The sequence below is a fragment of the Lissotriton vulgaris genome, chromosome 5 (assembly GCF_964263255.1).
Source record: "Lissotriton vulgaris chromosome 5, aLisVul1.2, whole genome shotgun sequence".
NCBI classification, from domain to species: Eukaryota; Metazoa; Chordata; class Amphibia; order Caudata; family Salamandridae; genus Lissotriton; species Lissotriton vulgaris.
The window spans coordinates 1702746033-1703321405 of NC_141693.1; the positions used below are offsets into that span (position 1 = coordinate 1702746033).

The 575373-nt window shown below is 46.2% G+C and overlaps 3 protein-coding genes and 3 non-coding genes across 6 annotated transcripts in view; 1 reads left to right on the forward strand and 5 right to left on the reverse strand.

Moving 5' to 3' along the window:
• Positions 1-131872: 131872 nt before the first annotated feature.
• Positions 131873-470647, forward strand: PLCD3 (phospholipase C delta 3). Its single transcript, XM_086923873.1, has 16 exons — positions 131873-132170; positions 268680-268841; positions 352959-353187; positions 359108-359237; positions 363452-363677; positions 391801-392002; positions 392953-393097; positions 395077-395229; positions 397837-397953; positions 400010-400039; positions 402036-402195; positions 414720-414836; positions 435515-435693; positions 449387-449522; positions 467550-467699; positions 468308-470647. Exons 1-16 carry the CDS (start codon positions 132023-132025, stop codon positions 468394-468396), a joined length of 2373 nt encoding a protein of 790 aa, XP_086779999.1. The 5' UTR covers positions 131873-132022; the 3' UTR covers positions 468397-470647.
• Positions 197622-197748, reverse strand: LOC147716999 (small nucleolar RNA SNORA65). Its single transcript, XR_015296162.1, has one exon. It is a non-coding gene; the product is annotated as a small nucleolar RNA SNORA65 (small nucleolar RNA).
• Positions 198081-201221, reverse strand: LOC147717000 (large ribosomal subunit protein uL11-like). The gene is made up of 5 exons (XM_086919288.1): positions 201081-201221; positions 199725-199798; positions 198994-199092; positions 198656-198737; positions 198081-198223 (listed from the first exon to the last, which is right to left on the reverse strand). Exons 1-5 carry the CDS (start codon positions 201115-201117, stop codon positions 198081-198083), a joined length of 435 nt encoding a protein of 144 aa, XP_086775414.1. The 5' UTR covers positions 201118-201221.
• Positions 198470-198598, reverse strand: LOC147717001 (small nucleolar RNA SNORA65). The gene has a single exon (XR_015296161.1). It is a non-coding gene; the product is annotated as a small nucleolar RNA SNORA65 (small nucleolar RNA).
• On the reverse strand, positions 199871-199995 carry LOC147717002 (small nucleolar RNA SNORA65). Its single transcript, XR_015296163.1, has one exon. It is a non-coding gene; the product is annotated as a small nucleolar RNA SNORA65 (small nucleolar RNA).
• An 85226-nt stretch (positions 470648-555873) lies between the features above and the next one.
• The window catches only part of NMT1 (N-myristoyltransferase 1), a 187017-nt gene continuing 167517 nt past the window's right edge, over positions 555874-575373 (reverse strand). The window contains exons 10-12 of the mRNA XM_086923874.1: positions 567372-567539; positions 556795-556932; positions 555874-556362 (exon numbers count right to left, since the gene is read on the reverse strand). Coding sequence (XP_086780000.1) covers positions 556342-556362; positions 556795-556932; positions 567372-567539 — 327 coding nt within the window. The 3' untranslated portion in view covers positions 555874-556341. The remainder of the gene's footprint in view (positions 556363-556794; positions 556933-567371; positions 567540-575373) is intronic.

Consider the following 575373-nt stretch of genomic DNA (forward strand, 5'->3'; position numbering starts at 1 on the left):
ATTCAAGCATTGGAAGCCCCTGCCTCCTAAGAAATGTATGAGTTCTGAATCCTGTTTCGATATCTCCCATGCCGGGAAGCTAGCTGGGTTTATTCCCTACACCTCTAACAGTTCTCTATTCCAGAGGTCAGCCTTTTTTTGGGTTTAATTTATTATTAAAATCCCCCATTATTATAACAATATCCAATGCATATTTTTCTAGTATAATGTCGACATCCTCTTTAAAAAATCTGATCTCATTCTCATACTCTACACCATTATCTCACTGCATGTAAACATTCATCACTGTCAACATTTTATATTTCTTTTCCACCGTCAATAGTTCTAATCTATTGGTCTGTTCTTCTCTGACTTCTGCTTGTGTGGTTGGCTGAGAGTTTTCTCCTTCAGCTGGTTGTAATTTGTGTGAGGGCTCAATGGTGTTTGTACCATGGACTTCTAAATCTCCTTTATCTTTTCATTTTGGCTGCAGATCTGAAACGTTGTAAAACTGGTTACCTTGAGCAGCCAATAGATATGGATGTACTTGTGTATGAAGTTTTACAGCAGTTTTAATAGGTATGTTTTCTACAGAGCACGTCGTTCTTTACTAATTGTTCATTTCTTTCAGGTGTATGTGTAAAAGAGGCACACACAACACGTACACACGCACTGTAACCAAACTCACCGGGCCCATTTCTAATAACTCTCAGCACGTGTAAGTTTGCAGTACTTCTGCGGATTGCAGACCCCTGTTGCTCTTCTCAGAAGTATGGTTTGCAGTGTAAAAAGATTTAGTTACGCGAAGATATTCGTGTGAGTGAATTTGCTAGCATAGGCAGGGTGTCGGCGGGGAGTGCCCTGTACATTTGTGAATACCTACAAACGTACTTAGCAATTGGCATTCACAAACCTGTCTCAGACCCCTTACCGTCCTGAAAACCGTTGTATAATTTACTCCTGCCAAGATCAGAAAGTCCCTCTCCACGATGTGAGAGGGATAAGAACACGTCCCTCCCCCCCAAACATAATAGTGAGATTTTATGGGGAGCAGTTTCTCCGTAATGAGAAATATTTTTACCAGAGCAGAAAAAGGAGAAAAGTTAACACTCATTTACATTTTCTGTAGGTGTTTTTGATTTCACATTTGGATGTAAATTCTCACATGAAAGAATTACATCCACAAAAAATCTTACAGCAGTGCAAACCTGCTTCATGTTTGCATGAAAGCAGGTTTGCACCCGGGGGGATGGGGGGATGGGGGGGGGTAAAGTGTCCCTGTAAAAAAACATGACAGGCAGCCGTTTCTCTCTGCGGGCCTGATAACTGATACCCTGACCTACCGCTTGATGGCGCTTGTTCTTCTTTCAGGTGGAGAGCTCGCCCTTCGTCTGCCAGCCGTGCGTCTCCCGGCCGCAGCTCGTGCGCTCCCTGCCTGATTCATCTCGGAAAAGGTAAACATTGATCACGGCCTTGGTATGTGATAATACTGACGGCTCCTGTTGTTGTAGTCAGAAACTCAGCAAAAGTCTCAGCTAATTTCCTCAAGGGCTAACAAGGCACAAAGGGGAGCTGACCAAAAAAAGCACAGGAAGGAAGAATGGGCATAGGAGGTGAGTAAAGGCTAGGGCAGAGGGGTCAGGTGCAAGAGGTAGAATTGAAGCATGAGTCACTGGAGGAATAAAAGCCCTAGGAAGGAGATTGAGGCATTGAGGGAGTGCATAGGCAGGGACAGAAGTGTGAGCCATGGATGGAATGGACAGCCAACCCAGAGATCTGAATGAATGAAGAGGGTGAAATAGACATTGATGGTATAGAAGGCTCGAGACAGCAGAGTGAGTAACTGATGGAATGGAAAATTCAAGAGAGGAAAAGAGTGAGGCACTGAGGGAATGGACAGCCCAAGACAAAAGAGTGAGGCAATGACGGTATAGAAAGCCCGAGGCGGCAGAGTGAGTAACTGATGGAATGGAAAGGCTAAAACAGAAGGGTGGTGTTAGATGGCACTGAACGGACAAAACAGAAGAGTGAGGCACCTTGAACTGAAAGGCCAATAAAAAAGACCATAGGCAGAGAGTGAAAGAAGAAGGCCATGAAGGAAGAGATGGGAATGCACGGGGTGTTAGGGCCAAGAAGAAGATGACAGGCGACAAGGCAAGGCCAAGAAAAGTGGCCGATATGTAGAGTGGTAACGCAACCGAGGCAGGGCAGGGTCAGAATGATAAGAGCAAGGAAGAGGGTACGTTGGAAAAAGAAGAGCAGAGTGTGGGCTGTAATGTGAGAAACAAAAATGAAGAGGGGAGGTCATAGAGCGTTTGAATTGGCAGTTCGACAAAGAAGAGTCCTGGCTGGTGGACTGAGAAGGCCAAGAAAGAAGAGTGGTGATAGGTAGAAGACAGTGAAATAACCACATCGTGCCAGAATTTCCCGTGTTTTTCAAAAAAGGGGGGAAGATTTGCTGACCATACAGTAAATTTGATCTCCTTGTTTGGAGCGACAAATGGAGAAAATTTCAAGATTTGTCTGGTATTATTTATTTTATACCCAATTCATGTTTTTTAAGATTCAAAAAGATTCAATTGTACGAAAAGAACATACCATATACAATAATTTAGTCAAAAATTATATACACGACAACATTACACATGACAAAACATGAATAGAACATATCATATATACATTAACACAAGTTGTTTTGTGCATCACCGTCAATATTCATTGTTTGTACTGTCTTCGAAACAAGAGGTACAATAACACTCTGGTGAAGAAGAAATCAAATGGAGAGAGTTTGCAAATACTTAAAGCAATTCGATAGGGACTGGGGAAACAATCTCACACACAGTCACATAAACAAGAACTTGTTACTAATTTCATCAGTTGCTTGTCTCCATTTTGGCCGACGCGTTTCGAACTCGCTATTTTACTTGGCGGGTTCTCATCAGGGCTTTAACAATTTATCCTGCAGGGGGGTGTGCAAAATATGAATGAGGAGAAAATCAATTTTTATACCTATCAATAGCCTCAGCAAATGTTTTCTTATATGTATTAAAGAATGTGATTACCTTACAAGTATAAAAACCAGAAGGTACGGGTTCAAAAATGGTCTACGGGGGTCCTCTTCCTGATATCTACGGAGCAAGGAAACCATTATTCAAATATGTACTTAAAGCTAAAAGTGACCGCAGGTTCCTGGCGACAGAAAGTGCACATTCTCGAATCCTACCTTGCTCTTTCGTTTATAATTCAGTGGATTAGTTTGCCCGTTGTTAATGAAATCCCATGCATCCCAGTTGCCTATCCAAAAAAGAAAGAGAGAAATGCGGAAATAAATGTACTGCATTCACTCGGTTCATGATACGTGCAGAAGCCCATGTGATTAAAACGAATACCTTCACTTCCAGCTTCGAAGTTCTACTGGATCCGTTTGGTGTAAGGCTGTTGTTTGGAGCCGCAGATCTGGCGGCTTACAGCGGAACTCCGCTGGCGTATTAATCAAGCGCGTTCCGTTTCTGAAAGAAACACGCGTTTGGTTACACTCTGAATGTCAGCAGCAGGAGCGCTGGGTTAGAGATTAAAGCTTAAGGCAGGGTGCTGGCTTACCCGATTCCGTTCATCTATCACCCGTCAATGCTCTCAAAGGAAAAATCTTCAATGCGCCATGTTTCAGGCAAGGCTTGGGCTTTTAAAAGTGTCACGTGATTCTTAGGAATTGTGGGATATGTAGTTCATCAAATGAACTGACAGATGCAATGTGTCAGGGACTCGGCTAGATACATTGAGGAGTTATAATTTAGAGAGTTCGGACATAGAATTCAATCCAGTTTGTAAACTATTGAATCTTAGTATCAGGTACGCTTCTTTTCTGAGTAGAACATCATCCACATCATGAACTCCTTTCAAGTGCCCTATTGTATACAAGACTGTCCACTTGAAGTCCATCTCTGAGTGTCCCTGTTCAATAAAATGTTGGACCATCGGCGCAGACACAACCTTATTTTTAATGCTTGACTTATGTTGTGTGATGCGAGTATTGATTTGCTGGCTAGTTTTGCCTATGTACAATTTATTGCAGCTACAGGTGATTGCATAAACCACATTCTTGGTTTTGCAATTACCGAAACTTTCATTGCGCCATCTAATGTTCCTGTGGATAAATTCACTGCCCTCAATTGTTGTGTCGCAAGATACACAATTTCCACATCTGTGGTGGCCCTTTATTTGAGGCATGCCCCATAACGTGAGCAAGTCGTGTTTAGGTTTGGCAATCATTACATCAGCCCGCACCATTTGTTGGCCTATGCTTCTGTTTTTTTTAAAAGCAAAGATTGGTCTTGGGAATGGGCATTCAAGCTCTTCTAGTAAGTGCCAGTTTTTAAGTATTGTCTGTCGCACTTGGTGGCTGTGAGGGCCAAATGTTGTGACACAAACTAATTTATCCAGGTCATGTTTTACTCTTCGTTCAAAAAGACACTCACCTGGTGTGTATTGTGCCCTTTTGCGCGCATGTTTCAACAATTTGGTAGGATATCCCCTAGTAATCATCTCCTCACAAAACTTTTTGGAATGATGGTCGTAGTCTCCTATTTCCGAACAGTTTCTACGAATGCGGAGAAGCTGTCCGTAGGGTAGATTAGTTCGTAAATTTCTTGGGTGGGCACTCCGATGGTGGAGGATGGTATTTCTGTCTGTTGTCTTTTTGAACAGAGTAGATTTCAAAATACCATCCGCGCAGCTTATTTCAACGTCTAGGAATGTCATTTTAGAATTACTCTGCTCCATTGAGAACTTGATGTCTGGATGTTTGTTGTTTAACCAGTGGTGAAACTCTACTAGTTGTGTGTGGCTCCCCTGCCACAGAAGCCACACGTCGTCAATGTATCTTAGCCACTGCTTTATGTGTTTTTTGTAAGGGTTGTTATTTGCAACAAATTTATTCTCATACTCCGCTGACTTGTACAAAGAACTCATCATTGAAGCGGAAGTAATTTTTCTTCAATGTGAGTTCTGCCATTTCAAGGATAAATGATGTAGGGACCCTATGGGGTCGTATCCTCATATCTAGCTATAATTCAATTACCTCCAGTGCTTCACTTTGGGGAATCTGTGTGTGTATACAGTGAAGTCACATCCATGGTGACCATGATCTCAGTGGAGGGATTGAAGTCTATGCCCTCTATTTTAGTCAAAAAGTCGGTGGTATCTTGGAGATAAGATTCACATTGCCTATGAAAGGCTTGAGGAAGTGATCCACATACTTGGATAATGGTTCCAAGCACGAGTCACACCCTGAGACGATTGGGCGTCCAGGGGGCTCGGCCGGATTTTTATAGATCTTGGGAAGTAGATATAACAGGGGGATTCGGGGAGATTTTTTGAGTAGGAAATCCCGTTCCTTTTGTCCCACGTATCCACCATCAAATCCCATTTGAACCAACTCAACTATTTTAGATTGTATTTCTTTAGTTGGATCTATTAGCAACTTCCTATACCATGTTTGGTTGTTGACATGAGATGCACCTTCTGTCAAATATTTGTCTCTAGGCCATAAAACAATTGCTCCGCCTTTATCGGCCGGTTTTACTACAATTGATTTGTTCTCACTTAGGCTTTTTAGTGCTGCCTGTTGGCCTTTGCTTAAATTAGGCTTGACATATTTTTTCTCTTTCTCAAGTTTATTAATTGAGGACAATACCACTTGTTCGAAAGCATAAACCTGTTTAGGGATGTTTTGATTCGGGATAAAGGTGGTTTCGTTATCTGTACTGGGTGGCTGGTTGTTGAAAAAAGCCTTTAGTCGTATTTTACGACAGAAGGAAATCATTTCCATCTTTGTTTTAGTAAAGTCAGTCCTTTTGTTTGGAACAAATTTCAACCCCAGATTAAGTACAGATTCTTCATCTGGTGTTAAGATTTTGGACGATAAGTTGACTACGGTCGATGGAGCTTCTATGATTTGTAAGAATTTTTCCGTGTGCGCATCTCCCATGGTATTTTTTGTCTGACTATTCCTTGCTGGCTCTTCCCTAAAAAAGAAACTTGTTCGACTGGCTCATCCACACCAAGTGCTTAGATTCATCCAGGTTTGAGTGCTTGAAAAAAATGAATACATAAATGGGAAAAGCTAAAGAACAGTCGGGTAGGAAAGGGTTAATTAAGCATATAAAAGAAAAAGCATTGCTCCAAGACACAATGTCAACCATGGTTCTTCCAGTCTTTAGAGACATGTAGACGGATGCTTCTTACCACACCAACCCTCCATCATAAAAGCACTCCCGTGTTGAGCATCCATGGTTGACAGTCGCGTTTTGGGCCTGCGTCCGCCAGCATCATGTGGCTTGTGCTCTGCCTTGAATCTCTTTAGGACAATGTACACATTGTGAGGCTTCCTGTAACCTACATCCACGCAGTCTGTGTCATACTTTCCTAGGTTCAGCACCTCGAACTAAAAATGCGTGCAATACGCATGTCCAGAAACTCAGAGTAATGGTGTAATGAGCCCCCTGCCTGCCTCATATTCTTTTTGTAGAGAGTTGTCTGTGTGATTAGTTGATGCCTTCCCTCAATCTCCGACAACCATCACTGGTGGTGTGACTCTTCTATGCAATCTATATGAATGTGTGTGTTACATGTCATCATAAACCCCACAGTGCAAGATTTTACTGAGGCATTTCAGTACATGAGCTGGAGTCCTAAGAGTCTGAGGCTGTGCTGCATCATCAATACGGTTCGCATCTTAATTGGTGATTGAGACAACCACACAAGCAACTTGAAGGATGTAACACTATTGTGACACCAATGAGTTTGTGTCCTGTATTACCAGCATTAAGCTAGGTTACCAAGGTCTGTGGGCGATGGGCTACCCCCTCCAGGGGCATTTAAGGCAAGACCTGCATTTGGACACTTAGAACGGTGTACACAGAGCATCTCTTCCTGAGGAAAGGCTGATGCAATAACAGTGAAGCAATGGGCTCTTGTTTCCTGGGGCTTGTACTGTGATCTGATTGGCTGACCTCATATGCATGACTGTATTAGATTGGAACAATAAAGGAGTTCATAGCTCGAGCTGGTCTCTGAGGAAACTAGAATTAATGCTTGCAAGCACTGTGAATGGAGTAGACCTGTGGTGACCCTGCCATGCCATGGTCGGCATAGGAAGCAGGGGCCTGACATCTCCCATGAAAAGCTAAACACCCTTGCTAGGTCAGGACTCTCATCCGGACATGAACGGCCAGGCTGTCTGTGGGACCACGGAGTTGGACAAACAACAACCAGGTCTCATCGAGCCTCTGGCAGAGAGGTTCTCCTTGGTCATCCGTGTCATGGGTCCTGTCTTACCAAGTGTTGAGGCGCAGGAGATGAAGAGGAGTCGCTGGATCGGGACCCAAAGTTCCTTTGTGACAGAGGGATACTCACAAAGACTGACAACTAAGGACTGCACATTGTGTGGGTGAGTTACTCAGCACCAGGGAGTGTACACCCTTCAAGATGGGCGAGTTTCATCTCATAAAGGCCTTGGCTCTCACCCATGCACTCATGTATTTGCTGCCACGGTTGGAATCACTGGTACCAGCCCAACACTTAGGCAAATCCATTAGGGACATCTACTTCCATAAGGAATTGTGTCTTACTAGTTAGTGTTTTCTTCCCTACTATAGGTGTCCATACCAGAGATGGAGTGGAGGGAACGCCATTATCACTCTATTGCACATGAGCTACTAGGACATGTGAGAGTGTGGACACGTATGACTGAGTATTTGTACCCTACATGAGTGTATGTAGGGGCTTTTAGCAGAGCTGTGCATTCTTTATTATTCATCCCTGCTGCGACAAGGGATGCACTATGTAAACGATCCCCTGGGAGTGTTTCCTTTGGAGATGTGCAAAAGGGGTACTTTGGCCCCACAAAAAGGAATGGATTGACACTTATGTATGTCACATCCCCAAAAAATGCACAACACTTGAACAAGGAGCTGTACCTATTGCTGTGCAGGGGCGCCACAGCCAGACTAGACCCTCAAGGAGAGAGATCGTAGAGTGCAATGAATGGGGCACAAGCATTGGCAATGCCAATAGGACTGGCTTGTGAATAAACATGCCTTTTGTGTTGTCGGCACTTGTGGCTGAGCCCCCACTGTCGTGAGGGAGTCTCTGCACTCAGGACAGGATCTCTACAGTGAGAATTCTCATTACAGAGAGTCCGCCGAGTGCGAAGACTCCTCCACGACTGCGGGGTTTCCGCCACGAGTGCAGAGGCTCTTTATGAATCAGGCCCTCAGTAAGGCATCATATCAGCACTCTGCCATTTACCTTTGCATTCATGCATCAATTTATCCATCCATTGACTTATACTTGCATTCATCCTCTAACACAACCATAATAAACCACATACAAATACAACGAAATATACAAGTAAATTAAAAGAATATAAGTATAAAAAAAGAAAACATTGCTGATTAATCATAGTAGGTATATGCTTGAAATTATAAAACTAAACATAGCAGCAGGTGTCTGTCTTGCAGTGATATTGTGCATAGTGTAGCAGCAATTCAAAGTTTCAGCATGCCCGTCACATTTCGAACCAACATGTTGGATATTTTGGAGTGGTAAAACATTGAGACACCATGGAAAACAGCATTTCATAATTTTCCTCTAGTTTAGAGGAAGTGGCCACATGGGAGGCCACCCAATCCAGATAAAATAAGCAGCAAGCAAACTGCAGATTAGCACTGCCATTGAAGCTGCAGTACCTGCTCGTACAATTAAAAGAGGAGCTGAAAAGGATTGGAATGGGGAACATTTAAAACTAAAGGACTAGTCCACAAGCACTGATACTGATTTGCAGGTAGACCTGCACATGTGATGAGAAAATACAGTTATTCACAGGGCAAGAGAGCCAATGATTGATTTGGACTGAACCGTTACCTCACTCAGTATACTGTCATGGATGTAAGCAGAGTCTAAATGACATTCAGTCAGGTCAGTGACACAAGGGACATATCCAAAGGCATCCTATGTATCTATTTGGATATATATATATATATAAATTCACTAAACAACCAAAAGTTACAGGGATGTTATAGTTAAGTTCAAATTTTGCACCCACAAAACCATAGAAATTCCGCTGTTATAGTTAATTCAAATAACCAAGGGCCCGATTAGGATGATGGTGGGACCGCCACCGACAGCTCGTCAGTGGCGGTCCCACTGCCTCCTCATCAGTGGCTGTCTCACCACCATCGGACCCATCATATCCCCCTGTCATATTTCAATGGCGGGCGGATGGGTGGCGGTTGGAAATACCGACCGCCATGCATCAGACGGCTCCCTGAGCCCGATTGTGTGGCGGAGAGGGTCGTATTCCCTATAATGGTGGCAGGGCCTACCAGGCACCGCCATAGGGATTACGATGTCCCTGGCAGGAACAGGCAGGCAGAAAGGGACTTTGGGGCCCCGTAGTGGTCCGCCTTTTACCTCTAGCCCTCTGATTTGGGCACTGGGGGGCACCTATGGTGCCCCCTACATATCCCTGCACCATGTGCCAGGCACAGCATGATGCCCGCCACGTAGTGCAGGGATATGTACAGGGTGCATTTTTTGCATTGCTGTGGGTACTGCAGCCAGCAGCACCTGCCGCAATGCAAAGAATGCACGGTGCAACCACCTTGCAGGCTGTCGCATCGTAATTCCTATGGCAGGACTGCAGACGGCTAGAAGGTTGGTCCCGTTTCCGATAGGGTGGCGGACATAAGTCCGCCTGCCATCCTAACTGCCCCGTCAGGGCCTGATAACGAGTTTGGCACAGCGGTGCCGGCTTCACTGCACCAAACTCTTCCATGGACCCCCGGCGTATTACGAGTTGAAAAAGTACAACTCGCACTACATTTGGTGGTACTTTGGCATTTTCCATGGCGGTGACTTGAAAACAGTCACCGCAATGGAAAGGGCCAAAAATTTCCAGCACAGCATGGGCGGTGATCTTAGGGCCTGATTACGAGGCCGGCGGTCTTGGGACTGCCAGACTTGCGGTAGCGAAGGAGTGGCAGTCCACCATTTTGCACATTACGACTTTGTAAATCGTATAGGAGGTGGACCGCTGGCTGCACCAGGGAACAGTTGTTCCCTGGCGGTGGCGCAGAAGTGCCACAACACATTATGCTGAGCAGGGAATGGCGCAGTTTCGCTTAACATATTTTGAGTTCCTAGACTGCCACCCTCATCATGGCGGACCCCCCTCCCCCATGAAAAGGCTGGTGGTGCAGGAAAAAAGAGGTCCTACAGGGCCCCCACCGCCCCACCATGGGTGTTGAGCCGGCACCTCTGCAGTAACCTCGAAATCAGGACCTATAATTTGTGCCCTAAGATAACTAAAACTCGCGCCCTTTCCATGCACAGTTTTCTCATCAATAATTTTACTGAAAATGTTACAGTGATATCAATGATGTCATTGAAGATGTCATGAGTGATGTAATATCTGGGGTAATTAGCAGTGCAAGGAGAGGGTGCGAGTTATAGTTACCTTAGGGCACAAGTTATAGTTACTTGAAATGACTCTAACTATAACAGCTTAATTTCTATGGTTTTGTCTGTGTAAAATTTAAGCCTAATTATGTCCCTGTAACCTTTGGTTTTCTAGTGAATTTCTAAGGTTTTTAAAAATTCTATTTCCTAACTAAAATGTCCCTGTAACCTTTGTTTTTTCAGTGAATTTAGAGTTTTTTAAATGTTAAGTAAGATGTCCATCGCAATGTACAATGGAGGTGGGGGGGGGGTGAATTGGACGCAGGGCCACGTCCTGGCATTGTGCTTCCCCCACCCAAGCTTGCTGCTCCTGCTCCCCTCCTCCTTGCCATCCATTGTCCAAGTTCATGCCCCTACTCCCTCATTACAGTCCTGTGTGGCTGTTGTTCTGCCACTGACCTTCACATCTGCTATGAATAGTTAGCTTGCTGCCCCATCCACCTCCACCCTCTCATCTGTTGTCCAAGTCCATGCACCAGCCTCCTCCCTCCTGCCCTACGTGGTCCAATGTTCTGCCACTGCTCTCCATTTAGCTTGATGTCCCTGCCCACTCCTCCTGCCCTCTGTTGCCCAATTCTATGTCCCTTCACTGCCCTCCTGCTTAACCACTGTGCCTAGCTTGCTGCCACTACCCTCCTTCCCCCTGCCCTCTGATGTCTACATACATGCTCCTGCTCCCTCCTTTTTGTCCACCATGTTCCATGGACCTGACACTGCTCCTACTATCTACTCTTGAGTGTTCTGTTGAGCTGCCACTGCCCCTTCCACCTACCTAGCATGATCATATGGCTGCTGTCTGTCCTTGCCACCTCCACCCTGTCTGTCCAAGTTCCATGCCCCATCACCTCTCTCCTGTCCTCTGCGGTACATTTTGCTGCCACTCCTTTCTGCCCTCCATGCTCTGTTGCGATGCACCTGTCCTCCTGCCTGCCCTGCGGGGTCTGGTGTGAAGTGCCTTCCCCTGCCCTCTCTTGTCTGAGTGCAGCCGGTATTTGGACATAATATCGGATCATTAATATCGAACTACAGAAACATCAAGTTTTGAATATTGTGATGCACAAATGTTGTGGGTATAAATATCTAGTTTTAGGTAAGTAATATCATTTACAAGAATCTCTGTGTTTTTGATATCAATTTGGAATAATATAGTTGTAAGAAATATCATTTAAAAATTATTTTAAATAAGTTTTAGTTCATATTTTAATTGTATATGTTATATTGTTTGAATATTTGCTCTTCATGTTTTAAAAATAGTTTGTCATTTTAAGTTATTTATCATTTAATTTTTAACTGTAATGTATAGTGTCGTAGTAGGTTTTGAGGTTTGCAGGGGTTCTGGATGGGACATTAATTACATATAATTAATTAATAATGAATGTTTAATTAAGATTAATGATTTAATTGATAATTATGTAAATTGTGTAATTATAATTTTTTTAATGCTCTTCTTGGTGAAGAGTTGTGTTTGTAGCAGTGTAGGGTAATTTATAGTGTCGAAGTAGGTTGTGAGGTTTGCAGGGGTTCTGAATGGGACATTAATTAAATATAATTAATTAATAGTGAATGTTTAATATTAATTATTTATTTGGTAATTATGTAGATTGTGTCATTATCATTTTTTAATGCTCTTCTCGGTGAAGAGTTGTGTGTGTAGCAGTGTAGGGTGGGATGTTAATTAAGTAATATTTATTAATTATTGATTAGTTAATTGATAATTAATTATGCAAATTGTGTAATTATTATACATTTTTTGTGATATGTTGGGGGGGTGTTATTGGATTTGTAGGGGCATATGGCATGAAGTTAATTAATGGGTAATGGAACCAGTTTTTTCCCCACCCTGTATGTCAATAGGGATAATTCAGGTATCACTTGGTTCAGTAACAGTCGAAAATGTACCAGGACAAGTAGTGGTATTTATGAGAATTCGGTAGGGTCCATATTCAGTGCCTATTTTTATTTTAGAACTGTCAAGAATGTGGTTGGAAACGCTTAGCTTCTCCAAATTTATTTGGGTCATAAATGATCACCACAGAAAAGAATTTTGTGAGGCACAGCCAACACGTGTTTCGCCCCCTGCGGCCCGTGAGCCGGGGCTTTCTCAAGGCTGAGGTGAAGAATACAACAGAAGAAATATATTCCAATCCCCGTACCCAGAATGTCTGGTTTGAAACATTACATAACAAAATTGACCCATGAGATGTTATGTATGATGTTGAAAATCAGAGAAACCAAAATTATTATCATATGGCAGAAACAAGGCGATGCGAGTGATCAAGCTGTGCAAGTAACAACATAAAAGATTCAAGAAAAAAACAAAAAAAGGCTAAGAAGCGAAAAAGAAAAGAAAGGGAAAGGGGTAAAAGCCAGAATAAAAGAAAGATAAGGGGGATAGAGAAGGGAACGAGGTAGCGACCGGGAATTTGGTTCCTCTGATTTTCAACACCATACATAATATCTCATGGGTCAATTTTGTTAGGTAATGTTACAAACATGTCATTCTGGGTATGGGGATGAAGGCCCAGATGTATGACTGCCAGAATTTGCGACTCGCTATTTGCCCCAAAAGTTGCTAAAATCAATGTACGTACCCAACCGGTCCCCAATTTGCGAGTCGCAAATGACTTGCAACGCAATTTAACGAGGAGGAAAATTGCGAATTGCTAAGTGCACGCAGATAGCATTCATGGTGAAACAGCTAGTTTAGCATGCGCAAATAGCGACCGCGAAAATGGCTTTTTGCATGTGCAAATAGCAACCGCAATAAATAAAGAAAGGAAAAACACTTCCTGGGAGAGCAGAAGGACCCCAAAACAGGAAGTGATATTCTTGGAGAATCCTTGACAAAATTTACAGCACATATTAAGGTGCAGCAGCACAGTCCAACACTTCAAGGCAGCTTACCATAGAAAACTAAGATGTCCAGCAAGTCCTGTGAGAATGCAGGGAAGGAGCCGCTGTGCAAACTCAAATTCTCAGAGAAGGAACTGGACATACTAGTTGAAGAATGCTGCAACAACCACGAGCAGCTGTTCAGGAGGTCATCACATACTGTCCCAAAGTCTGAGAAATTGAAAATCTGGAGAGAGATTCAGGTGCGCATAAAAACCCTGGGTGTGGCTGAACTGTCCCTGGAAGACATAAAGAAAAGGTGGTACGAACTGCGCTCCAGGGCCAAGGAGATGGAGGCAGTATGGCTGCGTGAAGTACAAGGAAGAGGAGGAGGCCCATCCAATGTTTCACAACCTTCAGTTGCAGAGACAGTGGTGGAAAGTACCCTGCAGAGAGAGGCAGTAGTTGGATTTGGGACCCTCGACATATCTCAACCTCCACCACCCCCTGGTAAGTGTGAAATGTGTGCCATCTTAGTATGCCAACCAAAAACCTGCTTCCCACATGCATGCCACACACCCAGAACCAACTGCATCTACATGCTCCATCTACATGATCCAAAAGTCACAGTTGGTGCATTATGGGAAATTTAGCATGTGACATAAACAGTGCAGGTAGGGACTCACATGAGCTGAAGAACATAGTGCCACCACTGAGATAGGGACTCAGATTTTGTTTCTTTATTTCCCCTTGTGTAACATATATACACCTCTGGGAGAAGAAACAAGGGCAGAATATAGTGACGCAAAGCAGGCGCAGGTTCAAGTGGAGGAAGGGCAGGATGAGGGAACAGAAATTGAGCCAAGTACTTCAAATGTCCAGGCAAGTGCTGCATACAGGTCATCACAGTCTCCAGCGCATGACATACCAGCAACGCAGCAGCAAGCACTATCACAGCGCACTCTGGGGACCAGGATCCGGGTTCTGCGTCCGACACAGCAGTCAGTAAGGCGGCTTAAAGCTAGGATGCACACTCCCACCCATACTGGAGCAGCCACTCAGGCAGTGTTTGGTGGCCTGGAGCAAGCCATGTTGAAGGTTCAGCGCCTGCAACAAAAACAGATTAGGCTGATCAATTGGAAGCTGAGCCAGGGGTTCCTAAACATTACACACCAAATGGCTGGAAACCAGTCCCACATTGAGGGAAAATCTCATGCCCTTACAGGGGCTGTTGGGCAGCTGTGCACAGAGTTGGCTGAGGAGAGGGCAGCAAAGGAGAATGGAGCGCAGCTGGGCACACAGAATGGACTCAATGACCAGGGCAATCAGTAGGCTGGCAACAGCAACAACACAGCACACCAAGCGCACTCTGGCTCCGCAGATAAAAATGGGCCACTACAGTGGTGAGGTTGCACGAGGGCTGCAACAAATAACAGCTGCAGTGGAGGCAATCTAAACAAACATGATTGCTACTGGAGGATCCACAGAGACAGCAGACAGCGAGGTGTGCAGCCAAAGCAGTGTCTCGACCGCAGAAACACTATGCAGGGGCAGCAGCAGTCTGCAGCCACAAATCCCACATGCCAGATCCCCACATGCTGGACGCAGAGGTAAGAAATTATTTTTTACACAAATGTGCTTGTTTGCTTTTTTTGGTGGTGCAGTAACCACATGACTTTTATTCATTCATTTGGTTATGTGGATTGAGATGGACAGGTTGCCCAGAATTGTTTACTGATATGCCTTTCAAATAAAGGGAAATTCAAATTGATTAGTTCATATTTTGTAGTGTCATTTTTTGTGTGTAGAGTGTCAATGGTTATGACGTACCTTGAAAAACAATGTCTGGCAATGTGGTCCCTGCATCTTCTCCCCTCTACTGCTGAGCTTCCCTCGCTTTGCTGTTGAGCCAGGGTCTTCATCTCCCAAAGCTGAATCAGACACCAGCATTTGCAAGCCCCGCCTGCTGGCAATGTTGTGGAGCATGGCACAAGTTGCCACAATTTTGCAGATTGTCTCAGGCGCGTATTTCAAGGCTCCGCCACTCTTGTGAAGATACTGGAATCATGATTTTAGGATGCCAAATGTGCGCTCAATGGCTGACCTGGCACATCTGTGTGCACTGTTGTACTGCCTTTCAGGTGCGTGGTTGGGAGACGGGTATGGTGTGAAAATCCATGAACGCAGGGCATACACACTGTCACCTGGGGGAGATTTATGATGGTGAGACAACATGTAGACAGACACTAAAGCGCAAATACATTTAATTGTGGGCATGAAGATTCAGTACCTACTAGGTATCCTTTATCAAAATCACCTCTTTCTAATTTCTGGTATATGCCACTGTGTCTGAAGATGTACCAGTCATGGGTAATTCGAGGATATTTGGCAACAATGTCTGTGATGATGTTGTTTGCCTCACAGCCGACTTGGCTATTCAGGGAATGTGTGTTTTTCCTATTATGGAATATGTATTCTATGCATGAGGTGGGACATATGGGCACATGAGTCTCATCTAAGAACCCTATGACCTGTGGAAACCTTGCTATTCTATAAAATTGCAGTTTTGTATTTTCACGTTCCTCATCATTCCTGGGAAGGTAGATGTGTTGATGAATGTGGTTTAGCATGGCATCTAGAAAATTGTATAAGAAACGTGAAAGTGCACTCTGCAACACACCTCCGGCCACTGCAATGACATCTTGGAAACTACCAGTGGCCAATTGGTGGAGGGAGCACAACACCTGCACATATGTGGGGATTACATTGCTGTGCATGGTTCTGCTTTCCAAGTGTGGCTTCAAGGTGTCTATGAGGTCTAGGATAACAGTGCCACTCAGCCTGTACTGGTCATAAATCTCTTCCTCTGTCTTCTCAAACAATGTCAGCTTGACTCTGAAAATCCTCTACTGTCTTTGCCTCCTCTGCTGAGCAGCCAGTATACGCATCCTCCTCGCTATCACGTACAGCGCAGCAATTGTGGAAAGATTTCAGATGCATTCTGGGTCAGTTTTTATTGCTTGGGCCTGTTTACCTCCTGGTTCTGCTTAGTGGTAAATTGCATGCACAAATGGGCCAATTTGCGAATTTTCGCCATTTGCGAATGGTCTGTACATTGTAATTTGCGATGCACAAATTACAATTTACTATTTTGAGAACGCAAACACCGGTCGCATTTTTTGGAGTTGGTATTCGTTCGCATTGCAATTTTGAAATTTGCGAGTGCCTTTCGTACATTGCGTACGACTATTTTTGAATGAGCAAATCGTTTTGCGACCGATTTTGCACTCGCAATATGGTCACACATCTGGCCCGAAATGTTTTGTTTTGTTCTATTTTATCTGTTGTATTCTTCACCTCAGCCTTGAGAAATCCCTGGCTCAAGGGCCGCGGGGGCGAAACACGTGTTGGCGGTGCCTCACAAAGTCTTTTCTTGTGGTGATCATTTATGACCCCAAATAAATTTGGAGAATTTAGGAGTTTCCAACCTCATTCTTGCCAGTTGGAAAATAAAAATAGTTACTGACTACGAACCCTGCCGAATTCTTAAGTACCACTACTTGTCCTGATACACTTTCCACTTTGAAGTTAAGTAAGTATTAATTGATAATTAATGTAATATTAATGATTTAATTGATAAATAAGTAGTTGAATTGTCTAATAATTTTTTATGCTGTTTTGTGGGTGTGGGTTGTTGGGTTTGTCAGGGTATAGGGTGGGAAATAAATCAACTAATCAATTGTCAATATATTTTTCATTTTTAATTAAATAATTAATAATTATGTAAATTGTTTATTTATATTTTATGTTGTATTTTTAGAGGAATAGAGTGGGAAGTTAGTCAATTATAATTTCATTAACAACTAATTATTCATTTATAAATAAGTATTGTATATATTACTTAATATGTTAATTGTGTAATCTTTTTTATCTTAATTATATTTTAATTGTGTGTTGCTGTTTGTGGGAATATAATGTATGTGTTTAATGTAATGAGTAATTAATAAAAAAAAGTACCTTTGAAATGAGTTACGCATTTTAAAAAAAAGTTAAATATTTAAGTGGTTTTAAATTTATAAATATATTTTTTTTATATTAATGGGTTTATATTTTAGAATAGAGTTATTAAAATATGTTATGTGTTTGAAGTGAACAGCCTTTTGTAGTGCTGCACAAACTGGAGTGGAAATATCAATGTTACACCTATGGTGTCAAACTCTTTCCCAACTGTTGCACAGACTGGAGTGGGATTAGTAAATGTTACCCCTTTGGTGTCCAATGTTTTCCCTACTGTTGCAGAGACTGGAGCGGGAGTAGAACATTTTACCACTCTGACATACAGTGCTTTCCCTATTGTGTACAAACTACACTGGGAATTGAAAATGTTACACCCCCGGAGTCTAACACTTTACCCACTGTTGCACAGACTGGAGTATGAATAGTAACGTATACCCCTCGGGAGTCGAATGCTTTACCTACTGTTACACAGACTGGGGTAGGAATAGTACATTTTACCGCTTCGGAGTCCAACGCTTTCCCGACTATTGCACAGACTGCAGTTTTAAATTGTATATTATTTGTGTTGTACATTTTTTAAATTAATACTTTTAATTTGATTTGTTTTTATTGTTTAATGTTTTATGTTTTATTTATATATGTATATATATATATATGCTTTTTATTTTAGTAAATATAAAAACACTATAAAATAATAACATGTAAAATAGATATATTTAATATTAGTTTTTTGTGATAGATATGTATAAACATACACACACCTGTTTTTATGTATGTTTACATATGTATTTAACCCCTTCCATGCCAATGACGGAATAGTTCATATGTGTATATATATGCTTTTTATATTAGTAAATATAAAAACACTATAAAATAATAACATGTAAAATAGATATATTTAATATTAGTTTTTTGTGATAGATATGTATAAACATACACACACCTGTTTTTATGTATGTTTACATATATATTTTTAACCCCTTCCATGCCAATGACGGAATAGTTCAGTCATGAGCACTAGTTCCAGTGTGCTCATGACTCCACCCTTCCGTCATGAGCACACTCTCCAAAGATCCCACTGCAGTAGACAGCAGGGGGATTTCCCTTTTTTTTGTTCTTTGGGAAGTGGGGAAGAGCTTCCCCAACCTCCCAAAGTGTTGTTAGGGTGTTCAATGCAATGACAATCAGGCGCATGGCGCACTGTCGGCATTACAAGGAAAACGAAACTAACTTAGTTTCAGTTTCACAGTTTCGGTGCTTGTGAGGCTATCTCAGCCCGAGCACCAAAAAGCATGGGAAAGGTATCGTTGGAAAGGGGAGAATCTCCCCTTTCCAATGGTACCCTTCCCTAGTGGATCCCTGCTTGAGGATTGTCCCAGGAGGGAGATCCCCAAGCAGGGATCCACCCACTAGCCACCGGGAAGGGGGGAGCGGCCCCTTGGGCAAGGGTCTTTGCTCCCCCATACAATTTTGCCAGACAGCCTTTCTGTTCCATGGGGGCAGGCGCCCTTATCTGTCCTCCGGGGGGGAGGGCAGAAAGCATCCTAGACGCCAGGGATTTCTTTTTATAGGCCAAGGGTGGAGGCTGCCCAGAATGGGCATGCCAATGCCCCCATCCTACCACCACAAAGAAAGAATAAGACTTTCTGCCCCCCCAGGAGGCAGTTGTGGGCAGTGCCCGCTGCTCTGCCCCCCGGGGGGGGGGGGGGGGCAGAAAGCCCACTAGGCCCCAGGAAATTTTTTATAGATGCGTAGGGGTGGGGGCTGCCAAGAATGGCCATGCGAATGCCCCACCCCCCAAAAATGCTAGTCTTTCTGTCCCCCCCAGGGAGGCAGATGGGGCAGTAGCCCCTTATCTGCCTCCCCAGGGGGTGGGGAAGAAAGCCCCCTAGGTACCAGGGATTTAATTCCCTAATAGTTCAGGGTGGGGGCTGCCCAGAATGGGCATGCCAATGCCCCCAGCCCCCCAAAAATGCCACAGTCTTTCTGCCCCACCCCAGGAGGCATATATGGTCAGGAGCCCCTGATCTGCAGAAATCCAACTAGGCACCAGGGATTTATTTTATACATAGGGGTGGGGGCTGCCAAGAATTGGGATGCCCCCCCCCTGGAGGTAGATGGGGCAATTAACTCGGTGGCAGAATCCCACTGGGCACCAGACGTATATTTATTTTACAAAATTCAGGTGGTGGGGGCTGTCCAAAATGGGTATGCCAATGCCGCTGAAAAAATTGACACAGTCTTTGTGCCCCCCAGGAGGCAGATCTGGGTAATAGCCCTTGATCTGCCCCCTGAGGGGGGGGCAGAGAGTCCATTAGGCTCCAGCAATTATGCTGGTTTTTTTATACATAGGGGTGGGGTCTGCCCAGAATGGCATCTTAATATTCCCACCCATCCAAAAAATAGCCACAGTCTTTCTGTCCCTCTTGGGGGCATATCGGGGCAATAGACCCCGATTTCCCTCCACCTCAGGGCGGCATAAAGTCCACTAGGCACTGACTTTTTTCAGAATGTGCCTACCTGTGGATTTTGGGTCCTAGTGCAGCTGGCACCCAAGGAAACCTAGCAAACCTATATATTGTTTAAACCTAGACACCAGGATGTGGTGACTGGTGTGGCTCTCTCTTGGTTCTGTTCCCCTGAATTCCTTGCACACCTCAAACTTTGAAAAAAACAACACATTTTCCTCATATTTCTGTGGGGGAAAGTTCTGGAATCTGCGTGGATCCACAAAATTCCACCCACCCCGCATTCTCCAAAGTCTTCCCAGAAAAATGGTACCTCACTTGTGTGGGTAGGCCTAGTGCCCGCAACAGGACACGGCCCAAAACGCAACATGGAATCGCCACATTTTCACAGTGAAAATGGACCCTTTTTTTTACAAAGTTCCTAGCTGTAGATTTCGAACCCTAGCTCTGCAAGCACCTAGCAAAACCTAGGAAACCTATACATTTTTAAAAACTAGACACCCAGGGGAATCCACGATGGGGTGACTTGTCTGCCTCTCACCAGGTTCTGTTACCCAGAATCCCTTGCAAACCTCGAACTATGTAAAAAAACAAAACATTTTCCTAATATTTCTAAGATAGAGAGTTCTGGAATCTGCGTGAATCCACAAATTTCCTATCACCAAGCATTCCCCCAGGTCTCCCATTAAAAACGGTACCTCACTTGCAGGGATTCTTGGTAGGAAAACGTTGGGGGATCCACGCAAGCAATACCTCGCTGGACTCTCCCGGGTGTCTAGTTTTCAGAAATGTGTGGGTTTGGTAGATTCCCAAGATGGCCGCTGAGCCCGGGGCCAAAAACCTAGGTGACCCCCTTGCAAAACCCGGTTTTGTGATACGTAATTCTGATGTCTCCTCAATACGTTTTGGGCCCTTGCCTTTCGCAGGTACTTGACCCACCACGCAAGTGAGTTACTATTTTTATCAGGAGACCTGTTGGAAGCCTGGGTGGTAGGAAATTTGTGGATCCATGAAGATTTCAGCACTTTCCCATGCAGAAATTTGAGAAAATGTTTTCTTTTTTCAGCTAAATTTGAGGTTTTCAGGGGATTCTGGGCAGGAAAACATTGGAGGGGTCCATGCAAGCCATACCTCGCTCGACTCCCGGGGTGTCTAGTTTTCAGAAATTTATGGGTTTGGTAGGTTTCCCAAAATGGCCGCCGAGCCCGGGGTCAAAAACCCAGGTGACCCCCCCCCCCTTTGCAAAACCAGGTACAATTTTTCTTGGAATACTTTGGAGAATGCGTGGTGGGTGGAATTTTGTGGATCCACGCAGATTCCAGAACTTTCCACCACAGAAATGTGAGGAAAATGTGTTTTTTTACAAAGTTTGCAGTTTGCAAGGGATTCTGGGTAACAGAACCTGGTGAGAGCCAGACAAGTTCCCCCGTCCTGGATTCCCCACCAGGGAGTTAATTGGTAGTCTGCTGTTGGTGTTGAAAGTGCATGTTTCAGTTTGCATGTCAGAATGTTTTAACAAAATAGAAAAAGATTATTGAGAACTCACTTAAAACGTGCCCTAATTTTTTTTTCTATATCCCTAACCATAATTTCTATGGCAAAATTAACCCTTTAATTTTGTTCCTTTCTAAATTAAATGAGTATACGTTTGACCAGTTTGATTAACTCAAGATGGTTTCAGGTTTGCCTTACTTTTGTCATAAGTAAGACTGTTAGCACTCTAGTTGTTCTTTACGACACGCTGGAAGGCTGAAGTCAGTGTTGCCAGATTGAGCTATTTCCTGCACAAATGGTCGATATTTTTCCCATTTGTGTGTAAAATAACTTTCTTGGTGGGTTGCACAAATAAGGGCTTTACTTTCCCATTTGTGCACTAAATGTTTGCATGTGGCGGTGCAGCCAGAGAAAATGTTCCTCAGTGCACTGTAGGTGTAGCAGTTTTGCAGTGCTGTCAATCATTGACAGCATTGCCTCTCCTCTCTCCTCCCTCCCATTGTCTTTACTATCCCCTGTTCACCCCAGTCTACCACACCCCTCCCCATCATTGTTTGCCCGTACACCTGCACATCTTCTCTCTGTTGTTGCTTGCCTCATTAGAGTAAGTGGCTATCTCCTTTCTGGCTTCTTACATTTTAACTAAAAGGAGTGGGCTTCTTGTGGCACTATGATGGTCCTTAAAGCTTGCCAGACTTGTGGTGCTGGAATTGCTTTATCCCCTGGGCAGTTTCCTATATGTGTATCATTGTGTGGTGTTAATCCCACAAGATTCGTTAAATATACTGGTTAAATGTACTGTTTGAGGAGCCACATTACTTAAAAAGTTTCAACATTTTGCTCACTTGGGGTTAATTAAGATGGGTAACAGTCTGATCTTGTAAAGTTCATTCATCAGTGCCAGGTTCATGCTTAGATTTGTGGTGATAGACGTGGCGGTTAAAAGGTCATAGACGGGAGTAATCTTTAAAATTAGTAATTAATAATAGAATTTGGACATGATTGCAGAAGTGCATAGGTGTCCATTGATACTCCTCTCATTATACAGATATTGAACTGAAATTAGAATTATGGTCAAAATGTTTCCTAAAGGTTGTGTTTGCATAGTTTGTAGGTTGCAACTTTGGGATAATTTTTGGGTTGATACTATTCTTTGTTGGGCTGAATTTGGGCTTGAAATTGGACAGCTTTGTGCTTGGGATGGGTATCAAAATCGGGCAACACTGGCTGCAGTAGAGCACAAGGAATCAACGGACAAGCTGCTCCTGTTGGAAGTACATGTTTAACTGAGAATGTCAGACTTCATTCTCATATGGATAAGAAAGATAGTGTGAATATACAGAAAAAAAATTCTTGTTTTAGCTTCTGCAGCACCTTCCATAACCTCTATGGGGAAATCATATGAAAACAGTTTTCTCTCAAACATGATTCATGAAATTCCAGCAGAAGGCTTTTTCACTGGGTAAAATCACTTTCAAACATACCACAATTCCTACAATTAGTGAGGCACCATCAACTAATGATTTATATTGTAACTAAAATCTATTATCACAGTTATATGTTCTTTTTTTGTGACCGTCAAAACCTGTCATTCATTGCAATGCATTTCAATGGGGTGCTATCATGTATATTGGTCCCAAGAAGGCTGCCAGCACTCCGTGGTTGAAGTGCCGGCAACCAATCAGTTCTTACCATGAGATCTGTGCTTAGGTTGGTTTTACTTTGACTTCTCCAAACCTACACCAGAACTACACCAAATAACAAAAGAGGTCTCTTTCTGGACCAAGAGCTACCTTTCTGAAAAATGTAGTGTAATTCCGTCCAGCAGTTTGGGCTTTCATCATGTTGAAAATCCTTATGGGAAAATAAATGGGGAAAAGGCATTTTGCCCTCCTTCCACTTTTTGTCAGCCCCTGCTTGACAAATCACCCTGAAACTTTGAATACAGCAGCTGAAATGAGTCGTACTAATTTTGAAAAGTTGTGAAGATTCATCAAACGGTGTCAAAATTATTGACAAAATAAAAAATGCATTTCCTATGGTGTTGGGATTCTGCCCAAAAACAGAACTATGCGTAGGATCATAGGACCTTAGTGTATAGGGACTGAGTCATCTTACCACCTCTCCCAGATCTCTGAGGAATTGTGGTAGCAAGGCACCCCCTTTCGCTCCCACTCTTGTACTTGTCCACAAAAAGATCTGACAGAGACGTAAAAAAAATGTTTTTTTATATCAAACTTGTTTTTATTGAATTTTTCACCACAATTATCACAGTACATGGCAGTGCAAAGAATTATACATTCCGTATACAGCTGTAATAATGCTAGCTCCGTGTACAGAGTATTACAGTTATTACGGGTCCCAGGTTCTACTAGGAGACATATACACATTACCAGTACATCACGGATAACAAATTCGCCTTAAACTAACCCACCCCCCTCCCCAACCCCAAGTCCCATTGCCAAGTAATCACTCCTGCGGTTGTTTACGGTGACGGTACAAGGGGAGAATATTTATTTTAACTAACGTGCTCTAAGATGCAGTATACATGCCACAACAAGCAGAAGAATGCATTATACGAGTAAGGTCAGCATAGCAGTTAGTCTATAAATCATGAAAGGATATCTCATTGTGAAAAGACAGTATAGTCTAACCTCCCTCCCCTTGCATAGAAATAGTATTATTATATATTAGAAGATCTCTGGGCTTTGTCTGCAGACCCTAAACTTTAGCCTATAGATGGTAGATCTACATCATAAGTGCTATCTTGCTCTTCTCCCTGGAAAGGTCCCTCTCTAAGTGTGTGCTACCTAGTCGTGTATTCCAATAAGACCAAGTCCTTTGTTCACAACAGCTGCATCGGTATGTTTTGTCTAGGTGCTAAGGCCTGGCCAGAACAAAATAACAAGGGGCATTGTTATTCGACTTTGCCCACAATGTTCAGACAAAATCCCAGGAACCTGCAGAGCGTGAACATAGTGATGGGTTCTCGTGTGAAAAGGACAATAGAGACAGTTGCAAAAATAAAGTCTTAAAGTAACATGCTCAAAGCAGAGGGCAATCTGCAGCGTGCTCATGCTACCTTAGAGAAGACGACAATGTCCCCAGGGGCCAAGTGACCCCATCTCCTTGGTCAGGTCGTTAGCTCCGGGCTAAAACAAATGTCAGAGGTAAGGAGGGGCAAAGCATCTCCATGGTAGGCCAAAGAGCCTTCAAATCCTAAGTAGAAACTTTAAGGACTAAAATAAAAAAAGGATGCCAAATGGTACCCAAAACTATATCCATTCAAAGCCAATCTTCAGAGGCAAAAGTTTTACTTGAAAAGTGGAATGCCATAAGCTCCAGCAAGTTGTCTGAACCTTCAATAGTAAAAGCAGATGCCATCCAATTAGACAACTCAAACGAGCACACATGCTCCTCATAGCCAGTGACCATTAGGAGCATATTGGGGCAACCTGCGTTAACTTCGATGAAACTCCGATTTAAGAGGCGCAGTGCACGAGCACAGGTACTCTAGCATGCCATTGGTCCACAAATAGGATTGTACACCAGGCGCCTACCCACAGAACAGTCCTGGGCATGGGCCATCACCTTGGCATATTCTTCAAACCCCGCATCCATCTCCCATGACAAGGTAATAGCACCAATCTGGTCACCCACACACTACACAAAAACACTTCCCGCGTAGCCTCAAAATAAAACCAGATTCCCCAACTACACACCCAGCAAACGTGTACTGTATTGTAGCATTTATTATATAACGCTTAATATCTGTATGTGGGCGAATCGCAGGCTCCGCAGAGCCTGTTATCCGCCCGCATACAGATATTAAGCGTTATATAGTAAATGCTACAATACAGTACACATTTTTTTTCTTGCTGCTCGAGTTACTAACTTTGGCCCAGGAGATACAGCACTTTGCAAAACTCCTGACTAATAAATAAATAAACTATGGGCTTCTTATTTATTCGTATCAGTATCAACAGATGGCAGTGTTTCATAACCTAAGAACAAATCACAGTTTCATCGGTGCACATTTTGAGTTGACCAGCTCCTGATTAAACTGAAGCACTGTCGCTTTCTACCGACCCTCTTTCATTATGGCACCCCCAATCCCTGCATCTCTTTCAGATGCCCACTGTTCATCCCACCTGTGCTTTGCCTTCCTTCGTTCTTCATGTGCAGACAGACATTGCCAAAGGCTCTTGGCTCTGCAAGAGAAACACATGTGCCAACATCAGGCACAATGACTGCCAGAGCTGATGTTTCATGGACAGCACAAATTTATTAAGTTGTGTGTAACATAAACATTGGGCGAGAAATTACACATTCGACCACAGACACCTGTGTAGGGTGTAAAGCAGTGTTTCCAAAACTGTGCGACGTGGCTCATCGGGGAGCCATCAAACCTAGCCAGGGGAGCCACTCACTTTAATGCATTTAATGTTGAAGGGACTGTTGGCTTCAGTTAAACTAATTAGACTTAAACACATGATGTTGATGATTTGTAAGTGACATGCCTAAAGCTGTAAACTTAGTGCTTAATGATGGCTTGTGGAGCGAGATGACCTCGATATTTCACTGGATCCCCAGCTTCCAACACCTCCAAAGTAAGCAGAACATTTCTGATTTATTTTGTTAGACTCGTTAATAGTTTCTTTTTTTTCTAAATGCATTTTACACCAAAGAAAGTTATCAGGAAAGTACAGTTGTCCTGTCCATTAAACACACTGACTAAGCATTATTAAGTATTGACATTTCTACTTGAATCATAGGTACTTCCAGTACACATTTCTTTCAGTACACACACATTTCCAGACAGGCCTGCTCTGTCCTTGGGCACAGTAAAGTAAAACCCCATATACGGCATAATGCCAACATTTGTAAGCAAGAAAGAGGGATGTTTAAAAAAAATCTGAGGAATTTATTTTACTTGCATTGATTTATAGGCAATTTTAGGAAGGAGGCGGCAAAAAGAAATCGTGAGTGACCCTGCTGAGGCAGGTGTGTTGTCACGTATGACATGGGTAGAAATGAAAGTGCATGCAAATATTCTTCAAGTGCAGAAACACTTTGGTAATGGGGCCTACATGCATAGGGGTGCTATCTAGCACTGTAAGTGGGATGAAAAAAGTTTGAGAGGGTAATCTAAAAAAGGCATAGACAAAGAAATGTAATTGGGAATATTTTTATTAGAGGTGCCACTTTCGTAATACGAAACAACCTGCATATATGATTATAATACCTTCATCAACTTCATCCCAATTATTTCCAGGGAGAAAAATGCAAGTACTCCCGAGTCCAGGATTACATTCTCTCCCCCCACCCTCCGAAAAAAGTAACTGTGGGGAGCCACAGGCAATGGCCAATGAGTAAAGAGAGCTGCGGGTCGAAAAGCTTTGCCATATCGTCTTCAAGCCTTAGGTGCCTTGGGCACATAGATTTCCTTGTAAACGGCGAGAGTCAGGAACGCCCAGATAGCCAGAGTGTGTGTTATTTGCTAGTGCTGCTGTATCAGTAGGCGCCATCCCCATTTGGAGCTTATCAATAATTTGAGGGGAGGATAATCTCTCAGTCACCAAATCAGTCACATTTCTCTGTAGCGATGTCACAGGAGGGGGTTTTGTCAACTGTGTTGTGGTAATAAGAGTGTCCAAAGAATCCATAGTAGATGATAGCTGGGTTTGTCAAGGGCGTGAATCAATCATCCTTCCCAAACAGTAACAATAGTAGCAGTTCAATTACAAAGTAGTCAATGTATCCTCTATTTTAAACAGCTTATTTAAAATCGGTTTGAGGAGGGTTGTGAAAATCAATTCCAGATTCTGAGGTGAGACCCCAAAAGTAGAGAAAGCTAAAGGTATCAAAGGGGTAAGGGGGTGGGTAACAACAGGTGTACCCTGATTATAGTTTTTTGTACCCCTTTGGTTAGACTTGGGCTTTAATATGGCCATTTTTTTGTTCTCCCATATTTCTTTTTCCATGGGGGTTCCATGCCAGGCTACCCTCCATTGCATTTTCGGGGTTGTGAGTTTTACGAGCGTCAGCTGAAGCAACGGAGTTACGGCCTACATTGTGGCTAGGGCAGACTAAAGGTATACACGCTCCAGTCAATGCCAGAGCAGGTCTTACCTCCTCTAATGTAAGGCGACTTGCCGTTAGCTCAATTTCTTTATCTAGGACATCAGCCGCCCTCAGTAAGAAGGGAGTCCAGTGTGTTTACAACCTCTGCTGTTTTTATCTTCTGTTTTCCATCTGAGGAGAGGGGGGTGTCACCCAGGCAATGTTGTAATAATCCAAATGTTAGAAGGGGGCCCAGCCTCCTCCAGGCGATGACTGGCGTGGACTGGCCCGCCCTTGACCCAGGATTCGCCCAGGCGCGTCATCGTGTGCGTCACGCGCCGCGGGAACATAACGTGCTTTTGTGCGGGCAAACAGGAAACACAACGGCAGAGGAAGTCGGGAGATGTACTCCTCCCCAGCAGCGGTAAGTGTCACGGCTTCTCCTCTCCAACCAAGTATTCCAACAAGCGGCTACACTAGCCGCGGGAACACAACATGCTTTTGAGTGCGAAAACAGGAAACACAGCAGCAGAGAAAGTCGGGAGATGTAGTCCTCCACAGCAGCGGTAAGTGTCACAGCTTCACGGCTTCTCCACACCACCCTAGTATTCCAACAAGCGGCTACCACTGGCTCAAATTAAGCATTACACCCTATGACTACTTACTTCCCACTGTTCTTGTTCTCTGTATTTCTCAATCCAGTCTCTTCAAGTTATTGTTCATGCTAAATATTTCCAAATTAATCTTCTGATCTATTACTTTCATCCATCCATGTTTTATTTTTCCATGCCTCATCGCTATCAGTTTCACACAGAAGGGTTTGCAACATTGAGAGAGCTGTGGCTTTGGATTCTAGCTCTCCTACCGACATGTAGTCTTTACCTAGGCGGTATCATCTTCCTGCCATGTGGCGAATTTTCATAGTGTTTTATCCCCAGTAAACCTCCTCCACTGACATTACCTGTCGTTTTTGATGCCAACACAAATGGTCCTGGGAACATGCTATTCCACCAGAAGAAGTCTGTCAGTGAGGTAGGCTTATCTTTGGCAGCAGACTCTAGCCCGCATGCAGGACCTCTGCAGGTGACAGGTTGCAATCTGGCCCTCGACCAACATTCCAGTGGAGGCTGCAATAGGCCCCAGAGATCCTCGCCTACCCTAACCGCAGTGCCGTGAGAAGGGGCAGATGATCAGCATGGCAACCGGCAAGGGTCCACCAACAGAAGACGCAGCATTTCTTCTGTACACATAAAATATCTCTTCATTGTTAAAAGGCTAATTTAACTAACTCACAATTCTTGCATTGGCCCTGGGGGAGGAGTGGGCTGTGAGGAATTCCGCTACTGGCAGTTAGTCAGGAAGGCAGTGAGGAATATCTGCGGTACCACCCCAAAAGTAGTTAAATGGGACACACTGACATTATAATTCATAATAGTAGCTCCATTTTGGTTTATTCGGTTCAGGACATTTGAATTAATTTTAGAGTAAATAAACACACACTGGCTTGGGCCACATGCTCTATCCTTCACGCAATACATTAACTAGAGCAGAGGTCTTCAAACTTGGTAATGCCAAGCCCGCCCCTACTGGGAATTTTGTTTTTATATCGGCCCCCCTTAAACTTTGACATGCAGAGGGGGGGTAGCTCTGGAATAAAAATTCGGGAGCACGGATGGCGCTGATTAGGGAGAGTAAGTTAATTAAATTATTTGCACAGTGAAAAACGTTATGGGGCACCTCTGGTACAGGACTCTTACTTCCAACATACACTCTTCTCATTGGCCCTTCTTTGTTCTTTTAATGTCTCTCATAGGCCCCTCTTCTGTCACAGTCTCATCTGACATCATAGCATGCCTCTCCCGTTAGTGTCGCCCTGTCGCTACCAACCTTCCTCTCACCTTCCCCTCAACGCAGATCAACTGAGAGCATGACTGTTAGAGTAGCTGCTTCAGGCCAGATATTTTGTCAGTCATCTCTAACCCTAGCCACCTTTTTCCGATACAGAAATGAGGTATTGCCTAATTATGCCCTTCCTGTCATCTTCACTGGGGACTTGGGCACCTCCATGCCCCCAAAAGTTCTCCTAAGGACCTTTGCCGCTTCATCTAGGGGTATGAATGGTGAAGTGGCAAAGAAGAAAGTGTATTTTGTGAGTTGGTGTCAGGTGCTAAATATCTGCTATCTATGTAACCCCTTGAAAAGCTGAATGTACCTGTGTTTCCTAAATGCATGAAATGGCTTGGTGCCTCTTTGCACTCCAAGTCTAGGGTGAGCCCCATTCCCTATAGGAATGGGGTGGTGCTGCCTAATGTGGTGTACAGAGGTTGGCATTACAGTTTACAGACGCCATAACAAGAGAGATGAGGCATAGCTTAAGAATGGCGGGTGGTCAGGGCTTGGTACAGCAGCAAACCTCTCCAGAGTTGGGTATTTGAGAACACCGTATTGGTTGCTTGATATCGCGAGAGGATAGCGGCACTAGACAGACCCTCCAGCTTATCGCGATTTCGCGATTTGCAAAAAAATCGCGAAATCGGCCGATCTGTTGAAATGCCGCGATATTTGGGCAAAAGCCCGCGAAATTTGCCGTTTCCGCCGTGAAGTGCTAATAAATAAATAAATAAAACAGCTGAGGAAATCTTCTGGTGACAGGGCGCTTTCACAAATTGAAGTCATGTTTCTAGAGGCCCTGATGCTCGCACTAATTCTTACATTTATAAAGCAAGCATCGAGACGTGCTTTTGGCGCGTTCAAGGTTGCTATGTTCTTTTTAAATAGACTTCTGCTTAAATGTTCCCAAATTCGTCACTCAAACATGTATACTTGACCATCTCCGAGGGACATCAATCAGTGTTTCCTTTTTATCAGGACACTGGGGGCGCATATTGGGCTTGCGGGCGCCATTATTTCAGCCTTCCCCCTTGCACTTTCACCCCCTGCCCCACAATTGTGACTTTTAAACTGAGAAATGCATTGTGAGCGCCAGGTTTGGTCTCGGGTAAAAGCTTCTTCCCGTCCCAGAACTTGCCACCCTTTGTGCCGAGACCATGAATGGGCCGGCCCAGCTCACAAGCTCCCCCCGGAGGTCCACTTGGCATAAGCATCATTGTGCGACTGTCCCAGTTATTGAAATATGTCTCGGACCCCAGACCCTAGCAGCATATATCCGTGCTCGGCGGTGTGTGGCCTTGGAGCGGCCTCTGTTGTGGGGCCGGCGTGTGCCGGGTCACGGGGGCCGCAGATGTCTGGGAGGGGCCTGGAGCGTGCCCGGGGGCTGACAATCTAATCATGAAAGATTGACAAATTCAATTTCCAATCGGGCGAAGCTCGGCCGAGCGCTCCGCGTCCATTTCTGGGCCATATACAGACACTTAGCGCGGGCCCGGGGTCTCTGCTTTCGGGATTTGGGATTTTTTATAAGAGGAAGACCACAGCACATTTGGTAAGAGCACAACTTGTATACTGTAACATTTTACGTGGAAAAATAGTATTACATAAGTCCGTCTTGCATGTTTAATAAGTAATTTGCAAGCGCGCGAGCGTTAGTTTGACCGTGTTCTGACTTGTCGTCCTTGTGAAATGCCATGTGCACATTTTGCACATTAGCAGTAAAACTGTGCAAATTATCAATTTATTTTCTGTCGCATTTAAGAACAGATTGGTGTCTATATTGAGACTAGACCGTAAAATATGAAGAGTTTGAAAGGCCATATACCAGACAATTGGTATGACGTATCCTTAAGTTTTCATTTTCAATGTGCTCGAGCAGAAGCGAATTCCAATGCGAAGAGGAACCGAAATCCATGGCTAGGGGGCTGTCTGTTAATAGTAATCGTTTTTATTCAATGTCTTTTCAGTCATTCCGACATCTATGGGGTGTGTTATTTACAGCATGTAGCTCTGTGATGCTCACCTTCTGTGTTCAGCGGCCATCCACTTTAGGACAAGCATTTACAATGCAATGGTCTCGGCATCAATAAAGGTAGAGCTATTGGCTTTGCTCATGACATTTCTTTTTTTTTCTTTAAATCATAAATAAATGGCATTGTCATTTAGATTGCCAATACACAGCACTCTGCACTCAACAGCACACACCACTCTGCACCTGCACTCACTGCTCTGCACACTCACTCTGCACACTCACTCTGCACTCACTACTCTGCACTCACTACTCTGCACTCTGCACTCACTACTCTGCACTCTGCACTCACTACTCTGCACTCACTACTCTGCACTCATTACTCTGCACTCACTACTCTGACAACTTAGGGATAAAAGTACGTCAAAGATGACCTTTTCCAGACACAACACCAGTTTGGGTTCAAATAAATAGGGCACCTTTGTGAAATAAGGATCAATGATATTCGTTGCACAAGGCAATTCTCCGAAGTTTAAAAGATGCTGAGAGCATAATGACCCATCCACCTAAGAAAATCAGACCCTCCAGCTTATCGCGATTTCGCGATTTGCAAAGAAATCGGCCGAACTGAACGTACATGGCCAAGATTAACATGCCTTTTAACTAAAACAATTGGGCTGAATTGTAAATAAACAAAATGTACATAGCTCCATGTTGTCAAATAACTCAAACAGTAAGATATCTGTGTTTGGTGTTGCAAAAAAACCAAAATAAAATGCCGCTAAATTTCCATTTTTGTGCCGCTAAATTTTCATTTTTGTGCCACTAAATTTGCCAATCCATGCCGCTATATCCTGGGGGGGTCTGACTAGACTTTTTTCCCTCGGATCATAAGCTCATGGAGCCAACAGGTACTGGAAGAACAGTCATTTCTGGAAGCTGAAGCCTTGTTCACAGTGCAGACAGGTGAACCAAGTGGGCAGAAACCTCCAGAGCACCAGAAAAGAGAAAAGGGACTGGCAGCTCCAGAATGGTAATGCCTTGTATGCAGTTCAGACAAGCTAGCGGCAGAGCAGAGTGGACTTTGAAGTGTTTCTGTAAGGAAGGTCTACAATACCGGTGGTTCAACAAAACGACTAGCACCATGCAGGAAATAAAAGCAGTATTGGTAGGTCCCAGAAGGAGGGTGAAATCAGACCACTAGGTCCAGAAAAGGACAACAGGACCGTTTTGGCTTGGTCCATGGAGAAAGGCTAGACCTTCCCCCGGTGGCCTCCCCTTTTTTTATCGGTTTAGCTGGTACTCCATATAAAAACCGAATCAACAGGAAACTACTGAACAGCTAATGCATAAAACCTTATTCTGGTTTTCAAAATTGTGTAAGGGGGATAGGATAGGTGATTTATTGAGATTGCTCCCTAACCTTGAGCGTCAGATTTGTGCCCTCTCCTTAGACTTTTTCTACAAACCCCGATGCCATCTATAATTGTACACCAGAAGCAGAGATTATCTCTGTTATCCCCGCCCCTTAATGAACTATCCCCCCACCCAATTTACTAAATTCCCCTTTCCAACAGATTTGCTCCATTAGGGGTCCTGGAAGATTACGATTGAATGGGTCATTTGTTTTCCAACCCACACAAAGCAAAACTTAGGCTCCATGTATCCTCCGCTGGTGGTCAGGATCAATTGTCTGTTTGATTTCTTTTGGACCAAGCAGGCATAAAACATTCAATCAATTGCTGGTGTACCATCAAATGCAAAACCTTTTTGCACAATACTCCTCTCTTTTAATTGCTGAGGTAGGAGGTACATCCAAATTATGCCATAATTAAAGAACATATGCCCAAACCCTTGAAAACATAAACCAGTTGTGAGACAACAAATAACACACACCTATGTGCCTAAATAGGTAAATGGAGAGAATTAGAAAAAAGTCTTTGTGAGCGAGATGGCACCTCACGGGCAAACCACCAACGGGAACCTGGCAGGTACTCACCAGGATTGCCCTGATCTCATCATTGGCGCCTTCAAGCTCAAAAGAAAAGTGTCCACAAAACAAACAAAACAGTGTTTGTGAGGGAATGCAGTGTGTGGGAGTAACAAACAACACAATACGTGTCACACAACAAGTACGTAAAAGACCACGAGCAACACGGAACTTAGCTTTATTCTGTCACTTTCGTGTTGGTCGTGGGGTGTTAAAAAAGTGAGAGTGGCTAATACCTTTCTAGCCATACTCCACTTGCCGACATGTTTCATTTGCACTTCCATTTTGGGCAATTTCTTCAGGGCGTTACAGATTCGGGTGTGCTGAGTGAACGCCGGCTTCATCTTTTTTACCGCAAAATTGCAGAAAGAAAAGTGACTCACACTAGGAGTCACCCTGAAACCTATTTCTTGTTTTGACCTCTCGACTGGTATGCGCCAACGTGGTCGATTGAGGTTGTGAAGACAACGACTGTCCTCATGCAGTGGCTTAAAAATCTGTAACGCCCTGAAGAAATTGCCCAAAATGGAAGTGCCACAATGAATATGGAAACACTTTAAATAGGATTCTAATGGCTAATAGTCTTGATGTAATTACCCACATGATAGGTGTAATTGGCCACCCGCTTCCTACCTTTACCACAGGTTTTTATTATTCGACACTGGACTATATTATAGTGTCGGAGTCTATGAAACCTTGCTTTACTGATATTAAGACACACTTCAATGCCTTTAGCCTGCTTAAAATTCATAGCGCTCTATTGGCAGTGTAGCGCTCGACTGCTCATTTGTGCATTTTGGTCTGATTTGGCTTCATTCGCATTGCCTGTTGCTCGAAAGAACTGTTGCCTGCTGAAATTTCATAGCGCTCTATTGGCCGTGTAGCGCTCGATTGCTCGTTTGTGCATTTAATTATTGTTGCCTTGTTGTGCCGGTGCCACTGCCCACAGCGTGATCCCACTTTGTGCCCCCAGCCTGTTTCGGTTTTGCTTTTGCTGCCATCCATTTTGTTTGTTGTGCCTCGGAGCCCGTCCTCTCCACCCCGCTCCCGCCTCCCAGCTGCTCCTCCCTCCCACTGACTCCTAAGGCTCACCCCGTCCTCAGTAGCGCTGTGACCGTCCTGACTACATCGGGAGCGGTCGCTCCCCACGCTCCCTGGTTTTCTTGGGTATCGTTGGGTTTCATTCGCATTGCCTGTTGCTCGAAATAATTGCTGCCAGCTTAAAATTCATAGCGCTCTATTGGCCGTGTAGCGCTCGACTGCTCATTTGTGCATTTTGGTCTGATTTGGCTTCATTCGCATTGCCTGTTGCTCGAAAGAACTGTTGCCTGCTGAAATTTCATAGCGCTCTATTGGCCGTGTAGCGCTCGATTGCTCATTTGTGCATTTAATTATTGTTGCCTTGTTGTGCCGGTGCCACTGCCCACAGCGTGATCCCACTTTGTGCCCCCAGCCTGTTTCAGTTTTGCTTTTGCTGCCATCCATTTTGTTTGTTGTGCCTCAGAGCCCGTCCTCTCCACCCCGCTCCCGCCTCTCAGCTGCTCCTCCCTCCCACTGACTCCTAAGGCTCACCCCGTCCTCAGTAGCGCTGTGACCGTCCTGACTACATCGGAAGCGGTCGCTCCCCACGCTCCCTGGTTTTCTTGGGTATCGTTGGGTTTCATTCGCATTGCCTGTTGCTCGAAATAATTGCTGCCAGCTTAAAATTCATAGCGCTCTATTGGCCGTGTAGCGCTCGACTGCTCATTTGTGCATTTTGGTCTGATTTGGCTTCATTCGCATTGCCTGTTGCTCGAAAGAACTGTTGCCTGCTGAAATTTCATAGCGCTCTATTGGCCGTGTAGCGCTCGATTGCTAATTTGTGCATTTAATTATTGTTGCCTTGTTGTGCCGGTGCCACTGCCCACAGCGTGATCCCACTTTGTACCCCCAGCCTGTTTCGGTTTTGCTTTTGTTGCCATCCATTTTGTTTGTTGTGCCTCGGAGCCCGTCCTCTCCAGCCCGCTCCCGCCTCCCAGCTGCTCCTCCCTCGCTCCGCCCCCCCAACCCCCCCACTATCCACTTATGTCAGAACAGCTGACGCGCAGCATTCACGCGCAGCGGTCGCGCCCAATGTGCGCCGAAGGTGCGCCAAAGGTAAGCCCGTCTACGCCCGTCCACGCCTGGACCGCGCCCAGCGCCAGACCCCCTGGCCCCGCAAAATCCACACCACCCGCATAACGTACGACGCCGCATCCCTCTCAGCCCTTAACCCTGGCCGAACACCAAACTGCTACCAAGCCGCCCCAGGACACACCCATGGACCCTTCACCTGCCACTCCTGCAAGTTCGACTGCATCAGGACCCACACCAAATCCATAAACTTCAAACAGAGCTCCGACACTAACCACCTGAAGTGCATCCTACTCAACACCCGCTCGGTCCACACTCACGCCATTGAACTTTGGAACCTACTCGACACCACGTCACCGGACGTCGCCTTTCTTACAAAAACCTGGATGAACGCCTCATCAACGCCCGACATCGCCATAGCCATCCCGGCTGGCTACAAAATTATCCGAAAGTACCGCATCAAACAAACAGGAGGAGGCATTGCCATTGTCCATAAGAATACCATCCGCATCACGACCAGTTCCGACGATCACCTTGCAGCCGACGAACACCTTCACTTCCAGATCCACACCGACCCCAAGACCACACTCAGAGGCACCCTCATCTACAGGCCACCAGGACCTCGCACACAATTCAGCGAAGACATCACTGATTTCATCAGCCCACACGCCCTCCCCTCCGAGGACTACATTCTGCTGGGAGACCTCAACTTCCACTTGGAAAAGAACAACGACAGCAACACCACCACCCTTCTTGACAACCTCGCCAATCTCGGACTCAAACAACCAGTAAACACCCCCACCCACTACGCCGAACACACACTCGACCCAATCTTCACCTCCAGCAAGCACATCTCCTTCAATCACACCACAGCTCTCCATTGGACAGACCACAGCTGCGTTCACTTCAACTACAAAAAGACTACGACCCACAACCACTCCCAACCAATCCCCCGCAGAAACTGGAACAAAATTACCACCGACCAACTCTTCACATCGCTTCACCAAAACCCTCCTTTAAAATGATCGGACCCAAACCTTGCAGCCACCAACCTCACACAATGGATCACCCATAGCGCTGACGAATTAGCACCCTTGAAAAAACAACAAATAAAGCAAGGTAGCAAAAAAGCCCCCTGGTTCAACGATGACCTTAAGAAATCCAAGAAGTTCTGTCACACCCTCGAGAAAGCCTGGAGAAAAAACTCAACCACTGACAACCTGGCCACCTTCAAGAACGCCACCCGCAAACACCACCAACTGATCCGATCCACCAAGAAATCAGCATTCAAGGATCGACTCGACAACAACGCCCACAACAGCAAGGAACTATTCAACATCGTCAAAGAATTTACTAACTCCACCGCCGGCACCAATGACATCACTCCCTCCCAAGACCTCTGCGACTCCCTAGCCTCATTCTTCCACAACAAAATCGCTGACATACATAACAGCTTTGAAAACCAGTCCGGAGCCGAGTCCACCCCACCCACCTCTGAACTAAAACCCCCCTTCAACAACCTTTACGCCTGGAACCCAATCACCACTGAAGACACCATCCGCCTGATGAACTCCATCCACTCAGGATCGCCAACCGACCCTTGTCCCCACCACATTTTCAACAAAGCAGACTCCATCATCGCACCCCCATCTCCGAGACGTCATCAACTGCTCCCTTCCCGGAAAGCTGGAAACATGCCGAACTCAGCGCCCTTCTGAAGAAACCCACAGCAGACCCCACTGAACTTAAAAACTACCGCCCCATCTCGCTCCTCCCATTTCCTGCCAAAGTCATTGAGAAAGCCGTCAACAGTCAGCTCGCCGCCTTCCTCGAATCCAATAAATCCCTCGACCCTTCACAGTCCGGCTTCCGAGCCAAATACAGCACCGAGACCGCCCTCATCGCAGCAACAGACGACATTTGAACACTATTGGACAACGGAGAAACAGCTGCCCTCATCCTACTTGACCTCTCCGCAGCCTTCGACACAGTCTGTCATAGCACCCTTATACAACGCCTCAGCAACGTCAGAATACAAGGAAAAGCATTGGACTGGATCATCTCGTTTCTCGACGGAAGAACCCAGAGAGTCCACCTCCCTCCTTTTAGATCAGAGGCCACCGAAGTCATCTGCGGTGTACCACAAGGATCATCACTCAGTCCCACCCTTTCCAACGTATACATGAGTCCCCTCGCATCCATCGCGCGCCAACACAATCTCAACATCATCTCCTACGCAGACGACACCCAGCTGATCCACTCCCTCACCAAAGACCCAAACAGCGCAAAAACCAACCTACACGAAGGGATGAAAGAAGTAGCCGAATGGATGAATATCAGCCGTTTAAAACTGAACTCGGACAAAACGGAAGTCCTCATCTTAGGTTCATCCCCCTCCGCCTGGGACGACTCATGGTGGCCACCGGCCCTAGGAAACGCACCCATACCTACAGACCACGCACGTAACCTGGGCTTCATCCTGGACTCCTCCCTTTCGATGACCAGACAAGTCAACGTCCTCTCATCATCATGCTTCAACATCCTACGCATGCTCAAAAAAATCTTCCGCTGGATCCCCACCGAAACTAGAAAGACGGTCACCCACGCACTGGTCACAAGCCGACTAGACTACGGAAACACCTTTTACGCCGGAACCACAGCCAAACTACAGAAAAAACTCCAGCTCATCCAAAATGCCTCAGCCAGACTCATACTAGACATCCCCCGCCAAGCTCACATTTCCGGCCACCTGAAAGACCTCCACTGGCTCCCCGTCAACAAGAGAATAACATTCCGTCTCCTCACCCACGCACACAAAGCCCTCTACGACCTAGGACCCGAATGCCTCAACACACGCCTGTCCTTTTACACCCCCACCCGCCAACTTCGATCGTCCAATCAAGCCCTCGCCGCAATCCCACGCATCCATAGATCCACCATGGGGGGAAGATCCTTCTCCTACTTAGCGGCCAAAACCTGGAATTCTCTCCCCACCCACCTCCGCCTTACACAGAACCATCTCTCCTTCATAAAACACTAAAAACCTGGATATTCGAAAAGTAATGTGCTCATTTGTGCATTTTGGTCTGATTTGGCTTCATTCGCATTGCCTGTTGCTCGAAAGAACTGTTGCCTGCTGAAATTTCATAGCGCTCTATTGGCCGTGTAGCGCTCGATTGCTCGTTTGTGCATTTAATTATTGTTGCCTTGTTGTGCCGGTGCCACTGCCCACAGCGTGATCCCACTTTGTGCCCCCAGCCTGTTTCGGTTTTGCTTTTGCTGCCATCCATTTTGTTTGTTGTGCCTCGGAGCCCGTCCTCTCCACCCCGCTCCCGCCTCCCAGCTGCTCCTCCCTCCCACTGACTCCTAAGGCTCACCCCGTCCTCAGTAGCGCTGTGACCGTCCTGACTACATCGGGAGCGGTCGCTCCCCACGCTCCCTGGTTTTCTTGGGTATCGTTGGGTTTCATTCGCATTGCCTGTTGCTCGAAATAATTGCTGCCAGCTTAAAATTCATAGCGCTCTATTGGCCGTGTAGCGCTCGACTGCTCATTTGTGCATTTTGGTCTGATTTGGCTTCATTCGCATTGCCTGTTGCTCGAAAGAACTGTTGCCTGCTGAAATTTCATAGCGCTCTATTGGCCGTGTAGCGCTCGATTGCTCATTTGTGCATTTAATTATTGTTGCCTTGTTGTGCCGGTGCCACTGCCCACAGCGTGATCCCACTTTGTGCCCCCAGCCTGTTTCAGTTTTGCTTTTGCTGCCATCCATTTTGTTTGTTGTGCCTCAGAGCCCGTCCTCTCCACCCCGCTCCCGCCTCTCAGCTGCTCCTCCCTCCCACTGACTCCTAAGGCTCACCCCGTCCTCAGTAGCGCTGTGACCGTCCTGACTACATCGGAAGCGGTCGCTCCCCACGCTCCCTGGTTTTCTTGGGTATCGTTGGGTTTCATTCGCATTGCCTGTTGCTCGAAATAATTGCTGCCAGCTTAAAATTCATAGCGCTCTATTGGCCGTGTAGCGCTCGACTGCTCATTTGTGCATTTTGGTCTGATTTGGCTTCATTCGCATTGCCTGTTGCTCGAAAGAACTGTTGCCTGCTGAAATTTCATAGCGCTCTATTGGCCGTGTAGCGCTCGATTGCTAATTTGTGCATTTAATTATTGTTGCCTTGTTGTGCCGGTGCCACTGCCCACAGCGTGATCCCACTTTGTACCCCCAGCCTGTTTCGGTTTTGCTTTTGTTGCCATCCATTTTGTTTGTTGTGCCTCGGAGCCCGTCCTCTCCAGCCCGCTCCCGCCTCCCAGCTGCTCCTCCCTCGCTCCGCCCCCCAACCCCCCCACTATCCACTTATGTCAGAACAGCTGACGCGCAGCATTCACGCGCAGCGGTCGCGCCCAATGTGCGCCGAAGGTGCGCCAAAGGTAAGCCCGTCTACGCCCGTCCACGCCTGGACCGCGCCCAGCGCCAGACCCCCTGGCCCCGCAAAATCCACACCACCCGCATAACGTACGACGCCGCATCCCTCTCAGCCCTTAACCCTGGCCGAACACCAAACTGCTACCAAGCCGCCCCAGGACACACCCATGGACCCTTCACCTGCCACTCCTGCAAGTTCGACTGCATCAGGACCCACACCAAATCCATAAACTTCAAACAGAGCTCCGACACTAACCACCTGAAGTGCATCCTACTCAACACCCGCTCGGTCCACACTCACGCCATTGAACTTTGGAACCTACTCGACACCACGTCACCGGACGTCGCCTTTCTTACAAAAACCTGGATGAACGCCTCATCAACGCCCGACATCGCCATAGCCATCCCGGCTGGCTACAAAATTATCCGAAAGTACCGCATCAAACAAACAGGAGGAGGCATTGCCATTGTCCATAAGAATACCATCCGCATCACGACCAGTTCCGACGATCACCTTGCAGCCGACGAACACCTTCACTTCCAGATCCACACCGACCCCAAGACCACACTCAGAGGCACCCTCATCTACAGGCCACCAGGACCTCGCACACAATTCAGCGAAGACATCACTGATTTCATCAGCCCACACGCCCTCCCCTCCGAGGACTACATTCTGCTGGGAGACCTCAACTTCCACTTGGAAAAGAACAACGACAGCAACACCACCACCCTTCTTGACAACCTCGCCAATCTCGGACTCAAACAACCAGTAAACACCCCCACCCACTACGCCGAACACACACTCGACCCAATCTTCACCTCCAGCAAGCACATCTCCTTCAATCACACCACAGCTCTCCATTGGACAGACCACAGCTGCGTTCACTTCAACTACAAAAAGACTACGACCCACAACCACTCCCAACCAATCCCCCGCAGAAACTGGAACAAAATTACCACCGACCAATTCTTCACATCGCTTCACCAAAACCCTCCTTTAAAATGATCGGACCCAAACCTTGCAGCCACCAACCTCACACAATGGATCACCCATAGCGCTGACGAATTAGCACCCTTGAAAAAACAACAAATAAAGCAAGGTAGCAAAAAAGCCCCCTGGTTCAACGATGACCTTAAGAAATCCAAGAAGTTCTGTCACACCCTCGAGAAAGCCTGGAGAAAAAACTCAACCACTGACAACCTGGCCACCTTCAAGAACGCCACCCGCAAACACCACCAACTGATCCGATCCACCAAGAAATCAGCATTCAAGGATCGACTCGACAACAACGCCCACAACAGCAAGGAACTATTCAACATCGTCAAAGAATTTACTAACTCCACCGCCGGCACCAATGACATCACTCCCTCCCAAGACCTCTGCGACTCCCTAGCCTCATTCTTCCACAACAAAATCGCTGACATACATAACAGCTTTGAAAACCAGTCCGGAGCCGAGTCCACCCCACCCACCTCTGAACTAAAACCCCCCTTCAACAACCTTTACGCCTGGAACCCAATCACCACTGAAGACACCATCCGCCTGATGAACTCCATCCACTCAGGATCGCCAACCGACCCTTGTCCCCACCACATTTTCAACAAAGCAGACTCCATCATCGCACCCCCATCTCCGAGACGTCATCAACTGCTCCCTTCCCGGAAAGCTGGAAACATGCCGAACTCAGCGCCCTTCTGAAGAAACCCACAGCAGACCCCACTGAACTTAAAAACTACCGCCCCATCTCGCTCCTCCCATTTCCTGCCAAAGTCATTGAGAAAGCCGTCAACAGTCAGCTCGCCGCCTTCCTCGAATCCAATAAATCCCTCGACCCTTCACAGTCCGGCTTCCGAGCCAAATACAGCACCGAGACCGCCCTCATCGCAGCAACAGACGACATTTGAACACTATTGGACAACGGAGAAACAGCTGCCCTCATCCTACTTGACCTCTCCGCAGCCTTCGACACAGTCTGTCATAGCACCCTTATACAACGCCTCAGCAACGTCAGAATACAAGGAAAAGCATTGGACTGGATCATCTCGTTTCTCGACGGAAGAACCCAGAGAGTCCACCTCCCTCCTTTTAGATCAGAGGCCACCGAAGTCATCTGCGGTGTACCACAAGGATCATCACTCAGTCCCACCCTTTCCAACGTATACATGAGTCCCCTCGCATCCATCGCGCGCCAACACAATCTCAACATCATCTCCTACGCAGACGACACCCAGCTGATCCACTCCCTCACCAAAGACCCAAACAGCGCAAAAACCAACCTACACGAAGGGATGAAAGAAGTAGCCGAATGGATGAATATCAGCCGTTTAAAACTGAACTCGGACAAAACGGAAGTCCTCATCTTAGGTTCATCCCCCTCCGCCTGGGACGACTCATGGTGGCCACCGGCCCTAGGAAACGCACCCATACCTACAGACCACGCACGTAACCTGGGCTTCATCCTGGACTCCTCCCTTTCGATGACCAGACAAGTCAACGTCCTCTCATCATCATGCTTCAACATCCTACGCATGCTCAAAAAAATCTTCCGCTGGATCCCCACCGAAACTAGAAAGACGGTCACCCACGCACTGGTCACAAGCCGACTAGACTACGGAAACACCTTTTACGCCGGAACCACAGCCAAACTACAGAAAAAACTCCAGCTCATCCAAAATGCCTCAGCCAGACTCATACTAGACATCCCCCGCCAAGCTCACATTTCCGGCCACCTGAAAGACCTCCACTGGCTCCCCGTCAACAAGAGAATAACATTCCGTCTCCTCACCCACGCACACAAAGCCCTCTACGACCTAGGACCCGAATGCCTCAACACACGCCTGTCCTTTTACACCCCCACCCGCCAACTTCGATCGTCCAATCAAGCCCTCGCCGCAATCCCACGCATCCATAGATCCACCATGGGGGGAAGATCCTTCTCCTACTTAGCGGCCAAAACCTGGAATTCTCTCCCCACCCACCTCCGCCTTACACAGAACCATCTCTCCTTCATAAAACACTAAAAACCTGGATATTCGAAAAGTAATGTACCCCCCGCCCCCCCCCCCCCCCCAAGCGCCTTGAGACCCTCTGGGTGAGTAGTGCGCTATACAAATTTTAAACTTGAACTAGAAACCTTTACCTAACTTCTCCTCAGCTAGGAAAAATTGGATTGTTTTGAAATGGGAAAAGGTGGATACTGCAGAGTTTACTGGGTAAATAGCGGGTAAGATGGACCAGGCGATTTCGATTGGTCTAGGCCCAAATACATCTCGCACCCACTATTCGGCAGCCTTTGAGCGTCTCTCCTATTGGAGATCAAGGAAAATTTGGTTTACTCTGGCTCAAATGAGACACACAAAAGTGTTCGCTGGTTTGATGATGTGTGTGTAAAGGCCCTTAAGAATCTTCATGTTGCCCTGAAGGCAGTGCCCAAAGATCAGAATCTGGTGAAGTTATTACTTTTGATCTATAGAAAAGCAAGATCAGATAGACTACAACTGTTGAGAGAGGAGACATGGGAGAATTTGCAAAAAGCAGCAGGATTAAACAGTGGCAGGGACTTTTGGGCCCTAATTAATGCCTATACACAAATGACCTGGTTACATGGAACACTGCAACTTTTTAGTGTTACATCAAACAGTGGGTATTTCTATACTCCTAGATAAGGCTACACTAATTTATTAGTTGTGGCCACCTTCAAGTGTTCTTTTCTAAAAAGGTTTAAGTTTGTCAATCAACCACACAAAATCTCACATCTATCAAAGAAAAAAAGGGGAGAGGATTCAGAAAGTCACTCAAGAAAGCACCATCCATTGAGACCAGTCCCTCAATTTAAGCATGATAATTACGAAGTATACAGTGGCCAAAAATGCCCATGTGTACATGGCATTCATGGATCTATCAGCTGCCTTCGACTGTGTGGCTCACTCTAAGCTGTGGGTTATAATGGAGGATATGGGAATAAAGACACAGGTAGTTTTATTCAAGAGATGTACACTAATGCTTTGGCTTGCGTACGTTATAGAAAAAAGGGGGAACACAAAAGATATTTTAATATTACCTGTAGTGTGAAACAGGGTCGCCCCTTCTTTTTTATTTGCTGTATACACCAATGCAGTGAAATCGGCCTTGGGAGATTCTACCCCAGATGCTCCCCTCATGAAATCTTTTCCTGACCCTATACTCCTCTATGCAGACGATGCAGTGCTTTTGGCACGAACTGGCAGAGCACTGGAGAGACTCATAGATGAGTATGTAAAGTTTATAAATAAACCAAGGCATTTGTACTAGTGGCGGGCACAAAATTAACAAAATATCCCACCACAAAATTAACAAAATATCCCACCCTCTCTATTGAAGGTCGAAAACTTTAGATTGTGGACTCTTAATTATTTTGGGATTATTTTTAATAGGAAAAAGAAATGGCTAGATATGGTGTCCAATAGAGCCACTGTAATGGAAAAAAAGTATTGCAGGAGTCCTTAGATCTGCGAAGAAGCTTGGCTCAAAACCATTAAATGCAATAAAGAAGATCTATTATGAGGCAAAAACATTATCTATTGCCACTTAGGGGGCAGCTGTTTGGGGTCTTTCCGATGTTACAAAATTGCAGAGTATAGAGGACGGCTTTCTTAAAAGGCTGATATGTGTTCCACATTCCTGTTCCTCATATATAAACCACTCGGAGCTGAGTGTCTGTTACATAACAGACAAAATTTCTATCACCCCGATTCTCCTGTGGCACTCAGTCTGGAGGAAAGAAACGTTGACGAGACATATCCTGGCAGACTGCCTATACTTGGATGGCGTACATCAAATCAAATTGTTAAAATATATTGAGATACATTTACAGGCAATCGGCTTACTCAGCCAGTTACGAGGACCTGAAATCTTGTCTGAAAATTACCAGAAAAGCACTGAAGTGGCTCCTACTAGATTATTTGGCTACAAAGAGGTACAAATGTAAAGGTAACCGTACTACTGTAAAACATTATCTCTCAGTTCTGAGTATAATTAATATTTCAACATCATACCAGTCATTTGTAACAAATCTCCTTCACAGATATATATTACTGAGATTCTGATATAAAAATGTGCCTCCTATGTTAGGCTTTCCTCCCAAAACTTACTCCATTGATGCCCTTTCTTTATGTCCATGCGATAACAATTCATCCCAGGACGATCTGCACATTGTTTTTTACACGAATGACAGGAACAGATGTATCCTCCCCCTTATACGCAAGCTAGCGATTAGACAATGCTGCGCTGCACTTTATTTTCTGCAACAATTACCTGACCCTTTCATATGCTTCTTTCGGGCCTCGTTCTTTTCATCCTTAATAAAGATCAGACGTATTCTTTAGTTTCAATTTTATAAGACAAGGTCCAATGTGATTAATTACCGTTCTATTATCCTCCCTCTTTTAATTGATGAATTTCATTTTTAATGACTTTTTATACCTTTTAAATTGTTGAATTTCTTGTTTTAAATGACTTTTTATACCTTTTAAATTGTATAATAACTTTGAGTGTAATAAGTGTCTTTTTATCTGTAATGTTATTTTTATTATAGTATACTTTTTATGCCGTTATCTTACTGGCGAAATAAAGTTATTATGACTGACTGAACCAGTGGTTCCGGTGCACGGCGACGGCACTTAATTCTTAGCACCAGCGCTTGTAACAGTCTGCCACAAGGTGGCGCTGTCTGCCTAATTTCAATATGAGCACAACACCAGTTGTTTGTTAATTGACTATACAATAACAATGATTTATAACTACCACCCAAGCCATTCTTAAAGCTGACATGGGCCCAAATTATTATTTTTTAAATTAACCCCTGCCGGCAACACGGCTGTACTTAATTTGTGGTGGGAGTTGCAGGTGGTGGGTACCGGCACTCATTTTATGGGATTGTGAGACTTACTTTCCATCATCGAAATTTGACCCAGAGAAAGAGAAGTAAAAGGGAAAATGGAGAAGGATCACAAGGAAGAGAAAGATAGGAACACAATGACATGCGAAGAAAGCAAGGATGAAAAAGAACCTGCAAGAGTAGGATAAAAAAGGGTCATGTATTGTAGTACAGACATGGCGTAGAATTAACACTAAGCAGTCATGCAGAGGGCGCTGACGGTGGTTTCTTAAGAAATACGTAAGGCCCCTGAACTTATTGTTGTTAAAATTAAGCACTATGTCGTTGGATACTGGTGCCAAAGAGTAAACTGAAAAGAAAAAAAAGAGGGGAAAAGAATGGCATTAAGCAAAATCTTATTACCTAGTGCCAACACTGTAAAAAGGGTTCTGCACGCACTCCTCTGCAACTTTCGCTAGAAGATGCATAAGATTAGCTTTCCAGATGTACCTGGCCGGCCTCCCAGCTGTCAGCTGCAAGTACTGACTGTACGCTCCATGAAAGACCCCTATCTGGTCTCACAGCTCTCCCGCGAGTTTCCTAGAGGACTCCGTGGTTTGCTTACATGGAATGATCTATAAAGTCTCATTCTGTAGGGGTGTTCTTTCCTCAATCCGTACAACAGGAATGCAGATAGCACATTATTATGAGTTAGGTGTCTAGGGTTTAGCAGGCAGATGGCAGAAGTAAGTCTCTGTAGTGACATATTACAGTATATGTCCTCTGCGTCCATGTTGTATTCCAGACTGTTCCATTTTGTCTCGCAGCACTGTCCAGTTCGGAACCACCCCGTGCCCCTTCCGCTTTTCTCCTGCACCTGCTGTTATTAGAGTCACGCTCTGCTGTCAGCACGCGGCTCCCCAGGGCACGCGCTCGTGTCTGGAATGATGTGACAGGACGAAGGGGGAAGGCAGTGCAAGAAACTATCATGATAGACTATGTGGAGACGAGAGCAACCTTACGATTCCTTACTCGACCCCATTAGGCCCGGCCTTTTCTACTCCCCCATTTGTTGGCCGAGTTTCACACCCTATCGCCGCCCTTCATCAATAAACCTTCTTAGCATACCTCTATATTCCTGCCTTATCCCATGGGTCGATGACCAAAGTACTGTGGTCCCATATTCACAACACATTTTGCTAAGCTAACTTCATCTTTGGTAGTAGCAAGTTCGACTTTGGCGTGAGCAATTACAAATGCTGATCCAAACATTTAAGATCTGTTGATTTTTTTCCAGACTGCAACTCCTCTATTGTTTTTGGAAGTGTTGGCGTGCGGGATGCCAAACAAAATGCTCGGAAGAGCTGCATGACCCTTCACTCCCTTGAAACATCTGAAGTTTCTCCCACACAAGGTGGAAACAAGAGGGTTTTCATGGTAGGTAAGGGAAGGTCATGGCAAACCCACACATTTCATGGGGAGCAGGGAAATGGGAGAAAAAAGAAGAGATCGTGGGTCCAATTTTCAAAATGTTCACACAATCCACAGCAGCTACTCAATTGCATGATGCTTTGTGCAAGAGAAAAAACGTTCTCCGAACCATATTGACTAATATTTACTGCCTGCTGCTGACGTCCCCAACGCAAGCGCTTTACTTAATCTGCCTTGTACAACACTCAGCCTTCCACCATGGCGCATAGGAGGGTGTGTGCGGTCTTGCAAAGGATTTGTACAAGAAGCATACCCTTCCACTACAAATTCTTATGTCTAGACTACCACAGACGGATCCCATGAGTTGGATGTATGCTGTGCACTTCAGCATACATGCATTGTGTGGATTTTCTGGAGAAATTATAACATTTCCCTTGTCAATGCCTTCTTCGAAGCAGTGTGAGCTTTTGAAGCAAAGCCTGGTCAGGCTATTTCAGTAGACCAGGCTCTGCATAAAAAATGATGAATGTTTCCACTAAACCAACCACCTCCCCAGTAAAGTACTGTTCACGCAAGCTGATGCAAAACAATGCAAAGAGCTATTTGCAACAAGAATATGGCACCATTCCAGCACGAAGTGCCTATATTGTGTTGGAAGGTAAATAACAATGTCTCACTTTGCATCACTTTGCAATAAATCTGGGCGTATGTGTACCAATGCAAATCTCCAAAAACGTACTTCTGTGAAATGTCTTGCCCCTAGCCAATCTTCAGAAACAGAGGAGTTCAAAAGCTATGTAAATCACTGTAGCAAACCTACGCTGCATAGTCTGAATTTCAACATTTTCCTTATGAATCTGCCCCTGTATTTTAAGGTGCTTCATTATGGCAGAGACTGGTCTACAGTTCTTTTTTTTTTTTTTTGTTGAAAACCTTTATTTAACATTTGCACACATATACAAAACCGGGCCTACAACCCCCAGGGCTGGCCGCTAAGCAGTTCAGTATAGTATCACAGTCAGTTTCAAAGCAATTGTCCCTGGGGATCATAGTAGCTCAGGTTACCAAGTACAGTGGTTGCGAGTGCAGTTCGATGCGAAACAGGATAGGAGGTTTTCATTTTCAATATAAAATAGAAAGGATCAGGTATCATATAGTGTCTCGGACCATGGGAATGGGGGCGAACAGGAAAACGATGCGTCCATACCAAGTTCGCTACCCTAGCAATCAACGGCGTTTAGACATGCAACATCGGGATAAACAGCACATTATTAATATCCACACCGTCCTTGTTGTCCGCCCCCCAGCACCCAGGCCCCGGAGAGGTCTAGGCACAGGTGTAGAGATGAGGATGCAGAGAAAGCCGAACACACTACACTAACCAGGAAAAGAAAGGAAAGAAAGGCAAGAGAAGAGAAGAAGAAAAAGAGGCCATAGAACAAAGACAAAAACGAAATACCCACCAAACACCCCCACCCCCCAACCTGCACCCCTGCAAATGACTACGGCCACCCCCCCACGCAGCGTGCCTGTCGCCCAGCAACCAAAGCCCGAAATATAGAAGAAAGGGAAAGAGAAAAAAGTAAGAAAGCCCCAATCGAAAGGGGAAATCGGAGGAGGGCATAATACTACGGACTCCCGGTCTCCTTCCCCCAACCTAGCCAACCCTGCTCCGGAATCCGTTAGGACAGTGAAGCAATCCCGTCAACTATCATTTCACATCGATAAGCCCAGACAAGGATCTCAACCCTGACCCCTACGTTCAAATGTACTGAAGTCGGTAATTAAGGGAAGTCCCTTACACACAATGTCCCACAAGTCGGCAGAACAGGAGCGCATAGATGTAGATTGCTGGTACCACCATCGCCCCTCCCCATCTCCGAGGCCAAGCTTCGTCTCATCCGCCATCTTGAACGACCGGTGGAGGAGGGGGATCAACAAAGTCCAAACAGCATACAGTACAAAGTAGAGGATACCACAGTGGGGACGTATAAATGTTCCAAAGGGTGCAGGATCGAAGGTTTCAACAGTTCAATTGGGTGTCCAGGCACACTCCAGTCTGGCAAATCCGACACAATGGGGGCAAACACTGTTTCCACTGCCGGGTCTAAATACACGTCCGAAACGTACATTGCAAAGTGGGCTGGCTGCCGGGTCACAAGCGTCGAGTCAGGGTCTGGTCTCGAGCCTGTGACTTCATCCATCTCAGACAACAAGGCGCAAGTCCGAGCTTTGATAGTGCCCTGAAGCGCCATAAGTGCCTCCATCACCGTTAACAAAGACGGGCCAGATCGAACCCGCTCCTTTGAACTTATTCTGTCCTCAGGCATGGTGATCCCAACGGAGAGGCGCCTTTTTCGGGGCAAAGTGAAACGGAGCAGGAATAAGCTAGGAGGGAACGGCGGTCAGCGAGCAGTGGTACGCGGTGAGGCGCCGATCCGGGGGGCTCGGCGTTATGGATGCCGGATCCCCGGTCAGGGACCCTCACAAGACAGTACCTTGCGTCACTCGTCGCCTCACACGCTATAGGGCACCAGGCAGCTGATGGTAGCAAAACAATCGAGAAAAAGTTCGAATGAACCAGAGACCGGGCCCAACCGCATGCAGCAGCCCGTTGTTGTTCAGCTCGGATCCGGCAGGGCCAGCACTAGAGATCCCGGCTTCCCAGGAAGGTTAGGCCTCAGTACGTTCTTCGACGTATCTTCGCTCCACGACGGCGGAAAAACTCCAGGATTGCACCACTGGAGCGTGGGACGGATCACCCACACGGATCCGGTTCAGGTAAGCAGGATTGTCAACAGGATAGTGAAGCGTAGGACGGAGGTCAGCGGAGCCGGGAGACTATGCGGCCATCTTAGTTGGTGTCGTAGCTCCTCCCCCTGGTCTACAGTTCTTGATGCTAGTTACCCGTATCTCACTGACCACAGGGAGGCACAGGCACATTTTCAATTGGTGAAATGGTGTAGGAAAGTAGGATCCTCTTCTTATGGTTAGCCCCACTTTTTAGGTCGAGCAGACCTACTCTCAATGCGTGAGCATTGAGAGTGTCTGCTTCAGACCTTTTGTGGCCCGTATTTAGGAATGTGGACAGCTACCAGACGCGCGCTTTGACGAGGTCAGATTTCACCTCGGGAGCGAGCGTCTGGTAGCTGCGCATGCGCAAAGCCCTTGCTCACACACAGGCATCCCCCACCCCTCTGCATGCACGCACGCACGCACACACAGGCGCGCGCATGCACACGCAGGCATACGGCACACATACAGGCACACATACAGGCACACTATCCCCAACCTCGCATTCTCTCTCAATCACACATAGTCATGCATGCGCACACACATTCCCTCGCGCACACGCACACACGCGCGCACACACTCCCCCCCCACCACCCCCCCCTCCCCCATCCCCCACCCCCCCCCCTAGGCATACACACAGGCACGCACGCACGCACTTCACATCAGCCCTGGGCCCCACTCACCGACTGCGCTCTTCCGGCGGGGCTCCTCTCGCGCTCCGCTCCTCACGGCGTCTCGTCTCCTCTTCTTCTCAGGTCCGAGGAGCCCCGCAACAGGCGCCACACTCCTCCTTTTCCACGGCCCCCTCCTGGGGACCCCGGCTACCTCGGACCGGCAGGGCGCTCCATGCGCCGGCAGCTCGCGGACCTCGGGAGGCGGGACTTCCGGTCGGCCGCGACCGGATTGGCCGGCCGGCCAAGAGCTTCCGGGTCGCCGCGGGACTTGTTTGTAAAGGGTATTCTCAGTACCACTGCAATTTCGTTCACACTGTGCTGACTGTTCGAGGTGTGTTTTGTATACCCGAGCGCTGGTTTAATAATGTAAAACATGTTTCAAGATGATCTGTTTGAGCCGAAATAGAGACAGAAAGTGGACTTCCGCCTCAGACTACATAAGAATAAAGCAGCCATCTTGCAAAGGATATTCTTCAAACATGTAACAATTGAAAAAAAAAGACTTTGGACTAAAATCGAACAGAAAAAACTGTCCAATGGTATTGAAAATAAGTCTCATTCTTGCCTTTCATGCAAGATTATAAAACATTAATAAATACGTTATCTATAAGTTTGTATAATATTCTTGGGGGGGGGGCGGGGAATAACGATGCACCGGTATTTAGTCTAAGCCTTCATAGGTCTGATAAAATGAGCGTTTCATTTCGATTTAGCCTTCGCGTTCACAAGAGCACCGTTATACATAGAGCTGTGACGTTGCATTTTTCAGGAAGTAATCTCTAACGGAGCACTTGAAAATGTACCCTTATGTCCCATGGATGCAAAAGAAAACAATAATAGATGCTTTCCTGTCACATGACTATGATGAGCAGCTTCTGCGAGCCGTCTGACGCACGTGCAGATGCGCCTGCGCCGCATGTTGCTTCCTGTCCATCCAGCAACATGGCAGGGATGGAGAGCTGGGTTTGCAGCCTGGTGGAGGAGTTTGTGGTTGGGCAACAGGACAGCAAAGCTGCAGAGGTGGCAGCAGGTACGAGAGGCACAGGGGCATCGAGCCGATGAAATGGCATTCAGTTGATTAACGCATGCCTTACTTTCAGGCAAGAGCAGACTGCACGTTTCCCAACCACAGAGTGTTGATTCATTTCTCAGGGGTGCATTTCATGTATGGGCATAAAAGTATATGCTTTGTTTTCACGACCGATGCACGTCAACTGCTATATCCCCTTAACCTATTGGCACGATTTATCATTTTAGATAAGGTATGCTCTACAGCGGTTGCAGTTAAGTTGCATGTTGAGTACAACTTGTTCATAACCTATATACGGGTTGCGCGCTGAGTAAACTATGTTTTTAGCTGATTGCTTGTTGAGTTGAGTGCTTGTCAATAGGGCCCCTACATACCATTCGCCCTCTTAAGTGTCCAAGGAGCGTTCTCATGAAGCCTGGACGATCCATTTCAATTCTAATTCATATGAATAATGTTTTGGTGGCAGTGAGAGTTTGTTAGCAGGGAGACCTTATTTAGGCCCGTAGAGTGTTTTGGCTTATTTGATGCTTGAAGATGATCCCACGAAGGTTACTTGATATGATGTCTGAGAGTCTTCATGGCAGTATGTCTCAATGGCCGCTTATTGTGGCGGAACTTTGGTTGGTGTATGTCTATGAAAGCTTTAAGTGTTAACATTGACTGTAAAGTGCATTGTGCCATGCCAAATAACTGTGGATTCTGCTTGCTGTATTCTCCATGCCTACGTTAGATTGGGATGGATGTTGAGTTTACTTTTCTCGGGGCAAATTTGGTGGCCCCTAGAATGGGTGTTGCCCCATTCAACAACAACTGGTTCAAATATGTTCTCTCAATGTTTCAAGCTTTATTACAAATGTCACAAAAAGATGTTAATATTTCACTTCTGTTCTTGGATTTTCGTCACAATAAAATACACTGAACATAATCTTCACAAAAGTTATTTACAAAAGTTTAAGCTATTGCCATTATAAATTACAATCACTTTTATTTAAGTATTAATTATTTAAAAAAATGAAAAGCCATTGTAATTTGTAATATCAATACATCTAAGTCACGTGAATACAAAACATGTTGCATTACAAATGCTATAGGTGTCACATTTGCGAAAGTTCTAACTATTGGCATTGTAAATGACGAAGCTATTAATTTAGCTATTTTCAAAACAAACACATCAATAAAAAAATTGTCATTTACAAGACCAATAGCTCAAACTTTCCTAATGCGAGACCTATTGCATTGCAAATGCTTGTTGCTTGATGTTACACTGTTTTTGACTAGTCTGACTGGGATCCTGCTAATCAAGAATCCAGTCTATCTGCTTTCTCCCTAAAATGTTATGCCATGTACTTAGGTACACTCCAGATTGGATACTGGGGTAGCCTCGTCAGTCCCTAGTACATGGTACACGTTCCCAGGGCATAGGTACCTCAGAGGCTTCCCCTGGGCTGAAGCATGTATTATGTATTTTGTGGAGAAGTGTGGCTCAATGGTTAGAGCGGCAGACCCTGATGCAGAGGTCTGGCCCGGGACGAGGGTTCAATTCCTGCCTCGGCGTGTCTTGGGCTCAATTTCCTCGGACCTGATAATTATCGTCTCGGTGCCTATTCCAATCATGGGTCCCACTCTGCAACTCTAAGCTTGCTTAATCTCCACAACAGCCCCAACAGCGCTGGGATACCTGGCTTCACCTTGGGGGTTCCCAGGAGTGGACATTTCACAGGGAAAAGCCAGGAAGGGTTCCACAGCGGAATGCGTCACAGCGCCAGGACACCCCAGTTGGGGTATTAGTGCGCTTTACAAGTACAAATTACATTATGCCACCCATGAGAAGCCATGCAAAATTGAACTACAGGCCTGCCATTGCAGCCTGTGTAAGATGTTGCCTGCACCACTTACTTTAGATATAAGTTTACCATATCTATAGGTCACTACACTGAAAACATACCAGTCACCCCTTTAACAGGCCTTGACAATCCTGCAGGGAGGGTGCTGGGTTTTACATGAGAGGGTGCTCCTGCATGAGTAGAGCACCCCTGCAGCCTTCGGAGACCATTCTACCGGACTCTCGGTGACACAGCCAGACATATCGGTAGAGGTGCATTATATGCTCGTGTAAAATGCTATCTCGAAAACGGCTGCAACAAAACATGTGGTGTTTGGTATCAAACACCTTAGAATCATACCTCCACATCGGTAACTGGTGTGGTAGGTATGATTCCACCCTTCTCATGCGAGCTTCGCAGGGTCTCTGGTCTTTCCAGTACTGCCCTTCCCGACCGGGCAGCACAAAATGGGTGCTGCCGACCAGAGACTCATTCTCTTCTTGAGAATAAGTCTCAAGAAGAGACTTGAGACTCTTCTTGCTCAAGTCTTCTTGTCTTCCAGTTTCCAGCGCCTGCCTCATTATTTTGATAGTAAATCCAGTGAATTAAAGGTGACCCTGCGCCGGGCAGCATTGGGGGTCTTAGGAGATTCGCTGCTTTTCCAAGAAAGCGCTCACTGGCAAGGTCTAAAAAAAGAAAAAATGGGAAACAGAGGAGAGCTTTTGAATTTTAGGAGAAAGGCACTCTTTTAGGTCCTGATATAGATGGTTTTGGCTGTCTGCCAGAGCAAAAGCCAAATACACTGGGATGGGCTCGATTATACCCCCACGGTGACAAAAGTTGCAAGGACAGGTGTAATAACAGCAGAGACTGCAGCTGTGACCACAACTGCTGCCATGGCAGGAATCAGAGCAGAGACCATAACCCTAACCATATCAAGGACCACAGCAGTGTCCTCAGCTGCCACCAACACATGGCAACAGTAGTGACCACTGCTGCAGCAACGGTAGGGACCACACAGTGACAACATATGCAACCGCAGCAAGTACAGCAGCAGCAACAATAGCTTCTACTACAGCAGAAACCACAGCAACAGATATGGAGCCCATCAGTTGCCGCAAACAGTGTCAGCACAATTGCCAACTCTGTATAACAGCAGCTACAACAGCTGCCACTATAGCTGCTAGCAGAGCAAGACCCATAGAAGGGCCCACAGCAGTGACATGCCTCTATCACATCTGTACTCACCGCGTAGATCACAGTGTTGACCACAGCTGCTAGCACACAGTAAGGGCAACAGAAGCAACCAGAGCAATAAATACTAAAGCACCAAAGGCTGACCAAAAGCTGGAAGCATAGTGGGGGCCACTGCAGCAAACACAACTGTAAAGACAGCAGAGGCAACAACAAGAACCATAGCAGAGCAGGGACTGGAGTAGTAACCACTGCTGCTACCACAACAGGGAAATCAACAGCAAGGAGAGCTGCCACCACAACAAGGACCAGCGTAGGAGCCACACTTGCCACCAGAACAGGGACTACATTAGCAGCCATATCTACCACCATAGCAGGACCAACAGCAGCGGTCTCCCCAGCAGTAACCAATGCTGCTGCAACACCAAGGATCATTGCAGCATCCACAGATGTCTCCATGTTGGGGACAAGAATAGAAACAACAACAGGGACAGCATCAGTGATGATAGCTTCCACCATGGTGCACACAATAGATGCAACAACAGCTGCAAGCAAGGCAGGGACAATAACAGCCGTCACAGTCGTATTCTTAGCATGGACAACAGCAATAACAGCTTCCTGAACGACAGCCGCTAAAGCTGCTTCATTAACCACCACTACAGCAGCAACAGCTGCCACAACAGCAGGATCCAGAGGAGTAATCACAACTGCCACAGCAGTCACTACTGCAGCAGCAGCCACTGCAACCTCACCAGAGGCCACAGCAGTAACCCCATCTATAATGTAAGTATCACAGCTTTGAGAAAAGGCTCCATCATTGTGTCAACAACACCAGTGACATCAGGGACTGCAGTACCAACATCCCAACCACAACCACCACCACAGCAGCAACAACAGATACAGCAATAGATACAAGCACCACCTGGTTCACAGCAGTGAGGACATATATTACTTCAGCAGTAACCACAGTAGCGACCCCAGCTGCCACCACAACAGGTTCAGTAGCAGTGTACACAATTATAACCAAAGAAAAGACCTAAGATGGTACAACAGCAAGGACAAAATGGCAACAACAACTTTCACCACAGTATGGAATACAGCAGCAACAACAGGTGCCAGCACACCAAAGACCACAGCAGAGGGAACAGTTTTTACTACAGCACAAATCACAGTAACAACCATAACTATATACTCTGAAGGAATCACAGCATCAATAACATCTGCCACCAATCTATCAACAACAGCAGTAACACACTGGTTATAGCAGCGCTGACCACAGCAGGTAAAACAGCAGTGCGCATTGCAAGGACCAAAACAGTGACCACAGCTGCCACCGTGGCTTGGACCACAGCAGTTGCTGGTAAGGTAAAGACAACAGCATTCACCACAATTATAACTACAACAGGACAGCAGCAACAACATCTCCAAAACCACACAAGTTACAGCAGGGACAAGCTCAACAACAGCTGCTATCTGGAAGGGAGATCAGCAGCGACGACTTAAAAAAATAAAAAGCAACAAGTAGAATGCTTCCATTATTTTAAAAAATAAAAAGCAATGAGTAGAATGCTTACATTATTTAAAAAAATAAAAAAGGAATGAGTAGAATCCTTACATTATTTTGGGAAGCATTCTATTCGATCCTTTCGTTTTCTCACTGTGACACTATAGGCCAGTGGTCTTCAATCTGTGGGGCGCGACCCCCAGGGGGGTCGTGGAGTCCTGGGAAGGGGGTCACAGAGTGCAGTTCCTGGCATTGGGCTGATCGAGGTTGCTCACGGCGGAGGCCTAATTCACACAGAGGTGTGAAAAACATCAACGCCTCATTAACAAGTAAAAGGTATTTTAAAGACCTGTCAAGTACTTGGGTGTTACTGTGTGTGTGTCCCTGAAGCTGTTACAGCTGGGCTCACATACACGAGCTGGGGGGAGCTGAGGGTGCGCGGGGGGGGCTGTGGGAGTGGCTTTAGTGTAGCCCTTTGAGTTCAATGGATGTTGCACACCTGGTGCTGTGGGTCCCGTAACACGTCCCACGCCCCCAGCAGGGAGGCATTGGTGAAGGATAGATTGGTGAAGGATAGATGTATGGATGGAAGAATGAAAGGGTGGATGAATGAAGGATGGATGGATGAAAGGGTGGATGGAAGAATGATGGATGGATGGATGTGTAAAAAGATGGGTTGATGAATGAAGAGTGAATGGATGGATGAAAGGGTGGATGGTTGAATGATGGATGTATGGATGGAAGGATGAAAGGGTGGATGGATGAAGAATAGATTGGTGAAGGATAGATGTATGGATGGAAGAATGAAAGGGTGGATGGATGAAGGATGGATGGATGAAAGGGTGGATGGATGAATGATGGATGTATGGATGGAAGGATGAAAGGGTGGATGGATGAAGGATGGATGTATGAATGGGAGGATGAAAGGGTGGATGGATGAAGGATGTATGTATGTATAGATGGGAGGATGAAAGGGTGGATGGATGAAGGATGGATGTATGGATGGATGGATGGGAGGATGAAAGGGTGGATGGATGTATGAATGGATAAAAGGTTGCATGGATGAATGATGGATGGATGTGTGAAAAGGTGGGGGGACGAATGATGGGTGGATGGATGAAAAGGTGGGTGGATGAATGATGGGTGGATGGAAGGAAGGGTGGATGGGTAAAGGATGGGTGAATGGATGGATGATGGATGTATGGATGGATGGATGTGTGAAAATGTGGGTGGATCAATGATGAGTGGATGGATGAATGAAAGGGTGGATGGATGGATGTATGGATGGAAGGATGAAAGGGTGGATGAATGAAGGATAGCTTGGTGAAGGATAGATCTATGGATGGAAGAATGAAAGGGTGGACGGATGAAGGATGGATGGATGAAAGGGTGGATGGATGAATGATGGATGGATGGATGTGTAAAAAGATGGGTGGATGAATGATGGGTGAATGGATGGATGAAAGGGTGGATGGATAAAGGATGGATGTATGGATGGACGGATGAAAGGGTGGATGGATGGATGTGTGAAAGTGTGGGTGGATGAATGATGGAGGGATGTGATGAGGTCTAACAGGCGCATTTATGGTCGTCAAAAGTTGATGATGAGGAATAGCAGTTTCTAGAAACTTTTGTCGGAAGGGGGTCCTTACGCCTAAAAAGGTTTTACAAGGGGGTCTCGGCATCAAAAAGTTTGAAGACCTCTGCTATAGGCAAAGACCATCCTTAAGCACTTGAGCCCTCATCCCCCTGCGATAGGAACAGTCCAATCTAAACTGCGAAGCGGAGTGCCCTCTGAATGTGTACAAAAGCCACCCAGGCCAGTTATGGCCTTGTTGGGCTTCATCTTTGAGGTACAGCTCGAGTCCTATAGGCCAGCGAGCAAGGGGCCCACACCTGGGCATGCCCTTTCAACTTGGGGTGTCTCACTGCGAGCATCTGCGCAGCCAATAGGTCTGCATTTGATGTGCACGTTACCTATAAGCCCATATATGAGCAAATACACACAGTCTATTTGTGCCTTTTCTCTTCTCTTTCTTTTCCTTTTATGTCTGTGCCCCCCCCCCCCCCCCCACCCCCAAGCTTAGGGTGCCATGCAGCAGGTTACACAGTGACAGGACTCAATTTGCCTGCTTTACATCTTTAGGCCCAGACCCATTGGCTTTGCAGAAGGTTTTTCTATTTGTAGCTCTCTCTCATTGATGACGGGCTCTAAAAGTAACCACATGCTTTATGAGTCCAGATATTGTATTTAGCATAAAATGTTGTGTCGAGATTGCAAACAAATCCTCTTTCATCATATCATTCCATCAGCATTTTTCCTATGTGGGGATTTAATTCTCAACGTTTACTTCTCTTCAGCACAATCCCTGTCTAAATTGAAAGCTCCTAGTTTATCTTATTAGATGAGCAACGTCACCATTGCTATGGTTATGACTGGATGTCTAGCTTTGTTTGCTGAATGCTTTTTTAGGTCTCTGGTATTTACAGCACTGGATATGTTTGCACTGAAACTTGAGTTGAACTTAGAGGCAGATTTACAAGCCCCTTGTGACACTTTTACGCTGCTGTTGCGTCACTTTTGTGACACAAAGGCAGCGTAAAAAATGCTGCAAATTTACAATGTGCCAAATCTAGGGAGATGCGTCACGTTGTAAAGCCCTGCGTGACATTATACCTGCGTCAGGTGTAATTTATGCAGGGTAGGCGTTCCCACGCAGGAACGCCTCGTAAAAGTGACGCAGTGAAATCAACAAGATTTCACTGCGTGACATTTATGATGCCACTGCGTCAAAACCTTACGTCTGCTTGAAGCAGGCATAAGGAGTGACGCAGTGTTTTGGGAATAGGCTGCAACACGTATTGCTGGAGTTGCTTCGTGCTTGCGACACGACTCCTGCAATGCGTGACTTTTCCGCCAACAGATGGGTCAGAATTCCTGACAAATCTGTCAATCCTTGCGCCATAGTGCGCTGTATTGTAAATACGGCGCATCTATGGTGGCGCAAGGGTTTTTCACGCTGGCGCAGGGACATTGGCGCATCTATACAGATGTGTCAGTTTCTTGTAAATCTGCCTCTTCTTTATTAACTTTTTTATTTGCCAACTCTTCTGAATTTTCAATGCTGCTTAAAGCTTGCGTCTATGAATTTTATTTGCGGTAGCATGACAGATCAAGTTATTCGTGTTTTTTACTTAAGCCTTCTATGAAATCTTCTTCTGCTCCCTTGAGTTTTCAGAATTGGAGCCCTTTATTTCTTGTACTATGTGAATAAAGGCCCCAACTGCTCATATTCAGTTTGGACCTAAAACTCACAACACTAAATATTGGCGGATTCAATAATAGATGTAGACATTGAGAAAGAAAGGAGCATTACTTGTCTGAATGTTGCAATTAGCTTGGTGCTTAAAAGGAAAGTTGGCTTAATCTACTGACAGGGCTTTTAGCGAGGCAAGTGTTGCATGCATATGCCAAAAAAAATATATAAAAACATGCTGACACCAAAACATGGTGGCCATATGCATTTTAAATTTAAAACAAATGAACTATTGTATGTAATTTTAATAGAACGGAAGGAGTGCTTCATATCAGCCAAGTGTAATTAGAACAGGTAGGAAACGTTTTTCAGTTTAAATGCACATCACAGAAAACGGGTTTTTAATGGCACAAAGAAAAGGTACTATCAGCTTTTAATCGTTTTAGCCTGAAGACATAGTTTAATCACACAACAATGACTACACATATGGGAAGAGAAAGCATTGGCAAACTAATGTATTGGTGGATGTGCAGGTGTGATCAGAAAAACAGCCTCGTACATTGTGCAAGTGAGCAAATGCTTGAAGTGCACTGATCCATTGCCCCATTCTATATGCTGTGATAGGCAGAATCAAAATGTGAATGACAGTTGAACAGACCAATGGATGAAGAAGGCTGACCCAAACTCTATATATTTATATATGTATGTATTTTTATGTTTTTACAAGAATCTGTGAGAAAGCAAAGTTGTCTCTAGAGATGTTGAAACGGGTCCCTATGGATTTATGTAGTAAACGTTTCTTCTGATTATTATTTAACCCACTTGCCCCATCCCACCATGAGGTAGGCCTTCTGCCAAATAACTAACATCACCTTACTATATTAATGTTGAGAACAAACTAAAATGAAGCATTTGTGATGCTTCAAATTTTTGAAATATGCACAATTATAAATAACTGAAAGTGTCGTTTTTCAGGGCACATCTCACACACTGATCTCTTTCTCAACTATGAGTGTAAGACCCGTTACGGTTATTCCAAGCAGTTTCTGTCTACATTTCACGTGCTTTACTTTGCATGGCATATTGCACTATTCCTTAGGAGTATTACCTTTAAAAATATGTTGTGTTTCTTTTTATTTTTAATGCATCATATGAGCTTTATTATAGCGCATTTTGCGAAGTGAGTCACCTCCATATGTCAGGGTGAGTTCAGAGTACCAGTGGGTGTTCATATTCGGGCCCATTTGAGAGCTCTGGAGTTGAGGTTGAATGCAGTTTGAGTTTCAGACAGCGACTTTCACAGGGCCAAGAAGATGTTCAGACTTCATGCTTATCCAGTCCTTGGCCTCTCTGCAGAACACAGAGAACGGTAGTCACAAATATGCCAATAATAATTACTATCTTATGGGAAAGTGTGTGAAGGAGGTACACAGCTGTCGTGGGTTATCTGGCAAGGTGGCCGAGTAGGAGCTTTTCGGCTAAGCTCTCGGAGGCACACTCAAATCCTACCTAATCCTGCTGCTGGAGATGACATCCGCACCCACCACCAACTAACTAGGGAAGCGCAACATCAGGAGGAAAACAGAAATGAGTCTGTTTGGCTAGTGGCCTGCATAAAGAACTGTGACTACATGCCTAGTGCGCACTCTAAGACCGCAAGCTTAATTAGAAGATATGGGGTGGAATGACCAGGTGGTCTGGATGAGAAAGACTGAGCCTATTAACATCAATATTAGACTGGATGCCTGCCGCACTGCGCGGTGAAGCGGACTGGAATTGCTGACACCGGCCCATTGCTACAGAATCTCGAAACAAAAGACTGAGGCGAGTTGGCGAGCAGGAGTGAAGGATCCCGCTGCCTGGATTGCTCCTGGCACGTGGAGGCGAGATGGCGGAAGTGTGGGTCGACCAGTTGGGCCTGCATTGCTGCTTCTGAGCAGAGCACACAGGGGATCAGCCATAATATTTGGTCGAATGAAAATTCGTAGGGGAGACCAGGAGGAGTCCTGCAACATGTATACAACCGTCATGAACATGAGGGGCAACCCCCTCAAATGAACCAGAAGTAGAAGAAGAAATCAAACAGCCAAGAAGCAGATGTCTGAGATTTTACAAGAGGCTTACTAAACTGCACTAGAGTGTGTAGGGATGAACACTGGTGAACAACAGACACTATGGCTTGTCACAATACTGGAACAGATTAAGCCCTGTGTGATTTAAAGATGCAATTGTTGGTTGGGGCACAAGAGTGCGCAAATGGCATTTGAAGGTGCATTGTTTTCTGGTCACATGAGAGCCACATAGCCAAGGACATGCATTGACCCTAGGCAAAATGCAGACTGCTGTACAGTGCACAGTAATATTGATGCCAATGGGAAACGCATTGACAAACTTTGCAGAAGTAACATTAGTTACTATGGAGTCAGAAGAGGCTGCAACAATCCCCTTATCTGGATGGTAGACTTGTGGCAATCAGTGGTTCATGTGCAGCCCTTAAATTAAAAAGACACAATGTGGTGACAAGTATGACCCTGCTGAGAGCAGAACATAACACAGCGTAGCAGAAGCTAAAAACTCATTGGCCATCATACACCTGACAGTATGGAAGCTGCAGATGCAAATTGAAGAAGTGCTAGTGTGATATCTAGAGTACAGTGATGAGAATCCTGAATATAGGTCCAGTATTATGGGAGCTCCCTGAGAACGTCGAGGGCAGATCAATGGAGCTTCCTAGACAAATGGTTTTGTCATGAGCATTGTGATAGAGCCTGTTTAAATCGCTTCTATTTTTATCATGTGCTTGCTTGCAAGTTATCTCTTTCTACTAGAAAGTGAGACGTTTTAGGCACGAGCAAACATGTTAGCATCATGTCCGCCTCCAATCTAGGCTGACATATAGTCATTGTTTATGTTATGGTCGCTGTCATGTTATTATAGACCTGCACAGTGATAGCTGAATATTTACATGTGAATTGAGATGACGCAATTATTGCGATACTTATTTTGTCATGTTGAGACTTTAGTGTCATCAAACTTATAAACATGAGATACATTTGGCAATGAGATACTATAAAACACAGTCATCTGACCATTATTTGGAGAGGCATTGCAACAGAATTTGGAAGCCATAGGTCACACTGGTTTGCTGTGACACACTGCCCCAGTCGATAATTGCTCCAGGCCGCAGAGAGGTGGCCTTCAGCCTGGCATTACTTATCATTCCTGGGCATAGATAGAGAATAGCTCAACAGCTATTGCTTACTGCATACAGGTATTTGATGTAATTCATCTTAAGGAACTCGATTTATAGGCTCGCTATTTTCTGCACATTTTTAGCATATCGCTTAAAAGTAGTGATAAGGTGTGAGGATGCCAAGAACTTGTGAAGCATGATAGGAATGTCCAGTTTGGTTTCACTGGCCTTGTCATGCATTTATTTTCTCATTCGGTGTGGTTACCCTTCATATTTTAGGCACGAGCCCTGAGTTTGCACCCCTGTGGCTCACAGTGATGGCCCCCAGATCATGGCAATCTGCACCCAACCTGGGGTATGCCCAAATATCTGAACTCTTGGGAAGTTCTGATGACACAATAAAAAACAATCATTACAGACATACAGAGATGTCCATTGTAATATTGGTCCTCTCCTTCAGATTAAATTGGAAACCCCTGTTTTCTGTAGGTTTGTCAAGCTTGGAGCTTAAAAACCATCTGTAGGTTCTACATTTTGGATCTCATGTTAATTCAGTCTCTTCATTAAACATGGCAGCTCCTGTTCTGTAGGGCTACATTACAGGGCAGCAGTTACACAACATATCAAAGACAGAGGTGCGCCCGATACACGGGAGGGCAGTATAAGTAGTTGTCCTAATATTAAGATCCTGTATGTGGATCTGCGTGTCACCCATCTTTTAATAAGGTCCAGTGTGCACCACTACTCTTATTAGTCGATTTTTCCAAATTGTATTGTCCCCTGTAAGCGAGTATGCTCGCAGTTACATTTGGTCACCGTGGTGGGGAACATGCAAAGTGTGCATGACTGTTTGACAGGCCGAAAACGGCCGCCAATCAGTCATGCGCACTTGGAGTGTGGAAACCACTCTTGCACCTGTGCCACCAGCCCCGCCCGCCCTAACCAAGCCCCAAACCTGCAAAACATGAAATGATAATAGCTACATTATTATCATTGTATTTTTCCTGCTCAAAGAGCAGTGGGGCGATGCTCCTCCGCCTTAGCGGAGGAGCCACCACTGCGTGCCACCTGGCCAGGTACATCCATTTCCCTAGTCTTCAAGCCCTACAGGGGTAGTAATAACTGCCCTAATTCAAACAGTATTATTATACAGGAGTCCCAAGTAGTGTATACATTGCAAAATATAGCAGACTGAGCAGCTCCAGTATGACCTGCAGCACAGACTGCCATCAGTCCACAGTCTATAGATTGGCGGTACTACCAGAAGTACCAAGACAAGTACAAAATGAGCACAGAGCTGCACCAGCTCTAAATTTAGGATTAAATTACGGGGACATTTTGAACCAGTTTCCTCAATTATTCTGAGCAACATGCTTGTTGAAGCAGCAACTTTGGCCAGAAGCTAGAGATTCACAGAAGTTCCTGTTCAAGGACATGAATGGGAGTGGCTTAAAATATTTCTTAAATGTATACATCTGTGGGCTGTGACACCTTGGAATCACAAGCCATCAAACCACATCTCAAAAGCAAAAAATTAGACTGATTGTTCGGGTAAGGAAAAAACTACACCCGAGGTTAAAAATAAACAGAGAGTAACACCGAAGAAAAGGACTGGATCTCCATCAACTCTTTGAGGGACTGTGACAAAATAAAGAAGCTTGTTTGTATCAGCATTTGGATAGCCGCTCTTCCTGTATTATTCAGGATTCCGACAGTAAGAGGGACGAGAGTACTGGACAGACCATGTACCTCAGAAAAGTTACGTTTACCAAGCAGAAAAGTGAATCAGGACCTGAAGCTGAGCTTAGTGTAGCGAAGGAAGAGAAAGATTTGGACTCCAAGACTCACTTTAAAAGGAAAAATTAGCAGTATTTGATTAAAAAAGCATGCCATGTGAACTATGAATGTTTCCGAGGAACAGGACTTGGGGGACAGCTCTCCTGGAGCACAGCAGAAGTGACAATAGTATGCCAGAACTTCTGGTGGTGAACCAGACTAAAAAATACATACAAGTCAAAACTCCATAGGGATATACCAAACCCTCCAGACAGTATTTACAATATAAAAATACAAATTGAGGGGACACACCGCACAAAATTAAAGTAATATTTTGACTGCATGTATCAGATGCCTATTATAGCGCTTTTGCAGAATGACTTGCATCCAGCCTTTTTTAATGGATGCGCACTGATGTGAGGTCTTAATAATGTTAGCATTTTCCTCCTACATACCTTAGGGAAAATATTCATGTAAGTGGGCTTTAAAATTACGCTCAAGTGCTGTAAAGAAACCAAGCGGGTTGAGATAAAGAACCTATTCCACATGTCATTCCTTTACATAGTGAGCCCTAAGTACAGGATCAATATCCTCTGAAGTTGGATGTAAAACGCAACAACAAAAAGTTGTCTGAGATCAGCTGCAATATAAAGCCATTATAGAATCTTGCTGTTCTAGAATGAACAACTCTTTTTTCTGGGTTTTAAAACATGGCAGATCATATAGCATAGGCTACAGAACAGGACTCATGGCAAATCTGTTGTGGAAAAACATCCCTCAACATCTCAAATGGACTTTTCAGTCAAAACATAGCACACAGAAGTATGTATCTAACAGCTTTCTCATTTAACTGATTTCAATTCTGTTTTAAACGATTGCCAATGGGCTATAAATTAGTCCTAGGTTATGTGTACCATGCATTATGGAGACGTTACAGGAAAGATCCATAGGCGCTATCTTACACAGATGTCAATTACATCACGGTCGATGATTTAGAACAACACTTGACTAGGGGGGAACAGATAGAGATAATATTGATTACTTACGGTTACAAAATTATCTTAAAAAAATCTAAAATCGCGTACTCTTTTTTCTTCGTATATGAATTATCCAGCGAGGGTAGGGGTTTGGCACTGGACTTCTTACAGAAATGTACCGCATTGCAGCCTTCACGAAAGGTACAAACCCTGATTGGACTTCTTAACTTTGGATGGACTTACTTGCCACACTTTGCTGAGTGAGTGAGGTCTTTGTACACCCTAATTTCCCCCATGGTTTCTGAAAAACATTGGACTGAAAGACACACAGCTGTCTTGCATGGACTCCAAGCAGACATGTTAAGAGACTAAATACTTACAGACTAGGTATAATAAAGCAATTTAGGACCAGATGTACAAAGCATTTTTCTGGTCGCAAATGTCCCAATTCCTAGTACCGGGCAATTTACAACCAGAAAAATACTTTTCAAATGTGTAAAATGCAACTCGGTAACTTGTCACCTAATCACATTTTGCATTTATGGTTCGGTATTTGGAAGGCTCGTGTTTAGGGCTTACCTTCCAAATACCAAATATGGGACATCATCAACTACTCCTTCACATCTGCCACCTTCCCGGAGAGCTGGAAGCACGCAAAGATCATCGCCCTCCTGAAGAAACCCACCGCAGACCCCTCTGACCTCAAGAACTTCCGCCCCATCTCCCCTTCCCTGCAAAAGTCATCGAAAAAACCGTCAACAAACAGCTGACAGCCTTCCTGGAGACGAACGGCTCCCTCGACCCATCGCAGTCCGGATTCCGAGCAAACCACAGCACTGAGACCGCCCTCATCACGGCCACCAACGACATCCAGACCCTGCTGGACAACGGAGAAACCGCTGCCCTCATCCTGCTCGACCTTTCGGCTGCGTTCGACATGGTCTGCCACCGCACCCTGACAACCTACCTCTGCCACGCCGGGATCCAAGGTAAGGCCCTGGAATGGATCACCTCCTTCCTCTCCGACAGAACCCAAAGAGTCCGTCTCCCGCCCTTCCTCGCAGAAGACGCCAAGATCATCTGCGGCGTACCTCAAGGCTCCTCGCTTAGCCCCACCCTCTTCAACGTCTACATGAGCCCCCTCGCAGCCATCGCACGCAAGCACAACCTCAACATCATCGCCTACGCCGACGATACCCAACTGATCTTCTCCCTCACCAACGACCCCACCTCCGCCAGAGCCAGTTTCCAGGACGGAATGAAAGACATCACAGACTGGATGAAGCTCAGCCACCTGAAACTGAACTCAGACAAGACGGAATTCCTCATCCTTGGCCCATCCATCTCCACCTGGGACGACTCCTGGTGGCCCCCTACTCTGGGCCCCCCACCCAAGCCCACAGACCACGCACGCAACCTGGGCTTCATCCTTGACTCCTCCCTCACGATGGCCAAGCAAGTTAACGCCGTTACCTCCTCCTGCTTCAACCCACTCCGCATGCTCCGTAAGATCTTCCGCTGGATCCCCACTGGAACCAGGAAAACGGTCACACAGGCCCTCGTCACCAGCAGTCTGGACTACGGGAACGCCCTCTACGCTGGGACCACCGCCAAACTACAGAAAAGACTCCTGCGCATCCAGAACGCCTCAGCACGACTCGTCTTGGACATCCCCCAACACAGCCACATCTCCAAAAAAAAGGTTGCTAGCTCATCACAGCGCTTCTGTGCGTTAGATGGTCCTATAAGAGGACCCGCAGGAGAAACAAATGATTTAAAAAAATAAAAAATTAAAAATTTAATTTCCCTAGGGGAATTAGAGGCAGATGTAATCTTGTCTAGATAATAACTAGTTTGTGTAGTTTTTATTTTATTTTTGTAGGACCGAAGGGCTGCTCTATAATTACTTTTGCCAACTTCTGAGAAGTCCTTCCTCCACTTCCTTTCTAACTGTTTGCAGAATTGCTTGAGTGTTTTTAATTCCGGGGTGTACCATGCTTTTTTATTGGCGCTAATGAGGTGGCAGAATTCAGTTTTCGGGAGAGTAAGGTCCAAAGAGGATTCCAGCTAATTATCAAAAGATGCATTTGCCATTATAGGATTAGTGCAAATAGATGGAACGGCCCTACTAAGGTTCCTCCAATGGCAACTTAGACCAGACACGACTCCGTTTTTTTGTTCTTCTAGCCGGGGGTACCAGATCAAGGGGGGACCAAGAGAAAGACAAGAGAGCATGATCTGACCAAGGAACCACAGTCGACTCCCTCAGGCTGATGTTGTCAAGATTAGTGAAAACGTGGTCTAACAGATGACCTGCTCTGTGGGTAGGTCCCGTGACGATTTGTTTCAGTTGGAGCACGTCTAATCCTGCCATAAGACTTTGGGAGGCAGGTGCATCGGGTTCATCAAGATGGATGTTAAAATCCCCCACAATAGAAAAGTTGGGGGTGGTGCTTGCGTGATTAATAGCAATATTAGGAAGATCATTACAAAAGTTGGCGTATGCTACTGGGGGCCGATATAAAAGAATCCCTGATAAAGTACATGTGGAACAAAACTTGATAGAAAACATAAAACTCTCACAACCAGAGATGGTGCAGCAGGTTAATCCACAACCATAGGTATTTTTATAAATAATTGCAATTTCCCCGCCCTGGCCCTTGTCTCGGTCCTGTCTCATAATGACATATTTTGGGGGTAGAGCCCTGACCACATAGGGATCGGAGGAGGCATTCGTCCAGGTTTCTGTAAAGAAAAGAACATCGGGGCATCTCTCTTCTAACAACATGCATAGTTCATTTGCATGTTTGGGAAGGGAACGGCAGTTGAGTAATGCTAGGGAATATACCATAGTGGTACCACTAGATGACATGGGGGGTTCAAAGGAAGAAAAGTCATATTTACAACAGGGACAAGAGCTGTGTCTCTTTTCGTGTAATATGATGTTTGCACATTTAGAATTTCTCTTTCCCCTGAGAGCCAGAAGCTGTTCCTTATTGTACCTCAATATCCCTGTCCCTGTAGGGGTTTGTTCATGGGTGCTGGCCCCTGGGCCCGTCCTGGCGCGGATGGGCGCAGACAGGCTCTACTTTGGCGCTCCTTCGGCGCGGTAACGGCGCATCCGCTGTTCGCGTCCGCTGCGCAGAGGCATGTCCGTCTTTTTTTATAGCAATGCAGGTCGCGTCCCAACCACTAGCCCGCTACCCTGATTCCCTCCAAGATGGCCGCTCGATAGTCCGGCAGCCTCCGAGGCGTGCAAACACCCAGCACCTACTCGGCTGAGTGAGGGTGATGTGGGGTAAGGATTATTAAAACAGTAGCAAAATGCCAAAGTAAATGATAATTAAAATTACAAGAACGCACAGCAGCTCAAACTCCCGGCTTCCTCCTCAGGAGTAACTAGGTCTCGCGCTGTGCAAGGAAACCCCTTTTTTATAGCAATGCAGGTCGCGTCCCAACCACTAGCCCGCTACCCTGATTCCCTCCAAGATGGCCGCTTGATAGTCCGGCAGCCTCCGAGGCGTGTAAACACTCAGCACCTACTCGGCTGAGTGAGGGTGGATGTGGGGTAAGGATTAATAAAACAGTAGCAAAATGCCAAAGTAAATGATAATTAGAATTACAAAAACGCACAGCAACTCAAACTCCCGGCTTCCGCCTCAGGAGTAACTAGGTCTTGCGCTGTGCAAGGAACCCCCTTTTTTATAGCACTGCAGGTCGCGTCCCAACCACTAGCCCGCTACCCTGATTCCCTCCAAGATGGCCACTCGATAGTCCGGCAGCCTCCGAGGCGTGCAAACACAAAGCAGATTGGCAAATATTAGCATTGCCTGTGCATGCCTTGCATATAATTGCATGCCATATACAAAAACACCAATTATATACATTTTGGGGGGTGGTAGTAGCATGAATCCACCCTCTTGAAAGCCCAGGACCGTTAGGCCATTAGAGTAGGGCAGAAATATGTTGGTTATATAGCCTTCCAACCTCCAAACATAGTTTTCATCTTTCCCATCCACCTCACTAATAGAAGGTTACCATATTAGTGGATGAGCAACTTACGCCTCATATTTAACAGTCTACATATGAGCTCCCTGGGATAAAGTCAAGCCCACCCTGGCCTTCAGTAGCCAGGGTGAACCCGATGATGAAGCTTGCTACTACTAGAGTCTGTTAGGGTTATATAAAAAAATGATTTTTTTCTTTTCCCCCTCTTGTTGGAGTGGTGCTTAGGTTAGACATGTAAACCCTTATTTCATTACACATACAAGCATAGTCTAGAGGGGATACTTTCCAGGTCAAAAGTCCCATAGAGAGGTCGCATCCCACCATTCTTGCTCAAAGGTTCTCTCTTCCCTTTTGGCACTGTGGAATTCAAAATTTGCAAACATTCGTGACAAGAATTTTCAATTCTATTAAGGACTAGGAGGCGAGGATTATGCTTATCTCATTTCTTTATTGAAATGCTCAGCAGCCAAGTAAAAAACCACATTACCCAGAAACACTTGGGTGATAACCATAGAGTCTTGTAGTATAAATAAACGTGCAGACAATCCCACTTCCTCTTTCTTTGGTGACGAGAATCCAGGAAACAGTAAACAATCCAAAACAGTCAATGCAACAGCAGAGTTCAGTCCATGGAAGGTAACGAAGGGAGACATCCCAAACAGCTGAAGGCAGAAAAACAGGAAACATCTTCAGAGAAGAGAACAGGCACTCCTACGTGGAACCGGAGATGCATCACTTGGGATCAGAGCCTGAAAAGAGACACAAAGCCGTAATACACGTCCAATAAAAAACAGGAACATGTCGAAATAAGGGCGGGAAAAGAAGACAAAGCAATAGAGACTGTTGTAACAGAATAATGCATAAACAATTGTCAGTATCACAATGTACAATCTATGGGTGGGATAATCCTCGCCTCCTAGTCCTTAATAGAATTGAAAATTCTTGTCACGAATGTTTGCAAATTTTGAATTCTATCGCAGGACAGGAGGCTCCGATTATGCTTGTTTAAAGCTCATCCAACACCACAGAAGCAACCGTAGGTACAGGTTTAAAGTAAAAAGTCTTAAACACAGAATCTGTCGACCAATCAGCAGCTTTCATAAGGTCCCCCAAGGTGACTCCCAAGGAAAAAGCCTTAGAGGCCATGGCTCCACGAGCCGAATGAGCACCAAAAACAGAAACATCAATTCCTGCCTCTCCCATAAGCCACCGTACCCAGCGAGCTAATGTAGCAGGAGTAACGGGGCGGAAAGGCTTCAGCAATGCAATCAACAACTGACCTTGCATATCAGAACGAAGAAGCGAAGTACTCACCTCATAAGCCTTAAGGCACTGGACCACACAAAGGTTGGGACGAGCCGGAAAAGAAGGGTAAGAGATAATCTCAGTATCAGTTTTGGTGCGCCTGGAAAGGCGAAATGTAACCCCTTCAGGAGTAAAACTCCGACCAGCAAGATCCAATGCGTGAACGTCTGAAATCCGTTTGCAAGAAAGCAAACACAGCAACATGGTAAGCTTGGCCGAAAGTTGTTTGCGGGATAGCAAGGAATTGACCGGCCAGGCCTCCAAAAAACGCAAAACAACCGAAACGTCCCATAAAGCCACATATTTGGGACGCGGAGGAACAGCCATACGAACACCTTTAAGGACTTTGGACACCAAAGGATGCTCCCCCACAGGTTTACCATCAATAGGAAGATGGCCCGCTGAAATAGCAGAGCGGAAATTGTTGATAGTACGGTACGCCAAACCAGAAGCTGAATACAGGGAAGCCAAAAAATTGACAATTAAAGAGACATCTGCTGACGTCGGATCAACTTGCCGTTGAGCACACCAATCACTCCAATGTTTCCAGGAACCTCTGTAACGTTTGTGGGTAGCTGGGGCCCAGGCGTTGCTGAGGAGTCTGGTAGCATCCGTCGAAAGGCCTGACACAGCCCAACGTTCCCCGAAATCCGCCACGCCAGGAGAAGGAGAGAGCCTGACTGAACCAGGGGATGCGGATTCTGAAGCGGATCTAACAGGAGATTCCGCTTCTGAGGCAGAAGAAATGGCAATGCGCAAGTCATTTCCAGGAGAACAGGGAACCACGGCTGAGCCCGCCACAGAGGAGTGATCAGAATCAGCTCCGCCTGAAAACGTGTCACATAGGCCAGAACCCTGGGGATCATCATAAACGGGGGAAACGCATAACACAGGGAGGTCGGCCACGGTTGAAGGAAAGCATCCGTCGCCAGAGCCTCCGGGTCCGGTCTCCAGCTGAAGAACCGGGGAAGCTGGGCGTTGAGCCGGGACGCAAAGAGATCGATCTGACAAGGGCCCCAAATCCGTAGAAGTTGTCGAAACACACGCGGATGGAGTCTCCAGTCGCTGAAATCCCTCAGGTACCTGGAGTTCCAATCCGCCACCACATTGCGACAACCCGGAAGGTACTCCGCAATAACTGTGATCCTGTTGTGTAGACAGTAATGCCAAAACTCCTTGGCGATCTCCGCCAACAACCTCGAACGAGTCCCCCCGAGCTTGTTGATATAACAGACTGCTCATACATTGTCCATCCGGAGAAGTATACAGCAGCGGGACTGAAGTGGAGACAGACATTTGATCGCGAACGATCCCGCCAGCAACTCCAAACAATTGATGTGGAGAGAAAGTTCTTGGGGGGACCATCGTCCCCCGGTCGTGACCGAGCCGCAGCGGGCTCCCCAGCCCCACTGACTGGCATCCGACTCGATCACAATCTCCGGAGAAGATCCGAAGAGGGCCCTGCCGTTCCAGGCCTCCATGTGATTCAACCACCATGTCATCTCCGACTTCGCCTCCTCCGACAGAGGAATGTGGTCGGAATAACGAAGGCCCCTCTGAAGATGCTGAATCTTCAAGCGCTGCAACGCTCGGTAATGCAGCGGAGCCGGAAATATCGCCTGCAGAGAAGACGCTAAAAGACCGACAACTCGAGCTAATGATCTCAACGACACCGTCGGACTCGAGACAACAGATTTCAATTCCCGCTTGATGTATCGAACTTTCTGACGAGGTAGCAGAAGTTGACAAGAGAGGGAATTGATTTGGAACCCCAAGAAATCTATCACCTGAGTAGGTTGAAGTACAGATTTGGGAACGTTCACTAAAAATCCTAGAGACTGGAGAAGGTCTACGGTCCACGTCAGATGAGTCATAAGCTTGACTGGACAATTCGCTAGCAGGAGGATGTCGTCCAAATAGATGATCAAGCGAACTCCGCGACTGCGGAGAGACTCCACGACCGGACGCAACAGTTTCGTGAAGCACCACGGTGCTGACGAAAGGCCGAAAGGAAGAACCTGATATTGATACCATATCCCCAGCCACTGGAACTGAAGAAAGCGGCAATGGGGCGGAAAAATCGGAACAGAGAGGTATGCGTCCTTGAGGTCCAGACGGACCATCCAATCCCGTTCTCTCAGGAGATCCCTCAAGAGATGGATTCCCTCCATCTTGAAGTGGCGGTAAACCACTCCCGCATTGAATTCCTTCAGATTGAGGACCAACCTCGATCCCCCTCCCTTCTTCTCCACAAGGAAGATTGAGCTGGCAAAGCCCTGAGGATGGTGCACCGTCGGCACAATCGCCCCCTTCTCCTCCAGAGACCTGAGTTCCTCTGTGATGAACTCTTGACTTTGGCTTGAGAAACGGAGAGGAAAGGGAGGACGGGACTGACGAACAGGCTGATAAAACTCTAGCTTGAAGCCCTGAACCGTCTCCAGCACCCATGCATCGCTGGAGATTGATCGCCAGTTCTCTAGGAAAAGGCGAATTCTGCCCCCCAGAACAACACTGCATGCAGAAAGAATTCTCACCTGAAGTGGCGGAATCGTGGTAGCCGCCGGAGGATCCACCAGCACGTCCTTTTTTAAAACTGGCCACGGCCTTTTCTGGAGGGATAGAAGTTCGAACGTGGGGTATATCCCGAATCCTGCTGACCTCCCCGCTGGGACTGGTACCCCTTCTGGGAGGGCTGTTGCTGACCACGGCCGGAGGAACGCCCCCTACTTCTTCCGGCCCTGTTGAAAACCGGACGAAAGGTCCGGCGCAGAGACGCCTGTGCCTTATCCAGGCGGCTGAAGGTATTCACAAAGTTGGTCAGCTCTTTTAAAAATGGATGTCCAAAAAGCAGACCCTGAGCCGTAGGGCCCGACTCTGAAGTCGCCAATTCTGCCAGCTTAGGGTCCAATTTCAATAAAATGGAACGGCGCCGCTCGGCAGAGAGCGCACAGTTGGCATTACCCAACTGGCAAATGGCGCGTTGAGCCCAATTAATTAGCTCATCCGGATCAACCATCCGATTGGTACTCTTTGCCAGAAAACCAAGGTCCAACATTTTGGTGAGGGGCCCCAAGAGATCCAAAACCTTGTCTTGGCAAGCCCGCCAAGACCTATCAAGACCCTTTTTGGGATCTTTCGCAAATTTGCGCAGGTACGTCGTCATGGTGGGATCCACCTCAGGGGTCTCCGCCAGATGATCAGCCAAGTCCGGTCGCGGGCATTCAGACCGGAGGCGGGCACGTACCTCCTTTTCAAAGGGCTGACGTATGTGCTGCTGGACGTACTCCGTCACAGCCGGGGAAGGAAGCCAAGCCGTGGACTGGGGATGGACAATGTCCGCCGGCTCAAAAGTAAGGACAGGTGGATGCGACGACGCATCGACAAAATGTTCTTTACACTTCTTTTTCTTGGGAGGGGCAGGAGCGGGGTCCGAGGACGAGGAGGACTGCAGGTCATCACTCTCGCCATCCTCCACAATAGCGGCAGGTTTGGCAGAGGACAAGGACTGTGCCAATTTCTTAAAGACTGAAGCATGAGGATTAGCAGGTGAAGAGGAAGAGGTCTTCTTAGCTGCAGGGACCCAATCCTGCTGTTCGGCATATTTTGTCAAGTGCCGCTTGAGAGGTGTGATAGCACGCACAAGAGCTTTATTCATTGAGTGCTGGACTCCCCGGTCTAAAGCCTCCACAAGATGTTGCTCCATTGTGTCTGGAGCCTCCTCATCAAATTCCTCATCTTCCTCATAGTAATATTCACTCATGGTTCACAAGGGTTGTGAAAAATATGCCCACAAATGAGGAAGGAAAATATGCAGAAGCCAAAGGCCAAATTAAAGGGGGGTGAAAAAACCCTCACAGTAAGCCAAACTGCAGAAAACTACAGGCCAAAAGATTTAAAGAGTGGAGGGAGGGCTTACTGACACCAAAAAACGTCACCCTAGGCAAAGCATATGTTAATTATTACAGCCAGAGTCTTTTCCTAGAGACTGGCGTCTACAGGGTCAATCCCGGAGGCTGTGGGCGTTAACGCCGCAGGGGACGTCCTTTAGAGAGCTCCGGTGAGGGAAGGAACACGGAGCGCCGGAAAGATTAAAACGCGCATGCGCGTTGAACCGGCCGCCTACCAGGAAGGAGAGCAGCTCGCGCGAACAGCGCGAGGCTGCTCCGACCCAAAACTCCACTCCACAACAGGAAGAGAACACAGGCACAAAGCGCCCAATCTCAGGGTGGAGATGCCTCGCACCCAGCCGCGCCGCCACTAAAACGGGACAACCGAACTGAACGCGGCAATGAAAGCGCAAGCAGCGCGAGAAGCGCAGAAACAATGCGGCAAGCAAATATCAAATACAAGCTGTGCAAGTAATACAAAGCGCAATGTAAACAACAATAGTAAGGTAAGAAGCACTTAACTGGCTGCGGAGCAGCAAAGAAAGAGGAAGTGGGATTGTCTGCACGTTTATTTATACTACAAGACTCTATGGTTATCACCCAAGTGTTTCTGGGTAATGTGGTTTTTTACTTGGCTGCTGAGCATTTCAATAAAGAAATGAGATAAGCATAATCGGAGCCTCCTGTCCTGCAATAGAATTCTTCTGAATTTCCAGACCTTCATCTTTTGAATTATGAAAGAACACCTTTTGGCACAAGGGAAACTAATAAATGTAGTGTGAGGAAAGAGGTGTGTTATATGGTGTGATCGTGCGACCCCACCACATAGTACACTCGCGATATCTATGTGGATTAGACACGTTTGTTAAATCTTATCTCTACCCTGAATAGCTGTGGCTTAGAGTAGTCAAGCTTAAATAAAGGAAGAAGTATAAAGCATTTAGAAGCACCAAAACAACGAAATAAAGTCGAGCAAAATGAAAGAAAACAGACACCAATTTATAAACATACATCTTGTTTTTATGAATTTTTACACATCAAAATAAACAAAATCAACTGAAGGGTTCCAGAGATATAGATTTTGAAGTAATTTGTAAATCACTGCTTTATGCTATTATGTGCAAAATTCAAACAAACATTGGTAAGCGGAAAGTTTGGAAACTTCGGAAAACTTTTACAAAGTTATATTCAGCTGTTCTAGCCCGCTTTGTACCACCAAATTCAGCAAGGAGGCGGCCAAGTCCAGTTCCAGAGGCTCTGTAGGTGAACCATCACAGACTCTAACAGAGCAGTCCTGATGCAAGCATACAGGATGCTGAAGATGTTGTAAGATTTGAGGATGCTGTGTTGTAGACGGGGGCTTTTGGGGCTACTCCTCGGTCCACTGTCTAGGTGGTGCGACTTTGGCCACATTGGTCAGTGTCCCTCAAAGTCCTCTTTGGTCCAGCAAAAGTCCAGTTACCACTGGACTACTGATCTCCAGTCACAGCAAAGCCAGCAGTTCCCTTTGTTGAAGGCTAGTGTCTTTCTTGTGCAACCAACCTTCACTCCAATGACGCTCCCAGGTCCAGCAACTTGTGAGTGTTTGGACTTGATCTCCGTGGGTGCACGTTGGCTGTCAGTGTCGATCAGTCGATTGTGGCTACTGACTAGCCAGGATGGGCTTCTTCTGCTGTTGTGGCCCTGGTGCTATAACAAGAAGTTAGAAAACTGACTTTTGGAGTTTACATATTCTGTCTGGGGCTCAGGAGTGACTCTTCCATAAGCCAGGACCACCGTCACAGTCCGCGACAGGCTAGCCCAGGGATCAGCAGGGGCAGTCCAGCTGTTGGTGCAGCCTCTCTTGCATAGTCCAGTGACCAGGTGGGAAGGTCGTCAGTCCTCTTTCCAGTCCAGATGAGATCTGAGGTTTGGGTGCCAGAAGTGTCCAGTTTATGTCCAGAAAATGCCCTCAAGTGATGCAGTGGTTACTAGCCAGTGGGCTACCAGAATCTTTCCGCCTGATGATGACTTCCTGCAAGTGTGTGGCATCTAGCTATCCCAAAGTGCACTATTCTACCCACTCAAGATGGTGGAACCCACTCTTGTTGTATGGAGCTTAGTTCCCCACCCTAGAGGTGTAACTTGAGGGCAGCACCCCAACGGAAAGCCGGTATGGCAATGGGTTTTCGATCTCTGTCCCTGATGCCAACCCATCTATTTGCCCTTCAAATGCGGCTTCCCTTAGAAGCTTACCTTTTGGGCTCACACCCTGTGTGGCTTCCTGCCAGGAAGAGGTAAAACCTCTACCAATGCCGGCCTCTATTGGTCCCGATCCTCTGAGTCATTTGTACTTCTACCTAGGAGGGCAGAAGGTTGTCTGGTGGCCAGCATCTGTGAATGGCCACTCAAAAACTTGGCCAACAGAGAGGCAACTTTCTAAAAGTTGCAGTTCTTTAAAAGTTACATTAAATTCGACTTGAGCACCAAGTCTGGTTCGATGTAACAATTAATTATTTTGATGCCTTGAGGTACTAACTTTAGTAGGCCCATTTAGAAATTAGCACATCTGAGTTGTTAGGATGTAAATCTGCACTCATCAATGAGGCTATCAGCTGATCTACCCCCACCCAACTGACCTCTTTGATGGGAACCTGGGGAGGGCAGTCACGGCGCTTAAATCACAGGTACGCCTCTGGAACACACTTCCACTGACGAAACTGGTCATGCTTCTCCGTCTCCTGTACTACTTTGTTAATTTGCCACTATTTATTCCGGCACCCTTTTTTAACATGCTCAATAGGATGTTGCGGAACTTTATCTGGGGCGCTGCTAGGCATAGGCTGGCGCTAGCAAAGTTATACCTTCCGACGGACCGGGAAGGCCTGGTCGCTCCTTGTTTCGAACACTACTACCTTGCTGCTCAGTTGCAATGGGTTGCGCGCTGGCTGGCGGATCGGGGCAGGGAAGAAACAGCCACAACACTGCTGTCATACACGAGGCCAACGCCGCTCCTCTTGGCAGTGGCATACAAGTGCTATCGGAGGGCTCTATATCTCACCCGCAATATTGTCCCTTTTGCGCCGGCCATGCCTTTGAAGGGCTCACCAAGTGTTGGATGGGTGCTTACGGCTCCTATGCCTACGGAATGGTGGGAGGCTGATATTCGTACTCTAGAAGATTTATATCGGGAGGGTGAGCTCATACCATACGAGACCCTGGTGGCAGAAGAGGGGCTCCCACCCGAGGGGTTTTTAGCGCACTGTTCACTGATAGCGAGATTGACTGCCAAATGGGGGACATGACCACGGAGCCAAGCCAGCATTTAACCATGCAATACCTGCATGTCATGGGGAGAGGCAGGCATCTGGTTCGCTGGTTTACGGCATCGTTGAGGGAGCATGCGGCGGTTAACTTAGACCCACTTTGACGAAAATGGGAACTAGATCTGGGGCGGCCACTGGCGGATAAGGAGTGGGAAAGGGTACTTAAAAGTCCTGTGCGCATCCCCAGAAACATGCGGTTCCGCCAAATCCCGTTATTCATTGTTCACAGGGCTTACCTCACGCCTGAGCGGATTAATAGGTATTTTCACTGTAATGATGCACTGTGCCCTAGGTGCAGCGAGCTGGGGGCGAGGTTCCTGCATATGCTGTAGAGCTGCCCTGGGTTGGGCACTTACTGGCGCACAATTAGTGGGCAGCTGCTGGGTTGCACAGGTCACATCATACCCTTTGACTGGCCTGTATACATCTTACATCACTTCAAGAGGTCCCCCAAGGACAAGTTGACGTCCCGGTTCTTGGATCTGGGGCTAGTGGTAGCAAAACGCCTCCTTACAAGGAGATGGAAGGCACATGACCCGCCGCACAGGCGTGGGCTAGGTCAGAGGAGACTGCCATTCGAAGGGAGGAAACACTGGGGCTACGGAAGTAACCTATAGGGGCCCATTGGGAGCATATGCTCTGTGCGCTCCAACAGTCAGACAGGGAGGGGCATTCGAGCCGCACGGAAGGACCGGACGATGACCACACGGGTGGAAGCACGTCGCAGGCCGCTACACTGATGGGATAGTCTGGTAACACTTTACTCCTGCTTTACCCTGACACGTATGCAATCATAACAGCACGGCCATAGATGAGGAGCGTACAAGTAGCCCCAGGGGGGTGGAAGGTGGAGATAGAGGGAGAAGGAGTTTAAAATGTTATTGTTCCTTTGTTCCGTATATACAACATCTGTTTACATGATCAAGTTGAACGGACAGCACCGGATCGCATAGGCTACTGGGAGGTTAACACACTGCTTTTCAATTGTAACCTCAGAGACTGCCTCAGGACTGGCGGAACGTAGTAAAGCTAGCTCCTGGGTGAGCACTTGGTGTTTCATTCACAGTAAAGCTTGAATGCATGTAAAGAACTGTGGCCACGCGCTGATGCACTGATAAACAACCCTATGCATGATTGTGAGCTTCTACACGAATTGCCTGTTATGTCAAAGTGTAATCTCAAAACAATAAAAACAGATTTGACAAAAAAATCAATGAGGCTATCAGCTTTTCAACAGTAAAAATGGCAATTTGGGGTTTTAACTATTGGGGCCTATTTTAAAATACAATTCCTACTTTTTAATATATAGCACCCTGACTTAGGAATTGACCTTGCTGTAAGGGTTACTTATATGTATTTAAAAGGAAAGTATGGTACTCTGCCATTAGTTCAAATAGCAAATTCGAGTTAACAGTTTAAAACTGCTCTGCCAGTCTGCAGTGGCAAACCGAGAGACATGTCTTCATGTTGTCACATTCAGTGTAGCCTTATAAGTGCTGCATCCCTGTTGGGACACTTTAACTTACAGGCCCTGCCTCCCCCCTGTTACCATATACTAGCGAATTATAAGTAAGTACATATATAATAATGGGATAGAAGCCAGTCACATATACACTTTTAGGGGTAAGAACACTGGCAGTGAGGTCTGGTTAGCAGAGTTGAGAAATCAGCAGTATTAGTTCAAAACTTTGGGGATGATCTTGCAAAAAGCGACATTTCCTTATATATAGCAAGCACTCCTAATGCTCATGCCCTACACCTCTTCCGCTCCATTGGGTACACGTCTTTTAAGTACAGTTGATGTAGGGGGCGCTAGGTGGCGCCAGACCAAGATGGCCGCACTGATGTGAGGCTCCCGACCGACTGAGCGCTTCATCACATCCTACAGTGATCCTGTTGTCTCTCCTTCGATGCTACTAAGCCCCATTGCCTGCCTCTCGATGTGCTGATTCCGGAGATACCTGACTTGCCATGACCAACTACTCCTGGTCGTGATTGGCGGCCTGTTTCGGACTGGGTGGCTCCTGGTGCTTTTGTTGCTGCCCTCTGTGTCGGCCTCCCTCTGTCAGGACAGCCCGGTGCTTTGTGGCCTGGTCTACGATCCAACGTGGCCTAAGATCCTTCCTGTGGAGGAGCGCTAGCCCGCGGACAGCGTTGGATTGCCTCCGAGGTCTGGGGGGGGGGGGCTCCGACCCTTGCAGGTGAGAGCTGCCCGCTTCCTTTGGGCTCCGCTTGTCGTGGCCTGCCTACCCCTCCCCCCCCCCTCTGCGGCCTGTACCAGTCTCTGCAGCGCTTCGCTGCTTCTTCGGCGCCTGGACCCCCGCCATTTTGCAATATCTACTTCGGGGCTGGGGTGGCCCGGAACAACTGCGCTGGGACGGCGGCCTCTTCGCTCCCCCCCCCCTCCCGGGCTCACAGACTGCCTGCACCTGATACTCCTGTGATTGTCCCGCTTACCTCCATAGGGGCGGGACCGGCTGCCTGCTCCTTTCCGACCGGCCCGCTGAGCTGCTGCTGCGATCCTCCGGAGCGGCTCCCCCTCTGCGGAGACAGCCTGGGACCCTGTGGTGCGGCCGGCGCGGCTCTTGTTCCCTTCCTGCAGCGGAGCATCAGGCGGCGGTTCAATTGCGACTGCCTCGGACGCCTGGGGAGGCACCATTCCAGTGGGTGAGTGACGCCGCTGCCTGCCCGGCCCGCCCCTCCGCTCTCCTGCAGGCCCGGCTGGACCCTACATCGCTCGGCTGCGCTCGTGGCACTCGTACCCCCCCCCGCCATCTCAGACCACCCCCTGCAGGGTCGGGGAGGTCCGGGGGGTTGCGCTGCGGGGACGGCCTCTTCGCTCTTCTCCTGGGGCGCTGTCTGTCTGCTCCTGCTGCCTGGTGCGCCCTTCTCTGGGCCGGATCACCCACGTTGCCTGTACCTGTGCCTGCGCCTTGCTGGGACCTAGCTCACTTGTACCCAGCTGCTACGATCCTACTGGGCAACTCGGGTCTCTCCTGCTCTGCACACACTCGGCCCTAGAGCAGCTCCTCCCTCCACATCCCCCACCCCCCCTACTTACCTGCCTTGCCACACCTGCTGCTCTCCAGAGGGGCCAACAGAACCTACAGCCCGATTTACAACCTGGTGCTCTGCTCTCTCTACCTACCCTCCCTCCCCCTCCCTCCCCCCGCTGCAGCTGCACTATCTATTGCCTTACTGCCTGAATCCTCACCTTTTGAACCAGCGCACTGGATGAATTTGCTGAACTGTCTGCCTGAACTGGGTCACTGCGTGGGATGTCGGTCCGCAGTGCCGCCAGCCCATTGGTGCTGAATTCCTCGTCGCCTTCCTGTGGCGGTATCATCTGGCTGTCTTCCTGTGGCCTCCTCGCAAGTTGCCTCTCCTCTGCCAGCGAGCTCTCGGCCGGTGGGGCACTGTCTGCGCTTTCGCCCCCGGTCCTCCTTGCGACCTGGCATCTGTCTCCCCTTCATCAACGCGGGCGCCCAGAGGTGTCATGGGTCGCAACGACGCCAGGCAGTCCAAGATACCTTTTGAATCCAAAAAGACTCCCAAATCGATTCCGGAGCCTGACGGGGGTCCGTCCTCCCAGGAGCCTCCGGATGTAGACTGGAGGACGCTGTTGCTGGGTCTGAAGCAGAGCCTCTCCACGATCGACGCCAAGATTGACAACATCAACACTCGCATGGACAGCGTCGTCTCTAAGCTTGAGCAGCACGACACCCGCATTAAGGAAACGGAGGATAGAATTTCCGTCCTGGAGGATGGGGCCACCTCAACAAGTAAACAGGTCACTCAAATGGATAGGCTGCTCAAACTCATCACTGACAAGAACGAGGACTTGGAAGCGCGGTCTCGGCGCAATAATGTCCGTATCCTGGGCCTTGCTGAAACCACCAACACAGGTAAAATGGAGACCTTCGTGGAGAACATGCTCGTCGAACTCTTCGGTGGGGAATCCTTCTCGTCACATTTCATTGTTGAGCGGGCCCACAGATCCCTGGCAGCTCGCTCGCCTCCTGGAGCAACTCCGCGCCCCATCATTGTGCGCTTCCTGAATTATAGGGACAGAGACTCTGTGTTGCGACGAGCGAGGGAGGTGGGAACTGTAAACTACTGCAACACCACCCTGTCCTTCTTCCCGGATTTCACCTCCACTGTTCAGGAAGCAAGACGTAAATACGCAACGGTTAAAAAGAAGCTCCAGGCGCAGGAGATTCCCTATGCTATGCTCTACCCCGCCAGATTGAAAGTGACTTTCCAAGGTAAAACTCATCTCTTTCAAAATCCCCATCAGGTAGAGGACTTCCTCAAGAGCTGCAGGGCGGAGCGAAGTGATGAGGGTGCTGCACTGCGCAGATCTAGGTCGCGATCACCACTGTCACAACAGGACTGAGAGATTCTGAGATGGTATGGTCCTCCTTTTCTGTCATGACATGGGCGCACTATATCGATCTGGACACACTAGGTTTAGTGTGCTTTGTCCTGTTGTTAGCTCCACTCGGGGCAGAACTGATTGAGACTCCCATATGCGCTCGGTCACCCACCTCCGCCCCACGTTAGACGACAGGTTCCCTGTGGTTAGTGGGTGTAAGTAAGGAGGTGGTTCGGTACGTCTGGGGCCCCTAGTTCCGGCCCCCCATATGGGCGAACCCCTGAGACCCTCCTCCCTCCTGGGAGGTGGTATTTGTGTTCTACTCTGTTTAGGGAGTACTTGGTATGAGTTTTGGGGAACCGGGTGGGGGTTGAATTCCCGGCCAGTTGGGGTTGCCGGTGTGGGTGGGAATGGGTTTTGTTCCACTACTAATGACCTAATCATTTTGGATTTGTTGTCCCTGGGTGGCCCGAGGGGGGGTTGTCTGCGTGAAGTGTGTGCTATGTTCGACGTTGAAAATGCTTTGGTCCTAAACTGTGTGATTTTATGCTACAAGATGCTGCATCTGTATGAATGGGTGACGTAGAGTCTGAGCCGCCTGCGCTTCAATTCCAGCTGGTGTCATGGAATGTTAGGGGACTGAATAACCCCAGAAAGAAGAGACAAATCTTGGGATATCAGGACGGGCAGGGGGTCTCAATTGCTATGCTCCAAGAAGCACATCTGTTGTCTGATAACACCTCTCACTTTGCATCCCGTTGGGCTTCCTGCAGGGTTTTTTCCTCCTACTCTAACTACGCCAGGGGTGTTACGATCTTGGTCAGGCGGGGTTTGAGGTTTGTTCCTGCGGGGACGGAGGCGGACCCCGGGGGGAGATACTGCATGGTCTGGGCGACTCTACACTCCCATTCGGTCCTTTTTGCCTGATACTATGGCCCCAACGTCGATGACACCTCATCGCTGCTCACATTATGGGGTAAAATTCAGACCCTAGGTATATGTCATGTGATACTAGGCGGTGACCTTAATGCCGTCGTCAGGCCGTGCATGGACCGCTCTCACCCACAAACGGCGCACTAATCTCATACTCAACGCGTCCTCTCTTCCTTACTTACCGATCACTCCCTCATTGATTCTTGGCGACACCTACACCCTTCCCTTAAGCAGGGCACTCACGACTCGGCAATACACTCCACATGGGCGCAGTTAGACTATGTGTTCTTGTCATCGGGTCTTTCCCCCTGGCTGATCAAAGCCATACACCTCTCAAGGACATTCTCCGACCATTCCCCGGTCCTCATTTCACTGCGCATCCCCCTTGAGACCTCCCCATATCTCAGCTGGCGCCTCAACCCCTCACATCTTACTGATTCCGCTTTCAGGGCTGACCTTGAACAAGACATTCAAGATTTCTTCGACCGGAATGTAGGGTCGGTATCTGACCTTACTGTGGTGTGGGAGGCCTTCAAGGTCACTGTCCGTGGCTGGTGTATCTCTAAAGGGGGTGGTGTACTCAAATCCATACGGGGGTAACTTCGCAAACTTGAATCCGAATTGCAGGAGCTTGAGCGCACTAGCGCGAGCGAGTCCCGGGGCCATTCTTCTAATGCTCTCCTTCGTGAAAAACTGAACAAATATACCGAGGCGGCGGATAGGGAGTGCAAATTCCTCGGCAAGCAACATACAGCGCGGGTCTTTGGGGAGGGAGATAGGCCCAGTAGGGCACTTGCCTCTGCTGTACGCCCCCTAGGTACAATGGCTATGTCACCACTCTGTTGGATGAGCACCAAACTCCGCAACGAGACCTGCCTGAGCAACTCCGCATTCTTACCAAACATTATTCCTCTCTTTACACCTCTCATAGGTCGGTTCCTATTGACCTGAGTCCCTACCTAGATGATACTGCTATCGCCTGGCTTGGCCCTTCCCAACAAAAATTCCTACACCACATACTCGAAGTGGATGAAATTAAGGACGCCATCATGTCCATGAAGTCGGGCAAATCGCCGGGTTCCGATGGCCTACCGGTCGATTTCTACAAAGCATATATTCATATCCTTGCCCCTATACTCCAGCAGGTTTATTATGCCTCCCTTGAGGGTGGCCTTTTGCCCTCGTCCATGCGTGAAGCACTCATCACTTCCCTATTGAAGCCAGGTAAGCCTCCTGAACACTGCGACTCCTATAGGCCCCTCTCGCTACTTAATACGGATGTCAAAATCCTAGCAAAGGTACTATCATCCCGCCTCAACCTGCTAATGGAGCGCCTGGTCCTTCCTGACCAGGCGGGTTTTGTTCCCAATAGGGCGACCTCCCACAATTTACGCACCCTTCAGGCCGTCCTACAAGGCATTAACCCCAGATGCGAGGCTGCAGCGGTATTTCTCGGCGCCACCAAGGCGTTCGACTCCCTTGAGTGGGATTACCTATTTGCCCTCCTTGAACGCATGGGGATCCCTTACAGCTTCCTCAACTGTATTACGTTGCTTTACGGTGAGCCGCGCTCTTCCGTCCTCCTCAATGGAGCACTATCTGCCCCCTTTCCCATCCGTAGAGGCACCAGACAAGGTTGCCCCCTCTCCCCCGGCCTATTCGCGATAGCCATTGAGCCGCTTGCTGCCAAACTCCGACAGCATCATAACCACCGCTCTCTGATATACCCGGAACGGCAGCTCCTAGTCGCATTATATGCAGATGACATCACCCTTTATATCGACAAGCCACGAGACAACCTTAACCCCCTGCTATGGGAAATAACTACGTTCGGTGCTATCTCGGGAGTTCAGATTAACTGGTCGAAGTCTGCCCTCTTCCCCTTAACTGATAAGACCACACGATTTCCTCTGGACTATCCTCTGATATGGGAATCCGAGGAACTGAAGTACCTCGGTGTAGTGGTCTCCCGTAATCGCGAGGCCCTCATTAGGGCTAACTATGGCACTGCCCTGGACAAAATCACTGACAACATTACTAAATGGATCCATCTCCCACTCTCGATGGCAGGACGCATTTCCCTAATAAAAATGGTTGTCCTTCCTAAGTTGCTCTACCTATTCATCAATATACCCTATAGCCCAGGCTCCCACTTCTTTTGTGCCCTTGATTCCCAACTGTCGAGACTGATATGGGGTGGCAAACAGGCTAGGATCACTTTGAAGACGCTGAAGTTACCCTATCACCAAGGCGGGTTTGATGTTCCTGACTTTCGGAGGTACTATGACTGTGCCCAGGCTCATTTCGTGGCATACTGGCTACATCCCCTTCCCTTCATGGCCCATCTAGCGGTGGAGGATGGTTATATGCGTCCCGTTCAACCATCAGGTTACCTTTATACCGACTCGAGTGCGACCGACCGGGACCCTACTACTGTGGACTGCACTGTCCAGGCCTGGGGTCGTATTGCGGCTCATATGGAGGTTACCTTTCTATACTCACCATGCATGCCCCTAGCTCACGACCCTAGACTGAGCATAGCCGGGGAGGAGATAGGGCGCAAGTTCCTCCAGAGGCTAGCGATTCATACCTGGGGGGATCTTTTCCTCCAAGGGCAGTTCCGCTCCTCGGCGCAGTTTTTTGGGGAAACCCCCCCCACTGTCATGGACACATTCCTTTATGTCCGTTTAAGGCAGAATGTCAAAGCAGTCCTCCCGAACTTTCCTGACGAGCCGGAAACCCTCCCCCCCTTACATTCGCTTTTACAAACCGAAACCCCTAAGCACGTGGTATCCATGCTTTATAAACATGCTCAGCCTGCTCCATCGCCTCCCCCGCTCAAGGCCCGCAGCGAGTGGGACGGGGACCTTGACGCACCACTCTCTGACGACCAATGGGAGGAAAGCTGCACGCACACCACCGCAGTAACCTTGCGCTTAATCCACTTTAAATTCTTGCACCGCACTTATTTCACTCCTTCCAAACTGTTCCGTCTTGGCCTCCGAAATAACGACCGTTGCCTCCGTTGCGGAGCGGAAGGGGCTGACTTCTTCCACCTGGCGTGGACCTGCCCTGCAGTGGCGGAATATTGGCGTGCCATTTTCAGAGCTTTATCTGATATGGTTGGGATCGGTCCAAAAACTGCCTTGCTGGGGCACGCGGTCCCGGCACTGAAGGCACACAAAAATGTTTTTGCACTAGGCCTTCTGTTGGCTAAACGCCAGATTGCCTGTAGATGGGGCAGAGGACGAGCTCCCAAATTCAAGGTCTGGCTCCATACGATGTCTACCTGGCAAGATCACCTACACAACTATTCTGAATTCTTACCGCACAAATCACGCCCCAAGGATATATGGGGGCCCCTCACTGCCTATCTGCTCCGACACCAGAGCGAAGACCAACCTGATACTTAAAGTGCTCTTCCCCTTTCCCCAGTCCCTGGCCTGCTCCTTGCCCCTACCGTACTTCTACTGCACCGCCCTCTCCCCTGCTTTCCTCCCTACTGGGAGTGCGCTCCGGAGTCTGAGCCTGCCTGTACTCTGCGCCCTGTCCCGTTTCCCCCCCCCTCCTCCCTGTCCCACGGTACTCCTATTCCTCCTCTTCATAGATAGTCCTCCTATACTCAATGCCCAGCTCCGCAGCCTGACCCCTACAAATGCGGCGCCCTGTTACTCGCGACACCACCATGTTACACGTAGCGTTACACACATGACCTTGGAAATCTACTGAACTCGCAGACTTAGAGATGTGATGTCCCCCCCCTCGCCTCCCCCCACCCTCCCCCCCCCTCCTCCTCTCTTCCCCTCCTATCCCGTGTTAGCCAATAGCATTCCCAGGGTGAGGACCACACTTATTCTGGCGGAGACCACCTCTGTATTCTTTTTTCTGTATTCTGTGGTGCCACACTCCTACATCCTCTGATCCACATACAAGGTATGCTGGTACATAACGGGTGGGATTGTTCCCAGTTCTATGTTTTTGGGGGAAAAATGACAAAAGAAGCCTCATTTGCACTCTCCTTGTATACGGTCTGCCTTCTCCTACTGCTATGTTTTATGGTCTACCGGACTGTGCTTCATTTCTCACGCGGCCGGCCCTAAAGGGTTGTAGGCGACATGGTGTGTCTAACCATTCTGCCATGTTGTGTTCAGTATGTGCCTCCCTTTACCCTCCCTCCCCTTATCTTTACGAGGCTGCCGGCCTGAAATCTCAGGTTGTAGGCGAAGGCTGTGTGTAGTGTATACTGCTTTAACATCTAATAAAGGCTTCAAAAAAAAAATTCAAAGTACAGTTGATATAAAATTTGAGTATGATCGGACTATCCACACTCAAGAATTTCTCCAATATACACAAAATATACCATTAACTCCTAATATCCTACCGATTAAGGACTATAAGACCATCTTCTACACAGATGGTTCTGCACAGCCTGCAGTTGGTACTAAAAAGAAATACTCTGCATCTTGAACTACAGTGCAGGGAAATTTGGAATTCAAACTGCTATTTACTCACTCTAAAACTTTAGGTAATTGCACCGCACAGCTTGCAGAAATTCATGCCTTATTACTCGCATCAGTTCCCACACAAATAGTGTTGGATTCATCCATCTTTGTACAATGTTTACTCAGCACACTAGAAATTGAATGTTTTTAGAGATTCAAAAGGGAAATAAATTAAAAATAAACAGCTCTAGGGAAAGGTGGTTGTCTTAAAAAACAAGCTTATTTTGGTTCTTGTTGAACATACTGTGGTTCATAAAAGAGAGGGGAATTCACGCTGAAAAGGAGCTGTGCAGCTGATTTGGCCGCAAAGGCAGCGGTTCATACTTTTAAAGTAGCAGCGGCAACCAGATCTCAAAGAAAGATCGACATAGATATTTTGGCAGTGATAGTAAATTAAATCTCACTAGTGGACTGCAGCACTTGTTATGCCATCCACTACAGTTACAGTGCAAACATGACTGCAGGTCTCCATTTGTAACCTGGCTGAAAAATAATTAAACAACAATATATTTTTTATTTGATTTTTTTGAAATTTTGCAATAATCAGATAACATGTTACAACTTGTTACTGGACAAGGGGGGTACAGAACAAAAAGGGGGATACATGTAAGGGAAAGAAAAGAAAAAATTAAACAAGTGAAAAAACGCCTTTTTGCTTTTTAGTTCCAGAACAGTATGCGTCACAATAGCAAGCAGCACAATCATTGTTTTTGAACAGTGTATTACAACTGTTTGAGTGGTGGCCGTTGTTAATTACCATACACCGCCAGTACTTCCGGTATCTTCACTAAACATGATAGTCTCTAGTATCCATTAAATACATTTTGTACGAGTCTTTAGACACAGTATGGTCCGTACGTCGCTTCAGCCCTCCCCATCACCTCCCACCACCAGCCAATTGTTGAAGGGTTCCCAGATATCCTTGGGGTGGGATCTGCAAGGCATGAGTTCCCAATAGTGCGACAACAGTTTTTTACAATAAGCAATATCGTTCACCCATGCTTTGATCGTTGGAGGAGTGGGCTTCTTCCAATGCACTGCGACTTGTCTCTTCGCCATTAGCAGCAATAGTGCCGTGAGTTTCCTGACTGCTTTCAGCGAGGCATGGACATGTCCGAATAGTGCCACCAGCGGGGATCTCGGTATTGACTGACCTGTCATGTTCTCTATGTGAGTGTTAGCTGTGTGCCAGAATGTCGCAATTGATCGACACTCCCAAGCAATATTTATGAAGGTGGCCTGCTGGGATCTGCATCTCCAGCATCTTGCGTCAGGGTGAAGACCCATGCAATGGAGCTGCATAGGCGTGCGATATAGTTGATACAGATAGTTGAAATGTGTGAGCCATAAGCGGTAGTTTGGCAATAACTGCTCCAACTGAGCACAGCAAAAAGACCACTATTTATCCATGATGCTGGTGCTTATGTCTAATTCCCATGCTGCACAGGACTGTGGCACAGCAATTGGGGACTCCCTTTGTGTAGTGGTATAAAGGCGTGTGATCAGTTTACGAGCGGATGGGACCGTGATAATGTGCTCCAATGCCGGAAGCGCCGGAGGGGGCGTAGGAAACGTGTTGTAACATGCCCTACATGCCGCCCTTATCTGATAATACAAAATCATGTTCAGCGCAGTGGGCTGCGGTGTGCTGCCCATTTGTTGCAAAGTGAGGAATGTGTCATCTGGAAATAAATCACCCCCGGTCAAGATATTGTCGGATGTCGCTCTAAGTTTTGCAGCCGAGTCAAGTAACGGCGGTATCAATGGGTTCCCTCCCACCGGCATGGACGGTGCAAATAACACCTCTTGTTGTGCCCTCCTGGCAAGCCCCTGCCAGGCCCATCTCAGCGTCCAGGGAAGACATGGCTTGGCAGTTCGGGCTGGACTGTTCCCATGAGGCACAGGGTCAGACTGATTTGCATATAGCCATGTCTGAACTGGGGTGGCAGAGTGGGCTAAAGAACGGTGATGGATTAAACCCAGATCTTTTGACTGGGTGTGAGTGTTTGATTGATGCAGATGCTCCGTCCATCACCACCCCCTTTTGTACCGCTTAGTTTGGGGAGGTACTATTGCTCTCTTGACAGGATGACCAGTGGGATTGGCCTAAGGCCTGGATTAACTTTAAAGAGGCCTCCCCTGTCATAGGCAAATGTTAGGTGACACCTGGGCAGGGCCATTCATTTGCCCTCCCAGCCGGGCAGGCTCCAATCACAGCAGGCCAATTTTTGCCAATACAGTGTCAAATCATTCTTGAGTGTAAAATCTTGCTTGACAGGTCTGCTGGGGTTTACATATAACACTGGGGTGCACTTCAAAGGGTGAAAACATGATGTTGAAATAGTTCTTGCATATCCATTGTATGATTGCTGGAAACCCCTGATTTGCTTCACTAGACTCTGGGTTTATTGTGGGTACAGTAACTGCCACAAACAGTATTTGAATGCTAGATGTTAAAGGTCACTAGGATTACCTTAGTGCACTCCCTACACATACTCCCAGCTCACAGACCCCAAGTTTAGTGTGGCGGAAGACTTCAGCCATTGTAAAAATGCCCAGTGTGTGCAGTGTGGGCTCCAGTGCACTTTTATCCCATTGGGTAGAGCTTTGGTTCTTAACCTTTTAACTTAAGCATTACTGGAAACCAGGGACCCCCATTGAATCTTTATTGGAATCCGAGGACCCCCCAAAGTCATTACTAGAAGCCAGGGATCTCAGCCTGAGCACTGTGAATGATGTGAACTGCAAAACAATATACAAAGATACAGAAGTAAGCATTCATCAAACAAATACACAAATGATTAAATATTTAATTCAAATGCAAACATAAAAATACTCAGCATTTTAATTTTCATGGCAAGGGTAGAGCATTTCTAAATTCAAATGAGGACACTTATCAGCCATACTGTATTCTGTTTGCTGCACGTGTACTGCTCCCACAAATCAATGTGAAAATACTCACTTAATTTTTAGCCTCTAATTTTAGAGTACATTTAAACATTTTACACTTTAAATTTGGCTTCTTCGTGTATTTACACTTTATTAATCTGCAAATATCATTTAATGTTCAAAGCAGTCGCTGACCCCCTGAGTAGGCTTCTAGGATTGCTTGGGATTCCTGGCCCACAGGTTAAAAACACTGGGTGAGAACATTCTCAGGGAAAATTCCCACCCAATAGCTTGTTCCAGGTATAAATGTGACATCTTCAGGTCACACTTAGGAACGCCCCTAGACCTGTGTAAGATCATAAGAGGACTGAACCTGAGAAGAGCTCTGTGGGACAGACACACAACAAGCTACAACTGTACCAGTACTAGACCGTACTGTTTGGCCTCTGCTTGTTACTCTGTGAGTCTCTGAGTGTCACTCTGAGGTCCTGGGGTCTTTAGAAGTGTAATCCTGTGGTGGACTTGAAAGACTAAAGTCATAAGGTGAAATTGTTGACTGGGATGAACCTGGTTAGTGTATGTGACTCGTGCTCAATTGCAGGCAGCATCAAATTGTGCCTAGGTTTGGGTCTACCACAACCATTGACTATCATTGGCACGTTATGCTTCTTGGTGCTATTCTTACATAAAATTTACAAAATTCATATATCCATTTCTCCGTATTGGATTTTTGTAATTTTGGTGTATTTTATTTATGAAATGTTGTTCTATTTTTCTAGTTTGGTTTGTAATTTTTTATTGTCTTGCATAATGACTTTATTACTGTTTTGGTCCTGCAAGTTAAGCCTGTCTGCTCTGTACCTAAGCTACCAGGGATTTAAGATCAGGTTAATTTGGTGACTTTAAGAGTACACCCTGACAAGGGTTGGGATTATTACATGAGGTGAGTAGTCAGTCACCACAATTTATAATCCAATTTCTCAAACATATCAATATAATTATATTGGACTAATATCTTTACTTTTACAGAGGGAGTTGTCGAATTGCTAATTGTCAAAGAGCTTGAAACGTGCTTGCTAGATGTAATGATCAGGTAAAAAAAAAAGCCATGCAGATTTGTAGACATAGCCCTGTTATTAACAAACCATCATCTTTCAACTTGAGTGACATGGTTGTACGACATTGCAATACATGATTTTACCAAGCATGCCTCTACCATCCATTTTTACATCTCATGCATTTACCATGCCTCTGCCTTCACTATGCATGACTTTATCAGTCAGGTAAGTATAAATGAGGTGAGCAAAATATATTATCTATACGTGTGTGTGTGTGTTTATATATCTACTAGAGAACTTATATATTTATATATCTAAATATTTTATATATATATATATATATATATATATAATTGTTTTATTGTAGAGAAGTCCCTTCCAACCCCGAATTAAAAAAATATATATTTTATGCTTTTGTTGGAGGGAAATCCTTCTATCCTCCCATTTACTAATTACCCTTACCACCTTGTGCCCCTACCCACCCAAAAACCCTAAAATACCCTTAACGCCTAATACCTTTACCCACCTCTAACCCTAAAAATGGCCTAGCAGCCCAAAACCCTTACCCACCCCTAGACCCTAAAAATACCCTGTCCACTCCTAAACCCAAATAATACCCTTACCACCCAACACTCTTATCTTGCCCTAAGCCTCAAATATTCCCGTACCAGTCTATGCCCCCTATCCATCCCATAAGCCTAAAATACGTTTACCACCCAATTCCCTTACCCATCTGTAACAGCTAACAATACAGTTTCCACTCAATACCCTTACCCACCCCTAAACACTTTAAACACCTTTACAATCCAATACCCTTAACCACCCCTTAACTCTAAAAATATCTTTTCCAGCCAGACTCTTATTCAGCCCGAACGATAACAACCCCCTTACAAACTTCTACTTATACCCACCACTTAACCCTTAAATATATATGTATATATTATATATCTATGTGTGTATATATATATATATATTTGTATAAATATATAAGTGGATTATTAGTAGCGGCAAATGTATATCTGCCACTAGCAATAAGGCCACTAATACAGTATAGGGCACAGAATAGGTCTTAAAAAATGATTCCTATGCTCAACCCTTGGTAGCATGGCTGCGAGCAGGCAGGCTTAACTTTAAAGACAGGTATGTAAAGCATTCAAAAACACCAGTTCCGTAAATAATTGAGACACAACGCCCAATAAAAATCCAACACTAATTTATGAAAATAGGAAATATTTGTATCTTTAAAATGACACCAAAACCAAAAAAATACAACAGGAATATGCAAGCAAACGGGAAATAAATCAAAGATTGCACGCGACAACTTTAATACACTATCACAGGAACCAACGAATCCCAAGAGGTTTAAGAATAGCCCTTAAACCAATGTTATGCAGGAATAACAAGGCTTTCCTAATGAAATGGTATCAAATCTTAAACAAATGTAGCTTGGATCTTATTTTGCTGATCGTGGAAGAGTTGTCAAAAGAACTAAAAACAATCGAAGAAGAACTGGCCAACGTAAAAAATGAGTTGAACCAATTTGAAGACTTATCAGCTACACTTGAAGAGGTTACAAAAAACTGGAAAAATATGCTAAAGAGATTGAGGACAGAAAGATCAAAAAATACCGGAGAGACACAATAGATTATAAACTTGAAGAAGTATACAGTTGGGCAGAAGTTTATAATCAAAGGAAGTGGCAACAACCGCAAACTAATGTCAGTTCATCACAAGAAAGCATGGTGTCTGACTCTGACACAGCACAAAATAGGAGACCTATATCAAAGGACAAACGCAAAGATCAACAAAATAAAGCGCCTTTTTTAGACATCAGCCCGGCAGCAAACAACGCTCCATCAACGAGCATAACAATAACAGAGCCCCCAAAACAAGGAGGGGAAAAGGAAAAAGAAAAAACACAAGGGAAAGAAACGGTAGCGGAGAGAGAATTGAGATCAAAGAAACCGAAACCGACTTAGTCATTAATATATCAGACAGACAATTGACGGAGGCTCAAACTAAAGTGTTAAACAAAGGCTTAACGTTTGTTCCAAGGTATAAATCTAATGCCCAAGAAACGGAAATATCAATTTACAAATTTCTAAGGAATTTGAGATTAAAGAACTTTTTCAACAACTTACCACCTAGTGAAAGACCAGAGACGGATTTGAAAGAATTTAGACCCAAAAGCACTTTCTGTGCTCCTACCTCACATAAAACCATTGATGCATATGAACGAATTATAACATCTGAAATTCAGAAAATCAACTACTCCAGTGGTACTACCAGTAATTTCTCTAGAAAAGAATGGCAAACCCTACAAACCTTAAGAGACGCAAATGACATCACTATAATAAAGTTAGACAAAGGGGGAGCAATAGTGGTGATGAACACGACCTACTATAAAGAGAGCGTACAGGCCCATCTACAAGATGAAAACATATATCATAAGTTGGATCAAGACCCGACTGAAACCTTTGGAATGACACTTAAAACAATTCTGGATAAAGCTCTAGAGATGAAATGGATCACTTTGAAGACATACCAATTCTTGAATACCAAATATCCAAGGAGACCTCAATTTTACATGCTCCCAAAGATACATAAGGACCCCAAGAGACCTCCTTTTAGACCTATAGACTCTGCATGTGGATCATTATCAGAACCACTGGGTCAATACCTGGATTGGTTCCTACAACCTTTAGTACAGAAATGGAGCACACATATAAAAGATACCACCGCATTTCTCAATATGTTATCCACAGTAAACATCCCAACAAATGAAGAAATATGGTTGTGTTCGATCGATGTGACATCACTGTACACTTCGATCCCACACAGTGAAGAAATTGAAGCCATGGAATGGTGTTTACTGAATAATGAAGTGACTGGTGGAGAAAAAACATTAATGCTGGAACTGTTACAGTTTGCTCTATTACACAGTTACTTCAACTGGGAAGACAACTTCTATGAACAGTGCAGTGGGACCTCTATGGGGTTTGCGGGGGCGCCGTCCTACGCAAACACCTTTATGGCAAAGTTTGAGCATGATCATATAATTCACAACACGAACTGGACAACGGGGTTAATGGTATTCAAACGATACATCGACGATATCTTCCTCATATGGAAGGGCAAACAGGAAGAACTAACTAACAATATTCAAAGATTGAATGCGGTTCATGGTCGAATCAAATTCACTCATCAAATGGATCAGAAAGAATTGGCATTTTTAGATGTAAAAATTCATCTTGAACAAAACAGGATAAGAACTAGTGTGTACACAAAAGAAACTGACAGAAATAGTGGTCTACACTACCAAAGCTTTCACCATTATTCCCTGAAGAAACATCTTCCAATGTCTCAATTTATTCGTCAAAAAAGGATTACCTCCGATCCGCAAGACCTACTCTCCACCATCGACGAACAGATCCAAAAGTACCTACAACGAGGTTATCCTAAACCATTACTGGAAGAATCCAAGATTAAAGTCTTGAACATGAAAAGAGAGTCGTTACTTGTAACGAAAGAGAGAAGTGAAACTAAAATGACAGTATGCGTTCTGAAACATTCTACACAATCAGTGAAGATAGCCAACATCATGAGAAAGCATTGGGCACTCATTGCACGAGAACCAGATCTAGAACCATTAGTTGCCAATCGGATAACGTTTGCATATAATAGGTCCAAAAACATGAAAGAACTACTGAAAAAGAAAATCAAATTGAATGAAACTAACCATAAAGGCATGCAGAGATGCGAAAATTGCATACATTGTAACAATGTGATGGTAGGACAAATGTTTACGCATCCAATGACTGGAAAGAAGGTGACTTTGTTACATTCAGGAACCTGTGACACTAAAAACGTTATTTACGGAATTAAGTGCCCATGTGGAAAATTTTATATAGGCCAAACTGAACGGAAAATAAAAGTAAGAATAACAGAACACAAGAGCAACATTCGGTTGAAAAATCTGAAATCTACATTGACTGCACATTGGTTGGAAGCAGGACATAATGTTGCACAATTACGTTTCACCATACTGGAAGTCATTAAACATCACCCTGAGAGAGACTCACATAAACAAAGACTGAGATCCGAATATTTTTGGATAAAAAAGATGGGCAGCCTACAACCTAATGGATTGAATGAAAGGATAGAATTATCCTGCTTTCTATAAACAGACTTTGGGAGAGCCAACAATATTTTCTTGCATAACTTTTAGTGTGAGAATTCCCCTACCCAAAATGGCCGACACTATTTGCTTTCAGTAATTGTGAATGTTTCTGTTTTATTTCATTTCATTTTATTTACTTTTGATCAGCATGATTTAGGGTCTCAGACCTGTATATATCGTGGCAACAGAGTTATGAGTAATATGAAGAATCATTTTCGATGTTCGTATATTTTTTTCAGACATGTAATGAAATTTATTTATGATTATTGTTACTGATGTTTAATATTACTAAGGAATTTTTCACAACATTTAGCGACATCTACCGATTTTGTATCATTTATCATCAGTTAGATGAGAGTCGAGCATCAGTCCATCGTCACGATCACGTGATCGCAAGCTTAGCCAATTGTAGCGCGCATAGCTTAAAACAGCCACACACCAAGTGTTTGGGAGTAGTGGATTGGATGACAACTTGAAACGCAGGACGTTCGCATTTCCTAGTAAGTAAAGCGCAAACGAGGAGCAGGGCTTTTTGATATGCTCGGGGAGCTTTGTTTAAGTTAACGGTTATTTTCGCTAGAACATGTTTCCACGGAGCGCGCAGTTAGAACTCTGCCAGTTTGCTCTAAAAGCTCTTTTCAGTATAACGGTTAATTTTCGGTTTTATATACTTACACGGAGCATGCAGTGAGAACACTGAAAGTTTGGCTATGTAGGGATCACCAGGTTATTTGATAAAGTCCATGTGATTACATGACATGATTTTTGTTTGCTTAATAGTCACAGAGTTAACATAAGAAATGCATTTTGATGTGGTTATACATGCACAGAGATGGTTATGAGGCTGATGGTATTCTCCTTGATTTTTCTTATAGAGACCCCTGAGGAAGGGTCACCATAGACCCGAAATGCATTGGGTAAATGGGATATGGTAACATGAAATGTCCTGGAATTAAAAGGATTCGTATTGATTAAAAAGATGAAATAAAGACTAAAGATTGAAACAAGAATAATCACATTGAATGGACTATTATTGTTTATAAATATACCAGAAGAGAACCAAGTTGGTTCCAGTAAAAGTGTGCACAATATTACCACCTAGACAACGGGATTGCCCGCTGACTCCAAATTTTTTACAAGCATTCAAAAACACCAGTTCCGTAAATAATTGAGACACAACGCCCAATAAAAATCCAACACTAATTTATGAAAATAGGAAATATTTGTATCTTTAAAATGACACCAAAACCAAGAAAATACAATGTAGGGAACCGGAGATATGAATTTTCAAAGATTTAGCATTATCTAGCACATAGAAACCTATAGCACCTTATCGGGACATCTGGTAGCCATAGACCGGGTCAAAGTCAAAGTTTCAGGCTGACTGCGATGGAGCCCTGGGTGGCTACCCCTTATAGTAGGTCTCGGTCAAAGTTTTTACCGTTTGACTTAGATCCTTTTCTATAGCTTTTCTTCCTGGGGTCTCTCGAAGTTCTCAGCGAGTCCGAATTCGGTGTTCCTGCGGGACGAACCAAGGATCTAGGCCGACACCCGGTTCAAGGCAGGCGACTTGGCTTTCACGGTTAGTCCAGGTCACCTTTTCTTCTTATGGACTTGCAAACTTTTACGGAGCTTTTTCGCGCGGGTCCATTGATGCTCTTCACCAGGCCAGATTTTGTGAGGGTTCGCCGGCCTCGGATTTCGACTACTCCCGGTCAAACTACGGAGCTTTTCAGCAGGATAAACCTGGACAGCAGGCTGACTCGCGGTTGAAAGCAGATGGCTTGGCTGCACAGGTTGAGTTGGTCCCCTTATGGATCTTTTTTTTCCAAGTTGTTCCAAAAGTTCTGGAACTTCTTCATGAAGGTACCCAAAGGGTCCTAAAGTGTCTCAAACTCACTCCAAGGGTATGGAATCTCCAAGATGGTCCTTGAAAGGTTCCCACAATCCACTTGGACAAAATCCTTACAAATCCAATGGTAGTTCTCCAGATTGAGGATTCTTAGTGATGATGTTCCAGGTGAGCTCTGTTAACCGGTAGCTTGCAGGGAGTCCACTCTTTAGTCCTTTTACAGCAAGGTAGTCGACAGGGCTGTAGATTCAGATTGTGCAGAATTTGCAATCGTCAGAGAGGAGACCTTAGGAAATGCACATCAAACTTCACAGCACGGTTCATCTTGTTTCTTAAGTTTCAAGCAGCAGATCTGAGAGGCTCTGCCGCTCTCAGATACTTATTCTAAGTTATCTGGGTCACGCAGGCGTTCACTCCTGTCCAATGGGGTGCAGGGTACCACCCAAAAGGTATGACCACATCCGGCGGAGTGTGGTACTATTTGGTCCCACATTGCACCAATTATTCCAAATTCATAATGACTGATTTTCCAGCAGAGTGAGAAGAGCTGGCTAAACACACCCCTAGGTTGGCTAATCTCCATAGTCTCCCCCCCCCCGCATCTGCTCATTCCTTCCTTAAGCCGAGCATCTGGCTGGGTTCAAAAGAGTAGAGATGTAAATGACACTGGTGTCTTCCCCTTCCCTTGAAGTCCATTGTTTATGACTCCTCCCCCTGCTCCGGCATGCCTGTGTAACAGAACACTGCCCTACTAGCAGAGCTAGTTAACCCCAAGGGCTCTTTATCACCTCTTCAAAGGAGCCTGGCTAATCCACTTAGCTCTGACCAATCAGGATAGACCGCTGGAAGGCTGAATCTGGGCTTACAAACAAAGTCTTATAACTTTGTCTGTACATTTTAAGAGAAATTAAACAAAATCATATTGTGAAGTGTATTAATACCATTCTGGGAAGTCTTTGAATGGTATTTCTAGCCGTCACCTATGAAGAGTTAGTAGTTAATAATTTCTTGCCTGTTAACCTTTGTGGCATGGGGTTTGCATGGAAAAAATGACTTGGGTAATTTTTCCAAAACCAGGGCTTATAAAAACATATTTTATACGTGCTCTGCCTCTATATACAGGACCCCACCAGGTAACTACAGTAAGCGCTACAGGGCTGCGTTGCAGAGAGGTGGTCCTGGCCATGCCCCTTTTTACACCGCTCTACAACTCTGCAGTGCTTACGGGAGATACCTGGTGGGCTAGTTGGACCCCAGGCACCCTCAGGATTCAAGGGGACTTAATCCCCCAACTTACAAAGCGCCAGGGGGCGTGTTTGCAGAGTGGTGGAGAAAGGGGCATAGTCTTTGTCTACCTCTCACCAATCTCAACGCGTGGGGCTTATTGGAGGTAAAAGGTAGGCTAGTTGACCCCAAAAGGACCCCCAGCATTGAATGGGACTTCAATCCCCATACAAGAGCGTGCCAGGGAGAGCATTTGGCCTGGTACGAGTACTTACCAGTGCTGCTGTATGGGACTGACTGGAGGTAATAGTTTGTGAAGTTGGCCCCCAAGGATGTCCTTAAGGGTCAACTACCCCTCTTGTTACCTACAGAAAGTCCCACACTGTGGGATTGCTAAAACATCTTCAGAGTCCATGGTTCCTTTTCCATACCACTCTGCTAACGTGCCTCGTGGCAGACTACGGGATCGAGGATGAAGTCCAATTTAGTCCTGAGGGAGTTTGGGGGCCAAGAATCCCTCCTCCTACCTCCTGTAAGTCCTACGCAGCGGAATTTCTGAGCGTTGGTTGGACACCCAGCACCCTTTCTCCACCACTCTGCAAACGCGACTACTAGTTAATGTAGCATATTTCTGCACCTCTGACTTGGAGGTAGTTTTAATCCCTTGCTCTATTATGTACTTGGGCCTTACAGAGGAGGTTATGCTAATCACAAAGGTACCCCAACGCATAGTGTTGCCTAGTGTATGTAGGTGTTTTCGCTGTATTCTAAGCGTCTTTTAGCATTGCACTGGCTCTAGGCCTGGTTAGTCAGAGTCAGTTACTACCAGTACCCTTCGGAAAAAGTTGTGGGCACGGGATGATTTTGCAACAAGGCCTCTTTCTGCTCCTCTGTTGGATCTTCCTGCACTTTTCTTCGTGTTTCTGGACTTCTGTTGCCTCTTTCTGCATGTGTCTTGTTTCTTTCTGCGCTTATCTTCCTCTTTCTTAACGTCCTACCTTTGTAGGCATAGTTAGAAATTAGTATTTAAAAAACCTTTGAAATTCACTGAAAAAAACACAGGTTTCAGGCACATTATAGTTAGAAATTCGCATTTAAAAAACCTTAGAAATTCACTGAAAAAACCATAGGTTTCAGGGATGTTATAGTTAGTTGGAGATTTCACTCGTATAAAAACATAGAAATTTGGCCGTTATAGTTAGTTCTGCTAACTATAACTTGCACGCCCACAATGCACTGCTGACACATATTACATCATCATGACATGGTCAGTGACATCACTGATTACATCACTGATGACATTACTGATGACATCATTCATGTGACAATCTGATGCACTAATTAAGAACGTGTGGCTAGAGGGTCTCTAGTTACAACCATGGGATGTAACTAGAGACCCTCTAGCCACACGTTCTTAATTATTTCAAGCGGCGTCGTCGGACCCTCGACGTCTCCAGGCTGAGCACCACCAAAAATAACTAACTTTTGAAACCCTTAAGACTATCCTACCACCAAACTAAGCTGTGCATCTTCCACTACAAAACACAATCTGATGCACCTCATCACACACTAGTATTACATTTGATCACTCACTGTAAAATACAGAGTACTATTTTTAAAACCATTGACACACCAATACCTGTTACTACATACCCACTCACTGATTCCTGGGTCTACACACACAACTACCCATTCACCCACAGTATCACTCTTATATGCAGTCACTGATCAATAGAACACTATCAAAGGCACTCGTACACCTGCATAGACATTGACACACCAGCACTCATCCTAGTTGGTTATGCAGTTATCCTGCTCACTCGTGCAAATAATCAATCACACATTTACTCACCTACACAGTTATACACATACCACTTCATTTATTCATACAGATAGTAACTCATAATTACTGTGTTATAAAATCACTATTACAAGTATACACTCATCCATACAGTCACTCTCACAATCACTGACTCTTACGTATAGTTATTTATATACACCAACTCTCACATAGACTGCCTTTCATTTTTGTACTTCGTTGGAGATGTACCACTGAGACATATATTCGCTCACCAACACACCCCTAAACACACTCACTCAACCAAACATCTGTTCCGACATACACTCTTAAACACATACACCTCGTCAATCAACTACTCACACATCTATGCATAGAGTTACACCCCCCCACCCAACCACACACACACTCAGTCTCCCATACAAATACTCAGCCAATTAATCAATAACTAATATAGACACTCATGTAGTTAGTGACTAACTGATGCAGCAGATTACAGAGAGAGTGATGCACACATTCACATAGTGTAGTCACTAACCCATGTATTTAGTTTTACTGACTTAAACAGACAGTCACACAGCTACTAAATCCTCTATCCAGACGCTTATATATCCACTCATTCCTCAATACAGATTGGTATATATATAATACATATTTAAATTTCAAACAAAACCAAATTCACTGGATGATGTAATCATGTGATGTCATCAATGATGTCATTTTAGATGTCATCAGTGATGTCACTGACCATGTCATGAATGATGTAATATGTGACATCATCAGCAGTGCATTGCGGGCACGCAAGTTATAGTTAACAGAACTATAACAGAGGAATTTCTATTGTTTTGTACGAGTGAAGTGTCCAACTAACTATAACTTTCCCTAAAACCTACGTTTTTTTCAGTGTATGTATATATATATATATATATATATATATATATATATATATATATATATATATATATATATATATATATATATATATATATATATATATATATATATATATATATATAATAATTACCTACTGGCGGTCGCCAGTAGGTAGTTATAGTTAGGATTATTTTGAATAGGGAAATCGCAACATTCTATTGTGAATAACTTTGGCGCCGGTTGAGGAATCTGCCTGAAAATTACCTCAAATCTGCCTGGCAGCGCACCGGTCCTTCCCTGAAAGTTTGGGGGGGATTAGTCAAGCGGGGATCGAGAAAAAAGGGGAGGTCCCAAAACGTGTTTTCACCATGTTTAATTTCTTAGAGCGGTCGACCTCACTTTTAGCCCGAACGGCTAAATGGATTTCCACCAAACTTGGCAAAATTGTAGGGACTGGTAGCCCGATGTGCCTTTGCTATGTCTCAAGATATGTGCTCCAGTGGATTTTGAGTAATTTAGGTTAAAAAAAATATATATATCTATAAGCTCGCTCCGGTACGCGCACCGGGGCGTGAACCAGCGCGCTACGCCAGTTCGCGCGCGGAAACCTGATTGGCTCTCGGGTGTCTGTCAACATTCCAAAATGTCCGGAGTGGCCACCATCTTGTGTCTCGGTAGGATCGAGACGCAAGAGGTGGCAAAAACAAAGGGGGAAATGACCAAAAGGGGGCAGAGTAGACCTCCCTGACCCCTTAGGTTTGATGTGGGGGGGCGCCCGGTACGCGCACCGGGGAGCGTACCGGGGAGCGTACCATGGGGAAAAAGAATGACAGAGTTTTTAAAAAATGTAGCCTTTTTTTATAAATTGGAAGTAGTTCTGAAAAGAACAGGTTTTTTTCTTCTTTTTGTTGTTTTATATATTTTTTTATGTTTTTTTGAATATTTTGTACTTTTTTTGGCTTTTATGAACTATTTTATATTTTTTTTGTTATTTTTATGGGGAGAAACAAAAAACAAGTAATTGAAAACGGCTCAACTGGAGCAAAAAAAAAGACCAGGAAAAAATTATGGATTTTTGGGGCATTTGTGGTTGTCACCAGCACGGTAGGTGATGGTTTTCCCACAAAATATACAAGTGATCTTGTATTTACCAAACTGGGGTTGAATGTTTGAGACCATCTCCCTTGTCTCTGGTCCCGATGGAGTGGGTTGCTTTCTTTTTGAGGTGCTGGGTGAAGATTGGGGAGAGTTACTGGCCAGTTCTCTCACCTCTGCCACAGCATAGTTGTTGGGATGCCTGCGCTGCATGTGGCGAATCATGGTGTTATTGCCAAATGAGTATTTTTTGTTAGGGTTCCCCCTTGAAAGTTCCATGTTACAGATTAGGCAAGTCACCTTTGGCGCATTCACCTTTTTTTGGCCACTTGGGATGGAAAAAAACTCTTATACAATGTGTGGCTTTGGCCTATATGGGGTATTGTCTTCTGGCAGGAATGTCCTCCTCCCCTCCTCTTCCTCCTCCTCCTCTTCCTCTTCTTCATCTCCACCAGTGCGGTGTTGTGGTGGTCCTCTTGGTGGTGGTGGTGGCTGAGATGTTCCTGCTGCTGCTGCTACTGAAGCCATTTTTCAGTCCAAAAAAGAACAGAGAGTTCTTTAAACAGGTCTTCTTCACTTAAAGTACAAAGTGAGAATGAGGAAAAAAGGTGGGGGCTTTCATCATTAGGAAAAAAAACTGTCCTGAACCAATGAAAAGTGTTAATTTCAGGTCACATGACCAGGGCTTTCATCATTTGGAAACCAAAGCTGTCCTGCACCAATAAAAAGTGTTATTTTTAGGTCACATGACCCGACGCGCTTACGCTACGTGCCCCGGGGCGCGCCCAGGGGCGCGTCGTGTAAGCACGTCGGATGCTTACGTTGCGCGATCGTATGCGCTCGAGTGCTTCCGGGTGTGTTTACTCCGTGCGTATCACGCGGACGCAACTACGCGATACGTCACGATGATGTTTTCGTTCGTGGCAAAAGCGCTAACGGGACACCCACCGGTACACGCCCTGGGGCGCGCTGTAAGACTGCGCTTTCCGGTGCGCTCACCGGGACGCGCACCGGGAGCGCTCCAGGGCAAAAAAATAAAAAAAATAAAAATCATGAACAATATACAGAAAAAAAATTGTATTACATAAATGTACATTATAGGATTCATTATAAAAAAATATCACATTTCATAGCTATAGAAATTTGCTATTAAAAAACCTTTGAAATTCACTGAAAAAACCAAAGGTTTCACACCAGTTATAGTTAGGAATTAGCCTTTAAAAAACCTATGAAATTCACTGAAAAAACCATAGGTTTCACACCAGTTATAGTTAGGAATTAGCATTTAAAAAACATTTGAAATTCACTGAAAAAACCATAGGTTTCACACCAGTTATAGTTAGCTGGAAATGTTACTGACATAAAACCATTGAAATTCCCACGTTGTAGTTAGTTGGACTCACTATAACTTGTGCGCCTGCAATGCACTGCTGATGACGTCACATATTACATCACTCATGACATGGTCAGTGACATCACACACATATTCAAAAATAGAAACTAACATTTTCAAAAAAATGGAGATACCCATACCAGTTACAACAACCGATTCAGTAATACCACCATCTATATACACATCCACTCATTCAGAAACAGTTCTATATAGTCACTCATACATATACTCACTCATCATAAGTAGTGATACACATATACATCCTGTTACACACCGACAGTCTTCCAAAAGTTACTCACACACATACTCACTCATGCAAATAAACTATTGAACATCCATTTATTAGCATATACAACTATACAGACACTACCACCTTACTTCTAAGGAAACTTACATATACTTACTCTCTTAAACAATCCCTTATAGAAACACATACTTATTTAAACAGGAACTCTTACAATCTCTCACTCTCACATATACTCACTTATATACATCAATACTCACATATACTAGATTAAAACATATGTTGTTACTGATAAAGACACTAGTGAGACAGTCATTCACTCACTAACACACACATATACACACTCATCCACCCATACAGTCCTGCTCATATGCTGTCTTCAAAACACATACAAACAGTGAGTCAGTCATGAATGCATCTATGTGCTAAGTAATACCCCACCAAACCATACAGACACTCATACTGATACTAAAAAAAATCTAATAACCCATATACACACACATGTAGCTACTCACCAACCCATGCAGCCACTTATACACAAAGTGAAACACTGATACATATATTTAAATATTTAAACATTACTCGCTAATATATGTATTCACTAAGATACACTTAATAAGCCAGTTAACCAATCAATTTTTTTTAAAAAACATCCATTTAGACACTTATTTAAACATTTATTCTTCCATCGACCTTTACATATACATATATAAAACATATTTATTTTTCAGAAAGACACACATTCACTGGATGGTGTCATCAGTGATGTCATGAGTGATGTCACTGACCATGTCATGAGTGATGTAATATGTGACGTCATCAGCAGTGCATTGCAGGCGCGCAAGTTATAGTGAGTCCAACTAACTATAACGTGGGAATTTCAATGGTTTTATGTCAGTAAAATTTCCAGCTAACTATAACTGGTGTGAAACCTATGTTTTTTTCAGTGAATATATATATATATATATATATATATATATATATATATATATATATATATATATATATATATATATATATATATATATATATATATACACACACACACAGACATGACCCACACATATATACTTACCTCAACTAGAAATACTATTCATGGTAAAAGTATATGTCGTAAAAGCACCAAAAAAAAGCATGTGTGGTGAATGCTTGCGTGGTAGAAGCTACATAAGTTCAAGTTCAGCAATTTGTATAGCGCACTACTCACCCATAGGGTCTCAAGGCGCTTGTGTGAGGGGGTGTTTTATTTATCGAATAGCCAGGTTTTAAGTTCCTTTCTGAAGGAAATGTGGTTCTGTGTGAGGCGGAGGTGAGTGGGGAGAGAGTTCCAGGTCTTGGCCGCCAGGTAGGAGAAGGATCTTCCTCCAATGGTGGATCTGTGGATGCGCGGAACTGCGGCAAGCGCTTGGTTGGAGGATCTTAGTTGTCGAGTGGGTGTGTAGAAGGACAGTCGTGTGTTGAGGCATTCTGGTCTTAGTTTGTAGAGGGCCTTGTGAGCGTGGGTGAGGAGGCGGAACGTTATTCTCTTGTTGGCGGGAAGCCAGTGGAGGTCTTTCAGGTGGCCGGTAATGTGAGCTTGGCGAGGGATGTCTAATATGAGTCTGGCAGATGCGTTTTGGATGCGTTGAAGTTTTTTCTGTAATTTGGTTGTGGTTCCGGCGTATGGTTATAACTGCGTTGTAAAGGATGTTTCCCCGGTGGCATGGTTCCACTGCTAGTGTGCTTCCAGGATTTCCGTAGGGAGGCATTTAGAAGGTCCATAATGACACACAGATGAGGTGTCTCCAGCTGTTTGAGCACTGAGATAGGCATAGGGTCATTATCTGAGTCGGATTTCACATTTTCTAAGAGTGCTTTGAAAGAGTCTACATTGAGAAGGGGCCAGGAGTCCAGAAAGTTAGGTGGAGTGTCATGCGCTATGATATGGTCAGGTTGGTGTATTGTTGGCCAAGTGTGGAGAGGGTGTGAGCTGGGGGGAGGGTTTAGGCTGTGAATGCGAGGGGGTGCCACAGTAATTGATCGCAATGTCTAAGTGAATTTTTTCAACTTTCTGAACAAAAAAAAAAATCGAGATCCTCACATTGACTTTTATTGAGAGGGGGGGGGAGGGGGTGTCTCGCTAAGGTCTCAGAGCCGGCCAGCTGCTAGACTGTGCCAAAAAGTGTTTTCGGATAGTGCAGAGCATCCAATATGACTGTAGAGACGAACGTGGTGTGGGCTGTTACAAAGACTATGGTACCGTTTTTTGGCCTTTTTATACATATTTTTAGATTCAGGAGCGTAGTCTCTTCTCCATTTCCGTTCTAGTACTTTGCATTTTGCTTTCTCTTTTTTAGGTGTGTCAGTATACCATGGCGCAGGCGGACGATGATTGCCGATCTTTTTGTTTGAAAGGGGAAGACAGGTGTCTATAGCATTCAAAAGCCACTTGTGTCTCAGAAAGTGCCTTCACCCTTAGGTCAGTGATGGGTAGATTGGAGCCTACGAAGAGGTTGAGGTCTTTCCAGTCTCTTTTAGTTACCCGAATGGAGGGAAAGGAGATCTCAGGATTGATCAGTGGGTTTAAGCTGAACTTAGTTAAAAAATGGTCGGACCAGCCTAATGGGAGTACAGGAGAGCAGCAGATGCAGGATAGATTGGAAAAAATGGGGTCTAGTAAGTGACCTGTTTTGTGTGTAGGGCCGGAGTTGAGAAAATTGATGTTCATGGCAGCTAAATCAGATAAAAGATTCAAGCAGGTAGGGTTAGTAATATCTTTCAGGTGTATGTTTAGTTCACCTAGGATTGAGATCTGGCTGAGTTCACGAGCAGAGAGGTTATAAGGTTAAGAAAAGAAACTGCCCAGGAAGCTGTGGGTCCAGGCGGACGGTAAACTAATATACCTCAAAAGGGGAAATTCGGGGTTAGGGGCAATTTAAAAAGTGCTGCTTTGCAATTCGTAAGGCCTAAGGGTTCAAATTTGCACTGAAAATCTTTTCTGAAAATGATGGCTAACACCCCACCAGTTTTGGGGCTTCGGTCTTTCCTAACTATGACATAGTTCGATGGCAGAGCTGCGGCAAAATCCGGACCCGCGCTCTCATGAAGCCAAGTCTCTGTTAAAAACAGTGCATCAGGTTAATCGTCGGTCAGGAGATCAAAAATGTCTGCTTTGTGTTTTGGGAGTGGGCGGCAATTGGTGTTTACAAAGGTGACATTTTTGGCAGTTAGCCACTGGACAGGTTTTGTTAGTTTTGCTCCAGGGATAGTTACTAGTCCCTGTGTGGTGTCAACAGAAAAGCCACAACAGAGACATTTCCTTACCCATCGGCCTGTATGGATTAGGGTACAACCTCGGCAAGCTGGGGGGCGTTGAGCCAGTAATTGGCAGGATGTGTACATCAGTCTCTCTGTAGGATTTGGACCATGAGTCGTGGACCCTGGTCCCGGTCAGGCTTGGACGGGCGCAGACGGGCTTGACTTTGGCGCACCCGCTGCGTGAAGGGGGTGGCATTCTAATTATGAAGGCGGGAGAGTCAGCTGCTGGTCAACTGACTTGCAGGGTCTGTCGGAAGTATCTCTCACATACTGTGTGCATGTATGATTCCCTCCACACAAATAGAAGAATCGGCTGTGGACCGCGGAAACGTGTAGTTTGAAAGCGGTGAGTGCAGGGTGAAATAATTATGACAGTAATTACAATTTGTGGCGATTTAAAAATACGGGTGATTAAAATGGTGAAGTTGCGGAGTAGGAGCCCTTTCCCAGGCACTCCTAGTTTCAAAGTAGAGACGAGGTCTATCTCACCTCAATGATATGTACAAGATATTTAAAGGACTTACAGTCGGATCTCATCATCTCATTGGTCTCTTGTTGTTTCATTCACATTTTTCCTACACCAAATAAAGCATGGAGCAGTAGGTCAGCCCACTTCAACTATTGACTAACTTCACTATGAAGGGCAGAATTCTGCCCTTTCGAAAGGAGCACATCTTCACTCAAGTAATTCCCTTCAGTACCAGGGACTACCATGGCAATGTGTGCTTTTTGAGACCAAAAAATATGTGTCTTTTAGCCAATGTGTTTTAGATTGATGAGGCTCCCGCAGCATCCCCAACAAAGTTTTGTTAAAACCACGAACAACAAGCATTGACAAAACCCCAAAAAACCGTAGGCCAACCCCAGACATATTGGCTTTGCCAATGCTGTTTTTATATACTGCTTTGGAAAAGCTGTGAACATGAATCTGGTGAATTCGATTTTTCATACATTTATTCAGCAGTTTAAGAAGATGTGGGCTTTTGTAAATTTTTCAGGAGTTTAATGGAGGGGACATATAATGAATACTTCATCAGAGTTGTAGGCGGTGCTTTGTCCACAGTGGTCCTTGTCGCATCTTTAATGAACGTAGCGGGTTGATGGATTAACATAAGCACAGCGTGGTTTGGAAATGTATCGAGCAATCCAGGTTAAAGGATGAGTGCACTCACAGAGAGGAGTGCACAGTGTGTAGACTTGATGAGGAGAATATTATCGCTGTGTTGTGTTTGGCTGCGAGGCCCCGTGATCCACGACTTACCAATGGGTGACAGGAGCGCTCTGTGAGACTTACGAGGCATGAGTCATCGCCATTGCACGCGGCCAGTGATGCTGCACTATTACGTGACTGGGATGACTTCTTGGAAATGCATGCATTAACCCCAGTGTCCAGTAGCACGACGAGGCCTCTTTAATGAGTGTCGCTTCTCTCTCCGGCATGGTTCCTATTAAAAACATCTATCAAAAGAGGCAACCGGAAATACCACTGCAAGCTCACGTGCCCCGGGCAGGACTAATTACCAGCCTGGAACGTCCTGCTCAGTAGAACATAACAATAATTTTCAATGCTATAGGTCTCGCATTTTGCGAGAGTTTGAGCTGTAGGCATTATAAATGTCAATTCCTTTTATTTATCAGTTTTAAAACAACACACAAATAAAAGGCATGGTCATTTACAGTGCCATTAGTTCCAACTCTCGTAATAAGCGAGACCGATTGCATTGCTAATGCTTGTTTTGTTCCCTCGGTTGGGAGATCTGCTGAGATGAGAAGGTATAGAGATTTCAAAGGAATTGAACAACACTGATAGCTTGGCAATATCAGCTTCTGCTTTTCTAGACCCCGCAATGAAACGAAGGAAACTGTGGGGTGAGCTTTAATTCAGAGCATTGGTGGCTCTTGTGGCTGCAACAACAACAATGCTTTTTATTGGGTTTTGACAGAAAATCATGAACACACAGCCCGAAATGTACATACAGGATAATTCACTGAGTATACCCATGAACAGAAACCAAAACTTGCACAGTCGACCCCACCGTATGGAATAATATTTTAATTAAATTCTGCAGCAGAATCTTAGAATATAAAAATTGAACGTTCAAATGTGGTGATTTTGATTGGAACTCATGTTCTGAAGAGACCCTCTTAGGAAACCTCAAAGGTGTGACTAGCACATGGCTCCTAGAGTGCCACCTGGATACATGAAAACCTGAGCCCACTAAAATATTCCACAACCTACCCAGAAAGTTTCTTGAGTATTCCCTGCAGCCTAGTTTGACTCATGTATTATTTTTTTATGCATTCAGATTATACCTGCGAGTTTCAAAGTAAATTATGTATACTTTGTAATTTCACTCCGTGTTTCCTTAAAAAACCACACTGCACCTTTCAAGGAATAGAGGAAAAATGGGTTGTGCCATGCAACAAAGGCAAGCTCTAGTAACAATATTTAATTCCTGGCTTTATAAAACTCTACTTCTTACACATGAGTCCCCAAGCCTACTGCACACTCACTTCATAGGTGAGGAATATTTGTGCTTTCAAGGAACAAACCAGCCTCGCTGGCTTCAAACCCAGCATGTAGGCTCTATGTCTGCTCTCACTCGCCAAAGCCAATGCCTTTGATGTAGGAGACACACTACAAAATGGAGGGTGGGAGTTCTTACCAAACATTTGAGCTTTCCACCATTGGTGAATTTAGAAGAAGTTGGACATGAGATCTGAGGGACCTGAAGGCAACTCACTGGGTTTTAATGAGATTACTTTGCTTTAAAAGTGGAGGAAAGTTTACATTTATATTTGCATTTGGTACAGCTTATGGTTAAGTATTAAAGGCTTGGCAATACATTAATAAAAACAAGCATTCATCATAGCAGTTCTAGAACCTAAAGACCCACTTGACTCCTGTATCTCGAGGTTTACTTAAACTGAACCTCAACTTAATGAGTGTGAAGAGTCAACTCCTCAACTTACCCCGGGGACCAATATTGGAGCCATGCCTGTGGTTTGAGCTTGTTTACTACAGATGGGAACTTCAGGTACCGGAAGGTCCTTAAGCAGACCAGAAGACGCTGCACAGCTGACAGGCCTGTCTGTGCCTTTCTCCCTGTGAACAAGGAAGTGATTTCCTTTAGAATTTGTACCTGTGTGGAGAGATACGAATATCAACAGACTCCTGTGCAATGGACATAGTATCTGACGGTATTATGGTACATAATATTAAAAAGCAGCTTCTAAGCTTTCAACTTCAATCAAAAGACCGTGCTATGGATTCTGCATTCCTTTGACAGAGAGTCTACCTGGTCACCGTGTTCCAGCCCATTGTATGCATTTTGTCAGTCTCTATGCATAGGAAATCTCTCAACTCACACTAAGCCGGTCAGCAAGAGCTTCCAAAAGGTCACTGTCACGTCATGTCATCTATCTCCAGCCTTCCACCCTACCCCGTGGGGAGAACGAAGCACTGTAAATATTCCAACAGGACAACCAACCAAGGTGAGCCAACCAGTGCACCCGGGCTCTAGCGTCAAGCATCAGCCGCTGTGGGAAACCTTCCAACACCTTGACCTTTCCAACTTTGGCTATTCTCTGTTTTTATTCGCCGCGATGGCTCAAATAGTGTGTTCAACTTCAGGGAGCTCGTATTGGATTAAACCTTTTGACCAATCTGCTGGTGAAGGTTTTACTCCTGGAGTGACTGAATCAGGAATTAACTTTCTTCGCTGTTCTTTACCTATGTCTTTAAATGACTATGTGAAAAAGCAGGTTCTATTTCACTGAGGCCCCGCTGAGGAAGACCTATAAAATATTTTTTTCTTTCCTCTCCATTTTCGATCATTCTCATTGGCTTACATTCATTTGTGCAGGTAATGATTAATAAATTCACATTTATTTTCACTTAAGTGGTGTGAACATGACATCCTTAATTATGTGGCTGCAGCTGCAATGATGCCTGTGCTCCTGCATCCAAACACCTTCCAAACAATTCTTAAGTGTAATCCTTGAGTCTTGGCTCGCGCTACTTCAAGGTGAGACAAGGACTCGTTTAAACAGCTTTGGTTGGCCTCTGCAAGAACACATCCGCCTGCAAGTTCGATTTTCTTACACAATGATAAAAGGCATTGAAGCCACTAGAATTCCTGCTATTGAACTTTGTTAGATAGAACTGAAGCTTATTAGGAGTCTTCCAGTGAGACCATGACATTCCGCAATAATGATTACCAAAAATCTGGTAGGCATACATATATATTTTTTTTAAACACAAAATACCGTTAAATCAGATTTACAGTGATTGCCCTGGTGCAAATACTGTTTGTTCCATTTCCTGTGCCTTAAACAAGAAGAGAGGTGCATGGTTGTTATTTTTGTTTGCACCAGTGCACACTTTTTTTTCAATGGGTCCAGAAAACTCTGTTTTTTTATCGGAAGTCATCACCTGAGACTATTGGGTGTGGTATTGAAGGAGTCTCATCTAAGACTAATATATATTTGTTGGAACTTTCATGTTCTCGTTTGCTGTGTCGAGGCCTCAGCCAGGCAGAACCTACCACTCCTGTTAGGGATGGGCGAAAATACACTCACTGTATAACCTGCGCTCACCCTTGGCTAACTTGGCACTGAGCAGTCAGGCTTATCCCAGAGGCAATGTGTAAAGCATTGCACAGCACTCTCACGCAATAAATACACTGAGTGTCACTAAAGAGACTTTGCACGTGCTGTATGTAAATAAAGTTTGGATTCAACACGCACATTGATTAACACAACATGAACATCATGTATTTCTGGGCATAAAACACATTAGGAAATATCACAAGCAGTACTAGGCCAAAACGTGTTAAAATGACATCAGTAAAATACCCTTAGGAAAGATCATACTTTACCCCCCTTGCAGCCTTATACAGTGCAAAACATTGTCAGAACGAGGCCCACCCTGACAATTATTATAATTCAATACTACACAGTTATAGGATTCACCCCAGATCACAACAATATCAGAAATGTGTACACACAGATAATTGCAAAACTTTTAAATAGCACTGTGGGCAAAGGCTGCACGGGTAGAAACCAATGTCCAACGTAATATTCTTTTGGCAAGGAATCAACACTTAAAGCAACACCGCCATGCGATGTAATAAACAACAGGCAGTTACTCCAACACACTCACTCAGCATCAATACCCGGAGCCGCGAATATCAGGTAGGTCCCTATGGAGCACACTCGTACACACACACGCACACAACACCGTGCACTGATATCCAGCATGTCAGTTGATAATGCAGACTGAGACCCGTGGCCAAGCCCTCCTCCACCATTCATCTAACCTTGACTACCCTACACCATTGGGCTGGAGATAAAGAAAACCTTCCCCCTAATACTAGGCCTACCGCGACCAGAGACATATTTAATCAGGGTCCCAGGGATGAAGATGAGGGTAGGTAGAAGGGCTAATTAGGCTGCAGTCGACAAATGGGGGGTTTAGTCACCACTATGGAATTTCACCCATGATATGCGGAGCAGAAGTGGGCTGAGGGCGATAGTTGTTCAATCAAGGGATTCCACTGTGCCTTCCGGCACAGCCCAGTTATGTGAAGCACGGGGGGTTTGCGCAGTCTCTTGACCCGTTTCCTACCGCTCTCTGAAGCGATGTTTAGCTCGGTCAATCACTCTCACCACCCAGGCCCAATCCGGGCATTACTACCTGGCAACACAAAGTTGTACGGCCGCATGAGGAGAGGGCACTTGGTCCGCCACACTGAAGGTACAAAAAGGAGTAATAGATGAATGGGGGATGATAGTGGGAGCCTCTCGGAAGAAAGTGGCATCCTGTCGGACACACGTCGATCAGAGTAGCAGGCAGGCAATCCGGGCACCACAGAACCGAATCCGCTCCTTTACACCTCCCTGGAAATGAGGCACAATGACTGGTGCGCATTGATACGAGTCGCACTAGACAGTTTTGATCACACACAGTGAAGATTTGCAACTCAGTACTTCCCTTGAAATGAGGCACAACGTCTAGTATGCATTGATACTTGTCGCAGCAGACAATTCCGGTCACACACAATGAAGAGTTGCAAATTCCGTACCTCCCTGGAAACGAGGCACAATTTCTGGTGCGCGTTAATAGAGGTCACACCAGACAATTCTGGTCACACATATAGAGAGTTGCAAATTCCACACCTCCTATGAAATGAGCCACAACGTCTAGAGCACATTGATACTGGTTGCACCAGACAATTCCGGTCACACACACAGGTGCAAGTTCAGCAGTGATGCATAAGGGAGAATGAGGCACTACTACGGGTACTCCCCCTCCTCCAGGGGTCAGAACCTGTGAATCGGACACCACATGCAATGAGCATGCAGCCAGTGTGTTCCACAAGAGATGGTCTCGCAACCGGTGAATCTGCTCACCTCCAACAAGACGCTTATGTGCATTGAGGTTCCATGATGTAGGGCCACACTATTTAGATACAGGCCGTAATTTGGAGGCTCTGCACAAGGCAATTCGGTCTCCAGGCACACTTCTTAGTTCCACACTCACGACGTGCTGCCATTTGGGATCCAGCGGAAGATGTGGGCACTTAAGAGGGCACTAAGTAGACGGTGTGAGTCGCTCCTGGGAGGTCTTTGATGTCCCTGAGCCATCCACAAGAAAACAGGGGGCAAGCCAACCATCCCTTGGAGAGCACACTTTAGGGTGCCATAGAGCAGCATGTAGTGAGCCCAGACCAGCCAGTATTCAGGAAGGGTGCACGTTCCCTTCCACTGGCAGTAATCCTGCTTGTTCACAACAGATTTCTCTGGCACTATACACCACGCAGTTCCAGGATTTCCAGTCCCATATCCCCACAACTGTACCTCTACCCTGCTGAATTATACAGAATATTGCCTTTGAATTTGGGGGTGGTTCAGAGGGTATCAATTTGAACCACAGATGTCGCCCCTCAATTTCAGTGTTGTCTGCCATGGGGCTATGGAGTACAGATCTTAATTTGTAGTGGGGTCATGCGCTGGCTCCTAGAGGCCAAATGTCAAAACCCCTCCCTCCAATCTGTCTATCCAGGCCCTCAAATGGCAGAGATCTGCTGTTCTAGTTGCATGCCCAAAGTTTATAGCTGTCTCTCGGGAATGCAAAAATGTGCTCCCCTAGCCTCTATTGTGGACTGGAGGCAAACTAAAAGGCACACAAAGAGTTTTAGAGCAAAGAAATGCCCACTTTTTAGAAGTGTCATTTCTAAGCTATTAATGACAAATCCATCTTTACCACACAAGAGGGTTTGTCACTGTGAATCCAATAATAGGAAACATTATGAGGCTGCTCCCCTGTGTGCCACTATTGCATTTTGAAGTAATTTCAGCAATTTTCTCATTTAAACCTATTTGAAGAGCAAAACTCATAGACAGTGAAAACACATGTGTATTCTTCACTACCTGGGCAGGGAGCACGCATGTGTACCTGCCCTGCCTTTCACCTACATCTTGCTTCACCACTTAAGACTTAGCACATGGGTGCCATAGTTGTAGTGAAAGGTCCCCTCGGGATTGGCTAGTGGTTTAGAAAGGCCAACCCGAGCTTAAGTGCAATTGTGCACACACAGGCCTGCAATGGCAGGCTTGACACATGTTTAAAAACATCAGGCAAGCACCACTTACTAACGTATGTAGAATGGTTGCACACACTTTCCCACTGCATTTACAGTCTGAAAGTTCCCAGAGCCCTAAGGCCACTAAAAGAGAATCAACAAAGCCCTGGTGTGGGAAGAGCCGACCTCCTAGGTATGGATACCCACATGGGGGGTTCTTCACTACCTGGGCAGGAAACACACATGAGTACCTGTCCTGCCTTTCACCTACCTCCCTGACACTCAAAGTATGGCCCGGGGCCGCATGTGGCCCTCCTGACCTTTACATGAGGCCCCCTGAGCAGCAGCAGCACAGGGCTGCTGTGAACTCGACTTGGCCATAACATAAAAAAAAATTATTATCAGCAAGAACTTATTTTAAGGTTAATTGCAGTTAACCATAAGGAAGAAACTAGGCCCTTAAATTTAGTTACACCTTCATTTTTTTAACATAGCAAACATGTAAAAATATCATAATATTTTCAAAATCCAGAAAGTGTATTTCATTGAACTTCATGCTCATACCCCACCTTGACAACAATGCCATTAGTGATTACATCCAAGCACTGGAGATGGTTTTGTGCAACATGCATCCTGAAGTCATGTATTTCGAGGTCATCAAATGTAAATGTAAATGTAGTATACTTGTAATGCGCACAGCTGCCCCAGCAACTGGGCGTCCCGGCGCTGTATAACGCCTTGGAACCCTTCCTGGCTCTTCCTGTGAGATGACCCTCTGGGGCACCCCCAAGGTGAAGCCAGGCATCCCAGTGTTGTTGGGGCCGTTGTGGAGATTAAGCAAGCTATTGCCCAGAGTTGCAGCCTGGGGACACATGATTAGAGTAGGCGCTGAGGCGAGTATTATCGAGTCCGCGGACATTGAGCCCAAGACCCTGCCGCGTCGGGACTTAAACCCTGGTCCCGGGCCTGATCTCTGCTTCAGAGTCTGCCGCTCTGACCAGTGAGCCACACTTCTCCACTATGTGATGAAGAAGAAAAAGGTGAGTAATTTAAATAACACAATTGCCCAGGGTCACACAATTTGGTCAAGTGGAGAACCGGGATTCATCCCAGGTTTTCTGGTTTCACATTGCGCAATTGAGGTAAACCACTAGATATACATACTTTGCTTCCCCTACACTCACTTTACTACCCCCTCCCCCGCTGGAATTAGTGCGACCCTTGGTCACACCAAATATGAAACATTGTGGCCTCCGGTAAAATGTTTGTGAGTACCCATGACCTACCACTTGCTTTACCCCTTTGGGCATACCCTAGGGGTGCTCTTGTGGTAGTGGAAGGCCCACTCACGGTTGGCTACTGAGTTAGAAATGCCAACCTGAGCCTAGACACAATTGTGCACCCAACAGCCTGCAATGGTAGGATGGATTCATGTTTGAAAGGTTATCTTGATGGGTGGTACATAGATGGCATACAAAGTGCACTTCGCCTCCCACCCCCTGTCACCTTCTCATAGAAACACCTGAGTCCGTTTTAGTCTTCACAGTGTAAACGTTTATTAACTTACAGATACGGCCAATTACTCCATTGGCCTCTCTTTTACTTAATTTGTGACCATCCTTTAATATTGTTTGATTCAAAACACCACAGCACGGAAAATAACTGTAAAGATTATACATTTCCATTGTATTTATATTTGTCTCTCCACGGGTCCTCTTGCTTGACCTTCGGGCTGTCTCAGCAGGCCACAACCAAGATACCCTGCTCTCCTTAGGCTGACCGCCCCCGGTCAACAGAGCCGCAGGTAAATAATTTGCCACCACTTGTGACAACCACTGGCTTCCTGGGTAGAGCCAGAGAGTCCAGAGCCACCAGCAGGTCAGCCCCCTCTCTCGTCAGCCCAGAGCCCCAATAGACTTCAAGACCTGTTCTGGGGCCAAGCCGCCACCGACAAACGGAGTCCCTGTCATTTCTCTTGCACAGGACCCCGCCACAGGGCGAGGCGCTCACTGGCGGACTCAACCTCCCCCCCCCCTACGTAGTCTGTCACCTCTGAGATGGCTCCCGCCACTGTCTGTATAAACAACTCACAACCTGTCTTGGACAAGTGTACCCCGTCCGCCGCATACAGCTCTGCCCTTGATGTTTGTATTAACTTGTGCCTGATGGTATGAATGCTGGATCTCTTTAAAATTTCCGCCACTGACTGATTCAGCCTCCTCATTGACTTATTAACTGCCTTCGGAGGCGCTCCCTCCGTCCTTACTTCGGACCATAGTCATATCGTGGTAAGCAACATGTTCCTGACCACTGCCAGAACTGAGATCAGGGCCTCCTTTACGCCCCTCCTTCCTGCTGGGATCATATCATTGCCCCCTGAATGGATCACTAATAGATCGAGATTAGGCATTCCCCTGGCCATGGCGCCCCGCAAATGGTTGAAGACCCCAGCTAAATGTTGTCCGCCTATCCCCACCCAATGGTGGTCAATTCACTTTGCATTCTGTACTCTCTCCTCACGCGAATCCTTGAAGGCAAGCCCTGCCCTGCGAATAAAAGAGTGGCCATACCAGCATATTTGGGCCCTCTGGGACGTTGCACCTAGAGCAAATTGAAGATGGAAAGAATCAATGTGAGGCGGCACAAGCGGGGCAGAAAGACTGAGTACTGTTAACTGGGGGCGTACATACCGCTCAAAGCACGTCGATTTCCAACGACTCACCCTCTTAATGGTTTCCTCAGGGAGGCCCAAGGCAGCTGCTGTCGTGGCTGCGGCGATGCGGAACAAATGGGATGTGAAATGAGTTGTGTCTACCCCCAGGCCTTCCAGAGCAAGCTTACATACCCTAGTGACCTGAAATCTGGTGAGGGGAATGCCGTCAACATGCAATAGTACTCTGATGTCGCCCTCCTTTGACCTGATCTGTAGAAAATTCTTGGCCAGGCTTACCGGGCAACATATCGCCCCTTCCATTGATCCTAACTGGACCCAGGTTCCTTTACCCAAGGGATCTGTTTTTCATATCCACACCCTGACCTGAAGGAATTCCCCGGTCAGAATTAAATCTTCACATCGTATACTCACCTCTTCATCTGTCTTTGACGCTGGTAGCAATTCTGAGATCCTAAATGCACCGAAAAAAGCTAGTGAGTATGCTACTCTAAATAACTGTGTCTCCTAAAGTGTGAAGCAAATTCTGGGCAGTATTTCCAGGATACTTGTTAGCCTGCTCGCATCTATGGGTCTCTTACTGTCCTTCAGCCCTGGTGACAGTCGCCCCCAACCCTTCATAGCTCTTCTCACCCTTGGATCTTTTATGGGGTCTGCCACCCCCCTAAACCGGCATAGAATGCTATTGCCGACAGTTGTCTCCTCACCATCGCTGATGACCTTCCACTCGCCCTCTGATGAACTATAAATTCTAGGACACTTAAAGATGAGAACCTCTCTACTATCCCTGCCCCCCTTAAACTAGCCTGGTATGCTTGCCATGACCTCGCATACATACTCTTGGTCTTGGGAGCCAAGAACGCTGTTATCAACTGTGGGGCACCAAGCTTCCATAGTCCTGCCGGGAAGTCCGTCATCTCTCTGTCTGCTTGCGGTCATCGGATGCAAAACTCTGCCAACTTAAAACGGGACAAAGCATCAGCGACTGTGTTGTCTACCCCCGGCACGTGTCTGGCAGTAAAACGTACATTGCGCTGTAGACATTGCAAAACGAATTCCTTCAACAGACGCAGAACCCGGGTGCATTTCGCTCTCTGATTGTTAATTGCCATCACTACTGTGGTGGGGGGGAGCTGTGGACGGGGTAGCCGAGGATAGGATACGAAAGCCGAACAGAAAACCATTATGTAAAAACTGTGCATCTTGAAATTTGTCATAGTTGCTAAGGAGGTGTGTCAGCACGTGAAGTCGAAAGGGCGTTGGCAAGCACCTAGGGTGCTTGTGGGGGTCGTCCCTAGGCTTAGGTGTGGGCGGGCTGCTCTTTTGGCCTCCCCAATTTCTTGAAACATCTACTTTCTGGGTGTGCCGTTCCGCCACAGAAGGAGCAACAATGCTTGAACTTACATGCTGTGCCCCGGGTGCATCATTCTTGTTGAACTGCCAGCAGGCCAGTTTTTTATCTCCCGTCCCCCTGTCCCCCCCAAAGGGCTGACTGGTTCTATTCGTGGGTACTGTTGAGTAAAATACTGCATGCATACATTAATTTTGCGCTGGTCCCATGCTACCTCCAGATGAACTACCTTCATTTGTCTAAACTTGGTGTCGTATTGGAGCCATCCTGTCCCTGGGAATTCTGACGCTGCCCCGTGAATCAGGGATACGTAGCTGATAAATTGCGGTGCCACTGCGGGGTACCTCTCTGCAATGATAGCCGCGTAGATTGCAAACCCAGTAATCCAGTCCTTGATTGACCAGTCTACCCATACCTTCCTCTGCTTATACTCCCCTTCTTTTCCTACTCTGGTTTTCCCCTGGACCACCCCTGCATTTATGAGATCAAAAACATCTATAAACTCGCCCCTGAGAATCTTCTCCTTGGTCTCCACAGGCACGTGCCTTGTAATCCCGGCCGAGGGTGATAACGCCATAGACGCGGACCCATAAATTAAAGGGCTGTATGCTAATGTTGGCTGCCCCGTGACCGCTGGCCCCACCGCCCCAGGATAGGACATCACGGGAACCACTGAACCTGCTGCGCAATTACTCAGTGCTTGCCCCTGCGACGTCGCTTCTACTACCACTGGGGATTGCCCCATAGCCCCTGGCCCCACCGCCCCAGGATATGCCATTGTGGGAACCACTGAACCTGCTGCGCAATTACTGTGCGCTTGCCCCTGCGACGTTGCTGCTACTACCCCTGGGGATTGTGCCACACCCCCTGACTGAACCCACACTTGCGCTATACCACTACCTTGATGTGCGACCACTGGTGGAGTGGTTTGCGGGGCAATTTGCGTTGTGGGAGCCACCACGGATGAGACAGGTACCCCCACCCCCCCCAACTGTGAGACATTGGCCTAGATGTATCAAGCCTTTTGCGATTCGTTAAGGCCGAAATTCGCAGAATTTCGGCCTTAAGGAATCGCAAACGGACATTTAGCATCTTTTGAGATGTATCAGAAATTAGCAAAATAAGGAATCGCAAAAAATTGCGATTCCTTATTTTGCTTATGCATTTAAGGAATCGCAATTTTGCGATTCCTTAAATGGCATGTATGAAACTTTTTAAAATTGCGAATTTGGGTTAAGGATTCGCAAATTAACACCAATTTGAGGTTCGTGTTAATTTGCGAAATCCTTTTAAAAAACAAAATTTGACTATTTTGAAGGTGGCATGTGACACACATACATGCCCGTAGGGCATGTATGTGTGCCATATGCACACACATGTAAGTTTCAGGGTGCAGCAGGGTGTCCATGAGACACCCCTGCACCCTTGAAATAATTCTCAAATTGCGATTAGCAAATTGCGAATTCGCAATTTGAGAATTACTGCACAATCATTCCTATGGGCCTCCTGGCCCATAGGAATGCATGGGGAATTATTCCTTATTTGCGAATTTGCAAAATGCGAATTCGCAAATAAAGATAAGTAAGGAATCGCAAAAAAAATGCAATTTTTTACATACATTCCATTTTGCGAATTCTAAATAGCGATTCGCAAAAAATCGCTATTTAAGATTCGCAAAAAGGAATCTTGATACATCTAGGCCATTGTTTGTTGTGTTGATTCCCCCAGTCGGGCCCGAAGATGGACCATTCATTGCTTGCGCTGTGTCCGACCCCAATCCTGTTGTGTCTATCACCCCTACCTCACCTGAGGAGTTGGCCCGAGAGTCACCCGCTCTGTAGCGCTTTTCAGTTGGAGCATCTTTAAACCTCTCCGGTGAACACCGGACCCGCTTGCCCCGTGCTGTATCTTCTTGTGTGCTTGTTCCGGCCCCTTGCTTCAATGTCTTTAGCGCCCAGTCAACGCCTTTCTCTTTAGTGACCTCCAACAGCTCTGTTAATGCGCAATAGTATTCCTTTGTGGCCTGGGCATCCTTGCCCTTTCGTGCATGTCTAGGTGGCATTCCCCACTTCACTCCCTAGTCCCTTGTGACTTGGAACGTGAGGCGCCCCCTAAAGCCTGCATCCCTCTCTCTGCGCCCGAAATAGTCACCTATCCTTATGCCCCTTATTGCTCTGTCTTGCCACCCATGAGCACTATGTTGATACTCCGCTCCATCCCCATGAGTTTGTTTCCCCAGTCACCCGTTACTTTGTTCCGCCCTTTCAGGCCTTTCCACCTCGAACCCCCATTGGTGTTCCCTTCTTACTCCCGCAGTGCCCGCCACTGTGCCTGTCCCCCTCGCCGCGTTCTCCTTCGCGCCCTCCCTATTCTGCCAAGGTCAGCATTACCACTGCATCGGCATTCTGCCTGTCAGTGCCATTATACCCCCATGCCTATCCTTCCCAGCGGGACACCTCCATCGCAGTGCACGTACCATCTTTGGCCATAGATGCGTCCCCCGACACCGCATCGACTTTTTGGCCATAGCACTATCTGTCCGCCTTGTACTCCAACCACTACGGGTCGCACCTGGTAGCCATACGAAGCGTACTAGCGCCGTCCCCCGACACCGCATCGACTTTTTGGCCATAGCGCTATCTGTCCGCCTCGCACTCCAACCCCTACGGTTTGTACCCGGCAGCCATACGAAGAGTACTAGCGCCTATCTGTCCGCCTTGCACACCCACCACTACGGGTCGCACCCGGCAGCCATACGAAGTGTACTAGCGCCTATCTGTCCGCCTCGCACTCCAACCAATACGGGTCGCACCCGCCAGTCATACGAAGCGTACTATCCTAGCGAACCAATGCCACTACGTCTCGTACACTGCGGCACGTACACCGCGGCTTCTCCATTACCGCACATGCGTACCCCCAACCACTACGGCTTGCACCCGGCAGCCATAACGAAGCTTACCATCCTCGCATTCAAAGCTTCCACACCACTACGTCTCGCAGCCTGCGGTGCGTACTCTGTTCAGGGCCCTTTGTTGCCACTAAAGGCACCACGCACCTTAGGTGGGGTGGCGCCCATCATTCTGTGGTGAGTCCCACCATTAGCCAGTTCAGTACATGCCCTGAGCGTGAGTGCACCTTTTTACAGGGCACTCACCGGTACAACATCAAACCAATCAAGTAAGCACCACTTCCTAGCATGGGTAGGAAGGGTGCGCGCGCTTTCCATTCCATTACAGTGGGAAAGCGCCGGAGTCCTAAGGCCACAAAAAAACAGAATCAGCAAAAACCAGGGGAGAAACTCGCTCCCTCGCCATGCACTGCTAATTCCCCACATATTCCATCACTTATGACATCTTGTATGACATTACTGATAATTTCAATGCAACATTTCATGTAACATTATTAGTGAGAAAACTGTGCATGGTGGGAGTGCATGTTATGGTCACCTTAACGCACGAGTTATAGTTACTTAATATAACTCTAACTATTTCCATGGTTTTGTGTGTGTAAAATATGAACCTAACTGTAACGCCCCTTTACCCTTTGGCTTTTTTGTGAATTTCTAGGTTTTTAGGTCTCGCACCTGCGATTGCAGGGGCGGAAGCCCCTGCTGTCGCAAAGCAAATCTATTGCAATCGTTTCAGTCCTTTCAGCTTTCAAGGACTACCTAGAGGAGACAAGAGACTGGCACGCGCACGCAGCCTGCCGGAATCGGATCAGGTCGTGCGCGTGAACACGCGCGCCGATTCCGGCAGGCTGTTCACAACACATGCACACGCAGGCTGGCACACACGCAGGCCCACACAACAAACACACAGACAGACGCACGCACACACACAACATACACAGACAGAAGCACGCGCACACACACACACACACAGATGCACACACTCGCGCCCCCCCCCTCACTCACCGGGATCTTTCAGGGTGTTCCGTGTCCCTGTCTCTCTCCTCAGCCAGTGGGTCAGTCTCGAGCTCCCTCCGCAGCGCTGGTCTTCACCCGGGCCCCCTCCTGGGACTCGGGACTTCAGATGCGCACTCCCCTTTGGCGCAGGGGCTTGGAGCCCGCATACACGGGCAGCCCCACCCTCTCACTCTCAGCCTGGGCTGCTTTCGGTTTCTGTTCTGTGTTGCTGGTTGTAAACCCACAAGAGCGAGGTGCGCGCAACAAGTGAATTGGTATTCACATTTATTTAATGTTTTCAAGAGTGTACCTATGTTTTAAAATAAATCTCATGTTTTCCGGTTGCCCCCACTTCCCGCTGCTTTCTGTGTGACAGAAAGATTAGGCATCCACGGGAAGGGTAGCTCGGTGGGATTAACTACCTGCTGCAGAGAATCCTCTAGACTAGAGTGTGAATACAGTGGTGCAATGGACTGTATGTACATGTTTGTTGCTATCTATATTTATACCGATCCAGGGAGCCTCTTGAGTTTTATCTTCAGAACATGCAAGACGGAACTGCTTTCACTGCTTGCCAACACATTACAGATTGTGTTGAGCATTACTGAGCACTCAAATTATTTCGGGATTTGCCTTTGAGATAATTGCTTCATCCTTTGTTCACCCACAGTGTTTGAATTTAATTCTGCTAGTACAGTCTAGGCTAGATGGAAAAATTAAATTGTTTTGTGTCAGGGACTTAAGGGCTGGAATTTACGAGAACATTCAGAATAATACCTAAACCTTTATAGTGAGGTGGCAGGGGCCATATTTACAAAGGAAAGAAATAGCTGTGCTAAGTTTGCAAAATGTTTGCCAATAGCTGATATGGAATTGTCATGAACAAACCAAAGGTTAAAGGTGTATGACCCGCAGTGAAAACATGAGGGAATTTCTATTAGCAAATCAATTTGCAAACAGGGAACAACCTGTCATCCCTTTATGATGAACAGCTGGCCCTTCCTGGTAGTCAGAAGCAGGGTTATGCCGAAGGCCAGGGGTTAGCTCGAACTCAATCATATAACTGACAGGGCAAGTCATAAATAAGAGTTACTTGAAAAATGTAACATACACACATCAGCATGAAGTGAATTTATTTTTCACTCTCCATCTTGAAGGAGAAATGAACATTTAGACCGTTCTTGAAAAAAAAATCCCTTTTCGGTGCATCATCAGAGCTGTGTGAATAATAACTGCGTCAGCCCCGTGAGTGAGGTTCATCATCAGAGCTGTGTGAATAATAACTGCGTCAGCCCCGTGCTTGAGGTGCATCATCAGAGCTATGTGAATAATAACAGCTGTGAGCCCGTGCGTGAGGTGCATCATCAGAGCTGTGTGAATAATAACAGCTGTGAACCCGTGCCTGAGGTGCATCATCAGAGCTGTGTGAATAATAACAGCTGTGAGCCCGTGCCTGAGGTGCATCATCAGAGCTGTGTGAATAATAAGAGCTGTGAACCCGTGCCTGAGGTGCTTCATCAGAGCTATGTGAATAATAACAGCTGTGAGCCAGTGCGTGAGGTGCATCATCAGAGCTATGTGAATAATAACAGCTGTGAGCCCTTGCGTGAGGTGCATCATCAGAGCTGTGTGAATAATAACAGTTGTGAGCCCGTGCCTGAGGTGCATCATCAGAGCTATGTAAATAAAAACTGCGTCAGCCCCGTGCGTGAGGTGCATCATCAGAGCTGTGTGAATAACAACTGTGAGTCCGTAAGTGAGGTGCATCATCAGAGCTGTGTGAATAATAACAGCTGAGAGCCCGTGCCTGAGGTGCATCATCAGAGCTGTGTGAATAACTGCGTCAGCCCCGTGCGTGAGGTGCATCATCAGAGCTGTGTGAATATTAACAGCTATGAGCCCATGCCTGAGGTGCATCATCAGAGCTGTGTGAATAATAACTGCGTCAGCCCCGTGCGTGAGGTGCATCATCCACATTGCTCAGGTCATCCAAATTCCTGCACTCTCTACAACACTGCTTTCAAGAACAGCATACTCTGGCACACACTCACTGCTCACCAATTCAAAGTTTTCTAAAAAATGTATGCAACGCATTGTCATACACAATGCCAATAACTCAAACTTTAATGCTGCGAGACCTATTGCATTGTAAATGCTTGTTTACTTTTATTTCCTAACTATACGTCCCTGTAACCCTTGGTTTTTTAACCACATCCGTGCAGGTAAGATTTACCGCCGGTGCTGAGCCCTAATGGAAACGGGCGTGGTCATGACGGAACGGTTCCGTCATGAGCACAGCTCAACCGATGCTCATGACAGAACCGTTCCGTCATGAGCATCGAAGGGGTTAAGTGAATTTTTAAGGTTTTTTAGCTGTTATTTCCTAACTATAAGATCCAGTAACATCTGAATTTTATGTGAATTTGCCAGGTTTTTAAAATGCTATTTCGTAACGATTCTTCAACGTTTCATAGCACTGATGAAGAGTCTCTACTTTAGACTATCAAATAAAGCCCTTTAGGCTACCATGATTCTCGAAGGATACATAGGTTAGGACATGTGAATCCCCCACACTGAAGCCAATATTAATAGCAGTAGTATCTAGCAGGATTCCTCCAATGTTCTATATCACAGATGAAGTCCCTTCTATAGAACTGAAGGCTGGCATGATACTTCTAAGGTTATAAGCACTGATGTTCATTCTCCACTTGTAACCGCTGTACATAATAGGGAGGAAGAGCAGGGTGATTCCAACGATATATAGCACTATTGTAGTCTCCACCTAAGGCTATTCGGTATAGCACTGAGGTCTGTCCAGGGCCGGACTGGGAACAGAAACCGGCCCTGGGACACTGCTCAGCCAGCCCCCCCTGGGGTGAGGGGGAGTTCAGCCAAGCAGTGTTCAAGGGCCGGTTTCGGACGATTTTTTTACTGGGGGCCGATATTGCCGACCCCCGGTAACAAAAAAAGGGCCCCCAGGGGTCCAAAATCGGCCCCCACCCTAGCGATCCACCGGGGAAACACCCGGTGCCCGCTATGGCCAGTCCGGCCCTGGGTCTGTCAGTTGTCCAATGATATATGGCACTTATGAAATCTGTTCCAAGACCATTGCTTTGAGCTCTGTGGACTAGCATGGTGCTTTCAAGGATATATAGCACAGATGGGGTCTCTTTAAGAGAACATCGTATATAGCACTGAGGGCGAGCGGGATTCTTGCAAGGATATACAGATGATGATGATGATAAGAGCCTTATATAGCTCAACTTAGCCCGTGGGCGTCAAGGCGCTGAGGATGGAAAAAATCTGTGTGGGGGGGAGCCTTATATAGCTCAACTTAGCCCGTGGGCGTCAAGGCGCTGAGGATGGAAAAAATCTGTGTGGGGGGGGGGAGGAGGCGTGCCGACTAGAGATAGAATTCACTGAAGAGCCAAGTCTTCAGGGCTTTCCGGAAAAGGAGATAGGATGATTGGGCCTTAAGCTCCACTGGAAGGGAGTTCCAAATCCTTGGAACGAGGGAGGAAAAGGCCCCCCCGCCCCACCTTGCTTTAGTACTTCTGGGAACGGCAAGGAGATGTTTATTCGCAGAGCGAAGGGCCCTGCCGGGGGTATGACGGGACACATGAGAACTAATGTCTTTTGCCCCAAGTCCATGCAGGGCATGGTGCGTAAGGCGCAAGGCCTTAAATTCAATCCTTGCTTGCATGGGGAGCCAGTGCAAATTTTTCCTGATGGAGGAGCCTGATGACCTCCTAGGAGCATCAACAACGAATCTAGCTGCTGCATTTTGTATAATCTGGAGATGCTGTACTAGTTGCTTGTTAATTCCTAGATAGAGTACATTACAGTAATCTAATCTTGAGGTTATGAGGCCCAATGTGACTTGTTTACGGGCTTCGATCGACAGATAGTGAGCGATTTTCTTTAGGATTCGCAGAACCCCACAGCAGGTTGAGGCAGTCCGGCTAACCTGTTTATCAAAGGAAAGTGAAGAGTCAAAGATTACACCCAGATGCCAGGCAGATTGAGAGGGCGTGGGACAGGCACCTAGCGCAGGAGGCCACCAGTCAGTGGACCAGGTCTCCTGCTTATCTCTGAAAATGAGCACCTCTGTTTTCTCCCCGTTTAGCTTAAGGTAATTTCTCACCATCCAGTTCACAACTGCCTCCATGCAGGCTCTAAAATTAAGGGCAGTGATGTCAGTGGTTTGCGAAATGGAGACCATGATCTGGGTGTCGTCGGCGTAAGATACGACCTCCAGACCAAAGGATCTGACCAACCTGGCCAATGGTGTTATATAGATATTAAAAAGCGTGGGGCTCAGGGACGAGCCCTGAGGGACCCCACACTGCACAGGCTTAATGGGGGAAAGATAGTTGCCCAACTTGACCCTCTGTTCGCGTTGAGCCAGAAAAGATGTTAAAAGGCTGAGCGCGGGTCCCTCCACTCCTATCTCCCTAAGACGCGTGGCTAAGATGGAAGGGGACAGGGTGTCAAAGGCGGCTGAATGGTCGAGCAGGACCAGCAGCGTAGTCTGGCTACTGTCGACCTTAGCACGTATGTTGTTAGTGACAACAGTGAGGGCGGACTCAGTGCTGTGCGCCTTCCGAAAACCGTGTTGGGATGGGTCAAGAAGGCTAGTGTGTTCTAAGAAAGCACTCAGATGGGTGTTTAAGTGGGCTTCTAACATTTTCGCCGGAGCAGGGAGCAAGGAAATAGGACAAAAATTCTTGAGGGTCCCTGGGTCTAGCGTGGGTTTCTTAAGAAGGGGTTTGACAATGGCTAATTTTCATGGCTCCGGGTAGACACCCTTGTTAATTGCCCGATTTGATGACCTCAAGGAAGGGAGGGAGTAGGACGTCTCTGCACTCATTTAAAATTTTAAGAGGGCAGGGGTCGAGGGGCGATCCCGACTTAAGGGCATCCAGGTGTAAATTAAGTTGTTCTAAGGGTAATAAGTGAGGGTGCCACCCTGTTGGAAGGGGGCCCTAGATTATGATTGAGGGCTTCTAGACACGAATAGATATCCATCATTTTCACATGGAAAAAGGTGAAAATTTGATCGCAGAGGTCCTGAGAGGCAACAATGGGGTCGGGAGATTGAAGGCCACACAGGGAATCCATGATTATGAATAGTTCCCAAGGGGAGCTGAGTGAGGTGGTGATTTTGGTGAAGTGGGATTTCTTTGCCGCCAAAACTGCGGTTTTATACTCCTTGAGAAGTCTTTTGTGAATATCTTTTTCAAAGGGGTCGAGGTGGAGCCTCCAAAGTCTCTGCCGCCTACATCCCTGCCTGAGTAATCTAAGAGAGTCTGAATACCAGGGTGCTGTGGGGCGTTTCCTTGCGGAATAGTGCTGCTTAAGCGGAGCCAGATCATCGACGGCCTTGGAGATGGCATTGTAAAGGTCCTGAGCCGCCGTGTCGGTGACTATAGCTGAGGAGGTTATGGAGCAGGACAGAAAAGGGGCTAGGGTTTAATTATTTATCCCCCGAAGGTTTCTCTTTAGTTCCCATCGGTAAGAAAGACAAAGGGGACGGCCAAGTGGTCTGACCAGGACAGAGGGAGGGGGATGCCTATCCTTAATCAGGGGTCATTGGTGAAGACACCGTCCAACGTGTGCCCAGCCGAATGAGTAGGACCCATAACTCTTTATGTTAACCCACAAGAGGCCATGGAGTCTAACAGGTGGGTAGAATCTTTGGAAGTGTCATTCTCCAAATGAAAATTAAAGTCCCCCAAGATAGTTAGATTAGGCCTATCCATATAGGGTTCCAGCATTTTTAGAAGGTCAAGGCTAAAACTGGCCCTGTGGCCCGGAGGCCTGTAAATCAGAATTCCTGCAAAGGAGACCGTGGGGGCGGGGTTGAGGGCAAAATACATAGCCTGAAAGGAGGCAGAAGGCAAATGTTCGATGCGGCATTTTACCGAGGTTCTATGTAAGATTCCCAATCCACCTCCCATCCGGCCCACCCTATCCATTCTGGCCAGGGCGTAACCTTCTGGGATAGCATTCAGGAGTTCCGGCCCCGAGGACTCAGAGGCCCAGGTCTCAGTGACAAATGTCCAGGCAGGACTTCTATCGGAGATAAAGTCTCTGAAAGCAAAATTATTTTTGACCAGAGACCGGGCATTGATAAGGAACCCAGCTTCCTTAGTCTGCAGGGGAAGCTCGTGCTTACCTAACCCCAATCGTTTGTGACGAGGGATGAGAGGGGGGGGGGGCAGATACCTCTCCCGAGGCCCTGACACCAGGGAGAGTCAAGGAGCATTTCAAGGGTAAGCGTATGGTGGCAGGTTTTTCCAGGAGGTTTAAGTGATAGTAATATCCGTGAGGTGTAAAGGGGGCTAGCCTGCCCATAGGTGTCTATGGGTCCAGCCGTTCCGGCCCCCGGCGCATCCTTGGCCCTGACGGGCGCAGACGGGCGCAGACGGGCGCAGACGGGCTGGACTCTGGCACGACTCCGGCACAGGTCCGGCACGTCCGCTGGTCGCGTCCGCTGCGCAGAGACATGACCGTCCCCTTTTATGCGTCAGCTAGACCGCGTCAGAGCGCTTCCACCTACCCAATATGGCCGCTATGTAGCTACGCCTGCCCGGGACAGCACTAGGCCAGGGCGATAAATTCCGTTGCGCTCGCGGAATTTGCGGAATATGGGTAATTTTGCGTTCTGCGGAGAATGCAAAATTGCCCAAAATTCTGCGTGCCGCGACTTTGCGAAATGTTTTTCTTGTTTGCGTTCTCAAATGCGTGTTCGCAAGATATTTCCCCCCCCCCCCCCCCCCCGAGCACGCAAACAGCGATTGCAAATAGTAAAAAAGCATTGCGAACAAGCAATTCCACGTGTTTGCGGAATTTCTGCTTGTTTTCGGAGATTTTTTACCGTTTCGCTGAGATTTGCATAACGCGATTGCGCAAATTACGCCCACCTCTATACAGCATTCACGCTCAGTCTCCACCTTCAACGACCATGCGCATACATGCCAACATTTCGAAACAGGGAAGTGGGAGATTTTGCAACAGAAATCGGGAAAATGAAATTTCCCTATTGACTTCTATTGAAAAAGAAGCAATTTCAGGTGGGAGGCAGCAAAAATAAAGTCATTTTTGGATTGAAAAATCGGGTCAATTGGCATGTATCCATGTGTAACATTGAGGAGTAGCTGGATTCTTCCAAGGTCACATAGCGCTGATTTTTAGATCCTCCGCCTAGTCGCCATATATAGATAGCACTGATGTTCAGATACTCCGCCTAGTCGCCATAAATAGATAGCACTGGTGTCCAGCTCCTCCGCCTAGTCGCCATATATAGATAGCACTGATGTTAAAATCCCTCCGCCTAGTCGCCATGTATAGATAGCACTGATGTTCAGATCCTCCGCCTAGTCGCCATACATGGCTAGCACTGATGTTCAGATCCCTCCACCTAGTCGCCATAAATAGATAGAACTGATGTTCAGATCCTTTGCCTAGTTTCCATATATAGATACTACTGTTCAGATCCTCCGCCTAATCCCCATATGTAGATAGTACTGTTCAGATCCTCTGCCTAGTCTCTATATATAGATAGCACTGATGTTCAGATCCTTCCTCCTAGTTGCAATATACAGATAGCACTGATGTTCTGCTCCTCTGCCTAGTCGCCATATATAGATAGCACTGATGTTCCGCTCCTCTGCCTAGTCGCCATATATAGATAGTTCTGTGTTCAACTCCTCCGCCTAACCGCCATATAGAGATTGCACTGATGTTCAGATCCTTCGCCGAGTTGCCATATACAGGTAGCACTGATGTTCAGATCCCTCCACCTAGTTGCCATATAATGATAGCACTGATGTTCAGATCCTCCGCCTAGTCACCATATATAGATAGCACTGCTGTTCAGATCCTCCGCCTAGTTGCCATATACAGATAGCACTGATGTTCAGATGCCTCCACCTAGTTGCCATATATAGATAGCACTGATGTTAAGATCCCTCCACCTAGTCGCCATATATAGATAGCACTGCTGTTCAGATCCTCCGCCTAGTCGCCTTATACAGATAGCACTGATGTTCAGATCCTCCGCCTAGGCGCCATATATAGATAGCACTGATGTTCAGATCCTCCGCCTAGTCGCCATATATAGATAGCACTGAGGTTTAGCAGGAGTTGGCTAATGATATGCAGCACTCATTAAGTCTCCTCCAGAGACCATTATTTACTCTAGTCTTGCAGGATGCTTCCAGGAATGTATAGCACTGGTGGCTGGACTCTGCACACAAGACTGTTAAACATAGTGCTATATAGAGTTTGCACCTTAGGTCTTTATATAATGCAGTGATGTAGATTGCCCACCTGAAGCCATTGTATGTATCTATTGGTTAGAGTCACCCCAGAGACCATTGAATATAGCGCTGAAGATCAGCTCCCAATGAGACCAGGCGCTGCAGCACTGAGACATCCTAGGACTCGCCCTTACTCCTTCTATTTTCTCCAGGATCAGGGCTCGTGGCGTGATTGCCCTGAGGCCCTGGCCATGTCTGGAGGGCGAGCCCTGTACCCGTCGCTTTGAACGTAGCCTCACTTTATCCATTTACGCTGCCCCGGAGCGAAGCGGGACCGGAGGAAATGGCTCCCAGCTGGCGGGTCGGATTTACTGGAGCCCTGAGCAGCCCGGCTCCTACAGTCCCAGAGGAGGAGGAGGAGGGGGGAGCGAGGGGGCGACAGCGGCGCTCACTGAAGGAGCAGGCGCAGGAGGGCAGAGCGCGGCCTGGCGGCCGTGCGCAGGAGGGGAGGTGTGTGGCAAGGAGCCTGCAATCAGAGCAGGAGGAGACGGCCGGGAGGAGGGCGGGGCAGGAGAAATGTGACTCCCGGCAGCAGGCCAGCTCTCTCAAAATGCCAGGCAGAAATCTGTGCATGGATCAGTCGGTCTTTGTGGGCAGGCGGGAGGCGGCGGCGAGGAGAGGCACTCACGGAGCCTGACAGGACAGACTCAAGTTCTTCGGGAGAAGCAGGCTGCGCCTCCTGTGACCGGAGCGGGGTGAGGGTTAGGGGGGCTCATGGCGTGCCCCTGGAAGATCTGCTGTGGCAGAAGAAAGCAGAAATACGCGAAGGAGACGGAGAAGGAACAGGAGCAAGTGCAAGTCCAGGTCCAGCAATGCGCAGTGCCTGCCGGGAGTCTGGGCGTCCAGCCCTTCAGGAAGATGGGTGAGTGAACCTTTAATGGGAATAGCAAAGGGACCTCGCAAAAAGTGTAATATATGCTTTATTTTCGTTCTCTGACTCCTTTCCCACAGGCGCATTGTTCTACCCCTGTGCTGCTGCTGTTAGCATAAAGTGCCCTGCTGCCTTCCCACTGAGAGTGCCACCCCGGTGCCAATGCACAGACTCCAGAGAGCCCCCCTCTGCCAGATCAGCACAGGACAGAGGAGGGGCATCGTGTCTACATGTGTTGTTTACATTAAGTACAGGCTGAGACAGGGACAGCAGCAGCACGTCCTGGGTCCTGCCAGGCAGCCAGGGTTGTATCCCACGTTCGTCTCCGCTGCCTCTTCTCAAACTTCAGTCCTTCTTGTTTGGGAAGAGTTTCCATGCCGCCGCCTGTCTTCTTCTCAGCCTGGTACACATGAGCTCACCGGGTACCTGCGAAGTACTTTATCTTAAGAAGAAAACACGGGGGTGCTTATTGGTATATCTCAGTTTGAGACACAGGGCTGTCATTGCTGGTGTCTCAGAGCTGGAGACACAGAGCTGTCTGTCATTGATGGTGTTTCAGAGCTGGAGACACAGGGCTGTCATTGGTGGTGTTTCTGAACTGCAGACAGGGCTGTCATTACTGGTGTTTCTGAGTTTAGGGCACATGGCTGTCATTGATGGTGTTTCAGAGCTGGTGACACAGGGCTGTCATTGATGGTGTTTCAGAGCTGGAGACACGGGGCTGTCATTGGTGGTGTTTGTGAACCCGAGACAGGGCTGTCATTACTGGTATTTCTGAGTTTAGGGCACATGGCTGTCATTGATGGTGTTTCAGAGCTGGAGACACAGGGCTGTCATTGATGGTGTTTCAGAGCTGGAGACACAGGGCTGTCATTGATGGTGTTTCAGAGCTGGAGAGACACAGGGCTGTCATTGGTGGTGTTTCAGAGCTGGAGACACAGGGCTGTCATTGATGGTGTTTCAGAGCTGGAGACACAGGGCTGTCATTGGTGGTGTTTCTGAACTGCAGACAGGGCTGCCATTACTGGTGTTTCTGAGTTTAGGGCACATGGCTGTCATTGATTGTGTTTCTGAGCTGGAGACACAGGGCTGTCATTGATGGTGTTTCAGAGCTGGTGACACAGGGCTGTCATTGATGGTTTTTCAGAGCTTGAGACACAGGGCTGTCATTGGTGGTGTTTCAGAGCTGGAGACACAGGGCTGTCATTGGTGGTGTTTCTGAACTGCAGACAAGGCTGTCATTGCTGGTGTTTCTGAGTTTAGGGCACATGTCTGTCATTGATGGTGTTTCAGAGCTGGAGACACAGGGCTGTCATTGGTGGTGTTTGTGAACTGGAGACAGGGCTGTCATTACTGGTGTTTCTGAGTTTAGGGCACATGGCGGTCATTGATTGTGTTTCAGAGCTGGAGACACTGGGCTTTCATTGCTGGTGTTTCTGAGCTGGTGGCACAGGGCTGTCATTGATGGTGTTTCAGAGCTTGAGACACAGGGCTGTCATTGGTGGTGTTTCAGAGCTGGAGGCACAGGGCTGTCATTGGTGGTGTTTGTGAACTGGAGACAGGGCTGTCATTACTGGTGTTTCTGAGTTTAGGGCACATGTCTGTCATTGATGGTGTTTCAGAGCTGGAGACACAGGACTGTCATTGGTGGTGTTTCTGAACTGCAGAAAAGGCTGTCATTGCTGGTGTTTCTGAGTTTAGGGCACATGTCTGTCATTGATGGTGTTTCAGAGCTGGAGACACAGGACTGTCATTGGTGGTGTTTGTGAACTGGAGACAGGGCTGTCATTACTGGTGTTTCTGAGTTTAGGGCATATGGCTGTCATTGATGGTGTTTCAGAGCTGGAGACACAGGGCTGTCATTGATGGTGTTTCAGAGCTGGTGACACAGGGCTGTCATTGATGGTGTTTCAGAGCTTGAGACACAGGGCTGTCATTGGTGGTGTTTCAGAGCTGGAGACACAGGGCTGTCATTGGTGGTGTTTCTGAACTGCAGACAAGGCTGTCATTGCTGGTGTTTCTGAGTTTAGGGCACATGTCTGTCATTGATGGTGTTTCAGAGCTGGAGACACAGGACTGTCATTGGTGGTGTTTGTGAACTGGAGACAGGGCTGTCATTACTGGTGTTTCTAAGTTTAGGGCACATGGCTGTCATTTATGGTGTTTCAGAGCTGGAGACACAGGGCTGTCATTGATGGAGTTTCGGAGGACTGGAGACACAGGGCTGTCATTGATGGTGTTTCAGAGCTGGGGCCACTGGCTGTCGTTACTGGTGTTTCACAGTTAAGGACACATCACTGCCATTGATGGTGTTTTTGATTTCGGGACACAAGGTGTCATTGCTGGTGTTTCAGAGCTGGAGACACAGAGCTGTCATTGCTGGTGTTTCTGAGTTTAGGGCACATGTCTGTCATTGGTGGTGTTTCAGAGCTGGAGACACAGGGCTGTCATTGGTGGTGTTTCTGAACTGCAGACAAGGCTGTCATTGCTGGTGTTTCTGAGGTTAGGGCACATGTCTGTCATTGGTGGTGTTTCAGAGCTGGAGACACAGGGCTTTCATTGGTGGTGTTTCTGAACTGCAGACAAGGCTGTCATTACTGGTGTTTCTGAGTTTAGGGCACATGGCTGTCATTGATGGTGTTTCAGAGCTGGAGACACAGGGCTGTCATTGATGGTGTTTCAGAGCTGGGGCCACTGGCTGTCGTTACTGCCATTGATGGTGTTTTTGATTTCGGGACACAAGGTGTCAATGCTGGTGTTTCAGAGCTGGAGGCACAGGGCTGTCATTGATGGTGTTTTTGATTTCGAGACACATGCTGCCATTGCTGGTATTTTTGATTTCGGGACACATGCTGTCATTGCTGGTGTTTTTTATTTCGGGACACATGCTGTCATTGATGGTGTTTAAGAGCTGGGGATTCAGGGCTGTCATTGATGGTGTTTCAGAGCTGGACACACAGGACTGTCATTGATCGTGTTTCAGAGCTGGAGACACAGGGCTGTCATTGATGGTGTTTCAGACCTGTAGAGACACGACTGTCATTGATGGTGTTTCAGAGCTGGAGACACAATACTGCCAGTGATGGTGTTTCAGAGCTGGAGACACAGGGCTGTCATTGATGGTGTTTCAGAGCTGGAGACACAGGAATGTCATTGATGGTGTTTCAGAGCTGGAGACACACGGCTGTCATTGATGGTGTTTCAGAGCTGAGACACAGGACTGTCATTGAGGTTGTTTCAGAGCTGGGGCCACATAGCTGTCTTTACTGGTGTTTCTGAGTTTGGGCACCGCTGTTATTGCGGGTGTTTCTGAGTTGCGGACACATGGCAGTCATTACTGAGGTTTCTGAGTTTCGGGCACATGTCTGTCATTGCTGGTGTTTGTTTCTCAGTTTGTCAGTCTGGGACACACTGTCATTACTGGTTTCCTCAGTTCTAAACACGTCCTGTCGTGGTTGATGTTTTACAACTCGTGACAGGGTTGTCATTGCTGGTGTTTCTGAGTTTGGGACACAGGGCTGTCATTGCTGGTGTTTCTCAGTCTAGGGCACAGGGCTGTCATTGCTGGTGTTTCTCAGTCTGGGGCACAGGGCTGTCATTGCTGGTGTTTCTGAGTTTGGGGCACAGGGCTGTCATTGCTGGTGTTTCTCAGTCTGGGGCACAGGGCTGTCATTGCTGGTGTTTCTGAGTTTTGGACACAGGGCTATCATTGCTGGTGTTTCTCAGTTTGGACCACAGAGCTGTCATTGCTGGTGTTTCTCAGTTTGGGACACAGGGCTGTCATTGCTGGTGTTTCTCAGTCTGGGTCACAGGGCTGTCATTGCTGGTGTTTCTGAGTTTGGGACACAGGGCTGTCCTTACTGGTATTTCTGAGTTTGGGGCAGAGAGCTGTCATTGCTGACGTTTCTCAGTCTGGGGCACAGGGCTGTCATTGCTGGTGTTTCTGAGTTTGGAACACAGGGCTGTCATTGCTGGTGTTTCTCAGTCTGGGTCACAGGGCTGTCATTGCTGGTGTTTCTGAGTTTGGGACACAGGGCTGTCATTGCTGGTGTTTCTGAGTTTGGGACACAGGGCTTTCCTTACTGGTATTTCTGAGTTTGAGGCAGAGAGCTGTCATTGCTGGTGTTTCTCAGTCTGGGGCACAGGGCTGTCATTGCTGGTGTTTCTGAGTTTGGGACACAGGGCTGTCATTGCTGGTGTTTCTCAGTCTGGGGCACAGGGCTTCCCTTACTGGTATTTCTGAGTTTGGGGCACATAGCTGTCGTTGCTGGTGTTTCTGAGTTTGGGACACAGGGCTGTTATTGCTGGTGTTTCTGAATTTGAGGTACAGGGCTGTCATTGTTGGTGTTTCTCAGTCTGGGGCACAGGGCTGCCCTTACTGGTATTTCTGAGTTTGGGGCACATAGCTGTCGTTGCTGGTGTTTCTGAGTTTGGGACACAGGGCTGTTATTGCTGGTGTTTCTGAGTTTGGGGTACAGGACTGTCATTGCTTGTGTTTCTCAGTCTGGGGCACAGGACTGTCATTGCTTGTGTTTCTCAGTCTGGGACACAAGGCTGTCATTACTGATGTTTCTGAATTTAGGACACAGCTGTTAATGCTGGTGTTTCCGAGTTTGGGACACAGCTGTTATCACTGGTGTTTCTGTGCATGTCGTATTGGGTTTTCCTTACCAGTTTTCCCAGAGGTTCATAGAGATGTCCTTATAGGTGTTCAAACCTCAGCTCTGTTCTTACCATGTGTGTACTACTAGCACAGGATTAACAACATTCCTAGTGTTGTTAATTTGATGCCCCGGGAATGTCTCTACTCTTGCTTCAGAGTTGGGACATTGCTGGGCTGCTCTAAGAGTTGTTGCGCTTTGGAGACCCAGCGGTTTTTGCTGTGTATTTCTGGTCTGGAGACCAGGGCAGGGCCTTTGACTGTTTCTGGGCCTGGGAGAGCAATGTTTCCTGCAGGTTTGCTATTTGCAAAGCTTTTCTACACACAGTGGCACTGCAAATGAAAGGCAAAGTACAGCCCTCATTGCTAGTTACTGTATCCCACTGCAGCATTAACTCGAGGTGGGATACCGCTCCAGATCATTACAGGAAGCCCAGTGTCCCTGGTCCTGATGTTCACATGTCTGGAGACACGGGGCCAGAGTTCACCAGCTGCAGATCTGCACCCAGTGAAACCCCTCTGGGGGTGCTTCCCCGGTGTATATCGACCCTGTCCTAACTCCCTGTCCCCCAAATCGCCTACGCTGACCGCCAGTGGACCTGAGGCAAGTGGGAAATGTCAGCTGATTTTTCCCCTGAATTGTGGAAAAACCACCCAAATTTCAGATTTTGGGGACAAACCCCGTAATTGCCTGCTTTTGGTGCTCAGATACCATGATGGCCATTCTGAGGGGTCCGGCAATGCATTACTCTTGCGGGCTGATATTTTCCTTGTGTAATTTTCGAGAACAGAACCTAACCATGCCCTGCCTCCACGTCATAGCTGTATGCCCCTGTAGTGTGGGTCTGCTTGGATTATTTTTGCCAGGACTGATTTTAGTTTCCAGTTCCACAAGTGGACAAGTATAGTAGAAACTATCATAAAAGTCACGAGCGTTACATCTATATGCCAATGTGCAGAGTTTTGCATTGAGCTTCTTGCAGGTTGCAGAGAAAATCTGTGCAACTTCACCCATCTCTCAAGGCCCCTACATTTCATCCGGGGGTTGAAAATTATATTAATTATAGCTGGGATTAGCAGATGACTCTATGCCACCAGTAACCCCACCCTGGACAGCTATCTCTGAATCTGATGCATTGTGGGAGTGGTGGTCTTGAGTCTCAACAATTGGCCTAATCACTAGAGTGCAAGAGCGCAATGACTTGTAGTGAAGAGTACAACGTGTGAGTATTGTGTGTCCATTGACATGGAGTCATCTGTAAACAGCAGACACATTATTTTAAGGCTCCAAAGTGTCGACAATTTTTCTAAAGGAAATGATAAGATTTGGTCTATAGCTGTTCAGTTTGGTTTCTATTACCTGTGTTGTGCTTTAATTTGATGGAAATGCAAATATACATTTGTAACATGTTTTAATCGAGAATTGTAATTCATATGTTTTATTTTTACGTACTATGAGGACTTTTCTCATTGTTACTCAGTGGTTATTGGGCAGTATCTGTTGTGGATACTGTCATTTACCGCCAGTTTCCATGCTCCTAGGTACATTAAATGTAAAAGTCTGTCCCTTTGTACAGTTGGTTGTCCATGGGTAGATAGGTTGCCTAGTCAAGGTTTCTTGTAGGAGGTGGTTGAGGATGTGACATGCAGATGCTGAATAAAACAATATCTAGTCACAGCAGACCATTATAGAAATATGTAGTAGAAATATGGGCATTTAGAAGAAAAGCAACACTGATAAGCAGACAGTGCTAGCATATCTTGAGGCAAGGTATAACCCCGCCACAGTTTTGTAGCGCTACGTTGGAAGTGACCGTGGGACCTGTGTACAATGTCATTGTATCAGAGGCTGCCTGTGAGTCCTGGTTATCTTCCCAACCTCTTTGAATCTCAGTTGTTCTTTCTTCCTTCGCTGTTTTTCTCAATGAATTCCTGGCAGAATGTTATAGATGTATCCAGTAAGCTCTGACGTGCCTGCAAAAATCTTCCAAAACAAAAAGATAGTTTGAAACATCCAATACGGCTCTGCCATTGTCAACATCCAATATGGCTGGCTGTTGTCAACATTCAAAATGGCTGGCGTTGTCCATATTCAGTATGGCCGGCCGTTGTCAATATTTTCCGACTGATTATGGGTCAGAACTCTTCCAAATATTTAGACTACAATATACCTAGAATTGCACTTCAGAGATGGACAGTTCACACAGTTCCTGAAACAGGACCAGTGGTCATAGCCAGTGGGACTAAGGCCTACCATTAAAGAGTGGGAAATAGAATGGTGCTAGTTTCTGCAAAGTAGGTCAGTAGCAAGGGGAGGTGCATATTTGCAGCTGATGCAGTCCTTCCTGATGCCTGGCACCTCCACGACCATCAGATGCAGCAAATGAATTGGTTTCCGTAAAGACCAGCTGAGCAAACATTAGCGACTCCAAGCCAGGTTCTGTCCGTGGGTCATACCTCATGCAGGTCCAGAGAGCTGAGCCTTGCTTTCCATTGGAGTACAGCTCCAATGTCCCCAGAAGGCTCAAAGGAAAGACTTCTCCAGTGGACTAGGATTGTTTATAGTAGCATTAGAGAGAAAACAACTTTCAATGTCCAAGTGAGATGTTCCTTACAGGTAATGCTGCAAATCTCTTTTCCATAGGTCCATACGAACATGAAGTACTGATTCTGGAGATACTGTCTAGTTCAGTCTGGCACTGGCTGGCAGCCAGGGTAAATCTATAGGTGTGCCATATTCCAAAGTCATGGCTCTGGCAAACCAGAATAGGTACAACTCCCTGAGCTATCATCTAGAAAATTGAGTGGGGCAGGTAGGAGGTGATGTGAAGGGTCTCTTAGATTTCCAAACTGTTCCCAGAATAGAATAAAAAGCGTAGGTCAACGATGGCCACGGTGCATTTATCAGAGGGGTGATGGACAAGACTGTGCAAGCAGAGCTACGCTTGTGTCTGGGGAGATCCGCAGGCAGAGTGGCAAAGATACAAAATTGTGTTTTTGCCCCTTAGGGCTGGTCAAGGCTTTATGTGGATAACCTGGACGCTCTCAGGTAGGACTTAGGATACCAGAAGGAGCAACTATAAAGGGAACGCCAAATGTGAAATGTAATATGAAAGGAAAACTCCATGTTGTGGTTCTTTCGGGGTATCCTTGTGCCCATGCTACTTAAAAACTCATCTGTCACCAACCATCACTACCATACTATCAAGAAGAGGTAGTATCCGCCGTCTACTTTGGGTGGCCATACTCTTTGGGTTTGTCTCCTGACCAGAAGAGCCAAACAATCATTGGCTAAGCCAATAGGTTTAACCTTTAATATCCCTTGTCTTTACCAGTGGGTTATAGCTGTGCTGTACAGATTCCCTAATGCTATGCAGCATGGCTAAAGAATGGAAAAATAATACTTTTGACACAGACAACCGCGTCATTTTGTAAGCGCTCGTCCCACGCATCCTCGTGTCTACAAAATGATGTGGGAGCTTTTTCTTATATTCTAGATTACCTCTCTGAGTTGGATCAGTAACAAAAACAAAAAAATGGCGGGATGTGTGTAGAAGAAATACAGGAGATGTGGGTGGGTAGGGAAGCAACATGAGAGAGACAGAGAAGTGCACAGCAAGACAAAGCAACACGGCGAAAGCACAGAAGCACATATCGAGACAGAGCAAGACGGGGACGGGGAGCACAGAAGCACTCTGTGAGACAAAGCAGCACAGATATGGGAAAGTAACATGGGGGACAGAAACAACACTGGAGGGGCAAAGACGCACATGCAAAGACAGAGCAACACCGAGACTAGGGGGTGGGGTGAAATACAAAAGCACACGGTGAGGCAAAGCAACATGGAGCCTGAAGTGGCAGAGAAGCACATGGTGAGACAGAACAGCACGGAGACTGAGGGCCATAGTAGCACATGGCGAGACAGAGCAAAGCAGATAAAGGGAGGGAGAGAAGCACACAAAGGAGACAGCTGGAAAACACACACACTGATGGGGTGCTTAACTAAAAAGAAAAAAGTAGCACCAAAAAAAACAACCAGCGTAAGGACAAAGTAATGTGTCCAGTCTCCAAGGAAGGGGGACAAACTAATGATGGGGCAGTAAAGTCCTCAAAAGCCATCAAATATGAAGTAGGCAAATGAGAGTGACAAAAAGGAAAACCAATGGAAACACTACACAGTTGGTGGGCTGTAAGCCCATGGTAAGCTAGCAAAATGTCTTACAACCATTGATCAAAATGTATCTTAAAAAGGCACGGGAACTGTGATCCTGAGTGCGATAGGGTCAGGGTCAGTAAACATGTGGGCGGACGGGGGGTCAAAAGTGTGCCTAAAAACAACATACTATTTAACTATTTTTTTGGTCTTTCATCTTCAGGTAACTGTACATAAAATAACACACACCTTACATGAAAAATACATGCAAGTTACTCACAGTATATGATGGACGGTCACAAAAAAAATAGGTTTAAGATAAAGCGCTTTCAAAATATAGATGTTAGCAATATGCAATCAGATTATACCTAGTACAAACATTTGTATTAATGTCTTTTAAAAGCACGCGCTCCACAGCTCAGCTGCTATCTTGTACAATACCGCTCAAAAAGAACACATCCTTGTCATCAGGAAGCTTCTTGTGACGCCCTCAAATAAAGTCAGTAAAGGCATTCCATTTGCAGATTAACCAGTTGCACACATTTGCATTTCTTTCAAGCAGCAGGCATCCTGGCACCAAGGCTTTTATCTTGTTTAGTCGTCTGCCCTCCCTCGGCTTCACAACACAGGACACTCCCGCCCTTTCATTTGAACTACAGCATCTCATCTGTGGGATTAACCTTCAAAGGACTGTTATATTTTTACAAGAAGTAAGGGAACTATTGCTGTTAAATTAAAACACCTTAGATACGCTCATGCGCTGTTTTAGGCGAGACCTAAAAATGCATGGAGCAGTGGACGTGTTGATTATCAAACGCATGGCGGGAAAAACAGGGGACAGGCCGGGAAAAGGCCAGAATGAGAAACTCCTTGGCTGGATAGCTTCGGCTAAATGGGCGTCTGGCGGATATTTAGAGTTGTACCATACTCGGATTTTTGTGGTGGACAACTCGGAAGCAGGCTGGTCTATACAGGGAAGGCTAGCTGGCTGACTGCAGTGAGGACACGTGCAGTTTGAAAGGAAGGAGGGTTAAAGGGGGTGTGCATTACTGAATGGGGGCATGGGAACAAAGGATTTTGGAACTCTCTGCATCCTGTGGGATGGCGGTGTGAAGTGCTGCTGTCTCCAGGTGACTCACAGCCTTTCCGCTGCACTTCATGCACCCGTTGTTTACACTGCGTTTGCAGGCGCTGCTTTACCAAGGTGAGAACGCGGACATCATTTGCACCTCTGCCCATTACAGAGTCGGGGATTGCCATTGGTCACCACCTTTAGAGACATCGCCCTGATTTTCAAGCCCTTTTCTGGCCTCGTAATCAGAGTCGTTTTCTGCATGCAGACTTTTCCTTGTAGAGTTTACGATCTGGTGCTGTGTGCGCGTGTCACATTTCTACCCAGATTCTATGTTCATGTCTGTCCACTCGCACGGTGAGCTCTTAGCGCTCATCAATAAAAGATCGCTTATGTTTGCAGAGGATAAGTCGTTTGTGTTTCGCCCAGGTTTTCTTGAAGTGTTCTGGCATGTTATGCTCAGTTTTCTGCAGATTGCCTTTACTGATTGCGTTGTACCTTTCTCGGCCTTCATCTTTCTTTTCCCTCTCTTCTCTTTTCTCCCCCTTATTCTTTCCCCTCAAAATCCATAAAATGCTTTTGTGAATATCCACTTTGACACTAGGATTTTTAAGCTTTGTCCTTTTCCACCTATTTTGTACCATTCCTCTTGTCAATTGTTATTTTTTAAATTGTATTATTCTAATAAAGCCTTTCAAACATAAAAAAGAGGAGTCATGCCCGGGGGATGGGGGAAAGGGGGGGATGCCAATGCGTGGATATCATCTTGCAATATATCTCAGCAAGCAAAAAACGCTTTGTGTTTTTGGCATTTTTGTTGCCAGGAGGGTTTCTAGACTGCCAACATGATGGGTTCCCAGGAAAGTGGATTCACACAAAATGACAAACTTAGAATGAGCAACAGGAATGTATATTGGTAGTGTATAGACTTAAAAAAATAAACTTGCTTTCCAATTAATAGCTCATCAACACAGCTGGAGCAACAGGGGGAGTAAAAGTCAGGCTACCCCCACTCAACAAACCAATAACAACAAGAAGCCTGACTTGGCTAGAACACCTACTTTTAAATTCACGACAATGTAGGGGTTTTCAATGTATTTCAAATACTCCCTCACAACAGCGACCCACTATCGCTACTCAAAGTGCCAATGTGTTCTATTTATAACAAAAATGTCAATACAACATAGGACAACTCCCACCCAGACATGAAAAAGTGTGAGAAAGGAGAGACAGTACCTCACGGTCGTAACACCAAGGGGGGCTTGCTGGTTGATACGCACACCCATTATGATTAATAGCTTCCAATGTGCTCATATCCTGGGTGGCACCTGACCTAGAACTACAGTTCCCAGAATGCAAAGTGTCCATGGCACATAAGCTATGTCTGTAGATGCCTTACATGATATAGGTCCATAGTCAAGGGCATTTAATTACTTTGTGTCAAAGAAAAAGTTATTCGAAGCACTGGGGCTTACTCTGTCTGCTGCCAGATTTCTGCCCCCCCCCCCCCCCACTTCCACCACAGGGATCTAGTCCACTATTTGTCAGCTTGTCAATCTCGTTCCCCACCTTGTCACATTTGCCATCCAAAGTGCATCTAATGGCCTCTGCTGACTAAGAGCAGCAGTATTAAAAATGTAGAGTTTGGTACCGTAGGGGCTCCTCAGGAACGTCCCAGAGGACAAGAACCGCTCAAAATAGGATCTCCACTGGATCATACCTCGCTTTGCGCTCCAGGGAGTACGATGTAAAGTGCCATGGTCAGACCAGAGAATGCTTGGGGCATGCCCTTTTCCCTTGAAATGGATACAGAGGGTAGCTATTGAACAATCTAAACCCCTCAAGTTCTCTGTCCATGCGCCGAGTCCATCCTTAGTTTCTTGTACTCTGGAATTTTGCTCTTTAGCTCTGGGGGGACAGTGACAGCAGCATCAGGACCATGAAGTGCTTGGCTGAGGAGGATCAGAGAAGCTTGACTGTTTAGCTGTGCTCAAGTCACTCTTCTCAGCACGGTGGTAGAGGTTTGTTCATCCTCCTGTTAAACACCCACAGCTTCTCCCCTCTTATCCTGTCCAACCACTGACAACAATTCAGTCTACCTAAGTAGCTATTTACCCTCAGTTTTTAATTTCTAAAAAAAAGTAAGTGTAAGACCCCAAAGTAGTTTTTAAGACCCTGTGGCCGGAGTTGCTGAATGCTGGGGTTAGGCAAGGCCTAAAAAGACATCATTGGTGGCCCATTACAGAGTAGCTCACTGCCACTTTTCTTTGACTAAAAGCACACCACTGTTTTAGGCATGATGTCTGTAGATGCATAATAAATGCTCAGCTTGGTCGGAGCCTGGAAGCCCCTCTGAGATCAAGTCAGGGCTCCGCAGTTGGAAGACCTCTTGATTAAGCACTTTCCCTTTCTTCTGGTGGGTTTATAAAGGTTAGAGCCCATTTGGCACACTAACGTGGCTACTGTGCCAGAGAACCACTGTTGCCTCTTTTGCTTCTGCCAGTGCCTCAGCTCAACAGATTATCTAATCTTCCAAAAATGGGAGACGGAAAGTCAAAAACTTCTACAGACAAGTATCCCTAACCAGTTGACGTCCAGTTTTATTTTCCACCACTCATTCTATTTGCTAGGAGCTGACCTCTTACAAATTGCACTGACTGCTCTGCCTACTGTTTGGAAAACTTAAAACAGGATGCTGGTTAATACACTTATAATTGTGAGCTCCATTTTGTGTCATGAACGTTATTTACACCAAACATTTATTCATGGAAGTATTTAGAGTTTGAAAAAAGTTAAATGAATCCTAAAATCCTCGACATCATATTTAAAGGCTTTCTGCCCAGCAAAGATAACTGAAGGTCTGGATTCTGTGCCTTCCATCATGTTTATTTATTTTATTGCCTCAGTGCACTATGTAGCACCAATGTGCTTCTTTGCAGTTGCTTCAGAGCGCTTTGTGACAGTGAAGAAAGAATAGCACGGGTCAGAAAACTGAGGCTTCAGTAAAACATATGTCATCTAAATGTGGCCTCTCTGGTCGACCAAATTGAGTTGTGTACTATCCTATTTTCTCTCAGTATATTATGTCCATTATTTGCAAACGACGGATCCGACCTGTATTATACTGACACAGCTGGTCAGCTTATGCCACCAAAAGGCGGCATTTCCCTCTTTAAAATATAGAATTAAAACAGAAAACAGAAAATAGAAAATCAACAGTTCAAAAATATTCGAGTACTAAATAGAAATAGGAAGCTACTCCAAAACATTATTAATGGAAACAGAATTGCATCGGTACAAAAGAATATAGAATTTTTAACATATATTTATATCTTGCAGTTGTTCAGAATCTCAAAACTGAAAACATGGCCGCCAAGATATTTCTGAGTGAAAGGTGACATAGAGCCAGCTAGGAAGCAGGCTACTTGCCAGCACTACTTGTGAAATATGTTAATTTCCCTAGTTGTGCCAGCTGGCTCCTGATTTCCCCCGTGGTTTGTTTCCGGCATGCCAGCCCCTGGTGACAGCCTAGGTCACGGTAGAGAGAGACAGCCCACTCACCCACCCACTTCATCTTCACAACACCGTAAGAGGATGTTGTACAACACCTACTCCCCAGACACCACGAGACGACCAACCCTGCAATTACCGTCCCAATTAGGGAACCGGATGCCTTCACTCCAGCCTGTTCCTTGACAGATGCACAAACCAACCATCACTAACCTCTCCCCACAGAAACTCGCAATAGTGTCTTTGATGGGGATTACTCTCCGCTCTGAGAGTCGGGAGCAAACAAAGGACCGCTTTTAGTGGGAATCTGATTAAAATGCTGCTGAGCCGCTTATGTGCAGGCCCCCTGCTGGGTGATTCATCTCCATTCAGGATTCGGTCCCCCTGGCATCTATGCGCACCCTGGTAAGCAGTCTTGTGACCTCTCACGGAGCCAAAAGACCCCCCCCCCCCTTCCCCCTCTCCCCCCTCTCCCCCTCTTCTCTCAAGTGCTGTTTTCAGCTGGGACTCTTTCCTTGTGTCACTCCTCCCCCTCTTAAACCCACCCCCCAGTGGCGTCACTAGGGTTGGTGTCACCCAGTGCGGGTAACTCATGGTGTCACCCCCTCATGACTTACATCATGAATCCATGATGCCCCCCAGATACCCCTACACGGCTTTACACAGGGGCTAAAATGCACATGGCACCCGCGTGTCATGTGCAGCTACACACATGTCCTGGACAGTACAGGACAAACACACTACGCATGGCACCAGTCTACCCTTGCCCAGTTAGACACAGGTTTACTGGCAGCACAAGAACCCTACATGCCCGTTCAGGGCTACACTGTTTCCGGGCATAGCATGTTACGTCTGCACGGACTCAGAAAGATGCGCACAGTAACATATGGAAACATGACACCCACGTGCAACTCATAGTCAGTGGGCAGTACGTTACACTTGCACACAATAGCGCAACTACAGATCAAAGCAGTTTACTGGGTATATCGCACGCTCAGACACAAGGAACACAGGTTGTAATCGTCAAAGGGCATACTTTCAAACACAGCGAAGGGAAGAATGGGGGTGCCACTTACCAGCTGCAGAGGAAGACAAGCGTGCACCTGGCGCTGCAAAACCCTGGTTCACTTCCACTGGTCGGTTAGCCAGAGTTCAGCCTGCAGGGACTTCTTTTTCCTTTGAATTTCCTGAAATGATTCCTCTTGCCCGCATCGCAAGAATCTCAGGGGCGGAATCCATCCTCCCCTTTCTTGGTGTTGGGTCAGGTAAGTTGTTTGAGGCCTTGGAGTGTTTAGCACACCACTTTTCTCTTGTAACACACTGTTTGCTACCTCTCACATTTTGTTTGCTTTAGATACTTGCACAAGTGCCACCATTGCCTACGTAACGTTTGTTCTTGTGCTGGAGTGTCTGCCATATTATGCAGTATTATACCTCCAATTGTACTGTTTTCTCTTGTAACCTGCACCAGTCACTTTTTCCTCCTGTATTGCACCGTTTGCTACCAACCTGTATTTTGTTTGCTCACAATTGTCATTTTTGCCACAAGTAACTTAATGTTTGCTTTTGTAATTTGTTCACTTGTTATTTTCTAATCAATCATCATGTATCATTAGAGTTCCTATTGTGAAGCGCTCTGACGCCTCTTCGGGTAAAGCCCGCGCTATACAAAAATGCAATAAATAAACTTTTTGGTGCTCGAGGTTCGCTACTGCAGGAAGGGTTTGGCGGAGGGGCCCTCTGAAGGTCTCCCCCTAGAGCTTTAGGAGAGGAAGGAGAAAGCCATCAATCACTGTGGAGACGGGCATGGGCAGCGCTGCCTCTGCTTCAGCATTCCGCCTCCCAGAATAATATGCTGCTCTGTGCTCCCCTCCGATTGCCAAGGGCAGGAAAGTGAGAGCACTGGCGTTATGTCCCGCGGGGCGGCTGCAGTGTAGAGGGTACGGGAGGATGTGTAGTGAGCTGAGCGCCGTATAGTGCAGACAGCACTGTGTGGTGCAGAAACCACGGGGTGATAACCACTGCATTGTGCGGATGGGAGGCGCGCAATGGGCACTGGACATAGAGTCAGTACATAGTAAGCGCTCCGATGCCCTGTCAGGGGTAGTAAGCGCTATATAAATGCAATTACAATTCCAGAGCCAGAGACCTACGTGCAGTGGGGCCAGCGCTTGATATTGCAGGAGGGTGGCATGACGTGAGCGCGGAGTACAGAACCTGGCACCGCCGTGCAAGGGGGCGCTGAAGGAGGGTGTGCAGCAGATGCACCGGTGGGCACGGGGGCACGAGAGGTGTCCTACTGCAGGGGATGCTGGATAACGCGTGAGTGACTGTGGGGAGGGACGCAAAGTAATGCATTGTGTTTTAATGTTGCCACCCATGTGACCTCTCAGCCACCTCGAAGCCCACCGATGCGCTAGAATTGCCCGAGCATAGAAAAAATGCAATAGTTGAGGGCCAGGGCCAAGGGTGTTCTCGGTGGCACGCATCCTGAAGTGCAGAAGAGGTAAGTTTGAGGCAGGAAAATGAGGGAGTTTCGAGAAGTGAATGGGGTGAGGCAACGAGGAGGCAGGGTGTTGTGCATGACTCAGGATCCAAGGTGAGATGGCGGAGGCACGTGGAGGGCAGGATCAGGAAACAGGAGCCCTCGTTGTCTGGCACGATGAGCCAGGACTCGGCCCTGCTTCTGGAGAGCATTAGCAGCCAGCCCGCGCTGTTACTTGTAAAGAAGCTTTTTAAAACGTCAGGGCCGGGAGCCACGTCACGACGTGAGTGACGTTTCGAACGTCATTGACGTCCGGATGCTGAAAAGTCATAGCCTAATAATTGGGACAATAATTTTGGCCGGCGGCCGGGTAAGGTTGACAGACAGAAATATTATTTTGCATTTTGGTGTCACGGACACAGACTCCGTGAAACCAAAATGCAAAATAATATTACTGTCTGTCAAACCTTACCCAACCCGGCCGCCGGCCAAAATTATTGTTGACATGCACCATGGTGTCACCCCTTTTGATGGTGACACCCGGTGCGGTCCGCACCCCCCGCACCCCCCTAGTGACGCCACTGCCACCCCCTTTCAATCAAAAGAAAGCAGCTTGTTATAGTGATTACTTTTGAGGCGTTCAAAGAAGCGCTCGCTGCCCCCAAGGTGAGAGACGTCCCTTCTGGTCTGCTGACTTTCTCTTGTCATTAATAGAGTAATTGGTTGTAAGAAATTGGATTATTAACCGGGGTGGGTGACCACTTCCTCAAGGAATAATCACAACCCTTTTAGCTACAGCACAGAGCACACAGGGTAATTTAGGGCAGTGTGGAAAGTTCATGCAAAACAAGTGCAAAACTAATTAAGAAAAATAGAGTACATGTAATAAAGAAAATGGCACCAGAAGGTCAAACATCTAATAAGGGGAACAGGAGACACACGTTTTTTAAAGATTTAAGTAGGACTAGTGGCAAAAAGTAAAATAGTCAATAGTCATGGTAGACTGGGACCTAGCTGCAATTTCAGGCTGACTGCGATTGAACATGAATCGGATACACCTACCAGGTTTGTGGTGGTCAAGATTTTACCTTCTGACTTACCCCTTTAAGTCCCAATCCACCACAGAAGTTAATTTCTAAAGACCCTTAGGACGTATGAGGAGGCACTTAGAGACTCACAGGATGTAAGGCAGACCCAGCAGGGTCCAGTCCAGATCCAGTTGGCACTTGTCAGCTAGGCAGTTGCAGGAACGGCCTCTTGTAGCTTGTTGTTGGTCTGTAGCTACACAAAAAGTCAGCCAACTGACCCTTGCAGTCCACATCATTATCCTAGGTACAAGAAGGAGCAGGTTCAGTCCTTCAGAGCTCCTCTCAGTCACAGACAGTCGGTCTAGTCCTTTTCTGTTCTTTCTCAGGTGCAGCATTGTTCTGATATGGGTGCCTTGAGATGTCACATTTATGCCTGGCATGAGCAAGTGGGTAGAAATGACTCCTGGGGACACCCTAATTAATGGGGCAAACGTTCCAGAGGCCAACCCTACCCTCTTTGGGAATTTTCATGATGGCAAGGGTCTTTGGCCACACTAAACTTGAACCCTCAGAGCTGATGGAGGGTGTGGAGAGTGTACTATGGTAATCCTAGTGTCCTCATACATGTAACTCAAAAAGTTTGTTTTAAGCAACCCCCAATAAACCCAGAGTCAGAAGTATGGTAGAACAACAGTACGTTTTTTCAGCAACCCGATAGTGGATGCACAAGAATTGTTTTGGCATAATTTTTCCTTCCTTTCAGGCATGCCCCACGTATTTTATGTAAAAACCAAAGACCGAAGTCAGGTAGGACAAAAGTAGGGGTTTCCAGCAACCAGACAGTGTATACACAAGATTTGTCTTAGCATCCAGTGGCTGTATTATGGAAGTGCCCCAGGGCGCAACGGGAGATTGCGCCCGCTTTGCACACCGGGGCACTTTGGTATTAGAGAAGAGTCCACAGACACTTGTTCGTCCACTTCTGTAATACCAATATCGCTGGCACACATAAAGCACCAGCTCTATCTTCAGAGGGTGTTTCCTCATTTGCATGGGGGCATGGCCCCATGCAAATGAGGGAGTCCCTTTGGCACTGCACCCGCGCTGTAATGTAGATACGGGCGCAGAGACAAAGGTGCACCACCGCACCCCCTGATGGCAGCCCTTTGGAGAGGGTGAAGGAGGTTCCATGGACCCCCCAGACATCCCCTTGCAGGTGGGTGCAGTCACTCACTGCACCCACCTGCAAGGGAATCTCTAATCCTCCTTAAATGTGCAGGCAGGTTGTCGCCTGCACTGTGAAACAGGGAGCAGTTTCAAGGTACCCACTCAGTTTTTCACATGAATGCGCTGCCCCAGAGCAGTGCAAGTTCGCGGCTGCCATGAGGCAGCACATTCCATTTAATAGGGCACACTTTCCCTGTTTGTGCCCTGCTCACCTGTTTTACGGTGCGCTTGGCGCAAACAGGGAAAGTGCACCCTTTACATAGTAGGGCCCTGTTCTCTATCTTTCAAATGTGCTCCCTATGTGATATGTAAACCCACCATACCTGTGAAGTAGAATTTGACACTCCAGCAGGTTTGACAATATAGTATCAAAGAGGATACCCACAGCCCCCACCATGCATATTCTGTGAAGTTCAGAAGAGTAATCTCTGGCCATTAATGTCAGCTTATTGTTTGCTCCCCGTAGACATTTCACAGTTTATTTGGCAGGTGGAATTGCAGTTGTTACACCTGATAGAGTCAAGCTCCACTGGTAGGCTCGGTACTATGTTTTACAGTGTCACTGTAGTGGATGGCATAATAGGTGTGACAGTCCACTGGTGACATTTTGTACCAAATACTAGTCATTTATAGGTGAATTAAGCTAATAAAAATTAGGAATATGCCTATTCAACCATGTTTAAAGGGGAACACAGGCTCTCTGATACTGGTTAGCATGGGTAAAGTGCACAGAGTTCTAAAGCCAGCAAAAGTATAGGGTGCAGCAAAAGTCCGTGGTGACCAATCAGAAAAGAAGGGTTTCCTGCAAACCCTTCCCTCTTCTATCCCTTTTCACTACAAATAACAAACTCGCATGCCCACCGCTCATTCATTTCATATTTCCCTATACTAATTCACCACTGTTTAGGTTCTGGAGTAGCGTCCTACTTGCTGAAAAAGTGCTTCAACACCTTATCAGGGCTAGTAAGCGCTACATAAATGCAATTACAATACAATCACTGAGTGGTTTATCTGCAGAATTTCTATATGACGGTGAAGTTAAAGATCATTGACACTCGATAGTGGTGATTATGTGGTTAGCATTCACATTTCTAAATTATACCACCTCCTAAACATGTCTGGGGGGGCAAGGCCGTCCTCTCAAATGGGAAGCTGATGCAACTCGATGCAAATCCCTTTACTTCAGAATGGTACAACTGAGACCATCTTAAAGAAATTCAGCTTTGGGAGTATGCTACCTAAGGCCCTCACTTGTAAATGGCCGAACGGGCCATCCAGTGAATGTTGTCACATAAGATATCAAAGCCCGAGCTATTGGCATCATCAAACAAAGCAGCTTTGTACAATGCCTATTGCTGCTGATTGTTAGTGAGGCCGCCATTTTTAGGTCTCTCTACACTGGATGGTCCCTCTTAAAGACAATAATGTTGCTCCTCACTTAATGAACATATTTGCCATATACATGATGCACATGATATGACTATGACAAACGGAAATCTCTCGGTTCACTTAGAACAAAGTCAGTAGGAGAGAAGGAAATGATCATGCTTAAAATCTATTGCTGGTGACAGATGCTAGGACAAAAGTGAAACAGAAATGTTCAAGAAATATTCACATTTCAAGTTAGAGTCTTTTACAGTATTTTGATTGACATTTGATAGTGATTTACATGCCGAATGTTTTGTTATCTTGACTTCAAATGTTCTGTAGCTCATGTAGCCAGCCAGAGGATTTGCCCGTCTTTCACATAACTTTGCTGGCTTGTCCCTCAAAACTAGGCCCATCTCTTCCTGGAGAGCACACAGCCAGGCCAGGCGACTGGCAGAGTTGGACTGAGGGAGTCCTCTGTGCACTCCACCCCGCTGCTGCTCCGGAGCATGAAGGACTGCGCACTGCTGCTCTCAACAAGTTCTCACCTAGATAGATTTCCAGCAGCACGCGGCCCGAGACATGCAGACCATCAAATAACGCATGACACGCCAGGCGTCACGTGATGCTGCTTTCTTGAAGGGCACCAGAGGGGCTTATCTAATTGCAACTAAATGCAACTTTAAAATTACGAGCAAAAGCCGACTGTAATACACTCAGTTACGGACAACGGAGAGCTTCCCAAAATAAACAGACTGCCAGTATAAATGACAGACAAATGGTCACCCTAGGCATAACTTTTAACGCGAGCACCCTGGACACTCTTGGCCATGAACCCCATTTCACCAGCCAAGACAATCGCCGAGACAAGTTGTGGAGATGAGTGGCTGCAGATGTATTACAACAAACAATTCAGGTGACCACTCGTAAGTGATAAGTAAGGGATCTGCAAAAACTGCAGTGTCTTCAGTACGCCAGTGGCCGATGGGTCTGCTGGTTTTGCCCTTTTGCTAATTCGTTTTGCATCTGTATTGGCATTAATACACTTGAATTTTCATGTATATGTCCAAATTTTGTAATTGAACTGAATTGTATATAGTGTATTGTGTTGAGTAATATGGATTGCTTTTGATTTTGTGGTAGACCAAGTACTCCACATATTGGTGTATTCATCCTCCAGTTTGTGTGGGGTACCAAGTTTGAATGAGTGAATGCGAGTGTTTTGATTGTGATATGTCTGAAGAGTAATGTGTGATTGTATGTATGAGGTTGTATTCCACTTTTGTGTCCTTATTTTCATTTTTGTACTATAATATCGTTTGAATTGCAGCCCTAACTTAAAAACTGTGTACAAGCGAAACATTTTTGATTAAATGGCTATTAAATAGCACATACATGTATTGAACTGTGGTCTATACATTGGTTACCATTCGCTGTTAGAAATCTAGTATCAGTACTGGCATTCTTTTTTGTTAGTTATTCAGTACGCGGCAGCATAACTGCTAAAGAAAATTCCAAAGTTCCAGTCGGTGTCTGGAACGTTACACGAACTTCACTGTTTACCGGTGAAGAAGAGGGTTAGATTTAAGACTCTCTGTCCGGCCCACAAGGCCCTTTACGGAGTTGCCCCTGATTACCTGAAGAAAAATCCTACATGGTATAAGCCTCGTAGATCATTAAATTGGCCAACTCTAGAAAAATAATTGTCCAGCGAATCGGGAGATCCAGTTGGAGGGACAGAAGTTTCCTTCATACCATAGCCCATCTCTGGGACAGCCTACCAGAACAGGAGTCAGTCTCATTTTTGGACATTTAAGGAAAGATCTAAAAACCTGGTTGTTTTCCACCTCTTAAACTGAGATACAATTCTTGTTCGTAAAGACTACACCAGCCAGTAGGCCACATCAGCCTCAATACGCCATTGGCATTTATGCGCTTTAGTAAATATATCAATATCAATAATAAATGTTAATCAAATGGAATAAAATATTGTTATGAAACATGTATTAATACCAATCATCTTCCATTCTAAATACTTGCTGTGGGTGTATTTGATTAATCTTTTGGGTAAACCTCCTACAAATTATAGGCTCCACTATCTAACCACCATCCTGTCCCTGTGTGTCGGCCTCCAGGCAGGTGTGGGCTGAGAGTGCTGTCTCCACTTCAGGCGGTGAATCGTCCTTTTGATTTCCAGGTAGACCTGTGTTAGTCATTCCACAGCCTTCTTTGTTCTTTTATCCCCTCCCTCAAGCCAGATGACAACTTGGACAGTATTTATTCTGAAGCGGCTGATTGCTCTTCACCCCAAAGTGTAAGTTTGTGCTCCTATCAAATAATGGGGTTCACCAGCCCCCACTGTGTTTCCAACGTCTGTAATCTCACAGTTCTCTTTAATTACCATTTATGTGCAAGCCCAGGTAGCTGCCATTGCCAAGCCAGCCGTTTATCCTCTGAGAGTGCGCTGCCATTTTAGACCGCCATGCATGACCAGGATCTTGAGTCAACAACCTACAAGCTCGTGGAAACACCCTTAAACTTTTGGAAGTATTCAATATGCTGCATTTTGTGTGGATTGGATGGTTGTGGCTGGCTAATGAGCAGAAGGGAACTCTGGCTTCCGTCACACCACCCAAAGTATCCGTACCCCACATATACCCCTTTTGGTGTTGGTAGTAATACAAGGCTGTTATTGGCTACTTGGTTCTGGACCTTGCTAGTGGCATGCTCACTAATGCTCAGCGTCAGCCCCCAGAAGTATAGAGAAAACCCAGGTCCAACATCAGCCCAGTTACATCGCACAGAATGCCAGTTGATGGCCCTATTGGATCAGGACTAGAATGCTGCTTCCAAAACCAAACCCTAGTATGACCCAACCTAAAGCCTGCAGCCTCCAGTCTCTTAAGCCACCAACAATACACGTTCAAGAGGCCCTTAAGACGACAGTTGCTGATTACACATATTAATTGGTTCACATTTAAATTTAATGTTAATGTTAATTTTAGTGTTACTGTTAGGGTTATTCTTTGGGGCAGGCTAATTGTCGGGATTAATGCTAGTGTTATGGTTACCATTAGGATTATGGTTTGGGCTAAAGCTAACTCGACGGTTACAGTTTGGTCAAAGTTTATGGTAAGTATTCTCACTAGCATTAGGTTTACCATTAAGGTTAGAGTTAGCGTTAGGGTTATGATTAAAGATACAATTACGGGTACAGTTAGGTTTAGAGTAATTGTTAGAGACACCATGAGTAGATGGTGTTACGGTTAGAGTTGTGGTTTGTGTTATTGTTGATATTAATGTTACTTTTAGGGTTATGGGTAAGGGGAGTGTTAACATTAGTGTTCTAGTTTGTGGTGAAGATTATTGTTAGTATCAAGGTTACTCTCATGGTTAGGTTTATATGGAGGCTAGTTTCCGGTAATCATTAGGATCCAAGGGGAATCTGGATAGAGTTATTGACAGGATTATGATCGGAGCCGTGGTTAGTGTTAAAGTTACGGTGTGTAGTAAGTAGGCTTATGTTTAGGGTTACGGGAGCTGTAATGAGTTGCTTTTACCATTGGGGTTTCTATTCGGCTTAGTATGATATTAAACTGTGTAATACCGCAGCATTTTGTCTATACAACTATTTGATCCAAAACATTGAAATCATATGCCTTATGATACTGGCACAAATTCACACACTCGAATGTGAACACTTATTTTAAAAACACGTGCACAAGTTGTTCGTTATATTCGTTCTTTCGACCTTTTGCCCATGCACGAAGCATTTTCCCTTGCCTTTGAAAGGAGATTACCTAATCTGGTTGATACGCACCTCCGCAGGCAGACAGGTCTAAAGTGAGGCTTGGCAGTGGGCAGAGGTCAACAGTCACCTGTGACTGCCTGCCTCCAGTTTCTGACGTTGCATTGACGAGGGCCTCTGATGCTCTCAGGCATTACAAACCAATAGCAAATGTCGATGGGTCTCACAAGTTCATTGCCTTTCATTTTGTTTTCTTTATAGCTAATAAACTGGATTAAAAATCGCATGACATTTTTGCATTGCAGTCTGCGCTAATTTACGGGTGTGCTAAAAAAAGACAAAACACAGAAAAGACATTAATCCAGGGAGTTTTTTTTTAATTGAACGTTAAGAATAATTGGTGCTAATAAGTAGCAGCAGACATGTGAATAAACCACAAGACTGTGAATGGCGAAGAAGTACCCAGTCTGCCAAACTCAAATCGAGCCCTTAATGTTAATTAACGAACATTTCCATGCGTAAATCTGGACGTGCGTTACAAGCATTAGCACAATCATTTTTCTTATTGACATAGAAAGATGATTTCACTGATCCTAAAATGCATACATTATGATATCCATTTTATAGTAATTTTTATATGTTCACCCTTCTGAATTGTCCATAAATTATGCATTTGTTTACAATGAGGAAATCGGCCTCACTCCTGCAAAAACCTGTGTAAATTTACTCCGCTCTTTAGCTCTGGCTGCATGCCAGCTCTGGTCTCATTATGCAGGCTCAGGGTAGAAAGGCATTCTCTGTTGAGGGTGAAATGAGGGCATACAAAGTTAACCTATCAAGACTGTAAAAAGACTTTGACCAAACAGCAACCTGAAGCTGTGATCAAGACGAGTGGAAGTTGCAAAATGGTTTTGATTTGAGGACAGACAATTCAGGCAAAACATCAGGCGTGAAAATAAACAGTGGCGTGAAGAAATCATTTATTCCGAGTTGTTTCTTTGCACTTGAAGCTAAATTGAAATTTTGGCAAGACTTCTCGGAGTATGGTAAATATAAATGTCCCCATTTAAACATATAGGGCTGGAAAATAAACTCCAGCTCTCAACTTTGTTGCGCAGTAAGTTGCCTGAACTATTTTTTTTTAACCTTTGGAAAAAGCTCCTGGCGAGGTGTTTGATGCTGCCATGTATATGATGAATGGCTTTGTGTTTATGACGCACAACTTCCTATACATTGTATCATAGGAAGTTGGTCGGGGATAAGCCCACTTTCACGTTACATGCAACATATGTGAATTGTAAGGATGGGCTAATTCCTGGACACTGACACAACATGTCATGATACTTTACTCGGGAATGCATAAGATATTTGCAATATTGCTTACAGATAGGTTACCACAAAAAATGAAAGAGCAGTCAGCAGTGCTCTGCATTCTAACTGGTACGGCTATCCTAAGAAGCAGAGGCCTGGCTACTGGCACATTGTCTTCTTACTAATTTGGAAAGGCTATGAATTTCAGTTGGCGATAGGATCAGGCTCGTGATTATAGCGCCAAACCATCTAATCCATCTGTACAGCATTGGAACTTTTGGGATTTTCAGTCCAAAAGAGTAAGTACTCCTTGGTTATTGACTCACTCGTTTCAGACCCTTGCAAACTATACTGTATGTTGGGAACAGAATATGAGGTTTGGTTGTAGGCACTCTTCGTTTTTATTTATCCCGGACAATCCAGAATTTGGGCCGAAGATAGGACCCGCATCGTGGGTCTAGAGGTTCTCGATTGTTACTATTCTGGATCATTTGAGATTCAAATACGGTGTTCAGTGTTTCATAAGTGTGTTTAATTTGGATGGGATGAGATCCACAATTCTTTTTTTTTAAATCCATCTATTGTGATTTATTGTTAGTATTTTTCCGAATCATCACATTTACAAATAGACCTAAAAAGGAAGACACACCAACCAATCAACAAAAAGTATGCAGCGTAGTTACCCACTGCTCCCATTCACAGGTCATGCAGTCAAATTCACACCTTCATTACAATTCCCCTCCTCATAGTCTCACAGGAATCCTCCTAGTGTTTAGACAGGTCCAATTGGATTTTGTCGGATTTCCTTTCCCTTTTTAATCTTTATTTAACGTTTATTATAGTATAAAATAGAGGCAAAAGTACATTTAAATAGAAAGAAATATCCGTCTTCAGATACAGCCAGTAAAATCTGCATTAGAGCCAGAAATCTATATGGTTACATTTCATGACATTTAAACTTGCACCTTGGCATATTTTGGCTTTAGAGTTCACACATTCAATCCCCACCTTTTCAGTGAGCCAAAGGTGTACCTTCCAAATGCATAAAATATTCCTCAAATTGAGGAGAACCAGCATCTGCAATGCAATAGGTCTTGCATTTCTGCGAGTTTGAGCTATTGGCATTGTAAATGACAATGCCTTTTATTTATGTTTTTATTGTACTTATTCCTGTTGCTCAGCCTTGAATGTTGGTGTGTGAGCTTGTTGGAATGTTGAGTGTGTAAGACTGTCAGTTGGATGAAGGGCTGAGCGGCAGGAGGCTGCTCCTGGTGGCGCCTTATCCTCTTCTTCTTACATTACCATCTTACCTGAATAAACTACGTATAAGGAACTACAAGGACTACGCTACCTTTATTTACAACATTCTTGGTGATAATCTTAAGAACCTACAGCGTGCAGGAAAAGTCTATGTATACGCTAACTAAGGAACCTACAAAGAGAAAAGAACTACTTAAAAGAACTTACAGTTTTGAGGAGAGACTGTGTTTAAAGAGCCTACTGCAACTAAGGACCGTACTTGAAAATATTGGAACTAAAAGAACCGCCTTGCTTAACCCCACCATTTTCCTTGGCCATCTGGACAGCCTGTTCCCCATTTGGTTTTTAAAGCATAAATAAAAGTCATTGTCATTTACAATGCCTACAGCTGAAACTCTCGCAAATGTGAGACATATTGAGAGAGAGAACTCTGCTTATTTAGACCATTGTCTTTAAACTCCAAGATCTTATCAATACATAAAACTATACAATACCAGTCAATAACGAGAAGACATATTGTATTCCAAATGCTTGACCCTCCTGTCCTCCTCCAGTAAAAGAAACTCATTAAAGAAAATAGTGCTTACAGAGTAAAGAAGAGGTACCGTGTAACAGCCGAAGTAAAAGGGCTAGTCCTCATGGGAGGTTGCAAATGAAGACAAGGCGGTAAAAGGAGGGACTAACAACCCTATTAACGAATCAGAAGCCAGCATTTAAGAAGGGCTATGACACAAACCAATGACAAATATGGGCAGAGAGTGGGCAGAGCTTCAATTCCATATTCCAGTACAGCGTGGCTCACAGAGCAGCGCATGCGTTGCACAGGCTCGACCTAAAAGTGTCACAACCCTATATTCCTGAGACCCTGGGTAATCAATACTACAGGAAGACAATGGTTCCCTCCAGGGAATCCCTAAGCCTGAGCTGCCTTGGTATAAGCAATAAACATGTACACATAATGAAAAAATACCAGAAGTTTCTATTGTCAATCTTTACATATGAGGGGTGCTCCAGTGAATGGCACCTTGAATAACGTGTCATATGTGAATATATTGTGCACTGAATGGTTATTTGTGAACAGATCCAAAACAAAAGAACAATGTAGACTTATTTGCAAATTAATTTCCAGTTTTGACTCATAATTAGAATACAGTTTGGGCAGCCAACAATGAATGTCAGTCTATATGTCATACTTGTCGACTTTTCAACCCCAGGCATTAATTTCAGGACTGAGTTGTAGCACCTACAAAGAACCATTTAATGATCTCAGCTATATAGAGGGCTGTACTAAATTACATATGTAAATGTGCATGTCGCACTTACCACACAATTGGTTTGAAAAAAAGTGTACTTAATGGCCAATGGGCCATAAAAAAATACATTGTGTACCTTAAAAATAAATAAAAAACATAATGATAAAATGACACACAATATTTCTTCAAATGCCAAGGAACGTTGTGTCCTGTGTGGTAATAAAGCGTTGGTGAATCATTCTAGAATCAAATATTGCTACCAGTTCTAATTAAAGGAGGCAAAAATGCCTTTAGCTCACAAAACTTCACCCAAAAGTCAATCAAACGTATTAATCGAACCATTGCTTAATGTGTGCTCTGATCTCTCATGACAGTAAAACCTGATGTGTCAAAAAGTGACTGTAGCATGTTCCTTGGTCATATTGAAATATCATTAGAAACGTGATGCTGCAATTATTTTCTGGACAAGTGTGCTTTTTTGTGAAAAACAAACAGAAAACACCTGACAGTCTTGAAGGATACAATGAGCAAGTTATAAACGCTGTCCTTGTTAACAGCAACTCAAGTGTGAGTAAATTACCCAGGCAAATAGAGAAACCAACTAACACATAAAAAAGTAATCCACTACAGTTTGTACATATTTTAGAATACAAATTTAATACTTATTCCAGTTGCATACTGATTGATAAAATAGACATAATTACACACATAAGATATAAAAATTAGTTTGCATTATAACATATGCTCGATTACAAAATATAAAACAATTCATAAGTATAAAAAAACTCTTGGATGGTTTTACTGTATCCTGTCGACGCGTTTCGACACTTTAACGTGCCTTCTTCAGGACTGTACCATCAAGCTATGTAACGGTTCGAATCAGGATAAGCTTCTACGGTCTGAGCAAGGGAGTGCTCTTGCTTAATGCTGCATAGAGTTGAATATTAGAGATGATAAAATTCGTGTTAAGGTAAAGAAATCTTCAGTATTGATTATCCATAGGTGCCATATTTAGTTTATTCAGACCGCGTTAGTAGTACATCATCTGCTTTTAACTGCTTTTCACCACGAGTATGTTTGAGATACTGACGAGTGGTCTTTGTTATTCATGGCCATTCGTTTCGCGCTTCATTTAGATGTTGATGGGCAGACGATGAGAACTAAGTTGTGCTCATTTAAAGTGCCGAAAAGAGCGTGCAACGAGCAAGCTGACAAATAAATATCATATGCGCAGAGTTCTCATCGTCTGCCCATCAACATTTTAAACAGCTGCGCTGACATCCTATCTAAATGAAGCGCGAAACGAATGAACGAACTAACGCGGTCTGAATAAACTAAATATGGCACCTATGGATAATCAATACTGAAGATTTCTTTACTTTAACACGAATTTTATCATCTCTAATATTCAACTCTATGCAGCATTAAGCAAGAGCACTCCCTTGCTCAGACCGTAGAAGCTTATCCTGATTCGAACCGTTATATAGCTTGATGGTACAGTCCTGAAGAAGGCACGTTAAAGTGTCGAAACGCGTCGACAGGATACAGTAAAACCATCCAAGAGTTTTTTTATACTTATGAATTGTTTTATATTTTGTAATCGAGCATATGTTATAATGCAAACTAATTTTTATATCTTATGTGTGTAATTATGTCTATTTTATCAATCAGTATGCAACTGGAATAAGTATTAAATTTGTATTCTAAAATATGTACAAACTGTAGTGGATTACTTTTTTATGTGTTAGTTGGTTTCTCTATTTGCCTTGGTAATTTACTCACACTTGAAATGTTGCCCTGACCCAGGAAATGTAAAGGTATCAGGGGGTCCTTGTTGTCTCTCACCTTGTTAACAGCAACAACAGGACACAAAGGACACTACAGTCTCCCCTATTGAGTGTTTGGTCTTGGGAAAATGGCAATAGTTATAATAACGTACACACTTTCTCCTTCGTGGATGAAGACAACATAGAAGTGAATCGATGTGTTACAATACCAAGCTACCGCCGTCCGATTAATGCTGGAAAATCAAGAGGAAACCACGAACTTTGCAGAGAATGAAAAAAGAAAGGAATTGAAGCCATACTGATATCAAGTCAGTGCAGGGAGAAATCCCCTCACCTTTGTGTTTATTGGATCAAATGAGATTCAGAGTATGCTTGCCGCCTGCACGCGAACTCTTTAAATATTGGCCCTGTCAGGCGTGCTGCATGCACGTTGCACTTTGGAATGGATGGTAATGCAGCGTATTAAAAGCATTAGCCGCGCGGCTGTGAAAGTGACACGGCCGCAAAAGTGAAAGTGATCGCGATCAAGCGCTGTGAGCGATACAAGCATTGGCCGCACGCGCGAACGGGCGCGAGAAGCAGATGGCGGTTGCGCATGTGCATGCTCGCATACACGCAAGCTTGAGGCCACCAAAAGCCTGTGGTTGCTATTTCAAAAGCCGCTTACTAAATGTCTCCCTGAGCAGCGCATGCGCTGGCTCAGACGAGACCTAACCATGACGGCTCTGCTCAGGGTTCCTCTCCACCATCCTGGAGATTTATTTGATGCCTGACAGCCACATTTATAAGTGCTGTAAATATTAATAGGTGTTATTATTACACAATTCAATGGGTATCTACCAGCCTCCTTTTGATGGCAAGCTAAGCATGCCCTTCCAGGATTTACAGGTGTCAGTGGCAAGTGCCAGCCCACTGTGCCATCTTGCCAGCTTTGACCCGGAGCTGTTTGTGTTTACTGGGAAGCCTGTGAAACATCTTCCATTGTGCTGTATATAGGGGTCTGTGTCCGACTGCTTTTTCCTACAAGACGCACCTTTTGATTATCTTCCAGTCTAGCTGTACAGAGGACAAACCTACTCCTGCTGCTCTGGCAGCACAACACATCCTCCCCCACTCCCTTCTTGTTTAACTTGTTGGGAACCATTAGCTTCTCCCAGTCTCATCTTTTCACCGTGGAAGTGGCATCTAAATCAGATAGTTATCCAGCTCGATATGAACCCTTCAGATAACCTGGACCAGCAGCAGTATGAGGAGTTAGTGATACTTCACCCTGAACCCCTCTTGCTTTATCTCAGCCCCTCTACAACCTCTCTATGTCACTCCTGCCGCTTTCTCTACTCTAAAAGAGCGCACTCGGCCGGTAGTCTAGCCGCCTGTGCTACTGACGGTGAAGTCTGCAGAGATGTGGCCACCGAGAGCTGCGCCTGCCGCGGAAGGAATCACACTATCTTCATCTCGCCACTTCCCGTCAGGGAGTGCTCGGCCGGGATTTGGTGCTGGCCCAAGAGGCCGTCAGGCCTTGATCATTGCTAATGCACCGGAGAGAAGGCTTTACTGCCCAGCTCCGCTGACTGATGCACCGGGGAGAAGGTGTCACTGCTCAGCTCCACTGTCCTAACTGTTAGGTTCCACACACAAAGGATGTATAAACACGATTTGAACAGACACCTCTTTTGATGTATCCAAAACCTGAAGGAGATAAGGAGACCCGGGCGTGACTAATATCACATGTTTGGTGCCTCACTTCCCATACCTGTGTATCACTGTCTCTACAGGCCAGGGGCCCGCGCACTCACAGTGTCCCAGGCCAGGGGCCCCACGCACTAAGTGTCCCATGCTAGAAGCCCCACGCACTCACAATGCCCCATGCCAGGGGCCCCACACACTCAGTATCCATGGCCAGGAGCCCCACACACTCACAATGTCCCAGGCCAGGGGAACCACGCACTCAGTGTCCCATGCCAGGGACCCCATGCACTCACACTGCCCCATGCCGGGGTCCCCACGCACTCACAGTGTCCCAGGCCAGGGGCCCCACGCACTCAGTGTCCCATGCTAGAGACCCCACGCACTCAGTGTCCGAGGCCAGGGGCAACACGCACTCACAGTGCCCCATGCCAGGGGCCCCACGCACTCAGTGTCAATGGTCAGAAGCCCCACTTACTCAGTGTCCCATGCCAGGGGCCCCACACACTCACAGTGTCCCAGGCCAAGGCCACCACGCACTCAATGTCCTGGGGCCCCATGCACTCAGTGTCCCATGCCAGAGGCCCCATGCACTCACAGTATCCCAGGCTATGGGCCCCAGGCACTCCCAGTGTCCCTGGCCATGGGCCCCCAGCGCTCAGTGTCCCAGACCAGGGGCCCCATGCACTTACACTGCCCCATGCCAGGGGCCCCATGCACTAAGTGTCCCATGCCAGGGGCCCCTCGCAAACATGGTGCCCCTACATCTGTGCGGTCACCCCACAGGACAAGGAACCACACACCTGCTGTGGCTGAGCATCGCTGTCACTACAGGCTAGGGGCCCAGGCGCTCACGGTTTCACAGGCCTGGGGCCCCACGCAAACATGGTGCCCCTACATCTGTGCGGTCTTTGCACAGGACAAGGAACCACACACCGTCTGTGGCTGAGCATCACTGTCACCACATGCCAGGCCAGGGACCTGTTGATTAATGTTTTTCCTGGACAGAGAGACAGATTTGAGTGTTGTAGATTGGGAATACTTCAGAAACCTACGCCTCCCCAGGGGAGGCATAAGGAGGCGCAATGAGGAGAAATACTTTTATTTATCCTCGTTTTTCCTCTTTCTATGCAAAGAAGAAAATGCCTTTAATGATTGCTTTTGCGCAGGAACGTTTCCCTTCCTGTAGAAAAACAATCATCCCTTCAGCATAGGTACCCTTGGGTGTCTGTGCTGGCACATAGCTACTGTTTGTGCGCCAGCGTAAGGGAGAAGGACAGGAATGTGCTGTATCTTGTAGATACGGCACATTTCTGCCCTTTTATATTGATGCACGGCAGCGCAGCGGAAAGGCTTACTGCACTGCCTTGCGTTAAAATATTGTAAATGAGGCCTTATGCTGCCTAGCAGTATGGATGGCATGTGACTCCTACACCTTGTAGTCCTATGTCTTATGTAACATTTCCTATACACGGAGTTACACACGTATGATTGGTTGTCTCAGTGTAATATGTGTGTGATGTAAAATGCTTTGTCACCCTACTCTGGTATGAGTGGCGCTATAAAACGAATTCAATGCATCTGAGGGAGAGTGGGTATGGAGACTTGAGGAGCACTGTTAAAGGGTGGTAGTGAGAGAGGTGGTGGAGGTGGTCATTGGGGGGTGCCACCAAACACTGTTGGACTGGGCTCCATCAGCGCTAAAGACGGCCCTGACTAGCGTGAGTAGCTGAGAGATGTTTGTGTTCAGAGGTCAGTCATAATTCTGATACAGAAAGTCAGGGACTGAACTCTAGACACAAACAAAGCTCATCTTGTTCATGAGCAGCAGTGAGGGCGCCAAATTTCTTTCTGCTGAGGACGCTATACTGGCAAAGGCCGACTCTGCCTAGGCTGGAGCTGCAAACAGACAGGGAGGGACATACTGTCAGTACACTCTGGGGACATTCATCTCCACATGGGAGACCAACCAGTCACTTAGCAAACCTCTGATTACCGCCCCCAGATGCTTCTCACAGTTTTTTAGGTCGAGTCTAGAGCAGCGCATGCACTGCTTGCTTGACTTATAGTAAGGGGGTTTTGAAAGTGCTTACCCACAAGCTTTTCCTGGCCTCAAGCTTGTGTGCATGCTCGCGTGCACACACGTAGCCGCCATCTGCCTTTCTTATCTCTTCCTCCGCAGCGATGACCATTACTTTCACTTTCGCGGCCGCGCAGCCGTGTCACTTTCACGGCCGCGCGGCCATTGCTTGTTAAGTTAAACATTCCATCAGGGACTGTTTTTTTTCTGCTTGCAGGCACAGAGTTGTTATCTATTGTAAAACCAGAGGATTTTACCTTTCCGAGAGTTTGACGTGTGAGTATTTATTTGCTCGTCTAGGCACTTTCTTGCTAGTTGAAATTACTGCTGCCAGTTGGTGCTCTCCATAGCAGTTGGGAAAAGGATTGTTGTTTTTCTTAGTCTAAATAGTGGCGTTTGATTTAATGGTTAAAGCACAAACTGGGACGTTAGCTGTTTCACTTATATTTCACACGCTTCAAATCACATATTTCGTAGCACCCGTGATTAATCACTCACGTTTTACAGACCGATCTGCAATCATTCTTCTGGCTTTCGGCTCGCTTTCTGGAACACTGTCATTACGTTTGGGTTCATTACGTATAAATAGACTTCCTATTCCATTTCCCTTGTCAACAAAGTTGTTGAGCAAAAATTGCTGGTTCATGTAGTTTTTAGGTTATGACTAGCGATGCATGCGTACGAAGTACGCATGCGCTAGGAAAAAATCTTATGAGCTGTGTTTGGAGTCGGGTAACAGCCCCCTCCTCCGATTGGCTAGCTCCATAAATGGAGGCTAACCATTGGGAGTTGGCTCTGTCCGTCAATCCCGGACCAGATTCGGGGGCGTTCCCGAGAATTTTTGGCTTTTGGCGACGTCACGCTACGTCAGCCAAAAGCCCTCGGGAACGCTCCCGAATCTGGTCCGGCATTGACTGCACCCGGAAGAAGTCCAGGTGAGTGCTTGCTTTTATTTGGCTGTTCCCACCCCCTCTCCTGCTCGCAGCGTCTCCGGCCCCCGTTCCCGCCCCCCTCCTGCTCTCCTTGTCTCCGGCCCCCGTTCCTGCTCTACAATGCCCGTTCCCGCCCCCCCCCGTCTCCAATCCCCCCACCCCGTCTCCACTCCCCCCGCTTAACTTTATAGTCCTTCCTTCCTGTTACTGACTCCCAGCCCTGAGGGCGGAGGGACTGTGTGACAGCAGCAGAGGGCGGGGCGGGGCGGGGTGAAAGGCCCTCGGCCGCCGCTCCTCAGTCCTCACCCAGCTGAAGTCACTTACCCAAGTCACTGGAGGATCCTGCGGAGCCCGGTGTCCGCCGCCATGGACTCCCAGAAGGTAAGGCATCAGCACAGCCCCACACCGGAGCTACCACAGTGTGCGCCTGAAGGGTGTGTCTAGTGTTACTGTCTTAAGTGGTCCCCAGGATTTGAGATGCTGATGTTCTATTGGCCCACTCCTGCTTCACCCCCGAGGGGCGAATGCGCCGTCCTGGGTTTCAAGAGTTAATTGTCACCCCTACCCAGCCCGTTACTGCTCAGCCACCGTCGACCAGTGTAAAAGAATGCCCAACCTAACGGTTTCTGTGACATGCTTACAACCCATTTGTATCTTGTGTAAGACTTAAAAATAAAATGCACGTGATTCACACGCGAAAGAAAGAGTGAACGGCATGGAATGCACATTTTGTTTTCAGTATAATGAATTGCTTTTGAACACGTGCATGTAGCACCGCTTTTACACACCGGCGCCTCGGACTGAACTCAGCCCCACAGAACATTCAAATTCTAGTATCCTTGACTTGAGGGACATGCTGAAAAGCTTACACTTGGGCTCTCTTTGGACCCGCCTTGCCCCCTCACACGCCCTGTCCCTTGTTCCCATGTCCTCTGTTGCTTCTGGGCAGCGGGTAAGGAGTGAACTGAGACAACGGATGCCTTTTGTGATGCCTCTGGCGCAGAGCGCTGAAGCTATTCCATTTGTACCTTAGGATGCTGCACCCAATGCTTTCTTGCTGAAAACTCTCGCATGCGAGCAGGTGCATAGTTATCCCGGGCGCTCATGATGCCCAGAGTGCGCTGATGTGGAAATAATGTCGGTGAATTAATTGCTATTGTGTTTCTCTGCAAGCCACACCTAACCTGCACAGGGACTCTTACACTAGCTGATCCAAGACGAGGGGAGGGAATCAACTTTATTATATGTTTTTTGTACGGTTTGAAGTCCCGGGATGAGCGGGAGACGTGGCACTGACCAGCTTTACAGCATAGCCACCGAATTGAATAGGGTTAAAAAGTTAATCTGTACTTTTGTGCTGTAAAAGTGGCTCTTGCTTTTTTGTGATGGCTCGTGTCCTGTGCGTGGAGCTCCAGTCCAGATAAATCTTTTGAATTTTGGTGTTCCCAGTACATTTATTGATTTTATAGTGAGTTTCCTGTAGCCTTGTGCGTTTCCTTTCGGGTACTTCAGAGTACCCAATAACTAATAATATATAGTGAATTAAAGAGACGGGCAACAAGAGAGGGTGGGCTCCAATCAAGCAGTGGAGCTTCTATCTAGTATTTTTTTGAACAAGACCCTTAATCTGAGAAAGCAAGCTTGAATTATTCAGCCTGTGGGAGTGTCCTCTCTTTCATTCACTTTATTGGGCTAATTCTTTTGTGTTTTTCATAAGAGACAACATGCAATACCATATAGAGCAATATCCGATCCAATTATTACACTCCCTTAACAGAAAGTTTGTATGATCACGCCTCCACTGTGGATTTAAAAACTGTAATACAATAGTAATAAAAGAATAACTTAAAGTATCTTAAAGCCAAACAAAAATACCAACCCCCAGTGAAGTACGTACACCTTATGTGGATGAACTTTGTGTTTTTAGGTAGATTTGAGACAACCAAGTTTTATACTTTTGAAAGGTTGCATAGTGATACTTACTGATTTCAAAAGTGCAGGCGGGTGTTTACAAAAAGTTGTAAAGTATGAAAAAAGTACAGCTACGAAATCCATGCACATTCACACATTTAAACAAACAGGTTCTCTGTAGTTTGTATATAACATGATGGTAGAACAGAAATATCCCCTACCACAGTGTATACTGTACATATCTCGTTTGGCACATATTTTAACTTTAAAGATGTCAAATACCTTTGTTAGCCAACTTTGGCAACGTTAAAGTACTCTTAAGCAGAAAAGGTTGAGGAAAACATTAGTGCCTTACAAATGATAAACACCTGGGATTTTTCCTTTAAGAGTGTGAGGCAAATGCTTGATGCAGACTGCAGTCATTGCTTGCGAGTTGTAAAAAACAGACACCTCTAAAATAGGACGTCAAGAAGAATTTATTCTACTTTTGGCACCAGCACCTAAGTAATAGTTTGAGAATGCGGCTTCTCTTTGGGGCATCTACGTGGCTGCGTTGCCTGGCTCCGCTTTGGGTTAGCAGTTGAGGCCCCGAGCGACTCTTAGTTGCGACATTAGTGTAGAGCCTCTGCCCCTGTTTCAGGTGCCGAGCGCATGGGTCTTATCAGCAAGCCATTTTTTTTCTGTTGGAAAATCACTGGCGATGCCGTAGAACTGGTCAGGTTGCTTTCTTGGCTTTCCTCTGTCTATGGCTGCCTGGATCTAGGTAGAGGTCTGTACCCCATACATGACCTGGTTTGTGGCTGTTATGCTGTGGCCAGCAGCGGTCTTCTGTTTGTCTGCACTCTGGCTAGCAGTGGCTTCGAGCGATTTCTGGTTTCTTGCGGTGTGGGTACCGGGGGCCCGTGCCTGGCCCTTGCCGTCCACACTAGTATGTGCTGTGCTCAGCCGGTATCCCTCGACTGTACTGTCATCCATACTAGACTCTGCATGGTAAGGGTAGCAAGACTCCCTTTGTGTTGACTCTACTGGTTGCTATGGTCGAGCAGTTGAGACTTGTTCAGAGGAGGTGTTTTTTCCAGATACAGAATAACACTTAAGATACTGTTGTTATTCTTTGTATCTTGCTGCGGTTTTGGTAGGTTCTTGGTTGTATGTACAGACTGTCCCCTCCCTGCCCTCTCCCAGCCTGCCCTCTCCCAGCCTGTCCCCTCCCTGCCCTCTCCCGGCCTGTCCCCTCCCTGCTCTCTCCTAGCCTGTCCTCTCCCTGCCTGTTGTCGTGTCCCAGCGGCAGCAGGCAGCAGCGTGCACTGCGTCCCCGAAGTAACAGCCCTAAAGCAAGCAAGAAGTACGCCCCCCTCCCACCAATCCCTGTTAGGTAGTGGAAACTGTCTAAACTGGGGTGCAGACAGCCCCTCTCACCTTTCGGCCTGGTACCACTGCACCAGCCGCACTACTTACCGAACTGACCGTTCTCCACTTCAGCCCCGTCTAAATTACAATTCATGCTTGTGACCCTTTTGCCTGCTTGTGCTTTTTTTCATGACCCTGTTGCCTGCTTGTGCCTCCGTGTGACCCTGTTGCCTGCTTGTGCCTCCGTGTGCCCCTGTTGCCTGCTTGTGCCTCCGTGTGCCCCTGTTGCCTGCTTGTGCCTCTGTGTGCCCCTGTTGCCTGCTTGTGCCTCCGTGTGCCCCTGTTGCCTGCTTGTGCTGTGTGGGTGTGTGTGGAGGGCTCTGTGTGGCTGTGTGTGTAGGAAGCTTTGTGTGGCTGTGTGTGTGGGGGGCTCTGTGTGGCTGTGTGTGGGGGGCTCTGTGTGGGTGTGTGTGTGTGTGGTGGGGGGCTCTGTGTGTGTTTTTGTGTGTCATTTGCGAGAGATAAAGCTAGTGGCATTGTAAATGACAATGCCATTTATTTATGTTAAAAAAAAACATAAATAAAAATAATGTCAAGAGCAATGCCAATAGCTCTAACTTTAACAAAGGCAAAACCATTGCATTGTAAATGCTTGTTAAGTGTGTGTGCACTTTTTTACTGTCATTGCCTGAAACAATGTAGAAGGCATTCTGGAAAACTGGCAGTTAGTCTCAGTTTATTTCGTTTTTGTGAACTTCTTAATCCATATTGTCGTTGCCTTTATCAAGTTCATTATTTCATCGTGTTTAAAAGGCATTCTTGGAAAGCTGTCAGTTTGTCTCAGTTTATTACCTTTTAGTGGACTTCCTAATTCATGCCCCTTGTCAGTGAAGCTGTTACGCAAAGGATGCTGGTTCATGTAGTTTGTCCATAAAGCGTGCTGGTGCTTTATTGATGCAGCGAACACGTTCTTTATTTCATTGTGTTCAAAAGGCAGTGACTGTGATGCATACTTAACAGTGGTCCTTTCTTCATACTATCGCGCACATTATAAACATCTTAACATGATTAGTTAGCGCTAACTTTCTTCTCATAGGTTGAAAACAACCTGTGTAAAATGGAGTTTAAATACATATACACAGTAAGTAATCCTCAGATTGGTAGCACTTGAGGGCCAACAAAGGACAGTGAGTCAGAAGAAGAAAGAAGGAAAACTCGGGACAATCATGTATAAGAAATGAAACACAACACAAAGGATAGACAAGTCAAAACAGTGATAAATGCAAAATAACAGGCAACTAATAACAAATATCAAAGACAATTGTAATTTCAACTGTTAGGGCTCACAGTTGAAAAATGGCCAGTTGGAACAGTGGACAAAAACATGCAAATCTCGATTTTGCATATGAACATTTTCACCTAATACAAGTCAATGTGAGAAGTTTATATGATAACAATTACTTAGTCTCAACATAAACTTTATCTTTATGCAGATGTCTTGATCTTTTGCTCCGAGGAAGTACTTGAACAGCCTTGAAAGCAAGAGAGCATTCACTTCCACAAAAACTGACTGTTTTCTTTTCTTCCCTTCCCTCCTTTGAAAAAGATGGTTAGGCCTGCTGAAATGCAGGGGCGGTTGGCGGCATATTACATCGGTGAGGTACAAAAAAAACAATTTACTAATAAATCAAAATAAGCATCTGCAATGCAATAGGTCTTGCATTTGCAAGATTTTGAGCTAATGTTTATTGTAAATTATTGCCTTTTATTTATCTGTCTTGAAAACCTGCAAGTGGTGGGTAGACACGCACTTTGTACTGATAGTTGTTGCTTACAGAAATGAGGCTGGCAGTAATTGCGCCTCTTTTACTGCGAGCCTTGCTTCTCGTAAGCAAGGACTATAAGTACAAAGTGCGTGTTTATTCACCACTTGTAGTTTTTCAAAACACATAAATAAAAGGCATTGTTACTTACAATGCCAATAGCTTAAACTCTCGGAAATTGGAGACCTGTTGCATTGCAAATTCTTGTTGGGTTTGTCAGTGTGATGCACTTGACCTGATTTTAGAGGAAGGGGGCTCTTGATTGCTAAAACCCTATAGCCACAGGGCACAGTGATATGTTGAATGATGGAGTGGGAACAGAGGGCCATCTCGAGTGCGGTTTAATATCAGAAATAGTAACATTCTAAGTGAAAATAGAGGCAGATAATTTCATTTTGTTTGCAAGTTCTTGTGACTCATGTCAAATTCCAGGGCTGCAGTTTCCAGTAATCTACGATGCAAAATAAGCTGAATTATTGTTCACCCTTCAAATTCCTGTTCTAGCATCTTAAAGGAACAGTCACAGCACCGGCTCTGGAGCACATGCAAAAAGGAAAGATGAATGCTCAAGTCACGCCCTTCATTAAGACAATCATCAGTCAGGCAGAGTAACCAGCCCTGCTGAAGCCCCTTGGATGGCTGACGCACTGCTGTAAAAGAGCTGGAGTTGCAGATTCAACGGTGGTGTTTGCTTTTGATGAAGAAACAAGCTGTGACTCCGCTGTCAGTGGGTTTGTTTGCTGTCTTTTTGTTTCCAAATATTGTTGTAACGGCCGGTGTGCACAGGTCCCTCCCTGGCCAGGCATTTCCTGGCCGGAAGTGCAGACATGTACTATACAAGGCACATGCTCCAAAGGGTGCGGCTGTGGCCCGCCATGTCAAAATCTGCATCCAGCACGCCGCCGTCGCGCGCCATCTGCACTTGGCCTTTGAGTGCTGGTGAGATAGCTCAGACGACGGTGTCCCAACTGCAGCGCCCTGCAGGTAACCTGCATCTAAATCCGGGAAGGGCAACAGAGCTCTCCCTTTTAAAATTCGAAAAGTATGAGGCCATTGAATTCTGGAAAATTGCGCACTCTATCTTAGTGGCTAGAAACATGCTGTACACAGCCTTGTCTTATCAAAGTATAATGGGGAGTAGCCAGAAAACTAAAATGCCCCCACTTTGAACCAAAGCTCGGATGGAACCAAGAAAGCGAAGCCAGTGAGCACTTCCCTTCCTATAAGACCTCCCTTGTCTCTTCAATGTAAACATCTATCCATGCTTCTATTCACCCTTCCATCCATTCACTGATGTCCACAATCTCACCCTTACATTCTGTCATCCATTCATTCTTTCATCCACCATTCCAACCACCCACTCGTTTATGCACCACTCTTTCGCCCATCCTTTCACCCATCCAAGCATCCTTTCCTTCACCCACCCATGCATCCTTTCGCCCATTCACCCACCCACACGTCTTTTCATCCATCTACACATAATTTTATACGCCCATGCATCTTTTCACTCATTCTTACACCCATTCATCCTTTCACCCATCGTTTCACTCACCCACTCATCCCTTAACCCATCCACCCTTTCACTCATCCTTTCATCCACCCATGCATCCTTTCATCTATTTACTCTTCATCCTTTTAGCCATCTACCCTTTCACCCATCCACCCTTTCACCCATCTTTTCACTCACTGCACATCCTTTCACTCTTCCCCCAAGCTTTCGCTCACACATTCATCCTTTGACCCATTTTTTCTTCCACCCATCCTTTCTCCCACCCACATATCTTTTCATCCACCCACCTTTTCACACATCAATTCACCCAATCATGCATCCTTTCACTCATCCATCCTTTTAAGCTTCCATCCTTCTTTCTCTTTCCTTTCAACCCATGTTTCTTCGGTTAATTAGGAGCTTTTGTCTGAAAAGTTGCAGAGAGAATTCAGGCCTACAAAAAAAATCTACCCTCACTGTAGCTGGTAAAGCGGGGGGTTCACGACGCACCAAGCAGCATTATCAAAGTAATAAGCGCCTGCCCCCCTTGGGCCTTATATTCCTGCGTTATCTGCCTCTTCACCCTGGTCACTTTAGTATCATTTGAAAGTTGAAGGTGGGGCAGTGTGAGGACAGGCATTGGACAGTGAGAAGAAACGGCTAACCAGTGTGTTGCTCTGCCCCAGTGGGAGGTTCTTTCCCCTTCTTTATTTTGAATGCAATTAAATAGAACCATTGTAGACCCTCACTGGTGTCTGTAAAGTCGCGAAGGGACTGGGGCACTAGGACACTGAGGAGAGGCACTGATTCATAGAGCACTGGATGTCACTTCCTGTGTGGTGTATATGAGAAACAGGAAGTTGGGGGGACAAATGTGACTGTAAAGGCCAAGGACAGCATAGATGAGCATGGGTAGGCATAACCTTTCCCAGCAGAAGAAAAAACTGTATCAGAACAGGCAGATTGTATCAGACTCTAACAAAATAGTTTGCATCCAATACCTGCGTTTTGTGGGCCTTCCTCGAAGTGGTGATCTCACTGTCACCTGCCTAGTTCCCACCCCTAACACTCTTATTGGGTCTCATAAGCTGGTTTATTTACCGCCACATTTCTTTCTTCTCGTATATTCCTGAAATACTTGCATCCCTGCACACGCTCCCTATTCACGTGGCATTACCTTCAAAGCCCTTTACTCTGCAGCTCCAAGCTGTCCACATATCCTACCCAATCCTGCCCACTTACTGCCTTCATCTCCTCATCTAATCTTCTCACCTCTTCCTCGCCACATTTCGTGTATCTGCCCAATACCCCCAAATTCATGTCCTACGCTTAAGACATTTGTACATCCGATCTACTTTGCAAGTGTGGACTGGCCATTACCCTAGTAGAAAGAATCAACCAATGAGCCAGGCAGTTACATCAACACAGGGGCTGGTGACTCAGTGGACTAATGCACCCAGGGCTGGCTTTAGCGCTGGTGGAGCCCGGTGCGACAATCACTTTTAGCACCCCCACGTCCTCTGACCACCACCTCGGGTTCTCTCACTACCACCTGCAAAAGTACTCCTCATCCCTCATATTATAAGATATTGCTAAACACAGCGTGCCCCTGAGGTCACAGCGCCCCCTCACAGGTCAGCGCCCTGTGCGGCCGCAGCAGTCGCACTGCCCTGAATGCACCCACTTCAGGGATAATTGTTAGGCCCCATGGCCACAGGTTCGAATCCCAGGCGTCCACTCAGCCTTTCTTCCTCCTGTGATTGACAAAGTGAGCTCCATTGAGTTGGATAACAATAGTCACCTGTTAATCAGAGCCAGGATACTCATGGCTGTACATGTGCTTAACAAATACACGTTGGTTACCAGGACTTTATGTGCGCTTAACAAATACACATGTTGGGGACCAGGAATGCTCCCTTGCTGGTTTAGGGTTGCATCACTGCTGTCCCCATCGAGTGATGATCTATCTCAGCAGATATTACTTCATTCACATGACAGAAGATGCAAGTATTTCTAGAATGCAGCTGTGCTTGATACCTACCTGGGTTGCACCTCCCTCCTGCAGACACCGATGTAAACAAGGGACAGGCTCGTGGTTGCACGTGCGGCGGAGGATATGGTATAGTATGAATATGAATTCAGACAGCGGCCACATCCTGCCTGGGCGGGTGATAGTATCTCATTCATCATCTGCGACTGAATCATCACAGTGTAAATTCCTTAATCAGAGCCTGTCCCATGCTCAGAGCAGCCTGGCCTTCCAGGGAGTTAGATGTGTCAGTGGGCGGACGCCTCTCTAGGGCCAGGATCGCTCAGGCAAGATAGGGCTGCAGAATAACAAGGCTGCCTCGTCTTAATTCTACCTCATTTCTTTTTCTTCCACCACCCTGCACTTAATAACTCTCTGTATCACTCTTAATGACTCTCTTTAACCCAATCCGTCTCTCTTTGATACTGTTTACCCATCTTCTTCAACCTCATTTCTTCTTTGTCTACCTTCCCCTTTCTTGCTCTTGGTCAAAGTGTAATGATGAAAAATAAGTCTCAGTCCCCAAAAAGCCCAGCACCTGCAAACACCGGCACAAATTAAACACTGCACGTGTCAAGCATTTCAAACATTGGTTGAGCTGGATAAGAGCCAGTCGCACCTGGCGACTTGCACTGATTCCAGCAGTCCTTCCAGCACTGATAGCATTATTGCTCATTTAACCCTTGCTAGTCTGAATTAGTGCGCCAACTGTAGGCATAGTGCCTACTGCTTTTAAATGCGGAAGAAGTCTGCCACGAGCCTTTTGATGAGACCAACTACTCGCTTGACAGAGGCTTCTTAACACCCACCAGTGCCTATGACTTTAATTGCCCACCCCTAGGTGTCATCTGAAGCGCTGACACCTGCTGGCCAATCACCAGATCCAGCGTCTTCCTTGTGAAGCACAAAAAGGCAGAAGCACACTTGGGGATGCGCTTGTGCTGTCATGAATTCCTACACAGATTCCTGGAGCAGGTGCAATAGTCCACTGAGCCGCCAAACTCACATGTTAGCACTGTATGGGTAATGGGTTCACTTTATTAATATCAGTTTAACTTGGAAATACTACAATCACTCACTGAGAGGTGACTAGCCTCTGCATGAGGAAAAGCCTGCCTCTGTGTGGGAACACTGGTGTTAGTGGTTTTAACTTTTGATCCATTTCAACTAGAAGTATTCTTTCCTAAAAAGTCTGTAAAGAATGAAGATGATGATGAAGTATGTGGGGCAGGCTGCACACCCATAATTTTGCAGAGAACACAGCTGCTGTAGAATCAAATAATTTCAGTGGCTCTGCCTGAGTCATGCTTTGAAAAAAGCAAACTTGCTATTTATTTATTTATATTTTATCGCAGTGCTAATAAAAGTATGATGGCATGCTCACAACCAAATAAATATATTTGTAGGGTTACGTTCTTTGTGCGAGCTGGCATGCACGCTGAGGACTTCACCCCCTTAGTATAATAATAATGCTCAAATGGAAGAATTTCCAATAACGCCCCCAATTTACGCAGGTCAGAAAAGAGTGAAATATTTACTACGTGTGATGATTACCACCCACTAGGAAATGAGGCAAAGCTTGCAGGCTCCATATTTAACTCACCAACAGGCCCAGCGGCCTTAGAGAGGAATGTAAAATGATTTCGCCCCAGGGCTTGTCATAGGTAGTAGCAGTGGCAGTGGCAGACTCTATCCGCTCGCGCTCTGTGCTTTAAACGTGACACTCTGCTTATGATAAGTTTACTGCGGTGATTTTAAACTTTTAGCGCTCAGGCCAATTTTAAAACATTATTGTGCTGATGTAATTTTGCTGTGTTACTCACTTGCCTGCCGTCTCCCGCCCCGGTCCGCCGCGTCCACCTCTGGGCGTTTGCTGCGGAGGGCGAGGAGGAGCCTACCACTTCCGGGCTCGGGCGGCCAAGTCAGCGGTCTAGTTGCGCTGTAGGAGGCGTGGGTATTTATTCTGCAGCCTCTCACAGGCGCGCTGTGGAGAGAGTCTTGCCGGTGGCAGTGGCAGGCTCTATCCGCTCGCGCTCTGTGCTTTAAACGTGACACTCTGCTTATGATAAGTTTACTGCGGTGATTTTAAACTTTTAGCGCTCAGGCCAATTTTAAAACATTATTGTGCTGATGTAATTTTGCTGTGTTACTCACTTGCCTGCCGTCTCCCGCCCCGGTCCGCCGCGTCCACCTCTGGGCGTTTGCTGCGGAGGGCGAGGAGGAGTCTACCACTTCCGGGCTCGGGCGGCCAAGTCAGCGGTCTAGTTGCCCCTACGCCCTATAAATGTGTGTTGGTCTGCGGACGCGGACGCGTGCAGCGGGCGCGCCGGAAGCGCGCCGAAGTCGAGCCAAAGTCCAGCCCGTCTGCGCCCGTCCGCGACAGGACGGGGCACGGGGCTAGAGACGCTGGACTCTTATCACCACCCACTGTGTGCTATGACAGAGAGGAGCTGCTTGCTCTGCGTCCTGAGTCCTCCCGCAGTTGCATGCACACCATGGAGGTGCTATCATTACATGCTTGCCCTCTATGCACCTTTAAACCCCTCAATCCAGTGCGGGCAGTACCTGCTAACAGACTAGCCAAGGCAGGATTGATTAACTGCCGCTCTCTCGGTGGTCACAGTCTTCAAATTTACCATCTACTCGAAGACGAGAAATTTGACATACTGTTCTGTACCGAGACGTGGCTGGGTGAACTCTCTGATCCTGACATCTTAGAGGCTTTGCCCCCTGGCTACTCCCTTGCTAGACTTGACAGGAAGGATGGCAGGGGGGGGGGGTATTGCTATTGCTACTAGAGATGCAATACAATGTACCCTACTGCCTCTGAATATTGACCATTGTGAGGCTGGTGTTTTTACGATAAATATGGGATCTCAAACCTCCCTTTCTGGCATCCTTGTATACAGACCTCCGGGCAGGATGCATGATTTTATTGCCAACCTGCTGGAGGCCACTGCTCACCATGCGATCAGGAAAAAGAGTTTCCTTGTGCTTGGCGATCTAAATGCCCACTTTGATGACCCTTTAGACAGGGAGGCGAGCGACATTAGCTCTGCACTTCATTCTTTACAGCTTGATCTTATAAACCATGACCCCACTCACAGACTAGGGCATCTCCTGGATCCCATCTTTGGCAACCCTTCTAGAGTACAATCCTCCACACCGATCCCGGTCCCTTGGTCCGATCATTTTGTCATTCCTTTTGCCATTCAGTCTTCCGAAGATGTCTCTAAGAAAGACTCTATACAGCGTTACCCGCGGCGTAAATGGAAATCCTTCTCTCAGGCTACCTTCAATGAACATCTCACAATGGGTGGTCCGTTAGGAGGGACGGACTGCGAGACTGCTTACAGTCACCTTCAATCCCGCATTTTAGACGCCCTTGATAAGACTGCCCCCTTTCGTAATGGCAGCAATCCTAAAAACATGAGGAAAACCTCTTCATGGTATACTCCTGAACTCCAAACGCTCAAATCCTCCTGTAAAAAACTGGAGCGTGCATGGCGTGTTAACTTCTGCCCTATGATTAAAACAAAATATAAAACAATGCAGAAGCAATACTATAGAGAAGTTCGCATCTCTAAAGCCGCCCACTATAAACATCGGATTGATGCGGCAGAGAACTCCTCGAAGGAGCTTTTTAAAATCTTCAAGGAGATTTCTGTACTCTCGACTGATAACAGGTCCTCCAACGACTCAGTCGACACATGCAATCGGATTGCGAGATACTTCTCGGGAAAGATCTCGGACATCTATGCTAGTTTCTCGGGAAACCTCATCGCCACCTATGACCCCTTGGAAAACACTGAGGCCGTACCCACGGAGTTATGTCTCCACAGCTTCCTGGTTCCTCTACCTGAAATATTGGTAAAGGTTTGCCAAAGTGTCAAATCGGGCTCTCCCCGAGATCCTGCCCCTCCTAAAGTCCTGACTGCTAGTTTGGAAGTACTCGAGCCCCACTTCAGGCACATCATTCAACTCTCGTTCTCGTCTGCCTCTCTCCCGAGTGACTGGAAGAAGGCGATAGTGCTGCCTATAAAAAAGAAACCAAATGTTAGTCAGGACACTCTAGAGAACCTAAGACCCATTTCCCTCCTGCCCTTCCTCGCTAAAGTGACTGAAAAACTAGCTAATATACAGCTTATGGAGCACCTAGAGGCAACTAAAGCTCTTTACAGCTCCCAATCGGGTTTTCGGAAGAACTACTCGACCGAGACGGCCCTCCTACGAGCGACCGAAACTCTGCGGATGGGTGCAGATGAAGGGCACACTATGGCTCTCATTATGCTGGACCTCAGCGCTGCGTTTGACACTGTGGCTCATCCCATCTTACTACAGTGTCTGAGCAGTGCTGGGGTCACCAAGGCGGCCTGGGGCTGGCTCAGGGCCTTCCTCTCTGACCGCAGTTTTCAGGTCCAGAGTGGCCTGTTTCTTTCTGACAGCATAGCCTTACAACAGGGGGTGCCTCAGGGCTCTGCCCTGAGCCCCACCCTGTTCAACCTCTATATGGCTCCATTAGCAGAGGTGGTCCAATCATACGGCATAGAATTGGTATCCTATGCCGATGATACTCAACTGCTCATTTCCCTCTCTCAGGCACCCACGCTAGCAGCGGCCAACTTCAAAACCTGCATGCAGGCGCTTGCTGGCTGGATGGACCAACACTGCCTGAAGCTTAACGGCTCCAAAACTGAGGTCCTAGTGATCGGGGGAAAGGATACCAGCTGGACTCAGGATTGGTGGCCCTCTTGCCTCGGCCCAACACCTATCCCTGGCAGGGAGGCAAAGAATCTGGGAGTATGGGTGGACCCGAAACTTTCTTTTGACAGCCATGTCAACAAGGTTACAGGGAAGTGCTTTGGAATAATGAAGACCCTAAATCGCACCTTGGACCTTCTGCCCTTGGAGGCTAGAAAGACCATGACCCAAGCTTTAGTCACCTCCCGCATAGATTATGCAAATGTCCTGCTACTGGGGACCAATGAGAAAAACCTGAGGCGGCTCCAGGTGCTGCAAAATACTGCAGCCCGGTTAGTTCTCAAACTACCCAAAAGAACGCCATCTAAACCCACTCTCTCTGCCCTTCACTGGCTTCCTATAAAAAAGAGGATCCTATTTAAGGCACTCCTAATCTGCTACAGGATTACCGCTTCTATAGCTCCTGAATATTTGAAGGACTTAGCTATCCCCTATCAACCCAACAGAGCTCTTCGCTCCACGGGCATGGGCCTTCTAAAAGTTCCCCGCATTAAAAAGGCCAGAATGGGTGGCCGATCCTTCAGAGTGCTGGCAGCCAACCAATGGAACACTCTGCCCTATGAAATCAGGCAGGCCAAGTCCGAAACTGTATTTAGGAAGCTGCTAAAAACTCACTTGTTCATTCAGTAAGCCTTGCTTTCTGCCGCTCCGTCACTCTCTTCACAGCGCGGGGACACGCCGGGATGGCGTCACCAGTGCGCTTTATAAGCCCCTTTATTATTATTATTATTATTATAACAGGGTTCTCAGGCCGCTTAACCTCACAGAGTAGGAAAGGGTCAAATGCCATCTGCTGTTTATTGCCCAGCTCCAGGCAACCAGAAGAAAGGAATAACACACCTGGATAATGCTCGCAGGTACCAAGACACCAAGGTGTTGAGTATGGATGCTCGGTTCCTCATGGTCTACTTGCTGTCAAAAGCAAATAGTTTGATTTTATTTTCAAACTAGTGACTCCCTCTTAGACGTTCTTGGAGGGGACATCGGTTTTGATTTGACATTCTCCTTAGACCCCTCCCCCGTGATATCACATTATCAAATGGAACAGGTATCGTATGGCTCACACTTCATGCCTGTCTATGTGAACTATGCAAAGGTTGTAATGACTAAAGCAAGAGTCGATGCTTCAAAGAACCAAAACAAAAGAAGTAGTAAAACACGCCTGAAAATATAAATACAATGAAGAGGCGGAAGACAGAATGGCAATGAAATATAAATCGGGTTAGATTGGTCTTCAAGCCAACTGAGATCTCTGAGCCATCATCCAGAGGACAGGAAATGCCTTTGGCATTGCTTTTGGATATTACCCACGGATATCATTCTTGTGCTGGTTAAACCTCTCTCTGCCATAATTACAGCCCATGTGGCTCTGTAGCGCTGAGTAATGGGATCAGAGCAGTCAGACTCCAGGCTAGTATATGTGCTGAGCACATGGGTGGCACGTTCCTGTACTGTGCTAGTTTATTTATTGTTATGCTGACAATGACTGACAATAGAAATATTACTCATGGTGGTAAGAAGACACTGCACTCTCCCCAGCAGCATCTGTTGTTGGTTAGTCGCCTTTGCCAATTTTCCAAGCAGTGCACATTCCCCCGTCGGCACTCTAGAAGCTTTGGCCATGGTAGACCTGTGCTCCAGTGTCTGGGGGGCTTTCAATTAGAATCAAGGGACAGCCAAATATGATGTTTGGATTTGTGACCCAAAATATCAGCCCAGATCCATGAAATATTTCTACGTTCCATCCATTGCCTGAAGCACATTACCATAGGTGGCCCGTTCATGACCTTTTTTTCTTAAATTTGGCTAGTGGATTTTTGAGGATCTTCGAAAGGATTCAAGGACAACTAGTGATAATTAGAATTTACATTGCGGGACAAACACAAGCTCAGTAGAGCCTGAGATTTCAGCCTGGCTTGTCTGTCTGCCCTACCAAAGGTAATTTCCTTTGATTAGCAATATTACTACTTATGTCATTCAGATTTTCGAACTCCCTGTGAAGTTAGAGGCTGCAGAAACATTTTGCAAAAACCTGGGCTTAAAATACAAAATATAGACACCTAAGGTCTTAAGACAAATATTTAGACCTGTATTTAATTCCTTAATAGGCTGGATGTATGTGTCATTCTCATTTATCATTCTGTCTCCATTCCTACCGTATTTGTTGGCAAGATTTTTGAAGTGGAATCAGGCCTAACCTACATTTTGGTTGGTAAAAACAAATAAAACATTGGATGTCTCTCACAGTGGACACAACACAAGAAAATGTCATCCATGTCCATGGATGCAAAAGTGAAGTTGGAACTGTTGCGACAAAACAGACACCATCCACAAAATATGTTCAAACTACCAAAGTTCATTGTGGACCTACGCTAACTGCAGGCATGAGCCCAAATGTAAAATATTTTTGTTTTCCTGGTTCATTGAAGACTTTTTTACAGATCGTACTCACCACACCATATGGACCACGTCATCATGGACACCTGCCATCTCTTGCAGTCATTGGAAAAGAAGGGCAAAGGTTCGAAGTAGCTCGTGGTAGAGGTGGACCCTGCTTTTGTGTATTCAGGACTTGCCCTTTGTGTCACCTTTGAGCGCCACAAGCTTCTGAAAGTTAGAAAATCATTTCCACTGTGAGACACACGTGACAAAGGTAGGAACATAATAAAAAAATAGAGGCCTTTGAAATATCAATGTGCAGGTGAGAATTGCTCTGTAGTGCTAGGGCAAGAGTGCTAAGGTGATAACCATAAAGTGTAAAAATCGATAACATAGAAGCCAATTAAAACCTGAAGTAAACCTCGGGTAGAAGGCGGCCAGGCTGCTGAGTACACACTTCGAACGTGCAGATGAACTCCCAAAGGTGCTGCAAAGACACTCGTCGAGCAAACGAAAGGTAACTGTAAAACGCCACCACAAACACTTTTTAGAGCTTGCCTATGTGCCATCACACAACAAATAAAACAACCCTCCGCACACAACACACATAGACACATGTACATGAATAAAAAAAATTAGACAGCCTTTTTGAGCCTTTGGCTACTATGGCTCTGCTGGCACTGTCTCATCAGTGTTGATTTCAGCCTAGGATATTTGGCAGATGTGAACACAGAAAAAAAGAGTTAATTCATAATACATTGGAATTCATACATTTCTTTGTTTCCCTTTTTTTTTTAATTGGGAGGGACCCTATTTGTTATATGACTCCATCTTCTTGTCCATTTCTTCTGGGGCTCCCTATCCAATCCCATCATGTTTCTTTCTCCGTTTTTCTTCACCAATTTTATTTCTGAAGAGTCCAGCCACTCCAAAGCGCTTTCTTTTTGATCTCCTTTTAGCATTCCTTCACATTTTATTTATTTTTATTTTACCTTTCATACATTGCTGTTGGCCACGTTGGAATAGTGAAGCCAATCAGGCACTGACAAAGCATTAAAAAGCAGAGATATTAGCTTTGCAAACGTTTGCGGGCACTGTCATACCAACGGATACCTCAAAACACGTGTTCACTCATGGCCAGCGATGTTGGAATGGGTTTTTTAATAAAAGAAACCCATTCCAAGATGACCACAAGTGCACTGCATTTTGGCGCATGTGCGCGCATGCGTCATTAAACAGGTGCACGCATGTCACGATAGTGTGTGTGCGTGCGCCATAATCCATGACAACTATTTTTAATTTATCGCTGACATGGATGATGATGGCCAAGTTAGACCGTTAAATTAAAATGCTAAAACACAAAAAAAGTTCATGAGAAGTACGGCATAGGCAGCAAGCGGCAAATTAGGAAGATGTGTGGAAATAGGATACAAGAAGACTCAGACTCTTCATGTTATTCCTCATGTAGAGGGAACCTTGGAATTATGCTGTAGTTTTTCCCTGTGCGGGGAGGGGGGGGGGGGGGGGAACAGTAGCTTGGTAAATGTTTTTTTTCTGAGGTAGTACACAATATTCCCAGATTAAACGATAGCCTTCGCTTCGATGTAAGATATGTGAGGAGATTTCAACTGAAATCCTCAGCGAAATTCATGCCCTTTGAGCTCATCGCTAAGAAGATAACTTAGCAAATCCTGGGGACCGAGGCCAGGCCTTGAGAGCTTGCGTTCCACTCGCAGAGCTCAGACTCAGGCAGTGAACAGGCATGGAGGTTGCAGGCACAATGTGAGACACAGGTGAGACCCTGAAGGTCCATTTCTTCCGATGTAGCCCAAGAAGCCCTGAGACGAGGGTAAGATCCAGAGAGTTCATTGGCATGGTGCATCAACAGCTACTTCCCAGGCTTCATCAAGACCTTCATTAAGTGTGCAGTGACAGCCACATACTACTAGCATTAATAGATTTGGGGAGCTGGAAATTAAGTCCACGATGAAAGACCTGTATTAATGAATCCACCGGTCGTCAAGACACAGTGGAATGGGGGGGGGGGAGGGTTCTTTTAAATCTGTTTATAGTTTACACTATAACATTTCAGAAACTCAATTGTCGAACTCACTCAGGCAGCAAAGAAGCAGGCGTTGGCGAGTAGTGGACATGGTGCATAGAGGGTTTTAGATTGGCTAAAAGACCAGGTCAGCAAGGGCCAGTAATGTCTCACACTCTTTGCACCTGTACTTCTTGCTATAGTCCTGGACTCATTCATTGTCAGGGAGTGAAGCTGTTTCTTTAAGCAAACTGAAAGAAGCGATATACATTGAGCAGCTGCTGTTTCATAATCTGCGTGACGTATGGAAAGGTGAATTACCAGGCAGGTATGAATACATGTGCTTCTGAGTGTATTAGTCAGTGTTCACAAGCAGTGTTGCGTCATCCCTAAGGAATGATTGGCCAACCCATGCCAGATTGCCACCTGCCTCTGTGCGTGTTGTTTATTACTCAGTCTCTCGTCCGTCAAGGAATATTAGTGTTTTAACTTGTATTCATTAGTCTTGATTTCTCTCCATCATTCGTGAAACCTTCACCCCTCCTGTCTTTCAGTCCTCTTTTATACTGTGGACCTGACCACTTCCATGCATAATGTGTTCTAAATTTCCTCTACTTTCCCTTTGAATTCGACAGACTCACAAGGAAAACCTGAGTAAATGCCCAGTTTCTTATAGAGCTGTAAATAGCACGAGTTAGCCAAATTTCAAACATAAGGTCAAGCGCGAAGGCCGGTATAACAACTACTTTTTCCTCATTTCACAGTAAACCACTTAATGATTAGACCAGCAGGAAGGTCCTAATCTTCATGTTTAGCCTGGGTAGGTGCCAAAATATTGAGGACAGAAATATAATCATACTATATATATAATCTACAAAATATCAACTACTACTATGTGGTCAAGTCAAGCGTATATGAGGCAGTGTAGACTTACTGTTAAGTCCGAGTATGCAATTAGATTGCCTGTTAAGATCTAGCCATACTCAAAGCAGTTATTTAGTTCTCCCCAAAGACAACTCATATACTGTCTCTTGTGAGTCCATTTGTAATGTTTTAGTGGGCTTGAAGGCCGCCTGCCCATTGCTTACCTTTTGGTTGGCTTGATTGTCACTCTGATTTCCCTGCTTCTTATTTGGTAGCTTAGGTAGGCTTCCCTTCATTTTCTTGTGTTTGTCCCTCCCTTGGAGCACAGACTCATTACTGAGTCCTACTGCTTACTTTTACACAAGCTACTTTTTTTGTTTAGCTCTCTTTCCTCTTGTACTTCTCTCTCCATGTTCCTCACCAGCCCTTCCCAAACACCCTCCATGTGCTACCCACAGCCCATCCAGCCCACTCTCCATTTCCATGTGTTCGTCCCTTTGCTACCCCAGTCTCTCTTGCAACCCCTCCTCTGTCTGTGTGCTTCCCCTGCTCCCCCTGGCTACCCCCTGTTGTGTCCTTCAGGCACCAGTTTTCCATGTGCGTCCTTCCATCAGTCCCTACCGCCCACCCTCTGTTGTCTGTGTGCTTTCTCCAGTCTCTCCTGTCCAGGCTCCATTGTCAGTATGTTTGCTCCAGCCCCTCCACCTACTCTCCATTGTCCATGTACATACTCTAGCCCCTCCCGCCACCCTCCATTATCCATGTGCTTGTCCTTTTGCTTCCCCAGCCCCTCTTGCCCACCCCCAAGTTCTGTGTGCTTCCCCCACCCTACCCAAGGAAGGAGAGCAACACAGCATGATGATTGCGAGTGTATGGTAGTGTAACAAACGTGCCCTTGGCACTACTGCAATCAAGCAAAATAGACCTCTTACCCCTAGTTGGATAGTAAAAGACTCCCTGGGATCTGTTGTTGGTATAACACATACTGCACCTGCCACCCATTATTGATAGGTCTGTGTGTGTCCAAAGTGTGCGTCATCATGTTCATTAGCACTCTGTGCACAGCACGTTTAGCCCTAAATATGGTCTTTGGAATGTTTGTGTTTCTCAGGGGAGTGAATGTGTCAGCAGCTACACCTGCCTCTAAAAAGAATTATGCATTGCAATATACTGTGCCCAGGCATCAACGGGGTTAAGGAAAATGATGGGGCCCCCATGCAGAATGAGAAGAGGGTCATCTGAGTCTCCCCTATCTCACATATGTTCATTAGACTTTGGCTGAATGTGGACCCCGTGAGGGGTTTACACCCTCCTTCCACCTGCCCCCTCCTTTACCGGACATCCCCCCCCCCCCCCCCCCCCCCCCCCCGGGCGCTTCGCTATGTCTGCAGAGAACAGAAAGCTTTCTCGCTGGGTCGAGATGACCTCTCTTGGATCGCCATGCTGTAAAAAAAAAATATTCTAGATTAAATCTCTCAGTTTAAAACTGCATTTTGTCGACGAATCTGGATAGAATATTCTGCTAATTTGACATGTGCTGGCCAATGTATGCAAACAGATATATTTGCACTTAGAGCATCGCCTATGAGGGCCTTCTGCAGAACCTAAACAGCTCACTCACAACAGCAGCCACAGCTGGTTCCCATGACTCACCCACTTTTCCCATATTACTCATACGCTTCCCACACCATGGATGTCCAGTGCGTTGCAAACATGATACAGGCCATGTTCTCCGCCAGCCTTGCATTTGCCACACAGATTATATGAAGAGGGCGCATCAGCCAAGTCAGGTGGTCACCCTCCAGTAACGACTAGAAGTGTTAACGAAGGGCGGCCATCCTGGAACTGGACACTGAAAAGGCAGCTGTTTGCACCTGGAGGCTTCAGAACAAAAATAGAATGTTATTAATGCTGTCACTATAATCATTACTCACCACTTTTTGCCAGCAGTGTTTTGAACTGTTGACGAAAAAAGATAGCTGTGCAGTACTGGGCTCAGAATTGGTCACAGGCGCAAACACATAATCAGAGAGTGGCCAAAAGTGATGTCAGACCACCTAGCTAGACTGAGTGAGGATACTGTCAGAAGTTAGCCTGGCATACGATGTCCACTATTCTAGTGGGCACCTTGCACCAGTCTAAACAACCCTTATTGATGGTGGTTGTAAACTCAACCTCATAGACAAGCTATCCTAGTAGTAGCATGGACCAGCAGTCTTAGGCTAAAACTTCAGAGAGCATGTAAAGCAAGCTATTTTACCAATTATAATCCCTTTTTAAGCGGACGCACCTTTCAGGTATTTTCGACAGAAGCTGAATCTGCTGTCTACTCATCAGCATACGGCGTCCCCCAGGGGTCAAATCTCAGCCCTTTGCTGTTTAATATCTATATCAGACCCCTTGCCACCATCGCGGAGGACGCAGGCCTAACAATCTATTCGTATGCTGACGACACGCAGATAGTGTTCTCTATCTCTAGCAGTGAGGGCCATGAGGTCTCTGCTTTAAAGTCTGGCCTATCACGCGTTGCTGCCTGGATGCACGACCATCTGCTCAAGCTCAACGGTGATAAGACCGAGGTTGTTATTTTGGGCAAAAATAAAGATCTGTGGGGCCCTCGACATTGGCTCTGCGACATGGGTCCTCTGCCGAATCCAACCCCCGTAGCCCGCAACCTCGGCTTTCTTATTGACGATAAGCTCTCAATGAGACAGCAGGTAACAAAGGTCGCTGCAATCTGTTTCTCCATCTTAAGATGGTTGCAGAAGATCTTATGGATGTTACCTTGCTCTACTCGGAGAACTGTCGTCCAGGCTCTTGTGATCTCCCGCATCGACTATGGGAATGTGCTTTATCTTGGGGCCGATAAAGCCACAATAAACAAACTCCAGGTGGTGCAAAACTCATCAGCTCGTTTATTGTGTAATGTACCCCGGAGATCTTCTGCAGCCAAAGCTCTGTGTGACCTTCATTGGCTTAAGGTCCCGAACCGCGTACAATTTAAAACCTTATGTCTTCTTTTCAAAATTCGGCAGGGCTCTGCTCCTAAATACCTGCAGAACCTGGTTCAAGTCTATGAGCCTGGTCGTACTTTAAGATCCTCCACCAGTGGCAATCTCTTGGTCCCTAGAATTAAATTGGCCAAAATGGGCGGCCGCTCGTTTTCCTATCTTGGTCCAAGGATGTGGAATGCTCTTCCACCAGCTCTGAAAGCCGAGACTGATCTCCTCTCATTTCGGAAAAAATTCTGTTTGGGCTTTTTGCTTGCTTTCTTCTCTTGTCTGTCCCTGGCGCCGGGAAACCCATTGAGGGTAGCTGTGCGCAATACAAGTTTAGATAAATAAATAAATAAATAAAATAAATAAATACCAAATGAAAGGACACCACACAAGGTATATATCAAATATATATGTATTTATTACTAACACAACCCTTCTGCACTCTTTATGAGGTCAGAGATCGAAGTACATTACAAGTTACTCATTAAGCATACTATAAGTTGTACAAAATACAGTTCTGCCCTAGGGGCCTCGCAAACCATATACTAATTAAGTGGTATAAGACCAATTCAGGAATAGTGAATAGGCCTAGGGCCTAGGAAATCGCTAGGGCTACACTAGACAACCAAAGGTTAGGAAGTAGGAGAGCCACGGGAGACGCGTGCAGTGTCTAAACACAGTCGCAAGTTACCATTGACTTATAATGGAGAACGAAGAAGTTACAAAGTTACTAATTAAGGACACTTCCAGGTGGACTACGGTGAAGCCCCTTTTTAATAGGACACTTGAAGAGTCAATACCCACGGGAGCACCGGAATACTTGAGTTACCTCACCCAGGGAAGCCAGATGAGAGGTGTCTTTTCGTGTTGGGTTTCGTTGATGCTTTCAGTGGAGATCTGCAAAAGAAGTGCTGCAGGCGGCCAGTGGAAGAGTATCCGGGTGGATCCAAGGATGTATCGAGGATGGAGCAACCAGGCAAGCGGTGTAAATTCAAAAAGGAGTCTTCAGAGGGCTAACTAGCCAACGGGCTAGCAACCAGGAAGACGCGTCGAGCTGAAATACAGGAGCAGGCCCCACGTGGCACTCGTGGAGTGTGGAGGGCTGAGCTTTGGTGCAAATGGCACTCGGGTCTGGGGCTTCTCATACCCCAATCCACAACTGCGAGGGTACCTCGGGAGTCGAGCAGGTAGCAAAATGCAAGTAGTCCAAGGTGTCCAGTCCCACGTCTCTCGTGTCCGCCACGGGTCTCAGCTTTGATGTGGATGTGGATCGGAGTCGGAGAAGTCTGGAAGTCCAGTTCCTGAGTCGCTGAGTCTTCGGGTTCCAGCAGGAGCGTCGACAAATCAAACCGGCAAGTTACTGGTGGTGCCTGTTTGCACAGGGTGGTCACTCCTTGACCACAAGGGAGATGTCTTCAGTCTTCTAGTCGATATAGAACATCGAAGGTCCAAGAGTTTCATTTCAGAGTTTCAGCCCAGGATAATCTAATGTCTCTAGACACAGCTCCTATCTTTATACTAAACTAAGGGTCTGGATTACCTGCTAGGTCCCTCTTATGGGTGGACCTGGGAAGGGGTGGTTACACCCCTTTCCCTTTGTCCAGTTTTGCGCCAGAGCGGGGCTGGAGTGCCCCAGCAACTGGTTTGAACCTCGCTATGCATGGAGCACCTTGTGTGCCCCAAGCAGTGTCTGTAAAAGCATCTTTCCATTCAACCCACCCTACCCCAATACACTACAGACTGTCTGGGGAGGTGCTAGCACCTCCCTCGACAGGAAACCTATTGTCCAGGCCTCCCTTGCCGGAGTTTCGTCCAACTGCAGGAGGTGAGACTCGTGTCTGTGGCAGCAGCATCGCATCCATTTTGTGATGCTGGGGCTCTGTTTAACTTTAACTGGGTAAAGCAGTAACATACATGTCTTTACCCTCTCGAAGGGTGGAATGCTACCCCCGCCGCCAGAATTGGCGGGGGGGTAGTATTCCAAAGTGTTTGACAACTTACACGACACATTTTGATAAAGCTAAACCAAAGTTAGCATTTAACTGCGAGGATTATAATGCACTTAAGAGTATAAGGTATGGCTATATCATAGAACAGCTATAAGGAGATGGTTCCGAAAGCTGCAGAGGGGCTCAGCTCCTGCTAGGGCACCCTCTCACATAAAACCAAGCACTCTGCCTCCAGGATTATTAAGGCCTGCCATAGGAGTGACTTATAGGTTACTATGTGTCTATATATAAGGCAGATATAGATATACTATATCTAAGTAAGGGTGATTACACCACCTTTCCCAAGCTGAGTGATCAGCCTGTGGTGTCAGTTTAGATGGCCAGCCAGGGGTCGCATAATACATGCTGCAGCCTCTGGTAGGCCTTGGATGCACCTATGTCCTGGGTACCTATGGTACACTATACTGGGGCTCACAAAGGTGACCCAATATCCAATCTGGTATGTCCCTAAAGTACATGGTATCAATTTAGAGAGAGAATAGCTGGGCTGTGGGTCTGATTAGCAGGCCCACAACCACACTAAAGTCGAAAAACCAGAGAAACACAGTAAAAAGTGGGGGTGACCATAGGAAGCAGACCCTACTCTCCTACAGATACAACATTTGCTTCTCCCTCCAAAGCTCTTTGGAGAACCTAACTGCGTCACAGGAACGACCCCTGCTGTAGCCAGCCTACTGTACCCGTGATAGCAGAGCTTTAAGTACTGAGCCTTTTTTAGGTCCAGCCTACAAGACAGCGCAGTCTATGTGGTTGTAAAAGACCTATTGTCTGCTTACCAATAACTTACAATGGGGTTAAAGCCCACCCATTGTTTACCATTGGTTGGCGTAATTAGCGCCCTCATTTGCTTGCTTCGTATATGATGGTTAGTCTTGTCCATAGAGAACTACTTGTTTCTTTTTGCTAAAGCACTTCATGAGAGTGCATGTGCTTTCCAGTTGTCTCCCTTTTATTCTTCTCCCCGCTGCAGTATGTTTTGCTCGCTCTTGTTGGTATGCTTCTTTCCCTATGCACTCCATGTTGCTCTTGCCCATGTGTTTCTAATTTCGCCTTAGTGTTGGTTTCTCCCTTGTGCTTCTCCCCCCTTTTTTTCTCCCCTACTCGTGGGCTTCTTTTTCCCTTCTCCCCCCCACACGGATGATTCCGATCCCTTCCTCTGTTCCTCCCTCTCACTGGGGTCATGAATATGTATGTATGTATGTATATGTATATATAGGATCACTGAAATAATATCGAGGGACAAAATATCGACTTGCCAAAATATCGTGGACAAAATATCGACAGTCAAAATATCGAGTTTGTATCTACAAACAGGTAAGTACAAAAATATCGAGTACAAAATATCGTTAACAATAATATAGATGTAAAAAATATCGACTTTATTAAAAACAGTGTTAAATTAAATTAATATTAAATTTTAATTACTAAAATATACTTAAAAATACTTAAATTAAATTATAATAATTAAATAATAAATGAAAATAATAAAAATAATTTTTTACAATCTTATTTGTTGACCCTGAACCCTAAAAATACCCCTTTACCCAAAAACCCAAAACTGACCCTGAACCCTAAAAATACCCCTTTACCCAAAAACTGAAAACTGACCCTAAACCCTAAAAATGCCCCTTTACCCAAAAACTGAAAGCTGACCCTGAACCCTAAAAATACCCCTTTACCCAAGAACTGAAAACTGACCCTGAACCCTAAAAATAGCCCTTTACCCATGAACTGAAAACTGACCCTGAACACTAAAAATACCCCTTTACCCATGAACTGAAAACTGACCCTGAACCCTAAAAATACCCCTTTACCCTAAAACTGAAAACTGACCCTGAACCCTAAAAATGCCCCTTTACCCAAAAACTGAAAACTGACCCTGAACCCCAAAAATACCCCTTTACCCTAAAACTGAAAACTGACCCTGAACCCTAAAAATGCTCCTTTACCCAAAATTTATCAATATTATTTAATTACCAATTAATTATTCATTAACAATAACAATAAAGTAAATATATTAGCACATTAGCTGTAATTATTTTAATAATTAATATTATTTTTGCCCAATTAATTACTTAAAAATAACACAAAATTATATATATTAAAAATTTACTCTAATTAATGTAATTAACTAATTACATTTAATTAATTACCAATTAATTACTAATACAAAATATGTTCAAAATTATATTCATTAATTAACTAATTAATATGAATTAATTATCAATTAATTATTAATTAAAAATATTAACAAACATATATTAATTAATTAATTATTATTAAATTACTTCCCACCCTATTCCCCTATAAACTCACAACCTGCTACAGAATTACATTACGCAATTATTATAAAAACAAAATTCATTTAATAAAATATTTTATAACATTAAGACACACTTTTCACACATATTATTACATAAAAATACACTATAAAATATTATATATTATTAAAAATTCGATATTTTTGCTATCTATATTTTATACAGTCGATATTACTTCACTTACCTGAAAAACGATATTTTTGTAGTCGATATTATGTCCAGTCGATATTTTGTCCAGTCTATATTTAAAACTCGATATTATGTCCAGTCGATATTTTGGAGTCGATATTTTGTCTGTACACCGTGTATATATATATATATATATATATATATATATATATATATATATATATATATATATCACAGCTCCAAACAATCCACGAATCCTTAATTCGTAAAGAAAGCAGCACACTCAGGGGGTAGTTCCACATGGATTTAATGAGGGAACTTACAGCATACGACGCGTTTCGCCAGAGGGCTTCGTCAAGATATATATATTTATGTTGGCCTTTTTTGGGGAGGGTCAGGGAGCAATTGCTGCCGGTCCCTCCCATCATAAAGGAAAGCACTTTGGCACTACATCATTTTCATATTTTTTTGTATTCATCTCCTTTGAGAACAGCCCACTGTAGGTCTATCTCTTCATTCACTGGGCTGTCTCAAAAGAAAGCCTTTGACTAGTGATAGCCTCTCCCTTTTGTAGTGCCCACTCTAAGGCGATTGCTTGGTGTTCCCATAACCCTCCTTCCCTCCCCTCCCCTTAACCTTGTCTTCCTTATGCAGGCTTTTCCCTGCCGCTTCTGCTCTTGTAATGATTCCCATGTGGTAGAGCCTTGACAAGCCGTAACTGTATGGCATCGCGATTCTTTGGGAATGCCTTTGCGGAATTCCTTTGCAGGGTTTAGATTTGGAGTGCCCATAATTTGCTAGAGTCCGGGTCTTAAGCTTACCACTTGCAGTCAGACAGACCCTCCTGTTTTTCTTGATCTCTTCACTGACAGACATAGGTGGTGTTTGCCCCCCTTGTGCTTTGGGTATTAGTAAATAAGCCTCTTGACTTTGTTAAACTCTGCCTCTCCTCCTCCAGACTTCCAGGTGATCCATCAGCCCTTAAGTAACTACAAACTACCCAAAACCATGAAATATTTCAGCTGTAAAGCTCCCCAGCTGTGGAACTCGCTTCCGCTTTTGCTCCGCAGCACTGCCAATTTGCTCCAGTTCAGGAAGAGCCTGAAGACCTGGCTTTTTAATCTTTAGGCTTTTTACTGTTTTCTTTTTGTTTTTGATTCTGTTCTTGCTCTGTTGTGTTATTTTTATTCTGAGTTGCAGGTGGAAAGCGCCGGGACACTCTTTTCGGGTAGCCGTGCGCTATATAAAAGCACTATAACATAACATAACATAACATAACATGAAGGACACTAGAATACTTACAGACCTCCATCAGGGTGATCCTGTGAGGGCTGGGCTGGGGATAAACACCCCAGGACCTATCCCTACTCCCTGGGGTCGGACAGATAAACCTGGGTTTCATTGGCTAGTCACTCCTGAGTATAACTCTTATCCACTTCTACAGGCCCGGATGGTCATTGCCATGTCTAAGGGAATAAGTATGCAATCTTTATGACACCCATGTGAATGGGACGTGATCAGCCAGTTCTCGCTAATTGTCCACCTGCAGGTCCCAACTAGCCACAAATTATGGCGATTAGTTGACATCTTATACCAGACACATAGAGGATGGCTGTAAACCCAGTCCATCCCGGCCGATCTCTGTTTCTTGCATCCCTCGCTGTGCCGCAGCATCCCTCTGATCCATAAGGTCTCCGAGAGTTCGGTCCAAGGCCAAGCCAATCTGGATTTAAGGCCGCCATGGGATGTTGGGACTGTTTCAGGCACCTCTAAAGTGCAGATACAGGAAACTGATACATTTCCCTTATGATTTCAGAAGGGGATTTTGTTTTAAACTCGCTGACTAAAAAAATCTTTGGCTGCAATGTGCTCTTTCAATAATGTGCAAAGAAAAATGGCAGGATTTCGTTTTCTTTACGTGATTAAACTTGCAGACCGTCAGTGTGTCAGAGGTACATTTCTGAGCTGGGGGTCTCAAGAAAGCCATTGGTATTCAGTTGTCAGAGATGCCACATATTCGTGTTCTGACATATTTAGTGAGATATGTTATTTTATGCATTACGAAGTAGGTCCCAAGGAAGTCAGAGCACTGTAAGTGAATGGGCTAATGCCTAAGAATCATCGGTGAATTTGTGAACACAACAGAAAATGCAGCATAGAAATAACAGAATAATATTAGACACCTGTCATACTACAGAGCAGCCAAGGGCCTTTGTGAGAAGTTGGCCTGGTATATAATGTTCACTAATTCTAGTGATCACTCTGTACCATGCCAAGCAACCCTTATGGTGATTGGTTGTAATTCAACTTTGTAGACCAGTTATCCTAGTGGTAACGTGGACAAAGCAGTCTTAGGCTAAACTCTGAAAGGCATGTGAAGCCAGCTGTATTACCATACACAACCCCCTTGAATGCCAAATGAAATGGACACCACACAGATATATATTGAAAATATATATTGATTTATTAACTATAAAATCCCCTGGACTCTTTATGAGCACAGAAGCACAAGCGTTAAATCACAAGACAGTTTAAAATACACAAAAGTTGCACAATATGGATGAGCCCTAGGGGCCACCTAAACCATATACTAAGAAAGTGGTATAAGAGATACCAATCGGGAAGGGAACAGGCCTAGGGCCTTGGGAATCGCTGGAGCTATTCGAGACTAGCAGTGACTAAGTCGGCAAAGGCCCGCGGGACTCGGGTGCAGTGTTCAAAGTGCACGCACTTTCCAATGTAAAGTCTATGGTGCGTAAAAAGTACAAAGTTAGATAGTTAGGAACCTTCCGAGTGACCTAGAACGTTGAAACTTAAGACACAGGCCCTTGAAATGTGTACCAGTGTAGGAACACCGGCGGAGCTGAGTTACCTCACCCACAGGAAGCGGGTGCACAGGGTCGAAGTAGTGTCGGGTTTCGTCACGCTGGTCGATGGTGCTTGGAGCTGAAGATGCTGCAGGCGGCTCGATGTGAATAGTTCCGGTGGATCCAAGGGTGGATCTGAAGTTGTGAAGACCTGAAAGCAGAGGGGGCAATGTTCAAAGTCACTAGCCAGTGACTACCGTGGAACCAGATTGGAACCAGGCGATGTCGGGTGCAAACAGGCGTTGTCGTGTAGCTTCTCTCTGCAGCCACGTGGACACCGGGGGTTGAGGACGTCCAGGAGTCGGTCACGAGCTGTCCCACGCAGGCTTCTCGCTGTTGGCGGTGTCGGCGACCTGATCGGAGCAAACAGGCCTTGTCTAATGCAAGCCACGCAGGGATCGAAAGATGCTTAACACTCGGGCCAGCAAGGTCAGAGCGAGTGCTCCTTTTCACAGGAGCTTGGGCAAGTCTGGAGCAACCAGACCCGCTGTGTAGTTCGTCGGTTTCGTCGCCAAGATGGCCGCTGACCACGTGGCTAGTGGCCGGGATGGCGCGTCGAGTGGCACAATGCAAAAGGGCCCCACGCAGATCGTGGAGATGCTGAGGGGCTGATCTTCGGTGCAAGGGCTGCTCGGTGTTGGGGGTTCTCAGTCCCCAAAGCACAACGTCGAGGATGCCTCCGATGCTGTGCAGTCAGCTTTTCAAGTGTCTTCCAAGAGGTCCGGTCCCACGTCACTCGGTGCCTCCACGGGTCCCTTCTTTGCAGGGACTGTGGATCGGGCTGTGAGAGGTCTGGGAGTCTGGTTCTTGTCGGGCTCTGGGCTCGGGCTCTGGCGGGAGGCGGCGGCAAAGCAGACGTCGAGTTGCTGGTTGGTGCCTGTGTTCACAGGGTGGCCACTCCTAGGCCACAAGGGAGATTCTCTTCAGTCTTCTGAGCAGCAGAATGTCGAAGTCCAGTCTTCTTCTTTGTTTAAAGTTGATTTCAGGATGATCTGCTGTGCAATGGCACTGCTCCCACTCTTATTCCCAATCTGAGGGGTGGATCACCTATTAGGTCCCTCCTCTGGGAGGAACCAGGAAGGGGGCGGTTACACCCCCTTTCCTTTGTCCAGCTCCTCGCCAGGCCTGGGTCTGGAAAGTCCCAGGACCGGTTTGGACTGGCTTATGCACGGGGACACCTTGTGTGCCCCGGGCATGTCTCAATCTTTTCAGCACTGTCCTACCCAATACACAAAACCCTGTCTGGGGTGGTGCTCGCACCTCCCAAGGCAGGAAACCCTTTGTCCAGGCCACCATCTGCCGAGTTTCGGTCAGCAGCAGGAGGCCAGACTCGTGTCTGTGGTGGCAGCATCCATTTTGTGATGCTGAGGCTCTGGTTAACTTTAACCGGAGTTAAGGCTACACACATGTCGTGTCCCTCTAGAAGGGTGGAATGCTATCCCCGTCGACAGAACTGTCGAGGGGATAGTATTCCAATTCGTATGACACCTTACTCGACATGTTTTGATAAAGCCAAACCAAAGATAGCATCTAACCGCGAGGATTATAATGCACTTAAGAGTATATGGTATGGCAATATCCCGGAACAGCTTAGGGAGTGGTTCCCGACAGCTGCAGACAGGCTCAGCTCATGCTAGAGCACCATCTCACATATTTCCAAGCACTCTGCCTCCAGGATTGAAGAGGCCTTCCATAGGAGTGGCTGATAGGAACATATGTGTCCAGTTTAAGGGTAGATATAGGGATACCATATCTAAGTAAGAGGTGATTACACCAACTTACCCCAGCTGCGTGATCAGCCAGTTGTGTCAAATATGGAGGCCAGGCCAGGGGTGGCACAATACATGCTGCAGCCCCTGGTAGGCCTTGGATGCACCTATGCCCGGGGTACCTATGGTACACTGTTACAGGGGCCTATAAGGTGAACCAGTTCCAATTGTGTTATGCACCTAAGGTACATGGAGTCCATTTTAAGGAGAGAGCAATCAGCCTGGGGCCCTGAATAGCAGGATCCCAGGCCAACTAAGTCAAAAACCAGGTAAACACCAGGCAAAAAGTTTGGGGGTAACCATAGTCAGATATCCACCTTCCTACAGCCTTCTCCAGCATACTTGCAGGGCGCTTCAGCTCCAGCGTGGACATCGCTCTGCTGGGTATGCCTTCTGCCCCCACTGCTAACGGAAAGTGTAGTTTTGATACACAGGTATTAATATAGTTACTCCAACCACACCAGAGACTCAATAACAACTTTCCAAGGTCTCAGAAATACATTATGGGGAGAAAGGAGACCATGGAGCCTTACCCGGTACTCGGATCACCTCTGAGACTCAATGCAGAGACCTAGACTATAGAGATGTATTGTACATAGAGCAGTGACCATAGAGAGTTAACACTTATGAAGACCACACCCGAGACTCAATATATAACAAGCATTTACAATGCAACGGTTTCGCCTTTGGAAAAGTTTGCGCTATTGGCATTGTAAATGACAAAATTTGTTTTTATGTGTTGGTTTTGAAAAGAGATAAATAAATGGCATTGTCATTTACATTGCCAGTAGCTCTAACTTTTCCAAAGGCGAAACCGTTGCATTGTAAATGCTTGTTTATTATACTTTTTAGCAGTGCTGCTACACAGCAGGGCTATAAAACATTGGCAATGCGTGTGCTGTACAGCATGAACAAAATGCAATGACAGAGCCAATAGTCTAAAATACGAGACCTATTGGCTTTCCCAACGCTTGTTAGGTCTCAGCACAATACCCCTATGAATTGGAGTACATCAGTTAGTCTCCCCAGGGAGGGGCTTTCACCAGAACTGCAACCAGTCTCCCAACTACTCAAAACTGGCAGTGCTAAGGTGGGTGGACAAACGCCCCTTAAGACTCTGAGTTAACTTTTAAACAACGTTACCTGTACCCACTTTTTCGGCACAGAGCCATCCATAATAGAACAGCCCTGTTTCATAAAATGGGATTTATTTTTAGCACACCACTGGATTATACAAGTCACTTAGTTGAGACCAGTATAGTGGCGGGTGGCTGGAGCACTAACTAGGAAGAAAAAACTGCCATAGGCTGCAGACCCATAGTATGTCTGGAAGCGAGGTTCTCCGGATCGAACTGCCACGGATTAATTCGACCCTCGGTAGTGTGAATGAAAGGTCTGGGGAAAGGGTCCATGTGTTTAAAACACTTGGGAAACTATCAACCAATGTTCCAGCGCGGCTAACGTGACAGATCAATGGTAAAAACAAGTCCTGGTCACTGGGTGACCTTAACTGTACTCTAATAAACTCGATGACAGTAAGCAGAAAACATCCGTGTAACAAGTGCAGACCTTATTTGCAGAAGGAAAGATAATCAATAAGCTAGCACAAGCTTGCCGCCACTACTCTAACACAAATATACAAGGGGAAATTCTTACCAGAGAGCTCTCTGGCGAGGGACCGGTGCCTCATCTGACGGGCAATGGAAATAATCTCATCCATGCTGACGCTGCCACTATGTTTGACTAAAAGGGAAACAAAAAAAATCTTTAGCAAGCTGGTTAGACTAAACTTTCATGACAAGCGCTGTACTTTAAGGCTGAAAGCACACTTAGCAGCAGGTCACCACAGAATTAGATCCCAGTAGGAGAACCTGTTCAGGCCTTTACTAGCGGGAGTGGAGTCCACTCGACTTAGAGAATTGAGTGTCCCCATTGAAGGCGCCAGCCCGCACATCCCAACCCGATATTGGAAAAAGGTTTCGGTGAAGCACATGTCCCCATCCTTTCGGCACAGAGCTGCCCACGAAGAGGGCAACCCTGTTTCCTTAGGCGGGATTTAGTTTTAGCACACCACTGGATTATACCCAGTCACTCCATTTAGACTGTTATAGTGGCGGGTGGCTGAACAGACTACCCCGCCCACAACCCAATTAAACGTTCACAAAGTAAACCTACTGTTCTTCTGCTTCTTTCTGTCGCGTGGTGGCTCCTTCAGGGCTTTGATGATCAGAGCAGAGGCAGATGGGACATCTTCAATCTGAAAAAGAATAAAGCACTTTAAGTCACACAGAATGATTACTTTGAGTGGTTGCACCCCACAACAGCTCACACTGCATTACATCTGATGATACCACCCCACCCTATACCATTCAAGTTATCTAGCTGAAGATTGTTTTACAGTTACATGGAGTAGAGATCACAGGAGAAAGTTACTCTGAAAAGTAGCAACTATTGGGCAAGCATACTGACCACCCAAAACAAGTGATTGAGGTATTATACGGTATGTCCTTTACCTGAGCTTGCCTATTCTGGATGGTGAGCTTGATTGTGATCCTCAGGCCCTTCCAGTCACTGGTTGCCTTGGCAATGTCATCACCAACCTTCTTGGGAGACTAAGATGAAAAAAATATACATGTAGGGTAGCACAATTGCAGCGTCCAGAAGAAATATGACAGGTTTTACCTGGGCATAGCTTTGATAAACATTTTAATTATGGCATGCTTTGTGACAAGCCAGAATGCTATACATACAAATCGTGCCTACTAGACAGCGGTTGCTGTACATCTAAAGTCCTATTAACTTGCAGTGGACCTACATCCCCAGCCATTGCGTGCCATGGATTGGCCTGTCTGGTCACTAATCTACTTGTTATCAACAACTCTTTCGTTTGTCTCTAATCCTTTTGATCAGCACGACTGCCTAACAGCTCACTTTCATTCAGCACACCTTTAGAGAACATGTTGCAGCAGTCTCTCGCCTGCTCCTCCCTCCATCCCCGCATAAAGTGCGTATAAAGGGACAGCGATAGGGACATTTTTCATGGGGTTTGACTAAGAGCAGACTTTAAAAGCATTCGACTTATTGCATGAAAGCAGAAGCTTGGCACCAATTGCCCCGTTTCCGGAGTGAAATGTATTTTAGATACAATATGATCAACTTGCCCTTTCATGTAGCATTTCGATTGTTTCCGATAGGTCCATAATGAACACAGAAGTAACGAGTAGTTTATGGGAGAAAAACTTACCAGACCCAGAGGACCGATCTTGGGAGCCAAAGCAGAAGTGGCACCCACTTCACCTCCAGTGCATCTTAAATAAACTGCAAGACAAGCACAACGAACACAGTAAGATGTGTGAACCATTCAAACCAATTTGGATACAGAACGTGGACAGGTGTACCCAATCTTACGGCACAGAGCTGCCCATGAGTGCAGACAAACCCTGTTTCCTAAGTTGGGGTTTACTCTTAGCGCACCACTGGATTATGACTGCCACCGAGTCAGGCATAGTGGCGGGTGGCTGAACATTTTTATAAGCATGCTCTACCAATTGAGAAAATACCCCACAAGATACCCAACATACAAGCGCGCAAGTAATGCGTAGCATAGGCTTTTCACCCTGTAATAAATTTTATTCACACCAAATTGAGCGTTATGCTGCAGGGGTTAAGTAAATCCCATATGCATTTTTATGAACTTTTGCCTAAAAGAACATCTTTCAATAGTGTATTAGATTCTTAATGTAAACAGTATGGGCCCAACCAATATACATATGGAAGGGTAAACGTGCATTTTTTAAAACATACCCAATACGTAATTCGGTAAATGAGACTGGCCCGGTAACACCATGGGTAAGTATGTACGTGAACAGGCAAAACGCAGTACAAGAATTGCTGAAACGATTGCTCCAGAGCCCCCTTTGCACGTTATAGGAGTTAAGACAAACGACTGCCAGGATGTCCGTCATACAGTGTATGAAAGACGTTATTGCCTACATCACAGTTTTTGGGCGGGTAGTCGGCTTACTTTACATCCGCATGCGCTTCGAACAAGCAAGGTCAGTTCCCGAACATGTAGATTGGAAAGTATACACCATTTACCCATTTAGAAGGTCACATTGACTAGGGTACGACAACGTGGAAGGTAAGTTAATAACGGCTATCATACGCTCCTAACTGGTATGAGCCACTTAATCTAGTACAAGGATATAATTTCAACATACAACTACCCTCCCCCCGACCCAAAAATAAAGCCTCAATATCGGCCTGACCACCACAAAACCGCAGAAGCCTACCCCGAACATCACAGGCCTCATTTCGTGACGGCCGCCTGACCCCCCTACCCACTAAACCTCCATACCGTGGTGCACGGGTCTTACCCTCCCCCCCACCCAAAAATAAAGCCTCAATATCGGCCCGACCACCACAAAACCGCAGAAGCCTACCCCGAACATCACAGACCTCATTTCGTGACGGCCGCCTGACCCCCCTACCCACCAAATCCATACCGTGGTGCACGGGTCCCGCTGCCCTGGGACATGAGCGATAATCCCGGGTCAGCCATTCACTGTACCCTGGGGTTCTCGCTGAGCCGCTCACGTACCGACTTTGATCTCAGTGGGGTCAAACTTAGGAGGCATTGCGGAAATGTACTACCGCGGGCTGCGCCACGGATTGCGGTTTCGGTGTCGGATGAACCCGGATTCGGGACGACCGATGTAAAGCTGCACCTCAACCGTCTAGAGAAAGCGAAAAAAAAAGTCCAAAGTCTTGCGAGAAATCTTGGCAGAGGCTATTCTTCAGCCATCTTGGGCTTGGCAGCACTTGTCACACGGGAACTGCGCGTTCGCCAGCAACTGTTTTCCCCAGCACAGGCAGATTGCGGCGACTAACGTGCGGACAGAAGCAGCTTCCAGGGCGGCAACGCTGCTAGTATTACTTTTATTTACAGAAAAAAATGTTCCGCACAGATATGTCGAATGAAGACCCAGGACTCGATTTGTATTTTGGGGAACAAACGTTAAGGGACATGCACGTCATGCATCTAAAACGAGAATAAAAACAAGTCAAGTCCCGGGCCGTGCTGTGATTGGCTGACGTCACGGGGGTGTCCCGGGCCGGCAGCCAATCACAGCGCGGCCCGGGAAATGACATCACGGGGGTGTCCCGGGCCGGCAGCCAATCACAGCGTGGCCCAGGACAAAGGGGCGGAGCTTAAAAAAAGAACGAGAAACGACCCCGAATCGCGTTTTCGCAAGAAAGCGTGATTGACAGCCTCTGTCTCCCAATGGCTAGCGTCCATTTATGGAGCTAGCCAATTGGAAACAGAGGCGGTCCGAACATCCCTACTGAAGACAAAAGTTTTCGAACTGGGAGGGGCACTGCGTGCCCCTCGCCAGGTCGAAACCTAAAAACCAAGACCATATAGTGATATTGTCAAGGACACAGGGATTATGTGATTCTGTGATTGTGGCATTTTCTGGATAATTATGGATTTGCCGCATTTGCTATGTAATCCATTTTCTGCTGCCTAAAATGCAGATTTTAGCTAACATTTTTCTTTCTAGCTCAAATGGCTCAAAAGTTACTAAACTTGCAGCGACACGTGTTGCCTTGCATTGGATGGCCTTATGCAAATGTTTTTTTTTTAATTAATCAAAGGGGAATGAATCACTTATGGCGTCCAACCAGAGTCTCAATTAAAGTCGTATCTGAGACCCTCAACTACACAGTCACAGTGCGCGGTATTTGTTTTCACCGCTCATGTGGAACAAACACAAAAACCTCTCCCTGACCATTAATCACTTATTAGGTCATAGATCCTAGATGAAAAAACAGTATAATTGTCCCACAGTTTAGTTATTTATAAAGTTATTTGTATTATTCTTATTGTATCAAACTCTATCATTTTGTTAAAATATACGTGAATATATTATGTAAAACGACTGTCATTCTAATATAAGCGCAAAGAGACCCCAACATTGAATAATACACACATTAAAAAAATATAGCATGAATGGAATACAGAATTACCCCACACATCACACATCCAATCATACCATACACGACCTAACAGAACAAAACACAATAGGAATAACACAATAACTAGCAACAGAGAAAACTATTGCATAAACATTATACAAGGACAATAATCATATACAGTACACAAAAATAATTTTTTTTGAGACTGAGTACAGCGCCGACTCGCGTTTCGGAGTGGAACCTGTCCACCAGTTCCTTCGTCGGGGTGCAACTGATACAGTAGAGTATATGATCAAAATTCCGTCATGGATCAGAAACAGTGTATAATAGGACAGTGGTGAGGGGTCTTTGTAACATATCAGTCAATAGAAACCAATTCTTCAATTAGGCGATCCATGCAAGCTCAAAATCAAAAAGACATAACTCAGAAGACGAGATGCTGGAGATCAATGGCTTCACAATCCCTAACGTTATAGTGCCAGTAGACAAAAAGAACACCACATGAGGGCTTCTTCCTGTAGATAACAAGCATTTGCAATGCAATGGTCTCGGCATCATTAAAGGTAGAGCTATTGGCATTGCTCATGACATTTCTTTTTTTTTCTTTAAATCATAAATAAATGGCATTGTCATTTACATTGCCAATACACAGCACTCTGCACTCAACAGCACACGCCACTCTGCACTCACTACTCTGCACTCACTGCTCTGCACTCACTACTCTGCACTCACTGCTCTGCACTCACCACTCTGCACTCACTACTCTGCACTCACTACTCTGCACTCACTACTCTGCACTCACTACTCTGCACTCACTACTCTGCACTCACTACTCACTACTCTGCACTCACTACTCTGCACTCACTACTCTGCACTCACTACTCTGCACTCACTACTCTGCACTCACTACTCACTACTCTGCACTCACTACTCACTACTCTGCACTCACTACTCTGCACTCACTACTCACTACTCTGCACTCACTACTCACTACTCTGCACTCACTACTGTGCACTCACTACTCACTACTGTGCACTCACTACTCACTACTGTGCACTCACTACTCACTACTCTGCACTCACTACTCACTACTCTGCACTCACTACTCTGCACTCACTACTCTGCACTCACTACTCTGCACTCACTACTCTACACTCACTACTCTGCACTCACTACTCTGCACTCACTACTCACTACTGTGCACTCACTACTCACTACTGTGCACTCACTACTCACTACTGTGCACTCACTACTCACTACTCTGCACTCACTACTCTGCACTCACTACTCACTACTCTGCACTCACTACTCTGCACTCACTACTCACTACTCTGCACTCACTCTGCACTCACTACTCACTACTGTGCACTCACTACTCACTACTGTGCACTAACTACTCACTACTGTGCACTCACTACTCACTACTCTGCACTCACTACTCTGCACTCACTACTCACTACTCTGCACTCACTACTCTGCACTCACTACTCTGCGCTCACTACTCTGCACTCACTACTCTGCACTCACTACTCTGCACTCACTACTCACTACTCTGCACTCACTACTCTGCACTCACTACTCTGCACTCACTACTCTGCACTCACTACTCTACACTCACTACTCTACACTCACTACTCACTACTCTGCACTCACTACTCACTACTCTGCACTCACTACTCTGCACTCACTACTCTGCACTCACTACTCTGCACTCACTACTCTACACTCACTACTCTACACTCACTACTCACTACTCTGCACTCACTACTCACTACTCTGCACTCACTACTCTACACTCACTACTCACTACTCTGCACTCACTACTCACTACTCTGCACTCACTACTCACTACTCTGCACTCACTACTCTGCACTCACTACTCTGCACTCACTACTCTGCACTCACTACTCACTACTCTGCACTCACTACTCTGCACTCACTACTCTGCACTCACTACTCTGCACTCACTACTCACTACTCTGCACTCACTACTCTGCACTCACTACTCACTACTCTGCACTCACTACTCTGCACTCACTACTCACTACTGTGCACTCACTACTCACTACTGTGCACTCACTACTCACTACTCTGCACTCACTACTCTCTACTCTGCACTCACTACTCTGCACTCACTACTCACTACTCTGCACTCACTACTCACTACTGTGCACTCACTACTCACTACTCTGTACTCACTACTCTGCACTCACTACTCACTACTCTGCACTCACTACTCTGCACTCACTACTCACTACTCTGCACTCACTACTCACTATTCTGCACTCACTACTCACTATTCTGCACTCACTACTCACTACTCTGCACTCACTACTCACTACTCTGCACTCACTACTCTGCACTCACTACTCTGCACTCACTACTCTGCACTCACTACTCTGCACTCACTACTCACTACTCTGCACTCACTACTCACTACTGTGCACTCACTACTCACTACTGTGCACTCACTACTGTGCACTCACTACTCACTACTGTGCACTCACTACTGTGCACTCACTACTCTGCACTCACTACTCTGCACTCACTACTCTGCACTCACTACTCACTACTCTGCACTCACTACTCTGCACTCACTACTCTGCACTCACTACTCACTACTCTGCACTCACTACTCACTACTGTGCACTCACTACTGTGCACTCACTACTGTGCACTCACTACTCTGCACTCACTACTCTGCACTCACTACTCTACACTCACTACTCACTACTCTGCACTCACTACTCTGCACTCACTACTCTGCACTCACTACTCACTACTCTGCACTCACTACTCTACACTCACTACTCACTACTCTGCACTCACTACTCACTACTCTGCACTCACTACTCTGCACTCACTACTCTGCACTCACTACTCTGCACTCACTACTCACTACTCTGCACTCACTACTCTGCACTCACTACTGTGCACTCACTACTGTGCACTCACTACTCTGCACTCACTACTCTGCACTCACTACTCTGCACTCACTACTCACTACTGTGCACTCACTACTCTGCACTCACTACTCACTACTCTGCACTCACTACTCACTACTCTGCACTCACTACTCACTACTCTGCACTCACTACTCTGCACTCACTACTCACTACTCTGCACTCACTACTCACTACTCTGCACTCACTATTCACTACTCTGCACTCACTACTCTGCACTCACTACTCTGCACTCACTACTCTGCACTCACTACTCTGCACTCAGTGTACAGTGTACAGTGTCATCTTTAAAACACCATTGCTGAGAGCACGAGTTCTTTCAACAGATATGGGTTTGGTCCAGGCATTACTGTGTCACCTTCAGATGATGACCGAGAGATGAGGCTTGTCAGGCCAGAATCCCATGCTATCTTATGGGAGGTTCCCTCCAGACGACAGAAGCGTGTGCTTTCAATCCTTATAAAACATAGATATGACATTCTTTTGAGGACATTACAGTGTAACATGGATCAGCTGGTCCAGATGTTTTGCAAGAGGGACAAATGCTCCTTTAGATGATGGAAGACTTTCTTTGTACCTTTCTGAAAAATGAGCCAGAGATAAATAGCGCGGTGCACTGTCACCCTGTGATTATGCAAACAGCTGCATGTGTGCACCATCTTTCTATCTCGGTTGAAAAGAACTCAACAGTCATTTAACAGCTGCTTGTGAATACATGTAGACTACCTCGATGATTGCCATTCACGTGGCATGTTTTATCATGTCGTGCTCATTTTAACAAATGCCATTCATCTTCCCATTGGTTTTCCAGTACATTTGCGTGATCGAAAGTGAAGAATGCCATTTGGGTCACTGTGCCCTTCTTCACGTCAGAGCTAAAACCAAACACAAAGATAACATGCACTTTTGACCAAAAATATCCAATCAATAAGAAAGGTAAAACTAATCAATAATGCACCATACTGCATCCAGTGACTGAGTTAATAATGCACAGGCTCCAACTCTCACCCAGACATATGGTAAAAAAATGCCCCCCGGAAGCCCGCCGCGGCCGCCCCGGAAGTCAGGCACGGTCGCCTGTGACGGGGGCGGGGCCACGTCCAGACCGGAAGAGGAGGCAGGCGGAGTCGATGCGTCTCGCGGCCCGGGGCTCCTGTGAGCGGTGTAGAGTCCCGGGGCCGCGCCAGCAGGAGGTTGGGCAGAGTCCCCGACATTGGCTAGGTAAGTTCCAAAAGGCTGGGAGGGGGGCTTGGTGCACGTGTGTGTGTGTGTATGCTCGTGTGTGTGTGTGTATGTATGTGTGCGACGATGACGGCGGGGGAGGGGGGCCTCGGTGCACTTGTGTGTGTGTGTGTGTGCGCGCACGCGTGTGTGTGTATGTGTGAGGGGGGGGGTGTCTCTGTATGTATGTATGTGCGTGCGTGCATGGGTGCTTGTGTGTGTGTATGCGCATGCGTGTGTGGTGTTGCTGCTTCCCAGGAGACAGCAGCTGAGCGCGTTCGCGAGCGTGTGGCCAGCGGAAATCACCTCCTTGAAGAGGGAATGCGCGTGGCCGAGGCTGTCTCCTGAGAAGCTCAGTCCCTGACAAAAGATCTCGGCGGAGACGCGCTTCCGCGCGTCTTTAGCCGAGACCTAAAAAGGTGCCAAGCCTTGCCGGGGTCCCGATGATAAAAAGACGCTTAAAGACACGAGAATAGGTGAGAGAGAATTGTAGAGTATAATACAGGCGTAGCTACTGTGTATATCCTGGACTGGTCAGCAATAGTAATAACTTGCCATGAGGGACCCAGATACCAACACTATGAGCTTCTTTGTTACGACATGGTGAAGCTTACTCAGTCTCACGGATCGCTCAAACAGGGAAATACGTCCTTCTGTGTACTGTTTTTTTAATTAATCAAAGGGGAATGAATCACTTATGCCGTCCAACCAGAGTCTCAATGAAAGTCGTATCTGAGACCCTCAACTACAAAGTCACAGTGCGCAGTATAAAAAAATGTAAATGTAGTGTTTATATAGCGCACGAATCACCCCTGAAGGGGTCTCAAGGCGCTGTACTCATACCGCTGTGGAACCCTTCCTGGCCTTTCCCTGTGAAGTGCCAACTCCTGGGCAACCCCAAGGTGAAGCCAAGCATCCTAGCGCTGTTGGGGAGATTAAGCAAACTATTGCCCAGAGTTGCAGAGTGGGTCCCATGATTGGAATAGGCACCGAGGCGAGAATGATCAGGTCCGGGAAATTGAGCCCAAGACCCGCCGAGGCGGGAATTGAACCCTGGTTCCGGCCAGACCTCTGCATCAGGGTCTGCCGCTCTAACCATTGAGCCACACTTCTCCACATGTATATGTTTTCTCCGCTCATGTGGTCGGATGGATAGGTGCATCATCGGGTCCTTCCCACTTGAGTGGTCGCTTCTCCAAGTGGTAAACCATCCTCCACCAGGTGGGAGCCTGTCAGGATTGTGGCAGTCATGACAAGTGATTAAAAATGCCTCTTCTCCTGTATAGTGAACTTTAATAAACAGGACAAGGTTATAGTTAATAAATTGGTGGTGCCTAAGTAGATTTATCACTGGTCCACCGCACGTTGTCAAAGGTCAATATGTTTCAGCCAGGGGTTGCTCAGTTGAGTCTAATGGCCTTCGTCAGGACCATTATGTGAGTAAAAAGTATCATTTATCTTGAATATGTCATCAATTGTGATGGTAAGTGGGCTCACTTACCCTTCTTTGTCAGTGAACAAGATAGCTCCAGGACTGACTGGTCATAGGTGTAGTCTTTTACCTATGACTACGAAAAGAAAAAAGAACAGAAAAATGCAAATCTTCAAGAAAAATATGACATTGTGATATATAAATTGTGTGGAATCTTTTCTTTTTTCTCGAAGAAATCCCGAATGTGATGCCCCTGTTTATTTTTAAGAAACTGGGAAAGGGGCTTTTCCTCTAGATAGTTGAGACAAAATACACGGCAATCTGGTATTGAGAGAGTGTAATCTCTGTAATCGCTTGAGGTGAATAATAGTACTACCTATGTGTACAGGTCTCGTGCAAATGTCAACTGTTTCCCGCCAATATAAATAGACGCCGCTCTCCCCCGACCGGTAACATTCGGAAGCGGAGGAGAGCAGCAGTGTCTAATAAGACGGTTCTAAAAAAGGCAAGATGAACCTTTTCATTTCCCTTCCATCCACGAGAAAACAACACGAAAAAAACTCGCAATTTCTCTACGGCACGCTTGCATCCTTCGAGCTTTGCTGATAGCTCTATTAAATCCCCTTCGGTCACCTTGTGTGTTCTTTCACAGGACATCTACCATGCCTGCTTCTTACGGAGGATTGAGTATCTCCCATAAAAGTATTTCTGTGATATTACCATGAACATTGATTCCCTTTCAATAAAGGCTTAATATTTGTGCAACTGCAGGGCATTTTATCGGGGCCCCTAAATCATAACATTCCTTGGCATATCGACCGTTACCACAAACAAGGAGTTTGTCAAAAACAAACTGGGACTAACTCAATTATAAGGGCCAGATGTATCAAAGGGTTTTGCCCATCCTGTGTCTATAGGAAAATGTCTTGATACATATGGCCCTTACTTACATAACGCTGCGCACATTTTGTCCTTTGATTTTTTAAATCATTTGCATGAAACCTGCCATCGTAGTCCATTCTTACTCTACTGGCCATTTTGTGTAGTTCTAGGAAGGCCACCAGGTGGGCTTGCTGAGCCATCGTTTGGTAGGCTATGTCGGTTTGATGGTTTATGGTTGTGTGTGGTTAGTAGAAAGTTTGTTCTTTGATTCGAAATGGGCTGTATGACTTGGCGTAAAAGTAAAGCCGGTTTGATCTGTACAGATATAGGCGTGGAGACATGTACAGACCACACCGTAGACTCAAAACATAGAGACCAAAACCACTGAGTTGTATTACACAGTGAGGCCGCCATGGAGACCTAATACATACAGTACATAGAGACCAAGATCATAGAGATCTATTGTATGGAGAACTGATCATGGAGACTTAAAGTATACACAGACCACACCAGAGGTTTGATTTATAGAGATCAAAACCACAGAGCTGTATTTTACACACAGCCGGCCATTCTAGACGCTCAATACCTAGAGACCGAGAACATAGAGGTTTATTGTACTGAGAGTCGATCATAGAGACTTAACACATATACAGAGACTGCTCAAGAAACTCAATACGTTGGACTTAATGTCATAGAGTGGGAAATCAGGGCTGATCGTGGCTTATACCACTGCAGACATGTTGTCATTCAGCAGTGGTGCTGGAACAATTTTCAAAGTGGAGGGGCTGCCATCAATGTCACATCACTGAACTCGCAGGGAATGTGAAAAATCCAAGTGCCGCACAAAGACAAGTGTAGCAAACGGTCCATGCCCATTCAGAAAGAGAGTGGTAAGGGGGCGGTATGTAGCTGGTAGTGAATTTTGGAGCACACTGTCACAAATATATTTATACATCATGGTGTGGTAGTGCATTGTCATTTACAGACAGCACATTTTCCAATAAAACGGGCACTAACTTTGTTAGACATAGTTGTATGATAAAATTATATAGTACATCTACAATAACATGTGGAAGTCGAATTTCAGCAAAATTTGTGATTTGCGCATCACCAAGTGAAGTGTTTCAATTTGTTTTGATCCCATTAAAACCTTTGTTCCCATCATGCAGCTGCCAGATTAACTACTGGCAAAATGTCATGGGTAGTCATAGCCTTCACTCTGAAAAAAACTCTAAAAATTCTAGTCCTGTGTGGATCAAGCCTTTAAGGTATTATATAGACTGTTAAAGTCTGTGGTAAAATGCACCAGCTGTAGAGATATTTTCAAAACACTATATATAGCACGTATTTATGCTGGTGGATAGACTATTATATTTATGATGGCACTTGAAACGAGGAGTCGGGTAGTAGTGATATCAGTTATTTCTTGCGCCGTAGGACTTTCTCATCAAACCCTTTTTTTAAAATAATGCTGCAATGTTTATATTGCAATAGCATTGTTGATAAAAAATCAACCATTTTGCTGGCACAGAGAGGTCCCAACAGAGGGATGTTTTTTTTGCTCTCATCCACAGTATGGAATCTCTCTCCTGATTGGCTCCTAATCTTCCAATAACAGTTATTGAGGGTATATTCCGCCATTATGCCAAGCCACCAACCTGGGTGCTTTTTCATCGATGCAGTATTTTGTGGGTGTTTCTTGGGCCACATCATGTAGTCTACAATCAATAACTTAACAGGTAACTTCACGAGTGTATAATCTAACCGCCTTTTTGACGACCCTTCCGTACGCACACCCAAAATGGGACCTTTGATAAAGTGATTTTTTTTACATGTTTTCTAAAATCTCTTTTTTTTGTTTTGCCTTGTTCCATACTTCTGTAAACAACAGACAATCTAGATAAAATGGTTAAGACCCTTGAGCAGTTGCCCTGTCTGCTATGTCTTTTTCACAGGCCATTGCTCAGTTGCCAAGTTTCATAATGTATAGGTAAACAGAGATCTGGACTGCAATCGTTGGGCAAACAGAAACAAATAAATCAGTTTGAATAATGCAAGCCCGTGACCTGTGCCACCATTGCAGGTGTGGCACCATGTTTTATTCTCAATGTGTACCTTCCAATTGGGTAATAGTAACAACTGTTATTTGCAGAGCTTAGAAATGTCATCAGGTACTAAGCACCACATCCAACAAGTTAATATTCATTTAACACACGTTTTCTTCATCTCTTCCAGTCTTTGGTAAAGCTGGATGCGAATATTTCTACTCACAAGTCACTGACTCCAGTAATATTTATGTGGTGACAGTTTTGCCCAAGTCCGCGTTGCAGAGAATTTTTTGCAGGCGATCAAAATAAATTGTGGAACCATTTGTAAGCACACTTTACATAACTTCTTGCTTATAAATCATATTAGCTGTTAATATAGATTTGAACAAATGCAATCCAGTCCATGAATTAGCTTTTCTTATACAGAGCAATCTGGTATGTTTTTTTTTCCTCGAGCACAGTCCCATCATTCATATTTCCAAAATGGAGGATATTTATGTTTTCCCTTTTGTTATTGCATAATCATAGCAAATTAATGTGAGGCATGTTTGTTTACTATTTAGAGCTGTAACCAATGCAATTTGCTCCATTTTTTTATTCTACAAACTGAAAAAAATGCAAATAGATTTGTTCTGTATTTCTTTTTATTTTTTGGTGCTTTAGTATAAAGTTTCACTAGTATGGCGCCCGGCCACGCATGTCCCTCCCTGCATTCCATCGACAACGTGCACGCAGAGGCCGCGTCGTACAATTGGAAGAGCCGAAGCATGGGTATAGCTTAAATTGGTGCAGCAGGTGCAGTGGCGCCAGGGCACAGAGGTCTGTAGGACCTACTGAACTCCTATTATTGCTGTAGCTCGCCTATAAAACAGCTCGTGTCCCATTTCCTTCCTTGCACTAGCGCCCAGACACACTGGCAACCCACTGAACCGAAGCTGCCTTTGAATTGTGTATCCTGACCCTTTTTCAGGAGGCAGGGCTGGAACATCTGCGTTTCCCTCGCCTTTGAGGCTTCTGGCCTACAGAGTGATATTGTTTGCACCACATCACTTGAAATAGGCCTAGGTTGTGTTGTTTCTGTGTTTGATACCGCGGGTCATCACGAGGCCGCGTTAGGGCGTGTGACAAGCCCAGGCTTGCCAAGAGTAGTATGTGTCGCAGTACTCAAACACAGATCACGGGGAGGGGGAGCTGTAGCAAGTGATTACAGGTACATCCTGTTGTACGGGTGTCAGTGTTGAGAGCTGGCTTGTGGGGAGACTTGTTAGCAAAAGCGCCATAGAAGAGTATTCTCTTAAGCATCTTTTTCTTAGCTCAGGGTTTCCCATGTTTCTAAGCACTATAGTGGAGGAGTCTACAACAAAATCAGCATTCACCATGTTGTTTGTGGACCAGTTAACAAAATACAGTTATGACAGCACTACAAGTCTTCCCACACGGGCCACTATAAACTCGCACTACCAACCAACCGGACTAAATGGACCATCCACTTCCTCGCCCAAATGACAGAGGACAATGCAATACCATTGTCAAGCAGGAACTGTTGACTTACATGTTTCAAACCTGTGCACACACTGTGCAGAGATCCTGGGGATTTGTTTAAATAACACCAAATGAGAGTTAAGGTTAGTAGATTTATATAGCACAGTTTATCACCTGAAAGGGTATCCAGGCGCTGTCCATGGGCACAGGGAGATGAAGTGATTTGCCCAGAATCACAGGATGTTGCGCCAACACAGCGACGAACCTGGATCCCCAGCTCCGGAGTCGGCAGCTCTGGCCACTGTGCAACATCCTCTAATTTTTGACAGATATCTCAAGTTCATTGTATACAGTGGCCTGAAAGAAGCTGAACAGCATGGCAAGGCTGGACATATGGAGGTGCATATGGGTTAGGAATGACCAGTGTAAAAGGACATTGTGTTCCCACTGCCAGCAGTGTTGAAAAGGCCTCGCCAGTCGTACTATGTTCAATTCTTAATATCAAGTCTCCAGAAGGATAAGGACAGGTTAGAGGCAGTCCAGGGAATGGCATTCAAAATGGTACAAGGCCAAACCAACACCAGTCCATCAGACCCGGATCCGTGACAGATTTCCCTACATCCACATGTGATACGTGTTCATGACATCATCAGTGGTCTTCCTGAAAAGGGTACCCTGAGAATGTGGAAGGACCCCAGCCTCTGGGGACCAACTCTGGACACCCTTGTAATAGTCTCACAACTCTGACACTGTACACACTGGAGTCTAAGAAGGATGATCAACAGAAGAGTATGGGGGCATATTACCAAGCAATAACGATAATTATCGCTATTGCTTGGTTAGAGACAAAAATTTACCACTGAGCTGCGGCGATTTTTACAGCAAATAAACCTTGGTATTACCAAGGTTTATCGCAAATGCGATAAAAATCACCGCAATGCATGAATATCGCTGAAAAGTCCGCGATATTCATGCATTACCGAGCTAATGCTCTTAGCCATGTTATCCACCTCCCATTGGATAACATGGCTAAGAACTGCTCAGGGCAGGTGTTAGCTTTTGGAGATATTCGCGCTTAGCGCGAATATCTCCAAAAGTTGGTAATAGGAGATAGCGATGTTAGCAACAGTTTTCAGTCGTTAACATCTTGGCACGCCCACTTTGCATGTCATTAGTGATAAATATCACTGACATGCAAAGTGGGGCCCAAGATGGTCGCTATCTCCTACTAGCTGTCGCTAACTGGTGTTAGCGACAGCTAGGTAATAGGGAGATAATTTTATCTCCGCTTTCTTGGCTTTTAAAGCCAAAAAAGCGGAGATAAACCCCCTTGATAATATGCCCCATGATTTCTTACTCTGGAAACAGGGGTAAAAATATCAAGCAGGAAGAGTTGTGCTAAACAGCCCGCAGGGGAAGCCTCCTTGCTGCTGTAACTCTTTCTAGAGAAGTAGAAGGGAATGAATTAGGATTAATCTTACAAGTGGAAGCCTTTACCATCCAACTTTCAGTTATCTGGTGTTGCGGGTCTCCATGCGACATTTGGCAATGCGGCAGCCAACACCCGGGCTGAGAATGGCTTAGACCGAGCTGCTAAGATAGGATCCTCTAGAGCCTCATTAAAGGGCAATAGAGGCTCAGAAGTAGAGGGACCAGGTTGAATATTTCCGTAAGCAAATTGACTTTTATCTGCTCAGAAGGGAGGAGAAGAGCCGATCGCTCTGCTGTTCTGCGAATGACTACAGAAAATGAGGCGCTCTCCTCATCTTCCTCCTCCTTGAATAGAGCTGGCTCAGCCAAGGTATAAAGACCACTCATGTTCTGGTAATCCAGATAAGGGCTAGCATCAATGTATTGTGGGGGAAGTAATTGACCTGCTTCCATATCATTATACTCATAAGGTGGGACATCGGACGCATATAAATCGCATCAGAGTGAGAACTGAAAGGGACTCCTATCTTAGCGAAATGGTGACATCATGAAAGTGGAGCTATCAGGGAACCCTCTTCCATACAAAGGTGTGCTTCAGTAATTGTATAGTGTGACATATGAGGGACCCTTAATCCTGATGGATCTTCCACTGCAGCGGATTCGGGATCGACGATGCTGGAGGTGATGGTGAAGCTAGTGTTAGCAGCAAGCCCTTTGGCCTAGGAGCAGAGACACAGCCGAGCACTTAGGATGGATCAGGCAGGCTACAAAGGGGTTCAGTCAGTGCAGTGCTCGGCTGTCGGAAGTGTGACTCGGTATCCCAAAAGTTCTGTGGGTCAGAGGGCAAGAGAGAGGCAGGCCAAATCATATGAAAGACTTGCAGCATTGCCTCCTTGAAGATTGCAACCTGCTCTGGATCCGAAGATGGCCTTCGAAATTATGGCACATCTTCTCCAGGATCAGAACTGTTTCATATGAGGAGGATGAAGCTCTGGTTGGGTCTTGAGAGACCACCTTTGTGACCTCTTCTGGAAATGGAAGTATCAATCAATCAATCAAGGAATTTGTAAAGCGCGCTACTCACCCATTAGGGTCTCAAGGCGCTGTGGGGAGGGGGGGGGGGGGTCGCTACTGCTCGACCAGCCAGGTCTTGAGTTGTTTCCTGAAGGCGAGATGGTCCTGGGTCAGCCGGAGGTGGGTGGGGAGGGAGTTCCATGTCTTGGCTGCCAGATAGGAGAAGGATCTTCCTCCGGCGGCGGCTTTGCGAATTCGTGGGACAGTGGCGAGGGCGAGGCTGGCGGAGCGGAGCTGGCGGGTTGGTGTGTAGAATGCGAGGCGGTTGTTGAGGTATATGGGGCCCACGTCGTGGAGAGCCTTGTGTGCGTGGGTGAGGAGTCGGAATGAGATTCTCTTGCTGATGGGGAGCCAGTGCAGATCTTATAGATGGACAGAGATGTGGCTGTGGCGGGGGATGTCCAGGATGAGTCTTGCCGAGGCGTTCTGTATGCGCTGTTGTCTTTTCTGGAGCTTGGCTATGTTTTTTTTTAAATTAAATTTATACTTTATTGCACTCACAAGTTACATACACAGCCGACATCGCCTACAACCCGGAGGCCGGCGGCATCAAAAAAGAAACACCCTCCAATCCCTGGGTACAGGAAAGTTACACAGCCATAAAGACCAACAGTCCTAGGGCCTGGCGGCGAAACTGCAGGTGTGGAACAAGTGTGCAGAAGCAACAGTTCGTAGTATCTACCATTGGATGATCATAGCATATAAGCAGGATGCACACCCCACAACGCCGACAATGTCAGACCCAGGGGCAGCATGGCGTGCCAGATTGGCAGGATCGAAAAAGCCACCTGGGAAGAACTGCGTAGAAACCCAGAGTCGAGGGCAAGACCAACGGGGACCCAGGGAAGGGTGTATAAAGGGGAGGAAACCCCCCAGACAATAGCAAACCCACCCACCCCAAAAGAAGAACAAGCCAGACTACCTAAACCCGTGCTCACCACCCACCTCCCACTCTGCACCCCAACCATGAGCCCCTCAGCTAGGCTAAGGGAGATAAGCAAATGCCCACCAGGGCAGGATGACGCTCTGGGAAGGGGACTGCGGTCGCCATGAACCAGAACAGCCGTCACAAGCAACTCACAACTCAAAACATCTCAAAAGTCAGGCGTGACTCACCACACTGTCACAACTTTAAGGCCTTCAACCGACACACTCCTCATCCACTGCTGACGCAGCCCCCTCCTCCTGCAGCACATCCAGCTCCACACTCTCTGGGTCCGACTCACCATCCTCTTTCGCACTTTGAAACGCTCGGAACAAACCCCAAAAGTTTTTGGGTCTACTCTTTGGAGGCAGGAGTTCACTATACACCTCCGATTGCGTGCAACAGTAAAGCAAGTCTGTTTCCCACCTTTTTCTAGTAGGGACTGGTCCCCGCATCCAGCACAGTGCTATCAGCCGCTTTGCCGTCAGTAATGCCATGTCAGCAAGTCGCCGCATAGCCACAGGAAGAGGTTTTGAAAAACCAAGTAAGGCGAGCGCCGGGTTAGGTATGATCACTTCACCAAGGATAGCGCTGAGGTCCGCAAAGACCTCTACCCAGTTCTTATGTATGGCAGGACAAGTCCAGGCCATATGGAGAAAGTCTGCTGTGTGAAAGTGACAACGCTCACACTCCGCTGATTCTCTAAGGCCATACCTATGCAACCTCTCGGGCGTGTAGTAGACACGCTGTAGGAATTTAAAATGTACCAGGCGGTGCCTACCGTTGAGCAAGATTTTCCTGGTATTAGTCGCACAATAACGCCACATGTCGTCTGAGATGGGAGATTGGAGGTCATCCTGCCAGGCCAAACGGGCCTTGGAGGGGGGATACTGCCGTTGTCTATCACCCAGGGACCGAAGAGCCGTGACCAGTCTGCGAGCTGAGGGGGTCTTGATGACATAGGCGAGTTCCGGCACTTCCGGCGGTTCAGCCAAGTCCGGGCCTAAAACGGAAAGGGCCGCTCTACGAACCCTGTGATATTGAAAACTATGAAGTAGCGTTGCCCCGGGACAGGATTGATGGACCTGCTGCAGCGTTTTCAGAGTGCCTTTTGAGAAGAGATCACCCATGGTAAGAATGCCTAGGTCACGTAGCGCCTTCAGGACGCCCTTCTCCGTCAGCGGAGCCAACTAGGCCGCCCATTCTACACGGAGCAAAGGTGAATACAGCAGCGTGCACTCACGGGAGCCAATCAGTGCATGCCAAGCATGATTCGTGGCAGCTATAGAGTCCAGATTGCCGACCCTCCTATCAGGCGGATAACACACTGTCGCCGGAAGCGGGACGGGGTCTGCAAAGAGTCTCTCCAGTTTCACATGAGGGATACCCGGATCCCCATGAATCCACGTATGTAGGTGTGCGCCCTGAGCAAGCCTGTAGTATCGCTCCAGGTCCGGAGCCCCAAGGCCTCCTTGGTCGTATGGAAGGGTGAGCGTTTGCCACTGCACCCGCGGCTGTTTGCCCCCCCACGCCAGGCGGACAAGTGTCTGGGTAAGTTGCCGGAAAAAGGCTTTGGAAAGGACTACTGGTATATTCACGAATAGGAAAAGGAACCTGGGGAGCACCACCATCTTCATGAGCTCAATCCTGCCCATGAGCGAAAGCGGGAGCCTGGACCACACTTCGACATCATCCACCAGTTTGGAGTAGGCCACACCATAATTCTCGCGTATCAGGACCTCCGGGTCCGTATGTATGCGTATCCCCAAATAGCGGATAGAGTCCGTGGTCCATTGCAAGGGGTACTCCGAGTCGAAAGGGAGCGTCACCGGAGTCAGGGGCAACGCTACTGACTTATTCCAGTTGACGCGGAGGCCCGAAAGAGCCCCGAACCTCACCACTTCCCGCAGCACCGCAGAGAGGTTAGCCTCCGGGTCCCGAACATATAGCAGAGTGTCATCCGCATATGTGGAGATACCGATCTGGTACGTCGGGAAGTTGATCCCTTCAAACCGGTGGTACTCTCGTATAGCGCAGGCGAGAGGTTCCGCTACCATGGCATACAGCAATGGAGAGAGGGGACAACCCTGACGCGTGCCCCTCCCAATTTCGATGGGAGTAGTGACCAGGTTACCTATCTTCAGCCTCGCAGTAGGTTTGTAGTATAGGGCTCCCAGCATTTGCAGAAACGGCTCCCCCAGGCCAAACTTACGAAGGACCCTCAGCATAAACGACCACTCAACAGAATCAAAGGCCTTCTCCATATCCAAGAAGATGGCCACAGCTTTGTTTTCGTGTTTGACATGCTGGATCGTGCCTAGGACCGTGCGAATATTATAAGTGAGATTGCGTGAGGGAACAAACCCAGCCTGCTCCGGGGCAACCAGTTCCGGAACCAGCAACGCCAAATGAGTCGCAAGAACCTTAGCGTACAGTTTCGCATCCACATTTATCAGCGATAGTGGCCGGTAGGAGCCACACTGATTAAGGGGCTTGCCAGGTTTCGGGATGGTAATAAGCAACGCCTCTCTCATGGATTTCGACATGCTGCCCTGCTGGCAGATGTCATCGAACAAGAGCATCAAGTGCGGGACCAGCTGCTCTTGGAAGGCCTTGTAGAAGGACACCGTGAGACCATCCGCACCAGGAGCGCTACCAGATTTCATGCCTTCCAGCGCTTCCGTTATCTCCTCTTTCTGGATGGGGGCCATAAGGAACTCCCTTTGCCAGTCAGCCAGGAAGGGCATTCGGATGTAGCTCAAATAGTCGTCGATTTCGTCCTCGAGATGTGCGTCCCTCGAGGAGTTGAGGGCAGTGTAGTAGGCATGAAATTCCGCCAAGATGTCCTGCTCCTCCGTAACCACCGCCCCAGCAGCTGTCACCAACTCCTCGATAACCAATGGGGGCCTACTGTTGCGCATAAGTTTAGCTAGGAGTGCACCAGGCCGATCCCGCTCCCCATACACCCGCGCCGTCGCGTATTTGCCCATATGCTTAATTTCCCTGTCCGCCTCCTCCTGAAATTCATCTAGCAAGGACTTAAGCGTGACCGTATCAGCTGCGTCCCCCGAGTCCACTGCCCGACTATCCAGGGCAGCGAGTTGAGTCTCGAGCAATTGCAGGCGCCGCCTGATAGCTTTGAGCACCCCAGAATGCTTCGCCATAGTCATCCCTCTGATGTAAACCTTAAATGCGTCCCAGAGAACTTGAACGCTGTCCACTGAGCCCACATTGGTTGCGAAATAGGTCTCTATGTCTTCGGCGAGTTCCCCTCTGAAAACCTCATCTAAGAGGGAGTACGGGGGGAACCTCCACGTGAAGGGGGGGATCCTCCTGGGAGGAGCCACCAGCAGCAAGAGCAAGGGTGAGTGGTCAGACAGCGTGCGCGGGAGAACCGTGCAACCCTTAACCATATCCAGCAAAGAGCGGGAAACAAACCAATAATCTATGCGTGTATGAATGTTGTGATAGGCCGAGTAGTGAGTGAACCCACCCCGCCCCGAGTGCCTATGCCGCCACACATCAAGTAAATCAAGTTTCACACATTCCGACAAAAGGAGGGACGCGGAAGCTGCAGGGGACCTAGGGGGGCCCGCAGATCTGTCAAGGTCCGGGTTCAGCACCAAGTTAAAATCCCCCCCCCCACAGCATTCTAGAGCCCACAAACTGCCTGCAGCTGTCAGCAAGCGAAGCATAGAACTCCGGGGAGTCGTAATTGGGGCCATACACATTCACCAGCAAAAGATCCTGATCCTTTCCAACACAGCGCGCAACCACAAACCTCCCTTCCGGGTCTACCGCCACTCGGGTCAGCGACAATCGGGATTTGGGATTAGCCCATATGAGCACCCCCCTAGCATGCGTTGTGAACCCCGCGGCGACACAAGCGGAGCCAAGGCCCCGCACCTGCAACATAGGACTGGAAAGCGGCAAATGTGTTTCCTGCAGTAAAGCAAGGTCAATGTGGTGGCGTTGCAAATAGGCTAAGACCTTCCTGAGCTTGCGAAAATCGTTGAGCCCCCTTACGTTCCAGGACAGCAATCGCAGAGAGCCCAGGGAGCACTCCGCACTCAGTGATTCAGCAGTCGACATGGCAGATTAGAAAGGAAGATGTCGCAGAGCAGATGGAGTGACAGACACAGTGTAGTAGTCGGCAAAAACAAACCCCCCACCCGGCAAACCCTGAACCCCAAACAGCATAGCAGCAACAATACACGAGCACAACCAACAACCACCCACCCACAGCCGACCAACCCCAACCCGGTCAGACAGAGCATAGCACTACCCACCCTGAACCCACCCGAAACACCCCACTACAAACCCAGGACCCCCTAGAGGGTCGAAAAGCCGAAAGCGCAGGGGCAGAGGTTCTGGCCAGACTACAATACTCTCCATCAAGGGCCAGATACAGTCGTTGCTCCCAGCCCCACCCCCATTGCGTTCGGCACCCCACCTAAGCCCCAGCAGCAGAACAAGCAGAGTGGTGAACAATCAGTCCCAACGTACCACCGGAAGCACCCCCCTCGACAACAAAAGAAGAGCAGCAAAAGTTCGAGCTCCATTTCGTGGCACCACCCCCAACCAGGCACTTTAAGGGTCACAAACCAAAATGTTATAAAGGCAAAGGAGAGTCACATCGAAAACTGGAATACAATACATACAGTCACAGTGAAGGAGCCAGGCCAAGCTACGCAGCGTGAGACAGTTCAGCCTTGGCCCTCCAAAGACACAGCTTCCTCATCCTCCGCACGCTGATCCCTCGGGCTGTTGCGCTGTTCTTTGGCCCATTCCTTAAGCGATTTTTTCAGATCAGCCGGGTCGGTGAAAAAATGCGAATGACCTTGTTTATTTATCCGGAGTCTCGCCGGGTATAGCATGGCATAGTCGAGCCCCATGTCCCTCATCTGTTTCTTGTAGGGGGCGAATCGCTTCCGCTCCTCTTGCACCCTTGCTGTGAAGTCAGGATAGAGGGAGATGTTCATTCCTTCAAACTGCAAGTCCCCCTTCTCCCTTGCCAGACGGAGGGCCAGGTCGCGGTCCCTGTAGTTCAAAAGTTTTGCAATGATTGGTCTCGGTGGGAGGCCAGGCTGCGGCTTGGGACCGAGAGTGCGATGGGCCCTCTCAACAATAAACATGGGGGAGAAGACGTCCTCCCCCAGGAGCTTGTGAAGCAGCTTCTCGACAAACAGTTCCATCTTTCCGGTGTTGGTGGATTCCGCAACCCCCGTGATGCGGATGTTGGAACGCCGTGAACGCGCTTCCAAATCCTCCGTTTTGTCCTGTATGACCTGGAGAAGACGGCTGAATTGCTTACGATCTTTGTCCCACTCCGTTTGGGCCTCCTCCGCCTCCGTCAGCCTACGCTCCGCCATGTCCAAACGTTCCGCATGTTTGTCCACCCTTTCGGACATCCGGTCCATACGGAATGATAAGGCGTCGATTTTTTTCGAGCCGATCGCGGACATACTGTCCTGCAGGCCTTTCTCCATGGCGCCGAGTATCTCACGAATGTCCGCACAGAGCGAGCCTTCCGCCGCCTGCGTTGATGTTTCCGGAGGAGCGCTCTCCGCGCCCTTCGGCTTCCGTTGCTCGAACGTGAGCTTCGGCTGATTTCTGTCTCCTTTCCCCATGGCAGAGGTCACAGAAAATGTGCCAAGCAAGGAGCAAGAGGCGGCTCGACGTAGGAGGAGAGCCTGGGGAGCGAACTACGCGAAGCAGTCCGGAGCACAGCAAGGAATGGCAGCCAAAGATGGCGGCCGCGAGCCTCGTGGCACAGACTAGTCCAGGGGGAGAAATCCAAACTCCGGCTTCACGCTACGGTGCAGGTCGCAGCACTGGGTGCCGAGAAGTGCCAGTACACACCAAAGCACACGGTCCAATACCAGAGTCCTTCTAGTCCTCAGGCCGAACAGAGTATCGGCGGAGCCCGCCAACCGGCAGTCGTAGGGCGCTACTTTCCGCGGTCCGGTCCGTAGGTCACTCCGGGTAGCCCCAGGTCTCCACCAAGGGGGTTGCAGCAAACACACACGGGGCAGAGGGGCCACAATGAACCCGTACTGGTGAGGACCGGTCCAGAATCAGCACCGGGGAGAAGGCAGTTCGGCAGATCGGGGCCACACAGGAACCTCACGCCGCACGTAGTGTTACGTAGGGCGGATAGCCCCCAAGGATAGTCCGCGGATTGCGGCCTGGTCCGCAACTCCAAACTCCGCCGGTCCGGTGATCGATGCCACCACCGATTTCGATCAGGAAAGGTGCCCCCAGCAGCTCTAGGGGTCGTAGAAGCGAATTCCGCCCTCGCTGGGGATAGTGAGGCGCCAAAAAGGATCAATTTGACGAATATTAAAGGGGCTCAGGCGAGGAGCTCAGCTCTCACACGTCTTGCATGGACGCCAGCAAGCTCCGCCCCCCCAGAGCTTGGCTATGGTTACGGCGTAGAGGGTGTTTCCGTAGTCCAGGCGGCTGGTGACAAGGGCCTGGGTGACTGTCTTCCTGGTTGCGGTGGGGATCAATCGGAAGATTTTCCGGAGCATGCGCAGGGTGTTGAAGCAGGATGACGAGACGGCGTAGACTTGCTTGGTCATCGCGAGGGAGGAGTCCAGGATGAAGCCCGGGTTGCGTGCATGGTCTGTGGGTTTGGAGGCGGTGCCAAGGGCAGGTGGCCACCAGGAGTCGTCCCAGGCAGAGGGGGATGGTCCCAGGATGAGGACTTCCGTCTTGTCTGAGTTCAGTTTCAGACGGCTGAGCTTCATCCATTCCGCAACGTCCTTCATTCCTTCCTGGAGGCTGGCTTTGGCGGTGTCCGGGTCGTTGGTAAGGGAGAGGATCAGCTGGGTGTCGTCGGCGTAGGAGATGATGTTGAGGCTTTGTTTGCGTGCGATGGCTGCAAGGGGGCTCATGTAGACGTTGAAGAGGGTGGGGCTGAGCGAGGATCCTTGTGGGACGCCGCAGATGACTTCGGTAGCTGCCGACCGGAACGGGGGGAGACGGACTCTCTGTGTTCTTCCGGCGAGGAACGAGATGATCCACTCCAAGGCCGCGCCTTGGATTCCGGTGTCGCTGAGGCGTTGTATCAGGGTGTGGTGGCATGCCGTGTCGAAGGCTGCTGAGAGATCCAGGAGGATGAGGGCGGTGGTTTCCCCGTTGTCGAGAAAAGACCTGATGTCGTCGGTGGCTGCGATGAGGGCGGTCTCGGTGCTGTGGTTTGCTCGGAAACCGGACTGAGACTGGTCGAGGGATCCGTTTGTCTCGAGGAAGGCGGAGAGTTGTTTGTTGAGTCTTCTCGATGACTTTGGCAGGAAAAGGGCGTAGCGAGATGGGTCGAAAGTTCTCGAGGTCCGTGGGGTCTGCGGTGTTTTTTTTTTAGGAGGGCGCTGAGCTCGGAATGCTTCCAGCTCTCCGGGAAGGTGGCGGATGCGAAGGAGCTGTTGATGACGTCCCGGAGTTGGGGTGCGATGATGGAGTCGGCTTTGTTAAAGATGTGGTGTGGGCAAGGGTCGGTAGGGGAGCCGGAGTGGATGGTGCTCATTGTTGCGGTGGTGTCTTCGGTGCTGACCCGGGTCCAGGTGCAGAGGGTGGCGGTTGGGTGCGCTGGTTCGGTGGTTGCGTGCGTGGTCTGTGTGCCGAAGCTATCGTGTATGTCGGCGATCTTGCGGTGAAACTATGAGTCGAGTGAGTCGCAGAGGTCTTGCGAGGGTGTAATGTTGTTGTTGCAGGCGCTGGGGTTGGAGAGCTCTTTAACGATGCTGAAGAGTTCCTTGCTGTTGTGGGTGTTGTTGTCCAGACGTTGTTTGTATGTAGTTCTCTTGGTGGTCTAGGGAGGTGAGGGCGTGCAGGCTTATGAAGTCTGCGATGGCTTTGCTGAATTGAGTGCGTGGTCCCGGGGTTCTGTAGATTAGGTTGCCTCTGAGGGTAGTCCTGGGGTCGGTGTGTATCTGGAAGTGCAGGTGTTCGGTGGCTGTGAGGGTGTCTTCCGAGTTGGTCGTGATGCGGATGGTGTTTCTGTGGACGATGGCGATGCCTCCTCTGGTTTGGTTGGTGCGCTCCCTCCGGGTGATCTTGTAGCCGTCCAGGATGGCTATGGCGATATCGGGGGCAGAAGAGGCATTCATCCAGGTTTCTGTGAGGAAGGCGATTTCGGGTGCTGTTGTGTCTAGGAGGTTCCAGAGTTCGACTGCGTGTCTGTGGACGGAGCGGGTGTTGAGCAGGATGCACTTGAGGTGATTCTTGCTGGTGGTAGGCTTGGCGGGTGCCGGCCCGGGGCGGCTGCAGGTGAATTTGCACTCTTGGCAGGTGAAGGGTCCATGGGTGAGTTTCGGGGTAGCCAGGTAGCATGCGGGGTTCCAGCCGGTGTTGAGTGCGCGGAGGGTGGCGGCATCGTAGGTTCGTCGGGTGCGTTGGCATCGTCGAGATCCAGGGTTCCTGGCGCTGGGCGCGGTCCAGGCGTGGACGGGCGTAGACGGGCTTGCCTTTGGTGTGCCTTCAGCGCGCAATCGGTGTGCCCGCTGCGCGTGACCGCTCGCGTACGCGCGGACTCCGCCATAAATGGCCAGAGGGAGGAGGGAGGGAGGAGCAGCTGGGAGGCGGGAGCGGGGTGGCGAGAGGGAAGAGGAGAGGGTATAGAAGGAAGAAGGGGCAGGCCGCAGGGGAGCAGCGGCAAGGAGCAGGGAGCGGGGTAAACCGCGGGAAAAGGCGACAGGAAACAAAAAACGCTAATTCAGGGGCACAACACAGGGAAAGGCAATCCGAAAAAAGCTGGCACAGAGAAAACAGAAGACAGGGAAAAAAGCAAAAACCTCGGCCACAGGGGCAGCGGCAAATGGGGGCGGAAGCGAGGGACACCGGGTGCACTCAGGAGGAGCCACGCGGCGGATGGAGTGAATGGCTCTGACAAGGTCAGGTCAGGTCACAAATGTAGAAGAGTACCACTTAGGTTCTTTGTGCTTCTTTTAGAAGCCTTGTCTTTAGACTTTGACTAAGCTGACTACCGTGAGCTGGAGACGGGCTAGTCTTGTCTCCTGAGTTCAGTCAGGTATAGTTTGGCTTTCCGCATGCAGATCGCTTGCGGATTCATCTGGAAGCATTTGTCACATGATCTGCAATCATGTTTGGCACCAAAGACGCCAACACGACCTCAACATCATCTCCTATGCCGACGACACCCAGCTGATCCTCTCCCTCACCAACGACCCCACCACCGCCAGAGCCAACCTACACGAAGGGATGAAAGACGTTGCCGACTGGATGAGGAACAGCCGCCTTAAACTGAACTCAGACAAGACGGAAGTCCTCATGCTGGGATCATCACCCTCCGCCTGGGACGACTCCTGGTGGCCCCCGGCCCTGGGCACCGCTCCCAAGCCAACGGACCACGCACGCAACCTGGGCTTCATCCTGGACTCCTCCCTGTCGATGACCAGACAAGTCAACGCCGTCTCATCTTCGTGCTTCAACACCCTGCGCATGCTCCGCAAGATCTTCAGATGGATCCCCACTGAAACCATGAAGACCGTCACCCAGGCACTCGTCACCAGCCGACTGGACTACGGGAACACCCTCTACGCCCGAACCACAGCCAAACTTCAAAAAAGACTCCAGCGCATCCAGAACGCCTCCGCACGACTTATCCTGGACATCCCCCGACACAGCCACATCACCGGACACCTGAGAGACCTGCACTGGCTCCCCGTCAGCATGAGAATCACGTTCAGACTCCTCACCCACGCACACAAGGCTCTCCACGACCTGGGCCCCAAGTACCTCAACGACCGCATGAACTTCTACACGCCCACCCGCCAGCTACGATCAACCAGCCACGCCCTCGCCACCGTACCACGCATCCGCCGAGCCAGCGCCGGAGGAAGATCCTTCTCCTACCTGGCAGCCAAGACCTGGAACTCCCTCCCCACCCACCTTCGGGGAACCCAGGACCATCTCTCCTTCAGAAAGCAGCTCAAGACCTGGCTGTTCGAGCAGTAACATACCCCTTCCCCCAGCGCCTTGAGACCCTCCCGGGTGAGTAGCGCGCTTTATAAATGCCGTGATTGATTGATTGATTGAAAGACAGACGGAGTGTGAGTTCATGACTGACAACTGCTTGCAGCACATACAACACGGTTTACAACCTATAGTCTTTGATCACTCTACTGTCGCTGCTCTGTCCGCACAGATGGAGGAGTGGAGCTCAGATAGAGGAGTGGAGCTCCGTATCCGTGTCACAGAAAAAAAACTGACCTCAATGTGCCAGGGTAGGGCCTATATGCGACTCTGATTTGTCCTTTCCAGTATAGGATGCAGTTGTGATGGCTCCACCTACTGGAGTGTACGAGCTATTGAAGCTTTTTGAGATCAATCTGGCACCTCTGAGGATTTAAAAGATGAAGAACCTGTGGGAAGAAGGAGCCATCAGGAAAATAAACATTCTTTACCCAACTGACAGCACATTTCCACAAACCTTTTCTGTCTGACTTCTGGAGTGAAAATAATTGTTTCTGAGCAAGGTAGGCAGTTTTCTATTTGCACCAGAGTTCTGAAGTGACTTAACATTATTCTCTGGGCCTGGTTCATATAGATCTCCCCCTGTTGTTTCAACCGGTTTTGAGCTCACAGAAACACAGCAGTCTGTGGGAGATGAGTAGAACCATGCTCCTGCAGTTTACTTCTAAACTGCCTACTTTAGACTCACAGGCCCGCAGATTCTCAAGTTCTGACGACTTTGTCATAGTATATTTACTTCCTCGATAGAGGGCCTTCTTGATCTCGTTAACATTTTGGTGTAATTATTGCCTACCAAGGGTGTTAAAAAATGTCTAAGGTCTTTTTTGTATTTGGCTGACATGTTGTTTGTTTAAAGTTTTTTTCCCCATGGAATTCCTATGGCGTTAAATTTCACTCATTTACAGTTAGGTCAAATGTGTGCGCCATGTGTATGTTGCTACAACTCAGAAAATCTAAGCTACAATCTCATCCAAGTAATGCTGAAAAGAGACTCATAGAATAGAACCTTCCTCTAGACAGGTATTTCCAATGACCATCTCTCTACAAGAAGAAGCACCCTGGTAGATCTGCTTGCAATAACATTATGGAAATCTATCCCAACCAAATAATAGTTTCATATAGATAGAATCACCCAAGATTATCAGAATTTTGAAAAGCTGTGAAAACCTGGTACGTTTGCAACAAAAGATTCAGGGTCACACCAACAAGTATAGAGAACCATTTACAAATTCAAGGAGGGCATGGGTGACGCAGAACTGAGGTCCACTGTGGATCTGGAACCACATTTCCTACAAGGCTGAGCACACATATCTTTCATTTCATTCACTACATGTATAGCTGTAACTACTCATTTGCAGTGCCACAATGCAAGCAGCCTCTGTCAAACAATTACAATACCAAAACACTCCCCAGAAAGCCAAACTTTGGCACACTGTATTTCCACACTGTTCCACCCGAAGACATTGCCTTAGAGGATTACTCTATTTGCCACACATGTCATACTCACCGCTCTCATTAGGACCTCCATAACCATTATCACCTTCCCGTCTTGCTGGAAAAAATGCAGAATTCAACGCTCTATTCAAGAAACAAACAGCGTACCCCAACACTGTCAGCAGCTCGCTACTGTCTTTTCCAGCAAAAGTAATTGAGAAAGTCATCAATACCCAACTCGCAGACCACTTAGAACTCCATCAACTCCTAGACAGCCCTCAATCAGACTTTCACACCAACCACAGGTCAGAGACCGCCCTCATTGAGGCCACTGATGACATGAGAAGCATCCTCGACCGAGGAGAAACTGCTGCACTCATCCTCCTCGACCTCTCCGCAGCTTTCGATACGGTCTCCCACAGGTCACTCATCAGAAAGCATCAGCACTTGGGTTTCTGTGGACTGGCCCTCAAGTGGATATCCTCTGCCCTCAAGTGGGCATCATCCTTCATCACTGACAGAACTCAAAGAGTTAGACTTTCCTCCACACCTCAGCACTCAAGAAACTGATCTTGAGAGTCCCACAAGTAATGTTGCTCAGCCCAGCAGTCTTCAAGGTCTACATGACGCCCCTCGCAGACATCGTCAGAGCCCAAGGCATCAACAAAGTATCCTAAGCAGATGAAACACATCTCATCCTCATACCAACTCAACCAGCACTGCCACAGCAAACCTAACCAACTGCATGCGAAACATTGCTGCTTGGATGAAAAACAACTGTCTCCAGCTCAACACAGATAAAACCGAAGTCTTAGCCTTCCGCAACAACCCCTCCCCTTGGGAGCCTATTTGAATTACTGGAAGATCTTCTAGCATTTTTTACACTGATGGTTCAGCATGGGCAGGATTAAACCAAGCAAATCCTATGCTCCAGCCAGGATTGCACATACTTAGTGGCCAGTGCAATGAGATTAGTTTTTATCTTCAGAAGACATGCCTCAATGCAATCTATAGGATTTTTGGGGGATGTCAAAGTTTCCTTGGTGGCCATATCTTCTTATGGCACACAGCAATTTAGCGAGAGAGACAATTCTGCATTGAAGAAGTTTAATACAAGCTCATTCTTCAGGTTTGGTCCTCCAGATTGCCAAGTCCACAAGCAATGTAGAAAGTTTCACAGTTACTCCAGGGCTCTCACTTTACACCATCATCAATTCCTAAATCATCAGTCTCCTCTTCAGAATTTTTAGGCCCTTAAGGGCAGAGTAGGTGTGAAAAGGAAAAGACACCTGAAGCAGAAATTGTCATCCTCCAACATACCTCACACCACGGCAAAACCTTTTTAGTTCTCCATAGCTCTCCATAGGTGAACAGAAGCAACCAGTTACATCTTATTCATACCTCACTCGCATTAAGCAACCAGTTACATCTTATTCATACCTCACTCGCATTAACCCCTTCAGCGCTGCGCGAATTCCGCTGCGGTGCTGAAGGTTCTAAAGAACCAATAGAACCATGACGGAACGGTTCCGTCATAAGCACAGGCCAACCGACGCTCATGACGGAACCGTTCCGTCATGAGCATGGAAGGGGTTAAGCAACCAGTTACATCTTATTCATACCTCACTCGTGTTCACTTTGGATTAATGGGTGCTACAAATTCATCCAGTCTTTATGCCAGTTTCCACAGATCATGTACAAATCCTCTTCATGGTGGTGTTGATTTTGCTTGCCAAGCATGAGATCCAGATAGTGCCTAAAGCAAGGTGGGACTCAACTATTACTTCTGGTACTTCCTTGTACCCATGAAGGACATAGGCCTGTGGCCAATACTGGACCTTAGAGTCCTGAACTCATTTCTCTGGAAGGAGAAATTCAAAATGATAACCCTAACTCAAGTCTTGGTCTTGGACTCCTAAAAATGGTTGGTGTCTTTGGACCTGCAGGATGTGTGCTTTCATGTACCCTTCCTGCAGTCCCACAGGAAATGCCTACATTTAGTAATGGGGCCCACTCACTTTCAAATTCCAGTTCTCCCTTTTAGCATTACATCAGATTTTAGCATTACATAGTGGGCCATCTTCTCATGTCAGCTACTACATGCATATATATATTCCCGTACTTTGACGACTGGCTGTTGATGGTGGGCATTTTGCAGCCTGTCACAGACCACATGCAGACTACAGTGTGTGTTTTTCCGCATGGGATTCTCCATCAGCAAGTCCAAATCCCTGCTCTCACTCATTCTGAGCCATTCCTTCATTGGAGCCATCTTTGCCTTGGTCACTCTGAAAGCTTTGCCACCAGTATAGGTAGTCTGGGAAATTTAGGTTATGATCCAGATGTTCCAGCTTTGACAGTTGTGAGGCCGCTGGTCCTTGGAGCATCCTGCATTTTCATTGTGCCATTTGCTCAAGGAAAAATTCACTTGCAATGTGCCAAATATTGGAGATTTCTTTCAGAAGAGACCAACATTTCTGAGGAGGCATCTTCGGATTGGCAATGGTGACGGCAGCCCTTCTGCTCTCCACTGCCAGTAACTAGTGATAACAGAAGTGTCATCCCTGAGCAGAGGAGGTCACCAGGCTGATGCTGACACCTGGTACCTTATGTCCCCATCAGAACAATGCTTCCATATAAATTTCATAGAGCAGAGTGACATATGCTTGGTCTTTCTGCTGGCGATTGGGTACAAGTAGAATCGTTCTGAACGACAACATGACTGCTATATGATACTGCTACAAGCAGGGCAGCCTGGCAGTGCTCTACAAGAGGAGCCACCTAGTGGGTTCACTGAGCATCAACATTAGATTCACCAGTCTGAAGAAAGGAGGCCTGGTTCAGAAGCAGGCTTTGTCCCGCTGGATTGTCCTCTTTATTAAGCTGTTTAATGCAGGGTCATGAGAGGATCTTCTTGAGGGCTTTAAGACTCATTTGACCAAGACGAAGGCTGCATTAGCTTCGGGTATTCCTTGACTTGGATATCTGCTATTCCGCTACATGGGCTTCCGTCCACACTTTTCAAGAGGTACTACTGTATCAACTTTCAGACCATTTTAGCTGTTCAATCCCGCAGGGCTTCATGATGTAGGACTACTTCTCAGACCCACCTCCATTTGGGTTGAGTGCTTTGGTACTGATTCAAAAGATGAGAAAAAGTATCTGTCACAAGAATAATTAAATTGCCTTCAGTGATGCTTTTTCTGGTGCCTCCTCTATCTGCAGATTCCTCACTCTCCTTACCTTTCTGTGGAATGGACTTTCACGAATGATTAAGGTTCCAAGTTAGAGTCAGTGTCTTCCAGTCATCATATCAATCTTATCAGTCATATTTTTGTATTTGAGGGCGTGGGAAAAATAAACACGCAGGAGTAGCACCTATGTGCGGTTCTGTGCCGTCACGCTTGGGGCATCAGGTAGTCACGATGGAGGCAAGAGCACCAGCTACTACTGCATATTTGTTATTAATGCCTTTCTAGATCCAGTCTTGTATCCGAGAAGTTCAAATGGTAAAGAATCTATGGCCAATAGAGCATTCCCAAGGAGTAGGTAAATAACATATTCATTAGGTGTGTGTGTGTGCAGACGTAGTGGGTTGCGGGTTTTAAATGGAGTGATTGTACTAAATCACATTTCACTCTATCATATAGGTAAGCACATATTTACTTTTCTTAACTCCAATAGTGAATGCAGTATTTCTGTCATGCAATAAACTACATGTGGTATAGAGACCACTCACCAAAGTGGATGCCAGAGGACTGACTGTACCAAGGTCACTTGCATACCTTCATGTTTTTCTTTTACTCAACACAGACACCCTTGCACTGTTGTGCAAGGGTGTCTGGGTTGGTGCTAGGCTGCTAAGTTTAGCAGCAGCTGCACCATATTATTTTAAATGATGGGCACGCTTTCTTTCTGAAGTGGGGAGTGCGGCGTTAATCGAGGAACGCTGCACTCTGTCATTTCATTATAAATATGCTCTCTTGTGTGGATTTTAAAACCATGGACCCTGGTGCCTCTAAACAGGTCTATGTGTAGGTTAAAGACCAAGGGTTTCACAACAGATGCTTCACAGTGGAATAGAACATACATGGTGTACGTCCTATTGCTGACCTCCAACGTGTAATGACACTCCTCTGTCTGAAGAAATTGACGATAGCCACCTTGGTCCAGATACTAGCCTGTTGAGGGAGAATTCGCTTGTGCAGCAGTAAGCCAGGATGATTGTTATGGGCAAAATTTATCAACTAAGACTTCCACTGCAGCCAACATGCGGCACCTAACTGTACTCTAATATAACAGATACTGAGAATTCAGAGTAATTGAAGTATTGCCAACCTTGGTTCATGTGACATTATCAGGTTGATCATGGACTGCGTAATACATTTTTTCCATTTATATGTACTGTATGTAAAATGTTCTCACCTTATGCTGAATACTGACATTGCACTGGCCTTCTTGGATCAACGTTGGACACCCCTACATTAGGGTCATGTTCCTAATACAGTATCTGATCATCTTACATATGGCATTTTTTGAAATACTTTTCATACCGAGCAAGATAAAAACATGAATGCAGTGACCCAAAGTTTTTCGCTGCGGAATGCTCAGGTTGCAGAATACAAAGGCTACCTAGTGTTGATGCCATCTTATACCTTTATCTTGCACCACCCGAGACTCCCAATGTCTTTATCTCACTTTGCAAGTTCCCTTTCATCCTTTGTTTACTTTTGTGTCACTGTTTACCCATCTGTGTCTTTTTTCATCTTACTTCCTTTCGGCATTTTTCTCTCCTGTCAAAATCTGCCCATGAAAAATAAATCCTGATCAAAATCAGTGCCGGTCAGGCTGGCATGCATCGGGGGTGGGCGGCCGGGGAGGGCGGAGCTGGAAGAAAGAAAAAATATATACACTTATCTTTTTGCTCCTCCGTCATCTCTCTTCGTCTCTTCCGGAGAAGGAACGGAAGCAGGAAGCACACAGGCTCCTCTAAGCCAATCACAAAGCTGCTGTCAGCAGTGTCATGATTGGTCTGAGCGCCATGGTTCAGCGCTCAGACAGGGAGTGGGAGCCTGTGCAGGATCTCCACCCAGGCTGTGCATTACAGATGGTGGAGAGCATGCAAAGTGTGCATGACTGTTTGTCTGGCCCAAGAAGGCCGGCCAGAAGGCCGGCCAGAAGGCCGGCCAAACTGTCATGTGCACTGACAGAGTGCCCACAACCCCCCCCCCCCCTCCTCTGTGAGCAGAGCAGCCCAGCACCGCAAAACAGCTTCAGCAGGGCAAAATAAAATGATAATACAGTTGTGTTATCAATTTTAATTTTCCTTTTTTACACTGCTGCCTTAGCGGAGGAGCTGCCACTGTTGCCGGTGCCCATGACCTGCAACCACCGGCACAAAAAAGCAATGGCGTTTACACATAGGAGCCCATCTTCGCTTTCTATGTGTCAATTATCCATCTACAGTGACTAATTAGTAAGAGTCAGATAAAGGGCATCACCGAGTGGTACTCCAAACTACAGCCCTCGAACAATAGATATAATTGGGGATGGCTGAATGTAACGCTAAGGTCAATAGTCCCTTGCCTGACCCCAAGATGGCTCCCCTCCACGTTGTTTTACTTCCCTGGGACAATAATTGGACATTGACCAGACCTTGAACCTATTCCCTAACCTGCTTAACCATCAGGACTTGGAACCTGCGGACCTTACCCCAGACTGTTGAGACCAAGCGATTTGGCTGATGCCCAGTGGAGCTATTTGACAGCTAAAGAGGAGTTTGTTTGTGGCCTCCCCCCCCCCCCTTCCCGCCATCACCTACCCAGCTGGACCTTGGGCAGATTTAACCCATGTCTCTACGCCTTACCTTCCTCCTACCCCTTTACCCTATCCCCTTACCTTTCCTTGGTCCATTCACCTTGTCCCCTATGTTCTTTAAATGCTTTTCTTGATACTTATGTAACTTTTAACTGATGTAAATTGCAACATTATTGTTCCTCATATAAAGCGCTCCGATTCCTTCGGGTCTAGCCAGCACTATCTAAAACTCAGTAATTAAATATGTTCCCATTTAGTACTCTTTCTCTCTTTGTCTACTTCCCTAGCTCCTATCCCCTCACCCCTGAATCTCTCCCCTTCCCTGCTACTTTGCCTAGCCCCCTATCCTTTGTGCCCCTTGACTAAGCACTCCTTCTCCCCTTGTTAGGGAAAGATCCAATGTTTATACTCTGGAGTCTCAGCAAACCTGCTGAGAGAGTCCACTGCGCCAAGGTAGCCACTCACAACTGAGATATTTTATTTATTTATTTATTTATTTATTTGATTTATATAGCGCATTATAACCCAGGGGTCTCTTAGCGCTTTGTCAGGGTCCGCTAAGCGATTCAGAAGGATACAGCTGGTCACAGATTAAAGGCAGCCCCACGCTTGCTGGAAGAGCGCAGTTTTTAATTTCTTTCGGAAAGGCAGCAGCTTAGTTTCTTTCCGCAGTTCCAGTGGCAATTTATTCCAGAGAGCTGGGAGTGTGTGTGAGAAAGCACGACCTCCCACATTAGCTAGTCTACAACGTGGCTGAACAAGGAGGGTAGCATCTGCAGATCTGAGCGACCTCCCCGGCCTGTAGAGAATCAGGCGTGATTTCATGTAGCTTGGTGCCCTACTATAAAGGGCTTTATGGACAATACATAGCCCCTTAAACATTAGCCTCTGCTTGACTGGCAGCCAATGTAGTTCACGCAAGAGGGGGGATACATGAGTGTTCCTCGGCTTTTTAAAGATGAGTCTGGCAGCGTTGTTCATGACATCCTGCATTTTATTTAGAAGTCTTTGCGGTAGTCCTATATACAACGAGTTGCCATAATCCAGCCTGGCTAAAATCTTAGCAGAGACCGCACTCCTCAGGGTGGAAAAGGACAACACCGAGGAGACTTTCCTGAGTTGTCGGAGGAGGCCAACGCAGGTGCCCACTACAGCCGTAACTTGTTTTTTCATGGACAGTTTATCATCCACATGGATGCCCAGGCTTTTGACCACTGCCGCCGGTTCCGGGGGCATACCCAGCTCCCTAGGCCAAAATTGATCATTCCATGGGTTGCCAGCGATGGTAATTGGCAACACCTCGGTCTTATCCGGATTGATCTTTAGGGAGTTTCTGGACATCCAGTTAACTGTGCTTCTCAAAATATTTTGCAATCTAGCGAAGGCATCCAGGCTATCATCCAGTTGGATGATGATTTGGGTGTCGTCCGCATAGTTATACACCTGGTAGTCCATTTGGTTGAGCATTAGAATCAGAGGCTGTAGATATACATTGAACAAAAGGGGTGACAGAGCAGACCCTTGCGGTACTCCGCAGGTGATCGATGTTGCGGTGGAAAGCAGGTCACCAAGTCTCCCCGTTTTGGGGAAGGATCCAGTATGTAGGCCTTGGACTCTCTGAGACCCCTCTGAGAGAGTCCACTGCGTAAAGGGAGCCTCTCGCAACAGAGATAGGGAAGTGATACCACTTCCCCTAGGATCACAATTTACTGGACTTTGGACGTTGCTTTGACTTGTCTACCTGTTTGTGTCCCTGTCGCCCTTCCCTTCCTCTTTCCATGCTGTGTCTCTCACCCTCCCCTCCTCTTTCCCTCCTTCATTATCTGTCTACTTCCCCTGCTCCTACTCCCTCCTCTGCATCTCTCCCCTTGCCTGCTTTTCCCCTTATGTATTTGTGCTTATTGTTTATCTCGACCTTACAAGTAACTATGTTGCCATGCTCCAATAACTGTGTAACCTTTGTAACGATGTAACCTGTAACTATGATCTGATACTCATGTAAAGCGCTCTGATACCTCCGGGTCTAGCCAGCGCTATATAAAACCTTTAAAATAAATAAAATACATATATACATAAATATGTTAAGACTTCATGGCACGCTACCCAGCTCTGAAGTCATTTTCCCTCTCTACTGGTGGTCAATTGTTCTTCCCAAATATGCTTTAAAACATTGCAATATTTACCCAACAGTAAGACACCAAATCTAATTTTACTGTAAAGATGGGCGTATAGCCTTATTCCAGAACATCTCCACCGTTGCTGTCCATCTGATATCGGTTACAAAATACAGGGGTGACCCAAAAGAATTTTTAACCCATAGGACTTGGGTAACATGTAGTACGTAAAACAGTATGGTTCTACTGGTACATAATTGTGACAAAATGCAACAATTAATTTGCAATGTTAGCAAGCGTAGAACAAAGAAACAGAATAAATAAATCACACTTAATGCTGAATTCTACAATCAAAGTATATTATTTATGTATTAAAGATTCATTTATAATCCATTTGGCAGAAGAAAACATCAAATTCATTACACAATGGTTGCTCCACAGAGAGTGAGAGGAATGGTGTTCTTAAAAGTGCTCATATGCTCAGTGACAAGAGAGAGAAAAGTAAAAAAAAAAAGGGGGGAGGGTTTATTCACTATTTCGTACACAAAATAATCATAGTTAAGTGGTTGTGGCAATGAGGGGATCCAATTTAGCCAAAGCCAAGAAGCTTGTTTGTTGGATGTATATGGTCAGTTCATTATTCCTTAATCAGAAGAGGTTGGTGTCTGGGTAGATGGACCATCCCCGCAGGGTATAAATAGTCAATCCAGGCAAAGTGGTTCTTGTTGGCTTTTCAACCTGACTTGTGCAAAAGGTAGATTAGGTCCTAGCGGGCGGGTCTTCATCAGGACAGTATTCAATAAAGTTAGAGGGCAACCTCACAGTGGTGCAGCCGCACCCAGTGTTGAGGGATGTGTTGATTCATTGTACATCATCCATTCTTAGTACTCAATGAATGTGGCGCAGTCTCTTTCGTCCATTAACTGGCGACCACGTGTGAGTCGATGCAAAGGAAACTGATTCCTAATGCTGTCGTGTCTCGACAAGCAAATCGTAATGAGATCTTCCTCCAGCGTAGAAAAGTATCCAGTCCAGCAGGCTGAGGGCGATTCATTTATTCTGTTTTCTTTGTTCTTCGCTCGCTAACATTGCAAATGAATTCTTGCATTTAGTCTCAATTACGTACCAGTAGGACCATACTGTTTTACGTAGTCCATCTAACATCAGCAGCCAGGACTGTGGAGGTGGCCAAGCTCCCTCTAACAAGCTCAGCAGACATCATCACACCTGGCAACCCTGACAGCAGCGCCCAGTGGCTTCAGAGTGAACACATCTTTACAGGCCTCCATGCAGGAGGGTTCCAGGGCGCTTCCTACTCATGGGGTGTGCAAATGATGAATATCAGATACTCTCCAGTAGTCTGCCGTGAGGCGCCTACAGCCTGCTCAGATGATTTGTGTTTACATATAAACAGGGCCACTGGAATCATGCGATTTTGCAGCCACAGCGTTTTCTGCATATTTATGGATTTGCCACATAATCCATCATCTAATGCATAGTTGGCAGATTTTACCGAGAAAACTTTCTTTCTAGCTCAAACGGATCAAATGTTATTAAAACTACACGTGCTACTGCACATTGAAGGCCCTTGGCAAATGCTGACTGGTCATCTTTCTGTCGCTTATTGGTGTTTTTGTGTGTAAAAACTGGTGCTATTAGGGTGAAATATATTCCCAGATAGTATTAACATGTAAAAATTACACAATAAAGAAGTAGTACCATCACAAAATGTGTTGCATAATTTGCCCTTTTAGCACATATTTTAGTGAAACCTGTTGCATAATTTGGTCCTCCTCGCCACGTAATTCCAGTGTCTCTGCATATAAATAACTTGTTCACTTTGCTCTCAATCTTTCCGAGTCCATGTCATAGTAGCTCGCCAGTTGTTTGCTTTCCATTCTGGGGCTAATAGGCCTGTGTCTCCTATTATAAAATATCCGGACTGTAAACAGTGATTAATGTACAAATTAATGAGTGTTGGTGCCCAAAGCTTTTCTCAGAAGCCTGTGGACCGTGCAATTAAAGGGTTGTGCAAGGAATATCAAGGCTACATGTCTATTTAGCACCTGATGCCTCTTTAATGCACTACCAGACACTCACGCCCTTTTATCTCACCCTTGCAGGTTCCTGCTGTCTCCCTTTGTGATAGTTTTTCCATCTTTGTCTTCCTTTATCTTTCCGCTTTATGTTTTTTTTCCTTCTTTTGCTCTTGGTAAATGTCTGATGCAGAAAAATAAGTGGCAGGTCCCAAAAATGAATGCTGGTTGCCCCCACAAGCAACTACTGGCCCAAATGAAGCACTCACTGAAAGTCCGAGAATGCAAAGTAAAAAGTTAGACTACATAAGTTATGCAAAGATCTGACCAACTTGTGAGCTCGAGTTTTGATTGGCCAATGGAGCACATATACCAAACAATGGAAAGGGGCTGAAGACCTCCATTAGAAAGCTGTGAGCCTGACCTGTGGCGGGGTAAGGGTGGAGTGGCCTATAGGGTAATCTGGCAGTGTCAGAAGGGCTGGTCCGACAGGTTAGTATGTGGGCCGGTTTTATGCCTTTTTGTAGGCCTCTTTGTGGCCTGTGGCTCATACCTCGAAAATGCGGATACAGCGAGTTTTTATAATTTCAGAACTGTTCCAGTTTGCAAACGTTAATCACATTCCAAGCTATCTGATTCGCTAATGGAGTTTTCTTGTATTTTGATGCTTGGACCTATATTCTGTCCCAGGCCGACTTCGGGTGGGGCTGGAAGAGCCATGGAGTTCAAGAGTCGCGTGTTCGTGAGGGCGCGCGGGCGAGGCACTGACTTCAAACATGCTGAAACAAAGACATTCACTGTTCCTGTTAGCTGCATCTAATATTTTATTTAAGCGCACTCTTTTATTCGCCTGCAGCAGACAGCTGGTAATATGTTTACTTTTCCAGCTAATAAAAAAACACAGCAAAGGCTGACACTGGTCGTGCCTCGTGGAAAGGGAAAGCCTCGGGAGGATGTAATCCTTTTTGTGGTTTCATAGTACCCTTCCTGTGATTCCTTCCCCACCCGCATTCCCTGGGACCTTGAGCAGGCCCGGTACCTTCCCTCCCGGGCCCCTTGAACCACTTAGCTTGCGTTTCTAGCCTGACCTTGACGTGAAGTACTCTGCAAGTACCTCCGCTGCCTGAATGAAACAGCAGACCTCGGGGCGCGGAGGGATCTCCTGCTGCCAGAAAAAACAAGCATTGAAAATAGAATAGGTCTCGCCTTTGATTAAGTTAAAGCCATTTGCTTTGCTAATGGTATTGTATAGCAAAGCAAATGGCTTTAACAATGAAAGGCAAGACCTATAGCATTTTTAATGCTTGTTTAAACCAGTGGCCATCTTTCACAAGTTAAAATGAAACCATTATGCGCGTACAACACGACAATGTACTCCTCCACAGTTTAACCACAGTTAATGAACCCAGTGTGTGCCCAGTGTTGTCTGGTACATTATCTACCGTATCACAAGCACAACTACAAAAGCAGAAGAGTGGCATAGAAGGGTGCCAAGTGCTGTGGTGCAAACTTGGGAAATTGCCCCTCCCCCTATCTCTTGGCTTGATATTGGCAGTAAAAAAACAGCTACAGGCGGGGTGCGTTGGACCACTTAGACTAAGGGGGCTCTGGTGCCACTGCACATTCTGTGCTGTTTGATAGCTACACCCCTGGGACACAAGCTGTTTGTGTTTGCCAAGTCTGAACAATAAGCTGCACTGCACAGGTCTGTGATCGTGTGAATTATGTCTTCAGAAGAGTGGAAAGTAGAAGAAAGCACCCTCGTAGTTTATTTATCTATGAATAACTCACTGTGCCCCATAATTTAACTCCGGCTGACAGTGAAACAACTAATACGTATTCTCGTGTTGCACCAAGACAACTCCCTCGTGAGTGTCCTGCTGCTCAAATGATGTATACACAAATACAGTATTGTAGCAGGAGAGGTGCTGAGCTGAAGTGAATCACGCTGCAGCTGCACTCTTTCAAGTATGTGCATGCCCCGTGCATCTGTCTACCTGGAGCGTGCGGAGAGGGTCTTAGAGCATCGTGCAGCCTGTGGGGTGAAAGGACAGTCAATGCTACCCAGGGCCATGCTGCTTCAGGACGGGTCGTCAATCTGTACACAGCCCTGCCTTAAAACACTCAGGGCTCATCAGCCGAGGTAGGGGCAGAGGGAATCCAGGCACAGGGAGGGTCAAGGACACGACGACCCTCCCCACTCTGTGCAGATCAGGCCTCCAGACAGCAGCCGGTGGCTGCCGTACACCAGGAATGCCCCTCCGCAAACATTCACAGCCAAACCTGAAACCACTACCTACCAGGCAGCAATGCGCCCGAACCACCCCTCCAAACCACTCTCGTTCACAGTCCTACTGGCCCTGTGCGCAGCAGCACAACCCCACCGGGGACCATCTGCATTTACAAACAGCCCAGCCGCAGCTATAGTGTGCTGCCATCTGGGGCAGGGCAGATTAACCCAACCACTGGTACAGGAAAGGGATCCTTCCCCCACTGTCAAATAAACCCATTGTTGTCTGGGGCGAGTCCTCCCGACACTCCCGTCGAGGGTGGGCCCACTTAAAACTTTACATCACAAGATCACTTCTGATTAACCGGTGTTCAGGCACCGCCGGCAAAGAACTGAATAGCAGAGACTTTGACTGCAGGGAAACACAAAACGCAATGCACCCGACACCGCCCTGCAAAGTCATGCTAAGAGAAATGCAGCAATCTACCCCAAAGGAGCCAACGAAGGGCCACACAGCACTGGAGGGAGAGGGATGAACAGCAGAGAGAGTGGGGTGGGGGTGGAGGAGGGAGGGGAGGGAAGGGGAGGGGAGGGAAAGAGAAGACGCGTGTGACGGTACGTGCAAAATCTTGCTGATCTCTCTTGTCTTTATGGGGCCATGGCCCCATAAAGATAAGAAAGCTTTTGCAGCAGAAGGCAGTCAGACAAGCCAGTGTAAGTGGGCCGTCTGACAAAGAGAAAAGTCTACGTCATATAAACCTCTTTACCAATGGCTGGCCACCGTTTAGCATAAACTGTGACCCCGGCCAATGGGAAAGAGGGGCTGGCCTTAAAGTCCGTTAGTGAAAGCTCCTAAAAAAAAAGCAAAAAATCTTGCCAGCGAGACTGCGCATGTGCGCAGCCCACACAGGCGCGACCTAAAAATGAAGTAGGAGTTTCAGGTTCGCGGCGTCACACAAATTGAGAGAATGTCCCACGCAGCAAAACCCACTACATCTCCTCACGCGCGAGGAGCCCAATATCTTTTAGAATGTTCTTGTGTCGTCGTTTCCTGGTCCGACTTCAGCCTGCACCCATTTCCAGATCCCTCGCACCACAGAGTCCAACCTGCAGCCCTGTGAAGCCTAAACACTTTAGGGCTTATTTACAAGCCCCTTGCGCATCTTTTGCGTAATTTTTAACATGGGAAAAGTGACATTTGGGTGGCGCAAGGGGCTTGTAAATAAGCCCCTTTGATGGTGGTAAGTTAGTTACGTGTCATGAAGTGGCAGGACTTCGCCCTACTGAGGGTTCCACGAAGATGGAGAGATAATGGCGCTGAGAGGCAGCATAGCAAGGGTGTCATGAGCCCTACAGCAAGCCAGGAAAACAGTGACCCTCCACAGACCTTCCCACACACACGGTGTAACAACTGCCACAGTGTTTCACACGATATCAGCCCCCGCTTACACAGTCATTTTTGGAAGCACACTAAATGCAAACTTGTATGAAGATCTCTCAAACCGCCCTCACCAACATGAGGATGCGCGTCCACATTAGACTGGGCCACATTGTAATAGACTTCAGCCATCAGTTTGAAAAGCACTTTCTCCAGTTGTGCAGTCTGTGTGTCGACATTGTATCCAGCTGCTGCTGCTTGAACCGTTAGCGTTTGTATTCGCTGCTAAGCAATCTTTCAGCAGCACATCAATTATCTTCAACGTGAAATTTCCTAAAGGAGTCACATTTCTTGATGACAGAAGCTTGTTTGTGAATTTTAATATATTTGACATGCGTAAGTTTGTGAAGGATTTTCATTCGAGTTGATCCATCTTGCCCGCTTACATTGATTTGCTTTCTTCTTTTAATCAGAGTTAAGATGAATTTCGGAGTTTTGAACTGACAACACGATTATTGGAAATAGGTATTTTTTACAGTGTTTTCGTAAGGCTCATTTAACACTGGTTTTCGCTAGGGGTTGCCTTTAAGTTGCTTTAGATTTTATGGTTGGCTTCTGCTTGCAAACTTTAAAAGCTTATTTTTTGAGTTTTTTTAAAACCAATACAAAAATGAATTATGAATATTTCTGTAAAGGACTTTGTACCTCTGTTTATTTATTTTTTCGTGGATAAAATCTGCACAAAACAAACAAAGCAACCTCAGTACAGGAAGGTGCACTTAAGGGCAGGAAGGGATAAAAATACAGCCCATTGGGGGGTCTTTGTCACCCCAGTCACATTGGTAAACATAGAACAAAATGCGTTCTTATAAGCAATGGCTTTTAGAACCTCAAAACACGAAGAGACAAGTGGCACCCCTAAGAATGCCCTCAAAGAGTAGACCTAGGTAGGAAGAAAGATTGTTAATGTGCATTTTCACCCTGGTGTTACGGGCACAGTCGGTGCACGTAAAAAGCTTGTGTGTGGTGGCGTCACCAAATGTTGAAAATTAACAACTGGGATAGTCCAGGTAATTAAAAGTAACGTTTACACACAGTATCATCTATGTTAGTTAATTTGTCTTCTGAGAAGAGATGCAAACACTGAAACACATCAAAACGTGCCTCACTCTGTGTTCAATCGACCCTCTCTGAACCCGGACATGTGCCAAATGTACTGAAATCTGCGGGCAGATGGCAAAAACTATGATTGTCCCTGCAAATCTGGGATGCATGGTCTCCTTAGTGTGTGGAGATCACAACAGCTCACCGACAAAGGTAATTCAGCCTTCGGGCCTCTGCAAGATGACTTACTCGGTCTGTCGAGTGGGGTCCACTGAGGAAGCTCAAACCTGAAAATACCGCAGATGGCTTGGGGGCTACAGTCATTGCCCATCTGTGATTTAAAACTGTCTTGTCAGTTCCACAGGCGGGGTCTTTGAAATGACAGAACGAATTTTCATCCCAGGGCCCATCATTGCGGAAACAGAGCAGCCGAGCTGGTTATTATAGGAGTTTCAGACTTTTTGGAGAAACGGTGCAGTGTTTTTGATTGATTCCCTTTTAGATCCTCGACACAACAAAGATGTTCTCATTTTCAGGCAGTTTTGGAAACAAAATGGCACGCTCAAAGTCACAATTGGGCTCTTTTGCAGTTGTGTTTCTACAACACTTGCAATTAGAGAATAAGCATTTTCAGAAGCTGTGGCTGGGCACGACTTGAAGTCATTAACACCTTATTTTTATTTTAAGATTTGTAAGCAGATTGTGTCATTTTGCAGCACTTTCAATAGGAGTTGGTACTATCCACCAAACTCAAACGTAGCCAGTTTCTCAATCTTGAAAGGCTGGAAGAGTGAATACTGGTTTTCCTATCACTTTAAAATATATTTTTTTATAAAAGAACAAAGGTTGTTTCTTCTAAGAAGTGAGAAACTGCTATGTGTTAAAACACAATAAACTGTGCATGGTGTGTCCATTCTGTGCTCCAGCATATGTTTTCTGTATTTGTAATGCTCAATACCTATAGGTTCCTCTTGTGCCTTTTCAACCTGAAAAGTGCACATCGCTGACTTAAGATACACACTTATAGAGTGGACCCCATATGCAAATCTGTATGATCCACCCTGAAATCGTGTAGATACGCCCTTCAGGACTGCATATAACACCTAGAATATACTAATTGTACTCCGAGCATCCTAGGACTGGTTTCGGGGTTTCACCCCTCATCAGCCAGGATAGCTTGAATCCGGTAGCATGGAGAGCACGGGACCCACATCTGGGCATACCCGTCCCGCTCGGGGTGACAAATACAAAAACAACAATTGATGGACAGAATGCAGAACAATGTCATACATTCACCCCAGTACATAGATCTGGGCCTAAATCCATCGTTTTTTTGCTCACCATGCCATTCCAGTCTGAACCCAGCCATATGCAAACCAGTCTTGACCCTGTGCCCAATGGGAACAGTCCAGCCCAAACTGCCAGGCCAGTTCCTCCCTGGGCCTGGAACAAGCATCCTAGTACCTACCGGTTTCGGGGTTTCACCCCTCATCAGCCAGGATAGCTTGCATCCAGTGACATGGAGAGCACAGGGCCCACGTCTGGGCATACCCGTCCCAATCAGGGTGACAAATGCAAAAACAACAATTGATGGACAGAAGGCAGAACAATGTCATACATTCAACCCAGTACCGAGATCTGGGACTAAATACATTGTTTTTTGCTCACCATGCCATTCTAATTTGAACCCAGCCATATGCAAATCAGTCTTGACCCTGTGCCCATTGGGAACAGTCCAACCCGAGCTGCCATGCCAGGTCCTCCCAGTGGGTGGCAAAGTGAGTCAAAGAACGATGATGGATTCAACCCAGATCTGTGAATGGGGATGAGTATCTGAAAAGTTTCAGCGCTCTGTCTATCTTCTCCTTGTGTTTGCTTTGTTCGCCCTAAGTTGGAAGGGTATGTCTAGATGTGGATCCCTTGCTCACTTTGCCACTGTATTCAAGCTAACCTAGCTGATACGGTCTGTTAGCCTGAAACCGGTCCCAGGATGCTTTTTTTCGGTCCAGGAAAGGCATGGCTTGGCAGTTCAGGCAGGACAGTACCCATGCAGCACTGGATCAAGACTGATTTCCATATAGCTGAGTCTGAACTGGGGAGCCAAAGTGAGCTTAAGAACAATTATGGATTCAACCCAGATCTGTGACTGGGGGTGAGTGTCTGAAAAGTTTCAGAGCTCCGTCCATCATCTCCTTGTGTTTATAAAAAGAGACAGGCACTTTTTTCTTTTTATTCACTGATCTGAATTGGATCGCTAAATACAATGAAAAACACACTTACAAAAATGGGTTGGGGGAAGCAACGCTCGGGGGGGGGGAGGCTGAAGCAACATGGGGTGATGCAGAAGCAACACTTGAGGGCCAGGAGGTGGAGGCAACACTGGGGGTACAGGTGGGGAGAGGGGAGAAACAACATGGACGAGAGAGAGAGGAACATGGTGCTGGGGGTAAGCACAAGAGCTAGAAAGCAGTGCGCTTGAGTGGGAAGCACACATGGGCAAACACATCATGGAGGAGGCGGGGAAAAGCACATAGGCAAGAGCGAGCCACATGAACTACAGTGGGGGGAAGAGAAACACTCAAGGGAAGACAGCTAGAAAACACATGCCCTCCACTGGAGTGCTTAAGACAAAAGAAAAAAAGTAGTTCCCTAAACGTGAGCAGTGTAGGATACAAGTAAATTGGTAATGCTCCAGGGGTGAGTAGGTACAAGATGGACAAACTAATCCATCAAATAATAAGAAGGGAAATGAGTGTGACAATAAAGCGAACCAGTGATAAGCATTGGGTGGACTGCAAGCCTCTCTGTGTTCTTGATAATTCACAATATTTCTTTCGCTGTTGGACAGCTGCGCTGTCTGGTAGGCTCGATCTAAAAATGGGACATTGACAACATGGAGTCAGAGGAGGGCACAGAGGAGTAAAACTGCTGAAGTTACACCTGCTCCAGGTGGAGTCAGGTACCTATCTTACTTGCAATAACCCTTCTCCTAACACAGCTACATGTTTATGTTTTCTACAGTTCTTCATACATCTCAAAACCGTGTTCTTGTGGCTCTGTCCCATAATACAGAACTTTGCTCTTCTTTTGGGCTCTGTCCCTTGCTAGAGTGTAGGGGCCCAGCATCTGTGCCATTGTGCCTTGCTGCAGTGCAGGTATCCTGTGCTGTGCCACCATTATCTCCTTACTACAAAAGCCCTGTCATTGTGGTACCTTCTCCCTAGACAGGACTGTTACTGTAGTTAGGTCCCCTGATAGAGTGCAGGGACCCTGGTCTGTGCAACTGTCACTTGTTGGGGCGCGTGGACCCCTATCTGTGCCACTGTCCCTTGATGGTGTACATGGACCATGTGTTTGTGCCACTGTCCGTTGATGAAGTACTGGGGTCTTGTGTCTGTGCCACTTTCCCAGATTACAGGGGCCCTGGTGCTCCAAGCAGCTCAGCAGCCTGAGTTGACCAACTGACACTGTGAGCCAGAGAGTCACCCAGGTATTCTATGATATCATGGACATTCTATACAGTGGAGAACAGTAGAGCAGTAATTTACTACATGCCTCCATCCCTTAAAGGTCTGCAAGGAACCTGTGTGTGCCACTGGGATTAGATAAGAGCACAAGGACGCTGGTCTGTCCCACCATCCCTTGTCGAAATGCATCAACCCTGTGTCTGTGCCAGCGACCCTGGATGGAGTACTGAGGTATTGTGTCTGTGTGACCCTCCCTTGATGGTGTACATGGAACATGTGTCTGTGCCACCGTGCCTTTAGGGTGTACAGGCACTCTGTATCTGTGCCACCATCCCTTGACGGTGTACAGGGACCCTGCATCTGTACCACTATCTCTGGATGGCATTCAGGTATCCTGTCTTTGCCACCGTACTTGATAGTATACAGGGACCCTGTATCGGTGCCACCGTGCCTTCATGGTATACAGGTACCCTGTGTCTGTGCCACCATCCTTGACAGTTTACAGGGACCCTGCATCTGTACCACTATCCCTGGATGGAGTTCAGGTACCCTGTGTCTTTGCCACCGTCCTTGACAGTGTACAGGGACCCTGTGTCGGAGCCACCATGCCTTCATGGTATACAGGTACCCTGTGTCTGTGCCCCAATCCTTGACAGTTTACAGGGACCCTGCATCTGTACCACTATCCCTGGATGGCGTTCAGGTACCCTGTGTCTTTGCCACCGTCCTTGACAGTTTACAGGGACCCTGCATCTGTACCACTATCCCTGGATGGCGTTCAGGTACCCTGTGTCTTTGCTACCGTCCTTGACAGTGTACAGGGACCCTGTATCAGTGCCACCGTGCCTTCATGGTATACAGGTACCCTGTGTCTGTGCCCCATTCCTTGACAGTTTACAGGGACCCTGCATCTGTACCACTATCCCTGGATGGAGTTCAGGTACCCTGTGTCTTTGCCACCATCCTTGACAGTGTACAGGGAACCTGTGTGTCGGTGCCACCGTGCCTTGTTAACATGCAAAGTTTCTTATATACAAGGGAACCCCATACAGTTGAACCTGGGGTAGAAAGATAATTTTGTAGAACAATGGTTCGGAGTAGGCCTTATGTGGTCCTTAAAGGAAAACAGGGTATTAGCGAGTATTTAATAAGTCGCTAGGGAGCATTGGTAGTAGGAAAAAATGGAGTTTTTTATTTTTACTCTTTTCTTATATCAAGACACAAAATATTAAAAATATATATACACTGTATTTCAGGTGCTCAGGTGAATAGTACGTTGCAGGACGTGACATAGGTGATCAAAGTGAACGAACTGTCACACACAACAACAAGGATAAACACACTCAACAATTATATACAATGATACACGTGAAATTCCTTGGGTAGGTCGACGGCGTTTCGATCTATATTATTTTTAGATCTTCATCAGGACAGTTGAGCCTCCTGAAACTTGCCAGTGGAGAGGGCAAGGGTGGTCATTCGTGCAGTACAGCTGGGCGCATGTCGCAGCTTTACAAGGAATATTAAATTAAGTTAGATTCCAGGCTCTAATTGGGGATTCTGGTGGTGGCTGTTTTTTCCAGTGCGTGGGAAATACTTGAGAAGAAAATTAGGTTTAAAACGTAATCAATACCGCTGCCAAGGCGCGTTCGTCGCTATGGTAGGGAACGTTTGTCTGAAAGCAATTAATCGGGGTTCTGACACAGCGCATTCGTCGCTTTGGTTGAAGATGCCTGTAAATTAATTTTTTCAAGACGGTGCAGCAGGCTGGGGGTCCGTGTACCTCTTCCTAGCAGCTCACACTGTATTTCAGGTGCTCAGGTGAATAGTACTGTGAGCTGCTAGGAAGAGGTACACGGACCCCCAGCCTGCTGCACCGTCTTGAAAAAATTAATTTTCAGGCATCTTCAACCAAAGCGACGAATGCGCTGTGTCAGAACCCCGATTAATTGCTTTCAGACAAACGTTCCCTACCATAGCGACGAACGCGCCTTGGCAGCGGTATTGATTACGTTTTAAACCTAATTTTCTTCTCAAGTATTTCCCACGCACTGGAAAAAACAGCCACCACCAGAATCCCCAATTAGAGCCTGGAATCTAACTTAATTTAATATTCCTTGTAAAGCTGCGACATGCGCCCAGCTGTACTGCACGAATGACCACCCTTGCCCTCTCCACTGGCAAGTTTCAGGAGGCTCAACTGTCCTGATGAAGATCTAAAAATAATATAGATCGAAACGCCGTCGACCTACCCAAGGAATTTCACGTGTATCATTGTATATAATTGTTGAGTGTGTTTATCCTTGTTGTTGTGTGTGACAGTTCGTTCACTTTGATCACCTATGTCACGTCCTGCACCGTACTATTCACCTGAGCACCTGAAATACAGTGTATATATATTTTTAATATTTTGTGTCTTGATATAAGAAAAGAGTAAAAATAAAAAACTCCATTTTTTCCTACTACCAATGCTCCCTAGCGACTTATTAAATACTCGCTAATACCCTGTTTTCCTTTAAGGACCACATAAGGCCTACTCCGAACCATTGTTCTACAAAATTATTGTTAACATGCAAAGGCCCTGTCTCTGTAGCACCGTCTCCTTATAGCGCACAGATGCCCTGCGTCTCTCACTGGGGGCCGGTCCCGTCCCTTGTGGAGTACAAGGGCCCTGGATCTGATCCGCTAACCCCTTGATAGCTTGGCTGCCCTCGCTGCACCTGCACTGCACACTTCCGGGTGCTTTCCATCTGGTACTTCTTTGTGAACTGGGCCCTGCAGTGTTGTTTTTGGGTGTTTGTGTTATTTTCCTGCCTTTGTGTCGCGAGGGCGGGTAGAAGTTCTGCTTCCTCGGGTTGGTTGAAGGCCGCAGCACCTGTTTCTGAGAATAATCCAGAGCTGCATTTATGCATAAATAGGAAAACATAATATTAATGGAATTTTCGTTGTAAACTGTTTTGAACCGTGTAGGGGGGAAGAGAGAGAACCAGGGAGACAGATAGAGTACGAGAAGAGAAGCAAACGGGCAAGGAGAAAGGAAGCACAGAACACGGGAGAAAATGAGCAGAAAAGGAGGGAATGGGTTAAGTTAGGGGCCGAGCAACAGTGGGTAAGGCAAAAAGAACAGGAAACAACAAAGGAAACCTTAAATTGGCGAATGAAGGGAAAACAGGACTGTCTCATCATCAAGGCAACTGTATGCAGGTGCCTTACAGCGTCAGCACAGAAAGTCACAAGATGGCGCCACACTGCAAACATTGGCTTCAGACATGGCCAATTGCTGGATGAGGAGGATGACTCCAACAGCAAAATGTAGATTTGCCAGGTACAAAAACTTGCACTTCAGCCGGGAAGTAGGGGGTGGACAACTTGAGAGAGGAACAAAGTGCAAGTAAGGAAAGATGATTGAGACCAAGGATCATGTCAAAAAGAAGGGGTACAATGAAGGAACAGAGGTAGAAAGAAGTAGGTGGTAATTTAAAAGAGAGAACAGGGGCTGTAACAAGATAGAGAGATGTGAAACAAGAATGCTCAACTAAGACAAACAGGTGAGGGTCAGAAAGGAGACATAAAAGAGAGACCAGGTGTAAGGGTTCAAGGGCAGATAGTGTAAAGATAAAAGGATGACCCAAGAATGATATGGAGAACAGGCGGGCAGAGAGTGGGTAGATGACAGAACCCGATATACTAGAAGCAATGCAGGTGAGTGGGACTGCTGGAGAGGTAAAAACCTGGAGGTGAGGAGGGGCGTCATAGCAGGGCGTGGAGAAGCAGTGAAACTGACAGTGCGCCTGGATACTCTCCTGGGTGAAAAGAAGCGCTCTACAAATCTACTGATTGATTTATTGATAGTGGAAGAAGGTGTGTAGAACTAATGCCATGGTGTGAGAGCTAGGTAGGGGATACTCAGGTGTGACAGAGAGTTTGATATGAGGTACTCAAGTGGGGTAGCGAGGTAGGAAGTCAGTACTGAGATGGGGCGAGAGGTGGGTAGGCGGTACTGAGTTGGGGTGCGAGCTAATTTGAGTGTTCATGTACAGAAGAAGAGGGGTTGATGGAGCAGGTGTACGAGAGGTAAAAGCAGGCAGTTCAGGGAGTGGAAGCGGAAGTAATAATAATAATCCACATTTGTAAAGCACACATGCACCCGTAAGGGTCTCTAGGCGCTGGGGGCCGTCGGGAAGATTAAGCAAGCTATTGCCCAGAGTCACATGATGCTGGGCTAATCTGCCGCCAGTGATCGAACCGTGATCCCCAGATTCCGGAGTCTGTCGCCCTAGCCGCGGCGCCACACCTCTTCCCTTGGGATTAAGCTGTGGCGTCTGGTGATCTATAGATGTGGAGGAGCACGGCAGTGGAGTTAATGTTTCAATCCACTGACATTAACTTTCGGTCGCCAAAACTTGTGCCGCCCCGGGGTGGACCACCCGCCTTGCTACACCACAGCACTGAAGGGCACTGTGATGAACGGCTTCATGAAGCTCTCAATCATGGCTCGTTAAGAGTGCTTTATTTATAATGAGGCATGATTGAAAGCTCTGAACTTGAGGCTGAAGGCAGTGCGAGTTTCTCACAATGTCTGTCAGTGGGCCAAAAAAGTAAATAATAATAAAATATTTGAGGTGTTCTCCTCGTCTGAAGTCCCAGTACAAGTCTTGGAGCCTCAGCCAACTCCCCTCTACCACTCCAGACGCTGCTCTCATGCTGCTGATAATGTTGGAGGAGCTTGGTATTTTTGTTCACTGCAGTACTTCTTGACGGAGCTGGCAGGTCTAATGTGGAGGGGGAGATTGTTGCAAGATTTGGGGGCAAGATAAAAAAAAAGCATGGCCCCCGGGTCTCTGGCTCGACGGATCCTGGGGATGTGAGCGAGGAGGAATGTGGCTGATCGGAGGTGTCTGCCTGGTGTGTGAGACTGGGTGCGGCTGTTGAAGTATGCTGGGCTTTGGGTGTGTTGAGTTGTGTTGTGTAGATGGGTGTGAGGAGTTTAAAGAGGGCACGTTTGTGGACTGGGACCCAGTGGCAATCCTTGAGGTGTTTAGATATATGAGTGTAGTATGGAAGGGTTAGAGTGAGTCTTGTGGCTACATTCTGTATAACTTGAAGAGTGCCCCAATTGTTACATGTGGCTCAATGACACTGTGCTGGCAAAAGGAGGCCCATCACCCCCACCTTGTATATTCTGCTGCACTCAAATGAGCCATCTCTGCCCATTTAGGTCAGCATATCCTGTGCTCCTGGAAAGCATTTCACACCTTTGTCACACCTATTCAAGGCTAATCACTGGCTGGGAGAAGGTGAAGAACTAAAGCAAATTAGCCACCAGGGCCTACAGCCAGGGAAAAGGTAACTGTATAAACGTTAGCAAGGTAAAGTGCACAGAGTTCTATGGTCAGCAAAAATAGTATTTAGCAAAAAGGCAAAATAATATAGTTATGTATGTATATATATCACGTAATCCTGTCAGGATAGCTGCCACTTCTTAAATCACGCGCTGCCGCCAACAAACAGGACACAGACCCGGTATCAGTGCTTCAGTTGTTTATTTCCCCAAAAGTCAAAGACACGTTTCGCAGCTTGAACGCCGCTTGTTCACTCGACAAATATTCTGGACTTGGGAAGCATTTTTAAAGTGGCAGTTCATAATTTCAATGAGTCACGTGGTTTACAATCTCTATGGTAATAGAAAACATACTCTTTCGCGCTTATTTACAATGTTGAATGCTCATTATTTTAATTGGTTTGTGTGCAAAAGACGCATTGCAAATATAAATATATACATTAATGAGTAGATACACATATACCAGTAAAATACTGAAGCATCATTAAAACTCTAATGGGCTGCCTCGCACCAAAACAACACTTTAAAATACTCGTACTTTAACTTTTCCAATGCTGTTTGTAAAACATAAATAGTTTATACATTTGTCAAATATTGATTTGGCACGCCCCTTGCAAGTTAACTTTTATATATTGCTTTGTTGTTAATTGCGTCTGTAGATATTTTTGTAAAATACATACACCTGTACCTTGTGGAGAATTTATGTCACATTCTTTCAAGATAACTTATAAAAAGTGCCTAATGTGCTAGTGAAAATAGAATTAAAACCAATGTATAACATTTGTTAATTTTCATGAACCTAATGTGCAATTGCAGCTGTTGTTAACATTAATGCCATATTGGGTTTTTACTATTCATTTCTTACATCACTTTATCCTCATCTTTTTACATTTGTATTTTTGTGCTAGATACTTAAAGTTTACATCCTGGCTGAGCAATCAAAGATAATTTAAGGGTTTCTAATCTGAGAGGGTTTATGGTGCTGCCTTGTCTTGACACTAGAAACATGTTTGCCATAAACATCCTCGACATCGATACATCCTATCTCATTTGATGACATCAATGTCCAACATGTGTAAAGTACAAAACTTAAAATGTTTTAAAATATTCAAAAATATTTAAAAATATTTTTTAAAACATCTGAAAATATTTAAAAATATTTATGTATAAAATAAATCCTTAATATCCTGACATTTAAAATTCATTTATTTACAAGATATCTATTTTTAGGAAATATTGATGTTATAGACAAATATTTATTTGTCCTCTCAGTGCAACTTGTTGGGCCATGCAAATGAAGTATCTATTAGCGCATTCTAGTTGGATAGTACTCTAAACAGGTGTACAGGTCCTCCGTTAACTTCAATGCCTGTGGGTGTTTGGAATCAAGTAATAAGATATATCTGGTCTCCAACTTGCGTGGTTTGCTTTCTCTATCTCCTCCGCGTCTGTTTGGGGAGACTGCATCAATTAAATAATAGGACAACCCTTTGTTGTTTGATCCGTGGCGTTCCTCGAAATGTCTCGCCACCGGATAGGTGTTGTCCATATTGGTTATTGCGCGGAGGTGTTGGAGTATTCTAACGTGAGCTTGTAACTTGGTACTGCCCACGTAAATACGTCCACATGGGCATGTTAAGACGTACACTGTGTATTCCATCTTACAGGTTAACATTTTAGTTATTTTGTAAGGTTTAGAGTTGAATGGGCTGAAATAGATTTTAGTGTTAATCCCATGAGTGCATGCCTTACAGGTTTTGCATTTTCTGAACCCTTTTAAATTCTGGTACCAGATAGGATTAGTTATTATTTCAGGGTCAGATACCACAAGGCAATCCCTCATTGAGGGAGCTCTGCTGTAAGTAATGGACACCCTCTGCGGTAGCAGGGGTCCTAATACAGGGTCGTTGAGGAGTATGGGCCAACTTCCTTGGATGATCTTTTGGAGTGCCTTATGCTGTTTGCTATACCCTATTATAAGGCGAAAACTCTTGTCTTCCTCAATCTCACTCCCTTCATTGTAGATGACTTCCTGATCCTTTCTGTTGCTTTTTGCCAACAAGTCATTTCTAACTAGTGTCTCCGTTTTGGCAATGGCCTGATCTACTGTTGGTCTAGAGTAGCCTCTTTCTAAAAATCTTTCCTTGCTGAGTTGTTGGGCCTTTTTTAGTTCTTCTGGTGTACTACATACCCTCTTGATTCTAAGCATTTCGCCGTAAGGTATGCTATTCACCAGGTGGCGTGGGTGAGCACTTGAGGCGTGTAGCACAGAATTTTCTGCTGTTTTCTTACGGTACAAAGTAGTTTCCAATTTGTTGTTACATATGTACACTTTAGTGTCTAGGAAATTCACACTGGTATCACTTATTTCTGCAGTGAACCTCAAATTTAAATCATTTTTGTTGATTTGTGCCACAAATATATCTGCTTCCTCCCTTGTCCCCTGCCATATAACAAAGACATGGGATTAGTCAGTGCGTCTCTTTATGCTCAGTGGGAAATGAGGGGATTGAGGCCTACAAGGGGCAGCACACCTCCCCCTCACCAAAGAGCCTTCGACGGACCAGCAGTCCCCCACGTGCCTTGAGACCCTTACATGGGTGAGTAGTTGTGCTTTACAAGCCCCCTGATTGATTGATTGACCATTGGCTCTCACAATGTACTGGTATTGTGGTCCCTACCCAATGGTGTGGCACTGGGGCTCTCTGCACAGCAGGGAATAAAGGGGCAGAGGATCCTTCAAAGGGGCAGCACACTTCTCACCATTGGTTTCCACAGTGTGCTCGCAATGCTGCTCTCGAGGGAGGGGCATTGAAATTATATTTGCCCAATGTCTGCTTACGCTCTGGCACTCACTGGCATGTGTCTGGCATGGATAGCTTCCAATTGTGAATGGTTGCGGGTCACTTTCTGCAGTTGGCATCCATTCAGTGCTTTTGCCACAAAAAGGTTGGTTGCAGAATGTTTGCGGATTCCCTTCTGCACACCGATAATGGGAGCACACCCCATCGATGCCTAATCAGTCTTGCAGCTCATAAGGGCTTGCCTTGTGTGCAGTGCTGCTTTCGATAACAACTGTGGATTGCAATGCACATGTGTATATTGGAAATTGCCTTTTCCACTTTAGAAGTGCAGCTGCACTGTAAAGCAATGCCTGTTTACAGCCAGTTTAAACACAGTGCACCGCAAGTGAACCCACTATCTCTACTGAACAGATATGGCACAGTTCCCAGGACAGGGCGATCTTCCAGAGTTAGGACAAATCAGGTTGTGTGAAATTACCCATGCCTGCTCCATACGAGGCAGGGCAGGTGCAGGATAGATAAACTGGAATTCATCACATCCCGTGAAGGGGATTCCTTGAATTATTTTGAAGGAGCATTCCATCCACTCAGAATGTGGAGGATTGAGTCGTACAGAGAGGCAGAAGATATTCAAGGAAAGTTAGTGAGCGAAATGATATAAAAGGCAAAAGAAGAATCAAGTGGCTTAAATTGTGTTCCAGCATGTTTTATGTTCACTAAGAAACCATGGTCATGCATAGTATATACATGGTCAACCTTAGAAAAACATGGCTTCAGTTTATTTCTTGACCTCACATTCAATTTGATGACCTTCACATCATTGTTTATATCAAGCTTTCCTAAGACCAGGGCACTTTGCTGGTCTACATGGACAGAAAACTCCTCTGACCCTGTTTGAACCTGCCGAAGTCACACCTCTACTGATCTCTATGGACAGAAAACTCCTCTGACCCTGTTTGAACCTGCCGAAGTCACACCTCTACTGATCTCTATGGACAGAAGATCCCTCTGACCCTGAATGGACCAACCAAAGTCACACCTCTACTGATTCCTATGGACAGAAGATACTCTTGACCCTGAATGGACCAACCAAAGTCACACCTCTACTGATTCCTATGGACAGAAGATACTCTTGACCCTGAATGGACCAACCAAAGTCACACCTCTACTGATTCCTATGGACAGAAGATACTCTTGACCCTGAATGGACCAACCAAAGTCACACCTCTACTGATTCCTATGGACAGAAGATACTCTTGACCCTGAATGGACTAACCAAAGACACACCTCTACTGATTCCTATGGACAGAAGATACTCTTGACCCTGAATGGAGCAACCAAAGTCACGCCTCTACTGATCCCTATGGACCGAAAATCCCTCTGACCCTGAATGGGCCAGGAAAAGACACACCTCTACTGATTCCTATGGACAGAAGAACCCTCTGCCTTTGATTGGAGCAGCCAAAGTCACACCTCTTCTGATTCCTATGGACAGAATATACTCCTGACCCTGAATGGACCAGCCAAAGTCACACCGCTACTGATCCCTATGGACAGAAGAACCCTCTGCATTTGATTGAAGCAGCCAAAGTCACACCTCTACTGATTCCGATGGACAGAATATACTCCTGACCCTGAATGGACCAGCCAAAGTCACACCTCTACTGATTCCGATGGACAGAATATACTCCTGACCCTGAATGGACCAGCCAAAGTCACACCTCAACTCATTCCTATGGACAGAATATACTCCTGACCCTGAATGGACCAGCCAAAGTCACACCTCAACTCATTCCTATGGACAGAATATACTCCTGACCCTGAATGGACCAGCCAAAGACACACCTCTACTGATTCGTATGGACAGAAGAACCCTCTGCCTTTGATTGGAGCAGCCAAAGCCACACCCCTGCTGGTGTGCTGAATCTGGCTGGAGACCCCTTAATTGACAGCTACTGAAGTTGGTGATGGGATGTAAGGGACGCATAAGGAAAGGTTCACCTATTGCACGTCGCAGGAATCAATATGCCTGCCCACGAGGTGCCCAACAGTAACCTGTAAGCAGCATTGGCAAACTTTATCGCTCAATGAGCCGTCAGAAGGAGTGGACATGGAGGGTCCTGGGATTCCAAGGATCTAGACTCTGGAACTCACTGACCACGTCTCAGTGTGGACTCAAACTACAACCTCTTCAGGAAAAGGCTCATAACGGAACTGTTCGATGCCACCATGGCAGCTAAACCGGTTATCAGACCCCAACCCATCACCAATTGTCATGTAACTCCCCTCTTTCCCCATTTCACCAAGTGCTCTGAAGTAACTGGAAGGATACACCTGTCGATAAACATTCTAAATAAAAATATGAAACACATGTTGTTTTTATATAAGTCAAACAGAGGGTAGTCATAGAAACGGAAAGTAGGTTGTCAAAGTACTTCCATACAAGCCCGGGCTGAAGAAGCTGATGATGAGGAGGTCAGATGAGAGAGCAAAGAATCCCGGGCAGCAAGCCTCGGGCTCTCCTGGCGGATAGAGGCGACTTTCAAGCTTGCGAAGGAAGCCACCAGACAGTCGCGGGGCAGGGTGCCTGTGGTGTTATGCATTAGTCTCGCGGGTGCAGTGCGTGCACATTTTTTGTAAATCCGCAATCTGCCATGCTTGGTGTATGTGCTTCTATATTTCCGTCTGGTGCAGTGCAGAGTATATTTCTACGAATCATTCTCTTGCAGGATCTCTGTGCTTCCATGCACCCATCACAGTGCACAAAGCTTGTGGTTTTATGCATTAGTTTGGTACAGTGCAGTGAGTATACATTTAACCAGCTCATTGTAGTTCAGTTTGTATGCGTCTCTACAGACCAGCCTGGTGTCTATCTTCCTATGCACCAGTCTCCTGCAGTGTTTCTATGCACCATGTTCTACCAACGCAGAGTAGAGTGTCTGTGTTTCTGTGTGCCAACTCCCTGCAGCACACGGTGTCAGTGTGTCTGTGCCCCGGTTCCTTGTGGTGCATAAATACGGAAACCATTCACAGTATGAAACATTAACTCTATGGAACAGGCACTTCTGAAATCGAGCATACAGGACAGCGCAAGCTGGAAATGATGTGGCCGCTGCGGCTCGTCATCACACTTTATTTGCTTTTTTAACCATTTTTGGCCATGTTGCGCAGTGTATTGTGGATGCTGTACAGCACCAGCAAAAGGCATTGGCAATGCCAATAGTTCCCAAAGACAAGACCCATTTACTTTTTCTGTGCTGATTCTGCCTGGTCGCTCACTATGTCCTAGAGTGACATTACAGACAGTAATCTTTGTCGGTACGAACAAGAGGTCACACAAGCCATTAGGCCCATGTTACAGCCATTCTGTCAAAGTACTACCAGCCGGTGGCAGCGGAGCACTGGCCCGGGGAGGGGAGCTGCCATAGACCCTCTCCTACGGTGGCGGCGGGCCTAGGCCCTTGACCGCAGCCCCTCGTCAAGGAGCCATTCCCGAGTGCTTCAGCTCTTCTACCAACAGTGAGGCCAACAATAGGCAGGCCTTACGATGTAAGAGCGACAGATTGTCGGCCAGTCATTATCCTAGATGCAAGACCATGTCACTCTGCCCGTGGAGCGCAGCAGATGCAGTCATGGTTATGGCGTCTGAAGGAGAAATCATTCAAGCATGGCCTTTCTGCACAAAATTCAGCCATCCAGAAATTGGGTATGAATGCTCCTGAAAGATGGAGTCCGCCTCCTGCGGTGATTGATTGAATAAGGTTGTGACAAATCCTTCTTCATGACAAACATCAGTAAGTTGGCAGCAACATGTCGAGAGCACACATAACATACGTTTTGCTTCCACCCACCAAAACTTTTTTTTTAAATTTTTTTTATTATAAAAGACCTTTATTAATTACAAAGCCATTGACAACACCAATTATTACACTCGAGCACAGCGCACCTCCTCGCACATTATGATTATCACATAAGCAGCAAAATATTAATTCGTACACAGCCTTTTTGCCGGCATCCCGGAGGCCCGGCGGCGTGGAAATGCATCCATTGTAAAGCTGTGCCATTAAAGGTGTTATGTCGCAAGCTGTTCGTTGGTGCGGTTCGTCAACTGGCAATCTACATCTGCAATCGCGGTCAACAGATCTAGTACCAGGACAAAGTCAAGAAAAAACAACCCCCACTAAACTCCCACCCCACCCTCCAGAGTGTGTCTGTGTGTCTGCCAGCCCAGTCCCAACTATCATGTCCCATGTGTACCTACTGTGTGTCCAGCGCCTATCCCCCCGTAGTGTACGATCCTCCCTCAACATCCCCCGCTCCCGCCTCAACCCGGAATCCCCGCAGCAGCCCCCACTTAACTCGGAGCCCTCCCAACCCTCTCCACTTTAGTATAGTGATAAACTCAGTTGAAGCCCTACTCCTCCACCCTGTCCTGTAGCTCAACTGCCTCGGATGTGTCAGAGCTGTCCTCCTCCCCTTTCTGTAGGTGCTCTTTATAAAGATCCCAGAAATTCTTGGGTCTACTCCTAGGCGGGAGCAGGTCGCTGTACAACTCTGTCTGGGTGCAGCAGTACTGTAGGTCTCTCATCCATCTTGTTTTGGTTGGCAGGGGCCCTCGCATCCAGCAAGCCGCCACTACCCTCCTCGCCAGTAGCAGCACCATGTCCACCAGACGTCGCAGAGATGGGGCCAGTGGCTTAGAATAGCCAATAAGCGCCAACGCCGGAGTGCGGGGGAGAGTCTCCCCCAGAATCTGGTCTAGTTCAGCGAATACCTCCCCCCAGAATGCCTGCACCCCAGGACATAGCCACGCCAAGTGAAAAAAGTCCGCCACCATCGTCCGGCAGCGCTCGCATTCAGCCGTGGGACGGAGGCCATAGCGATGCAAACGCTCCGGCGTGTAGTACACCCTCTGTAGATATTTGAAATGCACCAACCGGTGCCTGCCATTCAAAGAAATCTTACGTGTTCTGGAGCAGCAGTATCTCCACATTGCATCATCTATGTGGGATTGTAAGTCAACTTGCCAGGCCTCCCTGGCTTTAGAAGGCTGTAGGGGCTGATGCGTTACACCCAATTTGTTGACCTGCGAGATGAGCTTCGCCGACGAGGTGGATTTAAGAACATAGGTCAGTTCCGGCACCTCCACTGGTTCCTCCAAGTCTGAACCCAATACTTCACGGAACGCAGAGCGAAGTCTGTGATATTGGAATTTCTGTAGCAGAGTGTGGCCAGACCCCGTAATGGTCAACTGGTCCCAGGTTTTAAGTATGCCATCCGCGAACAGGTCTTCCATTCTAACTATGCCAAGGGTCCGCAGGGCTTTAATTACACCCTTCTCCCCCAACGGGTCGAGCCAAAGGGCCCATTCAACCGGCAACAGTGGGGAATATAGGAACGTGCAGCCCCGAGATCTCACCAAGTGTTTCCAGGCATGGTTGGTCGCCTTAAGCGAGTCCATCTGGCCAACCGTGCGATCCGTGGGTAGGCAGACAGTGGCCGGCAGTGGGAGCGGGTCCGCAAACAGCCGTTCCAGTATGAGATGCGGGGTCCGAGCATCACCGTGTATCCACGAATGTAAATGCGATGCCTGTGCCACCCGATAATAGCATTCTAGGTCCGGAGCACCCAGCCCCCCCATCTCGCAAGGGAGAGTCAGGGTCGCCCATCGGACCCTTGGCTGCTTGCCCCCCCATGCCAATCGCACCATTACTGTGGTGAGTTGCCTAAAGAAGACCTTCGACAATACCACCGGTAAATTCAGGAAGAGAAACAGGAAACGAGGAAGCACCACCATTTTCATTAAAGCAATTCGACCCGAGAGGGATAGCGGAAGCTTAATCCAGTTATCAACGTCGTCGACCAATTTGCTATAAGCCACCCCGTAATTGTCCCGAATTAGGATCTCCGGGTCTGTATGTAGGCGAATGCCCAGGTAACGAACCGAGTCGGAAGACCACTGCAGCGGGTACTCCATAGCAAACGGTCGTGTCACCGGGGTAAGCGGGAAAGCAATCGACTTATCCCAGTTCACCTTCAGTCCAGACAGTGATCCGAAGCGGACCACCTCACGGAGCACTGCGGCCAAGTTAGCCTCCGGGTCTCTGACATACAATAACGTATCATCTGCATAAGTCGATATCCCTATTTTATAGGTGGGGAAGCTAATACCCTCTAGGCTGTGGTACTCCCGCATGGCACATGCGAGGGGTTCCGCCACCAGTGCATAGAGCAACGGCGACAGGGGGCACCCCTGCCGCGTACCCCTTCCAATGTGTATCGGCTCCGACACCCTATCGCCCAGACGTAGCCTGGCAGAGGGCCGGTGGTACAGCGCCCCTATCTGCTGCAGGAACGGCTCGCCCAGCCCCAACTTTCGAAGCACCCGCACCATGAAGGGCCACTCAACGGAGTCAAACGCCTTCTCCATGTCAAGGAAGATTGCCAGCGCGCTGTTCTCCTGCTTGACATGTTGCACAGCGCCCAGAACCGTGCGAATGTTGTAGGTTAGATTTTTACACGGGACAAATCCGGATTGCTCCGGAGCGACCAGGCCAGGGACCAGCAAGGCCAGCCGAGTGGCTATGACCTTTGCGTAAAGCTTAGCATCGACATTTAGCAGGCTGAGCGGTCTGTACAAGCCGCATAGTTCAGGCGGTTTCCCCGGTTTGGGTATAGGGATAAGCAGCGCTTCTCGCATGGTCAGCGGCATTTCACCATTCTCACAAATTGCGTCAAAGAGGGCAACCAAGTGTGGCAGCAGTATGTCCTTAAAGGCTTTATAAAAACTGACCGTGAGGCCATCCGAGCCCGGGGCACTGCCCGATCTCATACTCGCTAGAGCCTCCAGTATTTCGTCCTGGTGGAAGGGGGCCATCAAGAATTCCCTATCCGAGTTCTTGAGGAACGGCATAGCAATATGATCTAAGTAGTCCTCCATTTCGTCCTCTACTCCCTGCGTCTTGGACTGATATAACCCTGCATAGTATCTCCTGAAGGTCTCTAGTATCTGCTCCTCATCTGTGACCGTGTCTCCCTCTAGAGTCCTCAGCTCCTCAACGACCAGTGGGCGTCTAGAGCTGCGGACCATGCGCGCTAGGAACGCGCCAGGCCTTTCCCCTTCCCCATACACTCTGGCTGTAGCATACTTGCCCATATAAAGGATCTCCCTGTCCGCCAGAGCCTGAAACTCTGACAGGAGTTGGGTGATCTCCAGTCCCTCAGTATCGCCGCCTGCCGTCAGTCGCCTCGCCTCCAGCCCTGCTATCCTATTCTCCAGAGTGGTGAGGTCCCGTCTGATGGTGCGTAACACACTCGAGTGCTTCGACATGGCCACCCCCCTGATGTATACCTTAAAAGCTTCCCAGACCGTAAAGAAGTCGTCTACTGTGCCTATGTTTGTCGCAAAGTATTGTTCAATGTCTTCTGCGAGCTCCCCCCTGAATGCGTCATCCAACAGCGCAAAAGGGGGGAACCTCCAAGTGAAGGCTGGGATCCCCTTCCTGGCTGTCCTGAGATGTAGGAGAATAGGGGAGTGGTCCGAGAGAGTTCGTGGAAGGACCTCGAATGCGCTAACATTCCCTAGTACCTGGGGGGTCGCCAACCAATAATCTATCCTAGTGTGGACATCATGAAATGCCGAGTAATGTGTAAAACCTCCCTTCGTGGGGTGCTTCTCCCTCCATACATCCACCAAGTCAGATTTAGTCATTTCAGCTGTCATATATGAGGCCGAAGCCACAGGGCGCCGAGCAGTGCCCGCAGAACGGTCCATAGTCGGGTCAAATGCAAAGTTAAAGTCCCCGCCCCATAACATCCAGGGCTGTGCATATGTTCTGGCAAGAGCAGACAGAGTAGCGTAGAATTCGGGGTGGTCGTAATTGGGGCCATACACGTTCACCACCAATAAGTCCAGGCCCTTACCCACACATCTTGCCAGGACATACCTGCCTTCCGGGTCTGAGTGCACAGGAATGAGCTTCAGCTGTGATGTGGGATTGGCCCAGATTAGCACCCCACGTGCATGTGTAGTGAAGCCCGCGGCAACTATGTTCCCAGCCAGACCCCTAGATGTTAGCATTCTACTGGAGTGTGGTAAGTGCGTTTCCTGCAACAGGGCGAGGTCTACGTGATGTCTACTAAGATAGCTAAGTACTTTCCTTAATTTACGAAAGTCGTTCAGGCCCCGCACATTCCAAGTCATCAGTTTCAGCTTATCCGGGCCATTAGTAAGCAAATTCGGTGCATCATTAGACATTACAAGGATTCATTTGTGCATAATTATCAAGAGTAGGCGAATCAGGACACAGCAGTTTACATAATCTCAAGATCTCCAGCCAACAGTTTCGAGCAGGCACAGCAACACACAGCCTTTCACACTCTGCACAATCAAACCCCACAACCAACCCCAGGCAACAACTTCCCCCAACAAACCCCTTCCTAGTTCCCACCCCGCAAGCACCAGCCCACCCACAGCCGACCTCCCCCAACCTGGTCAGACAGGCCCCAAGAACCCCCCCCATCAACCTCCAATAAATGTAGTGTTCGACAGTTCAACACTAACCCCTCAGAGAGTAACTCAGCCAAAGGCACTAGGGCAGAGCGCGCCAAAATATAGAACCACCAACTGGTCCGAAGGAATGTCCGATCAGCGCCTCAGTCCGGCCCCACTTATATGATAGTGCCCTTAGAATAGCAAACGTGGCAGCCCTCTCCCACCCCTATTGGCCCCCCCAATTCTGCCTTAGTTGTCCAGGTTACTCTCCCCCGTTGCCACCACTTCCTTACCAGCAGTGCACGAGGTCTGTGTCCAATCAATGTCTCCATCCCCTACATAACATCCCTAGTGAAGCGAATGTAGGCCTCATGCGCCTCTGCAAGCCCGGTGTCCTCGTGATGCCATGCCCAGATGTCCGACTACAGTGCAGAGTTCCACACCACGCCGTATTATCCTCTAGTCCTGGTCTTCCAAGTTTGATGTCGAGCCGGCTTCGTCTTCTTCGCCCCGCCGGGCTTCCTTCCTCTCCCGCGTCCAAGTCTTCAGGGACTTATGTAGTTCCTTAGGGTCCGTGAAATAATACGACCTCCCACCGGTGTTTATACGGAGCTTGGCGGGATACAACATCGCATAGTCCAGGCCCAGAGTTCGGAGTTGTTTCTTATATGGCGCAAACTGTCGCCTTTCTTCTTGCACCCTGGCAGTGAAGTCCGGGTAGATGGAGATATCCATTCCCTCATGTTGAAGTTTGCCCTTCTCCCTCGCCACTCGTAAAGCCGTGTCTCTGTCGCGATAGTTAAGTAGCTTCGCGATAATGGGTTGAGGAGGTGCGCCAGGTTTAGGTTGTGGGCCCAGCGTTCGGTGCACCCGTTCCACAATGAACATGGGGGAAAACACCTCCTCACCCAGAAGTAGCTTCAGCAGGTTCTCTACGTATAACTCCATCTTTCCCGTTTGTGTAGTTTCCGCCACTCCCGTGATACGGAGGTTGGATCTGCGGGAGCGCGCCTCCAAATCCTCCGTCTTGTCTCTGATCACATGTAGAAGTCTATCGAACTGCTTTCTTTCTTTGTCCCACTCCGTTTGGGCCTCCTCCGCTTCTGTGAGACGGCGCTCCGCCATGTCTAGGCGCTCCGCATGTTTGTCCACACGCTCCGCCATCCGATCCATGCGGTAGGACAGAGCGTCTATCTTGGTGCCCACAGACGCAATGCTATCCTGAATGCCCTTCTCCATTGCAGCTAACATTTCTCGGAGCTCAGTGGATGCCGGGGTTGCCGCCGTGGCTCCTTTCGGCGATGTTTCCGGCGCCGCCACCTCCGACCCTTTCGGCCGGCACCGTTTAAAGGAGAGCTTCCCCTGGGCCGTGTCGTTCTTCCCCATTCCGGTCTCGCTGTAAGTCAGAGCTTGGGAGCCCCTCTACAGCTGCAGGCCGCTCGGGCAACCTCAGGGTCTCCGTGAGTATTCCAATTACTGCCACCAGGCTCCGGGTGTTCGACGTGCCCAAGATGGCGTCTGCAATGGCGGACGAAGCCCTTCCCTTCGTTTCAGCAGCTCTCACTTCCGCATAGCACAGCTCCCTGGCCCCTCATCCTTGAGGCGGTCGCCGACTGGTAAGAGGAAGACGCCTCGGTCAATGACAAGCCCAAACTGCGGTACGTTCCTAGCTCGGCCCGGCCACTGTCAGCGCTGAGGCCGCACGTCCGATGACGTCGCCCGGCCGCCTCTCCAGGATAGTGCGCGGCTGCCGGCCTAGTTCGCCACTGCCGCGCCGCCGAGGACAGCACCTTTGTAAGGGTGGGAAGGCTCGCCCTACTCGGTCCAAAAGTTCTCCAAAGGCAGCTGGGGGTGCCAGCGGGTGTTCGAGAGCCCGCTATGGCAAGTTCGGCACGATTAAGGATAGTTTAACAGGATTATTCCGGGGCTAAGCGAGGAGCCGAAGGCTCACGCGTCCGCCATCGACGCCGGCTAGCTCCGCCCCCCCTCCACCCACCAAAACTTAGAGGGTGGGGCAGTGCAGTGGGTCAGCCTGATTCAGCCATTGGCTCTCTTGCAACAGGAAGGACAACACTTTGTGATAACATGTGAACATCAGCCTAAAAAGAAGTAAGATACAATGGTTTGTCAATGTATGTATTTGTCTTTTTTTGTACTTTTTAAAGATTTTTAGACATACTTGAGTATTTAAACTGTTGTAGCAGGTTACAGTAATTTAGAGCCAATGGTACCATTTGTTTGCACCACTAAGAATCAGAAAAGGGTTTCTATAACTGTTCTGCTAGGAAGCAGCTTTACATTTCTGTTAAAAATATGTGCAATAAATATGTATTTTTTAACTTAACATTTCTTTTGGGGGCATGACTTATTTTTTCTTCGTACTATCTTGTCAAGACAGGACTTATTGGTTTTTTCAATACTTGTTAAGCAAGTTCTTTTTTCTAACTTTCATTTTACACTTTGGTAGCACAGAGTGACCAAGTAGGCGCAGGCTGGATTGCAGTAAAACTGCTGAAGTGTCCATTGTTGTCACAAAACGAGGCGGCTCATGGATACTTTATTGCCAGTTATGAGTTATTCCCCTTGAAAGGACACCTTTGCGTAATTTTTAGCATGGAAAAAGTGACGCAAAAGTGGCGCAAGGGGCTTCTAAATCTGCCCCTATGTGCGGTAAAGAGGGGAGTGGTACAAGTAGTTGTATTTTGGATGAGGATGGAGGGGGGCACAGCCACCCACTTTAGAAACTCATAACAGCCACCCCCACACATTCCTTTTGTGTTCACGTGTGAGCATGAGAGAGAAGTGACGTAGCAGAGGGCGCGTTGACGCAAGCATACCAATACTTCTATAGTTAGATATGCTACTAAGTCATTATACTGTGATGGGATATGGGCCTCGCTCCACCCGGCCGTTTAACAGATCCTAAAGAGACTCGTACTTACTCAAAACACAACAAACAACCCACCCATTTATATTTTAGGGTTGGATACATGTGATGTGAAAAAGCCGTAGCTGTTTTTAATATTTATATTATATAGAAAAGGTGAACAGTTTTATGCAGTGACACCAAAGCGGAGTCAATATTCAAATGCTGAGTTCAATAAGAGGTGGAAAAGACCCGAGGAAGGTTGGTTCCCTGAACCAACCATAAAATGTGATGGTTTCACAGATGACGTATGAAGTATCAAAACACAGAAGGGAAAGGAGGACACTCATTGGATATGGGAGTCATGTGACAGGGTGACCGCATCTAAAGTGTCAAGAAGCTGGGTATGTTTCAACATCGGGGCAGGAGCTAAGCTGAGGTACTGAGTTGGCAATTAGTAGAATGAAGCTCATATTTTCTGTGTCTATAAATTGAGGTGCAGAATTACAATTTGGCTCCACACAGCAAGACAACTTACTGCGCTGCGTCAAATGGAGAGAGCAGAAATGTGCCACAATTATTAACATATGGTGCATCCCTGCCCTCTGCTACGCTGGTGCGCTTGTGGCTGCCACGTGCCAACGCAGGCACCCGTCCACCACAGATTGTTTTTATGCAGGAAAGGACACCTTCATACACAAACCAATTCCCAAAGCATATTCCTCTTTCTGTGTGTGCTACAGAATGCAGCACATGTAGAAAGAGGAAATAACAATGAGAAAGAAACATATTTCTCCTCATTATGCCTCACCTGGGAAGACATCGCATTATGAGGCTTTCCCAGGTTTACTAGTCGTAGTAAATCTAGGACTGCGCCAAAAACCGTGGGTGGCACTCCACCTCTGGAATGCATTCCCCACGCATAGTAACTCAAGGCAGCAACTTGCACTACCATCCATTGCTCCAGATTTACTATGCCACACACTCAAGGTGGCTCTGCGTGGGATAGTAAATCTGACTTGAGGGCTTGCATCGCCTTGTGTGACACAAGGGCAACGCAAACCCTTGTTGAATCTGGCCTGAGATTGGAAAGGGAAGGTGTGACAAAAGGATGTACTCGCTGGAGCCACGGTTAAAACTGTGTCCAAGACACAGAAAGTTTCTTGAGGGTTGTAATTGAAAATGGCACTTCCTCTCCATCATGAACATCTGTGTGATAGGTCCTGATGAAGAGGAGTTCTGGGATTTTTCAATACTGGCCCAGACAGGGAATATGGTTGCAACAATTACAGCTGAATAGTAAGTAAGTAAGTAAAACCTTTTTAAAGCTTGCAAATGCTGAGCCGTCTTAGTGCGAGTGGTCTCTTAATGATGAGCTGCTGACCAGTGAATAATGAATAGAAAAGATCCATGTTTTTAGCATAATTTTTCTGAAACATGCTCAATTTGATTAAGCACTGAGTACAATGGGCATCGTGTTCCAGAGTGTAAACACTAGGAAGGAGGAACTTCTGCCTTCCCTAGCTCTCTTTATTTTGGAAACTATCACTAATTTGGCAGTGCTGGATCTTAATTTATGAGAAGGCATATGCCAAGAAATGATTTTCAGGAAGTAAGCCGGGCCTGCGCCATACAACGCCTTAAGGGCCATGCAAAGGTCCTTAAATTTAACTTGTTCGCTGATTGACAGCCAATGTAAGTCACGAATACCTTTGGAGATGGAATTATATTTCGGCCTTTTAAGCAGCAGATGAGCAGCTGCATTCTGAAGTGATTGCAGCTTCAGCTGTAGTTGTTTCAGGCTCTCTAGAAAGTGTATTGCAATAGACTATCCTAGATAGTACTAATGCTACAATGATCATCTTTTGTATTTCAAGAGGGATGTATGGAAACACTTTCCTTGGCACTCTAAGGAGAGGGAAGCAGGAGGATGTAACCTGGCTACTTTGATCGGAGAAGCAAAGCTGTCCGTCAAAAAAAGCCCCTTTATTTTTTACTTTCTGAACCAGACAAGGAAGAAGGCCAGGGTTGGAGGGCCTTTAAGACGTGTTGCAGAAAGAAGTATCTTACTGAATAAAATGACCCCTGAGTTTAGCTGTAGGCCATTTTCTTGCATCCATATAACAATGTTAGCCAGACAGTTTCTAAATTAATTGGCTACTTCATCAACATCCGATGAGATAGACACACAGTAACAAAGCCGCAAGACCTGATAAATTTAGGCTGGGGCGTAACGTAAATATTGAAGAGCGTGGGGGACAATGACAAATGACTCCCACGAGGAGTTAATGGGAGGTGTAAAGAGACTGGAGACCCAGCTTGTAGTAGGTATTGTTTTGCCCATTGATGGCCAGTTTGTTCACCCTTTTACAATTTGCCAAGCTCACAGAGACCATCTTGACCACACGCATGAGCCTAACATACTCTTGTTTACGGCATCACAGTCTTTCAAGCATGATTCAGATGACTGAAGTTCTACAGTTCTACAGTTTTATAATTATTTTTGAAAGTTTTATTTCCCCTTGGAAATAGTTTTCATTTACCTGTCTCTCATTTCATTGAACACCATGAGGTGGTGTGGTGCCTTTTTCTCACACCGGCTCCTGGACTATTCAGGTGTAAGTTACATCTTTAGAATGTGTGGGAAAAGCATGACCAACTCCTTGAGTAACTTTAAGGGTCTGATTTAGAGTCTGGCAGGTGTTTACTCTATGACAGCAGTTCTTAACCTGTGGTCCGGAAAACCCTGGGGTCCACGACACCTACCTTCGAGGTCCACTACTGCTTAGAAAATTAGATATCATTAACAGATTAATAAAGTATATATTAATATAGAAGCATAATGTAAAATTGAAGATTTTTAATCATTCAGTAAATGGGAAGGAATTTGAAGTTGGAGGCTAAAAATCAAGTTGGTGTCCTCAGATTTATTCATCATAGCAGTGCAAATTCATCATGCATAATACAATATGGGTGGCCTCAGTTTAATTTAGAATAGCCCAAACCTTCCCATTAAAATGAAAAATGTTATTGGTATATTTTTCTGTGAATTAAATAAAATATGTAATAATTTGTGTATTTGTATATTTGTTTAAAGAATGCTTGCTTCTGTAGTTTTTTCATATTGGTTTGAGGATCAAATCATCAAAATTGTTTACGCTGGTGTTCCCAGCTCCCAGTAATGACTCAGTGGGGGTTCCGGGATTTCAATAATGATCAAGTGGAAGTCCACAGAAGTCCAAAGTGCTCCATGACAAAAGTCACTGATACCCTGTGTGCCTTGCTACACATGTATCTATGGAACTTCTAAAAAGGTAGTTGGGATATCCATCACATTGTGACAAAATAACCGTCCACCAACCTCTAATTCAGGCCATAAGTTGAAATGAGTGGATTTCACTACATTTGCAGAAGACATCATTAAAAACTCCTCTGTCGCACCAGAGTGAACAGCAATTGCTTTAAATGAAGATGTAGAAGTGAGTGTGCATAGTTTACACAGCTGTATATTGTACAAATTTATATCTGTTTCACACTTTGAAAGTAGTCACAATTGTCTTGTGTTCATAGACATGTTAACCGAAGATTGAGACTGTGAACGCACAGCAATGTAACCATATATTTACGCCAGGGAATGTGAACTATGCTGTTGATTGTAGCTTTTCCTTTTTTTCCTCACAGGATTAACGGATGATAAGGACATCAAGGCAATGCTGAAAGGCTCCAAGCTGTGGAAGATCAAGTCACACAGTTGGCGCAAGCAGCGGTTGTACCGACTGGAGAAGGATGGGATGACCATCTGGTATGAGAGTCCATCAAAGGGGGCACGCTCAAAGCAGATCTGTAAGTAATAGCTCTACAATGGGAATATGTTGCAAGGATTACGCTATTGCCTTTTGTGACAATCTGTTATGTTAATGCCAATTCAGAAGATAACTAATATCATGCTTACCTCTAATACCCTGGTGGCGGGAAGCAAAATAATCCCGAAGGCATAATATGTTGATGCGCTTCTCAGATCTTCGGTGACCAATTCATGACTGCTAAGCAATAAAGGTGTCACCCCCATATCTGTCTCTGTTTTAATAATAGCAGGATTCAAGCCTCCCGATTGTAGTTACAATGAGGGTCAGTCCTATTGCCAGGATATTTTAAGAATGGTGGTGTATCAATGCTGTAGTCTCAATCAGTACGCTGAAAGAATATTACTATTAAATATGGATAAGGATTTGAAAAATAAGAGAGTACTGCTTAAATAATATCAATTTCAATCAATTTTCAATTAAAGTCCTGAAGATGCAGTTAATTCGATGAATTGGGATTGCTGTAAACTCCAAATACTTCCATACAAAGAATCAAAAACAAATTTTCAACCTGGTTTTTATGAGGTTATAGAATACAGGGTTAAACCCACTGAAGTCAATAAGGACCTGGGTAGTTATCAGAATGAAAGGAAGGGGTCCTCAGACACAAAACAAAGGATTCAAACTTATTTCATTTGTATTAAATTAATTCAAAAAGCAAAGCTATTGAATGCAAAAGAGTTTAATTCAAAATTGCATATACATCCTATTCAATGGATTAGAACTCATAATACATTTAATTATTATAAACAAGTTTTTATAAATGTGCGTGCCCACATTCACAACGGGGAGGGGTGAAGTGAGGGAAGTGTCAGGGATAGGATGGGAATGGTCTGAATCATTCAGTGACAAGTCTTATTCTTAATTTGAAGACTGTGTACATGTGGTCCCTTAAACCAAAGGCCACAACATGAGGCTCGTAAAGAGTCCGAAGTATGACTAACAAACAAAGGCCTAACTCCGTTAGAGCCGTTAGTGTCTCGCTTGGGGTCGGAGTTGGTCGATGATTGTGTAGTCTACGTTTCGACCCATATAAACGGTAGGAGTCTGTTCCTTACAGAAAGGGTCTTCGTCAGGACAAAGAAGTTGTGGGTGGGCAACCTCCTATAGCGAAGGGCGAGAGGGGCTGGATCAACAGAAGGTGAATTCTCCCGGACCGAAGTAGTAATTTCTAACTCTGATCTCTAAAGGTTCTCATGGAGTCTCGACAGTTCCTTGAAAAGTCCTAATGGGTTGTTAAAATATGCAACCACTAGTATTCAATTTAGTTGGCAGACAAGATGGATCCTGCTTGAGCGGCACATTGGTTAAGTGCTCCAATATGTCATACTACTTCATGTAGGTTTACTAGAAATTGGTTAGAGAAACGCCACTAGTATACAATTCAATTAGCAGTCAGGATGGATTCTGTGTAAGCGCCACATGGTTTAAGTGCTCCAATATATCATACTACTTCATGTAGGTTTACTTGAAATTGGTAAGAGAAACGCCTCTTTATGGACGGAAGGTTCTGGGAGCATCTGTCAGGATGAAAGGTATTGGCTTTAATTTATGCCTCCACAAGGATCAGCTATCTTGGAGGAAGACTGGATCCTACGTAGTATTCACAGCCTCCTTGGACGTCTGCAAGTTCGCCCGAAATGTAATCCTAAATGGCTCAGCGCTCTGCCACCGACCACGGCATACCGTTCCTGTCTCGATACTCGAAAGGCTCTATCTCCTATCTTTCGGAGTTAGGCCTTTGTTCGTTAGTCATACTTCGGACTCTTTACGAGCCTCATGTTGTGGCCTTTGGTTTAAGGGACCACATGTACACAGTCTTCAAATTAAGAATAAGACTTGTCACTGAATGATTCAGACCATTCCCATCCTTTCCCTGACACTTCCCTCACTTCACCCCTCCCCGTTGTGAATGTGGGCACGCACATTTATATAAACTTGTTTATAATAATTAAATGTATTATGAGTTCTAATCCATTGAATAGGATGTATATGCAATTTTGAATTAAACTCTTTTGCATTCAATAGCTTTGCTTTTTGAATTAATTTGATACAAATGAAATAAGTTTGAATCCTTTGTTTTGTGTCTGAGGACCCCTTCCTTTCATTCTGGTTTTTATGAGAGCTGATTATGTTGGATAGATGAGCAACGGATTCAAAATGCTAACTGTTACCACAGTGTAATTTAATGCTTAACTGTTTTTGAGATCTGATATTTTGAATTTAATAACTTAAACAAGAACTAATGTGCCCATGTATTTTTGCATGAGTAAGAGCCTTTTTTATTTCAATAGTTCTTTATTAAAAGTTTTTGTCATAAACAAAAAGTTCTAAGAGATCAAATACAGAAGTATGCACAGTACAAATCAGATATAAATGTGGTATGTAAGAAATTAGGGTAATGTCAGAGCATATTGATCAGAACAGTAAGAATTACAGACTAGACTAAATATCCCACTTCTATATGAACATAGGTAGGACCATCATTAAATCATATAACATCATAGGGAACATAGACGAAAAAACCTATTTGAAATACCAGTTAATCTAGATTGTTAGGCATAAAATAAAGCATATCTATCATGGTTATGTCATTTAATGGGGGACCTTATTCACAACTGGAAGATAACTTGGAGAACTGAGGAATCCAGGGGGATGTATTAAGCAAGTAGTAAAGAATTAGATGCTATGTATGTTGTCTACTCTATCACTATAAGGGGATAATGAAAAAAGATTAACCAGTAGGGTTGAGATGTGTAAATACTTCTAGAGTATGTCATTGTTTTTGTGATACATTAGTATTTCCTGGTAGAGCTCCTTGTGGGCGCTTCTTAGATAAGTGACCCATGGCCACCAGGTGTAGTAGGAAAAAATGCACAGAAGATTCAATTCTGTGAGAAGTGCTAGATCAGGTGTAGTTAGGGTCTGTCAAGGGGGCAGACCATGATTCTAGGATGACTAATGGGAAGTGTCCCATGATCAATAGTTTGAATATTTTTGATAGTTGGTCAGCAGTTTTGTCCCAGAATGGTTTAAGTAGATCACAGCTAAAGAACATATGGTCCACTATCTCAGGAGCAGATTTGCTGTTCCAAAAAGTATCCCTCTTGATTCAAATCCACAGTAATAAATGTATAGTGAAAATTGTGACTCCGTAAGTGAGAGGATAAGTTTATTACACAGAGCTTTGTCGCATATAGTATTACACACTTCCGTTAAGGGGGGGATCTTAGTGCAGAGCAGCAAATTGTTTGGACAATTTTTATTGGATTGAGGTTGGGTTTTAAATTTGTAGGTGTTGATTAATTTATATATTTTCGAGAGGACATAGCCAGTTGAAAAACAGATTTTGAGGCAATAAGTAAGTGTGGATGTTCAAATGAACCTACTATAGATAGTTTCAATATACTTTTCAGGAAGTCATAGAAATCGATATAATGTAAGCAGAATTGTACTTGGAATTCCACAAATGATAGTGTAGTGAAATCGGGAATAATTAAATAAGTCTTTGACAAGGCCTATTCCCTTACCTGCCCATATTGGTCTTAATTTAGGGACCATTTCTGCTTTACTTTTGAGGCATTATTCCAGAGGGTAGTATATTGTGATCTAGATATGGGGTTAGATATACATTTATCAAGTAGTCTAAATACTTTTATTGTGTCTGAAAATATTTGTCAATATTGAGGGACTGCACTGTGCAACATGGTGAGGAAGGACGAAAGTTGATAAGGAGCGCATAATGAGTGTTCAATTTTTAACTACCAAGGATGGGTAAATGAGTCATCAAGTAACAAGTGTGCACCTTGCCTCGCCAGGAAGGCAGTTGGGTAGTGGAGCCAGTTTGGCATTTTACAGTTGCCTTGAGCCAAGTCTAGAGGAAGGGTGTTATAGGCAATACCAGCTCTTTTGCCATTACATAAAAAAGCTGAATTTAATATGTCGATACTGGCAAAAAAAGTATGATGAGAGTCGGCCAGGGAGCATAGATGTAATTAAAATTTATAAGGGCAGTAACCATCATTTTTATAGTTTCTATCCTTCCCCATCATGATATATGTTCAGGAGTCCAAGAGGATAAGAGATCCTTGAACTTCTATCTTGTTTTCCATTATTTGTGTTTAACTGATTCAGGCAGAGCGCTGTTAAAACAGATTGCTAGGTATTTAAAGAATGTAGGTTGCCATTTAAGTCTGGAGTCTCCAAGATGAGTTGGCAAACAGTGGGGATTAAGAAGAAGGACCTCTGCCTTGACTTTGTTTCAAGTGCATTCAGAGACTGTAGAGAAGTGGTGGATAATTTTGATCATCGCTGGCATGGCAGTAGGTATTTTGCCAGAGAAGTTAAAAATATCGCCGACGCATGCTGCTGTTTAGAATGGTGCATACCGAAGTAGAAACCTTTCTATCTCTAAAGAGTTATTTAGGAGTTGTAACAGAGGGTTAATGGACAGCAAGAATACAAACAGTGAAAGGGGGGCAACAATGTCTTATACCCTGATATAGACTGAACATTGTAGATATGGCTCCATTAATTCCAGTTCTCGTTATGTGATTAGAGTAAAGAGCCATGGTCATTTTTATAAATATAGCTACCAAGTTATGTTTTGAGAGGACAGATTCTAAGAAAGGCCATGAGACTACATCAAATGCCTTATCCACCCTGAGGGAGACTGCAGCAGCCGGATGTGAAGATAAGCATGCTTTCTCTATAACGTGGCACAGCGTACGTATATTATCACTAGCTAGTCTGCCCTCCACAAACCCCATTTGCAAGTTATGTATCAGTTTGGGAATGTGGAGTTCCAATCGCTTGGCCGGGAGTTTTGCGTAAATGTTTGCTTGCATATTTAGTACAGAGGTCGGTCTAAAATGTGTGGGTTCAAGGTGATCCTTGACCTCTTTAGGGATTACCGCTATTGTGGCTTCTGCTGCAGTTCTGGAAACTGTATCCTGAACCGCTATTGTGGCTTCTGCTGCAGTTCTGGAAACTTTATCCTGACTCACAAAGTGATTAAGAGTTTCTTTCAGGGGTGTAATGATTTCATTTGAGATTGTTTTATAAAATATTAAAGGGAAGTCATCCTGGCCTGGTGCTTTGCCGGATCGGATAGATTTAATGACCTCAAGAATTTCCTTTGTTTCTAAGCGTTTGTTCAGTTTTTCCTTTTCGGGCTCTCCTATGGTATTCAGTGATAATGAATTCAGAATGATATAAAAGGTTTTTTGGATGTGTTTACCTTAGGCCGGTAGAGCAATCTATGAAAATATCCCAGGTATCTCCTATTTTGGATTTGTGGGAGCTATGATGTGGAATATTAAGTTAATTTTTTCTTAAATTTGAGGATTGCAACTAAAGTTTCGCCATCTTTGTTGAGGTAAAGGAGCATTTGTTAGCTCTTTGTACATGTACCTACAAATAAGCTCCTTTGTGATTAATAATATTGTATTCCAGCTTTTTAAGATCATATAGTAATTGAGTATTTTTAGAATGTCAGAATGATATTTCCTTCTATTTGATAGACGTAGAGAGCTGTTTAAGGGACTCTTCAATGTCTTTGGTTTTCCTGGTCATGCGTTTAATAATTTGTACCTTTTAGTGCCTGTAAATGCGTCCCACAGAGTTACTGAGGTGGAAAATTATTTTGAGTTTTTTGTGAAAAATTAATGGATATGATTCATTGACAAGAACTTCAGAGTTTATCCAGCAGAACAAGTTCTTTGGTTTGGTAGGTGATTTGAGAATGGTGACAGAAATGATGGCGTGGTCTGAGATGGTTATCGGTTGGATTCAGCAGTAGGCTGTAAGAGGTCAAAGTCTCTTAATATGTAGTAAATGCGGGATATTAATAATTGCAGTGGGGCGAAAATAGTAAAGTCATTGCCTTTAGCGTTATGTATTCTTCAAATGTCAGAGAGATCATGTGCTTTACATTTGTTTATGTGCTTCGGTGGTCTATATATAAATGAGGAGTGATGGTCTAGGATAGGATTCATTGGGAGATTAAAATCGCCACCAAACACTATGTGAGAATCAGTAGGTATTGATGCCAGTGCCATGTCTGGAGTGCCAAAAATGTGAGTCATCACTGTTGGGGCTGTATGCATCTATTGTATTTAGATCCCTGTCACAATTTTTGAGCCTGCCACCTGACCTCTTCATCATGTTCCGCTGAGATAATGGATGGACTTGATCCTCTCCTTAAAAGTGTGATTACCCCCTGTTTTTTATTACAAAGATCGAAGCATGCAATATCCTGCACCCATCATTTCCTAAGGGACAGTTGTTATAACTGACTTGTGTCTCTCTTTTCCCTGACTGGGATTTCCCTGTTGCTCAGATGGTGTGAGTGGTAGAATGCTTGGTGACATCATGGAATGTTTGGTGCCTGGCCTGTGTGTGGAGTGGCAGCTGATGGCAGACAGGTTGAGCGGCAGGGAGGTCGCTCCTGGTGGGGTTTTCTACATTTCCATCTAACTTATCCTGATCAACTTAACCTGGAACTAAGCTCAAATAAACCTATCCTATTTTATACACCTGGCTCAAGGATCATCTATTTACAACAATAGTGCTTCCATATAACCAGTCTTGGTCTGCTGTAGAAAGACAATATCGCCTTTCAGTTTATTACAATAGTCTGACATTTTCTTCATTTTGACCGGGTGATTCAACCCCTTGGTATTAACGATAGTATCTTAAGAGACAACATTACAGCCTTTTATAAAATATAGATGATAGCTTTGTGCAGTAGGCCACACATATGCCAAGTAATACACAATTAGTGTTCATGCATGATCAGTTATCCCACTGGAAATGAGAACATTAGGATAAACAAGAAAACATTAGAAACATTGGAGCACAGTAAAAGGACGTGGGGTGTCAGTGTGCCTGGATTTTGAAGATAGGTCATGGTGAGTTTAGAGGGATCAGAAGTAGTCCCGAAGGACATTGCAGCCCCACCCGGTTCCCACCAGTGTAAGTCTCTTAGAGAGGAGGTAAGAAAAGGGAGACTGAGTCGGGTCGCAGCCCCAGTGAGTCTTCTGCCAGGAGTGTAATCAAAGGACTTGGTGTATGGTGGGGGAGTAAGAAATATGAGGCAGCCAAAGGTAACATTGAGAGATTTGAGTGGGCACCGTACAGTAGCAATGTTGGAAATATAAAGACCAGTTGTCCATTGCAAAAACAAGTCCAACAGTTAGAGGCACATGAATTTGATGGTTTACTTATGGAATACGAAATGCATATAGACATAGTTATCTCACCACTATGTCGTGAGATGTATAAAGGACCATCTTAGCACAACATCAATATCTGAAAACTAAGTGCATCAGTTAGTTGTCACATTACTGGACTTGGTTCCAAAAGTTTAAACCATATTACAGGCGTGAGCTGGGATTGACAGAACAACTTAAAAAGCATATGTTTGGGTTTAGGTAGAGTCCAAAACATTTATCTTTTTTAGGATGCACAGGAAACCCTCGCTCCAGTCTCTTACCTTTACATCTAGTGCCAAGAACGGATTGGGGCTGGTTCATCACAGCATGAACAAGGAGGAAAGTGAACATCCAGGGGATCTGGCTATCGACTACACTTTCGCCGGGAGGTTTTATATTTTGGCTGAAAAAGGACCAGAAAGCAGATACAGCATATCTTCCTGTTGCTAGAAGGTTATATAGAGTTAAGGATGCACATGAAGGCACTACCTTCAGAAGGGGGCATCATGGGTCGAGTGCCCCCCATGTCTGAATGTGTGATTTATGAAAATCCACTTCATTGCCTTGTTTTCCTGCTGGTTGGTGACTAGTGTTTGGAAGTTGCCTGTGACGAGCTGTTCGAAACTCGCCCAGATATTTGCATGCGCTTGACGTAGGGTGACCAGGCATCCCGGATTTGCCAGGACGGTCCCCGTTTTTCACCAGCTGTCCAGGCAGATTTCGAGAAATTTAGCTCATGTCCCGGTTTTTGGAGAGGGTCGACTAAAATCGCGGGGAAGTGTTTTTTTATGTTTTACAAAGCAGGGATAGCTAGCAGTTCTTCCAAGAAAGCAATTTAATTCACAGGCAAGCTACTTGGCTTAAACATTGCATCTTATGTATGTTCTTACTGCCTGTTTTGTAATTCTCTGCTGAGGAGCGCTGTCATTCTGTGCGCTCGCTTGATGTAAAATTATAGTCCTTCTTCTATTTTTGTGAAATGTCTCGGTTTTTTTGCTTTAAAATTCTGGTCACCCTAGCTTGACGTGAGTAATACCATCATATGTAACAAGTCTTGTAACCTAAACCACCATGTCCACTACCAAGGAGGTGTAACTACGTCAGATATCTGTAATATCTCTCAATGCCTAGAAGCAATTCCGATTTAAAGTGTGCGCAATACAAGTACAATACAGATACATATCTCAGGGCAAGCAATAGCAGGAGACGAAGAGGAAACTCAATCTATGTAACATGCCAGATTGCCGTTCGTTGACAGATCGCAGAGATTACTAACCAGAATAGAAACACAATACCCAGGACATACTTACAGAAGTCAACTCCTACAGTGAGCAGGGAAACATGATCATATGAATGGATAACCACAACCTCGTGTAGGATAATGAAAGTCATTTATGTAACAATGTAGAACAGAGCAGAAAGTATCTGTCACTTTTCCAACTAAACTGAATATTATTATTGAAATATAAATGACTGTAAAAAAAAAACAACTGAAGATGCAGAAAATGTTTTTCAAACTGAATTTGATGCACCTCCACCCTAAAAGGAATGACCCGAAAATGAATCACCTAGAAAGGAGGTACTAATATCTGTAAGTTCATCCTCTGACGAAGAGATGTTGCAAAAGACTCTGAAGAAATGTAAGTAAGACAGGAAGGCAGTAAGGATCGAATCCCGAGTGGGCCATCAAGTGTAAAATAGGGCACAAAGGACAATTTTTGCCCAAAATGCAGGGTTAGACTTGGGAACCAAAAACAGTCCTGGCAAAAATGATCGTATCAGCCCTGCTCCCTTCATCTATTCACGCTCTCTCTCTTTACATCCGTCTATTCTCTCTTTCCTCCAGTCTCTCTTCTCTGATCTCTTTCTCTCTACCTCCTCCTCTTCCTTCTCTTTCTCTCTCTTTTTTAGCCTCCTGGTGCCAGCTGCAATTAACCTCGGGGAGATGAAAAAAGCGACAGCAGCACCAGGAGAGTACTGGGCTTTCAAAACAGGGCCCAGCGTGCTCCAGCCCACTAAGGTATTGCCCAGTGCCTAGTGTGGGATTAGCGCTCAATACTGAACTTAAACGACCTCCTCTGAGGTCTACTGTCTGGAATAAGGCACTGATATTGATGTTGATATTGTGATATCTCTCCACAACAAAGTTTCCACGAACAGAAGGGTCCACTCAGGCAGGTGAGGCTTTTCATTTTATTCTGGTAACTGCTGCCTGGGTCCATAACAGAAAGGGCACAACAAAAATGAAAGTTTGACTGACGCGTTTCGTGCTTGTTGCACTTAATCATGGGCTTTGTAACTCCGGGCATGCATAACTGTTTTTTGAAGCACCTGTTTTCCATCATCGGTCCTGTCCCAGTGGGCGTGGCCACTCGCAAGTCGCAAGGCCTCCTGGGACCTGAATTCACTCTTGCTCATGTGAGCCGTCATGCTACTCATAGTTCAAGTTGTGCAAATAATGACCCCAGTGGGTGAATGTAGCATGACTGCTATACATGTATAAACATATACATATACATATACATATATATATATAAAAAAAATATATATATATTTCCTCTCTTCCTATACTCCCCACTCGAAAAATCTACAGCTAAAATAAAGTGGTTAGGATTAGGTATACCATCTGAACATAGGTTGGAAAAACATTCAAATTCACTTAAAACAAAGATAAAGAGTACCAATATGGTTAAAAGTTTTAGTTAAAAAAGTCACTAAAATGTGTCAGTTAAGGTTAGCTCTACAAGCCATAACTTACAAAACACCCATGTAACCCATAACTTGGACATCAAATGCAATGCTTCTGATCTCACTGTTTATGAAACAGATGCAATTTCAAATGCCATAAATAAATAAAATAATAAATGATATTATGGTCAGACTACATACATCACAGCATTAGCTAGGGGTGGGCGTAGTGTGCGTAGTGGGGCTCCGCGAAGTGGGCAGGAAGCTACGCCCACCCACACACTTCGCGTAGCCCCACTACGCGCCGCCAGCCTCCCTCCCGCCCTCTTCAACATGCCCAATTTAATGTTAAACAGAGTAAAAGTAATTAAAAAGGACTTACATGAGATGCGGCGTCCCGGGGCTCCCTCTTCCTGCTGTCGCGCCGACTTCTTCCAGACAAATGCGCATGCGCGGGCGCCCGCGCTAATGCGCATTTGTCTGGAAGAAGTCGGCGCGACAGCAGGAAGAGGGATCCCTGGGACGCCACATCTCAGGTAAGTCCTTTTTAATTACTTTTACTCTGTTTAACTTTAAATTGGGCATTTAGAAGAGGGCGGGAGGGAGGCGGGTGGCGGGCAACTTCGCTCCGCCATGGCGTGTGTGTAGTGTTGCCTACTACGCCTACCTTGCGAATCACGAAGTAGGCAACACTACACACACTCCATGGACAGAGCTGAGCACTGAGCCTACCCTTAGTATTAGCCCTAAATGTACTTGCCACTCTTAACGTCGGTCAACCTGTTATACCAGGGAACGAGGTAAGAAATTAAGGTCTCTTTCGTTATTGGAAAGGATGTTAGGATGTTTTGTTTAGTAGATTTTTTAAGGAGGTGAAATAAAGAGAAAACACAAAGGGCACTAGATGGTTTATTTAATCGCCCATAATTTTTAGGGCAGAATTTATCCAAAAATAGAAACCTTCTTTTTAATGCTTAGGAAAGTGGCAGGCAGACAGAGCCGGAAGGGGGAAGAGAGGAGATTTAAGTCCAACCAATCCATCCACCATGCATCCTTGGCAGCATAGAACAGGAACAGGAATTTCACTGAAACAAAACTTTACCTTGTCAGGTGTCAAGCTATGTGTTATACAAGGAAACTGCGGGTGGACTGAACATGATTTCTAGGTGTAATGTTAGCCAAGACCTTTTGATGTTACTAAAAGTATACACATAATATGCTTACGTATAGGGTCTTCCAGCCAGTGTTTTTCATTCATTGGTCTGTTATTGTGTCATTCACATTGTAACTCTGCCCACTACATCTTACAGCATGGGGCATTGGGTTAACCCACTTCAGCCACTGGCTTATTTTACTGAGTGTAAAAGGGTATTTTGCCGTTTCATAAGGATCACACCTGCACGCAAGAGTAGTTCCCTTCAGTGACAGAGATTACTATGGCAATGTGTGCTTTTTTTAGACCACAAAATACTTTTGCTTTTAGCCAATATTTTTTATTTAGATTGCTGAGGCCCTGGCAGCATCCCCAACAATAAGGTTTTGCAAAAACCATGTCACAATAAAACAAGCATTACCAAAGCTGAAATGCCGATGGTTAGCGCTACACATATTTATCTTTGCCAATGCTTGTTTATGTGACAGAGCTCTTCACTCATTTTATTCGGGAAACCTCTGTTGTCTTGAGTAAGGATTTACCTAGCAGGGGAATGAATCCTATGTTAGACACATACAGAAGAAAAAATAAAGTTAAAAAGGATAATACAGCCCAGCAGTGAGTCCAAATACGTGAACCCTGGTTGTACCAAAGACATAATGGGTGGAAGGAAGCAATCCGGTAACAACTCGACACCCTTGTCAGTTAGCAGTCCAGCTGAGACTGGGGGTCAGTGTCAAGGTCAGTGGAGGTGGAGCCAGAGACCTAAGCAAAGGGTCTTAAAATATCCCATTTGGCAGCGGAAAGTGCAGAATAAGAGCTTCATTTAGAGGTGGTGGTAACAGGACATTGAACTGAGATTGCCATCTGCAGATGTCCACTCCCCAGCTCCATTCAAAGGTTGGAGGAACACAGTAATTCTTATGGCAGAGCTTCCGTGGCTCCTCTATAGTGAAAATCATTGTATGCAGGGCTGTTTTAGCATTATAGCCCCCCAGGTAAAGCAGTGCATTGGGCCCTGCCTACACAACCACTCATAGGAATAAAAAAGTTTGACATAGTATTAGTATTAGATTCTGGTTTGCATGGGACCCCTATGCTCGTGGGGCCCCTGGGCAACTGTCCAGCATGCCCATGCGTTAAGACGGCACTGGTTGTATTGACATGACGCAGGAAGAGTAGGCATTTGATGGGCTTACTTAGGACATGGCTACTGGCACTGTATTCTGCACCCCCCCACCCACTACACCACAGCGGTCTCAAACTGAAAAAGCCCTTGTAGTTACCTATGCATTGCTAAGCAACTTCCAGCGCATGGGCACTGATTATCCGAAGATGAACCGGTGTTCAGGGGTGGGGTGGGTCTGTTTTTAAATGGGTGACATTGACTATGCCATTTCTGCCAGTGGGCCCCTCTTTGAGGGTATGTATGGTTTCCCCAGATGAGCTTGCAATATGGTGACGAGAGTGCTTTGGGGACAGATCCGGTCAGTGAGCAGCCATTTGGAAATATGGCCTAACAGCCAGAGCTTCTAAATTTGAAACTGGGGAACCAGGTTCGAATTCCGGCGTCTGCTCAATATCTAGTGATTTTGGGCAAATCACTGTATCTCCCTGTGCATTCAAAAAATGAATCTGACCTTGTGTAATGTAAACTCGTCATGGGCCCACAACCCGACGCCTGGAACAACACCTGGTGGCCTCCACTCTCAGAAGCCCACCCATCCCCACGGACCACGCAAGCAACCTTGGAATCATCCTGGACTCCGAGCTCAAAATGAACCGCCAGATCAACCAGCATCCTTCTGCTTCCACACTCTCCACCTCCTACATAAGACCTTGAAATGGATCCCCCTCAATCACAGAAAGACCATCACTCACGTCCTCGTCACCAGCAGACTCGACTACGGCAATGCACTCTACGCCGGAATAAACAAAAACATCACCCGTAAGCTACAAAACATCCAGAACGCAGCCGCAAGGCTGGTCCGCAACCTGCCAAGACACTGCCATATATCCCAGCACCTGCGCACACTCCACTGTCTCCCCATCAAGACTAGAATCACTTTCAAGATCCTCACCCATGCACACAAAGCTCTCCACAACACTGGACCAGCATACCTGAACAGCCGACCTAAATTCCACGCACCACAAAGGACCCTACGATCAGCCCAGCTCTCCTACGCTGTGGTCCACCGCACCAGAAAGACCACATCGGGAGGCCGCTCCTTCTCCTTCCACGCGGCCCGAGCTTGGAACGCCCTACTGATCCACCTCAGACAGAAACATCACTCCCAATCTTCTCGAGAAACCTCAAAACTTTGCTCTTCAACAGACCCCCTCCTTGATGGACTGGAACCTGCACCTCCCCTCCTCCCAGCTCCTTGAGACCCTTACGGGTGAGTAGTCGCGCTTAACAAACATGTGATTGATTGATGATCTGGTGCTCATGTAAAGCGCTGTAATGCCCTAGGGCAGGGCCGGACTGGGAATCAAAACCGGCCCTGGCAGAGTGCTCGGCCGCCCCCTCCCCCCCCCGTGGGGGGTGGAGTTGGGGGTGCGACCGCGCTCTTTGTCAGGGCTGGTTTTCGGCCGATTTTCGGCCCTGTAACAAAAACGGCCCCCAGGGGCCCATAACCGGCCTCCACCGATGCGGCCCACCAGGGAATTGCCCGGTGCTCGCACCGGCCAGTCCGGGCCTGCCCTAGGGCCAAGTTTGCGCTGTATCAAACAAAGAAATAATGATGGTTCGGCCACGGCTGGAGTAGTAAGGATAGTGCCTGCAGCCCTGTGTATATGGCAGCCGAACTGCAAATGAGCTCCTTGGACCATATTCTTACATAACAAAGGAAAGATCTCTATAAAAATCAATTTATACCAAGCAATAAAATCGCAAGGTCAGCATCATCTTTCAATAAAAGCTTGAGCAAGTTTTTAGGTAGCAGTTTAAACAACTTGAAAGGTCTGAACACGTAGCGCTGCCAAAAAGAAATTATATGCGCTAGAGTTCAACAAAAAAACATTGCTTATTAACAACCCGGGATATGAAATGTGAAGATTTATCATGACCTCACCACAGATAGAAATGAATGCCGGTGTTTGAAGCGGAGGTGTCATTATTATTCAAATGAAGCAAACACATTTACGCAACAACAGAAGAATAAAAGGCTCCGCAGACATTCGAACTTGTGACCTGCAGGTTACACAACCCCTTCTGCAGTAACACCCCACCCACTGATATATTTCAGCCGCTACTAAAAACAAAAGCCGTGTTTCGTGAGGAAAGAAGACAAACCCGCCAGACTGGCTTCCAAACTGATAGTTCAAGTGACTCGTACTTTTATGACGTCAGTCAGGCATGTGTTCCACCCTGTTTCAGACACTCCTTTTTGAATACACAACATTCAGAGTTTTAGCCTCATAGATGCGGCGCAAATATCCCTCCCCAGTGCTGCGCTGTCCATTGGAACTAGTGCTGAATGGACGTCCAATGGTCGTGCACAGCACTGGGGAGGTAGTGCTGCCGTCGGCCAACGCCCCGACGCAGCACTTAAGGGGTTAGCTTGGGTGTTGATTAATAAGCATGTGGATACCCAAAGCTTTACCTGTCCCTTGTTTCTGGGGTAAGATTCCTCGACAGTGGGATGGGCGTGGTCTGCGAAGGCACGTATGTTACGTTAATTGTTATTTACAGCAACAACATCTCTGTTGATGCTTCTCGTCGGAGGATTGTGCCGGTTCCTGCTCCATGGTAGATGCAAAGCATGCAGGGCACACTCTGCTGATTAAACTTACAGTGCTAATATTTTTATAAAAAACGGTGCCCTTTTTATAGACGCTTCGCATTTGCAAACACTCAAGGACTGGGCCCTTATTTATGGGGATTTGGCGTAGGACAGCGCAGAAAGTCAACTAGCTGCGCCGGCTTATGCAAAAGTGGAAAGGGCCGGAATGCACTGTATTTATGCAATACGCTGTTTTCCTGGCTTTTCCCCTGCGCTGCACCATTTCGGCAGCACCAACCCAATGGTGCACAGGTGCCTGTGTTGTTGGCCGGATTGTTGCTGTGCAGAAAGCGGCATCCTCCTGCACAAAAAACATCCTAAAAGGCTGAATGCAGCACACATCGAAAGAGGAAACAAGCATTTTCAATGCAATAGTTCTCGAGTTGTCAGACTTTGAGCTATTGGCATTATTAAATGACAATGCATTTTATTTATGTATTGGTTTTTATGTTTAAAGTATTTTATTAAGGCACAAAAACACGGGGAGGGGAGCAGGAGGTCAAGCAAACATACAGTACAAGAAGCGGAACGTTGCAGCGAGTCAGAAGAAAAGCAGGGAGGCAGGAAGCCCCAGAGGGTAACAAGGCAAATACATAAGGCAATAAGGCATTGTGAACGACCCCCCTATAGACCCCCACTCCCTAAGCAAGGCCCAGCCCGAATAGCACCCCGCAACACAGTAAGGGAGAAGCATACCGTACCACCAACCCCCCGACCCCAGAAAGGAAGAAGAAAGGAGAGCAAAGGAGGAAAAGAAAGAAAACAATACCCCAACATCCCCGTCCGAAAGTCAGCATTAGAAGCATATAACCCCTCTTCCCGCCCCCAACCCCCGGCCCCCAATCCGCACAGTAACTCCGCCGCAGCTGCCGGCGGCGTCAGCCTAAGGAGGCGCAAATACCGTGGACACGTGAGCTCGTGAAATTCCGTGGACAGCAATGCCAAAAAGGGGTGCCAGAGCTCCTCAAACTGGTCAACATTCCCAGCCACCGTTAGCGACATCTTCTCCATGCCCAGTACCTGCCAGAGTCTATGCAGCCAACCAGTGATAGAGGGGGCAGTAGGGGTGCGCCAGAGTATCAGTATGTTCTGAACGGCTGAACCTAGCGCAATCGCAATCTGCCTGCCCCTGCGGGATTTCAGCGGGTACATCAAGTCATTGGGGAGGCCTAGCAAGACATACGCGGGGAAGCGCGGAAGCTCGATCTCAAAATGCCTATCCACCTCATCTAAGACTTCCTTCCAATAGGCAGACAGCACCGGGCACTCCCAGAGAATGTGCGTGAGGGTGCCCTCCTGTCCGCAGCCGCGCCAGCAACCTTTATCGCCTATTTTGCGCATCTCATAGAGCCGCTCCGGGGTGTAGTACCAATAGGTGGACACTTTAGTGAAGGTTTCCGTCAGCCCAGTGTGGTACGCAGAGTGCCTCGCCCGATACGCAATCCTGTCCCACTCCTTGTGACTCAGGGTCCTGCCCAGTTCCCTGTGCCAGCGCTCCCTCCCTGGGTTATGGTAATGAAACGGCGGGGGTTGGAGAAATTTATACAAATCAGTGATGAGCTTGGCGTCCGAGGTCCGGGTTACCAACCATCGCTCGTAGGGCGTAATTGAACGGGCAGCGACGTCACGCACTGGGGGTTGGAGAGCCCAGTGGCGGACTTGCATGTAACGCAGCCTGTCCCCCTCCGTCAGGCCAAACTCCTGTCGGAGCTGCTGGAAGGGGAGCACGCCCTCCGGCCCGTAGATCTGGAAAAGCGCCCTGCAACCCGCGCTCACCCAGTGGGAAAAAGCTCCCGGCTCCAAACCCGGGGTAAAGTCCGGATTGCCAGCAATGGGAGTGAACGGCGACGGAAAGGTGGTGAGCTCACGCAGCTCACACACCGCGTCCCACACTCTTAGCGGGACCCGGGTGATAAAAGAGGCGTAGAGATTAGGCGGGCGGTGAGCGCGCCGCAGGAACGGGACCTCCTGGAGGGTACGGCCTGCAACTGCCTGGTCCTGAAAGAGCCAGTGTTTATCCGATTCCCACCGGCTCCACTCCACCAAATACCGAAGCTGCGCCGCCTGAAAGTATCTCCGGAGGTCCGGGACTCCGAGACCCCCCGCCTCCGGGGCTAGCATGGAGAGGACCCGCTTCATCCGAGGCTTACGGCCCTGCCACACAAAGCGGGAGATGTCTGCCTGCGCCTGCCGTATCCAACCCACGGGGGGCTGGAGGGGCAGAGCGCGGAAGAGATACAGGATCTGAGGCAGTATCGTCATCTTCACCGCTGCGATACGGCCCAACCACGAGAGTAGGCCCTTGTTCCATCGGCCGAGTTCCTCTTTAATCTTTTTGCCCAGAGAGGAGTAGTTAGCTGCGACCATGGCAGGCAGGGAGGGAGCAAGCAAAATTCCTAGGTAAGGCACCGTGGAGGAGGACCACTGCAGAGGAAAGAGACTCTGAAGGTCCCGCCTGGTGTCAGCAGAGAGCGACACATCCAGTGCAGCCGACTTAGTCATATTCATTTTAAAACCCGCCACACGGGCAAAAGCGTCCAGTTCCTGGACGCAGGCAGGGAGCGACCGCTTGGGGTCATCCAGGGTCAGCAAGACATCGTCCGCGTATAAGCTGACAGTGTGCGTGTATTGCCCCATCTTCACCCCAATAGCGTCCGGGTTATCACGAATCCTCTGTGCAAACGGCTCCATATAGAGGGAAAAGAGGAGCGGCGAGAGGGGGCAACCCTGTCTCGTGCCGCGCTCAATGGCAAAGCAGTTGGAGCTGTGTCCATTGACACGCACTGACGCTGATGGTCTCCTGTAGCAGTTAAAGACCATAGTGCGGAACTTCTCGCCGATCCCCAGTTTCCCAAGGACCAGCTCGAGATATGGCCAATGAACCCTATCAAAGGCCTTCTCCGCGTCGACTGATAGCAGCATCCGCTCCCCCGGGATGCGTGAGGCCTTTTCCAGCACGTGCGTCACCCTCTTTGTGTTGTCGACCGTCTGCCTACCGGGTACAAAACCGGCCTGGTCTGCCTCCACCAAACCTGGTAAGTGTAAACCCAATCTGGCCGCCAAGATTCCGGTGTAAAGCTTGAGGTCCACATTTAGGAGCGAGATGGGCCGGTACGAGCCGCACAGGGTCCGGTCCTTCCCCGGCTTGGGGATAACCGACACCGTCGCTGAGAGAAGGTCCGGCGGGATGGCTCCCGGCTCGGAGAAGGAGTTGAACAAGCGAGCCAGTAGAGGCGCGACAGTGGGACAGAAGGTCTTGTAAAACAAGGCCGTATAGCCATCCGGGCCCGGGGCTTTGCCATGCTTTAGCCGCGCAATCGCGGAGATGACCTCCTCCACGTGAATGTCCCTCTCTAGGTGGTCCGCCTGGGAGGGGTCCAGGGCCGGGAGGGTCACGGACTCCAAATAGGCCTCAGCCTCTCCCGGTGGGGAAGGCTCCGCAGCGTACAGTGCCTCGTAAAAGGAACGAAAGGTATCTGCCACCTCCGCGTCACCGGAAACCGGGATCCCATCCACTCCCACCAGCTCCTTCACCACATTGCGTTGCTGCGCAGCCCTGAGCCTATGGGCCAGGAGCTTACCGCACCTGTCTCCGCCGGTGTAAAAGGCATGCTTCAGGCGCAGCGCAGCATACTCCGCCCGATCCAGATCCAACGCAGAGAGGAGTTTCCGTGCCGCCTTCAGCTGCTTCCAGACACGAGGAGCCCCCGTCCGGCGGTGAACCTGCTCAAGCTCCCGAACCTGCGCTGTCAGTTCCTCCCTCTTGCGTTGGCGTTCCCTGTTTTCCGCCGAGGAAATGGAGATAAACTCCCCTCTGACGACCGCTTTCAAAGCCGCCCACTGCGTCGCCAGGGACGTGGCAGAGTTGTTATTGTGGGTCAGGTAGTCCTGGATGACCTCCTCCACTCGCTTTACGACCGATTTCTTATGGAGAAGCGTGTCCCGGAGCCGCCACATCCCCCTAGAGGGGGGGGGCCGCCGGCCAAGCAAAGATTCCGGAAACCGGTGCGTGGTCGGACAGGGACAAAACCCCGATGTCCGCCGCTGTGGCGGCCGAACGAAGCGGTCCGCTCACCAAGAGGTAATCCAACCGTGAATACGTGCGGTGCGCGTGGGAGAAATAGGAGTAGTCCCTACCGGTGGGGTGCAGGACGCGCCAGAGGTCATGCAGGTCCATTTCCGCAAGCTGGTCCTGCACCGCCCTAGAAAGCTCCCCTGTCTGCGGAAAGCGTTGGGCAGACCTATCCAGGGTGGAGTCGAAGACCGTATTCAGGTCTCCCCCCAAGATGATATGGCGATCGGGCGAGGCAGTAACGTCCACCAACACTGATTCCAGGAAGCGATCCTGGTGGTCATTCGGGCTGTATGCCGAACCAACCGTAAAGGTAACACCTCCCAAACGCATGCGATACACTAGAAGCCTCCCTTTCTGCTCAGCATGTTTATGTAACACCTCCCCCCTGAAGGAGCTGGCTAAAAGAATGGCCACCCCAGCAGTCTTAGTCGCAGCAGAGGAAAAGAGTTGCGTGGGGAACTTGGCAGAGCGCAACCTATGGCAATCTTTGGAAAGCAAATGGGTTTCCTGCAGGAGGCAAATATCCGCCTGCGACCCCTCCAACAGGGAAAGGATCGCCCTACGCTTCACGGGGTTATTCAGACCCTTAACATTAAGGGTCACTACCTTCAGGGGCGGCATCGCCTCCAGGGAAACAACGCGCTATGCAGCGAGCGAGGGATCAGCGGAGGGGGCGCGCGGGGCAGGGGCGCAGGGAAGGCCAGAGGCAACATCGCACATGTTCGGACCACTTCGGACGGGACCCCCCCACACCAAACCAACAGTTAAACCCCCCCAGAACCAACCCATGGCAACCAACCAAAGTAAAAAAAAACAGGAAACAACACCCCATAGTCTCAGTCTAGCCCTAATGGGCGAGTCTGCAGAAAAAAAGTCAAGTGGACGTCCAGCCACACACCCCCCCCCCCCCCCGCCCCCCCAGCCCCAGCTCAGCATCGTCAAAGCTAAGAGTCTCTCCCCCCGGAAAAAAGTTAGGCCGTTAGGGCCATACCAGTAGCTTCAGGCAAGTTCCTGGCCGCATTCCTCAGGGCCTCCACCATTTCTGCTCTGATGGTGGGCGAGTCTGGACGACTCGCCGTCGCTGACGATTGGCGCCTCCTCGACCTCCGTCGGCCCCGCCGCTCGGGGCGCCGCCATGCGGGTGTAGCCCCTTCCTCCTCCGCAGCAGTAAGGCCCAATACTCCACAGACATCCTGTAAAGAGCGCAGCTGATGCAGCACCCCATTCCATCGAAAGATAAGACGGAAGGGGTGACCCCAGGAATAGGGTGTCTCATGCTCTCGCAGAAAGTCCGTCGCGATGCGGAAAGACCTGCGCTTCTGCAGTGTGATGGCGGACAGGTCCTGATAGAGCGCTACAGGTCTTTCTCGGAAGGTCAGCGGCTGCTTCCTGCGGGCCTCCGTCATGATGCGCTCTTTTAGGGGGAAATCCGGCAGGAAAGCCAGGATATCAGGCGGGGGAGCCGATGACTGGCGCTGGCGGCCCACCCTATGCGCTCTGTCAATGCGGATCGGGAAGTCCGCTTCTTCCTCCAAGATGTCGCGGAACAAGTCCTGCAGATAGGCCACCAGGTCCGCACCCTCATCCGCGGACGGAACACCTCGCACCCGAATGTTATTCCGCCTGGACCTGTTCTCGAGGTCTTCCGAATGGGCCTGGAGCTCAACACATTGCTCCCGGAGGCGGAGGACGTCCTGCTGGAGATGAGTTATCTCTTCATCGCGACGCTGGGCCGTCGTCTCCACAGCATCGACCCGCTCGCCCAGGCCCTCGACCTCCCTGCGCACCTCCCGGACCTCTCCAGCCACCTCGGTCTTAAGAGTTTGAAATTCCTCCTTGAGGGAGCTGAATAAGTCCTCCATGAAGGACCTCGTGACTGGTGGCTCGCCCACGGCTGCGTCCGTTGATGTCCGGGAGGCCCCTGGGGACGGCTGTGTCCTGTCGCGTAGTTGCTGGGACCTGCCGAGCATTTCCGGCAAAGTGCGATCCCCTCGTGCCGCGCCACGTCTCCCAGTCATCTTGGCCCCCGGTGAAGCCCAGGGTCAGTCGCTGTAGGCGAGCGCCACCGCTCGCGGGCACCAGATGTGAGGCCCTCGTCGGGGACAAGGGTAGTGCGTCACAGGCGACAAAATGGCGGCCCGGTCCTGGGCAAGACGACCCCCTGGTCAGCGGGGCAGGCAGCAACGTCCAAAGTGGAGGCCTCCAGCCTCGTATTCCCAGAGAGGGCAGTAGATGAGTCGGTGCCAGGACAAATCGAGGCTATCGTAGAAGAAGGGTGCGGGCGAGGGCCACTGGGCACAGCTACACAAAGACAAGATGGCGGGAGGGTGGGACCCAAGGAGGCAGCCCGGGCCAGCAAGTCCATGGGCGACCCTCAAACAGCAACGGGTCCGGAAAGGGCGAAACCGACGTCTCCCCTCGCCACTAGTTAATTCGCCCGGCACGGGCACAGCTCGAACTCCGCCATCCAGCGCCTCCGGGCGCGGAGTTCGCAAGGCGTCACCCCTCGAAGCCCAAGGCAGGGGGAAGGTCGCCGGCGCAGGGGTGAGGTCCGTCGCCCACCAATGGTGTTCGCCACCAGGGCACCGGTCAGGAAGCCCCGGCACTCCGCGGAGTCCGTCTATTCCGCTCCCTCGGGATCTTCGGCTTTCAGCTGTTCAGCACTCGGCCTAGCCGAGGCGCGCGGACAGCGCCGTCGTATGCTCCGCCTCCAGGCTCTTCTCCTCGGGACGACCCGGGCTCCGCTCCTCGGAGTGATCTTCGAATAAACTTTTCGGGGACTTCCCCCGGGGCCACAAAAGTCAAAGTGGCATCAAAATGTGCCCCAGGAATTCCGGCACAGTTCTCTCGCCCGCAGTGCAGCTGCGGGGGGAGAGAAGCGCGGCGATCAGGGCTCGGGCTGAGCCGGGCCGGAGGAGCTACGGGAGGAAGCGTCCGCTCACCCCGCCATCTTGGCCACGCCCCCTATGTATTGGTTTTTAAAACATCAATAAAAGACATTGTCATTTACAATGCAAATAGTTTAAACTCACGCAAATGCAAGATCTATTGCGTTACAAATGCTTGCTTTTGTGTTTTTTTTAAAGCCGCCGACGTGACAAGTTGCCCTCACCCTTCACCATGCGCAGTTAATGATAAAAGCGGGACAAAAATATAAATAAATAATCCTGCACTCAGCGATACAGAGCAGAGGTTTAGAGTCTTGTCAATCGTGCTCTTTACAGGCCTGTTTTCAATGTGCTTGAAATCGAAAGCTGGGGAGCAGAGTGGTGCAAGCAAAGCGGGCGCCATTGCAGGAAAGCTTGTCGTGCCTGCAAAAGGAGAAACTCATCAAGGACAAAAGTGCTCACATGCTGTAAATAACACCTACCGTGTAACAACCGAAGTAAAGCGGACAGTCCTTGTGGGAGGTTACAAATGAAGACAAGGCGGTATTAAGGAGGGACTGACAAGCATATTAATGAATCAGAAGCCGGTATTGACGAAGGGCAACGACACAAGCCAATGACAAATATAGGCGGAGACTGGGCGGAGCTTCAAGGCCATACCTGAGTACCCCATGCCTTGCAGCAGTGCATGCGCTGCCCAGACTCGATCTAAAAACAAGGAGAAATAAAGTTATTTCTCCTCGTCACACCTCACCTCAGAAGGCGTAAGGTTTTGGTGCTTTCCCAGGTTTACATGCTCTCCTAAATCTGAGGAAATGTCAACATCCATGGGTGTTGCATGGGAAAACTCACAGCAATGCCCATGGAACGCATCCTAAGTGCAGAGTGAGGCAACGCAGTGATTTGCTCTGCCTTGCTCCATGTCTATGAGGCCATTCAAAGCCACGCATAATTATGGCTGTGCGTGGCTAGTGGCCTCATAGACAAGATTTTTGATTTGTGCTGCTGGAGTGTCAGAAAAAATGACTCTCCGGTGCCGCAAGGGGCTCATAAATATGCCCCCTGATTTTCAAACTTTTGTACGTGCAACAGAGAGTTAGGAGCGCAAAATACCACCCCTTTTTACAGAATCCAAATTTGTGGAATGTTAGGATTGCAAGTTGCACATCGATAGTGGTAAATCGGTGAGTAATGCAGATTTTCCACTGTAGCACATTTAAGGATGGAGTAAGAAAGCCAGCATTGTGGTGGATGGGTGAGGATTGAGAATAGAAGAATGTATGGGTAAAAGAAATATAATCGCAGTTCAGATTCACAGTTCAATCCAATAACATTCTTTACTTGTGGCATTGGCTTGAGAGAGTAACAGAGTAGCTGCTTATTAAGGTTCCAACTGCCAGTTCAATAACTTTAGGGGGCATTTAGGGTTTAGCGGGCTGTACGCTGTTCCTCAAGAGCAGCAGAGATATGTACTCCGCTGCCCTGGTGATCTCCAAACCACCCTATTTAGAGATCTATGCCTTCCCAAGGGAGATCTCTATCCTTTCAGAGCTGCATCAGACTCGGTAGCTCCTCTGATGGCACTGTAAGACTGCTGACCAGGCGCCATGTTACGTGCAGCCACTCAGTAATTTTTTTTGTTTTTCAAATACAAATACCCAAATATGGAGTTTGTTTTTGAAAAACAATAAATGAATAGCCCTGACAAGCTGAGAGTTTTCCTATAGGGTGTGTTTGAACTGGCTATTTCTGGTAGGCTAAGGCTGATGCCAAAGCCAGGCAGAAACCACCATTCTAGTCAGGGCAAGGCAGTCACACGCCAAGATAACCCCTGCTCACCCCCTTGGTAGCTTGGCACGAGCAGTAAGGCTAAACTCGGAGGCAATGTGTAAAGCATTTGCGCCAGCACACAACAGCAACAACATCCTAGGCACACCACAAAAAGGAACTCCACACAAGCTTATATAAAAATAACTTCTGTATTGTCAAAACATATCAGATAGAATCACACATGTACATAGTGCCAACTGGCACGGGCAATATTCACAAGGGATTATTCACAAGACAGGGCCACATGGGGCACTGTCATAATCAGCACTTAGTAGAAATGAAATACTGTCAGAAATTAGAATAAAATAATATAAAATCACTGTAGCACACAGTAACAGTTATAAATCACATCCAGTAACTACTGGGAACAGGTAAGTACACTCTACGCAACCCTAAACACCTTAGGAGCATGTTACGCAGGGGACCAGGATCTCACTAGGACCACCTGTACTAAAAAGAACAACCACCTAAGTATCACACAGCATTTAGGGGTATAAGCACAACACATTACACATGATGCATGAAAACACATTCAGCGGTGTAGTAAAGGGAAACACATGATGCATAAACCTACACATTCAGCGGTGTTCAGAACAGAGCACATGATGCAATAAAATACATTCAGAGGTGCAGCGCAAGAAGACACATGATGCCTAAAACATTCAGAGGTGCGGCGCAGGGAAAAGGAAGACACATGATGCCTAAAAACATTCAGAGGTGCCAGAACAATACAATAGCGCAAAAATCACATGATGCCTAAAAACATTCAGAGGTGCAGGAATAACACATGATGCAAGAAAACACATTCAGAGGTGCAATAACCATACAATTGCGCAAAAACTCACATAAGCCACTACCTGTGGCAGTCCCTAGGCCAACTGGCCTTGTTGGGGCTCAGACGCCCTGTGTCCAAATGTCAGGGCGTGCTGCCATGCAGCGCCAGTCCAAGCGCAAGCCTAAACGTAGCAGGTGCCCACTACTTGCTGGGCACCTGTGAAACCTCAAGACCTAAACAGTGCAGCTGCCCCCTAATTCCTGGGCAGCTGGAGATCAACAATACTGCGGCAGGGCTCTCACTGGCCCTAGTAGGACATTGCGCCACACTGAGCCACACAGGCTCTAAAACAAAACATGCCCTCTGGAGCCCTCTGGCTCCTCAACCAAAATGCTCCTCTGAGCCTGGTGAGCTCTCAAAATAATGGCGGCGTCGTTGGAGCCCCCCTCTGGGGCTCAGCATTAAAAGAAGATGCCCCCAGAGCCTCGTGGCTCTAGACACAACTGGGCACTCTGGGGACGGGCAACGACAATCTGCCCCGATAAGCCCCCTGAGACCTCTTGCTCTTCAACAACAATGCGGCCGACTCGGGAGCCTCTCAATCAATAATGGCCCCCGGGCCTCGCAGGCTCTAACTGCAGGAATGCCCAAGCCCCGTGGGCTCTCTGGACGGATGTGCCCCCAACATTGGAGTGGTAGCGCCACGCAGTCATGTCCCCCTGCCCAGCCATCACGCACCGGGCATCTCTCGGGGGACTCCAGCACTCTACTCCTCGGCTTCTCTGGTCATCTTCTCCCCTCGCGGCCCCGAGGACCCCTCTTCACTACGGGAGCCCCGGAAGAGGCCAGGAACAGTGCTGCTTCCGCCGGTCACCACAATGCAGCCTGCAGCTCTCCGCTCAGCGCGGGGCTCCCCTTCTCGCACTGGTAGCCCCTCAGGACAATGGCCACCCTTCTTCTCTCTGGCCGCAGGCATCTCCTCCCTCCGCCAGAAGTCCGGGGCTCCCCCTTCACTCGGGAACCCCAGGAAGGACACGGCAGACAGCTTCTTTTCCTCGGGCCGGAGCTTTCCCCGCAGGCCGCACTGGGATTGGCCAGCGAGCTGCTTCCTGGTGTCCCAAGGTCCCGCCCATGTCCTCTCCAATGTGCCTGACTTCCTGGTCGCGCTGTAGCGGCCAGGATCAGGCTTCTCCGGGCACAGAGAGGGGTAGGCACCCTCGGATTTCAAAATCAAAGTAGAAGCGAGGTAGGCACTCGCTAGGGCGCCATACACGGGGTAGCACCCGCATTTAAGTATAATCAAAATACGGGCAATGTCGCAGGGTGGGCACCTGCTAAACCTCACGCAAAATGCGTGAGGAGCAAAAACGCTCGCACAAAGCGCTCTCAAGCGCTACAGGCCCATATAAAGCGCTCTCCCAGCGCTATAAGCAATCAAGCAGCCCCCATGAGGGAAGGGGGCAGGAGAGCAAGGCAAAGCGGTCCCCAAAAGTCCTGGGCAGCCAAAATATGGAGCAAGCAGCTCCCAAGGAAAAAGGAAAGTCCTTCAGGTGTCCAAGTCCATCAGGTCCAGGGGTTGGGCAGGGCCCAGGGAGGCAAGCCTTCCCCTGGGCCCAAGCAGCAGCACGCCCCTGGCAGATTCAAGTAGAAAAACAAGAACAAATTGGAAGGAGACACAACCCCTTCTTATACAGAGAAAAGTCTTTGAAGTCTTTGTGCAGGCAGTGTGAGAACCAGCTATAACTGGTTATAGGGAAGTCCTGTCAGCATCAGGGACAGAGGTGACAGTCGCCCAGCGGGAGGTAGAGCCAACATTGTGGTCAGGCAGGCACAGCCCTTCACTATCAGGTGCTATCTCCTCCCACTTCCCTGGTAGCAGATGCTGCATTTCATCCACGGGCTGACTCAGACAACCTCCTGGGCTCTCTAGCCCCTGTCACCCTCAAACCAGACAGTCAATCCACAAGCAGGCCCAGGCACTCCTGGACCAGGCTCACCAGCCAATCACACGCCAGACACAAATTACACAAATATGCCAACGTCTAAAAGTATAAAACAAGGGGATTGTACCTATGCCTCCGAGATGTATTACTAAATCACTCAGTAAGACAATAGATAAAGCTAAATGAATTAGTTTTACCAAGACAATTTATTTTGTCAGTATCTTTAGAATCAGTTTTTTAGATGATTATTTTTTAGGCAAGAGAATCAACATTATCAACTCAACCTCTAGCGACTGAATTTTCACAAAAGACTAATGTACAAATAACATACAAAAAACATTGAATTAATCATCAATAGACCTTAACAAAAAAGGACTAATGTACATGTGACATACAAAGAACATTAAATCAACATATATCATTTCATTCAAATTACCAAAAAACAGTTAATCATGGACAGAAAGAATTTGCCAATATTAAATATGCATTCAGTTTCCACAATGTGGTGCACTATTTCTTTTTAGAACCACATGAGTCAAAGTTTAAACATTCCTTTTAAACTTGAACATTCATATTAAATGTATTAACAAGAATTTTATGCGAACTAGTGCCGTAGCCGACGCGTTTCGAGTCCTGTTAAGAAAGTCACAGGGCTCTCATCAGGGCAGCATTAAATGGATTCCACGGGGAACTGATTGAGGGCTTGAGTGCGACCTTTTATTAATAGTAGTGTGGCCGCCACTGTGTGTCTCACCCTTAAGTGAAAGCCTCATGGGTGGTCTCTTGTCAAGGCATTGTTTATTGTTCCAAGGTGACAAGTCTTCTCTATTCAGAAGCCAAACAGTCCACCGCAGCCTTGCGTGAGGTACTGTGCTTAAAGTTGGTTATTTTGTAATAACTCTGAAGGCTGAACAGCCCACCGCAATCGAGCGTGTGGCGCTGTGAGTAGGAATTATGTCTTCTTTGGTTCAAAAAGAATCTTTCTGTTTTCTCTCATTGAATGAGCACGACGCTACAAAATAACCAACTTTAAGCACAGTACCTCACGCAAGGCTGCGGTGGACTGTTTGGCTTCTGAATAGAGAAGACTTGTCACCTTGGAACAATAAACAATGCCTTGACAAGAGACCACCCTTGAGGCTTTCACTTAAGTGTGAGACACACAGTGGCGGCCACACTACTATTAATAAAAGGTCGCACTCAAGCCCTCAATCAGTTCCCCGTGGAATCCATTTAATGCTGCCCTGATGAGAGCCCTGTGACTTTCTTAACAGGACTCGAAACGCGTCGGCTACGGCACTAGTTCGCATAAAATTCTTGTTAATACATTTAATATGAATGTTCAAGTTTAAAAGGAATGTTTAAACTTTGACTCATGTGGTTCTAAAAAGAAATAGTGCACCACATTGTGGAAACTGAATGCATATTTAATATTGGCAAATTCTTTCTGTCCATGATTAACTGTTTTTTGATAATTTGAATGAAATGATATATGTTGATTTAATGTTCTTTGTAAGTCACATGTACATTAGTCCTTTTTTGTTAAGGTCTATTGATGATTAATTCAATGTTTTTTGTATGTTATTTGTACATTAGTCTTTTGTGAAAATTCAGTCGCTAGAGTTTGAGTTGATAATGTTGATTCTCTTGCCTAAAAAATAATCATCTAAAAAACTGATTCTAAAGATACTGACAAAATAAATTGTCTTGGTAAAACTAATTCATTTAGCTTTATCTATTGTCTTACTGAGTGATTTAGTAATACATCTCGGAGGCATAGGTACAATCCCCTTGTTTTATATTATTATTGTGGCCCTACCTACCCTCCGTCCCCTAAGGGCCCACCCCTTCCTTTCAATTGAACTTCTAAAAGTGGCACTTCTAGACTAGACACAATCATGCCGCATATACCATTTCACAGCATTCAGTCTCACGAGTTCTCTCATACCAAACTCGCCCCTGCACTCCCCACACATCAGGAACTACCATGGGCATACATATTACCCATTCATTCCTATGGGAGGGCAGGTCACTCACCACATGTAGGAAGGTGGCTACCTGACTATGGTTACCCCAGATTTTTTGCCTGTGTTTAGCTGGTTTTCGACTTAGTTGGCCTGGTTCCCTGCTAATCAGGGCACCAGGCTATCTGCTCTCTCTGTAAAAAGGATTACATGTGCTATAGGTACATACCACAATTGGAAATGGACTCCTTGTCAACCCCTGTACCATGCACTATAGGTGCTCAGGGCATAGGTGCCACCAAGGCCTACCAGGGGCTGAAGCATAGCTTTTGCCACCCCTGGCTGGTTCTTAAATTGACACAACTGGCTGATCACTCAGCTGGGGCAAGTGGGTGTAATCACCCCTTGCTTAGATATAGTATACCTATATCTAAACCTATATCTGGACACATATAAACCTATGAGCCACTCCTATGGAAGGCCTTATCAATCCTGGAGGCTGAGTGCGTGGTTTTATGTGAGATGGAGCTCTGGCATGAGCTGAGCCTGTCTGCAGCTGTCGGGAACAACTCCCTAAGCTGATCCGGGATAATCCCATACCATATACTATTAAGTGCCTTATAATCCTCGCGGTTATATAGCAACTTTGGTTTGGCTTTATCAAAACATGTCGTGTAAGGTGTCATACGAATTGGAATACTACCCCCTCGCCAGTTCTGGCGACTGGGGTAGCATTCCACCCTTCTAGAGGGAGAAGACATGTTGCTTTACTGAAACGCGGTTGATTTTAAAAGAGCCTCAGATCCACAAAATGGATGCCTCTGCCACAGACACGGGTCTGGCCTCCTGCTGCTGTCCGAAACTCAGAAAAATGGTGGCCTGGACAAAGGGTTTCCTGTCGCAGGGCGGTGTTACACCACCCCAGACAGGAGATTGTGGATTGTAGCAGGGAGGTTTCAAAGAAACCAGACACTGCCTGGGGAGCACAAGGCTGCCCCTTGCATAATCGGCCAAACCGGTTCTGGGGCACACCAGCCCCAGTCCCAGCGCGGCCTGGATCAAAGGAAAGGGGTGTATCCACCCCCTTCCTGGGTCCCACCCATAGGAGGGGACCTAGCAGGTAATCCAGCCCACCAGATTCGAATAAGAGTAGGAGCAGTGCCAATGCAACTCAGATTATCCTGAAGAAACATAAGAAACGAAACTCTGGGCCCTTCGACATCCTACTCAACGTAGAAGACTGAAGAATCTCCCTTGTGGTCAAGGAGTGACCACCCTGTGCAAACAGGCACCATCCAGCACCTCGACCCTTGCTTTGTTGCAGTTCCCTCCGGAACTCGAGCGACAGAGATCGACGAGATCAAGCTTGCCTGCCTTCCTCCAGCCCGATCCACACTCCCTGCAGAGCTGAGACCCGTGGAGGCGACCGGAAGCGTGGGGCACGCCATCTTGAAAAGGCCACGAGACGCTGACCGTGCAGCCCACGAGTGACCCTCGAAGCTGTACACCGGGGTTTGAGAAGCCCCCACCTTGAGCTGCTCTTGCACCAAAGCTACCCCCTCCACACTCGACGAGTGCTGCGTGGGGCCCTTCTGCTTGTGTTGGCTCGACGCGTTGGCCCGGTCACTTGCCAGCTGGCTTGTGGCCCCTGTGCCGACGAAAACCTTAAACCGACCTGCTTTTCTGGTTGCTCCAGATTTGCACCAGCTCCTGTGAAAAGGAGCCCCCGCTCTGACCCTCCTGGTCTGAGTGAGAAGCAATTTCCCAGTTCCTCGTGGATTGCTTTTGCCAAGTGCTGTTTGCTCCAATCTTGAAGCCGACAGTGCTGACGGCGAGAGCCGGCGTGGGACAGATCGTGACCTGCTCCTGGACGTTGCAGATGCCCCAGAGCCCACGTGACAGCAGAGAGAAGCTCCTCGACAACCATCTGATTAGGCCCGACATTGCCTGGTTCCGTCCTGGTTCCACCCTGGTCACTGCTGAGTGACCCAGACTCTGTCCCCTCTGCTTTCAGATACTTCTCGACTTCGATCCACCCTTGGATCCCACCGGACACTTCTGCTTCCCATCGCCTGCAGCATCTTCAGCTCCAAGCACCAAGAGCCTGCGTGTCAAAACCCGACGCCACTTCGACCCTATGCACCCGCTTCCTGTGGGTGAGGTAACATTGCAACGCCGGTGTGCCCACATTGGTACACACCTCTAGGGTCTGTGTCTTAAGTTTTGTTCCTCTAGGTTCAGCGGAAGTATCTTTTAACTCGCTTTGTGTAACTTTTGCGCACCATTGACATTGCATTGGTGCAAGCCGCACTTTACGTGCTGCACCCAAATCCCGCAGGCTTTTCCCGACTTCAGCATTGCTAGTCCAGACTGCTTCCAGCGATTCCCTAGGCCCTAGGCCTAACCACTGTTCGATTGGTATCTCTTATACCACTTTTTTAATATATGGTTTGAGTGGCCACCCGCCCTCATCCATAATTGTGCAACTTTGTATGTTATACTGTGCTTTTGATTTAACGCTTGTGCCCCGTTGCTCATAAAGAGTACTGGGGATTAATTTAGAAATAAACACATATATTGGTGTCCTTTCATGTGGTATTACAGGATTGTATGTGGTAAAACAGCTCGCTTAACACGACCTCTTAAGTTAAGCCTTTAAGGCTGCTTAGTCCATGCTACCCCTAGGATAGCTTGTCTAACAAGGTTGACTTACAACCAGACACCATAAGGGATTGTTTGGACTGATACAAGGTGGTTCCAGAATTGGAAACACCACATATCAGGCCAACTTCTCACACCACACATACACAGAGAGCTCAAGCACTTTACACTGTACCACAGTGAAAAAGTGCGCAGAGGCCTAAAATCACAAACACCAGGTCACAGAAACAGGCTAGGAAAAAAGCAAAAAGTCTCGGGGTGAACCTGCCCAAAGGGCCAGGTCCAACAGGGTGTATGTGTCATTTCTAGGTCATTGCTAAGACAAGTCATACACGTCTCTAGGAAAACGTTTAATATGCTTACAGGCTGCAAATTGAATGCAATTGGTCAGCTTTATTGTCACTCTATTTTACTTACTTTTCATGTGTTGCTGTGTGCGGCATTCATTTCTGCTCCTTGTGGTTGTTCCTCCCTTGGATCATGGCCCAAGTAACTGTGGCCTTCCACTGCTCCCTTTACCATCAGTTACATTTTTCTTTTTGACTAAGCACTCAACGAGAGTGCATGTCTTTTCCAGCAGCATCTCTTATGTACTTATCCTCCCTGTGCCCCCCCCCCATGCTTTTCACTGTGTGTTTCTTACAGACAAACGGATGTACTCTGTACATTTACTGCGTTTTATTCCATTGGTTCGCACACAGTACAAACCAAGGTGATTCTTTGAACTTTAAATTAAAAAAATTATGACTGGTGCTCTTCTATCTGCTTCGGTAGGATGAAATGCTGAGCCATGATTGCCTGGATTTCAATCCCTTATATACAGGTTTCTAAGAGATTTCAGCAGAAGGCGCCTAAGCCAACCATCTAATCTTGTTCGATGTCATGAAAAAGAAGCAGACTCGCAGTGATGGCTGGAGTTTCCTGTGAAGGGAAGTTTTATTTTACCGCCTGAAACTGAGCCTGAGGCCTGGATGCTGCCGGATACAGTAAAACAGAATGCTGGGCCAAGACACATACAGCCTTTTCTGTTGCCTCACCATCCACAGGCACCATAAATAAATGAGAACACGTATTGCATCACCCGCCTGCCAAGCCATAATCTGACTTGTGTCAATCTCATGTTTAGAATGTATTCAGATGTTGAAATATCGCACAGTAGAGGTACAATCAGTGTGATACAATTAGGCAGTACTTGTTACTTTTAGGTGGTGATTGTTAGAGAGATGGTGAGGAAAACAAGCTTGCATAACATTAAATGTTAAGAAGGCACAGCATTAAATAGCAAAAATAAAATACTGGAAGTGGCAAGGAGACAGACTAGTGCTGTCTCTTCCCAAAACAAAAGTTGTTTAAAACGATTTTCCCTTTCTGTGATTACTGACTTTGAATGTGGTTGTTACAGTTTAAAATTGCAGTTTTGACCTGCCTGTGATTGCATATGTTATCACCTGTTTTGTGTTTTAAACTTGTGGTTTTCCCTGCCCATGATTGCTTGCATTTAATGTGTTGAATTGTGGGATTTGCAGTCCAACCTCTGTAGTTTGTCCCTCTCATTCCTTGGTGACTAATCTGTTTTCCCTCCAAATTTCTCCTTTGGTCTGTGCTAAGACCTGTGTGTTAAAACAGTTTACCCCCAGCCACCATTTTGTGTTCACAAGCCAGTGAGGCCAGCCCCCCTGCCCCCCCCCCTCCCAGCAACAGGGATATTGAACATCAGAGGGTGCTTCTGTGAGCTGTTTAAACGGTATTTACTGGGGCCTGTGCACTTAGTTTTTTGGCCAGCAGGGGGAGTAAAGTTCTATTCAAAGAGTATTGTTAGATTTCGAGTTAGAGAAGCCTTTAACTGCAGAAGTCCAAAGTGTGGATTGAGCCTGTCTGTCTCCTAGGAGATTCTGAACAGGAGACGCAGCTGCCCAGCCCCCACCCCCAGGCCAGCAGACCATTGGCTATTCAGCTACCAGGCAAGTCTGAGCCCTCCTCTCACACCTGCCCAGGCCCCTTAAGGCCTTGCTGGGTGCACCCCAAGTCATTCTCCTTCATCTTGTGAATTGCTTCCTACCTGTGCACCAGATTGCACTGAGCAGAGTCCAGGAAGTGGTAAGGAGACAGACTAGTGCTGTCTCTTCCCAAAACAAAAGTTGTTTGAAAAACGATTTTCCCTTTCTGTGATTACTGTCTTTGAATGTGGTTGTTACAGTTTAAAATTGCAGTTTTGACCTGCCTGTGATTTCATATGTTATCACCTGTTTTGTGTTTTAAACTTGTGGTTTTCCCTGCCCATGATTGCTTGCATTTAACGTGTTGAATTGTGGGATTTGCAGTCCAACCTCTGTAGTTTGTCCCTCTCATTCCTTTGTGACAAATCTGTTTCCCTCCAAATTTCTCCTTTGCTCTGTGCTAAGACCTGTGTGTTAAAACAGTGCACCCCCAGCCACCATTTTTGTGTTCACAAACCCTATTTCCTATCCTGTGCCTCTATCAATATATTTAATCTAAATATACTTACTTCCTTTATGTATCTATATACTTTCAATGTACTTATGGATCTATATATTTATCCCTTTCTTCTAATTTAGCATTTCCAATGCACTAGCCTATTTCTCAGCCTATACTTCGCTCAAAATATCTTCTAGCCCAACCTTCTGACTCATCTCAAACTTCTTTCTACTACTCCTTCCAATGCACTACCCTATCTCTCATCCTATACATCTATCAATATATCCTCTACATCCACTCTCTCATTTATCTCAAACCCCATACCACTACTATGATCGCCAAAATAAGCCTTTCTAGACTCTCTCCTGCTCTACCCCTCCTTGCATCATCTGACACCCTTTTACTACACCGATCCCCTAAAACAAACCTTTCTAAACTCTCCCCTCTGACTCCTCCCCTCCAAAACTCCTTTTTACTCATCCAAAAGCCTCTTCCTACTGCTAAGACCTAAAAAAAAATCCTTTACTCTTTTATCCCTCCACTATCCTTTTCAATCAAAATTAACAGACTGACATGTTCACTTCTCAAAATCCATATTCAACAATATAATATACTGCCCAAATAACTGAATAACATATCTACTACTCAAATTACTTCATATTTATACTATACTAATTTTCAACACTAATCCTTTATGGGTTCCGGAGTGGCATGCTACTTGCCAGAAAAGCGCTTCAACACCCATCAGGGGTAACATGTACTATATGAATGCAAATCTTTCTTCCCCTTTAATCCCTCCGCTATCCTTCTCACTCCAAGTAACAGACTAATATCCACCACTGAAATTACCTCATATTTCACCATATTTATTCACCACTAATCCTTTATTGGCTTCCTGAATGCGTCAACAAGTGATAAACAAATACAAACCTTTGTCCTCCTCTATCCTTCTGCTATCATTCCAAATCCAAATAACTGACTAACCTATTCACCACTTAAAAATTACTTGCATGTTTCACTATACTAATTCAACACTAATCCTCTTTGGGTCCCGGAGTAGCATGCTACCCGCCGAAAAAGTGCTTCGACGCCTCGTCAGGGATAGTAAGCGCTATATAAATGCAATTACAATACAATACAATATGCAATACTATTAAAATGCTCTTTTATGTTGCTTTAGCATTTTATTTGGGATTGTACTGCACTCTTTCTTCCCCATCTCTTCTTGCTCAGTTTTGACTCAGCAGTCCTTTCTGAGATCTGATTAGAGATGAAGGGTTAATGCACCTGCTGCAGAGATCTGCCTGTAAACTGCCATGGACTCAGCTTTAGGTCAATGAAGAAACCCCATATCCTGTCAGAATCCTGACAATTGTAATATGAATTTGAAATCTGTTTAAGACAGGCGATGCTCTGCTATGTAAATCGTCGGTCCCGAATATTACATATTTTATTTACGGTTGTGAGCAGAAATGTTGCCTCCCGCCTTCCCTTCCTCCCTCTGTGTTGACTCCCTTTCACTCTTTCTGCCTCTGTGTTGCTGCCTTCCCTTCCTCTGTATTGCCTACCATGTTGCTTCGAGGGATCAATAAAAAAGTGCTATGAAGTGGACAGCGCTGGCTCTGTCTGTGTCATGGAACTATTTATATTGCCCCCCCACCCCCAACCCACACCCCCTTGTCCTTGTCTGTTCGTCCTTCCTTTCCTTGCGCTGCCTCCTGCCATCCCTTCCTCCGTGGTGCCTCGAGGAACCAATTTTAAAAAGCGCTATAATGCAGCCAGCACTGTCTGTGTAATGGCCATTTATTTTGTATTGCTTTAGCCATACTACACAACAGATGTGCCGCTCTGCAACATGGCTACAAAACATTGACAAAGCCGTTAGCTCTCAAAGGCGAGACCTATGGGCTTTGCCATTGCTTATTATTTCTTCTGTTCTGGATCTCCAGGGAGGTGCACGTGTAAACCAGTATTCACCATTGTACTGAGATGGGTTAGGAGGGAGTCAGACACTTTTTTGCAGTATGGTCGGATACTACCCCTCCTAACAGAGGTTGAGGTAATAGCCTGCGAATTTTAGAGAATCATAGGGGGCATTAAGTAGTGTTGTTACAATCATGTTTCCAGATCTGAGCGCCAGTTTATTGGCTACAGTAAGCTCACTGTGGGCAAGAGATGCTCTGCCTCCCTTCTTCAGGATATGGAAAATCAGGATATCTGTGAGACTCCACATTCACATACTGAGTGCTGAGTAGGGGAGGTGCAGAGTGTTTGCAATGCTACAGTGAGTGGTGTGTCCGATTCAGACACAAATACTTTGCCACTTAATCAGATTTCAGTCTTGGTCCATGAGCCACGAGTTACCCCTCAGGGGTGATAGGGTTGCACCTTTGCAAAGATCCACTTTGTTCTGTGCTGCATTCAGTTTTAGGCTTGGACACCATGCAGGCGACAAGACATTAGTGGACACTCCATGTCGACGAGAAAGCTCTCTATAGAGCCCAAAAGAACGGATATATTGTATTTCATTTTTTCGCCCCATGCCGCCACTTCCGGAGATATGTATTATCATTTTTCTATCCTAAACAACAAGGGAACACACAGCAGCGTTGTGTCCATAAGGGACCGGATGCATTACCTGTGAGGAAACACAGTCCGTGCTGACTTTTGCACTGTACTCAACACATTTTCTGACTATTACCGGGTAAATAGCAGTTTTGCAATAGTTGGGGAACTAAATTCCCCTCTATGATGGATAAAGCAAGATATAGGGAATCTGGGTTATTTCCCTTCTTTTTCGATTGCATCTAACTTGGCAGCACCACTAGCTATTGTTTCCTCTTCTTCATCTTTTCTTCTCTTTTGGGGCACACTCTTCTGGCACGGTCTGGAAAATGTATTCAGTTCACCAGCATGGTGGAGGGTACTCTAAGGTCACGTGGCTGAGCACATTTAAGATCTATTCACACTAAATGAATAAACCCATCATTAGGCTAAAATTATATATATATATATATATATATATATATATATATATATATATATATATATATATATATATATATATATATATATATATATATATATATATATATATATATATATATATATATAAAGGCACCATGAGATACTAGAGAGCACCATGCTCATCAAATATGTCAAGAAAGGTACACCCTATGAATACTTTTTAGGTCCATGAGCCAGGGGGAAGAACAACAACTACATATAGAGTACTCCTGCCAAACCTATATCTTTTATCTGGTGGCCTACAAATGGCTCACTCCGGGCTGTCCGGCAATAATCAATCTTGCCATACACGGATATACAGAAAATAGTTATTTTTATTCATCATTTTCTTTTTTCTTTTTTATAAGATCTCTATTTATGAATATATTTACAAACTTGTGAAAGACATTTCATTTTGTGTCATATTAAATTGACATGTACAAAATATATTGATTACCGATAAAATACAAGTAAAGACCTGCATTTACTCTTATTATATATATATTTTACCCCCAAGCAAGTCAACCTCATACCAACCAATCTCACCTAACATACCACACTCTCACAATCAATGCAGTCACACCAAAAATGAGGGGAACCCTCTACTCCATATATGACGTACACCGATGACAAAATAACGGACTGAACAAATCATGATTCAATCCACTTTGGTGTTGTCCTATTTGGGGGTTCCTATCAATACGGTCAACGTACGTTTCGGTGAGTATAATTAACTTCCACCTTCATCAGGATTACTCTTTTGGCTAAATTTCAGGTGAGTGGGCGGGGGTTCTCTGTAAGTAAATCAACAATATAGGTACTTTTATATACATGTATCTGGACTGCCCTGCACACAATTCTTTTATATACATATACATATATTATATATATATATATATATATATATATATATATATATATATATATATATATATATATATATATATATATATATATATATATATATATATATATATATATATATATATATATATATATGTATATAAAAGAATTGTGTGCAGGGCAGTCCAGATACATGTATATAAAAGTACCTATATTGTTGATTTACTTACAGAGAACCTGTACTTTTATATACATGTATCTGGACTGCCCTGCACACAATTCTTTTATATACCTATACATATATATATATATATATATATATATATATATATATATATATATATATATATATATATATATATATATATATATATATATGTATAGGTATATAAAAGAATTGTGTGCAGGGCAGTCCAGATACATGTATATAAAAGTACCTATATTGTTGATTTACTTACAGAGAACCCCCGCCCACTCACCTGAAATTTAGCCAAAAGAGTAATCCTGATGAAGGTGGAAGTTAATTATACTCACCGAAACGTACGTTGACCGTATTGATAGGAACCCCCAAATAGGACAACACCAAAGTGGATTGAATCATGATTTGTTCAGTCCGTTATTTTGTCATCGGTGTACGTCATATATGGAGTAGAGGGTTCCCCTCATTTTTGTGTGTGACTGCATTGATTGTGAGAGTGTGGTATGTTAGGTGAGATTGGTTGGTATGAGGTTGACTTGCTTGGGGGTAAAATATATATATAATAAGAGTAAATGCAGGTCTTTACTTGTATTTTATCGGTAATCAATATATTTTGTACATGTCAATTTAATATGACACAAAATGAAATGTCTTTCACAAGTTTGTAAATATATTCATAAATAGAGATCTTATAAAAAAGAAAAAAGAAAATGATGAATAAAAATAACTATTTTCTGTATATCCGTGTATGGCAAGATTGATTATTGCCGGACAGCCCGGAGTGAGCCATTTGTAGGCCACCAGATAAAAGATATAGGTTTGGCAGGAGTACTCTATATGTAGTTGTTGTTCTTCCCCCTGGCTCATGGACCTAAAAAGTATTCATAGGGTGTACCTTTCTTGACATATTTGATGAGCATGGTGCTCTCTAGTATCTCATGGTGCCTTCTTACCGCAGGTGCTGCCATGGAGGGAACTCAGACTTCCTCCCGCTCATCTTCTCTTTCATTCTCTGTGGTTTTGCAGCAGTTCCCTTTACTTGGGAACTACCATGCTCCATCCATGACCTTTCTCTAGCTGTCTGTGCTGCACTATGCACACATTTGTATAGTGGTTGAGCTTTCTGCACACCAAGTATTTCTGTTCCTTTACAAGCATGTCCCCATCACGAGAGATACATTATCTACAATGGACAGGCTTCTCTGTCTTCTGATCTTTGTTCATCATGGTTTTCTGGCCTTATCCCTACAGTGACACTGCCAATCATGTTGAATAGTTTCATTCCTACCAACACTGTCACGGTAGCCTTCCTCATGTGCTTCACACTGGCAGGGGACGGTTCATAATTCAGTTGAGAATCAATTTCAAGGATCTGGGCAGCTTTCAGAGAATTTACTGATCAATTCCCCAGGTTAACCTGGGTCCTCACTTCATTCTCCGGGTCCTTCAGCGCCATGCCACTTGCCAGCTTCCACAGCCAAACATGGAACGAGGCAGCACACTTGCCTTATTTTGTCTCATGCTGAACAAAGCACTTCTAGTGAACATTCACCTGGAGCCTGAAGTCTGCCACATCTGTATTGTGGTGATCCTCCCAGCTGCACCATCACAACTGCCCCGTATGCCTCTTTGACAAGGGCACTGTTTCATCATATGGGTCTCCCTGAGGGTTCTGAAGTTGTTCATCAGTATGACATTACCACACCTGTACCTCGTGGAGGTCAAAAACAATAAGAGGGCACTTGACTGCCCCTGGGTGACCCTGACAGGGCAGCAGCAGTGGTGGTTGCAAAATGTTACTCCACGTCCCATTGGTTGCCTGCGTTATGTGCCATGATAGGAAACACATCGATAAGAGCAGTGTGTGTGCAGCCCAATATAACACGTGCCCACCCGAGTGGGGGAACCCCCTCTTATTCGCCCTCTAATACTCAGCGTTTGTTGACAGGTGCATGTTGTCCTAGTGTGCCTCAGCCCAGCTTAAAGGGGCCGTCCACCGAATGATGTCACAGGGGGGCTCGAAGCCAAGCAGATGTCATCAAATAAAGCCACAGTCTGCAGTGCCTCTTGTTGGCGATTATTGGTGTCGCAGGACCGGATAAAGAGACTGATTTCACTTTCTGCACAGTGTATACCCCTATTAAAGGGCCGACATTATTTACATGTGACTGGGCCTAATCTCACCACCCCCTCCCCTCCTCCTCCCGGCGCCAGAGCTTTTCCTGGATCAGTAGTGAGTGAGTCACGTGTCACCGAGGCTACATTATGTAAGCACAATTTACTGTTGTCATCTTAGTTTAGCGTTAAGCCATTGAGAAGGGGAATAAACGGGGATAAATAAATATGTTTCTGTTGGAAAAAAATGCATTTCTTCGTGTCGGCTGTGAACCATGAAAAGGATGAAAATCAGGCTTGTAACTAAGCATGCCTAACGACTTGATCCGTAAAATGACCAGATTTGACAAGCGTCCCTGTTTGCCTTTGGACACTGTTTTTCTGTGAAAGGATTTTTTCACCAAGTCTTCTTCATTTTTATCACCAATAATGTTGCGGTCTCGTTTATATCAATATTAACACTTTTAAAGGAGGGCTCCAGAGAGGCCAACACACGGGGCATAACCCGACGGTGGGGGGCACGTCTCAGGGGCATTCCATTCAGCCAAAGGCCCCTATGAAACATCTGCGAGATAATGGACTCTCTGGGACCTCTCGCCACATTCTGCAGGGGGGGGGGGGGGGGGTCATTTGCGTTAAGCCACTGACCACCATGGAGTGCTCAAGCCCAAGGGCCCCGCCCTCAAATTCCAAGATCAAGTCACTAGTTCATTTTGTGACACTAGATTTGTGGCCGGAAGTTGACAAGGCCTTTTTGTATCTCGGACAGAGCCTGGAGGCCACGCATGACTTTCGAACCGCTTTACTGCAGTTGTTTAGTGCTCTATTTTGTGTCGTGCATTTTATGTGCCACCTGTGCAGGGTTTTAATCCAGAGTGGCCCTCATGGGGAAGCATCAACACTTCACAGCATAGGGGAACAGTTTTGAGTGGCAGCACCAGTACAACTAGTGAGTTGCGCCCTGGTGATGGTTGGTATAAAGGGCATTAGTATTTATGTTGACTGGGAGCAGTGGTGTCAATGGTGGTCTGTGGCAGGGTAACTGGTTGTTAGTGGTGGATCTGGTGGTCTCTGGAAAACAGGTATTGTTGACTATTGGCAGGGCCACTGGAATTATGCGGCAAGAGAGGGCCAAATTATGCAGCATGGTTGAGTAAATTATTCGGCAAGAAAAGGCAAATTATGCAGCATATTTTGTAATAATATTTCTTCATTATTTCACAATTTTTAAGCTCGGTAACACTCTGTGGACATTGGATGTACCTCATTAGTATTAGTTTAACATCACATTATAGCAATAAGCAACAGAAACACATGTTGTCGCATTTTAGTAACTTTTGAGCCGTATGAGCTAGAAACCAAATTTGATTTTGGTAAAATCTGCATATTACGTTACAGATGATGTGGCAAATGCGGCAATCTATAATTATGCGAAAATCGCTGCAGCCGCAAAATCGCATATTTCCGGTGGCCCTGGCTATTTGGGTTTCTGATTGTTGTGCTGAGTGGAGCAGTGATGCTGATCCTTATTTTGGACATTGGTATTAATACAGACAGGGAACACTGTTGTTGACAGGGTTGGATTGGGATTCAAAATCGTCTCGGGCACACTTCAAAAAGTGTCCGACTTTTGCTTTCCGCAAAACACTGCTTTGGCGAAATTTAATTAAAAAAAAAAGGGTGGCTGTAAAAAACAAATGCACAGATTAGTTTACACTGGTGAAACACACCTGAAAACAAGTGAGGCCACTTTTGCTCAGGCCCCCTGCCCCTGCTCAATATGCAAACATTAATGGCCAGCCCAGAGAGAGAAAGGGAGTGACACCTATGCCCGGTGATAACAAGGGAGGTAATGGGCGCACATCTGCCTTCAGAAAGGCCACTCAGGCACCCTACTTTGCCACTGGCAACATCCTAACAACACAGAAACCGCCCAATTCGGCCCCCAGGCTGCCCAAAAAAGCAGCCCACAGCTGGAACTGAACACCGGCCCCTCGGGCATTGCCCGAGTGTCCGCGTTACCAGTCCGACGCTGGTTGTTGATGGTTATTTGGGGCACTGACATGGTGCTTAATGGCGGCACTAACATTGGTGTTAATTGGAGCTTTGCCACAGGTGAATACTGGGGGCACTTGTCTTCATGGTGGCTGGGAGCACTGGCAGTGATGGTTACTAGGACCACGGTCATTCATGTAGCTCTGGGACTGGTCTTCTGGGGTCACTGGTATTGTGGTTATTATGGGCACTGTTATAGCTGGTTATTGAGTCACTAGTAAGGGTGACAGTGAGTTCTGCACTGATGGTCACTGGGAGCTTTGCCAGTGATGCTAGTACTGATTGTGACTGTGACTTGGAGCACTGATAGTAAAGGAGAATGTGAAGTATGGACATTAGAACTGATGATGTCTGGGAGCACTGTTCAATCTTGGTAGGCACTCACTTGGCCATAGATGTGTGATTCTAGACACACACCTCATCTACTTGTGTCACTTATTGTAAATATTTTCATGTTATGTAAATATGTGAATTGCAAATGGTACGAAATCTTCTGTAATTGCCCCATTCCTTACCTATTGCCTGCACCGTGTTACTATGTAACTGCCCCACTTGCTCTGAAATGACATAGTGCTTTTGTCTGCGAACCCTTTTTCCGAGAGAAATGATTTGCTTTCACATAAATTAGAAATGGTTGTAGACTATTTCTTCCGGTGTGCTGGATATTGAAATCATATTTGAACGAGAAATATCTATTTTCAAAATTTGTTTAAAACATTTCCAGCCTCTCACTTGTAATAATTCAAATCGATTAAAGTTCAATGCGGTTCACACAAATAACGACTGAAAATATATTTCACTCCAGCATTTAAAAGGGAAAACAGAGAAGGAAACAGAATTAAATAGGTAACAGTCTTAACAGATAGAAATGTGACACTGTCACTTTAAGGAGACAGATTTCTTCAAGCTCCTGATTGCAAATGTAGATTGAGTTTGCAACAATTAATGTTCCCTTCTATGGAACAGGGATCTCTGAAAACTAATGGCGATTTTTGCTTCTTCTGTATTTAAAAAAAATATTTGTAATCTGCTTTTCAGTCTCTGTTATTTAACTTCCCTCTAAAGCTCATTGTCTGTTAGTCTTCCAATGCTTTTATGTGCAGACATGGTGCAGGTTTCTGTTATTTACCAGAGCAAAGTTTTCTTCACCCGTACTTTCTTTTTCTGTGTTCTTTCTCATAAGAAGCTCACAAAGACCTATTTAAAACAGCCCATAATCTTACAAACCTATTAGCTCTAGCAATTTATTCCACCCCTTATTTCCTTTTGCCAAAATCAAACTTTTTAGAGAAGAAGTTGGTAACAAAACTTCTCTCAGACTAAAAACTCAAACACAGGATCAGTGAAATCCTGCCCATCACTTTCATTTTCTTTCTATTGAGGTATGTTATGTTGTGCAGATTGCAGAGTGCAGTATCACCCAAGAGAGTATGCTGGTGCTAAGCAGGTCTAGCCACACCTAAGGCCTAGTGGGACTACTTGAAAAACCAGGTCTTCAGCTTCTTGCAGAATTTAAGAAGTGAGGAGGAGACTCTTATGTGTAATACAATTATGGAGTGGGAGAACCCAATAAACCCTTGGGGGCTTGGGCGAATCTGGTAAGATCAGCTACAGTGTGCCAACAAGGGATTTTATTCGAAAAATGTAATTCCTTTTGGGTGCTTAGAAATGATTGAATATTTTCAAATTTTGGACCAGTGCAAATAAATTCAATAGATTGTGGAAACAATGCACAGAAAATCAAAACAACACAAAACACACAGGAGTATCTTGTAATCTATATAAAAATATATATTTTCATTTTTATATCAGCATTAGTAGGGTACAATCAAGACTTGAAATTAATTCGATGCATACACATGAAAAAGGTACAGTGTACTTTAACCTATATTTCATGAGTAAAGAAATCCATTCCTAATTCAGTCAAAACTGTGACATATATCTTCATCAATAAAACAGTCACAAAAATAAATGTACCTTTTTCACGTGTATGCATCGAATTAATTTAAAGTCTTGATTGTGCCCTACTAATGCTGATATAAAAATGAAAATACATATTTTTATATAGATTACAAGATATTCCCGTGTGTTTTGTGCTGTTTTGATTTTCTGCTAATTGTTTGCACAATCAATTGAATTTATTTGCACTGGTTAAAAATTTGAAAATAATGAATCATTTCTAAGCACTCAAAAGGAATTACATTTTTTTAATAAAATCCCTTGTTGGCACACTGTACCTGATTCCATGCTTTTGGAGAGATGTAAGAGGGGCCTTGACCGCTGGATCAGGTAGAAGTTCCAGGTGTCTGGAATGTTTCTGAGAGCAGATGTGATTGTTGAGGTATGCTGGCCAGTGTTATGTAGTGCCTTGAAAGTGTGGGTGAGCAGTTGTTGTATTTGTATGGGTGGCCAGTAGAGCTCTTTCAGGTGTAGTGTGATGTGAGTGCGGCATGGGAGTTGAGAGGGATTCAGGCCTCTAAGTTCTAAAATGGTCTGCAGGCTTCTGGTGAATTTTTTGTTGATCACGGCATAGAGGGTGTCCCGTAGTTCATCTAGCTTTTGATGAGGGCGTGCCTGACTATTTTCCAGGTGCTGATTGAGAGTCATTTGAAAATCTTCATCAGTATCTTCAGGGTATGGAAGTATGAAGATCCTATAAAAATATGAACTACTTTTGACCCCGTCATTCAAAACTTTCATAATACCGGTCTCATTCAGGTTTCGCTACTTCAGACCCGAAGGCAGTGATTTTAAGTGGTCTCCTAAAAACTTCATAGGCCCACTTTAGGAAAATATCTTTGCCACTTGTATTGTGAAACCTATTGAGAAAACAGCTGTCACTTCACTCAGTTTCACATGTGTGACTGCAGCAATGTCAATGTCACTCCCACCACACATGTACAGGTTTTGTTTGTAGTTGGGGGCTGTACAGGATCTCCATCTCAACCTATACGCCTCTCCGGGGTGTTATTTTCCATCATCTGGATAAGGATAGGGCAGTTAATGCTGCCATTTCTTTGAGTGAATTTAGGGAGACTCTCCGGCTCAATCTGTGAGAAGCGAGTACTGGGGGTGGGTTAAAGGAGGAAATCCAGGTGCTGCTGTCAGAGAATGTGCTCTTGCGTCAGATTTTCCTGTAAATACCTTTTTTAAACTGGTCTAGAACACACTATAGTTGTCCCTCCCTCAATATTAAGGGTGCTATTAACTATAATGCACTTGTAATACAGCAGTTGAGATATCGACCACAGTTTTAATCGAGCACTGTGTCTGCCAAACTATAGATATGGCCCTAATACCTGCCGAACGCACTTTAGATTGAGTTTTGTTTAGTGTAGTAACCGTGCTATTCCTCTCTGGGCCTTATTTTTGACAATGGTCCATAATTTACCAGCAGAGAATTTGAATCTTTTCTTTCTAGTTGTGGTGTTTTACACAAAAGGGTTTAAAATTATTTTTCACAGGCCAATGGTCCGGTAGAACGATTCAACAGGGTGGTTAAGGAGTCTTGTCAGTTGGCTATAAAAAGTGGGTTGAAGTGGAAGAAAGCATTACAAGCTACTCTGTTAACTTATAGCACATCCCCCAACTCTGTAACTGGGTTGTCTAAATTTGAAATGCTTAGAGGCAGAAAACCTGGTTCAAAACTCATGCCTTGGTGGTTAAAAGGGAATAATAATTGTTATAATTTGGAATTGGATCTTATGGAAGTCAGAGACAGAGTTAAAAAATATCGAAAAAGAATGATACAATATTACCCTAAAAGAAGATATAATGTGAAATTTGGTGGACAGACCAATAAGAAGGTGTCCAAATGGTCTGATCCTGTAAAAATTACAGAAGTTTTTTTAGCAAGGCTGTTATGTTTGAAGGAGGGAAAATTTGGAATCTTAGACGTATTTCTATATGGAAATCACATGCTGAAGTATCTAAACTATGCAGGTCTAATAGTCAATCGGTCAAAGTTAACAATTCCAAGAAATATTTTGAGAAATTAGATGGTTTTCCTGGCACTCATGAAGTTTATGATTATTTAAATTTACATGCAAATATTGGAAATGATAAAAATACTGGCTTTGATGTATATGAAAATGTTAATGAGAACGTATCTGATTGTCTTTCAAATGTTGACTGAGAAGTAGTTTCTCCTAGGAGAAGTGAACGTGTCAAACATGTTCCTGTTTGATTCAAAGATTTTGCTCGTTATTAGTTTGTTCAATTTTTATTTTGCATTTTATTATTATTATTTTCTTTTTTTTAAAGGGGGAGGTGTGTGGTATTCTATTGTATGTAATATATAGAATTGTATTAGGTCATATAGAACGTTGGGGGCTGAACAGGAGAAGGAGAGAAGAGTTCAGGGAGATCGGTTGTGTCTCTCATTTGTCGTTGTCAAGCTGTTTTTCATTGAATAAATCCTCATCTGGAACCTACTCCTTTGCAAGGTCGTTTCTACACTATTCCTCTCTGGGCCACTGGCATTTTTTACTTAAGCTTTAATCAACAGCAGCAACAGCAATCCATAGGCCAGTGTCTGACAAAAGCAGAACATTTGTATGCTTTTCTACAGGAGCAACATGTGATGTGTGATACCCAAGAGGTCTCAGAAAAACATTTCTCCATTTAACTGACAGAAACGTTTGATTCAGTATATAATTTCAAGCCCATAAGCGAGTTGTTCCTTGTAGTTATTTTAGTGCAATATGAAAATTGCCACATGGTCATGTCATGGGTTAAACGTTTGGTCGTGTATAAAAAGGAGGGAGTAAGGGATTTTTCACATATGTGAATGGAGGGTACTCCTAGTCCCCAGGACTTGAATATAGTAATAACAAAAGAGGACACCAGAGAGGCGCATAGGTAGACCGACCTCGTTGTTCAGCGAAACTAGTATGTTCCACCGTTGAACAAGCCTTCCCTCTGCCCCCCCGAAGTCTTTGAGACCCGCAACTGAAGTCTCTTTTTTCCTCACCTACTTTAGGTTTTTGAGGCTGCCTACTACAGATTTTTGCAGTAAGGCCACAGGAATCTAGGACTGGATACACGTTAGTGTGTGTAGACCATCCATTTTCCTCTTTCTGGTCCTGACGAAAACCTGGGATTTATCGTTTACAGGTTGAAACATGTAGACCTTTTTAATTACTTTCACATAGATACTCACGGTCATAATCACCTATTAGTATCTCCACTCTGCTTTTAACATTGTCCAGTAGCTTACGAATAAAGTTCTTTCAAAAAGTTATACCAGGACAATTTTTAACATCACTTTTTGCACTTTTCACTCAAAAAACCAGCTCCACTGTAGTCCGGTGTCGCAGCACACCCTGATGGCACTCGGCCGTCAGGGTGGGACCCTGATGATGAAGCATGTCACCAACCAGGTTGGTGAGTGAGGGGACTTCTAACAAAAGGATACTATCCCTTTTGTTTTCTGACATCCCATTTACAACCTTTTTTAAGGTCCTTGTGGTGATACTCCTCTTTTGTTAGTACTATATTGAACGTTTGGTCAACCGCACATCCCATGCTTGGAATTTTCAGGTCAAACTTACTCTGCTAAAATTAAACGTTTGGGGTCCAGTTGGGAAGGAAATTAAAATACTCCAATTTGTAAAAGAAACTCAAATTTGGAATGCAATCCACACACTGAATTTCCTTTATAACGTTATTCCTGCTGTGGAGAAAATTTAGCCAGGGGGTTATACTCCATATTTAGAGTATTTTCTAGAAACTGGAGGATTTTAGGTACTCTCAAAACTCTAAATGAGACCTCAAATTTCTGAATGCTTTATGTTTTTGGTCAAAAATGGCAGGACAGGATAAATGTCACACTATGGGCTATATTTACTAATGTTTGTGCAGGGGCTTATGTGATGCAACACAATTTAGCATGTGCACATAGTCACTTACATTGGTAAGTAAATAGACACCATCTTAGGTGTCGTATTGGGTTGTGCGCATGTCAGCGCAAAACTTTTGCAAAGTTGGGCCAATGTTTTCTAATGACTCATAATATTGGAAACAAAAACCTAATTGCAGTTTTGGCAACATCAGCTACTCTACAGTGCCAAAGAAAGTCATTATTAGGCTGTAGCTAAACCTCAGGAGAGACTTTGTAAAACCTAAAAGCAGTGTGCTGGCTCCCGGCGTAGGTGAGAATAAAATTCAGGGTTCTCTTTCTGTACACAAAGCATGATGATGCTAAGGTCCCAAGTACATGTGAAATTAGCACTCCACTGTGACCTAAACAGAGCTTTATGATCTGCAGCTGCACACTTGACTAACGTTAGAGCCTATAAATGACAAACATGTCTAGAGACCCTTAAAGGCCTATTTACAAGCCCTCACCGTCAATGGAGCATCACTTTTTTTGACGCTCCAGTGGCGCAGTGACTTTTTTCATATTTACAATGTGGTGCTAAGCCCATTTGCATGGCTTAACGCTACCTTTGAAATATGCCCCTTTCCGCCGCAGTCCTCTACGGCAAAGAGGCGTGCAATAGGTGTTGCTGTGGGCGTGCCGCCGCAACATCCATCGCTTTTTGACACTGCCCCAGATTTACAAGGCTGAGGCAGTGCCAAAAAGTAACGGCATGGAAAATAGACGTTAGAATGGCGATACGAGGAGAAAGTATTCATTTCTTTGTGTTTTTGCTCTTTCCATTCTGCAGCACACATAGAAGGTGCAAATCGTCATTACTGATTGTTTATGTGTAGGAAGGTGTCCTTTCATGCACATATACAATTGTCCCTTCAACGCAGGCATCCTATAAATATGGCAGCAGGATGCCTGCGCTGCATCTAAGCAGCTTTTTTTGCACCTACGCAAGGGGACATGCTTTCTGGCTCACCTATAATTAACTTGTGATCACAAGTGGCGGAACAATAAGGATTAACATACTGAGGGCTCCTTCAATGATTGGATGCTAGCATACCTTTCCACCACCTGTATGTATGTTTCTGATGCAGTCATTGTTTTTCAAGGTACCAGCAGCACAAGATATAAGCTTTGTACAAAATGTCTTGAGAAATTAATATTTCCTGCCAGTGAAACTGTTGTACAGACACCTGGCGACCCCGTTAGCCGGACTACAGTGGTTGCCACCGATACTTGGTCCTGCACTTCTTCTTGTGCTCTGGCAGGAGAGAGCGTTTGCTGTCTTGAAAGGTCTGTCTCCCTTACAGCTCTTTTTTTTATTTCCTCTACTAATTATAATCTACCTCTACCTCCCTGCTTTAGAGTCCATCGGTAAAGACCCCCAGTCAGGGTCTCCCTCTTCAGTGACTCCCTCCCCCAGTGCATCCAAGTGCGAGAGACCTGAGTCGTTGCTGGAAAAGCGTAAGTAAAATAAAATATTACGAGCAAAGATTCATCATTATCTACGAGAGATAGCTTAGTTTGGGATGCAGCGATGTACATAAATGTCATCTTATAAGTAGACATTTGAATATACACTAAATAGGAACTGTCTTATCTATAAGGGTAGACCGAGGTGGTGATGCTCAGTGACCTACTTCCAATTGTATGCGGGAATCGCAGTACATTTCATCCTAGATGAATATCTGCTGGGTTTATTCCTACCCAAACCATTTATCATGAATTAATCCAGCCAGTGTGTATTAGTGAATGGCTAAAAGCCTTACCCTAGATAAGATGTGAAACCCCAGCTTACTCTGCTGGATGTAGGCATTTATCTCCCGCATACATTTGATACAGCGGGTCGTTGGGCCTGCCTGGGAATATTTTGATATTGCCAACTTTGAGATCCATGGAACCTGGTACTGGCCTTCTCCCTGGCTCTGCAGCAGCAGAAGACCTGATGTTAATCTTGTTTTATAAAGTTTCACTACCTGCAGCATAGAAGAGATATTTAAGGAATAAGACCACCTGCTCACATGGCTGGACTGCCTATGAACTTGAAAAATGAAACTAAACATAGACAGGTTGGTAAAGTCTGTGTCGCTCATACAGCCGCGGCCCGTGGAGGGAGTTGCGGTGGGGCAGACAGGCGCAAAATGCGATGCAGGGCGTGCTACGAAATTCGTTTAATTAATTTAATTGTTTACTTACCTACAATCATCCATATTCCGGTGTTTATCACCACCCACCCTGCCCCTTCCCAACCCCGCCTGTCTGCCCCACCACAACTCCCGCCGCGGCTGCGTTCATGCATGTACAAACCACGTTTCACTTGCGGCTGCAAATGGAGGAAGAACTCTGGAAGCTGGGAACCTGACATGATCAAACAGGTATCTGGTCCCACTCCCTGCTTATTACCCCTGGTTGTTATGTAAAAGCCAGAACAGCCTGGCAGACCCCAACTGGAAGGGATATGCTGGCAGATCGTAATGGATTGAAGTGGTTTTCAAAACTGGCTTTGAATGCTGGTTACCATCATCTCATGTTGGAAGACTGCAGCTGGTGGTAGCCAGCATTCGACTTACATTGGGCTGCGACAATATAAGAGACGGAGCTTTGGAATATTGTCCATAACTGAGATCTTCCAGAATGTCATCAAAGAAACAAAGCCTGGACTAGATCATGCCATCAACAGTAGTGATGATGTACTAATCTCTGCTAAAATTACCGCAGATGACCATGGCCATCTGAAGGCCACCCTCCAAAGAATTGCAGACCGTGGACTAAACCCTCAAAGGGACAAGTGTGAATACTTAAAAGATAAAATACAATATTTTGGGTACACTTTTTCAAGCCATGAGAAAAGCATGGATCTCAAAAAGGTTCAAATATCAGCAATGCCCCTCCCCAACAGAATGCCTCGGAAGTCGATGTTTTCTGGGTGTGGCCTTATAGAAGATATACAATGAGGTGAGTGTACCTGAAGATGGATTGGTACAATGAAGGCACAATATCATTGTCCCTAGAGAGCTACGTGGCACGGTGATCGCCCTGGCTCACCAAGGTGTAGTGAAAACAAAATCTCCCTTGCAATAGAAAATATGGTTCCCTGAGATAGGCAAAGGGGTGGAAAATGCAGTCCGTGTCTGAGAGTTCTGTCAAGACATGGGTTTGGGGTGATCACCCTGCAGTTGTTATAATGGAAAACGCAGGCGCATCCCTTTGAATTTGTCTGCTGTCTGATGGTCACGATCTTGTTCTCGTGGACACATGTACAGCGTAGCAGAGATTGCACTGTCCACATTATTTGTGAAGGCTAACCCAAAACCGGGTAAAATAAACGTAGCCTCCAGAATTCCTGTGAGTCTTAAGACTGACAGCCTGCTATCCACGGACAGTGAGTTTGCAGGTACCTAGATAACTTATGTATTGAACATTGGAAACTCTTTCTCCACTGACCTGCAGCAAACAAGGATGCTGAAAGGATCACTTAATGCACAATAAAGTGCTCAGGATATGTGTGGAGCAAAATGAGAACCTGGAGTGGGCATCCCAGCTATTTCTGAGATCCTATCAGACCCGCCCACATTGCACTGTTCTCAGCAGTCCTGCATCTTATGTTTGGTCAGACCATACGAGACACTATTATTGAAACCCCCTCAGTGGGCCCCAGATACCCTAAATGACACTGCCATCCAGAAGCGGCAATCGAACAACAATAATGTTGCAAACAGGATATGAAGAGCATCATATATGAGCCTTGCTGTGGATGATCACATGTAAGAGACCACGACCCGGTGGAAAGGTCTGGACCCCCTTCAGTAGTGTTTGTTGAACAGCCGTTGAGAATACACAATAGTTACTGCTGCAAGAGGGCACAAAATGTGTCACACGCAAAGTATCATTGTTTAAAAAATATTGGCAAGAAGCCCTCTGGGGCATCTCGTTCACTTACCCAAGAGGACTAACAACAAAACGTCAGTAATGATCCAGGAGAAGAAGGTACGGTGAATGGAGGATCCCAACAATATCTCCCCTCCCGCCTCCACTGCATTGATGGAATTCTCCAAAACTACCACCTGAAAACGCAACGGTCACTAATGACCCACTAAAGATCAGGTCGATCTAAAGTGAGAAGGTGGAACCTCAGGCTATACCTCCTTGGCTACCTCAGATCTTAATAGACTATGGAGCATATTAACAAGGGCTTTATCTCCGCTTAGTAGGGATGTCACGTTAGTGGTAGAGTAGGGACAGATTAATACTTTATACCTACAAACCTCCAGTGAAGGAGAATCTCGGTGTTGGATCCATAATCTTCTGTATCCTGATTCTTGAACTGATTATTCTGTGCTTGTTGCACCTTCTTAATTTCACCTGTAGGTTCGGCTTTATATTAGTTCCAATGTATTTCTACACCCTCATCTTGAGGTGTCGGTATGTCCAGCTGTTCTTGGCTTTGTAATAAACTAACTAAACTTAATTGGGAGATTGTTATTCTTCGGAATCATAGTTCTTTGGAACTGTAATGATTGATTGGCTAACAATTTTCCTCCCCTCCACGCTTTCATGCTGACAAAAAGAGACATCGGCCTGGGGGTTCAGAGTAGTTCAAGAATATGGAACCCGGCTCCTTCATGGGCGAAATTGAGATACGTTCACTGCGCAGCCCTACCAATTTTCTAACAGGCCTGTGCGTTTCTTCAAGGTCTGATGTGCTCGGTAATATCGAGTCCTGTCAAGCCATTATAGAATTTGTCCCCATCCCTTCCGCTATTTCAGAAGCATCAGTCCATTGACACATTAGCAAATGTCCCTATTAGCTATTACTTAATTTATTATGTTATCGACAGACATAAGACACAACCCTCCCCTGTGCGGCCAGATATACCCGTTTCTTCATGATTCTGGAATAGCATTCGGATGTTGTGAACACACTGTCATAAAAATCGTTCTCTTCACTGCTTGCTCTGGAATATTCTCTGACACGAGTGTTTCGCCGCCATCCCTTCGCAGCTGTCATATTAGATTTGTTACCCAGTGACCCATGTTGAAATGAATTCGCTTGAAATGAGTTAGCAATTATATTTGTTTATATTCCCATTGGTTTCTGTGCTTCTGTCTGAGGCAAGTGTTCTAATCACCATGGATTAAGCTCATTAATTATGCGCTCGTTCAGTGTCTTCTACAACTGTCACGACCATTGCAGAGGTCACCCCATTAACGTTTCAAATTCAAAATGGCTGCTGCACTGAGAGCCAGTAAAGGATTGTACCTCATGTCAAACTGGGAGAGAAGTCACGGCCAACATTTACAAAGCAGGAAGGGATTTTCCCTGCACAACATTTTCTGTTATATGGGGTAATAGTGGCTACATTAAATGTAGATGTTGGCTTGAAATGTGTATTTTAGAGTCCCCAGAGCATGGCTGCTTAAAGGAAATATGCACTATTAGTGACAAAGTTAGAGGAGCAGCACTTTCATATAAGGCACTCTGCCCCCAGCCTAAATTTGAGTTGAATGAGTTGCGAGATTAATGGGCAGGGATTTATCTTCGAGTGGTGAGTTGGGGTATTACACCGCCCTAAAATATGTATTCTGGTGTAAATAGTTGGGTACAAGGGCCTTTAGTCCGGTATGATGAAGTGTCTGTGGGATTTCACCTCGGATTTTCACATGCCCACAGTGACAAAAACACACACAAACATGCACACAGTCTCTGTTTTGAAGGCCCTAATACATGTTGATTAGTTTGAAAGATTTTGTGTTTTAAGTGCCCCTAACAATCTACCCTCCTCTCTCCTCCCACTCCCCTAACTTCCCCTTATTTTTCGCTTCTCCTATAATGTGTTTTAACAAGATATCCCAGCGTGACTGTTGGAAAATCCCATACCATATGATAAAAATCAGCTCCCACTGCGTTACATCGTGGGCATACCACATTTGGGAACATGCGATTAATTCTTTTAGGGGTGAGATACACTCTGTGAAGATGGTCCTACGGGATTGATTTGAACCTAGCATTCCTGGTGGTGCGAGCGATACGCTTTAAGATATTATCCCAATCAGCATCCGTCAGTGCCATTGCCATGTCTGCCGCCCCATGACAAGGATGTAGCTTCATCAATAAGACCCGGGGTTTGAGCTTCAGATTGTCCTTCGCTTACAATATACTGGGAAATGGTGGTGCAACTCATTAACGAATCCATAGGTAAGAATATTATTAAAACTCCAGCGAACTCCATGATTGGGCTCTTCCCTATGGCCAAATCTAATGTTGTAATGTCTAGATTTCTAGAGCTAGCCTTAATACTTGCTCATCGTCAAATCTCTATGTGCTGGTAACACCCAGCCGGACCTGGTGTTCAGGGTGGAGAAAGGAGTTGCTTAAGTGGGCAGAGTGCGAGGGGGCATCAGTACAAGAAGAAGCATGGCGAGGGCTGAGGAGGGCTGAGGAGTCATGATTACGTTCAGGCTTGGGAAGCAATGCTACAGGATTGCCCCTCAATGGGTAAAGCAGTGAAGATTCTGCTTTTGTCTGTATCCGAACACATTAGAGGATTAGTGTTTCACTAGATAGCAAGAATGTCTTTAGGGCTATTAGAGGACAGAATTGGCCTTCATTCTGTGGCCCTTATTAACGAGTAAGAATACAAGACTATATGAAAAGCGCACTCCACCTTTGGCGATGGTACCAATATATATAAATATGCAACTGGGTGGCTTCTCCAGTGGTGTTTTGAGTTTTGTTGTGTGTTTTCAGGAATTATTTCTATAAACATATGGAACAGACTTGTTTTCTATTTGGATAATGCCACACACTACGTACATCACAAAGTCTTCGACCATTACAAGTAATGTCTGTGTCTGTCATGATTATACTAGAATGTGGACAAGAGAGGAGTATATTGGAAAAATGCTTATTTAATGGAAAATGGTACATTGCACAATCAATAAAATATGCTTAAAAGAAATCAGTAAGATGGAGATTTAAAAAAAAAAGAAATATGGGGGTATATTTCCCCCATTGACTTGCATTGAAAGGAGGTGAATTTCAGGCGGGAGAAAGCTAAATTGTTTTTCAGAAATGTCTTTCACTTTGCCCTGGATGGAACCTAGGGCTAAGTGAAGCACCCGCTTTCAGCGGGGGTGCTTCTGGGCAGAGTAAATTCGTTGTATGACCATTCTTAACTTTGAACTGTGACTTGCAGATCACAAGACAGTAGCCAAGAAATACTGCAAGAATAAGGTTATTATATGACATACCTGTGTGTGTGTGTGGGGGGGGGGGCTGAGAAATCAAACTCAAAAAGATTTGATTCAAAGAGGAAATAACAAATGAGAAAGTGTACAGAAGCAATAAAATAAGAATGCAAAGACAGAAGGAAATAAAGATAGAACTGAAACATAATAGGGAAAAATACACAAAAGAAGTACTGAAAGGTAAAACGAAAGATGGAAGAGAGGAAAGCGAATGAAAATGAAATGCAGGAAGAAGGAGCTAACGAAAGAATGATGGGAGAGCTGGGAGAAGGGCATCAAAAAGAGAAGAAGGCAAGAACCAAAATTAAAAAGAATTGTGGAATGAGGGAAAGAAAAGCCATGAAAATTAAATAAAATAATGAAGAACAAGAAAGAAATATGTATAGAAAGAATTAAAGCTGGAAGGAAAGACGGACAATGAAATGGGGGAAGGACGAGAAATAAAGAAAGAAGGGAAAGAATATGAAAAGAAAGAAAGATATAAACTAGGGTAGAAGGCAGGACAGGAGAAAAAGAATCAATGAAGGAAGCGAAAGGAACGAAAGAAGGAAAAAAGATTGAAGAATGAAAGTGGAATAATATAAAGAAGGACAGAAGGGAGATGTGGATTGTAAGAAGCATGGTTGGGAGGAAAAGGGGAGAAAGAAGGAATGAAGGCAAAATAGAGAGAAATGATAAAAACCATGAAAGAAAGATGATACAAAAGAAACAAAGAATGATTGATGCATAGATGGAAAGGAGATAAAGAAGAATAAAAGGAGGGAAAGAAAAGAAAGATGACAGAATGAAAGAATGAAGTCTCAATACTCATAAAAGTGTAGTTTTTTAACCATATTTCGTTAAAATCATGCTATAAAATGCCTTGGTTTGTACCATGTTTTCGAAATGTTCCTATTGGAGAACAGTTATTGTGAGCTGCTGTTCATTCCTGTTCCAACCCTTTTATTTGCAGAAAATAAGGAGGTCATACCCTTTGTTCCTGTCACGTCCAAGCAGGCGCACAACTCCCTTAGGGCTAAAAGGGCTTCAGCCCCCTACACTCCTGTCGTGTGTCTCAGCCCGGGCTTGTAAACTGGTTACCGAGGCTTAGTTTTTTTTCTGGTTCCAGTACCCCTTTGCCCCCCACTCTGCCTATTCCTTACATTTGTATTTTGCATTTACGGATAAAACGCGGCGATCTAGGCTGCGGTAGTAGGTTGTGCTGTGTTCCTGCTCTAAACTTTTAAATTTCGCTGCTGATTTACCAGCACGCTGGTCTAACTTTTTAAAAACTGTAATGTGATTTTCACTGTTGTTACATTTGCTGATTTTAATAGCACGTCGACAATTTATTCTTCTCACATTGCACATTGCTTCTTGAGCTATTGTAAGGCACTCTCACCTGCCTCTTAACTCCCTCGTGGCCCCGTTCCGCCCCGGCTTGTGCCGTTTGCGCGGAGGGTCAGGTCGAGGCGCGGCACTTCCTGGCAGTGACATCACTTCCGCCCTGCACAGAATCCTTGCAGGTTAGCGGTCTAGTGCTGCCGAGCCTTCCGTCTATTTAAAACCTGTCTATAGCTCCTATCCTCATTGATAAAACGCGGCGATCTAGGCTGCGGTAGTAGGCTGTGCTGTGTTCCTGCTCTAAACTTTTAAATTTCGCTGCTGATTTACCAGCACGCTGGTCTAACTTTTTAAAAACTGTAATGTGATTTTCACTGTTGTTACATTTGCTGATTTTAATAGCACGTCGAGAATTTATTCTTCTCACATTGCACATTGCTTCTTGAGCTATTGTAAGGCACTCTCACCTGCCTCTTAACTCCCTCGTGGCCCCGTTCCGCCCCGGCTTGTGCCGTTTGCGCAGAGGGTCAGGTCGAGGCGCGGCACTTCCTGGCAGTGACATCACTTCCGCCCTGCACAGAATCCTTGCAGGTTAGCGGTCTAGTGCTCCCTCCCCTTCAGTATTTAATGGCGGCATGGAGGAAGCGCAGCGGACGAGCGCAGCGGGAGCGCCGACTTCGCGCCGAAGTCGCGCACAAGTCAAGCCCGTCTGCGCCCGTCCGCGGCCGACCAGGCCCAGGGCCCTGTCGTAATGCCAATTTTTACTCATATTCCCCTGCCGACCTAATGAGTCTTAATCACGCTGGTCCCATTCCCGCCCGCGCCGCCAAAGCGGCCCTGACATGTGGCATTCTCGTCCCATCTGACTTCCCGCCACTGGGCGATCCTCACGACCCAACCCCCCCTGCACCCCAGACCACCACCTCCCTATCAATCTATTACCTTAACACCCGTTCCCTCATTCGACATCAGCTTGAAATCTTTCAACTACTGCACCAAAGCTCTATCGATATCCTTCTCTTAGCAGAAACTTGGATTACAGAAGACTCTGCCCCCGATATCCTTGCTGCAATCCCAATGGGATACTATATCATGCACGCCAACCGGCCTGTTGGGAAGACCGGTGGCGGAGTGGCGGCTATCATTCGCTCTATGCACACCTTCTCCGAGATCACGATGACCCCTATTCCAAAAACAGAACACTTGGCACTTCAATTCACCTCCTCTAAATCATCTTTTGTCTGTGTTATCGTCTATAGACCCCCTGATCCTATGCCTCTCTTCCCCAAACTCTTCAGCGACGCTATCGCTCAACTGACTATCAACCACGCTAATATCATGGTAATCGGTGACTTCAATTACTGGCCAGCCGATGTCCACGAAAGCCATTTATCAGTGGAATTCACTGAACTTCTCAAAGGCATGAACCTTTCCCAACATATTCACACCCCCACCCATCTGAAAGGTCATACACTTGACCAAGTCTGGACATCTAACCTCGACATCTCACCCCCCTCAGTCCTTCCATGTTCCTGGTCCGACCACTACTTCATCTCCTTTCACCTTCATCTACACACCTCGTGTCTTCCTACACGTACTAAGAACAAGATGGCTCGCAACTGGAAAAGGGCTAATCTTCCTGACTTCCATGCTTCACTGGCATCTACTGCACCCCCGCTGCTATCCTCAGTAGAGAATCAGGCTGAGAAACTCGGTGAATGGTACGCCAAGCCAGCGACAAAGCCGCCCCCCTGAAAACTATCAAAGCAATGCGCCCCCATGATGCTCAACGTTGGTATACGGACCAACTCAAAGCAGACAAACTCGCCCTGCGGCAAACAGAACGCCGTTGGCGTCGCCACTACGACCCTCAGCTTTAACTCGTATACACTGAGACCTTAAAAACCTACAAACAATCTATTTTAGAAGCCAAGACGGCCTACTTTTCACAAAAAATTCTGAACTCGAATAACAAAACGAAAGACATCTTTTCAATTGTAAATGAGCTCTCCCTTCCAGACCGAGTCACCCCCCAACCTCAGCCGACACAAATCCTTTGCGACTCACTCAATTCTTATTTCATAGATAAAATCACAACTATAAAACATAATATCCCTACCCCGGCATCTCCTACGCCTCCTCCTCTGCCCCCCCCAAATACTAGCACCTTGACTGAATTCCCACCGATATCTCTACAAGAGTTTTCATCACTTCTTCATAAAGTCAGCTCGGGATCCCCCAATGATTGCTGCCCCCCGCAGGTTCTTAAAGGAGCCCTTCTTGCTTGCCCGGGCCCACCGCTAGCATTACTCAACAACTCTCTCGCTACCGGAGTGGTCCCATCTTCCTTCAAGCAAGCTGCCGTTTTACCAATCTTGAAGAAACCCAATGCAGACCCTACAATACTCAGCAACTACAGACCCATCTCTCTCCTCCCTTACTTAGGCAAGATCCTGGAAACTTACGTGACCCGCTGCCTGAGCTCTTTCATAGAGCAATCATCTTTTCTAGATCCTCAACAAGCAGGATTCAGACCCCTCCATTCCACCGAGGCGATCATAGTGGCAGTCATGGACACCCTCAGGAAAGGAGCCGACAAAAACATCCCTCAAGCCCTTGTCCTACTGGATCTTTCGGCGGCTTTCGACACGGTCGATCACACCATCTTGATCGACCGTGTCCATAACGCCGGCATCCAGGGAGTGGCCCTTGACTGGCTCAGATCCTTCCTTCACCAGCGCTCACAGTCCGTCCACCTCTCCACTTTTTCCGCACCCTACACCCCCCTTCACTGCGGTGTCCCACAGGGTTCGGCACTATCCCCTCTCCTTTTTATTTATATCTCCAACCACTTTTAGCCACCCTCCGAAACTTTCCGGTCACAATCTATAATTATGCAGATGATCTGCAGTTAATTTTCCCTGTCGACTCCCTCCCCTCCTCCCGCACCAACTTCCAGTCCACCATGCTAACCATTGCGGAGTGGATGTATCACAGCCACTTAAAGTTGAACCCCACCAAGACTGAGCTCGTCCTGGTGGGGGGCCCCAATCACCCATGGAATGCCTCCTTCTGGCCTACATCTCTGGGGACTGCACCCACTCCTGTGAGCTCAGTCAAAAGCCTGGGGCTGATCATCTCCCAAGATCTATCAATGAGACCTCACATCAACGCGGTCACTTCTGCCTGTTTCTTCCATCTCAGGCGCATTCGCAAGATCAGCAGATTTCTTAACAAAGAAGCCTTGACCCAGGTTGTCATTGCGCTCATCACCTCCAGGCTTGACTACGCCAACATTTTGTATGCAGGAATTCCTGCATGTCACCTGCACCGACTTCAGTTGGTGCAGAATCAAGCTGCCCGCCTGATTTTCTGCCAGCCCAAACACCAACACGTCACCCCCCTCCTCCGTAGTCTGCATTGGCTCCCTGTTTCCAAACGCTGCACCTTCAAACTGGCATGTACCACCTTTAAGACCCTCGAGGATGCAGCTCCCAGGTTCATCTCATCGGCCTTGTCCCGTCACATTCCTGCCAGAGCTCTTCGCTCAGCATCTTTAAATCTCCTTGAGGTCCCCAGATTTAAAAGAAAAAGGCACGGTGGCCTGAGCTTCTCTGCCCTGGCTCCCGCCACTTGGAACTCCCTACCCCTCTCTCTCCGTCTCTGTCCAAAGTACGATAGTTTTCGCACACTCCTAAAAACTCTGCTTTTTCAAGCGGCATATGACTAATCCCCTTTCTGGATCAATGCTATTTTTATCAAGGAGCGCCAAGAAACCGATGGTGATAGTGCGCGGTATAAATAATTTTAATAGAATAATAATAATGGATTTACAGCCATAGTGTGGGAATGCATTGCATGAAAAGGATATATAAAACTTTATAAATAAATAAATATAAAGTAGGGTTGCCAAAAGAAAAATGCCAGCCACGAGTTGTTTGAAGAGCCTGAAAAAAGTATGTATTCATTTGTAATGTGACTTCTCTAACTTTGTTCCTTTTAATTATCAGCCATGGATCATTCAGGCAGCCCTAGAACACAAAAGTGCTTTCTATTTATATTTGCTGTTCGAAGTATGCACAGATAAGTGTTCAAAATACGGCTTTAGGTGACTGTTTATTTTTGTACCGTCTGGGACATCAAAATAATGAGCTGACAACCCTAATCATAAGTCAGGAAGTTTTTTGTAGGATCAACACATTATTTATTTCCTATACCCTCGATCCCTAATTAATGCCATAATAGCAAGGCTTTAAGTTGACCGGCTCCTGTAGGTGCTCAGCACCGGTAGTTCTTAAAAGCAAGTGCCAAGACGGGTCCCTATCGGGCGCTCCGTTTTCACCCTCACTGTCAGAATGGAAAATAAAATCTTAACTCTGTTCACTGTTTTGATGTAACTCTTATGTTGTTTGCAGTTCTGTATTGCTAAACTCGAAGTGCTAACATGAGCACCAACAAGGACATCTTCATTTATTTTTTTGGTAGGCATGGACGATTAAGTGATTTGACCAGTGACACAGGATGCTGAGCTTGACTTAAACCCGCTTCCTCAGCTCCAAAGTTGGCAGCTCTAGCCATTACTCCACAATCTATTGCGCAAGAACTAAAGCATTTTCAATATTATATACAACAAAGCCATAGTTGTATCTATGCATGTAGTATATTTATCTTATGCAACTTGACAAAGCCAATAGTCCTGGCTTGTTGTAGGTGTTATGTTACTTATGTGGAGGCAATAACAGAAGCAGTGAAATACGAGTCGGGCAGCACATTATGCTGATCACAGATTTTTTGCATAAATGTTTTAAGCCACACGCCCTTAATTATATTGGCCATGCCCCTTTGAGAGACCCCCCAGTTTTTTTATCTCCATAATAGCAATAGTTTAACTTGTATCTGAAACCGCATGCTGCCGTTAATAGCATGCTGAGTTACTTCAAGCGTCTGGGAATGTACCCTGCATTCAGACAACTCAATCCTCATTCTCGCCCTTCACTTTCACACTCACCCTGCTCTCACAGCAATCACAATACACTCACACTGATCACCATGCACCCACAGCATTCACTGCTCTCACCCTGCACTCTCAGCAATCACTCTGCGCTCAAAATGCACTTGTGCTGTTCACCCTGTACCTCACCCTGCAGTCACACGAGCATTCTACTCACTGCACCCATGTGACACTTCACTCACCTGCCCCCCTCACTGCTTTAATCTGCAATTTCACTCAAACAAGCCCATCACTAACCATGCATTAATTTTGCCACTTGGCATTTACATCCGCACCCAAATTCATATGGTCATCTCACACACCCTGCAGTCACTCCTCTTACCCTACTCTCACACTGTTGGTTGCATCCCTCACTGTGCACTCACATGGGCACTCCTGCCACTCTCACAGCACAGAGGGTTAATGTGCTTTGCCACAAGGAACGTTTACCATGCAGATCACAGAACTGAGTGGGAGTAAACTATGAGCAGTACTAATTTTTTTTAATGTTTATCAGAAATGTGCTATTGAGAGATGAGGTGCATTGTTGGTAAGTGGTATTGAAGGAAGTCATGGAGAAGGAGGAAATGGGGGAGGGGGACCAAAAAAGACTGTTGCACCGTGTGTGACCAGTGCTAAGGCCAGCCCTGGCTGGGAGTGTTAGGCCCCCTCCCCCGAAGTTCTGCATCCAAGGGCTCTAAAGCGCTAAACAAAAGGTTGCTTTTCATTTGACCAATCCGTTCCCAGTTTCTTAAACAAGGCTATTCTCATGAAGGATAATTTACTGCACACATTAGTGTGCAATCCTATACTCCAAAAGTTAAACCAAAATCTGTGCTAATGACTGACCTTACTTACAATCAAAATGAAAAGAGCTTAGAGGCTCTTGCTTAGAGCACAATGCATAAATATCATGATCACCACAAAATGGAACAGATAAGCCGAGGTATATTGTGTAAAAGGCAGCCAGAATGTAGAGCAGATAATGTAGGTATTTTTGTGGTTCCAGGAGAACAAACTGTTTTGTGGAGGTCCATAATGGAATTGATCACATAGTGAGAAGCAGCTGTATTGCAGTTCTGTTGTAATACAACATCTATATAGAGCTTATTACCTCTAAGTGGGGCTCTGAGGAACTTGCCTACTTAGCTAGCATGCTGTACAGTGTGTGGTTGAAAGTATGTTACCATTTTTTTGATCATAGGTGAGAAGCGTTTCCATGTTGTACTTCAATCAATCAATCAATCAATATATTTGTAAAGCGTGCTACTCACCTGTGAGGGTCTCAAGCTGCTGAAGGGAAGGGGGGTGCCTACTATTGCTCGAATAACCAGGTCTTGAGGTGTTTCCTGAAGGTGAGATGTTCATGGGTCAGTCGTAGGTGTGCGGGGAGGGAGTTCCATGTCTTGGCAGCTTGGTAGGAAAACGATCTTCCTCCGGTGGTGGTTCTGCGAATCCGTGGGACGCATGCGAGGGCGAGGCTGGTGGAGCGGAGCTCGCGGGTGGGAGTGTAGAACGTGAGGCAGCTGTGAGGTATTCGGAGCCCATGTTGTGGAGTGCTTTGTGTGCGTGGGTGAGCTGCCTGAACGTGATCCTCTTGCTGACGGGGAGCCAGTGCAGGTTTCTCAGGTGGGCGGATATGTGGCTGTGGCGAGGGATGTCGAGGATGAGTCGTGCAGAGGCGTTCTGTATGTGTTAAAGGCTTTTCTGAAGTTTGGCTGTGGTTCCCGCGTACGGGGCCTTTCCGTAGTCCAGTCGGCTGGTGACAAGGACCTGGGTGACCGTCTTTCTGGTTTCGGTGGGGATCCACCAGGAGATCTTTCAGAGCATGCGCAGGGTGTTGAAACATGAGGATGAGACTGCGTTGACTTGCTTGGTCATCGTGAGGGAGGAGTCCAGGATGAATCCCAGGTTCCGTGCGTGGTCGTCGGTGCGGTGCCCAGCGTCGTAGGCCACCAGGAGTCGTCCCAGGCAGATGGGGATTGTCCGAGGATGAGGACCTCCGTCTTGTCCGAGCTGAGCAACAGACGTCTGCGCTTCATCCATTCTGCGACATCTTTCATTCCGTCCTGGAAGTTGGCTTTGGCGGTGAGTGGGTCTTTGGTGAGGGAGAGTATCAGTTGGGTGTCGTCGGCGTAGGAGATGATGATGATGTTGTGTTTGCGTGCGATAGTGGCGAGGGGGCTCATGTAGATATTGAAGAGAGTTGGGCTGAGTGAGGAGCCATGGGGTACGCCGCAGATGATCTTGGTGGCCTCGGAGCGGAAGGGAGGGAGGCGGACACTCTGGGTTCTGTCGGAGAGGAACGATGTGATCCAGTCCAGGGCCTTTCCTTGGATCCCAGTGTTGTAGAGGCGGGTTATTAGGGTGTGGTGGCAGACGGTGTCAAATGCTGCCGAGAGGTCCAGGAGGATGAGAGCGGCTGTCTCTCCATTGTCCACCAGGGTCCTGATGTCATCGGTGGCTGCGATGAGGGCGGTCTTGGTGCTGTGGTTGGTTCAAAATCCGGACTGGGATGGGTCGAGCGAGTTGTTTTCTTCGAGGAATGCAGTCAGCTGTTTATTGACGGTCTTCTTGATGACTTTAGCCGGGAAGGGGAGAAGAGAGATGGGGCAGAAGTTCTTGAGGTCTTTGGGGTCCGCTGTTGGTTTCTTCAGAAGGGCGTTTTTTTCTGCGTGTTTCCAGCTTCCCGGGAAGATGGCTGACATGAAGGAGCTTTTAATGACGTTTCGGAGGTGGGGTGCGATGATGGTGTCAGCTTTGTTGAAGATATGATGATGGGTCGGAGTGGGAGCCGGAGTGGATGGTGTTCATGACGCAGGTGGTGTCTTCAGTGCTGATGGGGGTCCTTGCACTGAGGCTGGTGGTGGGGGTTTGGTGGCTGGAGGTGGAGTCTGGTGTCCGAAGCTGTTGTGTATATCTGTGATCTTGCGGTGGAAGAATGTGGCGAGGGAGTTGCAGAGGTCTTGCGACGGTGTGATGTCGTTGTCGCTGGTGCTGGGGTTGGAGAGCTCTTTGACGATGCTGAAGAGTTCCTTGCTGTTGTCGGCGTTGTTGTCCAGGCGCTCTTTGAACGATGTCCTTTTGGTGGTGCGGATCATCTGGTGGTACTCGCGGGTGGCGCTCTTGAGGGCTGGCATGTTTTCTGCTGTCAGTTTGTTGCGCCAGGCTTTTTCGAGGGTTATGCATGATTTCTTTGCGATTTTGAGGGCTTCTGTGAACCATGCAGTTTTTCTGTTGCTAGTCTTGCCTGGGGGTTTCTTAAGAGGAGCGAGGTCATTGGCGCAGTTGGTGATCCACTGTGTGAGATTGTGGGCTGCGTCGTTGGCGTCGGGGGTGTCGACAGGTGGGTTCTGGCTCAGTGATGCGGTGAGTTGGTCTGCGGTGACTTTGCTCCAGCATCTGCGGGGGATCTGTAGCATTTGGTGGTGGGAGATGGTCTTCTTGAAGGTGAAGTGGATGCAGCTGTGGTCGGTCCAGTGTAGTCCGGTGGAGTGGCTGAAGGAGACGTGGTTGCTGGCGGAGAAGATGGGGTTGAGCGTGTGACCGGAGAGGTGGGTGGGCGTGTCCCCCAGTTGCTTGAGTCCGAGGTTGGCGAGCAGGGTGGTGGTGTTTTTGTCGTTGTTTTTCTCCAGGTGGAAGTTCAGGTCCCCTAGGAGGAGGTACTCTGGTGAGGCTAGGGCGTGCGGGCTGATGAAGTCGGCGATGGTTTCGCTGAATTGTGTCCGTGGACCCAGGGGTCTGTAGATGAGGGTTCCTCGGAGGGTGGTCTGGGGGTCGGTGTGGATCTGGAAGTGTAAGTGTTCGGCGGTGGTGAGTGTGTCTTCGGCGTTGGTCGTGACGATGATGGTGTTCCTGTAGATGATGGCGATTCCTCCTCCGGTTTGGTTGACGCGGTCCTTCCGGGTGATCTTGTAGCTGTCTGGGATGGCTATGGCGATGTCGGGGGCTGAGGAGGCGTTCATCCAGGTTTCCGTGAGGAAGGCGACGTCTGGTGCTGTGGTATCAAGGAGTTCCCAGAGTTCGACAGCATGTTTGTGGACGGAACGGGTGTTGAGCAGGATGCACTTGAGGTGGTTGTTGTTGTTGTTGCTGTGTTCGGTGGGCGGGGTTCAGGTTCGGAGGCAGATGAATTTGCAGGCTTGGCAGGTGAAGGGTCCGTGGGTGCGCCTCGGGGTGGCTCGGTGGCAGGCAGCAGGTCGACCAGTGTTGAGTGCGGTGAGGGTGGTGGTGTCGTACCTCAGTCGGGTGCCCTGGGGCCAGGGGTTCTGGCGCTGAGCGCGGTCCAGGCGGGGACGGGCGCAGACGGGCTTGCCTCAGTGGCGCGCCCGCTGCACGCATCCGCTGCGCGACCGCGCAGCCGCCGCCATAAGAGGGTAGAAGGGGAGGAGGGGTCAGCTGGGAGGCGGGAGGTCAGGACGGCCAATGGGCGCGCGGGGGGGACGGGGGGACGGGGGGCGGGGCCGCATGGGAGTCAGCGGCGGGAAGGAAACAGGAGGGCAGCGACGGACGTGTAAGGAAACGAAGCGGACACACACAGGGGTACAAAAAAAAAGGAGGGCAGTGCACGCAGTCACACGGGGGCACATGGGGCGCAGAACAATCAAGAGGAATGGCAGGCAATCAGGCAATCAAGGGCAGGTCTCCCAGGTGAGACCACGAGCGGGGAAGGCAAGGCGGCAGGAACCAGAGGTTCAGCGGGAGACAGGCACAGGTGGAGCTAGCTGCCGCGGTGGGGAAGCAACCTACCCGGAGGGTCATGGGTCGCTCCATGACCCCCTAGGTGAAATTATCATATTATAGAATGCAGCGCTTAAAGTGTGAGAAAGAGGCGCACATTGTAAAAAGGGGTTCCAAAGACAACCAGTAACCAAAGACCCTTTTATGTTGCCCGGCGGTATCGCCTCTATGACCCACCAATATTAATCAATGAAGAAGCAGGCGCTGGAGACTGGAAGGCAGGAAACGAGGATTTTATTCTCTCCGGAGGAGAACACATCAATTCAGACAGCAAGTATCGTCACGAGGTGCTCTAACCACATCTCTGAGGCCTGGCCTCTTATACTAGGGTTTATGACCTTTATTGCACATAACACGTTCTCGCAACACGTTGACAGTTGAAAGAACATCCTCAGAATCTCCCCTTCGGACCCGTTCCCACATACATTTACAGTTGGATTCCCCACCCCGGTCACAACAGGTGATGGTTGCCGCACAGCAGGGCATTCCGCCGATTCACGGAATGCATGGGGTTGATCGGATCTCATAGGGTGGGGGCTTTGATCGGTTCGTGGGTCTTTTGATGGGGAGGGGAAGCTTCCTACTGTACGGGGTAATAAACAGTATCCGCAGGGCCAGGTGGCGGCCTGGGAACAAGGAAGACAAACGGGGACACGGGAAAAAGGGGTTTGCATCAAAAGGATCTGAGGCCATGAAAGGAATGAGGGGAGGTGTCGCGCTGGGAACAGGATGGGATTCTGTGGTGAAGCTGCGCTGAAGGGGGGTTTATGACCCAAGGCATGAGGGAGCGGGGGTTGTCAGTGTGCGGGGGGAATGCTTGCGAGGCTAAGAGAGAGAGAGACGCACTGGCTATCAGCGAGGGGCAGGGAGGCCATGGTGCTCAAAATGGCTGCCGCTTACGCGCACGAATGGGCTTGAAAAGGGGCAAGATGGCGCCGATAATGTTCACCAAGTTTGTGTTAATTTTCCACAGTCCTCCCTTTAACATTTCCAAGACATCTTGCTGGCCTATTTCCTATCTATACCTATATGCAGCGATCATAAGTAAGGGAGAGGGGACTTAGGCAAAAGAACTGTACATAAACATCACATTATAAACATCATATTGAAAAATCTCATCATCTAGTAGGCGGGTTCATCGTTAAGCTGGTTGCAGGAAAAAGTCATCGTAATGCAATATCAGACTAGAATTACGTAGCGAGGGCGTTGGGTACAGATCATAGATACTTATAGTCATTTGGAATAAGAACTGGTAAGTTATTATATAAGTAAGTCCTTTTTGCATTCGGCGGGTGCATAGTTAGTCCAATGGTGATTGGGAGAGAAAGGAGATACAGTAAAAATATCAGAGTTCTCGTTGTCTTTTGTCGTCTTCTGTTGGCACTGTTAAGCACCTGGATTACAATTCGGTCTGTCAACAGGAATGTTCATGTGGATTGAGTCGTTGGAGGTCTGCGGGCAGGGGTACATTTTGTTTTGTTTCGCCAGACCTCATAGGAGAAATGCGTTACGGTTTTGGAGCAGGTGTACTTTCTTTTGTAACGCAGAGCATAGATTTGCAATAAAAAATGCGATTGTTCCTGAATTGCGAGATCTGTTTGTTTCTTGAGTCTCTGTGGTGGGCATTTCCTGTTGCTTCCATCATCTTCGAGGCGTTCAGCAGCGGGTAGAACCACATACTTCGTTCATCTTTTCTTTAGAGGCGACCCTTGGTGGAGTTCTAGGTCACTGTTCTAAGATTAACATAGTTCGTGGTCTACTTAGTCGGAGCTCCCTCCCTTCTGACGCAGGGAGTACTCTTCTCTGGGTAGCTCAGTAGGATTTGGAGGAACTTGGGAGTTCGGGTGGAAAGGTGCGGGTGTGAACAGTCTTTATGGTAGGTCGGAGGAGGAGGGGATGGAGCAAGGCCAAGTCGGGAACAGATCAGGGGGACGGAGAGTTTGCGACAGGCGGGTCCGTAACCATGTTCAGAGAGCGGGGACTTTTTGGCACACGTTGATCATAGAGCAGGGGCTTCAGGTCAGCCCTTTCCTTAGCTTTGTCTGAAACAGTGCCCCGTCCTGCGACTCCTTACTGCTGTGGTCTCGCCTCGGCCTCCGTCGCTGATGTTCCACAATCCGCAGTCAGGCCGCGTGCTCCCACATCCGGTCTCTTTCTCCTCCGACAGTGATACCCTTAAATGAGTTTTGAAAAGACAGTCTTTAGAGATATTGCAGAAGAAGGTAATTACATAAGTCTATTTCTCTCCCAACACCAAGCAACTGGGGTAAGCACTCGCTACATTTGAGATTTTTGCGGCTAACGTATAAACAATTGATGGTGGGCTTGCTGGATTCCTAACAACTTCCTTTTGTTGGCTAATTCTTTGGCGCTTTGATGATTATTACGTTCATTTGTAACAGGTACGAGGTCTGGTACTCATTTATTGCATACGTCTATTATAGTAGATGTCACTTCTTCTGGTTGAGACCCATTTCCCTAGTACGAGTCTTGCAAGGCTAGGCTGGTCTTCAGGGCCTTGTATTTTACAAAAAAAGTGCAACGTGCTATTCACCACAGTCTGATAGGCATCCTTCTGAGGGGTGAACATAGGCTAAACAAGTCTGCATTACATAAAAACATCTTATTTTCAACAAGGCTTACTGCAACAAGTTCTTTCGATTTTCGATCTAATTTTCAACTTTGCACACATCTTTCTAACTTTCTATATAAATCCTCGCAACCTGGTTACTACAAAAACTCGGGGGGGGGGGGGGTTTGCGATAATTAGTAAACTTATCCTCGGGGAAGGTGGGATCTTATGGAAAACAATTGGGAACACAGTGAATTAGAGCAGGGGGCGTTTTTCAGGCTCTCGTTCAAGGCAGCTGACACCAAACTGGGGGCATTTTGGGAAGACGGGGGTGTCTCGATCATTTCTTACTGTTTGGGGTATGGGGACAATTTGGAATGGGGATGGTCGCATTACCACAGACATATTTTATCATAGAAGCCACTGACAAATAGTTCCCTGGCTGTGGGTCAAATTTAGGGAACCTCAGTCGTCTTACCTGTCCCTTTCCTAATGGCCAATTTAAATTTCATCCATATTTAGCAGAAAAGGAGAGGTAGTAACGTGGTACCGATACAATTTTATTTAGGACAAATTTGTGCAAATACTTGTGGTATTTGGGGCCAATCGAGAGGTGCACCAGGTTCGTCAATTAGGTGCCAGTCGCTAGGAAGAGGGAAAGTGTGGAGGGGTGAAAGAGTGAGAGAGAGAGAGAGAGAGAGAGAGAGAGAAAAAGAGAGAGAGAGAGAGAGAGAGAGAGAAAGAGAGAGAGAGAGACAATAGGCCAAACAGTACACATGGGACATGGAGAATGACCGTGTATTGTTTGGGCTATTCAGTGCGTTACCCAACGTTAGACGTTTCGGGTCTGTGTTAGGATGTAGAAAGCATGCAGTTTTGGGACAGAAGAGCATTAGATCTGGTACAAAAAGGTCGTGCATTGGGTAGGGCGTCATTTTTGTGTCGTTTTGCAGCGGTAGTCCGTTTTCATGCATCGGGCGTGACGTGGTTCCAGATCCCTTACGATACTCTAATCGGGATTCTAATGTAACCTGCAGAGGGAAAAAGGAGGGAAAGGGGGAGATGGGGGGACAACATTCGAACACATCAAATGTACGGGCACGAAAGTCCTTTACTTACCGCATACTCGTACTTATCTCTTCGGGATATAATCCCTTAGGGTTTTGGTTTCCGAAAGTCAAGGGGGCGGGCAATGTGATAGGTGGTTCATGGGGAGGTTCGAGGATGGCATTAAGGATCGTGTGTAGAGAAACGCTTAAAAAGGAATCAGAGGTGCCTAGCGTGAGGTACCCGGTTTTGTAGATGTATCCGGCCTTCGGGATCCTTAAATCATTCCCAAAGCTGTGAGGTTCTAAGGCATATCAGTTCTTCGTTTAACCCGGTACCTTAGTACCTTCGACCGTCATATCTTAATAACATTTTATCAATCACCCTGCTTTACTTTACCCATTCTCAGAAGTCGAGGTCCTTCTTCATATGTTAGTTCCTGAGCTTAGTCGCATATTTTGGAGGCAACGTATCATACCTGGGATCCGATCATCAATCCGGGGCCGAACAACCATTTCTCGGATAACCTTAAAAAAAGAGCAGAACGGTTGCGCACAGAAAAACCCTCCCTCCGATACCCGCATTTACAAAAGTATGCGATGCCTATTCATAGTTTTTAAGACCTTTATTTGTATAATCATTCAGTACGTAAAATGTGAGAGCACAATCATAATTTGGCCTGACGTGTCGTCGATGGAAGCACATACAGTAGGGGGTTATTTTGTAGCACAAGAACATGTAAAAAAAAGGCCTAATTTATTATTTGCAAGTAACTAAAAACATTTCATTGCGTGACGAGGGAATCAGGGGCATTTCAGTTCATAAATGGAAACACAGTCAAGCTCATCGGAATCACATTTCCTAGATGTAAACCGTGGGTGTGCATCATAAGCGACATTATGTACCAGTTACAATAAATATCAAAAATAAATCGTTCATTGAAATCAACATTTTTACGGAACCCCTTCTCAAACGTTCGCCAAGTGAACCCTCCTCCCTTTCCCATCGAGTGCACAATGGTTCGTATATATATATCTTAGTACATCAAGTTTCATTAGTTAAGGAACACCACGAGGCGTCCGTTAGTTTCCATTGATACCGGCGCCATTTTGGGCGAGGCCAGTTTAGTCCGAAAGTAGCACCAGAGGAAAAAATATCCTCGACGATTGGCGGTTGGACCAGGGTCCCTTCCGGCAGTTCAAAAGAAACTGTGCTAACAGAGGGGCTGGTGGTGTGGGCCGTCAATCAAGAGAGGGAGGGGGTAGAGTCTTTCTTACCGGGTCATGTTGATGTTCAGCCGGAACTTACTCGAGTTCGTTAGCCCATAATGTTCCTGGGTGGTTCAGACGGAAGCTGATGCAGACACGAGAGCACCGCCATCTTGTTGCTGTGCCGTGGTTATTTCATTTGAGATCAATGCAGCTGTTCCTCACCGGAAGCCTGAAGGGGCTGAGGGCTCTTGGGACTTTGGTAGAATCTTCAAAGTCGAGGGGACGTTTGTCGATGGTGGGGGCTTGCGCCCAGGTGGGCAAGTGCCCGAGTTGCAATTTCGGACAAAGTTACTCCAGCGGCCTAGACCCGCCTTTCGAGGGCCCAGACGCCATTTTGAGACCCTGTGGCAGCCACCTTTGTCGTATCCATCAGGAGTGGAAGAAACTTCTTGTGATGGCGAAGGACAGAGCATCATGCTGCTGGAGCAGGACATTTTGGTTCGGGGCGCCAGGGTGCAGCGGTGGAGCCTTCATCTTGGGAGGTGAGGGAGGCTCGTCCGTGCCGCCTTCCTCTCCCGGCGCATCCTACGCCGTCCCTTTGAATCAGGGGCGCACATGATGACCACCCTACACCCCTGATTCCGACTCTTGGGGGACCACTGTACATCCGGTGCTCCGTAAATATGCCCGTCGGACATTGTATGTCCTGTACTATGCAAGTATACCAGTCGGGCATTGTATGTCCTGTGTTGCGGAAATATACCAGCCGGGCATTATATTTCCTGTGCAGCGTAGGTATATGGCCGTCGCCCGGCTGGAGGACATCGGCGCCGGACCAGGGCAGGGGAGCCTCCTACCTGTGGAGGTGGAAGAGGCTCGTCCGCGTCGCCTCTTCCTCCCTGCCCACCCTGCATCCGTTCGTTGGAGAAATTCGTGATGGCCGGACCAGGAGATACAAGGGAGGGGGTCATTTTCATCCGCCCCCTCCCTACTCGCGGCCCGGGGGACGCCATCCCTGGAAGGGTAGTATGGAAAGACCATTTCATTGCCTGCTTGGTGGAGCCTCCAGGACCTTCTCGCCAGCGATCTCTTTTTGGCCCATGGTTGCTGGCAGGCCCCGCCCCACACGTGCTATGTGTTTCGGATGGGCGGGACCATCGAACTGTTACATTTCGAGGACTTCCGGAGTGAGCATAATATGTTTTGTATTTTTCCTATTAGTAAAGTTTGTTTTTTAGAGAGTTCTACTAGTTATTCTATTTACCGTTGGTTGTGTGTTTTCTTTACCGTAATTAAATCCTAAGTTATATAATAGATGCTTGGCTTCCTTGAGTCTTTCCTCTAACGGGGGGTTGTTTACACTGGTCTGTAATTGTGTTTGGTTTTCAGAGTGGGGGAGCAACAGAGAGCAATCAGTCCCAGAACTCTAACATGTCGTTAAAATTGGTCTGACGAAATCTGTGCCATCGAGCATAATCAAACGGGGTGGTTCTATCTGTCCTGTCCGCACTAGTCTGATTGGTTTTTATTTCGCGTCTTTTCCCTTTCTGTCGGCCTGTCCTTTCTGTCGACCCTCCGTCCTTACCTATGCTCTGCAAAGTCGGGCATTGTGCTTTCCAGTGCCCGAGGCATTTACAGAAAGCACATTGGTTCTGTTTTAAATCTATTCGTCCTGTGCGCAGTGTCGGGGGGTTACCTTCGGGTCGTTGTGTCCCGGGGTTGACTTGTCGGCACATCCCTCTACACCGTTCCCTCTCCATGTCTACTCCTCGGGACTGTGCCATCGCTGGCCCTTCCCTTTGCCTACTAGACGTTTGGAGGGTTGTCCGTCGTGTCCCTTCACCTTTTCTGAATTCGTCGCCTTCCCTTCGTCGCGTGGCTTCTTTGCGCCACATACCGAGACTATCGAGCATAATAGGTGTTGTTTCATTCCTACGAAGGGCTATTTCTACCGTTTCTATTTTGTCAAGATCAAAGGATCCTCTCAGTGGCCACTGACTTTCTCGATCCTTTTTCGTATATTTATGCCACAGCTCACTATAGGCTATAGCGATCAATCCATGCTTCATGAACATGTCCTTATTAGGGGTGCCTTCCAGCGGAGCCGGATGGTTCATCTCTAATAAGCGGTCCGGGTTAAACAGGCTACTAACCAGTGGGGAGAAGACAGGCATGACGGATCACAAATGGATAATAGGCAGCACTACCTATCTTATCACTGCGCGCAAAGACTAGACAGAATATTTCTATTCTACGTTGTTTGCACGTAGTGAATACCTCATGAACCAATCTTGAGCAATCAATGTTAGGTCAAAAATAAAAAATCAATATGGTCAATGGGGAGAATAAGTAGGCTCGCAAAGGTTCGCGTCACCTACCCTTTCACTATCTGCAAAGAGGGGACCTATTTTTCCCTGTTTGCAGACAGAGAATCTCCAGAAAACAATCTATAACAGTTAATCAATGGGGGGAAGGGGCAATTGTTCAGTGGGGGAGAAAGATAGGTCCGACGGGTGCGTACCTATCCTTCGCTGTTTATAAAGGGAGAGCCTGTTGTTTCTCCGTTTGTAGACAGTGAATCTCCAATAAATTAACAAAAAGTAATACTAGTATTTTCTCAACAATTATCAATCACTTTCAATTATCTATCACTTTCGCAATTCGTCGTGTTTACACGACCTTACCCGGACCGCATGGACAGTTTCTTGTCTTCCGAATCCAGCGCCCGATCGTCCTCTTTTCTTCGTACTTCTCGTGGCACTCCTGATGGTTCCCAGTCAGGACCGCAGATCACTCGAGAGAGGTCTGTTCGGAACCAGTGAAGTTCGGATGATCGGCTGTCAGACGAGGGTCTATCGGACAGGGTACCTTCCGATCGTTGCAGTCGTTCACTCTGTCGTCAGGACCTCTCCCACTGGATCCACGAGTCGCTGATGGGCCCCACGTTTGGGACGCCAATTGTAAAAAGGGGTTCCAAAGACAACCAGTAACCAAAGACCCTTTTATGTTGCCCGGCGGTATCGCCTCTATGACCCACCAATATTAATCAATGAAGAAGCAGGCGCTGGAGACTGGAAGGCAGGAAACGAGGATTTTATTCTCTCCGGAGGAGAACACATCAATTCAGACAGCAAGTATCGTCACGAGGTGCTCTAACCACATCTCTGAGGCCTGGCCTCTTATACTAGGGTTTATGACCTTTATTGCACATAACACGTTCTCGCAACACGTTGACAGTTGAAAGAACATCCTCGGAATCTCCCCTTCGGACCCGTTCCCACATACATTTACAGTTGGATTCCCCACCCCGGTCACAACAGGTGATGGTTGCCGCACAGCAGGGCATTCCGCCGATTCACGGAATGCATGGGGTTGATCGGATCTCATAGGGTGGGGGCTTTGATCGGTTCGTGGGTCTTTTGATGGGGAGGGGAAGCTTCCTACTGTACGGGGTAATAAACAGTATCCGCAGGGCCAGGTGGCGGCCTGGGAACAAGGAAGACAAACGGGGACACGGGAAAAAGGGGTTTGCATCAAAAGGATCTGAGGCCATGAAAGGAATGAGGGGAGGTGTCGCGCTGGGAACAGGATGGGATTCTGTGGTGAAGCTGCGCTGAAGGGGGGTTTATGACCCAAGGCATGAGGGAGCGGGGGTTGTCAGTGTGCGGGGGGAATGCTTGCGAGGCTAAGAGAGAGAGAGACGCGCTGGCTATCAGCGAGGGGCAGGGAGGCCATGGTGCTCAAAATGGCTGCCGCTTACGCGCACGAATGGGCTTGAAAAGGGGCAAGATGGCGCCGATAATGTTCACCAAGTTTGTGTTAATTTTCCACAACAGTAGGTTTTCAGTATGCTGGCAGCTTTGAATAGCTCTGCATGCCCCTTAATGTTATTTTATATGATCCTAGTACACTTAGCTACTTACTGTACTGGGTTGCCTATTCCGAGAAATTTTGGTATACATTTATGGTCCTGAGCAGGCATAGATTGATTGGAAGAAATGGGAGAGTTTGATCGGAAGGACTTTGTTAATATCATCCCATCTGATTGTTGTTGTGTTAAGGAGTGGTCATACTATGTAGCTTGTTAGTACCCGCAGTGGTGGACTAAATTAAAGTCCTCTGTTGTTCAGCTACAGGTGGCAAATTTCTTCAGTTATTCCATGCCAATTCCGTTAATGGGTGGGGTAATTGCTGTAGACAGGTCTGTAACAGTACTGGGTGGCAGACATGATCTGTATCCGTTTTGGAGTTTAAGAGTGTCAAGCATTATAAGGGAATTATTATGCAGCCTTTATATACTCAAATCGACTGTCCAACCCCTGTTATGGTGTTAGTATTATTGTGTATCAGAAAGGTTACATTTTGTAGCATATAGTAATCGCATGCATATAGTGATTACTATGTCTAACATGCCATTGAGGCACTTTATGTCGGGCGGCACAGCCCACTTTACACTGGGCAGCACAGCACAGTTTAAAGTGGTTTAACATGGCTTTAAAGCAGTTTATGCCGGGCTCCTAAACCAAGGTTAGAGGGTCTTTTTCAGAGTTGGTTGTTGGTTATTAGGATGAGTCTTGTGTACTTAAGGAAACCAATCCCTACATTTACTCAAATTTCTATGCGGTAAATTACATTAATAGGATTTAGTTGTAATCTTTAGTGAGGGGGGAATATGTGAATTCGTGCAAATGGTTGCCGATATTAATAGATGTTCTACAGTGAGATTAGATAGTGTTAGGTTGCAGTGGTGGTGATCTTTGAAATGATGTGAGGGTAATTTTCAGAAACACAATGTTAGAGATTAAGGCAAACATGCATGTGGCTTAGTAGGCTGTGCTCAGAGAGAGGAGACATGGAGAGCAAGGAAAGGAAGGAGAGGGCCTTTCAAAAAAAAAGGCAGTCAACAATCAAACGTTTACCGCAAGTCCGTTTTTCTTGCAGGGTTTTTAGGAATATTTTACAGACTTTCTGAGATAGCATACGCTTTTAAGATGAAAAATTGTAGCAGGAAACGTTATTTGCATGCAAGTTAGTGCTATATTAGGTACTTTTGCTAGCACCAGAATCAGATCATCGCTTCAGCAAGGAAGGACAGCTGACCTGCATAGGGGTTGGAAGTGTAAAGTAATGGCACTCGCACATATAGTGAAATATCTTGAGTTTAGGCTGCACAAAGAGATTATATACAGGTTAAATAATGCAAAATTGAAAAAGAGATTCTGCAGATGCTGGAGTGGATGCTTAATGATGTTCATCCCCTTAAAGTTGGGTCACAGTGTTAATTAGCAAAGAAATGAGGTGTCCATTATGGATGAACCTGCTTTAGCATGGCACAGGATTTTGGGCGAGGGCAGCCTCCCCAGACCGTGAAGGTGTATTTCCAGAATTCCTATGGCCAGTGTGGGGACCAGACACTGAAATTAGAGAGAAAAAATTCAGCGCCAGGACACCGCCCGGTAACAGCGCGCTTTAAAAATGGTATAAATAAATAAATAAATAAATAAATAAGAATGGAGACAGGACTCCCCTTTAAAATTCAAAGAGGGCCTTGTTAGGAAGGAGCTGCTGATTACTTTTTTTGTCATGAGCCTTCCTAGTTTGGTTAAGTGTGAGAGATTGGACTGCAGTTTTTATTGTTCATGGTGAGGACTTTTCTAGGTAGAGCCTTTTTTTGTACTGGTAGAGTAAGGCTGATGAAAGTCGGATACAGGGATTTCACACTTCATTGTGCCTATGTTGTTTTGCTCCAGATCAGAGACCTCTCCAGTGCTACCTGCTGGGAGAAGTATCACTTCACACAAAGGCTCTGTCTGGAACAGAACCAGAGAATTTGGGGCCAAGACTACATGCACATTTTATATAACCCCACCGAGTTTCACTCTCTCAAGTCATTTACAGGCTGATATTCATGCACAACTTCGAGACATATTCTGTTGTAAATGTGCAATAAAAACACACCTCTTCACTTGGAAAATACCATTAGCCATACAAGAGGGCCATCAGTTGAACTGTCCAGCATGAGCGGATTTTGAAAACAATTGCTATTAAATCGTAGTATTGTTGGAGCGCTTCCAGCTTGTTACCCCTACAGACCAAGATGGGCATTTTATAGCCACATAAAGTGCCATGTTGGAATATCTCAAAACAACACAACATTTTATTAAAACAAGTTAGAAATGTGTTTCTCCCTATTCTATATTTATTTCGAGCATCTTGAACCAGCTAAGATCAATTTTATGTTGGGACATCAGCACGTAACACATGTTAAAATGCAAAACTTGTGGTACTGATAAGGACCGAAATAAAATTAGCTGTAATGTTTTCAGTGGTATAGATACAAATCGAAACAATTGCACCTAGAGGAAAACATGCCCTGATTGTGACACTTTAAAGCCAAGCACAAATGTAATTGTTATACCGCAGCATTACAAGCTGACAAATGTGAACCCAAATACAGTGTTTATGCAAAATCTTAATTTCAGATCATCACAAACTACGGATTGCCGCCCACCAAGTAGATGGCCAAAGTCTTACCTCTGCCAATTCCAGTGTCCCCTTCCTCCAGACTTACCTGTATCTAAGTTGCTTCGAGCACATCGCGGCATACAAGGAAGCACTGTCCGTCTACAGCTGTACAATAACACAATTGTAGAGGTATCTTAGAAAAAACCTAATAGATTGAGGAAAGCACATAATGAAACATATGGCTTGCGGAAAGGTGTACAGACAAGCATTTTTCCTGAGGAAGATAAAGTATTGAGGAAGGGATACCACAGAATATGTTAGTTAGGAGGTGGTGCGCAATGGACAAGATAATTTGTGAAGTCAATTAATGGAGCCAGGGTTGGTGGGAGGCTTATAATAGAAGAGTTATCTTCGGGAGATGCATTATTGAACCGAAGAGGGGTGAGTTCATATATTGAATAGATAGCTTGGGGTACATTATTGACTAGTTAGCATGGAGAGGCAGCTTCATTAAACAAATAACTTAGGAGGCACACTATTGAAGAGTAAGATAGATTTGGAGAGGTCTATATTGAACAGAGAGCCTACATGTGCTTTGTTCAGCAGATAGATTGGAAGGCACATTATTGAACAGTTACCTTGAGAGCCGCAGTACTCAATAAATAGCTTGAGGAGGTATAATACTGATTGGTAGGCACATTATTGAACAGATAAGTTGGGGAGGCACATTATTGAATAGTTTGCTTGGGCAGGCAGCATTATTGAACAGATATCTTAGGGGTACATTATTGAAGAGATAACTTGGAAAGGGTATATTATTGCACAGATATCTTTGTAGAAGTATGGTATTGAACAGATTGCCTAGACTTGCTTTACTGAACAAAAAGCTTGGAAGGCACAATATTGAACCTATAGCCTAGAGGGGCTTAATGGAACAGATAGCTTAGGGTGCACATATTGCACTGATAGAATCGGGAGATACGCTGTTGGATAGATTGTGGTGACAGCATTAGTGAAGAGATACCTTTGAAGGAACCTTATTGAAGAGTTATCTTGGGAAGGGTGCATTATTGAGCGGATAGCTAGAGTCATAATGAGGAACAGATAGCTTAGAGTAGGCATACTGTTGAACAGATAGGGTGTGTAGGTACCCCATGGATCACTCCCAGCCTTCCACTGGTTCCCCTCTGTCCAGTATGCCCCGTCCAGCCTGTCAAATGGTTTGCTTGAGCTTGGAGAGTTCCTTTCTGGCTGCGGGCACAGAGAGCTCAGCGGAAGCTTAACCAGGCTTAAACATAAACCACAAGAGAAATCAGAGTCTGGGTTTAAATGATCTTCAATTATTCATTTAATTTGAATGTAGCTCGCTTCTGGGAGAAATACCTGCATGTCTGAAAGCGCTATTGAGATAGGTTTTAAAAACCAGAATAATGTTCAGCTTTCTAGTGCATTTCCTGGAAGTCTAGCATTTTAAGAGCAAACATTTGTACTACAGACCAGGAGTGGCCTTTAAATATGCGTTGACTTTCCAGTTCTGTGGCAGAAGTGCGGCAGTGTATGAGACCATTAAAAGAGTGTGCCGCTCACTTGCACCCGTAATCCTGCATTGTCTGAAAACCTAGCTGTGCAAAGAGCAAGCAAACACAGCCCCATTCAGTGCCAGGTTTACCCAATACAAACAGCAATAGATAGCAGGCTTTTCATAGCTGTTTTTTATTAAAAGACACGCAACCAAGGTATCTGGTACACTCAGGAGAGGCCCTGTACATAGAAACGGGCACCATAGACTCCATGGACATCATACAGGTATTGTGTGGGCGAACGGCGAGGGTAAACGCGAGGGAGCCCCTCCAGCACTCATTCCTATTGTTCAGACGCCTCGCGCCACCGTTAGACCCTTGTTTACCCAGCGGGCTCGGTGTTTGCTGGGCCTCCTCACCGGAGCGTCACTGCGTCAGGCGTCGTGGCGGGACAGGCCCGCGTGCCATTGTTTTTTGGGCGCGTGGGTTTCCGAGGAAGGAGGCTATTTGTGAAATACCGCTTATATTTTGTGCAAGGCTCTGTCAGAGATGTATTTACTCATTCCAGCATGCTAGAACAAGCCTGCTACTCTTTTCATTTATACACCTCTGCTCCCACAGGAGCAAACCAACACCTCTAATCAGTACCTGAGCCCACGCAGAAAACATTTCCAACACAGCCGGGAACCTGAACTGCCTAGTGTAGCAGAACCGCCGCCACGCCGTGCTTCGAAGAATCAGCGTGAACTTTGGAAAGAACGTAGGGATATAGGTTCCCTGCAGTTAGATAAGAATGCTACACTGTTACCGGGCGAAATTTGCTCTTTAGGATGAAGACATTGGGGCATATTACCAAGGGCATTATCGCCGCATTAGCGGGACTTTTTCCCGCTAATGCGGCGATAATTTTATCGCCCTATTACCAAGCTGTCGCTAACACCAGTTAGCGACAGCTGGTAGGCGATAGCGGGCATTTAGGGGCCCACTTTGCATGTCAGCGATAAATATCGCTAATGACATGCAAAGTGGGCGTGCCAAGATGTTAGCGACTGAAAACAGTCGCTAACATCTCTAACTCCTATTAACAACTTTTGGAAATATTCGCGCTAAGCGCGAATATCTCTAAAAGCTAACGCCTGCTAAAAGCAGTTCTTAGCCATGTTATCCAATGGAAGATGGATTACATGGCTAAGAGCATTGTCACGATTATGCATGAATATCGCTCATTTTTCAGCGATATTCATGCATTTCGCAGGATTTTTACCGCTTCTGAGATAAACCTTGATAATATCAAGGTAACTCAGCGGTAAAAATCCTCGGTGCTCGGCGATATTATTTTCCCGCTAACCAAGCAATAGCGATATTTATCGCTATTGCTTGGTAATATGCCCCATTGTTTTAATTTGATTGTAGGTAAGCTGCAGTTCGCGCTCTCTCTCTCTCTCTCTCTCTCTCTCTCTCTCTCTCTCTATATATATATATATATATATATATATATATATATATATATATATATATATTTATATATATATTTATATATATATACACACACACAAATATAGGGGCATATAATCAAGGGGGTTTATCTCCGCTTTTTTGGCTTTAAAAGCCAAGAAAGCGGAGATAAAATTATCTCCCTATTACCTAGCTGTCGCTAACACCAGTTAGTGACAGCTAGTAGGAGATAGCGACCATCTTGGGCCCCGCTTTGCATGTCAGTGATATTTATCACTAATGACATGCACAGTGGGCGTGCCAAGATGTTAGCGACACTGGAAACAGTCGCTAACATCGCTATCTCCAAAAGCTAACACCTGCCCCATAGCAGTTCTTAGCCATGTTATCCAATGGTAGGTGGATAACATGGCTAAGAGCATTAGGTCGGTAATGCATGAATATCGCTGACTTTTCAGCGATATTCATGCATTTCGGCCGATTTTTATTGCTTAGGAGATAAACCTTCATAATAGCAAGGTTCCTACGCGATGAAAATTGCCGCAGCTCGGCGATAAAAATATTGCCGCTAAACCAACATAGCGATAATTATCGCTAGTTGTTGGTAATATGCCCCATAATGTACATACATCTCTCTCTCTCTCCCTCTCTCTCTCTCTATATATATATATATATATATAAATATATATTTATATATAGAGATATGTATATTGTATTATATTTATTTACATATATATAGAGAGAGATCTCTCTCTCTCTATATATATATAGAAAGAGAGATCTCTCTCAATCGCACTCTCTCTCTCTCTCTCTATATATATATATATATATATATATATATATATATATGGTGATCAAGGCCATTTTATCGGGCAAAACGCGTCATGACTGAAAGAGGAGAGAAAATACATTTTAATAACACAAGCAAGAGAAGTTTGTGCATTCTTTCTAGCCGTCACAGAGGTTGAGTGCTACACAATTGGATCAGATATATACATATGTATATATATATATATATATATATATATATACATATATATATATATATATATATACATATATATATATATATATATATATATATATATATATATATATATGTATATATATATATATATATATACATTAATTAATTGTGGGTTTGTAATGCGCTAGAATCGACTCCTGAAGGAGTATCTCTGCGCAGTAGATCGCTGAGGAACCCGTCCTGGCTTTCCCTGTGAGATGGTCCCTACTGGGTATCTCCAAGGTGAAACCAGGCATCCCCGGCGTATGTGGGGGGCCGTTGTGGAGATGAAGCAAGCTAATGCCCAGAGTTGCCGAGTGTGATCCCTGGTTAGAGTAGGCACCGAGGTGAGAATTATCGAGTCTGCTGACCCTGGTCCACGACCCTGCCGCGTCAGGAATTGAACCCTGGTCCCGGGCCGTCCTCTGCTCTCGGGTGTGCCGCCTCTAACCAGTGAGCCACAACACTCCAAGGGGGGACAGCTTCGAAGGGGGTCCAGATAGGTGCACCCCGGTGGGGTTTAGGCAGAGCCACCTGTTGGTCTGTGGCTGGCACGGGTTATTGTCTCCCTTTTTGGGTTTGTCTAATCGTAGAAGTTGCTTGGTTTAATGCAATCAATTAATTCGTGAGGATGCTCAAATTTGATTCAATCCACTCTCATGGCACAGGTTCAGGCAATTCAAGGCCCGGATGTGTTCTTTCAAATGGTTGCAATGAATACAAGGATCGCTCAGAAGCTGCAATTTCTTCTAGCTCCATCTGCACTCGATGTGAAAAGCATCCTCACAAATGAATTGATTGCATTAAATCGAGCAACTTCCACGATTAAAGACACACCCAACAAAGGAGACAGTACCCCGTGCCAGCCACAGACCAACCAGTGGCTCTGCCTAAACCCCAGCGGGGTGCGCCTATCTGGGCCCCCTTCGAGTCTGTCTGCCTGCCCCCCTTTTCCCAGTCCTGAGGAAGACCCGCACTGACCCTTTAAGAGGGCTTATCCAGGGTTGAAACGTCGACACTCGAATCCTTTGGACCAGCTTTAAGGACTCTGTGAGAAGACCAACGGATGTGGTCCTCAGAAGTTCCTAAAAACCTTGTACTACTGGCCATTTTCCCCTCCTCCTTTCCCCTCCCTGTCCCCTTTTAAACACCACTGTATATTTGACACCTTCACAAATATCACTGAGCACTGAATGTCACCTTTCTTCACATTTGATGCGCCAATTTGTACTTTGTACAGCCCTTCCATAATTGAAATCAGGGTAATTATGAATGAAAATAATTTATAAAAGTGTTTTGATTTACCCCAGATGGTTTGGATTTACATTCTTTTTTCCTAGATGAACTCACTTCAAAATGTATATGTTCTTTCTTCTTTGATGAAATCGCTTCAAAATATATATATTGTTTAGTATTCAGAACAACTTAAAGAAATAGTACATACCCGACAGAACCATTTGTATGCTTTCTACTTACGCCCAGGTTCTGAGGGATACTGGGTTACCCCATTGTGACTTACTGATTTTGAAAGCTCAGCGCCCCACCTCCCAGAGCTTAATTGCAGCCATAGAGAAGCTTCAAAGGAGAAAAGGAAGGAGGGGTAAGATCGAAAGAGAGCGATCAGAAAGGTAAAGGAGAGAAAGAATCAATGGAAAGAGAGAGGTTGTGCAAGGAGAAGTGGGAGCAGGGTTGGTTTGATCATTTTTCGCCAGGGCTGCTTCGGTTCCCCGGTCCTGCACTGTACAGATGGCAGGTTGTAGGGAAGGGCCGCGGGGGGTCCATTAAGGGACATGGCTTCGAAAGTACAACCATGCGCAGAGCATTCGGTGGCATTGATATTTTGCTATTTTGTCATATCATTGTTGTGTGTGTAAACATTTTTCCCAATTGGAATCAGATTAACACCAGAATACAGCAATTAGCATCTGAGAGATTAACAGTTAACCTTTCCAAATGGTTTACCTCCGTATGGTACTGCCTGTGGTGCAGTAGTTTTTTACCCATCTGAGCTGGAACAATTTTTTCTTTTGTCGAAATCCGAAAATTATGCAACAGATGGTGGATAATGTGGGAAGTGTGGTAAATCCTTTGTGATGCTAAAATGCAGTGCCCAAAGAAAAACCCATTTCCCAATGGACCTGATAAAGTGCAAGAAATACACTGTGCCCACCAGCGCCAGCAACTTTCTCATTTAAATAGAGTCAGTTGTAGCAGTGTATCAGACACTCACACAGTAACTTATGCGCCACACTGTGGTCAACAAATCAGCCTGCCTCTTCCATTCTCCAAATCCTTTGTCCGTTGCTGAATCTTTGGCTGATTTTGGAACCCGCCAGTCGTAGGTCATTATGTGACTTGTGCTTTTTACAGAATCATTTAACATTTTTAGGTAGCTTGCAAAATCTAAATTGGGTTTTATATTCCATTGTTGGTTCCTATGCAATAGGCTATTAACAGTCGGTTCCTAACCCAAAACTCTTATGTAGATTACAGAAAGCATAGTTAACACCTCCTTATCTGCAGGACTCCTTGCCCTGTAATGCATTTAAATGCATTTAACTTACAGATTGCTGAAAATTTTGACATTTTAGTTCTGTTAAAGTTCTGATAATTGAGCCCCAAATCCAAAGTTGAAGTGGTTTACCCCAGAACTTTCATAGAGAAAATGCAAATACAAAAGTTAGAGGCGGTATTGTAGGACTCTGCTCTTTATATATGTATATGTTGCACATATATATACATGCACATGTAGGTTTAACTTCCATAGTAATGTCACGTTTCTGGAGCTGTTGACGTCTACCGCTCTAATACCACTTCGTCCTTTAACAGGCTTTTGAGTAACTTGTGTTCCCTTTTATTGAGTATACATGTTTATGAGTGGTGAGATGTAAGACAATACAACAGTTTTAGGTCAAATTTACATAGTAAGAATGTTTATATTGAAAGGTTGAGGCACATGTACAAAAGACTACATATGTTGGCCTCACATCTATGCTTTCGTTCATCTCTTTGCAGTTTCAGTGATGCATATTGAAGGCGTCCGGGAGGGACACCAGTCCGAGGGGCTGCAGAAGTATGGTCACACCTTCCCTGAGAAGCAATGCCTCACCATCTCCTTTAAGGGCAAGCGCCGGAACCTGGACCTCGCTGCTCCAACAGAGATGGAGGCCCAGCAATGGGTCCGTGGCCTGAACAAACTGATAACGCGAGTGGAGGCCATGAGCCAACGGGAGAAACTCGACCAATATCCTTTGCACTGTTTGCAGCTATGGCGCCTGTACGCAGCACCATGCTGCGTAAGGCGTGGATGGGCCCATTAGTGTTATACCTCATTAATTTATGGCCCAGTAGAGTTGTTAAAGTAGCTTTCTCAATTCCCTCGCTCCCAAGAAGGAGACCAACTCCTATTTATGTAGTTGACAAATGGCACTTTAGCGCCACTAGGGAAAAACTGTTGGAACAGTATTGCAATAAATAGACTTTTGGGCAAGAAGTAGGTGGGTACGTCACCTATCCCTACTCTGCCAAAAGAGTGCCTCAGTAGCCCTTTATGCACAGTAAAGCATCCATTCAGTGTAATGGTGGCATATTGATTGTTTTTTTGGCATTATCCCTTCTTCTGTGGAGAGAGCTGTGACCAGAAGTGATGTTCTGACCGGCACAATGCAGGATGGTGCTTGCTAGCTGATGCTACAGCATGCTTCTTGGGATATAAGGGGACATATTTGCATGTTCGTAGCTACCCAGGTCCTGAAGACCCTGGGTGCCCCCCCCTACAGCCTCTCCATACATCCGCCATCTTATACCTATTGTACAGTGCCTCGTAAGCCTTGCCCCCTCCCTTTGGTATCGCTTTGTTCGCCCTCCCTCAAGGGCTCATCCAAGTGGTATCTTCCTAACCTCTGAAAGTGACCCGTTCAGGTTGATCATCCCCCAGATATTGCAGACTCATCTTCTGTCCATGATGTTTCCCATGATGACTGCACTGTGCGTGTGTGGTATTAAGAACTCTGACCATCACCCCCGCAATATGACTTGCTTTGTGTGTTTGTGCAGCTGAAGGGATTGTTCAGTGGAGAATCAAAAGCCCTGTGAACTTCAAAGCAAGGATCTGATCCCAGAGACGATCCCACCCTAGAGAGAGGTGAGGGAGCGTCACCCAGGCACTGGGTGGTCCTGCATGCTTCATAGCCAGGTTATGCAAGGCTGGACCAAGCCTTGATGCAAGAACAGCTCAGGGTGCGGATGTTTTCAAGGCTGGACTTCAATTGTTTTAGAGCCAAAAAATGTGCTGATGTGCTGTCACACCCTCTCACCCCCTGCTATCTTGAAAGGCTCCAAGTTTGCATGTTTACTCTGCATTAAGTATCACTAAAGAGCCTTTGTTCTCAGGTCCCACGTTTGACATTGACATTAATAAAACTTTCATAAGTCCGGTTATGATTATTTACATGCTAAAATAGAGCTCATTTTTACTTATTCTGCATTAAAAAAATTGGCAGTTCCAAGTGCAAGTTTTTCAGTGTTGTATTCATGACAAATAATATGAAAGGCCAATGATATCCATGTTTCTTCAGTCATCATGTATATAAACAAACCCAATGCATTTCAGTACATATATAACATCTTCGGGGATATCTATGAATAAAGATTACAAATAAGATCCTGAAAGCAGCTATTCATGTTAAATCCAAGCTCATAGTTTTATCCCATCACTAAATTTACAGATTTTTTCTTGGCATGGGATCCACATCCTCCATGTAGTATCGCCAAATTAGCAAACAAACCAAGGTGCTGTCTCTCATAAAGTGAGACAATATTTTTTTCAGAGACGCTGTTTTTTCAAAGATTCAAAATTGTCTACTCTGTCCATGTGGTACATCCATGAAAAGTAAGACTATGTTTAATATAGATTACTAATCCCTTTTCTATTTGTATTATTTATATGCCAAATCAAGTACGGCACTAAATATGTTTACAAGACACAATCATATTGTAATACCAATATATTACTATGAACAGAATTAAAAGAAAGAATAAGGAGGTGTCAGAATGTAAAGAGGGATGCTTCCCAAGTCCGCGGCCTAATTTACTTTGCACAGGATTCAACTGTGTGGTCCTCTGTAGTAGGCCAGGTAGCTGATTTTAGGGCTAAGTACACATTCTGCCTCAGATGCCAGCTGGCTGAGTGCAGCAGGTGCCCCTTCCCCAAGTTCCATAAAAGCCTTTGTGTGCCAAAGTCTGTCCTTTGATGGAATATATGGAATGCAACTCCTAAAGTATGCTCTTCAGCCATACCACAGCAAAACACCTATGTTGCTGTGATTTTACAAACAAGTAGGGAGGGGTGAAGAGCAACACAGCACATGTGAAGTATTTCAGGGAGAGAGCAGCAAACAAGGGAGAGAACTATAAAAGACACGCGCTGTCATAGTGCACTAAATGAAAAAGAAAACATAGTTCCCTACATGTGAGCAGAGGAAGGATACAAGTCAGCCAATCAAAAGGACCATAAGGAGTTTATACTTCAGAGTAGGAACAAACACAAGAAGAGGACGGAAAACAGTTGAATAAGAAGCAATCAAATGAGATTGACAATAAAGCTGCAGTTACCAGAGTGTCTTCCTGGCTCCTCCAAGCTGGGTAAGTTATTTGGTCCCTCCCATGATGGGTGGGGGTGGGGGGAGAGTGCAAAAGTCCTGATGCTACTCCTCAGTTACAGTACAGGGCCCTAGTAGTCAGCATAGTGGCCTCTCTCCTCCGGTGACAATCCTGCCCAGGTCACACTTCTTGCTTAGTCTCAGTGGCCTACTCTGGCAATAAGGATCAACGTCTCTCCACTGCACACAGGCTCCGACCCAAACGACACAGCAGATTTCTTCTCAGTGGCCCCTCCTGGCATACCTGGTCTCCGGAACACCTCTGCAAATGAACTATGTCTCCTCCGGTGATAATCCTGACCAGGTCACAATTCATGCTTAGTCCCGGTGGCCTACTCTGGCAATAAGGATCAACGTCTCTTCACTGCACACAGGCTCCGACCCAACGACACAGCAGATTTCTTCTCAGTGGCCCCTCCTGGCATACCTGGTCTCCGGAACACCTCTGCAAATGAACTATGTCTCCTCCGGTGATAATCCTGACCAGGTCACAATTCATGCTTAGTCCCGGTGGCCTACTCTGGCAATAAGGATCAACGTCTCTTCACTGCACACAGGCTCCGACCCAACGACACAGCAGATTTCTTCACAGTGGCCCCTCCTGGCATACCTGGTCTACGGCTCGCCAGGTCTCCGGCTCACCTCTGCAAATGGCTAAGGCCCACTCAGCATGGCAGTCTTTTCATGGTGGCCCCTCCTGACATATTGGCTTGTAGGCTTTCCACGGCCCACAAACTACCGTCCACTCGGTAACGTAATCTCTTCATAGCAGCCCCTTCCTGGCATACTGGGTCTCCAGTTCCTCAGTGCACACAGGGGATAACCTGTTCAGTTCAGCAACAATCACAAATCACTTCATAGCTGTCCTCCACTGGCAAAAGCGGGTTGCCAACTTTCCCTGCATTTGGGCAATGACTTGATCAGTGCAGCAGCTAATTCGTCATACCTCGCTAAGGAATCAACTCAACAGGATTCTCCACTGGCCCTCGCTTCCTCCAAAGCTCTCCTCTCCCTCACTGGACACTATCGTTATTGGTAAGTAGGCAGGCGCTGGTGCTCCAGTGTCCAGGGCAGGTGGTCTTGAATTCTCTGGTTGATATCTTCTCACCCAGCTGGAAAACTAGCAGACCGTGGCCATCAGTCCTGGTCACAGGCAGATGTCTTGCAGAGCTTCTCCTGCCCACACAGCGCGACTGACTGCTTGGCTGTTAAAAATGTTTAGGGTATCAAGTTCCGCTTCTTATAGTCTTTTGAAGTGCCAACTGCTCTGCCCTCTTTTCCTCAAGTAAGCAGCCTGTCGCAGCAGCAGTGACTCCAAAGCTGGTAGCTCCACAGCGCAGGCTATGGGAGTGATGAGGAACTCACACCTGGATGTCAGCCATAGTGATATGTGTATCAAAAGGTTAGCCTGGGGCCTCAGCCCTACTATTTATGACTCTTTTATCATCCCCAACTCCTACCTGAGATGTGTCCGGACTCCTTCCTTGTGACATCTCTCTGAATAAAAGAGCATCCTTTGAAGTATACCAGGGGAGCCTGGCCAACACTCTCTCCAGTGTGTCCCACCCAGCCTACAAGAATGCAGAAATCCATGAATATGTCTAGGGGGATTCCTTTATCTCCTTTCCTCATGCTTGAAGCACAAAATGGAACCCAGCCATGTATTGTAACACTCACAGGTACACATACACCCAGCACATACATATAACATGCATGCACTGCACAGTACTGCATTAGCCCTGTATTGTACTGTTCTCAGGCACCCATACACCCAGCACATGTATATCACACATGCACTGTGCTGCACTTCACACCAAACCGATGTAGGCCAAGGGTGAATTCAGCACACAGCAGCTGAACTTTAAATGAGTGGGCCTGTAGGCCTCACTATAGTTAGACAGGTAAAAAGGAACTGTTGACTTCTATTGATCACCACACAGTGTGCTTTCACCACTGTCCTTGTGCTGCGTAACTCATGGTAAAGGCCGTAGCCTTTCACCACTATGAGGGTAGCGCTTTGGACACCCCTCCCGGTCAAACAATATGTCAGTCCCTGAAAGAAGCCTATGTTATGGCGCACACGCATGACCTGTGTTCGCCTATTACAATAAAAATCAGCATTAGGGATCCAGACATTAATACAGTTGGGGCACTCAGGGCAAGGGTATACATCCATTACAATGCAGAGGACTTTTACATCCCCACTGCTACCAACCTAGGAGGGTAAGTTCAGGATCATAGGTAGGACCCTGGCGTACCACAGATAGTGAGTAGGACCTTCCCACAGACTTTGGCCCATGGCCAATGCTAAAGTCCCAATGTCCTCCTGACAACCATTCTTGGCTGAGAATAACATATAGGTGAACCCAGGTGGAGATGTACTTATTAGTTGTTGACTTACCCTTTTTAGAGCTACCTCCCAGAGTAGGTGTATAACACCTCTGTGTATAGTACCCCAGGAAAGGAGGAGGTGTGCCCCTTCCCATAGTGAAGGAGAGGTTGAACCAGTGCTTAATTTGCATGAAAATAAGAGCCAGGGTCTTTCTTAGGAGATCACTGCAGCTTGCACCTTCCATGGCCCTTGCCAGCGCTGCAAATGCCAGACCAGCACAACTACTAACCATCACACGCCTACGTGTGACAATTTGGCAATTTCAGACTACCTAAATCTATAAGAAAGACCTGAGCATCAGTTATTATACAATTTTAATGTATATTAAATTAAAACCTCTGAGAGAGAGAGTGTGCGTGTGTGTGTGTGTGTTGTCTCAAATTAGACAAGTAGCGCCACCATGTGGTGTACTGTCATAAGTGCCGCCTTTGTAAATTAAGTGCCGGTGCCAAACGCTGGAAACCACATTCTCAAACTAAGCACTGGATGGAGCGTTACCTCAACATGAGTTTGAGTCAACCACATGAGTGGAGAGAATGTATATGTGGGAAGCATGACTGAGTGTGGATTTAGCAGGCCTCCTAGAGAGTTATGTTTGTGTACAGTTGTGAGTTTGCCCTGCTGTGACAGGCACTTGTTAATTAGCCTCTAGAGTATCACACCCACCAGGTGTGTATGTCGGATTTCTTCATCTTTAAGGGATAAACATGCCCCCGAACCATCCTGTGACTGTAACAGAAATGCGTTGTGTCCTTTTGGAACAAGATGCACATAGAACTAAAATGTCAGCTATGCCAAATACAGGTCAGAACTCACCTGCCTCACACATAGAGAGGTATGCAGACAAGGAGGTACATAGCCCCAGGACTGTATCAATCCTGCATATGATCATTCCATTTTCTTATACATTTATCTATGTCTATAGACCATGAGCAGCTATTATTTCCATCTGAAGCTATCTGAGCAGAGGTCACCCCAGAAAGGTGCCTCAAGCATTCATTGTGATGCCTTGTACAATTTCTGTGCTCTACGCTTGGTGAGGTGGTAGGTGCAAGGTCCAGTGCAAGAAGACAGTGTGGCTGGTATGTTCGTTTTCCTTATCTCCTCTGCATTTGGATCAGGGACTACCTGCATCAGGCTGATGAAAACAAGGACAACAAGATGAGCTTCAAGGAGATCAAGAACATGCTTAAGATGATCAACATTGACATGGACGATGACTATGCCTTCCGCCTCTTCAAGGTACCTGTTCTCCCGGTCTTCTGTCCTATCTCCCTGCCTTCATCCTACCCTCCTGCGTTACCTCTTCTCCCTGCCTTTCCTGAATCCTTCAAACCTTCATAGCACTTCTTCTTGCAACATTGCTTGAGCCCTTAAAACCTTCCACTTCTATAAGGCACCTGTACTGTGTGCATTCACTGGATTCTGCGCACCTTCACCCATCTATGATACCACTTTTCTTCTCCTACCACTTTTCTGTGATAACTGCTTTCTCTCCATTCTTGAATTCTTGCACACTTTTCACACCTCTTTGAAGTCTGCTTTCGTATATTTGCCCATTCCTCCTGCTTTCGGGTCAACCTTTGTCCATTTCTAAATTTCTCATGAATATTTGTAATTGCCACCCATACAGTGCCTAATTTGTAGGAAAAAAACGTGCTCGGTCCAAGTTTTGCTAAAAAGCATGCGGTTGGTGCTGTCGAAGGGCAGGGTGCCAAATACCAAGGCTGCTTTGCTGTTTTGATTCCTTTTTAATCTACCACAAGACACTATCTGCCTCTTTATCTCACTCTCGCAGCTTCTTTTTCATCTCAGTTTCTTCCTTTGTCACTGTTTTTCCGTCTTTCCAATTTCTCCTCCATTCAGTGTTTTTCTCTCTTATGCTCTGTAAAAAAGTTTTTGGAGGAAAAATAAGTGCGAGTCTCCAAAAATGAATGCTGGTGGGCCCCACCTACGAGCACCGGCTCAAACTAAGCACTGCGCCCATCAGATTTTAAAGGCGCCCACTATCCTCTTCACACTCTTGAAGATATCTCCTCTCCACCTCCCTCTCGGCCAATCCACCTTCCTAAGTCTCTTGATTGACACCTGTTTTCCACCTACCTCTGATCCTCCGCTTCAAGGGGCCTGCGCTCCACCTACCATCTTCTATTCATGCCTCTTGAAGGCTCCTGCTCCCCAACAGCCTCCAGTCGCCCTCTTCAAGATGCCTGCTCTCCACCTACCACCCACCTTCAAGCTACCTCGAATCCTTCCATCAAGGCAGCCCCCCTCTACCTACCTCTAATCCTTCCCAACCAAGAACTCGCCTTCCACTTAACCCTAATTCATCCCATCAATGCTGCTGCTCTCCACCAGCCTCTTCAAGGCGCCTGTCTGCACCTGCCTCTAGTCCTCCTCTGCAAGGGGCCTGTGCTCCACCTACCTTCAATCATCTATTCATGCCTCTTGACGGCTCCTGCTCCCCACCAGCGTCCTCAAGGCGCCTGTCTCCACCTGCCTCTAATCCTCCTCTTCAAGGCGCCGCCCCTGCTGCTAATTATTTTGCTTCAAGGGACCTGCTGTGTACCAGCCTTTAATCCTTCGCTTCAAGGCGCCTGCTCTCTCCATACAGCCTCTAATCGTGCCTTCAGGACGCCCGCCTCCGCGACCACTTAACCTTTGCTTCAAGGGATAGGACTATTTTCAAGTGCCTATGTACACGTCTGTGCTGTGAGATTTCATCTCACTGCACGGATTTAATCCAATCTGATCATATTTTACTTCAAAGCATTATAAATGTGTGGTGAAATGTTTAATTTAGGATTTGCTTCAAGGCACTCGTTCACCGCTGCCTTTGCTTTTGTCTCTTAGAGGCACATACCTTTATATACCTGCCTTGCTCTTCTTCAAAGTTTCTTCTCCTCTGCTAATGTTTCCATAAATAGTTTCAATACTTTTGTTTATCTTCTTCTTTTAATTTGCTCCACCCGTCTCTTACTTCAGCTCCTTTTCCCCATTTCGTTTGGGTCTTTCAGACACTTTTCTTTTCACTTAACTTTCTTCATCTCTCCTTTCTGTCCTGACTTCCACCTCTTCCCACCTCCCTTGTTTTCTGTCACTTCCTCTCTTACACACCTTTCAGTTCCCCATTTTAGTATGGCTTCTCCTCCTCTCTGCCAATTGATTGACCCTTCATGGATATCAATTAGGTGTAGCCTTGGGCAGCAACTCGTACACTTGGCTTGTCCTGAGCTAGTCCTGGCACTGTGCTCCCTGCTCCTGGCCTCAGGGTTCATGAAATCAACAGCAGCAGGAACAGAACGTGAGCACGACACAAAGATTCGTACTTGCTTAGTTTCCAAACCTTGTCCACCCCCTCCCCCCCTCCCTAGCCTGCTCCTCAGCAGCAAATAGGAGCCAGTTAAAGGCACAGATGGGACAAGCAGTCAGCCCTGTGATGTCACTGGGGAAGGAGGTGTGTGATGCATTTTTTGCTTCCTCTAGCATTTTGACGAATCAGCGTATGTTGTTCTGTAATGAGGCCTGTCCAACTTTTGAGGGGTGCACTACAAACACGTCTTGCAGGGCTGCACTCTGTTCAAGTATTACCTCTTACTATGAAGAAAATATGTATTCTTCTGAAAGTGTTTAACTTGACCAGATCTTCTGGCAAAAAATGGCCACATTTGGGAAGCCTGGTTGCCCTAAAGAAGGTAGAATTAGATTTTGTAATTTCAGAGGGTAGCATTCTGAAAAAACGACATCACAGTGGGCAGGGCCGGACAGGCCTTTTATTCCACCAGGTATTTCCCCGGTAAGCGGGGTCAGATTGGTCCGGGCACCCGGGCAATAGTCCAGTATCTGAGTTGCAGCTGTGGGTTGCTTTTTTTGGCCAGAGTGGTGGCCGAGTTGGGCTGTGTCTGTGCTGTTCAGATGTCGCCTGAGCGGTCTTTCTGGAGGCAGATGGCCTCTAAAACCTTCCTTTTACCAAGGGTGGTGTCGTTCTCAGTCTCTTCTTGGGCCGGCCCATTAATGTATGCAGATTGAGCAGGGGCAGGGGGCCTGAGAAGAAGTGGCCCACTTATTCAGATGTGGTTCACCATTGTGAACGAATCCGTGCACAGAGTCCTGGCAACATTTTTATCTCAGTGAAGTTAAGAAAACATGCCTCTTTTATAGAACCCACCTCCCCCTTCTTTTTATAATACGTAAAACACTGAAGCGTTGTTTTGGAAAAAGGCGCAATATGTAAATGTGGCCCACTTTTTGCCCGGGCCTGTCTTTCATCTCAATCCAACCATGAGAGAGCGAATAGATGGATGGAAATAGATTGCACAAGAGACAGAAAATGATGTGAGTGGGGCTGGTTGGAGCATTTTTACCAGGGCTATCTTTTGGTTCCAGTGCACGGGCTAACGCCAGGTCAACGCTGCATTAAGATGCCAGATTAAAGGCCACCTCACTGCTTTCCTTCTCATTAGCATCACTAGGGGTACATATATTTCTATAGAGGTGTTGTGTAGCACATCATCTGAGCTGCAGCTCTTCCCACCCAGTGACCTTGCAAACAAAGGTTTCCCACTCACAGGCCCCTCTGCACAGCTCATGTCCACAGTGACGGTGCTGAGTGAGGGGCCTCCCACTCGGACTTGCTCCATCTGAGGCTGGTTCTGCTCCCTGGTGTGCACTTGGATTTCATTGCAGTGTTGACCGCAATGCATGTGATTTGTGTGGGGCCAACCAGCGTCTTAGCTTAAGGCCAGACCGCCTTATGGGATACAGGAAAACACTAGTACCTAGAGCAGCAGGGTGGGCTACAAGAGTTGGAGATGCTACAAGGGATATATGGAAACCCTGCCTACTAGAGGGTCTGAGGGCCTCGTTGAGATTGCAACTGACCTTACAAAATCCCACAAGGGACTGGGGACTGATTTCAGGATCACAGTACTTGGGAATCGCAATGTTCTCGGGTAGCATGTGCCAGCACCAGGCGCTCAGTTATGGGAATATTTGGTATGTTTGCTTCAAAACTTCCTGTTAAACCTGTTGCTTGTCAGACAGTATATTTGGAAGATTGTCCCTTAATGCATTCACGTGGGATTTATACTTTTAAGTATCTTGGCTGGACACTCCACACCACTCCGGAGAGGCTGGTGTTAATAAATTGCAGAGTCCTATATCGATTGCAGCCCGGCCTTTGTAAATCCTTTCTGAAGAGGAAAGGGAGCTGAGAGTTAACCGTATGGCACCTGCTCCAGAAATAGAATACTGCAAACAGTCCCCTATACACCGTATATTAGCACCTCCACCCTCTCCCCTCTCCCCAGCCAGTAAACGCTCCATCACAAACGTTGCCAACTCTGAAGCCCATTAATCCTAGTTAGGGCAGCCTTGGGTGACTCTAGGCGCTAGGTCTTCCCTAACACAGCAGTACACGGTAACAATGCATCTCTTTCTTGTCTATGTGCCCACAGACATGTGATCGATCCAGCAATGACAGGCTAGAGGAGCACGAGATCGAGGAGTTCTGCACCTTGCTCATGAAGCGCCCAGAGCTGGAGGAGATCTTTAAGCGCTACTCTGGGGAGGACCGCGTCCTGTCGGTGGAGGAGCTGCTCGAGTTCCTGCGGGACCAGGGAGAGAGCGCCACCCTGGAGAACGCCCGTAGGATCATCCGGACCTACGAACTGAACGAGAAAGGTAGGGGCCGCTGGCAGGCATCCGCTCTTGGGATGTACCATAGGAACAGCACCCGGGGGAGTAGTGCCTGTGTTCACGCAAGCTCACGAGCGTGCAGCGTCTGCACTGCTGTTGGGATATGTTTAATGTTGGGATAAATGCTGTGTATATGCCATATTGCACGAGCACTGAATCCATATCAGTCCACCCAAGCGCATGGAGGTTCAGTTTACGCTATACAATAAATCCGTTCACCTCACCCAACAAATGTAGCAGCTGTGCAACTCAAAAACATTGTAAATACTGTATTTCACCTCAAAAAACAATTCCCAGTTTGTTTTCATTTGCCTTTGGTGCACTCTGATCGAAACATACAAAAATAGTAAATAGTTTCTTGGAATCCTTTACAAAGGCAAAGCAAATTAACAAGGACAATTACTATCATGTATAGTACTCTGTATGTATATATATATATAAAACACACACATCCTCTAGGTAGTTGACTATGCAGTGCTTAATTTGTATATACACAAGTGTCGGGTCCTCCTCAGAAAGCCACAGCAGCTTGCACCAGTCATTGCCATTGTCAGCACTGCAAATGACATTACCAACACAACTACTAACCATCTCACTCCTACAAATGTGACAATTCAAGCTATACTATGCCCCATAGCTATGAGAATTGCTTGGGAGACATGTGTTTGCCATTTTTAATGTATATTGAATTCATAAACAACAGTTGTTGTGCTGATCCCTAAATTAGATGAACAGGGCCACAATGTGGCACACTGTCATAGGAGCCGGAGTTGACAATTAAGTGCCTGTGCCGAGCACTGGAAACCACTGGGTCAAATTAGGCTCTGCTTTAAACAATTTTGTCAGTAGTCTCCTAGGTTAGTTGTGTGTATGCACCCAAAGAATTTCTTGGTGCTAAACAGACAGGAAGACCATTGCAGAAGTTGCTCCTTATTAATTGGTGTAAAAGACTGTTCTTTTTAGGTCACTGATGAGGCCTGTCTTTCAAGAAGCTTTAGACATGGGGCAGGTTGGGTTTGGTCAAAGGGGATGTTGTGGGATAATGTGTTAAACTGCATCCAAATGAGAATGTAAAATTGAAATCCAGCCAGACTTTACTGATTTGCGACTTTGCTAAAACTAGAAGCAGGCGGCTGGTCTAATTTGAAAGTGGTGTGGCGTATGACCAAATAAATGTAGCAGCGCGAGTCAACTCGATGTTTCTTAGTAGGGATGGACTAGGGAGTGGGGATGAGATTAAATTGGTTTATATTGGCATGATTTCCAGCACAATTCATGTGATAAATGGGCCAAAATCCAAAATCCAGTTCCAATTTCTTGTTTGCCAAGCAAGGCGCATTGATATGTTACTCGGTGTTGCCAAGTTGAGTTCTTGGCTCATTACTGTATTTTTCCTGACTGTGTTAATCAACCCGTAACAAACAAACAACATAGCAAGTTGACCTTCTGCCACTGGTTAAAATATATAATTAGCTGAAATGTATGTCTAAATTATAAGATGTTGCAAAGACTGAATGAACAAATAATCCGGGGTACCACATAAATTAAACAACACATCCCATAGAGTTCTAGTTGGAATCATGCAGAGAATGTGTCTCTGTAATTGTGTTGGCTCGAAAAATGGCAACAAGTGTTCCGTGAAACTTACTTTGAAAAGCTCGTTGAAATCCTATTTAAATACAATTTCACCCAGACTTAGATAAAAAAGATTAGCAGCTCCAGCTGCCACTGGGCCACTAAAACATTGAGGGCCTCATTTATGAGGCCCTGCACAGTCGGAACGTCACTTTTTGTGACGTTCCGTGGCACAGGAGGCTGCTCCATATTAACGATGAAACCAAAGGAGGCTTGGGTCTGTGTACTAGCTGGCCTAGACCACTCTAATTTAGAACAACAAAACAAATGGCCAGTTAGGTTATTTAGAATATAATCATACCCCACTTAGCCACAAAAATCCTAAGCGGGCACACTTTTCATTTAGTAATTTTTACTTATTCCATAATTTTTAAGAAAACATTTACATATGTCCAAACATCAAAAATACTCAAATGGCAAAATTCACATGGAGTATGATACTGCAAACACACATTTTACGAACAATATAAATTAGACATATTTACAAACACACCATATACATGAAAAGAAAAAAGATGCCTCTATTCATTCAATGCATGGGGCACCAGTCCTGATACAAAAACAACAAACAAGGGGCCGTTCGATTCTTTTTGGTGGCCTGCTTGTTTGACTGTGCTGGAAAAATATAAATGCAAAGGTCAATTCTCAGGTAGACAATGTCTCAATTTAGAATCCCGAAACGCCCTTCCTGGATCCTGTTCCAACACAGAGTCAACGCGTTTCGAACCCGGACATATTTTAGGGGTTTCCTCAGGACATGGACTGGAAAGTGGCCTGTACTGTGGGACATACAAATGATCGGTGTGAGAACAACTGATACATTTATTTTCTGACTCACACTCCCTTCAACTTAAGCTAAATGTACCTGATGCAAAGTCTTGATGGAGCGACTGTGTAGCTTCTCACGGGGGCACTGAGATTCTGCAGGTGTACAAAATATAAAATACTCAAAGTCGCTACAGTATTGTATACAGGGACTCAGCTGACATAAAAACATATGCGTAATTCATGATCCATGATCAAACAAGCAGGCCACCAAAAAGAATCGAACGGCCCCTTGTTTGTTGTTTTTGTATCAGGACTGGCGCAATGAGAGAAATAAAGAAAATGGGTAGCCACCAATGGGGCAGAGAAAGGAAAGTTGAAATAAAGGAAGCAAGTGGCAATTGACGGAAAAATGTGGTTAGGGAAAGGTGAAAGACAGAGTGAAAGACGGAAGGAAGGGCCAAAAAGGAAGGTGAAAAAAGGAAGGAAACGTGATAGCTTGGCTCAAAAGGTAAATGGCTCGATGGCTGGAAGACGGAAAGGATTCACGGGTTTAATGGGTGGTTAGGGAGATGCAAGGATGGAAGGGTGAAAAGATGGATGAATGCGCCAGTGTATGGCGAAATGACTGGTATATGGGTAAAAGGATGGAGGGATAATGTAGGAGGAGATGGATGGGACAAAGGATGGAAGGTGAAGATTGAGGAGAGCTCTACTAACTAGGTGGTTTAGACAAGTGGGCTTTGCTTTGCTCTCTCTGTGCCCTTAAAGATATGGTCCAAAGAGAGGGCAGTTTCTGGCTACTCCTTTGTATTGTTATACAGGTTCAGAGAGGTTCCCCCAAACTCTGCTATGTGTAAAGGTGTGTGATACCTCAGCCTGTGCTATGAGTACACAGGTGTGAATCCCTTTGATTGCTTTGATGGTGTGGAGTCTGCAGCTGGAACGGGGTACCCGAGAACACAGACTCATAATGAGGAAGGTGAAAAACACCCAACAGTATTCAAGGACGGTCTCGCGCACCCCGATTCTCTCTATATCTCCCTTCTGTACCTCTGTTCTCCCTCCTCGCCCATCTCTCTCTGCACTCAAGTATCCAAAGCTAACCACTTAGGATCCCTAGGGTATTCCAATGAACCTCAAACGTTCACCAATGGCTAGTCAAAAGAACCCAAAAATGTTCATCTAGTCACGCAGACATGATTAGGTATCGAAATAGACATCAGACGCAACGTGTGATTTTTGGCGGACTACCAGACTCATGGAAGCATTGATAAGGACTCACAGTCAATCCAAGGTATCGAAGATAGCCTGAGACTCGCACCGAGGTATTCATAGAGCCAGGTGCCCTACACGCACTATTTGGTAAGATCCGGATAACCACACAAGGGTATTCAAATGACCTGGTACCGCACAGGCTTTGTGAAAAGCTTTTGTGTCCCTCTAGGGTATTTGTAAAATCCGACAAGGTTAGCGAAGAGCACAGATAGCATTTCAATTTTCAAGAAAAGTGTGTGTTCCTGCACTCTGTGAAGTTGGCCTTTTAAACATACGGCAGAGTGCTCAAATGAATGCAACACCAGTTGAATATAATTATAAACGTAGGAACGTTAAGTATGGAAACCAATGAACGCATTCGAATTGTTCATTACTGTTTCGGAAAGCGAGCTAATATTCTGCAGTTAGTGAGATGAGCGTGTAGACCATTATATCCCTGAGTCAGAAAAGGAAACAGGATGTTCCTGCGCTTTATTAGACTATGAGAAAGCAAAACACTTTCACTGCTTTTAAAATTCCATCAGCAGGAGACACGCCTCGGATCACAAACACTAGGCACAGAGTTGCATGTACCTTCCAGAGCGTGACCGCAGCGGAGTGACAGGAGAGACATACAGCTGCTGACTGTCGTTCATGCCTCCATCATAACAAGAAATCACCCCTGACAAAAAGGCGACTTCTGTGGAACAGGGAATAAGCATTGCGCGTCAAACTTAAGGAAACATAACCAATCACTGCATGGCTTCATCATAAAGCAACACAGTGATGGGTCATGTTGTTTAACTTTCTCCTAGTACGGGACTGCAGGGACAGACCAGCCTGACTACAGCCAATCCAGACTTCGCTCTCATGCTTTTCCTTCATGAAGCTGCATGGAAGCAATGTCAAGCTTGGTGTGAGCAGGTGAGCCCAGCGTTCCCCGGGAGACTGGAGAGTTGTGCTGTCTTTACCCTGGCTGTGAACAGAGCATGGGTTTGAGAGGTCCAAAGTGCACATGACGGGTTGGACACTGTCAGAAACCTGTCCAACTCGACATGCGCACTGGACTTCAGCTGCATGCCAATTTGGTTGCTGCACTGCATTGCATGAAGAATCAGTAAATCTAATCCAACATTGCCCGTAGTATACCTGGCTGGCAGCCCACACACTTCAAAACAGATGCCTGGCAAGTCACGCAGCGGGCGCGCCGCCGGCTCGCCAAAGGCAAGCCTGTCTGCGCCCCACTGGGCCCAGGGGCCACAACCCCTGGCAATTTGCCGAGAGATAGTCTCACCTACAGTGCTCTGACACTACGGAGCCTGGCAGGCCCCATGGACCTAAAATGCTTGCACTCAATAGACACCGCAACCAGATCGACCGGCTGCTCCCAATGCCTCTTCACGTTCCAAACAGTAAAGGTAGCCGCCCAGTCCCCTGGCCCTCCCCTAAAATTTTATCTATTGAATTGCCGCTCGATGGCCAAACACACAACTGAACTTCAAATGTTATTAGAAGACCTCAGCCCGGATGCCTTATTTCTTACTGAAACTTGGCACCAGGCCGAATCAGACCCAGTTGTCACGCAAAATCTTCCCCCAGGTTACCTAATCCTAAGAGCGGATCACAAAACTGGCAGAGGGGGAGGGTTAGAGATAATCTACAAGTACCAGTTCCAATGACGATCCTCCACAGAGGACCTCCCAGACTGCGAAAATATGAATTTTTCATTAAAATTCTCGCCCACTAACACGATCTCTGGCCTGCTGCTCTATCGCACCCCAGGACCTCCGGGCCAATTTATGAATGCACTCCCTACTATGGCCGCCAATTTAGCACTTTCCCCATCCAACTACACGATCCTAGGTGATCTCAATATTCACTTTGATGACCCCTCTAATAACATGGCTAATGAACTCGTATCCAATTTATCAGCCCTACAAATCACCCTGCAAGGCTCAACTACTACTCACATAAAAGGGCATCTTCTGGACGCCGTGTTTAGTAATTCACGGCTTCTCCAGAGTGATACTCCTGTCCCCCTCCCTTGGATCGACCACGCACTAATCCCAATCACCTGGACCATCCCAGTCAGCACTTTCCCTTTGAACAACTCAAAGACACACAACAGGAAATGGTTGAACCTCTCCGCTAGCCAGTGGTCCAACCTTCTAGAGAATACCCTACCACCCTCTAGCCCAGATCCAGAGAGAGCCAATATCAACTTTAACCTCTGGATTCAAAACTCTTTAGACACGCTAGCCCCCATAAGATCTACCCATAAAAGTTCGAACGAGAAGGCCTGCACCGTGGTTTTCCACAAAATCAAAAAAGCTCAAACAAAACTGTAGGAAGCTAGAAAGGAGCTGGAGATTGAATACCACAGAAGAAAGCAAATCAAGCTACAGAGAGGCAATAAGGAATTATAAGGAAGAAATAAAAATCGCACAAGCCTCCTTCTATGAAGAAAAGATTTGCGCTGCGGCAAACTCCCCCAAAGAGATTTTCCGGATAGCCAAATCCCTGATTACCATACCCCAAAAAAAAAACAATCAGGAAGATGCATTCCTAGTGCAACAGTCTTGCAGCATTCTTTCACCAAAAAATAGAACTCATTGCCCGCTCCTTTCCTCCATCCCAGGACGCATTTCGAGAGTCCGACTCTAGGAGCCCTCCCCCCTCTCACCGCTGTTCCCTTGCAGAGTTCCCCTTATTAGATGAGGATTCCTTGAAAGCAATCATACCCAAAGTGACCTCGGGTTCTCCACTCGACCCTGCCCCTCCTCGTTTTCTTCCTTTAGTCGCCACTATCATTAGCCCTGTCATCCTGGCCACTATAAATGCCTCCATCTCTGCTAGCACAGTCCCTCTTGCTTGGAAACGCGCCCAGGTAAAGGCCCTGCTGAAAAAACCTAGCCTGGATCCCACTAACTTGTCGAACTACCGACCCATATCCCTCCTCCCCTGGCTAAGTAAGATAACCGAGAAACACATAAACTCCATCCTAGTGCAATACCTAGAACTCAACAACTTACTCCACGTATCGCAAACAGGTTTCCGGCCACGACTAGGGACAGAAACGGCCCTCCTGGCCGTAACTGAAGAAGCCCGAAGACTTGTGGACCAGGGTGGCTCAGCAGCTATCATCCTGTTGGACCTCAGTGCCGCCTTCGACACTGTGGACCACAGGATCCTGCTGAGCTTGCTGGAAAGTCTAGGAGTGACTAACTCAACTCTCTCCTGGCTACAATCATTTCCTTAAAGACCAGGGGGCAGATTTATGAGTTCTGGCGCATCTCTACAAATCAGCAGGGATGCGCCAGAACTGATGCGTCACGCCATTCCCTCCTTGCGGCACCACAGATGCGCCGCATTTACAATGCGGCGCACCATGGTGCAAGGAAGGGCAGATGCGTGACGCATCTTGTGGTGTACGGGCAGCGCATTGCTGGAGTAGCGTCGCAAGTGCGACGCAACTCCTGCAATGTACAGAGGCCACCCATACATAACGTGGTGCGTCACTCCTTACGCCTGCTTCAAGCAGGCGTAAGGATTTGACGCAGCAGCCTCGTAAAACTGACTCAGTGAAATCTTATAGATTTCACTGAGTCAGTTTTACTGGGCTTTCCTACGAGGGAACGCCCACCCTGCGACAGAACGCCCACATGAAACCTGACGCAGGTTTCATGTGGCGCAGGGCTTTACAACGTGACGCATCTGCCTAGATGCGTCACGTTGTAAATAGGTCGCAGGGATGCGCCACGTTTCCACGCCGTTGCGTCACGCAACGGCGGCGTAAACGTGGCGCAAGTCCGTCATAAATCTGCCCCCAGGTCTTTCAGGTGTTCGAAGGTAATGCCTTCTCTGATTGCTGGCCGCTCGGTTGTGGGGTACCCCAGGGCTCCTCCTTGAGCCCCACACTTTTTAATACGTACATGGCACCACTAGCAGAAGTAGTTTTACCTTTCGGAATACAAATAATTACCTACGCTGACGACACCCAATTGGTGGTATCCCTGAACCACCAAGAGGGCTCATCATGCTCCCTCGGCAGCCGACTGGATGAAACTCTCCCATCTAAAACTAAACAGCGATAAGACCGAGCTTATGTTTTTAGGAAAACCACCTTCACCCCTGTCATCACAGCTATGGCCGAACTGTCTGAACCCAATGCCCATTCCAAAACAGCAGATTAAGAGCCTAGGCATATGGCTTGACAGCTCCCTGGGGTTCGGCCATCTGGCCACTATACTAGCAGCTACCTGCTATGGCCTGCTTAGGATGCTCAGGAAAGTTCTGCCCCTGCTTCCTTTCAATGCCAGAAGGATCATGGTACAGGCCCTAATTTTGTCACGCCTTGACTGTGGGAACGCACTGTACCTGGGTGCCCCACAGTCAACCCTTTAAAAACTCCAGGTGTCACAGAACAGCACAGCACGCCTTTTGCTCCAAATTCCCCGGAGACACTCGGCTAAACCCACCCTGAGGACGCTGGACTGACTCCCCATCCGGGCCAGAATCCAGTTCAAATCCCTGTGTCTGGTCCATAGAGCCATGTGGAAAACAGGTCCAGCCATCACACGGTCCCTTATTACACCGTACCAACCCTCAAGAAACCTTCGGTCTAGCTCAGCCTTTCTCGCTACCACCAGGAAAATCCGCCGGGCCAAGTGGGGTGGCCGCTCCTTCTCTCTGAACGCATCAAATCTATGGAATTCCCTCCCCCCCCCTTCTGCGCAGCGAACCCAACATTCTGGCTATTCGCAGGTTCCTGATGACTCACCTTTTCCGCAATGTCCCTTAAATCACTCGGCGAATCTCAAGCAATCCACAAGCGCTACGAGGCCTTAGGGTAGAATGCGCTATACAAATACAATTTCATTCATCCATTCATTCATTCATTCATTCATTCATTCATTCATACCTTGAAACCTAAGACTGGTACTGCTGTCCAGGCATACTATTGGGAATGGATTGTCAGGCTCAACATTTCTAAAATGGAACTTGACCTCTTTGACTCTAACTAGTAAAATCGCCCAGCTGAATGTTAGTTGCCTGAGCTATTTGAATGCCTGTCTAGAGGAGGATTCAGAGCCAAATTCTCAACTCCAATCTCCCGTTGATCTCTTACGTAAGCATCAAACTTGAAATCATACTGACTTACTGACCATGCCCTCGTGCTCTTCAGTGTGGATTGTGTTAATATCCTACTTCTTTGATCCACGTCAGCCTCATGTCCCTCAAAGCCTTCATTCACACTACTACCCATCTCTTCTCCTTGGAAGGATGTTTCAACATCATCTACTTTATTCGACTTGTGGGTGTTTAGGGAATTTTTAGGGTTTAGGGTGTATATGGGTTTTTTGGTGGGCTAGGAATATTCAGAGTTTAGGGTGGTCATGGGTTTATGGGGGGCAAGGGATATATGAATGTGCGTGTGTGTATATACATACACACACACACCTTCATATATATGCTTGTGTGTATATACAAGTAACTGTATTTATATATGTGTGTGTTTATATATATATATATATATATATGTATACATATATATATATACACACACACACACACACACACACAAAAACAGGGTTTGTACCTACATGTTAAATGTTTGTTTTTTCAAAACACATTTTTATTAAGTCACCAGATAAAGTTGTCACATTTCTGACAGGAGAGGTACAAGAAATATTGATCGGTATGATAGCATTCAGGCAGGTGACTTCTATGTGACATTTATAATACAGAAAAATTTACTTTTCAAGTCTGTGAACATCAGCCCCTAATTTTACAACCAAATGTGCCATGTACTGTGCAGTAGTCCATGTATCATACCCATTAAGCCAATTCACATGTAGCGTAGTCCTTTGCATTATCACTTTCCCCCGCAATTTGTTCTCAGAAGACTCCCACATCGGTAGTTCGTGGTGAAGGGCGTTCCAAAATGAGACCCCTAAAGTCTGCCCATCGTTTCCAGATTTTGTGGTGCTTTTGAAGCAGCCCAGTGCTTTAAATATAGGTTGCTCCTAACCTATACTCTAAGCAAGACCTGCCTTCCACGCTCCCAGTTTGGGCGGGCCGGGTCCTTCCATGCCCCAACCTGTTAAATTTTTAGCAAACACATGCATTTACAATGCATGCCTTTGCCACAAACATGTAAGTATTATATTGTTAATTATAAACACTTTATATATACTTTAAAAGGGTTTATACTTACCTGTAAAATACTTACATTTAAATGTAAAACCTTAACCCCGCATATGCCTTCACTATTCATGCCCTTACAACGAAATTCATTGTAAAGGCAAGTGTGGTAAAGTCAGATGGATGGTAAAATCCTGCATGGTAATGATAACGTGTAGTAATGGTAGCTGCATTATAATGAATCACACAGTCAGATCACAAACCTCTAACAACCTCAATACGAGCGGCCACTTAATTCCGATGGGGACAGTGCTGTCCCTGTTGGAATTTTGAGATCTGCATAGACACCACGGATCTGATTACTTTCCCTTGGAGATTTTCGCTGTTGGAAGCAGCTGGAATCGTCAAGTAAAATTCTGGGGCAAAATAAGAAATTACCAGGGGTATCGGAACCAGAACTACTGATTTCTTGGTATATCCCCATTTCTTTGTTGGTCTTCCTGGTCCATCTCGTAATGGGTCAGATTTCATCTGTTGATAATTCCAGGTTTGGGAAATAACTTGACCATTTTGCAGGCCATTCTTAATGGTAGCCTAAGAAGTGATCTGCTTTGCTAATTTTCAAGGCGAAATTCTTGTCTCACCCTCTCCTCCTCCCCTTTACATGCTTCGCACTGATGTGGTTCATGAGCATTTCATAGTGTGGCAACAGCTGTTTATTGAAGTATGCTCGATCTGGAACCTCACCATTATATCCAAATAAAGCGATCTTTTTCTGCCCTCCTCTGGGAAACCAACTTGGGAATAGTTTAGACTCAAGGCAGTATGTACTGAATGTAGGCTTCTATTGGGCAGACCATGCAACTTTAACAAACTTAGAGCATCATTTAGAATTTGTAAGAATGGAATCACTGCCATAACCAGTACAGCTCCCTGCCCACCAAACCTACGGATCCACTGTTCTATTTGGATCTGGGGAAGCCTGTGTTTCCAATCGGCGGCGCCTTAGCTGTCTTCATCGTTGGAAATCTCTGATCTAAAGGCCATCTCCTATTGGACCACCAGGGCACTGGGTCGGTCCCTGCACCCTTCTTAGAGCGCGATATTGGAAAGCTTCACTGCCTTTAATGATACCGCTCAAGGCGGTGGCTCCATTGAAGGAAGAGAGTTTCCTTAGGTTGAAGTGGGTCTCTACATGTGGAGGCAGGTTCCTAAGAAACAGTCGGGCCCTGGCACTTACGTTTTTTTTACAAATTAAGAACTGGAGCCTTGCTTGTTTTATTCAGTCTCTCTCTGAGTCCAAAGAGTTGGGCTTACGCTTTGAGACATCTAGAATACCTTCGAATATTTTGAGTGTTTCCGTAGAGTGAAGCAAGCGACTTCCAGGAGATCAGACTGTTCTTAACACGCCTTTTACTGAGGGATCAGCCGCCCGCACGCCCCATGGAGCCGCTGCTGCCGCAGCTTCCAAAGCCACCCGCCTCTACCAAGGGTGTGCTCACAATTAAAGGGATCGGCAGTCAAAGAATTTAAAGCTAAGCATGTCTGCGCCACGTGCACTCAGAAAAAAAGACCATCCAGGGCAGCACCGGGTGTGGTCTATAAAAAAAGGCCTAAAAAACGTACTCTGGAATCATAAACCTTTTTTAACTGCTTTCGGAGTTCGCTGCCTTAACAGCGCTTTGCTGAGACTGCAGTTTCTAAAATTGCAGACAAACATAAAAGTGCAAACATTGAGAAAACTTTACACATAACATATTTTCATTGCAAAACGTTTTTGTTGAACAACAGTTGTTTCGCAATATGGTCCAAATTGTCCGGGGGTAAAGGTGCATCTTCACAGCCTACCTTTGGTGATCACACATGGCTCGCGGTCTCAGGCTCGCTGCCTGCACATGGACAATACTTGCCCCTTGCCTGAAGACATAGATGGGCTGCCTTGGGAAACACCCGCCAGCACACAGCCTTCCTGTTTGGTGTAACAAAATACGACTGGATTTAAAGATTACTTGAATAGGGGAGGGGAATAGTAACTAGGTCCATAGAAATAACATAGAAGAGGGACACACGATCACCATGAATAAAAGGAACGTGGTATTCAAACAAGCATTGGCTAAGTCTACCTCTTTGGCTTTAGTATATATTCCACGTTATCTTCAGTAAAAAGACACAGAATAGATACCCCACTGGCAGGAACTGTGAAAGGTCCCCTCATACGCTTAACGGCAACAGTACAGGCTGCAACAATGCAGACTCTCCCTAAACACTGTGAGCAGACAGAGGGGCAGGCTATAGCTCAGGCGGTTGCAGCGCAAGGTTCGCTCATATGGAGCAGGTGCAAGAGAGGCAGCATCAGGGCACCTTCCCCTGACAGAGAGAGCAGGTAGTGCATGGGCAACAGCAAGGCAATCTTTCCTCCCCCACTACACAGGTACAGCATGGGCAGGAGCAGTACAAGGGCCCCTCACACACATCAGGTACTGCAAAGGCTGCTGCGAAGTCAGGGGCTGTCGGAACCGGAACACAATCAACCCAAGACCGTCAGTTCAGGCTGAACTATTCCTATTGGACAGGGTCAAAACTGATTTGCATACGGCTGGATTGAAACTAAGGTGGTGTGAAGGACAAAAGAACGAGGGGTTGGGATGCTACCCTAAGTGAATACCAGTGGTTAGAAATATTGCAAGCATTTCTCCCATCATCATTTGTGTGTTTGTTGTACCATCCTGAGTAGCAAAGGCGCTGCTCAATTTGTAAAAAAAAAAATAAGTGCTAGGGCCCTTCTTAGGCTACTGCACCCTGCGCCACCCATTGCGCCTGCCAGCGCTGCCAATGACAGAGCCAACACAACTACTAAACATTGCACTCCTACAAGTGTGACAATTCAAACTATTCCAGTCCACTCAAAGCTAAAATGTATGAGTGACAGGTGTTATTAATTTGTAATGTGTATTGACTTATTAATCACTGTTGTGCTGATCTAAAAATTTGTCAGACAGTGCCAGCATGTGGTGGACTGTGACTAAAGCCGGAGCTGACAATTAAGTTCTGGTGCCAAGGACCGGAACCCACCCGCTCAAATTAAGCAATGAGCAAGGGTATGCCCAGGCGTGGGTCCCATGCTCACTGTGCCACTGGAACCGAGCTCAACCCAACTGATGCACCCTAATCAGGGCAAAATCGGTCTTGGGTTGCTTCTGTTCTTTTTCAGGGAGGACCTGGCCTGGCCTTTCGGGCTGGACTGCTCCTATTGTGGACGCACCAAGACTACTTTACACAAGACTGGTTGTAATCTGACGTGGCATGGTAGGCAAAAGAGCGATGGTTTGTAATGCTACCCCGAGCGATTGCCAGCAGTCAGACAAATTGCAAGCATCCTTCCCATCGCATTTTGTGTCTTTGGGGTAGCCTAGGAAGTAGCCCTGCTTGCTAGAGGTTGTGGCAGCTGTCACTTTTCCACCTCTTCTTTTTTTTCGAGTAATCATTTTTTTTGGCCCAAGCAAAACAGATTTCATGATCTGACATGAGCTGATGCAACATGATATATTTTCCTTATCATAAAAAATGTAGCCAAAGTAGATCAATGTATATGTATACATTAAAACAATTGTTACTTTAACGAAGGAGGTAAAATGATATCATACTAACTGCATGCAGTACTTGCAGTACGTTACTGAAGGAGCCTCCAATGGGGATTAGTTAGAATCCACCAGCAGTGCACTTGAGCAGAAAAGAATTCCAGGTAATCAGGTTTTAGCACTGCTGCAATTCAACATTTTCAAAGAATTAGCAGGACGTGCTGGAGGTACAGTACGCCTCTGCAAATGCTTCGTGTAGCTAAAGAGTAGCAGGTGGAGGAAGAGGAAATGGCTGGCTTCCATCTCTGCAACGAGACAAAACATAAAGAATGAAGATCTCCCACTGTTCGTAACAGAAGAAGTGAATACCATCGTCTACGTTCTTCGTAGCTCACCATGCCCTATCCACTTTCAAAGTGTATTGTTTGTGAAACTTAAGGATATCTCATACGTACATTGAAGGATAGGTAAACAGGTTGTGGCAGATATTTGAACACACATTCATACAATAGTGATCCGTCGCCTTGCATGGTGTAACAGGGGCACTTCATTAAGTTCAGGTTCTCCAACCCACTGCCCCGGAGCTGTAGGCATTAATGGTGTCTGGACCGGAACACTTACGTTTGTCGGCATGTGTGATCGTGAGCAGCCCCCTGCCCCTCGTTCGACCTGAAGCAGAGGATAATGTGGTAGTGAATCCTAAGGAAGGGTGAAGCTGATCAGTTGTAAAATGTACACACTCATTAATTTCATATTTCTCTATACTAATTCCCACTAATCCTGTTTGGGTTCCGGAGTAGCTTGCTAACTGCAGAAAAATGCTTCGACTCCTCATCAGGTAAAGCAAGCGCTATATAAAACCCTTCCCTCTTCTATCCCTCCACTATCCTTTTTCAATCCAAATAACAAACTCACATGTCCACTGCTCAAATTAAATTCATATCGCCCTATACTAATTCACCACTAATCCTCTTTGCGTTCCAGAGTAGCGTTCTGCTCGACGAAAAAGTTCTTCAACGCCTCGTATGGGGTATTAAGCGCTATATAAATGCAAATACACATGACAATCATTTAAAGCATTCCTGATGTCATTGTCAATGATACAAAATATGAAAACGAGCCCAAGTACAGGACTGCTGGCTGACTCCCTGTGGTGTGGGGTGCTCGGTCACAAGTGTCAGGGGGTCTCCATGGGGTGAGTGTGCCTGATGCAGTCACCATTGAGGACGACTGGAGTCGATGAGTGGCGGGTGACTGTGTCTTTGGCTTCTAAGTGATGAGAGAGTGTGTATGAGAGCCACAGTTCATTCCTACCATGGACGTGACCGTGTAGCATGAGCGTAAGGTTAGGCAGCACTCTACTTCAAAGAGGCTGCACAGTGGGAAATAATGCTTCAAGCAGTGGATCAGGTGCTGCAGGGGGTTAGGCACCAGGCCTTGGTAGCCCTCCACAGCGCGTGTGTCAGCAGCACTGGACTCATAGCACTGCAGCTAATTTGCATGCAGTCTCCGAGTGCTGTGCTTTGTTGGGGTGGTTGCAAAGATGGCGGCTATGAAGAGGCAGCACTCGTTTTTGGAGAGCAATAAGGGATGAAAGAAGCATACAGGGATGAGGTTTGCCATTGTGAAACTCTCTGCTTCCTCTTCTTAAAGCACTGCTGCAACACTGTATCCTTCGTGAGCAGTGGTCTTCAAAGGTTTTAATGCCGCGCCTCCCAGTGAAAAAAAATATCACCACCGACCCCCAAATGTTTCACAATTATTCTATTTAATTTGCCACGTTTAAATATGTCTAGACTTATTTAAGCATTGTAGTTAAGTTCTGTGAATATAAAAAATGCAATCAAAAACATAATTGGCAAACATACTTTTCTGGTCAGGCAGGCCTTACTGTAAAAGTATCCACAGTGTGAATATTAGAAATGTGGTGGGGGTTTGAAGAATATTTGAAATCCCTTCCCTTTATGTCACCTTCTCCCAGCCAGGATATAAATGGCAATCGATGTTAGTCATGGCCTATTAATGAGCGGCTTTCTGCTTAAAACAAAGCACAGTTATCAGTATAATGCTTCTTTTGGCCAGAGCCTGGTGCCCCCCGGGATCAATTTAGGCCCCCCTAGGTTGCCCATCCCCCAGTTTGAAGACCCCTGCCCTAGGGGCACACACCCAAGCGTTCATGCTACACCATAGCAGTGTGTGGCCCTGCGCGTCATGATGCAAGGAATGTGCTGAAATACTCCTAATGATTGGAGAAGGATGCTGATGATCAAGCACTAGCATCAGCAGTATACAACTCTGAATCACTACAAGCCATCAATTTGCCACAAGAAAATCATTAATGGGAAAGGGGAGAAGGCAACAGTCTCAGAGATGAATGATTCCTGAAGCCGCTGAAGTTAGTAAACTGTGGCTTGCAACACGGAGATGGAGAGTTCATTTTTGTACTCAAGTTAAATTGTATTAAAATGGAATAATGACGATGAAAAAATTGTCTAAAGTGCTCAAGAATGCTATACATCCACGCATTGTAATTTAAAGTTTCTTATTCTTTGAAGTTATGTAGAGTAATGGCATTTTCACGTTATCTCAATCAGCCCTACAGATATTGATGACTTTATCTTCTCCAATAACAATGATACACACACATTCTTTTACTTCCAGTTGACGTGATCATCTTTCCACAACAGAATCGAATCTTTGACTGTCTCTCTGGCATCAGCCATTGGATGGCCCTCTAGTCACTAATGCTGTACTCCTCCAAAACTTAGATTATCTATTTCCTTGCTTCCACACGGTGCCCAGCTGTCTCCAGGTCATTGTGGATACTGTTCCCAGTCCTGGGTTTTTGTGTGATAGCCTAATGCATTCTGGGTATTGTAGTCTTGTTTTGCTTCCATTGAACCAGTAAGAATAACACTCAGGAAATCGATGATTTGCAGGTGAAAAGTTCAGACTGTGTCCATAATGACCATGAGTGAGGTGGTCACACTACTCTTCGTTGCCCCTTTCTTCCACAAATCTAGGAGTTTTATTTATTTCCAGAAGGCCCCTGAATGGCTAATATCGTCCACCTCTACCACAACAAAGGTCAAACTTCTCAACATCAGGAAACTACGCAATCACTTTCCATTCCTCGATTCCCCCCTGATCAACACTCTAGTGAATAACAGAATGGATCATTTAAGCTGCCCTTTGCCAGCTAAACATGTCTTCTCACCTCTAGACAAGTCATCAACAGTGCCATTTACATGGCCTTTTAATGATTGTCGCAAGTATTTTCTCATGTGACCTGGGTTTATGACAAAACAGAGTCTGGTCGCTTATTTTCTGAATTTGATCTAAAGTAAAATAGCTTTTTGTCATCTTTTGCCGTTTCTGGTTGTCTAGAAACATTTACAAAAATGATTGAAAGTAGAACTACATTCAACCCATCATGTACTTTACCTGCTCAACTCTTATTGAGTGCACAGGCAAAGAGTGTGCTGCCCTACCAGAGAGAGTCCTGGGTGATAAAAGCTTTTGATCGCCTGTTTGTTTATCACTAGTTTTCTCCTTCTGTGAAGAGCACTAGTTTGTGGGCTGGAATTAGAACACACCATTTCTCAATTAAAAAATACCTAATGTCACTGTTAGCCACCCAATATCACACTGCCCTTACAAATCTACATACAAACATCATGTCCATAACTTTGTAAGCACGATGCAATATGAGCACTTCACAGCAATTCGTCACACTATCCCTCCAGGCAGGTTGCCACTCTTGTCTGGCTAGAGAGACACCTACGACTAGCTATTGCCTCAACATTCCAGGCTTCTCCCGACTTTGGCCAAATATTAAGGCTTTATTATCTCACTACCCCATTACACCTCTTCCATTTGATGTGTGCTTTATCATCAAAACTCTCTCATTGGATGTGTGCTCCGTAAGCACACCTCTCTCATTGGTTGTGCGCTCCCTTAAGCTGTCACAATCTCTTTATTGGCCGATTGACTGTTCCTTGGATGGCTGATTTGATATTCCTTTTATTTTTGCCTTTCTTGTATCCCTACCCAAAACCCTCTGAGGTTACCATGTGGAAGTATAAATAGCTTACAATAAATGAAGCCCTAGTTAGCATTGAAATTAGTTTGTGTTGCTGAAAAATGCGGCTTTGACCTGCCTTCACTACTGACCAACCCATGACACATTTTTCTTACAAATCTACGTAAACCATCGTATCCATGTTATTTATTGACACTCACTACAAAATTATGTGTCCCACAGCAAATCGAGACCCACTGTTGCTATAAGTGATACTCTATGAGACATTTGGTAGAAGATCCCTAAATATGCAGGGTTTCTAAAAAAAGAAGAAAATATTCGATGCAGGTTTCTGTCTTCATGAGAAAGGCAGTCTTTTGACTACCTGGTCATCCTTCCTTACATCCCCGTCCCCCATTCCAGAGATTGTTCATCAGGACGGAAATGGTCGTGAACCAAAATGTTATCCCCATTGGCCTTTCTTGGCAAAGAGGCCCATCCATGAATGTGTGTTTGTCAGAATGAGGGTGAAGGCCTGCATCAAGCCTTAACTTAGAGAACAGGAGAACGGAAAGTACAGAGGGAGGGTGAGGAAAGAGGACCAAAGGGGAGAGAGCATGGAATTAAAGTTGTGAGAATCAACAAAAGAAAAGGAAACACAGGAGGAGAAAAAAAAACAGATTAGTCGAGTGAAAGAAAAGCGAGAAAAAAGGACGTGACAGAGTGCGACGAGGAGAGTATGTGTGTCTGAAGGCTCTGTTCCCCCAGCCCAACATCCGTCACTAAATCTGCTGCTAGAAATACGCATCTGCTTGTAGCAAGGGCACAACACTGTACAATGTACTGAGACTGCTAATTGCCGCTTTAATAGATAAAGAGAGCTTTAGCTGCTGAAAAGAAGATGCCGACCCAGCTGGTGGGGAACCGAAGGAAAGTGTTTAGATTTTAGATGACTGGATAATGACGGATCTGCATCCCAGAGGAATCTCCAAGTTCTTCTCAATCAAGAGGGCCGACAGGATACCGGCCATGCCACATCTCCAGGTGCACCTCTTAGGACAGTCTTATTTCATCTGCTCAGCTAGCGAAACAGAGATATGATGCCAGGAGATTAGCCATTGTAAAAATGCGGGTGTTACACAGATGCCTAAATCTAGTTCAGTGGAGAATGTGCCCATCCTGTGCAAAATACTCACTGAACTGAAGTCAGCAGTGATTAGCATAGTATGGTGGAAGAGAAGATGCAGAGTGAAGATGGGGATTGTGCAATGCACATATGAGCGAGAGGGGCTCCGAGGCCCAGACCTTGAGGCATACTACCAGGCTTCATAGCTGCAGTTCATGGGAGTGGTATAGCGGAGAAGAGGCCACAGAGAGAGAGCTACTGAGGGTACAAAGTCACAGAGTGAGATGTCCAGACAGATGCTTTTGGGAGACACCCCATCCGATAACAGAGTGGATAACACAAATGACATTACATGCATGGTGGAGCTTATATGGTTCAAGATTGGTTCGCAGTTTGCCCTACTCCCAATTACTTCCGGTCTGGGACATCCCTGATTTTGAGCACTTACACGTGGAACTTAATGTGAGACGCTGGAAGGAGGGTGGGTGCCGATTGACAGGAGACTTATATGCCAGTGGTCAGCTAATTACATAGGAGCACATGCAAAAGAAATGTTTCAATTGAGAGACCGCATCATAGGACAATCTGGAGAGGGAAACGAAGAACACTGCACCTTGGCCACGCGGACACTAATATAGCAGCTAGATGAGGGCACATGGGTGATAGCCCGTATGTGTCAGGTGACACCCACAGACACACGTGCATGCCCACTACGTGCGAGACAGAATAGGTAGGCGGATTGCAGCGAGCCCTTCCAGGATGCACACTGGCAGAAGGCATTAACTCTTATTAAACAAGCATTAGCAAAGCCAATAGGTCTCGCCTATGCAGGTGCTGCATGCTTTGGCAATGTGTTTTAGCCATGTTGTACACCAGTGTGGCTGCTGCTCGGTAAACACCTATTATCCCCAATCTTTCTTTCCGCATACCATCACTCTGCATACTTTTATAACGAATCTACTATCACTCCGCAATGCCATTATAACGCGTGACATTACATTTTATATGCTTTTACCACGCTTACATTTACAACGAAATTCGTTGTAAATGCATGAATGGTAAAAGCATTTTTTTATATGTTAGGATAGGGTAAGTATGGGGTATATTTTTTGGGGGTACAGGGGTATTTTTAAGGTTCAGGGCTAGGTTTGGATTTAGGGTTTTTTTTAGGGTTCAGGGCTAGGTATGGGTTTTGGGGTACAGGGGTATTTTTAGGGTTCAGGGCTAGGTATGGGTTTTGGGGTACAGGGGTATTTTTAGGGTTAAGGGCTAGGTTTGGGGTTTAGGGGTATTTTTAGGGTTCAGGGCTAGGTATGGGTTTTGGGGTACAGGGGTATTTTTAGGGTTCAGGGCTAGGTTTGGGGTGCAGTGTGATTTTTAGGGTTCAGGGCTAGGTTTGGGTTTTGGGGTACAGGGGTATTTTAGGGTTCAGGGCTAGGTTTGGGTTTTGGGGTACAAGGGTATTTTTAGAGTTCAGGGCTAGGTTTGGATTTTGGGGTACAGGGGGTATTTTTAGGGTTCAGGGCTAGGTTTGGGTTTGGGGTACAGGGGTATTTTTAGGGTTCAGGGCTAAGTATGGGTTTTGGGGTACAGGTGTATTTTTAGGGTTCAGGGCTAGGTATGGATTTTGGGGTACAGGGGTATTTTAGTGTTCAGGGCTAGGTTTGGGTTTTGGGGTGCAGGGTGTTTTTTTTAGGGTTCAGGGCTATGTTTGGGTTTTTGTGGTGCAGGGTGTATTTTTAGGGTCAGGATGGGTTACTGTTTAAGGGTGCTCGGGTATTTTAAGGAGTAAGGGTGGGTTATGATTATGGGGTGCAGGGGTATTTAAAGGGACCAGGGTGGGATTACTTTTTAGGGTGTACAGGGTAATTAAAAAAAAAAAAAAAAAAATATATATATATATATATATATATATATATACATAAAATATATATATTTTATAGATGCAGTTGTCTGGTGGGTTGGTAAAAGAGAAAGCAGAGGTTGAGGTAGGAAGGTCCAATGTTGTGGAGGGCCTCGAATGCGTGGGTAAGCAGTGTTTCTGAATAGGGAGCTAGTGCAGCTCTCTGAGGTGAGACGAGATGTGGGTGTGTCGAGAGAGGTCGAGGATGAGTCTGGCAGCGGCGTTCTGAATGGTCTGGAATCTCTTTGTAAGTTGGGGTGGGATTCCTGCATAGGGTGCATTACCATAGACCAGCCTGCTCGTTATGAGGGCTTGAGAGATGGTGCATCTGGTCGTTTGGGGTAGCCACTTGAAGATCTTACACAGCATTCATAGGATTAGGAAGCAAGAGGTGGCGATGGCGTTTACCTGAGTTTCAAGGGAACTACTTTGTGTATGGATATGACCCTTGTGAAAGAGAAGAACGCTGCCACTCACAATGAAGTAAGCCATTGGCTGGAGTGGGCTGATCAAATACCCCATGCTGTGTGTTATGGTAGGTGGAAGAAAAATATGAATGACACAACAAATGGCTGACACCCCCTATGAGTGAATTATATATAATTCTATTGAAATCAAAAAAATGTGACTAACACCCAAACTAAAAAAAAGGCTAAAATTAGGATGCAAGAGAAAAGACATAGAAAGGAGTAAGATAAGGGAAGAGAGGGAGGACGACAAGAATGAGGAAGAAAGGAAACAAAGAAGGAATCACAGAAGGAAGTTATGGAAAGGTAAAAGAAGAATGATTGAAGGAGATATAAAGATAAAATAAATTAGGTGAGTGATGTAGGGACCTGAAGATTGGATGGATCGAGGGGGAAGGAATGAAAAGGCAACAAGAAAGGAAGGAAAGAAGGAAGAAAATATTTAGTGAGAAACATTGCAGTCTGAAGGAACGATGAATGGATAGATAGAGTTGGGCTAACATTGATGGGCAAACATACGAAGGACATTAGCTCATACAAGTAAGTGCAGGACATGTGTAGAAACATAAAAAACTAAAAAGAACGAGAAAATAAAATAACAACACATATATAAAAACAGGTACTGATAGAGGCAATATTTTTTTTCTATAATGAAAAGAGTTTACAATGCTTCACTAAGACGCACAGCACATGTACAACACTGGAAGCAGTGGAAAAATAACACACAGGTAAAGCATTGAAACAGCAAGACATAGTTCACTCAATCTCACAGCAGGTAAATCACAGGCAGCAGCAGTGCAAGCTTTTCTGACACACACAGAATAAGTACATCATGTATTTTAGTTAATTGCGGAAATATTGAACAAAACAGTAATTGGAGCACCAAACCCCTTTTGCACCACATTATCTGGTGCACATTTGCTTATGCAGTAACATATGTTTTGAAGCAAACATGTCTTAGAAATGGTTTTGTACTCAATGTCTGACTAGGTAAATGTTGTTAATCATTTAAAACTTGTATCCATTTGTTATTTCAACCAAACTGCAATTTCTTGCCAATTTAACACCGAAAAGCCAGAGCAGACACTGTGCTGCTTAGATTTTGCACAATATGCAAGGTGGTGCAACAAAAGCGATGGTCCCCCTTTTACCACCAAGTGCTGTGAGCAGGCACCCAGGATGTAATCATTCAGACACACAAATCATGTACAGCATGGGCAGCATCAGTGAAAGATCCTCTCACATACACAGAACACATGCACCACAAGCCACAACAGTGTATATGTTTCTTGTCCTGGAGTATGGCGGAGTTCTCCTATTGGATAACCTTATTTTAGGTCAAGAACAGGACGAGGAGAGAATACTTTGCCTGTGTGCCACGCAGAGGCAAAGGGGCTGTCAGGGAGCAAGAGGTGGCGCACAGTCAGCATACCTCCGCAGGGCAACTCCTAAAAGGGGGTTAATGCTAGTGGCTACTATGACATCTGAGACATCATCCTAAAGACAACATATAAAGGCACAGATGGTCTGACCCATGGCAGGTGCGGGATAGCGTGTGCCCTGCGTGACGGGCATTAGGTGTATTAAGGTGCACTGACCGGCCCACCTAGTTAAAGGTGTACCGTGGCACAAACCATGGGAGTGCATCCTATACATAATATCGCCCGGTCTTGTATTGTGTCTAGAGAAGAAGTGTACTTTGAGCAACAAGTACACACGTGGTTGGAATTACTAGTAGAAACACTTAAGGGTATAGCTACAAAGAAGTGATGGAGCACAACTTTAGCCTTCTTGGCTTAACGCCGCTCTCCATCACTTCTGAAATGCAGAGCTGCACAGTATTTACAACAATACGGTGCAGCCCTACGTTTCCCCCTGCGATGGTGCTAATTACAGCTGCCTAGAGCCAAAGCAGTATAGTGCAAGGGTGCCTGCATTGGGGTGCATAATATAAACATATGGTATCCCAACTGGTATTATTTAAAGAAAATTACAGCCGATATGTTAAAAACGTTATCAGAAAGGAAAAAGGAGACTCATTCTTAGTTATAAATGTGCTCATGGCATCATATTTATCCAAAACAGGATTTCGACAGGTTACAGTTGCATTGGGGTGCAGGCACCCTTCCCTTCCTGCAGGTGTCCTTTCCTGCACATAAACAATCTTAAATGGCGATTTATAATTCTATGTTTTCTGCTTTGTGCAGCATGCATAGAAGTTGCAACTCGTCATTTTAAACATGATTGTTTATGTGCAGGAAGAGACACCTTCTTGCACATAAACAATCATTCATGGCGATTTGCTGTTTCTATGTGTGCCGCATAATGCAACTCACATAGAAACTGTAAAAATGAGGAGATATAAAGCATTTCTCCTCGTTGCGCCATGTTAAGATCATGCTTTTTTGGTCTAAATTTTGGCTCTGCCCCATATTTACGCCAGCCTTGTAAATATGGGACAGCGTTAAAATAAATGGGTGTTGTGATGGATAACCCACAGCAACACCCATTGTCCACCCCTTCTACGTTAAGTGAAAGAGGGTGTTATTTGGAAGGCACCGTTAAGCCACTTAACCTGGCTTAACACAGCTTTGTAAATAAGGTGAAGCCCGTATAGCCATAGGAACGTCAAAGAAAGGGACATTCCTGTGATGATAGGGGCTTGTAAATACGCCCCGTATTTGCTAGCGCGATAAAAAGTGGACAGCAAAGGAAGAATTTATTTAGCTGTTTTTGCAAGGAAAAAATGCCTCATATTCCAACACATTTTTACACCCTGCTGACGCATTGATTTGCATAAAACAGGATCACTACGCCATGTTCCAACATGGCATGTTTTTTTTACTTTCCCCTCCCAGGATCTGTTTTCTTGGAATGCATATGCAATAGCTTTCACCTACTGACAAAATACACTGCTGCGCATCACGTTAAACTTTGAAGACAGCGTAGATCAGAGCGTGTTAGGTACAAGGGTCTTAACTGCCATTGGTGAAGTGTCTCTTTGAGGAAGCCTCCCTTTGGAGCCAACATTTGCACTCTTTAATTCCTTACCCACCTACTTTCATTTAGTTGAAGTTAGGCCTCAGCCCCTTCATTTCCCACAATACCTTTCCCTCTTACCCCAGTCTCTCTTCCATACTCTTCACCTTAGACTGGGAAAACTCTCATTAGATACGATTTGACCACATAACGTATTGTTATGTACCAGGGGCGGTCCCTCTATTGGGGCGTGGGAGCTGCATCCCTGTGTCTAGTACCAGCATTAAGTATAAAAATTAATGGTTTTCAATTAGTCAGCACCTCTGCTGCTGTGCTCGTTTTCAGCCACTCTGCGAGGGTATGGGCGCGACTTAAGGACTGTAGGCTGAGCAGAGAAGCAGACAAGTATTGAAGTGTGCATGTCAAGTTGGACAGGTACCCTACTGTGTCCAACCTGACATGCTCACTTGAGGCTTCTTCCTACCTGCGCATGTTAAAGAGCCAGGGAATAAACACTGCAGCTCCCTGTCTCCTAAGGAGCGTATGGCTCGCCTGCCCCTGCCAATCCAGGTGGTCCTCTCACACTGTTTACTAGCACAAATAGGAAGGGAGCAGCAATCGTCTGGATTGGCTACTGAGCAGAAGGAGACATGCGTAGTCATTGGGAGCCTCATTTATGAAAAGTGACGCATTGCTGCGTGAAAACAGCGATGTGTCACTTTTCATTGCGCCTTCCCTGTGACATGCTGGATGTGTCATATATACAGTATGACGCATCATGTTGCAAGGAGTTACAGATACATAAGTATTTCTGACGTATCTGTAGGTGCAAAAATGATGCGTTGCTGGAGTGTCTCACAAAAGTGACGCAACTTCAGCAATGGGTCATTTCACATGGGCAAGTCTAATTTCAAATGTGCCTGCGTCAGTCTTATGCCTCCTGTGAGGCAGGCATAAGATATTGACGCATTTGCGTCCTAGACGTGGCGCAATGAAATCTCATATTTGACTGCGTCACTTCTACAAGGCTTACTTACGTCAGAATGCCCACCCTGCATACATTATACCTGTCGCAGCTATAATGTGGCACAGGGGTTTATAAAGTGCCGCATCTACCTAGATGCGTCACTTTGTAATTATGATGCAACATGATGCATTTTTTATTCCGAGGGGGCGTCACAAAACCGGCGGCCCAAAAGTAACACAAGAGCTCATAAATAAGCCCCTGAGTCTCCGCACATAGGAAGCAGTGTGGGCTGAGAGCTTGAGAGAGCATGACCAATCACTGTATGGCATCATTTTGAAATCATGCAGTGATTGGCCAGTTTCCTTATGTCCCGCCTGTCTTCTGTGTTAGCTGAGCGCTAGAGTGGAGAGTGTGTTTTCCGCACTGGTGTCTATACTTGGAGCGGAGGCCTACCTTCACAAGAAGTCTGCTCTAAATCCAGGCCCGCTGGTCATCAGCATGTTTTCAAGGTACCAGCAATTGATTTGCCACTCATACATAGATTAAAAAATAAATCCAGCCTGCATGCTCAGAAAACCGTAAAGAAGTGACAGTTGAATTTTGTTTTCTCTTCGGATGGAGTCAGTTCTGTTTCTCTCGAGGATCTCGGTAGGACTGGAGCGGGCACATCTTTGTTGCTCTCTGTCTACGTTTCCAGCCTCCACTTTCCCCTCTCCCTGAATTCTTTATAACACAGCCTCGAATATTAATCTACTGAGCACACACTTCTTTTCCAAAATAAATCATGATGTCTCCTCTTTGTGGGCAATGAAATGCTGATAAAGCTGGCACTATCTACTTATCGGCGTTTCACTGCTCACAACAAGCAGCTATCATGATTATTCCAGGAAATAAGTGTGTGCTTGATATACTGCCTGATGCAAATATAAAAGTACAGGAGAAAGTGGAAGCTATAAGCAATCAATGCATTCTTTGGTAAAGTCGACCTTGCGTTTCTCATGTTAAAGAAACACAATTGAAAAAACATCCTGGCTTGACACTTTCATTGATGACAGCATTGGGTCTTGATCTACCAGACGCACACTCATTACCCGAAATGAATCATGACTGCTGCTCGACGGTAATGACAGTATTTCAGAAACCGGCGTTTCATTGCCCAAAATGAGAAATCATCATGATTTATTTCGGTAAATAAGTGTGTGCGTTAGTAAATGAAGGATGGTTCCAGGCTGCCTGGTGCAAATATAAAACACATTTGGAACGAACAGGAAGCCGCCATGGCAAATGAATGTCCTCTGGCTTGATCCCCATAAAAAAAACCTCTGCCCTTTTGGGCCCACTAGCCTCCAAAGCTTACCCCATGAATTCCGGATGTAGCATTACTGCTTACAGAAGAGCCATGGGCACAAAAAAGGGCATCATCCTCTTTGTATCAGATCCTATGGTGACTGATGGTAACTTCAAGAAAGTAATGCCCTCTAACAGTCACAGAATTTAGGGGCATATTACCAAGCAATAGCGATAATTATCGCTATTGCTTGGTTAGAGACAAAAATGTACCGCTGAGCTGCGGCGATTTTTATCACAGATAAACCTTGGTATTACCAAGGTTTATCGCAAATGCGATAAAAATCGTCCGCAATGCATGAATATCGCTGAAAAGTCAGCGATATTCATGCATTACTGAGCTAATGCTCTTAGCCATGTTATCCACCTCCCATTGGATAACATGGCTAAGAACTGCTCAGGGCAGGTGTTAGCTTTTGGAGATATTTGTGCTTAGCGCGAATATCTCCATAAGTTGGTAATAGGAGATAGCGATGTTAGCGACTGTTTCCAGTCGCTAACATCTTGGCACGCCCACTTTGCATGTCATTAGTGATAAATATCACTGACATGCAAAGTGGGGCCCAAGATGGTCGCTATCTCCTATTAGCTGTCACTAACTGGTGTTAGCGACAGCTAGGTAATAGGGAGATAATTTTATCTCCGCTTTCTTGGCTTTTAAAGCCAAAAAAGCGGGGATAAACCCCCTTGATAATATGCCCCTTAGACTCTGGAAGACTGCTAGTAATGCCTGCATCTCACTTCGTAGTTCCTCAAAATAATTGCAGAAGGCATGGTTGGACCTGGACGGAAAATAAGCTGTGGGGCGGGGATCAGAATTACAGTGGACTCATTACTCAGTTAATAGCTAAAAAAACAGGGGTTGGAGGGGGGCTAGGTTTTCAAATTAGGGCAGTATTTTTTTTTTACAAGGTAGGGGAGAGAACATTTATGCTTGCTGTATGCAATGTTTCTCTTAATATCCGGGAAATCAAATGTAAAAACTGGCCTGCTAGACCTTAGGGGGTAGTTTTTAATGTGTTTAAATATTTCAACACTACATGTTCATAATTGCTTTTCTTGCTTTCTCAAATTTGCTTTAAAATACTCTATTTGCCACTCCTTTTTTTTTTATAACATTTTCTCACGGGGAAGACCCTCAACCCCACCCCAAACCCAGTTTATGTCACTCTGGCTCCCTCACAATGCAACACCCATCCCCCAACTTTTACGCTGACCTCTTTCAAATGTCACCTGCCGCCACTATAATGTACCGTTCTTGCTTGCTGCATACGCAACAGCAAGGCCACTGGAATTATGTAGCAGGGAAAGACCAAACTATGCAGCAGGGTTGACTAAATTATGTGGCAAGAAACACCAAATTTGTCGGCTATTGCTGCATATTTTGAAGCACCATTACTTCATTATTTTGCTATTTTACTCATTAATACTGTGTGACCAAATGTTTCACAACATAAAAATCAGTTTAACACCTAAATACAGGAATTAGCAACTGAAAGGTGATCAGTATGTGCGACAAAAGACCTTACACATTAGTGGTGGCGTCTCAAAGTATTTGGCGCCATAAACATTTAAACATGGTGCATTTTATGCAACAATTCTGCCTTTTTTGAGTCCCATGTTGCTACACCACTGGTCACTAGGGTTGTGAGTTGTGTCCTGCAGCAATGGGCTCCAGAGCCCATCACCTGTGTTGCTCATGCATAGAAATGTCCATGACCCAGGGCACCTTGCTTTCCCTGGAACTGCCCAGGCATAGGGGCCCTTCAGCAACACTAGCTGAAGGAGTTATCAAGTTTTCCAACACACAGAAGCAGGATTCCTCGCTGATCCTAGTGTACTTGTATTTCATTTGTTAGCACTGTTACCATACACTACGAAGCGAAACAAACCAATGAAATACACTCTTTTCTGTTCAGCCAAGCAGCACGATCTGATGATGCAGGACGGCTTCATGATGTACCTGCTGTCCCCGGAGTCTGACATCTTCAACCAGGCGCATGCCAGCATCTACCAGGACATGAGCCAGCCGCTCAGCCACTACTTCATCTCCAGCTCCCACAACACCTACCTCACCGACAATCAACTTGGTGGCGCGAGCAGCACAGAGGCGTACATCAGGTCTGTAGTAGCATAAGAAACCTGTTTGATGGATCCAGTGAGAACTAAGTAAAAGACTAGCACAGGTCAGAGCCCCAAAGTCTAAGTACAGGTTTTCAACAAAACCAGTACTCAGACAGAATGAAGGCTGTGGTCATCAAGGGAGTGCAGACAGATGAGCCCAAAAGGGTTGAACAGAGGTAGACTGCTATAGGCTGCGCTATCGTGACATACGAGTTCATAGGCAACTCATGCCTGACATTTGACAGACTCTCGCTAAAGCACTACTGACCTTTCAAAATATTAGCTGGTAAGTCTCATTGTTAGAGACAGACTGGCCCACGATGGCGAAAGGTTAGTAGGGTACTGGAATCACTGTGATCAGTCTCTCCCTCTGCCCCAGCTTTCATGAGGCCCTACCAGCTGAGTCTTTGCTAGTTTTTCCAATAGTCTAATCCATGGTTTCCTGATCAAGCAGTGCATGCATGCTCTTTCAAGGAGGTTGACTCATTGATAATTTTGAACATTGGACGTACTCGTCCTGGCCCTGACCAGTCCGCCATTAGAATTTTAAAGGCACTCTTCTGATGCAAAGAGAAGCAATGGCAGAAGCACCGTGCAAAAACACAGCACTGTAGACCTAGTTTTATAGGGCTATGCACATATCATCACAATATGCCAACAGTTTAAAGTGTAATTCCCTTTGTATAAAAGTATCAAGGGATCCTAGCTGGTTTGTCTGGCTGTGGAGGTCAGTTGACAACCGTGTCCCAAGCTTCTGGTGGTAATGATAAAAGCTAATAATCAAGAAAGCAACTCGTTGTTTTAAAGTGTTGGAAGAGCGGAATAATCATCCGTCACATGTGGCTGCTCTGAGAAAGGTAGTGCTGTGCATTTTTGGGGGAACATTTGGTAAATCATGTTTCTGTTTAATACTACCACTGGTAATTGAGGGTATATTTTGTTTGTAGAGCTCTTATGAATGGATGCCGCTGTGTAGAGCTCGATTGCTGGGAAGGGCCGAATGGAGAGCCGATCATCTATCATGGCCACACTCTGACCTCAAAAATCCTCTTCAAAGACGTCATTCGAACCATTCGAGACTACGCCTTCAAGGTGAAACTCTTTTCTGTCTTAGAAACTATTAGCACTAATGAATGTCTAAGTCACCCTTTTTAAAGAGGAAACATGAAGCAGACTGAAATTAGAAGACCACCCAAACCAAGAATGTTGAGAAAATGAGCTTTCTAAAAGTTTATGAATCATATTCTATGGAACTAAATCTTAAAAATCGTTGTCATTGGTCTTCTTGCTGTACATCAGGTAGCAGTCAGTATTTTGCTATATTAAACATTCAAAACTAGTGAATGATCCAAGTGCACTTGATTTTTGGTGTGTATAGCATTATTCAGGGGTAAAGGATGGTGGCTAAAGGAGTTGAATCTTTTATTGATGAAATTTAGATCTACATCATGAACACCATGTGTGACAATAGTAGTACATCACATTTTGTCCATTGGCCTCCAAGAAGTGAGGGTAGCATGTGCAGTCGTGGTGACCAAACCTCCAGCCAAAGTGCAAGCAGTTTGCAAGAGGGTGAATCAGTGTTGTAAGACCTGGTTGCAAAGAAGGAGAGACCATGAAATGTCATTGGTTGTATCTCTACACGTATTGAGCACAGATCACTTTTTTAATCTATGGGTGAGAGGCTCTGTCTAATACTGCAGTCAAACAATGGGGCTTTCCATTTACCCCTCCCACCACTGACACACTAGTTTGGTCATTTCAGAGAACTCTCAGGTCCTCCCATTTTAAACAGAACTTTAGAATGGATTAATCCATGACAAAACCCTCCAGAATGAAAAACTTTGAAGCTAGTGTTGGTATTACAGTGCAGGGTTTAGCTTGATTGTGAGAACATTTCTACGTGTCACCTGGGCCTGTGTGGGATTGACATTTGGTGGCTATACATTACCATCCAGGAAAGCCCTTTAAAAGTAGGAAAGATCTCTGTCAAAGTCTTGAAGGACATTCACCACAGCCATAATATCGAGGAATATCACTGTCTGGTCTCATCAGAGACAATCTCAAATTGGAGATAGAGACATGTATCCAGACATTAATAGATTGGGCTCAGTAGACAGTATCCAGTGCTGCCAGATATCTCCACATATACACAGAAATGCTACCAATACTCCTACAGGACAATCTAAGGTACCCCTTTCAAATGTGATGATCTGTGGGTCTCAAAGAGATTTCAAAATGCCGTAATGCAAGGGGCAATTTCAGTACTTTCTTGTGATGAACCAAAATGTTAATAGTTCTCCTCCAACCTCATCTATGCAGGGGCACCTGAAACTTTGATTCAGAACTGGTACTCATTTTTACTTGTGCTCTCAGAGAATCCAGTATTGCAATCGGGTGTTAAAGATCTGTTTCTCGAGTCGAGTTGAGAATACGTCAGATTCTAGTTAAGAACTGAAACATTTTTGCTTATGATTCTAAGGAAGACTGTCCAATATAGAAGGAGGGATTCACATCTAAGATTTTTAATAAAACCATCAACAATGTCACCTTCAAGGTGTGTGGCCTCATTATTCTTGAAAAAAGAGCCAAGAAATATACTTTGAAGATAAAAAACATATGCTGAAAGCCCAATTAGCACCCTAACTACTGTGGTCAAGGTAGAAAACAGCATCTTGAAGGTTCAAGGTCCTGAAATGTTTCCATTAAATACTACTAAAGACTGACACTGCTAAGGTTGGAGGTGTCTGTCTGCAGATAATTCAAAGATTAAGAAAGTAAACATTAAAAGTGATCTTGTCATAGTTTCAAGTCTTACCCAGTGATGCTAGCCCAGATGAAAGTCGCAGTCAGAGACAGTTGTTGTACATACTTATCGCCAGAGAGTGGATTGCAAATACATCACTGGTAGAAATGTTTTTTTGTTGTAAAGTGGGGAAACCAACAAAGGTAGTGTTATATCTCATACGTGTAACATTTAATAGTATAAATAGCATTTCACATGAGGTAATGACTTTCAATATCTTTGTCCCTTACAGTTGTCTTAACAACATGTCTATTTGTCTCTTCAGCACTCTCCATATCCAGTTATCCTCTCCCTGGAAAATCACTGTGGACTGGAGCAGCAAACTACATTAGCCAGGCATCTGAAGACCATTCTAGGGGACATGTTAGTAACTCAAACCATTGATGGCAAAGAGCCTCAGGAACTGCCAGCCCCCGAGGTAAGTTGTGCTTTGTCTTTTTAAGGGCACGCGGGTACCAATATAGGCAGATTCCCAGTCTGCTTCTCAGTCTTTGATTCACATAGATCTGTTGTCTTGCAATGGAATAAAAGTCCTTTTAAAGAAGATATAAACTTTTCCATAGCTGAGTGGAGATAGCACTGGTGAGTAAAAGAGTATTTTTCGGGAACCTTTGATCTGGTACCGGAAAAGCTATGTCTTATCATCAACATAATCTTCTTTTCTGGCACTGTGAGTCAGATGTTGGTGACTGATCCGACGTTTCATAAGCACAAGTGCCTGAACAGAAGTGCGCTTGTGTTGGCCAAAGGCATAACCGTTCATAGTTCTGTAGTCCAAGCAGATGGCTTAAACCTTTCACCTGGCATACGTTATGGATAGTACAAAGGTTCTACTACTGGAGAGATCTGGTATGGTTTACAGAAACTAGTGATGATCAGCTGCACTCCACATGGTCTGTTCGGAGGTTTAAGAGTCTGCAAACTCTCAAACACTTTCACATACTTCTTTGTTTTCGCTAAAGATTTATTTTAAATTCTTTCTGAAACCAGTTGGTTGTCATTATCTAACGTTCACCAGTGTCTTTAGCTGAAGATGCTTTGCCTGATACTGAACAGACCACTGTAAGAGCAGTTTCTTGATTGTTGGGGGATGCATCCACTTGTCAGCTGCATCTTGAGGGCTGATGGTCCTGAATGAGAGCATTTGATGTCTGCCATCATTCATTTTGCTCCAAGTTCACATTATTCAGGACGTTATATCACAAAGACCGTCTCTGTCCTTCGACAGGCCTAGGTGTTAGCAGTTAGGAGGCAGCTAAGAGGGAAATCTGAGCAATGTCTATGTTAATTTGAAAAGGGGACTTGAGCTTGTGGTTTGGTGTTATCTAGAAATCTCATGTTGCCACTGATCAAGGTGAATCCTTGAACACTGTGCACACTCAGACAATGGATATGCAACAGTAAGTGCTTTCATGGGTAGCACATCTATTTTTAGGTGGGCTTTGATGAGCCTTGGGGTGCGATTAACTGGTTAGGGATGGCAACATTGTGATTTAAAGGCCTATAGAACATCCTAATTTTGTTTGAGAGTAGCCCATATGTGGAAACTGCCCCAGGCGGCAGAAAGTGTGCACTATTTATGCCATGGAAAACTCACTGCCATTGTTCATAGCAGGGTTTTAAAATTTGATGCAATATGGCACCCCTTTACTTCCTACATGAAAAGACCACAGAATGCTGCGGGACTACAGCGGACTATGTCCGAAAACGCTGAGGACATCCAGGGTTTGTGATATGGTTCCCTCTGAGGCGGGGAGCGAGTCACCACCTACTGCGCCAGCAGGCTAGTCAATTACATGTTTATGCATGCCCTGTGGAGCAGAGGATGTGGGCTCTGTACGGGTGGGTTTGGTGCTTGGATGTGGGGCTCCTATACTTATCTTGCAGACATGCTCACCATCTCTGGTGGTTCTTGTCACACTCGCAGCGGGGGCACCACCAGACTGCAGACTAACAAGTGTAAAAAAAGAAAAAACAAGACAGCAGGCCTACCATCTATACACTCAGGATCTGAAGCAACATCCCTATATCCATCAGGACTATCTCAATGCTGCTCCAATTTAGGGAGGAATTGAACTTTAAAGAAGAATACATCACAATGCATTCACCATCCCCATACATATATACATACATAAATGCCTAAACTAAGACTTAAACCAAATGCCAAATGATGGAAACAGTCTTTCTCTTCTACACATGAGATGTGTAAAAGCACATACCTTTTGGAACGAAGTTTTATTAAGGATTACATTTTTTACCAATATAACTCTCAATGAAAAATAATAATTGTTCCTTGGAAATGTTGTTAGCGGAATAGACTCACTAACAGTCAAATAAAAGGCAATATAACTCTCAATAAACATTAATTATGGCTCCTCTTAAATCTGTTAGCAGAGTAGACTCTCAAACAGTTGATTAAAAGACAATATCAACAGAGAAATGATTGATTCTAAAACATTGGAAGTCAGAAAGATCAGTGATGTTAGAAGATTGGATCACAGAAATGTACAACATATCTAGTATGCAGAGTGCCCTGCGGAATGATGTACAAGGAAGACAACTTTAAATCTATATGTCTTTTATTCCAGATGTGTTTGATAATTGAAGACATTTATGTAGAACACAAAACAATAGACTGTGGTGTCTGACAATTATTAAATGTGCATGACCTGGACCTCCTGATCAACTGTGCCAATTCGAAGGGATTGCCCAGTTTTGCAGAGCTTTACCTTCCCTTGTTTTGCAGGGGAAGAGGGGGGCAGTTTGCATGACTATTACCACTTTGAACCTACAGAACTGGCATTCCATTTCAGGGACTAGTTACTCCTTGTGAAGATCTCCATTTTATCTAAAGTGTACCTGTCTTTGTGTAATTAACCTAGTATTTTGATTACGTTGACCTGGTCTCGGAATTTTTGGCAGAGATTTGTAGGAGGGATGGTACCCACCGGACAGCTGGACAAACAGAGCTGTGAACTGCATTGCATACTGTGTTTACTTGTCTTTTTTCATTTATTTTCTCTAGCAACTTAAAGGAAAGATTCTGGTCAAAGGGAAGAAACTGAGGTCTTGGTTGGGTGATGATGAAAACTTCAACCTGTGCTTGGAGGAGGAAGATGAATCGCAAGCAGAGAGCAGACGGGTAAAGTACAAGGACGCAATTTAGAGCGAAACCATCTTGCTCACATCATTAACTATTTTTAGAAGTGACATTATTCTTTAATATAGCATGTCCTAGAAAGAACAATAGATTGCATAAAAAGACTTCCAGACGTCTTTTTACTCTAAACACTATGGTCCTCTTTACATAAAGGACAATAGCATGCCGCTGGGTGTTACCCAGGACAGTTGAATTGAGTAGCTTAATTCGATTTTCAAGAAAGTCATAAAAGCACACAATATTACAGATAATACTACACCTATCAGCAAGATACAAAAATTCAGATGCATAAAAAAGACCACAAAATACATGAATATAAACATTAGAGATAAGCATAAGAGTAAATACACTAATTATACTCAGCATAAAACACCCATGAGAGCTCTCTTCTGGCTGTAGGCTGCACCAGGTTTCAATCCTTCCGGGCATACCTTATATAAATTAGGGTTTCCCCCATACCAGTCAAGTTTGCTGTTCTTTCACCATCATTGGTTTCATGCCGCCTTACATTCCAGTGCCATGGTGAAAGGGGCAACACCATCCGGAAAAACACCGGTCTTTTGCTCATTGCATTCTATACAGTGTTTATAGAGGGTACAAAAGGGAGGCTGCTAGTGGCCCCCAATATTTGCGGGTAGGGGGCTTCAGAGGCATCCACCGTAGGGTTGCTCACCAAACTGACCATCTTTGAACAGCAGTGACTTATCTACCGGACGGCACATTGAATGCGGCCAACCTCTACACCCAGAAATTATATCAGAGTGGGGACAATTCTTTACAGAGGGCGCATACCTTTATCAACCTCACCATATTTTGTACTTTTTACTGCCTTTTTTCAGAACCATTCGTGCCCTGTTCTAGGTCCAGACCTACATCTATTTTCTGGTGATGGGATTATATTCCATGCATTGATTGAGTAATAAACATATCCTGAATTGAACCTCAGACTTTGAGTCTCACTATCAGTCCTGTGTTTCTAGGGACACCCTTTTGATTGGAAATACGTTCTTCTTTTTCTTTATACCTTCCATTGGTGGATATGAATGTCTGACTCTTCCCTCTAGCTCTCAGACAATGTGGGACAACCATCTTTAGCCATTTGATAGGGACATTTTTTGCCTCCTCGAAGTCAGGGCATATAAGGTCGATCTTAGATAGACGCTAAACTCTGCCTAGAATGGAGTGCAAGTGCTACCTAAACTCTGACTCAGAGAGTATCTTCTTGAATTTTTTCTTATAGGCAGATTATTGCCCTGCCTGGATGACCATAGCCTGTCTAGATCTGCATCCCATCACTTGGAACTAGAAGCAGCGTTTCTGTTCCCACATCGCTGCAGTTCCTATAGGCGAGTACATCTTTATATCCTAAAGAAGAAGAGCCAGGCCCTACCAGGAAAAGTTTCACCTAAAGCTTTTGCTTAATTTCCCTTCTTCTTGACTTATCCTGAGCTATTTTAGAAGTGTGAATTTGGCCTCAAGTTACCATGAAGTGCTGTTGAGAGAGCTGGCGGCTAGATAGACAAATGCACAGATCTCTTAAATCTTCTGGATTTACAGGTTAGCAAGGACGTGGCGTAAGGGACACGATTCACAAATCTATTACTAGAGGATTTAGGGGTGGGCACTTCTAGATAGGGGCTGCATAGGATCCTACTGTTTTCTGGAGCTTGTTTGAGGACTCTGGTTTGTTTTATTGACGGCGATGTCTTCAGTTTAGGACAGATTGCGAATGTCTTCAGAATGAGTAAAGCGAGTTCGCTGTTCTATGATGACAGTGGGAGGGTCCAGTAAGATCATTCAGCTGACATAAATCTAGTGGTCTTGCTGGAGCATGCACCAAGCAAGTCCTGTCTACTGAACGGTAGCACTCCACTGGGGGAGCTCAGTGACCTGACAGAGAGTGATAGGTACATGATATATAGATATATTTATATACGGTCGCACCCATCTAAAGGTCATATTAACCTGCAGAGAAACTGTATTACATAATAATATTCTGTTTCCCTCCCATTAATACTTTCTTTCTTCTTCTTTTCAGTCATCTCAGCAGGATCTGGAGCGACTACAGGTAGATAAAAAAAAAAGCATTTGGTGTAAACACCATGTTTCACAGTAGTAAGAGGGCATAGGTAAGGAGGGGGTGCTCTGTGTGGAAGGTTTAAGGCCTATAAGTTCATTTCAATCTTCCCTTATTTCAGCACCCTTCTTAAAGCGGATGCAAGTTGTTTGTGGGTTGCAAGCATGAGTCATGCTTGATACAAGCAGGTTGAAAGGTTGGAAAATAAAATTGATTCTTTCCCAGACAAACACATTTTATATACATACCCTTCATGAGTCTGCCTATATTATTCTGTAAGTACCTAACAAGATAATTCAGCACACAATTAGCACACTGTTAGCATACACTAGTCGTCTACTGGTGATATCTCCCCCAGTTGTCTTGCTTGCATGTGGAACAACAACGCAGACTCTATGACTCTACACAACGATGGGCCCTTAGAGAAGAGTGACAATTCAGGGGTAACCTGTTACAATTCCCTGCTCCACCCCCACCTATAGAAACAAGTAGATCCACTTTTTCATGGTTCCATAGGACTCTGCCAACTTCTACAAGTGCTGAACAGTATCCCACAAGGAGGTGTTACAAACCCTGCTGAAAGGCCCTGGGTAGCAGCACATCCCTTATCTGTGTTGATCCAGGAAGTCAGCCAGGACAGCCTCAAAGCCAGCTGATGCATGTATCGCAATGTGAGAGCTGGGATATAATCGCCCTCTCCAAGCCTAGAAAAGAGAATGCGGAAGACTGCAATGGAGAAGCCAAAAGAGCAGCATCCAGTCCCACCTTTACGACAAATAAGTGAACAAAGGCCTTTTAAAAGAGCTTGAGTGTACACCACACTCCCACTATTGGGGTCAAAGGATAAGATTGAGTATTTAGTTTGGTTCCTCGTTTTTGCCATGAACGTATTGGGTGTATTTGGGGATATGTTCTGCTGCAAGAGCATCTGAGGATTCATTAACCCACGTATGGGGAGTTCTCAGCCATGATGTTCCAAGGGTAGTGCACCCTGGTAATAGGGGAGAATAATACACATATCGAGTTGCCGATACATAATTAATGGCACAAGACAGACCACTAATTAAAAAAGCAGATCTTCAGTCTATGGGGTACTGGATAAATAGACTAGAGTAAAATGCCACCCACTCCCACTTGCGTCTATGCGCCTTTCGCTTAGTTTGTGGGTCCTGTCTTCCAAGTAGTCCCCTAAGCAAGACCTGTATATGTAATTGATTACAAAGGGCAGATGAATCATGGCTGCTTTGTTTAGGCCCTATTCAGTGCGTCCATGGCAGCTTCTCTGATTTGACATCTCAAAGTACATAACTTGCATTTTGCCATATTTTATTGTCTGATTGTGTCCTTCTTGCGCTGCCATTCATACCTGCTTTCCCCCACAAAAGCTCTGACCTTCCATTGGAGTGCTGTGACAGTCTCACTCTGCTCTCCTGCTCGCGGTCACCTCCCCCTCGTCTTTCCCTAACCGCTCCCAGGGATCTTCTCCTCTTTAGCTGTAATGCTGCTTCCGGTCCGACACTTCCTGCCTGCTTCACTTGACTGTCCTCCCCTCTCTGCTTGTGCTCTCTCTCTTTGTTACTCACTTGGCCATTCCCAGTCTATTTGCCCCGTGTCCATCCAATCCTCATCTCTGTAGCCCATCCTTCATGTTCCCCCAGACCTGCCTCAACCAGCTGTGTCACTTTGTGTCACCTCCCTCTGCTTACGTCTGCATGCCCCTTCATGTCTCATGACCGCCACGTTTCGACACAGCACTATTGTCAATGAACATTTCCGCTTCAGTAATCCATTGCACCTATGCTGGGTATGAGAGGAGATGGGATTGGTTGAGCAGGAAGCCATTGAATGGAAACTGGGACTCACACACCAAGAGCAGGGGGCTTGAAAGCTAAGTCTAGAATACAATGAATGCTTCTCTTGGAAGCCAGCTCTGAGGGAACTGGGAGACAGTTCCATATTTACATAGGCACATCCTTCTCTTTTGCAGGCCAAAGACTACAGTGAGATTTCTCAAGAGCTGTCTGATTTGGTTGTCTACCTTAAGACTACCTCCTTCCATGGATTCCAGAATCCAGTGAAGAGCCTGCCAGCATACGAGATGTCGTCTTTCAGTGAGTCCAAGGTCCGAAAACTCTCAAAGGAGTCAGGTAATGATACACTGAAAGTACACGAGAAATTGGGGGCATAAAGGAAGGGAAGTATATCTCTCAACCAGCCAAGGTCTATGTGGAGACTGCCCATTGGGCCGTTATCACCCTTGTCTGACAGGGAACTCGTGCATTAAATGGCCAGGTGCTGTAGCCTCTTCACACTACCAACCTCTGCTACTGTGCTTCCTTTATCAAAACATTGGAGAGGACTTTGGCACTGGTACAAGAACCAATACCCTTTAGTTCCGATTTTGTAGAAGATAGTAACTGGTATCCACTAAAATGAGGAATCTCGTCCACACCTGCTGCAGCCAGCCCACCCACACATGGCAGGTGTTAGCCTGATATGCTATGGGTGCATTGCCGGCATATTAGCGAACTTAAATTGACTTTTAAAGACTGCTACACTTTCCAAGGAAATATCTCACAGTGCTAAGTCCCCCCAACATGGTGGCATGTTTACCACTGTAGATGATTTAGCTGAATGGATGCCATTGGCATTTGTGGGTATTGGTTGAACTTATGAAGCGAGTGTCATGGGTGTTGTCCTTTGTGGAGCCCTTTGTGTTGGTTGTGGTCATCTGCAGTGCCCTTGTACACTGAAACGTACATCTTGGCCACATTTTAAGGTGTGTTGTGGGCCTCTCAGCAGGTCTATGGGTGGTTAGGTGTGGGGTTTGGGATTGCCAGTGTTGATAGAATTATTCTCAGTGCTGCTCACTTTCTTTTTGTGATAGTAATTTTTTTTGCTGTGCTTTCTTCACCTCGACATTGTGTTGGCGTGCTTGTATTCTGTTGCACCCATTACATCTAATTTGCAGTTTTATATGGACTTTGGATGTCCTGAAGGTTACTGGTCTGTACTTTTGAGATGTAGCCTGTCAAATGGACTGTTGTGGATTGTCAAGGAAGTCAACACAGGTGTTTTCCATTTGCGCATTCAGTTTTGTTATAATGTCATCAGTGAATTATTGTCAATGGAACTCACAGCATGATTTGGGATTGAATTTGATGATGTGGTTAGAATCACATGTGGCCTTCTCTGTTGATGATAGATCCTGAATTGGGTTTTGCATGTTTACTGCATGGACGATGTTGTCATGGGTTCTATTTACATTATACGTCTTCCTGCCCATGGCATTTGTCCAAGCTGTGATCCAAACAGATGGTTAAGATGCTGGTAGTAGTCGCTCTCTGCAGGTCAAATAGCAGCCCCATAAGGACCACGCTTCGCCCATTATTAGTCGTACATTTTGGTTTGGCCCATTTGAACTACTTCTTTACTAATTGGCTGATTCTGTTTGGGCATCTTCTCTGTCAGTGATTGTATTCTTGAACTCATCTCATGTTACCTCTTGCTATGTTGGTGCCCTTCTGTGTCGTGGCCCCTTTTAAGGGTGTGCCCATGCTGTATTTCCCATGCATGTTTCCATACTTTGAATGTCCTTCAGTGTGGCAGACAATGTGGCTCTTGTACATGAATCTTATGTTGCTATAAGGTTTGAGTTGTCACAGTGAATGGCCATTCTGTTCATGGTTGCCACAGGAGCCTGTACTAGCTGTGTAGTGCTACAGGCGAGGGGATTATTGTGTTCAAGTGGAATCTGTGCCTCTAAGAAGGGGTGTGACTCCCTATTCAGGTGGGGGCCCCTGGGGCTGTGTTTTGTCCATCATAGTTCATTCCTTGCTGTATTCCTGTTCGGACCAATGTTGTCATGTTGGAGCAGCAGTACTCGCATTTGATGCTGTGTTTGGTGAAATATTCATCGGGGGTCGTTTGTCTGTTTCACACTCGCTGTGATTTTGTTCTGATAGCCCTCTTCGTAAAGATTTTGCGTCACATTTGAATATTTTAATATTTGCTGCACAGGCTATTTGGAATTCTGACTTTTTTTGGCAAAGTGTTTTGTCAAGTATGTGATTCCTTCAGACGCCTTGTACCTATGGCGTGTTCGATTTCAACATTTTAAATATTCTAGGATGGCAGTGAGACAAGCAGAAATTAAAGTACCCTACCATTACCCTTTTCACAAAAATTAGGTTAAGATGAATAAAATATTTCAGAAAACCATCCAAAATATTCAACTTGGATTGAGAGTCCGTAGTGAATATAATATAGAAATAATGTAGACATAGCAAAAATCATTTTATATGCAACCAGTTGATTAAATTTGGACCCTTAGTGTAAACTCTCTGAGTTCATGTCAATCTTAATTGTGGCTGAAAAATCAATCAACACGCACTATCATGCAAAAGTAAAACTTTCAAAGAGAACTGGATTAAGTATTTGTGATCAATTGAAACGTGCTGTATGAAAATTTCTGAATATTTTTATTAGACATGTATAATAAATTGTGTGTTTACAGGCATTATGTTTCATGAGACAATAAAATACATGCATACATTAACAGGTGCATAAAACAGTCATGAGCTATTTAAGGCCCTAAAAACTGAGAGCCTTATTTATGAGGCTGTGCGTCACTTTAACGCCACCGGTGCGCCACTTTTTGTGACGCACCAGTGGCGTAAAAAATATGCCTCGTTGCACCATATTTACAAAGTGACACATCTAGGTAGATGCGTCACTTTGTAAACCTCTGCGCCACATTATACCTGCGCCAGGTATAATGTATGCAGGGGTGCGTTCTAACGCAACAAAGGGTCATAGAAATGACGCAGTGAAATCTATAAGATTTCCCTGCTCCACTTCAAGGACGCAAATGCGTCAATATCTTACGCCTGCCTCACAGCAGGAGTAAGACTGACGCAGGCCCTTTAACATGGAGCTTGCCCCATGTTAAAAGGACACATTGCTGGAGTTGCGTCACTTTTGTGACACACTCCAGCAATGTGTCACTTTTGCTCCATACAGATACGTCAGAAATACTGACGTATCTGTAACTCCTTGCGACATGATGCGTCATTCAGTTAATATGAAGCATCAATCATGTCGCAAGGAGGGCGTAATGAAAAGTGACACATTGCTGCTTTCACGCAGCGATGCGTCACTTCTCATAAATGAGGCCCCTATTATTCTCTCCCCTTCCAGGATTTACAGTTACTGGGGCGATCCCATTATATTCAGACAGGGGAGGGAATAGAAGGAGTATCAGTTTTTGAGGAATAAAATGAAAATTGGACTTACCAGGGTCATTTTCATCCGTTTTTCTCCTGATATTCTACCCAGAGATTTTGTCTTCCAGAAGCAGGTGAAATCTTTGAATGGAACAGTGGCGGACAATGCATAAAAACATAAGTGGGGCAGGTGGAGGGGGTATGTGGGGAGTGGACGGGGGAGACAGAGGAGCGGGGGACGACGGGGTGGGGTAACAAAAAAAGATAGAAATAAAAATAAAACATACCTGATGCTATTTCTTCTGCCTGGCACCTGCTTCCTAGTCCCAGCAGTCCCTGGGGCAGCATTGGACTCCCCGTCCAATTCCTGTGCTGCTCTCAAGCATGAGAGCAGCATGGGCATTGGCCTGAGTGGTCTGGGGTGACGCTCAGGACAGGGAGTCTGTGCTGTTTCTCAAATACAGCCCGGTTTGACAAACCTAAGTGCGCATGTCAGTTTGGCCGGCCTGAGACGACAGGCCAAACTGACATGCACACTTAGAAGTGCAAAACACTCCTACTCCTACTCCTACTCCTCCTCCCATGGCATGGCCCCAGCCCTCCCTGTACATGCTGCTGACTCAGCCAGCAACTGAGCAATAATACGATAATGAAATATCGTTTTATTTTTCAGCTGCTGGCTCTGAGTCAGTGGGGCGACGCTTCTCCGCCATTACAGAGGAGCTTCCGCTGGAATGGAATACCACTTACCAGCAGTGCTTCAAATTAACTCATAGTTCAGTCAGTCCTGTTACCAGGCCCATCAGATTTAACAGGCCGCCCATAATGAGGACCTGAGATGGGCCCTAAAGTCGGAGTTCATGGTTTTCAGCTCACTCTGCAATTCAGCACACAGGAGTACTCAAACTCGACGCCCATGTTTTTCTTGACTGGTCTGGATTCAAAAGGAAATCTTGGCATGTTTTTCATTTTTTATAAGGTATAGGTCCGTGAATTTCCTTCTGTTGTTTTCATCATTGATAGCAGAGCATAGAAACTTCCTTTTAACTTCCGCATTGTCCCATGGATCTGATAATACATCACCCTCTTAATTAATAGTTGAGTCTGTAAGATGTATTCACACATACTGTCCCAGGAAGCTCAAATCTCTCATCCTACTACCTTAATTTATTAGGATCAGGAAGGTAATATTATGTGTGTTTCTTTCCTTCTATCACACAGCACCCATAACATTATAATTAGAACATCCAAACTTAGGTGCCTCTGTAGAAAGGCAAACTCATCTGACATTCTGCCTCTTTTGTATAGCCTGAAAATCAGGAAGAACAGATTCAGGAGGAACTGAGTCATGTCTTTATCTTCAAAATCCTCTGACAATAGTAAAAATGCAGAACAAAAAAATTGACATTAGTAGTCCAAAATGAAATAAATCTCATGTATTCTAAAAATAAAGTAATGTCATTTGCAGATCTTCCAGTCTATGACTTTCATCAACAAGAACAAAACTCAGTAACTTATAAAACAGTTACAAATATTTTCTCTAAACTGTACTTATAACAACATAAATAATAAAACAAATAAATGCTCTCTTCTGTGCACTTGACAACATTACTATAATCTGTTACTTTGTGGGAGGAAAATGTTTGGAAAGCAAATGAATTGCTTTGTTCTACAAAAAAGCTGAATTTTACAGTTTTGAAAGCTAAGGAAATGGCCAGATCATGTCAGGACATTAGGCTCATATTATGTGCATCTTCAAAGCCTCCGCACTAATTGTGATAGTGCTTGAGCAACAGGGATTAAACAGAAATTTGAAAAGTTAGCAGTAATAAATCTAATCACAGATCGATTTAAAAATTCTCTCTAGCCTTCCTCAGACACCATAAGCTTTAAAAGTTAAAGTCCTTTTGAAAAACTCACCTAGAAATTTTAATGAAAGAAGACCCAGATTTAAGTCACTTAAATAAGAAAATTGACCATTGATATATCTGATGCGATGAAACTCAGCTGATTTACCCTCATGATACCTGAAGCATCCGTCAAACAGTCTACATTATTTCTTAAATTTGCCATGTGGAATAATGTAAAATGTTTAGTTTCTTTCAGTAAATTATATGCCACTCCTTCCAGTGGGATTATATCAACACTTGACAGGGTTTTAAAAAAGCTCAATAACATAGCCAGATTCCATTAAATTTTCTTAAAGTAGAGATCCTCACTGGTAGGCTAATACCTTTAGTGTTAAAGCCTGTGTTAACGAATAGAAACAAACTATCAACAAAAGAAGTATGACCCACTAATGAATGATTATCTGTAATACCTGCCCTGTGTGTGTTATCAGCTTAATAATTCATTTCATTTTGAACAACTGTGAATTAAAAATATCTGTACTACAGGTACTCACATGGGTAGCAAATTCCATCCCATACAATAGTGCTTTAAGCTCGTTTGTTCTCTCCCTAGTTTCCAAGCTTTTATGTTTCCTGGACAAGTCAATAGAAAATCTCAAAAGTCTTTTGGTTTTCCAGGTGTCCCAGAAATGATCAAAACTGTCAGAAAAGGAACCAATATTACCTTCTCATTTGCATTCCACTCTGGGCTCGTTAAAAGCTCTGCATAAGAAATTAGAAATTAGAACGAGTACAACTTTGTTTTCTTTGAAGAAGTCCTATGACTGGTAATGCCCTTGAACATTGACTCCATAGTTCGATTATTTTTTTCCACTGTTGGAGTCGAACGCGATTCACCGGGGCTCTGAGTCGACACTGTGTGGCGTTCTTCATCTGCACCTCTCCAGACTTCCATTCCCAGTAGCTTCTCTGCAAGGATTTCTCATCACCTCTGTCATGGTCCCTCCATTAGATCCACGTCTTCGGGTACGTCGAGGCCCTGCTCAGACCTATTCCTTTTGGTCTGTGCTTGAGAATGTGAACACTCTCAACGCGTCGAGGATCCCAGTAGTTGACATCCGTAAGGCAGCTACCTGGTCCACAGAACACACGTTCACTAAACACTACTGTGTGGATGTCCTAGCAGGACAGCAAACTTAAGTGGAGTAGGCTAGGCTACGCAGTCTTTTACAGTCCTCTGCGACATCCTTGGGCTAGCCACCGCTTTGGGGGGAACTGCTTCACATTCTATGCAGAGCATGTGTATCTATAGCTACGAACTGAAAATGTTACTTACCTAGTAAACATCTGGTCATAGCATGTAGTGCTGTAGATTCATATGCGCCCACCGTCCTCCCTGAAAGCCTTCAGTTTTCACGGATATCTTTTCTCTCTACCTTTCTTTCTCTCATACATTTCCCTGCATGGCTATCATTATGCATTTTCATGCTCACCGCCATGAGAGAGAAAAATCAAACTATGTAGTTGATGCTCATGTGCATTACCAGTCATCGAAGGAATCACTGTACCTCGTGACGCAAAAGACTTCTTCGAAGAAAAACAAGTTTTACACGTCTGAGCCCAACACTAGATGGTAGGAGTTTGCGGAGCATGTAAATCTACAGCACTACATGCCACAAACAGATGCTTAGCAGGGTAAGTAACATTTTTCTTTCGAGCAACTCCTCGGAAATGCAAACACCTAAAATATCAACCGCAAGTGAAAATAAAGTTAGAAACTTAGCAGACGTATCAAAAATATCTATCTGGTAGGAGCCACACAAATCCATATCCTTTGAAGAACAGGGGACTCGGGGGTATTTAGTGTTTGGTGGGCAGCGTACTCCGTCATGCTCCCACCAGCGGTGACTCCACTCACTGTCTTTGCAGCTAAAACCTTAAACAGATGGCCTAATGTCTGTTGGAAAAAAAGGTTGCTGAACAGCCACATGGAACATGGTGGCCGCTTAGAAAACCTCTAGTGCTTTCACTATAGTGGCTCTTCTGACGGCACAGAAATCAGGCAGAGAGCTCTAAATATGTTGGGATTGTAGTCCACCAGGGTGATGGAGTAAAAATGCCTCTCTGACCTGCTAGAACAGAGAGCAGCCCTCCAAGCCTTAAAAAACCCCCTTAGTTTCCATTCACTGGTATACCTGAATTCGAATCAGGTGTCACATTTAATACACCTTGAGGATATGAGTCTCTCCCTGGGAGTCACAAGTATTCTCAGAATCATTGTTATCTAGGGATAAAATCCAAGGCCACCCACGCCAATCTCTTAGAGATTGTGCTCTCCTCTAATTAATTTGTTTACTGTTCTATAGAAATATGTTCCTCGTGTGACAGCACTGAGCGGCCAAATACATTTTTTGCTGTAATGGAAGATAATGGATGCACTCCCACTAGAAAACCTAATAATTCTATCGATGTAAATGCATCACTATTGCATTGTCTTTGTTTACAGGGTAGCCTATGTTCTTTAGCAAACTAAATTTAAAACTCTCATGTTCCTCAAAGATGTCCAAGTATGGAGTCAAAATACCATCCAAATAAATTATTAAACACAATGCTTGTGTCCTCAAAAGAGTCACAACCTGCCTTATAGCTTGATGAAACTTAAAGGAGCATGTAAACTGCCTGATCTTAATTTCCCAGAAAAAGTTGAGAAATTAATTTGTTCTAGATCAAATCTAACTGTGAAACAGACCTCTTTCAAGGCCAACTCAGTTGTCCTAATTAACCCTGGGCGAAGCACTACTCTACGCTCGCGGAGTTTGCGAAGTTTGCGCAACTTCGCACTACGCGAGCTGCACGTAGCACAGTGCGAACACGCGTAGTACAGCGTAGCGTAGTGCAGCGCTCATTTTTTGCTTGTTCGCGGTCCTGAACGTCATGTTCGCGACCGCGACCAAGCAAAATAACATCCCGGCGAGATTCTCAACGCGGGGAGGTAAGGTTTCTCATTGTGAGTGGTTGCGCATGCTCGCGACCGCTCTCAATGAGAAACTACCAGTTCGCGTTGAGAAAGCTGCAGCTCGAGTAATAATCTACTCGAGCAGCAGAAAACTATAGCTCGCACTGTGCAAGATGTCGTTTTCAATGATTGCACAGTGCCAGATGCTTGTCGGCACTGTGCAATCATTGAAAACACATCTTGCACAGTGCGAACATGCTACTACGCAGCTCGCGTAGTGCTACGTGAAGTTCGCGTAGTGTGAAGTGCACTTCGCGTAGCGCTACTTCGCGAACTACGCCCACCCTTAGTCCTAATCCAGTGCTACGTATCCATCAGTAAGCATGTGGATTCCATTCTTTTTTAGATAACATTTTGCAATACACTACTTCAGGCCTTATTAATGTATAACTGGACCTGGCACTCTCGTTTTCTTTCTCACTAGAAATAAAATGCTCAAGAAAACCATACTACCTGAAGCAGCATGTTCTATTGCTCCTTTTCATATATTTTCTTGATTTCCAGATTTTACAGTACATTTTTCTACACATGGAAACCCATACCACGAAGCGTCGCTCAGAAATAAACCAAAACTCTTTCTTGTAATTCTTCAAATCTTCAGAACCCAGAGATTTACAATTATAAAGTTTCACTCACTCTAAAAGCGTCCTAATTGATCCCCAATGCAGCCAAGCTAGAGTAATCAAGACCATATGTTATTGGCCCAATCTTATCTTTAATGATCCCTTCAGAATAATATCAAAAGAATATAAAAGAAATATAACACAGTATGGTTGTCTTTCTAGGTTGTGAACTCAAAACGTCAGTTGTAGTTACTTTGGGCTATTTGGGTTCTGGTCCATGTCTGGATTAAATTCTTGTTAAAGTGCCACATTGTGGAAATAATTTACTGGGCACTTGGAAACCAGACACCTATTTTTCATGGCTATCAGAGTGTTCCAAATGAGGTCTGCAAATAGACAGGAAATTTACTTGGTGGCTCCCAAATCCTCCAGCAGCACCTGTTAAAACCTCTGTGCACTGCAACCTGCAGATTAGCTAGGTGTGTAAAAGTGCTTTTATAGTTCCATAAGTCGCTCAAGTCTGATACGTAAACATTTAACATTTGTCCTATCCTCAATACCAAAAGAACAGCTCCCCTAAGACCTTTATTGATTTACCTAGTATTAGATCTCGTATGGGTTAGGAAACACATGTACCTATGCATAATTTGAACATTCTAGTACACCTGTACATCTTTTTTTATAAAAAAATGTCATTTTATTTTCAATTCTTATTACTTTCCATCTGTTATTAATCAGTACATTTGACTGTATATTTTTGATAATGTTCACTAGAAAAGCATATTTTTTAAAAACATTTTATAATGCAAACGCAATTATACTTTGATATAAGGTGTTTGTTTTTCCCCTCTTGCTCCTTGACCGTGTATGCTTTTTTGAGGGGGTCCCTTTATTTACAAGTCTACCCTCTGTACCAACCATTCCTTTTGGATCAATTCTCATTAAAGTAAACGTCCGTCTTTTTTTATTCACTGTTGAAGCAATTTCACTCCTGAAAACAAAAAATTTACCAGTGGCTAGACAAAAGATACATTGATTCGCCCCACACAAGGATTACATCAATCAGTGCGTTAGGGTCCTCTTATCAGTGGCCTCTTCGGTTAGGTCCAAAATCGTAGGCAAAGCACCATCGGCATCCAACAGTTTTAATAAAATTTACAATGATATCAGACGAGACCTTTATCTTCCCTCCGTAGGACAGGACACTGAGCCTGTCTATTTCGTGCTTCAAAGCCTGCCCTCCTCTAATTTTAATGCATTTTCAGCATATATTCAGCTGCCCAGTATTGCCCCTTATCCTCCCTCACATGCCATTAAAGCCTAGCACTAACCCTTATCTATAATCACTAACTTGCGTAATATCATAACTCGGATCACTTCCTCAAAATTGTGTACACACTTCATTCTCTTTGCTTTCCTTTTGTGCAAATGTAATCTTTAGAATGCCCCTACGTCCTGTGAACACTTTTTCCCACTGCCCTGCACCAAACTCCAATAAAAATTATAAAAAATAATAATAAAAAAAATACATTTTCAGTTTTGTCGTTATTCCCTCACGTGTGCACCTGTACCTCACGGGCTGATATCCCTTGGCATCTCTGTGTTAGAAGCTGGCTTTTCTACAGTAACTATTTTATCACTTTTTAAATGCCTTTTATTAATCTAAATCTCATAGAAACCAGAATTAATCATTACCCGAATCAGAAAAAAACAAAGTACTTTTCAGCTAAATTATCATTCTCCTTTATCCGTCTTTGGCTTGATCCTCATTACAGCTCTGGTTGCCTCTGGTACAGCCTTTGTCATAACAGAAGATCTATTCTTGATTTCCTCTCTTCAAATCTGACTATGATGAGGTGGCGATTTAGAATCTGTTGCCTCTGAAGTTTACAAAACACGTTGTTTCTTCAAGTGTTCTACCTAATACACCACCCACTAAAGGCCTTTTAATAACTACCATATCTACAATAGGACAGTGACAAAACTCCTGAGATAGGATAACCTCTGAAACCCTTGGGCTGGAGAGAATTTTAATAAGTAGCTTGCCAGAGTTAAAGATTACATGAATGCGTAATTATTCTAAAACGTGGCTGCCATTAAGGCAGATTATCTGTGTCCATTCATAACCTACTCCTTGATGGTCTTCAGTTGTCCCTGTCCACAATTATGAAGCTAATATGCTTTCTGAAATATTTGTTAAGTCCTGTCGCCTTAAATCCACAACCACAAAAGAAGCACTGATGCACATACCGAGGAGATACGAAATGCCTAGCATGTGATGTGCCTTCCCAGTATGATAGTGCCCCGCAGTAGACGGACCTCTGGGCTGACCCCAGAATTACATTTCTTCCTGCGTCTTTGCGCATGCCCTCACTTAGTGAAAGTCTCTGCCATCAGAAAACTGCTTTCGCTTCAATTTACTGAGACTCTCTGACCGCATAGGCCTCAAAAGAGATTACCCTTTTTTGTGATTTCTTAAAAGACATATCTCGACAAAATAGAACCATCAGGCTTTTCATATCAGAAAGCCTGGAGAGTAAGTTTGGGGTATCTATCGATGCCCCCTTCTGTTTGCAGCCTCCGTTTAGGGGCCGATAGGTGCCCCCTTGTTGATCCCTACACCGTGTGGCAGACACCCTGCCCCACTTTGCAGGGATAAACACAAACTCCCATTTCCCTATGGGACCTTGTGCTACGGCCAGTTTGTGGCCGTAGCTCATGGACATAGGAAAATGTGAGTATGCGACTGCACCATCGCATTGTAATTAGGTGATCGGGACCGCCTACCAGAGGTCGGTTGGTCCTGTTTTCTCAATGGTGTCGGGCGGACATAAATCTGCCCGACATCGTAATAAGCCCCTTAATTTGATCTTAGGTGTGCAAACTGCTGAACTTAAAAGGTAAGTATTTTTTGGTATTCAAAAAATATGAATTTAGAGTTGCAGAGGACTTACTCACACTGCTGCTTTCCACAGGCTTGTTGTTAATTGAGGTGTCAAAAAAAGTAAAAATCCACATAATTCCTAGTTAACAGGCATTCACAAACTTTTGCGATGCACATTTCCTCCATGGATACAGAGATTTACTCCAATCAAGGGTAGGAGTAAATGCATTCCCAGATATAGCAAGGGAAGGGAACACCCCTAGGGGCTATTCCAAGGAGACAAAAATATTGTTGGAAATTTTGTGCAAAAATAGGCCCAACCAATATAAAATACCTTTTAAATAATTTTTGAGAGTACGGCCTCCTCTGTTTGAATCCATATTAGATATAGAGAAACGCCTGTATGGTGTTGGAGCAGCGCCAGGGCTTAATTTGCAAAAATATAAGTGCCAGGGCCCTGGTCAGGAGGCCACTGCACCTTGTACCACACATTGCCCCTGCCAGCACTGCCGATCATAACACCACAAGTACTAACATTCACACTCGTTCAAATGTGACAGTTTGGACTATGTCAGGCTCCCAAAGCTATAAGAATAGTTTGGGAGGCAGGTAATATTACTTTCTTTATGTATATTGAGTTAATAATTAACTGTTGTTGTGACCATTTCTAATTTAGCCAGACATCGCCACCTTGTGGCAGACTTTCACGGGCCCCAGTGGTGACAATTAAGTGCCTGTGCCGAGCACCGAAAACCATTAGCTCAAATTAAGCACTGACAGCGGCAGAATATTATTGGTCAGATCAAAGTTCTAACTTTAATTCTGTAATACTGCTGTTGTGATAGAGACAGAGTTCATGACCTGTATCTGAAATCCTGACCTAAAATTGCATTTACCTCCTTGAAAATCCTGTCCCATTCCACCATGACGAGACATGTTTATTATCCAGTAATCGTAAGTGACATGACGAGAATACAATATTAACATAATCATTGTCATGCCATTTCCCTTGAATTCTGCTGCTTCCATCAAGAGCTCTATAGCCATGTTTGATCCAGAGGTGTTGTGACTTCTGATGTCTTTGCACAAATCCCTTCTTTTCCAATGTGTTTTTATTCTGTCTTTTTTTGCAGCTAATGCTTTTATCCGCCACAATTCCGGTCATATCAGCCGCACCTACCCGTCTGGTTTCAGGACGGACTCCTCCAACTACAACCCCCAGGAAATGTGGAATTTCGGCTGCCAGCTTGGTAAGGGGGAGACGAGAAGAGCAGATAGAGGGGCGAGGTGGGCCTGTGGAACCCTGTGTGTGTGGGAAGTGTTAATGCTCAGGGGATGGCAAGGAAGGGTATAGAACAAGGTGGAAGGATGAGTAAGTTATCAAAAATAGGAGGCACAGTACATTAGGTAAAGTAAAGAGCATGGTGTTACCTAGCCTCTCTGTTTGGGTATGTGCCTCACCCTTCATGGTTTGCCTCAGTTGGTTCTTGGATTTAAATGAAAAAATCATACGATGAGTCCTACACAAGTGCAGTGAATCCCACCTGGTGGGGCATTATTCCCTTTTCCCAAAGGCGGAACCCCAGGCGCCACAATGTGTGTAGGTTAAAAGGTAGAGCAATCTAGATGTCAAATGTCAAATATTGAAAATAAAATATATATGGAAAGGTAAGTAAGTCTAGATATTTTATACCTAACTCCACATATATGTATCCTGGCGAAATATATACATCATCAAGGTACGTAGATGTGGAGCTAGGAATTGCAAATCTGTACTTCCCTATATACATTTACCTTGTAATATTTCGTCCCTCGATAATCTGTCCTCGATATTCTTGTCCCACAATATTTAGGGGGTTAATATTCAGTAGCAAAACCTGGTGACCAAACATGCTTGCCCGAGAATTGTTCTGTGCCCCCCATCCATTGTGGATCAGGCCATGCTGCCCTGTAGAATATCCACCACTGCCTCATCTGTATGGCTCTTTGGAAACCTTAAGGGAGCTTCCACAGAACTAATTAGACCGAAAAACCAGGGACGAGAGGCAAGAAAAAAAGATCACAACCAGGGAAGAGAGGCAAGAAAAAACTATCACAACCAGGGAAGAGAGACAAGAAAAGCGAGCACATCCAGGGATGAGAGGCAAGAAAAACAATCACAACCAGGGAACAGAGGCAAGAAAACAGGCACAACCAGGGAACAGAGGCTAGAAAAAACGATCACAACCAGGGAACAGAGGCAAGAATGAATGATCACAGCCAGAGAACAGAGGCAAGAAAAAACGATCACAACCAGGGAACAGAGGCAAGAAAAGCAAGCACAACCAGGGAACATAGGCAAGAAAAACAAGCACAACCAGGGGGCAGAGGCAAGAAAAGCGAGCACAACCAGGGAACAGAGGCAAAAAAACAAACACAACCATGGAACAGAGGCAAGAAAACGGGCACAACCAGGGAATAGAAGCAAGAAAAAACGATCACAACCAGGGAACAGAGGCAAGAAAAAATGATTACAACCAGGGAACAGAGACAAGAAAAAACAGGAACAGAGGCAATTAAAAACGATCACAACCAGGGAACATGGGCAAGAAAAAACTATCACAACCAGGGAACAGAGGCAAGAAAAGCGAGCACAACCAGGGAACAGCAAGAAAAACGAGCACAACCAGGGGGCAGAGGCAAGAAAAGCAAGCACAACCAGGGAACAGAGGCAAGAAAAACAATCACACCTAGGGAACAGAGGCAAGAAAAACAATCACAACCAGGGAACAGAGGCAAGAAAACGGGCACAACCAGGGAACAGAGGCAAGAAAAACAATCACAACCAGGGAACAGAGGCAAGAAAAACTAGCACAACCAGGGGCCGAGGCAAGAAAAACAATCACAACCGGGGAACAGAGGCAAGAAAAATGATCACAACCAGGTAACAGAGGCAAGAAAAACGAGCACAACCAGGGGCCGAGGCAAGAAAAACAATCACAACCGGGGAACAGAGGCAAGAAAAATGATCACAACCAGGTAACAGAGGCAAGAAAGTGAGCACAACCAGGGAGCAGAGGCAAGAAAAAAACAAAACGATCACAATCAGGGAACAGAGGCAAGAAAAACAAAAACAAAGTTAAAGGAACGCATGAGGGGGCGTCTCATAGGAGCAAAAGCAGAAAGATGGGCTCAAGTGTAGTCGCGGACAGCAGTGAAACTTCCAAACTTTCGCTGTGACTAGTACTTCCCACATACCTCGTGGTTCTCACCCTTCAGCGACGTCTCCACCATGCGCAGGTAAAGCTCGGAGCTCTTGTACACTGCTCCGTAGGTGCCTCGCCCGATGTCGGCCAGTAGAGTGTAGCGGGGCCGGGAAGGCGCTGGCAGGAAGGTCGGCATTGACGGCCTCCGCTGCTTTACGCCGGTCTCCATGGCTTCGGGCTCCGGCGAGTTCACCTGTCTAATCTGAGGGACTTACTCCTGCAGGCAAGAAACATCAGAACACAAGGAAGACACCTCCCAACATCGGAATCACGCCGCCACTGAAAGAGACAAGCCGGGGAGTCCAGGAAGACACAGGAGCAGAGTTCTGACCGCTCTAAGGAAAACCTCTGGCTGAAGAACAAAGATGGCGTCCGCCAGCAGCAAACAAAGGACCCATGTCCCACCCCCGGTAAGAAAGGGGAACGGCGCATAGTAGAAGCAGGCAGAGCAAAAGAGCCAATATCGGACCCCACAGTGTGTGCATATCGATGCCGGGCGAGTGAAAACAGAAGCAAAAGAGACGCACACACACCGAACGGGGACAAGAAGACGGCGCAGGAGGAGGGCGGAGCCCGAGGGAGACTAGGTGCGGCTGATGGTACAGAGACATCTATGAGCCAGCACTAGCCAGGGCAGAAGGCAAGAAAACGGGCACAACCAGGGAACAGAGGCAAGAAAAACGAGCACAAACAGGGGGCAGAGGCAAGAAAAACAAGCACAACCAAGGGGCAGAGGCAAGAAAAACGAGCACAACCAGGGGGCAGAGGCAAGAAAAACGAGCACAACCAGGGGGCAGAGGCAAGAAAAGCGAGCACTCACCGGCTGGGGCAGAGGACTCTGACATTCTCCCTTGCTTCTCCCGCGGTGGGGGCAGGCACCGGCAATGTGCCTCGCGCCGCCCTCTGCCGTCGGGCTACACCAGGGGCATCTGCGGGGCTCTCCCTTAACCACGGGAGCCCCGCACCGGCAGCTTCTCTTCTTCTTCCGGCGGCGGTCAAGCAGAAAGGAATCTCAGAAACGCCCCATCATTTTCAGACTTGGGGTTGTGTTTTTCTTTCTCTCCTCTTCCCATTGGCTGGAATGTAAACAACGGGCGTGTTTTGACTTGTTGTTGTTTACATTCCAGCCAATGGGAAGAGGATAGAAAGAAAGGAAAAAACACACCCCTCAATCCCAAAAAGACGGGGCTTAAATGGAAAGACAAACCTCTTCTCTAATGGCTGGCCTCCGTTTAGGAAGCCAGCCAATGAAGAAGAGGGGCAGGTTTAAGTCCCATACTACGAAAAATAAAATCTCGCCAGCGAGACTGCGCAAACGCAGCCTACGCTAGCCGAGACCTAAAATACATAAGCCCTCGAAGCTCTGCCTCCTCTGTGTGTTGCCTCTCTCCTCTCTCGTTCTCCTTCCCTTCCTTCCCAGGGCCACCATGGACTTCCCCCATTTCTCTCCTCGCCCCTTTGAGTTCCGTCTGTTTCCTACTAAACTGACTTGAGCTGCATCCTTTTCTTTTCATAACATAAAGATAAATAGCGTGTGATATTTGTAGCACTTAAACCGTGCATAGGAACGCAGTAGCATCATTTTAACCCATCTTAATGATGCTCATGTTGTCGACCTGGGAAGGATGAACATGGAATAAGGAAAGGTGTGGTGGAAAATGTGCTCCGGCTTGCTGGTACCCTCATACCTCGATATCAGGTGTAGTAAGCTCACCATGCTGTCTATCTATCTATATAGCAGTTGCTGAACTGCACGTGTCTGATTCCTACCTCAATGGGCTAAGCGTCTGCACCGGGCGACAGCTTTGCATCAGAATGCGGCTGACCTACCCTTTCATCTTTCCAGGGCACAAGTCGTAAAAAAAGAAGTGGGGGTACGCTGTCACCGGAAGTGACGTCACGACAGGAAGTGACGTCACGAAAGGTGCCGAGCTCCTCGTCCCAGAGAGGCCAAAGAGTGAAGTCCAGCTGTTTGGCAGGGGGGGATGGCGTCCCCCATTAAAATAAGTGGGGGGACGCCGTCCACCCGCGTGGTACCCCGACTCGAGCCCTGCGATCTTTCCAATGTCAATAAAACGAAGGCCATTGAGTTGATGATTATAGAACATGATATCCAAGCTCCCTGACTCTTTAGTTTGCAACCTGGGTTAAATAAACATGAGGGTCTGTCAGCTAGTCCTGTTTTTCAGCCACTAGCACTAAGCATGTTGGGGGTGTCATCCAGTGCTTAATTTGTGCCGGGGCTTGCCGGTGCTTAGCACCGGCACTTAATGATCAGGGCCGGTCTACACGTGTTTAGTGTGCGTAATTGATTTTTATAGTAATTACGTGACAGACTGCTGCTCTACACCATAAGTGCAGCGCTGCTGTTACTGTACTGCTTCACGACTCATTCACACCACACGAGTGTCACCAGTTAAACATCTTCTCACTTACTCTTTGTATTTTTTCAGTCAGTAATAATGATTGATGAATGTCTTCTGACTTCTTGAATGATTGCAGCAGCTGCTCCTCAGTGTTACCGGCCCAGTGGGCGGGACACTGAGTTGGGCAGGGCTTGATGATGACGGTCTTCTGAGGGGGTTGGGGATGTGCGCGGCAGCAGGCAGCATGCGGCGCTGTGCGCAGATATTTTTTGAGATTTCAATGCGCGCGCATTTGCTGCTTTGCCACCACACCCCAGCATACTCGCACGGCCGCATCTCCGAGGGAAGCAACCAGTCTCTGAGACTTGAGGCAACGATACAGGCCCCATAATGCAGGGTCTAGGCAGCAGGGGTGCATTAACAGGTGCGTGGAGACGACGTTGGGATGCCACAGGTGGTGGGTGGGTGAACAGGCATCCCCTTTGCATCTAGCCTGTAACTGGACCCTGCCCGGTGTTCTGCCCGAGTCACCGGTCTCTGTCCTCCCTGCCCGCATTGAGTTTCAGACAATTAGTGGACAAAGAGCCCCAGAAAAATGAATGCTCCTCCTCAGCCTCCTCCCTACTACACATTTTTTTGGCCTACAATTTATAGACTTTTGTTGCAATTGGTGTTGCAATATTTAGCAATGCCAATAGCTCAAACTTAATTAATGCGAGACCTATTGCATTGTAAATGCTTGTTTAATTAAAGTGTTTTATATAGCACAAACTAGACCCGAAGATATTAGGTATCGGAGCTCTTTACAAGAGCACCAGTTTTGTTACACAAGGACACATTCATTTTTGTTATGCAAGGGGAGATTTAGTCGTTTGTCCAGAATCACAGGATGTCGAGCGTCATTGCCGAGACTTGCAGCCAGATTCATGAAACCGAAATCGGCTCAGAATCTGGCCCTTTGCAAGCGCTATTTTTGCATTTGGGATTCATCATCCCAAATGCAAAAATCACAATTCTAGAAATCGCTAAATTGCGATTAATTGCATTTAAGGAATCTCAATTTGAGATTCCTAAATGCAATTCATGAACCATTTTAAAATTGCGAATTCGCAATCTGGGGCCGCTATTTACCGCGAAGTCTAACTACGTGGTAAATAGCAAAAACTTAGAAAAATGCACTTTAGTGCATTTTTCTAAGTTGTATGTTACACACACACGTCCTTTGGACATGTGTGTGCGCAACACCAGTGTACATTACCATTTCAGGGGTGCTACAGGGTGTCCTTTGGACACCCTGGCACCCTTGAAATTGCTTCCTTATTTGCGATTTGCTAATTGCTAATCGCAGATAAGGAATGACTCCCCATTCATTCCTATGGGCCTTTAGGCTCATAGGAATGAATGGGAAAGCCAATCCTTATTTGCGATTAGCAATTAGCGAATCGCAAATAAGGAAGCAGTAGAAATCGCATAAAATATTGCGATTTCTACATGCATCCCGTTTTGCGAGTCTTTAATAGCGAATCCTTAAAATTCGCTATTAAGGACTCGCAAAACATGACAATGATGAATCTGGGGGTTGATCCCGATTCGCCAGCTTCGAGGTCGACCGCTCTAGCCGTAAGGCTACATCCTCTCTCCAGCCGTTGGTAGTGAGACGCATGTTAGCCTTTCTTTCTGTCATGAATTGTCTTCTTTAGATATACTTTTCTACTGTAAATGTACTACAATCAATTCATGAATCTTAAAGGTGCTTTCATATTCATCGTCAGAGATGTGTTTATTTGGTTAGCAGGTAATGCGATGAATGTTTAATGTAACGCCACTCTTAAATCGCGACTTATCCTCGGCGTTTATTTTAAGTATGTTAAGCTAAAAAAGTGTGCGTTCCCCAGTGGAACTTGTTGTCCCAGTTGTCCTCGCTAAGATGTGAACTCATTGAGAAAGACATAGAGGGTCTGGTCCGAAGTAATGTTTTCTTTCACTGGTTATATCAAGAGAGAGCTAGAAGTATTCAATGGTGGGGAGATGCCGCCCTCTGCTGGGCACTTACTGCGCAGCAGAGACATGACAGCCTGACTGTGGGTCATCACAGTCTACCGACATCCTTATATGTGGGCAGTGAAAAATAGGTTCCTCTTGATGTTTTTATCCAACTTCTAAAACCATACTTCCTAAATGCTTGTTTATTATGAAAATATGTGTTAAGGATGTGGCCCTGTATGAAATTCCTGTAGATTACAATGTGTTCTAGAGCTGAATTAATTATTCCCGATTTATACTTTTTGTAAACAAAGACAGAAAGACTATTATACAAATGGTTACAGACGATTTTATCTAAAGCTCTATTTATGGATCAGTGCAGAATCTTAAAACGTGAATAAACGGTCGGTATTTCTCTGGGAAAGGAGTCAAGCTTAATATCAGACCCTAGGTCTGCCCTCCCCAATAATATATACAGCTCACTGTTGAACCCCACACATGAACATACGTTGAATTAAATGTGTAAATACTGAATTAAAATTAGAATTCTAAATGATTAAGAAACGTAATTGCGGTGGCTAGCCCATAGGGGTTCCAGACAAAAACACACCAGAGCACTGTGCCCACTCTAAGTAATGTGTATCAAACACACAAGACCCTTTGGTCAAGACTAATCAATGTACGTTGCGCTGCACCCGATTGAATTCTTGTGTGCCAGAACACATCACCTCTTGCCCTACAAAGTGTGCAGCGCACCAAAATCATGCCATGCACATGGCATTGTGTACAATACATATATGGCCCACTGCTCCTCAAAATCTGTACCACAAGACATGTCGGCGCACACCCTAACCCGTGCAAGGTCCTTTTTTGTAAGGCTGATATGGCATTGTTGTAGTCCACATGACGTCCCCCATGCTCCACCATGATACATACAGCATGCAATACGCCATGTGCGGACACGAAAGGCACACTCTTTGCTACACAGGTTCCAGTACATTTAATGCATGTACACTCCATAAAGGGGCTCGAGCAGCAAGATATCGAGGACACCCTCTGCTTCTCGGAGGATTCTAGTTAGCAAAGCACAGAGGTCACATCATATGCCACACAGTCGCCTGTGCACCAAGATACCAAAGACATACGATGTCACACAAGGGCCTGTTCACCAAGATACCAAAAATACACCTATGGCACACAAGGGCCTCTTCAGCAGGAGAGTCGGGTGGACTCACCACCACACCAGTTCACTTGTACCAAGGAAGACAGCGTACACTTTGTTCCACGCAAGGCCATGGGTACGAATGTAAATAGGGAATGTTACACTCCACAAAACACACAGGGCACCTCACTAGAGTCCATGTAGCAAGACACTTTGGAACTAAACAGCTCCATAGGAGACCTGTGTACCAAAACATATTAGAGCTCATTCTGTCCCCACACAGCAATGGGGCACAATGCAGATTTGGCATAAATGCCTTGCACAAGTGCATGAGCACCAAAAATCAAAGCTACAATAAAAACTCAGAACCGTAGTCTAAGAAAGTGGTAAATGAGATATTAAATTTGTGCAAGGTAGCTGCTGCTGCGAGAGCGCTTGCGCGTTTTTGCAGTAAAACTGCTGTTTTAAAAACGTAAAATATTATTTTAGTTTGTTTTTGGTCATTTTGACCCTTTTTAAATTGCCCCTTACCTGCACCATAAATTGTGCCCCTTCACTGCCATTTTGGCGGGTCTGGTCCTGGGGTGGGTGCCTGGTTCGTTTTTGGCGGACATCTTGGAGTGGGGTGAGTGGAGTGAGGCTTTTCCAGCTGACAGCGCTTGAATGTGCATGTGACGCCTGGGAACACCTATTTAGGGCGAGTCCCTCCTGCTTTCAGCCCCTGACAAGGTAGCTGCTGCTGCGAGAGCGCTTGCGCGTTTTTGCAGTAAAACTGCTGTTTTAAAAACGTAAAATATTATTTTAGTTTGTTTTTGGTCATTTTGACCCTTTTTAAATTGCCCCTTACCTGCACCATAAATTGTGCCCCTTCACTGCCATTTTGGCGGGTCTGGTCCTGGGGTGGGTGCCTGGTTCGTTTTTGGCGGACATCTTGGAGTGGGGTGAGTGGAGTGAGGCTTTTCCAGCTGACAGCGCTTGAATGTGCATGTGACGCCTGGGAACACCTATTTAGGGCGAGTCCCTCCTGCTTTCAGCCCCTGACAAGGTAGCTGCTGCTGCGAGAGCGCTTGCGCGTTTTTGCAGTAAAACTGCTGTTTTAAAAACGTAAAATATTATTTTAGTTTGTTTTTGGTCATTTTGACCCTTTTTAAATTGCCCCTTACCTGCACCATAAATTGTGCCCCTTCACTGCCATTTTGGTGGGTCTGGTCCTGGGGTGGGTGCCTGGTTCGTTTTTGGCGGACATCTTGGAGTGGGGTGAGTGGAGTGAGGCTTTTCCAGCTGACAGCGCTTGAATGTGCATGTGACGCCTGGGAACACCTATTTAGGGCGAGTCCCTCCTGCTTTCAGCCCCTGACAAGGTAGCTGCTGCTGCGAGAGCGCTTGCGCGTTTTTGCAGTAAAACTGCTGTTTTAAAAACGTAAAATATTATTTTAGTTTGTTTTTGGTCATTTTGACCCTTTTTAAATTGCCCCTTACTTGCACCATAAATTGTGCCCCTTCACTGCCATTTTGGCGGGTCTGGTCCTGGGGTGGGTGCCTGGTTCGTTTTTGGCGGACATCTTGGAGTGGGGTGAGTGGAGTGAGGCTTTTCCAGCTGACAGCGCTTGAATGTGCATGTGACGCCTGGGAACACCTATTTAGGGCGAGTCCCTCCTGCTTTCAGCCCCTGACAAGGTAGCTGCTGCTGCGAGAGCGCTTGCGCGTTTTTGCAGTAAAACTGCTGTTTTAAAAACGTAAAATATTATTTTAGTTTGTTTTTGGTCATTTTGACCCTTTTTAAATTGCCCCTTACTTGCACCATAAATTGTGCCCCTTCACTGCCATTTTGGCGGGTCTGGTCCTGGGGTGGGTGCCTGGTTCGTTTTTGGCGGACATCTTGGAGTGGGGTGAGTGGAGTGAGGCTTTTCCAGCTGACAGCGCTTGAATGTGCATGTGACGCCTGGGAACACCTATTTAGGGCGAGTCCCTCCTGCTTTCAGCCCCTGACAAGGTAGCTGCTGCTGCGAGAGCGCTTGCGCGTTTTTGCAGTAAAACTGCTGTTTTAAAAACGTAAAATATTATTTTAGTTTGTTTTTGGTCATTTTGACCCTTTTTAAATTGCCCCTTACTTGCACCATAAATTGTGCCCCTTCACTGCCATTTTGGCGGGTCTGGTCCTGGGGTGGGTGCCTGGTTCGTTTTTGGCGGACATCTTGGAGTGGGGTGAGTGGAGTGAGGCTTTTCCAGCTGACAGCGCTTGAATGTGCATGTGACGCCTGGGAACACCTATTTAGGGCGAGTCCCTCCTGCTTTCAGCCCCTGACAAGGTAGCTGCTGCTGCGAGAGCGCTTGCGCGTTTTTGCAGTAAAACTGCTGTTTTAAAAACGTAAAATATTATTTTAGTTTGTTTTTGGTCATTTTGACCCTTTTTAAATTGCCCCTTACTTGCACCATAAATTGTGCCCCTTCACTGCCATTTTGGCGGGTCTGGTCCTGGGGTGGGTGCCTGGTTCGTTTTTGGCGGACATCTTGGAGTGGGGTGAGTGGAGTGAGGCTTTTCCAGCTGACAGCGCTTGAATGTGCATGTGACGCCTGGGAACACCTATTTAGGGCGAGTCCCTCCTGCTTTCAGCCCCTGACAAGGTAGCTGCTGCTGCGAGAGCGCTTGCGCGTTTTTGCAGTAAAACTGCTGTTTTAAAAACGTAAAATATTATTTTAGTTTGTTTTTGGTCATTTTGACCCTTTTTAAATTGCCCCTTACCTGCACCATAAATTGTGCCCCTTCACTGCCATTTTGGCGGGTCTGGTCCTGGGGTGGGTGCCTGGTTCGTTTTTGGCGGACATCTTGGAGTGGGGTGAGTGGAGTGAGGCTTTTCCAGCTGACAGCGCTTGAATGTGCATGTGACGCCTGGGAACACCTATTTAGGGCGAGTCCCTCCTGCTTTCAGCCCCTGACAAGGTAGCTGCTGCTGCGAGAGCGCTTGCGCGTTTTTGCAGTAAAACTGCTGTTTTAAAAACGTAAAATATTATTTTAGTTTGTTTTTGGTCATTTTGACCCTTTTTAAATTGCCCCTTACCTGCACCATAAATTGTGCCCCTTCACTGCCATTTTGGTGGGTCTGGTCCTGGGGTGGGTGCCTGGTTCGTTTTTGGCGGACATCTTGGAGTGGGGTGAGTGGAGTGAGGCTTTTCCAGCTGACAGCGCTTGAATGTGCATGTGACGCCTGGGAACACCTATTTAGGGCGAGTCCCTCCTGCTTTCAGCCCCTGACAAGGTAGCTGCTGCTGCGAGAGCGCTTGCGCGTTTTTGCAGTAAAACTGCTGTTTTAAAAACGTAAAATATTATTTTAGTTTGTTTTTGGTCATTTTGACCCTTTTTAAATTGCCCCTTACTTGCACCATAAATTGTGCCCCTTCACTGCCATTTTGGCGGGTCTGGTCCTGGGGTGGGTGCCTGGTTCGTTTTTGGCGGACATCTTGGAGTGGGGTGAGTGGAGTGAGGCTTTTCCAGCTGACAGCGCTTGAATGTGCATGTGACGCCTGGGAACACCTATTTAGGGCGAGTCCCTCCTGCTTTCAGCCCCTGACAAGGTAGCTGCTGCTGCGAGAGCGCTTGCGCGTTTTTGCAGTAAAACTGCTGTTTTAAAAACGTAAAATATTATTTTAGTTTGTTTTTGGTCATTTTGACCCTTTTTAAATTGCCCCTTACTTGCACCATAAATTGTGCCCCTTCACTGCCATTTTGGCGGGTCTGGTCCTGGGGTGGGTGCCTGGTTCGTTTTTGGCGGACATCTTGGAGTGGGGTGAGTGGAGTGAGGCTTTTCCAGCTGACAGCGCTTGAATGTGCATGTGACGCCTGGGAACACCTATTTAGGGCGAGTCCCTCCTGCTTTCAGCCCCTGACAAGGTAGCTGCTGCTGCGAGAGCGCTTGCGCGTTTTTGCAGTAAAACTGCTGTTTTAAAAACGTAAAATATTATTTTAGTTTGTTTTTGGTCATTTTGACCCTTTTTAAATTGCCCCTTACTTGCACCATAAATTGTGCCCCTTCACTGCCATTTTGGCGGGTCTGGTCCTGGGGTGGGTGCCTGGTTCGTTTTTGGCGGACATCTTGGAGTGGGGTGAGTGGAGTGAGGCTTTTCCAGCTGACAGCGCTTGAATGTGCATGTGACGCCTGGGAACACCTATTTAAGGCTCCTCCCCTAGCGCAGCGGGATCGCGCAGCGGGCGTGTCCTCGCGTGGCCGGAGTCGTGCCAGAGTCCTGCCCGTCTGCACCCGTCCGCGCTACGGACGCGCTGGACGTCGCGGGATTCCGGGTAACGGCTATTTTTCCATCTTAGCGTCGCCATGCTGACATACTCGCGGGAGTGCCTGTTTGCCATCGGTCAGGTAAGCCGCTGTTGTACCCTTCCATCGGTACATCCATTGCGAGGCCCGTACCATTGCCCCTGTAAGGGGTGGGCTCTTGACTCTCCGAGTCCTCTCCCAAGGACTACTTCTCCGGTGACCCGCCGTATTACAGGCTTTCCTTCCTCCTTGCGGATCCTGAACCTGAATGTCAGGTCTGCGCTGAAACACTATCAGAACATCTTTGACCTCATTGAGGAGGAAGCTCCAGACATCTTTGCCATGACTGAAACATGGCTACAGGATGCGGATACCGCTATTACAAATCTATCCTGCCCACCCGGTTATTCTATGTACACCTTGAACAGGTTGTCTAGAGGTGGGGGTATAGCTTTAGTGGTAAGGTCCTCCTATTCCTGTGTCTGGAGTGCCCTAAACATCTCTGGGTGTGAAAGTGCCTTGTTCAAGGTCTCTGTCAGCCCTGAGTTTACGCTGTCCGGGATGGTCGTTTATCGCCCGCCCGGCAGCGATGTGGCGTTTAGAAATGCTTTTCCCGACATTGTTGGCCTTTTGGTCGCAGACTGTGCCAACTTTTCCATCATGGGCGATTTGAACCTGCATTTCGACACCCTCTCAGGCCTGACAGTGCGCTCCATCTCCTCTGACCTAGAGGCCTTTCAACTTCCCCAGATGGTCTCCCAGCCTACCCATTCGGGGGGACATATTCTGGATCCCCTGTTTACCAATCTGCCGGGGATTACAATCACCTCTATCTCGCCGGTGGAATGGACTGACCACTTTTTGGTGTCCATCCTATGCCCGGTCTTAGCCACCCCTTCCATCTCCTCGGCTAGACGGGTTCAGAAGAGGGCCTGGAAGAAGCTTAGGTTAGAAGACTTCCATCGTCTTCTATTAGAGGAGCCGCTGGGCCCGTTGACGGAGGTAGAAAAGGGGTATGACCTCTTCTGTTCCTGGATTACTAGGGCCTTGGACTCTCTGATACCTATTGTATCTACTAAAATCAACTCCAGAGAGTCGAGCCCCTGGTACGATAGTGCCCTTCGGGCCCTAAAGGGTGCCTGTAGACGGGCTGAGAGGGCCTGGAGGAAAACCTATGGAGCTGATCTAAAAGCTGCATACGCCAGGTCCGTCAAGCTCTACCATCGGGCTATCTGTCGAGCTCGAGCGGCTTTTTATGCCGCGGAATTCCGGAACAGTACTAATCCGTCGAAAGCCATCTTTAAGGCCGTAAAAGATCTTATGTCAAAGCGGACTACCTCTACGACCGTAAGCTCTCTTTCCCACTGTGAATCCCTTGCTTCCTACTTTCTGGGGAAAGTCCAAGCTATTTATCGGACATTCCCTAGCATAGGGTCCGGTCGGGAAAGTATCAATGGGACCCACCATCAGTCTACTCTGCTTGTCTTCCCCCCCCTTACCTTGGACGGGTTTGATAAACTTGCGTTGCAAGTCAAATCTGGATCTCCATCCGATCCAGTAAGGCCTGCTCTCTTTCGAGATCAGGCTTTTATGGGACGTGCAGCTGTATGTTCCCTCGTCAACCTTTCCTTGGAAACGGGAGTAGTTCCAGCTAAGTGGAAGCAAGCTGTGGTGTCCCCAATTATCAAAAAGCCCTCCCTGGACCCGGCCAAGCCTGAAAGCTATCGCCCCATTTCGTTGCTACCTTGGCCAGCCAAGATCACTGAGGCCCATGTCAACTTGGCCCTGTCTGAACATCTTGTACGGACCAATGCCCTCGACCCCACACAAAACGGATTCCGTGCCGGCCACAGCACGGAAACCGCGTTACTTGTGATGGTGGAACATCTCCGTGCAAGGTTGGATGCTGGTCAAACGGCGGCGCTTATATTGTTAGACCTTAGCGCCGCCTTTGACACGGTAGACCACAGCATCCTCCTGCATCGGCTTGAGGAGACCGGCATTGGCGGTCAGGTGTTGCAATGGTTCCACTCCTTTCTAGATAACCGCTCCTTCTGTGTTGCCATCCCTCCCTTCAAGTCCAATTTCCAACCGCTGGCCATGGGGGTTCCGCAAGGGTCCTCGCTGAGTCCCACGTTGTTCAATCTTTACGTGAGACCGCTGGCTGATGTCGCTAGGCAGTGGGGCCTAACTTTGGTCTCATATGCCGATGACACACAGCTGGCGGTTACTCTCAGCGGGGATGCGGAGACTGAGGCCCCCAGGTTTCAGTCTGGACTGAAGGCGGTGGCTAGCTGGTTGACAGGCAACTGCCTTCAGCTAAATGCCACAAAAACGGAGGTGATGGTTGTCGGTAAGGGAGTGGAGCTGTGGGGTGACCAATGGTGGCCCTCTGAGCTGGGACCCACTCCGACCCCGGTATCTGAGGTGAAAAACCTGGGGGTCTGGCTGGATGCGGGCCTCTCCTTTGTAGGGCATACTAAAAAAACTGCGGCCTGTTGTTTCGGTCTCCTAAGGGGCTTGAGACCTGTTCTCAAGTTCTTTGACGCCCCGACCAGGCAGCTGGTGATCCAGGCAACTATCATCTCCCGCCTGGATTATGCCAGCTCTCTTCTGGCTGGGGCTAACCAGGCCGAGCTAACCCGTCTGCAGCGGGTTCAGAATGCTGCGGCGAGGGCGATTGTCGGCCTGCCCAGATACAGCTCGGTGGCAACTGTCCTTCGTACCCTACATTGGCTCCCTGTCAGGAAGCGCATCCTTTTTAAGGTCTTGTGTCTCGCTTTTAAGATTCTGAGAGGTATTGGCCCGGAAATCCTATCCAGCTGTCTTTCCTTTTATGTTCCCACCCGCACCCTCCGTTCCCAGGGTTTGGCCCTTGCGGTGGTCCCCAGATTTAGGCTTAGTCGCATGGGTGGCAGCTCGTTTAGTGTAAAGGCCGCGTCAGCATGGAACTCCCTTCCTGTTGAAATTCGTCTGATGGAGGACCTCTTGACTTTCCGGAGGGCTTTAAAAACTTTCCTGTTTTAGCTGCTTTCAGGTTTTTAGTTTCCTGTTGTGTTATGTTCTACCTTGTCTCTGCGCCGGGACGCCCCTTGGCTGGGGTATCTGTGCGCATAATAAATCAATATAACATAACATAACATAACATAACAACATGAGAGGAGAGGGAGACATGTTATGGCAGCCATTAAAAGTGCACCCAAAGAAAAATAATAACTTGATGTTTGCCAACATTTAAGGAAGGTGTGAAGACTGTAAGCACAGTCGGCAATGGCAATAGGCCTCTTCAGCCACCAGTGACTTTTGGCATAAATGTGGCAGACATATTATTGCAATAAAAAAGAAAGTTAAACATTGCAGCAGCCAATCATCTATGAAATGATTTTTCTTGGTGTAATGTTATTTTAAATTTCCAACATGACAGGAACTTTTAGAAGCTTTCTCACCGCTTAGTACTGCTTTGAGTGGTCTTCCCCAAACACTGCCTTTGACGGGGTTCGAGGCACCTGTGCCCAGGTCCTTCGTTTGCTTCTGCCTTCCTTTGCTGCACCTTGTTTAATTTTATTTTCTGCCCACTGCCTGTGGGACATTTTGCTCTTTGCTCTTTCTTCAGCCCTTATTTTTGCTTCCCCCCTCAATCCCTGCCGCTGCTGCCCCCGAGGCCGCACCACCCTCCCGCATTCTCCTGCCTCCCAGCTGTCTCCCACCCACCAGACCCCTACTTAATAGTGCAGCTGTGCCGCTGGCACGCCAGAGGCAAGCCCATCTGAGCCCGTTTGCGACTCAGCCGCGGCCAGGGACGTGGTCCTCCAACCCACCAGTGCTACAACTCATCGGCTCTCCACGCACTCAACACTGGCAAGGACAACAACTGCAGTCTCTCCTTACCAAGTGATACCAACGGGCCATTCACCTACCACCACTCCTTCTCCTTCTCCGACACCCAGGAACCACCACAACCCTACCGCTGCAACTCCACAGCACCCAAAACCCTGGAATGCATCCTCCTCAAAGTCCGCTCCCTCCACAGACACACCACAGAAATCTGGGACCACCTCAACAGCACCTCCCCCAACGACGCCTTCCTCACATAAACTTGGACGAACGCCACCCCGGGACTGATCATCGCGATCGCCATCCCCGAAGGCTACAAGATAACCAGGAAAGACAGCCCCAATCGCCCTGGAGGAGGCATCACCATCGTCTACAAATCTAACCTCTGACTCAGCACCCAGAGCTGATGAAACACTTCCACTTCAAGATACAGACCAACCTGACCAGCTCCCTTCGAGTCACCCTTATCTACAGACCCCCTGGAACCAGCACACTCTACACCGACTCCATCACCGACATCATTACCCCTCAAGCCATCACCTCCGCTGACTACACCTTGCTGGTAGACCTCAACTTCCACCTCGACAACCTCCAATACCCAAACTCCGCCCTCCTGGGGACCAGCTCACCGCCTCTCTGAGCAGTTTTGCTCCCACCACCACGGACGACAACCCTACTGCCGCCGCCCAAATCCTGCACAATTGGATCACTGATTGCGCAAACACCATTGTCCCCTTGAGAAAACCACCAACCCACACACGAAGAGAGCCAGCTGGTTCTCTACCAAACTCTGAGATTCAAGATGAACCTGCAGACGCCTACAAAAGATATGAAGGAACTCCAAAACCACAGCGGACCTTGACAACTTCAAAGCAGCCCCAGCCACCCACCACAAGCTCATCAGACACACAAGGAGGAAAAGCACTTCAGGACAAAATCCCTGCCCACGCACACAACAGCAAGGAACTGTTCAGCATCATCAAAGATTCGCACTACCCAACTGTGAGACTACTGACATCCTCCCTCCCAGGAGCTCTGCGACAGACTCAGCACCTTCTTCCACCACAGAATCAGGACGCTCTACGACAACTTCAATGACGACAACCCACACATGGATCCCACACCCACCACCCCGACACCACACAACCTATACTCAACAGCTGTACCACCCTCTCCGTTGATGACACCCTGAAGACCATGAAGTCAATCCACTCCAGAGCCTCCGCGGACCCCTGCCCCTACCACATCTACTACGAAGCAGCCAACATTATTGCCCTGAGCTTCGATGAATCATCAACCGCTCCTTCGAGACCGCCTCCTTCCCCAACAACTGGAAACACGCCGAGATCAACCTTCTCCTGAAAAACCCTCGGATGACCCCACCGATCTCAACAACTTCAGACCGATCTCCTTACGCCCGTACCTGGCGAAAGTCATTGAAAAAGCAGTCAACAACCAGCTCGCCTCCTTCATAGAAGAAAACAACATCCCGACTCCTCTTGATCCGGTTTCAGGAAAAAACACAGCACCGAAACTGCCCTCATCACTGCAACAGAGGACATCTGTTTCCTCCTCGACAGAGGAGAAACTGTGGCCCTTGTCCTCCTGGACCTCTCTGAGGCTTTCAACACCGTATCTCACCGCACCCTAGCCCAACGTCTACACAACGCAGGAATGCAACACAAGGCCCTCGACTGGATCCGCCCATTCCTATCCAGCAGAACACAAAAGGTCAGTCTCCTACCCTTCCTCTCGGACTCCACACCAACCACCTGCGGAGTTCCCCAAGGAGTTCCTCCATTAGCCCCACCCTGTTCAACGTCCCCAAGGAGTTCCTCCATTAGCCCCACCCTGTTCAACGTCTTCATGGCCCACTCGCTCCCATCGTCAGATCCTACGGGCTCAACATGGCAGACGACACCCAACTCATCCTCCCTCTATCCAATGAACCCAACATCTCTAAACACAACTTCCAAGAAGGGATGGAAGCCCTCGCCAGGTAGATGAAGAACAGCTGCCTTCAACTCAACTCGGACAAAACTGAAGTACTCATCTTAGGCCCTCACCAAGACGGATGGAACAACACCTGGTGGCCCCCCGCCCTCAGCAGCCCTCCCTCCCCCTCCGACCACACATGCAACCTTGGAATCATCCTGGACTCCTAACTCAAAATGAACCATCAAATCAACGCAGTCACCTCCGCCTGTTTCCACACCTTTTGTCTCCTTCAAAAGACCTTCAACTGGATTCCTCTTGAACATAGGAAAACTGTCACCCACGCCCTCATCAGTAGCAGATTGGACTACGAAAACACACTCTACGCCAGGATCAACAAAAACCTCACCTATAAACTCCAGAATGTCCAGAACGCCTCTGCCAGACTAGTCCTTAACCTACCGTGCCACTGCCTCATCACCGAACTCCTGCAAACACTACATTGGCTCCCCATCGAAAAGAGAATCACCTTCAAGAATACTGCACCGGCCTACCTCAACCACCACCTCTCGGTCCACGCCCCCCAGAGATCCCTCCGCTCAGCCCAGATCTCCCTAGCTACGGTGCCACACATCAAGAAAACCCGAACAGGAGGACAGTCCTTCTCCTTACTTGCAGTTAAGTCATGGAACACCCTCCCACTCCACCTCCAGCAGACACCAACACTCTCCAAGTTCACAAAGGACCTTAAGACCTGGCTCTTCAACAAACCCTATTGAAAATCCTGGAGCTACGCACCCCCGTATCTTGAGACCCTATGGGTGAGTAGTTGTGCTTCACAAACCCTTGATTGATTGAGAAGAAATGAATTGGTCATCTTGGATCAATAAAACAACGCTAAACAATGCAAAATATAATTCCAAGATGGCTGCTCAGTAAACATCACACTGGGTGGACATCTTGGAATGTTACTTGCACACACAGTGTATCATTGTTCTACCAAGCAAAGATTGCAAGCCTAACACTTATGAAACTACTGACAGTCTAGGAATGGTAATATATGAAATGCTATGGACAAAATCATTCCAAGACTGCCTTCCGATACAAGCAGTACTTGCATGTGATGTCTTCCACTGTGGCTGAAATGAGTGACAAGCTAGTGGCCCAGTAAAACTGTCTGTGGACCTGAAAATCCCTCAGAAATATAAATGAAATAACACTTAAAAGAGTAGAAAGAAAGAAACGAAAGGGAGCCAGTAAAATGAAGAAATGAAACACTAAAGGACAGGCCTACAAGCCCTATTACTGAGGCACTCCAATTTTAAGCCAAATGTGCACATGTGAGCAGGAAAAATGCCCTCGCTCAAACGCCAATGGAGCCAAAGGCTGAATAGCTAACCAGTTACCCTTAACTACATGCTATCATGTGCGAAGCAGAATATGAATGGTACCCAAGCGAATCAAGGTAGAAAAGAGCCGACCCTCTATTTATGTATGTGTTTGTATTTGTTTTAGAATTTTCTTTTATTATAAAGCCTGTTACACAACTGAACCTGACGATTATTCTAAAAGGACTACCACAGTGCATATGTTCTAGCCCCACTTTTTCTCAGAGCGGTAACCAACACCAAGATGCATGTCTACACATTTTAACAGAGTGTAATAGTAATCCACCCTTAAAGACCTCCTGGTTTTAACCCCTTCGATGCTATTGACGGAACTGTTCCGTCATGAGCCCGTTGGCTCATTAGAACGTTCAGCACAGCGCAGGAATCTGCGCCGCGCTGAAGGTGTTAACCTGTGCTTTCCACAGTAAATAAAGCAGACCTGCTGCCTATATCTTCATTTTTCATAAAGAGACCAGACCTGTGGCCTCTGACGTAACTTTTCCCAATGAGCCAGTCAGCTTACATGTATTGTGACTTGATTATAAACAGCCATCTCAATCGGATTCAGCCATAAAATTAAAGAAAAGTACAAACGTTTGTTGGTAAAATAATACATAGCCCCTCACGAGAAGGCCTAACAAGGATTATCACACTGCAAATCATGTATACCCCCTACTCCCAGGGATTGACAAAGGGTGTAATCAACACAAAAGTTTTTGCCTACAGTGATAATCTGTTACAGTCCGTTAAACAAAATACTTGTATTCAGCTGTTTGCACAATGTAACAAAGATCCGCCCTTTAAGGGCTATAGGCTGTAACAATTTTATCACAATACATACATCAGGCCTACTGCCTTTGTCATAAATATTCATAATAAAAATATCAGGTCTTAACCCCTTCCCTGCGGGGCTTATTCCCCACGGTGCAGGGGGGCAGGGGGTGTGAGCGTGGCCCCGCATTGCTCGTGATGAGACCAGGTTGTGCTGAGTCACGGTGGTGCTGTGCTCATGATGTCCATGATCCCGCCCACTGATTAATTCTCCTGCACAGGCGGAGAATTAACCGCGCGTGGGCGGAGCAGCACCGCTACGACGAGACCAGGCCGTCATGAGCACATCTCAACTGTGAATCATGACGACCTAGTCTCGTCATGAGCACACAATGGGTTAAGCCTTAATTATTGGATTGTCACCACTACCGACTCTATTCAGCATAAACCTTCCCACTAGGCGAAAACGAGTGCAATACAAGCACTCTTTTTCAGCGGAAGCATGCAACTTCTGCTCAATCAAAGGGATTCAACATCTGGGCAGAGCCTAAATGCCTATCTCAGTAGTGCTTCTTAACCCCTTCCATGGCCGACGGCAACGCTACCTCGCTTGTGCTGCTGTCAGCCAATGGCCGACGCAGCTCGCCCGTTTTGCGGAAGTGCCGCACTTCCGCAAAATCGGCCGCGCAGCCAAGGTGTTAAAGGTATTTTTCAGTTGTTAGCATAGGGTCTGACAACAACTGCACTGTGAAGCTAGATCTCAAAATATTAAAATGGATTTGGCGCGGTGGCCGGGGAGCATGATAGAGGAATAGAGTACTGAGGGGTTGAAACTGGGTTAGAAGAGACATTGCCTGCACAACCTTTACAAAGTATACACAGCAGGTGCCTTTGTTCCATGAAAAAAAAAGATGCACGATATTGGACTGTATCTGGTTATTAAACATGTTTTGCATATGTGTTGATAATTTTCCAGTGGCTCTAAATTTCCAAACACCTGGTTATGAGATGGATCTCAACGACGGCCGCTTCCGCGAGAACGGGATGTGTGGCTATGTTCTGAAACCAAACTTCATGCAAGACCCCGACACCTCATTTGACCCAGAGTACCCAGGCTGTGGGCTCAAACAGGATGTGAAGACTCTGACAGTCAAGGTGAGAAACTTGGTACAAAGTGGCAGGGTCTGGAGGGTTTCTAGAACTGAATGGTGGGCATAAAAAGTTAATGTAGGTGCATTTTTTACATATAGATTAAATGAAGGGGTTGTTCGAATTACGCACGAACAGTGCTGTTGGAAGTAGTCTGTTGACAGTATAAACAAGAAGACTGGAGTTGAATGATTTACTAATATTCCAAGAACACTGAAATGCCTGTGTGGACTACATAACAGTAATCTAACGTTTCATTTTTATATTGCATGGTTTACTAGCCATGAAATACATCCTTTGTGTCAAACAGGCAAATGCTAATTGAGCACCAGTAGGTGGAATGTCATGTATTTTGCTAGCCTGTAGTAAATAGGGCAAAATAGTTTCTTACATCAGATAGACATCAGGGCCTCACTTTCGAGTTTTTGCACAGGGCAGCACAGCAAGTCACTTTGCTGCACTGCCTTGTGTCAAAAGGAAAGCACAGGATGCGCTGTAATAATGATATACAGTGCATTCTTGTCCTTTCCCACTGTGGTGGTGCCATTTTGGCTGCCTTGCGCCAATGCAGGCTCCCTTACACCATGGTGCAAGGGTGTCTGCTTTGTTGGCATGATTGTTTTTGTGCTAACATGAGGCACCTTCCTGCACAAAAACAATCACAAGAGGCCTTTTTCTCATTCTATGACCAAGAGAAATGAAAAAATTCTCCTTGTTGCACCTGTTCTGGGGAAGCGTGAGGTTTTGCGCTGCCCCAGGTTTACGTGATTTTGTAAATCGGGGAAGCGTCAAAATTCATGGGTGTTGCATGGGAACACACACCGCAACACACATGGAACACCTCCTTGAGATAGAGTGAGGCAACCCAGTGCTGTGCGCTGCCTTGCCTTACTCCATATCTATGAGGCCATGCAAAATCACGCAAAGTGGCTTTGCATTGCCTCATAGATACGATCGAGAGGCCTGCGCCACCGGAGCATCAAAAAAGTGACGCTCTGATGGTGTAAGTCTCTTGTAAATGAGCCCCCCAGATTTTAGGACTGTCGGTCATAAGACACAAAGTAGGGCAGATGTTAGTTTCATGCACCAAAGATTTTTGTCCGCCAAAAGTTGATTCACGTACAGGGCTAAATACTTTTTCATCAAATAGTGTCAATTCCTGGCTAAGTCAATGAAAGGGGTCTGTAATAGGTGGGTACAGTGGGGAAAGGAGACCCATCTCCCTTCCCCACCCAGATCTCACATTAGTGACGGATGTGTATTTTCTGAGATGGTGGCGCCGTCTGTGGCAGGTGGAGATCAGAGGACCCTCGTCTCCAGCGGAAGCCAAGCTCCATATCAACCTATTAAAGCTTAAGGCAATCTGATTGGCACTGAAAGCCTTTTTTCTGTCCATCAAGGGAAGGATAGTTTAGGTGTTCACAGACGATACTGCCACCTTGTGGTACTACAACAAACGGGGGCGGTGTGGGGTCGTGGACTCTGTCAAGAGGCCCTGTGTCTCTGGACTTGGCTGGAACAACATGGCATTTCCCTGGTGGTTCAACATCTGGCTGGTTCTCCGAACGCCAGAGCAAACAAACTCAGCTGAAGGTGCCATGCGGATCACGAGTGACGTCTCTATCCAGAGCTGGTACAAGGTCTCTTTCAGAGGTGGGGAGAGCCTTGATTAGATCTGGTTGCCTCCGAAGAGAACGCACAATGTCAGCAGTTTTGTGCCTTGGAGTTTCCAATGCGGCACTCGCTCGGTAATGATTTTCTTCACAAGTGGAGCTCAGGTCTCCTGTTCCGCCCATACCACTCCTGCTCAAGAAGATCAGGAGCGACAGGGCACACTTCGTTCTTGTGGCTCCGGATTCGGCATGGAGAGTTTGGTATCCAAAACTTCTAGCTATGAGCATCAATCCTCTGATCAGGTGGCCCCTTCTGTCTTCCACCCAAACCTGTCCACTTTCCGCCTCCTTTAGTGGAGATTGAGCTGCGACAACTTTTGACCTTCCTCCTGAAGTCTGCAAAGTTATTCTGGCAGTCAGGTGTCCCGCCACAAAATCTGCAAATGGAAAAAAGTATAAATATTGTACAGAATGGTCTGTTGGCCCCTTTTCTGCCTCTCTGTCAGCTATTCTCCTGTTTATTCCTTCCTTGGCCCAGCAGGGCTCTGCTTTGGACACTCTGAAGCGCTACCTTTCAACCCTCTCACCTTTTCTTCGACTGCTAGATCAGCCTTCACTTTTTCAGTTCCCTCTGCTGCAGAGATTTTTAAAGAGGTTAACAGACTTGTTTCCCCCTTCTCCTTTTCTTATGCCACAGTGGGACATTAATTTGCTCCTTACTTTTCTTGATGTGTGCACTGTTTGAGCCGCAGCACACTGCCCTCTACGATTGCTCACTATTACTTTCTGGTGGCAATTACCTCTGCCAGGAGGGTGAGCAAGCTACAGGAACAACCTTCTTACCTGACAGTCTTTCCAGACAAAATGGTACTAAGAATTAGAGCATCATTTCTGCCCAAGGTTGCAACTCCCTTCCATCTGGGACAGTCCGTTACTCTGCCCACTTTCTATGCACCTCCGCACCCTTCCAAAGAAGAGGAGCGTCTCAACTGTCTAGACCCAAAAAGAGTGGTATCGTTCTACCGTGATCGCACTACAGAGTTCTGGGTACATGACCAACTCTTTACAGGGACATGGGAGCAATGAAGGGAAGTGCTGTTCAAAAGAGGACCATTTCATACTGGCTTATCCTCTGTATAAAAATGTGTTTCCTCCTTGGCATAGAAGCAGCCTCCTGAAGATTTTAGGACCCATTCCACCAGGGCGAAGGCACCCACCACAGCCCTACAGCGCGGGTTCCAATTGCTGATATTTGTCAAGCGTCCACGTGGGGATCTCTGCACACGTTTGCTAGACACTATTGCCTAGACTTTCAGGTTCACAGAGAGGGCCTGTTTGGCCACTCTGTTCTGCAGTATTTTCTGGTCTTAAACTTTTCTGCAGGTATTGCTTGGGTAAAGGTGAGGAATCTGCGGCTAGATGTCTCTATCCAATGGACAAGTTACTTACCTTCGGTAACACCGTAACTGGTAGTGACATGATCTAGCTGCAGATTTCTCATCGACCCACCCATCCTCCTCACTCTGCGGAAATATTTTTTGTGTCAGGGCTATTCCCCATCAGGGCCCTAGCTGTCTGTTTTTTAACACACCATGGTCAGTCACTTCATGGCTCCGCACTTCTGGCGTGGAAAGTTGTGAAAAGAACTGCCATCAGTGTACCAGAGTGGCAGTTATATTGACGGCTCAGCCTTCTTGACGACGATGCTGTTACGCGGAGTCACCGGAGCCACCTACCAGCGCACAGGGCTACTGCTAAGAAAAATCTTCTGGATCCAGCCTGACACCTGGAAGTTCAAAGGTAAGGAATCTGCAGCTAGATCAGCTAAGGCGATACAGAAGGTAAGTAACTTGTCCAGTATGACCACGAAACCTAAATAAAAGAGAGCTTCATATCAGATTAAACTCCACAGTACATGTTATAACTCCTCAGATATCACACTCCCCTGGCCTATATAAAGCTACCCTCAAATGCCATGAGCACTGAGCACAGGATGACAAGGCCGAAACCTTAATCAGTGATAAATACCGTGATATGAGTCTGGGCTCCATTAAACGTACCTACTTTTTTTTTTTACCCTTCTAGGCATTGGGCAAAAGTAAGTTTCCTCACACAAGAGTTTTATCTTCTTAGAGAATTGCTTATTTTCTCCCCTGAGGCGGAAGCCGGGAGCACCTTACGATATCCCTGTTGCCCTACGGGCATTTTACAAGCTGATTTATTGAAAAATATAATTTTAACATTATAAATATTTTAACTGTTCACTTTTATCATCACGCATCCCAGACCCCTCGGTGTGAGACTTACGTCGTACCGAGGCTCCTTGCAGCCGTTCTTTGACTGGTACAGCCGACTCAGGTGCTGACGCCGGAAGGCTAAGAGGGGGGACGCCATCTTGGTGGGAGGAAAGGGTAGCGGTCCAGCAATAGGACGCTTCCCGCCCTTCCAGACTACTTAAGGGCCGTTTCACTGTGACTGCTCAGAATTGCTTATTTTCTCCCCTGAGGCGGAAGCCGGGGGCACCTTACGCTATCCCAGTTGCCCTACGGGCATTTTATAAGCTGATTTATTGAAAAATATAATTTTAACATTATAAATATTTTAACTGTTCACTTTTATCATCACGCATCCCAGACCCCTCGGTGTGAGACTTACGTCGTACCGATGCTCCTTGCAGCCGTTCTTTGACCGGTACAGCCGACTCAGGTGCTGACGCCGGAAGGCTAAGAGGGGGGACGCCATCTAGGTGGGAGGAAAGGTTAGCGGTCCAGCAGTAGGACGCTTCCCGCTCTTCCAGACTACTTAAGGGCCGTTTCACTGTGACTGCTCAGAATTGCTTATTTTCTCCCCTGAGGCGGAAGCCGGGGGCACCTTACGCTATCCCTGTTGCCCTACGGGCATTTTACAAGCTGATTTATTGAAAAATATAATTTTAACATTATAAATATTTTAACTGTTCACTTTTATCATCACGCATCCCAGACCCCTCGGTGTGAGACTTACGTCGTACCGAGGCTCCTTGCAGCCGTTCTTTGACCGGTACAGCCGACTCAGGTGCTGACGCCAGAAGGCTAAGAGGGGGGACGACATCTTGGTGGGAGGAAAGGGTAGCGGCCCAGCAGTAGGACGCTTCCCGCCCTCCTCCACATTGGATAATAAGATGACGATTTCCCGTCCGCGCAGCGGGCTCGCTGAAGGCCCGCCAAAGGCAAGCCCGTCTGCGCCCGTCCGCGCCTGGACCGGGCCAAAGGCCACCCCTCCTGCATCGCATCTGTTAAATCTCATGTATTATAACGCGGAATCCCTCCACAGTATGAGGCCTTTAGGACTTGAATGCTGCTCGAACTCTTTCCATGCTTTAGAGCTACCAGTGCTCTGTCCAAGGTGTAAAGAGATCCTTAAACCTGTGCAGCTTGAGGATGCGAAGTGGGACTACTGTATGCTATTGTTAAACTGTAGATCTCTTCCTAAACACAGGATAGAACTTGCCCTTTTGTTAGAGGAACGTAACGTATGCCAGATGCAGTCTTTCTCACAGAGACATGGCTTACGACTGACTCTGACCCCGATATAGCAACAGTCCTTCCCTCAGGCTTTCAAATTACTCGGCAGGATCGCCCCGAAGGGAGAGGAGGAGGCCTAGCTATCATATATAAAGAACAATATCACTGTCGAGTCATCCCTGAAACAATTCCAGATTGCGAGAGTTTAGCTTTCAGTCTGGAATTTTCCCCTAACAACTGTTTTTCAGGCACTGTTGTATATCGCCCCCGGGACCTCCCAAACAGTTTCACAATCACCTTCCGACCATTCTAGCTGAACGAGCCAGAACCGCCTCTAACTTTACTCTGCTATGGGACCTCAATTTTCATTTTGATGTCGCTCTGGACCATACCGCTATGTCACTTATAGATGATCTAGCAGCATTGCAGTTAGTCCAACGAGTGAAGGCTCCCACCCACATTAAAGGTCCCTTGTTGGACCCTGTGTTCAGTAATTGTACAGAGATTGTGGTGGGATTGCCAACCCCCCTCCCATGGACGGACCATCTACTGGTGCCCTTCACTTGGACTATACCCAAGGCAGCCCCTTCTAGATCCATAGTAAGGAGGGCTAGAAGTTGGGCCAAACTACCAGTTGAACCTTGGACCAGTAGACTTGGGATGGGCCAGCCCTCTTATAATGAGGATCCATGTGTAGCCAACCAGGAATACAAAGACTGGATTGTACAGTCCATCGAGGCCACTCTACCCCTATGCAAAATCACATTGAAACGTTCTCAAAAAACCGCCCCCTGGTACTCAGAGCTCCTTAGGGATAAGAAACGCCATTGTAGGAAAATGGAAAGACGGTGGGGTCTAGGCTACTCATTGGACGATAAAGCCCAATATAGAGAGGCAATTAAAACCTATAAAGCTGAAGTCAAATCTGCCCAATCGATATACTTCTCTGATAAAATCATGCGAGCCAAGTCCAAGCCCAAGGAAATCTTTCAAATAGTGAAGAACCTGACCAAACTTCCCTCCCTCCAGCACGCACTTGGATAAATCCACAGCCCACTGCAATGACTTGGCAGAATTCTTCCACCAGAAAGTCACTCAAATCTACTCTTCCTTCCCCTCTACAGCACTAGGGCCCACAGCCCAGGATCAGACAAACTTGGGGGATACTTCATCCCAATCTCTCATCACGCTAGATCACTTTCCGCCACTAGACCCTTAATCTTTAGCTTCCATAGCCAGCAAAGTAAAATCTGGGTCTCCATGTGATCCAGCACCCCCAGAAGTCATTATGCTGGCACCTCAGGTTATTTTGCCGATCATTCTGAACCTCCTAAATGCCTCCATCACTTCCTGTACCGTGCCGCCTGCCTGGAAGCGGGCCATGGTGCGTGCTCTGCTAAAAAAAAAAAAATCTGGACCCCGGTGACTTTGGTAGTTATCGTCCAATCTCTCTGCTCCCCTGGGTGGGCAAAATCCTCGAGAGGCACATCAATATCCATCTGGTGCATTTCCCCGAGAATAACCAGATGCTAGATGCCACCCAGACGGGCTTTAGACCCAGGCATGGGACAGAGACCGCCCTGCTGGTAGTCACCGAGGAAACCAGAAAGATCTTGGATCGGGGAGGGTCAGTGGCAGTGATCCTCCTTGATCTAAGCGCCGCATTCAACACGGTCAGCCATGACACCTTGCTGAGACGCCTGTCGAGTGTTGGAATAGTTGGCGGAGCATGGCTATGGCTCAAATCCTTTTTGAGTGATAGGTCCTTCCAAATTTTTGATGGAGACACGGTATCCTCAAGCAGGCCACTGAAGTGTGAAGTCCCGCAGGGTTCCTCTTTAAGCCCTGCGCTTTTTAACATCTACATGAGACCACTGGCTGTGGTTGTCCGGCCGTTTGGCATTAAGATCATCTCCTATGCGGACGACACTCAGCTAGTGGTCTCCTTGGCGCATTAGCCGGGCTCGCCATCCCCAGGCGGGCTGGCAAAATGCTTGGAGGAGGTAAAGGGATGGATGACTTCCTCTTCCCTTAAGCTTAATGGGGACAAAACAGAGTTGATGCTCCTGGGTCCCACTAACCCCACTTCCTTCAACCCCTTGTGGCCCTCATGTCTTGGTGCCCCTCCAACACCCAAGGACAATATAAAAAGCCTTGGGGTTTGGTTGGACAAAACCCTATCTTTCAACACCCAGGCCACAAAACTCTCGGCTACTTGCTTTGGTCTCCTAAGGATGCTGAAGAAAGTTCTTCCTCTTCTGCCTGTGGAGGAAAAGCAGGTGGCCATTCAGGGTTTGATTCAGTCCCGCTTGGACTCTAACAACGTCCTCTATCTTGGCGGCCCGGAATATACACTGCGCAAGCTTCAGATTGTGCAAAACTGTGCGGCTCGCACCGCGCTCCAGTTGTCGAGCAGGCTGTCAGCCAAACCTGGTCTGATCAGTCTGCACTGGCTTCCAGTACGACAAAGAATCGCCTTCAAGGCGATGTGTATATCCCACCAAGCTTTTTGGGACACGGGACCGGCTATTGTTCGGGACCTACTAACAGTATCAACCCAGTAGAACTCTTCGTTCTAGCCAGGCATGTATGGCTATAGTCCCCAGAATAAAAAAGGCAAGAGCTGGTGGCAGGATGTTCACTTACAACGCCGCCAAGCTGTGGAATTCACTCCCATTTCAACTCAGGTCCAATTCAAACCTTTCCACCTTTCGGAAACAGCTGAAAACCTTTTTGTTTAATGCTCCATTTTAACTCTTTTTCCTTCTGTTAAGCAACTTCAGTATTGGTTGTTAGCGCTTGGACGCCCCAGGGCAACAATCGCGCTTTATAAATTGGCATTTCATTTAATTTCATTTCTCAGGTTACCATATTCAAGAATATGAGCTACACTTTACTTTATGGAAACAATCCGAAGGTCATAATCCAACCCCTGGCTATCAAGCTTCATGTTTGCACTGCATTGTTTGAAATCCTTAAGGCCATAAAGGTTTTTACTAGGGCTGAGAACATTAAAACTGACACAGTGGTGTCATAGTAAAAAATAACAGTAGCCACAAATTCATCCTTCTCCACCCACTTCCCCCTTCCTTTAAAATCCCACTCACCCCTTGGGGTATGAAACCAAGCAGTAAAATGCTAGCATAGATCAGTTTGACTATAAGCCAGAACAAAGGTACTTCCACTTAAAGAGCAAAATACTGTCTAGAACTAAACTCACAGAGCTTTATGCAGACCATGATATGGTCTCCCACTGTCAGACGGCCTCCCAGTGCAGTCCAGCTACATCAAAGTAATCGCACACCACCTAACTCTCCACATTAGGATACTAGAGATGAGGTATGATTGATTGCAGCAAACCTTATTGCACCCACTCACTAATGACCAAAGCTCAAATCTCTTATTCATTTAAAAAAATGAACTGATTACATCCAACTCAGTTTTGATAACCTTTATAAGATGATACAACGTCTGTAAAGTGCACACCATCTCTATCCCACAAGCACTTCTCAGAAGGACCTCTCTTCTACTTCCCCATACCTCACACCCAGCACACCTCTCTAGAATAGCACAACAGACAGCAACCCAGATGCTTCAGAGTATTCCTGCACACACATTACCTCACACACACACAAATATTCTGTGATCCCAGGTCCTGCAACACATACAAATACCACAATATTCAGTGCTCAATCTTGAGGCCTAACCTCAAAGATGATTATGCCCAACCTCAGAAGAGGAATTAGCTTTGAAACAGGTGACCAGCCTCCTACATATCCAACCAAAAGTAACCTCCAGAAATGTAGGTCTGTTGTCTCTAATGCATCCCCGTAGTGACCCTTATCCAGGACTTTAACCATGATGCACTTGCAGCCACCAAAACTCGGCTCTGCTCATACTCAATGCCACTAGGATACTCCATATTCCACTGCAATAGAACAGAATACAAACTGGAGTGGGCTTTCCTTTATTCAAAAGGACTACCTGGATGTAAACTGAATACCTCACACTCCTTCTCTTTGCTGTGCATCACTGTGGAGTTTTAAGAAACACCTAGACATTTGAGGCTAACCATCTTCTGCCACAACCCCGGCGGCTCAAATTATTTTCTTGACTCTAGCACGGATAAACCCACCACGACTTGAGATGTTGTGTACTTTCACAGTGTGACCTGGAATGTCTTAAGGAACTGGTAAAAGATGTGTAGTCTTCCGGTCAATTATTAAACAATGTTATTAATTTACAAAGCTTTACATATGGTAAAAAGAAACCGAATATCACTTAGAAGTCTCATATATAAATACAGAATATTCTCTGAGGAAAACTATGATATATACTTGTAAATTTATCTATACTACTTTACAAAATCCTACCATCCTAAAAATAAAGGGTTAATATTAAGAACATAATAAATGTATTTTTCAAAATGTGTATGGTATTAGATTACCAACATTCTCTTTGTTTTATATACTTGTTACAGTGATCACAACCCCATAGAGTTCGAATTAATAATTCCCCTGGGAGAAGTAAGAGGAAGAAACCCAGGCTTGACTGGACTGAGCACTAAAGAAAAGCGTAGAATTAGATGGCGCAATATATCGATCCAGTGTTATTCAAGACCCTAGTTAGTGCCAACTTTGGCAAGCTTATGGACCCACATCTTATGTACGACCCTTTTCCTGAAGATGTCTTGGTGGCCTTTGGATCTCTTAATAATTTGGCTAACCAGATCATGAAGAGTCTTTTTCCGCCCCATGGAAGCACGGAAAACTGTGTGGTTAGAGAGGCTCTTAAACCCAGGCCAAAAATCCAAATCCAAACAGATGTTACCCGGGCTAGAGCAAACTACAAGTTAGCCTTAAAGCTTAGGAAGCAAATCTTAAAGGAAGATGCATGGAACAGTAATGAATGCCTGCGCCAAGGGCGACTCCAGGTTTTTTTTGGAGATAGTTGAGGGCAAGATCTCGCTGCTAGACGTCCCAGAAGACATAGGAATTAATATTTCCCCAGAGCAGTTGTTAAATCATTTCTCTGCTATCTACTCAGTGGATCCTAGTAGGCCCATCGACAGTGGTGTGGATACAATTAGGTCCCTCTAGCCATGAGATTTGGGATGGAGGAGGCATGGGAGGCTATTAAGATCAGTCCCGCTAACAAGGCTCCTGACCCCGATGGAGTCCTTATGGACCTATATAAATCAGTTATCTCATTCTGCGCCCTGTTACTGACTAACACTCTTAATGCAGCTAGAAATTTTCAAAAGGAGTGAAACTCTTCAACAATGGTGCTGGTCTTTAAAAAGCTAGAACCCCTGGACCCTAGCTGCTATAGGCCTAGCTGCCTGCTAAATACATTCATAAAGGTGGCTGGAATATTTATCTTGGGGAGGATTGAGGATTGGGTCCAGACTTATAATATCTTGATTCCTGTCGATTATCGCTTTAGGGAGGGCACGGGAACAATGTCTCAATTTAGAGCTGTTCATCAGGAAATATGTGGTGGCAAAGAATAGTACTATCCATTTAGCGTCTATGGATTCAAGCAGTGCTTTTGACCGAGTTAATAGGTCACAGATGTGCTCTTTATTAGCTGATATAGGATTGCCTAAGACACTGCTGGACTTTTTACGCGCTATCCATTCTGATATAGCTGCTACTGTTGGGTACGGCCAGGAAGGGGAGCGTACAGACCCCCTTAATCTTCTGAGAGGAGTTCGACAATGGTGTGTATTGGCACCCCTCTTCTTAATATTGTACATTAATGGGCTGAATCAGTTTTGATCTCCAATGGAAAGAAAATGCCCAGGGTTAACTCTGTTTTTGTCCCCTCTCTGCTATACGCAGATGATGTGGTTCTGTTATCCCGCACAGCAGATGGTCTCAGGGGACTGGTGGATTAGTTTGTAAATTTTATGAATGATATTGATCTGGACACCAATATCCCTAAACCCATTTAATGATCTGTGGGAAGAAGAACTCTAAACTTAGGTCTTTAACTCTCAAGTACAAAGTTATTTCGCCGGTTAGTTGTTTTCCATACCTGGGTGTTACTTTCAACCAAAATCGCAATTGGAGCTCAGTCTGGCCATTAGATGTAAACGATTTAATCAGGCTTGTGGCGCCCTTTTTAAGTTTTCTGCATCTATTGGAAATAAACCTACAGTTCCTCTGTTCCAAATTAGAAGAAGAAATGCCTGCCAGCCATCTGGGGCTATCAGAATTGTACAAAAATACTTGGGAAGTGAATCGGTTTTGTCGAAAATTGCTTGGGGTCGGTCCAACTAGCCCAATTACTTTGATCTATGACAAACTGGATCTGGGGTTTGTTCAATACTTGATAAAACTAACCCCACTTGTCATATGGATCTTTGCCTGGTGTGGGGACCATACAGCTTTCAACAGGGTAGTAATACAGAATTGTCTTAACTGTGATTTGGGATATAAAATACTATGGTTGGCTTATATTAGAGATTTGGCCATTAAATTGGAGCATTCTGAATTGTATTTTAGTCCATTGTTAAAGCTGGCAGGAAAGGGATGAAAGAGAAGTTTTTTTACTTAGTCATGGAAGTGAGGGAAACCAGGGCCCTGGAGAAACCGATCATAAGAGGTTGTAAGATAAAATCCAATCTTAGTTCTGAGTCTTATCTTACCCTGGTTAAAAATCCGTGGGACAGATCTTTGCTAACAAGGTTTTGGTTGGCTCAATACGGTGCAGATTATGTTTCCCCCTGGACAGTATGATTGTAATTCTATTTTAATCTGCCTATGTGATGTCATTGCTCTGCAGACCTTGGATCATATGGTGTTATTCTGTTGATGTACCACTACATGCCCAAGAATTATTTGCTCCCCATTCTCAGATCCAGGGGTTTCTATCAGTTCAGGCCAGCTTTTCTCCATTTACAGATGCTGGCTGACCCAGCTATTACAACGGCAGTTGTGTTCTTTTTGAAAAGTGCCTAATATTTGAATGCTGCTATTCCCATGTCAATATCCAAATAAATACACTAAAAGTAGGTCATTCTTTTATTCTGGGTTTTAGATTTTGTTTTAAGATATTTTTATCTATTGTATATTTATATATGGCTCTTTTGTTTTATGCTGTGTGCTATATTGTCAGTGGTTTTTTAATTGTACTTTTATGATTATTGATTAAGAATCAATTAAATAATTATTAATTGATTGAAGAACTTAAAAAATGTATATCTCAATATGTGTTTGGTATTAGATTCCTAAAATTCCCTTTCAGGTATTATTTGAACTGAAATGATAAATGTATTTCTGATTAATCGAATTGGCAGCTGAGGGTAGGGTTTGCTCAGTGGTTATTTGAGACATCAGTGTGGCTGTGGATGCCTAAGAACCCTTTGGGAGAGATTTACAAAACATTCACGCAACGCAGGCCCCCGCGAAGCTGCACTGCGTTGTGCAACAGGGAGGAAGCAGGAGAGCGCCATATCTTCAAAGATATGGCTCTCTCCTGCTCTATCTCTTGCACCGGCGCTGATTACAGCTGCCGTGCCCCACGCATACACCTTAGCGCCAAAGCGCTATGATGTCTGCATTAGTCTAGCATAGGTTTTGTACTTGAAGGGTACCCTTCCTGTATAAAATACGATGCCCAGACACAATGCAAAGTTTTTCCCACATTGTATGCGTGAAAAGTCAGAAAAGGACTGAGAAATGAAAGCATTCTGTGTGCCTACTCGAAAAAAGGCGCAGTTTTCTCACGCTAAACCCAATCTTCTTTATTTAGTAAATTGGGTTTACTGTGAGAAACCTTGTGTGGGTGCATAGGAACGCCCATGCTCCACCCTTGGTGTACCCCCATGGCCCAAAGTAATACGCTATGTGCTGCTTCGCATTACATTTCCGTTATTTCCAGCGCTAAATAAATTTAGCGCTGGAAAGTAGATAAGGAAAAAAAGATTCTGCGCCGATTCGCAACATTAATGTGACGCAAACACGGCACAAAATCTTAGTAAATCTCCCCTTTTGAGTGCATGTGGTGTTTGGTATATGTGGTCCACCAATTGTGTGTAAGCAAGGCTACCTGGTGAAGTCTGCTACAAAGCACCGGAGCTTTGTGGGCTGCAAAGCAGGGACTGGCAGGTAGGAAGGGTCTCTTGGAAACCCCTTGTGCCCATCCTGCGGGAGAAGTTAATAGAGAGACAGGATGTTGCTTGGAGAGATGTGTATTTGGTTCCTTTCAGAAGAGGGAGGGGCAGAAGAAGCAAGTCAGAACTGAGTTTGTGCTAGCATTCCAGATCCTGAGTGTGTAGTGTTGGAAGGCCCAGCATCTTGTCTGCTCCTTTCTGCACCTTGTTGTGGTTTCAAGCCTGGTGTTTGTTACCTGTTGCTGATGGTTTTCCAGCATTTGAGATGCACTGGCACAGGAGGACACCTTCCTACTCAAGCCCTATCCAGATGGGCTTTTGGTGTCAGATGATATCTGAATACATCCTAAGGGCATTGACTATTCCTGGGTCCCCAGTGGCATTCGTACACTATACGATTAGAATTTGATTTCTTGAATGACTGCATCCTTGTTCAAAGTAACCCTCCATTCTTCTCCGCTCAGGTGATCACAGCACAGCAGCTTCCCAAAATTAACAAAGAGAAAAGCAACTCTATTGTGGACCCTCTGGTTCGAGTGGAGGTCTACGGGGTGCCGCTGGACAACAGCAAGAAAGAAACGGAATATATTCTCAACAATGGTGAGCAGCGCCCTGGTGGATCTCAATAGGCCTCTTTATGCACATCTTGTCTTATGGTATGCACATAGACAATGGCGTCATTGGGCTACAGGCCTTCCTGCAATAGATCTCGTTCCGAAAGTTTCCAGAATAGCAGTAGTTTCTGATGTCAGTAATACAGCACATTTCAGCTATTTCTGCAGATGTTAAGTGGTGTAGCGATACAAGTTCCACTTACGACTATCAAAATGCTGATGGTAAAATGTGAAAATGAGTGCAGAATGACGCACTATCCTGCCACTGTAGGTTATTAAACATTTATGTGCACTGAGAGTATAAATCCAGGTTTGATACAGTTTGGGTACTTTATGACCGATTTGGGGTAGTACGCCTTGATTTGGACTGGGACTCCACATGAGCCCAAACCTCTCCAAGATTAACTCCCAACCCCTCTAAGTCTGGTGTTCATCTGTTTCCTGTTCTAAGCTCTGTCTCACTGACCAGGTGCCAGCATATGCGTGTTCAATCTTAGTGGGTCATCTATCTAGCTGTATTTGAACATTTAGTACCAACTTACCAGAGACTTAGCCTCCAAGTGCCAGTAATATATTCAGGGGCATATTTATGAGCCCCTTGTTCCGCCACATCGTCACTTTTTGAGACGCTTCACCGGAGCAAAGTACAAAATCATATCTATGAGGTCATGCAAAGCTACTTTGTGTGGCTTTGAATGGCCTCATAGATATGGAGTATGGCAAGGCGGTGCAAATCGATGCGTTGCCTTACTATAGGGAGGCGTTCCATGGGAGATACGGTGGGTGATCCCACTCAACACCCATGGATTTTGACGCTTCCCCAGATTTACAAACCGTGTAAACCTGGGGTTGTACCAGAACCTCACGCCTCCCCGGGGAAGGAGCAACGAGGATAAATAACTTTATTTCTCATCGTTTTTTCCTCTTTGTGTGCTGCATTCAAGAGGACACATTGAAAGAGGAAAAAGCCTCCTGGGATTGTTTTTATGCATGAAGATGCCCCTTCCTGTGCAAAAACAATTTTGCCGACAACACAGACACCTTTGCACCATAGTACAAGGGTGCCTGCATTGGCGCTAGGCTGCCGATACCGCGCCAGTGTAAGGGGAAAGGACAGGAATGAACCATATTGGATAAACCCTCCGCTTTCCTGCCCTTTCCCTTTGATGTACGGCAGGGCAGCACGGTTATGTGCTACTCTGCCCCACACTAAAACTCCATAAATGAGGCCCTCAATGTTTTTAATTCTCACGGAGTTCCCAGTCTCAAAATTCTGTGCTGAACGATCGCCACTTCTTAATTGTTTTTTCCAAATTGTATCAGGGGTTTCCCTGTCTTTCCATGTTCTCATATTGAGTTCTAAGCCTATATATGCTGTGCAATAAACGGATTCTATTGCCCACAAGAAAAGGATGAACTTTAGAAGTCTTGGGACCATGCCCAAAAACAGAATCAACACGTGCTATGCCCCACCAATGGGAGGCACAGCCTCCGGTACAACTACTTTCCACTCTACATCATCCTATGCCAGGCATGAGTGCAGCTCCACACCACAGCCTCTCGAGAAGTGTATCTCACTGCTCCTCACACACGACAACAAACCTCCCACAGAGGACACACTCATGACCCACACCCTTCTAACCAGACACAACCGATGGTACAGCGCATGCGCCCAATCCCTCCTCTTCATGCCACTGCTCGCTTCAAAGTGGCAACCAATATACACATTAGAGCACTCTGGTCGTCAGGCACCACAAAATACTTCCAACATTGGCTACACTTCAATTCAACGTTCTTCCAGTCAAACACTGTGTACTGTAGAGTGCGCTACTTATCCGCTAATGTGCTTAAGCACTGCGACAAGAGAATAATGAGCAAGTCTCAATTAAAAGCATGTTCCCTTATTTTTAGGTCTCGTAGGGTTAAACCAGAAAGCTAAACCAGGCGGATTTTGCCGAGTGCATGTGTGTCCGTGCACGCGCTTTCCATTTGCTTCCCGAGCCGCCTGCCTGCTTCACACTTCAAAGGAATGCGACCCCCGCCCACGCAATGCCGAGAGCCAGCGCTTCCCTCCCACTCACTCACTCCCCTTCTCCCCCGCCCCCACCCCATCCGACTTGTTCTTTCTTGTTATAATTTCAATTCATTCATTCATGTTTTTTCGCCATTGTAATTCACGACATGTACATACTTTGCTTTATGCTATACTAATCAGTTAAAAAACCCACATTTCTGTGTAGTTAAATAATTTTGGAAAGCAAATGGAAGAGTCTTTTAAATGACCACGTTGATTAGAATCCCCTGCTGTCTCTTGTCATAAATATAATTTGAAAGATGCTTTTGCCGCCAATTTATCAATAACCCCAAAAATGAATGAAACACGTTTACGTGGCTTTTAAGTCCTCTTTCCTTGTATTAGTTCCACATTTCTTTTTACTTTTGCACTATTTATTGCTACCGGTAACAATGATCGGGGGAGTGTTGTAAATAGCGCTTCACACCACATAGGCGCTATTCTGAGCACAGAAGCAAAAAATATTTTTCCACGAACATTTGGAATTAGAAGTAGGCAGTTTAAACGTCATGCCTCTCACTCTGACCCCCAACCGCACACATAGCGCCCACAAATCTTAAGAGGCGCTCAGACCACCAGTCCGGTAATAGCGCCAGAGGTACTTGAGGCTGGGGGTGAGTTTGCATGACATTTTATTTATTTCCCTGCCCTTTGTTAGCATTAAGTGCAAACTTCTAGTTTCACAGAGCACTGTATAGACTGGATCGCTTCTGGGTGCTATATTTAAATGTAATGCTCTGAAGGATGTCCCAATGACAACACAGGAAATGAAATTGATATAAAGTAATTGCAGAGCACACGCTTTTCAGGTTGGGCAGGTCCAGCCCCTTTAGATTCATTTCACGCTTTGCATCATGGTATTCGTAGTCTCTCAATTGTCATTCATTCATGCTCAGCACTGTAACTTTTCACAAACATATGTTGATTTTTCTTTAAGCTTTGTAAAAAAAGCATCTACTCACAGTGTAGACAAGGGCACAGATCAAAGGGCAAGGGATAGAATTGCCTCTTGAGGGGCGCACGCACCCCCGCACAGGAAGCAAGGCTTCGACAGACCATGTTAATATGCCTGAAAGCGTGCGAGTTACCCCGAAAAATCAGCTCGTTCAACATTTAAAAGTGCTCGGCCCCCGTTGAGGGATTCATTTCACGCAAGGCATTATGGGACTTGTGGTTTTTATAATTTCAATTCATTTATTCATGTTTTTTCGCCATTGTAATTCACGACATGTACGTACTTTGCTTTATGCTATACTAATCAGTTAAAAAACCCACACGCTTCCTGCAGCAGATGAGCCAAGAAGTGAGGGGAGGCAGAGCCTCGCAGCATCCCTCCCTGCTCCAGGCACCAGGGCCCCCTCCTGGAATTGGAGCCTCCCATATCCTCTGCTGCGTCAGCCCCCAGGGACGCTAAACTCCCATTGCTGCACCCCCCACATCCATACTTTCACCTCTGCTGAGATTTCATACAGGGGTTATAACTCCTGCTATAGGCTCCTGCTATTGCTTTGCCCACAAGTATGTATTTACTCTACCCCTCCCCTGTGAAGTCATGACTCTCTTACCCCTTCCATTGCAAAATGCTGATTTTAGCCCCAAATACAATTTGTCCCATATGCCTTCCTTTAAACTGCTCTATTTCCAGATCGTGCTGCTACATTTAACTACACTTAACCGCACAATAGTTCATGTAACTTTAATATTTTTATAACTTTACAAACTTGTTTTTTGAGTGACATCGCACTGGAAATGTCCAATGTCAACCTTGCGCTTGTCTTTCTTTTTTGCAATGTCACTCAAAGTTCATGTTAAGATAGAAAAGTTTGAGTGACATTGCACTGAAAATGTCAAATTTCAACGGGACATCGCAATGAAAATGTCAAATTTCAACCTCACGCTTGTTGAGAAAGCACTTTTCAAAAGTCAGTCATGCGCTTCCTTCCACTTTCATTCACCCATCATTCATCCACCCACCGTTTCACCCACCCATCCATTCAGCCTTCCACCCTTTCGAATATAAACGTTTGAGTGACATCGCACTCAAATGTAACATCGCACTCAAATGTAACATCACACTCAAATGTAACAGCGGGCTTGTTCATTTTGATAGAACCCTTTGAGTGACATCGCACTGAAAATGTCCAATGTCAACCTTGTGCTTGTCTTTCTTTTTTTGAGTGACATCGCACTGAAAATGTCCAATGTCAACCTTGCGCTTGTCTTTCTTTTTAGCGATGTCACTCAAAGTTCATGTTAATATAGAAAAGTTTGAGTGACATTGCACTGAAAATGTGAAATTTCAACCTCGCGCTTGTTGAGAAAGCACTTTTCAAAAGTCAGTCATGCGCTTCCTTCCACTTTCATTCACCCATCATTCATCCACCCACCGTTTCACCTACCCATCCATTCAGCCTTCCACCCTTTCGAATATAAACGTTTGAGTGACATCGCACTCAAATGTAACATCGCACTCAAATGTAACATCACACTCAAATGTAACAGCGGGCTTGTTCATTTTGATAGAACCCTTTGAGTGACATCGCACTGAAAATGTCCAATGTCAACCTTGCGCTTGTATTTTTTTTTTTTGAGTGACATCGCACTGAAAATGTCCAATGTCAACCTTGCGCTTGTCTTTCTTTTTTGCGATGTCACTCAAAGTTCATGTTAATATAGAAAAGTTTGAGTGACATCGCACTGAAAATGTCAATTTTCAACCTCGCGCTTGTTGAGAAAGCACTTTTCAAAAGTCAGTCATGCGCTTCCTTCCACTTTCATTCACCCATCATTCATCCATCCATCCACCCACTCTCCATACATCCACACTTTCATCCATCCATTCATCCACCCACCATTTCAACCGTCCATCCATACAGCCTTCCATACTTTCATCCACCCATCATTCATCCATCCATCCACCCACTCTCCATTCATCCACCCTTTCATCCATCCATTCACCCACTCACCATTTCACCCGTCCACCCTCCGTCTACACCCTCTAACTCCACCATCCAACTACACCCTCCAACTCAACACTCCAAATCCACCGTACAAATCCACCCTCCAACTACAACTCCAGCCTCCAAAACCACCCTCCAAATCCACCTTCCAAATCCACAACTACGGACTCAACTCCACCCTCAAAATCCAACTCCACCCTCCAACTCCACCCTCCAACTCCACCCTCCAACTCCACCCTCCAACTCCACCCTCCAACTCCACCCTCCAACTCCACCCTCCAACTCCACCCTCCAACTCCACCCTCCAACTCCACCATCAAACTACACCATCCAAATCAAAATCCTACATCTAAATCCACCCTCCACCATCCAACTACATCCTCCAACTCAAACTCCACCCTCCAAATCATCCCTCCAACTCCACCCTCCAACACAACCCCTCAATGCCACAGCACCACTCAATGCCACAGCACCACTCAATACCACAACACCACTCAATACCACAACACCACTCAGCACACAGCATCCCTCAATGCCACAACATCCCGCAACGCCACAGCATTACTCAATGCCACAGCATCACTCAATGCCGCAGCATCACTCAATGCCGCAGCATCACTCAATGCCGCAGCATCACTCAATGCCGCAGCATCACTCAACGCAACAGCATCACTCAACGCAACAGCATCACTCAGCGCCACTGAATGCCACAGCACCACTCAATGCCACAGCACCACTCAATGCCACAGCACCACTCAATGCCACAGCACCACTCAACGCCACAGCACCACTCAACGCCACAGCACCACTCAACACCACAGCACCACTCATCGCCCCAGCACCACTCATCGCCCCAGCAACACTCAACGCCCCAGCAACACTCAATGCCCCAGCAACACTCAGCGCCACTGAATCACTACGCACCACTAAATGCCACAGCACCCCACAACGCCACAGCACCACTCAATGCCACATCACCACTCAACGCGCACACCACTCAGCGCACAGCATCCCTCAACGCCACAGCATCAATCAACGTCACAGCATTACTCAACGCCACGGCATTACTCAACGCCACAGCATCACTCAATGCCACAGCATCACTCAACGCCACAGCATCACTCAGCACCAATCAATGCCACAGCACCACTAAATGCCACAGCATCACTCGGCACCACTGAAGGCCACAGCATCACTCAGCACCACTGAATGCCACAGCATCACTCTGTGCAACCATTCAACAACAACTGGTTCTAATATGTTCTCTCAATGTTTCAAGCTTTATTACAAATGTCACAAAAAGATGTTAATATTTCACTTCTGTTCTTGGATTTTCATCACAATAAAATACACTGAACATAATCTTCCCAAAAGTTATTTACAAAAGTTTAAGCTATTGCCATTATAAATTACAATAACTTTTATCTAAGTATTAATTATTAAAAAAATAAGCCATTGTTATTTGTAATATTAATACATCAAGTCATGTAAATACAACTCATATTGCATTACACACGTTTGCGAAAGTTAAAACTATTGGCATTGTAAATGACAAAGCTATTAATTTCGCTATTTTCAAAACCAACACATAAATTAAAAATTTGTCATATACAATACCAATACCTCAAACTTTCCTAATGCGAGACCTATTGCATTGCAAATGCTTGTTTTGGGGGGTACTATGACGTCAGAAGGATCTCATTCAGTAGCATTAGTAGATAGTAATAAGCTTATGTCTTCCCATTACAACTCTTTCTGGCCTCTTAAGTAAATGTAAATGTAAATGTGGCCTATTTGTATAGCGCGAACAGTGACCCGGAGGCATCCCGGCGCTTGTACTCCTACCACAAGGGAACCCCTCCTGGCTTTTCCTTGTGGGGTGTCCACTCCTGGGCATCCCATGGTGAAACTAGGCATCCCTTGTGCATCGGGGGCCTTTGTGGAGACTAAGCAAGCTATTGCCCAGAGTTGCAGCGTGGGACCCATGCTTAGAATCGGCACTGAGGTGAGAATATCCGGTCAGAGGAATTTAAGCCCGAAACCCGCCGAGGCGGGAATCGAACCCTGGTCCCTGGCCAGCGTTCTGCATCAAGGTCTGCCGCTCTAAGCATTGAGCCACACTTCTCCACTAAGTCCTACCTTAATGGCACCAATATCCAAATTCCTGAATGTCCTGGAATCCGGTTGCTGATAACTCCAGTAACGTGCCAACACATTAAGCTGAAAAAGTCACCCAACTGAAGTGTAAGCTTACTGGGAGTTAGGGGTACACGAGGTGCTGCAGTACCCCCAAAATAACTTTGCAAGGGTTCAAAAGCAGAAAGTTCAATAAAGTGGCCTTTCGTTTCTTTTTATTGTGCTTTCAAAGACAGAGGTCAAATTTTAGGCAAGGTCTTCCGACAAATCGCTGCGTATGTGTGTTTTTAACATGGAGACTGGTGTTTACTTTTCCCTTCTCTTACTCGAAAGCAAATTAATTTTGGAAATAATGAACAATCCTCCTGGGGTACAATTGTGTAAAAGAAGGGTGCAATATGTCAAATATTCTCAAACCCACAACAACGTTAAAATACTTGTAAATGCATTTCAACAAGGTTTCAAATATATCAGGAGCAGTTAAACAACAAAGAAGGAATTTTGTACTTTTGTTTCTGAAGTGTGATGAAAACGCGAACCAAAACACTTTCATTGTGTGATAAATATGGCTAGAAACCTAATTTCCAGAAGGTATATAGTTTGTGCGCCACATAAGTTTAGCAGTGAAGCTGCGGCCGAATTGCAAAATGTAATGCCCATTTCAAGAGGATATTTCATGTGCTTTCTGTTCTTGGCAGTTTCGTAGCACTCCGTGCTCGCGCGTGTATTTGGGACATTGTGCTTGAAATGCAGCGCTGGACGCGTACTTTCTCCTGCTGAATGGACGTGGCTCATTTGCCACACTTGTCCTCTGTGCAGTGCTATGATTTTTCACAACCTATGTGACTTCAATGAGGTATCTTCAATGGCAGCACCTCCCCAACTCTGAAAACGGTTCCAGCACCGCTGACCTGCGGCAGGGGCGATAGAGGCAGGAATTATTCGGCGTGAGTGGAACCTACAATCACCGTCGTTAGCTGCCTGCAGGCACAGCCTTACGGCCACAAGATGGCACCAGATGATAGTAAATGGTGCAGAAACGGCCATAGGGTACATACAGCTTCCTAATGGAAAATCCTTGCAGTGCATAGTAAAGTCGTTTGTTCGGGCTGCGAACACATTCTTCAACTAACAAATTAGCAATGTACAACGCGCAGTCCCCGAGAGAAGGGTACACCCGGTAAAGCAGCAAATGTGAGCAGAGAAACCTACAGTAGTAAGGACACCCCTGTAGTGTCCTGCTGGACACGTTCTAGAGTTCCATCTCTGTTGCATCCCAGACTGCACACCCACCCATCACAGGCGTCACCGGTCAGGTGACCCTGCTAATAAAAGGGACCGGGTGCATTTGCCCTGGGCCAATTACCAGTACACTAAGCATGCCTCTGTGTGCATTATTGATGTAACATGAGGGTCTGTGGCCCACAACACTCCAACCACTTCCCAGAAAATGTCTGCAACTAGAAACCATAAGGTTGTGCGGTTCACGATACTACAAGGGTCAGCGTTTGCAACCAACTCCCCCAGTGTGCTCCGTCCTGGATGCCAGGCCTGGGAGCATGCACTAGTCAAGAGAAGAGGCTGAAAGAGAAAGCTTTCCACAAGAACTGCAATGTGAGAGGCACAACCAGGCATCGGCGTGAAGCAGCTCAAGCCCTTACCAGCTTGGTGGAGCCAGGCCCAGTGCAAAGCTCTAAATTAGTACCCCCTCCCCCCTAGCCCCAGGTACAATCCCCCTTACCATAACAGGACGACGAGGCAACTCTTCTGAAGCGCGACAAAGGTCGTCAAGGGGAAGCAGAAGGGTCACTCCGCTTCCTCTAACGACGCCGATAGCCTTGACCACACTGGTGCCGTTACCACCGTTACCAGCATATGCCCTCACCACCTGTACAACGCACGTCTTTACCGTTCATACCTTTACAGCGTTAATTCTTTGTAAAGGCATGTACGTGTAAACAAAAATGTGTGGTAAAGGCTCTGTGTGGTACCAGCCACGTTGTAATGGCTCTTTCCCACGGCTAAGCCTTCCCTGGGCCTGCGGATGACTGGGTTAGAACTGGTTAAGTCTGAAAGGCAGTAAAACTGGGGCTGCTGCCTTTTCATGAAACATCTCTTTGGCCTATTCCTTTCTGAAAATGTGATTGATTTGATTTTTGGTTTTGTATAGCGCTCGATTGCCCGGCGGCGTCTTGGTGCTGCTGCTGTCTTGAACGGTGCTAAAGGTACATTGTTGCTGCCGATCACTAGTGTGTGAACATCCAGGTTTTTATTAACTTCCTGAAGGCCAGGAAGTCCGAGCATTTTCTTATGTCCACCGGTAGGCTGGTTCAGAGTGTAGCTGCCTTCAGTAGAACGCTCCTACCACCCCAGGGAGCACGCTTTACTCTTGGAGGGGATAACAGCATTGCATCTGACAAACTGATCTTTCTGCCTGGGAAATACCAAGCAAGTTTTGCACAAAAGTAGCTTGGTCCGAAGTAATGCAGTGCTTTAGAGGTTATGCATAAGGTCTTGAACTCTAGACGTTTTGCTATAGGTAGCCAATGCAGATTGACCAGTGCTTGTGCCGCCAACTTATGTTTGGGAATTCCGGAAAGAAGTTGCACTGCCGCATTTTGCAGAGTTTGACATTTTTATAATTACTTTTTCCGAAGGCCGATAGAGAGAGCATTTCCATAGTCCAACTTGGCCAGAATCAGTGATGTGACAACTGGTTTTTGAAGATCAATCGGAATGTATGGAGAGATCTTCTTTCTTAATTTTAGTGTATTAAAAACAGAAGAAAATGCTTTTACCTGATGGTCAAAGTGGAGTTTATCATAGAAAATAACTCCCAATTTCCTTCCTTTCTGTACTGGCGTTGGTAAGGGTCCCATATTCTGAGGCCACCAAATTGGCGACCAATGGGATCTATTATTTCTGAATAATAGGACCTCTGTTTTAACAGCGTTTCATTTTAGGCAATTAGTTTTAGACCAATAATCAATTTGGCCCATATAGGAGCTGAATTTATGACCCATTTCTTCCTGTTCTTTGGAAATTGACACCACAATGTGGGTGTCAGCGGTGTAGAAACAATGAAAAGGGCAATGAGTTGCTCCAACCGGCCGCACAGTTGCGTGTCGCCACATTGGCTGTCAATATCTTCGCGTTACTACTATTAACCTATTTTCATTCTTTTTTAACCATTGATCATATGTTTATCCATCTTCAACCTTTACTTTAATCCATTCACGGGTAATTATGCCCTTTTCTATATTTCTGATGTGAATGCTGTCCCCATCCGGACTTCTTGCATAAACAATGCAGATGCAGGGGTTTATCCAAAACAGCGTTTATTAAAACCAATGCATTTCGAGCATCAAGTGCTCTTCATCAGGGTACGCTGAAATTAATACAGAGACATATATTCATTAATAACATTACCAGCATTCAATATATTAAGTCATCTTACTGTTTGCAATTTCATAAAATCCCATATCTATCCTAAATAGCGGTAGAACAACCTTCTAATAGAACAACCTGTGGGTCCAACTTCGATTATACATAGATTTACATGTTAAACATGAACTTCATGTCGACCCTACGATAATACATGTACTCTCTACATCATCAAATCTATACTATCCTTCATCCCTCCGAATACCTCCCCAAACCGTTCTGCTATACCCCTACCTGTAGGTATCCCGTTTTCTTCCCTGTTACACTTGAAGCACTATTAAAACACCTGATTTCCTACTCAAACTGTCGCTCTTCACTGTGTTAACCTTTCACCCAATTTCCCATCTGCAGCCGCCCCCCTGTCTAGAAACAACTGTGTTCACGCTTTACTTTTTACATGAAGACCTTCAGGCTGAAACGTTAAAATAAACAACTGTTTCCGAGTGATTAATTATGCGTTCGGTATTCTCTGTAACTACACTTGCTGCTTACTCCTACAGACATACAATATCAAAGCGATACTAAACGATTTCTTATGACTCCGTCTAGGCACTCTAAGTACAACCTTTCTCATACCTGCTTTCGGACGCTCTCACGTTTACTTCAATCAAATGCGTCTATCAAGCTGCACCAGGTAACCACCCTTATTATAACCCCTCCCTCTAGGCACCACCCCTTTTGGGGACGGTGCTAATTACTAGTTTCCCGCCGTGGCGGTTAGTTAGAGACTACAAATATAACCAAAACTGCATGTCCCATAGTTCAGTTCTCTGTGGATTTGCATTCTTATGTTACCACCATTACTAAAAAACTCATATATATCACTGCTAAGCATTAAAAAATACTCTGTTCATTTTCAGTTTGTCCATATTCTAATGTAAAAACGGATATTTCCATAAACCCAGATCGTTGCTCCGTTGGTGTGGAACGGCTTTTGACCATTTCTTCCATATTTTCAGTATGGCGGGTGCAACCCCATTGTTGGGTTTGTGTGAATTCATCAAAAAATGGGGGGGCATGGGGTGCACTCCTCAATTCAACATTATTAACTTCTTTCATCCACTTCTACAATCTCCTCATTTGCGTGCAGGTCGGTATGGTGCCAAACCCGTAGGCACCTGTGATACAAACAATGAAAGGGGCAATGAGTTGCTCCAACCGGCCGCACATGTATTATCGTAGGGTCGACATGAAGTTCATGTTTAACATGTAAATCTATGTATAATCGAAGTTGGACCCACAGGTTGTTCTATTAGAAGGTTGTTCTACCGCTATTTAGGATAGATATGGGATTTTATGAAATTGCAAACAGTAAGATGACTTAATATATTGAATGCTGGTAATGTTATTAATGAATATATGTCTCTGTATTAATTTCAGCGTACCCTGATGAAGAGCACTTGATGCTCGAAATGCATTGGTTTTAATAAACGCTGTTTTGGATAAACCCCTGCATCTGCATTGTTTATGCAAGAAGTCCGGATGGGGACAGCATTCACATCAGAAATATAGAAAAGGGCATAATTACCCGTGAATGGATTAAAGTAAAGGTTGAAGATGGATAAACATATGATCAATGGTTAAAAAAGAATGAAAATAGGTTAATAGTAGTAACGCGAAGATATTGACAGCCAATGTGGCGACACGCAACTGTGCGGCCGGTGGCCGGTTGGAGCAACTCATTGCCCTTTTCATTGTTTGTATCACAGGTGCCTATGGGTTTGGCACCATACCGACCTGCACGCAAATGAGGAGATTGTAGAACGGGATGAAAGAAGTTAATAATGTTGAATTGAGGAGTGCACCCCATGCCCCCCCCCATTTTTTTATGTCAGCGGTGTAGGACACTACTGAGAAGCATACAAGTTGAAGAAGGTGGAGCTCAATGAAGAGCCCTGCGGAACCCCACATAGCAAGCTGAATTGTTTTAACGTGAAATTGCCCAAGGTTACATGGTTTGTTCTGTCAGTTAGAAAGTCTTTAAGAAGAGTCAGAGCTACGCCTCGTGTTCCCAACTACATTAGTCGGTTGGTCAAATGGTGTGGTTGACCTGGTCAAAGGCCGCCGAGAGATCGAGTAGGATCAGGATGGCTTGGCCACCACCGCCCATGATCCACCTAAGTTCTTCTGAGGCGGCAAGCAAAGCTGTTTCTGTGCTGTGAGCCTTTCTAAAACTGTATTGGGGTGGTCCAGCAAATTGTTGCTGTCAATACAAGCCATCACTTCGTTATTTAGAGCTTTTTCCAGTAGTTTGGCCGGAAAGGGAGTCTCAAAATGGGTCTATGAGTACTCGGCTCCTTGGGGTCAAGATTGCTTTTTTCAATAGCGGCAGGATAGATGCTGCCTTCCATTCGGAGGGTATATGTCCTGTACTGATCACTTTGTTCAGGATTTTTGTGAGTTCTTCGAAAACCCAGGGGCTAGGTGTACAATTTTTGGGGGCAAGGGTCTAGATGGGACCCCGATTTGCATGACATTATAAGATTCAGAACCTGCTCTTTGTTAAGAGATGAGAACCTATTCAAAACTGTGGGGGCGTTGTTTGTTGGGGGCATAGATTCTTCGCTATGATTGAAGGTGAAGGAATCGAAGACCTCTATGACTTTACTTTGAACGAAACTAGCGAAGAAATCACAGAAAATCTTATCTGCTGTGCCATCAGTTTTTGTGATAATTTTGGATAATTTTGTTATTGTGTAAAACACTTCTTTAGCTGAATTCTCTGCTAGGATAATTTTTTCAGTGAAGTACTTTGTTTTCTCTTTTTGTATTTGGTAATGGCTCTTTTATAGGTCTCTCTTTCTTGAATATCGTACTTGGATCTTGATGTTCACTCTAGTTTCCTGCATATTCGTTTCTGAGCCCTCAGGCAGTCAAGAGAACTAGGGTTCCAATAGAGTACTGCAACAATTTTTCTGCCCTTTTTCGGGTGCTAAGACATCAATAATCTTTTTTACCCAAGTGGTGTATCTTTGTGTGGCTGATTCAACATCATCATCAGCTCCATTTATTGTGGGAAGCGTGTCTAGCAGGGTCTTTTCGAGCTTGTCTGTATTTATTTTGCCTCATGCCCTGAACTTTTAGGTCCCTGAGGATGTTACCGTAGCTGCTTTTTGTGGTTGTGACGGGCTGATGGAGAAAAATACAGCCTTACAGACTGACCATAACAGGGGAAGAGCATTTGTTAATGCCAGGTGAGAATTGTTTGTGAAAATCCCGTCCAGTATGTAACGTGTTTCCACAGATTGAAGATTAAATAATGCGCAAACGGTTAGTATTCCTTCTTCTTCATTGGTCACTTTATTTAGTGCAAGTCTTCTCAGAAATTCTCTACAGCCAACACGTTTTTCGTCGCAAAAAGGGAGTTTGAGCGTACTCGGCTTTGAGGAGATATGGTGGCGTCATGGAGGATTTTCGCTTATTGGAATAAGCAATAAGAAGACTAAGACAGGAAGAGATAGAAACCAGCGATACCTATTCCGAAAGACAGACACTACTACACCTGAAACCCACTGCGGTTTGGAATTATCACCACCTAATAAAATAATTTCTCATACAGGAAATAGCCTTGAGAAAGTCGCGGGACGATCTCCCTTTTTGCGACGAAACACGTGTTGACTGTAGAGAATTTCTGAGAAGACTTGTACTAAATAAAGTGACCAACGAAGAAGAATACTAACCTTTTTTATTATACTTTAAAGTGCTTCAAAGCCGCAAGCATATTTCATAATAAATACATACAAATAGTGTAATAGAATAAATTAAATATACATGTCCCGTTTTCAAAATCACTGTGAAAGGAAGAAGTGTTCCCATTGCAACAGCAGGTTGGCGGCAGGTCTTGACACTCACACCGGTCAATAATAGGACAACAGTCATTTTCAGGTACTAGCTGAAGCTAATGCCCTGATTTTGATAAACGGTTGTGGTCATTGACAGCTTCTTTTCGTGGCTTGCTCATGGCCAGAGTCCCCGGTAAGCTCTTCGCAGGGGGCCGGCTCAGGCGAACACTCTCTGGGAGTCTGAGACCCCAGGCTTATCAGCTCTGCCTCGTTCAGTGTGGCCTGCAGATGCCAAAAGAGTGCTGGAGAAGTCCCATTCAACAGAAGGGCTCTCCGGGACACAGCGGTGGCGGGCTTTCATGCCTTAGGTAGTCCCCCGGCTTATCCTCTCTAGTGTCAGCACACTTTCCATCTTGGAAGTTCCAGGGATCCTTGGTCTCTTTGCAGCTCCTCTGATACCAGTGCCGAGCTAACTATCACAGAGTCTTCAAGACGGAGGAGACTTCAAAAGCACCTCAAGCAAATGCTCAAGGGTGGCTTGGCCATCGCGTTCTGAGCTAATGCTCGACTTAGGGCATCTCCCTCCCTTTCAATGGTTAGTTCCTGCTTCATTCAAGAAACTTGCTGTTGCTTTGGACAGATCTTGTTTGCAGGTGTGTACCTTGGGAAACGTCCGGAACAACGCGACCAGAGTCATGCGTTCAGGACACCGCAAGCGTAACCACACTTGATTGAACAATGCATCTGCCATTAGCAGGCAGATGCGCTCTAGTTATCAGGATGGGCGGGGACTTAGGGAGAGGCATCGTACCAGGAAGCTCTGGATGCGGACAGGTAAATAGGTCTGGGGACGGTCGCTTTGGGGGAGTTGGGGTACTTTTGGGAAAGGGGCACGTCTTTAGGGCTCAGGGAGGGGGTCAGGGTACTTTTAAAAAAGGGGCAGGATTTTAGGGCTCAGGGCAGTGAGGGGCTTGGGGTAGTTTTAAGGGCTGAGTTTGGGTGAGGTTTTTTTGGAATGGGGCCGTTTTAGGGCTCATGGCGGGGGATCAGAGTAGTTTTTTAAATTGGGGGCAGGCTTTAGGCCTCAGGACAGTGGAAGGTTTGGGGTAGTTTCAGGGATGGCGCAGGGGGCGGGTAGTGTATGTTAAGGGGCAGGGTTTTAGGCCTCTGGACAGGGAGAGGGAAATGGGTAGATTTCAGGGCAGAATTTGGGCCTCAGGGCGGGGGGTGGCAGGTAATTTAGGGCTTAGTGCTGCGGGGGGTCAGAGTAGTGGCGAAGTTAACCACGCATACCCCCTTACCGTTCATGCCTTGTCAACGAAATTGCGTGGTAAAGGGATGCGTGCATAAGACGCATTCGTGGTTCGGCCTACATGGTAGAGGCACACGTGGTTTAGCCATGCGTGCCTCTATCATACAACCTTGTGCCTTCTGTTTCCCATCAGATTTAAACTTCATTTTACTGCTTATAATTGTGCAAGTTATGGTAGTCAGACAACCAGCAAAGTCGCTCGGAGGGCCTTTCTTTCGAGCTTTTGTTTCCATCTCTTGTTATTTACAAGACTGTGCCTTGTGCTGTTTGCTCAACATGTTTGCATCACCACCTTGCACCATGCAAAGCAATGCATAATTAGAGTCGAGCCAGGTGATACGAAAGATTGTTTGTCCAGTTCGGCCGCCATCTGGGCACTTAAATCCCCAGCGCATAACCAACAAGCTGCAGAAGAGCAGTCTCTGTACTACCTCCCTGTCTGAAACCCGACAGAGAAATGTATTATCCAAAATGTGTTGAGACAAATGAGGAGAAAGACCGCTTTCAGTCACCTTCAATAGGAAGAAGCGTAGACCTGATACATGCCAAAGGCCTAGAAATGCCGGAGAGCCCGGGTTTGTTTCGTGCAGCGTTCCTACGGATTTCTATGTGTTCGATGAAAATCAGTATTTGAAAAATGATACTATTTCCGCCGGTAAACTATGAGCGTTTAGTCAATATTTAATATGATTTTTTCCTAGAAATGTTTACAAAGCTTTCATTTTGTAGCTTACAGTACACAATATTTACATGAAAACTTGAACAAAAAAAGGTTGATATTGCACTAAAATAAATACCTAAAAAATCACAACTAACTTGTTATGTTGGTAGAGGATGACCATGCACGTTTTCCACTAAACACGAAAACATACTTCTACACATGACTTCTGAAAAGTGCTGACATGAATTTCTCACTGATCCCTAAACATGAATGTGCACAACTTCCTTGACCGATGGAGGATTGTGCTGCCTCTGAAAGGAACAAAGAAACCAGCAGCATTGCTGAACCAGGGCAGTGGTGGCGATGCGCGATACAAAGGACAGGTGCCAACAATAGCTGTAGATCTCTTGGTCAGAATGAGGCTCGCGTGACTTGGATGCTGAACTCGCCCTAGAATGATGAGCATTTCAGAGCACAACACAGGACGCACATTTTCTACAAATAGATTAGACCCTCACAATGTCAGAAGGCAGTATCCCGGCTAGGAAGGGTTGCATAGATTCTGCTTATGGAACCATCGTTGCTGCTCCGCTTGTTAATTCGCGCAGGCGATGTAAGTGTGCGGCGCTAGGGAGTATCGTTGCTGCATTTTGCGTAGCTTCTGCTCAAGTCACCATCTGGTTTATTGGGTACACTACGATTACCCTCGATTGTGTAACAAACACATGGTTTCGATGCTTTAGGAAGTATTCACGTGCTGGCACAATCATCCACAAATGTTGTTTCCTCGAAAGCCGGAACTTTGGTTGTTGAGTCTAGTCAAGTAATGTTTACGTGCTATCATTCTCTTGCACCTGCAGTACTAAGCCTTTCGTTTTTCTCCCTCACTGGAAATTGCTGCTTCCTTGTTTTTCACCCCAATGCATCTCAAGTTCATCAGAGTCCCAACTTGTAATGTTGTGAGTCAGACAGGCTTTTTCGTCTTCCTTTGCTAAATCTTTGTGTGCGTTAGGTCCCTCTGTGCTCTATCAACAGTTTCTCAGATACCAATATTTTGGTTTTAATGGTTCCAATCCATGTTAAAATACACTGAACCATCTGTGTCCAAGCCAATATTCTTGCACATTTCAGCCTCTCTGGAGTGTGTGTCTCTGGGTGTCAAAGGCTTCAACAGTGATCCTTTATTTATTTATTTGAAGGTTTTATATAGCGTGAACAAGACCCTTGCGGGTATCAGAGCTCTTTACATGGCACATGACGGAAACAGGTACAGGCATAAAAAATCGAAATATAGGTGATTCCAATACAAGGTGCTCAATACCACAGACTAGTAATTATATTACAGTAATAAGTAAGTAAATCAAGTGAATTTAGCCATGAGGATCGCTTTCACTTTTTTTTTAAATGAGGCCATGGAAGGGTTCGGTCTTGTTTCAGGGGGCAGAGCATTCCAGATCACGGTCCATACATTGCTTTATGAGGCTCCAGGCCTCATTGTAATATTTCTATGGGCTCCCGTTCTGTCTGCGCTGTCACTCTAGCCAATCTGCCTGGTTTACCGCTCTCCACGATCTGTCTCGCTGGGTGCTAATGATCGGCGTCATCACTCTGGGGTCTTCACTAGGTTTATCTTTCTCTCTGCAGGTTTCAATCCCACATGGGACGAGACACTGAGTCTGCAAGTCCGGATCCCAGAGCTGGCCTTGGTCAGGTTTTTGGTGGAAGATTATGACACGACATCAAGCAATGACTTTATTGGGCAGTTCACACTACCCTTCACAAGCCTACGCCAAGGTGAGCCAGCCATGCTGCATTCGCAGCGCCATTTATGCAAATACTGAAATGGTAACTTCTAGGTGGGGCTGGGCCTAATCAATGTAGTTGGATTGTTCGTTCTGATCGCACAGGTTAAAATGCCTCTTGATACTGTCTTGTCCTTCATTCTACAATGATTTATTAAATGATAATTTTTGGGTATAGCAAATCATGTTTATGTGACAAGTTAGGACACACTATATAAATAATTGCTATCAATAACAGTTATGATTTGGTAAAATAAAGTGCTTAATCACATATATTTATAAACACACAGTGCCCTTACAAGAGTTTCAATGTGATCCACTAAAAAACCAAAAAACACTGGCTGTCCTGTACCTGATGTAGTTACAGTGCTTGGTATATTGCACAGCAGTGTGGCTGTAGTGTGTTCTTTGCTTTAGAAAGGTTTGCTGGGACAGGCATACATGACGTAGGATGTTGGTTGATGTGTCCTATATGTAGATGGCTGGGTGAGATGTATGAGGACACATGAGAGCATTGCTGAAACGTACCTTGTGGCAGAAAATGATACAGCATGCTTCTTAATATGTGTACGGCCACGCTCACTGCGTTGTATGTTGCAGGTTATCGGCACATCCACCTCCTCTCCAAGGACGGAGCCTCGCTGTCGCCAGCCACTCTGTTTGTGCATATTACTATAGAAGGCTGGTGAGGGTCATGGACGAGCCCCTGGAAGGACAGAGTGGAACTTCGTGAATCCGCAAGGACATCAGTTCCTGTGCCCGTTATGGAGACTCCTTGCAAGCTGAAGAGCACACACCCGCAAAAACCCCAATGAGCCACTGCCCTGCGTAAAACTATGTCTATTTGTTTCCTCCAATCGTGTGTATAGGAGAGGTGCTCTTCTGCCATCGCAGACACGGAGAACCCCTATTTCAGTGTGAGCCAGTACCAAAAAGTCACCTTTGATGTTTGAAGTTGGTGTGCTTCAGGCAGGACCATTTGTGGATTGGAAGGAGCTGAAGGAAGGCAATCACACCCACCTTCCAATCAAATGCAGCCTTTCACATGGATGGAAAATCAATCTAGAAAGGGGTTTGCATTCACAAACTTTTACTCCCAGCACCAAGCTTTTTTAAGACTGTTTTTATATTTAATTTATCCAGAACGTATATGCCTCCAGAGGCAAGGTTGCAATAACAAACTCTTTCCATTAAGAATGATGCTCTGAGAAAGCGAGTCGTGCTCCGGTCAAGGTGCTATACCTCAAAACGCAGAATCGTAGGTCCAACCGAGCAAAAAAACATGGAAGGAAATGGTACTTCATGCAACGCCAAGCCGCAGAGAGCAACACATATATGGATGAAGGCAAATGGCATCAGCAGTGTGGGAACAGATGTGAAAACCCTACTCTGATAGTATTAGAAAGCCAGGGGATCAGCGGGCCAGTCTGAAGAGGCAACACTAGGACGCTGCCTCTCTGTAACACAGGGTGTCAGACCGCCAATACGAGAAAAACATGTGGAATCATTACCGGGTAGAGAGTTGGAGAAGCACCACTTCGCCTAGTGCAGCTGAAATCATTGCCTGAGCCCTAGGGCATGGAGGTGGTGATGAGTAGAGGCAAAGCACGGAGGGTCTAGCTCTACACAGGAAAGTGACTTTAAAGCCGGGTCTGGTGGCTTAGTGGACTAATGCGCCCATTGGATGGACCTTTGTTCGACCTTATGGTTGCAGGTTTATATCCCAGTGGGTCTACTCAACCTTTCATCCTTCTGAGGTTGGTAAAATGAGTACCATTGAGTTGGTTAACAATAAATATCCGTTCAAATACACATGTTATATAAAGGTACAGATGGAGGTGGGGGAGTAGTAGGGGAGAGAATGAACTTTGAGGGACTGATATAAGTAAAACGTAGAGGAGAGAGGCCAAGCGAGCTAAGGATTTGAGGGAGCCTTGAAGACTGGTGACAACTTGGAGGTCATCGGCCATAAGAGAAAGTACAAGCCCCAGGGATGAAGGAGTAGGAGAAGATAGCCAGTCTCAGGAAAGAAGGGAGGGGAGGAGGTTTATGTGTCTTTACAAATGAGGACACAGAGTGTAATATCAGTGTCTGGACACATGCTGCTTTTTCTGTTAATGCTGGAGATTTTTTTCAATATCGAAAGAGAGTGACCCCCTGCTGGTGCGGAGGAGAAGAGCACGAACTGGTCAGCTGTGTGACAAGGTGCACCGGATGTTGTTGCAGATTTGAGGTCTGGCAGAAACGCTCCCAGATCACAGAGTGTGAAACTCCGCTTCTCTGGATCCCCTGTGACCAACTAGCCTCTGGAAGCCGACAAAAGCTCCATACCCAAGGCCACAGCAATGTGAGGGACTTGTGCTCAGGAAGAGGGAAAAGCATTCGTCTCTTGTTGGATAAAAGCAAAGCAGTGATAGTAGAAATGGGAAGGACAGAACTAAAGGAACAGTTTCGCAAACAGTACTGCAGTGTTAGCTACTGGTGTACACTGAAGCATTACACACAACAACAGAAGCATGCATGGAACTGCACACTTACACATGGACCACCAATGTACTGTTCAAGCATGCACATGCAGGCTTATTCTCACATATGCACACAAAACCATGTGTGCACGTTTAGAGTTACACTTCTAAAAACACACCAACACTACACAGCTGACCCTGTGCTGACAGACACATTTCTGAATGCATGGATATTACAGTATTATGCTATACAGCCTTATGACTTGCGAATTCCAATCTAGACACTAATAACATACATTTCAATCAGATTGCCTGGTGACGCACGCTCAACTGCACTTGCTGTTTCAAACACACACACACACACAAGGTTAAAAGGGTTGGCAAGTGTGGTCTTGCACCAACCTATCTAAATAGGTCATTGCAGCACGCAGGAAGACAAAAGGAAGGACTTGGAGTTTGCAAAAAAAAAAGAAAATACGAATCAATGTACAAATAATATTTAAAAATAACTTAATGATGTTTGTGCTAGGAGTCCTTGTGGAACTATAAACAATGTGTGATTTGCAAGACCTAATGAACCTTCTTCCCTTACAAGAAATATTCCTCGCCAAGGTTGAAAAGTGTTAATGTGTTCTGTCTCCCAGTTGTCAACATATTCCGCATCTGAAAATAAAATAGGCCCTCTTAGCCCCCACCCTGGTTAGGGAACCAAAGTTTGGTGTCTGCACAGACTTATGGTGTCTATCTTCCAAGGCAGAAGCAAAAAGTACAGATGATGGACAGAATGCTGAACAAATGAAACATTCACCCCAGTCCTTGATCTAGGTTTAATCCATCGCTTATGCTCACTACGCCATAAGCCATATGCAAATCAGTCTTGAGCCTGCTCTCCGTGGAAACAGACCAGCCCGAACTGCCAAGCCAAGTCCTCCCTGGACCGGAAACAATCTCCCTGGCACCGTTTCAAGGTATTACCCCTCATCAGCCAGTCTAGCTTGAATCCAGTGGCACTGTGAGCACAGAACCCATGTCTGTGTGACTGGAGGTGAATGTTCGATTTGTTCAGCATTCCGTCCATCATCTGTTCTTTTTGCATTTATCTTCGAAGACAGGTATCTATAAAATAGTTCCGACACCACCAGGATGTGGGCTGCCTTACCATGTTGATACGGTCTATGATGCGACGGCCATACTGTTCCAGTTACTAGCCGGATATGGGCTTCCTATCTATATGGACATGGTTAATGCTACAGTGGCAGTTGCACCATCAGTCACCAGGAGGATTTGTTATACCAAACTATGCCAGTATGATCAAAGCTGTGATGGCTATTGTACTACCAATCCCTAGGAAGATGTGGACTGTCAGACTACTCAGATCTCACTTAGGGCCCATTCTTCTAGTCATCGAAGGGTGTGGGCGTCCTACCTACGGTGATATAGTTAGTACTGAGATGGATCCCACACACCAGTCGCTAGCAAGCGGCGGTCCAAGAATCCATCTATGTGGACTTAGATTCATGTGACCAGTACAGGTGGCCACGCTTCCCTATACTATGTGTCTGTAGTCTTGTAATACAAATGTTAAAATATGTATAATATATTGATATGTCCGAAATTACAGAATGATTTATAACATACTCTGTGTCACTGCGTTCTTTGTGCCTCTTCCACCAATGACTGATTAGTGAAAATTCCACTGGAGAAGAAACCATGCCGGCAAGCAACAGGCAAAGCTTTGTGTCCAATGCATGACCACCAAGAAGAGTCACAGAGAAAGCCAAGTGACTGTAACCGGAAACACTGAAGAGCAGAAGTCGCCTCTCGACTAACCTAGCAGTATCTGAAGAACTAATGAAAAGAAAACTTGCTTAAGCAGAGACCGTAAGCACACTGGGTCCAACTTGAAAATATTTTTTTTCTGTGGGTAGCTGGAACTTACGCCAGTATTTATGAGTAAGGCAGACGTAAGGAAAAAAGCTTTGTGAATTGGGGTCTCATATTATAACAGATTTATAAACCTTGCTGGACAACAGATTCGTTAGAGAACTCTTACCAGTGTAATTGGAAGTCACTCAAAGATTTTGGAAGCCCACCTTTACTTCGAATCGGGTCAGTGACGCAGCTTCATCTCTCATTGCGAAGAGTGGAAGTGTGGTGAGTACCGCATGACCACTTATGGACATTCAACCAACAAAACAATTGCTTGAAAGCTAGATACCTTATATTGGCTCCTGGGTAGAGTGACATGCTTTGAAAAGATGACCAAGTGAGGCAAATGGGATACAGATAAGCATTTTGTAAATATGACGAAGACTGATTGTTCAATGCTGCAGTCTGCACTTGAACAAGGATCCAAACACTAATGTTTGTAGACTGCAGAAATAGATCAGGCGGCTGCGTTTCTGATAGCTGCGAGGAGGATGGTTCCAAAGCGTGCAGTTCTGACAGACTGTAAAATGAGCACTGGGGACACCAGGGAACAGACAAGCTTGCCAGGTGGCACCAGAATGGGTGCACAAAACCACCTTGGATTGCTCAGTTCAAGAAAGCTTCTTTTTACAGTTTTCCAAGGGCCACACAAAGTTGGTTTGCTTTAATGAAATACTGATCCAATCCTGATGGTTCTTTTTGCTTGGCAGAAAGACTTGGAAAGAAAACAGCAAAGAGACGCTCCAATTAAAACGAAAATTATAAACAACTTTTCCAAAAAGCATACTTAGATTCCAAGAACAACCTTCTGAAAAACAATAAACAGCTTGTCAGTGACTGGGCACAGATTCAGATTCCGCAAGCAGAAGTAATACTCATCAACGAAGGCCACAATACCAAAAAAAACCATTGTTCCTTTTATTAGGACTCTTTATTCCAAGCCCATGGCTAGCTCCCATTATATGATACCCTACCGCCTAGTGGTAGGACTCGAAATCAGTCTTAAAGACGTATGCAGCCAGAACTATACATCTATAAGGAAACAGCAAGCAGTCAGGACCCCTTGTACACGACTTTTCAAGCTCTCCACTTATCACTGCAATCTTATGACTCTTGTTGCACATTAACACATTCAGGTCTGCGGAAACAGAGCTCAGGCTCCAAAGATATTACAAGCGTAAGCACCTGCCAGCAAAGCTACACAAGTTGTACAAGCTCGGACAGCAATCCTGAAGGTCACAGAGATCTGAAAGGCTAAGCTTTAAGAATTGTTCCTCAGGGTAAAGATATTGTATTGATTGCCAGATAGGCAGCTATGTTACACAGATCAGGCTCTGGACACACCACTCATACTCCAGATTACACATCTCTTACAGACGTAAGACCTCTTCATTTTGTTACATTCCTTTTAAAGGTTCTTGCAAAGCTGTTACCCAAACATGTTGCATTTGTAAATTGCAGCAGGGCTGGGACCCTACTGAATAACGTGAAGATGCTGCTACAGATCCTATTTTTTTGGTTTTGCAATCATCGTCTTTATTCTGACTGTCATACTGCTAAAGCACAAAGGATGGTGAGCTTTGCAACCAGGTGGGCAGGGATGACAGCTGAGATGGCTTTGTAGCCGTGGTTATTATTTTGAAGATAGATGCGAGGAAACAAGTACAGGTCTATCTGGATGTGGGTGGGCATATTCAAATCTTACAAGTTCTAGTCGGTGACTAGCAAACTATCGCTCAGGTTATTATGACATGGGATTTATTGTATTTTTGTGCAGTTTCATATAGCGCAAACTTGGTCCAAGTACACTGGAGTGCTTAACATGAGCACTAGTTACATTACAAAAGATTACATATATATATATATTCTTTTTTAGGCATGGGGTGATTAAGTGATTTGCATAGAATCACAGGATGTTGAGCTGATGCTAGGACTCAAACCTGGTTCGTCAGTTCCAATGTTGGCAGCTCTTGGCATGAAGCCACATCCCCTCCTATAGCCTATGATAAAAACTACCCCTCAATCTGACCAACTAATCAAAATCTTATAAGCTCAAGCCTATTGCATCTGAACTATCACTCTTATTATATATAGTTCATGCAGTAGTAGGCATTTCGTAGCAAAGCTATCCTTTGTATAGCAGGCTTTGCCCTTATCCCAGCAAAGCAGGTACCATCTTAGACAATATACTATATTTCAGGTTACAAAGACGTTACTGACTCAGGCTTCTGAGTGGCTAGCCACCCCCCGGCATTCAAACACTCGTCGAAAGCTGGCGCATTTGACAAGAGAGTTGACTCTCGGGTTGCAAAGAAGTTACAAGCATGTACACTGCTTCTAGCAATTACAAGTTCAAGGTTTTAGTTCACTAGTATACAAGAAACATTCAACCCATAATACGTTGATTAACAAAAATACACCAAAGGAAAAAAGTAAATACATCTCTTAGATTGCATGAAATAAAAACCTTGATACAAAATACAAAGCGAATACTCAAACGACACCCATAAAAGTGATGGGTCTCATAAAAAAACAAGCATTTGTAATGCAATAGGTCTCGCATTTGCGAGAGTTTAAGCTATTGGCTTTGTAAATGAAAATGCCTTTAATTTTATCTGTTTTGATAATTAACACATAAATAAAAGGGATTTTCATTTATAATGCCAATAGCTCAAACTCTTGTAAATGCGAGACCTATTTCATTTTAAAGAAGCGGCCACCATTGTCCTGGCCTACTTAGAAACTCATTTAAGAAAATAGTGCTTACGGACTAAATAAGACATACTGTGTAACAACAGAAGTAAAAGGGCCAGTCCTCATGGGAGGTTACAGATGAAGACAAGGCGGTACTAAGGCGGGACTAACAAGCCTAATAACGAATCAGAAGCCAGCATTTACAAAGGCACAAGCCAATGAAAAATATGGGTGGAGCTTCAAGTCCTTTCAATAATACGGCATGTCTCACAGAGCAGCCCATGTGCTGCCCAGGCTCAACTTACAAAAATACGATTACTCTGATCCCTTATCCAAATTTGGCCTGCGTATCTGGACTATATATTGTCTCCATCTTTAATGTCCTTTAGTGCTACATGAGGCTATGACTTCCTCTCTTGGATTTGGGCTCTTAACCAGCTAACAGCAGTTAGTGGCAGCATTTTTTTTCACACCCGCAGTGTCTCAGTAGTACTGGCTTCTTGTCTCCTGCTTCTGGGGAGCAGAGGGAGGGGGAGGCAGGAGGGAGGGGGGTAGGCAGGAGGGAGGGGGGGAGGGAGGCAGGAAGGAGGGGGGAGGCAAGAGGGAGGGGGGTGGCAAGCTCGTCTCCAACAGATCTAGGCATCCTTGTCGGGACTTCTTCCATACTCGACAACCAAAAATGGTGTAAGGCAAGCAGAGAGGGCTGAGATACACAGACAAGATGGGTGTGGGAAAAGTACATAATTGAGAATTGTACACCATTACAGTCACAGCACAGCTGGTGGAACCTCAAATCATAACAGCCAAAAGGTCCAGGGCCATTGCTGAATGGATGAGCATATAAATAACTGACACCAAACAAAACAAAGCGTGTTACAGCAAAGCTATCAAGTCGCAGTCACCGGTCATCTACCCCAAAAGAAAGACAAAAAGAACAACAGAGGTTTGCAAGCCTGCTGTGACAATGCTCCACAAATAAAGGTGTGAGTATATAAGCACTGTCCAAGCACCAAGGAAATAAATCCTGCTACAGGGAAGCAATCATCTACCGAACATCTGCTATTTTCCCCAGAAATATCTTTTTTTCAAACCAATTTTTATTATTTAGTAAAACAGTAGCACATAATTTAGCAAGGTTACATAATTACTAGATTTTCATGTTGCCCACCAGCAAATTATGCATGTCTGAGACCAGTAAAGCGGTAAATGCCGGTATGAGATCATTTAATAAATATGAACAGTGCCAATCCCAAACGTAACAAAGACTAACTCCAGAACGAAAAACCAGCCTTGCCTCAAAGCTTTAATGCTTTCCCAGAAGTTTTTGGAAGCGCAACTGAACAGCGGTAAACTAACCTCATGTACAGCATGCACCTAGACTTAAAGGGCAATGAAGGGCAGACACACACACGTTTACAATCAACACCCTTTCCAAATGACACAAACGAACATCCAAAAAAATAACATGTTTTTTCAAAGTGCTTCATTAGCAAAAGCTGTCTGCTTCCAACAAATTAGAATATTCATATATATATATCATGCAAATGCGTTACCAATGCAGTGTAACTCAGTTAAACTAAGTATTAAGTCCGTCAAAGCCGCTGAAAAATGCAATATTTAGAAGAGCACAGAGTAAAACCGGAAAATGTAGTGCATTTGTTTCTCCACTATACAGTAGGATCTCTGCAGGAACACAAAGATGTCACCTTGAACGCACAGGCGGTATTTCAAATGCAGCTGTGGATGTCCCTATTGCTGGATGTAGTATTCAAGTGGTAGAGTTTAATTGTTCGAAACCACAGGTTTCGAAAACATTATACAAAGACTGGACATGTTCCTGCATTTGGGCTACTCTGTGCCTGCTAGTCGCTCTTTTGCGGAAGGAAATTGTAATGATTTTTTAGTGTGTAGAGCATGTGATGCGGCATTTGGCTGAAAAAGGTTTAAGGGCCTTATTTATGAAGGACTTGCGCCGCCGGTGCGTCACTTTTAAAATGGGAAAAAGTGACGCACCGGTGGCGCAAGGCCTTCATAAATAAGGCCCTAAGTGCTTCCTTCTAGATCTAACTGCACGAAGCCAATTGGCTGGAAAACTTGATGGGTTGATACAGTGAAAAATATGCCTGCAAATTCAGCATTATATTTCGCTACATAATGAGAACCGTTAGCACTGTTTTATACTTAAAAATGAAGCTGAAAAACTGATAATGGTTATAGCTTAGCTAGAGAACTGTTCATTAAGTAACATAGATTTATTAGGGAGCGGCATCTGCCATCAGAGATCTCTCTTAGGTTATACATATCTTTGGGGGATCAGTTTTGTGCTGCTGGGGTTGCAGACCGCTAGCTGCATTATGGGAACTGACCTGATCTTTTTGAGTGACTTATCAGTGATGCGTTGTGGGTGAATGCTGATCATTTACCAAAGAATGACTATCTAGTAGCCATGCTGAGAGGAGCAAAGTTTTTTTTCGAAGCTGGATCCTAGATTAGCGGGTCACTGAATGGTCCTTGCTGAGAAGTGTGAACATGTAAACGCTCCCGTCACTCTGGTTGGTGGTCAGGTTGGCATCAGCAGTGGCTGTTTTCCCCTAAGTTCTGAGTCAAATGAGCGACTTTTCCAAAATTTCAGAATGACGTTTGATTTTTGGAAATAAGTATGCAGAACACAAAACAAGATTACATGAAACTCTGGGGGGTTAAGGAAAGAAAGATTGAGACTCCAGTGAAAACAGTGTGAATTTGCAGGCGGGAAGTGGAATATGCGGGCCATGTATCTGGAAAAAAATGATCAAGGACTATGTTACGTAGGCCTGTGTTGCAAATGAGAAAACACCTACACCAAAAAATAACTGAAATTAAGTCTTTTCCTTTGGGTAATTCAAGTTTTATTCAGAGCGTGTGACTCATGATGGAGCAACGACAAAACTATTGACAACGCTGTAAAATTACTTTTTATGGTAGGATGAAAGAAATGACAGCTTTTGATAGCATTATTAAAAGTCTGATGGATGCAGCTTTATTGCACCTTTTACCTGCTCTGCCCTACCCTGCCAAACTCAGGGTGGTCAAGGACACACCAACGCAGTTCTTAACAATTACAGAGGACATATGGCAGTACTTTTAATGGACTAGCATGACAAGAAAAGAGGACGCTGGCTGAATGAACTCGAAGACATGATCCCAGAAGCGAGCGCACAATGAAGATCTGAAACACTGCAGGAAGAAGCAGTTTCAGAAAGGGCTGAATTGGTGGTGGAGATGGAGATCTACGGGCAGAAGAGGGAAGGCATTTCCCCAGAGCAGCCTGGGGTCTCCCGGAGTGATCCTGACTCAGTGGAGGATATTGATGTGGCTATTCTCCCACGGAGCCCTGATGCTACCCCCATGACAGCAGAAAACATTGTGTGACATGTCCATGGGACGGGCTGCATGGCCAACATTCGACGGTCAATGTGAACTAATGGCTGCCTAGCTGGCTGGGATGGTAGGGGACGACGAAGACCACGTCAGTTGTAAATTGGGACACGGGGCAAACATGAAACAACTAGTTCCATTGACACATATTTGGGGGGAGGTTGAGGACTGGGGGGTCTATTATAGATTACCTGTTCTGGAGTAGTGTTCTCTTTCATTAGATATTCAGTGGGAAAGTGAGGCTTATGATTGGTTAATATGTTTTTTGAGCAAATGCACAGTGGAGAGACTGCAGGAGGAGGGGCATCTATCTGATGTGGGCTCAGGTAGGGCAAGGTTGAGGGAGGCTCAACTCCATGAGATGGTAAACAGATTGGGAGATAAAATTAAGCAGGCGGTGGTAGCTCAATATGTTTGGCATACCACATGAGACATTCTACTACGAGAGACCTGCGTGATGGGCACCTACTGAAGGTTCCTGGGCTGGGGTCAACACCTTTCTCTTGGACAAATGGGCTACTTCTGGGGGGGGTAAAGACAGGTGGCAATATTGGGGAAAAAGAAACCCCTTTTCTGGTCACCAAGCGGTGTTCAGACCCAAGCAATATCCCACAAATGTTAGCAAAGCATACTAGAGAAAATCAGTCTCAGCCTCTTGGAGAGAGGACACCATCAGCAATTGTGAGAAGCAATTTCAATGATGCCCCAGAGCTAGATCGATTGAGAATGTTAAGATACAGAGAATCTGAGCACACACTGCAGGCACCGTTTGTGTGGGCACTGGGGCTAGTAGATATGTTTACAACGGAAACACCCTTCAGATAGGCAATACTCCAACTTCTCAGAATCACATAAGAACTACTGAAGGAAATGCATATATATGCTTTTTGAATAACAACCCTCGCCAGATGCAGAATATCTAGCACAAGGGATATCCGACCACTTACTAATCGCCACTCTGGGGTGTGATACCCACCCAGGAGGGACTCAATTGAGACTCAATGAGTGGCTGCAGAGGGACCCAGGTACTAGCCCAAAAATCAGGGCAAACTCAGGACTGTATTTTGATGGCAATGTGGGATCGGTTGATTCACCCACGTCATATGGGAAACCTATTAAGTGGTACTACACGACAAAATACAGACCAATGTGGTGCGGAAATAAATGGAAGAAATACTTTAAAATTAACCTCCTAGGAGAAACGAATCCTAGTGTTGGAGAGTCAGGCTATAGCACAACCCACTGTAAACCGGACCAGAGAACTAAACATAGCTAGGACAGAGTATCGCAATGTAGCCGAGAATGCAGCTCACAGCCATTACCATATAATGCAGTGGAAATTATATGAGGTGGGTGATAAGGGTGGCAATCTTCTTACTTGGCATAGTCGTAGTGAAGAGAAAGCCAGATGGGTTGGAGAAATAGCCAATAGGGTGGAGTAAAGGAGAACAAAGGCAGATAGGTGGCAAATGAGTTCACCCAGTATTACCCAGAACTTTACAGGGCTAGAATTTAAAAGAGGGAGAGACAATGAATTCCCAAGCCAAGAAGATAGCGGGTACTTGCATTGGCCTGCTTAGATCCCTAAGGAAGACACTTAGATGGCTTCCTATGGAGGTCTTCCTGTGAAGTGTCATAGGACAATATTTCATGGCTTCATACCATCACTCCTTGACTACGGCAACTCCCTATACCTGGGCAGCCCATCCTATGTCAAAGAAATTAAAGGTAATACAAAATGCGGCAGCTCGAGTGCTTCTAAGTGTGCCTACGCACAACCTGTTCTCGGGCAACTGCATTGGCTACCCATCAAGAGACAGAAAGAATATTAAGGCTATGCATTGCCCAGAAGCTAAAATACACATCCAGGCTGCATGCACTACAACATCTTATCACCTCATATACAGCCACAAGAGCACTAAGATCGAACAATCTTTCCCTCTTAACAGTTCCAAGCATAAAGAGAGAGAGGAGGAGGTAGAACATTTGTCGTCCCCATGGCCAAGTTATTGAACTCCCTTCCTTTACAGATTAGGTACAATAACAATATGGAAACAACTAAAAACACATCTTTTTAGATAAATCACTAGACCTCTTTTTAGACACACTAATTTTTAGACACCCTGCTAGTTATTTCCTCTGTTACCGCCGAGAAGCCCGATTTGGGTAGCTATTTGTGCTTTATACAAATATAATAAGACACATATAGTTTCCTGACCTCTGTAAATATCCTGACCCTGGGAGAGGAGGACTCCGCTCTGATGGAGGGACAATTCAGACTGGAGGAGCTGATAAAGCCATGACACACATGCAAAGAAATGGTAAAGACCCCGGTGCTAATAGGGTTCCAAAAATTATACAAGCGGCTTGCATTGCTCATGGGATCGCATTTTCTGCCTATGTTTGAAGAGGCCCGGGGAAGGGGAATATTGTCCCCAGACCTATGCCATTATCACATTATACACAGAGGGCAAACCAGGGTCAGAATGCCAATCTTATCGACCAATATTCTTGTTGTACGTAGAGACCAAGCTTTTGGCCGCTATGCTGGCCGGCAGACCAAATATGGTAATAAACTTATGAATTCACAGAAAAAGATGGGTTTTATTCCTAATCAGTCTACCATTTTAACATTTAGATGCATCCACAATTGGCTGGACATAACAAAGGAGTCTACTAACCCCAGGGGTATTCTATCCATGGATGCCGAAAAAGCATTCATCTTTATACTTTGGCCATATATTTTCCAATTGCTGAGGTGTTTTGGCTTTGGTCCTAGATTCAACGCTTGGGTGGCGCTCCTCTATATGGAGCAGACTGCCACGATCCATATTGATGGTGCAATACCCAGACAGTTTGCACCTGAAAGGGGGGACTAGGCAAGGGTGTCCACCTTAAACCCTTCTATTCGCCCTATGTCCAGAACCCATAGACTGCTAAGATCCACCAAGCAGATCATCTGTTTCAGTGAAGGCACAGACTCACAGCTGGAAGAAAAAAAAAATCTCATTATATGCAGACACTGTCCTATTGCACTGTACTTGGTTCACTTCAGAGAAACTCTGGGTGATGCTCTGACACTATTTGAGGGGTTTGGGGAATACTCTGGATATAAAGTGAACTGGGGCAAGTTAATACCTATATAGGATTCACGACCGGTCTCCAGAGGATGAAGTAACTGGCCCTCTTCAAGTAGCATATGATAGGTTTAAATATCTTGGGATATAGATCACCCCAAACCCTACAAATTTGTGGAAAGGAAAATAAACAAGCGGCTGACAAATACATACAGGATGATGATGACATTGACATAGTGGTAGTTTTCATAATCTCAGTAACACTCTAAAGGTGACCAGCCATCTTCAAAATAATCACATGGCCAAAGCTCTTCTATATGATGTAGAAAACCCCCTTCCCCATTCCCTAAACTCTTCCTGAGATTAGGAAGGGAGATTCGACTTCACCTGCTGCGGTGGTCCTACAAGTAGCTCTTTGACCCTCCCGTGCATCATATGTAATAGGGGGTGGGGGCGGTGTCGGGTGGTGTGACAGCTCTTCCACATATAAGGCCATATTACTGGCGACTCAAATACTGACAGTTAATGACTGGATCAGTGCTCCATAGGATGTGCCAACAGTTGGGCTGGACAGACATGCCATGACTGCGCCTAGTTGGTTGCACTATTTATATGGAGGGACAATCACGAACAAGAAGCTCCTCACCCCGCTCTGGCTGCCTTAATTAACTGCATGAGACAGAGTTGTGACCCACACTGGTGAAATGGCAATAGGATGCTTGAAATGTGTGGGACCCCTGTTTAAGGGGGTGTGTAAGCTGCTGGAGTACACCAGCTGGGACTTGATAAATATTTCCAGTATAGGCAACATAATAGAGGGTAGAATAATCAAGCCCTTTGAGCAGCTGCAGGGGAAACATGAACTCTCACGCACACAATACTACAAGTACACTCAACTCAAACATACCTTATATGCAGAGGTAATTGACTGGGATGATATGCCTGAATATGTACCACTCTCTTGTCACACCCTGGGGCAGTCTCATCGATTTAAAAGACAATAATAAATAACATCCCGGGCAACCGCATACATTTACATCAGCGGTGGGAACAAGATGTGGATACCCTTGTATATATAGGGCTGGAAGCAGCCCTATCCAGGTGGAAATTAGAGCCAGGGTAGCTATTGTTTTAAAAAATAATTACAAACTTATAACACACCACATGAAGCATCGATCACAGAACGTGAAGCTATGTCCTCAATGGAAATTATGCAGAATTTTACAATATCAGGGATGTTGATCCATCGTCCACCAGGATATGCTGGTCAGTGGGGTAAGCCACTCCTACAGCTACTGGCTCCACAGATACTCCAATCAGCCAATATTATGTTACTGGGAGATCTGAACATCCATTTGAAGGATAGCACATGTGGGATTGGTCAGACTCTGGTGGAGGTCCCAAGTGTTTTGAACCTGGAGCTTACAAACTCAGCACGTACGCATATAGTAGGACACCTACTTGATCCGATTTTTACAAATATAAAATCATCGGAGATAGGGCCGGCCATGCCATTAATGTGGTCAGATTATTACTGGGTACCTTTTTACAGTTTAGACAGGTAACAGGCTGGTTCGAGATAGGGTCGGATAGCAGACGAAAGTGAGACCATGGTCTCGTATAGACTTGTTAAGCTTTAATAACCAATTAAGGAATACTCTATCTAGACTAACTCATCAGGTTCAGTCGGATCAATCTAGGATAGATGACTGGTTGTGGGAAGTACTAGATATGGTACTACCAGAAAAAATAAGCTGTCCAGCTAGATGTCATCCTCCAGGCCCTTGGTTCTCAGAAACTCTATGGATAGAGAAGTCTAGATGTAAGGGCCAACAGAGATCCTGGAGGGACGGATATGGTGAGGGCAACAAGATTAAATACATAGCAGCCTTGAAACATTATCACGGGCTATGTAGAGCCGGACATGGTGCGTATTACATGGATCAAAATACTGTGGCCAATAACTGCAAAAACTCAGTTTAGAGTAGTGAAAACTCTCCAATCCCAACAGGATAGTAGTGCCAGTATTCCAGGCAGTTGCATGAAAACTTTGGCTCGTAAGTAGTGGTTGGCCTGAAACGGATTGAGAAGAGACTGAATGTTGCGATTTCTGGCTGTATTGGGAGATGCTAGAGCTTTTTGAGTATTTCTAGTTGCTCCCAGATAGGATTGTGTGTTTGAAGGTTGAAGATGAGACCTCAAAAACATTCCACGTAAACCCCAGTTGATGGAGCTGGTGAATTGTAGTTTGAATGTGTTGGAGACACTTCTGGTAACTGTTGGCTGTGAGGAGCCAATCGTCCTTAGAGGGAAAGACATGGATCTGCTGTCTTCTCTGTTGGGCTGCAACTACTGCCAGGGAGCAGTGGTGACTCCAAACGGTAGTACTTTGAATTGGTAGTGAAGCCCCGCTATCACAAACCTGAGATACTTACGATAAGTGGAGTGAATTGGAATATGGAAATATGAATCATTTAAGTCTAGAGTAGCCATAAAGACGCCTTCTGCAGTGGGAGCACTTGCTGAAGTGTCACCATGTGGAAATGATCTGTCAGTATGTACTGATTGAGTTCTCTGATGTCTAGAATAGGCTTCAAGGAGCAGTCATTCTTGGGATTTAGAAAATACAGGGAGTAAAACCCTGATATTTTATTGGGACTCGTTCTATGGCTTCTTTGTGCAGTAGAGCCTGTACTTCCTATATATACAAGAAAGGGATTACCACAGCCAAAGCTAATTACTATGCAGACTTAATCTTAAAAAGCGCCAACAAGTCATGCGACATCTTTAGGATAGTAAAAGAGCTGTCCCATCCTGAATGTTCTAATAGCAAAATCAAGCCCTCACAGGAATTATGTGACGGTTTGGCCTCCTTTTTCCAGGAAAAAATTTCCAAGATCATAGAGGACATGAAGGATGCCCCCACCTCCCTAGCGCAGCATAATAGCAACATAGAGAACGGGACGAAGAGCGAAGGAAAGGATAGACACCCACCCCATACCTAAGGCCATCTTGGATAAATTCGAGACTCCGACAGAACAAGAGTTCGCGCTAATAGCCCTCAATACAACATCGGAATCCCCACTGGACCCTCTACCTCACAAAATAGTAAAGGAGTTTGGGGATGAACTCTTTCCAGTACTTCGTCAGCTGTGTAATCAATCCCTTGACACAGGTACTGTACCAAAAGACTGGAAATTGGCAGTTGTCACCCCCCTACTGAAGAAATCAAATTTGGACCCCAATTGTTGTTAGACGGGGACCCGGAGGGTCGGCCGAGGACAGGGGAGAGGCCTCCGGTGAGGGCCGTCTCCAGCGATCGTACAAACGAGTAACTTCCCCCCCCCCCACAGATGGACACCACACAAGGATGAGGTCAACACTCTTTATATACGATTCTTGAAGCAAGGTTATCAGCGATACAGTGAGGTCAGGACACGAGGGTCCTCTTAATTCTAGTCTCTGAGGGGGAAAGGGTAGCGGGACAGTCTTGGTACCGGTCTGGTACGGGGTGACAAGATGGTTAGCTCACAATCCTCGAGCTCGGCGTTCTGGAAGGTCGGGCCGCGGCAGCGCCAGCAGGCAAAGGCGATGGTTCACACAAGGATGGGCCGCGGCAGCGCCAGCAGGTCCCGACGAAGGTGTAGGTTGCAGAGGGCCGCGGCAGCGCCAGCAGGCAGGAACGATGGTTCACAAGGATGGGCCGGGGCAGCGCCAGCAGGTCCCGATGAAGATGTAGGTTGCAGAGGGCCGCGGCAGCGCCGGCAGGCAGGAACGATGGTTCACGAGGATGGGCCGCGGCAGCGCCAGCAGGTCCCGACAAAGGTGTAGGTTGCAGAGGGCCGCGGCAGCGCCAGCAGGCAGGAACGATGATTCACAAGGCAGGGCTGTGGCAGCGCCAGCAGTCCGTCAAGGATGAGTTCTTCTAGGTGTCTCTCGACTCCAGGATACAACTGCCTTCTTGCTCTGGAGCTGCCCCAGTTATGGGTCTGGCCTCCTTTGATGTCCGGACCCTCGCTCTTGGAGGTCGGGAGGTCCGGGATGAGGGAGTCCAGACACCCAGCAGGGTGGTGGAGCCAGCGCCCGGGGAGGCTGGGGGCGATCGGCACCTGGCGGGGGAGAGCCATCGACACTCCTCTCTCCCATTGACCTGCCAAGTGGTCCGTTCACCTCCTGGGTGAATGGTGGTGCCTCGATGTCGGGGCCTGGCCAGGCCCAGGGTTGGGGGTCGAGCTGAGGCCACGCGGCCTCGTGGTGCAGTGTCCAAGATGGCGGCTGGGCCAGGGCAATGCTGCTGATGGTGGCCCGGGCCGGCCGATGTCGTGGTGTTCGGGAGCAGGCGTCCCGTTGGGGACGGGTTGCGGGTTGCTTCTGTGGGTTGCCGGGGTGGTTCTTCTGGTGACACCGGGAGAGCCGGTGTTCGGGTCTTATTATGCGGGGAGGGAGCGGCCCCTTCACGAGGCCTGTCCAACATGCGTCCCCCCCAGCTGAAGGCAGGGAGAGTCACCCATCTTCTTGGGTACTCTCCTCGCCGAGGCGGAAAAAGCGTGACAGGCCGTCCGCGTTGGCGTGGTCTTGGCCCGGGCGATGCTCCACAGTGAAGTCCATCCCCTGCAGGGGGATGGACCATCGCAACAGTTTTGGGTTCTCCCCCCGCATCTGCATCAGCCATTGCAGGGGTCTATGGTCTGTTTGTACCCTGAAATGGGTACCGAAGAGGTAGGGCCGGAGTTTCTTGAGGGCCCATACTACTGCGAAGGCCTCCCGCTCGATGGTGCTCCAGCGCTGCTCTCGGGCCAGCAGGCGTCGGCTGATGAAGGCCACTGGTTGATCGACTCCCTCGGCGTTGAGTTGAGAGAGTACTGCCCCAATGCCATGATCTGAGGCATCCGTCTGGACGATGAATTCCCGGCTGTAGTCGGGGGCCTGGAGCACGGGGGCGGTGCACATGGCGGCCTTCAACTTCTCGAAGGCCGCTTGACAGTCCGGAGTCCAGTTGACGGTTTTGGGGGTTTTCTTGGAGGTGAGTTCTGTGAGGGGCCCCACAATGCTGCCATAGTCCTTCACAAGCCGCCGGTAGTATCCGGTGAGCCCCAGGAAGGCTCGGACCTCGGTTTGGGTGACAGGTGGCTGCCAGGACTGGATGGCAGCGATCTTGAGCTGAAGGGGGGCCACCAGACCGCTCCCCACTTGGTGTCCGAGGTAGGTCACGGACCCCTGGCCAATCTGGCATTTGCTGGCCTTGATGGTGAGGCCGGCCTGCTGGAGGGCGTGCAGGACTTCTCGGAGGTGGTGAAGGTGGTCTGCCCAGTGACGACTGTACACAGTGATATCGTCCAGGTAGGCGGCGCTGAATTCTTCGAGGCCCGCCAATACCTGGTTCACGAGTCGTTGGAAAGTAGCTGGAGCGTTTTTCATGCCGAATGGCATCACTTTGAAGTGGTAGTGGCCATCCGGGGTAGAGAAGGCAGATCGTTCTTGGGCCCTGGGGGTGAGGCCGATCTGCCAGTAGCCTGCTGTTAGATCGAAGATGCTCAGATAGCGGGCAGCCCCCATGCGGTCAACCAGCTCATCCGCCCGGGGGATGGGGTGAGCGTTGGTTCGGGTAACAGCGTTCAGGCCCCGATAGTCTACACAGAACCGGAGCTCGGGGGCGACGCCCGGGGCGGCAGCCTTGGGGACCAGTACGACTGGGCTGGCCCAGGGGCTGTCGGTTGGCTCGATCACTCCTAGAGCCAGCATTTTGGAGACTTCGTCCTGGATGCAGGTGCGCACCCGATCTGGCACTCGGTACGCCCTGTGCCGAATAGGTGGACTATCCCCAGTGTCCACGTCGTGAAGGCACCAGGGGGTGACCCCCGGGGTGAGGGAGAACAGATTCGCAAATTGTAGCAGGAGAGCCCGGCAGTCTTGGCGTTGCTCCGGGGACAAGGCCTCGGAGAGTCTGACCCCTTCCACTGAGCCATCTTTTTCACGGGTCCTCAGTAGGTCAGGGAGGGGCTCGGAGTCTTCTTCCGTCCCACTATCTGTTGCCATTAGTAGGCTGAGCTCCGAGCGTACGAATTGGGGTTTGAGTCTGTTGGCGTGGAGGACTCAGAGTGGGTTCCGGGGGGACTCCATGTCTATTAGCTAGGTGACAGGGCCCTTGCGCTCTATCACCTTGAAGGGTCCTGTCCATTTGTCCTGCAGGGCACAAGTTTCGACTGGAGACATCACCCATACTTGCTGGCCTGGTTCGAACTCTATGGAGGAGGCATGTTGATCGTACCATTTCTTCATGTCCTCCTGACTGGCCTCAAGGTTGGCTTTGGCGAGTTCCCTGAATCGCCGGGTCTGGTCGCGGAGGGTCAGGAGATACTTATATACGTCCGGAGGGGTCTTCTGGGGGGCCATCTCCCATCCTTCCTTGACCAGGCTGAGGGGGCCCCGGACGGGGTGTCCGTACAGGAGCTCGTAGGGGATGAAGCCGAGGGATTTCTGGGGAACTTCTCGATAGGCGAAGAGGAGGCACGGGAGCAGCACGTCCCATTGGCGACGTAGGGGTTCTTCCAGGCCCATGATCATTCCCTTGAGAGTACGGTTAAACCGCTCGACCAGTCCGTTTCCTTGTGGGTGATAAGGGGTCGTGAATCGGTAGGTGACCCCGCACTGCTGCCAGAGAGACCTCATGTACTTTGAGATAAAGTTCGTGCCCCTGTCGCTGACGACCTCCGAGGGGAAGCCCACTCGAGAGAAGATCCCCATTAGGGCTCGGCCTACCACGGGTGCTGTCACGGTCCGAAGAGGAATGGCCTCGGGGTACCGGGTGGCGTGGTCCACCAGGACTAGGATGAACCGGTGCCCCTGGGCCGTTCGGGGGTCTAGGGGCCCCACAATGTCTATTCCCACCCGCTCGAACGGGGTGGTGACGACGGGAAAGGGTTGCAAGGGTGCTTTGATCTTTCTGCCGCTCTTCCCGCTGGCCTGGCAGGTGGGGCAGGCCCGGCAGTGGTTGGAGACATCATTTCGCATTTTGGGCCAGTAAAAGTGTGTTACCAGGCAGTTGTATGTTTTGTCTTGTCCCAAGTGTCCAGCAAGGGGGACATCGTGCGCTAAGTTCAAAAGGAAGTCCCTGAAGCGGAGGGGCACCACCAGCACCCGACTGGCCCCCAGCTCAGCAATTCTTTGCTCGCTGTAGAGCAGGTCATTGTCCCAATAAATCCAGTGGGCCCCTGCGGTGTCTCCTGCGCTCTGGGCGAGGGCTTGCTGCCTGAGTCCCTCGAGGGAGGGACAGGACTTCTGTTCTTGTCGGAATTGTTCCTGGGTGGGACCACCCTCTTGACGCCACTGGGCCAGTTCGGGAAGGTCCTGGAGTTGAACGGGCCCTTCTTCGTTTTGCCCTGGGGGATTGGCACTTAGGGCGTCTCCCTCCGGGACGATCGGGGGAGGAGGTTCTGGCCATTCGGGTTCTTCGGGACTGGAGATGGCGCGGGCGGCCATGGACCGGGTCGTTATGCAGGCCCATTCAGGGAGGCCCAACATCCCCAGGTGCTCTCTTCTTTCAACGGCTGCCCAGGGGGAACTTTCGAGGTCGTTTCCCAGGAGGCAGTCCACTGGGGCGTCATCGCGGACAGTCACCTTCAGCATTCCGGACACTCCTCCCCACTCGAAGGGGACGCAGGCCATCCGACACAGGCTTTCTGAGTTGTCGGCTGATCGGACGGGGCAAAGGACGTTTGGCAAGATCTGCTCCGGGGTGACCAGATGACAGCGGACTGCCGTCACACTGGCCCCGGTGTCGCGTAGGGCTTCAGCCTTGCGCCCATTTAGGTTTACCCATTGGCTGTATTTTCTCGTATTGGCGGGTAGGGGAGCCCGCGGAATCATGTCTCTTTCCCCTAGGCAGACCAGGGACATGGCGGCTGGTTCCCACTCGGGCTGTTCCTGTTCGTATTCTTCATAACCCTCTGGGGCTTGCTCTTCTCCCAGGGCGGCGGCAGCAACCTGGCGGGGTATAGGATTCTGGTTCTTCGGGCAATTAGGGTCGTTGGCATAGTGGCCGGTCCGCTGGCACCGGTGGCAAGTAACGTTGGCTCGGAACCCCGGACGCATCGGGGGGTTTCCCCTGCCGGCCGGGGGCGGGGTGATGCTGGCGGGAGCCGCCGGGACGGCGTCTCTGCCCCTACCCTGGCCTCCTCCTCCTCGGGGGCGATGGGGACCTTGGTTGGTTCTGTTTGGCTCGCTGGGCCCGCTTCGGGCAACTCGAGTGCTTTCCCATCGGTCAGCTTCGGCGGCGAGTTGCCGAGGTTCAGTCAGTTTACTGTCGAGGAGGTGCTGCCTGAGCTCGACGAAGCAATTGTTGGAGAGGTGCTCCCACACAATGAGGTTAAAGAGTTGTTCGTAGGTGGTTACCTGGCTGCCCTTGATCTACCCCTCGAATGCTCTGCTGAAAAAGTTCACGTACTCCACCCAAGTTGTACCCGGGATCCGTCTGCAGTCGCGGAACCGCTGGCGGTACATCTCGGGCGTGAGTCCGTATCGAGTGAGGAGGGCGGCCTTCATGTGGTCGTAGGACGTCATCTGATGGTCCGGGAGTTGGAGCAGGGCGTCGCGCCCTTCGTTGACGAACCTCCCCCATAACCCGGCTCCCCAGTCACTTCGAGAAATCCGGTGGGAGGTCATGGCTATCTCGTAGGCTTTGAACCATTGCTGGATATCGTCGTTCCGATAATATTCTCTGACGACATCCTTGGGGATGTGGACTTTAGGGTCTGTAGTGCCAGGAGTGTTCGGGCACTCGGGCACCCCGAGATCTTTATTCTGTTTCCGAAGCTCTATTTCTGCTAGATTGCGCTCATGTTCGTAGGCCAGTTTTTTCTCTTCTAACTCCCTCTGTCTTTGCTTCTCTTCCCGCTCCTCTCGGAGCCGCAAGTGTTCCAATGTTATCTTTTGTTCCGCCAATTTCAGTTCTCCGTCCAACCGAAGTCGTGCCAGCTCCAATTCATGGAGCCTGCTTTTCTCTCGTTCTCGGATCTCCTCTGGGGAGAGACCCGATCTCCTTTCTTCCGTCGGAGTGGTGCTCGTTTCCGGTGCCTCGAGGCTTTGGTTTTGGGGTACGGCCGTACCCGTCTCTGCCCAAGATTCCAGGGCGTGTTTGAAGTCCTCTTTCGTGCTCAGTCCTGTGGTAGCAATGCCTAGTTCTATGCAAAATTGTTTTAGCTCTCTGAGGTTGTACTCTTCTAATTGCTCCATCTGGATTTTTTCTGTGGATCCGCTCTCTTTTGTTGTCATTGTGGTTGAGTCGTGGGGTGAGTTACTCTCTGTACGATTACGCGTTGGTTCGGATCGCGCCGCTGGCCACCAATGTTAGACGGGGACCCGGAGGGTCGGCCGAGGACAGGGGAGAGGCCTCCGGTGAGGGCAGTCTCCAGCGATCGTACAGACGAGTAACTTCCCCCCCCACAGATGGACACCACACAAGGATGAGGTCAACACTCTTTATATACGATTCTTGAAGCAAGGTTATCAGCGATACAGTGAGGTCAGGACACGAGGGTCCTCTTAATTCTAGTCTCTGAGGGGGAAAGGGTGGCGGGACAGTCTTGGTACCGGTCTGGTACGGGGTGGCAAGATGGTTAGCTCACAATCCTCGAGCTCGGAGTTCTGGAAGGTCGGGCCGCGGCAGCGCCAGCAGGCTAGGATGATAAGTCTCACTTGAGAAGGGCCGCGGCAGCGCCAGCAGGCAAAGGCGATGGTTCACACAAGGATGGGCCGCGGCAGCGCCAGCAGGTCCCGACGAAGGTGTAGGTTGCAGAGGGCCGCGGCAGCGCCAGCAGGCAGGAACAATGGTTCACAAGGATGGGCCGCGGCAGCGCCAGCAGGTCCCGACGAAGATGTAGGTTGCAGAGGGCCGCGGCAGCGCCGGCAGGCAGGAACGATGGTTCACGAGGATGGGCCACGGAAGCGCCAGCAGGTCCCGACGAAGGTGTAGGTTGCAGAGGGCCGCGGCAGCGCCAGCGCCAGCAGGCAGGAACGATGATTCACAAGGCAGGGCTGTGGCAGCGCCAGCAGTCCGTCAAGGATGAGTTCTTCTAGGTGTCTCTCGACTCCAGGATACAACTGCCTTCCTGCTCTGGAGCTGCCCCAGTTATAGGTCTGGCCTCCTTTGATGTCCGGACCCTCGCTCTTGGAGGTCGGGAGGTCCGGGATGAGGGAGTCCAGACACCCAGCAGGGGGGTGGAGCCAGCGCCTGGGGAGGCTGGGGGCGATCGGCACCTGGCGGGGGAGAGCCATCGACACTCCTCTTTCCCATTGACCTGCCAAGTGGTCCGTTCACCTCCTGGGTGGATGGTGGTGCCTCGATGTCGGGGCCTGGCCAGGCCCAGGGTTGGGGTCGAGCTGAGGCCACGCGGCCTCGTGGTGCAGTGTCCAAGATGGCGGCTGGGCCGGGGCAATGCTGCTGATGGTGGCCCGGGCCGGCCGATGTCGTGGTGTTCGGGAGCAGGCGTCCCGTTGGGGACGGGTTGCGGGTTGCTTCTGTGGGTTGCCGGGGTGGTTCTTCTGGTGACACCGGGAGAGCCGGTGTTCGGGTCTTATGCGGGGAGGGAGCGGCCCCTTCACGAGGCCTGTCCAACAATTGTCATAAAAACTACCGACCTATATCGCTTCTGCCGTATCCAATCAAGATCATGGAACGGCTGGTCAGCAGATCATTGTCCCTCTTCCTGGAAACCAACAACATCCTTGAAGAGGAGCAATTCGGTTTCAGACCAGCTCATGGAACCGAGTCAGCTCTGCTGGTGGTCCTGGACAACTTGCGAATGAGGGCGGACAGGGGAGAATCAGCAATCTTAATCCTGCTGGACCTGTCCGCCGCATTCGATACGGTGAGTCACGACATTCTGCTGACAAGACTGAAAAACCTTGGAGTAGGGGGAGTTGCGCTCGACTGGTTCCGTTCTTATCTGAAGGATAGATGGCAGGCAGTAGCACTCCCTCCATACCAGTCTGAGTTTGCTACAGTCCCACATGGGGTCCCACAAGGGTCTGCAATCAGCCCGACACTTTTTAACGTGTACATGCAACCCCTGATGGGCATCATCAAGGCTCACAGCATTAGCGTGATCAACTATGCGGATGACACGCAGCTGATGATTTCTCTTGATGGTGTCCATGCAGACTCACTCGAGACCTTCCATACCTGCATGCTGGAAATGGCATCTTGGTTAAATAAGAACTCACTACAGTTTAATAGTGACAAAACCGAGATAATGCACTGCAAAGTAGGTAGAATCACTAGAAGTCTGCCCGCCGACTTTTGGCCTCTGAAGTCAGGGGAGCCACTAACTCCAATAAAATCAGTGAGGAATCTAGGGGTCAGCTTTAATGACAGTCTGAGTCTAGAGACCAATGTCAATAAGCAGGTGAGCAGCTGCTTCGCCTTAATGCGAGGCCTTCGAAAGCTGCTGCCCCTTCTACCAGTACAGGCTAGAGCCACCATAGTCAGGAGCACCATTCTCAGCCGCCTGGATTATTGTAACGCTCTGCTTCTGGAATCTCCTGCTTATTTGATCTCCAGACTTCAGAGCATCCAGGCGGCAGCAGCCAAAATGGCACTTTCCAGAGGACGAAGATCCTCCACCACTCTTGCACTGGCTGAACTACACTGGCTGCCCGTACATCAGAGGATCCTCTTCAAATCCCTATGCACTGTCTTTAAGGCAGTGCATGGGATGGGCCCCTTACCGCTACAAAACAAATTCAAATGGTATGAACCCACTCGGACCCTACGATCTTCCTCCACTAACCTCATCAGTATACCCAGGATCAGGAAAGCACTTATGGTGGCAGAGCCTTTAGTATAGCGGCAGCCCATCTCTGGAATAGTCTCCCTACTGCTATCAGGAAAACAGACGAACTGATGGCATTTCGAAAAAAGGTCAAAACATGGCTCTTCCCTAAAGTCTAACTGCCCAGAATCAAATGAATATCCATCCTACCTATGATGCACATCGTTCCAGTTATACTCTCACAGCGCCAGGATGCCCGTAGGGTTGCAGAGCGCTTTATAAATGCCATAAATAAATAAATAAAATATTTGAGTAGGTGTAAATGCTCTGGTGACATTTTGTGAACATGAGGTGGAATGTTTGGAGGATTGTTGATCAGGTCCAGGCAATAACCATTTTGTATAATTCCTAACACCCATTTGTCTATCATTGACTGCAAAATGGAAAGGAATTATTGAAGACATCCCCGACAGGTGTTGAATGATCAGGGGTGATGGGTAAGTCACTGTTTACTGGGGGAGGGGGAGTTACGTGGAGCAGAACCTCTACCTCTACCGTGGATTCCTCTATATCCTCCTCTAAAGAAACCTGTTGTGGAGTATTGATTGGTTTCCTTTATGCAAGGAAGTATTGGAGTCCAAAGATGCATTTTTGGTGTCACCACGGTAAAAGGAGCGACTGAAACTGTAATGCTCCCATAGATTTTGATACCTCCATATCTTTTTTCATCTTTTATAAGGCCTGATCTACTACAGGTCCAAAAAGGTGTTGCTTATCAAATGAAGTATTTAGAATAAACTGTTGAACTTTTGGATTGATACCAGAAATTCTTAACCAAGCGGTTCTCCTGAGTAACACACTGATATTAAATTCTTTGGCTGCAGTGTCAGACGCATCTAATTGATGAATTGGAGATGATCTTCCCTTCTGCACTAAATCTTATACTTTAGCCTTGTGTTCATCTGGGAGATATTGGAGCAGTTGCTCCATTTCATCCCAGGGAGCTCTATCACATCTGGCTAAAAAGGGCTTGGGTGTTAGCAATAAGTCAGTGATTTGCAGCCTGGGCAGCTTCTCTCTTACCAGAAGCATCTAGCAGCTTAGATTCTTTGCCTGGAGGGGAGCATCTCCAGAGGTTTGTGAATTAGCCCTTTTAGTGTCAGAAACCACTAGGGAGCCTAAAGGCAACTGTCCGTTAATGTATACTGGATCAAGTGGAGCCGGTTTGTACTTTGTCTATTCTAGGAGTGAGAGTTCAAGCTCTGATTGGGTCTTTAAATATATCATCTGCATGTCTCATCATGCCCTTAAGCTTGGAGAGAGACTGGGTAGACCTGTGTGTGCTGCCTAATATTTCAAATAAGAAATATTCCTCAAGTGATTTTTTGTGTACTTGTACTCCATGGTATTGTGCAGGTCTAGACAACAGCTCTAAATGCCCTAAATTATCATCAGGAGGGGAAAGGCTTGCAGGGTAAACATCTTGGTCATTATCTGCCAGCTGATCAAAATCATATTCTCTCCAGGGGTCTACTGGTAATGGATTGTCTTCCTCCTCTACATCATTTAAATTATCTAAATTATCTTAGCAATATTCATCAGGCTGTGAGGGTGGAGAATCCTGCAGTGTAGTAGGCAGTGGCTCTAGTGTAGGAGAAGGTGGTGGTAGTGTAAGGGAACTTATTGGAAAAGGAGGAGGATTAGCCCAGTATTCTTCTCCTTCAGTAGAATTGTAAGCTGAATGTCCTCACACTATGCGTTTGAGTCAGTTTAGTGAGCAGACGTCCTGTATCTGGATTGATGTACAGGTCTTTTTGTGTAGGATGTTTTGGGAGGTGGAAAGTCAAAAATCTGATCTTGGGCTCTGGGAGGAACGTCTTTCAATTTCAGCAGCGACAACTTCGGTACTGGAAAAAATTGCCCGTTCGGTGCAGAAGGTTTCGGCTCCGAAGACACTTTGGATCTGGGCATCGAATGTTTGAGCTCTGAAGCGTGTTCTACTCCGAGCTTACTGGTTTCGGCACTGACCAAGTTTTAGGTTAACCCAGTCCCGAGCCGGAAGGCTTGACTACTTGTTTCAGTGCTGGACACGAAGGCTGGGTGTTAGAAACAGTCTCAGTGCCGACCGTGACCCGGAGGTAGGAGTTTCACTGAAGCCATATATTTGATAGGATTTGGAATTTGGGGCAAGGGGTGTTCTGTACCCCAGCGACCTTGACCTTGGCCCAATGATAAGTCCTCTTCTAGCTTCAATCAGTTTCAGGCACCCGTGATGGGCTGCTCCTCCATCTCCTCTTCGGCACCTTGTGTGTCAAATTGCTCCTGCTCAGAACATTCGCCGAAGATATCCGGCATATATTCGACATTCTGGCTCTGCATTTCACGACATCCAGCCTGACGAACACGGAGAGTCTTTTTGGAACAAATCGATCTGCACATGTTGCAGTCCTGTACATCGTGCTCAGGGGACACGCTCAAGTTGCACACTTCGTACAAGTCGGTGCGTGGGTACTTCACTTGTCAGAGTCCAGAATTAGAATGTAGTCCGTTACATCGACTGCGTGGTGGACTGACGCGGTCAGGTCAGACAGCCTTCTAGGAGCATCCTGATCGAAATTGAAGTTTTTCTTTGACCGATACGATATGCGGAGAAGTGGGATTTGCATACGAAAACAACACCGTCGAGGTAGAGTGGATTGTGGGAAACATACTTACCCCGCATGTTTTACTCCGGCATGTCTTTACCCCGTTGTAACGGAGTGTGTTGTAAAGCCTTGCATTGTAAAAGATTTTGCGGAGTAAAAACTGCAGGGTAAAAGCATGCAGGGTAACGTCATACAAACCTGGTTGGGCACTGAGGGGAACCCAAAGAACAGCATCGCACTGGAGCGCAGCAATTCACGTCTGAACCCGATGGCGGAAAAATAAAACAATCTAACAATGGATTTGATGCCCATGTGCGTTGTTACTGATAGGAGGAGTCACCTTACCTCGTGACTGGCAGGACTTCTTCAAAGAAAAACAACTTGCAAACATCCAGACCTAACACTACATGGCAGGAGTATGCAAAGCATGTGATCTACAGCACACGTGCCTCGAACACCTTGTTCCTTAGTCTCCACTAAGGTATCATATGGATACGCAACACTGAGTTCCAGCAGAAAAATAACTGCAATTGCTTTCAATCTTGCACAGGGCTACCATCTCCTTTATGTTGTGAGCCCTGTCCTTGGGTAGAAAACGCTTTCCAAAGTCCCTATGAACTGAAGTCTTTTCGTGAAAAACCTAAGTCAGACAGAAGGTGGACTGCTAGATGCGGATTGTGTGCAACAATGGGCATGAAGCTGTGTGGAGCCAATGAAGCTCTTACCACCAAAGATGGTCTCCTACCACAACCAGTTGGTGAAAATTCTTAGTACTGAAGTCTGCCCAAATACTTAATTGGAAACGATTTTTCTTAACTACATACCTTAGCTATTGCCAATTTAGTGGCATGATCGCGATATGATCATAATCAATATTGAGGGTTAACTAGACAGACAAATTGCTTTCTGATCAGCTTTTTGAGAAAGCATTGGTCTATACATAGACTAGGATTTCCTTTAGTTGCACACTTTGTTGCTTCTTTCGAGAGATTCTTTTTCTCCTTGTTCATCAGTGTGTTTGAGGAGGGAGGAGGAATAAGAGCAGTGTTACAAAGCATGGAAGCAGTATCCACTCAACAGAACCCATTGGTTTAGCAATCTCCTTCCGTTTGTGCAGTAAAAGCTCTATTGAGGTGTTCATTCTAGAAAGATTTTGGAGCTGAGTGAAGGCTGTTAGTTGACGCCTGTCTGTTAAATTGCTTTTGGATACATGCTGTAGGCAGTGCTTAATTTATAAAAATAATAGGTGCTGGTGGTCAATATTTTTTTTTTTTTTTAATCACTGCTCTCGCCCTTTTCCACCATTTTTCGGTCTCTCTTCATCCTCTTTTCTTTCTTTTGTGTTTATATCTCGCTTTTTCTGGTTAAAGCTCCGATGAGAAAAAGTGTTGGTGCCCCAAAATGAGTGTCAGTGGGATCTAACTGCAAGCAAGAGGTCAAATTTGGTGGTTTGTTGGGCTGGCCCTTTTGTACTGGTCTTGGTTAAAAGAAATTCATCATATGGTAACTGCAAAACCTCTGTATTACTGATGGAACGGCCTGTTGGTAAACCGAGAGCTAGAATTACTTTAAAAAAAATCCCTAGTGTGCTTCAATCTATCACAATTATAGTCTTTTTCTTTATTTCACACTTCAGTGTTCGGTGTTCATAAGGTTTGCCCACATCACCAAAAAACATTTGTAGGGCCCTCAAGTTTAGCCTGGACTTTCACATCTAGGTTTACTGAGCGCACCACAAAATCTATAGGGTCTGTTTTAAAAATGCGCTTGATTGTGTCCTCACCATCTACAACCAATTCCACAAAGGCTCCTCTGTATATGAATTTCCAGGTTGTGTGTGACTGTTACTGCAATTTCCCCTAATGCAGGAGTATGTCTTAATAAAAGATGAGAAGCATTAGCCGTCCCTATGGTCACGCTGCATGAATTGAACACCTCTTTTTCCAAGGCATTGGACCACTAGGTGTTGGATGACCTGTCAGGAATTTGCTGTGTGCCAAGTGCCTATTCACCACTGATAAATTGGGCGTCGGCTAAGCTGTCATAATGATGTGCAAAAAAGGCTCATTGAATGGTGGCAGAGGCTTCGTTGTTGGCCCTGCAAACAGCAAAATCTCCAAAGAGAAAATCTTTGATTTCCATAGTGACTAGTTGTAACTCAAGTATCTCTGCAGCTTTCTGGTTGGGTAATCGCACATTTGAACTAACCAGTTGAAAATCCTGTTGGGAAGGTGTCTAAGCCACTAGCATTCTGCAAGTAATGTGCAACTCCATATCTATACAAGGCAGAAGGTTGGTTCCCTATGATCCACATCCCTCTCAGAACCTTCATTCAGGAAATACACATGGTTCTGAGCAGACACAGGTGTCAAACCTTGTCCATGTGGAACAATATATCTGTAAGAGATATTAGCTTGGGATAGATTCCTTACCTTAGAATAACCCCCAGGCATCAGGCTGGATCCAGAAAGCTTTCGTCAGCAGTAACCCTGCGCGTCAGTAGGCGTTTTCATATGGCTCCGCGTACGTCGTTGGCATCGTTGTCACCGAGATTACATCGCTGGAGCTACTTACACGCACCCACGTGTGCTGACGTCAGTTCTGTACCCTACTTTCCGTGCCAGGAACTCAGAGCCATGCAGGATACGGACCACTGGTGTATTGAAACTAGGGCAGTGAAAGGGATGACCTTAACCCTAGAAATCAGTTCGCAGAACGGGGGAGGATGGGTAGGGCGGAAAGGAATCTATCACTAACTAATGTCTCTTACTGATATATCGTTACACAAGTAAGTAACTTGTGCATCTGAAAAAGACACGTTAGTGATAGATTCCTTACCTTACAATCGATAACCCAGCAATACCAACCCCAGTGGTGGGTCTGCGAACAAAGATCACACCAGAAAGTCATGGAGAACAGAACGGCCAAAGAAGCAGTCACTCAGGACTGGACTGTCAAGGCAATAATGCTTAGTAAAAGTGTGCAGTAAGGCCCACATGGCTGCCTGACAGAGGTCTTGCAGAGGGACACCACGTCCCAATGCAGTAGTAGCTGCTGTCACCCTGGTAGAATGGGCGCGCAACCCAGTTGGAGGTTCCTTTTTAGCCAGAGCATAACAGGCCTAAATACACAAGACAACCCAACGGGAGATAGTCCTCTTGTGTACATCCCAGCCTTTCTTGACACCCACGTAGCCAACAAAGAGCTGGTCATCCACCCGGAACTGTTGTGTGCAATTCAGATAAAAGGAGAGCACACGTTTTGGTTCCAGACGGTCGAGCCTCTCTAGAAGGAGGCAGAAAGAAAGTGGGCAAGGTGATAGTTTGCACAATGTGGAAGGCAGTGACAACCTTTGGCAAGAAGGAAGGACGAGTGCGAAGCACAACCTTGTCCGGATAGACAGACAGAAAAGGAGGTGTACAGGAAAGAGCCTGGAGCTCACTCACGTGCCTGGTGGATGTGATGGCAACCAGGAAATCAGTTTCCAAAGTTAATAAACGAAGAGGACTGTTGTGAAGCGGCTCAAATGGAGCGCACATTAAATAGGTAAGAACCAGATTCAAGTCCCACTGTGGCATTACAAACGGAATAGGAGGGAAAGGGTGAGTAATGCCTTTGAGAAATTTATTTACAACAAGGGACTTGAAAAGAGAGGGCTGATCAGAAGCCTGAGAAAGGCTGGAATTGCAGAAAGTAAGCTCTTATTAGTACCCAGAGCAGGGCCCTGCTGGCCAGAGAAAGAAGGAACAAAAGGACTTCTGAAAGAGGGGCAGAAAGGGGATCCACAGCCTTTGCTGTGCACCATGCCACAAATTAGCTCCACCTGCATGCGTATACCGATTTACTGGAGGGACACCTGGCTGCCAGAATGACATCAAAGACTTCAGGAGGCAAGTCATAAGGAATCAACTGTCGCCGCTCAATCTCCACGCATGAAGGTGGAGACTGGACAGGTCCGGGTGGAGGACCAACCCCTGCTGCTGCGATAGAAGATCCTCCCAAAGAGGCACTCTGAAGGGGGGATCCATGCTCATACTGAGGAACTCGGGATACCAAACTCTTCGAGCCTAGTCCGGAGCAAAAAGAATGACTTGGGCCCAGTCGCGACTGATCTTCAGCACTCTGGGTAGAAGTGGTATAGGCGGAAAAGCATACAATAGACTGCAGCTCCACTCAACGAAAAGCGTTGCCGAGCGAGTGCCGCCTTGGAAATTCCAACGCGCTGAAGTGATGACATCGCTCATTCTCTTCGGTGGTGAATAGATCTAACCAAGGCTCTCCCCACTGTTGAAAGAGACCTTGCGCCACTTCCGAATGAAGACACCAATTGTTATGCATCATGCACCTGCGGCTGAGTTCATCTGCTCTGGCGTTCAAAGAACCTGCAAGGTGTTGAACCGTCAAGAAAATGCATTGACATTCCAGCCATGTCCAGAGGCGCAGAGCTTCTTGACACAGGGTCCACGACCCCACCCCGCCCTGTTTGTTGCAATACAACATGGCGGTTGTGTTGTCTGAACACCTGCACCACCCTCCCCTTGACAGAGGGAAGGAATGCTTTCAGTGCAAAAAGGATCGTCCAAAGTTCCAGAAAGTGGATATGGACCGGGGACTCCGCCGGAGACCAGAGGCCTCTGATATCCACCTCTCCCATGTAGCCACCCCATCCCAGGAGGGACGCATACGTCACCACTGTGTGCTCCGGCTGGGAGAGGGACTGACCCAATGCTTATTTGTGAGCCACCACTGCAATTGTTGTGCAGTGTCCTCCGAGATATGGACTTTGTCACACAGGTTCAGCTGATGATGCACTCACTGGAACTTCAGGTACCACTGCAGAGCCCGCATATGCCATCTGGCATGGTTGGTTAGCATGGTTGGCCATGCAGCCCAGTAGCCTCAAGGTTGTCCTGACCGAAACCCAGGACAAGGGCTGAAAGATCTGAATCATAGTCCAAATGTCCCGGACTCGATGTTCGAGGTGTATAAACCCGAACGTGAGCCGTGTCCAGAGCCGCTCCGATGAAGAGGAGTTTGAGAGGGAATCAGGTGCGACTTCGGCACGTTGATGGAGAACCCCAGCAAATGCAGGAGATCGGCCGTAGTTTGGAGGTTGGAGATGACTATTTGTGGCGAGCCCACCTTCAACAGCCAGTCATCGAGATTGGGAAAAACTGAAACCCTGATCTGCGCAGATGAGCTGCCACCACCTCCATCAATCAATGCATTTGTAAAGCGCGCTACATACCCGTGAGGGTCCCAAGGTGCTGGGAGTGGAGGGAGGCGGGGGGGGGGGGAAAGGGGGCTGCTACTGATCGAATAGCCAGGTCTTGAGAAGTCTTCTGAAGGCCAGCAGGTCCTGGGTCTGTCGTAGGCTGGTAGGGAGGGAGTTCCAGGTCTTGGCAGCGAAGTAGGAGAAGGATCTGACGCTGGCATTGGTTTTCGGGATACGAGGAACTGTGGCGAGGGTGGCAGATCGGAGGTTGCGGGTGTGGAAGCGGAGTCGGTTGTTGAGGTATGTTGGTCCGGTGTTGTGTAGTGTTTTGTGTGTGTGGGTGGGTTAGGAGTTTGAAGGTGATTCTCTTGTTGAAGGGGAGCCAGTGTAGGCTTCTCAGGTGGGGTGTGATGTGGCTGCGTCGGGGGACGTCGAGGCTAAGTCGTGCCGAGGCATTCTAGATTCGTTGTAGTCATCTCAGGAGCTTGGTTGTTGTTCCTGAGTAGAGGGCGTTCCCGTAGTCGAGTCTGCCGGTAATGAGGGCCTGGGTGACGGTTTTTCTCGTGTCGGGAGGGATCCATTTGAAGATCCTGTGGAGCATTTGGAGGGTGTTGAAGCAGGACGTGGAGACGGCGTTGACTTGCTTGGTCATGGAGAGGGTGGAGTCGAGGATGAACCCCAGGTTGCGTGCATGGTCGGTGGGTTCCGGGGCGGAGCCTAGCGATGTGGGCCACCAGGAGTCATCCCAGGCTGATGGGATGGGTCTGAGGATGAAGACCTCCGTCTTGTCTGAATTCAGCTTCAGTCTGCTGTCCTTCATCCAGTCGGCGACGGCCTTCATTCCTCTGTGAAGGTTGGCTTTGGCGGTGTGGGGGTCTTCGGTGAGAGATATGATCAGCTGGGTGTCGTCGGCGTAGGAGATGATGTTGAGGTTGTGCTGTCGTGCGACGTGGGTGGGAGGTGCCATGTAGGTGTTGAACAGCGTTGGGCTAAGGGAGGATCCTTGTGGGACGCCGCAGATGATCTTTGTGGTTTTTGGGTGGGAGGCGGACGCTCTGTGTTCTGCTGGAGAGGAAGGATGTGGTCCAGGCCAGGGCCTTATCCTGAATTCCGGCATCATGGAGGCGCGCTGATAGGGTGCGGTGGCAGACTGTGTCGAAGGCAGCTGGTCCAGGAGGATGAGGGCGGCTTTTTCTCCTTTGTCCATCAGGATCCTGATGTCGTCGGTGGCGGCGATGAGGGCTGTCTCGGTGCTGGGGTTGCTGCGGAAGCCGGATTGGGAGGGGTCCAGGATTTTGTTGTCTTCAAGGTAGCGGGTTAGCTGTTTGTTGACAATCTTCTCTGTCACTTTTTGCCGGGAACGGAAGCAGGGAGATTGGCCGGAAGTTCTTGGGGTCCGCCTTGGGTTTCTTCAGAAGGGTGTTGATCTCGGCATGTTTCCAGCTTTCCGGGAAGGATGCTGTCTCGAAGGAGATGTTGATTGTTTTCCGGAGGTGGGGTGCGATGGTTGTGCTGGCAATGTTGAAAACGTGGTGACGGCACGGGTCGGATGGGGATCCGGAGAGGATGGAGTTCATGGTTTTGATGGGGTCTTTCGTCGCTGATGCTGGACCAGGCGGTCAGGCGACTGGTGTGAGTGGAGGTCGCGGGGATGGTGGTCTTGGTGGTGGGTGCAGGAGTGTCGCAGTTGAAGCTGTTGTGGATGTCCGTGATCTTGCGGTGAAAGTAGGTGGCCAGGGAGTCGCACAGGTCTTGTGATGGTGGAATGTCGTTGGTGTTGGAGCTGGGGTTGGAGAGTTCTTTCACGATGCTGAAGAGCTCTTTGGTGTTGTGTGCGTTGTTGTCTAGGCGGTCCTTTTGGCAGTCCTGATGAGTTGGTGGTGTCTGCGGGTGGCGTTCTTGTTGGCTGTGAGGCTGTCTGGTGATCGGTCGCGGAGCCATTTCTTCTCCAGCTTCCGACAGGTGTGCTTGGAGGTCCGGAGGTCTTCGATGAACCAGGGGGCTTTCTTGTTGGTGTGGTTGATTGTGGAGATCTTGAGAGGGGCGAGGGTGTTGGCGCAGTGGTTGATCCACTGTTTGAGGTTGGTAGCGGCGGGGGTTGGCGGGGTCGGTGGGTCGGCGGGTGGTCTGAGGGCGAGGGTGGTGGTCAGTTGATCCTTGGTGACCTTGCCCCAGCAGCAGCGTGGCAGCTGTTGCGTGCGGTGGTGTGTGGTGAATTTCCTGAAGGTGAAGTGGACGCACCTGTGGTCGGTCCAGTGGGGTACGGTGGTGTGGTTGAAGGAGACATGGGGACCTGCGGAGAAGATAGGGTCCAGCGTGTGTCCAGCGGCGTGGGTGGGTGTTGTCACGAGCTGTTTGAGTCTGAGGTTGGCGAGATTGTCGATCAGGGCAGTGGACTTGGCGTTGTTGTTGTTCTCAAGGTGGAAGTTCAGGTCCCCGAGGAGGATGTAGTCCGTGGAGGCGAGGGCGTGTGTGCTGACTAGGTCGGCGATGGTGTCGCTGAACTGTGGTCGTGGGCCAGGTGGTCTGTAGACGAGTGTTCCTCTGAAGGTCGTGTTGGGGTCGGTGTGGATCTGTAAGTGCATGTGCTCGGCAGTGGTGAGGGTTTCGTCGGTGTTGGTTGAGACTCTGAGGGTGTCTTTGTGGATGATGGCAATTCCCCCTCCAACTCCGTTGGCGCGGTCTCTGCGGGAGATCATGTAGCCCTGTGGGATGGCTATGGCGATGTCTGGTGCGGAGGTGGCGTTCAGCCAGGTCTCCGTCAGGAAGGCGGCGTCGGGGGCGGTAGAGTCTAGGAGGCCCAGAGTTTGATGGCGTGCTTGCGAGCGGAGCGGGTGTTGAAGAGGATGCATCTGAGGTGGTTGGGTTCTCTGGTTGGTGGTCTGGCGGGCTGGATGCTGGTGAATCTGCAGTTCGGGCAGGTGAAAGGCCCTTGGGTGTTCTTCGGGATTGCCTGGCAGCAGGGGTGGTATCGTCCGGGGTTGAGGGCGCAGACGGGCTGGCCTTCGGCACGCCGACTTCCATAAGAGGCGAAGTGGGAGGGAGGAGCAGCTGGGAGGCGGGAGCAGGGTGGCCAATGGGCGAGGGCACGGGACACAGAAGGCAAAAGGGGGCGGGCCGCAGGGGAGCAACGGCAGAAAGCGGGGAGCGGGGGGGGCACAGAGGGCAAGGGGCGCAAAGGAACGCCTAAGAAACAGAAAACAAAATACAAATGCCAAGGTAGAAAAAAGAAATTAGCAGTACACTGGAGAACGCAAAAAACAGTCACCAGGGGCACACCAGCGGCGAACTCCCGGCAGCGGCAGCAGTGGGGCAGAGTCACGGGCACACAGGAGGAGCCGTGGGGAGTGACCTGAGGTCAGGTCACAATCACTGCCGTGCGGCGACCTCCATAAGAGGCCATAACTTACGTGAACACCCGAGGGGCGCTGGTAAGGCCAAAGGGGAGCGCGGTGAACTGAAAATGCTCCTGCCCTACCGTGAATCGCAGGTAATGCCGGTGGGCAGGTAGGACTCGGACCTGAAAATACACGTCCTGCAGGTCCAACGCTAATGTAAATGTAAATGTATTGCGACTTATATAGCGCACGTATCACCCGAAGGCATCAAGGCGCTTGCCTTGGGAACCCGTCCTGGCTTTTCCCTGTGAGATAACCCCTACTGGGCATCCCCAAGGTGAAAGCCAGGCATCCCGCAGCGGGTGGGCCGCCGTAGTGGAGATTAAGCAAGCTATTGCCCAGAGTTGCAGCGTGGGACCCCATGATTAGAGTAGGCACCGAGGCGAGAATTATCGAGTCCGTGGACATTTTTGGGCTCAGGACCCTGGCGCGCCGGGAATTGAACCCTGGTCCCGGGCCAGACCTCTGCATCAGGGTCTGCCGCTCTAATCAGTGAGCCACACTCCTCCACTACTACGCTACCATCCAGTCTTGCGGGTCGAGGAGAGACAAGACTTGAGCAACTGTGAGCATCTTGAACTTCTCCTTCCAGGGAAAGCGATTGACGTTCCGAAGGTCTAAGATGGGTCGCAGGCCTTTGTCCTTCTTTGGAACCAAGAAGTAGTGAGTAAGAACCACGACCTACTTCTGGCATCGGAACGTGCTCGATGGCCCCCTTGGCCAAGAGGGCCGTAACTTCCTGCTGGAGAAGTGCCAAGTGATCCCCCAACATGCAGTGATACTGTGGTGGCATGGCTGGGGGGGTTGTCTTGAAGGGTAGGGAGTAACCCCTTCAGACCATTTGCAGAACCCACCTGTCTGATGTGATGGTGTGCCAGTGGTGGAGGTGATGGCAGGACCTGCCACCTACAGGCATCTGGTGGGCTGGAAACACCTGACTAGGAATGATTGGAGGCAAAGGCAGCAGGGGGGGTGGTGGACTGACCTGCACGCCTCTGCGGGTCCCACGTCTGCAGCTGCGCTGACAATGTTGCTGCACAGGCCTGTGGCTCTGTGTGCTTAGGCGCCGCTTCCTTGACCATGAAAGGAGCGAAAAGCAGAAGGAGTGCGTGTGGCAGAAAGGCCTAAGGACTTGGCTGTAGCCCGCGACTCCTTAAAACGCTCCGACGCGCAATCTGCCTTATCTCCAAACAGGCGAGTCCCATCAAAGGGCATGTCCATCAATGTGTACTGGACATCCCCAGAAAAGCCAGGCGAGGTGGCGTAGCGCCACTGTCGTGGAAATCACCCTGCCCAGCGAGTCAGTAGTGCCAAGACCAGAACGGATTGTGAACTTGGCTGCTTCTCTCCTCTCAGCAATAGCTTGGGAGAGTACTGTCTGAGCCTCCACCGGACACCGGGGCAGCACTTGCGCAACCGTATCCCACACAGAATGGGAATAACGGCCCAAGGGACATGCAGTGTTCACAGACCGCAGTCCTGAACTGGCGGAAGAAAAAATCTTCTTCACAAACTACTCCAGTTTCTTGGATTCCCTGTCAGGTAGTGTGGAAGGGAACGCGCTCGGACACTCAGAGGCTTGGACAACCAAACTCTCAAGGATAGGGAGTTGGGAGAGGAAAACAGGGTCGCCCAGGCCGGGCGATGAGCCACGTTCATATCCAGAGGAGCCCGTGTTGGGCCTGGACCAGGTGCCCAAAATAACGTCAGAGAGTGCATCATTAAAGAGCAGCAGCGGCTCTGTAGAAGAAGACGCCGGCCGAAGCACCTCTGTCAGGAAGTTAGTACTAACGGCCACGGTAGGAAACTCGCGGTGGAGAGCCTCTGCCACCCTACGCAACACCATACAGTAGGAATCACCCTCCTCCGTAGTCACGGTAGGAGGAGACAGTAAACCAGGTTCAGGAGTATAATCCTGGTCACCTGCATCCCCCAGATCCTCATCCCAGTCCGGTACTAACTCGCATTGTGCTGCGAGAGAGTCCTCAGACCCCTCCCAGTCCTCCAAAGCCTGCCGAACAGGTGGAACATAAGGAGGTGGGTGAAGAAAGGGAAAGAAATTCCCAAACGGCGTCGGAATCTGCGTTGGTCGACACCCTTCCGGCACCAGCTCCACGTCTGGGCGGAGGCCAGGGACGGCGTCAGCCGACGCCGCGGGCAGCACCGTCAATGTCAGTGGAGGTCGTACTGAGCCAACCGAAATGGACGGGGATCCATGGGGGTCTCTCGGCGTCGAGACCGAAGTAGTCGATGACGTCGGGCCGGAGACGTCAAAGAACGAGGCCCCCAGTCAGGCCTGCGGGGCCCATAGGTGGACCGGCGGGGCCGGACAGTCCAAAGACACGTGCCATGGCTGACAGGAACTCCTGCAGCTGGGCCGGAGTCGCTGATGGACCCGTAAAGGACAGGTAGGCCCTCGGCAACTGCGGAGGCTCCACTGGAGCCGCAGTGGCAGCGCCACCTGCACCCACAGCCGCATCGCGCGACCGGCTAGGGGAAGGCACAGAGCCATGGCGCTTCTTCGAATTTTTGTGCTTCGCTGTTAGACCTGGCATCTTTGGCGTGGTTTTCCCCTATCTTTTTGCCTCTACCTCCTGTATTTTTGATGCTGTGCTGGATTTCGTTTTTGCTGATTTAGATGCTTTGGACACTATGCCACTACTGACCAGTGCCAGAGTGTAAGTGCTCCCTATGTAAATTACTATTCTGATTGGATATTCATGTTTGGCATATTTGTATCACCATGAAGTCCCTAGTAAAGTGCACTGGGTGTGCCAGGGCTGGTGATGACAAATGCTACTAGTGGGCCTGCAGCACTGATTGTGCCACCCACAGGAGTAGCTCTAAAATGGTGACTCAGGCCTGCCACTGCAGTGCCTATGGGCAGTTTAGAAACTGCCATGTCCTCCTGGTCAGTGTCCCCACTGACAAGGCCTAACCCTTCCCTTTTTGTGCACATCAGTCATCCCTATGGAAGGCCCAAGGTACCCCCCCTGGGCAGGTTGCAGTGTATGTGAAAGGTAGAGCATGTACTGGTGCAGGTGACATGCTCTGGTAGTGAATTACAGCCATTTTCGTTTTTCACTATTGTAAGGCTATCTTGCTCCATAGATTAACATGGGGGATGCTGGCTACAGTGGCTTCCAGCATTTCTTCCCATAGGAACAAGATAGGACATAAGTATCTAGTATCCCTGAACTCAGAATTTAATAACACATCTTTTAGGAAAGGTTGTTTTTAAATCCTGTGTTTGAGAACAGCACTTTTAGAAAGTTGCTGTTCTCTTGTCTGACCCTTCTGTGTGCCTTGGACTGTTTGTGTATTGACTGTCTGGTTTGAGAGTGACAGGGGCTGGGGATTCCCCAGGAGGCTGGCTGAGTCAGCCCTAGGCTGAATGACTGCATTTGCAACTGGAGTGGTGGGAGGAGTTAGCACCTGGGCCTGAATAGGGCTGTGCCTGCCTTACACAATGCTGGCTCGACCTCCTGCTGGGCGGCTGACGACCCTGCCCCTCACTCTGAAAGGAAAGGACCAGCCAGGAAAACAAAGTACTCAGGAGACACCCAGAACTGGTTCAGACCGGGCTCAGGGCCCACTTGCACAAAGAGAACAAAGACTTTTAGGGGTATAAGTACAGGACCCCTGACAACAGAAAATTAGATCATCCTGGATTCAAGATGGAACCTCTGCCAAGGAGAAAGCTGAATCTCAAGAAGGAAGACTGTCCTGCTGTTGCTCTGCTGGACTGACCTGTTGCTTTGCTGCCAAGGAGAGGGGAAGGACTTTGCTGTGTGCTGTGTCCCCTGTCTTGAAGGAATCTCCAAGGGCGTGAGAAGAGCTGGCTCCCTGTTCTGAAGTCCCAGGAACAAAAGGACTTCACCTCCCAGCTTCCCTGAACTCTGCTGAGAGAGTTCTGTCCTTCCTAGAGTGCTTGATCCAGTTGTGGGGCCTCTGGAAGTTGTACCTGTGCTGGGAAGTGTCAGAGCTCGATCAAGAACTCCTTATGTGTTAGGGAAAAAATCTACTTTCCAGGCTTCTTCATCTGTCCTCGCGCTATGGAGCTGGCGGCAGCGCTTGGCCGAGTCCTGGAGGCACAGGTAAGGTTGGTTCCTGATTGGGCCATCCTGTTGATCAGTTAGCGCTCTAGCTTCAGTTTGCCCCCGCCATTTCATGTGCGCGTGGATTTTCTTCCGCGTACTTCAACTGACTTTTACCGGCGGCTGGACGCGTTTATTTTTCGTGCGTCAGCCAAACCGGCATTCTGTCCAGTAATTTCCTTGAGACTTTGTACCCCTTGTCAGGAACAATTCTTAGTGGAGTTTTAGTCGTAATTCCAAGGTATCCAGTCTTGTAGGGTATTCTGTATTTCCCATTTGAATTCCCCATTCAGTTTTACCGAGAGTTCCCAGGCTTCAGAATTCAGCGCTTCGGCAGCTCATGACGAGTCGTTCTTCAGTTCTCAGTTACCGGCTTTCAAGCATAAAGACTCGAGCAGAAACGCCGTCCTGGCAGAGAGATCGTAGGGTACCAAGTCAGCTGGTAGGACAATTTAATTTGTCGTATTTTCAGCGAACGCACTACAAGCTGAATATAGTCCTGTGAGTTCTGGTAAGAGCTTTATTATTTTGCAAGAGAAAGAGACTTTCAGAATTCTCAGAAATATTAAACAAGGATATTCACAGTGATTGGAAGCATTGCATACCTTGTATATTCGTTTTCTGGAAAAGACATTATATGTTTATCAAAGACTGGTTTTCCGCACTCACTGGTATTTTGGAGTGAAGTAACTTCAGAACAAGTAATGAATTTCAAGAAAGACAAGCACTGAACTGGCACTTACAGAAACTCCAGGGTCTACAAGTACATGGGGGTATTTAATGATATGCATATAATTGATACCTACATATACCACCTTTAATTGAAATTTCTGGAGTTGTCATTCTTCATCTCTTCTGCCAGTCAGTATTGTGATGAACTCTAAAAGATATTTTGAGTATTAAACAGAGAGCAGCTAAATCCACACAATTAGAAGGTAGGAACAGGTCAAGGGGTTATAGGGATCTGGGTCCAGTGGGAAATTGGAACTGTACTAATGATGTGTTAAATGTTGCAGGTGAGCCAGACCTGAAGAAAGAAGAGTCTTGGTGTAACCAGTGTGGAAGTCTCTCTTTTTCTGTCCACTTCCCCTTTCCCCCTCTCTCCTGGCCTTAGAGAAATCCGAGTACAGGGGAGTAGGGAAGTTGGGAAATACTCTGCTGGGAACCTCTCTTTCGAGCCATCAGCTTCTACGGAATCAGTAAGGAATTCAGGTACACTTCGTGACAGGAAGCTTGAAACTAAGCGTGAGAGACTTTTACAATTGAAAAGTGTTGCATCGCTTGCTTGCGGAGCGCATCCCCGACAGTGCCAGAAGTTTCCCGCCGCTACGAAGGTCGAGATCGTCGCAGTGCCTGACGCCGCTGCCAGAGCCGTTGCATCCTTCGTTTGCGGGATGCACCCGATCGGTGCGGGAAGCCGAACATCGCTGCGAGTGTCGTCGCAGAGCCTGTCGTCGCTGGGTGAGATCGCCGCACCGCTTGCTTGCGGACCGCATCATGTCGCTGCGAGCATCGTCGCAGAACCATCGCATCAAGGAGCTGCGAGAGAGAGGATCCCCGCTGGACCACGCATCATCGCCCCGGAGATCGTCGCAGCCCCTACGAGATCGTCGCATCGTGCCTTTGCAAGAACAAACTTCCTACGGAACCTATGCACCGGAATCCATACAAGTGGCCTTCCTCCCCATACAGACCGGATTCGTCGCAACACGCCCGCTGCTGCAGCGAGGCTGTCGCATCGCCTCCCCAGGGTCTTAGGAGCAACGCATCGCTTGTTTTCCACCGCACCAGCTTCTGCTTTTGGAACTTTGTCGCAACTAAAAGGTACTGTGAGTAAACGTGACGCAACTGTGAACTTTTCACGCATCTGTGGATTATTTTATCGCAACTTAAAGAACTTTGATTACAACCTTAAGAACTCTTTTGAAACCATATTCTTGAACTGTGTATGTTGGATTTTTGTCGTTTTGGTCTTGTGTAGTTTAGAATAAATATCTTTATTTTCCTAAACTGTTGTGGAATCAGTTTGTGGTGTTTTCACCCTTGTTACTGTGAGTGTTGGTACAAATACTTTACGCATTGCCTCTGGTTAGCCTAGACTGCTCGTGCCAAGCTACCTAGAGGGTGAGCAGGGGTTATCTCTGAGGGTTATCTCCTTGCCCTGACTAGAATTAAGGGTCCCTATTTGGACAGTGGTACCTACCTCTGCCAACTAGAGACCCCCAGTTCTAACATTCGCCTTACTGGACTCAGAGTGAGAAGACTTAGAATGTTGGTGATGGCTCCGCAGCCGGTCCCTCAACCTCCCACGTGACCGGGACCTGGAACGGCGCAGAGCCAACTGCCGGGTCTCTCACCACTTTCAGGACCGCTCCCTCAAAGTTTTCGGAGCCATGGCCCAGCAGTGGGGGCACGACTCGGAGTCGTGGTCGCACCCCAGGCAGTAGAGACATTCACAGTGCGGATCCGTCACCAACATAGTGCAGGGACAGGCCGCGCAAGACTTTAAACCGGGCATCCCTATGCACCTGGATTCTAAGGGGCAGATTTACAAGCCCCTCGGGCCTCTTTCACGCCGCCGTTGCGTCACTTTTGTGACGCAGCGGCAGCGCAAAAGATGCGCCATGGTGCCGGGTATTTACAACGTGACGCATCTGGGAGATGCGTCACGTTGTAAAGCCATGCATCATAAGGAGGCGTTCCGGCGTATGGGGGGGCATCCTGCGCAGGAACGCCTCCTAAAAGTGGCTGAGGGAAATCTACAAGACAACACTTTTAGGCCAATGCTGCATCAAAACCCTGCGCCTGGTTGAAGCAGGCGTAAGGCTTGACACAGCATTGGACAGATAGGGCCCCCGAGAGCATTGCTGGAGCTGCGTCGCGCATGCGACGCAACTCTAGCAATGCATCGCCTTTACGGCACAGATGCGTCACGCATCTGTGCCGTTTTTGCCCCATGGTGCGCGGCATTGTAATTGCGGCGCACCATGGGTTGCGGAGCTGCGGCGCATCCCTAGGGATGTATCAGTTATTGTAAATCTGCCCCAATGTACTCAAAAAACTGAGAAAAAAGTCCCCAAAAAACTCAGTCAAAAATGACTGGGGGTAGCGCTCTCTCCGGATCTGCACTTGCTGGTGCAGAAAAAGAAAGAACTGACGTCAGCGGGCGTCTAAGTAGCTCCAGCGACATCATCTCGGCGACTACGACGCCAACTATGTAAGCGGACTGTACAACGACTCCTACCAACACGCAGGGCGGTACTGCTGACGAAATCTTTTCGGATCCAGTCTAACGCCTGGGGTTTATTCTAAGGTAAAGAATCTATCACTAACATGACTCTTTCAGATAATGGTATCTCTAATACCGGATACCTTTTCTTACTACCTTCCAAAGAATATACAATGTGAGCATCTGAACTAGCACAGGACCCGGTGCCTTTTTTTTTTTTTTAAGACCTTTATTGTGCCATTCTGCAAGAGAAAAGCTTCTGGCCTACAACCTCATTGGGCCGGCCGCAAATATGAATAATACATGTTTATCCAATCGTATTAACACAGCCCTTCAGCCGACATCCATAGGTCTGGCGGCGTAGCAATGAGAAAAGAACGTATTCAGAACTTGCAATACCAATTCAGGACATCATACCAGCCTTTTATTTCATATGTCCTAGACAAATATATCAACAAATAACTCCCCTACCTACCCCCCCCCCCCATAACCCCTGGGATCCTAGTTGAATAGTAACCTCGAGTGAGGAAGTCTGGGTAAGAAAGGCATTTGGGAAACACATTATCTGCAGGTTCAAATGCAGTCATGATGATACTCTCAGTTTGTATATACCTGAAGCACCCAATAAAACAAAGGAGACCAGCTTCAGTGCAGGAGGACGGCAGAAAATAATTACAGCAGATGGAATGCTGTGCCTCTGGAGTAACAGGTGACACGCGTCACAATCCATCCCTATGGGTGCTTGAACAGAACGCCCACAGCATGGCAGTGGGTAGCACTCTAAAACCACGTCCACCAGATTAGAGCAGCAATGCATGTCAGAGAGAAAGAGCACAATTAATCATCTTCAGCATCTTTGGACAACATATAGGCAGTATAAGGGTCCCAAATATCTCTTGGGCGCGAAACAGATGGAAGTTCTTCATAGTAACAGGTCAACCGATCACGGCAATATGCCATTTCCTGTAGCCAGGTTTTAACATCCGGTGCTCGCCTCCCTCCCCAGCAGGCTGCCACTCTCCGTTTGGCAATTTGTAACGCTATTGTCACCAAGCGTCTCATCCGTAACGGCACGCCAGACACTTTGCCAAGAAAACATATGCGAGGGTCCATACCAACCGACACCTGTGTCATTTCAGCCAATATTGCAGTCACATCCGTCCAAAATGCATACACTCAGGGGCACACCAAAGCTAAGTGTATAAAGTTGGCCCCATCCATCCCACAACTTAAACAGGCAGTCGAGTCACGGAGTCCAGATTTAGAAAGCTGCTCCGGAGTGTAATACCATTGCTGTAAAAATGTATAGTGTATGAGTCTGAAGTTACCATTAGCCGCAAACTTACCAGTCGTAGCACAGCATTCAGACCATTCCTCATCCGTCAGCGGCTCCAGCAAACAAGCATCCCATCTAGCCCTTGCGACCACATTCATACCTCCTTCGTCTTCCTGTGACGCCCGGTATAATCGTGAAATCATCTTCACACGGGTATTTGTAGTATACATTAACTGTAAAGCGCTAAGCGTAGATGGTTCCATCGGAAATGACGGATAAAGATCGCGTACCGCTGCACGCAGCCTAACATAAGCAAATGTAGCCATAGTTCCGTTATTCGTATTATCCAGTAAATTCTGTAATGCAAGGAATTGGCCTGCAGGAAAGACCTCTCCCATGGTCTGTATTCCTGCACCTTGCAATAGCTGGAGCGCCCCCACTTCACTTGATACCGGGGTGTGTGCATGATGCAATAAAGGCATGGCCGGAGCATACAATGGCAATCGATCTGAACGCTTCCCTACATCCCGCCAGGCTTTCGCAGTGCACTGCACCGTATCAACTTCTCCTTTCTCGTATACAGAATGCGGATTCACTATCATCGTCTTCAAAGGCAATGGATATATTGCTCCAGCCTCAATTGCTACGTGAGGTGTATATGGCGGTGCCGAGATCCAGTACGAGGCGAAATGTGCCTGCGCACACAGGTAATACAATCTCATACCCGGTACAGCGAACCCGCCCAGCTCATAGGGCTTGGTCAAGGTATCCCACTTCACACGTGGTTTCTTCATGTGTGAAGTGGGCCAGGCCAGGGTGATTAACAAGGATTGAAGCGTTGCGAAAAAATTAGACGTCAGGGCAATGGGAATGTTTACAAAATAATACAAGAACTTAGGGAGTACCAATATCTTGATCAAATCCACCCGGTCCGCAAACGAAAGTGGCAAACGTATCCAGCGCGTCACCTGATCCTCCAGTTTCGAAATCGCTACACCATAATTAGCTCGAATGATTTCTTGGGAGTCTCTGTGTACCCATATTCCCAGATACCGAACAGGCTCCGTGACCCATTCCAATGGGAACTCCAAAGGAAAAGGCAGGGTAATATCTGTCAAAGGTAACAATATAGACTTATCCCAATTGATTGAGAGACCAGAAAAGTGTTCAAATCGGATATATTCCCTAATCACCCCTTCAAGGTATTTATGGATACCATCGCATGCACCGGCACCATTTTCATGGAGACTACCGCCTGGGGCTTTGTCTCATCGGCATACATGGAAACTGCCAATGATCGGAGATGAAATCGTAAAGCTGAGGCCGCATGTCTTTGCCTTAAGATACAGGCTAGGGGCTCCAACACAATGGCAAATAATAAAGGCGAGAGTGGGCATCTCTGCCTCGTACCTCTCTGTATTTCAAAGGACGCTAATACTCGACCATTAACCTGCACACGTGCAATCGGATTGGTGTAGAGTAAGGTGATCCAGGATGTGAAGACATAGGGCACACCCATGCGATGCAACATATATTTCCAAGCTACAGAATCGAACGCCTTGGCGGCGTCAAGGAGGACCGCCACCGCAGCAAGCTCAGGTTTAAGTAGGTGAAGAATCGCAAACAACGCTCTCAAATTGTGCATCGTTGAGCGCAGGGGTACAAAGCCGGACTGGTCCAGCAATATCATATCGGGTAATATCAGACGTAGTCGCGTAGCCAACACTTTGGCGAGTATCTTCACGTCCGTATTCATCAGGGACAGTGGGCGATAAGATTCACACCTGTCCTGCAGTTTACCAGGTTTCGGGAGGGCCACTAGGAGGGCCTCTCTCATTGTCGCTGGCAGTTGTCCCTGTTCCAGAGCTTCCTCTAGCACAGTCGCCAAATGAGGCAAAAGTAAGTCTACATACTCTTTGTAGAACTCTGACGGAAGCCAGTCAGTGCCTGCTGCCTTGCCATTTGGTAATGCCGCAATTGCATCCCTTAGTTCACCCTCTGTAATGTGGTGCATTAAAAATTCCTGTTCCTTCGACAGCCAGACCAATGCTATATCTTCCAAATATTGCGCTACCTCTTCGTCTCCCGCCGTTTCCTTATGTTCATACATGTGCGTATAATATTGCGCAAAACAATCTAGTATGCCGTCCACATCCGTCACAGTCCTATCTCCAACCCTAATTTTTTGTTTTCTACAGTGTTTGGCCTATGGCTCCCTAAGTCTATCTGCTAATCCACGTCCCGGGCGACCTCCCTCCCCATAGTACCGTGCCCTAGTGGACTTGGATAAGTATTTAACCTCCTGTTCCGCAAGTTCATTATACTCGGCAACTTTTGAACGTATGTCAACCAATAAATGTTCTGCCTGTTTCTACTTGTATTGCCGCTCCAGACTCAACAGCTCACGCTCCAGTCTATCCATAGAGGTCCTAAGTGACTTAAGTACCCCAGCTTGCAAACCAATACATGCCCCACACACTGTCACCTTAAAGGCCTCCCAGACAATACACGCATCATCCACTGATCCAACATTCCTGTCAAAATAGTCCTCAATCATCTCACACAAACCTTCCCGCAGCACTTGATCAGACAAAGCCCCAGGCGGTAGTCTCCATAAAAATGGTGCCGGTGCATGCGATGGTATCCATACCTCCATCAATACGGGAGCATGATCCAACAATCTGCGAGGCAAATGTTCCGTTTTCAGCACCCAACCACTCACATCTTTTGTCATCAGCCAATAATCCAATCGTGACCAGGTATCATGTGCAGATGTGTAGCAAGTACCCTCTCTCGTACCCGGATGCCCAAGACACCACACATCCACCAAGCCTAGCACACTCATACCATCCCTCACTGCCCCACTCGCTTTTTGGCCGTGCCTTGTCGATCCTCCTTCCTGTCCAAATCTCGGTCTAACGTCACATTCAAGTCCCCCCCCACAAATAAGTGCAGAGGGAGGTAGGGCATACACCTTGTTCCATAAAGCAACATAAAATTCAGGGTCATCAATATTCTGCCCATACACATTAATCAGTGTTATCAATGTGCCACACAATTTGCCATGCAAAATAATATAGCGGCCCTCTTTATCCACTTCCTCATGTAGACTCACAAAAACTGAATGTTCTTTTTTATCAGAATCATAACACCTCTGGCATATGAAGAATACGAAGTTGCTACTCTCGTCCCCGCCCACTTCCTAGCTACCGTATCCACTGCCTGCCCTCTAAGGTGCGTCTCCTGTAGGAAGACTACCTGCACATCATGCCTATTCAGGTACGCTATCACCTGCCTGGTCTTTTCTGGTCTGTTTAGTCCCCGCACATTCCAAGTTAGCCAAGTAACCTTGCCTCCCTTATCCATAGGTGTCATTTATACGCAGATCCTGCCAGATAGTCAGTGAATTCCCTCTCAACCTGCGATAAGTAAACATGTCACTTGCCTTCCAACTCCAAAACTTAAATACATGTTGATAGTGCCCAAATGACCCCTTGTGCATCCCAAAGCATATCATCCAACAAACCTGAATCACAGTCATCCACCCCGAACTCCCACCCACTTCAGCTCCCCAACCTGCCAAAGCCAACCCCTGCCCCCTTGTCCCCCCCCTACTCACCCCGGTCCAAGGTTCAAATTTTTTTGAAAATTCCTGTCTGCGCCCTGCATCCCCCCACCCACTTCAGCTACCCCAACCTGCCAAAGCCTTCCCCAACTCCCCAGTCCCACCTCCCCCATCCCACCTGCAATTACATTGTGGGGTACTCCCATATGAGGGGGCGTAGAGGCGTGGAAATAGAGTATGCAGAAATACAGGAGGTGACCAAGCCACAAAAGTGAGTATCCAACGTCACCCACCAGGAACCTGCACTCCACCTGTACATACAAAACATTGCTAATGTTGGACTGAAGACCTGTCTCATAACTGAACATCGTCATCCCAATATCAGAATCATAACATTGTTTTGGAGGACCAGACTCCAGTCCCATGATAACACATCATCTTCACTATAGGAAAGTCAAAAAATACTGTTCATCAAAGGTCAACAATCCCAGCAGTGCATATGTTGCGCAATGATCTAGCGCAAGCAAGGTGAACCTTGCCGGGAGGAGCAGAATTACAACTTGTAGAGACTCCAGGGACCTTGAGCACAGATATAAATCCACACGACATGGGCATAACTACAATCGACTGTCTTCATTCTGTTCTTCATCCCCTTCTTGCGCCATAGCCGAGTCACGCTTACGCTTCTTCTGCGTTTTGGCATACTCCATGGCAGCTTTCGGTGAGGAGAAAATTGTATTATCCGATGGTGCACCTATCCGCAACCGGGCAGGATATAACATGGCATATGGTATGTCTTCTTTGCGGAGAAGTTGTTTCACGCCATTGAATTCTTTCCGCGCCGACTGCACAGCCACAGTAAAGTCAGGGAAAAATTCCAATTTGTTGCCCTGATAGTTGATGGTGCCCTTTTTCCGTGCCAAGCGCAGCAACACATCTCTGTCTCTGTAGTTTAAGATGCGGGCAAATATGGGATGCGGTGGAACACCCGGCACCGGCCTTTTTGTTAGGGAGCGGAGTGCACGTTCCACAATAAACATTTTGGAAAGCTGGTCCGACCCGAAGATATCTACAAACAGGCGCTCCATAAAGTCTTCCATCTTACCCACGTTCGTGGATTCCGGCAGCCCCGTGACGCAGATGTTGTTGCGTCGGGACCACCCCTCCAACTCCTCGTTCTTAGCTTGAATGACCGCCAGCACACGCTCCAAGCTGAATACTTAGTCAGTGATTGTAGTTAGGCCGTCTTCCGTTGCGGACACCCTTTGCTCCACTTCATCCATTCTTTCATTTTGCCTTTCAAATTGTGTGGACATGTGGTCTAATCGGTGATTTACCGCCTCCATGGTACCTCCTATTGATTGCAATGTCTTTTGCATGGCCATTAGCGTGGCTTTCAAATTCGGCGCCCCCCCCCCCCCCCGCCGCTCCCAGTGAATCAGCAGTAGATGCGGCCTGTGAGGATGACTTTGCAGTTCTGCGTGTGTCAAAGCTTAGCTTGGGTTGATTACGCTCAGTCCTGCCTATGTCGCCGATCACCAATGTAGACTAGAAGCAACTATATAAAGGCACTTGCTATAGTAGACGGGCGGTTGATGGGACACTTATGCTAGCCAAACAGGCCCCCGATAACACTACTGGCACCCTAGCACTTCAGAATCAGCGTGGGATTCACCAAACTTAGCCTCCAGTGTTAGTAGTGGGGTATATCTGATCCCACAGGCAGCCGACCGCTCACGCAATCCTCACAATGTTCAAGCGAGTCAGGCCGCCGCTCTCAATGTGTTCCCCGATTTCGCCGAATCTGTGTCGTAGCAAGTTCCAGCAGTCAGCGTCTCGCGTACCGGCCTGTACCCGTCTAAGGCCCCATACACCCCCGTAGGAGGGCCTGTCTTCACTCGAGGTTGCCCGCAGTGCACCTCCACTCGCTCCAGCCGGGCCCAGGTCGGCCCACGCCACCTCCGCAGCCTCGGCCTCCCCTAGCATCCAGCCCCACTCACCGCAACCGACTCGGGCAGAGCCGCAGGCCTTCCGCAGCCGGGCAGTCACAGCGGGAAATCGGGTGCCGTCGATCGCAGCTCGCACCTCCACCGTCCTCACTCTGACAGCCACAGTAATCCTCACTTCACCGCAGGTCAGCAGGTCCCGATCACCGCGTCAGCCATCAGGCGAGCTCCGGCAGCCCAGAGTTCGCTCAAGCCGCCATGCGGAAGGGTATGGGCACCATAAGACGTCAAAAGGCGCCGCTGCCAGGAAACCACACAGATCAGTGCCACAGGTCAGCAGAAGCAGATTAGCACCAATTTAGTGGGTAGAGGACGCTGGATATCGCGGATATTTAGTGGATGTTGGCTCAGTCTGGCAGAGCCTCACATGAGTGCGGCCATCTTGCCGTGCGCCCTCTAGCGCCCCTCCCCAACCCCCCTGGTGCCTTTTTAAGAAAAATGTGTTAGTGTGATTTAGAAGGCTTAACAGTAGCAACATCTAAGTGAACACCTGTAATTTTACTGGCATGGAGGTTGCATTAATGATTATAGGCAACTAATATTCAGGAGTCCAGATCAGATGCTGAATGTTGTTAAATGTCCACAAACAGTCTACCCATCTACAAGCACCACCCCAGTACCAGCACTGGAGATCAAACCTTTATACCTTCACCCCCTCACGTTGAATCAAGACACCTTTAGGTACATAGGGGAGATTACACATGGAGTGATGATCAAACAGATACACAATAGTCCATTAAAGATTGGAACAGGAGCTTCGAAACTAAGTCAAAAGGCACGTAAAAAAAGGAACCAATATTATTTTTCAGCATTGGTGCTCATATGATCAGTTTCACTTTGTCACTCCCAGGGCAATAAGGAGCCTACAGAGCCACCTAGTAACAAGCAGGAGTACTTCAAAACTAAAGTGTCTACCTTCAATCACCTGGAGAGTATTCTACAGAGAGGAATCTGCAATTAGAAGTATCCATCAGAACTCGCCAGCATTTCATCCTTCATAAACTTCCATTTTAGGACTGGGAAAGCAAACCGCAACATAATTAACACATCAAGTGTGGGAGGAAGGAAAATGAAAGAAAGGCTCACTAAGTCTGCAAAGATGAAGAACTACTTGGCCCACTACGAACAGTCTGCTACTATGTACAAGCAGTAGTGTAAAGTAAAAGTGCTTGGACATCTCCATATTGTTATATGTCAAATAACTGCAAGAAATACCTAGGACTAGAAAAGCAGCACAAGCTGCTATGCTTTTTGTAGAATGTACTTTCACTGTATTTGCAAGCAGCCATCCAGCTTTACTGTTGCAGTAAATGACAGATTTTGCTACCCATCTGGACATTCCCCAATTTAACAGATTACCTTTTTGTAGATTTGAGTATGCTGTTCGCAATTGATCGGACTCTCTAAATTCATTAGTGTTGTTATAATAGAATTTCAGCACACATCAATCACATTCAAAGCTCTCACAGCTGCATCCGAAGGGTGCTGAAAGAAAGGTTTGAGTAGGACTAGTTCACTGAGATGCAAGTGAGTAGGCATCTTTGGTATAAAACTCAGATTAGTGCAGTGTTAATATTTCCCTGGTAAAGTTCATTATAAGACTTTGACTATACATTTGCTATAAGGGCTATTTTCAAGAAAAGTATTTGAAGCTATCCCCTGAGAACTGTCTCCTTATTACCAAGGATACCACTGTGTCATGTTCCCATTTCATTAATGAATTCCTCATTGGAGGAAATGTTCTAAAGAGACCTTCCACAAATTCCTCTGAAGCCTTGTAACGCCTTAAAAGAAGTGTTGTTCTAGAGACCAAGGGTACCTCAGTACGCCTGCAAGGTACATTCTGATTGATACAAGTCTAAAACCAGTATGGGACAATTTTAGATAAGGTAGATCTGATGGGGGCTGTGAAGATAAAGGAGAATTGTCTTGATGAACACCCGGTACCAAATCTCTTCCATTTACATATGTATATATTTTGTTAAGGGTACAGCACTGGCTTGTGCAAGAATATCTCTAAAGTCTGTAGGAATGTCTAAATTAGAGAATTGCTTGAACTCAGGAGCCAGGCTGATCATTTCAAAGACCATGGGTTGTAATGCAGGACTTGTCCATGAGAACTGCAGCAGTGGTTTATTTGCAATTGAAGTGGAATGGCAGGCGATTTTGCAAATTTAAAAATATAAATCCATTAACCAGATTTGTTTGGGCCACTCCAGAGCAATTAGAATCATCCATTCATGTTCTCTATCAGAATTAATGTGACTGGAGTAAAAGCATTCAGAAACACCCCAGACCATGAGATCAAAGATGCAGTCCCACTTGTTCCAGCTTGCAAATAACTGTTCATGTGAATTTTTTTTTGTTTGGTTGCAAGCGTTCGAAACCAATCCAGTTTTGTTTTTTGTAATATGCATTTAACATCTTTCATATCAGGCTGTCATTTAGTTATTGCAGATCCCCTTGGTTACTGTCTATCCTGGAAAGACGGTCAACTTATAAGTATGGGGGGAATTTGCAAATTCGCGATACGTGAATTTGCGCGAATTCGTAATCGCGATTCGCAAAAATCTGCCAAATTCCACGCGCTTGTGTTTTTTTTTTGCCGAGTTCGCAAGATTTTTTTTACTAGTTTGGGAACGAGAACTTGCGCATCCGGTCGCAAACATATTTCCACTTAACCAGCCTGCTCGCGATGCCTTTGTCCTGTTTCGGGTTGCAAAGACGTGTTCGCAATTTCCTGTTTCGGGTCGCAATGACGTGTTCGCAATTTCCTGTTTCGGGTCGCAATGACGTATTCGCGATCGCGGCTTTGCTCGGCCTGCTACCAAAATCTCGCAGCGCACGAGAACAGGGAGGAAAACTCATCAGCGAATGCTGAATCATGGTAAGTCAATGCCGCGGACGCCAGATTGTATTTTTGAAGCGCGAACAAGAAAAAAAAAAATCCAATCCGCCAACTCGCTAATTGCGGATTTTTGGGCAATTTCGCACAATTCGCGGAATCCCCAAAAATGTGCAAATTCCACGAGCTGAACGAATTTTCCGCCCATACTTACAGGGAGATTTGATGGCGCATGGCGCAGTGCTACAGAGGCTGCGGACGGTAGTTGTAACCTTGTGCCTATCGACTTGTTGACATAAAACATTAATCTTTTGTCGGTATGGATCAACACTTGTGACTGGTGTATTTAGAGTAGGAAAGATTGTTGACCTCGTCTAATGACCCTTAGATGAAGCACATTGAAGTGTAGGTCTGTCTCCTGACTGTACCACAGTAGTCTTACTGCTGTTTCCTGGCTATGCAGTTCAGATCCCTCCAAGGATGCATCCGTGGTAATTATGAAGTCCGAGATTGAAGAACGAAAGACCTACTTGCAGTTGTTTTTGGACATCCACCCCAGATGGGCAGTCCTCCTCCTTATTGTGACATAATGAGGTAATCGAAAGAACCGGATCACTGTGCCCATTATTTGTAGAGACCTTCCTGTATTGGCTTTATTTTCAGTTGGCAAAAAGGGATAAGACACATACATGATGGAATCATGCCCAGAAGGCTGCATTTGAATCAGATTTGCAAATGCAGATTGGTTTGCTGGTCTTTCCTGTGAGGGAAAAGCATTTTTACTTTACAGTGTTCAAGACAGTCCAAAGGAAATGAATGATGCATGATGGCTGTAGAATCAATTTCTCTTTGTTTAAACTAAGCCCTGTCTGCAGAATTAATGAAGACGAACAATAGTTACTTACCTGTAATCTGTGGTTCTACAGTATTGGTGTCTTTCATAGATTCACATGCCTGAATCGAATCATTCCCCGTCATCGGAGTGGGATCCCACGGTACATAAAGCAATAATTTGCATACAAGAAACCAAAATCCTTAGTAATAACCAACCAGGAAGTAAAGTAGCCCTAAGCTACAGTGCAAAAAACTTCCACACTCATGACTATCCTTGCCATTTTGTATAGACCAAACTGCAGCCAATCAGGCGACAGCACCCACCAGAATGTTCTATCCAGAGGCTCAAGCTCTCAGATTTTCTCGCACAGGAGTGAAATCAAAACAATCGCCTAAGGAGACTCTGAGGATATGGGCGGTGCATGTTAATCTATGAAAGACACCAATACTGGAGAACCACAGATTACAGGTAGGTAACTATTGTTCTTCTCCAGTATTGGGGTGTCTTTCATAGATTCACATGCCTGAATCAGAGTAGATAGCAGTACACATCATAATGCTCATAGACGCTCCTTGCATCATAGTACATACACATGCTTTGCAACAGAGAATAACATGTACAATAAGCGTCTAAAAGAGCATAGAGGAGGAGGGAGAACAGAGGCTCACCGTATTTAAAAAGATTGCGAAGCACTGCTCGTCCTACTGAAGTATCTGCGTCGCTTGCAGCATCCAAGCAGTAATACTTGGTAAACGTATGCCTGCTGGACCAAGTTGCCGCTCTGCAGATGTGATGGAGGCACACCAGCAAAAAGGGCTGTTGAAGAGGAGACCGCTCTCGTAGAATGTGCCCTCGGCAACGATTCCAGAGGTCTTCCCGCTTGCTGATGACATAGACTGATTGCTGAGGACACCCAGCAGGCTATGGTCTGTTTAGATACAGCGTATCCATGACGTAGCCTTCCGTATGCTACGAATAACTCATCAGTCTTATGCAATGTTGTGTTTGAGGATCAGGAAAGAATGTCCTTAGAATCACTGGGTCATTAAGATGAAAGTCAGATGGAATGTTAGGCATGTAGCTTGGATTGGTACGAAGCACCACTGAATTTGAAGTGAACTGTAAAAACAGAGACTTGGTGGTGAATGCCTGAATGTCACTGACTCTACGTGCCGATGTCAGTGCTAGAAGTAGAGAAACCTTCCATGAAAGGGATTTGAGATTCACTTTATGAATAGGTTCATAGGGGTGACGCATGAGCTGGAAGAGCACCACATTTAAGTACCAGTATGGAGGTGGACGTCAAATAGGAGGAGACATCCGGAATAAACCTTTAAAGAATAGTTGGATTATTCCAGCAGAATAAAAAGAGTTAGAGCCATCTTAACGGAATCTGGAAGTGGTTGCAAAAAACAACTTCAGTGTGGAATGAGTTAAGCCTGATCTGGCCAAATGAAGAAAGAATGGCAAGATTTGTTCCGGTTTAGCATGAATTGGATGTAAATTGGTGACACCAGGTACAGAACCTTTTCCATTTAAGTTTGTATGTCTTAATAGTGGCAGGTGCTCTAGCATTAGCCAAAACCTCTTAACAATCCTCAGGGATGAGGGCGTGGCTTAGCCAGCGACCGGGATGGCCGCGCTGGGCTGAAGCTCTCCAGCATCCAGTAACTCATCCGACAATCCCCATGCACAGAAGCGGCTTAAAATGAACGGAGAGGCGTCTGAACAGCTCGGCACAGACTAACGAGATCCTGGGCTCGAATCGGACCCAACTAGCGGAGATATCCGAGAAAATGTTCAGAGGGGTGCTCAAGTGCTGCAGGCAAAATGGCGGTCTGATGAGCGCTCTCAGCTATCCCTCCTGGCAGCTGGCTCGCGGATCAGTGCTGTGAGGAGGGACGGCGTACATCCTGCGGCCCCTGCGCCAACGTCCCCACATAGCAGTGAGACTCCTGCGGCTTGTGCAGACGCCGAACCTCTGACGGGCGGCCTGCTTTGCCGCGAGGGAACCGGTCCTTCCTGCGTCCGAGAGGGGGGGGGTTTGGGGGGGTCTGTTCGAGGGTGGAATCCTCGGTGGAACGCCTTCCTCTACCAATTAAGCACAGACCTGCAGCGGGACTCGGCTCGGCGAATTGTGCAGGCCCTCCCCTGGGCAATGCGCGAGCAGTGATATCTGGCAGGTTGGACTGCAGTGGCATCCCAGCCCTCCCTCCCCATTACACCTCCTCCTGCATCGCCGACCACACTTATCGGCACAACACCTGCCACGGTCACTCGGAGAGGAGACTCTTCCTATATAGGGCAACTCACACATGGATTTAGACACTGTAAGCAATATAATGCCACGTAGGCAGGCAGTCCTGCACAGCTCTAGCCCACAACATGGACGGCTGCGGCTATACTGACCGCGTGTAAGATTCTGCTGCTCACAGCTTAGCTGCCCACTGGGACATTAAGACCCACCACTGCAGCGAGGGTTGCTACCGTCTGCCTTATCGTTGGTCTCCTATTTTAAGGGCTACAGTTTTAATTAGAGTCATTGTTATGCTGCTCCAAGTACTCACCTCCCACATAGTCTGCTTGCAACTGGTGTGACATGGGCCGTAGGGATTTGAAACAACGCCAACTTCCTTTCGAGAAACTGGTGGACACCAACAGGGATTTACCCCACAACATGGCAGCGGGTGGCCAGGTACCGCCCACACCTACGGAGGACGCTGGTCAACTGGGCCCTTTGCTACTTGAGATGCGAGCTGGATTCAAGGCACTAGACGTCCGATTCGAAGCCTTAGCCAAACACATAGCGGACCTTGGGGCCAAAATCCAAGTACACAACAGACGCCTGGATCTGGTAGAATCCCGCACATCCGACCTGGAAGACGGCATGGCTCAGTCCCTGAAGAAGGTTGACAGGATGGAGAGAATACTGAAAGAAGTGGCAATCAAAAATGAGGATTTGGAAGCCAGGAGCAGACGCAACCGGAGTCCACAACCACTGGAAGAATGGACAACCTGGTAGAAACCATCCTGATGGATCTTTGTGGGAAAGAGCGTTTACCCCAGGCTTTGTGGTGGAGCGCGCCGACAGATCGCTCGGACCGAGACCTGATCCTGGCCTTCCACCACGGCCCATTATTGCCAGGATAATGAACTTTAGAGACCGTGATATTGCATTGCGACTTGCCCTAGAAAAGGGAGAACTTTCCTGGCAAGGCTCCAAGTTATCATTGTACCCTGATTTCACCACTATGGTGCAAGACGCTAGGAGGAAGTTTCAATGAGCTAAAGCTACTCTCAGGAATCTGGGGTTAAAATACGGCATGTTATATCGGGCTAGACTGAGGGTGGAAGTTAACGGCCGTTCCAGTGTATTTGAATCCCCAACTGAAGTACAGGAATTCTGCCACACCTATAAACTTAACAAAAGGACCATCCGGGACCATCACCTCCTCCCTCCAGAGTGGGTCTGATGCCAGTGCAGACCTGTTTTATAACTCAGGCCATGGCTGACCGTTCGCTTGATGTTCATTCTGCTCAAATGTTCCTCCATTATAATTACTTAGATCGTTATGATAATTAGCATTATTTGTTCTTGATTACTGGGTAGCGTACGTCCCCATCTTTGGTGTACACCTATAGATTGTGTTTCTAATGCTAACATGTACCCTATAAGTATTACTTTGCATAGATGCCAAATGTTTTGGGTATTCTGAGTTACTATTGGACACTGGGTATTAACTTTCCGATTGGGCGGGACAGCTGGGTGGGGGGTGGCGGGTGGGGAATTGAAGTTTCTGCATTGCACTGAGTTTATGTTATATCCAATTGCTGATAACTTTATTAGGTACAGGCCTTGGTTACTTTTCCTTATTGCAAACATGATGCGGATATGGCGCAGATAGGACATAACACTGGCCCCTTCAACGTGACACTGGTTACATGGAATGTCAGGGGCTTAAATGATACTCGTAAGAGACGACAGGTACTACATTATTTGATTCGACACAGAGTGGATATTGCCCTGATATAAGAGACCCATCTCCCTCTAACAGACATATCCCGATTTGCATCCTCCAGGAGCCCAAATTGCTACTTCGCTAATTATAGCAATTACGCTAGAGGCACGGCCATCCTTATTCATAAACGACTCCCCTTCCAATGCCATTCTGTTAAGTATGTCGACTCTGGCAGGTTTGTAATTGTAGAAGGTACACCTTTCCACCACAAGATTGCACTAGGGTGCATTTATGAACCTAACACGGACTCTCCTGATTTCTTTCACGCTCTCTATGCGAAGTTACTACGACTGGGCTCCACACCCCTGTTGCTCGGCGGAGACTTTAATGTTACATTCGATCCTGTCTCTGACAGCACATCGCTGGCCCCGGACCCGAAACCCAGGGCGCGCAAAGCCCTTCATTCACTGTGCCATCACCTCTCATTATTGGACATGGGAAGGATCCGCGACCCAGACCACACCGCCTATACACACTACACTGGCTCAAGCAACACTTGGACACGACTAGACTACTGGCTGGCCTCTTCTGGGCTATCAAGCTGGTTCCACAAACTACAAACATTACCCAGGCCTTATTCGGACCACTCCCCAGTGTTGTTGGGACTGCTGATTCCCCGCCCGGAAGGATGTGAACGACAGTGGAGGTTCCCGAATCGCACTCTAGATGACAAACTTTTCAGGCAGGAATTATATGTAGCCATAGAAGAGTACTTTGACATAAACTCGGATTCCGTAGGATCCGAAGCGGTGTTGTGGGAGGGTTTCAAAGCTTATATGAGGGGAGTATGCATTTCAAAAAGTGCCGGGGTACTCCGGGACTTGCGTAATTCTCTCTCCAGGTTAGAAAACGAATTGGCAACAACGGACGCCTCACAGAGGGTGGCCACCGACTCAGGGTACGACATGAAGAGGGCAGCTCTGCTGCTGGAATACAGGGAAGTGGCTGTCCTCCCTAAGTTCCTATATTTATTCCATAACATTCCAATACCACTCGCCAACAAGTTTTTCAGCACTATACGGTCGTTATTGATCAAGTTAGTTTGGGGTGACAGGACACCCAGGGTGAAATGGCAAGTGATGACTCTTCCCTACGACCGGGGTGGATATGGAGTCCCTGACATACACTTATACTATTTGGCTGCACAGTGCAGTTTTGCACACACATGGTACCACCCAGATGCAAGGATTACCTACCTCCGTCCTGAATCAGACTTCGTCCGGCCTTCCTGCCACACTTGCCTCCGTTTTGCCCACTGGTTTTCCTCAAGAACCTAAAGTTATACAACCAGTTTCCGCTACAAGTTGGGCATGGCTCAGATTGAGCAGTTACACCCACACACAGACAATATACTCCTCCTACTCCCTTCCCCTACCAAACGCTCGCTTGTTGCCTATTACTGGTGAGACATTGGTGCAAAGAACTTCCGACAAATTCAACATTCATATGCTGGGAGATCTCTTTCCCGCGGGTCATGTATTTGACCTGGGGGATGTGTCCATGTTTCCAGAGGCTACATTCATGGACAGGTTCATTCTGACCAGACTACGCTCAGCGTTGCGAGGCAGATTTCCAGACTATCTACTGGAACCGCCTTCATTCCCCCCCCCCCCCCCCCCCCCTCACACTGGTGATAGACAGCAGGAAAGGACTTCATCTTATATCCCAGCTCTATATAGGGCTTGCTCTGACCTGGTGCCAGTAGACAACACGAGGATACGCTCTGCATGGGAATCGGATTTAGGCAACCCAATCACGGATGAACAATGGCTAGCCTGCTGCAGGGTTACCGGAACAGTATTGTTAAACAGCAAACATGAACTGATACATTTTAAATTCCTACGGAGAATTTACGTTACACCCGCCGGGCAGCACAGGATAGATCCCTCTAGACCCCACTCTTGCAAGCGTTGCCAGGCCCCACAAGCGGACTTTACACACCTTGCCTGGAACTGCCCACGAATCCATGCTTTCTGGGTGAAAGTTCATACACTTATAAGTAAAATGCTACACATCCCCATGGAACCACTGCCAGAGATAGTATTATTGGGGTATGTGGTGCAGATTCCCCCGAAAGTTCGCAGATTTGCTGCCATTTCCCTACTCCTAGCTAAAAGGGAGGTCGCAATTTATTGGGGAAGTACGAAAGCGGCAACGACAAATGGTTGGATCCGAAGCTTGACGAACTGTTCAGTAAAGAGTGATTTGTATGCCAGTACTACCTCGATGTCTTCTAGACCCAAGGATATTTGTTGGCCGTTCCAAACTTTCCTTGCCTCACAACAAGCCCAGCCTACGCAACGAGAACAGGGTACGGAACCGAAGGGGGGGGTTGAAGGAGTAATTATACGCATAATGTGGTTTATGTGGACTAGTGGAGGATCGAGAGGAGTCACCTTGCCAGGCAGGAATGACATTACAATTTCTGGGTTTCCCTTTTTTCTTTTTTTTACTATCTTCTTTAGAACGTGTTGGCTGTGCTGTGATTGCTGTAATACTGTCATGTTGTACCTTAATGACAATGCTGGAATGTCTATGTTGAACTGTACCCTATTTACAAGGCAATTAGACAATGTGCTCTGCTGTATCTATTGTTTTTTCATAAAACTGCTAAATAAAGTTAAAAAAAAAAATCCTCAGGGATATCTAGATGGGTGAATTCAATGTGTTGAGGAGCCAAGCTTCTAATGTCAAGGAAACTGGGTCCGGGTGACAGATTTGACCCCCCTTGCATTGTCATAAGATTCGGTATTGATGGAAGCTGAATGGGATCGCTTTCCGAGAGGAGCAGAAGCTCTGTAAAACCAATATTGGCGAGGCCACCTGGGCACAATGCAAATGAGGCGAAAAAGCTGCCTCTTCATTTACCCGATGACTCTGGGAACGAAAGGAAACGTAGGAAAGGCATATGCATATATCTGAGGCCAGTTCATCGGAAGCGCAGCCCTGCATGAGTCCTTGTGAGGAATCCCGCTTGCAAAGTGTGGGCATTTTCAGTTCTGAATTGTTGCAAACAAGTCCAGGTCGGGGTGACGCCACTCTCGAAAGACTCGGTCCGGAGTCGGTTGATGGATATTCCATTCGTGATTTGATAGTGCAGATCTGCTGAGAGAATCCGCTAGCAAAGTGGACATCCCAGGAACGTGGACTGCTGAAAGATCTATCTTGAGATCTAGAGCCCAATCCCAAATCTCCTGGGCTTGCCGAGACAGAAGGGCCGATCTTGTACCCCCTTGCTTGTTTAAGTAATGCATACTTGTTGTTTTGTCTGTCCTGATTAGAACTCTGGACGCCTGTAATACTGTTCGAAAGGACTTCAAGGCCAGAAAAATAGCTCTCAGCTCTAGCAGATTTATGTGCCATTTCTTTTGCTGTGTATTTCACTTTCCATTGACGGTCATTCCCTGAAGGTGTGCACCCCATCCTTCGAGGGAAGCATTCATGGTGATGGTATACCTTGGCACTTCAGTCAGGAATGTACATCCTGGTTGTAAATGTTTCTTTTGAGTCCACCAGAGAAAGGCTTCTCTAATACGGTAAGTTATGCTGATCCTGTCGTTGAACGATCCCGAAACCTGCACCCATCGGAGGCTGAGTTCCTCTAGCAAAGGTCTCATTCTGAAAAGACAGTTGGGTACCAGAGGGATGCAGGATGAAATCATCCCTAGAAAAGACTTGAACGTCCGAACTGAAACGCACTCTCTTTTTTGTAAAAGGAGAGCCATCTTGAAAATCTTGAGCTGCCTTTCTTTTGAAACGAAAGCCTGAGTGAGCAGAGTATCTAGTGTGGCTCCCAGAAACTACTTTCTTTGTGACAGAGTTAAATGAGATTTTGAGACTGATTGAGAACTCCATAGATTGGAATAGCATCAGGCATCTTTGAACATGCGCTCTTGCTGCTTCCAAAGAATTGGCCTTGATAAGGCAATCGTCCAAATATGAAAAAACTTGAATGCCTTAAGCGAAGATGCACCACTACTGGAGCTAACATTTTAGTGAATACACGGGGCGCTGAACGAAGTCCAAATGGGAGAACCTTGAATTAAAAATCCCTGCCAGCCACTCTGAATCTTAAGAACTTCCTGTGCCCGGGAAGGATTGGTACATGAAAATAAGCATCCTGAAGGTCGAGGGTGGCCATATGATCCCCCTTTGGAAAGAAGCTGGAGGATTTCTTGAAGTGTTAACATCCAGAAGGATAATTTCTTGAGGTATTTGTTGAGGGCACACAGGTCGAGGATAGGGCGCCATTTTCCTGAATTCTTGCGAGAGGAAGAACCTCGAATAGAACCCTTTTTCACTTTGCAATTGAGGAACTTTCTCGATTGCTCCTTTCCGAATCATTACATTGATCTGCGAGAACAGCTCTTTGAGATGGGCTGGTGGTGGACCTTTTGGAGGAGAATTTGGAGGGGTTTTGACAAATTCTAAAGCGTGGCCCCTGGCCACTACATCCAACCTAAGTAATTTTGGACCAATTCAAGAAGAAGTGGAATATTCTTCCTCCAACTTTTGACCTTGGGGTGGGGTGAGGTGGTGGCAGGTGGTACGTCTCATTGCTTTCTAGAGGTATCTTGTCCTTTGTAAGAAGGCTTCTTTTTTCCCTGCGAGTAGTCGTTACCTCGCTGCCTGTATGTTTGTTATTTATACAATTGGTATCGCTGGTTACCTTGAGAAGACTGGTACGAGCGCTGTTGATAGTAACCCCCTCTATTGGAATAGGACCCACGACCTTTGGCACCACGAAAGGACAATTTACGAAACTGTAGGTTCCCCAGCGACCTCACAGTTTCTGTATCCTTCTTTATGGCCTGCAGGGCCTCATCAATATGCTGGCCAAAGAGAAACTCCCCATCATAAGGCATATTGATGATCTTAGCCTGGACCTCCTGGTGGAATGATGCTGACTTTAACCAGCCTTGCCTTCTCAGCACTGCTGCACCTGCCAAGTGCCGGAAGCCCGTAGATGCCACATCCACTGCTGCGTCAATGATCTCTGCAGAAGTACACTCTCCTTCAAGCAATATTTTTCTAGTTTCTGATCTTTCTGGCTCTGGAAGCTTTTCAATATATGGTGATATATCCGACACTTTTGTCTGTTGTTCTCCCCAATATTGCTAGGGAGTTTGCATCACGGACAGTAGTTACAGCTATCGTTGACACTTTCTTGCCAATGGAGTCCAGGCGTCTGCCATCCCAGTCAGGTGGAGCAGTACTTGAGAAGATGGGTTTCTGGCCCGTCTCTCAGCCGCTTGGGTGACAACTGACTCCGTCTTTGATTGCCCTGTAAGGCATGCAGGCGATGAGAGGAGCGCCTTATACTTTTTGTCCACACAAGGCAAGACTGCTGGTAACGAATTTGGAGTGGACATGATTTTAAGTCCCCTCCTTCCAGATGAAGTCTATTATCAGAATTGTCTTGGAGGCTGATCCTTAAAGTTATAGAAGAAACAGTTATCCTGTGTAGTTTCCATAGAAATTAGGAACCTCTTTGTTGCTCTTTCCATTATGAGATGAAAACCTCCAATGTCTACCAGCGGAGAAACCGCGGTATGAGGAGCAGTAGGTGATGGGGTTTGCGTATGGTAATCATCCCACTCCGACAATACAGAGTTATCATCCACATAATCTTCTCTGTCATCATCTGAGGTTACAGCCTCCTGAGTTCGGTGGGATTGACTTAGGGTTCTCCACGTTGATGCAGGTGCTCAAGGCATGGGTGTTGAAGGCAGCGACTGTGCCGATTCTGATGGAGGGAATCGGCGATAGTAGTCGGTCAACATTTACTGTAAGTTGTTGAGGAGATCTAACGGCATCTGTGCTGTTGGCACCGGGGCCAGAGCTTGATCCGTAGGGTCAAGAAACTGGTCTTCCTCTTGATCCTCGTCTTGCAATTTTATAAGCAGCTCAGGACTTCTGGCTGCACTGAACCATCACGTCATCACATTGATGTAGTGGAAAAACAGTTTACGACTAATAAATAGGCTACAAGAGCACTGTGCATATGGCCAACTGTCAACTGGGTTAACAGTCGACGAATCCAACCATTGACTGGGTCAACCGTCAACGAGCCCATCTGCGTAAACACCGCTAACTGTCGACGACGCCAACCCTAGACGACGATGTTATTGTTGAAGTTTAACGTCTACGGAGCTGACCGTCGACGAGGTCACAGTTGACGAGCCCACCATCAACACAGCTCTCCGTCCTCAACGAAGCCAATCATTGACTAGGCCAATGATCGACGAAGTTTACAGTCTACGAGCTACCGTCGACGAGCCCACTGTCGTCGACGGGCCAACCGTTGACAAAGACAACCGTCACGAGGACAACCGTCGACGAGGACATCCGTCGACAGGGACATCCGTCGACGAGGCTTACCATCGACGAGCCAGAAGTTGACGAGAGGGCACTGTCCTCGGAGACACAGTCGACGACGAGGCCACCGTCATCTATGAGGCCATCGACGACAGCAACTTAAAAGTTGAAGACGGCCCTTAGTCTTCAACTTCGTGGACATACTCAACGTCGTCGTTGACGAAGTGATGACAGAATCTTTCATCGTCGACAGACGGGTCAACGAGCCCGTCAACGGACTGGCACCTTTAAGTGTAAAGGCGGCAGTAAGAGTCCAGAGGATCCTACTTCATCCTTGGAGGCCAAGGAGAAGGAATCCCAGTCCCACACCCACGCTTAGAGAGGACTTAGCATGTCCAGAACAAACACTCTCCATGCAGAGACAGGGGTGTCTGAAGTCTACAAACTCTGTAGTCACAGAAGGAGACGGGCCTCTCCGTTCTCAGAGGTCCTTTGAGAAAAAGGTTCCACAGAACCTGCGACTTCTCACCTCAAGTTCTGGAAAAACACCGTACTATCGTGAGGGTCCTTAGAAAAAAGGCGAAGCTTTCAACAGGCGAAGCAGGGTTGAAAAGGAATATGCTACTTACCAGTATGCATCTGTTCTTGGCATGTAGGGCTGCTGACATTCATATCTGTGCATAGATCGCCGCCTAGTGTTGGGTCCGGATGATTGCACATTGTTGTCCTGGAAGAGTCTTCGAAGTATCACGAGATAGGTGGCTCCTCCCCTGGACTACAGTGCGCATGGGCATCCTCTCCATCCTCAGATTGTTTTTCGCCATTGTGGCAGGGATGGAGTATGATACAGTAAGTGATGACCATGCTTGAGATTAATTCCGAGTGTTACAGCTGCGAGAGGCACCGGGGAGGAGGGCGGGCGATATGAATGTCAGCAGCCCTACATGCCAAGAACAGATGCATACTGGTAAATAGCATATTCCGTTCAAGGCAAGTGGGCTGCTGAATTCATATCTGTGCATAGAATAAATAGCAGTTTCCTCCTTAGCGGTGGTTGCCCGTGCCAGCTGCAGCAGTCTGAAAAAGAGTCCTGAGAACTGCCTGTCCTACAGCAGCTTGCTGTTTGGAGTGTACATCCATGCAGTAGTGTTTGGTAAATGTATGTATGGTGGACCATGTGGCTGCTCTACATATATCCTCTAGAGGAATGTTACCTAGGAAAGCCATGGATGCCCCTAACTTGCGTGTGGAATGCGCTCTTGGGGGAACAGTTAATGTGCGTTTAGCTTTTTTATAACAGATCTGTATGCACTTAACAATCCATCTGGCTATACCGGATTTGGAAATGGGGTTGCCTTTGTGCTGTGGAGAAAAGGCAACAAACAGTTGCTTAGTCTTTCTGAAATCTTTTGTCCTGTCTATGTAATACAGGAGAGCTCTTTTAACATCTATTGTGTGCAGCGCTCGGTCTGCCACTGAATCTGGATTTAGGAAGAATACTGGCAGTTCAATTGTTTGGTTAATGTGGAACTGTGATACCACCTTAGGCATAAATTTAGGGTTGGTACGCAGCACTACCCTAGCATGAATCTGTATGAAAGGCTCTTGAATAGTTAGGGCTTGAAGCTCACTAACTCTCCTTAGCAATGTGATCGCTACTAGAAAGGCCACTTTCCATGTCAGAAATTATATCTCACAAGAGTGTAGAGGTTCAAAAGGTGGTCCCATCAGTCTGGTAAGAACTACGTTCAGATTCCAGACAGGTGAAGGCGGGTGTCTGGGAGGAATCACTCGTTTGAGTCCCTCCATAAAAGCTTTAATGGCTGGCACTTTGAAAAGGGAAAGGTGCTGCCTGTTCTGAAGATAAGCTGCCATTGCAGCTAAGTATCTGTATGGAACTATATGCCAGATTGCATCTGTGTAGATGTAACAAATAACATATAATGTTTTGAGTTGATGCGCCAAGCGGATTTATGTCATTATTGGTACAATAAATGACAAATCGCTTCCATTTTGCCGCATAGCACGCCCTGGTTGTAGGTCTTCTTGCCTCCTTGATAATATTCATACAGTCAGGGGGCAGGTTTAGGTAGCCAAACTATGACCTCAGGAGCCATATTGCAAGGCTCAACTGTTGCGGGTCTGGGTGCTGATTGTCTCCATGGCTCCGAGTGAGGAGACTGGGTGTGAGTCGCAGTTATTGATGAGGCACCACGGAAAGTTCTAGGAACGTGGTGTACCATGCCTGCCTCGCACATGTTGGAGCAACTAGGATGAGTGTCATTGAGTGCTGTCGCAGTTTGCGTGCCACTAGGGGTATGAGCGGTGCCGGAGGAAAAGCGTACGCAAATCTGCCTGACCAGTTCATCCATATCGCATTGCCCTGAGACTGCGGGTGTGGGAACCTGGCGGCGAAGGTTTGGCATTTTGTGTTTTCCTTTGTGGCGAACAGGTCTATGTCTGGATGACCCCACTGTTGGAAGTACGGTTGTAGCACTGAGGGATGTATTTCCCACTCGTGCATCTGATGGCTGTGCCTGCTGAGCCGATGCGCCATCTCGTCGTCCTTGCCTGGGAGGTGTTCTACCATGAGGTACATGTTTCTTTGAATGGCCCACTTCCACATGCTCTGAGCTAGATGTGACAACTGTGGAGAGTGTCTCCCTCCCTGCTTTTGGATGTAGTACATGGCAGTCATGTTGTCCGTCCCGATCAGCACAACCTTGTTGCACAAATTTGAACGCCTTCATCGCCATCAGTTCCAGCAGATTGATGTGCATCTTCTTTTGCTGCGTCGTCCATAGTCCCTGCACTGTGTAATGGAGGACATGCGCTCCCCAGCCCTGGAGAGATGAGTCCGTCGTCAGCACTATCTGTGGTACAGGCTCCTGGAACGGTCGTTCCCTGCAAAGGTTTTGTGTGTTCCACCAATGCAGAGAGTTGTATGCACGACCGGTCACCAACACTAGGTCTTTTAACTGTCCTTGAGCCTGGTTTCACTGACGTGCTAAGCACTCCTGAAGCGGACGCATGTGTAGCCTCGCGTGTGGGACTATGAAGATGCAGGAGGCCATCATACCTATCAGCTGCATGAACACTTGCGCTGAGAGTGAGTGTTGGGGTCTGAATCTCTGAATCAGCAATTGCATGCTGTTGATTCTTGCTGAGTTTGGCTTTGCTTTTGCTGCCAGAGTGTCTATTGTCGCCCCTAGGTACTGTTGTACATGTGCAGGTTGAAGATGAGACTTTGGGTAATTCAGTGAAAAACCTAGACTGTGTAGGAGGTGAATTGTGCGGGATATGTGGCTGGCACATTGCGGGGCAGACTTTGCTTGGATAAGCCAGTAGTCCAGGTAAGGATAGACATGGATGTGTTGTCTCCGAAGGAGCGCAGCTACTGTCGCCAAGCACTTGGTAAACACTCAGGGGGCTGTTGTGACCCCGAAAGGCAGGACCTTGAACTGGTAATGCTGGTTGTTTATGGTGAACCTGAGATATTTCCTGTGTCCTGGGTGAATTGGAATGTGGAAATATGCGTCCTTCAGGTCTAGAGTTGCTAGGAAATCTCCCTGACTGAGCAATGGTAGAATTTGCTGCAAAGTGAGCATGTGAAAATGTTCTGACAAGATGTATTGGTTCAGGGGTCTGAGGTCTAGAATGGGCCTGAGAGACCCGTCCTTTTTTGGGATTAAGAAGTACAGCAAGTACACCCCTGTACCCCGTTCTAAAGGCACAAATTCTATGGCCCCTTTTTGCAGCATGCAGATGACCTCTTGCTGCAATAAGTGCATGTGCTCTGCGGACATAGGACGGTGCCTTGGGGGTATGTTGGGTGGAGTGGAGGTCAGTTCTAGACAATAGCCGTATTGGATAAGTTGTCTCACCCACCTGTCTGTGGTAATGCCTTCCCAGACTGGCAGGAACTGCCGAGGTCTTTCCCCCGACCAGTGTTATATGGTCTGGGGGCAGTGACAAGACATCACTGTTTAGTGTTGGCGGAGGATCTAGCGTTATTATTTCCTCGTCCTCTGCCTTTGGTGCTGTTGCCACGGTATCCACCCCTATTGTTTTTGTTATAGGTGGTCTGTGTGCCTCCTTTGTTGTATTGGGCTTGCTGTGACGCTTGACCTCTAGAGGCTCCCCTGTTACTGGAGCGACGAAAGGAACCTCCCCTGAACTGTTGTAACTGCAGAGCTCCCATGGATTTGGCTGTCTGTCTTTTTTAATTTTTTCTAGGGTCGTGTCCACATCAGGACCAAATAAAAAGTCAGGGTTAACAGGCTGAATGAGTAATGTGGTTTGAATCTCTGGCTTGAAACCAGAGATGCGTAGCCAGGCATGTCTTCTGAGCGTCACACTTGTATTAATGGCCCTAGCTGCTGTGTCTGCTGCATCTAGCGCACATTTAATGAATGCATTTGATATCAGTTTCCCCTCCTGTATCAGCATTTCTGCTCCTTCCTTATAAGCATCAGGTAAGTGCTGTAGTAGTTGCTCTAACATGTCGTAATGAGCCCTATCATATCTGGCTAATAGGTCCTGTGTATTTGAGATTCTCCAAATATTTGCCGCTTGAGCCGCTACTCACTTTCCAGAAGCTTCCAAGATTTTAGATTCTTTGTCCAGAGGAGGAGCCTCACCACTTGTTTGAGAGTTTGCTCTCTTCCGAGCATTAGCCACTACTAAGGAGTCCAATGGCAGCTGGCCCTTAATATGCGTAGGGTCCACAGGCGCAGGCCGGTATTTCCTTTCAATTCTTGGGTTCACAACCCTTGCCCTTGTGGTTTCTTTGAAAATGTCACCAGCGTGTTTAAGGACACCCTTCAGCATAGGCAAGGTCTTTACTGATCTTTCTGAAGTTGAGACAGTGTCAAACAAAAAGTCTTCCTCTACTGGGTCAGCGTGCATTTCTACATCATGATTATTCGCTGCCCTTTCAATTAATGCGTTAAACGCAGCTGTATCTTCAGTCGGCGAGGTTTTGACCGTATAGAACTGAGTGTCAGGCGTGGTGTGTGGCTCACCCGGGTCAACAGGGTCAGTCCAGGGTTGAGACTCCTCTTGATCTGTGTCAATAGGATAATTAAATTCCTCCTCATTGTAGCCTTCCCCCACATCCTCATTAGTACGTGTGGGTGAATAGGTATATTCCTGTCCATAGGACTCCACAGGCTCAAAAAGAACAGGTGAGGTGGCAGAGTCTCTTTTCTTTTTGAGTGGGATCTAGTATGACTCCATAAGATTTTCTGGAATGATCTTTCTTTTATAAATAGTGAGTCTGCCAGAATCCGAGTCGATGAACAGTTTCGACTGGTTATCATTGGAGGGCGCTTGGAACACAATATCCTCTTCTATGGGCTGATTTCTTGTTACAACTGACACCTTTTTGGCCGTTTTGATGCTTTGTTGTGGCTCGAACGCCTTAGGTCATGCAGTCGGAGGCAGTCCAAACTTTATCGGTGGCGTAAGCATTGGAGACGGACTGACCTTCTTCGAGGGTGGCGCAGTCTTCGATCCGACCGACTTGGTCTTATCACCAGTTTGTTTTTGGCCTTGCGTAGACTCGAGCTTTTGGTGCGCAGCAGGCACGCTCTTTTGCTTCGACTGGACATGCTCTTTTGAGCCGATTCGAAGGCCTTGACCGCCAGTGGCTCGGAGGCTGGAAGCTTCGGATCGAGAGTCTTCTGAGCCTTGAATCCCTTGTTAGTGTCCCCATCTTTCGACGTCGACGGCATCAGTGCGACGTGCTTGACCTTAGTTACAGGCTTTGGCACCCTGATCTTCGGGCTGACACCCCTTTGTGACCACGAAGGGTTGATGACACTCTTTAATTTGATTGGATCCGATGAATCCGAAGTCGTCGATCCGAGGACTGTCTTGGGCAGTTTTGGTTTTGATTTTGTGTCGGTCGGTTTCGGTTTCACCGTTGACTGTGGTTGATCAACCGATGGCTCCTTAGATAAATTCTTAGCCGGGCCTTGACGCGGGGCTATAGAATGTAGCTGAAGATCTTGGCTAAGGCCTTCCGGCGATGCCTTGACCTGAGCCTTTGAAAGTACAGTGTCATTATCGCCCCCGCAACTGCAGTTGGGCCCTGCTCATCGCTCAAGTCGTCATCGACTACTCCGATGGCCTGTGCGTCGTCTCCTACCCCGACGACGTCTTCATCATGGACGTAGTCTTCTTCGTCTTCATCATAGTTAGAGTTCTGCTCCGACACAGGATCCGACTGTTGTTCAGGATCCTCCTCATAGACGCCCTCGTCGTCTTCAGCCTCGAAGATGTTCTCCGGGTCGGGCGCGGTTTTCTGCGTCGACTGTCTCGCGGCGAAGCCGAAGCGTTTTCTTTGACCTGAACCGAGAACAAGACATGCAGCTGGCCTCGTCGTGGTCCGGAGATAGGCATTTATTGCACACAGGGTGCACATCGATGTGAGGGTATTTAGAGTTGCAAACGGGGCATCGTTTGAACGGGCTCCGTTCCATCGTCGATCGTTGATGGGCCTTTGGTGTCGAAAAAGGCAAGCGGCCTTCGACATCCAGCTCGAAGAACTGGAACAAGTACGCGGCACCGAACGAAAAGACAATACCGACGCCCCGAAGGCCTTTTGGCCTTGTGAAAAAGTTTTTTATATTGATACCGAACTTGAGTTAAGAAAGTACATCCGAACCCAATGGCGGAAAAAAACAATCTGAGGATGGAGAGGATGCACATGCGCACTGTAGTCCAGGGGAGGAGCCACCTATCTCGTGATACTTCGAAGACTCTTCCAGGACAACAATGTGCAATCATCCGGACCCAACACTAGGCGGCAATCTATGCACAGATATGAATTCAGCAGCCCACAGGCCTCGAACTAAAGACTTCTTTGAAGAAATGTAAAAATATTTGCAGAATGTAGAAATTTTGAAGAAAAAACCTGAGCAGAGCTCAGGGAGACTCCCTTCACACGACGTACGGTAGAAAATCTGAGAGCCTGAACCTCTGGGGAGAACATTCTGGTGGGTGTGGTCGCCTGATTGGCTGCAGTTTGGTCTATACAAAATGACAAGGATAGTCATGAGTGTGGAATTGTTTTGGACTGTAGCTTAGGGCTACTTTACTTCCTGGTTGGTTATTACTAATTATTTTGTTTTCTTATATGCAAATTATTGCTTTTTTATGTCCCGTGGGACTCCCACTCAGAAGTCGGGGAATGATTCAGGCATGTGAACCTATGAAAGACACCCCAATACTGGAGAACAGCAGTTATCGATTTCTTTGTGGCCACCACGGAAACACACTCTACTTAACCAGTTTTGAACTAGGGCTATATCCAGTGACCTAATATCAAAAGATAAAATTCTAAGGTGCCATACATTTTGTGACCATCCTTGGAGCAGACTTGGGATTTAAAGGGAGCACGTTGAAGTGACAATGGTGACCAGCTACCTTGAATCTTAAAAATGTCTGATATATGGAGTGACTGGAGATGCAGAAGAAGGCATCGGCTAGGTCCAATAAAGTCAAATTCTTCTTTCATAAGAAATAGTACAAAAGCATGGTGAGTTACCATATAGAATAATTGTTTGCACAAGACAACATTGAGATGCCATCTATTGATCTAGAACTGGTCTTCGTTCTCCGAAACTTTCTTTTTAACCAGAAAAAACTTGAAAGGGGTCTCTCGGTTTCGTATGCTTTTTTTAAAAAATTGCTTTTCCATAGCAGGATATGCTTTTCATCCTTCAACAACCGAAGATCTTTATGACTCATCTTGGTCAGCTTCGACGATTATGTCCAAACCGTATTAGTTTCAATATCCATTTTTGTGTCAAGCCTGGGCAGCGCATGCGTAGCTCTGCGAGCCATGCTGTATTAAAGTATGGACTTTAAGCCCCGCCCATATTTTTTATTGGCTTGTGTTATCGTCCTTTGTAAATGCTGGCTTCTGATTCGTTGATAGGCTTGTTAGTCCCTCCTTAGCACCGCCTTGTCTTCATTTGTAACCTCCCATGAGGACTGGCCCTTTTACTTCGGTTACACGTTATGTCTAATTTAGTCTGTATTTAAACAAAAGAACAGGAGCAACCTTGCAAACAGGGGTATCAAATAATCCTTGAAATATGTGTTCACACGGAACTCATTCACAAAAAAAGAATTGTAAATATCAGATATGTCTGTGCGGACTGAATCAGAGAAAAACTCAACATAAGATTAAAAAGCTTTTAGAATGCGCAAGGACAATTTAGCCAGTATGTAACACAGTTCAGCTGAACAGAGTTGTATTAAAGAAGGGTGTAGTGATAGAGTAAAGAACTCTAGTATGCAATCAAACCAGAACCAAGGAAAGGTAGGAGAAATGACCCGGAACTCAACAAAAGGAAGGTGATTGGTGGATACAAAAATGAGACAGCAGTTTCAATCATTAACACTCATGGATACAGAGTGTATCTGAAACAGTGAAAAACTTTGTTCTGTCTCTATGATCGTGTCGATGGCGTTTCAACCCTTTCAGAATCATAGGGTCTCATCAGGACTAAAGATGACCGGGGTTGGCTATCCTAGAATAGGAATCTCATCTCGTTAATGTAATAATTCACAGACTATCGATTCCAAATTGCCAAAGGACAGCAATCCCTCGGATCCACTGGTTTGGTAAACGGTGGACTGAAGTTGAAAGGTGTAGTAGGGATTAAAAACCATTTTATCCCTTGTTCTTCGTTGCATTTGCATCCTGCAAGGGACTCTTGATTGCTCGAGCCCTTTTACTCATTATTGTATGATTATCCTGCCAGTGGGCTTGAGGGACTACTGCTCTCCTTGTATCCGTTCATCTTTTATCCCGGAGACCAGACGTTTTTTAATCTCTACTACACTCTTCAACTTCCATCCACAGTTTACTAAACCAGTGCATCCCAGGGATTGCTGTCCTGTGGCCATTTGGAATAGTTTGTCTGTGAATTCTTTAAATTAACCAGATGGGATCCCCATTCTAGTATAGCCAACCCCAGTAATCTTTAGTCCTGATGAGACCCTATGAATCTCAAAGGGTCAAAATGCTGTCAACACGATCACAGAGACTGACAACTTTTTTCGCCGTTGCAGACACAATCATTGACATTCTGTATCCATGAGTGTTTATGATTGAAACTGCTCTTCCTTTTGTTGATTTCCAGCTCACTTCTCTTATCTTTCCTTGGTTCTGGTTCGATTACACACTGGGGTTCTTTATTCTATCACTCCACCCTTTTTTGTATTTTTATACTAATTTTGCTCTTTAATAATATTCAGTTCGGCTGAGCAGTGTTACATACTGGCTAAGTTGTCATTGCTTGTTCTAAATGCTTTTTGATCTTGCATTGATTTTTTCTCAGATTCAGTCCGCACAGAAATAAGATATTTACAATTCTTTTTTTGTGAATGAGTTCCATGTGAACACATATTACAGAAATTAATTTAGTCTGTAAGCACTATTTTCTTTATGGTGTTTCTCCTACTGCAGGCACGACATGCTTTCCTGCAATATTCAGCGCGCCATACACACTTTCACTTTCCAAGCTGCCCAGGACAATAGCAGCCGCTTCTTTGAAATGAAATAGGTCTCACATTTACAAGAGTTTGCGCTTTTAGCATTGTAAATAACAATGCCTTTTATTCAGATAGTAATCAAAACAAATACATAAAAGCATTACAAATGCAATAGGTCTCGCCTTCCATTACGTTAAAACCATTTGCTTTGCTACACAATACCATTAGCAAAGCAAATCGCTTTAACTTAATCAAAGGAGAGACCTATTGCATTTTCAATGCTTGTTACTAGGTGCAAGTTTGGTGGCCCTGCTGAAACTCCGCTCGCCTGCCTTGCTACCGATGCTGATGTTGACTGTATGGTAGTCACGGCTCCCTAAAGAGTCCAGAGGCCAGCGAAGCCTTCATAAGCTGTCGCTGATCCTCACCAGAAACTGGAGAAAGAGGACTTCACCGAACTGCATAATGCACCGTTTAATTACAAAATTAATATTTTGCTGCCACAAAGTTGCGAGCTTAAGCAGCTCTGCAAAACTTTTTTTGCGGATCGAAGTTCCATTAACATCGAGGTGTTGGGAATATATTTGTGTGAAAAGTCTGTTGCTAAAAGATTTTTGCTTACGGTGCAATTTTACACAAGCATAGAACACACCCTTAATGCTACTGAGGAGAGACGTAATGTACTGCATTATTTATTGTGTTTGCAATCTGTCCTCTTGCAGTTTTGCAACATTGTGCAGATTGTGGGGAGTGACTGGAACGCCCAAGCGAATGACTCGTAAACGGATAGCAGACGTTTCCGCTGCCCCTCAGGTCATCTCTCAACTAGTTTTTTCCTGAACACTTGCTTTCACTTTGTTGCACATAGGCGGTGTGCAGAGGGAGACAATCCGGATGCAGAACTGAATTTCTAACTTCTTCACTGTACCTTTGAATCGAATCAAAGGGGGGAAAGATTTTACTAAGAACAGGTGTAACTTGCTCATATGCTGCTCCTGTATTATTCTTACAGCAGATTTCTCGGACTAAAGGATTTTTCCTGGTACTCTCGGTTTACATGGGGAGTGCAGGTGAATGCCAGGAATATTAACAATAATACATTTCAGAGTAATCTTTAAGAATTTGGCCCTTTCTGTTTAATCCCCCAGCCTCTACAGGTTGCAAAATAGTCAACACACCACAATTTAGCGGCTCAGGCACCATGTTTTTACAGTTTGCGAAGCACAAGTTACTACTTGTTTAATCTGTAAGAGACATTAGTTAGTGATAGATTCCTTACCTTAGAATAACCCAAGACGTCAGGCTGGATCCAGAAAGATTTTTTTCTGCGTAGCAGTACCTCTGCGTGCCAGTAGGTGGAGACCTGCAGCTCCACGTCCGTCACTGGCGTCGTGGGTGCCGAGATGACGTCACGGAGAGTACTTAGGCGCCACCCATGCGTGCGGACGTCAGTTCTGTACATAACTATTCCGCGCTGAAGCGCAGAGCCATGCCAGACACCGACAAATGGCGCAAAAAACTACGGCCCTAAAAGGGGATGACTTTAACCCTAGTAATCAGTTTGCAGAAGGGGGGAGGATGGGCTGGGTGGTAAGGATCTATCACTAACTAATGTCTCTTATAGATATATCGTTACACAACTAGTAACCTGTGCATCTGAAAGAGACACGTTCGTGATAGATTCCTTACCTTAGGATAGATACCCCAGCAATACCAACCCGTGGTGGGTCTGCGAACAAGATTACACCAAAAAGTCAGAGCACAGAACAGCCAAAGAAGCAGTCTCTCCGGACCGTCAAGGCAGTAGTGCTTGGTAAACGTGTGCAGTGAGGCCCACGTAGCTGCCTGACAAATGTCCTACAAGGGAACGCCAGGTCCCAAGGCAGTAGTGGCTGCTGTTGCCCTGGTCGAATGGGCACGCAGCCCCACAGGAGGCTCCTTCTTGGCCTAGGAGTAACTTGCTTTGGTGCACAGAACTACCCACCGGGAAATGGTCCGTTTGTGCAGAGCCCAACCTCTTTTGGCACTCACGTAGCCAACAAAGAGCTGATCATCCACCCGGAACTGCTGTGTACGCTGCAGATAGAATGCAAGCGCTTGTTTGGGATCCAGACAGTGGAGCCTCTCCTCTTCCTTTGAAGGATGCAGAGGCGGAAAGAAGGTAGGCAAAGTGATGTATGCCCGATGTGGAAGGGCGTGACAACATTTGGCAAGAAAGAAGGACGGGTCTTCAGAACTACATGGTGTTGAACCACCAACGTGATGCCTTTATGTTCCAGCCATGTCCAGAGGCGCAGAGCCTCCTGTCATAGGGTCCAGGACCCCACCCCGCCCTGTTTGTTGCAATACCACATGGCGGTTGTGTTGTCCGTGAACACCTGCACTACACTTCCCCAGACAGAGAAACTGAATGCCTTCATTGCAAGCCGGATCGCCCGCAGCTCCAGAAGGTTGATATGGAGCCAGGACTCGGCCAGAGACCAGAGGGCTCGGATCTCCGCCTCTCCCATGTGGCCTCCCCATCCCAGGAATGACGCATCAGTCACCACTGTGTGCTCCGGTTGGGGAAGGGAGAAGGATCCGCCACTGAACCAATCGCGATTTGTGAGCCATTGTGCAGTGCCCTCCGAGATCTGGAAGTGATCGGACAGGTTGCTCTGATGCTGTGCCCACTGGAACTTCAGGTCCCACTGCAGAACCCGCATATGCCACCTTGCACGTGTCAAAAGCAGGATGCAGGAGGACATCTGGCCCAAAAGCCGGAGGGTCATCCTGACAAACCCAGGATAGAGGCTGAAAGAGTGGAATCATAGCCTGAATATCCCGGACTCGCTGTTCGGGAGGATAAACCCGAAACAGCGTCAAATCCAGAACCGCTCCAATGAAGGGGGGCTTCTGAGAGGGGCTCATGTGCGATTTCGGCACATTTATGGAGAACCCCAGCAAATACTGGAGGTCAGGCGTAGTCTGGAAGTGGGCGACGACCGCCTGGGGCGAGCCCGCCTTCAACAGCCAGTCGTCGAGGTAGGAGAAGACGGACACCCCTGCCCTGCGCAGCTGAGCTGCGACCACTGCCATCACCTTCGTGAACACCTGAGGGGCACTGGTAAGGCCGAAGGGGAGCACGGTAAACTGAAAATGATCCCGGCCTACCATGAACCGTAGGTAGCACTGGTGGACCAGCAGGACAGGGATGTAGAAATAGGAGTCCTGCAAAAAGTCCATCGCCACCATCCAGTCCAGGGTCCAGGGCAGCCAGGACCTGAGCCAGAGTTAGCATCTTGAATTTGTCCTTCCGGAGGAATCTATTGACATCCCAGAGGTCCAAGATGGGGGGTAGGTCCCCTCTTGTCCTTTTTGGGGACCAGGAAGTAGTGGGAACAACAACAACTCCCTGCTTCCTGAATAGGAATGTGCTCAATAGCCCCCTTGGCCAAGAGGGTCGTGACCTCCTGACTGAGAAGAGCCAAATGATCCCCCGACATGCGGTGGTACCGAGGTGGCATGGCTGGAGGGGAGGACAGAAAGGGGAGCGAGTAACCGTGACAGATTATCTGCAGCACCCACTTGTCCGAGGTAATTGCGTGTCAGTGGTGGAGGTGGTGACGTACCCTGCCACCCACCGGCGTGGGGTGCTCCCTGAAGCTCGGATTAGGAAGGCTTAGAGACGGAAGCAGCGGGGTAGAGGTGGACTGACCTGCACACTGGTCACCATACCCGCCTCGGCGGAAGCCGCGGCCAAGCTGGGGCTGGTTCTGCACAGGCATAGCGGAGGAGTGTGCTTGGGTACCCATGCCCTGGCCGCGAAAGGAACGAAAACCAGACGTGGCAGGGGCCTTTGTGGAAAGACCCAAAGACTGGGCCATGGGCCACAAGTCCTTAAAGCGCTCCAGGGCATTGTCCGCCTTGTCTCTAAAGAGACGGGAACCATCAAAGGGCCTGTCCATGAGCGAGCCCTGGACATCGGGTGAGAACACACTGGAGCGCAACCAGGGGTGGCGTCATGGAAATCGCTCTGCCCAATGAATCAGCAGTGTCCAAACCGCACCTGATGGCAAACTTCGCTGCATCCTTGCCCTCCGCATTCACTTGGGAAAGGACAGCCTCGACCTCCTCAGAGCACTAAGGCAGAACCTCCGCCACCGAATCCCACACTGCGTGGGAGTAACGGCCCAATAAGCAGGCGGTATTAACAGATCTCTACACCAAACTGGCAGAGAACAACTTCTTGCCATATTGGTCCAGCCTCTTAGAGTACTTATCCAGCGGCGCCGAGGGAAAGGCACTCTGCGACGTTGAGGCCTGAATGACCAGGCTCTCAGGCATGGAGTGAGTGGTCAAGAAGGCGGGATCACCAGGCGCCAGATGATGAAGTCTAGCAACGTTCTTATCCACCGGTGCCCCAGAAGCCATCTGCAATCAAGTACCCAAGAGGACTTCGGTAAGGGCCTCATTGAACAGGAGCAGCGGCTTCGACGACGTAGACGCCGTCTGGGGCACTTCCGTAAGGAGGTTGGTCTTAAAGGTCACCATTGGGAGGTCGAGGTGGAGAGCCTCCGCAGCACCATGGTGTAGGAAGCGCCCTCCTCCATAGTAGGCGGAGGGTAAGCAAACCCCAGGTCCGAAGACGCATCTTGAAGGTCATCCACCCAATTCTGCTCGGAGTCACACTGCCGCGCAAGGGGGTCCTCGGAGCTGTCTCAGTCCTCGTCTGGCTCCGGGGTAGAAGGAGCTGGCCGCGGCGGCAGGCCCGCACCGGAGCCATATCCCAACATGGATCCCAGGCCGGAACAAAATGGTCCGGGAACCGGGCGGAATAAACAGCACCCAGTGCGGCGCCTGTGGCGGAGCCAGAGGCGGTGCTGGGGCTGGAGCCAAGGGCAGCGTCGGGGCTGGCGCCAGAGGCGGTGCCACCAGGCCAACAGGATCTGGACACAGGACTGCGGGGCCCGCAGGCGGGCGCCTGAGGCAGGCCTAAACAGGCAGTCCATGGCAGCAAGAAATTCTTGCATTTGTTCGGGAGTCGCCAACGGACCCGGGTATAGCAGGCAGGCCGTGGGACTCCCAGGCACCGGAGGAGCCACAGGGATGGTGTCCCTGTCTCCCACGTCCACCTCCAGGAAGCGACGGGGAAACGGAGAGCGAACGCGCTTCTTCAACATCTTTTTATGGCGCCGTTTACCGGAATCTGAAGGTGAAGACAGAATCCGAGGAGCGATGGCTCCAGTCCCGTGAACGTCCCCTAGACCCGGAGCGGCGATGAGGAGTGCCGGACCTCCAGCAACTGCCGCTCCCGTAACGCCTAAGGGGCCATGGCACAGCAGTCCCGACAATCCCGGGAGTCATGGTCATGCTCCAGGCAGTAGAGGCAGACATCATGGGGTCCGCCACAGACATATTACGGTGGCACGACCCACAAGACTTAAAGCTGGGCATCACTATGTGCACCAGGAGACAAGAAAAGGAGACAAAAATTCTCCAAAAAGTGGTCAAAAAATTACCGAGGTACGTGCTCAATCCGGATCTGCGCTTTCAGCGCGGAAAAAGAAAGAACTGACGACAGCGCGCATGGGTGGCGCCCAAGAACTCTGTGACGTCATCTCGGCGCTCACTACTGACGCAGAGCTGCAGGACACCACCTACTGGCGAGCAGAGGTACTGCTAAGCAGAAAAATCTTTCTGGATCCAGCTTGACGCCTGGGGTTATTCGAAGGCAAGGAATCTATCACTAACGTGTCTCTTTCAGATATAGTCAACACACACCACAATTTAGCGACTCTGGCACAGTGTTTTTTGTCGGGCAAACTTGTTTCTTTGAGGGAAAGGAGAGGTCTATCTCTCAATGCATACCCACATTGGTTTCCTTTAACGTAAACAGTCCGGCGATCAAGTTTGCAGTTGATCTATTTCAACACCAGATGGCGCTAACCTACTCGGCTACAGGCGGAGCGATGAAACCAAAAATATAGAGCGTCCGTCTCAAGCAGCGAGTAAAGCATCCAGTCCCCATGTGCACATCTTCTGTCTTTCCGCTGGCACATCTGGAATCCGTATTGATTCCAAATGGCGCTAGCATGGCGAGAGAAGCACATGCACGTTGCTAACACCAGGTGAGATAAAAATGAATTGTCATTTAAAATGCCAATAGCTTCAATTCACAATTGCGAGACCTGTTGCATTGCAAATGCTTGTTCCAGCGTGATATGCACCCACTCCCACCACAAAGCAGATATTCTCCCTCCTAAAGGGCCATAGAACTGAGGTATAATGACAGTGATAGGCAGAGCATGCACGCCTCCTGTGACTTCATCTGATCTTCTGCCACTTGTCTGGAATTTGCTGCATGATGCTGCTGGTCTATAAGCCTTCTTTTTCAGCCTAAAGCGATACAGATGGTAAGACTGAGATTGAGGTAGATCTTGTTGGTATCAATTTTTGTGTCCTCCACAATAAGGTGGACTTATACCGTTGTGGCCTCGAAAGAGCCAAGTGCCAACGTTTTAAGACACTGAGGGATTGAGCTGTATCACATTTTTATGTTTTGAGGGTTGTATGGTTAATTGTTTTGCCTAGAACAGTCATAGCGTTAGCTGCTCTGATCAATGTGGCAGCCATTAAAGACACCCTCTTTCCAAAGGCATCCATTGTTCGTCCTGCCCTGTGCAGATGGTGTCCTGGCATTGGACATTGTAGTAACCTGAAATGCTGCAGTGCCAAAATGGTTGTCAGGAGCCAACTCTTACTCCGGCTCGATCTCTGCCAGCTTAGCAAGGGGCTGAGGTGATATTTTCCTTGGGAAAGTGGTCTCTGGCAGTCCTGAAAATGGAAGCTATATTCCGCTTTTGGGATCTGTGGCTGGCAGGGCCGTCATTCATAGGATGCTCTTAGACAGTTGTTTTTCATCATCCATTGACAGAAGTAGACAACAGTGCAGCGGTTTCAGGTATTTGAGGTTTTTTACTTGGAATGTGAAATATTAGACAGGGCAACTGTAGATGATTTTACAAATGTACAGTTATCTGATAAGTAGATGGTGATAGCAAAGTTGATGATTAAGGAGTGGCATATAATTTTCTTTCCGTCACAATGAGGTGAAGGAGAGACAGATCTATTCGATTTTTTAGAGCATTTGTATGGACTTTTCCTCATAAGAGTTGGAGGCTAATTCATCCATTGAAGAAAACTTTTTGACAGTCCAGAAGTCTGGTCTAATAGTCTCCAAATTATGCTTTTGCGATCTCCTGGGTAGGAGTAGTGGTTTGAACAGACTTATCCTCAGAATAGGGAATGAGGGTTGGGAGGGGGATGGAGGTGCAATTGCCTTAGACTTTAGGTTACCTCAACAGCCTTCCTTGACAGTCACAAAGGGATTTGGAAGAACATGTTCTGCATATTTAACAGTCTTTCAGTTCATGTTTTGGATAAAGGCAGGACAGGCACATGCAATGAGAAATATCAGTTTAGACCCTCAGTTTTCCACGTCTCTAAAGATTTGAAGAGGCTCCTCTTTGAGGTCCTTCCATGTTTAAAAAAAGAACGAAAAAAAAACTTACTTTAAACTACATCCAGAGGTAGTGGTAGAATATGTACATTTACAACAAAATTACAGCAAAGAATGAAGTAAAATAGAGACTTATCTGTTTTAAGATACAGCAAAGCTGTGCGATTGTTCCCACATGACGTGCGGTGACATGATGTGCGGTGAGATGGCATCTGTTAGGGTTTGGTAAGGGCATTATCACCTCACTGGCTAAGCTTCAGGTCTTTTCCAATCAGATGATAGTACTACCCAAGTGAAACTGATTTAAAGCCTTTCAGGGAATTTGCATTCAATAAGTCTATCGTAAGGCTACCATCGTTTGAGTTTTTGGGGCACTGCTTTGGCAATCTCCAGTGGCGTGAGAGGTGTTCGATTTTATACCCGGAGAGGAGAGGAGATGCTGAGTGTCACTCTAGGGAGCAGACCTCTTATTTAGAAAACATTTTGACAAAAAAAAGCAGGAGTCTAAGTTATGAAGATTATTGGCACATGGGCATTTTTCTTTCTAGACACAATCAATGCCTAGTGTCCATGGGTTTTGGAGCATACATTATGCTAACTAGCCTTTGAAGTGACAGGATTACTAATAGGTGTCTAGACTTTGAGTACCTGGAAGTCTTTCCAAATAGCTCATATAAAGAACACACAACGAAAATGCAGGACTCTACGTCATAGGAGCCCCTCGCTGTTAAAAGAAGATTGAGAATATATATGTGAGGGAACCTACTTGAATAAACATCTGAAGCTGAAAGTTTGAAGTGGTGTGCGGCGTCTTCATTTCTTGAAGGATTTCTTGCTTAAGCATTTATAGCGAGGTCGTCCTAATCCTCGCCGCCAGCACCAGTTGTAAAGCCGCTCCCCCCGCTTGGGACATTTGCTCGTGGAGATATATATATCTCTCATCTAAACGGGGTCGTTAACTCGGACGCTCCCAAATTAGCTGGTGTTAGGGTGCCGGCTGTCATGTTCGCCGATGACACCCTGCTGCTTTCAAAGTCTGCAACGGGCATCCAGCGTGTCCATGATGGTTTTGCGGACTTCTGTGAGGACCATGGTCTAGAAATCAACACCTTAAAGACCAAATTCATGGTCTTCAACCCCCCAGCGAAATTCCGCTTCAGCCCCAAAATTGGACAGAGCAGGCTTGAGAGGGTGAAAACTTTTGAGTATCTTGGTGTCATGCTAAACGATTGATTGTCCTGGAACACGCATCAGGAGAAAGCACTCCTTAAATTGATCCAATACTCGGGGGGCATCATGAATCTTCTGACGAATAACAAATCATCGATCAGGCCCATAGGCCCTCCGATACAGATCTACAAGACACAGGAAAGGGGGGCTGCCATGTATGGGTGTGAACTTTGGGGCCATGTAGGAACATTAGATCTGGTGAAAGAGGAGAACAAATTTATTCGAAGGGTTGTAGGACTCCCCTCTAGTACGCCCCTTGTCCCTCTTAGGTTGGACCTGGGGCTACGACCACTAGACGAAGAACTGGCTTTTCGCCCTCTGGCTTACTGGCGCAGGCTGTGGGCAACCCCAGAACTGGCCAGCTACAGACAGGGATTACAGGAGGTGCTCGCCATGCCCAATGCTGGGAAAATTAAGTGGCTTAAATTTATTAAATCAGAACTGGAGGGTCTGGGACTTTCGAAGATGTGGTCTGATCCCTTAGCTGCTTGCCCACTTATTCCCAAAAAGAAATTAGCTAAGGCATATCATGACAGTAAACTAATGGAACTTTTTAACCACCAAAAACCTGGTTCATTGACAGATTCCTTCATATGCTTTAAGGACACTTACAACTTTGAACCAACTCTAGATAAATTGCATCCTCCTTCGCTCAGGAAACTATATTTGCAGTGGAGACATGGGTCTCTTTCTATTCGAGCATTCACAAGCAAATGGAGCGAACAATCAGCCAGTATCTGCCCAGCATGTAGAACGTCTGACGAATCTGAACTTCACATACTTTGTTTCTGTCCGGCTTACCGAGAGATTCGTAAGAAATGGATAGTTCCACTATGCAGAAATCTGGGATTTGGGGAGTGTTTGGCTGCCCTCAGAGTTTTGAAATCTAATCTGACTGACTATATTGTGTTTGCAGTGGCCAAATACCTGGGTGCTATCTGGTGTCTGAGAAGAAAATGTCTCAGGGCTGGCAACTGACCTTAATGCACCAAGGACACGATATTGTAACAAGGAACTCTGTCTTTTAACGATAATGTTTGATTTCATATTGCATAAATTTCCATTTTTAAAAAAACTTTTCTAAATGAATGTTCTAAATGTCTTTTATGGTAAAAATTTTACCGAAATAAAGATTTTTGAAATGAATGAAATATATAGATTAAGGGCTACGAAACATTTTTTGGATACCCATTCTGCTGACTTATGAACATAAAGTCACTTTAGAATTTATGCATTGGTGTCTGAATAATAACTACTTTGCCTTTGCGAAGGAAATATGGAGACAACTACGTGGCGTGGCCATGGGTTCCTGTTTCTCCCCCAGCTACGCGTGCTTGCACGTGGGCTGGTGGGAGGAACAGGTCCTAGGCATCACGCATGCAATATGGGTGAGAAAAAATCGTCAAATATCTAAGATATATTGATGATATTTTTATTCTGTGGCAGGGAAGTGAGGAGGAAGCGCAGCTGTTTATAAACAAAATCAATGTTAACTCGCTTAACCTACATTTTACCTCACATATCAGTGCCCGCCAGATAGAATTCCTGGATGTACAGGTTTATGTGGACGGTAACTAACTTACTTCCACATTACATCGTAAACCTACTTCTGGAAACACCCTCTTACACGCCTCTAGTCTCCATCCCAAGCACACCATTTACAGTATCCCTCTGGGTGAAATCTTAAGAGTTAAACGTATTTGTAGTTCTACATCGGATTTCAACAAATGTATAAATGAGCTCAGAAATAGGTTCCTAGAACGTGGTTACTCTAATCAGATTTTTAACCAAGCTTTAGCTAAAGCAAGGTTAAGAAGCAGAGAGAGTTTACTAATGACATCTGACCCCGACACTGTTGAGTTGTCCACTGTTTCCGATATGACCATCAATACTTGTCCCAGGTTTATCACGGCTTACAGCCATCAAAAGAATTATTCAAAAAAAATTGGCCCATTATTCTTACTGATAATATTTTGAGTCCTACTTTCCCTGCCAAACCTGTGATAACATATCGTAGGGCCAGGAATATGGGCATTTCTCTTGATGTTAGCAGTCCTGAGCTAAAACAAAAGGATATTTGGTTAAAGGCCAAACCTGGATTTCGGAAATGTACTCACTGCAGGGCCTGTAAATTTGGGGAAAATAAAACACACTATCACACACCTTTTTGTCCCAGTGAGATTCCAATTAAAGGCTGCTATGACTGTAAAACGGATTTTGCTGTCTATGTTCTGACGTGCACCTGTGGACTACATTACATCGGTAGTACTAAAGCCTAGGTGCACGTCAGAATCTTGCAACATCTAAGGGCAATATTGCATACTGATCCTTCCTATCCTGTAGCACGCCATTTTGCGGCAAAACATAATAAAGATCTTAACTGTTTGAGATATTTTGTGATAGGATCAGTATTGCCCTTACGTAGAGGAGGCAACAGAGTTGTTATTGCGACAACTCGAAACACGTTTCATATTAGAGTTCGACAGTAAATGGCCGAATGGCCTTAACAATACTGAAGACTTTTACAACTTCTTGTAAAACACTAGGAACTCTTTTATTGCATATAATATGAATCAACTTGGCCCTCTTCTGGTACCAGCCCTATGGTATTATCTGTTGGTCAATTTCTGTTACGCATATTGCTCAACTTGTAATGAGTAGTTAGGTTCCCTGTTGCTCACTATAACATGCTATAAGGGTCAGTTATATACTCTCTCTCATGGACTTCATGAATTGATAGATAGTCAGGTTCCCTGGTATCTATCAGAGTTTACTAATACCTATGACTAAATGCTCTTTATCATGTACATCAATATAAATTGATTGCATATTTATGTGTAATTTTTCTATATTGCGCCGTCCTTTTCACCATTTTAAGATCAATGGTTTTTTCATCCTTCCCTCTATATCACATTTTTATCACTATTTAAATTTTATATACACTGTCTGTTATGTTCTTTTAGGATAATAACATTATGAAATCAATGTTTTTAGAAATGCATTTTTAGAACGAAAAATAGTCCCTGATTTTATGATGGGTAATGATTGTTTTTTCTTAGTGCATTCTTTGATATTTTATAACATGTATTTCATTATCTTCTTGAATATACAGCTTGCACTTTATCTCTAGCCTCTTTGCACACTAGGCATGGTTGTCCTAGCTTTTTTTGGGTTGTTATGTAGTACAGTTCCGTTAGGCCCTATATCTGTTGACAGGATTCAACTTTATTCTGACATGATGTCTATACATGTTAGTACAATGATTTACGCTATCTCTTGATGACATGTTTGATATGGTCAAAACATTCAATGTTTACATGATTTACTGGATTTAACCAGTTATGATATAAATTTTTGGAATTTATTCAGAGATTTGACTGTTGTGTATACATTTTTATACTATGTATACATTGCGCATTTATGCCGAATATGTTATGTTTACAGAAACACCTGCCTTGTTTTGAACTTTTACTGAGATAGTTTGTTTTCCCTTTTTATGGTGGTCACATGACCTGTAAGGGAGGAGGGCTGCAGGCGGGGCACTTTAGCACTTTAAAAGCACTGTGAATATCACTAATGCCTTGCATGTGAACAAGGGCTGCAAAGCCCGAAACGCGTCATGGTTGGTGGGTTAAGGAATATACTGGAAAAATAAAAAAAACTTACCTGAACGCTGTGGTCTGTCTCCTGCTTCGCCGGTCCTGCTGGATTGGAGGTGGTTTCAAGGAGTTACTGTCGATATATATATATATATATATATATAAAATACAAAAGCTAAGAAAACGGCTTCAGTGGCATCCAAATAAGAGCATAGACCGTGACCAAAAGGTCAAAGGAAAGCATTAAACTAAGCACCCACGAGAAAGTGGAATATTGATATTTACTCCAATAATCCACCTCTATTCTTAACATTTAAGGTGAAGCGGCCTGGGTAACCAAGTAAATCTGACACCATTGCTGAGTCTCATTGAAAGCTGCCACACAATGTCTTGACAAAAGATCAGAAGTGGCTCTTCCACACCTGCTCAGCAGCTCTCTAAATAGGTCCACCGATTCTGTAGCAAGAAAAATAATTTAATGTGCTATGATTTAGTCAAGCGTTTCTAAACCTGTGGTCTGCCGACCCTTGAGGGCCTGATACATACTCAGGGGGTCTGATACTGCTTAGAAATTTAAATGATGTTAACAGATTAATAAATAATAAATAACTAAAGAAGCAAAATTGAAAAATTTTAAACGTTCTGTAAATGTGCATTGAATTTAAAAATACTAAATTAATTTTTAGTATCCAGATTGAATCGTGGAAGCGGTGCAAGAACAAACAGAATATATTATAGCTGAAACACGGCCTGGATTGAACTCCAACCTTACAGAAAAATTTGGATTTGATATATTTATATGTGAACTGAAATGATGAATGCGTGTTTCTGTATTTTTATGCATTATTTGGAGGTTCAGATTATCAGAATTGCTCAGGTTGGGGTCCCCGGGTTCCAGTAATGACTCAGTGGAGATCCCTGGATTTCAATAATGATTCAGAGGGAGGTCCCCAGTTTGCAGTAGTAATTAAGTGGAGGGTTCACAGAGGTGAAAATGTTAAGAACTGCTGCCTTAGTTGCATATGGAGAAGTCCTGACAATTCTGGGACTTAAAAATGGTTCTGTAAGCAAAATCATCTTTCACACTAGATACTACTTGGCTTTATTGGATAATTTTATTATTTATGAATTTCATGGGACAGACGTAGGCATCAAACTGCTTTGGTCTGCCCAAGCAAGCAAGCGAACCAGCAGCAGGTGGGACAACTGGCAACACCAAGCCATAGCCCTTCGTATTGGCAGCAATTGGTAAGATTTCCCTTCTCTTCCTTCAACATACATTCTTCACCCCTCACCCCTTTTGAGAGGAGTAGTTTGAAAGTCGACAGCCATTGAGAAAGTCAACAAACCATGCTCTCGCCGGCTCACATTGTAAAACCAATAAACCATACCATCCTTCTAAGACTGGCAAATGCGAGGCTTCTTCCCAACAGAAACCAACTTCAGTTGACTTCTGGTTAATGTTCCTCCAGAAATCCAGCAACGCAATGATACCTTGTGCAACTTACAACCCAAATCAGTGTCATGCCAGAGGTGATCTCAGTTTATTCCGCGAGGAGGGGGTGGCAGAAGGAAAGTACAATTTGGCCAAAAAGCAGCTATGACGCATTGTTAAAGGTCGGAATCTCAAAGATTTAAAATATATATAATATATATATATATAATATATACTTTTTATTACTATTCACCCGTTGACTCCATTTTACGCCAATCGTGCAAGAGCGTTCAGCAGTTGTACATTCCCTTGATCACACCAGTAGGACGAGGAACTTTGTAGTGGTGCGACGAGCGGAGGAGAGAACAAAAATATGGAAAGAAGTCTATGCCAGAGAAGGGGGTGCAGTCCTCACCCACTGAAAACAATCCTCACATCACTGCACTTGGCTCCCATTTGGTTCAGTTCAGTCCTCTGCAAGCAATTCCAAAAGATCAACGTTTCGGAGGTCAGTTGCTGGCACAGCTCAGTGGCTTCATCTAGTCCCAGAGGACCAAGGGATTACTGCAGCACCAATCCCACCTGTGGAAAGCAACAGACCTGTTAAGAGCACTGGAGAGAAAAAGGCAAGTAAAAAGCAGCTGACTTAAGATAGGTCAGGGTAATGCAGAGACAGAAAGCAATTACAGAAACAAACATAGGGAATGAATTTGAGCCAGTGAAAATAAGTGGACTTCCCTCTCACCCCCTCCAACAGTTGTCAATGAAGAATGTGCACTTTACAATCAACTGGCAAATTCAGAGCGTTCAAGGCTTAATCAAGAGATGTGAATTTCAAGAACTAAATGTGGACTCTGCTTCAGTGCTAGAGTCCAGGTAGTCATTCCACTGAACGGCCTGATATTCAATATCCTTGCACTGTCCTCCTTAGAACGCATGGCCTTGACAACACACCAAATCCAAGTTGAAATACAACTCCCTCCACTTTGTGTCTCCACTTCAAGTGAAAGTTACCTTCTCAGCTCCCATGCTGGGGCACTTCCAATTATACAGGTAATACTGCAGGTTTCCGTCACCAATGCCAAACTTCAGCTTCTCCAGGAATGTTTTGTTCTCCATTAGATCCAGGGCATTAAACACGTCGAACCCTTTCTGTGGAGGATCAAGAAAGGGTAAAATAGAAAGATACTTCTACTGAAGTAAAGGTACGTACCATGAGGTAAGAGTGAGCAGGAAGCGTACAAAGCAATCAGGATCACAAAGGGGGAGAGAGAGTAAGAAGACAATTATTGGAAAGCAAGCAGAGGGGAAAGGGAGCATGCACACAAGAAAAGAGCAAAGTTGAGCATGAAGGAAGATTCATGCACTGAAAAGAGGAGGGCTCATGCACTATTAGTTCTGGGCATCAAAAAGCAGGCCCAGTAAGGATTAAAAAAAAGGCACAGAAGACGAAATTGGAACAATAACACAGGAATGGCGCGAGATAGAAAAAGGAGGAGCTGGCAGGACAGGATGTCTTTATGAGGGTACTGGGCCACATTTTATTATTTTTATTTATTTTCTTGTATAGCGCAGGAATCGACCCACTAAAGGGTATCTCCGCGCTTGTGCCAAAGCTATGTTACCTAATCTTGCGCCAGGGGTGTGCTATAATTACATGGATGAGAAAAGATGGGTTTTGAGGGATTTCTTAAAACTCTGGAAGTTGGTACCCTGTCTCAAGATAAAGGGGAGCGAATTCCATAGTATGGGACCCTTGTAGGACAGAGCTCGACCTCCCTGTCTTACTTTACTCACACGTGGTACCTGAAGGAGCATTTGGTTGCTGGAACGTAAAACACGTTCAGGCCTATAGGGGATGAATTTTTCTGTCAGGTATTTTGGTCCAGAGACATTTAAAAATGGTACAGCAAATCTTAAAATTGATACGTTGTCGTACTGGTAACCAGTGAACTGTATCAAGGAGGGGACGGGAGGGGGATCTGGCCGGGGCATTAAGGACCAGTCTTGCTGCGGTGTCCTGGACCACTTGCAATCTACTGAGTTGTTCCTCATTGGCAGAGATGTAAAGGCCATTACAGTAGTCTAGTCTACTTATTACAAGGGTCTGAACAAGGGTCTTTCTATATTGATAAGGCGCATCTTTCCATTTCTGTCTGAAGAGTCAGATAGTATGAACATTACTGGGCAATACCCCAGCTGGGCTTCATCATTTGCCACTGGTGCTCTAAGGTCTAAGGAACTACTGCACACCAACCAGAGAACCAAGCTGCTACGCCAACAGTAGCTATATGGAGCACTTAAGCTTTAATGGAGATGTTGGCAATAAGTATGGAACTCAAGCAAAGTTTTAAATTGATCACACGTATGGTCTCGTCACCAATATATTTTTAAAAACAAACATTATCTGGCTACATCAGGACCCACAGCTCCTAGAAAGTGTGTACATTATTTGTTACAGACCCCTGGTATCATTCATCAAGCACCAAAAAGATTCACCCAGAACTCATTGAAGTGGACATGTCCTAAACCAGAACAAATTCATCCACACTACTGTGCAAGGAATAACTTGCAATCCCTTGGAAATCAACCGCCAGACTACAGAAATCACTTCAATACTGAACAAATAGCAGGCTCTTCTCTGTATATATGCCAATAGGAAAAAACTATTATAATGTACATTTGGGTCCAATATATGCTCCCAAGCCTGTTTAAAGCAGTTAAACTATTTGAACTATAACAATTTACATGTATATGTAAATTGTTATAGTTCAAACAGCATGTTGCCCAGTGGGTGCACTTTTGTGAGTTTTCGCTCATTCTTGTAAGCATACAAGCCTTGGTTAAGAGTAAATAGCTATTTGGACAGCCAGCGGAAGAGATTGCCTCATTTGTGGTGTTAATTTGAAATGTAGCTGAGGTCTTGGACCCAAACTACCCTCCTTTGAAGTTAAGGCAAATGTCTTTACGGACCTCTTGCAGCCTAAGCCAGCCACATCTGAGCCCTTACTGCCGTTCAATGAGGCCCTTTACTGATTTTCTTTAAGGGCCCTTGGGTAAAGCCCTGTTTGCCCATGAATAGGCAGGTGGTCCCACGTTCAACTGGGTCCCTTGCGACCCAAATTTTCTCACCAAACACTGTACTCTTGAATCTCTGGTCGCTCAAGCTTCAGCCAGCAAGTTGAAACCCAACTCAGCTCTGCCCAGGTAGAGTCTGGGAGGATTAAAGCATTTAGAACAGCTACTACACAACTTTAAGAAGCGCTCCCCTAAGAGCCTCCCTGAACGCGGCCGCGAGACTCATCACTGGCTCAAGAAAACACTTGCATATATCCCCTGATTTAAAACCCCTAAACTGGCTGCCTATTGAAGCCAGAATTCAGCTGAAAATTGCCTGTATGACGCACTCGGCCATACACCACAAGTCACCCAACTACCCCACTCAAAAGCTGACCATTTCAGGAGGCTCAAGATCCAACAGAAGCACAAAAACCCTCCTCCTGAAACCACGGCGATTCCGGAAGGAAAAAACATACAAACGCTCCTTCTCAGGAATGGCGCCTAGGATCTGGAATGCACTCCCGCCAGAAACCAGGCTTATCCCTTCCACTGTACTCTTCAAGAAAGAGGTGAAGGCCATCCTTCAGGCTAAATTCACCTGAATTCTATTGATACTGGAAAAATGACAGTACTTGGCTCCTACATTAGCGGCCTTCTGATTGCTTACCTATGCGAGTCTCTTTTCGACTGCTCTCGGATCTAAATCATCGCACGGATGCTATATTATTGGTTTCCAACTTGGCTATTGGGTTGTACACTATGACTTGAGTGCCTCACTAACTTGCAACGCACCCATTACTGACTACTACTCTGCCTTCACACTGTGTTTACTCACCCTCTGGGGTGCTATAATCTTACCCGATTAGACATTGTACTGCTTCCATATTATTGTTTCTTGATTGTTATTAGTCTGCATACTCTTGTGTGATTGCTACCCTATTTTGCAACTCACTGACTACTGAATTTTATATTGTTTCAAGAGTCTTGTTTACCCTACCTCCTGTTTATGTAAAGCGCTCTGATATCTGCAAAGATCTTGTTCGCGCTATATAAAACCTTAAATAAATAAATAAATAAATAAATTGTTGTTCAGGTAAATTTTCGACACAAGAAGGCAAGTCTTCTGGAACATACCGAAAGTACTTTATCCCTGGAAAGAAGCATAGTGTAGGGAGCTGGATTCTTGTTGCAGTACCCCCCTACCTTTGCGTGGTATTTAATGTAACTTTAGTTGAAGAGTACCCGGTTCCTGCTAACCAGGTCCCCAGTACCAGTGTTCTTGCCCTAAAATTTTTTAATTGTTTTCCCAATTGGCTAAACCTTTAGCACCCCCCGTAAGTCCCTAGTAAATGGTGTGAGAAGTTGGCCTGATATATGATGTTCACTAGTTCTAGTGACCACCTTGTATCAGTCCAAATAAACCTTATGGTGATTGGTTGTAAGTCAACCTTATAGACCAGCTATCCTAATGGTAGCGTGGACAAAGCAGTCTTAGGCTAAACTCTTTTGGCATGTGAAGCCAGCTGTATTACCATATGTAACCCCTTTGAACACCAAGTGAAAGGACACCACACATGATATATATTCAAAATATATATGTATTTATTACTACAAATAGTCCCCTGAACTCTTTATGAGCACAGGAGCAAACACGTTAAAACTATTCAATTGATAATATACAAAAGTAGCACAAATATAAATTGGCCCGGGTGGCCCCTAAAACCATATACTAATGAAGTGGTATAAGTACCACGAGTCGAAGGGAAGTAAGGCCTAGGGCCTTGGGAATCGCTAGGGCTATGCTGGACTAACAAGTTTGGAACTAGGAGGCCCACGGGATCTGGTTTGCAGTGCGCAAAGTTAGAAGCAAGTTACATTGAAGTCAATGAATGCGTAAAAGTTAAAAAGGTGAAGGTAGGAAATCTTCGGGTCAGTCTAGGACTTAACCCTTTGGAATCTGGACACTAGGAGTGTTAAGCTACTCGGGGGCACCGGAGTGCCAGCGTTACCTCACCCACAGGAAGCGGGTGCAGTGGTGCCAAAGTGTGTCGGGATTCTGCAGGAGTCCCAATGGAGCCTTGGAGTGTTGACGCTGAGGCGACCTGATGTAAAGAGTTCCGGTGAACCAAAGGGTGGATCTGAAGAGGTGAAGACCTGAAAGCAGAGGGGACAATGTTAACAGTCACTAGCCAGTGACCGGCGTGGAACCAGGAGGGAACCAGGCGTTGTCGGGTGCCAACAGGTGATCTCGTGAAGCTGGTCTCTTCAGCAGCGTGGACTAGGCGACGATGACGACGACCAGGAGTCATTCACGAGCTGTCCCACATAGGCTCTAGTTGATGGCGGTGTCGGCTTCTTGATCGGAGCAAACAGGCCTTGGATAATGCAAGCCACGCAGGAAACAGAGAAGGCTTTTAACTCTAAACAGCAAGGTCAGAGGGGTTGCTGCTTTTGGGAGCAGCAAGGGCCAGTCTGGAGCAACCAGACCAGCGGTGGAAAGTTGTTGTTTGGTCGCCAAAATGGCCACTAGCCAATGGACTAGTGACCGGATAGGCGCGTCGAGTGGAACAAAGCAAAAGGGCCCCACGCAGATCCCGTGAGAGTTGGAGGGCTGGTCCTTGGTGCAACTGTAGCTCGGTGGTGGGGCTTCTCAAGACCCCAAGCACAGCGATTAGGCTACCTCAGGGGCTGCGCAGTCAGCTTCTCGTGGACGTTTCAAGAGGTCCGGTCCCACGTCTCAAGTCGCCTCCACTTGTCTCAGCTTAGCAGGGACTGTGAATCGGGCTGTTAGATGTCTGAGAGTCTGGTTCTTGTCAAGCTCTGGGCTCGGGCTCCGGCAGGAGGCGGCGGCGGCGGCAAAGCAGTCGTTGATGGCTGGATGGTGCCTGTGTTCACAGGGTGGCCACTCCTTGGCCACAAGGGAGATTCTTCAGTCTTCTGAGCAGCAGAACGTCGAAGGTCCAGAGTTTCTTCTTCTTGTAGTCGAATTTCAGGGTAATCTGCCGTCTTGGGGCTCAGCTCCTACTTTTAAACCAATTCTAGGGCCTGGACTACCTACTAGGTCCCTCCTATGGGTGGGACCAGGAAGGGGGGTGGTTACACCTCCTTTCCTTTGTCCAGTTTAGCGCCAGAGCTGGGGCTGGAGTGCCCCAGCACCGGTTTGAACTGGCCTATGCACGGGGACACCTTGTGTGCCCCAGGCATGTCTGATTCTATTCAGCCCTACCTAACCAGATACACAAAATCCTGTCTGGGGTGGTGCTAGCGTCTCCCAAGGCAGGAAACCCTTTGTCCAAGCCTCCCTCGCTGGAAGGACTCCCAGCAGCAGGAGGTCAGACTTGTGTCTGTGGTGGCAGCATCCATTTTGTGATGCTGAGGCTCTGTTTAACTTTAACCGGGGTTCAGGTTCTGTACATGTCGTGTCCCTCTAGAAGGGTGGAATGCTACCCCCGTCGCCAGAATTGGCGAGGGGGTAGTATTCCAAATCGTATGACACCTTACTCGACATGTTTTGATAATGTCAAACCAGAGTTAGCATTTAACCGCGAGGTTCATAATGCACTTAAGAGTATATGGTATGACGCTATCAGGAAACAGCTAAAGGACATGTTTCCGAAAGCTGCAGACAGGCTCAGCTCATGCTAGAGCACCATCTCACACATAACCAAGCACTCTGCCTCCAGGATTGATAAGGCCTGCCATATGAGTGACTTATAGGTTACTGTGTCCTTGTATGTGTTAGATATAGAGATACTATACCTAAAGCAAAGGGTGATTACACCACCATGCCCCAGCTGAGTGATCAGCCAGTTGTGTCAAATAGTAAGGCCTGGCCAGGGGTGGCACAATACGTGCTGCAGCCCCTGGTAGGCCTTGGATGCACCTATGCCCTGGGTACCTAGGGTACATTGTACAGGGGCTCACAAGGTGATCCATGTTCCAATTGGTAAGGCACCTAATGTGCCTTGGCATAAATTTAGAGAGAGAAGAGCAGGCTGTGGGTCTGATTGGCATGGCCCACAGCCACATTAAATCGTAAACCAGTGAAGCAAAAAGCAAAAATCTGTGGTGACCATAGGATAGCAGACCCTGCTCTCCTACAAATGTTACCACTGGTACCAAGGGCCTAAGGCTGTGGTTCCCAATCTGTGCGCCGCGGCGCCCTGGTGGGCCATGAAAACTAGCCAAGGGCGCCACGGACAGATGCTCGCACAGTTTGGGAATCACAAATAAATAGTATTTTTTTCACTTACGTGCATCTAAATTGAACACTGCTCCGTGGGGTCAGGCCTCCAGTGGTTGCCCTGGGCCATGAGAGGGAAGTGTAACCTTACTTTCAAGGCATCTACTATCAGAACAGGAGGGAGACGAGGATGTTTCAATGTCTTTGCTTTCATGCTGTCCGGTGCTGTTTGTCTCTTTTTTTCTGTCCTACTCTAGAGGGTTTTTGCCCGGAATTGCAGTATAGCTCAGTCCAGACTCTCCTGGGGTCTTTCAAAATTTTAAAGCTGCTGCTGAGGCCTTAGCCAGAGATGCGCGGTAAGTGACAGCATCTCTTTGCAAGGAGGGACATGTTTTATTTATACACTTATTTGGAAAAAGGTGGGGGTGAGGGGTGCGGAGCAAGGGATATGAAACAGTGAGACTTACAGTATACAAACAACATGCTCCGGTCTCAGTAAGATCATTCCAAGGGTTGAGAGTCTGCTGCAATCATATGCGAGCAACAGACCTGCAGGTCACAAGTGCAAACGACAGTAGTAGCCTTTGGGGTTAACGGGGCAGTAGCGAACAACACAATATAATATTTGTTTTTACACTGCTTTTTTATAACAAATACTTACAATTTAGGGAGCATACAAACACGGAAGTTTGTCCACAATTGCATGATTTTTGACCTGAGAGAAACCAGGGTTAACATCCATGTGTCTAAATTCCAAGGCTGCTTTAGGATTTATTTATTTTTAGGTGAAAACATCTGCTTATTCACTTTAGAAAATAAGTTTCAGGTATATGCCTTTACAGTCTGACATATTATTGTAAGTAAACAATTTGTTATCACGCCTTTGCCTTTCTTATTCTCTTTCCTGAATATAGAACCCAGGAGCCTAGCAAACAGAATCACCTGTGACCATCAAATCAAATGAGATAATATTGAAATTGCAGGAAAAGCACGTGCATTGCCAGTGCACAATCAAATGTTTTTTGTTTGCCTTTTCTGTTTGCCAAAAATTGCTGCAGACTTACTCCAAACCTTGATTGTGCTTGGATGTGTCTAGATCATGTTCATTTTAATTCTTTTTTTCCATTGTCCTCGTTTTACACATTATATTTAAAAGGAAATTGGAATAAACAGCAGAGAACAGTGGTCACTATTAATAGTATCATCCAATATATATTTGTTTGCAAAAGTGAATATTTAGTTCTGCAAGCTATGGCATATTTTGTTTCTCACAACATGTTGGTAATTCATTTGTGAATTCCTCACCTGCTGTCTTTTTCCGAACTTGTAAATGGCTAAGAAACATGACATGCTCTGATTTGAGGTGAATAAACCTTGTTGGGGTTCAGTCTGCAGTGCACACGCCAATGTGTTTCAGGCATGGACACTGACGTGCATTTACAGTTCACTTCTCTGAGAATACTATGTCTCTCCAATTAGTCCAATCAGTTGTTGATACAGCATGGGGCTCTGCAGTGGCCAGGATATGATTACATCTATGTATTAGAATACCTTCAGCTTCATCCCAATTATTTTTAGGAAAAAACATGAAAGTACTCCCGAGAATGGGCTTACATTCACCACCCGCCACAAAAGATACCATAATGGGGAGCCGCGGCCAACAGTCAATAGGTAAAGGGAGCCGCAGGTTGGAAAAGTTTGGGAACCACTGGCCTAAGGTATTAAAGCAGGTCCCTAAGGTCGGCTGCAGCATCAATTGTGCCCTTCTAAGGGACCCCTCACAAAACACATGCAAGGCTGCCACTGCAGGCTGTATGTCTTGGGGTATACAAAAGTGAAAACAGGACATGTCACACTTCCCTGTGGGCCATGTCCCCTAACACAGCATTTGATATTTGTAGGTCACCCCCACAGCAGGCTTTACAGCCCTAAGACAGGGAGCTGATTATTACATGCGGGGGCATACCTTTCATGAGCAGATATGCCTCTGTGCTGGTGAGTCCTATTACTGCCAGTGTATAGGGAAGCCATTTCAAAACATGTGCTGGATACTAGTGAAAAGGAGTTCGCCAGCAGGCATCTCGTATTTGTAAACCCACACAGAGTCGAGCGATGGATTTACCAGAAAGGCATGCCACCTCCAGGCTAGTACCACCCCTAAGGTGGACTAAACTGAGGTGGGCACGATTTTTCAGAAGTAGCCATCTTTGCTATATACTTAACAATTCTGGGACAGGGTTTTGCCTACTTCCAACAGGAAGTGATCATATAGGTGGCGTAGTGACCCCAAGATTCAGTAGCCCATTGGCTACTACCCTACACTTCCCTAAATACAGTGTTTAGGGGATTCCTTGGCTCCAGAGAAGGAGATTTTGACAAGCTAAGAAAACAGGGGACACCAAAGAGGCGCAAGAGAAGAGAGAAGAAGCAGCTGACCTGGTACCAGCCCAGCTGGACTGTCCGCATCCCTCGTCAAAAACTGCACCAAAGTCAACTCGTCCTGCAGCTGTTGACTCCAGAAACTTGGGAGGACTGACAGCCTTCCTTCCATGAAGAACGAAGATCAGCCTTGGGACAGGGGAACTGTTCCCTGCATCTTGCAGTAACTCCAAAAGAAAGGACTCGGAGGCCTCTGGAACAGCCAAAACCAAACACCTGAAGCCACCACTGAACCAGTTGCTCCAAGCCAGAGTCAATGTCGGCCAACTGTTCCAACATGGTCTCCCAGCCCTCCAGAGAATGAGTCCATTGCATTTTCACCGCTTGAGGACCCCTCAGAAGTCACATGTAGCCTCTGCACGCAGGCCCCCTCTACAGCGACTGCTCCCAGTAAGGGAAAAAACTACACCCAAGGACCCCGCTGCACCTGTTGTCCCTGGGCCATGGAGAAGAGTACCAAAGGTGTCCATACATCACAAGGCCTGAGCCACTCTGTTGGTTCAGCCTGACTGGCCTCCTAGTCAGAGCCTACAGCCTCCTTTCACAAAGACCGATCTCCATAGAATAGCATTTGGCTCCCAATGCGGTTTTACACCCTGTACCATGCCATCCTCGTGCTGCTGGGTGTGTACGCTTGGTGCTGCCTTGGACCTGGTCCACTACTCGCCTTAAATCCTAGAGATTGGTCCCGCAAGTCACTGTACTACACCTGTTTGCAGAACATACTCTTCCTTCCATGGGATAACATTGCAGAACTTAACAATTGCACTGTGTCAACTTTTTGAACTGAAAATAATTCATATTTAAAAAAAGAACTTAACTGAACGATTTTTCTTGGATACCGAAACATATCTAATGATACTTGCTTTTTTAAAACAAATTGGTGTGGATCTCCTTCTTGAGTCATGTGTGTCATGTATTGATCACTATGTGTATTTGAAGCTGTTGTGCACTCCTCTAGGTTAAGCCTAAGGCTGCTCGACCACACTACTTCTAATAGAGCACCTCAGGATTGCTAGAGCAAGCCCATGTCCACTCATAAGGTAACCTTTGGACTCTTTACACTGTATATCAGAGGATTGATGTATCTCAAAGAGCCAGCTTCCTACGCATAGTCTCTCTAGCACTCACTGGTACAAAGAGACAGCAGTGCTTTTCTAAACTGGGGGAAGAGAATGATTGTGGTAACTAAGTCAATGTTATGGAACAGTGAGAGTTAACAGCCAGATCATCAGTGCGATGCCTATGAAACAAAGAGGCAGTTCCCCAAAAAGAAAGACTTGCAAAACATTGCATCAAGCACTCTGGTCATGGAGTCATTCATTCTAACACCTGTGAAGCATGCAACCATTGCAAATCCAGGCAGGATTTACCCACAGAAGTCTCAACGAAGCCTTAATATTTGTGGAAAACCTTAAGATAAAATATTTATCAGTCAAAGGAAAACCCAAGTAACCAGTTTTTTGGGAGTATTTCATGCCTCCCCAAAAATTATTAGGTGAGCTTTTGGCTGCAGGGTAAAACAGTGACCACTGCAGGCTCTAAATGCTTGTTGAAAAGTTAATGAGGCTTACATAAAACCTGATTATCAACAAAAAAGGAGAGGTAAACAGAGCAGTCACACTAAGAGGATCGCAAGGAACAGGAAGCAAGAGAAAGGTCATAGAGAGAAAGTAAGAGTCGGTGAGTAGGTAAATTAAGATTAGACGAAGAGGGATGGGACAGTAAAGAGGGGGAAAAGGGAGACCAACAGTGCGCAGGGGAAGAGGAAAAATCTATTGTAGGAAGCTGGAATACAATGAGGGAGAGGGAAAAATAGTATAGGTAAAGACGGCAATGTACGGAAAGGGGTTGGAATTTGAAGCTTTTCTTGAATACACTAGGCTGTGCACAGACTATAGAAGCTCACCGATTTTGCAAGTATGAGAGCATCATTCATGAGGTCGACAAGTGGAGTCTTGCTGTGGACATTGTAGAAGGAATAGGCAGCTTTCAGGCTCTTGTGAGTTGGGTGGTTCATGATAGTGGACGGCAGGGTGTAGAAGCTGATGAAATCAGTCACATCGCCATCAGGTGTCTAAATTCCCAAAAACAGAAGGGTCAACATGTTAAATAACAAACAGTGACTGACATAAGGATGCTGGCAGGTATAAGCGCTTAAAAGCATATGGGAAGCACAAAGGCTTAACAGTAGGCTTTTTGGTGGAGAGATGAAGAAGACACTTACGTTTGGTAATACTCTTTCAGGTAGGTATTCCATCCAAGATCATATTCCTCAACTTTTAAATATATCGCTGTATGCCAGATTAGATCAAGATAATTTCAAAAGCAGTGATCCCAAGGATTCCAGCAGGAGGCATCATGCAGGCCTGCTCAGGCTTCACACTGCCCCAAACATGACAGAACTGAGCCACATAAGTGCCATCCTTGCCCGTTGATGTCAGTTTATTGGCTCCTCCATTTCGCACACTCATATATGGAGTGAAGAACAATAATTGGTGAAGATGTGCTGCTGAACTATAACTTAGAACATTTTAAAGAGGTTATATAAGTAACTCCACAGAACGGTGAGGTGGGAAGGCAGTGAAGAATCTGTAGTTAGATAGAGCATACACCAGATATAGTGTTGCCAAAAGTAAGTAACATGGTCTTCCGCTGGGTACTTCTAAGAACATTATACAGGAATATTGGTGGTAGTGTTTCTCAAAAAGAGAAAGCGTCCGCACCTTCTGTTAATATCTATTCTCACTGGAAGAGTTGTACGCGAAATATTTGAAGAGGTGCACTGAAAACCTGATAAAACACCCACCACCAGGGGTGTTAAACAAAGCAACTAAATGCTAGTATCAAGATTCTAGGAAAACCAAGTTACTCAAGCACTCTCTAAGAAGTTGATTATCTGGAAATTATCCGTAAAGTATTAGTTTTGATGGTTTTTACACCAACGTCAACAATAAGTTCATTTGTAGTTCAAAGGCTTCAAAATATGGATCCAAAACAGTCGTTGTACTTCAAAATCTTTATTTTCAAACACATTAAAAGTTTTCCAGCTTTGCACCGCCGACACGTGTTTCGCCTACTCTGAGGCTTTTTCAAGGCTGGAAGCATAAAAATTACAATAAGTACTTCTGATAAATGTGAGCTAAATATATACAGTTTCCCTAATATTATACAATAAAAAATACATGGTCTCATATTTACAAAATTTACAAACACCTTCAAAAGTCTGTCCTAAGAAAAACCACTAAAGAAAGAACAACTCATACTACATATGAAATCATTTAGGAAATGCTGAAATTGCAAAACAGTCAATGACATGATGTTTCCTGGTTCAAGAGTTATGCGATACACTACATTTCAAAAAATCCAAAAAATCATGCTTACAGTCCCCTGATAATTTCTAGTGTAAAAGTTATGCGATACAATATATTCAATATGATATTTTACTGCCCTTTCTCACAGTCAGCTCCCATAGGAGAGTGAGTATCTTGACCCAGACCCGCCCTAGGAGAATGAATCACAAACCTATAATTCCAAAATATAAACACATTCCAAATATCGACCTACCAATATAATTTCTTGTCAGGTGTAATGGTCGGGAGGGTCTTATTCATCAGAGGATGAAATATGAGGTGCTGAAAATTGGCATCCTAGTAGAATGGAAATGTGGAAAGGAAAGGGCACTATTAGAAATTATTACGTCGCAACTGTAGAGAAAGTTAGTTAGAGCGATTTATCGATTAGTATGGCCTACCTATTAAGTATGATAGACACGACGAAGTGTTCCTGGGGTTAATTTCACCTTTCTATCTTCATAATGTTACATCCCAAGTTGTATTTTCTTGTATAGTGGACAGTCATAAAAATATGCCCTGTAAGTCAAATTTTTTTTATAAAAACGAAAAACATGCTAATTTCTATCATCTAACATAATATCCAAAGTGTGTTATAACACCAGAATAAGCGTAATCATATCAGAAATGGTGATATGACCAGACCTAGTTTTGTTATTCCACAATAACAGGCAGTAGTTTCAGAAGAATATACTACTTGGAATCCGGTAAAGTAGTGCAAGGGATTTGTATTAAAAAAAAAATAAAAAAAAAAAAGAGAGTGACGGCATCCATTTTTTGTCTTTCATTTTTTATTATCACTCCATCTTCATTGTATAGGTAACAAATTAGGTCAACAGATACTAAAGGCAGATATTAGAGGGTTCCAAAAGACATGTCGGGAAGTATTAGAAGTATAATTCCAGAAATTAATTATAGTGCGGGCAATGCCCTGATGTAGTGGCTAGTTCTAAATGTCAATACCTCAGCAACAAACCATGGCGTCCAAAGGTCCTAGTACAATGAGCATAACAATATCAATAATATATGGTCATCCCTTTACTACTCACTTTATTAAATCGTGCGACTTGCTGCGTGGAGATTAATCAAACGTTCACATAGTCATGTTCAGGGACCTTGATAAGTCTGTGAAGTGATACAGTACATATCAATTTAGTACATGTAGATTTGGAATCATATACTAGGAAGAGTGTCATCTTCACACTACGTGGCTGGTTTCTCTTATTAGTAGCATACACATAAGTGACATTGAGCGGCAAACGCACTAAAACAACCCAGAAAAACGGGGTGTAGATTTTAAAGGTCCCACAGTAAGGATGCTCATGAGAATAATACCAAAAACGAGAAAACCCATGCTCCTCCATTATTATTCAAAGTTGCACACATATCTAACTAAGAAAATATTGGCACCCATTCAAAGCCGGCAAAAGCGAAGGGGGAGTTATTATGGAAGTCACAGGATAAAGAGAATCTACGATCGTACAACCCATGGAAAATGTCTAACATAGCATACTTCCTCCATGTCATTACCCTCCTCTTACCTCATAGTTATCGGTATCGAAGGCGAATCTCCACTGCTAGAAGCTAACAGGATGGAGTTCCCGCGTTCTATTTAAATGGAAATTAGACGTGATGATATTGTTGGCGCGGGAAGATTGCCAAAGCAGACCCAGTGTCCGGAACAGTATTCGACCAGCATGTGTGGCGGCCATCTTGTAACGGCAAGAGGTGTAATCTAATGTATGCCCTAATAGTATAGATGAGCGAATTAAATACCAAGGTATGCCTACAGGACGAATCTGCTACAGGACTCAGAAGTTTTGAAAATATATCTCCCTAAAAATGGACGGTACTAGTATACCCGTCAGAATACATTTAGGGCCGGCGTATTGTATAATAATAAAATTTGTTATAGTATGGTAGCATGTCTAGTATTAGAGTAAACATTCGTACGCCATTGCAATGTCATACGCTAATGGCGTGAAGTACATCCAAGAGACGCCAGAAATGGCCGCCATCTTGGAACGGGATCAGTAAAGAAAGAAGCTATCGTCGTATACATCGAGCCCCTGGTAGCAATCTCTTTTGTTGTGAAAAGAGGGTGTAGCGTAGACAATAGATAATGGCCGCCATCTTAGAAAGGGATCAATAAAACAAAAAACTATCCGAGTGTGCATAGAGCCCCTGGTAACAATCGTTTTTGTCATGGAAAACGGGTGTAACGTAAACAGTAAAGAATAGAAAGGCAAAAAATATTTTGTCTTCACAGACTTAATATGATAATTGGAGTTGCCAAAACCATATAATGTGAAAAGTATTGCTACATAAAGATGATGAAAGATCGACTTATTAAACTATGTCTTTTCATAATAATGCGAGATGTCTCAAGTGTACATTTAAAACACGATTGCTACATATAGAAAGTCTACAGTAAACTATTGTTCTTAAACCTAGAAAATAAAACAGGGTAAATTGATGATTGTCCCAAACACACAACAGAGAAGATCCATAGATTTTAGTGGAATCCCATTTATAACAGAGAAATCAGATTACTCTTTAAGGAAAACATGTAATTCTCTGTCAATGTTAAGTCCCAAATCAACCGCACGGAGCTTGATTAGCCATTGTGATTCAAGTTTGCGAACTTAGTCCTTCACGCTAGTAGTGCCCATCCTGTCTCCCAAATTGGGGCAATTCCGTATGGTGAAATGACAAGACTGCGACGAAACTGCAGTACAGATGATATTTTTGCAGCAGAAATTGAGATTCTAAAGAAAAGGTTCTTGACAAGAGGATATGACAATCAACTACTGAATAATGCACATGAAAAAATACATAAAATCTCCAGAGTCTACTTTAAAAAGAAAACCAAAAGGGTCTAAACAATGTGTTGATAACAAGATTGCTATCATAACAAAATACAGTGCCAACAGCTCCCAAATCTTTAATGCCTTTAGAAAACATTGGCACCTACTACAACTTGATAAAGATTTGGAAAAATATGTAGGTAAGAAACCCCGTATTGTTTACAAAAAAGGCAAAACACTGAGAAACTTGCTCAGTCCTTCGATCATCAGAAACCCTGTATCCAACAATCATGTGTTGACTGGTACTAATAAATGGATGCCTATTAAACCTTGTGGTTTTTACAAATGCACTATGTGCAACATTTGTCAATTTGCCTTAGACAAAAAAAAGACTTTTTCCTACAACACGAAGCAAACCCACCACATTAGACATTTCATCAACTGTAACTCGAAGTTGGTAGTATATTGCATCATATGTCACTGTGGATTGATCTATGTGGGAAGTACTATTCGCCCTCTAAAAGAAAGGCTACAGGAACACATCAGAGCTATTCGTAACAACGATGCCAGATACCCATTAGCAGCACATTACAACAAGGAACATTTAGAATTAGAGGTACTGGGCATCCGTTTCCATGGTATGGATATGATCAGACCAGACCCTAGAGGAGGTGATAATACGCTGGCACTTCGCAAACTTGAATCACAATGGCTAATCAAGCTCCGTGCGGTTGATTTGGGACTTAACATTGACAGAGAATTACATGTTTTCCTTAAAGAGTAATCTGATTTCTCTGTTATAAATGGGATTCCACTAAAATCTATAGATCTTCTCTGTTGTGTGTTTGGGACAATCATCAATTTACCCTGTTTTATTTTCTATGTTTCAGAACAATAGTTTACTGTAGACTTTCTATATGTAGCAATCGTGTTTTAAATGTACACTTGAGACATCTCGCATTATTATGCAAAGACATAGTTTAATAAGTCGATCTTTCATCATCTATATGTAGCAATACTTTTCACATTATATGGTTTTGGCAACTCCAATTATCATATTAAGTCTGTGAAGACAAAAGATTTTTTGCCTTTCTATTCTTTACTGTTTACGTTACACCCGTTTTCCATGACAAAAACGATTGTTACCAGGGGCTCTATGCACACTCGGATAGTTTTTTGTTTTATTGATCCTTTCTAAGATGGCGGCCATTATCTATTGTCTACGCTACACCCGCTTTTCACAACAAAAGAGATTGCTACCAGGGGCTCGATGTATACGACGATAGCTTCTTTCTTTACTGATCCCGTTCCAAGATGGCGGCCATTTCTGGCGTCTCTTGGATGTACTTCACGCCATTAGCGTATGACATTGCAATGGTGTACGAATGTTTACTCTAAAACTAGACATGCTACCATACTATAACAAATTTTATTATTATACAATACGCCGGCCATAAATGTATTCTGACGGGTATACTAGTACCGTCAATTTTTAGGGAGATATATTTTCAAAACTTCTGAGTCCTGTAGCAGATTCGTCCTGTAGGCATACCTTGGTATTTAATTCGCTCATCTATACTATTAGGGCATACATTAGATTACACCTCTTGCCGTTACAAGATGGCCGCCACACATGCTGGTCGAATACTGTTCCGGACACTGGGTCTGCTTTGGCAATTTTCCCGCGCCAACAATATCATCACGTCTAATTTCCATTTAAATAGAACACGGGAACTCCATCCTGTTAGCTTCTAGCAGTGGAGATTCGCCTTCGATACCGATAACTATGAGGTAAGAGGAGGGTAATGACATGGAGGGAGTATGCTATGTTAGACATTTTCCATGGGTTGTACGATCGTAGATTCTCTTTATCCTGTGACTTCCATAATAACTCCCCCTTCGCTTTTGCCGGCTTTGAATGGGTGCCAATATTTTCTTAGTTAGATATGTGTGCAACTTTGAATAATAATAATGGAGGAGCATGGGTTTTCTCGTTTTTGGTATTATTCTCATGAGCATCCTTACTGTGAGACCTTTAAAATCTACACCCGTTTTTCTGGGTTATTTTAGTGCGTTTGCCACTCAATGTCACTTATGTGTATGCTACTAATAAGAGAAACCAGCCACGTAGTGTGAAGATGACACTCTTCCTAGTATATGATTCCAAATCTACATGTACTAAATTGATATGTACTGTATCACTTCACAGACTTATCAAGGTCCCTGAACATGACTATGTGAACGTTTGATTAATCTCCACGCAGCAAGTCGCACGATTTAATAAAGTGAGTAGTAAAGGGATGACCATATATTATTGATATTGTTATGCTCATTGTACTAGGACCTTTGGACGCCATGGTTTGTTGCTGAGGTATTGACATTTAGAACTAGCCACTACATCAGGGCATTGCCCGCACTATAATTAATTTCTGGAATTATACTTCTAATACTTCCCGACATGTCTTTTGGAACCCTCTAATATCTGTCTTTAGTATCTGTTGACCTAATTTGTTAGCTATACAATGAAGATGGAGTGATAATAAAAAATGAAAGACAAAAAATGGATGCCGTCACTTTTTTTTTTTTTTCTTAAATACAAATCCCTTGCACTACTTTACCGGATTCCAAGTAGTATATTCTTCTGAAACTACAGCCTGTTCTTGTGGAATAACAAAACTAGGTCGGGTCATATCACCATTTCTGATATGATTACGCTTATTCTGGTGTTATAACACACTTTGGATATTATGTTAGATGATAGAAATTAGCATGTTTTTCGTTTTTATAAAAATTTTTTGACTTACAGGACATATTTTTAGGACTGTCCACTATACAAGAAAATACAACTTGGGATGTAACATTATGAAGATAGAAAGGTGAAATTAACCCCAGGAACACTTCATCGTGTCTATCATACTTAATAGGTAGGCCATACTAATCGATAAATCGCTCTAACTAACTTTCTCTACAGTTGCGACGTAATAATTTCTAATAGTGCCCTTTCCTTTCCACATTTCCATTCTACTAGGATTCCTATTTTCAGCACCTCATATTTCATCCTCTGATGAATAAGACCCTCCCGACCATTACACCTGACAAGAAATTTTATTGGTAGGTCGATATTTGGAATGTGTTTATATTTTGGAATTATAGGTTTGTGATTCATTCTCCTAGGGCAGGTCTGGGTCAAGATACTCACTCTCCTATGGGAGCTGACTGTGAGAAAGGGCAGTAAAATATCATATTGAATATATTGTATCGCATAACTTTTACACTAGAAATTATCAGGGGACTGTAAGCATGATTTTTTGGAATTTTTTGAAATGTACTGTATCGCATAACTCTTGAACTAGGAAACATCATGTCGACTGTTTTGCAATTTCAGCATTTCCTAAATGATTTCATATGTAGTATGAGTTGTTCTTTCTTTAGCGGTTTTTCTTAGGACAGACTTTTGAAGGTGTTTGTAAATTTTGTAAATATGAGACCATGTATTTTATTGTATAATATTAGGGAAACTGTATATATTTAGCTCATATTTATCAGAAGTACTTATTGTAATTTTTATGCTTCCAGCCTTGAAAAAGCCTCAGAGTAGGCGAAACACGTGTCGGCGGTGCAAAGCTGGAAAACTTTTAATGTGTTTGAAAATAAAGATTTTGAAGTACAACGACTGTTTTGGATCCATATTTTGAAGCCTTTGAACTACAAATGAACTTATTGTTGATGTTGGTGTAAAAACCATCAAAAC

Bases quoted from the DNA above. Each gene is read 5' to 3' on its own strand.
- PLCD3 (XM_086923873.1), top strand. From the start codon at position 132,023: ATGGCGTGCCCCTGGAAGATCTGCTGTGGCAGAAGAAAGCAGAAATAC. The intron at 400,040-402,035 runs GTAGATAAAAAA...TCTCTTTTGCAG, and splicing joins AGGATCTGGAGCGACTACAG to GCCAAAGACTACAGTGAGAT. The intron at 414,837-435,514 runs GTAAGGGGGAGA...ATAATTTTCCAG, and splicing joins GAATTTCGGCTGCCAGCTTG to TGGCTCTAAATTTCCAAACA.
- LOC147717000 (XM_086919288.1), bottom strand. From the start codon at position 201,117: ATGCCTCCTAAGTTTGACCCCACTGAGATCAAAGTCG. The intron at 199,799-201,080 runs GTACGTGAGCGG...CTTGTCTTGCAG, and splicing joins CCCCACTGAGATCAAAGTCG to TTTATTTAAGATGCACTGGA. The intron at 198,224-198,655 runs GTAGGTTTACTT...TTTCCCTTTTAG, and splicing joins CAGAAAGAAGCAGAAGAACA to TCAAACATAGTGGCAGCGTC.